The 576,716-nt window shown below is 39.8% G+C and overlaps 2 protein-coding genes across 4 annotated transcripts; one reads left to right on the plus strand and one right to left on the minus strand.

Annotated features, from left to right (window-relative positions):
- Nucleotides 1-114,205: 114,205 nt before the first annotated feature.
- On the minus strand, nucleotides 114,206-365,641 carry arm (armadillo). Of its 3 annotated transcripts, none has more exons than XM_067141649.2 (14): nucleotides 365,373-365,627; nucleotides 351,431-351,488; nucleotides 335,671-335,898; nucleotides 306,593-306,780; nucleotides 303,379-303,528; nucleotides 259,971-260,125; nucleotides 230,013-230,314; nucleotides 214,436-214,584; nucleotides 209,242-209,703; nucleotides 198,120-198,287; nucleotides 174,638-174,788; nucleotides 171,854-172,005; nucleotides 131,421-131,517; nucleotides 114,206-116,830 (listed from the first exon to the last, which is right to left on the minus strand). In XM_067141649.2, exons 2-14 carry the CDS (start codon nucleotides 351,465-351,467, stop codon nucleotides 116,616-116,618), a joined length of 2,454 nt encoding a protein of 817 aa, XP_066997750.1. In that variant the 5' UTR covers nucleotides 351,468-351,488; nucleotides 365,373-365,627; the 3' UTR covers nucleotides 114,206-116,615. The 3 variants fall into 3 exon arrangements, with proteins under 3 accessions (XP_066997750.1, XP_066997751.1, XP_066997752.1); XM_067141650.2 differs by lacking the exon at nucleotides 365,373-365,627 and adding an exon at nucleotides 364,839-364,916; XM_067141651.2 differs by lacking the exon at nucleotides 131,421-131,517 and having other exon boundaries at nucleotides 116,667-116,830; nucleotides 365,373-365,641.
- On the plus strand, nucleotides 326,351-328,637 carry LOC137498396 (uncharacterized). Its single transcript, XM_068225875.1, has 4 exons — nucleotides 326,351-326,486; nucleotides 326,588-326,719; nucleotides 327,976-328,187; nucleotides 328,277-328,637. Exons 1-4 carry the CDS (start codon nucleotides 326,417-326,419, stop codon nucleotides 328,343-328,345), a joined length of 483 nt encoding a protein of 160 aa, XP_068081976.1. The 5' UTR covers nucleotides 326,351-326,416; the 3' UTR covers nucleotides 328,346-328,637.
- Nucleotides 365,642-576,716: the final 211,075 nt, after the last annotated feature.

Genomic DNA, 576,716 nt, shown 5'->3' on the forward strand with positions numbered 1-576,716 from the left:
CTGATATAATGCTACCTGATCTACGCCGATCCAATGCCCTTATGAAGGAATTCAACAACATCTCGAGAAATCCTAGTCTACCCGTGCATAGTGACCTGCCACTTTTGAATTTTAATAGAGTAAAATCACGTCATCCAACTCTGCGTGAAGCTGATGACATGTATGCTAATGACTTTAAACCTTTTGATGAGTGGAAAGGTAGATGGGAAGCAGCAACACATGTGCGCCTGCATACCTTCTTCTCAGGTACCAGACTTCCAAGTGGATCCCACCTAGCACGCAAGACCTGGACTGCCCTGAATAGAATCAGAACAGGAAATGGCCGGTGCAGAGCCGCTCTCCATAAGTGGAAAAATCTACCTAATCTAGACTGTGACTGCGGAGCTCCATAGCAGACTATTCAGCATATCGTCAGGGAATGTAAGATTCGAGCCTATCACGGTGATGAAGATGACTTCCTGCTGGTAACTCCAGATGCTGTACGCTGGATAGAAAAACTTGATATTCAATTGTGAAGCACAAATTACTTTGTTTCTCATCTGTAAATAAATAAATATATATATAGTACCGGGAAATGATCAGGGATCAGGGCATGAGAATCTACACTTAAGGGTGGACGGTCCTTATGGACAGGTACAGAGAGGCATATGCAGAGCGAAATAATAGTTGTGCTTAAAATTCAATTTATTCATTACCATGAAATGATGTGTAATGTTTCCTATTATTCCTGCTCGAAATATTTGTATCGTAGATAAATTATTAAAGCAAAATATTTCATGAGATGATTGTCTTTCGCCTTAATGTTTGAAAACATTCATCAGTAATTAATGGAAAAGAATATCGTTCGTTTAAGATTGGAAACTCAAACTATCAGAGTCATTTTCTAAAGTCTTTCTAAATAACTTTAACATAAATATTATTTTCACTTCAAAACAAATATATCTTCACTTCCAAAGTTTATGGACAATTTTCCTACAGTTTTGCTAAGTATTGAAATTTAACACTTTGAAAATAATGCAAAATCAATCTGGTTTATGAAGTTCTTCCCTACAATCTTTCTAAATATTGAAATTTAACACATTGAAAATAACGCAAAATCAGTCTGGTTTCCAATGAGCATTATATTAACTGTCTGTATAACTGCCAACAAAATCACTGACTTTTATCATTCCACTTAAAAGACAGTTAGTTTGGTGGAATTTTGCGAATATTTTCTAAAAAATGGTTTTAAATGCATGTCATATCACCTGTATTCACTGGAACTCAGGACCGGAATGTAGATAGATGCTGGCCAGCGAACAGCAAGTTGATACCATAGGCAGCCGATGTCGTGAAGTTGTCCCCATGGCACCGCGTTCCACTTCCCACGTTGAAATCACGTTCCATATCCCTCGTAGGCACGTCCCACGTCAACTCGAGCAGCAGGTAGGTATGATGAATAAAATATAGGTATTCGTCAGGATTTCACGCCTTACCGTGTGATATAGCGAACACGCGAAAGTTCAACTGACTAGAATAGCTTAGTAGTGTCCTATTCAGAATAACTCGTATTTGAATATCATAAAATGGGCACGGTATTTCGTTAACTGCATTTGTTCACTGCTCGTAATACTGGCAGCAAAATTACGAAAGTTCATTTAATTGGAACCATTGTTCATATGGAAAACACAATTCTAACATAATTACAGGTATTACACACGAAGAAAAATATTTATTCACTATAGGAAAGTGTTCTAAACCGTGAATGTTTCTATATTCCAATGCTTAGAATGCGATGGAACGTCTAATGTGACACTGTCTTATTCACTCGCGATGAGTGTTTTAATACGTAGGTGGATCAAAAGGTTAGTTGCACTAACGCGCCGCAGCAGCACGTTGTGTGTCGCAAACGTGGGCACAGCGGAGAAATGGACAGACACTGCCCACACGTCTGTTAGGTAGGTCGCTGTGGTGTCTCGTCTTGTATTGTGTGAATAGCGGCCAAATGCAATGGCGCGTCAACTGGACGTTCACTCGAAATATGAGGTGCGAGCGACAATCCGATTCCTATGGGCCAAAAGGAAGAATTGCACGGACATGCATCGTGAAATTAGTGCTGTGTATGGGGAGCGGGCCATTTACCGGCAAGGTATCGTAAAGTGGTGTCAGCAATTAGAAACGGGACGCACAGATATCACGGACAAGCATCGCGAAGGCAGGCCCGCAACGTCCAGGACCCGTGCAAAGGTCAACAGTGTGAATGCGATCATTAGACAGAACCGGCGCATTAAACTGAGAGAAATCGCGACGCAGCTGAACATGTCGTATGGCAGTGTGTTCGCCATTGTTCACAAGGACCTTGGATATCGTAAGCTGTGCCAAAGATGGGTCCAACGTCTTCTCACCGATGAGCACAAGGGACAACGTTTCCAATCCTCTCTGGCATTTTTGCAACGCTATGCCGCAGACGGCAACGGGTTTCTGCGGCGAATCGTCACAGGTGACGAAACGTGGGTCCACCACTTCACCCCCGAAACGATGATGATGCTTGTTGTTTAAAGGGGCCTAACATCGAAGGTCATCGCCCCCCCCCCCCCGAAACGAAGAGAACATCAATGGAATGGGTGGTGCACCCCTCATCACCACAACGAAAGAAGGCCAAGGTTCAACCTTCAGCCGGTAAGGTTATGGCGACAGTGTTCTTTGACGTGGAGGGTTTGCTGCACGTGGAATTCATGCCGAAAGGAACGACGATCAACGCGGCGCCGTATTGTCAAACGTTGCACCGGTTGCGTAAAGCGATTAAAGAGAAGCGCCAGGGGAAATTGAGCTCCGGTGTGATTTTGTTGCACGATAACGCAACACCTCACAAGGCCCGCCAAACGAGAGAACTGCTGCAGCGTTTCAAGTGGAAGGTCTGGCAACATCCACCCTACAGTCCCGACCTAGCGCCATGTGACTTTCATCTGTTCGGTAAGCTCAAAACGGAGCTTGGTGGTCGACGTTTCCAGACCGATGAGGAGGTGAAGGCCGCTGTCTCCGAGTGGTTGCAGAAAGCTGGAGAAATTGTCTATGCATCCGGCATCGACAAGTTGGTTGTGCGTTCGCAGAAATGTTTTGAGTCTCTTGGAAACTATGTGGAAAAGTGACCTTACAGAGTATGTCGTTATAGTCGTGTTGCTGTTGTATAGATGGTGTAATAAATGGCCATAATTGGGAAGTGCAACTTATTTTTTGATCTGCCCTCGTACTTAAAGTTAAATAAACTTTAAATTGAACACGTGTCTTCAAGCACTTTTATACAGTTATTTGTTTTAATAGACTGAATATCTATGTAGTTCACTAGAAAATTGAGTTAATGTACACACGCTTCGCGAATGTTCCAAGTTAAACTAACTCTGATGTGAATACAAGATCTGAACGTTCCCTCCCAATCGAGTTGAAGTTCAAATTGTTATTTCACAATATAACTTAATGTCACACGTCCTCAAAATACTCTTAGAATTACGAGAAGACTAAGATCGTATCTGAATGGTTGAAAAGTTTCTAAGTCCAAGAAGTAACACTTTAAAATAAGTCTGTTGTTGATAATTACGGTAGAGTTCCCGCTTACGAACTTCATCGCGACGACTAAGTTCGAGCCTCGGCGGAGACACTCACGTACGACAGCATGTTCTCCCGTCTGCTGCGAGTTGTTTACTGTCTTTACTTGGTCGTCGTCGTCGTCGTCGTCGTCGAATAAGTTTTCATTCCCCGGGGCCCCTCAAAGCGTCACGCGCTCTCTCGGGCCGGGAGAAGTGTAAGGTCTCTTGGCTAGGGAGATGCGAGATAGAGTGGGTGTGTAGAAGGAGTGAAGTGTTATACGTGAGTGCCAAGGTGGTAAAATGGGTTGAGGAGTTGTAGGGCTGCAGCGATGTGACTTAGGGAAGTTGAGAGGAGTCGATAAAGATCTGTATGTGGAGGTGGGTGGATGAAGGGACGAGTTGTGGGAAGTGGTGGGCGTACGTAGTGACGAGGTTGATATGGAGGATGGGCTGGCCCGGTGTGAGGGCCTGTAGCGACGGAAGCACGTCTGGGGAAGGATCGAGGATGGGAGCGAGAGGGCCTCACTGGATGATGACGTCGGTAGATGCGTGCTCCACTGGAGATGATGCGATGGACTGCGTCTTCTGATGGTAGATGGAGGCGTACTAATGTGTTCGGACCACATGAGTTCAGGATGCAGAACGCCCGCCTGGCTGGGACGCCTGTTGCTTGAAGTTCATTTAAGGCTTCTTCTTCGGTGATGGTTGTGGCAACGCCGTGAATGACGCAGCTAAACATTGTGGGTTGATGCGATGGTGGCGGTGACGAGGTTGGCTGTGCGGCTGTTGCGACAGTTGAGGCTGGTGCGCCGGTGGCGCTGGTGCTGGAAATAGCGAGGTGGGATACGTAGAAGGCTGGGGCGTTCAGAGGTGGGTAGCATGGGAACAGACGAAGACATTAGTGGGGAGGGATGGGAGTAAGATAAAGATGTGAGAGGGAGGCACTGAAGGGTGAAGGCAGAGGTCGTGGTAGTCGTTGTAGTGGTTGTGGTGGACATGGCACACATCCAGTGCGGAGTTCGGCCACTTGCTTTTTGATGTCAGCGGGAGAGCTGATTACAGTTGACGAGCAACCCGGCCGAGCAAAAATAGTAGGAGAAGCTGCGATTGGATATGTCCAATAGCGAAGTCGATGCGAGAGTCCTTTACTTGGCAAACCCTTGTCCTTTTATACGATTCTGCCAGGTATGTCTCAACCTCCTCGTCGCAGAATTGATTCCCTTTAAGGTCGAATTACTTGCAAATTGCTAGGCCGATTTATTTGAAATTTGAATATGTTGGCCTTCAAATAATGGGCTACAATATAACATATTGCATTATTCGATATCTTATCTGGATAAATATACTAAAATATATTCTGGTCGTTTCCAGGCTGTACACGTGATCGGTGCGTTATAGCAGGTCAGCTTTCTTGCGTAGAGCTCGTGACGCAAGTCCTGGCCGTGACATGGCAATGTTTCGCGCTGAATTATGTTATGTTATGTTCCAGACCCAGTGACGGTTCCTGGTAAAATATATTACTGATTTTGTCTGTATAAGCCATATGCTAAATAATAAATAAACTATTGAAGTTTCACTCTCGATAAGAGATAAACACTTGAGGTGGAAAATTAAATGCAGAAAAACATATTACAAAAATTCAGAATTTAATTTTTAAAGGTACACTAATACATCATATGAACATCACAGACTGTCTTAAACAAAAGGTATTCACTTTACAGTATAGTACTGTGTCATAAACTCGGCAGAATTAAAAAATTAAAAGAAATCGTTTCTCTTTTTCTCTTTTTTGTATATCAATTGATGTTCTAGAAGCAAAATCGCGCCATTTCTTTATGAACATTACATCAACTGCTGTTGCTTCTGTCTGCTGCTCGATATAAGTCGCTGCCGATTGTAAACCTGCACTTCCATCATCGTGACTCATTTTCCCCTCTTCATTTTCTTCTTCTACTTCTTTGTCCTGCAGAATAACAGCTTGCACAATTTCTACGTGGGGGAAGCGTGACTCATGGACTAACCGAAGCCGAACTAGAGGGAGTCTACTGTAATGCCAAAGTGCAAATGAGGCGTTTCTTTAATACTTGAGAAAATGTGTTGCGGAATCTTCGAAGTGAGTTAAATGTCGCAAGTATTTATCTGGAAACGTTGATAATCTGTTGCTTCCATGAAAGATGTTCGTCTATGATACTACAGAGATGTTTGAACTATTCATCGAAATTAATTGGTAAATATAGTTTGTCATCATGAGTGGCAGTCATTTGTTGTACACGGTAACACAGTAGTCGAAATAGGGTAATGCCAAAATAGGTAGAGTTTTGGTAAAGAGAAGTTGTTTATACATTTTGAACTAAGTCGTGGGTGAAAAATTATTATACTTGAGATGTTACGTTATTTGGTCTAACTCGTCAGTCCAGTTACAAATTTCCTGTACATCTCTTTTGAAACATTTAACGTCATCAGTTAGCTTTTACGGTTCACAGTGCACGTATACTGTAATTGTATGTTGTCAGTGTACGCCTGGTGTCTGAACCTATTAACTAACGACGTAATATCGTTGATACAGACGGAAAATCGAAGCGGTCCTAGGACAGCGCCCATGGGACAACAATATCAACGGGTCGCCAGGATCAATATTTATAATTGTTGTTTTTTTTACACAGTGTTGACGACCGCGGAGGTATGAGTTCATCCACTGGAGAATGCTTCTCAAAAAGTAGATCTTAAATAGTTTGGGAAGAAGTATGCCTATGTCAACAGAGTGAAAAGCCTTATTAAGATTGTAACTTGTCTTTTGTCCATCGCATTGCGAATGTAGTGTGTAACCTTCAGTAGTAGTGCTATGTTTACGTCGAAAACTAGACTGATATTCGTCAAGAATACCATGTGTTAACGAATTGTCGGATAACTGATGGTGTTCAATGTATTCTAGGGCTTTTGAAATCGCCGATAATATATTCATAGTCGGTACTCAGTAACGTTTTGGGGTGGTGACTTTTTAGGGAGCGGATGACAACGGCAGCTTTCCATAAGGAGGGATACCAGTCATTAGTGAATGATTAAGTATGTGAATTAAAGTAGGTAAAATTATGTCAATTACGCCCTTAATAAGTTCTGTTTCCGTGTTGTCTGTCCCTTTGGACTTCGATTTTATTCTACGTATGGCTTGTTTAACTTGCGAGGGATTCACATAAGCAAAGGAGGATATTTTTCTCTACCGAGCGAGTTGGACGTTGCAATCGGGGGATTGGCAGAGCAGAAGATGGTTTTCAGTGGTTTCCCAAGTTCTTGGCACTTTCCTACCCCATCGTCGCCGTGGGACCTGTCTGTGCCGGTGCGACGTAAAATCAATTGTAACTGTATTGCATCTTTTCTCTGTCAGGTACAGGGGCGTTATATGCCCTGTGTAGTGTCTCATGTTTCTTCTCTCTGTCACTTGTGTGTCCAGGGGTAGTGAAATATGTATTAAATGACTCCAGGGGATATCTATAAGGATGATAGTCTCTTTGTTTACTTATTCCCATGTCTGTTAGTTCTTTCCACGTCGTTGGAATTCAGCCCCACAGGAGTTCTTGAATATACCAGAACCGAATGACACGAGGTGAAACACCCTTAAAGGTCATCAGTTTCAGCCATGATCGAGTCTGCTATCTTGGGATCAGAAGGCCACCGACCCACTGGTCATACCACTAAAGTACATTAAAATTATCGTTATTATTTATTTATTTATTTATTTATTTATTTATTTATTTATTTATTTATTTATTTAATCCGTCTACCCTCCAGGGTTCGTTTTTCCACCGAACACAGCGAGGGATCCCACCCACCTCTACCGCCTCATGGGCAGTGTCCTGGAGCGTGAGACAACTGATCGGGGATACAAGTGGGGAGGAGGACCAGTACACAACCCAGGCAGCTACACCTGCTATGCTGAACGGGGTCTTTGTGGGGGATGGGAAGAATGGAATAGATGGGCAAAGAATGGGAAAGGAAGCTGTCGCGACCATAATTTAGGTATCATCCCGGCATTTGCCTGGAGGAGAATTGCAGAAACCACAGAAAACCACTTCAGGGATGGCTGAGGAAGGAATCGAACACACCTCTGCTTAGTTGACATCCCGAGACTGAGTGGACCCCGTTCCAGACCTCCTACCACTTTCCAAATTTCGTGGCAGACCCGTGAATCGAACCCGGGCCTCCGGACGTGACAACTAATCACACTAATAACTACACCACAGAGGCGATTATTATTAATATTATTATTATTATTATTATTATTATTATTATTATTATTATTATTATTATTATTATTATTATTATTATTATTGCATGCTGCGTTATTTAAGCGCCCGGCTCTTTGCTTGAATTTCACTTATTTACAGACAAAACTGATCTAGCTGGCTAGAAGAAAACGGACAAGCATAGTTGGTTAGGAGCTTCCCATTGATCAAGGTAGCGAGATTGAATCTGAGTGTAGTCAGTTGGTATTTAAAAGCATTTAAGTTCGAGAAACCCGAGACAGTAGATTTACTGGAATGTTTTATGTTGTTGATTCATCTAACACTTCGATACTTACGTTCAACTAGTTCTTTATCATTTTAGTAACCCCTGCTTAAAAGTGAGACCACTGATAACTTTATGCTTACTATCTCACATAAACAAGCACAATTGTTTGTGAGTTACTGAAATGTAGAACTTTCTGCAGTGAACTAGTCCAGCTCGTGGCTCAATGGGCAGCCTACTGGTCATCGGTTCAGAAGGCTCCGGGTACAATTCCTGGTCGGGCCGGCGGGCTGGGGATTTCTGTCACGTTTGTTTAATTCTTCAAGTCGGGACATGAGTGTTTATGATCGTCTTAATACATACCTGAGTGTTTGGGTTTGTCCCAACACACTCCTATTCATTTACATACAACATATGAATCTACCAACCACCTCTGAAACACGCAATAGTTAATACATACCTCGTTATAGGCTTGGGGACAGGAAGGCATCCAGCGGTAAAACTGGGCTTAATCCACATTAGTGCCTACTCCAGACAATTGGGAAAAATAACAAGAAAGAAGAATTCTTCAGTGAACTAGTCAAAGTTGAATGCTATAATTCAAGCAACATTGGATCGCATGTCAAAAATACCATGTCGATTCGTTGAATATTTTGTAAGATATACTACAACAACTCGAAAGCATTTTAGGAAGTTTTAGTCAAAGTTGTTAGCATTAATGCCAACGAGACTGAGCAGAACTATTTCGAGATAAATATCTTCAAATATGTTTAATTTTGAGTTGTTTTAAATCTAAATGATAGTTTCGTGTGATAATATGTCCACAATGAAAATTTCGGTGGCTTCTAGGTTGCAGTTGACGAAAAGAATGAAAAGTGAGATGTCTTTGGCGTGAATTTGAAAAATAATATTATACTACTACTACTACTAATAGTAATAATAAAAAATGCCCACCATGAAGGAGCCATCGAAGGGACACGGATGTAGGTGCGGTAGTGTTTTCTCAACACTGGTATGCTCGATTGCAGTTTTGGTTCTTACCAGTTGTCTGTTGGTAAGATAGTTGTCAGTCCCAACCTCACACATCCTTTTGCTGTTCTTTATGCTAGGCAACAAGTGACGAAGTAATATAATGTGACCGAGCAAGTGGCCGTGCGGTTAGGGTCGCGCGGCTGTGAGCTTGCAATCGGGAGGTAGTGGCTTCGAACCCCACACTCGGCAGCCCTTAAAATGACTTTCCGTGGTTTCCCATTTTCACACCAGGCAAGTGTTGGGTCTGTACCTTAATTAAGCCCACGGCCGCTTCCTTCCCACTCCTAACCTTTTCCTATCCCATCGTCGCCATAAGACCTATATGTGTCGGTGCGACGTAAAGCAAATTGCAAAATATATATAATAGGAAATTAACTCATTCTAAGTGTGCCATTAGTAGGCCACTCCCAGAGCATGAACTGCCGCCGTATCTCCCTCCGTTGTGCTATCTACTAAGAACTCTTTGAATTAGACCATATCCTAGAAATTCAAGGAGTTTTGTCAAGATGTCTCCAGTGGTGATTTTTTAGTGCTACCTAGTGTAATGTACTGTAACCAATTTTATGGAGAGCGTTTATGCTTGGAGGTTTAGTAACCTGATCACTTTACAGCTGCTTTAGGGTTATTTTAGAGTTGTCACGACTGTCTTGAATTTTTTCTTCCAATTAGAATCTGCTTTATGGCATTAAATTCCACCAGTAAAATAACACATTACGTTATTGTTCTAGAACTTTCAGCCAGCACCTCTATAAATACTGGGAGTTTTTAGAGCTAAGGTGTCCATCTGCATCGACTTAATTAGTGTTCTGCGTAATTGAGGATGTCTCCCTCGCGAGATGTTGAGGTGACGGCTGGCGTGAAAAGGTGACAAGGTAAATGCAGAATTTTAATCTAACTATGTGTATATTATCTACGTGTGACAAAAGGGAAGATTCCTGCGTTCCCCTTTAGCAAGTGACTGTTCTGTCGATCTGCGTTTCTGCGTTTCCTGCATTCTCTTTGAACATAAGATGTAGTTTTTCTAGGCAGTCTTAGGACTTAAAATTAATTAACCATGGATCCATTTTTTTAAGATGGCTCCTCTACTACAATGTGGTCGCAAATGGAAAAGCTGTTCAAGCTTTTTTATTAGCAGAACGTGTACTCTACTAATAACTTGTGGTGTTGACATTAAGTCGTTTCTGCTAATGTAATGTAAATTAGAGGCCTCTGAGACCATTCTGAAATGTAAATTGCATATTGTAGCTCAGGGTTCGCGACCCTTCCTAGTTAACTTCATCCTAGAAACTACGGATTCGTCTTCGGTCTGTATTATAGTCCCTCTGCAATGGGACCTTTTTGTAAAGGCTAGCCTATTACAAAATCTCTGTAAAATTACAAGACTCATAGGTCTGAATGACATGTATGAATATGGGAGCCCCTTTCCCCTGATTGTAAAATGACTAAGCTTATAAGCTTCCTTGTACTTATGTTTATATTTTCCTCCTGTTAAAAGTCCATATTTTTTGAAGAGATCATCCTACTAGGAAAATAAATAAATACGTTTTCAATCGGTTTTGTTATTAACATTTGAAATTTGGTTAATGCTTTGATCAGCCATTCAACCCTCACGCTTCTTTCCCTCTCTGAACCACGGACATACGCTGAAAACTGAGTATTAATGAAAACGGTAACTTCAACAAAATACGGCCAATTATTATTATTATTATTATTATTATTATTATTATTATTATTATTATTATTATTATTATTATTTACAAGTAGAACAGTTGCTCTCAAACTATATGCCGCGGTGTCGTCGATAAAATGAAGGAACCGTGGTATTCTGTCATTCATTAGTCCTGAGTTTTGAAGTGGTAATTGGCCAGAGTTTCAAATAGAAACTGAAGACAAACAACCAGTGATAAGTGAGAGCTTTCAATTTTTGATACTGTAAGATACCTTGTAATAGTCTACTTGTATGAAGATGATTCCACACTATTTTCAATGTAGTGAAAGCAATGAGAAAAAATAGAAAAACTACTTTACTTTAAAAAAGGTCACGCAAAAGTGTGATGTACGAAAATGAGCACAATCCTCTCCTTGTGTTTTTTTCGAAAATTTAGTCCATTTTCCTGTTTTATAGAAAGAAATACCCATTCATGAAATAAACTTGGATATGGTTATGAATATTACCTACTTATAGAATTTTCTGCAATATAATATACAATGCATGGTGTATCAAACTGAGTATTTGCTTCTAAATATTTGTCGAACAAATTTTATGATTCTACAGGGTGTATCCGTGATGATGTTACAAATATTCAGGAGTATAATACAGGGATTCGGCGGCCACCTCCTCCTCCGGCTCTCGGGAGAGGCCTCCGCCTCCCGCGGGAAATTTGAATTTTGGCGGGAAATTTGAATTTTGGCGCGAGATTTGAATTTGTAAACAAAGCCACGTGCTTTTGACAGCTGTCATCGACAACAACGCATCGCTAACCTCACTGCTGCCATCTTGACGGGCCTAAACCTCAGTGGTGCCAACTAAACCTAACTAGCGCGAGATTTGAATCGGTAAAAAATCCACGTGCTTTTTGACAGACAACAACGCATCGCTGACCTCACTGCTGCCATCTTGACGGGCCTAAACCTCAGTAGTACCAACTTAACCTAACTAGCGCGAGATTTGAATAAGTAAACAAATCCACGTGTTTTTTGACAGCCACGTGCTTTTTGACAGACAACAACGTATCGCAAACCTCAGTGCAGCCATCTTGACGGACCTAAACCTTAGTGGTACCAACTTAACCTCACTAGCGCGAGATTTGAATCGGTAAACAAATCCACGTGCTTTTTGACAGCTGCCATCCGCCATCTTCAAACTACAGAGCACCGTGCTGCCCTCTTTATCGCAGTAGCTGCAAATTCGTCACCTGTCATCCGCAGTGCTGCCATCTTGGCGGGCCTAAACCTTACTGCTGCCAACTTAACCTCACTAGCGCGAGATTTGAATCGGCAAACAAATCCACGTGCTTTTTTGACAGCTGTCATCCGCCATCTTTAATCAAGAGAGCGCCATGCGGCACTCTATGTGGTCGCGGCAAAGTCGAAGTGCTTTACAAACTCATGTGCTTTTGCTATCCGCCATCTTTAATCCAGAGAGGACCGTGCTGCCCTCTTTGTAGCGGTAGCAAATTCTACGTGCTCTTGTTTGGAAACAAACTCACGTGCTTTTTTCTGACAGCTGTCATCCGCTATCTTTAATCAAGAGAGTACAGTGCTGCCCTCTTTAGCTACTTACCTTTGAAATGTGGTGGCGGATAATTTGAAAAATGCTTTTTGACAGCAGCCATCTTTAATCCAGAGAGCACCGTGCTACCCTCTTTAGCTAGATACCTTTGAAATGTGGTGGCAGGCAATTCCACGTGACAGCAGCCATCTTTGAGCACCGTGCTGCCCTCTTTGTAGTAGCGGCAATTTGAAAAATTCTACATGCTCTTGTTTGGAAACAAACTCACGTGCTTTTTTGACAGCCGTCATCCACCATCTTTAATCAACAGAGCACAGTGCTGCCCTCTTTAGCTAGATACCTTTGAAATGTGGTGGTGGCAAATTCTACGTGCTCTTGTTTGGAAACAAAGCCACATGCTTTTTTGACAGCTGTCATCCGCCATCTTTAACCAACAGAGCACCGTGCTGCTATCATGCGGCTAATTTCGTTAGCTGTCATCCGCCATCTTTAATGAACAGAGCACCGTGCTGCCCTCATGCGGGCAATTTCGTCAGCTGTCATCCGCCATCTTTAATCAACAGAGCACCGTGCTGCTATCATGCGGGTAATTTCTTTAGCTGTCATCCGCCATCTTTAATGAACAGAGCACCGTGCTACCACCTTTGTGGTAGTGGCGAATTCTACGTGCTTTACAGACCCACGTGCAGCTGTCATCCGTCATCTTTAATCAAGAGAGCGCAGTGCCGCACTCTTCGTGGTACTAGCAAATTCCACATCCGCCATCTTTAATCTACAGTGCACCGTGACGCACTCTTTGTTGTGGCGGACAATTTAAAAGAACATGTCAAGGAATACCTTTGTTCTGAAAGAAAAAATAATAAGACTACAGTTCTGAACAGCTTGCGTAAGATAGCGATTGTTATAACCTCCTTTTACCCTGCTCTGTCAAGGCATAGATTTATCGAGCATACAACGCGATCTTATGCATAAAACAACACACATATCGCATACCCGCAGTGATGCATGTTTAGTCTTGAACACACATACTGCTGTTAGAAAACCTATAGTTCGATGTTGCTGAACACTGCATTGCATGACTAGAATCAAACACTGTTTAGAAAGAAAAAATTATCTTCTCAACATACTTACTAAGCCGCTCTTCTTCCTCTGTCAAGGTACATCTCTATCGAACATGCATTGCAAAAGCAAGAGTGTGCAAGTTTAGACTTAAACACATACTACCGTTTATAGTTCGATGTTGTTGAACACTGCATTGCAAGACTAGAATCAAACACTGTTTAGAAAAAGAAAAAAATTCTCTTCTCAACATGAGCTAGACAATAACATACTTACGAATCTGTTCAACACCTTTTTCTTGCTTTTCTTCTTTGAGTAATAAACAAAACTCTATCTTGCAAATAAGGAGCGGGAAGAGGGGAAGGTAATACCTAATCTAAAATAAAAGAATATGCCAATTCTACATTATTTATTTACATCTTGTATGTACAAGTTTTATCTCGAATCATTTTACCGTAGTGATGTTTGCGTACTTCTCCTATTCTCGACACAATTCTTGTATGTACAAGTTTAAACATGAATCATTTGCTGTACTTCGCTCTCAGCGTACCTGTTACTATCTTTATACAATATGTACAGTGAATTGTGATGTAAGACAGCTTAACGTATATATTACAAAGTGCACACCTCTAGCATAATGTTTACACACACATACACACACACACCTGCCTTATGTAAAATAGTACCTATCAATACTACTATGCCCCCAGGCTAGAGTGTTGGTAGAATTTGGAATGACAAACCGTTTGCAATCATCATTATTAAGGGCTACCTTACTAATTAAATGAGTGTACAACTGGTGCTTCTTGCTTCTAATGACCGACATTTGCTTATGTAAAATAGGTGGATTACTTTTAATGCAATTGTTATAGTTTTCAAAACTTAGCTGATTCTGAACGACATTCTTTTTAATCCCCTTCAATCTCTTGATTTGTAGTTCATTTAAGATTTTTACGCAATATGACTTGGATTTAGTACCTACAAATCAATCGATAATATTTCCAGCACATTCGTCTTTCATTTTACCTAGAACCTTTTTGTTCACTAGCGGTAGATGATATTGATTATTTGCAGGATAGTTAGTAGTATCAAACCTACCCAAGTCTGGCTTTATATCATTGTAATAGTCATCAGTTTTGATTTGATAAATAAACGAATCGGTATCTGTGTAGAGCAATTGCGCATTATGCGCGTACTTCTTCATCATATAATCGTAATGGAATTCATACATGAGTGTTTTAGCCAATTCAAGTACTGCAAAGCCGACGTAGGTAGGTTTGTCGTACTTAACCCTAACACGATTCACCTGTATAATAACTAAATTCTCATGTATGATGGTACAGCTGTGGAAATTTGGTTTACTTATTAAATAGTTAGCAACATATCTTTTCTTAATATTTTCCCAGTTTGTTATCAATTTTACATCAACGCGTTTGTCACATTTTCCATAGTCTTACCAAACACACTGTTATTCATGAACTTGTAGAAATCTTTCTCAAACTCGTTAACTGCATTTATTCTTAAATTATTGTTCAGATCGATATATGGCTTTAGCCACGGTGACTGATTAAATTCTAGTACGCGATGAATTTTGGATAACTTCAAACCATGCTGCAAACACTGTTTTCAATTTCGGTAATGAATGATATAATTAGATTTATCACACAAATTAGCAATTAGCATTTTCGTCGTTGATGCGATGTACGGAGGCTTCATATTTTCAGGGCAGAACGGTAAGTCATTATGAGAAGTGTGTAACTCTTTAGGATACTGTAAGTCAACTTCGAGGAAATAGCCTTTATCAGCTACATCGCCTAGGGCGTGCAGCTGTAAAACATCAATATCGCACTGCGTTAGCCAGCGGAAACCACTCACCGGTAGATGCTGACTCATCACCCACCCATACTGATCATTAGCATCGAGATAAACAATAAACTGAGATTCCTGACTAGAATCGAAACTCGGCATGTACTTACTATTTGCCTTAGAATACCGCCCACTGCACTGACTTAGACCACCTCGAAAAGACGATTTTATAAAGTGCACCATATCAATATCAGTTAGCAGTTCCAAATTCATCTGCGTGTATTTTAACATGGCATCCCAACTTAACCCAGGCGAGGTAAAATACTGACATGGGTCAAGGCTGTAGGTTTTCTTGCAAACACAGCGAAAATTTTCGAAAACATCAGCTAACAAAAGTACATCCGTCTTTAAATATAAGTCGGAGTATTCACCTAGCGTTTGAATGTGGAACTGCTCCCAGATATGTTGTGCGTGTAAATAGTCATCATCACTAATATCCGCTGAATTCAGCGAGCTGTAAAAGGATTGTTTCGATGGTAAAGCACGTTCTTCGAGGCGTTCTAAGGAGTCAAGATGTTCATAACAAAAAACACCCTTACGCCGAAGTAAATTAAACTGTGCTTCTTCAGGAAAAACGCGTTGAATGTCCGTAAATTGTTCTGGCTGTAAATGACTAGAAAGTTTATCGAGGCTACTCGCCATAAAGCGAAACGAGTCAAGGAATCTCAGTTTTATAGAATGCTCCTCATCTACTTTTACAGACTTTGCAAATGCAATGTACCGCTCTTTATTCTGAGGGATTATATCTACTTTTTCACCTGAAGCTCCAAATTGTGAAATGATGAAATGTGAGTCGTAACCAGATAAGTTACGAAAAATTACAGGGATAAATTTTGGAACTCTGTACTTAAGATTACAGCTATTATGAGCGACACATCTGTAAACCAGTTAAATGATCATGGTCAAAAACTTTAGGGTCATTTTCGGAAAATTCCCCATCACAAATGCCACATTTTGTAGCACGTTCATGATCATTTAACTGAATTTCGGTGAGTGGCTTCATAGGAATATTACTATTTAGAATACGACCAAGACTTACTGCATCACTTTCAAGTTTTTCTAAAAATACTTTAGCAGCATCAGGTCCTCGATACAGCTCTAACTTGTTAAGCGTACTATCATAACTACACTTGATGTAATAATACGCGAAGCTATACGGGGCATGCATGTGCGTAGTATTAGTGAAAGAGTTGTTAGGATTAGGTGAGCATGTGCTGCATGGCTTGAGGATGGCTTCAAAGTCTGCATAAATCACGAAAGGTACCCACATCTGCTTGTCATAATTTGTAAACTTTAAAACATTATTGCCTGTAGTAGGTATCTCTGTACGTACATGATTGCAGTCATTCTTGGAATGGTTCGTTAACTGATCTTCAGTTCTAAAATACTGCAAACATCCATCACATAGCCACTTTTTACACCTTTCTTTGGACAACTGACTACCAACAAGTCTACTCAGATTTTTAATCCAGCAAAAGTGGCTATTCGCACTGTTTTCGATATAGAGTAAGTTAACATGAGTACTCTTCTTATGACATGTATAATACAGAGGACCTACTACGGACTTTTTCTCTACACCATACACATTAATGCTAATGTTATTTAGTTCTTCAAAGCGCTTAATGTCCTTTAACTGCATAGGAAATTCTATGCTATCTAAATTTAGTTGCGTTGAATAGTGTGGATACGATGATGTTATTTTAGCTACGTCTGATTTAGCAGGATTTAAAGCCGACACCACCGCCCATGCAAAACATGCTTCGTCATTGTTTTGGATGTTTACAACAGCTTCCTTTCGCTGAATCCATGTCGGCAGCTCGATGTACGATGAACCTCGCATAGGATTGTACTTATTGATGTTAACTTCTAGATACATTATTTCAACTAAAGCCCACCCTGATTCCTTTTCCTGAAATTCCTCGCTTTTAGTTGAAATAAAGTTCGAGACATCCCTAAGTACATCATCAAAATTAGTTGACTCACTTATGACGAAATTTTTCGTATTAAATGATTTAATGTCCGTTATTTCCGATTCATCCGTGCTTTTAATGTACAAGGCGAAAAGATCAAAATTAACTTTAAATAAATTTTGATTGGACAAAGTTTTAGCGAGAAGCTGTTGTACATCCGGTTGAACACAATTTAAAAAGTTTGAAGTGCTCTGAAACTTTTGACTGGCACGAATTCTACAACCAAAAATTCTGCTTTTAAATGCAGTATTAATTTCCTCGATGTTTGCATTACATCCACTTCTACTAGCATTACTTTTATGCTCATTACTGCGTAAGTGCCCCTGAAAATGCGAAGATGGTACATCAGTGTTACAGTGCTCGCAGTGAATAGTTTGAAGTTCATGATTTTTTCTAGGTTTTTTACTACTAGTACTTTCTACAGCTACATCCGTTTTTTTACGCTTTTCTCCTATTACCTGAGGGTTATAGTTGCAAGTAGATACCTGATGCGCTTCTACTAAGTAAGCCTCGTAACGCTCTACGTTAGCGAAATACACACCACAAACTTTACATAAAGCAGATGTTATGCTAGGATGTTTTGATTTCATATGGCGCATGAAGTTTTCTCGCCTTGTAAACGTTACATTGCATTCCTCACAGCAGGGGAACATCTGAAAAGAGAGCAACCAACAGAGATTAGGCGAATGTTGCTATGTTCGAAAGAAACCAAGTTTGAACCTATAGAGATCAGTCGCAAAGAACAAACGAAAATTTAATTAATAACGGTCAACCAGCATGAGGATTGAAGAAAACAACTATATATCAATAGAGATTAGACTAAAGTTAGGATGTTCGGAAGAAACTAAGTTTCAACTTATAGAGGTCGGACATTGCTGTGAGTTTAAAATTATAAGATTAACCTCTTCTACAGCATGCGGATTGAAGAGAATAACTATTTATCAATAGACTAAAGTTACGATGTTCGGAAGAAACCAAGTTTCAACCTATAGAGGTCAGACATTTTTGTAAGTTTGAAATTATAAGATTAACTTCTTCTACAGCATGTGGATTGAAGAGAATAACTATTTATCAATAGACTAAAGTTACGATGTTCGGAAGAAACCAAGTTTCAACCTATAGAGGTCAGACATAGCTGTAAGTTTGAAATTATAAGATTAACCTCTTCTGCAGCATGTGGATTGAAGAGAATAACTATTTATCAATAGACTAAAGATATGATGTTCGGAAGAAACCAAGTTTGAACCTGTACAGGTCAGACATTGCTGTGAGTTTGAAATTATAAGATTAACCTCTTCTATAGCATGAGGATTGAAGAGAACAACTATTTATCAATAGACTGAAGTTACGATGTTCGGAAGAAACCAAGTTTGAACCTTTAGAGGTCAGACATCAAGTTTCAACCTATAGAGGTTAGACATTGCTGTAAGTTTGAAATTATAAGATTAGCCTCTTTTATGGCATGCAGATTAAAGAAAATAACTATTTATCAATAGACTAAAGTTACGTTGTTCGCAAGAAATAAAGTTTCAACCTGTACAGATCAGACATTGCTATGAGTTTGAAATTATAAGATTAACATCTTCTATAGCATGTGGATTAAAGCGAACAACTATTTATCATTAGACTAAAGTTACGATGTTCGGAAGAAACCAAGTTTCAACCTATAGAAGTCAGACATTGCTGTAAGTTTGAAATTATAAGATTAACATCTTTTATAGCATGCGGATAGAAGAGGGAAACTATTTACCAATAGACTAAAGTTACGATGTTCGGAAGAAAAAAGTTTCAACCTATAGAGGTCAGACATGGCTGTAAGTTTGAAAGTATAAGATTAACCTCTTCTACAGCATGTGGATTGAAGAGAATAACTATTTTTCAATAGACTAAAGATATGTTGTTCGGAAGAAACCAAATTTCAACGTATAGAGGTCGGACATTGGTGTGAGTTTGAAATTATAAGATTAACCTCTTCTATAGCATGAGGATTGAAGAGAACGACTATTTATCAATAGAGATTAGCTTAAAGTTACGATGTTTGGAAGAAAACCAAGTTTCAACCTATAGAGGTCAGACATACCTTAAATCTTCGCGCTGCAGACTGTTACTCGGGTGAATAAAATGCGTGCGTTCAAGCCTCAAACTCGAATGATAATATTCTGGTCGTACCTAAAAAGAACAAACATATATGAATGTAGTGTAGGGTACGTCAGCTAGCCTAGCTATCTTTACAACTCAAAGTTCGAAACATACCTTAAAATGCACGTGCTGCAGACTGTTACTCGGATGAATAAAATGCGTGCGTTCAAGCCTGAATCTCGAATGATAATATTCTAGTTGTACCTAAAAAAGAACAAACATATATGAATGTAGTGTAGGGTACGTCAGCTGGCCTAGCTATCTTTACAACTCAAAGTTCGAAACATACCTTAAAATGCACGCGCTGCAAACTGTTACTCGGATGAATAAAATGCGTACATTCAAGCCTGTAACTCGAACAATAATATTCTAGTTGTACCTAAAAAAGAATAAACATATATGAATGTAGATGTTTATTACCTAGCGTAGAAGTTGCTTTGCAAACACTAACTAACAGTTCAAGCTTAACTTAAGTCGAAGGCTGAAGAATAATAGTCACAGCAGACATTACTTAGAGGGGGATGTGCACGCAATAAAAACACACAAAGAACTGTGAGCGCTTCACGCAGACTGCAGCGAGTAAATATGCTGCTTGTTACCAAGCGGATATCAGAGTCGCTGACATCTGAAGTACAGTTGGAACTCAATGTTTATGCAACAAGAGCTCTCCTGAGTACTTACGCTGAGTTCTGCAGGCTGACGTATTTAAGCACTAAGCCGAAATCGAACCTGTTGCTGATGCCGAGGTGCTAGAATTTACGAGTTCTGCAGCAGATCGAACCTGGGAAGGTCAGAGCGCGCGATTGCAATGTTTGGGGAAGAAACCAAGTTGTAAGTTTAAGTTACAAGATTAACCTCTACCATGTCTACACCTTCTAACCCGAGAGTGCTGAAAACCAAAGCGCGAGTCAGCTAGCCTAGAGTTGCGATGTTCGGAAGAAACCAGGTTTTAACCTATAGAGGACGGACATGGTTATGAGTTTGAAATCATTAGATTATCCTCTTCCTTGTCTACACCTTCTAATTCTCCTATCACCGAGCTCGATAGCTGCAGTCGCTTAAGTGCGGCCAGTATCCAGTATTCGGGAGATAGTAGGTTCGAACCCCACTGTCGACAGCCCTGAAGATGATTTCCCGTGGTTTCCCATTTTCACACCAGGCAAATGCTGGGGCTGTACCTTAATTAAGGTCACGGACGCTTCCTTAGCGCTCCTAGGCCTTCCCTGTCCCATCGTCGCCATAAGACCTATCTGTGTCGGCGCGACGTAAAGCAACTAGCAAAAAAAATCTCCTATCGTTAAATGCTAAACACAATGAACGTTGTAAAATTTACTTGGTTCGTTAACAGCTAACCTAGCTATTTTTAAATTAAAGACCTTTATTACTTAGCGTAAAAGCAGATGTAATAATACGATACGAAAGGATAAGTCAGCTAGCCTAGAGTTGCTATGGTCGGAAGAAACCCAGTTTCAACATATAGAGGTCAGGCATAGTTGTGAGTTTCAAATTGTGAGATTAACCTCTTCTATAACATAAGAATTGAAGAGAACAACTATTTATTAATAGACTAAAGTCGCGATGTTCGGAAGAAACCCAGTTTCAACCTATAGAAATCGGACATGGTTGTAAGTTTGAAATTATAAGATTAACCTGTCCTATAGTATGCGGATAGAAAAGCACAACTATTTATCAATAGAAATGAGCTAAATATTACGATGTTCGGAAGAAACCCAGTTTCAACCTATAGAAATCGGACAAGGTTGTAAGTTTGAAATTATAAGATTAACCTCTTCTATAGCATGAGGATTGAAGAGAACAACTATTTATCAATAGACTAAAGTTGCAATGTTCGGAAAAAACCAAGTTTCAACCTACAGAGGTCAGACATTGTCGTGAGTTTTACTAAGCTAAGCCTACATCCACAGTACCCCCTACCTGTTAGCAACAACACGAAACGCTGAGGTACTAAAATATACAAGTTCTACAAGCAGACGTATTTGTACTACGATTAAACGGGAAGGTTTGTGCTCAGCTCGACAAGCTGCTAATAATTTTAATGCGAACAGTACGCATGCAGTGGACTTCGTACTCCGCTGAGGCAAACACATTCCAGGTAGGAGCTGGCTAGCCGGATGTATCATGTGTGTGTGTGTGTGTCTGTGTAGGCTTGCTTCAAACTCCATCTAAAACACACATCCCAGATACTTTTCTTGTTCAGGTACTCTAAAGTCTGCCTATTCGAAACCCGGTGCTAGTACATACCTACTCGCAAGGTATAACGCCTGAAATGCACTAGGAAGCAGCTAGCTGCTGCTCTCCTCCTGTTTTTACAACCGGTTGCCCCTTCCTAACATGAGATTTTAAATTGTAAGAACCTATTTTAGGGCCGGATGCCCTTCCTGACGCAAGAATCTGTTTTTACAGCTAGAAATTTAAATCACAGTTTCTTGAACTATTGTTTTACCGCTAGATACCCCTCCTAGCGCTGAAAGACCAGGATTTAGCCAGTTAACATTCCTGATGTAACAACAAGCATGTTAGGTGCAAGTTATGCTAAGCAAACAATCGCTATCATACGCAAGCCGTTCAAAACTGTACTCTTGTGTTCTCTTAGAACAAATCGATGTTCTGATCATATGTTGTATCGAGTACAGTGTTCGATTATATATATTCTTAATCGCTTCTTTTCAAATTGTCCGCTACTACGATCAAGAGCGCAGCAGGTGGCTCTCAGATTGCGGATGTGGAATTTGCCGCCACCACATGCCAAAGAATAAAGATGCTAACACGATGCTCTCTTGGCATCTTTTCAAATTGTCCGCATGATAGCAGCATCATTCTCTGTAGATTAAAGATGGCGGTCGCAAGAGGGCAGCACGGTGCTCTGTAGATTAAAGATGGCGCATGACAGCTAACGAAACTACCCGCATGATAGCATCACGGTGCTCTGTTGATTATAGATGGCGGATGACATCTGACGAAATTGCCCGCATGAGGGCAGCACGGTGCTCTGTTCATTAAAGATGGCGGATGACAGCTAACGAAATTAGCCGCATGATAGCAGCACGGTGCTCTGTTGGTTAAAGATGGCGGATGACAGCTGTCAAAAAAGCATGTGGCTTTGTTTCCAAACAAGAGCACGTGGAATTTGCCACCACCACATTTCAAAGGTATCTAGCTAAAGAGGGCAGCACTGTGCTCTGTTGATTAAAGATGGTGGATGACGGCTGTCAAAAAAGCACGTGAGTTTGTTTCCAAACAAGAGCATGTAGAATTTTTCAAATTGCCGCTACTACAAAGAGGGCAGCACGGTGCTCAAAGATGGCTGCTGTCACGTGGAATTGCCTGCCACCACATTTCAAAGGTATCTAGCTAAAGAGGGTAGCACGGTGCTCTCTGGATTAAAGATGGCTGCTGTCAAAAAGCATTTTTCAAATTATCCGCCACCACATTTCAAAGGTAAGTAGCTAAAGAGGGCAGCACTGTACTCTCTTGATTAAAGATAGCGGATGACAGCTGTCAGAAAAAAGCACGTGAGTTTGTTTCCAAACAAGAGCACGTAGAATTTGCTACCGCTACAAAGAGGGCAGCACGGTCCTCTCTGGATTAAAGATGGCGGATAGCAAAAGCACATGAGTTTGTAAAGCACTTCGACTTTGCCGCGACCACATAGAGTGCCGCATGGCGCTCTCTTGATTAAAGATGGCGGATGACAGCTGTCAAAAAAGCACGTGGATTTGTTTGCCGATTCAAATCTCGCGCTAGTGAGGTTAAGTTGGCAGCAGTAAGGTTTAGGCCCGCCAAGATGGCAGCACTGCGGATGACAGGTGACGAATTTGCAGCTACTGCGATAAAGAAGGCAGCACGGTGCTCTGTAGTTTGAAGATGGCGGATGGCAGCTGTCAAAAAGCACGTGGATTTGTTTACCGATTCAAATCTCGCGCTAGTGAGGTTAAGTTGGTACCACTAAGGTTTAGGTCCGTCAAGATGGCTGCACTGAGGTTTGCGATACGTTGTTGTCTGTCAAAAAGCACGTGGCTGTCAAAAAACACGTGGATTTGTTTACTTATTCAAATCTCGCGCTAGTTAGGTTAAGTTGATACTACTGAGGTTTAGGCCCGTCAAGATGGCAGCAGTGAGGTCAGCGATGCGTTGTTGTCTGTCAAAAAGCACGTGGATTTTTTACCGATTCAAATCTCGCGCTAGTTAGGTTTAGTTGGCACCACTGAGGTTTAGGCCCGTCAAGATGGCAGCAGTGAGGTTAGCGATGCGTTGTTGTCGATGACAGCTGTCAAAAGGCACGTGGCTTTGTTTACAAATTCAAATCTCGCGCCAAAATTCAAATTTCCCGCCAAAATTCAAATTTCCCGCGGGAGGCGGAGGCCTCTCCCGAGAGCCGGAGGAGGAGGTGGCCGCCGATTCCCAGTATTATACTACTTTCTGGGATGATGGAGGATGGCAAATAGATCAATTTGAAATAAGGAACCATATTCCGGAAAAATAGAGTGAAAAGTTAAGCAACATTCCACGCATTTAAGTCCGTTTACCTGCACAAGTTCCACAAGCTGCTCAATTTACAAAAAAAAATTGAAATAGTGTCCCCCTTTGTCATTGCGGACATGGCATCGTCGCACAAAGTTCTGTCGTGCCGTTCAAATATCCACGGTGTCGTTTCATCTGCGTCGCAGGCAGAGAGAATTCTTGCCAAGAGATCCTCCTCAGTCCCGTCAGGTGTCTCACACATAAGGTTCTTTTACATGGCCCCACAAGAAGAAATGAGGTGGGGTAAGATCAGGTGAACGAGCGTGCCATGAAACAATGCCTCGTCTTCCTATCCACTTTGCAGGGAATGTCTGATCCACGTGTTCACGAACCTTCAGTCCAAAGTCAGGTGGGGCTCCATCATGTTGGAACCACATCCGTTGACGAAGGGCAAGTGGGATGTGTTCCAGGAACGTGGGTAGTACATCTCTGAGCACCACTGTATACACGGTTACATTTAGGCGGGGAGGAAGAAGAAACGGGCCTACTACGTAATCATTGACTATGCCTGCCCACACGCTGACTGAAAGTTTGTACTGATGGCTCTTCACAATTGTAGCGTGGGGATTCTCACCGTCCAAACATGACTATTGTGACTATTTCACCTTCCGTCTCTGGAGAAACAGTCTTCTTCTGTGAAAATTACATACGCAGGAATGTAAGGGTCGACTGCAAGGTGTTGCAAGATCCATTGGCTGAACACGACTCGAGGTGCGATGCCAACAGGACTCAAAGCCTTCACTTTCTGTCGATGGTAGTGTGTAGCTGCATTTCATGTAATATTCGCCACACAGTCATATGCGAAACATTGATTTCACGTGCAACTGCTCGAGTGTATATTCCACGTGCCTAATCCACACGAGCAAGCACTGCATCTTATAAGTCGGAAGTCCGTGTAATTCATCGTCCCCCTCGGTCATCGTGCTGTGGTACGAATTGCCCTGTTTCACTTAATTGTTGGTACACTCGTGGAAACATGGTGTAAGCCGGATGTCTCCTCCGCGAATGTTTGGTCCTGTACTTCGGCTTCTCTGCTGCTTCCATTTGCTTGCACATACACGAACACCATATCTGCAAGTTCCATAACGTCGTATACTCGAATTATTTGGTGTCTCGTGGCCAGAAATATTCATTTCAGGCAAGAAATCAGTACAGCCCCCAGAACCACCCAGTAGCTGATTACACACTCTCTCTCTCATTGGTCGCATCCATCAGACGCGTTAACACATGCACATATATGAAGAGTGAGGGGAGGTGGAGGAAACGGAAGTACGAGGATACCTAGCATTAACGAAACACGCGCGAAGGGGAAGGTACTTGCTTCCCCGCCTGCCACACGTGCCACTGGCCCGACAACGAAGGAAGAGGGGAATGAAGGGAGGAACCACACGCCTCCTTCGAGGCAACAGACGTAATATGTATGCCAACTCATTAAGGGTTAAATTCTCCAGTTTCTTTGTAATTCTTGTGTGCGAGGTCTGGCTGAAAAGATAGCGGTCACGACTATGACTTTATCAAATGGCATCGCGCTCAAACACTGTAAGAAAGAATGACCCTTATTTTAGTCAATGTAGGCCCTGTTAAATACTACTACTACTACTACTACTACTACTACTGATAATAATAATAATTATAATAATAATGTCGGGCTCTATGGCTAAATGGTTAGCGTGCTGGCCTTTCGTCACAGGGGTCCCAGGTTCGATTCCCGGCAGGGGCAGGAATTTTGACCATAATTGGTTAATTTCGCTGGCACGGGGGATGAGTGTATATATTGTATTCATCATCATTTCATCCTCATCACGACGCACAGGTCGCCTAGGGGAGTCAAGTCAAAAGACCTGCACCTGGCGAGCAGAACATGTCCTCGGACACTTCTGGCACTAAACCCATACATTTCATTTCATAATAATAATAATAATAATAACAATAATAATTGTACCGGGAGGCACATCTCAACCCCGCACATTTAAAAGAAGCGCTTTAAAGAACGCTATCTCTTATAAAAAACGTGAAACAACTACTGCTTGACGTTGGGACATTAAGCAGAAGATGCCACTACTGAATACCTGAGAAGTTTGTCATTTCTAAGTTTCCTAAACTGTCTCCATAGATGTCCTTACAAAAACTGAGGTCATGCACTCTAGTGCGAGGTGGAAGAACTTGTGATTTAAAGAAGTTTTGTGTCTCTAGGTTTTCATAACTAAATCTATGTTCATTTATTTTTGGGTTTGATAACCCTTCCTTCTCATCCCGCCAGCTTTTGCATTTGGCCAATTAGAAAATTTTGTATTTATTTTTCAGCCTACCACAGGCTTCTTGTAGATTTTTGGTGTAACTTTTGATTCAACCAATAAAAATGAGAGGGCGGGTCCGGATTTAGTCCAGAACTCTCTCGAACCGTCCCCTCGCGTATATAAGCTGCGGCCTTTCCGGGTACCTTGTCTTTGTATCACCGAATTTCTGAGAGTGTTAAGTCAGGAGGCGGGGCGCCCCTTTCTTCGCCAGGCAGATCAACAGTCAAGGTAATGGCCACCTGTCTTGTTTTTCTGTAGCTACCTCCACAGACTTACACGAGGGGAAGTTTCTAATTTCTAACTATGTAACCTCCTATTTTCTCAAATGTAAACTTTCTTTCGGCTAATGTAAAATTTCGTAAAGACTTAAACTGTAATCTGGGGATAGAGAGTGCGTTACCCTCTCGAGTTCCCCTTCAATTTAATTTGAGGTGACTGTGATTTTGTAACCTTTTTCTCTTTTCGGTAAAGTGGTAAATTAACCTCCATTCTAGTCACCTCAGTAGCTTGGGATTAGCCTCTGCATCATGAGCCAAGAGCCCAATTAGGGTTTTACATTTTCTGGGAGTGCAAGTGTACGCCTCCATTCATTTTGTGTTCGGGCCAGTAATTTAACCTGTTCCTCTTTCCACGAGGCCCATTAGTTTGGGTAATAGTTACCCCTGTGTAATAGTGTAACTTATAGGTTGGACCTAGAGAGGCCGGAAACTGTATGAGTCTGTGTAATGTTGACTTGAGTAGGCTGTAAGAAATTAGGAGCACAGTCCCCTTGGTTAAAGTGGGAGAGCATGTAAACTCTTTTCTGTGATATCTAATTCAACTGTAATATTGAGAGGTGACTCTGGAAAGCTGTAAATTTGTTGGAGCAAGGTGCTCTTGTATTGGGTGATTTCTGCTGGTCTATGTAAACACTAATTGGCGATATTGTAAAGTGGAAATTAGGGGCATGAAGCCCAAACCTATTAAATTCCCTAATCTTGGGTTTTCCAGTGTTTATATTTCTATTGATATTTTGTACTTGATTACAGTACCTGAAAGTATTGTTTGTTAAGTTTGAAAATCTAAAAGAAATATAACCTTTATTTGAAGTTTTAAATTAAGTTTTGATATCCTAGTTAGACCCATTTACACCAGCACCTTCTTTCACCTCTCTCTGCTCCACGGACACTCCGTAACAACAACAACAACAACAATAATAACAATAACAATAATAGTAATAATCACTGTTACGGCTTTTCCGTGGAGCAGAAAGAGGTGAAAGAAGGTGCTGGGTAGAATGGGTCTATCCACGACATCAAAAATTAAATTAAAACTTCAAAACAAATGTTATATTTCTTTACCAATCACAAACTTAACAATTCTTTCACTGAGTGAAAACAACAAAATCTCAGGTACAATGCCGATTTTCCTACAAGGGTAGAACACAAGTTCTGTACTTCAGTGATGCTTGGTGACGGACGTGAGTGAGTGAGGCTCCACAGTAATCAAGTGATTTGTAGGTGTTATACAGCAGTGAAAGTGATAAAAATTTGCGGAAGTGCTACATTTGTATTTACCAATCATTATACACACACGTTTTTTTGGTATTGACCTTCTTTTTCTTCCAAATTCGCATTGTAAAGAAAATGGGTCGCCGAAACAACGGAGTTGGAAGCCCAGCCATTACCAGTGCTGCCAACGTAGACCGCCTCGTGAAGTGCGCGCTCGACGACTTCATTAACTCGGACATCTTCCTTGAAAAAACTGTGCAGGCTATTTCGACCTGCATAACAGAAGTGGTCATAAAAGAACTTGAAAAAAATTAAAATTTAATACCGACGCGCTGTCAGAGTTAACCGAAAAACTTGATAAGAAAGAGGCGGAAATTCGCAAACTGAAGGAGGATATGGACGCAAAGTGTAATTCATTGGAGCAATATAGCAGGAGACATAATATAAGAATTTTCGGCATCCCTGAAAGTTGGAAAGAAAACTGCGATGAACTAGTGCTCAACGTGTGCAAAGCAGTAGCAAATACAGTAGAGATAATACGCGACACTTACGGATTTCGCCTTGCTAAAATGTGAGACAATTCGACGGTGGCGCTCCTAGTGACTTGACCTGAACAAATCGCGCTAAATTCAAATATCAATGGAAATGTATATACGGAAATGGATAAATAAATTACATCTAGAAAGAAAGTGTTATTGAGATATTAACTTCGAAGTTGCTAAAGCAATTCTGAAGAAATGAATGAAGAATTATTTAAAAGGTTATTATTCAAAGACTGAAATTAGACATATAAACAAGAAGTGAAATGGACTGGTGTGAAATGGCTTGATCTTTCATTTATGCATTACTTTTTTAGCTTTAGCATTCCTGCCTGAACTCTTACGGTTGGATTTGACTTTTTTCTCATTTAAAAACATTGTATCATCACATTAAGACACTTGTCAATAAAAATATCGGCACATTCCTTACACATATGATGCATTGAATTAACATTTAATAGCTGGACAATTTTCCTCTTAACATGAAGCCTACTAACAGAAAGATATTCCTTACACATATGATGCAATGAATTAACATTTAATAATAATAATAATAATAATAATAATAATAATAATAATAATAATAATTTTTTTGTTTTAGGTCTCACTAACTACTCTTTTACCGTTTTCGGAGACGCCGAGGTGCCAGAATTTAGTCCCGCAGGAGTTCTTTTATGTGCCAATAAATCTACCGACACGAGGCTGGCGTATTTGAGCACCTTCAAATACCACCGGACCTAGCCAGGATCGAACCTGCCAAGTTGGGGTCAGAAGGCCAGCACCTTAACCGTCTGAGCCACTCAGCCCGGCGAATTAACATTTAATAACTAGACAATTTTCCTCCTAACATGAAGCCTACTATCAGAAAGATAATCTATAAAATCCCGGCTTTAATCTGAGAAGAGGGATAAAGAAAGAAAAGTATGAAAATGTTGTCGATAGTGATGCTTTAAGGAATATTTACGTACAATTAGAGCAAAAATGTAATATACCCTTGGCTGTATTGTCGAGGATTTCTAAAGTCGCTGGCCTGGAAATGATCTGAACAGATCTTATAATTCTTATATAAGCGTAACGACCCTTCTTTCTTGTACACTTCATCCAAATCGCTTCTGTGACATTTCAAAACCCACAGATCACACCTACAACAACACATCGGTATTGAAGGTTAACTGCTGCACTATAGAAGAAAATATGCGTATTACATTTTATGCCAGTTAAAATATGGGTCGAGCAGGTCAGAAGATTATGAAGTACTATAAAAATCTCTGTCACTGGAAGAATATATATGCAAACACAATATTACTTACATGTTCTTGTCACGAGGGAACCTGAAGAACGACCGTGCATTTTTCTCTGCTTCGTAATTACTGCAGTCAAACACAGCACATACCTTTCCCCTCATGTTGAGAGGAGATATCAAGGAATGACACACTCTACTATTTATTTATGTCAACTCACTGAAAACACATAAATAACACCAAAAACTTCACACAAAAATACACGTGCTCTTATGAGAGAATCAGTACTGTTCAGGTCTATCCGCTAGAGTGAGCTCCAGTAGCTGTCCCTCGATATCTCGCTCAGTGTCGCGTATTATCTCTACTGTATTTGGCAGTAGGTGCAGATGTGAGACTTAATGACATCGATAGGTGTCACAGAGTAGGACCTCGATCTCGTTGTGTAGTTCTGGTACCATACAGTATGTGGCGTGCGATTATCAATAGTTAATCAACTGTAGTGCACGGCAGTAGTGGTAATGTACATACGATACTGATATAATATAGTATAGAATTAGTATATATGTATAGCTTAAGCAAAAAGGTCGTAGAAAAAGAGGCAAAGGTAATAATAATAATAATAATAATAATAATAATAATAATAATAATAATAATAATAATAATAATAATAATAATAATTGCACGATGGAAACGCGCTGTAAGAAGGAGCTAGGCCAAGAAATGGAAGAATACAGAAACAAGAGAAAACCAAATATTAACAATATAAATAAGATATATTTAACAATAAACAAATAAATAATGAAACATTTTGCAACAAGATAATAAATCGAAGACAAGAGTTTGATAGATAGTGAATTATATAGAGGAAACCTGAAAAGATAAGAAAAAAGTGCCACATTTACAATATAGATTATAAGAAATGTATCCAAAAAACCTTATGACCAAATACAAGCGTACAATGAAGAATATAAAAGCTGAATAAAAAATAGGAGCAAAACCTTAAAGAAAAGAAACGCGAAAGGAAGGGAAAAGGGAAGTGGAGTAAGAATCGAACTGGGGAAAGGATTTTCTTTGCCGGGTGTCTCTATGCTGCGGGATCTGTTATTGTGATATGTATAATACAAAGTAGCATACGTCCTAGGAGGCGGATGATGAGATTACAATTTTCACATTGTCCGTAGCGCAGTTCGGGATTGAAAGATTTTTGCAGAAATAAAATCTTGCATATGTGATTTGAAATTACAAATTTAAGCCGGCGGAAGAAGTTCAGCTGTGGCAAATGGCCGAATAGAACATTTAATGTCCAAATAACATAATGATAAGTCTTGCTCATCAAATTACTTGAAGAAATAACAATCCAGATTCAAGTGACATTATACAACGTAGCACAGTTATTTTGGTGCTCCACCACTCCGAGACGATGGTAGACTCAATTTTTGGAGCAGCAGAGTGGGAATATATAGCAGTACAGAAAGATCGAGAAAAGTAAAGAGGCTGAGAGCCAACAAGTTCCAGAAGCGCCATTGTCACGAGTCCAATAGACCTCGTGCGCATGACGGGTGCTACGCTCTGGCGGCAAGTGACGTAAACAATCAGGGGGAGTCGCAGTCGAGTACCCGTGTCTGTCTTGAATGGTCTTGCTTATGTTTAATTCAACTTTCACATGCAAAAAGGTTCTCGAAACAGTAGAAAAAATTGTTCTGTGGTTGGCTGCAACTTCACGTACGGTATATTAACTGTCCTCCTGGAACTAAGTTTTTTGGGTTTCCGAATAAAGAGCAGCATGAAATTAGAAGAAATGCCGGGATCGCGGCATTGAAACGAGGGACTAGTGATGGTAAACCATGGGAACCCACGAATAACTCGCTTGTTTGTAGTTGGCATTTTGTGAATGGAATGCCTTCGGGAGATCCTGACAGTCCTGGTTATGTACCGAGATTGTTTATAAAACCACTTGTTTCGATCGAACGTCAGCAAGAAGAGGTGACGACTAGATACAAGAGGCGAAAACGGAGACATGAAAATGAAAAAGGTTGATTCTAGTACCATGGAAGATTTTTCGAAATCATACAGTGATTCAAGCACGCAGACTGAAGTTATGGCCACCGATGGTAACAAAACCAGTGTGAACGTGTTATTTTCTGCTCTGAAAAATAATTGTGAAGCGGAAATTCAAACAAATTTGCCAATGCCTCGAGTGAATAAACAGACGACGACTGACACTTGTTTTAAGAGAGATCCTTGACACCAGACATACATTTCATGGATACAGGTCAGTAAAAGACAACGAAAAGCATCTTCTTGAAATAGCAGGTGTTAAGTTTGCAGTGATTCATATCGTGTTATCCTTGTTACCTTCCGTTCATCAGAAATGAACATTTACTAAAGAAAACCTGCTGCTTCTACTGCTAATGAAATGTAAACTCGGTATTAGTTTCGCCGCTCTAGGCGTAATTTTTAACTGCCATAGTACTACAGCATCTGCTACTTTTAAATTCGCTCTCCATCATATTTTTGAGAAAACAAAGGAATGGATTTTCTGGCCACAACGATCCACTATCAAAAGCACAATGCCTAATGCTTTTAAAAAACACATGAATGTTGTACGTGCATTATAGGTTGCAGTGAAGTGCCCTGTGAAAGACCTAACAGTGTTCGTCAATTTTTTTAAATGTTTTCTCATTATAAGAATTCATTTACAGTAAAATTTCTTGTTTCCATTACTCCATCAGGTTACATTTCTTTTATATCCAAATGCTATGGTGGAAGAGTGACCGACAGCTACATCACAGTTAATTTCGGTATATTAAACTTTATACAGCCAGGGGATATAGTTATGTGTGACAAAGGATTTCCACAGATACAAAACTTGTATTGAGAACAGAAACGCTTTAATGGTACGGTAATGCCACCTTTTGCGTTCAACCCTCAGTTTTCAGCTGCAGAAGTTGAAACAACATACGATATTACATCAGTAAGAATTCATGTAGAAAGAGCTATTCAGAGAATGAAAATTTACAAAATATTAAGCAACAAACTCACTATGGATTTACTTCCTCATATAGATAAAATTGTCCACATCAAAGGTGTCTTGGTAAACTTCAGTCCTCCATTAATTAAATCACAAGACTAACTATTTTTAGTTAAGCTTACTAAATATGTTTGCAAATAATTGCCATAAAATTCGATACTGTAATGGAATTTGTAACAGCAAAATAATTTGTGTTTGAATTATGCTATCAACAAAATAAATTAAAATTTTCAAGTTGAGTTCTCAGTATTAAGGAACACAATTCGTACATCAGCCATTATGCGATTAGTGATAATTCACACTTGAATGTAGTTATAGTGCATTCACTGTAGCATACTTAAATATTACTGGAAGGTAATGTTCAAAATAAAATTGCTCTACTGAAGGAATAGTACTGGGAAGGAAGTCATCATATCTGGAAACGTTAACTTTAACACTTCCCTTTGGAGAATATATAAACAAGTCACAGTTGTGAAGGTTCAGAATGTACATTGATACCTGTACCTGAGTACAATACACGTGAGCTTCCTTCATCTTTACGTTACCATGTTTAGTTATATATAAATACGGGACATTACACCTTTTGTCTTCAACTATGGGTTTTTCTAGACACGAATAAGGGCACTTAAATTCGAGATGATTAACAAAATCCTGACCTAAAACTATTCCATCTCGACTGCAACTTAACCATGGTTGTTGTTCTTTTATAAACAACCCGAGTTGAACCATACGCCATTCGTTTCATAAGCAATACTCCTTAAGTGCCTTCCGTTCATTAACTCTGCCATATCTCACTGCAGGAGTGTTTAAATTCTTAGGTAAAAGAAACGCTGATGTCAGCCTTTCGCAATCTCTACTCTGTAGGGTTTTGATCTGGTGAGCATTCTGGCTGGCCGAAATGCGTAACTTCCTTTGGTGGAACCAGGAAGGACATAAATATTGTTCCCTTGTCTCAACTGCAATTGCGTGCTTCTGTGAATTTGTTACTTTAACATTTTCACAATAAAACTCCAATATATCAATTGACAACATGCACTCATAATTTGTGGAAGCTAGTGATATGTTACCACCGGGCAAATTATTCACAACATAGCATCTAAATAGTTTATTAACTGTTTGTTTATCCAACTGAAATAAGAGGTCCCTTTCGCTTAACTCTACGGCGCTTTCAACGATATTTTGAACAATGCAAGTGGAGATAAAGAAAAATCCACCTTCACACTCTGCTTTCAAATTTTTTGTGAAAGCACAGTCTATGACGTTAATTTGTTCATATAATTGTCTTTTACTTAACGATTCAACATTTTTATTTTCCGACGCGTAATAAATTGGTCGCTTATTTTATAGACCATTTATTATTTCTTCTACATTTCCTCCTTTACAATACTCCGCAATAATGTTCTCAGGTTTCTCCCAATGTTGCAGAGAGGAAGCCTGGGAAGAATCTCTCTCAGTATTGATATAAATACACAATGCAGCAATATGTTTACAGCATTGTGAAAACCCGGCTTTGCAATCGCACTCAGCTGATTTAATCTTTCTACCGCAATCAGTCTGTAAAAAATTCTTGTGTAAATTAATTGTAAAAACACTTAAAACTGCAATAGATACAAATAATATGCTACGTTATTATACAGAAGGGGAAGGCATGTGCTTACTTTAATTTTAACACAAGCAGGTTACCTCTTCCCCCAACGCTTCTCTTGCTTGTAGTATGTGATGACTGTCACAGAGTTTTGCACCCTTCTTTAAAGTAGAAGCTCTGAAATACGATGCATCCCACTGAACTTCTCGAAATCCTACACAAATATCTAGAGACGACATTTGAACATTCAGTTCTTCCCTGTGCTTGTAGTTGCACAAGCTACTATCGTCCGCCTGAACGACTACACAAGTCACCGCTACGAGCGCCAGCAACTAAAATAACATGATGCGCACGAGCTCTATAGGCTCCGTGCGTATAGCACTGTTCTGCTACGGGTGGATACTACGAGAACTACTTAGAGTCATCTTTATCAACAGCTCGCCATAAGAAGCTGGAATGTGTGTGACGTTTACATGCATTTATTCAATTATTTTACAGTGCTGTCTTCAGATGATAATTTTTTAATGTCACAACGTTCCGACAGAATGATGTGCTTGTTCTTGGTTGATACTGTAGTACAGAGCTGTCATTCACGACCTCACGAAATGGATTTGAAAAGACGGTGGATCTTAGCAGTAAATCGCTGGAAGTGATTCCGAATTTGTACATTTACAGTGTTTAATACACAGTTACTCTTAACATAATGCAAAAGTTAACAATTACAAACAAATTATTGAAGAAGTTGGATGACAACACCAACATCTACAAGACCATGCAAAAGACGGTGGTCATTGCCACGACTGGAACTGTACGGAAATGTATTGGTTCAAATACTACGTAAAACAGTAGTTTACATTAAGGTTTATTCTGCTTTGATTTCCTAAAATCTGTACAATTGCTTGAATATCGTTACCACGAAAGGGTGCATAATAAATAATAATATTAATATTATTAATAATAATAATAATAACATACCGTACTACAGACCACAATGTGAAATTTTAGAGTATTCTTTCACAACCTCACGACATGGATTTAAAAAGGCAGTGGACAAATATACTATAATTATAGAAATTGGCCTCCATTACAAATTATCAATAGCTCACAGAAATACCGCATTTTACATACGTAAAGTTCTATTCTCGCCCCGAGGTGGTGAAACTCTTTTCAGGCAATCAAGCAACCCCTAATGAACATGAGCTGCATGTACCATCATGTCAACCTTAAATTTCTGTCTGTATCGAGAATCAACCCCCGACGAAGGAAACTAGTAGTGCTAACCGTTATATTACAGATGTGGTCGCGATCATATTATAAATACAGACACAATAATTTATTGGCAACATTAAGATATTCTGGTATTTTCAAATGGTCCAACATCAAACCTGTGCCTTTTTATCGGAAAAAGTTCCTCTGTAAGCTCTTCTCCTTGTTGTATTTCTGTTTCCGCGCTTTTTGGATGCGAGGTCCAGACAATTCACAGGGCTGATCGGTACACGAGGCGACATGTTCTGAGTAAACTGTATAAATAACATCAGAAATATGCTTACATTTCATGGAAATATTTTTATTATTTTACCAAGGCCTCCCTCGCAACATTAACCTACGCTAACATGATATCGTATTAGAGATAGGCCAAATATATTTTTCTGAAGACAGCGTTGTTGAATGTGTACATGAAAATTAATCTCGTTATCACCACAAATAATACATAAATTACTATGTTGCCTCTATCGTGAAATGGTAGTCTCTCTAGTGAACCAACGTTTTTCTCTTAACATATTTGCAGTTATTCGCTCTGTTGCTATTTCCTGCGAACAGTTTTTCTTGTAAATTTAATAGATGACCACTTTCTTGAAGCTTGGAATAATTTGGCCGATTGTTGTTGCATAAAACACTCTGAAATCCCACTGTTATTATTTAGTCGGCCATAGCAACACGCTGTGAAACGACAGAGATATGTGCGCGGTGATCGCATTAACGTACAATATTCGCCACTCGCAGTGCAGCGGTGCATTTTTCCCAGCAGCGCACGGAGCCTATAGGTAAGCACCAGCACACACACGACGGAGAAGGCGAAGCGTGGAGAGGATGACGTCAGAGTCACGTGATGAATGGAGTAGCCAGACCACGGGTGCGCGGAGTATTTGAATGCGTGGAGCAGCGGCGACGTGATCGGAGAAAAAGCAGCATGCAAGGTAGGGAATATACGTAGTATAAGCGGAGATCGTTACAATATCCAGGGAAAACACGACCTATCCTAGTGAAACTTGTATCCTATCGCTCACGGCAGGACGTCTTCACGAAGATAAGGAAACTGAAAGGGTCATCTACAACAGTCCGTGAAGATCTTACGGCTAACAGAATGTCCATCTTAAAGACAGCAATCCACTGTTTTGGACTTTCAAACACTTGAATTGATTCAGGAGACATCATAATCAAGAAGGCGGACGGGATGAAATTAAGAGTTTGCCAGTTAAAGGAACTTCCTATGGCATAAGCTTTTGTTGCAGTGACAATGTGAGTCCACTCCCATCCTTTACCGTAATTCACAGCCGAGAAGCTTTTTATTTATCTTAAGAAAATCTATCTATCTATCTATCTATCTATCTATCTATCTATCTATCTATCTATCTATCTATCTATCCATTTACCGCATTTATTATCTAAATACCTATTAGCTTATCTGTCTCCTTATCCTACCACCTGTCGATCGACTTACTCCTTAATCATTTTCCTAACTGGTTCTAATTTAAGTCAGGCCCCCGTATTTACGTCTACATAGATCTAACATTAACACTACGTAGAATAAGCTCCTACTCGAGATATTATGTACGCCTAATCTGCTGTTACACGTTATTATTATTATTATTATTATTATTATTATTATTATTATTATTATTATTATTATTATTATTATTATTTTTTGCTAGTTGCTTTACGTCGCACCGACACAGATAGGTCTTATGGCGACGATGGGATAGGAAAGGGCTAGGAGTGGGAAGGAAGCGGCCGTGACCTTAATTAAGGTACAGCCCCAGCATTTGCCTGGTGTGAAAATGGGAAACCACGGAAACCATTTTCAGGGCTGCCGACAGTGGGGTTCGAACCTACTATCTCCCGAATACTGGATACTGGCCGCACTTAAACGACTGCAGCTATCGGGCTCGGTATTATTATTATTATTATTATTATTATTATTATTATTATTATTATTATTATTATTATTATTATTATAGACAATATAAATACCTAAAATACGTAAATTATTGCTGATTATTCATTGAATGTATTCGCATGCTGTGTTCTACTTCTAGTTGGTTTTCATTTTAGCAATTGGCAATTCATACCACAAACAGCAGTAATCCCTCTGACCACTGCAATACTTTTCCTTGTCACACTTCCCCTTCCCCACCCATCCCTTCAACCAGTCTACCTGCTAGTCCGTTGACCCAAACCCCACCCCTCGAAGCTACAACACACATTCTCCAGTCAGCCCTAAATAGACATAAAAGCGCACTTCACATATGTCACCTTAATGCCCAGAGTTTAATTTCTCGAACTCATATAGATGAACTAAAAGCGATTTTCATTCCACTGTCCTTTGATATCATCTTATGCAGTGAAAGTTGGCTGAAAGTCAAACATCAGGCTATGAATCTGGAATTACCTGGCTACTGCCTTCTGAGAAATGACAGACTTGGCAAAGGGGACGATGGGGTCTGTGCTTTTGTCTCTTCGCGCTTGAAACCTCAAATTATCTGTTAGTCCCCTCAACAGTATGAATGTAAACCTGAGTACATGTTCATAGAGATACAGGTCGCTACTGTGAAATGCTTGGTAGGTGTTGTATACCAACCGCCTAAAGCTCGCCGTCTGAATGACTTAGAGACGGATCTTAACAGACTGTTACCTATGTACGAATATTTTATAATGATGGGAGACTTCAATATAAACCTTCTAGATCCATATTCTTTCCAAGTCACCCATCTATTGAATACGTTTCAGGCATGCAGCATGGCGATCCTCCCACTTTCTCCCACTCACCATACTAAAACTTCACACACACTATTGGACCTAATAGTAACGAACAACCCTGACAGAGTATTACATCACGGCCAGACATATGCTCCCGGACTGTCAGCCCATGACATTATCTTTATGACTTACACACTACAATGCCCCGAACATAAACCCAAGTACGTGACTTACCGTGACTATAGCCGTATTGACAACGAAAAATTATTGGAAGACGCTTTTTTGATGCCGTGGCAGGAGATAACTCATAAAACTAACGTTTACGACATGGTCACCACTTTCAATAACATGATACTACATATTTTTTACAAACACGCCCCTCTGCGAAGAGCACGCGTCTGTAAAAGACTCTCCCCGTGGCTAAATGATGATATTAGAGCAACGATGGCTAAGCGGGATGCAGCTCATAGGAAATATAAACATTACCCGACAGCGAAAAACTTTACAAACGTCTACGTAATAAAACGATTCAGACAGTAAGAAACGCTCGACTACGGTACGCCCATGACCTTATAAAACCTGACGTAAGACGCGCTACTTTATGGAAGTCAGTCCGCCATTTTGGACTAAGTAAACCGGACAAGGTAGACGATTTGGAAGTTTCTCTTGATGAATTGAATAATCACTTCGTATTGAACCCATGACCTTTGTGCCCTAAGAATATTATGTATTAAATTGTCAATTGGAATAAGAAGTTCGATTTCTCGATATCACGGGAGTGTGGCATGGGGGTGGCTACCTTCTGTCCCACGCTCTGGGATACGTGACGTCATTCGCACGTGTTGACCGCGGAAGAATGTAAGTCATTTCGGTGGATTATTTCAGAAGGACGCCCGTGTCTCGCTTACCCATGCCAAGTCCACAAAGTATAGTGCCTATCAAATGAGGTCATTTATCCGGCTAATTGAATATGCATAAATTTTAAATGTCCATGAACACTACCGCCGGCAATGTAGCAAGTATATGGTTACCTTCAAAACTCTTGTAATTACAGTTCAGTTAAGTCAGAAAAGTTACGGAAATTTTCTTGGCGGCAAAGAAAAATGCCCGGAGAGAGGGGCGTAGTTCTATAAATAAGAAGGGACGCCATGATGAAGCCCCCGCATTTTGTATCACGAGGCTGAAGACGGAGGGTTGAACTGCTCTGTAAAATCGAACGCCAAAAGTAGACTAAGTCCAACCAACATATTTAGCCGATGTGGCCGGGGCCTTGACTCCATGTGGTGTTAGTTTTTCTTGAGTGGAAATAATTGTACAAAAGGAACGGTCAAGGTACCGAATAAATTTGTATTAATTGTATGTGGTAAAGAAAGTAATTCGTGTGCGGGAAATAATTACAGTCCGTCGTGTGCGATCAACAGGGACGACAAGTGAAGGGCATTTTCTTTCTTTCTTTTATGCTTTATTGCCAGGAAACCGGAATAATATGATGATCTGTACAGCCAGAAAAGTAAAATGGCTAAATAAAAATGCCAGGGTCACAGGTGAGCCCTAAGATGAATGCTGGCGTGACTTAATGTATGTGACTTACCATCTTACCACCTACTATATCTTGTTTCATGATGTCTAACTCGTACTTTATTTTATGGGGCATATACGACGCAGTTGGTCGCTCTTATGTGGTTTTTGTAAATGTCAGAATACGACGAAAAAGGGTCATTTATTTTATTTTCACTTGGATAAAATTTTGAAGTCTTGCGAGTGCCGTATGATGTAAAAAGTTACTAAATAGGGTTTCGAAGTGATATCACGTCCAATGTAGATCGTCATTTCCGTGTGTTTATTGCCTATATTTTGTGATGTCAAATTAAGATGTTCATTCGATGTAAAATTTTCAATTGGAATTTTGATGGAGTTGGTGCAGAAAGGATCCGTGGTTACCATGGAAGCGCTGTACGGAGTGTTGAGTAACGAATGTCGGTGAATTTGTCATGAGTGTAGTGTATTCTATGTCCGTTTAAACCGTGTCTGAGTGACGATAATATCAGGAATTTGTAAGTCATTTTTGTGAAAATCCAGTTATTAAAATACGATATCATTTTAGGCGAAGTTATTCATTATTAAAGCATTATGCGTTGTTAGACGTCGTGGATTCTTGTAAGGATTTTTATTCCAGTTTTTTTTTTTGTCAGTGATAGTCGTTGAGTTTGGGAAACAGAGATTAGTTTTGTCGTGTGAGTCGAGATGAGACTTGTGAATCAGGTGTTGGACATCTGTCAATGAAGCCGGGACTTGTGGAAGCCCGAGGAAGATTTTAAAATGTTGGGAATGGAAAGCAGAATACGGGAGTCCGCGCCCGTACAATTATTGTGGGACTTTTAAAAGTAAATCTATGTGTATATTTGGTTGGTCAGAATATATCGTATTTTGTAATTAGTCTTTTGCGAAGTTAAATGTTTCATTCTTTGAGGTCATTCAGGCATGGTGAACAAATGTTTCATATCGAGACTGACAGACAGCGAAGGGTTGTTTGTATCGAGACCGGCAGCTGTTCGAGGGAGAACAGTTTGTATAACGGAACATGTAGTGGTTTACGTGTAGGATTGAGATTGCATTCGTGGCGACGGAGATAAGTAATTACTGAATCTAGTTGAAATTTCCATCCGGGAATAACATTTGAGTAGTTGGATACTGTGAATTTGTTGAATTGAGAACGTAATGTACATTTGAGACCGCGAACTTAGAGTATAATGAGTAAGGTTAGCCAATTTCAGCGTTGTCCAAAATATAGAGCGGTGGTAGTGATATTTATTTTGGGGTGAGGGGTGCGCAAACTTTATAAAATGTTATGACGAGATATGACATCGTAATTATACGGCGAGTTGCTTTTGGTTTGTACGTAATTATTAGGGTTATCCAAGTGTTAATAATGGCTAGGGTTAGATTAGATTTAAAGTGTGAGGTCATGAAACAAGGTATAAAACTGGACATGAATGATGTAATAGTTCTTTTCCAGCTACAGGAATCAACAGATAAACATCAAACATGATTAAACGAATACGCCAAAATGGTGTAGGAACTTGTGAAGAAACCATTCGTCCGTGGAAATAAAATTTGTTGTTCTTTAAGATTTCATTAAATCATTTAAATTTATTTAATTATTAAATTCAGTGAAAACCTTATTTTGAAATAACTTTAAAATCAAGCGAATAATTTGAAGATGCATTCTGGAAATCGTAGTTTATTTTCTGGGGTATATGTAAATGTTAACGTAACGATTAAGGGGACATATCCGAAGGTAATGGATTTTACTGCCACAAAGTATTGTGAGCATTGTTGTTGTTGTTGCATTATTTGACTTTGATTGATGGAGCAGTAAATGTGCTGGGGATAGTAAAGTGGAAACTTTGGTCATAAACCGATGTAACATAATTGTGTTTAGCCTTCAGCTTAGAAACTTGGATGGTCAGGGGGTCATCAACCTCAGTGACTTAGATTAGGGCCATATGCCACTGTAGCATCATTTTCCTTGCAGTCATCATCCACAATGACTTTAAAGTAACTTAGAAATTTAGATGTCGGTCCATGACATAGTCGCAGGTCACATCGATCCAATTAAGGGTCCATGCCGTATAACCACTGTGTGGCACACACCGATTGGACTGCCTTAATTATACCCAGAGTCCAGAGTTCGTGTTACGAGGGCTGGACCATAAAGAATCACTATGATGGTACATGTAGTCTCACATGGAAGCCGAATTTAAGGATTTCCAGACTCTCCTTTCTTAAATTAATGATTGAGACAATGGATTCTAGTAAGGATGCCCATCAGGCAGTTACGTCAAAGGCTCGCACCAGTGTTCTGATCCTCTATGTAAAAATAATTGTGGTGTCCAGTGGACACGATTGAGTTCAATGATACCGATGATAAACCATAAATGCTTCAGTAATTACTTGAATAAATAGGAACATTTTTTAAACAGACCTTTCATTTGAGTAGATAGATTACAATTACTGAACCCTACCTTTACCTCAGCAAGTGACGAAGAACCCGATACGACCCAAGAGACAGATCTCATGAACTTTTGCTGATAGGTAAGAAAGGTAGGTATCTTTCAGTATGGACCAAAGGGTTCAGTATCCTCCCATGTACAATTAAAAGAACAAGCAAAAGAAAATCTTTCGTGTGCAAATTACAACACACCACACGCAGGCAAAGACAAATAGTATTTTATTTATGTCTCACCCCTGCAAGTAAAAGCGGTTATCATGCGAATTAAAACTAAATCCACAGGGGTGGACATTATACGTATTATAATGCTAAAGAAATTTATCGACGCTATTATTCCAGTATTGACATTCATTTACAACTTCTCCCTTCAAAATAGTGTATTTCCTACTGTCTGGAAAATGGTCCTGGTACATCCTTTACCGAATACAAAATCTCCTGAACTAAACAGTGACTACAGACCTATAAATATACTGTCAGTAGTAGCCAAGGGACTAGAACACATTGTGCATAATCAAATCACCAACTATCTCAACGACCTCGACATAGTAGACCCACACCAGTCAGGTTTTCGACGCAATCACAGTACATGTACTGCCTTACTAAGCGAGACTGATGATATAACACAGGCTATTGATGAGCAAAAACTGACAATTCTAGTATTATCGGACGTCAGCAAAGCATTTGATTCTGCAGACCATGAGTTACTCCTATCCAAACGTTATCTCTTAGGGTTCTCCTACAGTACTCTGAGATGGTTGGGAGCTTATTTATACGAACGTCAACAACGTGTCGTCAATCAAGGTACTTCTTCTTCGTGGCAATATGTGAAAAGAGGGGTACCGCAAGGGTCAACCCTTGCTCCTTTGCTATTTTCTGTCTATATCAACGACCTAGCTAAACAGCTGACACATTGTAAACGCCACATCTATGCTGACGACGTACAATTGTACATCCATGCAAAACCAACAGACGTTTCGACAGCAATCGAGTAAATTAACATGGATCTAGAGGCCATAAGTAAATGGTCTTCCCAGCATGGACTTATTTTGAACCCAAAAAATCCCTAACCATAGTAATTGCCCACCCAAGACTTATCTCCACTAATTACCGCATGTCCATCCCTGACGTACGACTTCAAAATCAAGCTTTGCCCTTTTGCAATAGCGTAAAAATCTCGGAGTAACCATTGACCAGCACCTCTCGTGGACGGATCAGACAATATCTGTGAGTAGACGAGTTTTTGCCATGTTGCACACATTAAACAACTTCAGATTTACTTTTCCGCTCAGTTTAAAGAAAAAACTAGTTGAAACCCTCGTTCTTCCAATATTCGATTATTGTGACGTAGTGTACAGAGACGCGAAAACCGAGTTTCGCGATAAACTACAACGTGCACAGAATGCCTGTGTTAGATTTATATGTAATCTGAAATTTTCAGATCACGTTACCCAGTCTTACGTCGACCTCGAATGGCTACGTCTTGAAAACAGACGCAAGCTTATCTTATCTGTATGAACGATTTCATAGACTTTCTGAACACCATGATTAAAAAACAGAGCGCTGAGCTCGACATTGCTCGCTATTCCTAAGCATAAATCCTCAACCTACAACAATTCCTTCACTGTTGTGTCCAGCCGTGAATGGAACATCCTTCCGCAGGAGGTCAGAGGGATATCAAACCACGGAAGATTTAAAAGTAGGTGCTCAAAATATTTGTATGAAACGAGCTCGTAGTGAGACAGTCCTCTTCTTCGTTTTCTTCCTCTTCGCTTTCTTCTCCTCATGGCCCTTCTTCTTGTTCTTCTCCTTCTTGTCTTCTTCTTATTATTATTATTAGTATTATTACTATTATTATTGTTACGGAGTTTTCCGTGGTAGTTAGAGGTGAAAGAAGGTGCGGGCGGGAATAGGTCTCAACTTTCGAAATTAAAGTTAATTTAAAACATTAACATTAACATTTCAAAATCAACAAATGACAACAAATAACAAAGATGTAACAGGTACCAAGTAGCAAGTTAACAATTTAAGAATTTACAGAGCCCCAAGATTAATTTATGAGCTCTCAGCCCACCACCACAATAGTTACAGGGCAGAAAACCCCTAAGTACAAGGAGCACTTGCTCCTAATTACAATATTAAGATGAAAAGAGCGGACCCGCTCTCAATTTTACCAGCCTGTCAAAGGCTACAACAACCTTTATTCCTAACTGCCCTTAAGGCACACATACCGTGAAACAGGGGTATCATATGCCCAACCTACAGGGCCTTCACATGAAGAAAACAAATTATGGGTTAATTAAATGGCCCAAAAAACAAATTGACTGGAGGCGTAGCTTGCACTCCCACATGAAACTTCTTAAAACCTAGGTGGCACTCGGCCAGTTATACAGGGGCTAATCCCATACTAGGGAGGTGACTAGTTGGCAAATAAGTTTAAGACTTTAAGAAGGAAGAGAAAAATGGTTACGAAAACATAGTCACCTCAAATTCAAAATGAAGGGGAGTTCGAGAGGGTTAAGCACTCTCTATCCCAACTTGCGGCTAATTTACATGAATACAGTAAGGTTTACATTAAAAGGATTCGAACCTTCCCTCGCGGGTTAAAACTGCTGAGCTAGCAAGACATAAAGATGTTAACAGGCCATTACCTTGTAGATGAACCGCGGCTTGGAGAAAGAGGCGCTTCCCGCCCCCTGCTATATATGTTCACACACTGCGAAAGATGTTACTGAAGTGGCCCCGAGACCAAAAAATCAGCAGTTTTTACACCCTCGTGGAAAATTCTAGACCTTTCAAGAATGAAAAAGACACACCCCTTCAACTTTATTGGTAGACAAGGAATTACACATGGAAACCTGAGGAAGAAAGCTATGATTGGAGGAAAATTAATTACAGAAATTACCGATTGGTTAAATTCAAAACTGGCGGAAAGGGAAGGGTTATACTGCCAACCCAAAAAATGACTGAAAGAAATTTAACCGAGAACAAACTTATGAATACCAAATTTCTTCAAAAAAAAAAAAAAAAAGGTCCTTCACTTCGCACTAGGGTGCACAATTATAGTTCTTAAGTAGTGCCATCTAGAAGAGAATGTTCACACTTCTTACTACAGAGCAAACAAATACAAATCGAAACAGACATAGTTCAGAAAAACTTCAAAATTATACAATTTACTGTAGTGCCATCTTCTGAGGAAAGTTCAAATTAGGTGAAGGCCTAGTTCACAGTTTCTCCAGTAAAGGAGTATTTTTAGGCGCACAATTTAAACTTGCGGCGTAGGGGTGTACCTCCCGGTACAATTATCATTATCTTTATAATTTTTTTTATTATTCATCAATAGTGTAAGAGAGTACTCAGCTGTGGTTTCCTGCATAGTTTTTCTTATCCCAATCTCCATTTTTGTTATGTATTTCACCCACAGTAAACACACGAAAACTGTAACATTCGTCAATGTGATATATTTCTGGAATTGGACAAATTAATTGCAAATACTAGTAGGTTTATCTATATTATCAATATTAACATTATTATTATTATTATTATTATTATTATTATTATTATTATTATTATTATTATTATTGTAATTCGTCGTATGTTGTATGTTAATTTCTTCGTAGGAAGTAAAATGTTAATTTATATTGTGTATTATATTATATATTTTTATGTACAGTAGGATAGCATAGTACCACAGTAATCTGTTTGTCTCTTTTTTCATTTATTTAGTATTATATTTTTCATGTTATTTATGTATTTTAATGGTTAAATGTAAGACAGGGACACGTGTCCCTAACTTTGTCAGTTAAAATAAACCATATCTATCTATCTATCTATCTATCTACCTATCTATCTAACACCCCAGACTAGGGAATTTAACAACTTTGGGCTTTAAGCCCCAGATTTACAAGTTCTGAGCTACAAGCTCCAGTTTACCAAAACTTTCAACTTCTGCAAAACCTCAATGTTTATGCAAGGACAAGAATATCAGAATTTTAGAGCACTTTGCTCCAACAAATATACAGCCTTCCAGAGACACCCCTCAATATTACAGTTGAATTTAGAAAACAGAAAAGAGCTTACATGCACTCCCAATTTAACTAATTTATTACAGCCTGCTTAAGGCAACATTACAAAACCTTACAATCTCTGGCCTCTCTAGGCACAATTTAAAATTTAAAATTTTTACACAGCGGTATCAATTACCCAAACTACGGGGTCTTCGTGGAAAGAAGAAAAGGTTAAATTACTGGCCCGAACACAGAATGAATGGAGGCGTACACTTGCGCTCCTAGAAAATTATATATAAAATCCTAATTGGGCTCTCGGCCCGATGATGCAGAGGCTAACCCCAAGCAACTGAGGTGACTAAAATGGGGATTAATCTAACACTTTACAGAAAAGGGAAAAGGTTGCAAAATCATAGTCACCTCAAATTAAATTGAAGAGGAACTCAAGAGGGTAACGCACTCTCTATCCCCGATGTACAGTTTTAAGAATTTATGAAATTTTACATTAGCCGAAAGAGGGTTTACATTTTAGAAAACAGAAGGTTACAAAATTAGAAATATGAACCTTCCCCTCGTGTAAGTCTGCGGAGGTAGCTAAAGAAAAATAAGATTGGTGGTTATTATCTTGGCTGATGGACTGCCTGGCGAAGAATGAGGCGCCCCGCCTCCTGTGTTAACACACACGCTCTCAGAAATACGGCGATCAACTGACAAGGTAGCCGGAAAGGCCGCTGCTTATATGTGCGAAGGGACGGATCGAGAGTGTTCTGGACTAAAACCGGACAAACCCTCTCATTTTCATTGGTTAAATCAAAAGTTACACCGAAAACCTATAAGAAGCCTGTAATAGGCAGAAAAATAAATACAAAATTTTCTAATTGGCCAAATTCAAAAGCTGGCGGGATGAGAAGGAAGGGTTGCCAACCCAAAAATAAATGAACATAGATTTATTTATGAAAACCTAGAAACACAAAACTTCTTTAAATAAGTTCTTCCACCTTGCACCAGAGTGCATGACCTCAGTTTTTGTAAGGACATCTATGGAGAAAATCAATGAATACTTGCTTTACACCAAAAGAAAACAAGAAATCCAGACAGTTTAGGAAACTTAGAAATGACAAACTTCTCAGGTATTCAGTAGTGACATCTTCTGATTAATGTCCCAACTTCAAGCAGTAGTTGTTTAACGTTTTGTATGAGAGATAGCGTTCTTTAAGGCGTGTCTTTTGAACGAGCGGAGTTGAGGTGTACCTACTGGGACAATCATAAAATAATAATAATAATAATAATAATGAAATGAAATGGCGTATGGCTTTTAGTGCCGGGAGTGTCCGAGGACATGTTCGGCTCGCCAGGTGCAGGTCTTTTGATTTGACACCCGTAGGTGATCTGCGCGTCATGATGAGGGTGAAATTATGATGAAGACGACACATACACCCAGCCCCCGTGCCAGCGAAATTAACCAATCATGGTTAAAATTCCTGACCCTGCCGGGAATCGAACCCGGGACCCCTGTGGCCAAAGGCCAGCACTATAACCATTTAGCCATGGAGCCGGACATAATAATAATAATAATAATAATAATAATAATAATAATAATAATAATAATAATAATAATAATAATAATAATAATAATAATAATAATAATAGTTACCCTCAAAAATCAAAGTAAAAATAACCTGGTATAAAATAATTATGATTAGCAGAACGCAAGGACGTTTGGAAAACCGTTCTTATGAAGTTATTTTCAGCGCTGATCAAACAAGTAAATGCCATACACAGGGTGTGATTACATCTTGCACACTTCATCGCAATTAAATTACAGTTAATTCATGGTTTTCCTTGGTTAGGAAAAGCTAGTATAGCCAGAATGATTAACCATAGAAACACCCTAATCAGTTCCCAAAACAAATGGAGTTGGGAGTGGCTTCTGAGTGCGCAACGTCGCAAGCCACACCTCCTGGAACACGAACACATGTGATGTTGCCTTGGTTACTTCTCCTTCATCCGCGGGGTTGGCCAAAATCTTCGCCCAAACGTTACCTGTTTCCTTTTCCACCCGGAATTCTTGTGATCGCGATTGTACAACTCAATTTAGATAGGACTGATCACCGTACCACTACAACCTGTAAACACAGACTGAAGCCTACAGTACAGACATCGCACACCGATCACGTCAGTACAGAGTGCGCAATCTGCAATGAAGTCGTTGACTTATTGTACTAACCTCTTCTGTCCGACTCGTTGGCTGAACGGTCAGCGTACTGGCCTTCGGTTCAGAGGGTCCCGGGTTCGATTTCCGGCCGGTTCGGGGATTTTAACCTTAATTGGTTATTTCCAATGGCACGGGGTCTGTGTGTATGTGTTGTCTTCATCGTCATTTCCTCCTCATCATCACGAGCGCAGGTCGCCTATGGGAGTCAAATAGAAAGACCTGCACCTCGTGAACCGAACCCGTCCTGGGATATCCCGGCACTAAAAGCCATACGACATTTCATTTACTAACCTGTTCTGCTCGTCGGGATTGCCTCCCGCATTGAAATCTTAGCACATGAAGTGTCAAGTACAGTCGGAGGTATCATACCGATTTTTGCTTTAATTTTTGACTGCCGGCCGCAGTGGTGTAGTGGATACAGCATTGGTCTACTAATCCGAAGTTAATGGGTTCAAACCCGTCTGAGGGCGGTGGCTTTTAAGGGTGTTTAAAGGTAACAACCCATGTCTTTGGCTTCCGGTGCATTAAAGAACTACTGCGGGGCGAAATTTCGACATCCCGGCGTCTGAACAACGGATGAACGTTAAACAACTTGGATTATTAATAACATTCTACTCGATCGTTTCCGGACTACGGTTCCTTATCTCAAATTGATCCTAATATATCCATGTTCGAAAGATTGCATGTCTCACATAGACACAACATTTTAGCATAACTTGACACGACAGAGAGAATCAGCTAGTTAGCAACAAATATCAAATAACCGGGCTTTGTGGACCGTCATCTCACGCAGGTAACGGTATCGTTTATAAATACTTTCACTCTCTCTGCCGTCCGCCCTCAGCCTACAACTGTCTCGAGGGAGAATTTCTACCTGGGATAGAAATTACCACGTCGGGGCCTGGCCGAAATTCTTAGTGCTACATAATAGCACGAAATTCTCACTGACAAAATAGAGCTCACAGCCTTACACATTCTCTCGCATAAGACAGGCTGGCTTACGAATTCATATAATCATAGTTCCAAATATAACACTACGGCATACATCGCCTCTCTCTTGTAATCGCAGCCCCATGAATATCTATCGGCAATTCTCTACCCTTACCTATGAAAGATCCTCGGTTCAGCGACCGCTACATTCATGAATTTGCCTTCCACCGTGCTCAAAGTCCCTCTTCTACTCTCGACATTGACAGATCTTTTGTTGCGGATCTTTGCAGCTGACATTCAAGCGTCATGCATAGAAACATCCTGACATATGCTGTCTCTAGTCTAATCCGTTTAATATTGCGACGCTGATGGCGTTCAGCCCATTCGGTATTATGAAGGATCTGCCCAAACAACTCTCTCAGAGAGGTCACTACAAAAACTATGATCATGCACCCTGGTGCGAAATGAAGGAATTTTTTTGAAGAAATTTTGTATTCATAAGTTTTCCTTTACTAAATTTCGTTCATTCATTTTTGGGTTGGCAATATTAATCCTTTCTTTCCGCCTGTTTTGAATTTAACCAATGAGGAATTTCTGTAATTAATTTCCAACCAATCACGCATTTCTTCTTCGATTTTGAGTGTAAATTTTTTATCCTCCAATAAAATTCTATGGGTGTGTCTTGATTATTCATGAAAGGTCTCGAACTTTCCCCGAGGGTTTATAAACTGCGGATTTTCACGGCTCTTGGCCACTTGATCATCATGTAACTAAGTGTGTGTATTTGAAGCAGTAGGTGGGAGGTGCGTCTTTCATCAGGCAGCAGGTTTCCAGCAAGGTAATGGCCGTTTAACATCTTTATTTCTTGCTAGCTCAGCAGTTTAACCCGCGGGAAAGGTCCGAAATTTTTACCATGTAACCTACTTTTCTAAAAATATAATTTTCTGCCGGATTTTGTAAAAACTTCATAAAATCTTAATTCGGGGATAGAGAGTGATGCACCCTCTCGAGTTCCCCTTCATTTTGGTTTGAGGTGACCATGGTTTGGTAACTGATTTTCTTCTCTTCCTTAATGTTTAACTTTTTTCTTACACGGATCACCTCCATAGTTTGGGAATAGCCCCTGTTTCATCGGCCTAGTGCCTTTTAGGTTTTAAGAATGCCTGTTTAGGAGTGCAAATTCACGCCTCCATTCTATTTGGTCTTTCGAGCCATTTACTTAACCATTATTCGTGTTCCATGAAGGCCCAGTAGGGTGGGTACGAGATACCCCTGTTTCAATTGTATGTTTGGCCATGGAAGGCCAAAAGGTATAAGATACTGTTGGAATTGCCTTGAGTAGGCTTGTGAACTGAGAGCACGTTAGCTCTTTTTCAAGTGTTGTAATAGTGCCCTGGGAGGCCTGAAATTGTCATTGTTGGAGCTAGTGCTCCATGTGTTGGGGATGTTCTGCCCTTGCATTAAAATTTGTGCTTTGGTAAAATTGAGCTAAGAGCTCAAAATTGTAAAACTAGGGGCCTGTAGCCCAATAGTGTAAAAATCACTAAAATTGGGATCTTTTTGTCTTGTTTCTAGTTTGTCATTGTACCTGATATATTATTGTTCACTTAGTGAAATATTGTTAAGTTTTAAATTCTAAAAAAAAAGAAAAGAAAATATAACCTTGGTTAAAGTTTTAAATTCCATTCTTGAGTTTGTAGTTAGACCCGTTAACCCCGGCACCTTCTTTCACCTCTGCGTCCACGGGTAACCCCGTAACAAGTGGTAGCAGGGCGTGGTTGAATGGGTCTCAATTAAGCCCCTTTTAACGGCTAAACATAGCATTCGGATAGAACTCTAAGAATGTTCTCAGTCGCTGGAATTTTTAAAAAATTATAAGTTCTGTCATCATGTCCGGCCCTCGCGAATTCTTCCATGCGGGGCTACTTGCGCAAGGAGGAATTGATTTACGAATTAACTATTAGAACTGTTCAATCTGGAGGCACGGTTGCGGTAGATTCAACCAAACTGAAAGTGTCATTATAGTTACCAATTTGTATCCCAACCTTGGGAGAGAAGGACATTGATGAGGCTCTCTCCACTATCACGGACAACACTACTGAGCTAGCATCTGTAGTTACTTTTTTGAAGTAAGTGATCCATCTCCAAATCAAAAGAGTGCAGGCTTGGTTTTACCATTTTTATAATAGGGTGAGTGATCTATTGTCTCTTAAGTTAAACGACGTTCAGGGCAAGGAGGCAAGTAATCTTGTTGAGCACCTTTCTAATATGTCCAGTGAAGTTAGTCAATATTGTTAACTGGGTCTGCTACTCCCAAATCCGACCAGGCCACTGTTGTAAACATCGTATGTGAGGAGGACTTGTCCAAGAACGTAGAACGCAGAAAATCTGTGGCAACTCAACAAACTTCTGCCCCATCTGGGAATGAGTCTGATCGTCGTACATCCATTCCATCTTTCTTTTAAAATAATGCTGTGTCTGAAGCTTCTTCACCCCCTAGGCCGTTACCTGTTATGTCACCTGGCTTTAGTAGTTTGCCTCATCCTTTGGCTATGTTGCTTAGAGGAACTTCTAAATTCTCGATCAATTCTACTAGTGATGTCATTACATTTTTAAGATTTTTAGTTGAGTTTCAGGATCACGCTCTTGTGTTTTCGCTTTCCCCTTCTCAAATTCTTCAGATTATTTACCCTTACTCCATTGGTGTCCTCTCTGACAAAATAATCAGAGCCATAGCTGAACAATCCTCTATAGAAGACTTCCACGCCCATCTGCTAGCTAATTTCATTCCGGCCCGAGCTAGGTCATCACTAATTCAAAAATATTATTACCGAGTACAGTGACTGGATGAAAATCTTGCCGACTTCATCCAGGATATTAAGTTCTACACAAGGGTATTTGCTCTTCATTTCCCAGAAGATCAAATTGTGCAGGCCATTGTGGAAGGCATTTCCCCACCCCACAGGTCAAACGTGTGTTTTGCGTTGCGCCCGCAAAATTTGCTGAGTTAGAAGCTATGGCTGTCTCAGCCGAAGGAGTTAGGTATACTGACACATTACGTGTCGTTAGGGAGCCCCCTCCGTCTTCGAGTAATTTTCGGCCTCCACCTCGCCGAACTTCCACGACCCGCAAATGTTATGCTTGTGGGTCGGCAAATCATCTCCGGAACAAGTGTCCTTTGATTAAATCCAGCGGGACAAAGAACGGAGCAGGGTCATCCCAAGGCTGTTTCAAGTGTGGCTCATTTAATCACATTGCCAAGAATTGCCCTAATGCCAAAAGCACCCCCTCCTGCTCAACTTCTGGTGCAACTTCCACCAACGCAAATAATCGAAAGTGACTAGTGGCAACGGGTGAGTCCGTGTGTGCATCTTTCAAGGCTCAGCCCCGGTTAAAGCCTCTGAAAGCCCGGGAGAGGGTATCAGGTATTCTAACTCCGCATTGGAATGCCTCAAAGAATGTCTTACGATTGCGGCGGAGTCACCCGCACTTGTACCTTTCCTCAAAATTGAGTTGAACAATGTACCGATTTCCGCTCTATTAGACACTGGAAGTGTGTGTTCCATTATTTCGGCTGAATGGTACTCAAAATTAAAGTCAGTCTGTAAATTTTCTGATTATTGTTCGTCTTCGGTTCAATGCGTCTCGGCTAACTCGTCTCCATTAGAAATTTTAGGATTCATCTTTGCCAAAATTCGGATTTCCAAATTTACTTGGAAAGTTAAACTGTTCGTGGCTAAGCACATGTCTTGTCCCTTTATATTAGGAGCGGATTTCATGTCTCATACCGGTCTAGTGCTCGACATTCAGAGCAAGTCGTGCACTTTCAAATTTGCTAGTAATTTTAAAATCCCCTTACTAAAATGTAATTCTCTGTCATGTTCACCTGTGTCGCCTACCCAGGGGGAGATGTTGTTAGATCTCAGACATCTACTTGAGGAGCAGGCTGAGAGTATTCGTAAGTTGTGTCAGTCGTTTCCAGATGTTTTTTCTGATACTCTTGGTGTCACTGACCTTATCGAATACAAGATTGAGGTTACGGATTCGATCCCCGTTAGGTTTCCACCTTATAGGTTATCTCCACCGAAAATGAAGGAGATCATCGATCAAATGCTAAAAGATGGTATAATTCGACCTTGCAAGTCGGCGTATTCATCACCTATTTTCCTAGTTCCGAAACCCCAAGGTGGCTTCAGGCCTGTGATTGACTATAGGGCTTTAAATCGGAAGGTGGTGTTACAATCGCTGCCTCTTCCCGACCTTCACTCTTGTTTTTTTTTGGTTTCGGAAAGTTAAGTTCTTCACCATCTTAGACCTTAATCAGGCGTATAATCAAATCCCCCTAGCCGAAGAATCCAAGCATCTCACAGCCTTTGCCACGGATTGGAACTTGTATGAGTACAACCGCGTGCTTTTGGGGCTCCCCACGGGAGCAGCTGTGCTCACGAGACTGCTAGATAGGGTCCTCTCCGACATCAAGTTTGAATACTTATACCATTATCTTGACGATGTCGTCGTATATTCTGAGACCTTTGAAGAACACCTGGATCATCTGAAAGAGGTCCTTAATCGCCTTCGTAAGGTAGGGTTAACTGTGAAGTTATCTAAGGAAGCCTTTGCTAAGCCTTCCATGTCATTTCTAGGGCATATTGTGTCGCCCGATGGTGTTTCCATTGATCATTCTAGAACACAGGCCATCCGCGATTTCAAACCTCCTCAGGACATCAAAAGTATTGCCAGATTCATAGGCATGGTGAATTTCTTCAGGAAATGTATTCCTAACTTCGCTAACAGAGCGGCGCCCTTGAACTTTACTTCGTAGGAAAGGCGTCAAATATGAGTGGGGGCCTTCTCAACAAGCCGCTTTCGAAGACCTGAAATTAACTCTCTTTAATGCCCCTGTTCCTGCTATGCCTGATTTCTCGAAGAAATTCAACGTTCAAACCGACGCGTCGTCGTCGGCGTTGGCTGCTGTGCTTCTTCAAGAGACTAAACTGGGAAGGCGACCCATCGCCAATGCATCTAGGACACTATCGGCTCAAGAAGCCAAGTATTCCATCTATGAACTGGAGGGTTTTGCAGTCTTATTTGCACTAGAGAAGTTCCGCCTCTATCTGGAGCATGTCAAGTTCGGCTTGGAAACAGATAACCAAGTTTAAGTTGGGTCTTAGCTAGACCGCGTCGTACTGGTCGTATAGCCCGATGGGCCATCAGTATTTCGGCCTTCCAGTTTGATGTTAGTCACATAAGAGGATCGGAAAATATTGTTGCGGATGGATTGAGCTGCATGTTTGCTAATAATGTGGAGACCTCAGAACAGGAATATAGTTCTTCTCTTCCCGAGCCCATACCTCCTGATGTAAATGCCATTCTTACTGACGCCTCCATGTTTTTTAGAGATATTGAAAAATATCAACGTGAAGATCCAGTGCTGGCTTCTACTATGGAAACACTTTATTCTGGGGAACATGTCGTCCCTCATGTGTTGAGGAATAGAGTTTTATGTTGCCCGTCGAGGCATGATCAAAAGATGAAAGTTGTGGTTCCAGCGGTTCGTGTACGCATGATCTTCAAGTATTACCATGAGACCCCATTAGGGGGGCATTTAGGCATCTTCAAAACTCGAGAAAAGATCAGAGAGATGTTTATCTGGAAAGGTACGGACGGTGAAATTCGAGAATTAGTAAAAGCTTGTAAATCATGTTTGCTCAGTAAACCCACATTGTGTACTAAGCTAGGCCTTCTATCTTCTCATCAAGCGTCGCGCCCCATGGAACGCCTCTATATCGACTACGTAGGACCCTTCCCCCAATCTAAGGGGAATGCCAACAAATTCATTCTTCTGTGTGTGTAGACGGTTTCACCACATTTTCCTGGTTATTTCCGACTAAGCTGGCTACCGCTCAGTTCACCATTTCTTGTTTGAATACCATCTTTGGTTCTTTTGGTTCGTGTCAATACGTAGTTTCTGATAATGCTAAGGCATTTACCTCCAATATTTTCCGTAAATTCTGTTTTGATCTGTTCATCTCTCATGTAACTACTTCGGCGTATTATCCTCAACCATCTCTGGCTGAGCGGGTCAATCGTAATCTGAGAACGGCGCTCATTGCATTTCGTCAGGATGATCATTCCAGATGGGATGCGTCCTTGCATTGGTTGTCCATCGCTTTGAATTCGGCTGTTCATGAGTCCCACAAGTTCCCTCCTGCTTCCTGGATGTTTAAATTTGTGCCTAACACGCCGCTCTATAACCTTTGGTCACTTAATGATATTCTACTAGAGAAAATAGATCCCGATAATATCAGAGATCTATGGAAGAAGGCTAAGGCCAATCTTAAAGCTTCTCACGAAAAAGTTAGGGAAAGATATTATCGTGGACGGAGGCCCACCAATCTAAAAGTATGAGATCAAGTCATGGTTAAAAACTTTGTTCCCGCGGGCAAGCTTGCCCCCAGATTTCATGGGCCGTACATCATTCTAGATTTCCTGACTCCGGTTACATTATTAGCGAACAATCCAGCCAAAGAGAGGATCTTTAGAGTCCACATCTCCCAAGTTAAACCTGTATAATTCGTTTCTTTTGTTAATTGCCGCTAAACTTTAGCAGGAGCTTAGAAGGTTATATTTTATTATTTTAAGGCCTTCTGCACTATGGTTTCCATTCTTTATGTATATCAGTTGCATGTACTATCTTTCCCTCTGGTTTTCCTGCTATCAGTTCCTGAGTGGCCATTACTAAGCCCCGGTCTCCTGCAGACCCACACCGTGTCGCGTAAAGCCTCCCACGTCGCCCAGTCCTCAGCATCACCAATACAGATCGTACCCTCTATTCTCAAGTCACCAACAAAACTTTTCTGTCGCCGAAATCTTACTGTTTCAGCGTTCCCGCAGCCGTTCGTCGCGGTACTGCCACTGAGGCGGGGTACGGGCCCACTCCACTCCCGTGATGTCTACCTGTGTACGGCGCGCTGGAGTCCAACTCCAGGCAAAGGCTGAAGTGCACCAACCGCCAACCTTTCTGGGGACTGTACATACCCTTCTGATCTGCGGAGTCCTTCACCACGTCTACTCCTGTCATAGTAGCGGGAGAGGTGTATCTGAGGGTACTTGAGGGGTCCGGGTGACCTCAACTCGATGTCGGCAGTGGCGGCAGGTCTTGCCGTCAAAATTAACAATATATATTTCACAGTATACTGCAACGAAGACACTCTAAAGTTGGAGTTTTACTCATTTCTACTTATCAACCAAAAAACTTGGAAATTTTCCTGGAAATTATAATTTTTTCAAAATTCTTCTCTGTCACCACTTGGAAGGACATTTGGGAGGGGGGGAGTTCTGTACCGGAAGGTACACCTCTACGCCGCACATTTAAATCTTGCGCCAATTAAAACTCCTCTACAGGAGAAACACTGAACTTGAAACTAGACCTATTTAAACGTTTCCTCTGAAGATGTCACTACCGTAATTTTGTGATTATGAAGTTGCCAGTACTGTGTGAATTTCATCTTGCTTTTGTTTTCTGTTCATCAAGAAATTTGGACATTCTCTCAGAGAGGTCACTACAAAAACTATGACCATGCACCCTGTGCGAAGTTAAGGAACTGTTTTGAAGAAATTTTGTATTCATAAGTTTTCCTTTACTAAATTTCGTTCATTCATTTTTGGGTTGGCAATATTTATCCTTTCTTTCCGCCTGTTTTGAATTTAACCAATGAAGAATTTCTGTAATTAATTTCCAACCAATCACGCATTTCTTCTTCGATTTTGAGTGTAAATTTTTTATCCTCCAATAAAATTCTGTGGGTGTGTCTTGATTATTCATGAAAGATCTCGAACTTGCCCCGAGGGTTTATAAACTGCGGATTTTCACGGCTCTTGGCCACTTGATCAACATCTAAGTGTGTGTATGTGAAGCAGGAGGTGGGAGGTGCCTCTTTCATCAGGCAGCAGGTTTTCAGCAAGGTAATGGCCGTTTAACATCTTTATTTCTTGCTAGCTCAGCAGTTTAACCCGCGGGAAAGGTCCGAAACTTTTACCATGTAACCTACTTTTTTTAAATGTAATTTTCTGCCGGATTATGTAAAAACTTCATAAAATCTGTAACCGCAATTCGGGGATAAAGAGTGATGCACCCTCTCGAGTTCCCCTTCATTTTGGTTTGAGGTGACTATGGTTTGATAACTGATTTTCTTCTCTTCCTTAATGTTTAACTTTTTTCTTACACGGATCACCTCCATAGTTTGGGAATAGCCCCTGTTTCATCGGCCTAGTGCCTTTTAGGTTTTAAGAATGCCTGTTTAGGAGTGCAAATTCACGCCTCCATTCTATTTGGTCTTTCGAGCCATTTACTTAACCATTATTCGTGTTCCATGAAGGCCCAGTAGGGTGGGTACGAGATACCCCTGTTTCAATTGTATGTTTGGCCATGGAAGGCCAAAAGGTATAAGATACTGTTGGAATTGCCTTGAGTAGGCTTGTGAACTGAGAGCACGTTAGCTCTTTTTCAAGTGTTGTAATAGTGCCCTGGGAGGCCTGAAATTGTCATTGTTGGAGCTAGTGCTCCATGTGTTGGGGATGTTCTGCCCTTGCATTAAAATTTGTGCTTTGGTAAAATTGAGCTAAGAGCTCAAAATTGTAAAACTAGGGGCTTGTAGCCCAATAGTGTAAAAATCACTAAAATTGGGATCTTTTTGTCTTGTTTCTAGTTTGTCATTGTACCTGATATATTATTGTGTTCACATAGTGAAATGTTAAGTTTGAAATTCTAAAAAAATAAAATAAAATATAACCTTGGTTAAATTTTTAAATTCCATTCTTGACTTTGTAGTTAGACCCGTTCACTCCGGCACCTTCTTTCACCTCTGCGTCCACGGGTAACCCCGTAACAATAATAATCATAAAACACAAACTTTCATATAAACAAATATTAATCTGAAATTACTGACATCAAGTTAATTGAAAATGAATCTAATGACACGAAGCATATTCATGGGACCTCATTCGCGTTTAACTCAAAATTAAATACAAACTGAAATGACGTGCAGTATGCCAACAACAAAAACAAACCTGAACATAGTTTTTATTTAGTGTGCGAATTTTATTGGTCATTGATTAATGATGGTGAAATTACTGTGAATGAAAAGATGAGCATCAACATTGTCTGGGTATAGAAGAGACCGTCGTGCGTTGACAATGAAGTCCGCTGAACTGAAATTTATCTCTGAAGCTGAATTTGATGCCTGCATACAATAGTACTTTCTTGACGATCTGCTGAAGTTTTGGATCGTTGTGTCCATTTGTTCTCTAATAGGACGCTATATCTTCTTCCGTTCCACAATTTTGCTTTAAATATATTTCCTGTTCATCTGTTGGAGTAGGACCATCATCAACGTCAGCCCACGAAACAAACTTCATTACTTTGGCAGAATGTGGCATAATCGTGGAGTCTGATAACTCGGGAAGATTTGAATGCTCGTAATTCATGCACGCCTCGTTCATCGTAAGATTTTTTACCTAATCTGAAAAAGAAAAATTAATTACGTCGCTATGTAATTCGGCATCGATATGCGCCGCGTAAGACAGAAGTATTACGCAAACAATTGCTGGTAATAGGGAAGAGATATGTAGGAAATGGTACATACTCTATCAACTCTTACGCTGTTCCCACACAAGAAATTTGGAGTTAGTCAGGAGCAATGAAAGTACTTAGACATCTGATTCCTGTAAAAACTACTATGCTGCAGAATACATAGGTTGATATTCAAATTAGTGCATTCCGTGCCTTACCCATGCTGTTACATCACATCTTTCATTACCAGGTATCAATTCCAGATGGCGAAATGGTTCCCGCAGGAACGTCGCCACCTTATGGTACTTACGAATGATGAACGTTTCTTCCACATAAGTTTTGATGCGACTCCACAAAAGGTCTACTTTAGATGCCTCCCCGGTATAAGGCTCCTGAGTCAGATGCTGTAGGAGCGTCATTTGCCATGATAAGACAAGATGAAGTGTGGGTGACTTCTCGCATTCTAATTCTTTTGATGCTTCCTTGAAGGGCTGTAAAATAGGCTTACGTAAACTGCATATCAAGATCACCGTAAAATCACGCAGTGCGGCGATTATGTTCGCTTCGTGATCAGTTGTAAAAGGCACGTCTTTTGGTACAGTCTCGGTGACACCAAGAACAATACATCGTCTCAGCAATTCTCTTTTAATATTTTCACCTGTTTTAGGCCCGTCTGGAAACCTTGTCGTAAACAAGACACGAGACTTGAGTTCCCATTCAACAAAATAAGAAATCGTGCACGTTATATAACGGTTCCTCTTTGCGCTACATGTCCACATATCCGTGGTGGCTGCGAATTCCCTTCTACCCAGAAGGTAGATTTCCTCCGGCATAATTTAATCTTCTAGACAATTAGCAATTTCTGCTATGTGTCGGGACACAGTTGTTGGATGAGGTATGAGATCTGTTGCGGATACCTTTCCATACACCGATCCAGTGTCAACCAATGTCCGAGCAAGATCCAGACAGCCATCATCTCTAACTGTCTCATATGACCTTAAGTATCGAGCACACATACCAACAAATTTAGCAACAATCAAGTCCTGAACAGATTTAGGAAGATAATTTTCTATTACGGAAGATGATTTGTTGTTAGATACGTACGGACGACGGGAAATGTACGACGTGCCGGTGAACCCTTTAGTGTGTACATAAAGTTCGCCGCAGATCGTTAATAGTTAACTATCACCGTCTACTACAGGCAGGAATATCGACCAAATACGCCTTTGAAATTAGGATCCGGTTCAGAAGTCTTGTATTTTCCGGTTTCTAGTTTTTCTTTTACTTCACATTTCCTTTTCTTTGGAACCACAGTCCGCATTCGTTTCTAATTACAGGATAGACGGGGAAGTCAAACAGAAAACGACAGCAAACCTGATCGTCTCCACTCGACCGTAATGCAACCCACTCCACTGACACGCAATGCACTGTACACATGAAGCAGTCAGCCCATAGAACTACCACAGCGCTGTCCTTGGTTCACCGCGTGCGAATTGCATAGCGCTACCTAGACCGGCCCCTGCGATGACGTCACGGGATTTGTATGTTCGAGCCTTTTCAAAGCCCATTGCCATCTATTGCCGAAGCAGCTCATGGGCTGGGCCGCTGTGCAGGATTCTGACACACTGAACATGCACGCTGCATGCTATTGGTCGAATGTGACACGAATGGCCCTGTATTTGATACTCAAAACTTAAAAATTGTGAATAAAAATACTTAGCGCTTGTGGGATTCGAAACCACTTACCAAAGGCACATACGTCTGCACGTCTGTGCTTAGTTCATGGCACCACAGTAACACTTCCTGCGCGTTCCCCAGATGTCCATGTACTTCCGCTTCTCTAATTCACTCACATTTTTTATCAGTGCATGCATTTTAGCGTTAATTTCGTATTCTAGTTAACCTCATAACTTGGCATATTGGTCCGTGCGTATTCTAGCTGCGCTAACTGATTGCGCGGTCTGTGGTCAGTGGATTTTAAGGTATCCACTGCGCTGATAAGTACAACTAATCCATTACTTGGTATTGGCAAACAATTCGTGTTCAGTAGCTCTGGGTTATCACATCCATTCACGAGTTATACCAAGCCACAATCCATGGCATGCGGCAACGGGAGGTCAAGGAATATTGTGCTTCACGTCGTCCACCCTGTGACACATCAGGAGGGTCCGATGTTGCATGTCTTTATTTATTTATTTATTTATTTATTTATTTATTTGCAAACATTGCATAATATTTATTGAATGTCACACAATTGACCTTGTGTTTAATGCGTGAAGCTCATGATACAAATAAAATTATTTGGTTACAGTGAGTTTCGAACACACACCCCCAAACACAGACATGGTACCATCTTAGTACGTAGTCCAATACACCACAGCGACTGTTGCCTCAAACTTATCAGAAAGCGTACTTGGTGCAAAACTACTTCCCGCTTACAAACTCACACGCGTTTTCTATTAGTATGCCATCGCTTTTGTCCGCCTCTGTGGTGTAGTGGTTAGCGTGATTAGCTGCCACCCCCGGAGGCCCGGGTTCGATTCCCGGCTCTGCCACGAAATTTGAAAAGTGGTACGAGGGCTGGAACGGGGTCCACTCAGCCTCGGGAGGTCAACTGAGTAGAGGTGGGTTCGATTCCGACCTCAGCCATCCTGGAAGTGGTTTTCCGTGGTTTCCCACTTCTCCTCCAGGCGAATGCCGGGATGGTACCTAACTTAAGGCCACGGCCGGTTCCTTCCCTCTTCCTTGCCTATCCCTTCCAATCTTCCCATCCCTTCACAAGGCCCCTGTTCACCATAGCAGGTGAGGCCGCCTGGGCGAGGTACTGGTCATACTCCCCAGTTGTATCCCCCGACCAAGAGTCTGAAGCTCCAGGACACTGCCCTTGAGGCGGTAGAGGTGGGATCCCTCGCTAAGTCCGAGGGAAAAACCGAACCTGGAGGGTAAACAGATGATGATGATGATGATGATGCCATCGCTTTTAACGTTTATTTCATATCCAATCAAAAGCGTACAATTGGCACGTACGTTTTACATAACCGTATTACAGTTTAATGCATTGTGTAAATACCTTTCGCACATATGTTTTTGCGCAAGTCTTTCTGTGATGACGCAGTTAGTGCATTAAAGGCGACTGTAGCTTAGTGTTCGGCAAAGGAGACTCGACCAGCACACCAGTGACGTTCGTTGGGATGCCTAACAACAGAAAGAGTCAGGTGCAGCGGACTCAACCGGTGTACATGTAGGCAGGCATAAATGACAGAAAATTAAAAGGTGCATTTCCTTGTTACTGTGCATACGACCGATAAAGAAATAGCATTATTTTTTTAATTCTGAACAATTTTCTTTTAAATCACAGCACCTAGAAAAATATGTAGTCATTATTCACAATTTCCTTCTTTGCGAAATTTGCTCCTTTTTATTATACATTTCCTATATTGCCGCTACAGGGACTCCCTGTCCGAGGCGGTAAATGCGCGATCGGTTCACCCGGAAGAATGTGGGTTCGATTCGACCTTAGGAAATAGAAAAATAAGAAACAAGTTTTTCACTTCCGGAGGTGCACATGGTCCTGAGGTTCACTCAGCCTGCACCAAAAGTGAGAAACAGGTTAATTCCCGGGGGCAAAGGTGGCCGGGCATAGAGCTAATCACTCTACCCCACCAATTGCCGAGGTTATGGATAGCAGAAGCCTTTACCTTCCACCCCTCCAAAGGCTTTCATTGCCCGTGTACGGAGAATCCTTTGCTTTGATATAATGCCTGTATAAGACATCACAGTTACAAATTAACTTCGTAACATTAAACCATTGTGTGGATGTGAGAACTAGGAAGATAACTTAAGTTTGGACACATAACCCTCGCACACGTAAGAATCAAAATGGCGGGTAAGTACACCCATGTTATAGAGCCTTAGAGTACCGGCACAGGACATGGTAGTATGAAGAAAACACCGAAATAATGCCCCACACCAAGCATTCACTGCAGGGTAACAAATACTTACAGGATGAACGTAGTACGGTATTGGACCACTCGTAGTACGAAGACAGGCGGCGCCGGTACGGTATATGACGAAGTAGCCATTCAGTCTCGCCCCAATCGTTTTCGATAGGCGTGAGGTCTGGAGACCACGCTGGCCGAGGAAACAAGTTGGCATCATAGAGGTAGCCTAAGGCAGAGATACCCGGACTGTGTTAAACCGGAAATTATTCCGCTGGAAAATGGGGTTGTCAAACTGTACCAGAAAGGGAAGCAGACGTGGTCACAGAATTTCCTTGAAGTATCGCTGTGCCGTCAGAGTTCCTTCAATCATCACGAATGGGGAGCAGGAATTGTAGGAAATTTCACCTCTCGCCGAGGCGATGTGCCGCTCTACAATGAAGTGTGGATCACTGAGCTGGTCACGGCGTCTCTGGATGGTGCATAGCAACGTCCGTGGAGTTCTTACAGCCTGCCGCATGATGAAAAGATCCTCCCACCTGGTGTCGGGTTGACCCGAGCTTTCTCCACGCGCGTGTGTACGTTCTCACTGTATCAACACCAACACACAGTGTAGTGAGAACTGTTCAATTGGACGATAATGCGCCGAAACATCCACCCTGCCTGTCTTCTTAAGGCGACATGGTCTCCCTCAAACTGATCTAGCTGATCAAAGGGTTGTCGAATGTCCGTCGGGGCATGCTGCGTGTTCATTCAACTTAAGTCTGCGCCTCACACATCTACTAAGGCCATGTTCGGTGTCTTACAGCTATTAATGAGGGAGGGAGAGACACGTACACAGCCTAATGGCACTCCCGCATAAGCAATCAGAATGAAACATAAGTCACGTGTCAGCCTAAGGAAACATTGTGTGGCAGCCATCGTTGTACTCGTGCGATTTGTTCATGGTGCGCAACGTATTTTTGCAAATGAATCACTCTTTCACATTCAAGATTAGCGTGATAGTTATTTACGTTACAAGGGCCGAAATTTTTCTATGTACAAGTTGAGAAACGGCTCGGGGGGAATTTCAAAAGGAGTACATGAAACACTCCCCCTACCCTCTAACATACAATATTTTATGTCATACTGTGCCCTAAAAGGAAGTAGGGATATAGGTGAGCATGGAAGTCTCGGGTCGATACGAGTCAGTATGGTACAATGAGTGCTGTGGGATGGCTAGGCTCACAAGGAGAATTATAGTTTAATGAGAAAAAGGAAAACAACATCCAAGAATATATGCATATTACAAAAGACAAAATTTGGAAAATATCATTACATCAAAAATCCAGCGTGATACCAAATATAGCATATCAGCCTGTCATAAATGTACTGACAAATTCAGGCAAACATCCAACGAAAATAAAAATAAAACTAAGAGATTTGAAACAGAATGACGTCTCGTTCACATCGTGCTTTTCCCTCGTTTTTGTTGGCAAGTTACACCACTGATAAACCAAAACTGTGCTATGGCATAATCATCAGTGATTAAGAATTTACAGTACCTTGACCTTATATTTCAACTGAACAACAGAACATAAGTTTTATAATCAGCTGTAGCTTTACTTCCTTTTATATTATAATCCAGCTATTAAATTCTTCACTTTATTAACATTCGTAGACCCTTTAATATCCTTTATTGTTTGATTTTACCTTCAAACCATATATTTTAGTATATCATAGCGATCTTATGAAAATTAGGTCAAAGATACTTAAATTAAAGATCACACTCCTCCACGTAATTCATAAATATCTAAATGTTAATTAACCAGTTCAAAATAGGCTTGTATTAATTTACACGTACTGTTACCGAAGTACACCAATTGAGAATTGTGCATACTAATTTTAAAAAATTCTGAATCTAAACTTCACACTCATGATAAAGGTTGAAACATTGTTTGGTTATCCCTTGAACTCGAAAATATAAATTTGATCAACATCTCCATTTGAATCAAAAATACACATACTAAAAAAATAACCTCATCCCTGTCGTCATGTAAACAAATGCTATGCTTGAATTATGGCAATTTATTACGACGTGATTTCACTTGAGGGAAAACAATAAGTAGTATTTAAAGAAAAACACATTAGATCTTCTTGCCCCCGCCATGTGGTCATGGCGGTCTCCACGATTCATAACTCATTGCTGTCCCTTTTGGAAGTCCTTTACGACATGTGTGTTACTCTTCAGCTCTCCTCCAAGATTTAAGCTTCCATCTTGGAATTAAAAAGTGTTGCTGGTTGGTTGGTCGTCATCGAACCCCTATACATGTCGAATACGGGTGAAAAGGGATGTGGACATCTTTGTGAAGTCTTGCAGGTCATAATATGATTCCTTATCCCTGATAAACTCGTGTCACGATGAAATGAACTTACAGATTTGCACTTCACTTTTGCGAAACGATCACCTCGAACTTGTTCGATATCTAACACCACGAGTAATGAAATGAAATGAAATGGCGTATGGCTTTTAGTTCCGGGAGTGTCCGAGGTCAAGTTCGGCTCGCCAGATGTAGGTCTTTTGATTTGACTCCCGTAGGCGACCTACGCGTCGCGATGAGGATGAAATCATGAAGACGACACACACTGCCAGTGGAATTGACCAATTATAGTTAAAATTCCCAACCCTGCTGGGAATCGAACCCCGGACCCGTGTGACCAAAGGCCAGCACGCTTACCATTTAGCCATAGAGCCGGACACCATGAGTAACGTAAGGTGACTGTAACTTAACTTTGTACAATAACACAAGGTAAACTTCCTCGTTGAAATAATTATGTATATCTGCTTTCCGCTTTGCATTTTAAAATATTCATGTTTAAACACACCCAAGTTCAACATGCTGAACCACATAAAAGAAAATGTAGCATGACCATATGTCGAGGATTGACGTACACATGTCACAGTTTGTAAAACACAAGAACATGGTTTAGTTAACAAAATCACTGCATATTTACACTAATTTTGTGTTACTTCTCTGCGTTTGGCAGTTCGTTTCAAAGTACCTCACATTAATGTTCCAAGATGCCCTATCCAAATGTGCGTGGGCTTCTACTGTCATACTTCAAGATTACTGTTCAATTTAACAAATGGTCCTACACATTTATACACTATAGCGCTTGCATGCTCGCATTAGTGTGGGTAAGTGTTGAAAATCCAAGCGCCCAATTCGACGTGGTATAAACTACTGTCTCGAACAAAGCAAAGTTCACGAACACATGTTTAAATCTTATGTAACTTCATTACGACAACCTTCCCAAAATTCCGAACAACGGACAACGTACAGACACTTCGCTGTTGTAAAGATGTTGTTCCAGAATGTAAATAAAACAAAGTTCTTCTCTGCATCCGTTTTATTCCCCTCCATGTTGTCCAAAGACGACGGGCGGAAAGTTGCATCACTTCCCAGTATTACCGCGTGGTCCAAAGAACACATCGTTAAGACGACACACATGCGCCCGGGAAACATCGGGATGGATTCATACATGTGACCATTTCGGGTTACAATAAAATGTTGAATTTCTTTATTTTTACTCAAAAAATATCAAGAAGAACGCATTATGCTCAGTTCAGAGACCAAGATTCGAACAGCTGACGCCATACATGAAAGAATCGATATAATTCAAGAGTCAGTTGAAAGATATATTAATTCGCCCACATGACGCAGTTAAACCATCTGGTCTAGGTGACCGTTTTACATGCATTGAAAACGTTTCTGATGGTATGTTTCGATGTTTGAAAATGTTGAGCGCCGTAAGTAACTACAATATTGTCAAGTTCCACTTTTCACATTATTATGAAGAATATAAACATATGAAATTCGACATACAGCAGAACTCCAATTATCTGAACTCGCCAATTTTCAGCTGACATTCAAGCGTCATGCATAGAAACATCCTGACATATGCTATCTCTAGTCTAATCCGTTTAATATTGCGACGCTGATGGCGTTCAGCCCATTCGGTATTATGAAGGATCTGCCCAAACAACTCTCTCAGAGAGGTCACTACAAAAACTATGATCATGCACCCTGGTGCGAAATGAAGGAATTTTTTTGAAGAAATTTTGTATTCATAAGTTTTCCTTTACTAAATTTCGTTCATTCATTTTTGGGTTGGCAATATTAATCCTTTCTTTCCGCCTGTTTTGAATTTAACCAATGAGGAATTTCTGTAATTAATTTCCAACCAATCACGCATTTCTTCTTCGATTGCAAAGAGCCGCAACAAAAGATCTGTCAATGTCGAGAGTAGAAGAGGGACTTTGAGCACGGTGGAAGGCAAATTCATGAATGTAGCGGTCGCTGAACCGAGGATCTTTCATAGGTAAGGGTAGAGAATTGCCGATAGATATTCATGAGGCTGCGATTACAAGAGAGAGGCGATGTATGCCGTAGTGTTATATTTGGAACTATGACTATATGAATTCGTAAGCCAGCCTGTCTTATGCGAGAGAATGTGTAAGGCTGTGAGCTCTATTTTGTCAGTGAGAATTTCGTGCTATTATGTAGCACTAAGAATTTCGGCCAGGCCCCGACGTGGTAATTTCTATCCCAGGTAGAAATTCTCCCTCGAGACAGTTGTAGGCTGTTTAGGTAGACGATGTCTAAGGCTTAAAACTAGTCATCGTTTCTGCAATCGGCCCGTAGATTTTTCAGCGGCCGTACCCATCGTTCACGATCTTCCATTGCATAAACAATGTTGAGTCGATGTTTAACTAGACATAAAGTTTCAATTTTGGTTTGAAAATGGAGACAGAAGTATCTTTCATGCAACTCTTTGCTTGTCGCAACCAATGAAATTCGTCGGTGCGCGCGCCGAACGCCAGTCAGCTGTTTGTCTTCCTACACATTACTCAAATATGGCTGAGCATGACTTGCCCACAGATAAGAGCATCGCTTTCGGTGCAAATTAAATCTCATAATATTATCGACATTAAAGCGACACGCCACCGTACGGGGAAGTGTAGCTTTCATTATAGCGTTCTTACAGTGAGTGTAATCTACTAATAAATACGGTAGCTTCTCTTCTTCACTGGTTAGTTAGCTTCCTCGGGAGAGCCGTGAACATCCGCAGTTTATAAACCCTCGGGGAAAGTTCGAGACCTTTCATGAATAATCAGGACACACCCATAGAATTTTATTGGAGGATACAAAATTTACACTCGAAATTTTCTGGATCACTTTGAGAAAAATATCGACGAAGAGAAGATGAAGCAATAGTAATGTGTAACCGAGTGTGTTGTACGGGCCATATAGATGTAGCTTGCATTCTGGAAATCGTAGGTTCGAAACGCATCATCGGTAGCCGTGAAGATTGTTTTCCGTGGTTTCCCTATTTTTACACCAGGCAAATGCTAGGGCTGTAATTATGGCCACGGCTCTTCCTCCCCAGTCTTCTTTAAACGATAATCACCACCACTTGCCTTTTCCTATCTGATAGTTGCCGAAAACCTATGCGATTATATATATAAAAATCCCATACAACTTACTTTTTAGTTTTCACTATTATGTGTGTTTACTTGGCTGTAAATATAAGTGAATCTCTCCCGGTTGATGTATATGACAGCCCGCAGACGATCGGGACACGTAATTGTGATATGTATGTAGTCGAAGTGACCTATAATTCCATGGAAATTACCCCATGTATATAATAAAATATATCGATTGCCAAGAATTGTATTTAAGTTGACAGTTACCGGACTGTCACTTTGTCAGTCCCAAGAAACAAGTCTCTCGTAAAGCGAAACCTTATTTTACGATTATCTCCCCATGCATGTCAAACGAATTGCTGAGATTTAGCAGCGGGCGACCCACAGAGAGGCCGTCGGACTAACCTTTTTTTCTCGGAATCGTCTCAACATGATAATACAAATTACATATTTCACGGTACATAACCTCTGATTGTGATTCACTCCTGTCATTTGATGTTAAACAGTGTTCTCGGCAGTGTTTAAACATGACCAGTTAAACATAGGTTTTAGACAGTGTCTAAGTAATAAATAACGTCTCTGCAATGCAGCAGCCATACTTAGGTATTGTTTAACCGTAGACATCGTCTAAATGCCGTTTCTGCAATCGGCCCTACATATTTAACATAATAATAATACATGACATCTGTATAGGCTTGATGGTGACCTAATGAGTATAAAATGAATGGTGAAGACGTCATAAACACCCAGTCCCCAATCCAGGCGAATTAACAGTATACGGGGATTGATTCTGAAAATTGCACCGGGGCTATCGGATCAAAGGCAAGCATTCTATCCATTTAACCGCAAAGCCGAGCTTTAATTTGCTAAACCTTAGGCTACCATCTCCACTGATCAGGTGTTGAGTGTTGGCAACGGCAGAGGCGAGGACAGTAGCTTGTGAAGCAACCATAACAACTCAGCAGGCTACTCCGTTCGCTACTGGCTGCAGCTCAAAACGCTTAAGACTTCACGTTCACTAAACCAACAATCAAAAAGGGGTAACCTAAGTCTTGAACCCAGCATACGTCACTGCACATACGCAGACGATGGCCTTAGCGTTCAGTTGTGTCGAATCGACTTGTTGCTACATTTCGTCTTCCGTGTTCTATTTTGTTTTGTGCAGTGCTTAGTTTTATTGTACAGCATAGCTTCCAAAAGGAAACGCGTCGCTTAAACGTTGGTAGGCAAAATAAAAAGTAATTAAAACAATCAGACAAACGAATGAATGGTAAGCAGTTAGGTGAGTTATATAACGTGAAAACATCAATTTCGGTCATAAAAATACTAGGTCTTTAAACTTAGTGTCCGTCCTCGAAGGTGAAGATGCGAGTTCGTCGAAACGGTTTCAGACAGCGAAAAAAATGGCCTTGACCTACTGTATATGTTAAAAAATTTGATACAGTAATTAAATACAGTATAAAATGTAAACAGCCTTGTTCTTGTAGTCATTAAATTGATACATTAAAAGCAATTGTTTTTCCGTCAGAAAATAATCTTTCTCGTAAATTATCTAATTATGCGGATATTTGATTATTCGGAATGGTTCTGGTCCCAACTGATCCGGACTGATGGAGTTTTACTCTAATGAGTTTAGATAAACGCGAGTAACACCGCCTTCAGACCAGCTCCGTGGCTAACTGGTTAGTTTTTTTTTTTTTTTGCTTTACGTCGCACCGACACAGATATGTCTTATGGCGACGACGGGATAGGAAAGGCCTAGGAATGGGAAGGAAGCGGCCGTGGCCTTAATTAAGGTACAGCCCCGGCATTTGCCTGGTGTGAAAATGGGAAACCACGGAAAAACCATCTTCAGGGCTGCCGACAGTGGGGCTCGAACCCACTATCTCCCGATTACTGGATACTGGCCGCACTTAAGCGACTGCAGCTATCGAGCTCGGTTAACTGGTTAGCATGATGGCCTTTAGTCCAAGGGGTCACGGCTTCGATTTCCAACTGGGTCGGTGATTTGAACCTTAATTGGTTAATTCTCCTCTTTCGGAGGCTGGGTATGTGTGCCGTCTTCAACATAAGACTTCTCACAGACGCTCAAATCGCGGGTGTCAACTCGAAAGACCTGCACCAGGGCTCTCCGCCATTATTACTACCCCTAGTATGGCCACTACCACAGCCAGGAATTTAACTCTAGTATTCCCATAAACCTCTAATCAAAGATAAGCTGTATCACTTTCAGAATCCTCTGCGATCACATCAGTCTTCAATTACGACCTGTCAAGAGTCCCCAGGTGATCGAACCGTTGGTCAAAGGTGTACACGTGGAGTAAGAGATCGCTCTGGTTCCCAGGCCCTCAGCTCTGGGCCACCTCGAGACACGAATTTAGGTCAGCGACCCGGCCCTAACCTTTCCTTCTTGCTGGTTCCTCGGGCGAGGGCAGGTCTGAAGCTATCGCCGCACGGAGATAAAGCGTAGAAACTCTACTATGAGGAAGTTAAGAATATGGTACGCAGCAACATAAATATAAACTTACGTAAACATTCTCTAATTTTTAACTATAAGGACGTTCACCTTAAGAAAAGAACATATGTAACGTAACACTCATTGTGCTCCTTTACTAATTTTTAAAAGTAAGTTTCCATAACATGTAGGCCTAATGAAAACGCGGACATAAAAATACGAAAGAGCGCTTCGTGAGGCATGAAACACACCGGTCGAGATCATATAAGTACTTTCAGAATAAGGTTGTGTTACATTACAGCAACAGTGGTATTGGCGAAGGGCTGCTTAAAATCCCTTCAACTGCTTATGATTTTAAGAGCGGGAGTCATGTCTTTTAGATCCCGTAAACTACTTTAAAATCGGTTCGACCTCGACCGGTCAACTAACATAATGCGACTGCTGTACTCGGCCAAACATTTTATAGCCGACTGGTCTTGCCCCTCCGTATACAGCAAGCAATGGTACCGGTATGTTGATAAATGATAAATGGGGTTAAAAGTCAGGTTGTGAGTTTCACAAATAGGAAAAGTCCTCTCAGTTTTAATTACTGCGCTGATGGGGTGAAAGTTCCTTTTGGGGATCATTGTAAGTATCTAGGTGTTAATATAAGGAAAGATCTTCATTGGGGTAATCACATAAATGGGATTGTAAATAAAGGGTACAGATCTCTGCACATGGTTATGAGGGTGTTTAGGGGTTGTAGTAAGCATGTACAGGAGAGGACATGTAAGTCTCTGGTAAGCCCCCACTAGAGTATGGTTCCAGTATATGGGACCCTCACCAGGATTACTTGATACTAGTGCTGGAAAAAAAATCCAAAGAAAAGCAGCTCGATTTGTTCTGGGTGATTTCCGACAAAAGAGTAGCGTTACAAAAATGTTGCAAAGTTTGGGCTGGGAAGAATTGGGAGAAAGAAGACGATCTGCTCGACTAAGTGGTATGTTCCGAGCTGTCAGCGAAGAGATGGCATGGAAATGACATTAGTAGACGAATAAGTTTGAGTGGCGTTTATAAAAGTAGGAAAGATCACAATATGACCATAAAGTTGGAATTCAAGAGGACAAATTGGGGCAAATATTCATTTATAGGAAGGAGAGTTAGGGATTGGAATACCGGTAACATACCAAGGGAGATGTTCAATAAATTTCCTATTACTTTGAAATCATTTAAGAAAAGGTTAGGAAAACAACAGATAAGGAATCTGCCACCTCGGAGACTGCCCTAAATGCAGATCAGTATTGATTGATTAACAAACAACACCGCATAAGCTTACACAAGTTGCATTCAAAGTGTGGTACGCGTGCCACTAGGGGTACGCCGATTCGTCTCAAGGGATACGCAAATTTATAATAACTCCTATCTGTTTTTGATAAGCAGTTCACAAAGGAGTTAAGCCAGCTCATTTTCAATAAAATCTTGTTTTGATTTAGTGTTTTTGTCTACCACTACCAGTGGTTTAGTTGGACCGGAAAATATTTTCCCGCTTTAGCATGACGTAACATTTTTACGTTCAGTGAGAAAATCTTATAATCTATACATAGCGCTGAAACGTCATGGGTGTACTCGAGAGAACGAATATCGAACCTTACGGTTTTATGTTCATAGGATAGTGATGGGCAACGCTCTCGCTCGAGACTCTTGAGACTGACGTCGCAGATCTCGAGACTCTCGCGAGAATCTCGAGACCGATCGTCCTGTAGTGCAAGCTGTGCGACGTACCGGTAACTACGACTGTAAACTTGATAGTATATCATTGGCAGTTATTGCGTGAAATAACGTTCTCATATGAAAACGTGTGAGCCAATACATTTTGTCAAAAGCCTAGAAAAGTACTGCATGTTTAACTAGGAACCCCGTAATACCATTAACGAAAGTGAAAACGGAATGTCAGTATCTTAAACTGTTCACGACTTATTTGGAGTGGACATCTTAGCTGAATAACTATGCATAATTTGTGAATAACTGTAGAGAGGATGTACACCTACTTGGATGGTAGAGGCATGCATTATTCGAACCTGATACGGGGAAGATGTGCTTTGCTACATATGCAACCCCCATTACACATGAGTGGAACGTGTAATCTAAAATGCCAGATTTTGCTCCAATTCTTTCAGCAGGGGTTATGGCGACGCTCTCGAGACTGATTCTCGTGTGCTGCGAACTGTGCGACGTCCCAGTAACTAAGAGAGTAAGCTTGATAGTTATTATCAGCAGCTCTCATATGGAAACGTGTGTGACGATAAATTTTGTCAAAAGCCTAGGAGAGCACTGCATGTTGAACTATGAAATCCTTAAAATACCATTAACGAAAGTGAATACAGAATGCCAGTATCTTAAACTGTTCACGAGTTATGTCAGGTGGATTTCTTAGCAGAATAACCTGTATAATTTGTTCATTGTTGTTAGGATTTAAACCTACCTGGATGCCTTACAATCGTTGTCGGCAGGGTAGCTTCTTGTGATTCAGACCGGGTCGGAGGTGTTATGTGACGATTCCGCTTCATTGATAGGCCTATGCGTTTGTAAGTGACGGATCATCCCAGAAGTATTTCCGCCGATGTATTTTACTTCTTTTGAATAAGCAACACTGTGGGCTGTGTTATGTGACATCTCTTAAAAATAACCGACATCCACGACTTACGTTGCGTTTCGGAGATCGTCTTCAAGTTGTCGCGCACAACTAGACACAATTTCACATGGCACAATCATGTCTCGAAGTACCTAATTATGACGCGAATACTCTATAACATTATAAGGGATCATTTCCTTCGTCACCAAAATATCGGTAAACACAAGCAATGGTCATATGTTATTGAATGCGGGATCTGATAACGATGTACACCTACCTGTCGAAACAACTGGAGCAAACTGAAGCATTTTAGATTACACATTCCATTAATGCGTAATGGTGCTTGCATATACAACAAATCGCATCTTGCCTCGTCTCGAGTTCAAATAACGCATACCTCTAGTATCCAGGCACGTGTACCTACAGTAGCCGTCAGGTTCTGTACTTAAACCACTCATTCGTGTACCTACCAGTGAATACAATGCGAGAATGTGTATCTTTTATAATTATGTTATACTGAGTCAAAATTTTTTCACTTATTAGGTAATGTGAAGAAACAAATAAGATTAGAAATAGTTTATGAGTGCCAAACATCGGAAAATTTTAGGTAAAGGGGATGAGCAGGGTATTATAAGGCGGATTATTAAGGAATGGGAAAACGGAGGAGAACTGAACAGGTATTTATGTGCGGTAAAAAATTCCTGTGTGAAAAAATGGAAGAGGAAGGGACATAGGACGATATGTCAGGATGTAAGGGAGAAGTGGTTAAGAGTATGAGGATATTCAGCCGTTGGAGTTTGTTGGAAAAGCTGGTGAAGTGTGGGTGATGTGGATATAGTGAAGTAGTTTGAATTCGAGTCTGGAGGCTAAGTAAGACCAAGTGATAACAAAGGTTGTTGAGGTGGCGAGGTAGTGAGTATGTAAATGTTTTGGTATCTTGGAATGTAGATGCCTTACCGATTGCGATATTGAGTATTGTACGCAATTGTTGTCATTTGGTTTACTTGAATCCAGAGGAATTAGGTCATGGAATAAAGAATGTGGAGTAAGCAGTAGTGATTACAAGGGCGTGAGCCGAATCTGTTGTAAAGTACAGTCAGCAGTTCTTGCAGCATAATCTGTTGTGAAGGTCATGTGGAGTGCATAGTCATGTGGTGAATGCAAGGTCAGGGTAGGGCCAGATTAGTTGTTTTGAAGTAGATTTTTGTTTATTATTATTTTTACTATTATTATTATTATTATTATTATTATTATTATTATTATTATATTTAATAGGATTATTGCTTTGTGAACATGTATCTGGTCTGGAAGCTTGTTTTGTTCATTAATAAATACTACTACATACTACTACATACTCGGCACAAACAACATTCAGCTCCGACTACCTGTAGGCCTACGATACGCTGCTCGCCGCACAATGTCGGGACAACGCTCTCGAGATCTCTCAAAATTTCTCGCGAGAAATAGTGTCTGCGCCAGTCTCGAGAAATCCCGAGAAATTCCGAGAAATCTCGAGACCTCGTCTCAGACTGCCCATCACTATCATAGGATACGGTCGCTTTTATACTCCTGGGCGGTTTTCTGTTTCTCTAATGTTGGCTGCACTGCTATTGGATTTCGAGAGCGGGAAGTGAGCACAACTCTTTTCCACTCGTTATGTTTGTGTGGATCTAAGTTTTATTTTATGTTTTGCCCAATGTGTTGCTGTGAAGCAGATATTATGCAATCTCTCTGCAGTTAATGAACATCAGTAGCCCCGTAGTACCTTCCAAGTTTTCCAGTGGCTGTGAAAGTGAGTTGAGAGTGTGACCATGAATTTACTGAAGTGGCTGGGTTCAGAAGAACGTGCTGGGGATGAAGAATCAAAGAATACTAAAAAGATGTGTAATGGCTCAAGTAAAAACGAAACTGAATGGAGTTCCGAGAACATTAGTTTCATTAAAGACGTGAGTATAAAGACAGAGCCTGGGTTAAATGTTGCTGAAACGTGTGAAATTCAAGGACCCAGCTACCGAAAACAAAATTTTCCAGACTTTTGAAACGAGTCTCAGTACCGTTATTTTTTGTCAGAGAACAAGTGGTTATTTGCAGAAAATAAACATTTAGGCTGCAATATATGTAAAGAAGAAAGTAAATTAGGATTAGGAGTTTCTAAAGGGGCAGGACTTAAGCTAATGAAAGTATGGGTAGTATGCAAGGTTCATCCCAACGGAAATAATATTAATCAACAACAAACAAGCCTTCGAAAAAACATATTTGATCACAAAAATTCAGTATGTCACAAAAAAGCTATGTTACAAAAATCAGAATCTAATATAAAGGTATTTGAAAGTTGCTTGTACACTACGAATGTCAAACCGTACTCAACTGCGAAAATAAATAGACCCTTCGTAGATCTACAGGCATATGATGAACAATTAAATGGTTTAGATATGGGACGAATTCTTCATACAAATTTTAGTTGTGCTAATATTATTGAACACATTTCACAGGAAATGAGAAATAAAATAGCAAAATGTATAACAGAAAATCAGAGGAGAATCAGTATTATGATTGACGAATCGACAACAGTTAGTGCAAAATCTGTTTTAGTATTATGTTTGAGATATGCTCTTTCAGATAATTCTGAAGTTGTTTCCTTTTTCTGGGACTTGATAGAATTTGAGAATCAACTACAGCAGATGTTATTACTCGAGAGATATTGAAGAATCTTTTTTCACATGGGATAAATGAAAACTTTCTGGCAGAACATTAAGTTGGTCTAGCATGTGATGGGGCCTCTGTAATGTTAGGTAGAAAAAATGGAGTTGGAGCACAGTTCTTAAAGTTATCTCTAGATATAGTAATCTGGCACTGTTTAAACCATCGCTTGGAATTGGCCGTTTCTGATACAAGAAATGAAGTTACAGGTGTTAACCATTTCCATTCTTTCATTGACAAATTGTATTCTTTATACAGCATGTCCCCCAAAAATCAAAGGAAACTCAACATTTGTGCTGCTTCACTGGAACAAAGAGTTAAGAAGATTGGGAAAATATTTACAATAAGGTGGGTATCATCAAGCCAGAGAACTGTAAAAGCTGTCTGGGAAAACTATAGTGCACTAGTAAAACATTGTAGTGAGTCCAAACATGACCACCAGAGAGGTTCCAAAGAAAGGGCAAAATTGCAAGGTGAAGATGGTTTTCCGTGGTTTCCCATTTTCACACCAGGCAAATGCTGGGGATGTACCTTAATTAAGGCCACGGCCGCTTCCTTCCAACTCCTAGGCCTTTCCTATCCCATCGTCGCCATAAGACCTATCTGTGTCGGTGCGACGTAAAGCCCCTAGCAAAAAAAAAATTGCAAGGTCTAGAAAATATGTTAACATGTGTAGAATTTCTAGAAAACATTGCAGATGCTCTTGTTGAGTTAGCTGATTTGTCATTAGAGTTGCAGAAAAGAGAGACAAGTCTGACAGAGGCTCAAAATACAATCAAGCTCACTATAAAAGTGTTTGAATCTATGTGTAACTCAGCTTCTGGAGAATACTACAGAACAGTTCTTAAAGCAGCAGAAAACAAAAGTTTAGAAACATAGGATTACATGATTCTAAAAAAGTTATAAAAATTGACAGAAAACAGTTTTTCAGAAGTCTTGTGAACAATTTAAATAACAGGCTTATGGAAAATGTGTCCACATCATCTCATCTTGGCTCCAGCTCTAGTCAGTAGAGACATGAGAGAATGGCAGAAGTTATCAGTGATTCAAAGGTTCTATACAAAAATAATTGGCCCTCCACTTCTACTTTGGATATCAGCTACGGTGATGAGAATGTTGGCAACTTGTGTGACTTTTTTCCACATGTTAGACAAGAGGAGGTACATTAATGCTTTTAGAAAGCATGTCGAGACCAAGGAAATTCCAGTGGAGCTGATGCCTTTAATCAAGAGTGTACAGACCATTCGCATCTCTTCAGCAGAAACTGAAAGAGCTTTCAGTACCTTGAATGAGATCCACACCAAAAAAAGAAATAACCCACAACCATATGTCAAGTCATGACTACGAAAGGGGAGACGTTCAGCTGATGAAACAACTTGTAGGAAACATGAGGCCATTGATTTTGGCACCCAATACGAATCCATTTGGAAATTGCTGAATTAATAAGGTGAGTTCCTGTAATTATTTTGTTCCAACTAAATCACTGACCACTACACACAATCCCCTTTCTGAACTATTAATTGACTAGGTATGCAAAATTGCTTACTAATGCTACATTGCTCTTTTTAAAAACATATTTTGCAGTATGTATGTATAGTACAATACTAATTGTTGTGTAAATAAAAGTACTCGTATACATATCGTTGCTATGTAATGAAAACTCATGAGGAAACAATGTTTCTCCATCTGCCTTTTGAAGGTTTGCTGCGCTGCCTGAGAAGAGAAGAGAAAAGAGTGAAGAGAAGATAGTCCAATGGCCGAATAATAACTGGACTATTATTAAGCGCTGAAAGCGCTCAGTTTAGTCCGGCTCCATGGATAAATGGTTAGCGTGCTGGAGTTTGGTTCAAGCGGCCCCGGGACCGATCCTCGGCCGGGTCGGGGATTATAACCTTAATTGGTTATTTCCACTGGATCGGGGACTGGGTATGTGAGTGTCGTCCTTAGAAGACAAAAAGGAAAGACAAGCAAAGGAAATAAAACGGAAAAGATGAGAATTAAAAAAAAATAGTATTGGGCTTCTTCTGTAAAGTTTACTCAAAGAGTTACGAGGTTTCCTTTGCCTAGCGAAGATATATATACAACACATTGTTATTTTTGGAGAACAGGATGGCGTAGCGGCTTATCTGTCATCCCAGTGACCGTGGTTTGATTACCGATTTTGCTGGGGTGGGATTTTCATTTGAAAATTCCGCTGTCAGGAAGGGCATGTGCTCTTAAATCTCCGGCCTCACTTTTTCATGCCTCAGTGCGTGCAGGGACCCTGCGCACGCTTAATAAGCTGCGGAAGACGTTGATTACAGTGAATATTACTTGCAATCGAGAAACAATAATTTGTTATATCTGGTATAATCGCAATATACTCGTACTTCGGGGGTACGAAGATAAAACAATTGGATTTTGGGGGTACAAAAACCAAAAAGTGAATACCACTGGCTTACGCAATACAACCAAATGCGGTGGTCCAATATCGCAAAACTAACAAGGACAAATACGTAAGAAACGCTTTCTCTCATATTTTTCTCAAAGTGATCCAAAAAATTGGCGAGTTCAGATAACTGGAATTTTGCTGTAGGCGTATGTCGAATTTCATATGTTTATATTCTTCAGAATAATGTGAAAGGTAGAACTTTACGATACTGTAGGGCTAGTTACTTACGGCGCTTAACATTTACAAACATACCATCAGAAACGTTCTCAATGTATGTAGAACAGTCACCTAGATACTTACCAGATAGCTGAACAGTGTCATTTGGGCGAGTCAATACATCTATCGACTGACTCTTGAATTATATCGATTCTTTCATGCATGGCGTCGGGTGATCGAGTCGTAGTCTCTGAACTAAGCATAATGCGTCCTTCTTAATATTAGAGTAGAAATGAAGAAATTCGTCATTGTATGAAGTAAAATATTGTATAATGAGGGGGAGGGGTGTTCATGTATTCATTTTGAAATTCCGCCCGAGCAGTTTCTCAACTTATACGTAAAACACTCTCGGCCCTTGTAACGTAAATAACTATCACCTAATCTTGGATGTGAAAGAGTGGTTAACATTCAGATGCACTAACTTTTAGGCGGTGATATGCTATCAAGCTTACGCCTGTAGTTACTGGGACGTCGCACAGCTCACAGCACAGGAGAATCGGTCTCGAGAGCATTGCTCATCACTCCTGTCGAAAGAATTTGAGCGTACTCGGGCATTTGAGATTACACGTTCCAATAATGCGTAATGGTGGTTGCATATGCAGGAAGGCATGTACTGCCCCGTCTCAAGTTCGAATAATGCACGGCTCTAGTATCCAGGTACGGCTTATGATATACGGTACAATCCAGCTTACATTCGTAGTTACTGGGACGTCCCATAGATCGCAACACAGGAGAATCGGTCTCGAGATTCTCGCAAAAGTCTCGATATTTGTGACGTTAGTCTCGAGTGTAGTGATGGGCAGTCTGAGACGAGGACACGAGATTTCTCGAGACTAGCGCAGGCACTATTTCTCGCGAGAAATTTCTAGAGATCTCGAGAGCGTTGTCCCCGCCTTGTGCGGCGAGCAGCGTGTCGTAGGCCTACAAGTAGTCGGAGCTGAATGTTGTTTGTGCCAAGTATGCGAATAGCCAACCACGGGCCTTCTCAATTTCGTACATACGTGTCAACAAGCGACTAGAGCGAGGTCTATTTTGACGCAGTATAACATAATTATAAAGGATACGCAAAGTACAGAACCTGACTGCTAGTGTAGGTATACGTACCTGGATACTAGAGGCGTGCATTATTCGAACTCGAGACGAGGCAAGATGCGCCTTGCTGCATATGCAACCACCATTACGCATGAGTGGAATGTGTAATCTAAAATGCTTCCGTTTGCACCAATTCTTTCGACAGATAGGTGTACATCGTTATCAGACCCCGCATTCAATAACATATGACCACTGCTTGTGTTTACCGATATTTTGGTGACGAAGGAAATCATTCCTTACAATGTTATAGAGTATTCGCGTTATAATTAGGTACTTCGATATATGACGGTGCAAAGTGAAATTGTGTTAAGTTGCACTCGACAAACTTGAAGACGATGTCCGAAACGCAGCGTAAGTCGTGGATGTCGGTTATTTTTAAGAGATGTCACATAGCACAGCCCACTATGTAGCTTATTCGAAAGAAGTAAAATACATCGGCAGAAATATTTCTGGGATGATCCGGCACTTATAAACGCATAATATCATTGAAGAGGAATCGTCACAGAACACCTCCGGCCTGGTCTGAATCACAAGAAGCTACCCTGCCAACAACGATTGTGAGGCATCCAGGTAGGTTTACATCCTAATAACAGTTATTAAAAAGTTATACGGGTTATTCAGCTAAGAAGTCCACCTGATATAACTCGTGAACAGTTTAAGATACTGGCATTCTGTATTCACTTTCGTTAATGGTATTAAGGAGCTCATAGTTCAACATGGTTGCCTGCTGCCATTTCTTGATGGATACAGTACTTTTGTATCCATCTTTTGGCACAGGCCAGAGTAAAGTGTAGCTTCACCGAAGTCCCAGTCTCATCCATGGCTGTGACAATATGGAAGCTGCTGGGGTATGGGTGGTGCTGAGTAATAACATTCAGAGCACGACTAGTGGTGTTGCTCATAGGGTCAGTCTTGCTGCAATAGTACTTTCTGACTTAGTGAGGAAAGCAATGGCAAACTACCTCACTTCTCGTCTTTCCTAGTACGCCTCATTTTGGTGCTGCCATTGGTTTTTGCGGTTTCCTTATAACCGCATAACCTTTGGTGGTGCTATTTGAGGATCCAACCAGCTTCTGGGCTGATGACCTAACAGATCGCAGTGCTTTCCTAGGCTTTTGCAAAATTTATCGTCGCACAAGTTTCCGTATGAGAACTGCTGATGATAACTATCAAGCTTACACTCGTAGTTACTGGGACGTCGCACAGCTCGCAGCACACGAGAATCGGTCTCGAGAGCGTTGCCCATCACCTCTGCCAGGGCCGGATTAACGGAGGAGCTAAAGGGGCTGCAGCCCCGGGCCCCGCGTACCAAGGAGCCCTGGCCCTTGGCCGAACCTAAAGTTGTATAAAAAGTCCTGCTGCTCCACCTCCGTGCATGTATATGAATATTTACGCTCGCAAAATATCGAACACGCAATCTTCCTTCCTTCTTATCAGCTGTCCGCGTTTGTATTTTATCACTGCTAGAATCAGTTAAATCAGTTTTCCGTCCGGAGACACGAATCTTCGCTACTTACGCACTGTAATTATTGTAAAGGTTATTGTTGACGAAAATTTAAATCTGGCAGGTTGCGAATACGGGCAGAGGGGCAAGGGGGCAAGAGGTCTAGGAAGTGAGCGGGAGGGGACAGAGGAAGTACGGTGGAATGCGCATGCTATATCTTTGCATCAGGAAGAGAACTTCCAGTTCATCTCTGATTATTGAACCATTCGTAAGTTACAACTGTAATGTTCTTGTAAAATGGATAGAAAATATCCTAGTGGTGCCAAAAAACGTAAATTAAAAGAACAACATTTGAAAGAAATTGAAAAAAATGCCGAAAATATCAACATTTTTTGACACGAAATCTACAAGTGCATCGACGAATGAAGACACTGTTACTGGTGAACTGGAATCTTCTACAGGTAAGCGAAGAGCGTAATATCTAAGACTGCTGTTTTAGGAGAGATTAGGTCTTTACAGAATTGGAAAGCATGAGCAATAGGAAGATAGTTTTAGGAACAATGAAAGGAAATCCTAATGTGTAGTTTAAACTTCAGTAACATTGTATGAAATATTCGGAGTCGTAAATGATAAATTGCCGATCTCGTTGGTGTAGTGGCAGCAATAATGACTGCCACCCCCGAAGACCCAGTACCCTCCCCGGCGCTGCCTGAGGGGGGGGGGGGGTGGCTTGGTATGGGGTCTCATTAACTTGTTCAGGGCACTCCGAATTAAACCCAGACCCGACACGGTGTAGTCGCATGTTTATTTACTTAGTAATAAATTATGTAATACATACACGAATTAAAAAAACAATGGTCTACAGCCGCAGAGGACTTGCCTTACCAAGTGACCGCTGCACAACCTCTAGGACCTGCAGATTCCGAGGTGTTGTGTGGTCAGCACAACGCATCATCTCGGTCGTATTCGTTTCCTTGCCCGGGGCTGCCATCTCACCGTCAGATGACTCCTCGATTGTAATCACGCAGGCTGAGTGGGCCATTTACCAGCCCTCAGGTACAGCTGAAAATCGCTGACTCGGTCGGGAATGGAAACCGGGGTCTCCGGGTGAGAGGCAAACACGTTACCCCTACAACACGGAGCTGGCTAAATACACGAACGCACAAGTGAATTTTACTTGTGTTATGTTGCAGATTCAGATTTAGTACTCAAGAATGGGGCTGTGTGTGTCATAGAGCCTGGTTGCAGCTCTGCCACTGCTAATGGCAGTCCTGCTTCAAATCTTCCTTCTGATAATCCTGGTTATTGGCCTGAGTGCACGATGGACGAGTTTAGAGAGCAATGTATTCAGCTTGGGCCTCAATACTTCCAAAACCGTACAGTTACGGGAAAGTACCTTGAGTCCAAACAAGTGCAAAAATCACAAAATCGTTATCTGTCAGATAATTTGTTTATGCGCAAACTCAGAAATGGAGACTCTCTTGAAAGGATTTGGTTTGTATATTCGCCATCCACTGGAAAAGTGTTTTCTTACCATTGCAAATTACTTTCAAATGACAAGATGAACTCTGCATTTTCTTCACATGGTTTTTGTAAGTGGAAAAAGGCAGACCAAGTTGTCAGTAGCCATGAAAACAGTATAAAACATAGGAATGCAATTAATTCTTGACTGTATAGGAAGAAAATTTCTCCACGAATTGATAGTCAGTCAGTTTAAACAGATAACTTTAGAGTCCCAGTACCGGGGTGAGGTGTTGAAACGAACTGTGGCAGTCATAAAATTTTTGTGTGTGCGAGGACTAACATTTCGTGGAGAAAATGAGATTTTTGGAGTGTATAATAATGGGAATTACTTAGGAATCCTTGAACTAATTTCCCAGTTTGACCCTTTTCTGAAGGAGCACATTTCAAAACACGGTAATGAAGGAAAAGGGAAGCCTTCTTATTTATCAAAAACAATTGCCGAAGACCTGATTCACTTAATGGGGGAAAAGGTATTAAATACAATCCTAAGTGAAATAAAAGAATCAAGTTACTATTTGCTAATAGTAGACTCTTCTCCGGATTGTGATCATGTAGACCAATTGTCAAATGTATGTAGACATCTGCATTCTGGGGAAGTCAAAGAAAGGTTCCTTTGTTTTAAGGCTATAGAAAGCCACACAGGAAACTCATTGTTTAATGAAGTAAAATCATTTGGGATAGCAAAAGCATACCTTTGAGTCAATGTAGAGGTCTTTCTTGTGACAATGCGGCGAATATATCTGGCCAGTGCAATGGGTTTCAGGCACAAATAAAGAAGGAAAATAAATTTGCCCCGTTCGTGCCTTGTGTAGGACACTCATTAAATTTAGTCGGAGTAAGTGCTGTTGAATCCTGTCGTGAGGCTTTGAAGTTTTTCGCCTACCTGCAACGAATGTATGTTTATTTCTCAAGCTGTCCTCGTAAATGGGCTATGTTGTCGAGAAACTTGGAACCGCACGTATATTACAAACGTCTTCACCTGAAGAATTTGAATCAAACCAGAGGTGGTGTCATTATGAAGCAGTGAAAGCCTTGCGTATCAACTATGACAATATTTTGTGTGTATTAGATTTTATATGTGAGGATGCTGAAGAAAAACATAAGAGCCGGAGAGAAGCAAAATCACTGAAAAATTAGTTCATAAAATTTGAATCGGCTTTAATGTGTGTCTTTTGGCATGAAATTTTGGAAAATTTTGATAAAGTTAGTGTGAGTTTACATAAACCTACACTAGACTTGTTAACAGGTTGTAAACATTCACAGCCAATGAAAGAGGTAATTTTGACAAATATGAAGAGGAAGCTAATAGGTTGTGTGAAAAATATCTCACAGGTTTTGAGCACACATCTGAAAGACATTCAAAGTACAGATATGTTGATGGAAATGCCCTTAACGAAACTATTTTGAAATGAAGAAAATAATTTGATGTAGAAACGTTTTTGGCGATAATTGATAGTTTATGTACTGGACTTAATAATCGTCTTCAGTCTTACAGAACATTTCAGTCATTGTTCCAGTTTCTAGTAGACTGTAAGGCTTCATGTACTGTGGATGAAACTTCTCTTAATAACTGTTTACGTTTTAACCGAGATGATCTTGATGAATCTTTGAAACTAGAAATTAAACGTTTTCATGGTTTCGTTGCAAGTGTAGATGTAGTTACTTGCCAGGAGATACCTAAATACATAATATGAACATGACTTGATTAGTGCATTTACAAATATATGTGTGGCTTTGAAATTGTATTTGGTAATTCCAATAACCAATTGCGAAGCAGAGCGTTCTTTCTCTAAACTGGCACTAATCAAAAATAAATTACGGTCAACCATACTTTAACCAAGACTGGAGGGTTTGACCATCATGTCTTCAGAACATGACATAACAAATGAGTTGTCATTCGATGATGTTTTACAGTCATTTGCAAATCTGAAGGCAAGGAAAAATATATTTTTAATGTAAAAGTTATTCAACTACCAATTTGGTCAGTTCAGTGCTGCATCGATTATCCGAAAGAATTCGGGAATGGGAACGATCAGATAAGTGAGTTTTCGGGTAGCCAATCATTTGCGAAAAGTCTGCTCCTACACCATAAGAGCAATGCAGTGATACTGAACACTTTCAACGTTTTCTGTTTCAATCTTCCGTCCTTATTGTCAAATGCGCTTATAATGTTTGAATAGGTATCACTCTCGATTTATGTGTTTGTTACTGTGTCCTTCCAGCTCCAAATTCTTGAACTAACCTTGATCCGCCAGCACCATCTTTAAATAGTCTATTTTAAATTTATCGGAAAAACAGAAAATGACCTGTATTCCCTTAGACGTCCTTGTGAACTGTACAATCATTCATTCATTCATTCCATTTCAACACCTGCCACAAGCGAAGATTAGTGCGCCACTGACGGCAACGGCAGTATTGTTAACTACGTCGGAGTAAAAAAATAGGTAAGCTTTGGATGAAAAGATTTACAATTGGCTGAAATGGACCTAGATTACAACTATAATATATTTTAACGATATTTCTATATTTTTGGATGCGAGGCTGCTGACATAGGAAGGAGAAACCGTTAATTTGTCACAGCACTTGCGGATATAGTAGAATTGTGGAATAGTAAACAGGAAAATCAAAGAGGGTAGGGAGAATAGAGAAACTAGAAAACAGCTAATGAGGGAACTGAATAGAGTGAAAAAGGAAGCAAAAGAGAATTATATGAATGGCTTACTTCAGGAAGGTAATGACCACAAAGGGAAATGAAAAAAGCTGTACTCATATATTAGGAATCAAAAAGGAAAAGGAATCCAAATTCCTACAATGGTGGGAGAAGGGGGTGAACACTATTTAACAGATACTGAGAAAGCAAACCTCTTCAGTAGGGAATTCAGAGATTCAGTAGAAGATTGTCAGGACTTGGAAACCATAACAGAAGATAGAGAGGGAGAGACACATAGGGAAACAAGAAGCTTTCCATTTACAAATGAAGATATTTTCAGAAAAATCCAACTGCTTCAGCAAGGAAAAGCAGCAGGAAGTGATCAAATTACTGGGGAGGTATTAAAGACAATGGGGTGGTATATAGTGCCTTATTTAAAATTTCTCTTTGACTATGTCATAAATAATAGTGTAATACCAAAGGAATGGAAGGAATCTATAATAATACCAATTTATAAAGGAAAGGGTGATAAAAGGAAACCAGAGAACTACAGACCAATCAGCCTGACCAGTACAGTTTGTAAAATACTGGAGAGTTTAATAGCAAAGTACATCAGAGGGATATGTGATGATAAAAATTGGTTCATGAGGAGCCAGTATGGATTTAGAAAGAAATTTTCTTGGGAGGCACAACTGGTGGGATTTCAGCAGGACAGATCAGATCAGTTGGATTCAGGAGGCCAGTTAGATTGCATAGCCATAGATCTTTCCAAAGCCTTTGATAGACTGGAACATGCATTATTATTAAAGAAATTGGAGGGAATAGGATTGGACGTAAGGGTTATACGTTGGATAAGAACATTTCTAAATTCAAGGGTTCAGAAAGTCAAAGTAGGAAATAATATATCACAGGAAGAGAAAGTTTGGAAGGGAATTGCACAGGGTAGTATAATCGGTCCGTTACTTTTCTTAATATACGCAAATGATTTAGGGAACAATATAACATCGAAAATAAGATTGTATGCAGATGACATAATTGTTTATAGGGAAATAAATAACATTGAGGATTGCTCAGAATTACAAAGGGACCTTGAGAGTATCCAAGAATGGGTTGAAGAAAATAATATGAAGATTAATGGAGGCAAATCAACTGTTACAACATTTACAAACAGGAGCTTTAAAACTGAATTTGAATATACTTTGGATGAGGTAGTTATCCCTAAAGATGGCAAGTGCAAATACTTAGGTGTGAGATTTGAAAGTAATTTGCACTGGAAGGGACATGTTGATGACATTGTTGGGAAAGCATACAGATCGTTACATGTCATAATGAGGCTACTTAAAGGATGCAACAAAGAATTAAAAGAAAAAAGTTACTTAAGTATGGTTCGTCCATTATTGGAATATGCAAACAGTGTTTGGGATCCTCACCAAGAATACCTAATAAAAGAACTAGATGGTGTGCAGAGGAAAGCAGCAAGGTTTGTAACAGGGGATTTCAGGAGAAAGAGTAGTGTATCAGAAATGTTAAAGGAACTTGGTTGGGAAACTTTAAGTAAGAGAAGGGAGAAAACTAGACTTATAGGATTATATAGAGCCTATACAGGAGAAGAAGCATGGAGAGATATCTGTGAGAGGCTTCAGTTGGAAAATAATTATATTGGTAGAACTGACCACAAGTACAAAATTAGAAGGAATTTTAGCAGAAGCGATTGGGGTAAATTTTCATTCATTGGGAAGGGCGTGAAGGAGTGGAACAGTTTACCAGGGGTAGTGTTTGATCCTTTTCCAAAATCTGTACAGATATTCAAGAAGAGAATAAACAACAACAGAGAAAATAAATTAAATGTTAGAGGGCATTCAACCAGTGCAGGATATTGTAAATAAAAATGTGTGTGATTAAATTAATTCCATCCCCTGGTCTATGGAGTTTGGACAGCCCAAGTAGGGGACTGCCTGTAGGGGTGAAGTACAGTGGGGACTTCGAGGGCCCTGGGACCGCTACGGTAGCTATGAAGGCCCTTCAGGAACTCTGAAAAGTGGTGGCAAAAGGGGCTCTGGTTAAGACGCAGCAGGTCGTTATGCTACTTAGGTTCCAAAATGGGTAAAATATAAATATGTAAATAAATTTAATGTTAATTTTAATCTTATACCAGTTGATTATTATTATTATTAGAAGTAATTTCACATACTGTATATGAGTTGACTATGTTTGTAAGATATTATAAGTAGAATTTTGTAAACAATATAAATTTATTAAGGATGATGTGTGTGTTTAATAGAACAAATTATTAGCGTAAATTGTGTAATATTGTATTCTAGGAAAATTTTCTTCGTCTCTTGTTAATTTAAAATTTAGTGCTTGACAATAATGTATTTTAGTGTACCATTTGCCACCGAGGTAGACACCTCATTTGCAAATAAAGAGATTTTGATTTGATTTTGATATACATATCGGAGATATTTGAATTTGCTGACCGGGACACTTTCTGTTAGCCGATATTTCTATTGATCGATAATCGGATAATCAATACTTTACTGCAGGCAGGAATGAGTTTGCCAATGATATAACGAAGGACATCATAGTATTATGACTTGTAAAAAAAGTAGTACAAGACATAATATTAGAATGTCCTTCGTTATCGCATAATATCACTTGTGCTAGCTTTTCACATGTTGATTTACTTTTAAATTTTACATTTCAAATTCATGTAATGCCAATAAGATAATGGGAATGAGATCGTAGTAAGTTCTGTTTTGTATGTCGATTTGATAGTGATGATGAGACAAATGTAAAATATGTTTTGGCATTATGAAATATTAACATGAAAAATAGAGAAAAGTTGTAGTCTATTTCAACACTTCCCTATTCATCAATTTAAGTGGAAATAACACGCAGTTACCTACAAATAGCAGATGCCGCCCACCCTCATCAGAGGGTATGCCTTACAAGGGCTGCACTCGGCTAGAAATAGCCACACGAAATTATTATAATTTAAGTGGAAGTAGTTCTATAACGACTGCAGTATGCTAGTCTTACTTGATGTTACGAAGAAGGGGCCCCACATTTTTAAATAGCCCAGGGCCCCCAAACACCTTAATCCGGCACTGACCCCTGCTGAAAGAATTGGAGCAAAGTCGGGCATTTTAGATTACACGTTCCACACATCTGTAATGGGGGTTGCATATGTAGCAAAGAACATCTTCCTCGTCTCGGGTTCGAATAATGCACGCCTCTAGTATCCAAGTAGGTGAACATCCTATCTACAGTTATTGACAAATTTGGTTATTCAGCTGAGATGTCCACCTCAAATGAGCCGTGAACAGTTTAAGATACTGACATTCTGTTTTCACTTTCGTTAATGGTATTAAGGGGTTCATAGTTGGACATGCAGTACCTTTCCAGGCTCTTGACAAAATGTATTGCCTCACACGTTTTCATATGAGAACGTTATTTCACGCAATAACTGCCAATGATATACTATTAAGTTCACAGTCGTAGTTACTGGTACGTCTCGAGTTCGAATAATGCACGCCTCTAGTATCCAGGTACGTGTAGCTACAGTAGCCGTCAGGTTCTGTATCTGAATGCGTATCCCGTATAATTATGTTATTGCCTACTGCGTCAAAATAGACCTCGGTAGAAATAAACGGCCTAGTCGCTTGCACTACAGGAGGATAGGTCTCGAGATTCTCGCGAGATCGTTGCCCATCACTAATGAACAGATGTATTGTAAAATACCTCTAGCAGTCATCAATCATCATCAATGCGTGGAAGGGGACGGTATCTATAATTACTCAAACTTGCTGGTTACCAGACCTCAAGCATTTTCTCAGGGTAAAAATATATCTTATGGAATTTAGGATCCTGGAAGGACAGGAAATAAGCAGTATTATTAAGGAACGATTTTCTCATTTCTTGTTCTTTTTACAAGTTGCTTTACGTCGCACCGACACTGATAGGTCTTATGGCGACGATTCTGTTTAAATTAACGCTCGCGAACAGTATATACGGAGAGATATCATGACAAAATGTCATTATATTAAACTGTTTAAGACTTCTTTGAGGTGGACATTTTAGGTGAATAACCCTGTACAATTTGTGAATAACTGTAGATAGGATGTTTACCTACCTGGATACTAGACGCATGCATTATTCATTTTAACATATTGTTAAAAAAGAAAGGAAATATATATGATGCAATTACTGTTCTATAGCATTATTAAAACTGATGTCCGACTCGTTGGCTGAATGGTCAGCGTACTGGCCTTCGGTTCAGAGGGTCCCGGGTTCGGTTTCCGGCCGGGTCGGATTTTTTAACCTTCATTGGTTAATTCCAATGGCCCGGGGGCTGGGTGTTTGTGCTGTCCCCAACATCCCTGCAACTCACGCACCACACATAACACTATCCTCCACCACAATAACACGCAGTTACCTGCACATGGCAGATGCCGCCCACCCTCGTCGGAGGGTCTGCCTTACAAGGGCTGCACTCGGCTAGAAATAGCCATACGAAATTAAATTAAAACTGATTTAACCAGAACATCAAAAAAGTACTAATACTACTTCTTACTTTGAGACTGTGTTTCTTGGTCACTACCTCCTCGGATTTGTTAAATGGCTTTTGCAAGCACTGCAAAGACTCAATCTAGAAAAACCTCTTACAAATTTCAATGGATGGTCCAAATGTTAATAAAAAGTTCTTTTAGGATATCAGTAATTTATTAAATGATGATCCAGATGCTCCTATTTTGGTGAACATTGGATCTTGTGGCTTGCATACTGTTCACAATTCATATAAAATGGCAGTAAAAGAAACCCAGTGGAATATTGCAGAGTTTCTTTGCGCTCTTCACTTCTTGTTTTGCTACGTTCCTGCAAGATGTGCTGATTATACACATTATTCAGGTTCAAACATATTTCCTTTGAAATATTGTGCTATGGCTTGAAAATTCGAAAGTCATTGAACGTGCTATAGATATCCTACCTAATGTTGACAAATATGTGGAACAGAGACAAGCAAATCCCAAACTGTAATAGCTTCAAAATACTATCAACTTCACTTAAAGATAAGCTTCTTAAGGCAAAGTTGTCATTTTTATTATCACCTGTTGGATTTGCACCACTCCTGTATGAATCTTTCATTGCAACAATGAAAAACGTCATGATAAGGTTTTTTAAGCGAGAGTCGCTGCAGTCTTCAGGAAATGTCCTCAAAATTAATTTAGACAGTAAAGAAAATAATCTGCCTGCACCCAAAATTGACATAGGTTATGCTGCTAGAGTAGCACCTCGTGGCACTCCTGGATTAAATGATAAAGAGATATATTAGTGTTTCGCACAGATTGTCTAAGAGGAATGGTAGCTTTGTGCAACAAGTTACTGGAATAGTCACTGCTGGCATATAAAATGACTAAAGGAATTTCTTGTTTTGATCCAAGTGTAGCCAAGCAACCTCTAAGCAGCAAACGGCTAAGGATAGCTTTAAATGCCTTTGTTGAAAACAAATGGATTTCCGATAATGAAGCCGATCATATACAAAGGGAGTTCACTTCTGTTTGTGAGAATGATACTTTCAAAGAAGTAGTGAATTATTTGTCTTCTAAAGACGAGAGGTTAGATCACTTTTGGCTCCACACTGTTTTGCCAACAGTAAATTGGAAAACAGAAAAGTTGGCTTCATTTCTCAAAATGACACTAATATTGTTTCATGGAAATGCTTCACTTGAACGTGGTTTTTCTGTTAATAAAGAAATTATAGCAGAGAACATGATACAAGAATGCCTTGTAGCACAAAGGATGTATGATGCTATCTCAAACCTTGGTGGAATTGAAAAGGTCTCCATTAACAGGAACATGCTCCATGCTGCAAGGAATGCTCATGCTTTGTATGTTCAAAATCTAAGCATTGGAAGGGGAAGTTTCTTTTCAACAAAAAAGAGAGAGAGAGAGAGAGAAAGGCCACTTTGTTGTTGAAAGAATTAGAAGAAAAGAAGCAGAGGGTGATGGCAGAAGCTCGACAGTTGTTGGTGGCTATAGATGATGAAATTTCTTCGCTGAAGCAGTAATGGTAATCAATTTTTCTTTAAAACTTACAGTGAATTTAATTAGACTAAATTCAATTTCCAAGTTTCGAAATTTAATATGCACATTAATTGCTCATTTACTTTTTGGATGTTAAGTTTTCAAAATGTATTTTAGTATTAGTCATAACTGGAAACTTCCTTAGTAATTTTATTTTTTGTCACTGTGTGTCAGCAAAAAAAAGTTTTTATGTCTGGAAAACAGGGAAATGTCAAGGAATTTTAAAATCTGTATTTGATGGACACCCTGTGCATCCAACTCTTCACTTTCGGCGATGTTGTCTTCTCCATAACCCTCTCTAGATTTTCTAAAGCAGTTCCTGATTACCTCTCCTTTCAGTGATGCTCCATGCAGCACTGAACATCTGCACTGCTTCCAATAAGTTGACAATATCTCTCTCTGAGGCAATGTTACATAGCATAGGCTGGACCACACGAGCTCTGTAATGCCGCTTCACCACGTGAATTATCCCGATCCAGGGGCTGAACAACGGAGGTAGTATTTGGGGGGGCAAAATTAAAACTTTCACATGCTCCAAATGGCGATGCACACAATTGTGACAGGAGAAATTGTCCAAGATGAGAAGAATTCTCCTCTTTTCGGCCTTCATCTGACGTTCCAGGCACAACCACCACTGTTCGAAGATCACTGATGTCATCCATGCCTTGTTGTTGTGCCTATATTCACAGCGCACAGTTTATCCGTTCCTGTGGAGTTGGTGCACAAAAGAGCCGTTATCCATTCTTTGAGCTTTTGCCCCGAAAACACTTATTTCCCTTGAATTCAAGGGTTTTGTTCGGCATTAATTTGCAGAATAATGCAGTCTCGTCTGCATTATAAATATCCACCAGCGTATATTCTTTTGAGGCAGCTGACAGTGTCTCCATCTGCCATCAAGATGCAACTTCCTTTGGGACACTGTTTGCTTCACCATTTATAACCTTGTGGAAAATGCTATATCTTTCCCAGAAGCTATGAAGCCAACCAGTATACCCCATAAATTCCAAAAATCCAAGCAAACGTGCACGCTCGCATAACAGTGAGCCATTGACAGGAATGTTTCTGGTCCGCATTTTGACAAATCATGTATAACCACCTTTGTCCTCATCCTCATAGCCTACTGTCCTCATATTTTGTTGTGGGCCAACGGTATCAGCATCAATATTCTGCTCAATCTTATTTTTCTGTTTTAGAAAAGCAAATAGTGTTGAAGGACTGATGCCATACGTCTTCGCTATTTCTTCTGTCTTTCCTCTTTTCTCCACTTTCTTAAGTACTTCACATTTTTCTTTTAAAGAAAACTGCTTTTGCTTCTTTTGATCCACATCGGTGAAAAAATTAAATGGCACACTAATACACACGTTGCTTCACGAACGAAATACAAAACAACGAACGCGCGTCACGAGACGTGAATAAACTAAACGCAGTACTGAAGGTAGAGATGTGAAACCGTATCGTTCATTCGTTAATTGTAAATGTGGATTTCCTACATATTGGTTACTTTGACATAGATATCCAACTCGACCAATAGTATACATGTATGGAAAATGACTATCTGAACCGTATCCTGTAAACGCAAATACTCTAATCCAATCCGCGCATCCCAATATTTGAAGAGAATTATTTTATTAATAGAAAATTGGCTTTAATTTGCTTTTTATGTATAAGAAATTAATCCTACACAATGACGTTCAGTACCAGTACATCAAAACTGAATAAGACATTCTTCTAGATGGGCAGAGCAAAGCACACAAGTGATGATGAGCATATAGTAATGTTCTGGATGTTTAAAAGTGGGATGTCCATGAATCAAATAGCCAAAGATTTATACGTTTCACGAAAATGAGTCCAGAATGCCATTAGACTGGCAAAACAAAAACGCCGCAGGTGGATAACAGGGGGCGACCTTGTGTGACTACTCCTCGCGTAGACAGACTCATCACTAGGGAAGTAAAGAAAGACCCATTTTTGTCAACACCACCACTGAAAGCCATTTTGTTTATCAACAAAAATGATGTTCAACCATCAACCTCAACGATTCAAAGACAACTGAGATCGGCAAAATTGAATGGGTGCATTGCGAGACGGGAGCCACATGTTTCAAAAGCTAATGTTCGGAAAAGGTTGGCCTTCGTCCGGAGAAATGAACAAAAACCTAATATTTGGTGGAGGAACATCCTTTGTTCCGATGAATCCAAGTATACGGTACGGGAAGATTTGGCAGTACCGGACGGCGTGCAGTATCGGACAGTGTCACTTTCTGGGAATCGCCGCAAGATTGCAGCACCCTTCAGTAAGAGCTTACAAGCTTGTTGTGATGGAAGCGTGTGGTCACCATTTTGAGCTGGTTACTTAAGAAGTGTTCTTGTGGTGTGAGATTTCGTGAATTTGTGCTCAGTGTCACTGTACGAAGATAACTTTCTTGGCGAATAACGTCAGCATAGGTAAGTGCAATATCAATTAACGTACAGTTCATCAATTACTATTGGTTAGTGCACAATTGAGTGGTATAATATCCCTGTGTCTTTAATACATTCAGTTTCCGGACGCATAAATTTTAAACGAATGGGTCGGGCAGTATCGGACATGAAGCTTGTAAGTTTTCTCGCCGACAATAAGAATTTTCTATTTTGTTTCAGCTCACAATGGAGAAGAAACGTGGAAAATGGACAGAGGAAAATATGAAAAAGGCCATTAATGAAGTAAAAAGTGGAAACAGAAGTATCAGAGAAGCAAGTGAACTTTTGTCTGTTCCTAAAAGCACATTAGGTGACAGGGTAAAATTAATTTCTTCCGGAAATGAGCTTACTTTGATACCTGACTTGGGTAAATTCAAATCTACTTTTAATGAAGAACAGGACGACACACTGTACACGCATGTCAAAATGCTGGACAACCAACTAATGCCTCTCAATAGAAGCGAATTTCTAAGATTAGCTTATCAATTTGCTGAACAATTACAAATTAATCACCAGTTCAATAAAGAAACGCGCTACCGGATTCTTTTTTGCTAGTTGCTTTACGTCGCACCGACACAGATAGGTCTTACGGCGACGATGGGACAGGGAAGGGCTAGGAGTGGCAAGGAAGCGGCCGTGGCCTTAATTAAGGTACAGCCCCAGCATTTGCCTGGTGTGAAAATGGGAAACCACGGAAAACCATTTTCAGGGCTGCCGACAGTGGGGTTCGAACCTACTATCTCCCGAATACTGGATACTGGCCGCACTTAAGCGACTGCAGCTATCGAGCTCGGTGCTACCGGATTCAATGAACAGCAGGTGAAACGATTTTTCGACAAACTCATTGAACTGATGGAAAAATATTCATTCAAACCATCGATGATTTTTAATGCTGGTGAAACGGTAGGGCATGAAAATCAGTTGAAGGTCATTTCAGTGGAAGGTAAGAAACAAGTAGGAAAGTTGACTTCTGGCGAACGGGGAAAGAACGTCACCGCTCTGTAGTGCATTAATGCTTCGGGAGACCAGTTTGTTCCTACCTTGTTTTTCCACGGGTAAGAATGGACAGTGAACTAACAAAAGATGCTCCCAACGGTAGTGTGTTTGATGCGCAACCGAGTGGCTGGATCACGAAAGATGGATTCCTTTAGTGGATGAGAGCTTTTTCTGACAGAGTGAATCCAAGTGAAGAGAACCCGGTGCTGTTGATTGTTGAAGGCCACTGTAGTCAATAAAAATTTAGAGGTGATACTGTTTCCTCGCTCCAGGAACATCCACATCTTGAGTCTTCCACTACACACTACCTACAGACTGCAGCCTCTGGATACGGTTATTATGAAGCCCTTCAAAAATGCATACAATGAGGCGTGCTCTTTGTGGATAAGGAAGTACAGTAATTTGAAAATCTCGCCGAGAGACATTTCTGGGCTGGTAAATGCTGTATTTATCAAAGTGTGTCGTATGGATCTGGCTCAGTTGGCATTCGCTTGTACTGGTATCTATCCGTTGAACCCCAATACTTTCAGTGACTTGGACTTCAACTCACCTCCCACTGAACTGACACCATGTTCGTCTGAAGTTGCCTGTACATGCCAACGTTTTACCTTAGACACATCACCCGAACCACAACCATCAACTTCAATACACGATGTAACTTTTGATTCCACGCCTTCCTCTTCAAGACCCGTCTTGTCAGTACCAAAGGCCACAACATCTTTAGAGGTAGGCCTACATAGCTCCTCTTTGTCCCCAAGTGAAAACCTAATTCACAACATCTGTCCAAGTGCTAAGAGTGTAAATTTCAACATACGGAAACGGCGTGGGGACCAAGGTGAAATTCTCACTTCAAGCCCTTACAAACTCCTCGAAGAAAGACAACGAATAAAAAGTGCCATTCAGTGCAGACGAGCGTCAAGTCCAATATTAAATCCAGGAGAGAATTAAAAGGAAATATTCAGCGCAGTAAAACTGCAAGGAAAGCGCTGAAATTTCACACTGGAGACGACAAAACTGATTGCATTATCTGCGGGGAAAATTTCGCTGAGGACTGGATCCAGTGCAGTTTATGCAAGGGTTGGGCTCATGAAAAGTGTACAAATCTTCAAAGGAATGAACTTTATTATAAATGTGACATGTGCAGTGTGAAATAATGTAACAATATATAAGAAAGTAAGAACACTCCTTTGAAAGCAGACTGTCCGATACTGTACGCCATGTTTTTAAATCTTTAAGATTGTTAAGTTTCCTAAATTACTGATAAATTGCTTTTGTTTAATGTTAGTATGTAACAGTTCAACAGCAGTCATAAGGTTCCTGAAAATCGGTTATTTGTTTAATTCCACATTAGCCTACCTTTTTAACTCGAGCATTTGCTTAGGTGTCCGGTACTGCCAGACCTTCCCCTAATAGGTTTGCCTCAGACGGAAAAGTCTATGTGCGCCGCCCACCAAACCAGGAATTTAATCCCAAGTACACTTTAAAAACTGTGAAATACGGTGGCGGAAGTGTTACGGTATGGGGATGTTTTTCATGGTACGGCATTGGTCCAATACACCCTATCAACGGCATAATAAATGCAGACATGTACAAAGACATCTTGGCAAATGTGATGCTGCCTTACGCTGAAGAGGAAATGCCGCAGCACGATAACGATCCAAAGCATACTGCAAGGATCATAAGGCATTTTTTTTCAATATCACCATATCGAAGTATTAGAGTGGCCACCTCAATCCCCTGACGCATCACCCACTGAGAACTTATGGGAGATCGTAGACAAGAGAATTGACCGCTCAAAAGATAAACTTTAGGAAAAAATCCAGAGCGCCTGGTATGCGATCAGCAGCGACGAATGCAGGCGTTTAGCCGACTCTATGGGTAAGAGGTGCAGGGCAATCCTCAAAAATAAGGGTTACCCCACGAAGTACTAATGCACTCCTATGCAAAAACGACTGTTCCTGTAAATTTCATAAGAGTGAGATCAAGAACAAAATATTTGTGTCAATTGGCTCCATTTTTTTGACCCTGCGGTCTGGTATTCTTTTGAGTATTATTGATTAGTTTGAGTTGTGTTATCTATATAACTGACTGTGGTACAATGTGACTGTTGTAATGGTTCCTATACAATGTAAAATTTTGTTTCCATCATATTACAAACATGTCTAGTAATAAATTTGCACTTTATTTCAAACCTTTGCCAGGTGCCTCTATTATTGTGACCGCCACTGTATATACAAGAAAACAAAGGTCCAATAATAATGCCTCGAAAAATGCCTCTCTTAATGATTACAGGATCAGATAATGCTTCACCTACGCTCATTATATTTTCTAGAAATGTAGCCAGTCATTCACTTTTTTTGCTATGGGCTTTACGTCGCACCGACACAGATAGGTCTTATGGCGACGATGGGATTGGAAAGGCCTAGGAGTTGGAAGGAAGCGGCCGTGGCCTTAATTAAGGTACAGCCCCAGCATTTGCCTGGTGTGAAAATGGGAAACCACGTAAAACCATCTTCAGGGCTGCCGATAGTGGGATTCGAACCTACTATCTCCCGGATGCAAGCTCACAGCCGCGCGCCTCTACGCGCACGGCCAACTCGCCCGGTGCCAGTCATTCAGTCAATCTTTTGTCTAGTCCAACAGCACTCATTTTTGCCACTAGTCTCCCATGCTCTACCCTATCTTCTTAGATATGTCAATCACGATATACTTCATTTGACCTCCTGAATGTAAAATATCTGCTATATATTGCTGGAATCCTACAAGTTGAGTTTATGTGAAACAACCTTTCCTAGATCCAAACTGCCTTCTTTCGAACCAGGTATTAATTTTGCAAATATGTCTAATATAAAAAATAATGCTTTACCACAGCTTATATGCAACACATGTCAAACTGACTGGCCTATAATTTTTGGCTTCATGTTTATCACCCTTTCCTTTATACACAAGGGCTACTACAGCAACTCTCCATTCATTTGGTATAGCTCCTTCATACTGTACAAACACTAATGAAATAAGTACTTCAGATATAGTACTATAACCCAACTCACCGACTTCAGTATATCCCCAGAAATCTTCCCAATTCCAACTTATGTACTATCCGCACACTTTATCTTGGTGCATTTACATCCTAGTGCTGAATCGGTCGACCTCGGCGATCTTCGAGATTCATACTGGCAACCTTCGAAACACAAACTATGAATCGCTTAAGCATCGTTGTGCGACATCTGGCGTAAACTTTACGTACTGGTACTGTTGTTGTTTACACATCAAAGTCAAAGTATAGAATTAATGCTAGGAACAAGATTCGCATCGAGAGATATGTTTTATAATGTTATATAATGTGTATGTGACAGTTGTTGGCTTAAGATGATAACGGTTTAGAAATTTCATATCGATCGATCATATTCTCGATTCAATTCAGATTTCATTTTCATTCAGTTGGCAGCACCAGGCAGCACTATCGATACCGGGACAGCTCCCTCCTTACTCCTCACCCCGTACACAAATGCATCAAGATAAAGTGTGCGGACAGTATGTATGTATGTATGTATGTATGTATGTATGTATGTATGTATTGTACCAGTAAAAGTTCGGGGCGTAAGGCATGAGAAGGATCTCAGGTAGTGGAAGTTGGTTTTTGGAGCCGGTACAGAGCAGGATAGACTCGCAGGGCGAATAATAGATGGTTATACCTTTTTCAAACAATTTATTAATAATGTTAATTCACCACCCTGCAATGTTGATATAGGATTCAAATAATATGTCGAAATCAAAAGGGTTAACGTAAATCTTCTTGAGTGCAATTTGTGAAAATAAATAAATCTCACAGATCCTATAGTCTTTTGCGAAAACACAAAGTGTCAGTTTTTCACCTAAAGTCTTTCCAAGTATTATGATATGACATGAACACATTTATAATTGAAAATAAGAATTTGAACTTCTGTTGAGAGTTTCTCAGTTTGTTAGCCTTGAAACATAGAACACTTGAAACTCCTAAAGTCTTTCTTCTGTGAAATAGATTTTGAAAATAGATTTATCATTAAAAGATGAATTTTGAGTAATGATGGAGAACTACGAAGTATCGTCATACGCAGCACTGGGTAAACCACTATTCAAGATTGGTAAGAAAAAAAAAAGTCAGTTTGTGACTACTCACTTATTAAAGAAAATTTGGCTTACAAATACTGATGAGAATCTGGAACATTCCGCGGGTGCGGATGATGACTCGAACTTGAAGTTCCACGAAGAAACCACGTTGACGTCATAGATGAAATGATGTTGAAAGTAGCTGGCTCTTGTAGAATTTTCTCAAGATTTCTGCTGCTCGTGGACATGATTTTAACACACGGAACATGCAAGTAGTATTGACAGATGCTATCGTTCACTGTTAAACACAGTCCAATTCGTATGTTAATTTTAGGACGTCAATTGAATGATCACAGTCCTTGTTGCAAAAAACAAAAAAAAAAAACCACTATTTTAAATCGTCACTGAGAACGTCCAACACAGTGCAAATACGTAATATTTCTCATTACCGTCTCTGACTACAGTCTTTGAATCGTTATCCTGACAGATAACACTGATTCTCTAATGTTGATAGAACTATATTAAACTTTCACTAAGTTTATCACTGTAATACGTCATATCCTAATATGGCACATAAATAAAGAGACACAGTCCAAGGATGTGCTATGTTAGAAAATAAGTTCTAGAGTAGTTAGAGTTACTGTACACGACAGTTTCTGTTGGTAATTTAATATTGTGTGAAATTAATTAAGTCCACACGTCATGTTCTAGTTTGTAAATGTCCAATATATAACTTCGAACTTCACTGATTTCGTACGTGTTATACTTCGAAATGTCTGTAAATTATATCGTAGTCGCGGCACAATAGACTACTTACGGTGCGACGTCCTTTTTCAAGTACGATGGCGATTTACTATCCCGTAATTTCGTCTCCGCGAAACGCGACGGAAAGTACTGTCTTCGAGACTGCACGAACATACTATGCGAGGGCCAGTCTCCCCTCTCTCTTACTCATACACATACTACACTGCTAGACTGGACTGCTTGCAATGAACTGAACTCAACTCAACACCACCACCTGTTAACTTTGACCCAGTGGCATATATAGCTGGCGCTGGGAGGGGTAGATTCTCTCGGCCATGTGACCGTGAGTGCGTAATTTCTGTTAGATTTTAAATCATTATAACACAGCAACCATGGGATAGATTAATTTGAAATTCACAGGGATTAATTTTTATGACGTCCGCTACAATTTAGCGTTTGTTCCATTAAAATTGGTACAGGCGTTGAAAACGTGCGAAAAGAAAGATATTTTCGAGAAATATCTCTAGGGGAGGTGAACTTTGAACGATAAGTGACGTCACTTGACTCCGCCTAGCGCACTCGTGGAGTCTGGTACATACTGGAACATTCTTTTACTTAGATGTTCATACGTCGGACGGATCTTATATGTTGGAACAACATTTCTTTTGATAACTATGGACCAGGACCTAGGCTTTCCTGGTACATCATGTATGTATGTATGTATGTATGAGTGAGTGAATCTGAAGCATCCCGAGGACTGCGAGAGATTGGATCGTGCCTCCTGCATTACATTAAAATTGTCAAAACAAAGAAACTGATTATGTACTCAGATCAATGTCGCAGGCAAAATCATAATATAAAAATTGCTTTAGTGTGTCAATTTATGGTCTTTCATCCAGATTTCAAACCAGAAGAAATCAACCATACATTCTTAGTCGGTGAGAATTCATACCAAGCGTGTGCCCAGGACATCAGTATCATTTAAAAAAAAAAACCACAAGAAATTTAATCTGAACGTACACACACCCTCTGACTGGGCGATTCATTACCACTGCACGAAAGAAGAACCTGTTCACGGTCATACCTAACACAAGGAACGACTCCATGTCCACATTAAGTTTAGAGAAAACTTAAGTAACCGAAAAGTGTCTACAAATAATTCCAGGGTTCAATGGCTGACTATAAATCCTGATGTCCCAATGAGCCAGATGTTCTGTTCGCTGAATTTAGTTTCAGTAAACATGGGTCGGAAGTAATCGAGACACTTGACTTACTATATCCCAATAGACATGCTATTAATGAACTGAGAAAGAAAGACTTCATGATCTTGCTGCAATTTGTGCCCCCCATTTAATATGTCTAAAATAATAATAATAATAATAATAATAATAATAATGTTACTGGCTTTATTTCCCACTAACTACTTGTACGGAGATGCCGAGGTGCCGGAATTTAGTCCAACTGGAGTTCTTTTACATGCCAGTAAATCTGCCAACATCAGGCTGACATATTTGAGCACCTTCAAATACCACCGGACTGAACCAGGATCGAACTTGCCAAGTTAGAGTCAGAAGGTAAGCGCTTCAACTGTCTGAACCACTCAGCCCAGCATATGTCTATTACAACTTGAAGACATTTGCACTAGTGACGGGATATTCGATTAATTTTACTGAATCAATTCATTTGATTCCGTTCATGTTACTGAATTGATACAGTGAACCGATTCACGGCTCGTTAGCGTCATCGATCCTATTGCATCTGTGTAGTGTGTACCGATAAGACAGCAGCAACAACCATTCAATGCTTGCTGCTGCCATCTGGTCTTCATTCTATGAAGTGCATTCCTATGCATGCCTGCCAACTTTACAAAACCAGAAATGAGGAAATACAATTGGTCAAAACTGCTTATTCTATACATCTTGCGCAATACAGGAGTACACTCGAAATCTTTATTATCTCGTGGCCAGAAATATTCATTTCAGGCAAGACATCAGTACAGCCCTCAGAACCACCGAGTACCTGCTTACACATTCTCTCTCATTGGTCACATCTATCAGATGCGTCAACACATGCATACCTCTGAGTGAGGGGAAGCGGAGAAAACTGAAGTACGAGGATATTTAGCATGAACGAAACACACGCAGAGGGGAAGTTACTTGCTTCCCCGCCAGCCCGCATGTCCCACTGGCTCGACAATGAAGGGAGGAAACACACGCCTCCTTCAATGCAACAGACGTAAAGTGCATGTCAACTCACTTAGGGTCAACTTCTCCTGTTTTTGTAATTCTTGTGTAAGAGGTCTGGCTGAAATGTTAGCGGTCTCGACTATGACTTCATTATCAAATGGCATCGCGTTCAAGCACTGTAAGAAAGAATGCCCCTTATTTTCGTCCATACAGGCCCTGTTATGTACTACTACTACTACTACTACTACTACTAATAATAATAATAACTGTTATCCTCTAAAACCAAAGTAAAAATAGCCTGGCATTAAAAAATTATGATTAACAGATACGTAAGGGCATTTGGAAAACCGTTCCTATGAAGTTATTGTCAGCGCTGATGAAACAATTAAATGCCATATATAATGGGGTGGCATTACATGGTGCACACTTCATCGCAATTAAATTATAGTTAATTGTTTTCCTTCATTAGGAAAAGCTAGTAATAGCCAGAATGTTTAACCATAGAAACATCTTAATCAGTTCCCCCCCCCCAAAAAAAAAAAAAAAAAAAAAAAAAAATGCAGTTGAGAGTGGCCTCCGAGTGCGCAACGTCGCAAGCCACACCTCCCGAGGCTTAAATTCTACGATTCAAGCAAGATATAGCAGATATTTTAGATTGAACATTTGACATTGCCCTAGTTTCTTCTCCTTCATCCTCAGAGTTGGCCAAAATCTTCGCCCAAACGTTACCTGTTTCCTTTCCCTCCCGGAAGTCTTGTGATCGTGATTGTACTATGGTATAAATTATAACACTTATTGCCTCAAAACCCGATTGCTATATGAAGCTACAAGGCTAAAAATTACACATCTCTATTCCCTCACAGGAAGTATGTGAGCGAGATGATCTGTCTCTGAGAAGCCTTCCGAAAATAGTATGAACTCATGCTCCGCATGTGTGAATCAGTCATGCACTTAGATGTCATTACTTCACAAATACATAGCTTAATATATTGCATCACGCACCTGCGCAATTATCCGAAGCGCAATGATATTTTTATCAAGTAATAATATTCGCCCGAATTGTCTCCAACTGGCTCCTAAAATGTCTAGAAAAGTCACTACTCACCATCTTTGAAATTCTGTCAGTAAATTACTAAAATAGACTCCAAATCTAGCGACTTGTCTCTAGAATCGACTAGACTGATGTGAACGAACACGAACAGAGCACAAGAAAGAGATTTGCAATTGATATACGCTTCGCGATATACAGGTTTCAATAATCATCGCATATTCGCGCGCATGTCTCATATGAATAAACGTCGATATTTCATTTGAAAGCAGCCAATGAGCGAAGGATTTCCGACCACTGGCATACAATGCTGCAGTGATGGGACATTCGATTCATTTTAGTCCGTTCACGTTACTGAATCGATACACAGTGATCCGATTCACGGTAAATTACAGTCACCGCTCCTACTGCATCTGTGTAGTATGTACTGGTAAGACAGCAGCAACAGCATTCAGTGTTCGCTGCTGCCATCTTGTCTTCATACTATGAACTCCTTTCTTTAAAAAAAAATGCTGGTCACTCCAATACATCGAAGGTTTCCGGCGACGCAGGATGGGAAAGGTCTGGGATTAGGAAGGTAGCAGCCATGGCCTTAATTAAGGTACAGTCCCAAGATTTCCTGGTGTGAAAATGGGGAAACTATGGAAAACCATCTTAACGGCTGCCGACGGTGGGATTCGAACCCACTATCCCCCGAATGCAAGTGCATAGCTACGCGATACTAACCTCACGTCCAATTCGCTCAGTCATTTTTGAAAATATGTATTTTTCTATCAGCAGAGTTTTTTTTTAAATCGCCATATTTCGTATAGGCTACCCGAGATGTACAGTAGCCCACTGGTTTTCTGATTCAACATACTGTTGATTAAGTTATTGCGTCAGTTGGCTCGCTTACTGTCCACATATTATTGAAGTCTTGTGCAACGATGTGACATACGAACTGAGAGAACACTGAGTTGTTCTTCCCAATATAAAACAGGTACTTCTGAGTGGTCATGAGCATGACTCGTAGCCATACGGCAGGCTAGAGTAGAGTTTAATTAATTGTCAAATGTAAACTTATAATACTAAGATTCATTAAACTAATAAATAGTATAACCTGATAGCCTACCTACTTGCTAGCTACTTTAGAATTATGTTTAGACTACCTTTTTAACACTGCAAATAAATCCATCTATTATTTAAACCTCCCTGTAAGAAGAGGACAATGAATGCAATGAACCGTGTGTATCTTGTGTCTCACCGAGCAGTGCTTGTTCACGATTCTTTCGGTGTGCCATGGCTCACTGTATGACTCGCTGCAGCAGAAGCTCGGCTCTCCGCCAATGTCCAGTGTGCCAATAAGGAGCAATGTGTTTCTTGTGTCTCACTGAGCTGTGCTGTGCGCATGGTTCTTTTGGTGTGCCATGATTCACTGTCTCGCTGCAGCGGAAGCTCTGCTCCCCGCCAGCACACTCTGCTGGGAGTAAACTGAATTGTGTGCCGTGCGCTCGCCGTTCCTGTGAATCGATTCACTCGGACACTTGAATGCATCGATACACTGCTTCGAATCATTAATTCAGTAGCCAACACCACAATGCTGAAACGGCGGGATTTGAAAACAAAAAAGCTAAAATCGGGAGAAATAATAGAATAATCCGGAGGCGGGAAGAACTGTCGAAAATCGGGAGTCTCCCACCTAAATCGGGAAAGTTGGCAGGTATGCCTATGCATCATCTAGCTTTCAGATTCTCGATCCTCCTGCAGCCACTTCTCGCATAAAGTTTTGATGTTACAAAGCCTTTCGCCGACAGTGACAACTCCATTAAATATGTATATCGAGTTAGATGAAAAATATTTGTACACACAATCATCAATGATCTGCATTTAGAGCTGTTGCGCAGGTGGGAGATGCCCTATCAATTGTTTGCCTGGTCTTTAGTGATTTCAAAGAACTTTGAAATTTCACTATATTCTCGGTAAGTACATAATACAAAATAAGTATGTTAAAAATTGAAATGCAGGAAAAAATAGATACTTGTGCAATATTATACACGCTTATTACAACACAAAACTTATAAAAATTCTTCTTATTATTATTTACGTAACTCAAATTTTATACAGTACCTTATGGCTTTCCACAGTTCGCTGAAAGTCACAACGCTATTATATATACAGAATTAGATGTAAAAATACCTGTGTCCACAATAAGTAGCCTACATATTAAATAGACATCGCACTGACACAGATAGGTCTTATGGCGACGAGACAGGAAAAGGCTAGAAGTGGAAAGGAAGCGGCTGTGGCCTTAATTAAGGTACAGAACCAGCAATTGCATGGTGTGAAAATGGGAAACCATGGAAAACAATCTTAAACGGCTGACGACGGTACGATTCGAACTCGCCATCCCACAAATGCAAGGTCATAGCTACAAGACCCTAAACGCATGGCCAACTAGCTCAGTCGTCTTTGAAAATGTCTTTCTACCAGCAGAGGATGTTTTAAATCATCATATTTTGTACAGGCTACCCGAGATGTACAGTAGCCCGCTGCTTTTGTGATTAACCTTTTTATTTAAGTATTGAATCAGTCGGTTCACTTCACGTAAGCCGGTGATCTCGTGATTCGATTATTTAAGTATTGTGCAATGATGCGACATACGAAGCGAGAGAATACCGAGCGGTTCTTCCCAATATAAAACAATTTCGAGTGGTCATGAGCATGACTCAGTCATAGGGTAGACTAGATAATGTTATTGGCTTTATGTCCCACTGACTACTTTTACAGTTTTCGGAGACGCTGAGGTAACAGAATTTAGTCCCGCAGAATTTCTTTTACATGCCAGTAAATCTACCGACACGAGGCTGATGTATTTGAGCACCTTCAAATACCACGGGACTGAGCCAGGATCAAACCTGCCAAGTTGGGGTCAGAAGGCCAGGCCTCAACTGTCTGAGCCACTCAGGCAGGCAGGTAGGCTAGAGAGCTGAGTTTAATATTGTTGAATGTTAACTAGTTATAAAAATACTGATTGATTAAACTGAATACGGTAAATAGAATAACCTAACAGCCTACATATTTACAAGCTAGGTACTTTCGAATTATGTTTTGACTACCTTTTTAACACTAAATAAATCCGTCTATTATTTAGTAGGTATTATTTTCAAATGAGCTGAGCGCAAGAGTCCATTATAGCGGAAGATTCTTTCAGTGTGCCATGGATCTGTATGTCTCGCTACAGTGGAAGTTTGGCACCCCGCCAATGCCCCGCTAGTGAGCCGTGTGTGCATTGCGTCCCACTGATCCGTGAGTGCACACTGTCTGCTGTGAGTCAGCTAAATCGTGTGCCGTGAGCTCGCCGTTCCTGAGAATCGATTCACTCGGACACTTGAATGAACCGATATACTGTTTCGAATCATACATTCAGTAGCCAATACTAATCCGCACTGCAGTTTGCCGACACCATTCCTGCAAATGCGCGATGACGATTAACACCATTGTGTGTATGTCGTCAAATGTTTGAATAAAGTGTGTAATGCAACAACGGCCTCTTTCACAGGAGTGTATCATGGCCAAGTGCGCCAAAACAATAGTGGCCTAACCCACATCAAAATGACCAATAATCCACTATTAATATTAACTAAACGTCTGACCACTGTACACCATACTGCATCTATATATATATATATATATATATATATATATATATATATATATATATATATAAAATAACTTGTCCTGACTGACCGACTGATTCATCATCGCCGAACCAAAACTACTGGACATAAAGAAATGGAATTTTGGGGATACATTCATATTAATACGTAGGTGCTCACTAAGGGAGGAATTTTGGATATTCCGTCGCTAATGGGGTTAATTTTTAAAATGAGGATATCTATATCACAAACACTTAAATTTACAGACGTAAAAATTGGTATTTGGAATCTCCGTCAAAAATAAACACGTATATTTTTGTTTTTGGAAAATCCCATTAAGGAGGATGAAAATAGAGGGAAAAAGGGTTGAACACCTTTTATGTGGAGATATATATTAAACTGCAGACGTTATAGACATGAAAATTCAAATCTCCTTTCAAAATAAAGAAACACATATTTTTGTGTTTTTGGATAATCTGATGAATAGGGGGTGAACAGGAGTGACAAACGGGGTGAATTAAAAAAAAAAGACTATCTGACACGCAACATATTACAAATTTGAAAACTGGTATTTGGAATTTTCTGTAAAAGTAAAGAAATATTTTGTTTGGAAAATCCACTTAAGGGGAACTGAAAAAGGGGGTGAATTTTCAAAATTACCGTATCTACAGTATATCTCAAAAACTTAACTTTCATGTTGCAGACGTGAAAAATGGTATTTGGAATCTCCTTTTAAAAATAAGAAAACATATTCTTTGGTTTTCGGGGAAAACCCTTAACGGGGAGGTGAAAGAATTGAAAAAAAGTTGAATTATTTGTATGAGAATGTATATATATACCAAACAATCTAAAGATGTTACAAACATGAAAACTGGTATTTTGAATCTCCTTTAAAAGTAAAGAAACATGCATTTGATAGGAGAAACAACTTGGTAGAGGGGGAGGAGATGAAAATGGAGACGAATTCCTTTCACGAGGATACATATATCTCAAAATCTGAAGATGTTACAGTCGTGATAATTGGTATTTGGAAGCTCTTTTAAAGAAACTGGTACTGTTTGTTTTTGGAAAATTCACTTGTGTGGGGAATGTGAAAGGAAGTATATATAAAAAAAAAACACCCTTTTTCTGGAGAAACTTATATCTCAAAACTGAAGGTTACAGATTTGGAAATTGGTATTTGGAATCTCCTTAAAAAACCAAATTAACGGGTGGAGGTGGAGTGAAAAAGGAGTTGAAATCTTTTAAATAAAGAAACACGCATTTTGTTGGGGAAATCAACTTGGGGCTGGAGGTGGTGGAAAAGGACTTAAATTCATTTTTATGAGGATAAATATGTCTCAAAACTTAAGATGTTACATTCGTGATAATTGACATTTGGAAGCTCATTTATAAATAAAGAAATAAGTATTTTTGGTTTTCGGAAAATTCACTTAAGGGGAGGGTGAAAGGAAATGAAAAATTTTAATTTTTTTTATGGAAAAACTTATATTTCAAAAACTTAAGGTTACACACGTGAAAATTTGTATTTTTAATCTCCTTTAAAAATAAAGGAACACACACATTTTGGAGGAGGGAGGGGGATCAACTTAGCGGCCTGGGGTGAAAAAGGAGTTGAATTCTTTTTATGAGGATACTTATATCAAAAACTGAAGATGTTACAGATGTGGGAATAGGTATTTGGAATCTCCTTTAAAAATGAAGAAACATGTATTTATGTTCCTCACATGTACAGTTCTATGTCGCATGGTCGTCTTAGCCCCAAGAGGTAATACCACGAACATGGTTTACAAAGAATTTCTGGGGTTAATGAAACTCAATTTTTGGGTGAATTCTGATACTTTAGGAATTTTCAGATAATACCTTAGTACAATGCCAAGGAACGATTACTTTGATCAAATTACAAAATCTGCGCAAGCGAAGCCGCGGGTAATTGCTAGTTATTTATGTAACAATGATGTCTATGTGCCACTAACACAACCTTACACACCAATTTTTCAAATGCCTATTTCTTCCAGTTGCCATTCCCACAAACCAGAGTACTGATATAAACACCAGCCCTAAGTCATGCAGCACTACCGAACAAGAAATTTTTTCAAGTGAATTAGACAGAAAGGATGTAACAAATGCAAGATGTGGAATCCTAACCATGTTACATTTGTTATTTTTTGTTGTTTAAATCAGTCTTGTCCATATTACCTTCAACATGGAACTGAAAGTTAAATGGGTATTTATTTATTTATTTATTTGTGTCTTTAATAAGTGGCGAAGTTAGGGCTCTTGGCCCTCTCTTACACTTAACCACATACATTTCTTTAAAATTTTTACAGTATTAATCTAAAGTATCATTGTAATCAATTACTGTTATTGAGATATGTCAGATAAGGAATTACAATAATACAATTAATTAAAGTTACTACTGATGAAAAATTATAGGATAAATAGAGAGTGGATAATAACAAAAAAAAAGTATCAACTTATAACCTAAAGAATATATCTACAACTAGCTTAAAGAAAAACTTATTCAAATATAAGGCTAAAATAAATTAAGTAGTATGTTACGATCTGAGTGTACAAATATCGATGTTACTATGTAGTCTATTTCTATGAACAGTCTATATCCTTAAATGAGAGTAGTAAGAACGTAAGTGGGATAGCCTAAGAACTTAAGTCTAGTACGTCATTTTTGGTTTCACTCACACGTCATTCACTCTTACATTCATTCGAGTCAACTGTATGTACTCTGGAGGAATTTACGGTAGGCTGTTTTAAATGTCCTAGACGAGCAAGACTTTTTAATTTCATCCGGGATCGTATTCCATAACCTCGTAGCAGAGACCAGAAATGAATGGCTGTAGGTATTCGTTCGATGCAGTGCTATTTCAAGTAGTGATCCAGAACGAGTGTTAATTTCGTGGAACGAAGAAAGAAGCCTAAAATTGGACGATAGGTAGGTGGGGCTGTTTGTAGAAAGCAACTGATAGACGAGGGTCATTTGGTGCGTTTTTCTACGGTCATTTAAACGTAGCCATCCCAACTTTTTGTAGTATGGTGTTATATGAGCATCATGTCGTAGCTGGAAGGCATATCGAATGCAAGAGTTCTGTACACGTTGTAGCTTTGTTGCTTGTTCACAGGTTATATCAGTCAATAAACTGTCACAGTAGTCAAAGATTGGAAATAGAAGTGTTTGTACGAGTTTTAATTTAAGATCCAGTGGGAGAACATTTTTATGACGCTTCAAAGGATAAATAGATGCGTGTACTTTTCTGCAAACATTGGTTATATGTTCATTCCAGGTCAGAGTCTCATTTAAGGTGACCCCAAGGTTTGTAACAATCTTGGAGTATGGCTCGGTATCATCAATGGTAATTGGAGGAGGATTGTGATTACTATTTAAAGCACATAGTAATTTTTTTGTATCCAATTATGCTTTGGGTCTTTCGTGGGTTGATGAGTAAGGCGTTGTTCCTGGCATACGTTGTGAGTCGTCGTAGGTCTGTATTCACATGCTGTATCGCTTAGCATATACTATCTACACTGGTATGGTAATATACCTGTAGGTCATCAGCATACAGATGGTATTTACAGTGGACAAGTGGGGATGAAATATCATTTATATGCAGGCTGAATAATAAAGGTCCGAGCACAGATCCTTGAGGCACGCCAGATAATCTGATAGCCCATTTGGATGTAACATCGTTTACCAAGAGACACAGACGACGATTTGTGAGGTAGGATATAACAAAATTGAGCGCATTCCGGTCAACACCAAGGGAGCGCAATTTTGAAAGGAGTAATTGTATGTTGACTGTATCAAATGCACTGCTAAAATCAAGGAGCGTGAGTACCGTCACCTGTTGCTTATCCATAGCAAGCCTGATATCATCTGTTACCCGAAGGAGTGCTGTCGTCGTACTGTGGCCCTTCCTGAAGCCAGATTGCAACGGGTCTAGTAGTGAATGATTTGAGAGATATTCAGTTATTTGCTCGTGAATAAGTCGTTCAAGGGCTTTCCCAAGCGGAGGGAGTATTGATATAGGGCAGTAGTCTGATGGATAATTTGATGTGGTGTTCTTTAATACTGGAATCATTTGGGCATCCTTTCAAATGTCTGGAAAAGTTCCTGAGTTTATACAGTAATTGAAGATATGAGTAATGATCAGTAATACTGCGCCGATGACATTTTTTTATGAAGCCTATTGGAATATGATCTGCTCTTTTCGCTTGAGATTTAATGGAATTTAAGACTCGTTTTACTTCGTTTATATTGACAGTTCGCAATGCGAATGTTGGTTCAATATTCAAGTAATTGCCATCATCGTGTAACGGGATGCAGGATTGGGGTCGTGTTTCTTTGATTTGATTACCAGTGAATTGAGAGTTAAGTGTGTCCAGCAATATTGTTGGTATATGAGATTCTTTAATTTTTCCTATTCCTACTGAACGTAACTGATTCCACACATTAACTGTATTGAGATTTTTGGTTTGATTTCAGATATATTTAAATTTACTGTTTCTAATTAATTGTTTCGTTTTGTTCCGTCGATGACAGTATTGTTCGAAATCTGTTTGCTCTTTTGTTGCTCTGTACCTGCGAAACAAAGCATCACGGCGGGCCATTGTTGCTTTTATCTCAGTGTTTAACCACGGAGCAGGAGGGCGAGTAACCCTTGCCTGCAGAAAGGGAGCATGCTTGACATAGAGTCCTAACAATAAGGAGTTAAATCATCGTACTTTCAAATTCACGTCGTGCGATTGTCGTATGTTGTCCCAAGGTAAATTATATGCGTCATATTGTAGTAGAGTTAAGTCTATATTTTTCATGTCTTTGTAGTTTACATACTTAGCTTTACGCTTCAGCACCCGCAGTGAGTAGCACAGATAGATAAGATCGTGTGTAGAGATACCAGGGACAGAGATTTGACCGTGCTTGACAGCCTTATGGGGATTATTTGTCACTAAGTAGTCAGAGTGTGGGTTGAGCCGTTACGTGTGTGTACATGGTTAGTTGCGTTTAATGGTAAGATGGTCATGTCCATTGACACTAGTCACTAGTCTGGGTCAAGGGATTTATGTTAAAATCACCGAGGATTATGATGTGTTCGTAACCCGGTATAAGTTTCAGCAGATCCGCTTCAAGTGCGTCTATATTACTTACTTTGGGTGGCTTGTATACTACTACTACTACTACTACTACTACTACTACTACTACTACTACTATTAACACTTTCTGGTTGTTGACAATCGCCTCAAGGAACATATATTCAGTATGGGGAGTGTCATTGGGGGAAGATTTACAGATTATTTTTCTCTTAATGTCGTCTCTACAGTACACTGAAACACCACCGCCTTGTTTACCTGCGCGGTCATTCTCAGGAAGTATACCCATCAATTTTTACAAGCGCGGAACTGATACCGTTAGTCAACCAACTTTCACTCAGGCCGATTAAATGCATATTTGTACCAGTAATTATAGAACGGACTTCGTCAAAGTGACTTAAAAGTGATAAACAGTTAATGTGACAACATTGGAGGGTTCTAGGAAACTGCGACAAGGCACGTTTCAATAGGATTCCTGTGGGCTCGGGTTGGGGTAGGGGAGCTACTGGTGATTGTGAAAGAGGGTTGTCATTGTCTTGGAATACGTCCGGGTCAATGGCATGCAGGAATTCCTCATCTGCTACAAGCACAGGCTCATTAGTCTTAGCCATTATCATGCATAACTAAAGAAACACTTACCAAGAATTTCCCAGGTACGTTCGCCGACTCAATTCGCACACACTCAGACACACACACAAACAAATATATACACATGAAAACTACAGAACATTTTAAGACTTAAACCTTAATTCACTGTTACACCTGCTGAGTTTAGAGTTCTGTTCAAGTCACCTACATTACTAATATATTCTTTCCTTCCATTATTTAGTAACACTACTATGCGACCTTCGACTGTCCATACCCGCTTATGCCCTAGGATATCCCTAGCTCTGTTTAGAATCTGTTTCCGGATACTCGTAAGCGATTCAGTTATTAGAAATTTAGATCCTTTGAGAAGTTTTTTAACTCTCCAAACCCGGTTACGATCTTGAAACCTAAGGAACTTCACGATGATCGGTCGGCTTCCCATCACTACCGCTTCAGCTGTTGTACGTTTCCGCTCACCAAGCCTGTGGCAGCGGTCAATGTCTCCTAGTGAGATGTCCAGTTGTAGCTTATCCCTGATGAAGTCCGTAATTTCTTTTTTATACACGTCTTCATCAGGTTCCTCGGCAACACCGTGCAGGAGGAGGCAGTTACGACGGTTATACTGAGCCAAATCGCCAATCATTTCTTCATGACGGGTTAGTGTCTCTTCCATCGTAGACATCTTGGTCCTTAGTTCGGCAATTTCAGTGGTCACTTGGTCCTTGAAGGTTTCAAAGTCGGCAGCCAGGCTCTGTATTTCTTGTCATGGGTTGGTAGTTGTGTCACCAGCACTGGTGGTCGCTGCTGCTAGGCGAGCTTAGAAGTCACTCAGTTGACTTTCAAAGACAGTTATTCTTTGATTAACTTCTTTACGTGTCATGCTTTAGTGATATTTCCACTAGAGCACTGTACAAATGTTTTCAGTGACAGAGTTTGTACCTAGATGCGGTTGTTCTTGCTGTTTTTGCAGGATATAACAGAGCACTTAACACTCACACTGCACTGGCTGCCGTGTATGCAAATATGTATAAGACTTCCACATTTGGAATGATTAATGACTCAGTTGTCTTATTTGTAAACTGAAGGAAAATGGTTAACAAATAAATACCCTTTTAGCATGACTAATATGGCACTGGCTGAGAGGCAACTATTGAACTGACAGCCTCAATTAAGGTACAGTTCAAGGATCTGCCTGGTGGGAAAATGGGAAACCGCAGAAAACTTACAGCAGGGTTCCCATGGGTGAAGTTCGAATCCAGCATCTCCCAAAAGCAAGCTAACTTGGTCAATTGTGTGGAATATTCGTGCAAAGCTGTGTCTGCATGGATTCCTGCAGAAAGTTTTATCCACATTTCCATTTGTTTAGGTCAGTGCAGGACACTATGAACAAACAATTAATTGAAGATTTTGATAAAGACTTCTCCACCTCAAGCCAGCCCACTTATGGAATTCATTTCAAAGTAGCATCTTTTATGTGATTTCTTTTTCCTTAAGCCTTCACACAGTAAGTACCTCTTACATACACAAATCAAGTGTGAATCATAAATGATAGTATGTGTGTGTACGAATTAGGTAATGAACTTTCATACATCTTAGTTATGTACGTATACAGAGCGAGTCATTTAAGAACCTCAAATAACTTTGGAATGGTTAAATTATACAGAAAATAGTTTTTACATTAACAATGTTATCAAGGGGGTTTATAAACAAACTTTTAGTGCTTTTCTAGGTTATCAATATCTGCTAGGATAACATTATTAACTTTTTTTAAAAATGGAACTAGTGGCAGTTTTCAAGAAATATGATCAGAGAAATTTTTACATGTTGCACAGTCTTATAAATACTGCCATTTATTCTGGAGGAGCTTACAAGAAGGGTATAGGTTCATAACTTACAACATAAGGTTTTACATAAGACAAATATTTTTCAAAACTGAAATCACAGTATGTTGGGCAACTGTATCTTTATTCAAAAATTTTTTTAACATAAAGACCACAGTATTCAAATGTTAGAAATAGCTTAAGTCAAACATTTTTTTATTATAGGCACACCCCCTACATGTGAGTGGATATAAATATACAGGAGGATTGAAATGTGCAAAACGAATGACAAATCATAAGAAAATATTCTTCCAATCATGCACAAGAATATACAACTTCATGGTTATGGAAGGCAGCATTCTGATATACCTATACATTCAAGTTTTGTGTACTGCCCTTAACAAGCAGGACAAGTAAAATACAAGTCCATTCCAAACCACTTTTGAGTTATGTAATGTTGAAGAGGTCCACAAATCCCTGCACATAATTTTCAAGGGATGATAAGATGATAATATTTGCTCCAAACTTTGAAAAGCTCTTTATAAGAACATATTCAAACATACCAAGAGCCCTATCTGATAATATAGCAATGGCATATCCAACTGATGCTCTGAACACACACACAGTACAATGAGAGAGAGATACAATCCGAGGCAATGTGCCACTATAAGACTAAAAGCGCCTGATCCTCTCAAGGATGAAAAGAAAAGGTTTTATCCTACACTTATGGACTGAATCATAATTAGTAAGAAATTAACTATGGTTAAGCATTTCTAAATTTTCATACAAACTCTAAATTCAATGTCTATGGTGAAACTGATATAGAAACTTTCATACCATACAAGAAATTCACTGGAATGCTATATTAGCAAGGAATACATAGCTAAACTATAATACTGAAGTTCTCCATTGGCATACGACGACTTCTGATCAGTATCAATGTAACAGGAAATATGATTCCACGTTTGTAACTTAAAATATGTACATTCACCGGCCATTGCAGAATTTTATGCATTTACTGTACGATCAATTAAATACGGTAACTAAATAACCATTAATTGAAATTGTGCAGAAGGATCACATTTGGCTGTCTCCTGATATGGGAGGAAGGAATAGGAGGGATGTAATATGGTCCCTAAATCATGAATTTGAATAAATATCATGGTTCCAAAGCAATGAGGACCATTTGGCAACACACAACATGTAGAATAACACAGGTATTTCTTACCTTTGGATTTACGTGACTGATTGCACTACTTTACACTAATAATTAAATATTCTCATTTATTAGACAAATTCATGACATGAAAAAAATCCTAATGGATTATGTACAATGCAAGATCAATGCCTATATAAGATGACTTACTTTTTTTCTTAATGACATTAAGAAATGAGTCACAATGATACTAACCACCAAACAAATATGCAACACGTAACAGCTTCATAAAAAAAAAAAAAAAAAAAAAAAAAACAACAAAAGAACCACTCACATCTTCTCATATTCTACTTTGCAATCATACATAAATCAACAAAAATATAAGAAATTATCTTTGCCAGATGTAAATGTCTTAGCAATCACTTGATTTTTCATCACCACAAAATTATAATAGAAGTTCATTTGTTGTCAGTTCATCAAATGTGATGTGGTAAGGTACTTGAACTGTATTTCTCAACAATTGAGAAGGAGTAAAAAAAGAAATATAAATAAATGAGCACCTATTTATAAAAATAATATAAATTTCTCAATTAAATCAGAGATGCACAACTTTTTATTCTATGAATTTGCATTCCATAGTAATACACAACCACACACTCATGCTCCTGAGTTCCACAGTGGACAAGCAAGGATTTGAAAAATTCTGAAATTATAACAGGTGGATTCAAACTCCATAAATGTTGCAGATGATGTCACAGAAACAATATCCAGTGCTTTCTAGAAGGTATACAATACAGCAATGACAACACAGACTAATACCGACCAGTCTAGCATAACCATTAATAAAAATAAAACAGCTTAGCGCAACAGACATCATGAGCTACTGGTCTACTGACTGTTGCCTTCCCTAAGGTCACAGAGTCAGCAAAACACAATTTACCACAATTTGTGAAAGTTCGTGCAACCAGTGCTGCTACCTTTACTGACCAGATAGCTCCTTCACTAATTTCATGAGACTATGCCAAAAACCTTGCCTGACTTTCAAATCAGTTGAGATTTATTTTCTACTCTAGAAGAATAATTTGGCCAGTATACACAAACAGACTGGTACAGCAGCAAGTACATAGATGGTAACGGTGCTGTAATGTCAGCAATTCAATTTTGGGAGTAACATTGGGCATCATAGGACCCAAGGGCAGTCTGCGTTCTCTTGAGATGTGATGGACTATTAACATGAAAACCAGGAACTTATTCATATTTTCTGTAAGGTCTGTGCATCTCAGTTTCCCACATTTTAAGGAAACCAAAATATAAAATACCTACCATACATATTTAATAATAGAATTTCACTGATCTATATACTAAGGGTAAGTGTCCTAACTACAAGTCTGTGTCGTACCAGGCAGCCACCTGGTTATTATCTTGGGGAGGCTGAGGCAGCTCATCCAAATGGTCGAAGTTGAGGTCAGTCGAATCTGGTCCAGCTACATCCATGGCATCCAGTGGACCATAAGTTGAGCCACCCCCACCCCCTGCTGCATGGTGTGAACCAATTTCCAGGCCTTGCATAGAATCTATTGGTAACGTGTCATAACCTATGATAAAACACACAAAATGAGCAAATAATTAAAGACACCTGTAAAATATTTTGCTTGCCATACATTGCTATAACGTGCATTATTGGAAGCACAACACACAAGTAAATTTTTTTCTACTCTCAATTATACTTCATGCTGCTTTCTATGTGAAATTATAAGCAAACACAGGTTAACATTGCGTTATTACAAGCTCATGTCACTGCCAGCCCTCAAAAAGGCCCACCCCCGTCCAGTATTGCCAGGGAGTCGGACAGGCCACGGAGCTCTTTGACGGCCTGAGAGCATGCGATTGCCTCTGCTTGTATTGAGCTTTTCGTCTCTCTCTCCATGAATTTGCTGGAAGGTAAAACTATAACTTTCCTATTAAGAATGCACCACAAGACACTAGAACTTCCATCACCTGGTATTTAAAAGTAGGCTCACCATGACCAAGGAGAGTTCTTGGAGTGTTGAGTAGTATTTGAACCAGGCTATATTATTGTCTTGTTGAGTGATATGTGTTGAGTAGTTCAGTGTGTACAGCAGTCAAGTGGGTTGATTGTGCAAGTTATCAGCCTTATCTGGAGTCGAGCCAAGTGTACAGCAGTTGTGCATTGTGATGGTCAATGGACGTGTGTATGAACCTGCTGACATCGAGATGCCGAGTGAAGTGACTGGTACATGTGAAGCAAAGTGAAAAGTGGGACCTGGGAGGCAGGACCTGTCATTCAAGATTATGCAAGGATTGCCTGTTCCAGGTATATACAAGCCAACCAGAGATCCGCTGTAAGGACAAGAGACTTTTGTAAATGGCCACGCCACTGATTAGTGAAGTGTTGTTCAATTTCAAGTATAAATCTATAAGCGCGCGTTTGCATGTATGCTTGTGAACCGATTGGCTAATCTTTAGATTAGCCCGACAAAATAGTCTGCTTTAATTGTAACAATAATAATTAATTTCAACATTACAGAAGTCTTCTCCAATACGAAAGTTTCACTAATGGGTACAAAGATTATAATGAATTTAATGAGGAACGATGTTTTAAAAAACAGAAAATAAAAATATACTCATTAACAAAAGCTAAGCATATTTGGAATTTATCTGATAATGTCTAATATTAATGTTTCATTTATGGTTAGAGTGTAAGTACATTGTTTAAATCAAGGAAACCCTACCTTTCTCACAACTAGGACATTTGACTCACGACTGGTGAACACATCCAGTACACTATATTTGAGGTAACGGCGAAGCAAGCTTATCTGTGTGCCTTGCTTCTACGCACTAAAATGGCTTGTCATAAGCTGTCTATGGCACATCGCTTCGAAATTATCACTGATGCAACAGAATATGAGAAGTTGCCAACATTGTTCACATGAATCAAAGTGGTGTCTCCAGGTTGTGGAAAATGTTCCAAGATGCCCATTCAGTAGCAGATCGACATTTGTGCAGGCTGTCCATGCAAAACAACAGCAGCTCTTTTACTTGGTGTAACTGCATGTCAAGTAGACACCTACATGCACAGCTACTACTCTGCACCACGAGCTTCAAAATGCCACCGAAGTCACTGTAAGTACCCAAACCGTGTGTAAGAATCCATGATGGGGGACTGTATTCAACAAGACCCCTCAGGAATCCTCCACTTCAGTGACATTACAGTATGGCTCATGTTCGATGGGTTTGGACTTGGACACGTGATTGGCTGCCGTCCCCGGGGGGGGGGTTGATTGCCGGTACTGCCAGAGATTGAGGAATTGCAGGGGGGCTGGTATGTGGTTGAAATGGTACATGCACCTCACCTCCATTGGCGGTGTGCATGAAAAGAGCTACACCACTTCAGGACGAGGACACAAATTTACATTTTTTTTTTTTTTTTCTTCTTTTATAGCAAGGGAACAGGAAGGATTGCAACAACTATAGTTGATAGCTATCAACAACTACGGAATTTCACTGATCAGTACATGAGGCAAGGTGTTCACATTGGTTGAAAGTTAGATGAAAACCTGTGTGGTTTCAGACCATAGAATGTTTGTCAGGATCAGATTTTCAGTATGCACCAGGTAAATGAAAAGTGCTACGAGAGGAATAGACAGTTACTTTATGTCTCATAGATCTAGAGAAGAGATATGACAGAGTACTAAGGAGAAAGATTTTTTTTTTTTAAGGTGGCTTTACGTTGCACCGACGACGATGGGATAGGAAAGGGCTAGGAGTTGGAAGGAAGCGGCTGTGGCCTTAATTAAGGTACAGACCCAGCATTTGCCTGGTGTGAAAATGGGAAACAACGGAAAACCACTTTCAGGGTAGCCGACAGTGAGATTAGAACCCACTATCTCCCGGATGCAAGCTCACAGCTGCGCGCTCCTAACCGCATGGCCAACTCGCCCGGTGGAAAAAGATGTTTGCCGTACTGGGGGACTATGGGATTAAGAGCAGATTATTAAAAGTAAACATGCCAACTTTCAGAAGTCAAAAATAAGGAGATCTTTTGGCAGCATATCCTGACATGTTACGACATCATTGACGACTTAACTTTGAAGAATATTTAACACATACTACTCAATTATGTAATTTCTCTTATTAATTAATGAATTTATTTATAAATACTGAAATACTGCATGTTTATGAGCTTTAGAACAAATGATTCTTCACTGTAACTCCTTTAGGCCTCTTTATAAATTTCTGAACTAGATTTATGCTCAAACCACTGGCCTTATTGAATGAGTTTTAAGGTTTAATTTTCTTCCAGAATTATTTTTTTTTTAAGCTTTGATATGAACCGAGTTTTTGTCTTTGTAAATATGCTAAAAAGTAGTCTCACAGTCGGCACTGCTATATGGAAATGATAAAAATAAAAAGTGTTACATCAGAGATTTTGTCATATTTAAGAACACTACCAGCTGATTGCATCTATCTTGCCAGTGCCCACAGAACATCAGTTCTCTCCAGCTACTTGAAGAATGTGTAAAAACCTGGGATTTAAAAAAAAAATACACGAGCTGAATCTGTTCTCAAAATCGGGAGGTAAGTCTCTGCGATCAGGAGAGAGGGATGAAGGACCAAAAATAGCGAGACTCCCACATACGTCTGGGAAAGTCTGTTAAAGTGATAAAAGAAATTTCTCTCGACAATTGGTCTGCGGTGAGAATTCATGGTAGAATGAGTTCTTGGTTCAGGGTAATTACAGGGTTTAGACAAGGCTGGAATATTTCACCTTTGTTGTTCATAGTTTACGTTGATCATCTACAGAAACTTATAAAGTGGCAGGAAGAGATTCAGTTAGGAAGTAGGCACTTTGGCCTAAGCCAATCATTTGGTCTTAATGGCAGATAGTGCTGAAAGCCTGGAACTTGAAAATACAGCAGGTTCAATGAGTATGACATGAAAATTAGCTTTTCAAAGACTAAAGTGATGTCAGTAGGTAAGATACCCATGAGAATCCATAGCTAGAACAGGTGGATAATTTCAAGTATTTAGGATGTATATTCTGTCAGGATGGTGGTACTGTAAGTGAAACTCAATCAAGGTCATGCAAAGCTAATGCAGCAAGTTTACAGCTGCGATTAACAGTATTCCGTAAGAAGGAAGTCGGTCAACTCCCGGATGAAACTCTCTTTACACTGGTCTGTTTTCAGACAAACTTTACTGGAGTGAGAGCTGGACGGACTAAGGATATCTTGCAGGGCAATTCAAACTGATGGACCCGATTTCATATATTTATTCTATGAAATCTAATGAACATACCATACTGTGAGATATGCACAAGAAAAGGCAAAACTCTCAAAATTTAGTTGAGTTTAGATTTCATCCCACATGGTTTCATTTTCAGTCGTTATGAGCGCGCAGGAAGCGAGTAAAGAAAATGGCTGCAGCTGGAGAGCAGAAGTCGTTCTGTGTGCTTGATTACCATGTAAACAAGTCTGTGATTAGTGTTCAACGGCATTTCCGTACCAGGTATGGAAGAGACCCACCTACTGAACAGCCATTCGTGTGTGGTATGCAAAATTCAGAGACACGGGCTGCATCTGTAAGCAAAAGTCTACTGGCCATCCTTCAACCGGGTAAGAGACAGTGGAACGTGTTCGCACCAGTTTCGTGCGGAGTCCTCAGAAGTCCACCTACCAGGCAGCGAGGCAACTTCAAATTCCACAGGCAACAGTCTGGTGCATTCTGTGGAAACGTTTACGAATGAAATCCTACCGCTTGCAACTGGTGCAGGTCTTAAAAGGCACTGATTATGCTGCTCGAGCGCCCTTCTGTGCCGAGTTTCTCTCGTTAACGGAAGAGGATGGGTTCTCCGAAAGGGAAATTTTCAGTGATGAAGTGATTTTTTCACCTTTCCGGGACTGGGAATAGACAAAACGTAAGGATCTGGGGAACTTCTAATCACCATCAAGTTGTGGAACACCAACGCGATTCTCCCAAGGTGAATGTGTTTTGTGCCATTTCCCATGAGAAGGTTTATGGACCCTTTTTCTTCATTGAACCTACTGCGACAGGAAATGTTTTTCTGGATATGCTGCAACAATGGCTCCTGCCACAGCTCGAAGAGGATAGTTCAGATTTCATCCTTCAACTGGATGGTGCCCCTCCGCATTACCATGGCAACATTCGGAGCCATCTCAACGAGACATTGGCACAACGCTGGATAGGTCGTGCATCTCAGGAGGATCGAACTCTCATTCGTTGGCCACCGTGTTCCCCCGACTTAACCCCATGTAATTTCTTCTTGTGGGGTTTCATAAAGGATCATGTTTACGTACCACCTCTTCCACTAACATTGGACGACCTTCGTGCCCACATCACAGCAGCCATCGCAGAGATTGACCGCGATACACTACACAAGGTTTGGCAGGAGATAGACTATCGGCTTGATGTATGTCATGTTACGCGAGGTGCTCACATAGCACACTTGTGATATGACTGAAAAAAATGTTGAGAGTTTATCGTTCTTAGCACATCTCTCACATTACGATATGTTTATTAGATTTTACCACAGAATTAATTTATGAAATCGGATCCATCATTTTAAATTGCCCTGTATTCATATGTTAGAAGTAACACATGAAAGTAGTATGATCGCTGATACAAACAGTGGAAACAATGGCAAGAGTGCATGTGGTATGAGGATATAAAGACTCGGTCATGGAGGGTGAGATAAGTAGATGGAGACTAAGACGATGGTTAGACTTTGTTTGGAAATAAGTTCAACTCACTTCGGGTGTATTACAGAAGGTTGCCCCAGTTAATGATGGATACGACCATGAGCGAACGTGTCGCTCCTGAAAACAGCTGCACGACGTCTTTTTTTTTTTTTTTTTTTTTTTTTTTTTTGCCTGGTCAGTGTGATCTAGAGAAGTCGCCTACTGTCATATCATACCATTGTTGCTTCATGGCCTGCTGAATTACAGATATATGGCAAGGCTACATTGTTGGCCTTCCCAATGCTAATTTCCCATTATCGGGGATTGTACAACAGTATGAAATGAAAGGTCTCTACAGTAGTAAGTCCTCTGTAGGCAACGTGATAAAATTACATCAGAATGGTTTTCCGCCAGAAACAACAACTTTGGAAAAATTCCCGCGGAAGAGAGTTCAACTCTCCGCAACTCCGGACATCACTAAGAAGGTAAAGGCTGCTGTCCTGAAGGAAAATTCACCAACTCAAAGACACCTTGCCAACCCCACAAGCACATCTAAGGGTACAGTCTACCATATAATTGAAACAGATCTGAACTCAGTAAAGCAGCGTAAGGCGTGTGAACATGCTTTGAAAGCAAGACACGTTAAAGACTGGTTCACTAATGCCAGAAAATTATACTAAAACTACCTAGAAGGGGATAAATGGCAGTTGGTTTTTACCATGGATGAAGCATTGAATTATTTGGATGACACCAACCAGCTCCAGGCAATTTACTAATAATAACGTTGTTTGCTTTACGTCCCACTAACGACTGTTATGGTTTTCGGAGATGCCGAGATGCCAGAATTTAGTCCCATGGAAGTTTATAGGTGCAAGTAAATCTAGTGACATATTTGAGCACCTCCAGATACCATGAGACTGAGCCAGGATCGAACCTGCCAAGTTGGGGTCAGAAGGCCAGCACCTCAACCGTCTGAGCCACTCAGCCCGGCCGGGTCAATTTACTATTGCCCCAAAGGCCAAATGGAGCACTCAAAACTTTTGTCAAGGAAAACAAAGAAAAGTTTGCTACGGGGTTCATGGTAGTAGCAGGATATTGTGCCCTGGGTAAACTCAGAATCTTGCTACCTACTTCCAGAAGAATGTCATGGACCACTATTTCGATGAAGATATGCCTCGGCTACACAGTGAGGATGCTTCAAATGACTGGATCCCCATGGATAAAGCATCCAGTCATACTGCCAGATCAGTCACTTACAAGAGAAAAGAAGCAGAAACGGATGTCATTGTCATACCATTTAGCGACATCCCTGTCAAATCCCAGGATGCAACGCCAATAGATTTCTGTGCCTTTGGTCCCCTGAAAATAGGCCTTTCTTCTAGACGTCCCGCCACTACTGAGGGTCTTTGGAAAGCATGCAAGCAGGTATGGGACAATATTACTCTTCCTGTACTCGTCAAAGTTTTCTACAGTAGAAACTGAGATGTAGGGCAACAGTCAGTGCCTGTGGCTATCACATCGAGCAAAGCCGGGTCTGGAGAAAAGAAATCGCCTAGGACAAAAGGTACGTCAAAATCGTCTAAACTTAACTCTGTAGTCATATTCTGCTGCTTTCTTCCCGATATTACTTCCGCACATCGCTACAGCTACAGGAATACTGCCAGACTCACATGACGTCATTGACTCTAGACTCTACTCTACTTCCTGGATGTTCACAGCATTTCCTGTGCTGTGTGTCATGACTTCCCTTGTACCCCTCCTCTCTCTCACTTGACTATATAACTGGCTCTGTTTACCTTCTAATTTGAGGCACACTTTGGCTGTTGGAGAGAGAGCAACATCTTTGTGTTATTCTGGTGTAAATTACTACCTGTATTTCCAATCCAGTATTGGGCTTTACACAACTCGACAATGAGATATTATAAACTTCATACTTTTACACCTCGCATGTATATATGTCTATGTTCCCGAGTGGTTGTACTCTATATGTATCAATTAGGGAGTGAGTGGTTCTCTAATTCCTTTATTTGGAATGCTGTTGGAACTTGTGTGAAAATGAACTTTCTATCTGTCAATACTTTCCAAAACTTCTAGTACTTCAAAGCTGTTTACATTTTTCTACTGTGTGAAGGTCACTTAAACCTGTGGATGTTTTATCCTGCTGGGCTAAATGCATCTGTGTGCTTCACTGAGTTTTTCTTATTTGCAATAGCGCATTATTCTCTAGTCAGAACAATTTCGGTATGCCCAAACTCTGTAATTTAAAATGTTGTTCTTTGATTAATTCTCTTATTTCCCTAATGTTTCTTATTACTCAATGTACAGTTGGTTAGGAAACAACTGTGCTACTTCATGTATGATTGTTTATTCAATTTGGATAAAAACTATGTCATGTTGCTGTAACCTATCTTTGTAATTTTCCTCTATGGTCTGTTGTGATATAAGTTTTATCTTCTGATATTTTTGTGCCGTACTATTTCTAACTTATTTTGTCTTGTGTTTGAATACCACCATTTTGTTCATCTGAAGTTGTGTGTTCTGAAACACACTAGAGTCCAAAAGTTAAGCATAATCACTAAATGAGGCCATACCGCCTGATAGGATAGTCAGACGGATTGCTGAACAAACGGAAGCTGACTTTTTTTTTTTGCTAGGGGCTTTACGTCGCACCGACACAGATAGGTCTTATGGCGACGATGGGATAGGAAAGGCCTAGGAGTTGGAAGGAAGCAGCCGTGGCCTTAATTAAGGTACAGCCCCAGCATTTGCCTGGTGTGAAAATGGGAAACCACGGAAAACCATTTTCAGGGCTGCCGATAGTGGGATTCGAACCTACTATCTCCCGGATGCAAGCTCACAGCCGCGCGCCTCTACGCGCACAGCCAACTCGCCTGGTGGAAGCTGACTCTCACACCATATGTCACATAACATGTCCAAAAAAACAGTGTCAGAAAGGTTCTGATAGCCAAGGTACACCTTTGACAACAGCTAACATAAAACTTGGCAATGTCTTGTCATTAACAGGGTGTATGGTTACCCCTAATGGCCACACATGCTTCGCAGCGACATGGCATGCTCTCTATCAGATGGTGTAAGAGCTCTTGTTGCATTCAATCCCATTTGTCTGAAAGGGCAAATGCGAAGGCCTTGGAGGATCCATGGTGGAGGCTGACTGGATGCAATTTGCCTCCTCAATGCATTCCAGGCATGTTCTATAGCATTCAGATCCGCAGACCTTGCTGGCCAGTCCATGTGATGAATGTCTTCCCCAGCCAGAAATTCATCCACCAGAGCAGCGTGGTGCGGTCGAGCATTATCGTCCATTAAGAGGAAGTCTGGAGCAACCGCACATCTGAAGAGTCAAACGTGGTCTCAATACCTCACCCCTGTATCTCCGAGCATTAACAGTGTTCCTTGGATCACCCATGAAAATGTGCAGGTCCGTACGGCCATTCAACATGATGCCGGCCCACACCATGAAGCCACCACCACCGTACCAGTCCAGTTCCACGATGTTCCTGTGGTTGTATCGGCTGCCCGGTTCTCTCCACATTAATGCGTGATAGGAATCGTTCTGCAAACTGAAGCGGGATTCATTTATGAAGGGCACATGCCTCCATTCATTCATGGTCCAGTTTCGATGTTGACAGCTCCACAGTAAACGGGCCCATCTCTGTGCTGGAGTGAGCGGGACACACACCACTGGATGTCGGGCAAACAGCCCTGTTGTTCTGAGCGCCCGGTACACAGTTTGCTGGGAAACGGCAACCCCCGAGACGGCTGCAAATTCCTCCGACAATTGTCTTGCAGGTGCACTCTGATTTCGTCGGGTGGCTAAGGCCAGATATCGGTCCTGCTGTGGGGTGGTTACCCTTGGCCGACCTGGTACTCGCCTACGACTAACATCTCCTGTGACTTGAAATCGTCTCCAAAGCCTGGAAGACACTTTGTGGCACATTCAAGGATACGGCGACTTTGGTCTGTCTGGCCTGCTTCCAGGCGGCCGAGTATTCTACCCTGCAAAACGGGGTCCAAATGGCGTCGTCGTGCCATTATGTTGTCACGTTCACCACAAGGCTACACTCCGCACACTATAACAGGGTAAACACGACTGAGAGAATATGGGGCGCAGGCACTGGCTGGGTTTCCCTTGCGGTTACACCGCTAGTCAAAGCAGGGAACACTCCTTTCCTATACAGAGCGAACACGTAAGGTTGGTAGGTGCATATGTCGTGCGTTTTGCAGTCTATTTCCTGCTGCCCTGCTTACTCTTAACTTATGCTTAACTTTTGGACACTAGTGTAGTGTTTGGTGACAACAGACTTAGCAGTCTAGATAAGTACAGAAGTTTTTTCTTTATGTTAATACTTTTAAAACATTATTTGTCAATACTTGTTCATATCACCTAATTCTCTATCATTGACAAGTTTACACAACGTAAACAATGTTATACATATGTACGTAAGTTTTTAGTGATTTGATAGAATCTGAGGATGTTCTTGTAGAACGGAACATGTCATTCTTTGTATAATAGTGTGTATTTTTTACAAGTATGTTTATAGTGTTATAATTTATATAGAAATTGTTGTGTGTTGACAGACTGGAAAGTTTTACGTTACATTTTACTAAGTCGACACTGAAAAGTATGGCTTCTTTCTTAACAAAATAACATCTTAAGTTGGCATTCTTGTTGATCCAAGTGTCCTTGTATTTACCTACCTGCTTGTACTCATTGCTATTTTATTTGTTCCCCTTTGTACGATCCACGATTATCCTCTTGTTGCCCATCACATTGCAAATATGTCTCTTCCATAGTCACCTTTATTTTTTGTAATCTAACATAACCCCCACTTTTGTAGAAGAGCAAAATGAACATTTCAGTTTCTAATAATATAAATAATATAAAGGTAAGTAGTATAGACCTAAACGAGACCAAAGAACTAGTTACAATTAGAGGTTTGTGGAGGCATTTAGTAATTTTCCTTGCAGACTGAATGCTGAAAGGCATAACAGTCTATAATAAAAATGGATTTTATTATTTTTTGGCTAGTGGTTTAACGTCACATAACACATAGCTGCAGGGATGGGAAAGGGTTCAAACTGGGAAGATGGCAGCCAATGCCTAAGATACACTATTTCCTGAATGCAAGCTCACAACTACGTGATCCTAAACATGTAGCCAACTCGCTCGGTGGTGTGTAATCTAAAAAAATCTTGAAGTGTATGAAATGTTTTTAGGGGATCAATTGCTGATCTTTAAAGTAAAATCTTCAAAAGAGCCACTATAGCAGCAGCCATGGGCAGAGAGAGAAGACAGTGGTGGTGTGTTTAAGGTTTATCCACATATTCCAGAGGGTGAGTAGGGATGTGAATATAAACTAAAGATAAACTTCCATAACTAATTTTCAATACCTCCAAGGAATTGTTTCCCGGCGGAATCTTACATATTTTACATTTTATATTTTTTCTGTAACTCAGTCGAGCTCCTTGGCTGAAAGGTCAGCATCCTGATCTTTGGTTAATACTCCTGGCTTGAGGATTGGGTGTTTGAGTTCATCATAATACACTTTTCTTCATCTACACACCACACTACCGATAACCACGGTAACACGCAATATGAAATACATTTCAATGCGGAGGGTCAGCATCACGAAGAGCATCCAACCGTAAAACTGGGCTAAATACCAAGTACTGGTGCCAATAAATTAGGAAAAATGCCAGGAGGAAGGAGAAGATATAGTTTCTATAACTTGAAGTTCTATTGCTCAAATATTGTGAGAGGATATTTCAAGCCCAGATCCAAAATACATTCCTTTAACTTGAAGTTATTCTATTATTCCTGTGTAAAACTAACTCTTTTAATCGACCTATACACATATGAACATGATTTGGCGAACTTTGTCCTTTTCGAAGTTCACGAACCACGATCGCTTGTGTGTGTTGGCTCGTGAATTGTTTGTGGCGAACATGGATTTCTGTCGAGTTGCCAGCGACGAACCATGTTCACACGTGTAGTGGAGGGTGAGAACATGGTCTTCCTGTCAACTGTACAAACTGGTTTTGACCGGCTGAGTTGATAATATAAAATCAGCAGGGAGCAGTTGATACGTACAGTAGTCGGGATGGCAGACACTGCAATCTTCATGCATCCTAGCTTCTTGACAAATATTATAGTCTTTCAGAGGCTTTCCTTGAATTTTGAAAAGTGAAGTCAAGTGAATACTGGTACAGAGATAGAAATAAGCAGGAGGGGCATTACAGGAGCTACTAAGAATGACTCGAGAGAAGATACCGAAGACAGATTTAGTGTATTTAACTGCAAGAGTTAATTCAATGAAACAAAGTTTCTGTAGGGAAGTGAGGAAAGTTAAAGAGTCAAAAAGTAAAACGGGTTTGTCACAAGAAAGTGTCCATGTACCAAAATACTCACTTTTAGGTACTCGTCCTTGGGGAACTCGCAGATAGCTTTGCAAATTTCTGGAATTACCTTTCCTAGAGCTTGAGGGGAAATCGCCACTCAAAACTTTAAATCTTCCATACTTCTTCCCGCAGCTATGTACCAAACTGAGCTATGAGCCGTGCTTCTGCAGTGATTGCCTTTCTCAAATAGGTATCTTGCTCTGGTTAATAAATTTCTGTATTCTATATGTGGCATTCGCAGAAAAAGATTTTTTTTCACTTGTGCCTGTGAGCACATTTAAAAGATTCATATACGACCACTTGTCTCTTTCCCGTAACTTCTTTTTCTACTTCTCAAAACAACCCAACTCTTCAAGCACAATAACAGTAGCCGCAACTTTCGAAACGCTCATTTCCACAAGGGTGAGACTGAGTTCTTCGTTCTGGACTAGCGTGTATGTAGCGAACGAAACAGAAGTGAACTTGGTTCGCGAACCAACTTCAGAAACCAAGTGCGCTGAACCATGTTCAAATGTGTATAGGGCGCTTTAGTAGGAACCTAGGATGCGCAGGTAACCTATAAGGTGTCAATTGAACAGACTTACACCAGGCCTCTATGGAGACCACATGTCATTAAAAAAGTAGGTACCTGAAAGTCTCTCTTTACACAAGAATAAGCTAAAGAAAGCTCTTTTATTGGAAACCACCAATAGCTGGAGAGCTTTCGTGGTATAGCAGTGAAGTATCCTGAAGTGGAAGTAGTAGAAAAACTGTGTTAATGCAGATGGAGGTATTCATGGAAAATCAATCAAGTGTTGTGCAATATAAATGTGTGCAGCATTTGAAAGGGAAGTCATACAACATAGAGGTAAGAACTGTGATAATGTACACCGCTGAAACTTGGGCTATTACCAAATCTCAGGAAAGGAAGCAGGAGGTGGCTGAAATGCAAACACAAAGGTAGATGAGTGGCTACTCAAGAGAAGATAAAGGAATAAGCGTATCCGAGGGACCGTAAAAGTAGGTACAATGGGTAGAAAAATTCAGGAAAGCAGACGGGTGGTTTGATCAGGTGGAACGAAGACCCAAACATTACGTGGGAACGAGAGTGCGGGATCTGGAGTTGCCAGGAAGGAGGGGGATTGGCACACCCAAGCTAAGGTGGAGAGATAAAATAGCTGAATGCCAGAGAAAGGCTGGACAAAAGAGGAGACCTGAAGGGAGAGGAGTGACAAAAAAGAAATGCCAATCTCACATAGAAGTGGAAAATGGGGTTTTAAAAGAGGGGGAAAATCATGTGATTCACATGTTTTCTAAGTTTTACTTTTGTTTAACAAATAAGATGAAAATTTTACACAAAAATTATATTGTACAGTATATAATGCACTAATAAAGATTCTATACAAGTAGTTATTTCTTCATTCCATGTCACAATCTTATGCTCAGTGTTTCACTGCTGATTTATTCTTATTAACATCAAGACTGTGTTTTTAGACTGTGTGAGATTTGACTCCAAGGGAGCCTTGATAATCATCATCATATCACTTTACAAGGGAAAAAATTATGCAAAATATTACAGAATCCTTCAACGTCAATGATAATGTCAATCAAGTTGTCAAATATATCTTCAAAATTTATTACCTATAAATTTTATAAAGATCATATTTTAATCATTTCATTCAAAAATAGTATTAAATAGTGTATTATTTACACGTTCCTAATTTACTTCCAACAATATCTCGCAGACATTCTTGATTCTCTTACAAAGTCAGCATATGAATGTGATCAACAACATGTACTAAGAAAGCAGCATGAGTAGTCATATCAGTATAGGAAGGAACCATAGGTAATGTAATAATTCCCTGTATGACAGCATAACAACGTGATAAACTTAACCATGATAGGTTAATATGGTTGTTTGATCCGTATTGACTAAGTCTCTATTACAGAATTATTTAAAATAGTTTTATTTGAATCCGCCTTGTCAATACACTTATTAATGAAAGAAAACTCTTTATTTAACCATACATGTTTCGGGAAGTCAAATAAATAAATAAATATGGTCAAATTTCAGCATTCTAGTGTCTCAAAATCCATAGTACAATCCATTTATTTGAATATTACCAGGATCTCTACTCTTATATTTTGGTACATTTTGTATCTTGGGTGTGATAAAAAAGGCAGAATATACTGGAGATCCCAGATTAAAATCTAAGCCATCTGCGTTTTTCTCCACTACAAATTTTGTTTGCAGTTGCACAGATTTGATCCATGGATACTAATGTGAAAGGCTAGCTTATACCTGAACAACAGATGATGTAGATTTTAATGACTGAAAAACTCAAAACACAGAAGTATTGTAATTTTATTTATCTAGCTGTTCCTTCCTATCACTGTATTATGTATTTTACCCAAAATAATTTCCAATTTACTCATTAAAAGCTTGTTAATATCACATGTAAAGAAACAACAAAACTAATAGTATCATGCCTGATAATTCTGAAACATTCACACAACTTCTCTTCTATGAAGTTAAGAAAAATCATTTCTAAACTAAAGCATTATTCTACTGAACATGCATCCACAACAAAGCAAAAAGCAAGCAAATAAGCGTATCTTGTTAGCACATTCTAATTGCAATGGGTCAGATAAGGAAATTAACCAGCTTCCCTAAAGTCATCCAAACGTACTGTAATTTCTGGAGTATAAAATATTACCTTCAGGGAAAAGTAACCTAGAATACTTCCAAAAACAAAATTATAAAGTATCCAAAAGAATACACATCACAGAAATTAGAGTACTTATGGTAATTTTGACTTTGATAAATAAATATCCTAATTCAAGTAATGTATCACTATGACACTATATATCATCCCAAGAATTTAAACAGCAACTGAAGTAAACAACATGTATTTGACCACGTTTAAAAGACCGCATTTCAGTAGAACTGGATAATAATATTATATGAATGTATCAGCATGTTATTTTAAATGTTACTTTACCATCTCTTAAAACCAAGGTTAATATGGATTAGTATAAGACTCAATAACTATCTTTGAAGTCCTACCTTGCTGCTGATAAGGCCTGCTGCCATGACTGCTATGAACACTAGGAGGTCCCTGCCCATACATACCATCATAGCCCTGGTCAGGCCCAAGCATGTCCTGCAATGGGGTAGCATATGCAAACAACCACCACACCACACGTGCTCTAACACAATGGATTAACCAGCCCCCTTTCCTACACCTCGGACAAACACAACTTTATTTTATCCTTGGTGAAGCTGGGGTGCAAGTAAATAAATAAACTATAATTAAAACTAAAAAGTACCAGCAATAGTGATCGCTCAATTACTAGGCTAACATTAAAACAACAGTGCTTTGGTGTAGATGACAAAGATGTGAAAATGCAATATAATACTTCTCCACCAATGCAAGAAAAAAAGTTTAAAACAGTCACTCCTTGTAAAAATCACAAGCAGTTCTATTGCAATTACTCTTATTTTCATGAAATGTATCAGGAACTTCAAAGCTGTCTTAATGAGTTGATAAAAGGTACTTTTGTCCACTGAATAGGAGCCGAGTGTAATCCAAAAAGGAACAAGAGGCTTGTGAGCTTCATGAACAGGCAAAAAATTACAGGAAATTCCCAGTTTTCAAGAATAAGCAAACAGAAAGCTGCATGTTTAATGCTACACAGAGGGTAAGAAAGGTTAATGATCAAAAAGGGGTGTCATTTTGTGAGTTAATAAACAGAGATCTTGGAAATGTACATTGCAGTAAGGTTAGACTGGTAAGGTCTGAGATGTAATACCAGAACTAGGATACAGAACCAAATATTGACTTATGAATGCAAGAAGAGTGAAGATTCAATTTTCTGCAGGATTATAAAGCAATTATAAATAATATGAAAATTTCATCAAAGTGGTTTTAAAGAATAATTGTGAGCAGCCAAAACTCATCCAGCAATTACAGAGCTAGTGACCATCATCCAAAAAAGAAAGCTTTAATACCTTTTTCTCAAAGTACTACTCTACTTTCATACCATACTTCTTACAATAAAGATACTGTACAGCTTGTTTCATAAAATCCCACAGTTCTGAGTTACTTTGGGCCAACTCACTTTCTGCAACAAACTCATAACTCAATTTCAAACTAACCTAACCTAACCCCATGGCACTACAGCCCTGAAGGGCCTTGGCCTACTAAGCGACCACTGCTCACCCCGAAGGCCTGCAGGTTACAAGATTTTATGTGGTCAGCACGACAAATCCTCATGGCCATTATTCTTGGCTTTCTAGACAGAGACTAAATTCCAAAAAAAAAAGGGAAAATATCAAAGTCATCAAAACCGACTATATCCGACTTCTCTAGAAATTATAGAACATAATCCTTGCACTATACTTAAGAGAAGTATACTGAAAAGATGATCTTTACAATCCCCTTCAAGCCTTAAACCATACAGATTACACCTCACTATTTCTCTTCAACTGCTTCAAGTTCTCCACTGCACAGTGACCTAAAGGAGCAGCCAGGAAGATCAAGGGTTCCTACACCACTGTCAGTAGGCTTGAAGATGGTTTTGTATAGTTTCCCATTTTTACATCAGGCTGTACCTTGATTAAGGCCATGGCTGTTTCCTTCACAGTCCTATCTCATCGTTGCCCTAAGACAAGTGTCTAAGTTGGTGTGATAGAAAACCATTGACAAAAACAAAACAAAGAACAGTCTGGCACACAGTCCAAGAAATACTTCAATAGTAGATGTAGTCACTTCAGCTACAATCATTTCCTGACCTGTTTCTAGAAAATTGTAGTGTATGATGCACCACCAATAGTTTGAATAACTACCTACTGAGTGAAGAATGTTCACATACGACATACAGCTATGAATGATGAATATATGCGTATAGAGAGAGGCTGATCACTGGTAGAATGCTGAAATACAAGGAGAAGTAAGCATTCCAAATTACCGATAGTCCCTCACCCGACCACAAATCCAGTTTATACTGATGGAAAATCAGTTGTCTGGTCACTGTCATATGATTGAAGCAAGAGTGAATGAAACTAATAAAATCTGTGGAGTGATCTGAATATGAAAATTAATAACCTTCTCGACATGGATTAAGAAGGAAACCTACTGCAACTTGCCAAACCATCCCATTAAAACAAACCTTTCAGCTACTGACTGAAAAACAGGCACAACGTTATTCAGTTAGGGGATATTACTTTAACATTCACTAAAGCATTATAAGTCCAATATAATTAATGCAAAACTGTTTACAGTAATTATATATCACTTCCTCAAATTATTATTTACTCTGAATACCAACCTCACCGTAACACCAACAGCTGAGATAAAAATTTCTATTATATGGAACATATTTTCAACATACAGTATTCTCTAATCACTCTGGACTTCTTTAAGATCAAGTAAATTTTTCTAACTCACGAGGAAGATTTGCTTCAATCCTTCCCTCTGTATACTAAGTTCTACACTATCCACCAAAAAATAATTGGGCAATCATGATGGATGGAATTTAGTACATCAGTTGACTTGCGTGGCCAACATATGTGTCAGGACATATGAGAACCAGTTGACAAGGTACATTGCTATTGGACATCAATAAGGGCATGACTGCGGGCTGCCACCTCAGTAGGCTGTCTACCAGGGCAATATTGTAGTGAAGTTCAACAGGCCCAAATGAAAAGTAGTATTCATCCTGTACAAGTGGAAGTTGGATGGGCATTGTGCACGTTCTGGACGACCTAAAGTTTTGACCGACAGAGATCACAGAACCCTGAAACATGAAAATGTCAAAAATAGGACACATCCGATGGCTAATATCCAACGGAAGTTTCATGCAGCAACGGGACTACCCGTTTCCACTGGAACATTGCATACAGTGGCCTACCACTTCAGATTCCGACGGAGCAGCGACATAGGAGCCCCATATCATGAAAGACAAAGCTCGGTGGCTCAGGTGGTATTTGGACTCTTATACCTGGATAATGGAGCAATGGAAATTGATGCTATGGAGCGACGAGTCGAGACTCACATTATTCTAGTCCAGCGGACGTGTATGTGTGTGAGCGTCTTCTTGGGGAACGGCTTCTACCGGAGTGTTACAATGCCAACCAGGAAACTAGGTGGTGGTGGAATGAACGGTGTGGGGTTGTTCTCTGTAATTGGGCGTGGGAGCACTGGTGCTTGTCAGTGGCAGCATAAACATTGAGGCACATGCATACCTGCCAACTGAACAAAACTGAAAATCAGGAGATTTTGATATGAACATCAGGAAAAATCAGGAGATAAAATTCGTCAAAACTGCTAATTCTACATGTCTTGTGCAATACAGGAGTACTATGGTATATTATAACACTTATTGTCTCAAAACCCGACTTTCTATACGGGGCTACAAGGCTAAAAACTACACATCTCTATTCCCTCGCAGGAAGTATGTGAGTGAGATGATCGGTCTCTAATAAGCCTTCCAAAAATAGTATGAATTCAAGCTCCACATGTGTGAATCAGTCTTACACTTAGATGCCATTACTTAGCAAGTGCATAGATTAATATATCGCATCACACGCCCGTGCGATTATGCGAAGCACAATGCTATTTTTTACAAGTAATGAATTAAAATTTGCCAGCATTGTCTCCAAATGAAGTCACTAGTTGCTATCTTTGAAATTCTGTCATTAAATTACTAAAATAGACTCCAAATCTAGCGACTAGTCTCCAGAACAATCTACACTGATGTAAACGAACACACTACCCGAGAACGGGAGATTTACAATTGATATACGCATCACAATATACAGGTTTCAATAAACATCGCATATTCACGCGCATTTCTCATATTAATAAACATCGATATTTCATTCGAAAGCGGCCAATGAACGAAAGACTGCCAGTCATTGGTGTACAATGCTGAAATGGCGGGATCTGAAAATAAATGAAGTTAATAAAAAAATAAGCTAAAATCAGGAGAAATAACAAAATATTCGGGAGGTGGGAAAAACTGTTGAAAATCGGGAGTCTCCCACCAAAATCGGGAAAATTGGCAGGTATGCACATGGTAACATTCTGGATAATGAAATGCTCCAACATCATGGCGATTTTACAGAATAGACCCCCATTACTTCCAGGATAATGCTAGATGCCATGTTTTGGAGTATGCTACTATGCAGCGGTATGCTGACAACAATGTTCACCGATTGGACTGGCCCACCCAGAGTCCTGAACTTGATCAGAGAGAACATCTTTGGTACGGACTGGACCGCTGGGCGAGGTCATGGGAGGAGCAGCCAGAATCCACTGTCCAACTCTCAGAATGGTTGCAAGAGGAATGGTAACGAATTCCAGTTAATGTCCTACACACACTAGTCAAGAGCATACTGGACAGGGTGACTGCTGTTATAGTTGCAAGAGGTGGCCCTTCAAGGTTTTAAACCACCGAACAAACAATGTGGACAGATGCCCAATTACATTCTGGTAGACAGTGTATTATTCATTAAATAAAGGTATCCTCAATTCACCTTATTTACAAAACAAATTCAAAACAATTATTTCTGGGACCATATCTCATCTTTCAAATAACTCCTTATACTTAACTAAATTTGTTTCTGAGAACTAGTTTCCAACTCTTTGGCAAGTTTTCAAGCCCTAGATCTTTTCTGTTCTTTTGGCTGCAACACATCCCACAGCAATTTCCAACATCAAGGAGTTTTCCACGAGTCTAAGTAATTGTAACGTTACTTGCAATTATAATGGAACTAACAAGATTATTCCAAAGATAACTGCAGAATTCGTTCTCTACAAGCTTACCCATGTTATGGAATAAATGGCCACAGAATATAGAGACAAGCAATACGATCACCGTGTGGTTCTTCATACTACTAGAAATTCTTAATTACCATATTTCTGAAATCCCAAGACGTTTTCCCCCCACAGAATCTCATGTGAAAAATCAAGGGTCATCTTGCATTTGTGACCTAACAGTAACGAACACCACTGACTACTACCACGGTAACAACAGTGCTTCCCTTCACACCCTCACCCCCACAACACCAGTGGTTCTTGGGAAATAGTGAAGAGAGAATGACCGTCTACTAGCCTCTACGGAACCTTTTCTCAAATCCACAGAATGGCATCAAAACATGCGAGCCTTCAAATTCTTGGAAAGGCCGTGGCTACTCAGTGGCAGAGTTATAACATGTCCACTGTACCTGGCGCTTAGTAAAATGAACTGTTTTATAAACAGGAACATATTTGTGACAGATCGTTGTATTGCATGTTATGATCATTGTATTGTAAAGACACGTGGAGCAGTTATTACCAGCATGTTTTCAACGGGTTCTCATCGATATTATGATGCCAAATTTAACTTAATGGTTATCAAACATGCAGAAATGAAGAATAATTGTGCAGCCGCAAGAAAATAGGTATAATTAAAGCCAATGTTCCACATTAGCACAAAGACAAATATAGCTTAAAAATGCGTACTGTACAAAAAAAAGCATTCAGTGGCCCACAACTATGGGCTTTAAAGAAGATGAAATTGTGAGGTATGTGTGTGAAAAATGCAAGGACGAGATGGCCATACTACGGCGCAATAAACTCATTAACCTTCGAAGTCCGCATCTATTATACATCGCTAGCCACTGAAGTCGGCAAGCAAGACGTGCGTCTAACAGCAGCCAGTTGTATCTGATGCTTAGCAAAAGTAACAGTTTTATAGACAGCAGCAATATTTTTCTAATGAATCGTTGTATTGTAGACACACCTGGAAGAAATGGGTCTAGATATGAAGACAATAGAACTCATTACACAGGCAGTGACTGGCACAACATCCAACGTCAAATTCAGAGGGATCTTATCGGAATCTTTTGGGGTTCAGACAGGGAGATGGATCATCTCCCCTTCTATTCAATTGTGTTCTTGACAAACTGTTCAGAGTGTGGCACCACAAAATGCAAGGAAAAGGTGGTATACGAATGGGATGCAAGAACAAAGGAATTGGAGTTGACTATTTAGCCTTTGCGGATGACATTATGGTTCTGTCAGAGTCAATAGAGGAGGCACAGGACCAAATCGCCCAACTCCAGGAAGAAGCAAGGCAGGCCTATGGATCTCCTTCGAGAAGACAATACATGACCAACATCAAAACAGCATCCAGATGGACGACAGTTGAGAGAGAAAGAATTCAGAAATTGGAGAAATTCAAATATCTGGGGGAGTGGATAGACAACCTGTCAGAAAGAGAGGCACTGTTATTGAGAATCAACAAGATGAACTTGGCATATAAACTAACTATGAACACTTGCAACAAGAAGAATATCTTGATCAATACAAAACTCGACATTACCAGACAGTGATCTGCCCGGAGGCTTTATATGCAGCTAGTGGTAAAAACAGGATTGGACAAGAAGTTGGAACTAGCAGAGAGAAAGATTCTGAGGAAGATACTGGGACCCAAATGACACGAGGATGGATCATACAGAGAGAAAGGAAATCAAGAATTATATCTCAAGATGGAAAAGATCTTGGAAACCATACGGAAGAGGAGAGCCATGTTCTTCGGACATATCTACAGAATGAACCCGGGAAGAGTGACCAATCAGATTAGATTTTTTGAGATCAGGAAAACTACAGTGCACTGGTAACAGGAGGTGAAGAAGGAACTGGAAGAAATGAATTGAATTAACGTGGTCCATAGTCAGCCAAAATGAAAGAAGAAGAAACACCTGGAAGAGGTATTGCCGGGAATTTTTAATGGGTTCTCTTTGATATTATGATGCCAATTTTTTTAAGTTAATAGTTATTAAATTTGCGGAAATGCAGAATAATTGTGCAGCCACAAGAAAAAACGGCATAACCAAAGCCCAAATTCGGCGTTGGTGTGAAAATATAGTCTAAAAATGCGTACTCGTAAGAGAGGCATTCATATGATTTCATAAAGCACTTTTTAAGCCCGCTTTAATTTTTTTTTGAAGGAAAAAGTGGAGGTCGTCTTACATTCAGTTTGAACGAAGTTAAAATTTAGAAAATACTAAGGCACTAGGTATCTGTTTTCTTGGCTGGGCAATCAAGTTCTTATTGTAGAATATCCATAATAGCAGATCATTCTAAATTATACGCTGATAAGTTCTTGAAAGAGACTATTCATCAAGTTTGCCAAAACGCAGCTTAGCCAAACATCTTTTTATCCTGTTGTTTACTGTCAATACTCATCTGAATTAGCTACAGATCACGATGCAAGCAATCACATAATTTTGGCAATTATTCATACTGTAGAAGCCATTCATGCTAAAATATCTTACTAGAAAGAAATAACAGCATCGGAAAGTACTGAACTCGCACAAACAGTATAAAAAACTGATAAAATGCCCCCCCCCAAAAAAAACAACAAACAAACAAACTTGTAAGAAATAGCCACAGAAATGCAATTTCATAGCTCTACCAATTTAACTAGTAAAACACATAAAATGTGAAAAACACAAAGACCACATATTCGTAGCATAAAAGAAGCATTATACATCATGAATAAAATCTCATAAAATAAGGCTGAATAAATGCCAAAGGAAAGTTATGGTAAGTGTACTCTCAGTGCATTTCATGAAAATAAGAGACTAGCATTTACAAACCCATTGCTTATTCTACTCGGAATGACAATCTACCATTCAAGAAATACTGAATGCAACAATTATTACAATAATTTGAGTAAATATCATGCTTCACATGACGTAATGCAATTTAAAATAAAAACACTGAAAGATACAACTGAAAATCATATAACAAAAATATTTCTAGAAATATAAAACTGACATTTAAAAATGGAGACAATGAAAATGTAAATATATACATGCAGTTTCTTAAAGCAGGTTTCAAATTTACCTTTTTGAAAGCCAATGAATGAACCAGTATATTGGTCATTCTTCATCTGATAATAGCAAGCAGTATTGGCTTGAGTTACAAACTTAGCCTCGTCAAGTTGCCAGTTCAAGATAATGTCTTATGTGGGTAGAGGTAACAGGAAGTATAGGCTGAAGACAGAGATGGAAGAAAACAACAAAACTACAAAAATATAATAATGGATTGGAAACTGAAATTACACACGCACACACACAAAGAATAATACATTAGCAGAAGTTTCCTGAAGACAAAATCACTCCAGACATAGACAATTCAGTCAAGTGTCCTCCCATCACTTTTGGCTTAGAGTAGTTTTCAGTTTTCTGCCATTAGCTATTCCGTCTGCAAAAAATAACGAGGCTAAATGATGGACAGAAAATCTACCAAGGTGAACAATTCTAAGGAACAAAACATACACAATCACAAGGATAAGGGAACGCAACAGAACAACCTTGCTGTTACCTCACATCTTGAGGATGAAATCTTCAGTCACGGGTCTCATTTGGTGGAAGTGAAGTCAAGTGTAGGATGTAGTTGTTCCGTGAATCTTGGTCCTGGAGACTTGCCCACTGGTGGATGCACCAATGATGATACATGCAGGTTAAGGGAGTAGGGCATATGAGTTAACAGTTTGCAAGGATATGATGCAAGTTTCCAAAACTTGGGACTATTAGATATAGTACAAATAAATGATAAATGGCATTGCAGCAAAGTTACAATAAACTGCAAAATAAAAATTACATGAGGTAGTCCAACACAACACAAGAGTAAAAAAAACACTCCAATGAAAGAAGTTAGAATTAACCTATGTATCAAATAAAAGGGGGTCAAAGTTATTACGTGAGAAGTTATGCAACATAAAACATTCTTAGAATCCAAAGCCAAGAGCAGGTTCCAACTTGTTTTCCCAGGAGCTGAGGTAAGACTTAGAACCCTGGCAAGTATTTGTAGGATATGCTACTTAACACCAATATGCACCAGTCTTCAATCAACACTAACTCGACTGACTGTGAATAAAACTGAATCAAAACCATACATATCATAATGCAAAACCTCGATCTTTGATCGTACATTAGGCTACAATGATTTAAGCTATACTGAAGAAAACTCAAAGTTTTTACATAAAAATGTATAAATAACTTGTACAGTTGTACAGAAGAACAGATTTCTTTTTTTGTTTACAAGTATTCACTATATTACATAAAATATCCTCCTTTAAAGTATAACTACCCCGATTTAAACTACAAAATATTTAGGTCACTGATGCCACATTTATCGCACTATTTTTCAATTTGGTCAGAGCCAGTATAAGTGAAGAATCGAAGAACGAGATCTGTTCAACGTTCGTAAATAAGTATCAAAATGCCATATGAGATAATTTTTTTCTTATCATTAAATAGCAACAGCCAGTGAAACAACTGTTGTTTATAATGGGATCTTAATTAAGTGCAACATGATTACTATATTTACTTGCATCATTTTCATACCCTTAATTTTGAAATGGAAATTTGGGTGAAAATAAAAATTTGCATCATGAATATGTTTCCATTTCTTTCTCTTTGCAAACTGTACAGTCATGAAAATATCCACCGTTTCAACAGATGGTCATCAGTTTGTAGGCAGAGGCTGAGAACCGCAAACTGCAACACAGCAGTAATGCAACCGCTCAGCAAGCAACGCATAGTGTTACACGCAACACTAGTGTGCTTGCAATCACGCCATGGGAGAAGTGCACTTAGTCTATAACAGAGGTGTTCAGCCGGACGTCTGATGAGGCCAGCCCAATGCAGCCGGGCTGGCCTGATGTAAATTTGGGCATCTTACGTAGCAAGCATATGTAACAGTGAACCGAGAGACGGAACACATTTTGCAGGGAAGTGAAACAGTGACGTTCGATTGTGACTATGAAGCTCTCCGCCACTACCGAGTGAAATTCTGATTGGGATACACTATTAAGAAAAGACGTTATAATCGCAAGACGACGGACCTTTTCAAGATATTCTTTCTAGTTTGATTTATACGGCACTTTACTGTATAAAAACAGCCCGTTGTATTTTTTTATAATTATACATTCAAAGAAAAGTGACAATTTTCGTGTTACATTTTACAATGACACAGGGTTCAAGCGCACAACCTACGATTTACAATTCTTTGGATGGGAATGACAGTATTTCCATTTAAGAAAAGTAAAATTCCTGTTATTCGTTCAGATAGACGTAATATATTTACATAATTCAATAAGTTTACTGCATGATTTTGTAGAGTTGTAGTGCTGTGCAACTTTCACAGTTCACTGAATTTCTGCAAATAGTATTTAAAACTTATCAGGTGTCTGATGATAATAGCTAGCCTCTAAATGGCGAGGGAGTTTCATCACTAGAGGACGTAGAAATTTACTATCCTAGATTAAAATACAACAATGTAAATGCATCTACCAAATAGACATAGAGTTTGCCTTCAAATAAATAACCAAACTGATGTTATTCCTGGTAAGCAAGATTGGATTGTTGGGAAGTTTATCAGATAATGTAAACCCAAGCAACCATTCCATATTGGTTGCTCCATATTACATTAGAAATGTCTCTAAAGCAGCTCTTAAAATATAATAGTGAATCCTGTAATTAATTACATACAGTAAAAAAAATTCGTAGACCTAACTCTTTATTATATTTGATCAAAATACAAACTGCAATAAACAAAAATAACATTTCTTACAACTTAAATTGAAAATGATGTGGATTTCTGTCCTCTTTCTTTCATTATTTTCTGCCTCTATTTCAAACTTTGGTATCCCCGCAGTGATTGAGTGTGACTGGAAGAACTTCGCCCAAACTTCACGGCATGTGCCATGGTCACTCTGGTTAATAGCATAACATTCATAGTCTGTACACCCGCCCGCTTATAGTGCCGAGCGCCTGCGGGACAAAATGCTCAGCATGAGCACCTCTGATCTTTAACATACACTAGTCTCTGTACTAATTAGTTTGGAATATGTACATGAATACTAGTTAGTGATGGGTAAGAAAAACTGGAATAACAACACAGTTTAAATTAACAGTGATCATGTTAGAAGGAAATAATAGCAAACATGTTGTAGCATGCAAGTTTTGTGCAGAGCCATCACATGTACAATATTCGTATAAATTAAAAGAACAGCTGCAGTGTGCCAACAAGACAACCTTATCATTTTAGAGACCAAAATCTAGCCAGTATCCAGAAACTGAAAAAGAAATCTTAAAATATGTAACTGGATTAAGAAATGAATGCTTTTCAGTTTCGCAGTAAATGGTAGAGTTGAAGGCACTGAAGGTTGCAAAGAAAAGCAATAAGGAATATCTCACTTTAAAGCAAGCAAAGGGTGGCTATGTAGATTCATGAAGAAGTACAACCTCTCTCCTCAAAAGAGGACGTTACTATGCCAGCTACTATGCCGAAGGACCATACACCAAAAAAGGGTGGAATTCACACAGGAATTTTAGATATAAAATAAACACACATATCATATTCATTATAGAATGTTAGGCGTCTTTAAACATTTCGCCTGCAAGACTAAGTGAATTTACTTAATGCCGCCACAATCCTCTATTTGTAATTAGCTCTGTGGCCTCATTTAGTTCTATACCACTTAAGTTTAAATCATTAGAAACTGAGCCTAACCATAGTCGACCGAGTCCAATATCCTCCTAGGAAACCTATCCTCCTCCACTTGCCTCGCATGGACCCACCACTGAAGCCGACTGATGTGTACAGCTTCATCAGTCAAGTTCACAGCCTTTATCTCCTCATTTCGAGTACCCTCGTACCATTATTCCAATCTGTTTGTACCAGCGATCGTTCTCGCTACTTTCATGTCTGTTACTTCTAACTTATGAAGATATCCTCAGTACACTCAGCTTTCACTCCCATAAAGCAATATTGTTTCACAACAGACCAGAATAAAGGCTGTTCGTCCAGGAGCTGAATGACTTGTTTCTTACAAAATACTCTTGATTGCAACCGTGCACTCACTACATTAGTTTTGTTGCACCTTGATTCGATCTGCCTTACAATACTACAATCCTGGGAGAAAACACATTCTAAATACTTGAAATTATCTACCTGTTCCAGCTCTGAATTTCCAAGCTGGCATTCAATTCTTAGGTTTCTTACCTACTGTCATCAATTTAGTCTTCCAAAGGCTAATTTTCATATACTCAATGCATCTATTTTCAAGTTCCAAGATATTAGACTACAGGCTTTAACTCTCTTGGTGCCAGGCGGTAGTGCTAGCACCCGCCCTTTAAATTGCCAGAGCCGATCTGGTCGGCCTTTAACAATCCAGTAGGAAGTTGCCAGAGCCGATTACATCGGCCGGCTTAACATTCTGTGATATACATAATTTTGAGGCAATCTATAGTGACGTGCATACTTTTGTTACAACCTGTAGTAAAGGGGCTACACGTTATTGTGTGCCTGGCCTTGCTTTGGAAGTTCTAAGAGGGTGTTATACCTTTCACAAGAGTCGTTTCCTGTGTTTACAAATACCGATAACCGGTCAGTTAGAGATTGCTCCTTGCAGTGAGTGGATTTGTGACAGGAAAATGGCATGTTGTTCACGTGATATTTTTTCAGCAGGTGTTGATGACAAATTAATGCAGTATTTGGAACAGTGCGAAGTTAACGCGGATGATTTATCGGATAGCGGTAGTGAATTTAGTACAGAGAGTAGCGACGAAATTATACCGGACACGTCCGCGGAATCACCGCAGCTAAAGAAGAGACGTTTAATTGTGTCTAAGAGCACTAAAACTACTCTGAATATGGTGGTACATGAAACTAGTGATAACGAATATGATGATGTCTCTGGAAAACATTTTATGGAAATTTGTCCCAATGAGCCCGACAACATTCCTCAACCTCCTGTCTCCTTCAAGGAAGTTCTTGGACCTAAACATGCCCTACCGTCTGATTCTCCACCCATATCATACTTCAATTTACTTTTCACTTACTCTTTGCTAAACCTTATAAGTCACATCTAGTCCTCTATCATTACCTAAATGCCTCTCTCCGCGGGCCAAGTGTAGTGTGCCTGCCTCTCACCCGGAGGTCATGGGTTCGATTCCCGCCCAGGTCAAGAATTTTTGCCTGGTCCTGAGGGTTGGTTGGAGGTTCACTCAATCTAAGTGACCCTAAGTGATTGCAATTGAGGAGATAGCTGAGGGTGAGAGGGCGACTCCGGTCTGGAAAACCAAGAATAATTACTGAGAGGATCCATCTCACTGACCATGATTCACCTCATAAACTGCAGGTACCGAACTGAGCAGCGGTCGCTTAGTAGGTCAAAGCAAATCACTGCTTTAGTGCCAGGCATTTCTTAGTTTCGTACATTCTGTTGTATTGTAAAATTACTTTTCTTAATATATACTACAAGCGAAAACAAGAAACTATTTTTTCTGAAAACAAAGAACTATAATATCAACTACTAATTTTTACTTATTTAATAATTCAGAATTATTTTAATACTGTGTTGTCCGCACGTAGAAAATTTGTTGTCAGTATTTGCCAAGCATCGATACATACATGCAAATTTTATCGGTGAGTAAAATTGTCTTGTTTTTACTAGTGACATATGTTTGAATTTTTATTTTTTACGTTTTTATTTTTCTCGTTCAAATTAGTTATTCTATAGAATTGTATTTAGAAATACATTTTACATAATTACGTATGTTCTTTTGTATCGTAAATTATTTTTTCAAAGTAGATATTGAGAGAGAAAGTGCGAAAATATTTTTCTCCTCCTAAAAATAAACGTTATCGACAACTGTAAATCAACAATAAAACGTCTTTGACTCTTTATATCACTCCAAACCAGTTTCTTATTCTACGTAGTCAATATGTAGAAAATTTCATGCCGGTATTTGCTATACACCGGTAGATATACACAAATTTAAAAATACATGTATTTCCACTGAAAATGGCCTGGCACTTTACAGTAGTAGAGTGGAGGCGGAGCTCTGGCGTCTTCCAGCTGATGGGCAGCGGCCGACCAGATCGGCTCTTGGCTCCAAGAGTGTTAAGCATAATCTGCCATTAGGACCAAGTTGCCACATAGGCCAAAGTGCTTACTACATTTGTACCAAACAATCCCTTCCTGCCCCTTTATACCATTCAGCAGATGATCCATGTATATTATAAACAATAAATGTGAAAGATTACAGCTTTGTCTAACCCCTGCAATTACCCTGAACCAAGAACTCGTTCTACAATCAATTCTCACCCCAGCCCTATTGTGCTGTTAATAATCTACCCTTAATTGTACAGTTCCCCTCTACGGCAAACATCATCTCCCTCGGTACTCTGTCACACGTCTTCTCTACATCTACGAAACAAACAGAACCATGTATTTCTTGTACCATTTTTCAGTTACCTGGCGCATACCAAAAAACTGATCCTGACTGCTGTCTGAAACCACACCGGTTTTCATTCATCTTATTCTCGACCACTGATCAAACCCTCCCTTCGAAATGTAAGATGTACTTAATGTAAGCCTGAATTCTGCCTAATTTTTTCTAACACTGAAAACTCTTTCTGTGGGAGAGTTGCTGTGAGGTACACTTAGTACTGCAAATTCAACATTACGTAAGGTTTTATACTTAATTTGTCCACTTTCATTTTTGAGCTCTGCAATGTTGGCCCAATTCACATCAATGTTACGTCCATGTACAATATATTCAGGGAAAGTATCACACTAGTAAACTGCAAATTCCTCTTCAAGTTTGTCATGTTCACTTTCCTCGACCGAAGTTGGGAATCTTCAAACAAAATATTCAAGAGATGAATAGAAAAACTTCATTCTGGGAGAGATGTCTACAAATTCGGCATGATGAAGAAATTGATTATCAAGGGGAAATTTCCAGATAACGTAATGGCAAGCTACCATATAAAACTCTCTTACAGAATTATAAAAACATATCATCATCACAGTCATTATCTTTCAAGCATGCCCTACCTTTTGCTCCAATTATCAAGTCCTCATTGGCATTCTGGTATTTCCTCCTCTTGAATTCAACACTCAAAAGGGAGGATAGGTCAGTTAAAAGACCAGCGAGTTTCTTCCTAAGAAGATGTATGGCTGGAGCATCTTGTTGCAGAAATATATTCACCGAGTTAAAAACAGGAAGTGTACTCTGAAGAAAGTAGCAAAATAGTTTTTGTGTGTAGGTCTTGTATGAAAGATTTTACAGTTTCAAACTTCTTGGTGCTCTCATTTTTATGGTGGGTCTCACTACAAAACATGAGTGTCAAAGCTTCCCACTGCTCAGGAACTCTATTAATAGACTGAAGAAGCAAGAGCCAACGGGTGCCGACATATTTAAAAATTTTGTGACCCTCTGTGCCACAAACAGCCTGATATACTTTCAATGTGTTTTGCCTTTTAGAACTCTTATCAAGACTGTAATATAACTAAACCTAAAAGTTCTCTACATTGACTGGTAATTGGGCTGCTGCTTTTTGTGCACAGATGTGTATGACATGAACAACTTGGGACATACATAAGAATACCTGTTCTTCACAAATTTGGCAACACCTTAATTTGCCCCTATCATTGTGTTTGCATTGTCAGATATAAAACAAATGCAATTTTCCCAAGGAATGGCTAAAAAAGACAATTCACTATTAATAACAGAGAAAATTCCCTCACCTGCATTGTTGGTACTCTCTAACAATGACAATAGAATAATTGATATTTGGCCTCTCTGAGCACTGAAGAAAGAGACAACTATACGATAAAATTTAACTGCATTTGAATCCATACTATCATCAGAGGCCAAAGAAAAAGGCGTTATTTGCAAAAGTTCACTTATTTCCTTTTTTGCCTCAGATGCCGTGTATTGAACCAAAGCAGACGTTTTACTTCTTGCACAACCATATTTGAGAGATTTTAGAGTTTGGGAGCATTGATCTAAATAAATTTGAAGCATGGCCTGAAACTGATAATGGAATGTTATGCTCCCCAAAAATGTGAACAGCAATTCAGCATTTGTCACCGCAGTTTCATTACTTTTTACGAAGAACGATGAAACAGACTGGTTTGTAATTTTGATTCACCATATGTTTCTCTGATTCTGTGTGTCTTCTGCAATCATCTCGTCCACCGTGAACCATGGAGTAATAACACGAACACACACTGCAGAACACTTGGTTTTCACTAACATGTGAAGCAAATAGGCATGGCCATTCCTTTGTGTAACCATCTCAATATCTCTGTAACACTGCCGCCTTCTTAGAAGATGCAATTTGACAATTGTTCTGAATCACTTCTTTTCGAATCAACAACTAGGATAATCAAATCAACAACTAGGATAATTAGAACTGAAATGCGCTAAATATACCACTCGTTCTACACACACAACAGAGGGACAGCCAAATGCGTGCACTGCAGAACAGCAGAGCAAGGAGGAGCAAGGAGTAGAGCCTACTTAAAGCCGACTTGACGCGTCATTCTAGCTAAGAGAGCAGCACATATCTATGTAGCTGGTCGTGATTTCACAACGCTTGCGGGAAACAAAAGGAAGTGACGACCAAATAACTGCCAAATAGGTTTAGCTGCCAACTTACAAACACTGAAACGAGGAGGGTTGACCAGTAATGCTCTAAGGTATTGAACATTTTTTCCCTTTCCTTTCCTTTTTTTTTTTTTTTTTTTGTAGAAATTAAATTTTTATTGTGACAATGTTGCTTTTCCGTAGCAATTTCCCCCTTCGAACATAATGCCGTAATCGTGAAGTGAAATCCGTAATCGTTACGGCCAATCTGCAATAGCTGGCACCTCTGCATTCTCCTTCAATAACCTGAACTTGCTTACTATTTTCAGCACCCCTGTATGTCACCCATTCATTTTCTGTATTCTGAACCTGCTTACTCCCTATTGATTGGAATTTTTCATTAACCATATCCATGTACTTCCATCTTATTTCCTCATCCTGGAGATTTTCTACCTTTATTTGTCTGCATACAGATGTCACTTTCTCTATCCTAGGCCTACAGATACTTGCATCACTACAGGTCAGATAGGGATCTGTATCATCAAAACTCCCGAGGAAACCTGCACATTCCTAGCAGATTTCCTGAATTCCTAGTCTGTTATGATTTAGTCTATTATGGATCTAGTACTCGTACCCTGCTATGTATAGCAGTGAATAGCCTTAAGCTTGAAGAATATATCCATAACTGCTAATCCCAAACTGGCACAAGTCCAGTAAATGCTTCCCATTCCTATTAGCTTCCGTTCCTTCTCCATGCTTACCTATTAACTTTTCGTATCCTTCAGTTATATTTCCAACTCTCGCACTGAAATTGGTCATTTGCACTATCCTATCCTTGCTGTTGACCCTGACTACGATGTCACTTAGTGATTCGTAACACTTGTTGACTTCATCCTCATCTACACACTCACATGGCGAGTGGACCAAGAAAAATTTCATCCTAATTCCTCCACCTGTTAAATCTACCCACATCATTTGCTCATTTGTGTGTCTAACAGAAACAATGCTGTGTATAATAGTATTAGTGATGAAGAGTCCTACCCCACACTCTGCCCTTCCCCTTTTAACACCTGTTAGGAATACTTCATTATCTTGCAAGTCTTCCCCACCTTCCCTTACCTGAATATTGTTGACTCCTAATACATCCAGATGCATTCCTTTGCTGACTCAGCCAGTTCTTCCTTCCTTAATTCCCATTAATATTGATAGCTCTCATCGAATTCCATTTCTTTTGTCAAGTTGTTTCCAAGGAGTCCTTCGTCTACCAAATGGCAGTGAGACTTGGTTACTTCCACAGGTCCAAGGATTATTTAAAATGTTCTGAACTCTGTAAATTTTGTGATGCAGGATTCTACCCTACTTACACATAATCCCAGTGAGGATCTCTCCTCTTAACATGTTAGGGACCACTGGTATGCATATATTTTTTTTTACTATTCGCTTTACGCATACCTGCCAACTTTTAGAAACCAAAAATAGGAAGATTTTTTAATTCTTGGATTTCATCACATATATTCCACCAAGGTCTACGTGAAAAAAGGTCAGGATAAAAGGCATACTTGTCTACAGTTACGATGCGAATTGACCATTAAATTTAAAATCTTAAACTAAGAAAACAAAAATGGTTACAAGAAAATGTACCTAATCACTCTCATTTATGACATTAACATACGAATAATATTTGTCACACCGACACGCGCAACAAAATGCATAATACCGTATATTCTCGCGTAATTAACGCACTTTTTTGACGAAAAATAAAGGCGAAAACTTCGGATGCGATTCAAGGAAATCGGATATTTACAAATTATTTACAATTCATTTACATTTAAAAGATACTGGTACATCAAATATAATCCAAACACAATTGGTTCAACCCATTTGCAGTTATCGTCATTTGGCGTAAAATTCCGGCGTGAGATTTTTTCTGAAAAGTCAAATAGGGTACATCAGATAAGTTAGACACGTGGGTTTGAAGTACCGACACTGGAAAACATTCTTCCCATTACGAGCTTACAATACGACCTGAATGACATACCGGCAAAAAAAAAAAACCTGTCCAACACGAGAAGGGCCGGGCATCGATGGAGGGACCCTGCTACATTACCCCAAACCATTCGTATCCAATCTTGTACGAATGACGTGTCCATCCACCTTTTTTCTTGAATACGAACGTGGATCACTCGCGGAAATTTTGCTTTAGGCATTGTTTTTCGTTTTAGAACAATGTAAGCTGCAAGCTTTCTGCGATCAGCTGTTACAGCAAGCATTGCAGTACATCGTTATTTTTTTGCTTCCGGTAGCGCGTGCGATAACACTGTACGTTCCTTTCTTATCAATTGTTCGACTTAATGGTATATGGAAACTGATTGGCGTCTGACCTGCGGTTCCTATAAGGGAGATAAAATATTCCTTCACTTTACGCTTCTCAATCACAAGGCGCTGAAAATGGTTGAAATCATCCGTCACTTTTTGGCATAATGCTGTTCTTCGTCGAAGAGAAAGTGCATTTCTCTTCATAAAATGGATTCAGCCTCGGCTAACCTTCAAATACGAGACAATGATTCCACGTGCCGCGGCTATTTCTCATTCTTTAAAATGCAGCATTTTGTGAGAAACGGCTTATCCAACATTGCGTAACAAAATCATATAGTTCAGCAGATAATCCTCTACTTGCGGAAACTTGCCGCTTTTTGGTCCGCGAAATGCTTTGCGAGACTTGTTGGCCGCTTGAAGTGCACTTCTGTTACCGCGGTAGCGCATGTTTCATTTGCACACTGAGAAATTGCTGCCCGCTGCTCTATTCAATATGTTTCGGCGTAACTGATCACCGCAAGTTCGTATGATGCAGTATTAATCGAGTACTGTGGACTGACGAACAATTTTGAGATCACATTATGTCCCGTACGCGAAACACTCGTAAAACTAGTGCAGTGGGATTTCCTGCCGCCTAATAAAGCACGTTGCCTGTATTTGGAATGCCCGTTTTCGCAATAGGAAGCCTGCTACCTGAGTAGTTGGCATCTTTATTTCGAAACGCATCCGGAGCTGAGTGATGGATCTTCAAAGTTGTGGGTGCGTCGAATTCCACTTTGGACCCAAAAATATTGGGATGTGTAAATTATTCAAGGGCGTCGATTACGGTTCGCGGGAAAATACGGTAGTTTCCTTCAATAGCCGGTAAAATGTACAAAAATTTATAGGCATCTCTGAGCACTTGGAGATAACGTTTGCCATATTTTTTGGCCATAACGAGAAAAGAAAATACCAGAAACGGTCATAGAAATGCAAGGAAAAACACGTGGCCTACAACTCCGACGAAACTACGCACAGAAACGATGTTAACAGCGCGCGAACAACACAATAACAAACTCATTCTTTCGCCCCGATTAAATGAGTCGTTAGCGGGCGCTAGCCTCTTGCTTGCAGGACGATTGCCGCCCCGAATCCCCAGCTGTATAAAGCGCACTCGCTGCTGTGGTGAGCGGGAAACACGATACACGAAGGCGACGGACGAAACACTCACGAAATAAAGCATCAAATACGCTCGAAGATTAGGTTTCGTAAATTACACAAGCACATAAGAATTTATCCTTTATTCTAGGGGAAGAGTATTGGCCGTACTAGAGATTATGTTAGTAAAAAATCGGAAGAAGTAAAAATAAATCGGAAACTCGGAAGACGAGTTAAAAACCGGAAAGTTTCCGGGTAAATCGGAAGGGTTGGCAGGTATGCTTTACGTCACACCGACAGTTAGGTCTTATGGCGACAATGGGATATGGTAGGCCTAGGAGTGGGAAGGAATTGACAGTGGCTTTAATTAAGGTATAGCCCCAGTATTTACCTGGTATGAAAATGGGAAACCACGGAAAACCATCTTCAGGGCTGCCGATGGTAGGGTTCGAACACACTATCTCTTGGACGCAAGCTCACAGCTGTGCGACCCTAACAGCGGCCAACTTGCCCGGTAATTGTATAGTCCTAACCACATGAGCACAAGGAGAGCCATGACTCAGAATATGCCCGAGCTGCTAATTCCCATTCCATAGCAACTGGTATCCTGATTCTCAGGACCACTAGGCCCCTCAGCCGTTGCCCACGGTTCATGAACTAGGATGTGACTACAGTAACCCACACCACAAACACACACTAGGGGAGTCAAATGACACATTAGGCAAAGTAACACAAAGATGGTCCTACACTGCCATAAGCGGTGAAGGTTACATGCACCGATAAGTGCATACGCAACTTCACGCATACATCAGCGCATCCAATATGCAATGCAACAGCGGGTTGACACATGTATCAATTTTAACATTGGGCAATTTGGACATTTCATGTTGTATACTGGAACGTTCTGTTCCTGTGTGTTTTCCATGACTGATGCACTATACAGAGTTGTAGAAAATAAGTTCTAACATGGAAATAAAGCATTTCTGGACCCATGTCCACATAACATATTTTCTTCTACATGTGAGAAATGTGTCCTGAAAGTTTGGCCGAACCTTATTGTTATGCACTGTATGTAGCAAATACAGAATATTATATGAAATTCTGGTCAAAGGAACTCAATGGCATAAGAAATGGTACGAGCCCTTCAGTTTTCAATTTTTTTTTCAATTTTTGATGTAAATTTAACTTGAATGGTTATCTTGATTTAATAACTTCTAAATATAACAACAACAACAACAACAACAACAACAACTCATCTTAAACTTGAATTCAATTTCTTTTGATTTAATGATTTTATTTTCAATTTGCAGTGTCTATTGTTATACATGATTGAACTATGCTCAAGAATAAGTTATTGATAAAAAATATTAGGTACTGCAAAAGACTTTAAACAAGGTGGAAAGATGTCTGCTTGGATAAATAATATATATTTAATAGTATTGATTGGCTGTAAGAACATTATCCTTTATCCAATATTAAATAATCTATCTGTTTGAACACAACTTTCTTATACATTTGTTTCAAAGACCCAAGTATATCAGGCTTTTATGTTAAGAGGTTAAAAGATTTTCAGACTAAAATCCCTCAACCCTATTGGAAATCAAGCACGAGTCCCTGAGGGCCGAAGGACAAGATGCTGACTAGACGTGCAGTGTAGTAACAGTATCTCTTGTACTCAAGCCGTCGCCAATATCATAGGCCATTCTAGTTTGATCGTCAACTCCTGCCAGGATCCTCATTGACAAGTTCTGATAACTAGTTTCTCTTCACGTTGACGATCGTCAACTAAGGTTATTTTATGTGCACCAAGCCAGTGAGCACTTTCAAATTTCTCATGAAAAAAGACAAAAATAATATTGTTCATGATCGAAAATATGCTAGTAATTCTGTAGATTATTTTTATATTATTCTTTCAAAATGTAGTACAGATATCATGCAAAATCTTTAATTAGCAGCTATCTTATATACTGCAGTGCAGTCTCGGGAAACTGGATGAAGTAACAGACAATGGCACAACAAAAACAACTACTTTTATGCACAACAGGCAAGAGATTATTTGTTATGAGCAGATAAAAGTCATGAAATGAACACACATGATGAAGTTGTGTGCAGGAATTAATTGAGTTTGTTTGCATATTAGACAACTTGGAAGAATTCTTAACTAATTCAGCCACATGTGCACTATAATAATGCCTCCATTCAATTGTCAACAGATCATATGTAAGCACCCTGCAGTTATTTTTTATTATACTTGCTGTAAAATTATATTTATACCAAGTATAATTCAAAGGAAACTGTTCAATCTCATACCGTAAAACACCAATTATCCACGGTAATTTGGACCGAGGGCACCTTGGATAACTGAAAACTCTGATATTACGGACGTCCATGGATACATATTAAGTCAGTCACTGCACCGACACCTAAGTCACTAACCATATTTTTTAAGTGTTTCTCCCCTGTCACCACAGTTCTATTGTTTCCACTTTCACTTCCAAGGATACCTCAACACACTTCATTTTTCCTGTTCATTTGTGCTATTCAATAAATTCCAATGTGAATGACACTAGAATGCGTGCAATGCCAGCACTGGAATAGTTTGAAGTAACCACTGGTAATTTTAACTTTTTGTTGTGAACTGCATTAGACAGCTAGGCAAATATGCTATTACTTCTTCATTTGCCATTCAGAAAAGTTAATGTTTATTAAATACTCGGAAATGTAGAATAATTGTGCAGCTGCTAGAAAATACGGCATAGGCCTAACTAAAGCCAATATTTGGCGTTAGCTTGAAGACAAAGAGCTATCTATGTGCTAACTATTTGAGTCAATTTCACCACTACCACTCATATACTACTGTAAAAGGTACTACCACTATTGTGCTTTGCATAATCAAACAAAACCCTGTAATTTCTCAGACCTGAATTTATGTGCCCAGGAAGGTACATTTATGGAAAACCTTTTATGAATTTAAAGAAAAGTAAATGTACAGTAGTCTGTTCCAAATAAACATGTATGGAATCCACAGTTAAAATATTTCACTACCATCACTGGTGTTGCTGCACCACTTCCAGGGTAAAGCCTGTCAACAGGTGCATACTATATACAGTTTGACCATAGTGGTAATTGTTAAGTCGCCGGCCCCGTGGTGTAGGGGTAGCGTGCCTGCCTCTCACCCGGAGGCCCCGGGTTCGATTCCCGGCCAGGCCAGGGATTTTTACCTGGACCTGAGGGCTGGTTCGAGGTCCACTCAACCTACGTGATTAGAATTGAGGAGCTATCTGACGGTGAGATAGCGGCCCCGGTCTAGAAAGCCAAGAATAACGACCGAGAGGATTCGTCGTGCTGACCACACGATACCTCGTAATCTGCAGGCCTTCGGGCTGAGCAGCGGTCGCTTGGTAGGCCAAGGCCCTTCAAGGGCTGTAGTGCCATGGGGTTTGGTTTGGTTTGGTAATTGTTAAGTGACAAAAACACAAGGTCATCTGAGACACTGTCCATGCTGCAAGATCTCGCCACAAAAGTCACCACAACTACCATCCCCATAATTCTCTCGGTATACTTCCAATAAGATGAGAAGGGCAGTATTTTGGCATGTATATTTACAAGTATACAAACGATTATACAGTAGGATCCCTTTATAATGTTCCTGCTTTTAACAAAATCCCGTTTTTAACCAATATGTATGGAAGTCCCAGCAAAACCACCATAAGCACAATGTTGTGCAAACCTGCTTTTAATAACAGACATGATATAGGCTTTTGGGCTTATGCAGTGTCAAGAAAATAAGGTGAAATTCTTAAAGTTACGCAGAGAACTATGCTCTGCATCATCAGAAGAAAACCTCTACTATTCTCGAGAAAGGCCTCTAAAACAATGAGCTTTGAATTTAGACGTTATCCAATAGAAATGGAAATGGTACGTTCCTTCGTCACCAGATGCTTTTAATAATGTTATTGATTTTGCATCCCACCAACTTCTTTTAATGATTTTCAGAGATTTTGAGGGGCTAGAACATTGTCTCACAGGTAGTCTTAAATGTGCCAGTAAATCGACAGACGTGAGGTTGAAGTATTTCAGAACCTTCAAATACCACTGGACAAAGCCGTGATCGAACCCAACAACTTGGGCACATTCTATTGCCTAAGCTACCCAGCCTGGGAAAAATCCACTTTTAATCAATTTCACATTACAAAAAAATCCTCTGCGTTTAAGAAACAGACTTTAGATGGATATAAAAATGTACATTTAAGACATGGAAATTAGTGAGTGATATAAATAAAAATGTAAATACAGTAGAAGTCCGTTATAGCGAGAATTCATAACGGCGAAAAATTTACTCGCTATAACGGATTGTCGTTATATCCGATTTTTGCATAAAAGTCGGGAAACCCTTCATGCACTTTAAAATCGGTATGAAACGGCAATCAGTTTGATCAAAACTTGTGTTTCCGCAGATGATATCCACACTACGGCTTACTTGTTTGTTATTTTTCGTAATCCGATACGTGAAAGTGTATGTTTAATTTCATTCTGAAAAAAATATAGTTCCGTATTTCTCCGAATCCAAGATGAACCCCACTTTTTCCTTCAAAAAATTTTAATCAGGCTCAAAAAGAAGTTTGTAAAATCATACAGGCCTACGCATTTTTAGACTATTTTTAGACGCCGAACATTTACTTTCGTCACGCCGTATTTCATTTTCTTATGCGGCTGCACAATTATTCTTTATTTCCGCGGGTTAAGGGACCATTAACTTAACATTGGCATCATAATACCGAAGGGAACTCGTTGAAAATTTGCCGGCAATACCTATTCCATGCGTCTCTACAATACAACGATCCATCAGGAAATTATTCTTGCTGTCTATAAAACTGTTATTTTAACGCAACGTCAGATATAACCGGCTCCCGCTACACGCACGTCTCGCTTGTCGGGTGCGACCAAATTCAACGGCTAGCGATGTATAGGCCTAATCGCGAACGTTGAAAGTCAACGAACGAGTTTATTGCGCCACGGTATGGCCAACCGCCCTTGCGTTTTTCGTGCACATACCTCACAATTTCATCATCAACTTCCTTAAAGCGTCCTTGTTGCGGACCACTGAATGCATTTTTTTGTACAGTACGCATTTTTTTTTAGCTCTTTGTCTTCAAACTAACGCCAAATATTGGCTTTAGTTAGGCCTATGCCGTATTTTCTTGCAGCTGCACAATTATTCTACATTTCCGAGTGTTTAATAAACATTAACTTAAAATTGGCATCAAAATATCGACTAGAACCCGTTGAAAATTTGCCGGCAATTACCTTTTCCACGTATCTTTATAATACGACTATCCATCACGAAAATATTCCTGCTGTCTAGAAACATTAATTTTGCTAAGCGTCAAGTACAATAAACGCGTTATGACTGCCACTGAGTAGCCATGGCTTTTCTAAGAATTCGAAGGGTCGCATGTTTTGATGCCATTCTGCAGATTTGAGAAACACACAGGTACTGTACACTGTACAACCGGTAGCGATGTGTAGTAAAGAGGCGGTCGTTTATTGTCAATGAGTTCTGTGCGCGTGTGAAAAGAAGCAGCGTGGTTACCGCGGTAGTTGCCAGTGATATCCATTAACTCACTGTTAGGCCGCGAATGCAACAACCCTTGAGTTTTCGCATGAGATTCTGCGAAGAAAGAAAAAAAAAATCTTGGATTCGGAGAAATACGGTATCACTCCAGAGATTTCTGTGGCAAACACCTCAGATTTCTTCTTCAAACAGCGACACCTAATCTAACCGTATATGTAGCCTACCATGAAAACACATTTGAAACGCATGTAGAGAAATAACCTCCTCGCGAAAAATTTACATGTAAATAGCCGTAACTAGACACGAGAAGATATGAAATATCCTCTGAAATCAGTGATGTACTCTGCAATATCTTGAGGTGTATGACATTCTTACATAATTTCCGTATACCGGGCGAGTTGGCCGTGCGCGTAGAGGCGCGCGGCTGTGAGCTTGCATCCGGGAGATAGTAGGTTCGAATCCCACTATCGGCAGCCCTGAAAATGGTTTTCCGTGGTTTCCCATTTTCACACCAGGCAAATGCTGGGGCTGTACCTTAATTAAGGCCACGGCCGCTTCCTTCTAACTCCTAGGCCTTTCCTATCCCATCGTCGCCATAAGACCTATCTGTGTCGGTGCGACGTAAAGCCCCTAGCAAAAGAAAAAAATAAAAATTTCCGTATATAACACTAAAATTAAGACATCGTTTATTCAGTCTTTATTTTTACGAGTTAACAACTGCTATCGGCCACGTTATTTACGCATTTATTACGAAAACATGTTATACCCTTTCATTTCGAATTTTCTTTAGAGAACAGCAGTCGAAAGGTATTACTAATCAACTCCAACATCGCCTTTGAATGTCAACGAGAGAGCTCGCAAATGCACAAAATGAGAAAACTGTACCGTACCGAAGATGATCGATCGCATTTTGTTGCAAACGTTTCAGTTTTCTTATTCAAACAGCGTCACGTATCCTACGTACGATGAAAACACAACACACTTCAAGCGCCGGTAGAGGAATTATACATTTCTCGATATAAATTTTCATAATAGCCTTTCCGTAATTTAACCAGACGCGACAAAATACAAACTAACCTATGAAATCAATTAAGTTTTTCACACGCGCACAGAACTCATTGACAATAAACGACCGCCTCTTTACTACACATCGCTACCGGTTGTACAGTGTACAGTACCTGTGTGTTTCTCAAATCTGCAGAATGGCATCAAAGCATGCGACCCTTCGAATTTTTAGAAAAGCCATGGCTACTCAGTGGCAGAGTCATAACGCGTCTATTGTACTTGACGCTTAGTAAAATTAAGGTTTATAGACAGCAGGAATATTTTCGTGATGGATAGTCGTATTATAAAGATACGTGGAACAGGTATTGCCGGCAAATTTTCAACGGGTTCTAGTCGATATTATGATGCCAATTATAAGTTAATGTTTATTGAATACGGCATAGGCCTAACTAAAGCCAATATTTGGCGTTAGCGTGAAGACAAAGAGCTAAAAAATGCGTCCTGTACAAAAAATGCATTCAGTGGTCTGCAACAAGGACGCTTTAAAGAAGTCGAAGATGAAATTGTGAGGTACGTGCACGAAAAACGCAAGGACGGAATGGCCATATCGTGGCGCAATAAACTCGTTCGTTGAATTTCAATGTTTGCGATTAGGCCAATACATCGCTAGTCGCTGAATTTGGCCGAACCCGACAAGTGAGAGATGCGTGTAGCGGCAGCCGGTTATATCCGACGCTGCGTAAAAGTGACAGTTTTATAGACAGCAAGAATAATTTCCTGATGGATCGTTGTATTGTAGAGACGCATGGAATAGGTATTGCTGGAAAATTTTTAACGAGTTCTCTTCGGTATTATGATGCCAATGTTGAATTAATGGTCCTTAAAACCGCGGAAATAAATAATTGTGCAGCCGCCAAAAATTAAGAAATACGGCTTGACGAAAGTCAATGTTCGGCGTCTAAAAATAGTCAAAAAATGCATAGATCTACTGTAAGACAAGGCATTCATATGATTTTACAAACTTCCTTTTGAGCCTGATTTAAACTTTTTGAAGGAAAAAGTGGGGTTCATCTTGGATTCGGAGATATACGGTACTATATTTTTTTCAGAATGAAATTAAACATACACTTTCACGTAGTATCGGATTACGAAAAATAACAAACCGGTACGCCGTAGTGTGGATATCATCTACGGAAACGCAAGTTTTGAACAAACTGATTGCCGTTTCATACCGATTTTAAAGTCGTAAAGGGTTTTCCGACTTTTATACAAAAATTGGATATAACGACAATCCGTTATAGCGAGTAAATCTTTCGCTGTTATGAATTCTCGCTATAACGGACTTCTACTGTATATACTGAACATGACTGTCGACTTCTACTGGCATCAACAATCGATATGTTGATCAGCTTGATAGTGTGGCATCACCGTTCGAGTAAATAAACTGCTCGGGCGATACTTTGGTGTGAGGCTGATAACAGGGCCATCTTGGTGTGGGATTTACAAACCAGGTTGCTGCTCGTATCTGTACCAACGAAACAATAATGCCAGAGCTCTGTAGAGCATACATAAAGGTCCTACCTGTCCTTGCCAAAATGTTCAATAAAATGTGTTACCAAACACTGATATCTATACAATGTTCAGCGCCTCAAAAGAAAAATATGAGCACACGGCATTATATGTGTTGCTCATATGTAATATTTTATCAGAATTAATTTTAATTATTATCAAAATATAACTGACCTCCCATCTAGATACAAACCCTGTAGATACCCAAAACAAACATACCTATACATTACCGCATTTAGGCGAATAATCCCAGCATTCTAATTTTAGGAAGGCTCATTTTGAAAAAAAAAGAAGAAGAGAGAACTAAAATTCCTTCTATCAAAAGAGTAACATAGGCATAAACAAACATTTTATATCACTCCACGAGGTCCCCGTAATCATTATGCAAATATGAACATGTTAATTTACGGATATAGCTGTTTTGCTTGAGATGATAAATACATTATCTCTGCTATAAAATGCCAGGAAAGTTATCAGACAGGTATTTCATTAATCTGAACTTGCAATAGGTTCGCTTCTCTGTAGACCGGAAAATTAGTTCCCTCTTGCATAACTAGAATCCTCTCCTAAATTACAAATTCGTCACAATCCACGTCTAATACACTTCTCACACGCGACCTCTTTTTACTCAGATAGTAACATAACTGGCAGTGGATAATTCTTTTCGTACAATGTAAACACTTGAAACACACACACCAGCAAACTTGGATGTTACTTTTGTGATACAGTAAAACCACCTTATTACGTGATTTAGAATTAACCACCAACTCGTAATTCAGAAGTGCCAACTCTTGCCGTGTCACAAAATATTCCGATACCCACTACTGCATGCAATTAACATTGATTTACACTTTAAACCTTGAAAAAAAATCTATTTCCACAATATATCCAACAAGGTGCATTTACATTATTCAAATAATGCACTTGGATAACTCACTGGCAAACATAACCTCAAGCAATTAAAGAAAAAAAAAGGCACGATTCAAAGACGAGGAAGCCTCCGTGGCTCAGACGGCAGCGCGTCGGCCTCTCACTGCTGGATACCGTGGTTAAAAACCCGGTCACTCCATGTGAAACTTGTGCTGGACAAAGCGGAGGCGAGACAGGTTTTTCTCCGGGTATTCCGGTTTTCCCTGTTATCTATCATTCCAGCAACACTCTCCATTATCATTTCATAGCATTTATCAGTCATTCCTAAATCACTTTGGGAGTGGCGACCCCATCGCACTAATAGCCAATATCTGCTTCATTCATTACATCCCTGATCCGGTCAAAGACTGGAAAACAGGTTGTAGGTTTTTTCAATAATAATAATAATAATAATAATAATAATAATAATAATAATAATAATAATAATAATAATAATAATAAGACATTGTCACTGCACCCGAGAAATGTAAAATTTGTTGACACCACGAGAGTAGTGTAGTTTCCATGAAGTGACAGGAGTTATTTTCTGTGCTGTGATCGTTCGCAACATCCAATAGGATTGTGTGAAATTATTCTGTGTACACATCAAATTTTACATAATATTTAACAAAAACACCTATTTAAGGAACAGATACTAAATCTGCCTGAGATCTGTTTAAATGGGATTCTACTTACTACAACCATAGCATATAGAATCAGAAGAAGAATGCAGAGTCCTTTTAATACACAAAGAGTTCATGGTCCAACTACTTGAGAAAGCACCGAACAGGAAGGACTGGCTCTGCACTGACTTATAAGTTACAAGCTGCAAGAGAACGTCATCCTTCTGTGATCTTGTAGTGAAGTGATTTCTTTTATTCATGGATGTGAGTATTCAGTTAGTATGTTTACTGAAAGCATGTAAAAGCTTGGTAGAACATTAAATACGCTGTAAAACCCTGAACGATGCATTTTACAGTGTGTAGAATTGCACAAAGTCTTGGTATTGCAGAGAAGGATTTTGTAGCAAGTAGAGGTCAGGCTTAAGATAGTGGAGAAAGACATCACTATGGCAGCAGCTTTATCAGATTATACCTGCAAAGTGATCAAATTTCACCACTTTGTCGCAAAATTTCAGACATTACAACGCTGCGCAACCTTGAATTCCATGTGGTAGTATAGCGTGCAGCCGTAGCAAGGCGCTTAGTCATGCGACTAGTCAACAATGGTAATGCAGGTAGGGGCTGATTCCAGCTCTGGAAATGTTAAAATGTGCTAATATCACTTTTTGCATGAATACAGATTTTAAAAGTACTTTCTGTTGATTTAAAGGCACAGTACCTTTTTTCTGCTTTTAAACCATGCCAACCTAACCAATATTAGATGAAATTTTCATGTATAATACCTTCCCCACTTTTGAAGTTGAAAAATTTTTTTTTTGTAGTTGTTTTACGTCGCACCGACACAGATAGGTCTTACGGCGACGATGGGACAGGAAAGGGCTAGGAGTAGGAAGGAACCGGCCGTGGCCTTAATTAAGGTACAGCCCCAGCATTTGCCTGGTGTAAAAATGGGAAACCACGGAAAACCATTTTCAGGGCTGCCGACAGTGGGGTTCGAACCTACTATCTCCCGAATACTGGCCGCACTTAAGCGACTGCAGCTATCGAGCTCGGTGAAGTTGAAAATTAGGAGAGAGAAAAAAAACTGGGTGTTACAGCAAGTAAATATGGTATACTTCAACTGAAGGACAAGGAAAGAACTGTGAGAATGATGTACACAGTGCTGATCAGCAATAATTTCTTTACATTCTTCACAATCATAAACAGTATCAACATAAAATTCAGAACCATGCATAAGGAGCACCACAGTACCCATGAATTTCAACTCTGATCATATAAGGGCGGGTCTTGTTCTAGAATGTCGGTAGTGAAACTCGCACAACAATTGATCAAGATTTAAAGATCCTGCATTACGAACAGAAAGGTCCCTTACTTAATATACTAGAGAATATATATATATAGATATCGACCAATATAACAATCCCGTCTATAACTTAAATGAAATCAACGAAAAGAAAAATATTTTATTGGAAACCTTTGTCCCGCTCATCTGCGAACAGTTCATTAATAAAAAAGAGTTTCACTACCGACATTCTAGAACAAGACCCGCCCTTCCATCAACACCCTCCTTCCGCAAATCACAACGTCCCCCCCTCCCTCCCCCTCCCCCTCCATTACCCATCCCAACCACATCGACACAGATACACAGTAAGCCACACACAGGCTTAGTTGTCAATGTGACTTGAGACCGACAAGGTCATCTCCATTCGGGACGACAACTTTTTTGTTACAAGTAAGTCATATGAGTTTTCTTTTGGTACATCATTTTTAACTTGTTCTTCATCCACTCATATATTCCTTTTTTCTCATTACAGATGTTACACGTTTTATTCGTAGTATTGACGGTCTCACTACACTCCTCAGCATAGTGTTTTATTTAACAGTCAGCAAGATCTATTAGACGAGAGGACTTTGCACCTCAATGTGTTTTTAACTCACTAATCATGATCACTGTCACTTCACATCATTACGTTTTTTAATTTGTTTGTATATTATGTAATCATTGTTTTACTACTGAAGATGGCCTTGAGATTAGGCTGAAACATGTATAGACTTTGCTTCATCTAACAGATGACTTGAATTGTATTGATAGGAGGATTTTATAAATATTTTCTTTTGCAGAGTGTAACAGCCTGTTTGAATACTGATGGGAAGTAGCTGGGGAGTTACATAACTTTCTTCTTTAGCATGCCATTACTCTGGTTCGTAAATTTTCTGATACTACTGGTACGTAACACACTGGTTCATCATAGCATTCGAGCTATTCAATCCCTACTCTGAGGCACCGATTGGAATGAGCAGTGTGCATATTTAACAGAATAATGGCAGAGGAGTGTTCACGGCTGTCTGTGGCCTGGTCATTCCAGCTCTGGAACTTTGGACTGTTAAGATTGGCACCGTAGTACTGTTCGTTAAAAGTGATAAAATGTACGGTTTTTCATTTGATCGAGTATCTTATATGATAACATTGCTTTTAATCGCTACATTCCTACTGACGTTTTCGTGATGACCTATGTTGACTTCAGTTAGGAAAACCACAAAGTCGGTCTTTCTGAGAATCCCGTAGCGAAGCACGGGTACATCACCTAGTCACATTTAATTTTAAAAATTTGGCTGAATATTTTTTTGGTCATTTCTCAATTGTACTACACACTGCCGTACATATTGCACTTCCTATGAATGATGCATGCCACTATGATATCACTCACTCCTTCAAGAAATGAACTATCATATTGATGCACTGACTGACTAGAGTGGCAAACATACTAAACATTAATGATACTGAATTACCAGCAGAGAAAATAAAAATATTTAAGAGTACACACACACAGTCTAATGCATCACATGCAGATCATATTTGAAAGGGCATGAGGTAGCTCTGTGTTCTTGAGTACTGCACTATGCATCCTAATAGAAGCTATCAGTGCACTAGTCGCCTAACCAACATTTTTAGATGAAGTGTGGTATTAGCTATTAATAGCTTAATATCTGTGTCGAGAGTGGCCAGAACCGTCTGCTGCCAACATTCATGACATTTTAGCACTACAACATGGCTGTGCACTGGATTCCAGTGCCATAAAGGGCTACTGTTCGGTGCGTCTCATATCTCAGCCCCTTGTGGTCTGCAACCCCTGCAGAGAACTGTTTTAAAAGATAGCAGCAAACACCAATGCATACCTTGCAACTAGATGATGATGATGATGATGCTTGTTGTTTTAAGGGGCCTAACATCGAAGGTCATCGGCCCCTAATGGAACAAGATGGACAACATGATACACGACGGTTAAAATTTTAAAACGTATCCACTGACTAGAGTTAAAAAGAATGGTGATGAAAAATTAGTATGAGATTAAAACAATCAGTGGATCTAATTCGCAATGCCTTATTTTGTAATAAAACAAGAGAAAATACAGAGACAAAGGAATATAGTACTAGCAGGCAATGCCTTATTCCTGTCTACAGTAATGTTTATGTGCTCGACGGCGTTCTCTGATAGCTGCTGCTATTGCCTCGTTCCCCCAAGGAACGAGTTTGCGACGAGGAGGACCCGAGAAGAAAGGAATGGAATCCTCAGCAGCAGTAAGAATAACTTGGGTGACGTAAGTTATTTCCTCGCCGACGGACCGCCCAGTATCGTCGTTAAAGACAGCTAGTGACGTGTACTTTGGCCAATCTGCATGTTTGAGAATCCATCGAGGGGGGGGCCTCGATGGATTTATGTTTCAACAAAGTAAGGATGGGAAAATGGTCACTGTCACAGAGATCATCGTGTGTATTCCACCGAAACAGCGGAACCAACGTTCGGCTGCATAGACTTATTTCTATGCGAGAATATGTGCCGTAACGTACACTGAAGTGTGTTGGTTCCCCTGTGTTCAAAATACATAAATCCAGCTCTGTTACTAATGTTTCCAGCTCTCATCCCCGGAGGCAAGGCGTCTCAGAGCCCCAGATGGGGTGATGGGCGTTAAAATCGCCCAACAAGACGAAGGGAGGTGGAAGCAGATCTATAAGATCAGTGACAGCATTTATGTTAAGAGGCTGGCCTGGTGGAAAATAAACATTACACACTGTTCCTATGACAGGCAGAGGAATCTGCACCGCAATTGCTTCCAGTGGGGTCCGTAGAGGAACCTCTTCCCTGTAAGTATTAGAACGGACAAAAATGCCCACGCCACCATACGCTCGGTGGGCATAATATCGTTCTGTCGACTATAGTCTGAAATTTCTCAAGACCGTATGATGACCAGGTCTGAGGTTGGTCTCCTGAATACAGACTATACTCGCTGCGTACTCACTAATTAGCTGATGTAACTCAGCAAGATGCTTGTCATAACTGTTACAATTCCACTGTAACAGTGCCATAGTGTGGACTATAAAAGGAGTGTTAGGTTATGAGCGACAAAATGCTTGCAAGCCTAAACACTATCAACATCTACATCCGTAGATGTAGAGGACAGCGCGACATCCATCCCGCCATCAACAGATGGCAGGGATGCCGCCCAGAACTTCGACGGCGGGCATGATTTCTCCTCCGCAGGGGAAGTGCGAGAGCGATCAGCAAGGGTGCTAAGTATGCAGGAAGTTACAGACCGATTTGTCTTACAAACTGCCTGTGTAAGCTATTTGAGAGGATGGTAAATCGCCGACTCGTGTGGTGTCTGGAGAAACAAGGACTTTTGTCCGAGTACCAATGTGGTTTTCGATCCGCTCGATCCACCACTGACCACTTGGTATGCCTGGAGAGCTCTATCCAGGATGCGTTTCTCCGCAAACAGCACTTGGTAGCTGTTTTCTTTGACTTGGAGAAGGCCTACGACACCACGTGGCGATGTGGTATCCTTTCTGTCCTGCATCAATGGAGATTCCAAGGTAACTTGCTGGCATTTATTGCGAATTTTTTGACTCTCCGTCTATTCCATGTCCAAGTAGGGAGGACATATTCGCATTACCACGTTCAAGAAAGTGGAGTCCCCCAGGGAACGGTTCTCGGTGTCACTCCGTTCGCGATTGCCATAAACGGTATTGTCGCTGCTGCTGGTCCAGCAGTAATACCGTCCCTATATGTGGACGATTTTGCTCTGCACTATAGCTGGTGCAGTATGGCAGTCACAGAGCAACAGTTACAGCAAGCTATCAGGAGGGTGGAGCAGTGGACCTTAGAACACGGCTTCTGCTGCAAAGACCTCTGTTGTCCACTTTTGTTGTCAACGTACTCTTCACCCCCATCCTGAACTTTATTTAGGAAATGTCATTCTTCCGGTTGACACTTACCGATTTCCTGGGCTCCATTTTGACAGTAAATTATCGTGGGAGCCACACGTGCGGGAGCTAAAAGTGCAATGCACCAAGAGGCTTAATCTCTTGAAGTTTCTCAGCAGCACTACTTGTGGAGCTGACCACATAGTGCTCCTACGATTTTACAGGGCACACATTTTATCCAGGTTAGACTACGCCAGTGCAGCATATGGCTCAGCAAGACCAAGTGTCCTGTCAAAGCTGAACAGCATCCACCACAGCGGGTGCTCTTCTTCGCCGCCTTCTTCTTTTCTGGTTTAGACGGGCTGGGAGATGGTTTCCCAGCCCTGGTCGACGATGCCGCCTCCGCCGGCTGGGGTACGGCTTTCGCTGACCTCTTAGGGAGGGGAGACTTAGCCTTTCCCTCTTGCTGTGCCGGCTGGCAGTTCCCAGCCGGCACAGACTTCTGGTTGGTCGAAGGTGGGGTGGTCCCTCCCCTTCGAGCTTTTACTCTTTGCGACATTGCTGGGAGCAGCAACAGTCGCCTTGGGCGCAGCGATCAGCACAGGTGACGATGTAGTAAATGACGAACCTAGAAGACTGAGCTATCATGCTATAATCGAGTGTACGGGCAGGTGTATTCGTACAATTAAACTTACGCCGCGCTTCCTGGTAGGAAAGACCATCCAGGGCCTTGATCTCCTGGATCTTCTTCTCACTCAGATATGTCGGACAGTTCCCATCCCGAGGAGAATGAAAACCGGAGCAGTTAGTGCGTTTGTACGGAGTTGTGCACTCCTCCGCGCCGTGAGCTACTCGTCCACATGTACCACATATAGACCGATTCGAACAGCGAGATACCGTATGTCCAAATCGCTGGCATTGATAGCATCGCATAGGAGGGGGGATGTACGGTCTCACATCGCAACGATAAGTTCTTACCTTGACTTTTTCTGGTAACACTGACAACTTGAAATTGACAATGAAGCCACCAGTGGCAACGTCTTCACCATTTACCGTGCGCATAATACGCCGGACGTGTCACGCCACGGCTCTTCATGTCTTCCATCAACTCGTCGTCATGGTTCAAAATAAGGTCGCGGTGAAAGATGACTCCGCGAACCAGATTCAAGGACTTATGCTCCTCCATTTTGATGGGGATTTCGCCAAAATGGTCGCACTTAAGCAACTGATCAGCTTGCAGTGCTGTACGAGTCTTCATAAGCAAACTACCGTTGCGCATTTTCTTGAGGTCCTCAAGTTCGCCGTAGATGCCTTCGATGTGTCTACTGAAAAGGATCGACTTTACCAGCTTAAAATCATGCCCATCGGTTCTGGTAGCAACCAGAAACCTAGGGAAGCTGGATCCCATTCCTTCATGCTGCGCATGTTCCCAGAGAGTTGAACCTCTCAGGGAAGCAAAATTTAAAGACTTGGGTGGGGGACCACCTTGAGAGGGGCGACTTCATTTGAAGCCATGCCCAAAAACTTCCTCCCCGAACGCCACCCACTCCAATCAGGGGTCTCTGTAGCCGAACCAAGCAGCCAAGGCAATACCCACCTGGTCATAGCAGGTACTGCCCGGGGTCCGATGTTGGACGATGCCTAATACGGGATGACTGAGACAATGAGCACTAGGACTCCCTCCAGTCACCCGCAATAGCATGTACCCCATAGCATGTACAGAGCACTAAATATAGAGAAAAAAAGAAAAACAATAATATGTCCTTCTGGCATTCGGCTGTGCGGGGACCTGTGTTGTCAGGCGGATACTACTGCCAAGGTACATGGCGCTCCCACCCGCATGTTCCTGGGTGGGCAATTGCGGGCTTTTGGGCATAACAGCACACGTAAGAGGCCCATCTCCGGGTAGCACGCACATCAAAATTTTTAAATGGTCTACATCTGACCCTCGGAAAAATAATAATAAATAAAGAGGGGACCATGGCCACATGACCCTTTAAGTCACCTACGACAGGCAGGGATTACCTGTGAATGTATTCAACCCCTCCCATCCACAGGAGGTCCAACGCATTATACCAAACCGCATTCCATATCCGCGCCTAGGTCGCCCCTTTTAGTTGACTCATATGAGAGGCAGGGGATACCGCGGGTGTATTCTATATGTGCGTCCCCCACCCGGAGGGGGTAGTGTGTTTGGTCCGCGAGAAGTATTTTATTTCCCTCAAGTCCGCCGGCAAGCCGGTTAGGACCCCCCTATCCGCCACCTGGGAGTACCACCTCTCCCCATGCTACGCCAGCGTAGCAGGTTCGTGGACCTTGTGACTAGCCGTAGTGAGATGCTGCACCATACTGGCTTGGGGCCACTCAACAGCAATGCAACCTGTGTGTTAAGACTTACCTGTATTTTTGTTCCAGTGTCCTATTATAATATGTTTGGTCACGTTGTATGTAACTATTTATTGTCTACGCCACTAGAGAGAATGTTGCGCAGCGCCAACAGCTGTTATAGGCAAATATCGCACTTCATCAAAATATGTTGGTTAGGCCACCATTGCGCTGATAGCCTCAATTACAAGGCACACATATAAGGGGAAAATTAGAACTGTGTGGCTATTCATGAATAAATACTGCAAATTACAAAGGTGTCTATAAACATGAATATAGTAATGTGAATAACATTACAAAATATATTTACAGGGCGATAGTGAAGGTTACAGCAAGACTTTTGGAACATACAGAGGGAACTCTATGTAATATATGAAATATTCACTGTCTGATATGGTCCATGGGATTCTCGGGCTATTAGAAAGGGAGCACAAGAGTTTTATTCAAGATACCAATGCCTGCATTGAATGGGGAGGATGTCACATTGAACATTTGCTGCAAATCAGGAGTATAAGAACAATCGCATAATCCATTATAATAACGGAGTATGGCCTTCGGAGAGGCCTTGTGCATGTCTTTCAAGTTGATGCTCATAGGCGACCTGCACATCTGTGAATATGGGGACCTACCTGTGATGAATTCTAATTCTGAAGACTGCACACATACCCAATCCATGAACCACTGGAATTAACCAAAGAAAGTTAAAATCCCCAACCCGACAAGGAATCAAACCTGGGAACCCTTGGACATAAGGCCACCAGGATAACCATTAATCCATGGAGCCAGGCACATAATCCATTCATAAGTAGAAATACCGTATAATCCCGAATAACACCCGCACTTTTCCCCCCAAAATACTGGTTCTAAATCTTGGGTGCAGGTCGTGTTCAAGCTGTTCATTCTCGTAAATATTTACTGTGTTTACATGGAGTATTGAAATAGATTTGAATACGGTTATTGTACTCAATATACAACATGTAAACGGGCATTCAGATCTTATTGTGTTTTAGTTGCGTTCTAGAAAACAAGATCGATTTTTTATCAATACGGTTACAGTGGCATGTAAAAGCGAAATGTAAGGTAATGAAGTACGGTAAATCAAAGAATATGGGTAAATATGCAGTAAATACGAAAGCCGCTGCTGCGGATGCTCGATCGTCATTTGTTTCACAAGTGTTGCAGGCATGCTGGGTGCGCGAATAGCTGATCTTGCGGGATATCGTACATTGCGAGAGTCAAGACTGTTGGTTATTACAGAAGTCTGCCTTGCTCGCATTCGAGTTCCGTATCTGTCCCGTGAAAGTGCTGTCTCAATAGTAAGCGATGGTTCAAAGTGGCGTCTGAGGTCATTCACTGTGCGTGAGAAACTTAATGTTGTAAGCGAAGCTGAAATATATGGATATCGTGCCATTGGCAGAAAGTACGATATTGATGAATCGTGTATTCGTGATTGGTAGAAAGAAAAACTTCTAACAAGTAGCGGCGATTGCAGAACGTTCCGCGGGTGGAGTGCAGTGTTTCCGGAAATTGAAGAACTACTAATCTGTGATAGAAAAATGTGAGTTAGTATATGGTATTTTTAGTGACGTATCAATTAAAAGCACTAGAGATCTCAAAAGAGCTCAAAACACAGGGTTTTACTGCACGCAGCCGATGGATCCAAAACTTTTATCGGAGAAAGGGATTGTGCATTCGGAGACGTACGTCTATTTCACGTCTCCCTGGGGCGTATGAAGAACAATTAACGGCCTTTCAGTGTCGCATTATTCATTTCAGAAAGCCAAATTCTTATTTGCAGTCGCAAATTGGGAATGCTGACCAGATACCTGTCTATTTTAAAATGCTGTTGGAAAATACAGTGGATATGAAGGGTTATAAAAGTGTAACCATCAGAACAGGTGGTAACGAAAAGCAACGATGCACAGTAATGTTGTGCGTAATAGCAGATGGAACCATATTCCCTCCATATGTGGTTCTGAAAAGGAAAACACTTCTGAAAGGAAACTTGCCGTCCGGTGTTATTGTTAGAACACGAGTCCAGCTGGATGGACAGTGCGTTAGTTGAGGACTGGGTGAAGTGTGTTTGGCAACGTCGCCCAGTAGCTTTGTTACAAGAATGAAACAGGCTTGTGTTGGACAGTTACCGAGGACATACAACTGACGCCGTAAAAGATATGAGGAGGAAAGGAAAACCGATCTTACGATAATTCCCGGAGGACTCACTTCTATTCTACAGTCGTTGGGTGCATGCGTGAACCGGCCTTTCAAAACTGCAATGAAACAGTTGCACACCGAATGGATGTCTGATGGTGATCACACATTAAGACCAACCAGACGAGTGAAGAGGCCTGAAGTGGGACTAATGTGCATCTGGATCAAGACCGCATGGACGCGCATTCCCAATGATCTAGTGTCCACAAGCTTTAAGAAATGTGGAATTTCAAATTCAGTGGACGGTACTGAGGACGACTATTTGTGAAAAGATGCCAGCAGCGACGAAAGTTCCTATGATGAAACATCGGATGATGACAGTGAATTGTGAATGACCCGAGTATTGGACCAATTTTTTTTTTTTTTTTTTTTTTTTTTTTTTTTTTTTTTTTTTTTTTTTTTTTTACGATTTTTGTTAGGATTTTATTAACTGTAAGCTGTTTGAACTTACAGTTGTATATTTGAAGAAAATTAAATAGTTACCCAAGTTATTTGACTTTTTATTTTTTTCCATATTTTGCCATCTCACATTTAGGATGCGGGTCTTATTCGGTGGCGGGTGGTATTCAGGATTATATGTTAATGAAACTGGAATAATCTAACTGCTAGGAAAATAATGAAGTTTAGCAGAATGATGCCAAGACTTCTGCTCCTGACACAGGATGACTTCAGACGATACGAGTTCTAAATAAAAAGTTGTTCAACAACAGTTCCCCCCTGTACGTTCCTCGAATTTTGCCACAGCCTTCTAAATCACTCTGTGTACCATTCATAATACAGGAACATAAAGTAGGCAGCAATCAAGCTATAAATTTCAGCTTTAGCGTAATAGATGTACACTATACGTTAAATGTAAAATTATGAAAGATTCAATACCTCCATAAAAGAAAAAGTAGTTATATGAAGACAATCTTTCTGCTTTATGAGCAAAACTAAACTACGCTTCAAGAAGCACATCTTCCTAGTCTCTGAAGCAGAAAGTAACTGCGACATGTTACAATAAAAATATTCATAATGGGGATATAGCAATTAGGTGGTAGATTAGTAGGATATGAGAGATTACCTGAGCAGCCAACTTGAACGAGGCTAGGCTTTAAATCATTAAAGCATGAAAGCACTAATCATACCTGCAGATCTGGACCCATGCCAAGATCACCACCATTCCACAAGTTCTGGTCTTCTCGGAAAAGGGAATTGGTAAGTTCCATCGACAACCTCTTCTTGTAGTCCTGGGGTTTATCTTCTGACATACGGAACAACACAGCCGCTGCATATGTAGCTAAATTTTGAGAAGCACTAAAATATTAGTACAATGAAATCATATGGGGACTGTTTGAAAAGTTCACTGGCCAATAAGATGGTACTAACAAAATATTCAGAATGGGGATATAGCAATTAGATGTTAGATTAATAGGATATGGAGATTACCTGAGCCTCCATTTCTGGATTGAATACAAGTGCCACATAAAATATTGTTACAGGAATATGTGAAATGTTTGATGGTAGGTTTTTCCCCCCCTTCAACATTGTACCGACACAGATAGGTCTAATGCAATGACGGGATAGGAAAGGGCTAGGAGTGGGAAAGAAGTGACAATGGCTTTAATTAATGAACAGGTAATATGTATCTGTCATTATAGTCAACAGTTTACTGGAATAAACATACCGTTAAATTCTGAAGAGGCTTTGCTGGAAGATGGTAGCAGCACGCATTATATTGCAGAAGTAACTGTACGATTTCCAGAACAATAACTTTAAGGAATTATTCTCTATTTCCAGTTTGTGGAATATATACTTGGAATAGATCTCTTATTCCGGTCTAAAACTGTATCCTCGCTATGATCATTACGATGGGTCTGCCCCTCCCAAAGGCATTAAAAATAAAAATTACTATTTGCTTTACGCTGCACCAACAGATTGTTCTTAGGGTGACAATGGAATAGGAAAGGGCTAAGAGTGGAAAGGAAGCGGCCGTGGCCTTAATTACAATACAGCCCCAGAATATGTCTGGTGTAAAAATGGGAAACCATGGAAAATCATCTTCAGAGCTGCCAACAGCGGGGTTTGAAACCGCTATCTCCCGAATGCATGCTCAGAGCTGCACGCCCGTAACAGCATGGCCAACTCACTTGGTAAAGGCATTTTAGAACTGCTGCGAGCAGGTGATGACACCGCTCCTAATATGGAATACAGATGCCTTGTGCAGCCGCCCCTAACTTGGGGACAGACACTGCTCGATAGGTTCCAGTGTCATTTCCTACACTTGCCTCTTACCCATCTGTCTTACAATAATGCCCACCAATTCTTGATAAAAGAATAGTATAAAATACTCCTAAAACGCTCCCTGACACTTAAGTTTGACCACATCCATATTTTTGTAGGCCCATATCAGGTATCAGCAGGTGTACACGAGTTCATCATTAACACCCTCACTACCATCAAGATTGATCACTTGATATCCAACCTGTGCATTATCATCCTTATTACCACAATCATCACTTGACTATTTAATCATTACTTTCAGTTATTAACTTCTCTACACCTGTCTCAGACAAGTGTAAACCTCATGCTGTGTCTACCATGGCAGTCGCATAAGCCAGTCCAACAGAGGAATAATTATTTAAAAGGTATGTGTTCATGCAACCCGCCCTAAGATTGTCAAGATTATAATTACAAGGATAATTACACAATCAGATTTCTCACCTTAACCAAAGGAAAATAAGGTGAACTTATATTCTGAACTTCTAGGAAACTGCTTCTGATCTAGGCAATTTTCAAGTACCAGTTGAAAGTACTGGAAGATTTATAACTCTTGCTTTCTAGCATAATGTAATGGTCATTTTTATGTAAGTTATATAAACACTGAATATATTTTGGAGTATATTCCACAAAAAAAAAAAAAAAAAAAAAAAAAAAAAAAAAACTGTTTTTCAAACAGACACTGAATAAGATCATTTAAGGCTTATAGGAGTCCATGAACTTTTCAAATATCCCTCATATTATAAATTACATAAGAAGTAAGATTTAGGTAATAATTCCCTGTAAAGTTTTGTGAGGATTGGGAAGAACAATAACACTGTTACCAAGTATGGAAACACCTCTTCAAAGGAAGTAAATGCTGAACATTACTTATAGATGATGAAATCTGCAATACAGGAGTGCAAATACTGATACTGCCGAGTAATTATAATTATCACAGCCGTTTGAGCAACTTCAAACTACTACATCAGGCCTTCAAGTACAGTCAATTTTCTTAGTCTTATTTCCACTTTACTTACTTACTTACTTTAAAGTGTTAACACAATTTATCAGAAGCCAATATGTCATACAATTATGCATGATCAGTTAAGTAAATTCTTCCTTAAACACCAAATCTATGAGATTAAGTTAAAGTCTCATTATGTAGGTTGGACCTACTGGACTACTACTTATCAATGTCATGAGGACTGACCTATTTATGCTTAAAAAATTGTATTTAAATACCCCTTACCCAGGTAAATTGCAATATTGACATGATTTCGTTATGAACCCAACATGAAAAAACCAGTGAACTCTATGGAAAGTATTCAATAAATATGTGACATAGGAATTACAGTATACAAGCCACTACTTCTCTTTCATATGAAAATCATTCCCAAATGACTTGCTTATTTAGCAAGCCAAATTTATTACAATGCATATGATTCTGTGATGCTGCTGCAGGTAATATTTTAATTATGAAAGAGAGTAAAATATACTAAAGCAAACAGTTCTACATTACAAGGTTCTATTTAAGTGAAAGGGACAAACTTACCATAATCATTAACAAATAATTTTTTTTTTCTCTCAACAAAACATTCTTGCAAAATCTCGGACTATCAGTTTTACTTTACTAGTTAAGAAAAACAATTCTCTATCTCATCCATACTTACCAACACCTTCATTACGTGAATGAAGCAACTCTGTGAGAGGTGCTGTAGCACCTTCCTGTTCAATCATTTCTGCGCCTTCCTTATCAGCTGCTAACTCACACAAAACACCAGCTGCCACTCTTTGAATGTTCTCTATCTCATTGAACAGCAACTACAATTCAAGAGACAAGTAATCAAAACCAAGAAACCCTAGATGAATGGGAAGGAAGTAACAAAAAACCACATATGGAACAAATTCTAATGATTATGATGATGATGATGATTATCCACATTAAGGAAATGGTAACAGTTTTAAAGACTTCAATTTTAGCCATGTGATAGAACATACATTGCATGCTCAGATTATATATATTACGATTTATCAGTATTAATTTATTGATATATTAACTCTTCGAGTGCTGGGGAGCACGATCACGCTCCTCTGTAGGCTAGCGAAAAGTGCCAGGAGAGCCATCACGCTCCATGTTGCAACTGTCTGTGTAAGTCGTAATAGTTTGCACATGTCTGACAGATGGCAGCTCCAGTCGGCATCACTCTGTAGTAGATACTACATAGTTTCTAAATCTACCACCGGAATCTCTGTGCGACATGTTGTGTTGATTTTATTAATTTTTCTATTTCAGCTGTTTGGCGCGTACCTGTAGACCATGTGTTTGTAATAATGGCGACCAGTTCTCATACTGTGTTTGAAATTGATGGCAATTTGGTAGAGTGTGTTAATTGAGTGATGATTCTGATTATATCGAGTCAGGCGATGATTCAGATGATACTGAGAGTGTAAATAATGCCGGTAACATTTCAAACAATGACGACAGTGGTGATAATACCCGACTTACTCGTGCGACAGTGATGCGTGAAATTTCCGATTCAGACGGCAATGATAGTGACAGGAATAATGATGGAGTTGACAGAGACAGTAATGACGATGACCAGATTCCCGATTTCCGTGAAATTCAGACCGATCACGACGTGCAATTACAACCCTCTCCTGCATTCCTTGAGATGCCTGGCCCTAAACGTGCACTTCCTCCTGATGCTAGACCAAGTCAGTATTTTAATCTATTTTTAGAGGAACTATTATTCTTAAAACATTGATATTTTACAAACTAGTAAACAATGCATTAATGTGCACAAGAATACCAAATTTAGGTGAGTACAACCAAAATACTAGGATGTACTGAGATACAAATTTGAATTTTAAAATTTTTCAAAAATTGCATGAAAAATTTAATTTTTTTACTCGGCAGTATGAATTATTTTCGTGATGTTAATATAGTGAGTGAAGAGAGGGATCACTTCGCTACAAGAAAATGTAAACTACAATGAGATATCTTGAAAAGTGAGGATAAGGATAGGCTTTCATCTTCGGTGCTGCATAACAGGCATTTTCTCTCTGGAAATCTTGGCAACCATGGCAGTAAGGGAGACAGCACTAAGAGGGTTAAGGGGTGTAAGCTGGAAGATCACCATACTTGATTTTGAACGTAATATATTGTATACAGTACTGGGGAAAATCAGAGCTATTAACAACACAAAGTTGCATAGGTTATAACGTAGATTGCAACCAATTGACGAGTTCTGGGTGTGGCAAGTCCGTGAAATTCTTTCTCATAGGAAGCCATCTGTTAGCACATACATCTCATAGAACTGGATAGCCTCATGGAAGCCCCAGAGGCAGTAACAACTGGAGAGGAGATGGGAGATAAAGAACAAGATCCATTATTCATTGTCAAGTGTCGATTGTCATGTATGCAGTGGCAACTGTCTGGTCTGTCTGTCTATCTATCTATCTATCCATCCATCCATCTGTCTGGAGATGGTAATCATTGAGTAACACTGTAGCTCTAGTGGTATTTATATCTGGTAGCCTTGTGCTTACTGGAGTGTATTTTGCTGCATATCTTGTCTTCCGAGATAATGTGTGTTATTGCAGAACTACAGCGAGCTTACACAAGCAGACAGTATGTTACCTATGGATGGTAGATAGAATGTTAAAATATATGCGTGCTTAAATATCTATGGTGCGATTGCAAGGCATAGATAATGTCCAATAACGGACCATTTATATGCCAAGCAGGCATCAATTTTTGGTAATGAGACAAAGTCTTATAGTGCATTGGCACTGCCAGTGGCTACAATTAGCCTACGCAGTGGCCTCCACGGTATGCACTAGTCAGCGCCTTGGTAGGTGTGCTAGGTACCAACTCATGCGCCCAGCCTAGCACACGGGGGCGAAACGCTGGCAACAAGGAATGAGTTAGCTGGAAAATTTATAATATCCAATAACGGACCATTTATATTGGTATTATTCAAAGGCGATGTCGGAGTCTATTAGTAAATCTGCTGTGCCGTAAGAAAAAATGAAAATGAAAGAGAACAGGTTTCCGTAATAAATGCGTACGTAACATATCCTATAGCAGTTGTTAAGTTGTTAAAATAAAGGCTGAAGTAAACGATCATTTAATTTTAATGTTATACACTGAAATTAAGTAAGAATGCGATACACCTCAAGATATGGCAGAGTGCATCACTAATTTCAGAGGTTAGTTTATATTTTCTCGCGTCCGGTAAATTTTTTTCCATGTAAATTTATAGCGAGAACGTTATAATTACTCTACTAGCGTTTGGAATATACTTTCACGATACATATAGGACATTTAAGTTCGGTTAGGTGACGCTGTTTGAATAAGAAATCTGAAGCGTTTGCCACAGATGCCTCCGGAGTGATACTATAATTTCTTTGCACAATGAAATTGAACACAAACCTTCGTGTAGTATCAGATTTCGAAAAATAACAAATGAGTAAGCTGTAGTGTGGATATTATCCGTGCAAATTCAAGTTTTGAACAAACTGATTGCTGTTTCATACTGATCGTAATGTGTATGGGGTTTTACCCAACTTTTACGAAAATTTTGATATTACGACGATCCACTATAGCGAGTTAATTTTTCGGCGTTATGAATTCTCGCTATAACAGACTTCTACTGTATTTGGTTACATACTATACACTTCATAATGTTTCCATATTGTAACTGTAAAGCTTATAAAAAGAGTTCATGTTAGTCCCACCTTACAATACAAATATCAATTTCATTAAAATCAAATAGTACATGTTTCATTCTTGTATTGTGGACATCATTAGCTATAGCTTAAGTACCATTTAATACTAAAAGATAAAGGTATAAATAGGATCAAAAGTGATAACCTATAACTGAAGAAGAAATTAAGGCTTACTTGGGAATTCTTACATGCTGTATACACTGTACATATGTATATCTGTTCCACCAGAAATTAATGACTACCAGTACTTTTTGGGTGATATATCATGCCCTTTGATATCAAATTGCATGTCAGTTGGTAGTTCTCAAAAACTAAACCAGTAATTTTCATGTAAAGTGACCCTGATAAATGTGTCACGGATAAAAGTGATCCCACATGACTGTCTTAACGAAGTTAGGCCTGTTCTAAATGTAATAAGTAAATATTGTGAGGTTTATAAACCTGGCTTAAATTTAGCCATTGATGAAGCCATGGTTGCATTCAAGGGTCGACGTGGGTTGCGGCAGTATATGAGATTAAAGCCAACCAAATGGGGCTTCAAACTTTGGATTATTGCTACTTCTAAGAGTTGTTTGTTAGATGGAAAAGTTTATTTAGGTAAGAGAAAGCTGAAAATTTACTAATGGGTGAAAGTGTCATGAGTCTGTGTAAAAAAATTTCAGGTAAAAACCATCATGTATATTTTGATAACCTGTTTTCTTCGGTTACTCTGATGAAGTTGCTGTACGAAAGAAATATATATGTATGCAGAACTACCAGAGTTAATAGGAAAGATTGGCATTCAGAGTTTAAAAAACCCCAAGAAACTGAAGCTGATGCGAGGTGAATGCACAAAATTGTTGAGTGATGACAAAGTCTGTGCAGTAGTTTGGCAGTATAAGAAACTAGTCGCATTATTGTCAACAAATGCTGATCCTAGAACTGATGAGATAGTAGAACAAAAAATAGATAAAGGTGGAGAGAAAAAGGGTATTTCATCACCAGTATTTGTCATTAACTATGCAAAATACATGGAAGGGGTTGATTTGGCAGGCGAACCTTTTGCCTTTAACGATGTCGGTAGGACATCAAAGAAATGGTGGAAATTTCTTGTAAATGCTATCTTGAACATCACCATAATTGACGGATTCTTTCTATTTTCTGAAACAAACCAACCCTTAATACCCATGCACGATTACACTCAGCTGCAGTTTCGTAAGAACTTGAGTAAGCAGCTGATGGGAACTTTTTCTTCTAGAAAGCACATTGGCTGCTCCAAATTACCCCAGTCCGCACCATCACCAAAGAATTCACACAAACTGGTGAAAATTATCGGAAGAGTAAAATCATGCTTGTTCTGTTTAAAAAAACTAAAACCAGGACCAAGTCAAGAAGACAAGTCCAAACATCAACTGAATGTAAACAGTGTGCGATTCCCATGTGTAAGGCAATTTGCTTTTTAACCTACAATAAAGAAGAGCTTTCACTTTTACTAGAAGTATGAACACTCCTCTGGAATGCCAAAGTACCAACAAAATCGAAGCTGGTGATGTTCAATCAGTACTTCATACCAATCTTAACTTATAGTATTGAAACCTGCACCCTCAGCAAGGAAGACTCCAAGGTTGCAGGCATCCGAGATGTATTTCCTTAGGTCCACAATTCAAAAAACCAAACTGGAAAAGTTAACCCCTCAGCGCCGACCTCTATACGTGGTATAGACCCTCTTTTCTTCCGTAGCCGCCGACCTCTATACGTGGTATAGACCCATACATGGTTTCACATTTACGGCTATAGGGCGAAGAGTTTTGTAGTTATGGATATGCAAATTGTTTTGTTTCCAAGAAGACAGTTTCGGGTTTATCACTGTTGTAAATAAGAATTGAAAAATCGTTATAATGTAGTTGTTTTTGCAAGGTTAATTATTTGTCAAATAAGTCTGAGCACTAATCTCTTGCTTTTTTTGAAGTCAGTTTGCTTCATTCTTTCCCACAGAATAAAATAAAGAAATGATGATCTGAGAAGTTTGTCTTTTCGTGTGATGTTCTTTGCTCTATTTGTACATTGGGAGGGCGGTTTATTTATTATATTTGTCTTTATTTCTCAGCTTGTAATATTTTCATAACTCTCCACGAGCGCCCTGTGTAGGCTTCAGTTAGTGCTGCTTTCTGTCATACGATAAGAGAACCAGTTGTTCATGGTATATATCTCGCTTGAAAGACGATGTCTCAATCTTTTATCTGAAATATGTATCGAGTTGGTTTGTTTCGTCATAAATGGTATTACCCTCACTCAGTTTCGTCCTGTTGTTTTCGGTCTCGCTGCAGCTTCACCAGTCCGTGTGACGCGCCGCGCTCACCTGTGGTATGACTGACAGTAACGTGCTTGAAATATTGTATAATTCAGATGAAAGTTTATTCGGAAGTAGTAGTGACAGTATAAGCAGCAGTGATAATGAAATAAATGATGTACCAGTGGTAAATGATGAGAGTGACGTTGAGGAGGAAACAGTACTTGGAAATTTCGTGTAAGAGACTATAGATAATTATACAGGTCGAAGAGAAGTTTTCAACGGTGAATTCTGATTGCTAAATTCTCTAATATTACTCACATATGTCACAGAGAGAAATATTAAGCAATTACCTTATCGGGTTCAGCTGGTGAAAGGTTTGTTTACAAAATACGCTCGCTCGGGAGGGGAACGAAATATCCAAGGCCGGCGCGCATCAGATAATACAGTTCCAAGGTCGCAGGAAATATATTTTATCAGGAAATTAGTACCCAAGAGTTGGAAATCCAAACCTCAGAGACATTGTATCCTGTGTTCAAAACACGGCGAAAAGAAGACGTCAGTGTACGGTTGCCAGGAGTGTGACTTGAGTCCCTGTCTCAAAGAGTGCTTCGAACTCTATCACACGGAACGAAATTACTAAGGAAATGTGAAACAATTATGTAATTGTCTACATGTATATAGTTCTGTCATAAGGAATTCCAAATTTCGTGAAAATCGGGCTACTCTTATACTTGCAGTAACGCTTTAAGTGAATCGATGTATTTCAGTCGCGCGTAGTTGAAATCTCATCCGGCCGCGGGGTAGGAAGCTATTTAGATGGCTGCGACGCTGAGGGGTTAAGGAATGATGTGGATAGGAAAGAAGCTGGGATAGTTACAACATTGTTGTATCAGGTCAGCACGTCCAGACTGAGGTGGTTGGGGCATGTAATGAGGATGGAGCCAACAAGGACAGCATATGTTAACTTGGAGAGACATGTGGCAAGGAAACGGATAATGGGAAGACCAAAAATCCATTGGATGGACATTGTAAAGATGGATCTTGCAGATCGGGGAAGGACACCGGAAGACGTCACTAACAACAGAACGTTATCTCAATAGGAAAAAAATGGAAGAGGGAAACGGAACTGTAAAATGATGATTATGAACCTACAATAAAATGTGTGGTGTAGAAATAGCTAAAGTTTCAGCAGTCTAAATTGATTACAAGACCAGCAAAAATTTACCTTCACTAACTGGCATGAAACCTGGTGAAAAGAAAATTGATACTGAAAAAATTCTACACCAAAAAAAAAACCATTTGTGCATATAAACTGAATGGTTATATAAATAGTTTACAGTTTGCATTACAGTGAAAATATATTTTTCAAACTAATTATGCTCTCAGAAATAAAATCAAAATTGTTGTATTCAAATTTTAATCTGTCAGAATTAATCTGCCTAATTTTGCTTAGCGAAAGTCTAATTGCCCTTTCCGACAGTACTTGGATATGATTTGTGAGAAGTTTCGAACAGTAGACAGTAAGCAGGTTCAGGATATAGAAAGTCAATGGGTGGCATACAGGGATGCTATAGTAGAAACCGCAAGGGAATGCCCAGGAACAACTGTATGTAAAGATGGGAAAAGGCGAACATCTTGGTGGAATGATGAAGTGAGAGCAGCTTGTAAACATAAAGAGAAGACTTATCAGAAATGGCTCCAAACAAGGACCGAGGGAGACAGGAATTTGTACGTAGATGAAACAGAGCGAAACAAATAGTTGTTGAATCCAAAAAGAAGTCATGGGAAGATTTTGGTAAGAACCTAGAAAGGCTAGGTCAAGCAGCAGAGAAACCTTTCTGGACAGTAATAAAGAATCTTAGGAAGGGAGGGAAAAAGGAAATGAACAGTGTTTTGAGTAACTCAGGTGAACTCATAATAGATCCCAGGGAATCACTGGAGAGGTGGAGGGAATATTCTGAACATCTTCTCAATGTAAAAGGAAATTGTCATCATCATCAAACTCATGAGGAGGAGGAAAATGATGTTGGTGTAATTACGCTTGAGGAAGTAGAAAGGATGGTAAATGAACTCCACTGTCATAAAGCAGCAGGAATAGATGAAATTAGACCTGAAATGGTGAAGTATAGTGGGAAGGCAGGGATGAAATGGCTTCATAGAGTAGTAAAATTAGCATGGAGTGTTGGTAAGGTACCTTCAGATTGGACAAAAGCAGTAATTGCACTTATCTATAAGCAAGGGAACAGGGAGGATTGCAACAACTATCGAGGTATCTCATTGATTAGTATACCAGGCAAAGTATTCTCTGGCATCTTGGAAGGGAGGGTGCGATCAGTCGTTGAGAGGAAGTTAGATGAAAAACAGTGTGGTTTCAGACCACAGAGGGGCTGTAAGGATCAGATTTTCAGTATGCACCAGGTAATTGACAAATGCTAAGAGAGGAATAGGCAGTGGTGTTTATGTTTCATAGATCTGGAGAAAGCATATGACAGGGTACCGAGGGAAAAGATGTTCGCCATACTTGGGGACTATGAAATTAAAGGGAGATTATTAAAATCAAAGGCATTTATGTTGACAAATGGCTTCAGTGAGAATTGATGGTAGAATGAGTTCTTGGTTCACGGTACTTACAGGGGTTAGACAAGGCTGTAATCTTTCACCTTTGCTGTTTGCAGTTTACATGGATCATCTGCTGAAAGGTATAAAATGGCAGGAAGGGATTCAGTTAGGTGGAAATGTAGTAAACAGTCTGGCCTATGCTGACGACTTGGTCTTAATGGCAGATTGTGCTGAAAGCCTGCAGTCTAATATCTTGGAAGGAGAAAATAGGTGCAATGAGTATGGTATGAAAATTAGCCTCTCGAAGACTAAACTGATGTCAGTAGGTAAGAAATTCAACAGAATTGAATGTCAGATTGGTGATTCAATGCTAGAACAGGTCAATAATTTCCAGCATTTAGGTTGTGAGTTCTCCCAGGATGGTAATTTAGTGAGATTGAATCAAGGTGTGGTAAAGCTAATACAGTGAGCTCGCAGTTGCTATCAATAGTATTCTGTAAGAAGAAAGTCAGCTACCAGACGAAACTATCTTTACATCGGTCTGTTTTGAGACCAACTTTGCTTTATGGGAGCGAAAGCTGGGTGGACTCGGGATATCTTATTCATAAGTTAGAAGTAACGGACATGAAATTGGCAAGACTGGTTGCTGGTATAAACAGGTGGGAGCAATGGCAGGAGGGTACTCTGAATGAGAAGCTAAAGGCTAATTCAGGATTGAACTCGATGGATGAAGCTGTACGCATAAACCAGCTTCGGTGGTGGGGTCATGTGAGGCGAATGGTGGAGGATAGGTTACCTAGGAGATTAATGGACTCTGTTATGGAGTGTAAGAGAAGTAGGGTTAGACCAATACGACGATGGTTAGGCTCAGTTTCTAATGATTTAAAGATAAGAGGTATAGAACTGAAGGAGGCCACAGCACTAGTAGCAAACAGAGGATTGTGGCGAAGTTTAGTAAATTCACAGAGGCTTGCAGACTGAACGCTGAAAGGCATAACAGTCGATAATGATAATGTAATGTATGTATGAATGTATATCACAGTGTTACATGCATTCCCTCATAAAAATTACAGGTATACCGGAGTAGTAGTTTTATATTTATATTTACTACTGTTTAAACATTGGCTGTACAGATCTGGAGATGTAAAGAAAAATGATGCCTGGAAAGTTGCATTTGAGTGGCCTCAAAGATCTGAGGGAGAGGGTTAAGAACAGGAAATGTTTCAGTTTATTGTTTCAAAATGTCACCTTGTACTGCAAAACAAGGACTCATTTGAGGAATTCCTTAAATGTGGAAGATCTTGTTATGGTAACATCAAGATGTTTGGCTACTGGAGAATTTTTACAAGCTTGCAATTTAGTATCAGAATACCACAATGTACTTCTTCAAAAATAGTTACAGAAACCTGTGAAGCTGTCTACAAATCAAGACGATTGTTGTCCAGTTGTACTTCCCCTTAAAATAATAATCACCACCAAAACCACCACCACCATGACCACAAATCATTGAAAGACAAACACCTGAAGGTTATTTAGCATGTTTATTTTAGATTATAATAAGTGTTGTACAATTTAGAACACAAAGAAGCATGTTTATTTTATATCCCTGTATCACATTTATGGCTTCAGCAATGTTTTGTATATTTGTATATTTCCAGTTTTTGTAATGTTTGTGCTTTCAATTGTACAACATTTCTTGTAACTCATAATGTAAAATCAGAAGATTTGTGGTTCCCACAGACTATGAATACTTTTTACCCACTATTTTCTTCCTTCCTCGTAACAGATTTGATCAAAGGTATGATGACCATAACTTTCACACAACTATGTCACAGCTATATATGATCAAAGACTCTGTATTACACAGTAAAATATGTTATCATATATACTTTAAGAAACCTCTCTGCCAAATGTGATACTGTCATATTTTTTTTTTTTTTGCAATTTGCTTTACGTCGCACCGACTCGGATAGGTCTTATGGTGATGAGGGGACAGGAAAGGCCTAGGAGTAAGAAGAAAGCGGCCGTGGCCTTAAGGAACAGCCCCAGCATTTGCCTGGTGTGAAAATGGGAAACCACTAAAACCATCTTCAGGGCTGCTGACAGTGGGGTTCGAACCCACTATCTCCCAGATGCAGGCTCACAGCTGCACTCGCCTAACCGCACGGCCAACTCGCCTGGTGACACTGCAATAACGTTGAGCCACCATACTTCATAAAAACGTCATATCTTCAACATGTTCACACTCGATGTCCTATGGCATATATTTTGTGTGATTCCATCTGTGAATCATGCCATTGAAATAATCTGCACACCCAAATTTTGGAAGATAATTTTTTTAAATTTGAAATTTGTTTTAAGAAATCAATCTTTGCATAATGTTGCAGAAGCAATCTACAACAGGAAAAAAAAAGCTAGTTACAATGTTTATCAATTTAATGTTAATATGTGCAATGAAATTTTAGAAGTTAATAATCGAATACTTCCTAACCTCTATTCATCATCACTTTTATAGTCGTCACTAGTGGAAGAATTATATTTGTCTCTCCATCTTCTCATAGTCATATCCAGTTCTATCACTGAATATTCAAGATAAACTTAAATATTATAATTAAGCGGTCCGCCTATTCAATACAATATATAATTTATTATATCTAGTACGTTTCGTCCCCTAAGGGACATCAGCAGCTAATAATAAATTAACATTAATATATCAGACATAAATATTAAAATTGGAAAGACACCTTAAAATTTTTGACATTTAAAATAAGATCTTTGAAATTTTGTTAAAATTGTAAGTCATAAGACAGAGAAAACAGTTAAATTGTCCATATTTCTCTCGATGTTCTTGGAAAATACCAGTTTTGCTTATAAAATCTTAAAATATCATTTGTTGTAAATAGCACACTTGATTTGTATCCCTTGGTAAAAGATTTGTTGAAACTTAATAAGCATTCCTTAGATGGTATAATAAAATTTAAATGCTTCAGAATTTAACGTCAGATCGGGGCCGTGATGGTAAAGTTCTGTGTGGTAATGGATATAATTTTATCTGAAATAAAATGAAAAAATAAAAAATAATATAAGTGTAAGTAACGTGAAATGGAAGATTAAATAAATATAACGTAATGTAATAAAATCGTATTACTCACTCATTACTGGCCCCGATGTGCGGAGAAGGACTCACTTCTACCGAGGTAAGCGTGCATCTGCTTTAAAACAAGTACTAGTAGTTGCTACGCAGAGCGGGGAGTGTGGAGGGGAAGTAGGAGAGTGTGTCTTAAGTTGAACAACCTGAGTGTCACCGAGCGTGTGACGTGTTAAGAGTCTGACGTTTCTTCCTAACTTTCACTTTTAATAGTTCTTCATATAAAATGTCATACTTCTCAGAAAGCTCACTGATATTATTTGTTGGATTGTTTCTCTGGTCCAGATAAATGTAGATTTCCTCATATATGTTCGCTCATGGCCGAGTATCTGTTGTATTTCTTGGCTCTGGTGTGTTCCTGATATCTTATAATGAAGTTCCTACCTGTTTGTCCTGTGTAACTTTTTAAACAACTAGCACATTTCAGTTTATAAACACCCGAATTTTGGAATTTATTATTATTAACGATATGAGTGTTATAAAATAATTTTGAGTTTGTGTTGTTAGTCCTAAAAGCGATTCTTAAATTACGTCTTTTGAATACATTCGTAATACTATACAGGGTGAAGCGTAATTCGCGCACTCGGGCGTCGCAGCGCGACTCCTCACATGCCAGCAATAAAAAAATGTCTCTTACAAATTTTCGTCTTGCGAGTATATCCTGTAGAAAACGGACGTTGAAGAGTAGCAATCTGGCAACACTGTAACCATATGTAGGGTAACTACCGCTGTCAGCACATTCTCGTCGTTCTGTACAGTTGGTGCAGTGGGTATAGTTTTTGGTTGGCATGCAGGAGGTCGATGGTTCGATCCTGGGTTGAGGCACATTCTTTATTTGCTAATTTCCATCTGACATTACCTACTGTAATACAGTAAGACACCGTTTCTGAGGTCACATGCATCCTACATTGACAACATTTTGTAACGCTGAAACAACAAATACCTGGTTAGACTAATAAGAAATAGACAGCTGAAACAAACAGGTTTCACATCTAGTAGATGAAGTGGTGCGAATAAATTCACGCCCACGATGTGGAAAGGGCGCCTTTCAAAGCTGACCAATGAAAACGACTGTTTGTCCATTTCTAGGATCGTAGTATGTAAGTGCAAATGGTTTCTAGAGGACCCACTGCAATCGCTGTTGACGATTAAGATGTCAGATACGATACCACCTGGACTACATTTACGAAATAAAAAACAAACGCCTCAACCCAGGATCGACCACTCGACCTCCTGCATGCTAACCCAAAACTCTATCCACTGCACCAACTTTTCAGTACGACTAACGTCTGCCGACAGAGGTAGTTACCCTACATGTGGCTACGGTGTTGCCAGATTGCTACTCTTCAACGTCTTTTTCTGCCGGATATACTCGCAAGACGAAATTCTGTAAGAGACATTTTTTTATTGCTGGCATGTGAGGAGTCGCGCTGCGACGCCCAAGTGCGCGGATTACGCTTCACCCTGTATATTTTACTGCTATTATATGTAAATACAGCACATTTCTTATTCTCTTTTCCTTTTTGTTCTTGTATTAACGTAGTCTTAGGCTTATGTTTTACTTTATTTATAATTCTGTTTACAAACTCCTTATTATAGCCATTCTTGTATGCTAAATGGTATATAGTATTAATTTCTTTTTTTAAATCCTGGGTTGAAAGCGGAATATTAAAAGCTCTGTAAATCATGCTTTTATGAGCTCCCGGGTGTAAAGAATCATTTTTGATCATTTACAAAAAATGATATTTTAAGATTTTATAAGCAAAACTGGTATTTTCCAAGAACATCAACGAGAGAAATATGGACAATTTAACTGTTTCATCTGTCTTATGACTTACAATTTTAACAAAATTTCAAAGATCTTATTTTAAATGTCAAAAATTTTAGGGTGTCTTTCCAATTTTAATATTTATGTCTGATATATTAATGTTAATATATTATTAGCTGATGATGTCCCTTAGGGGACGAAACATGTACTACATATAATAAAAATTATATATTGTATTGAATAGGCGGACCGCTTAATTATAATATTTAAGTTTATCTTGAATATTCATTGATTGATTATAGTCAATACGGGATTAGTATTACTTGAAATGAAGCTGTTAAAGCTTATCACTTGTAATATCCAGTTCTGTCAAACGAATTTGTAATACCACACATTTTGTGAAATATTCCCCACAAGTGGTAGGGGAATGGAGTCCCAGGCACATTTTACCCACTTGCAAATCTGCAATGCATCCAGCTGCTTGATTTTTCTACTCCATGTAAATTCATGTTTTTCATCTGGCACCCATTGCATATATCACGCCTTCAGATGAATAGTCACTTTATAGACACATCTACTGGTTGGAGGCCAATCTTCATAAAAGGAAAGAAAAATTCCACCTAATCAATACATTTATTTTCTTGTAAAGTATTACAATCTAGGACCGGTTTCGACCCTTCATAGGTCATGCTCAGCTATATCAGAATCACATTTGCATTTCTATCTTATACCTCTGAAAGACCTTCATGATGTATTGTTTCATAATTTTCAGTGAAAACTTATCTAAAAAACTTACAAATTTCTAAGCGTTGTGTTAAAATTAAAAATTAAAAAACTTTGTCTATTATATACATGCCCTTGGGCTGACAGAATGCATCCTTGGGTAGATTAAGCATCTATCTTAGGTATTGCTTATTCTGTTGAATCGAAACCCTTTTATACTTATGTACAATCATGAATAGACTATCAGTAAAATTTGATAAATAAAGCTTGCGTGATAATCATAATAAAATATCATGTTGCATCTTTATACCTTATTGCTGGAGTGATATTATTTTAGGCAAAATATAAATGCGTGTTGACCTCTATAAAATATTTTTACATAAACGTCATACACAAGCTACGGTGCAGACAGCGAACCTCAGTGACTCCGCCCATACACACGTAACAACCTCCCTTACTTATCCCTCCGCCCCTCTCACAACAGACAACACTAGAACCATCAGTACGAGGTACATTACTTGTCAAACGACCAAGAAACTTGCATTTCAAACATCCAGCAGTAAGTAAATTAATTCAGGCTTTACAAATTCACACAATATTACACTTCTATTGAAATCTAACTCACTTCATTCATTTTGGCTTACAGACTTTACCAGCCTTAAAAAAGGGAAAGGAACCACCACAGTCTTACGGCATTTGATGGGAGAAAACTCCAGAAGTTAGACCAGAACTGAATCACACATATATTCCATAATTTAACACGTATCAAGCTTATATTGATCCATTTCACAGTTATAGGAATGTGCTGTTATTTACAAATGGAACCTATAAAGATCAACATTCGACATATATAAAAAAAGGCAAATTATGGAAATATAACGCAAGAATCAAGGCCAACACGTTTCAGTGTCACTAAACACACTGACTATATTATTAGACATTCAAGTGTTTTTTAAAACTTCTGTAGTAAATGATAAGCATTCAATTTAATAGACATTTATGTTTTATACAATACATAATCAACATAATATGAAACTTGTAATTTTATGCAAGAAGGAACTGACATTTAATCATTAGGTTTAAAAGCCAACCATACACGGCATATTTAAACATTATCAATATCTGATGTTATATAAGACAAATTGTTATAATATTTTACCACATAACAATGCAAGATCCAAGCAATAAGTATTTTAGACTTTAAAGTACAATGATTAGACTTTAAAGTACATTAGTGTGTTTATGTAAAAATATTTTATAGAGGTCAACACGCATTTATATTTTGCCTAAAATAATATCACTCCAGCAATAAGGTATAAAGATGTAACATGATATTTTATTATAATTATCATGCAAGCTTTATTTATCAAATTTTACTGATAGTCTATTCATGATTGTACATTAAGTATAAAAGGGTTTCGATTCAACAGAATAAGCAATACCTAAGATAGATGCTTAATCAACCCAAGGATGCATTCTGTCAGCCCAAGGGCATGTATATAATAGACAAAGTTTTGTAATTTTAATTTTTAATTTTAACACAACGCTTAGAAATTTGTAAGTCTTTTAGATAAGTTTTCACTGAAAATTATGAAACAATACATCATGAAGGTCTTTCAGAGGTATAAGATAGAAATGCAAATGTGATTCTGATATAGCTGAGGATGACCTATGAAGGGTCGAAACCGGTCCTAGATTGTAATACTTTACAAGAAAATAAATGTATTGATTAGGTGGAATTTTTCTTTCCTTTTATGAAGATTGGTAAATGTCAATACGGAAAATGAAATTCATAAATCAAGATGGTTGGAGGACATACGTTAAGCCTCCAGGAATAATCACCAAATCAGTTTTTTCTCATAACTTCTGTCACACTCCTTGAGTTGTGTCCACGGAAGCTGTCAAAGACCAACAAGGTTACGTAAATTTAGCAGCGCATCTGGGTGATGTTGCCAAACATGTGTCACCCAGTTAACCAAAACGGTTTTTTAAATATTGAATTTTATTTTACATGTTGCTTTATATGACACCAACACAGATAGGTCTTATGGCAACAATGGGATAGGAAAGGAGTAGGAGTGCGAAGGAAGCAGCTGTAGCCTTAATTAAGGTACAGGCCCAGCATTTGCCTGGTGTGAAAATGAGAAACCATGGAAAACCATCTTCAGTGCTGCCGTTAGTGGGGTTCGGACCCACTATCTCCCGAATGCAACCTCACAGCTGTGCGCTAATCACATCACTGTCCGTCCATCTTTTCGGATTCACTTTCAACAATAAACCTTTTACTGATACTTTCAAACAGCCTTTCCTTTAAATATCACATTAGGTAGCTTTCGTCCTTTGCCAGTTATACACAATATGACTGAACACCTTTTGTTTTCACTGCTGCCAATTCATTATGCTGGATCCCTCCTTCCTGTCGACAATGTTGCCAAGTGGCATTTCAAAATAGCCTGGTGTTTGATCCGTGCTCCAAATTTGTGATAGTATATATAAATCCGTACCTGAGAAGCAAAAGGGCTTATGTTCATTTTGTTAATTTTACAGTATAAGTTAAAAACAGTAACTGGCTGAACATCTATGCCAAATGCTCATTTTACAAATTCAGTAGAACTGCAAATGTGTTATAGATATTTATTCTGCATATCATATGATTATGTAGATGTGAAATAAATTCATATTCATATATTGAAATCTAAGTTTTCTTGGGAAAACTGTGAAAACGGATATACGCCCTTTTTCTTCTTAATTCCTTATTACACTTCTGGATGCTGTAAAAGTAAGTTAAAACACAAATAACTGTATGTAATGTCAATTTATACCTGTTCTGTAGCTTAAACAAGAAAAACAATATAGCACACACAAAATGTTATAATTATCACATTAAGACAATTTTCACAACTTTTCTTCACATTAATTTTATCACTGAAGTTGTGCATAAGATAATTGTAAATTACTTTCTCTGAATGAAATGTTCTCCAGAGAATTTCAATTTTTATCTATAGAAGTATCACTCATCTTCTCCATGAGGGATGTCACTGTAAAATGCACTGTACTGCCGTGGAATCCACTCAGTTAATGTTTTCAGGTCCGTGTATTTTGCTGAACTAATGGGTTTGGGTCCACTTCGTACAGTCAGAATTTCCTTTCATAACAGGAGAGCATTTCTACGATGTCTTCTGATATAAAATTCTTGAAAACAGGTGTCATTGAAGAATATCTTGTAGGCAATAACTCCAGGTTTGTCAGCTGAAATTTTAAGCCATACAACTTTCGAGATTAGGAATATTTCACCAGTAGTAGATTTCTTGTGATTTGTGAAAGGGGATCCAGATGTTTCAGTTAAAGATGTGAAATTTTTGAAATCGCTACATTGCATTTCATGGACTACTAGTGGCTTCTTTACCTGGCATGTTCTAATGAACAGAGCCCAATCACATGGTACAGCGATCTCCAAGTTGGTGCGTATTGACTTTTTCCTTTCAATGGTTGAATGAATACTGTCCACTTCCATGTGTGTGTGTGTGTGTGTGTGTGTGTGTGTGTGACATTTACAGTGTGTAGTTATGTCATCTTTCTTATCTGTGCAGAACTACCCATTTCTTTACGAGTTCTGTGTTTATTTTTTGGAACTTCCTTCATCAAGGTTCTTATCATCTGACATTTCTGGTCTCAAGAACTAGACTCCTTCCAAAAGGCATCAAATAAGTTTTTCCGTTCCTCTTCAGTTAATTTCTTGGCATATTTCATTCTACACTTAATGGAGGCTTAAGTGTGCGTGCTGGGACTTCCTTCCAACCCTTCACCGATTTATAAGGTGCCCCAATCAACCTGCTTCTTTTAGCACTATTTCTTTTCCAACTTGAGACAGAGGTGGACTTGATTATATTAAATACAGACACACAATAAAAATAATCACTTATTGGCAACAATATAATCACTTACTGGCAACTTTAAGTGATTCTGAACTTTTCTTCTCATGCATAATTTTTGGTTGTGTACATGCGGTTTCAAAATTAGGAATTTCAAGAGGTTCAACATCAAGCCTGGGCCTTTTTATCAGAAAAAGTTCCTCTACTCTCTTGCCCTTGTTGTAGTTCTCTTTACCTACGTTTGAGATGCGAGGTCGAGACCATTCACACTGTCGATCAGTGTGCGAGGTGACATGGTCTGAGCAAACTGCATAAACAACAGCTGAAATATGCTTACGTTTCATGGAAACAATTACTCTCGCCTTCATGAAATAATATTGTTACCAAGGCCTTCCTTAAAAAACTTGGTTATATTTAGTTAATTAAAATTAATCACCTCCCTAGCAGCATTAACCTATGCTAACATATCGTATTAGAAATAGACCAAGGATATTTTTCTGAAAACAGCATTGTTGAATGTGTATATGAACACTAATCTCATTATCACTACTACTAATACATAAATTACTACGTTGCCTCTCGTGAAAATGGTAGGATATCTAGTGAGCCAATGTTACTTTCTGATCACATTTGCAGTTATTGCTCTGTTGCTACTTCCTACAAACTGTTTTTCTTGTAAATTTATTACATAACCACATTCTGCATGTTTGGAATGATGTGCCCAATTGTTGTTGCATAAAACACTCTGAAATCCCACTGTTATTTAGTCGGCCATGGCAGCACGCAGTGAGACGACAGCGGATATGTGCACGGTGAAACACATTAACTTACAATGTTCGTCAATCGCTGCGCAGCAGTGCACTTCTCCCATCAGCGCACGGAGCCTATAGTGTAAGAGGATCCAATGTTTGAGGCAAAGCGGTACAACCCTTATTTCAAATAATGCGCACACCCAAGCTTTCTTCGCCAAATTCAAGAAAAAGTATGGGTGGAGTACACTGCTATGTATGGTGTGTTTTGGAGATGTGTCATGAAGCCTGAATTACAACTGACCATGGATGTACCGTATAGAGTACCTGGAAGGTGAAACACATTTTTCTAGTAGACCAAAAATACTAAATAAATCCCCTGCATATTACAGATTGATGAGGGGGGAAAAACAGAACTATCATAACAGGAGGAAAACTGAACAGCACTTTGACCCTCAAATACAATAGCTGCACAGTCAGGAAATAAGAAAAGTTTATCGAAACAGCAGGTCATCAAGTATATTCTACAAGTTCAGAATCCCTATCCTGGGATACACTGAAACATTTATAAGCACCAAAGAGTAAACAGAAAATATCTGCCATGAGAGATATGCAAGGATTGTAAATTTGAGAGAGGCAACGATGTCAGAAGTTACAACACTATATATATACGCCATCAGGCAGCTGGTGGTGTCAGTTGAGAGATGCATAGATTCATGGAGAACCAAAAGTAGCAAGAGTAAAGTGATGCATTGTATGTGGTTGAAGTGAATAGCATGTGGTATATTGCCCCAATTACGGAGCAAAATATTTTTTACCAAGCTCCAGGTGCTTTGTGCCTAAAATGCATCAGAGTGTCATCGAGGCCAATATGAAACCTATGGCAATGATGCCCTGCTGTATCAGAAGACTGTATGATGGTCAGTGCATTTTGTTGTGTTTGGCACGAGACAGTAGATTTATATAATCCACTCGGATTGGCCACTCATACCTGATAAAAACGTCGAGTTTGGTGCCACCTTTCTACAGAGTATCAATGGACCGTCCAATAGCTAACTATGGAAGTTGGGTTGTCTCCAATCATTTAGCAAATAAAGAAGAACATTGTCGATTTAAGAAAAATTGTAACACGTCAGATTCAACATTGCCTAACTCAATCATATATAATGACTGCAATGAACAGGATGCATTTCTGCAGGATATCGTATCCTTTGACGAGACCTGAGCATGAGTGAATAAGCCTTAACTAAATCAACAATTGAATGAACGGTGCCTTACAGGAGGATCGCTGCAAGAAAAGAAACTTTCACAAGACTCCATTAGGGTGATGATCATGCTGATAGTGGCAAGAAATAATGACAGTATATTAGTCATGCACTACACCAAGGTGATAAAGTCATTTTCTTGCACACCAATTGCATCCAGGTACACTGAACAGGTCCACATTTCCTGCCGGATAAAACACCTAGTATCTTCTTCTTTTTTAGCGTTTTCCCGCCTGGTGGCAGGGTCTGCTGTGTGGATTCATTGTCTCCATTTAATTCGGTCTCGGGCCATGTCTGGATGTAGTCTTACAGCTTTCAGGTCGTCATGCACTGTATCGGTCCATCGCCGTCTCGATCGTCCCTTGGGCCTCTTTCCAGCGACTTCCAATGCATACGCTGACTTTGCCAATGTATCGTCTTCTGCATGCAACACATGCCCAAACCAGCGCAGACGGTTTTCCTGCACTTTCTTCTGGATCGGTGCAACGCCAAAACATTTCCTAATATCGTTGTTTGAAATATGATTCAGTCCACCTAAGCATCTTTGTCTCCATGAGGCTTCATCTACGTTCTACCTCCTTTGTAACAGACCAACACTCAGAGCCGTAGAGAGCGACAGGACGGATAACAGTCTGGTAGATCTTAGATTTCCGATGGTCCTTCATCCGACGGTCGCAGGTGATGCCCGTCATCATTCGCTACTTCAGCCAGGCTGCGTGTATCCTTGTCAGTAAGTCTGCTATCGAAAGCAAAATATTTAAATTTCTCTACTCGTGGTAGATCTTCACTATCAATATGGATGGCTCCAACTTCGAGGATCTAATGTCATGCATTCTGTCTTCTGTTTATTGAGGCACAGGCCGTATTGTGCTAGTCGTTTGTTCCACTCTTCTGTTTGGTGCTGGAGATCAAACTTATTCTCAGCAGCCAACATGACATCATCAGCACAGAGAAGTGTTCATGGTATTGGCTTGTGCAGGTCTGATGTAAGTGTGTCCATCACAAGAATGAACAGCAGTGGTGATAAGGCAGAGCCTTGATGGACACCTACAGTGATGCGGAAATCATCGGACGCTCCTGCGGCAGCTTGAAGCTAACTCCTTGGTTCTACGTAGAGCATCTGTACCCACTTAACAAGGTGCTCTGGAATGCTATGTTCTCGTAGCGGTAACCAGATTAGGTCATGTGGTACTCGATCAAAGGCCTTCCCAAGATCCAGAAAAGCGAGATGAAGAGCCTTTCCCCCCCCACGGTGTTTCTCAAGTAATAGCTTAGTATCTCGCTGGATAACTCGTGTTGCAATGTAGCAGAAGCAGTGGTCACCAATGTGCATGGATGGCAATAGGAAATCTTGGGATTAACAAAAATATTTCAATATTTTGATTCCCCCCCCCCCCCCCCTTCTTTTCTTCATTGTTGAAAGACCTCTCAGGACACCGGGTTTTCTGAAGCTCTAACTGTACTACACGCAGAAGGACGTTCCATCATCAATCAGAGATGCCTTCAGTGACGGTGTCCAATTGAACCTCGTGCATCTGGTGACTTTGCTGGTGATAACACTGAAGGGATGTAGTGAAAATTTGCATGAGAGTTGTAAATATTTGCTACTCCTTATAATTTTATTAGAAACTTGAATAAACATTTCCACTTGAGGTACACCAGTTTAATATGCAATTCCACACAAAGCATGTACATTTCACAGTTCATACCAGAGAACAATTTAGCTTAATATGCTCTATGGTAGAACTAGTCGGCTGCCTATATCTTGTGAGAAGAAAATTATGATAAGCTAGCAGAGAATACTGGCCAGATGTGCTTTTCTATTGCTAGATACAAACTTAGATTTAAGATATTATTGAGAGAAAAAATTGACAAAATTAAATAATAAACAACTTTCTCTAATTTACAGAATTAGCACACAAAACTGTCCGTTTGTGCAAAACTTACTACTCTAGGAACATGTTTTCATAGTCAACAAATAGGTTTGAAAAGCTTAAGTTCTGAAAGTATTTTAATAGTCTAGACATACTGATTCATTTGCAGATCATCTCAATTTCTGGTGGCTGTAACTATCCCACAGACATACACAGACATAAAACATCCTAAAATTAATCATAACTGCTTATGAGCCATCAGCACTAGATGGCTGAAAGGTTGAAACATTGGAAGCCTGAAAAAAATAAGTAGTGTTGAAGTTCAATTTACTTTACAATTGTGCATTATTCAAAGGGAAATAGTATGCCAATGAATCAGATCATCATAAGAGATTTCTGCCTTGAAGTTCTGAGGTATTTTCTGGCAAGGATCATCAGTGAACAACTAGCATACAATGAGTTAGATGGTCTTCACTGAATAACAAAGTATATAGATAGCATGTCAAACTCTCATGCAATTTTCTAGTGCAAATAACTTCTCAATACCTGAAATCTCATAAGTTTCTTATATTCAACAAAGATACATTCAAGAGACTTAGATTATTACTTGGAAGTTATACTACTAGGGAAGACCAACCATAATACCAATCACACCACAATTACAAACCTTTCTTTACAATTTGCTTTACATCGCACCAACATAAGATAGGTCTTATGGCGATGATGGAATAGGAAAAGGCTGGGAGTGGGAAGGAAGCGGCCATGGCCTTAATGTACAGCCCCAGCATTTGCCTGGTGTGAAAACAAGAAACCAGGGAAAACTACGTAGATTTCAAACCCAATTTCACCCAAATTCAATTACTAACAACTGAACGTAAAGTATAGTAAAATATTCTAGCTTATTATACAAAATGCATGTAGCAAACATTGGTTACATAGAATTAATCCAGTACAACAACAATGGACAATTTGGGAAATTGTACCTAAGAGTCTGCAAGATGACTAGTAAAACACAACACGAGTCCTACATACACAAAACTAGCTGTACATATGAAAGAGGGTCCTACTTAAGAATGTACACACTACCATACAAAATTTGGCCCGCAAAAAATATTTAATTTTATACATTCTACATTCCTAAAACATGAGGATACTTGAAAACTGTGGATAACCGGTGGCCAAAGATATGGTATATGAAGTCCTACGACCTGCACAATATGTTCACCATACTTCAAACAAGAGGATTTTGCAAGAAAGACATTTGCAACAGCCAATTTTTCTGCGGTTGAGTGTTTGCCTGGGGAAGTATTAATTTGAGTCTTCTATCGACAGAAATGTTTCTAGCTTGAACTATTACTTCAATAAACGTTCACAACCACTCACTAACTGGTTAAGTAATCAACCCCCCTGCAACAGTGAAGACTATTAAGTTAATCAACCAAAAGTTTCAGCAGAGGACTGAAGGCCAATCCACCTATTAACCACTATTTTATCACCATGATATCTCTGAACAACTGTCATTCACTGATAAGAAAAATGTTTTCCTTTAACAAGCTGAACCGAGTTCTGTACAGTATACTTACAAAAAAAAAAAACACACAGATTTTCTTCTTTCTTTACTCCATTAACGTTTAGCTATGTTGTCATGTCACTATTGTCCATGGTTATCTGGATATTTATTGATCTGAACTACATGTGACAATGACATGGATTGAAGCTCTTATGATTTCAATAACTGGAAATATTCCAATCACAGTTACCATCAAAATAAACTAACACCTCTCCCCTTTTTTCATAGCACTGGTGGGGTCGCAGTGCAAACTGTGTTGTAAGTGTACATTTGGCCCTGTTTTATGGCCGGTTACCCTTCCCAACATCAAGACATATGTGGAGGTAAGTATTTATCATCATGTATTTCTGTGGTGATTGGTAATATAATGTGCAGTGAGTGTATGAAGAGGAGAGTATTGGGACAGAAATGGACAGCCAGTCCCCAAGTCAGAGGAATTAACCAGGTGTGATTAACACACCCAAACCCACCGGAATCTAACCCGGGACCCTTTGAACTGAAGGCCCAAATGACTGCCATTCAGTCAAGGAGTCTGATAAACTAACATATCTAAAGATATATTAACAAGTTAAATAAAAATTACTACAACAATGAAACAGAAAATTATTCTATTCCACTAACCTGAACAAATATGGGTATTACAAGCTGTCCTCTAATGATGGCTCTGTTATTAGATTCCCGAGCTAAGATATGAAGGGCACCCACTGTGCCTTCCACAATTTCTTCCATTCGAACACCATCAGCATATGCTCCTGGCTGCTGACTGCCACCACTTGCAACAGATGACCGCTATGAATCAAAGAAAAATTAATTACTGAAGACATACAATATTTATTTGAATGAAGTTAAGTTTTATTATAAGCATCTGGTCTATTTCCCAGATTTTACTCCCTCCCCCTTCCATTCATTATTATTGCCTGCTCCCTCAGCCAGCCGTGACTACTCCAGGAGGCCATGGACCGGGGTTCTTTTATACCCAAACCCCCGGCGCGCATACCATAGTATTGGCGCAGTCACGGTGGCCAAAGGAGAAAGAAGTGCGTGTAATTGTCCTGGCCCAAAGGTCATTGGCTCACTCTCCTCAGTCCTACTTTATTTCAATATACATTATATACAGTTTTACTCAGTTTTGGTGTAACAGCCGACTCATGCTGACAAATGCCCGAAAAATCTCACGATTTTCAGATATGTTTTATCATAATTTAAAGAAAATAATGTTCACCACGTGCCCAGCCAGACCTTCTTATATAGATTTTATCATTACATATGAGCCTATATACTCTATTTAGTATAAATGTCCTTTTTATTTAATACATTGGGGTTGTAAATTTTCTGTGAGAGTTTGTTATTAGCTCTAAAAGATACATTTACATTGAATTTCCTTAACCATTTGGGATACAATGTCAGACTCAGTCAGACATCGTTAATTTTCTATTCCAGTCATAGTCCGACAACTTTTGAGGTTATAATATTATAATATGAGGATATAATATTTCATATGTTGGAGCAAAAATTGCCTGGACATTTCTCGTTCCATGCTGCCATCTACTGTTTATTTGTTTTAAATGGGTCGCTTGTTCTGTGGAGATAGTTCAACGCTGTTGTGTTCATATTTGTTATCCAGATGGTTTCTACCAGTCACGGCTTGGAACCTGATATTTATGGACATTTGTTTGACAATGGCGAGATTGGCGTTGATTTGTTGACTTATTCTGGAAGTGAAATTAGTGTTCCCAAATCTGAGAAGAAATTTTTGAGTGACGAGGAAGAATTCTGACGGAAGACAGTGGCAAAAACTATGACGTACGGAACAAAGAAGGTGACCATAATTTTTCAAAGTATTCTCACCACAGTGCTGTGGAATAGCTTCAGTGAACAGTTTTCAACTAACTAGTATGGAGCAAAGGCAGAAAATAAACCTGAAGAGTCAAGAGCCTTTTAGAGATCTAGTTATGGAGGTTATGGGGGTGTTAGGAAATAAAATGCCCATAAGCAAGGCTGACAGAACATGTGTAATGAAGAATTTTGTCTGAATGGGAAGCTACACAGCAAAGATAATCCTGATGCCAAAAAACAAAGGTTAGTGCTGTGTGTTCTGACGGGAAACTGAAACGAGACAGAAATGAGACACTTTATTGTGAGACCCGTCCACAGAACCCATGACTGCACCCGAACAAATGCCTCTGCAAGTACCACACTTTCACAAAATATTAATAATTTTGTTAACATGATGTATGGTAAAAAAAAAAATGTGAAGTTCATATATTTAATATAAAAATCCAGCATTTTGCTTATGTATTACCTTCCCATACTTGCCTAATGTGAAATTGGACATATGCAAGATGCAGGCAAGAAATTAATTTGACCACAAAGTTAAAATGTTAGAAATCTTATAAATTTTATTTCTGCAGTAGGGCTATGTGAATGTTGCATATTGTTTATTAATTTGTTCTGTTATATTTTCCTTTTTCTTGTCTGTGTATAATTTTATGAATCACTTTTGGGTTGTAACCATTTGCTCTTGCTGTATGTTTTATTAGTTTGTTTTTTTGTTTTTTCCCCCTTCACTTGTGAGCTGCTGAATGATTAGAGTTAACATTTATTGTGGTGATGGATTGCAAAAGCTTTCTGAAAATATAAAACCTTATACCATGTAGATAGTCCAAAGAATGCAATTCGTTATAGATTTCTTTTTCTATGGTAATTGCTATGTCTGAACACGGCTTGGCATGAAAGTGACAGACCTGAAAAGAGAACAGCAACTGTTGCCCACGAGCTTTCTAGATTGAATATTGATACAGCTGCCTTGAATAAAACAAGATTATCCAATGAAGGCAGAGTTATTTCTTTTTTTACTAGTGGCCTTACGTCGCACCCACAGAGAGAGGTCTTATGGCGACGATGGAACAGTAAAGGCCTAGGAATGGGAAGGAAGTGGCCATGGCCTTAAGGTACAGCCCCAGCATTTGCCTGGAGTGAAAATGGGAAACCACGGAAAACCATCTTCAGGGTTGCCGACAGTGGCATTCGATCCCACTATCTCCTGCATGCGAGCTCACAGCTGCGCGCTCCTAATCGCACGGCCAACTCGCCCAGTCAGTGTGGTTTTTGAATGTCTAGAGGCACAAGGCAAAGCAAATCCAGGAAAAATCCAGAGAGCAACAGACTCCTTTATATCTAGTGTTCTATGATCTGGAAAAGGCTTTCGACTCAATCCCGATACCAGCTATGTGGACAGTACTGAAACACTTTGGCTGTCCACAGCATTTTGTAGATCTAGTCAAGGCTCTTCATGATAACACATCCGGGCAAGTCGTTCATCAAAATATTATCTCTGATCCAGTTCCAATCACTCATGGACCGGAACAAGGATGTGTGCTTGCTGAAACACACTTTGCTCTTTACCTAGCTGCCATGCTATATGGAACATCTACAGACAACTAAGGTGAAAAGATTAGATATTGCTTAGATGGGGGACTGTTCAATCCAGCTGGACTTCGCTCCCAAAAGCTTACCAAGATTTCCTCCATCACAGAATTGCAGTATGCAGAAGACTCTGCTGCACCTGTTCTCACACCTGAGGAGCTGCAACAGTCAGTTGTTTTAAGAGTGCTTGCGATCGTTTTGGTCTCTCCATTAATGTTCAGGAAACCAAAGTACTCTCACAGCCTGCACCTGGATCGAACCTCCCACCTTTCAACATATCCACTGCGGATACTCCACTGGAGCAGGTTGACCACTTTTTATACCTAAGAAGTATCCTGTCAACAAGTACTAACTGCTCACAAGATGTGGATCAGAGAAATTGGTGCTGCCCACTCAGCATTTGGACATTTATGCCGTGTTGTCTTCATGAATAAGGACCTTACAGTTGCATACCAAGATCATGCTGTTGTCATATCAACACTGCTTTATGGTTGTGAAACGTGGACGCTGTACCGTCAGGATATCAAAAAGCTAGAGCGCTTCCATGTGCAAAAACTTAGATCCATCTTGAACATCAAATGGGAGGACCGGGTCAACAACCTTGCAGTTCTTGAGAAAGCACATGCTATAAGCATTGAGGCTACCATCATTGGCCAACGTCTCAGATGGATATGGCACGTCCTTCGCATGAGTGAAACCTGGCTTCCTCGTCAACTCCTGTATGGTGAACTCTGTTCCGGCACAAGACCTCGTGGAGCCCCTTTGAGGTGTTTAAAGGATCAGCCAAAGCATACTATGAAAAGAGCTGGAATTAACACTCAACCCTGGGATAGGCTTGCTGAGAATCACACACTTTGATGCTACACTGTTTGTACATCAATTTTTGTGTTTGAAGAGGAATGACGCCGACGTGAAGAGGATAAACAACAAGCACAGAAGCTCCGACAAGCTCAATTCCACCTTCCCCCAACCATTTCATGTGGTCTGTGTGGACATATGTTTCATGCCAAGATTGGGCAATTAAGCCATATGAAACATATTCGCAAAGCTTTGCGAGTGATAAGAATATGTTTACTCAGATACTAGTTGCAACCACCGCCGCCGATGGTAAATTGAATGAATTAGTCTTGGCCAACCAGTCTATTTTCACCTGTATTGTACATCTGATCCTATGAGAAACGTCTTTCTTACCAATCAGATGCACTGGTTGTGCACCAAATACCATTACTTTTTTAAGTTGTGGTCGTCCTGTGGCCTCCACTGCTCCATCTGCACTGACGCTCCTCCAGGGTCGCCCCGGCCTTTATAGAAGGTCCGGGTGCGTGTGCAAATATTGCAGCACTTCCCTGGACGGAGTGTCAGCGTTTGCAAGGCATATCATTTGATGACAAATGTCGGCAGTGATGTTTACATTCATGGGAAGCAACTCCCAGAACGCAATAACCTCCTTGACCACCAGCTCCTTTACAGTAGAACCTCAATGCATCGTTCCCAGAACTGTCATTTTCCCGTATTCATCATTCAATTTATTCTGTCCCCAAAATGTTCCATATAAACCAATGTTAAATTTCCCCGCATTGATCGCAAAAAAAAAGAAATCTATCCCCTGCCACAATTTTCCCGCATGGATCGATCGTATATAAGAAAAATATATGCAAACTTTTTTGAATTTAAAGAGCATATACCGTACTTATTCGCGTATTAGACACCTTTTTTTCCCCACTTTTACAGCCAAAAAAAGTAAAGAGGGGTACAGTATGTGATAACCTCAGATTTTGTGCAGTGAACATATGAAGTTCTCGGCTATAAAGAGCCATAAATTGTACATATAAACATTCTACACTATTCTTTAACGAACTCATGAATGTATTTGAGTTATACTGGCTATTTTAATTGGAAGGCAGCATTTCTAAACATAAGACGACAATAAATGGTGAACACGACTTTTAGGCCTACATATAGAGTAAATATAGTCAGTTTTAGTTACTCATATCACGTCATTCGTTTCATCTCATTACTCCCTCTGATGAGATCGATGTCAGGAACAGCATACGGTCACAAAAACTCTCTACGAAGATTAGCCTCACTTCATGCTAGACCCCGTAGAGAAAAGGTATAAAGGTATCGTAACATGAAATATTGATACAAAATAACTTAATGGCCAGTCATCATTTGTCTCCGTCAGTTGAGCAGTAGGCCTACCACACAGTAAACCTGAGTAAACCTGAACACTGCTTTCATTTGAATGATCGTCTTGTTCCGCCAACTTCTCTGTTACCGGCGTGTCGTAATTCCAAGTGACATCTTCAATGCCATTTCATCAGCCATGCAATGCAATCGAGAGCATTCAAGGTTCCATCTTTTTTAACCTTTTAAAAATAGTTTTGTTCCCGACTATAGAGTCCAAACAGTGCGAATCTATTCCCTAATGGTTTCTGGAGAGGGTCTCTGATATTTCCAGTTGGTGTGTGTGTAGCAGAAGCCACTCATTCCGAATAAAGCCGTGCTGTAGAAAGCGTGTCATATCACCAGCCGATAACAGTGTATGGTGCGAGTTGTACTTCCGAATGTAATACATAGTGACTGGAAATATTATTTTGATAACTGCGGCTGTTGAAAGCCAGACCCTTATTTTTAAGTATGTGTCATGCTTGTTCTCTACATTTATCAGATCAGGATTTACCTAACCAGCAGTAAATGAGATAAGAGGGACCACACTGTTTAGGTTAGGTACGTTATCACCCAGATAGTGCCAAAAGTTCCATGACGGAAAGAATAAATAACAGGAAAGTTTGTCGCATTCATGGTATCTACAGGTATGGCGGTACTGTTTTATTATAATAATGTTTAATTTCGTATGTTCGTTGCCTCCATTTTTTTTATTAACGCATACCCTGGTATGTTTTGTTTGGCGTCTCCAAAAATCGTTAAAAGTAAGTGGAGACATAAAATCAATATTATTATCATTATTATTTGTTAGGTACATTGGCGAGTAAAACAATCGTTATAACTGTATAGTTTTTATCACGTTTTAAACTTACTTCTCTCCAAAAAATACCTAAGCCTATATTGACCCGAGTTACAAAATATTAAACAATCACTTTGTTAATGATCTCACTTGCTATATTAATAGAAACAAACATGAATATTTCTCAACTAAAGTAAACGCTTTTCCTCATCCCAAGGAGGTGCAGCTCTTTTTAGATGCCCCCAGTGGAGGGGAGTTACATATACCATTTTTACCACATATCAACCTTACTGCCATTCATAAATCTCTGGCAGTATGGTGCCGGGAATCGAACTGAGACTCCCAAGAACAGTAGTTAATTGTGTTAACCATTACACTGGCGAACATTCTTACCTACAAAACACAGACATAGGCCTATAGCATGACTGAATGACTGATTCATGCTTGCAATGCGTGGGTTGGGCACTTCACCTATTTGTGCGACGTCGTCAGAGCTGCAGTAGGCCTACGCTACAGAGGCGGACATTTCTTAACTGCAGAACTTAGATATACCGCACGACTTCGATACGAGTTTTCATGACGTTGGTCATATGGACGAATTATTCACAGATTAGCGCGTTGTCATCAGAACTACAATAAGACTTGTACGGCTCTGAAAAGGAATAGTTTTCCTCTAACGAATTAAGTTGGGGGGGGTCTTGTGTGCGAGATCTATATTTTTTCCATTTTCTTGGTCGTGAAAAAGCCGGGGGGGGAGTCTAATACACGAGTAAATACCGTAATAGCAGCAACCTGTTACGCGAGAATGTACGAGCGATTCAGAGTTGCTAGTCTTCAGCAAGGATGTTGTAGGCTGGAGTGCTGTGCACAGTTTATTCACGCGCAACCTCACTACGAGCCTCCTGGCGTCAACGCTTCTCTTCGACCCACTAATTGACCCCTAGACGTATTCTTATTTACAAGAATTGAAACGGAGGTGCTGTAAAATTCAAATTCGCCACTATTTTCTGTGTTGCTATTGGCTGGCTAGGTCTACCACCTTTCCTGAAAATGAGAAAATCGCACAGTTTGAAATGGTCACGGTGTGTGCCAGGTACGTTTTAATTAGTCACAGGGTTATAAATCGTGTCGTACCTTGTTGAGTGTGTGTGATGCTAGAGGCCTATTGACTATTTTGTTGCCCCCTGCCCAATAGCCGTGTTACAAGCGGGACCTAATCAAGCCAGACCAATAATAGCCTGGTTTTGAAAATAATTCCTAAGTTGGCAGAATCGTCCGAAATGCGCCATGTTGAATTTCTAACCTCTGTGACATTGAACCATGCCGTGTGGTAGTGTGGGATATATAACCTATCGTTCATGAAGGATATAAGGAATCTTTACCAAAATGCAGGTTATTGCCGTAATATCCACATATTAATTTTTTTACAATATATCATTAATTTGCAATAAGAGAAGGCAGTAAGGTTTTCACTCACGAGATGTAAAGAAAAGTGAAATAAAACGGCGAAAAAGTCGCCCTTTTTTATTTTCGTTGCATATATCATTGTTGCAATATTCTGATACTGTTATGTATATATATAGTATGAGCATGTTCGGCTCCATGGCTTAATGGTTGGCACGTGTGGCCTTCGGTTCAAGGCGTCTCGATTGGGTCAGGGACATTTTTTTTAAACTTTCCTTTGTTAATTCCGACTGTTCGGGGGCTGTGGGCGCGCGCTGACTTACGCATCAGGATTTATCTTAGGAGGATTGCATTTTCATAAGTGCGTAGATCGCCTATTACGCGACAACTCGCAAGACCTGCACCCGACTTCAGAAGCCACGCATTATTATTATTATTATTGTTATATTATTATTATTATTATTCATGATGAAAAATGCCCAAATACAGTACCCATATTTTATTATTTAGCTTTCGCTGTATTTTTTAATGTCACCTGCATTAATCGTGGCAAGTAACAAAATCCATAGAAATGGTTACATGCTATTGCTTGTTGTTTTCACTTAAATCATACGGCACCCATTCCCCAATTTTTGAAACTTTCCCACGGAGTGCAAACATCACACAATGGTCGACTCATTACAGTTCACTACATTTCCCAATTATTGAGTAGAATGAGGTGGGTCGTCATGAATCGACACTTAACTGTCTTCATTAAAGGCCAAAAATCTTCCGGAACATGGACTGCCTTTCAGGTCGAAGTCACACCGTTTAAAAACTAAGAAACCATTTTTGTGTCATCCCCTCCCCGATAGTATTGTCCCCAAATACAATGCAAATGGTTCGAGCTGCCCCTGCTGTTTTTTCTCCTCTGTTAAACTCAAACAGAAGAATATGTTGAAAGTGTTCCTATCGCGTTACTTGGTAATCCATCTTCAGCCGTTCTAACACTTCGCCTTCTTTAGAGCAGCACAATTCAAAGTGCGACACCAAAATTGCAGAAATTAATAAAACGAAAGCCTGGAAAGACTGGAAAATGTCACCTTCTGAAGCCAGCTATAAAACTTTTTCTGACCTTCGCAAACACCATAAACAGCTTCTAAAACGGGATTACCAGGAGTACATAAACTCTGCCCGCATAGAAGTTAGAATAGCAAAAGATTCTGGTCTCTGATAAACAGCAGGAAAAATACAAAGCGTGTGCCAGACACAGTGACTTGAGGTGATAATTTAGCCAGTGGTAGTAATAGACCGGAAATTTTCAACTATTACTTTGCGTCTAATTCTGTTGCACCTGTTCAGTTCCCAGATTTTCCATGTATTGATTCTGTTTCTTCTCATAGTCTCAGAAATCTTTCCACCTCTGAGTCAGAAGTCTATTCTCTACTTTCCTACTCTACTGGTCCGGATGGTCTCAGTCCTATCTTCCTTAAGAATACCGCTACGACTCTTGCCCATCCCAATGCTGTTATATTTAACCATTGCTTCTTAGCCGGCTACTTTCCTGACGACTGGAAAACCGCTAACATCACTCCGGTTTTTAAAAGTGGAAAGAGGTGTGATGTCAGAAACTATCGTCCGATTTCTATATTACCCACCCTGTCACTCATCTGTGAAAAGATTATCCACCAGCGTCTTCTTTCTTTCACATTTCCTTATATATCACCCAGCAGCATGGTTATCTTCCTGGTAGCTCCTGCCTAACTAATCTGGCTGTTCTCCATCGTGCAACATCTGCTCTTAATGCCGGTTCTCAGCTGGACGTGTGCTACATTGATATTGCAAAGGCTTTTGATACTGTAGACCACGCACTTCTTTCCTATAAACTCTCAGAATGTTTTAATATCCATGGTCGCTTCCTAACACTCCTGCAAAGCTTCCTCAATGCCAGAACTCAACGTGTGGTTCTTGACGGGTTCAGTTCGACTCTTGTTATGGTACATTCTGGCATCCCAGGGCAGTGTCCTAGGTCCGCTTCTTTTTGTCTTATTTGTTGACGATCTCATTAATACTATATCCTCCGTTTCTTGTGAAATTCTACTATTTGCAGACGACTGTCAAATATTCAAACAAATCGATTCATTATCAGACGTAAACTCCTTACAGAGTGGGCTTAACTCACTCTCTGAATGGTGCTCCACATGGCGTCTTAAGCCTAATCCTACCAAGTGTTCCTCTATTTCGATCACGCTTTGTAAATCCCCGATTCTCAGTAAATACTCCCTCCTCGGTAACCCGTTCCCAACTCTAACAGAACAAAATGACTTAGGAGTGTTGTTTGACAGCAAATTGTTATTTGTCCCCCATATACAAAAGATAACCTCACGAGCAATGTCACTTCTCAGTTTGTTGTATAGATTTTCTGACATCACCGATGTCCATGCCCTCTGAGCCTACTATGTATCTTGCATCCTACCGATTATTGAATTCACGTCTCCTATTTGGTCTACCTCTTCGCCCACTAATCTGAATCACATAGACCGTGTGCAGTCATTCTTCTGTGCCATTGTTAGAGCCAGAGTATCTGATTGTCGAAACTTGAGCAGTAATCAGATACTAGATAAGATGAACCTTCGCCCGTTGTCTAGTCGCAGGAAAGTAGCCGACCTTAGATTTCTATATAACGCTGTTAACGGATTATTTCGTTCCCCCGAACCTGCATCCTTTTCCTTACATGCTCCCACTCACAAAATCAGGACTAATCCGCCCCTTCATATTCCGTACTCCCGTCACTCTCTCGTTCAAAGAAGTTTATTTATCCGCATACCAACCCTCCTTAACTCTTTATCTTCTGACAGGAACTTGGACGTCTTTTCTTCATATGCCTCCTTTAATCGACTCTTCCTTAACTTAACCTAGTGCATTTTCTTCATATTCCTTTTTTTTCTCTTCTCATTGCTGTCTTCTCTTTTGTACATAATGTAATATTCATTTATTTATTTATTTTTTACTGTACTGTACCATTACTTATGTGTTATATCTGCATTTATCTTACTGTGCCTAGCTATAAGTTCTTCTCTTCATTTTACGTTAAATCTTCAATTTTCCTCGTTTCTTTTGCCTTTATGTTTTGTTCTTAATTGTTGTGTCTCTATTGTTATTTAGTTAGTTTTTAATTTTTTCCTCTATTTTTATCATATATTTTTCCTTTGCGGAACTCTGTAATTTGGCTTCTCGCTGTTTTGGTTTCCCAAATAAATAAATATAAATAAATAAACAAGCACAACCAATGGCACTCCAAACAACAAACAAGTACCTAGCTATTTCAGTAGCACCAACCTATATCCAAATGCTATGGACTTATGCATCAACCTAATGAAAAATGCCACCACATGCACTGATCAGGATTCAAACTGCAGGCACCTTCGTGAGAAGCCAGTGACAATGCCACTCAGCTTTCATGTCTCCTGTGGGTAGAATAGTTAATTCTAGGTGGCTAAGAAAGCCATTAATAATTCAAGCCTGGGTTTGTTCCGGAATTAGGATTAAACTGGAGTGTCATTTATGGAGCCTTCAACAAAGGAGCTGACGACAGTTTTGTACCAGTGTTTTTAACAATAGAAAACTTGAAATGCAAAAATAATCACGTTCTCTGATGAAGGGAAAAAAACATGTTTGTACAGAATACATGAATAGCTTCAATTTAATGAAAAAATGTTTGAATAGGTTACAAAACACAATTTTTCACAAGTAAAGCTATCAAAGCCAAAGTAATGTGTGCATGTAGAATAGTGTGTTTCCACAGGTAAAAGCCTGGATATTCACACTACTGAACAAGACCTACTTACTGAACATCTGTATCTACTGTATCTTTAACCAAGTTATTCTCTCTTCTTTTTCCAGTTAGTTTTGAGACATGTAAACATGTAGTTAAAAGACATGTAAACAAATTTGGAGCATACTTACACGCTGGGTATCCTGGAAAGCTCTCATAAGTAAGCGTACCAGATGATGTATAGCACCATGTTCTCGCAACGGGGCATGGTTAGCTGGACAAAGAGCTAGGTTTCGGATCAATCCAATGACGGCTTTAACCAGAGGCCACCTCGATGGTGCCTGTAACAACTTTACTATCACCTGCATTCCATAATTAAGTCTCACACCATTCTGTGCCATTTCAGATTCCACGTGACGAGATGTGAGGTGCCGCAAAGCACATACAGCTGGTTCTGTAATTTCTTCACGATCTCCAGCATTGCATATGGTGCGAACCAATGCATCCACGCCTCCAACTTGGCAAACTGTAACTTTATTTCGTTGGTTGTTGCATGTCAGATTTGACAGGATTCCAGCAGCACACGTAACAACATTCACATCTGTTGAAGCTAAAAGTTGTACCAGGCTTTGTAGTAAGCCCTCTAACCCATCCTGGAAGCAGAAGAAAATTAAAATAACACACTTCAATAGTTAATAAAAATGACTACAGTATAGGAAGATATTTCACTTAATCTAGATTTTTTTAATAAAATTTGCATCAACTGTAAAATTGTACGATGGACAAGTTATTTTCCTAGTGGTTTGAAACACTAATACACAGAAAGAAGGCTGACACCAGAACACAAATTTAGCATATAAGTGTTGTATTAGCCTAAAATATATTTGTTAAACATTTATGGAGGATTTAACTAGTCTACCAACTTATGAAAACAAGAGGATTTGATTGCTACCTCCACATAGATACTGTAAAATTTGAACCATACATTTTTATACTGGATACAAGGCAGTCATTCTAACATTAAAAACCTGTTTTAACAGAAACCTTTCAATGTTTAAGAAATTTTAAGTGTTAGCTGCATGAGAGCATGTATTCCTTCATGTACTGTATTAAACTGATTAGAGAACATGTTAAGGTAGATTTTCACTCTAATGCTTTGAGTATGGTCTCAATCACAATTTAGTAATATTTTTCTAACTGAACACAAAAAAATTTATGTTTAGGACAATATCTTTAAAGTATTACAAGCCAAGAAAATTGATCATCTGATACAGATTTATTGAACCATGCGCCCTTAAATGAAACATCACATACTACATTTCTGATGTCTTATAGTCCATTATAGCAATCCAGGAATACTAGTAACAGAAATGCAATTAGGAGTTAGTATATCTATGTATTTGACTAGAAATATCTTAAACAGGGACCAGAAGATTAAGCAATTTTTCTTATCAAAATTAGAATTTACTTTCTCTAAATTAGCAAGTTTGTCTTCAAATTAACACAACAAATTCTGTTTAAAAAAAAGCCTTTGAAGTATCTCAGCAATGTTCTCTCTGACTGCACCCACTCTAAATGGCAAGTATTGCATGTTCATACTTAAGAACTTTATGGTCCCTTCCATGCAGAAATTTCACATTAAGACTGCTTGGTTGATTAATGCTTTATTTATCCTGGCAAGATTAAGGCCAGGTGGCCTTCTCTGATATATAACCAGTTCAATACACTATTTACAGCAAGTTGTTCACGACTACATCTGTGGTACAAAGGCAGAATCCGATAAGAAATTGAAGTTTCGGTTTTAATGCCAATATGGTAGATTTTGCGATAAAGAGTATGACGGAAAAGCCCGGAATGATTCTGGTGCCCATAGAATACGTTCCCAAAATAAACATTCAGATATGTTCAGTACAGATATAGAGGCAACCAATTGATTTGTTCCAGGAATTTGCTGAATAAGTAAGAATAAAACTTGTTTCTTCTTTGTATAATATTACAAAATGTATGCCAGTTCAATTTAGAATTCATTGAAATACAATATAAATTTCAGTAGACTCGCCAACTTGTCAAAGTGCCTCCTGAAAAATCCAATCCACATGCGTGACACGGATCTCAACTGCCTCCACACCAAGTTGTGAGAAAAGTGGCAGAGAAAGGAGAAACATTAATTAAAAAAAAAAAGAAAAGAAAGACAGACGTATTACAAGGGATACAGTGGAACCTCCCTCCAGTATATGTTCAAGAATATTTTTTTTTAATTCTTTACACGCACCAACACGGACAGGTTTTTTTTTTGCTTTACGTTGCACCGACACAGATATGTCTTATGGCGACGATGGGATAGGAAAGGCCTAGGAAGTGGAAGGAAGCAGCCGTGGCCTTAAAGTGCAGTCCCGGCATTTGCCTAGTGTGAAAATGGGAAACCACGGAAAACCATTTTCAGGGCTGCCGACAGTGGGGCTCGAACCCACTATCTCCCGATTACTGGATAGTGGCCGCACTTAAGCGACTGCAGCTATCGAGCTCGGTCAGACAGGTCTTAAGGCAATGTGATAGGAAAGGGTTAGGAGTGGGAAGGAAGCGATCATGGCCTTAAAACCCATTTCAGGCCAATGAGTCGTATGACCCATAGTGCTTGGGTTTTATTTCTTTTGTATAATGCCATTTTTACACATTAATGATCACTCAGTAATACAAAAAGTACATTTTGGAATGGATATACTTATTTTCAAGAAATGCTCCCATACATGTAGGCTTTGGAAAGTGCTGTATAAAAACCATTTTTGAGGTTACTGGAAGACAAGAGTTTTGAAATTAATTCCAGTTAGGAAAAAATGCCAACACATCACTTTTATTATTCTCGTTGAGTAGAGACTAATTATCTAAGAAGTTTGTCTCAGTGCTTTGGAAGTTATATTTAAAATGTACTATAGCTACGTTGGTGAATGTCAAATTGAATGCTGGAGTCGAAAACGACCCATGCTGTAAGTACTACAGTCTCCCAATTATTTTTGAAATTCCTTTGCATTTGCAAAAAATTAGTCTTGAATAAAGAGATAGTAACAAAAAACATGTATTTTGTAATTATTTCTAACCTTGGCCTAAAATGGGTACAGCTCCAGCAATCGCCTGGTGTGAAATTGTAAAACCACGGAAAACCATCTTCAGGCTGCCGACCATGGGGTTCAAACTCACTCTCTCCCAAATACCAGCTGACAGCTACATGCTCCAAACCTCGCAGCCACATGCTCGGTAAACAAAGTTTCCCCAGGCAGACCTGTGGCCACCCCTCCACTGTTCGGTTGTCGGTCGGATTGCAGAGATGTCAGACCATGGACCAATCGTGGTCAATTGTAAGACCAAACCTACTCTGCATCCATCGACCTGTGATGATATTTTCGTTTTCTGGACAGTGATTCCAGTGTAGATGTACTTAATGTAGGCCTGAATTCTGATTTAAATGTATTAAATACATAAAAATAAATTAAGTTTTGATTAGTTGGGAAATCCAGGTTTATAATTATGATTGTTAGTCATTTGTGATCATTAGCTTTTTGTAACAGGAAAAGTTTGTTTGCTTGCTTACATCTCTCAAGAGACATTTAAACTCTTCGATGAGCAGTAGCTTGTCATTTATGGTGATATTTTCTTCCTCTTTTTCTTGGTCAATGTGGCCCTTATTCTTCTCTTCACTTACAATACAGTCATCCATTTGTGCCTGCACTGAAACTAAGCCAGTCTATTGTTGCATATTATGTCACATTGATTCTGAATACTACAGACAATTTTCCGCAGCAATTCAGATAAATACCGACATGATCTTAAGCTTTCTCCGGAGTTCAAGAGTTCAGAATGTTCAAGTGACAACAGAGATCTTGAAATAATATGGGTCTTAGAATATCCCAATCAAAACTGAAGTTTAATGATACTGTATTAGATACAAGGTAAACGCATATGTTTGTCATATTAAGCAAGGCTGATAAACACTTTCCTTATAAGGAATATGCCTTATAAGAAATATGTTGGTACAACAGAATATGCGACACTAAACAGTAGATGGGGTGTCACTGAAACCAATGTCGCTATAACAAGATACTTTTCTTTTTGCTTGATAATGCACTGACACAGAAAGGAGTAGGAAAGGGCTAGGAGCGGGAAGGAAGCGGCCGTGGCCTAAAGGTACAGCCCCAGCCGTTGCCTGGTGTGAAAATGGAAAACCACGGTAAACCATCTTCAGGGCAGCCGTTAGTGGGGTTCGAACTTGCATCTTCCTAATGCAAGCCGACAGCTACGTGACCCAAATCACGCAGCCACTCTCTGTTACAAGATCTCTGTAGATATAATACGTTCCCTGCCACATTCTTATCACACATTGATGGAAGACCACAACCATGTAAGGAATATGCGAGTACAAGAGAATACGTGACACTAGACGAAGTGTGTCTGAAATGCATGTCCCTATAACAAGTTCTCTGTAGATATGTTAAAAGACACTCATCATATCTTGATGGAAGGTCACAACCATGCCCTTGTAATCCATGCAGTGCTGCTCTTCTCAGAGAAATTTCTTCCCTGCTTTATGTGCTCACCTTAAACTTGTCTTTGGTATGTTTGATTTTACTCGAGCAGAACTTTAAATTCGCAGGCTCATGATATTGCCGTTGATTCATAATTCTAGCAGATAGTTCAAGAGTTCCTTCCGAAATTCCAGATATTTTCCGCTGTTCGGTCCTCAAAATACATCAGGAACATTTTGAGATAACAGTAGTTATCATTGTCCATACAGAGATTTATTTCAGAAGCGTCAAACTTGCCCTAGCGACTTGGCTTCCACACTCTTGTGCATATATTACATGCATTTCCAAAGTGGTGAAGTAACTACTGTATTTGATCTGTGGATCACTCATCTGTACCACACAATGTAAGCCAAAATCCTAACCAAAAAGTCAAGAACTATGAACTGTTGCATGTGAAATTCCTTCCTAACAATCCAGGAAGACTGGGATGGGATGAAAATCCATTATTGTGATTAGTGATGTCAACCTTAACAACAAACAGAACTATGAGATACTTTGAGTGTCTTGAGGATCTTTGTACAAGTAGAGAAGTTGACACTGATAGCAGATTTTGCTGTTCAAAGCTGGAGAGCCATAGGTGTGTCAATACAAGTGCAGCAAGGTCATTATTTCCAATTACAACTGGCTAGCTTTGAACTGTTTTATTTAATACAGCTAAAATACGTGAAAAATTACACAGGGGGTTAAAAAAACCCAAAATATGCATGTAAATGTTTGGGTACGTTTATATGATGTGAGGGTGAAAATATGGTAGATGGCTACCATTGGAAATAATACTTTTTTTTAAAGTACTGCAGATTGTACTTACAACTTTTGTCCCAGCATCAGAAAGGTTTCTCAAAGTCCAAAGGCAATTCTGAACAAGCCTCTGACTGGGATGACCAAGATGCATAGCCAGTGCCTGCATACCTCCAGCCTCAACAATAGCAGGCTTATTGCTTGAACACACTGAAAGTACTGCAAAGAATGGATAAACACAAACAGTTAATAACTATATATAACACAAATTCTGAGAAAGAAATTCCTGATTAAACCATTTAATAAAATGGGTATTTTCTATTTCATATAAGTCACAGACATTAAGCAATACAGGGTGTATGGATTTGTAAGGGAAGCAACAAAAAAAAAAAAAAACACCACATTCTTGTGAACACAACTCTTGTGTTTAATTTCTCAAAACAAAGCCTTAACAGAATCTGATTGTATGATTAATACACCTCTGCTGGCATGGCTATAAGCCCTACAGTATCTATGTACAACAGTGCTGTAAGCTCAGAATGTTCTGCTTGTCCCTGAATGCATGCTTACACATGCCGTGTCATTGCTTGACCTACATACTCCAACAGACAGATCTGCTGGCAATATTGTTCTCAATGATGGCCATGCATATCAATACAGCTGTTGTACATGGTTTATAAATTTATTAATCAAAATTAGTTTCAGCAGACTGAAAAATATAACAGCTATAGATTGCAGACACTACAATATCTTACCGACTGTTGAAAGGTCATTTTAAAACGGAACACACAGCAACTTGGGGTTAGAGTATACAGGGGCTAGAATATTGTACTGACTTCCGAGTTTATTTAAAATGGAACACGAAGAAACGGGTGTGAATTCGGTCACCCAGAACGGTTATGCTGCAGAGTTGGTTGGATTGAATAACGGGACGGTCAACCACACTAAAAAATTTGAATTCAGGATCCCCCACTCCCCAAAATATAGGGGGGAATTATGGAATTCATGAAATTATACCCACAAATATGGTAAGTGGGAGGGGGGGAAGAGCATTAAAAATGTAAGATGTACAGCATAGAACAATGTGCTTTACTTTGTCATAAAATTAAGCTGATCATCTTTGTCCTTTATCAATCAATTCATTTAATTATTCAAATTAGTCAGTAGTGAAAAACAATCAAGCTATTCAAATTATTTTACTTTCAGACAGAAGCTGACACTTATTATGTCAACGAATATTTACTAGGCTCATCAGTTCACTTGGGCGATGCGGAGAGATTTGACATCCACTGCTACAAGTCACATGCACAGCAGGGAACACTGATATATCCGCCGATTCTAATTTTTTTCCTCAGTTGCCTGCCTGCAGAGATTTATTTCCTTTTCAGCAGTGTTCTGGATGAGACTGCCCTCTGATGTGAATTTTATTCACTTACGTGCTTCCAATACCAATGTGTCATCCACGATTTGCTTCATAAAAACATAATTTGTGTCGGGGCAAGAATAACCTAATGCCTAATAGCCTCATGCTGAACAGTTAGCTCATTGCCTTATCATTCCTTGTATGCAATAATATTCCTGTAGATTATGATACTAAACCGACCCCTCTGATGACACTAGTTCTTCCTTCACGACAGGAGCGCGTGTTTATCGCAAGTTACACAGCATTTATTATCACACTCATGTGTTCCGTAATACAGGCACAATTCGCGATTTCCTTCCAAACCAGGGTTCTACTACATTCTGTTTCTTCATTTTTTCCCCCCCACTAAAATATCTAAAAGGAATTACCAGCCCCCACCATTAGAGGAGGATGATTTACGGGCCATGATAAAATAAATGCTAGAATTTAGTGGGGAGGATAATGATCATAGGGCCACTTTCGTCAACCACTGTTAAAAATTCGCTAACAGAGTGTTAGGTAATACTTAAGTCAAGATATAAACATAGCTTTATGGAAATTGCAATTTCACCGAACACTGTAACTCCTTAACTAACGTGGCTTTAATGCTAACTATCAAGTCAGCAGTGTGTAGCATTAATATTATTTCGCTCTTGTGAATGGCTACATGTAATAAATCTCATTGTAGACAGTATTGGATTTGAGTATAAATATTAAAAAAGAACAATAATATACACCACCTTTCCAATAATTATCACTCCTTGTATTTGGGATACAAACATTACAACTGGTGTTATAAGTTGGGCCATATTTCGCTTAACTGTCGTAAGCATCCACAGTCACAGCCTAATGTTTGGTCAAGGCCCCAAACCTGGTGACCTTGCATATGGATCCCTAAGATCCGATGTTTACATTAGAGACAATCAATAGCTTTAAAACTAGTGTGAAAACTTCTAACAATGTACGACACAGCTAAGAGTAAAAACACTACAATCGTATTGACAGAGGTTAAAACATAAAACAACATAGAGCTGATAACGAAGTAAATAAAATCATACAGGATATCATATTGCTATCAGTCAATAAAAATGTTTATACATAAAAATGATTATTCCATGTTCGTTGGAATGAAGAAGGTAATAAGAATAGTCACCAGTCAAATCTCACTCCACTGCATAGACATGAGAGTAAGGTGAAAAAAAAAATCACATATAGTAGTTGACTAATGGAGTAGTAACACATCACAGGATTGATCACGCCTGAAACTCCGTATATGTAGAGGCAAATATCCAGTTCCTTTAAACATACGTTAAAAGCCGAAAACAGGTGTTCTTGAATTTCTACTGGGAGTTCAACAAAGTCATAGATGGAGAAAATAAGACGCAATGAGCGTGAATTGAAGTCTGAAAAAATGAAAGAGAAAAGATGTACTCAGTGCCTTGAAAATTAGTGTGTCCAAAAAATGAGAGTCTAAGACTGCTCACCCCTTATGTTGGAAGAGGGGTGACTGGTCACCTCAGCCGCTCGAGGAGGTCTGATAATCGTCTGCCCGTTGCCACATGTCTTGGATTGGTGGGCTTGCTTGGGCGGAGAGCAAGTCGGGAAGGGAGGGGTAGGCGCAACAATGAAAGCGCTAGAAGTTGGCGGCAGAGTCATGGCATGAGAAGGGGATAAGGTGGAAGCTGTTATTACAACCAGAGAGATATTTTAAGGTTTATAATTGAAAATTTTCATGAAATTATTATGATTTATATCCAAATTAGCAAGTAACTTGAGAACTTGTTCAATAAACGGGCTATTGTTCTCGGAGACACTCAAATTATTCTTATTATTATTATTACTATTATTATTATTATTAATAATAAAGTGTTGATCCAAAAAACGTAAGTATTTTCAAATCCGGTCATTAAGCTGCTTTTATTTACATATTTAACTAGCAAGATACCCGTGCTTCGCTACAGTATTATACTGAAGTTTATAATTGAATGCTTATTGTTTTAGATATATAATCTGCTGAAATTCGCGATCTGACTCATTTTCTAATAGATCACGGCAAGTTTCCTCCCATTTTTCAATCTTTCCTTCTAGCAATCTATTTCGTACTTCCCGGGCTAGGTCCGGGTATTCCACCCGGTCAGTTGGGTCCCTAAATCTTTGCCATCTGTTCCAATAAGAATTTTTAATATGGATCAAACCCTTCAGGAGATCCGGCGTGGTGTCGTCTTGGGTGCCTTGGCGGTACTGAACACGCGGTTGGACTGCATTCTTAATCATTACCCGCCCAGGACCCGTTTCCAGAGCGGTCCGCACATTTGATGATGGTCCAGAACATTATTATTATTGACGTTCTGGACCCCACAGCAAGATGCAAGACCGCTACTTGGCGGTAAATTACATCTGCTGCCATTGTCATTGTTGACAACGTGACCAGCACCATTGTCGCACGTAGGCAAGTGTGCGGGATTTCTGGCGATACGAATGACATACTTCCATGCATTATTGACCTTATTATAGAGGTGAACAACTTAACGGTCAATCTCATTCCTATCATTTATTTCAAATGAGTTTAAATTTTTATTTATATGAGAGGAGAATCTACTGTAATCTAAGAACGTTCTCAGAAGGAAAAGATGGGTGTTGAAAACGAACCCAGGAAAGATTAAAAATGATCGGTTTAAGATCAGAATAAGTACATCGAAAATCTACAGCCTGTTTCCAGTCATTCGACAGGGACAGGAATGGAATGAATACAGCCCCATCTAGCGGCGACAATAGGAATTGTGCCAGCTGCCAAAGCACTCATCTGGGGCAATGATCGATGAAATGAAATATTGGACAGTGTTGCTGGAATGAGTGATGACAGGGAAAACCGGAGTATCCGGAGAAAAACCTGTCCCGTCTCAGTTTTGTCCAGCACGAATGTCACATGGAGTGACCGGGATTTGAACCATGGAACCCAGCTGTGAGAGGCCGGCGCACTGCCGCCTGAGCAAAGGAGCCTCCTTACAAGTACATTATGAATGTGTTTCATTATGTTTAAAGGAGATTCCAAACACCAATGTTCACGTCTATTACCTTCAGTTTTGAGATATAAATATCCCCATAAAAATAATTCCTTTTTTTCGCTTCCTTTCACACTCACCCCCCCCCCCCCTCCCAAGTGAATTTTCCGGCAAAAAAAAAACTTGTTTCTTTAACAGTAAAGGATCTTCTAAATACCAATTATCACGACTCTAACGTCTTCAGTTTTTTTATTTATGCGTCCTCATGAAAGGAATTCCAACTCCTTTTCACTCCCGTCCCCCAAGATGGTTTCCCCCCCAAAACGCGTCTTTCTTTGTTTCTAAGGAGATCCAAATATCTATTTTCTCGCCTGTAACAACTTTAATTTTTACTAGATGTATGTATTCTCATACAATTCAATTAATTTTTCAATTGTTTCACCCCACCAGTGTTGCCAACTGATATTTTCAAGATCCACTAAATACTACTAAAAATCTGCTAAAATTCCGCCAAGAAATCCGATCTCAAATATTGGGCAATAATAATAATAATAATAATAATAATAATAATAATAATAATAATAATAATCTGAGAAATATTCTCGGCCTCCGAAAAACAGAAGATGGATATAGACTGAGGTCACGCAAAGTGACAGAAGAGCTTTCCAACATTGCAGCAGACATCCGCAAAAGACGTCGAAAATTTTATGGGCACGTCCGCAGACTGCCGGCAAGTAGACTGACGTACAAGATTCTCACCTACATAAAACAGCCAAAAAATATTCCCTGGCTACTGGAAGTGAAGAAGGATCTGGAAAAAGCCCAGATGAACTCAACTGAGACCGCGGATAGAAACCGCTATAGGAAAGAAATAAATGGATGGAATGTGCAACCAGAGGACAAAGTGAAAAAGAAGACTGGAGCAAAGTGGACAGAAGAACGAAAAAGGATCCACGGAGAAAGGAAGAGAGCTGTTTGACAACTAAGACAACAGAATCGTTAGCTTTGCGTGATCCATTGGGACCAAACACAAATAATAATAATAATATTCATCATAATAATAATAAATGTCTGTACTCACCTGATCTGTGAGTTCCACTGGGATTAACCCCCCTGCCTGCAAGCCGGCAAGCTAAAATTTGTAGGCGTTTTACTGCCGTGCAAACTAGGTGATCCCCTACCTCAAAGGCCACACACAGAACAGGCCAGTTCATTAAACGGTCTTCCTTCATAGCATAAATATAAATGCTTCTCTCTCACAGTTTCATTACCTGTCGTCATTTGTCAACTAAGAGATAAGTAACCTTTCTCCACGCATTACAATTACATGATACCATGATCTCATAACATCAAATCCAAAATCCAAATAACGTTCTCCTCATGCGACTGCTAGCTCCTGACAAGAAATATGGAATAGCTCAGAGACAGACTGGAGTACAATTTTTTTTCTTAAAGTAAAATGGATAAAACGCTAAATTCCACTATAATATATCTAGAATTCCGCCAAAAAATCCGCCGTCCGCTAAATGGTATATTTCTCCTCCGACAGTCTTCTAATTTCGCCAAATTTAGCGGAAAATCCGCTAAGTTGGCCACACTGCACCCCCCCCCCCCCCCGTCATAGGATTTTCCGAGAATAAGTGTTTCTTTACTTTTAAAGCAGATTCCAAATATCAAATTTCACGTCTGTAACATATTCATTTTTGAGATATCAGTAGCCTAATTAAAAGAATTCAACACCATTTTCAGTCACATTTACCCTCCTCCACCCAAGTGGTATTTCCGAAAACTAAAAATACACGTTTATTTTTAATACAGATAACAAATACCATTTTTTTACTTCTGTAACATAAGTTTTTTGAGATATACTGTAGAAATTCTCATTTTAAAATTTCACCCCTTTTTAGTTCCCCTTAAGTGGAGTTTCCAAAAACAAATCACCTATGTTTTACAGGAGATTCCAAATACCCACTTTTTACGTCTGTAACACTTTACGTTTCTCAGATATTCTGCAGATATAGTTTTTCAAAAAAATTCAGCCCAATTAGTCACTCCTGTTTAACCGCCATTTATTGGATTAAAAAAAAATATGTGTGTGTATTTTTAAAGGAGATCCCATATACAAATTTTCAGTTCTGTAATATCTTCAGTTTCTGAGATATATATCCTCATTAAAGGCATTCAACCCATTATTCATCCTTTTACACCCCTCCTATTAGGATTTACAGAAAACAAAAAATGTGTGTTCCTTTATTTTTAAAGGAGATTCTAGATACCAATTTTTACATCTATAAACTTTAAAAGTGTTGAGATATAGAAACACTCGTTTTAAAAATTCACCCCCTTTTCACCCACCGCGTTAATTGGATTTTCCAAAAACAAAAAATACGTGTTTCATTATTTTTAAAGGAGATCCCAAACACCAATTCTCAGGTCTGTAATATCTTCAGTTTCTGAGATATAAGTATCACCATTAAAGGCATTCAACCCCTTTTTCACCCCTCCTATTACGGTTTTCCGAAAACAAAAAAATACTTGTTTCTTTATTTTCAATGAAGATTCTAAATACCAATTTTTACATCTGTAAACTTTTAAAGTTTTGAGATATAGATACACTCATTTTAAAATTTCACCCCCTTAGTGACAGAATATCCAAAAATCCTCTCTTAGCGAGCACCTACATCTTAATATGAATATATCCCCAAAATTTCATTTCTTTATGTCCAATAGTTTTGGCTCGGCGATGGTGAATCCGTCAGTCAGTCAGTCAGTCAGTCAGTCAGGACAAGTTATTTTATATATATAGATAATGTGAAGGTCCTGATCAATTGTAGAATAATTGTGGCTGGAATCCCTCATATGGTTGCTCATAGCTGAGTATTTTTATGCTTTAAGGCATTATAATGTTCCAGGTATCTAGTTCTAAAACTACGGCCAGTTTGCCCAATATGAGAAAATTCGTACTGGGGGCATTTAAGTCTGTAAATACCAGAGTTTGAAAATTTGTCCTGAGAAGCAATTACCGAGTTGGAATTTAAAAATATGTTCCGATTAGTGCTCAGAGTTCGGTAGGCGATTCTGATATTATGCTTCTTTAACGGGTTAGAAACGCTGTATATAGCCGGGTTAGTGAAGGTGAAAGTGGCAGTATTTATTCCTTTGGGCTTATCAGAACTTAAATTAGTGGCATTTTTTTATTTTACCAATAATCTCACTGATCAGGTTAGGTTTAAAGCCAGTAAGTTTTGCAAGTTCTTTTATGTTATCAAATTCTTTTTTCCGGTTAGAAGGAGATAGTGGAACATTTAATGCTCGATAAACTAAACTGTAGAAATTTGCATATGCTTGAGATTGAGGATGTAAGGACTTGTTCTTTATTGTCAAAGGAGCAGCAGAGGGCTTTCTGTAAATTTAAAAAATAAAATCATCATTGGCTCTGGTCAAGTTTAGGTCCAAGAAGTTTAAAGACTTGTTGATTTCGTCCTCCTTAGTGAGCCTAATGTTGCAGTCAAGGTCATAAAGGATCATTAATATGTTATCACTATTATTATGGCGTGTGTCGATGATAGCAAATGTGTCATAGATGCATCTTAGCCAAAGCAGTAAACCACTGATATTATCTCAGTCTCCAGGTGATCCATAAAAATGTTCCCAAGAATTCAAGATATCGGGTCGCCCATTGCTAGTCCCTTCTGTTGGTATATTTTGTTATTAAATGTAAAGAAGTTGTTTCTTACAACAAACTGATCAAATTGCTAAAATTTGTTTGTGGTCATAATAAACTGCTCTGTTTTTGCTTTCCTACAGATTAGAATCAACAATCACGCATCACCTAATATCAAGACTGAGTGTCCCCTTTCAACTAGTAGTATAACAGGAGGCAGCAACCATAATTTCAATTGAAGGAAACAACCAGTTTTGCTCTGTTGAAAATCCATTCTTCACTTTTATAACGGAATTTAAAAAGAACACCAGATTCGAATAATATGTGCTTTAATAATAATGTGTCAACATATTTTCTAGATTGTTAAACAACCATATATTTCAAGACAAACACTCATTCACAGGGCAGCCACAAGAAACAGCATAACATCAATGCTTTGTAGATAAGATTGCAAAAGTTTTGAGAATCAGTTTGAATAGTTTTAAACCAGATTTCATTCAGTGTCCGAAACAAATCCAAATGCTCTCTAGTCTTTTTCAAAAAAATTCAACATACTGAGTTTTAGCCAGTAGACATTCAGACCAAGCTGGAAAAAATGCACAAGACAGTCAATAAATTTAATTTAATTATACGATCCCTTTAACAATAATTAATTCTTAATGTTTTTATCATACAAATCCTCAAACTATGAAGAACATGTAATATGGACTTTTTTTAAACTCCGTATAATGTAGTATATATGTAACATTTTGTACAAAATCAGGATCCTGATTTATGATCAAGAGGTACGAGATAACGGCTGATGATACCCTAAGAGGTACGAGATAGCGGCTGATGATGCCCAGCTAGCGGGCGAAACATGTCCCAATACTGATATTATGACAAGATATAAATCTTAATCACGAGAACATTTTAATAAATATACATGATATTGAACTTAACAAAAATTCAATACGGACCAACAATGACAATGATTACATGTAAGCAAAATGCCATGTTGGAAAAAACTGTATCTAGTGTTTCTATTTCCATGTTGGATACTTTTTATTTGTTCATTCAGTAGCACGTTTTCTCCTTTAACATGTCCCTTTTCCTTGTCCCCTGCAGAAACGTCTTAACGAGGTTTTACTGTAGTCAATTTGGCAGCAGTAATGAGCCAAGAAAAGAATAGGATGGCGATATTTGCCCTTTAGTGTACAGTGTATTTGAGTACTATACCACATAGCGTATACAGAATGATAAGTTTAGATTAAAGAAAAAATATATATAATAATTTGCTTTCTCGGTCGGCTGTGCGGGGTCCTGCACTGTCAGATGGATATTACTGCCGAGAACATGGCACTCCCACTCAACGGGCTAGGGATACCATCTGAGCGTTCGAGTATAGTGGCACAAGTAAGAGGCCCCTCCCCAAGCAGCATGCACATACAATTTTGATTCTGTCTATAATCAACCCTCGAAACAAAAGAAAGAAAAAAATAGGGGTCCGATAGCCACATGACACTTTTTGTCGCCTTCTACAACGAGCAGGGATTACCTGTGGATGTATGAAGATCCTACCATCCACAGGGGGGTAAATTTATGGTCACATAACTGGAATCCATATCCGTCGCTGCTTTCAGTCGCCTCTTAAGACAGCCAGGAATACAGTGGGTGTATTCTTCATCCGAGTCTCCCACCCGCAAGGTGTCATTTTCAGGTATAATTGCGTGTACAGCAGAAGTCCGTTATAGCGAGAATTCATAACGGCGAAAATCTTACTCGCTAAAGCGGACTGTTGTTATATCAGATTTTTTTGTACAAGTCTGGTAAAAACCTCTCACATATTAAAATCGGTATGCAGAGGCAATCAGTTTGTTCAACAATTGCATTTTTGCATATTTTCATACTGCGGTTTACTCGTTGGTTCTTTTCCTTTAAATTCTGAGACAATGTTCAATTTCATTCTGAAAAATTGGAGTAGTATCACTCCAGTGGCTTCGGTGGCAAACATTTCAGTTTTCTTATTCAAACAGTGTCACGTAACCTAACTTAACCTCATATGAATCATGAAAACCTAATTCAAACACCAGTAGAATAATGATAAACTTTTTGCTATAAATTTACATGAGAATAGCCTTTCCAGAATTTAACCAGACACAAGGAAATACAGTGAAACCTCATTAATGCATTCCTCATTACAGCGATTTCTTGCTTAGCACTTTGTAAATTCGAAGTCCTGATTCACATCATATTAAATCTATATAAAAATAAGTCACTTATCATGTTACAAATTTTCACTATTGACGCTCAGTAGGTCACATTATTGCTAGCCCTGAAAAAGTTCTTTGTTATTCCTTGTGAAAGGACAGTGATTTCCAACGGAGATTAGAGCCCTCGTCACAGGAGGCAGGTTGGGGAAAGTTGTGAGAAAACTCGAAATGGCCTTGAATTCCAGAATTTTACAGCGTACATTACACCTTCGGGGAGCACGCTGTTAGTCTCAGGAAAAGTTCAATTAGCTTTCCAGTTTTTATTGATATTGCTGAATAACACAGCAAGCCTGTTTGTGCTGGTATTTTGCAATCCATTCAGAAGTTGGAAATGTATTCTGTGTTGAGTGATACAGTGAAGAGTAGCGATTATTAATCGCATGATAGCCTATGTACAGATTGGGAATATAATCATGTGAAGGTAACTAGCGTGGTGCATATTTGTCAAGTGATGTGCATACTGAAAAAGTCACACAATTGCTGACTAATGAAGATGAAATTAAATTCCAGTAAGTGGACAGGCATCCGGATCTTTCAACAGTTGCATGCATGTTGAAACTTGCACCTCCGAGTTCGCCATCAGTCTATCGAAGTGTTGTTGCATTGAAGTCGGCAGTGTAAGTCATCCTCTGTCACATGACCGAGTTTAACTTCAAAAAATTCATGGCCAGAAAATAATTGTCCTAAATACGAAGCTTCAGCTGACATTTGTTTTAGAAAGTGTGTGTGATCTGCAATAATGTGCGGATATTTTTTTTGGTCCCAGTGCAAATGTTTTTTAATTTGTTGTCTGGTGTTTTACACACCTTTTAATACACTGTTATTTAATAATTCCCAGTGGAAAAGGTTTTCGTATTTGTTTTCTTGTCTTTTTCATGTCTTTTAATACTCTCACATCTTATTTATAGAAATGGTAGATAGCTTATATCTTTCACTGTACCCGTACATATACGACGCAAAATGCACGCATGTCGAGATGGGAGGGGGGGGAAACCAGATCAAGTGTTCACATATAACTGTTGGATAGTTTTTATTTGTGTATTCAACAATACATTTTATCGCTTAACACATTCTCTTTCGTTGTCCTCTGCAGAAGCATGCCAACGAGGTTTTACTGAATGAACTAACCTCTCAAATCAGCCATCCACTCGGTGCTGTATTTTGAGGTGTATCACAATCTGACAACTTCAATACATAGCATTGAAGTCAAGTGATCACTTCAGCCATTATTTCTAACGAGTTAACTACGGCTTAATTTATTTGTTTCATTTTTCCGTATTGATAGTTATCATATATCATAGAAGAGAAAGGATCCACCTAATCAATACAAGTTTATTGTAAGTTCTTATATTACAGTACCGGTTTCAACTTTTTTAATAAAGTTTCAGCTGTACATTACCTTGACATTAGTCAAAGTTGGTATTGTGCCTTGCTAAGTAAAAAGAGGGATGTAACAAGGGTTAAAATTAGGCGTATTTCAAAGTAAAAGCCGACTGTGTATACATCTAATATTAAGTGTGTCTGAGGGCCTAAAAATCGTGTTGATCAACTTATTTTAAAAGATATAGATACATAAACACATTAAAATATTCACAGTACATATTAAAATTACACATTAAAATGCACATTTCATGCTAAAGTCCAGTGTGATGAATAGGAACACATTCTTGAAATGAATTTGACATCTTGCATTTGTTTGTTTACTTAATTATCCAACATAAGAGGAAATGTTCATGCCTGCGTTCGTATGGGGTGCTTCCATAATATTCTGCTCTATATTAGGTTCATCCACTTGTATGATTACAATCTTCAGTTGTCAATAATAAATGCGTGTATGTTCAAAAGTAGGTATGTGCAGCTGAGGTTGAAAATAGTCTTAAAAACATTGAATGCAGTTTGCGTTAGTGTATAAATGTCAGTTGCTGGGTGGTGGCTATTTTCTTGTCTGTAATTGCCGATAAATATCTGTAAGAAACGAAAAGTAAAGTTAGAAATTTGTGTTCTGAAAGTGCCTGCTTGTATGTGTGTTTCCGTAGTAGTTACTTACTGTTGCTGAAGTGGACGAGTTGCATTCGATCTGGCTGCCTGGCGTGTACTGTGCCGTGTTCTCCTGGTGTTCGTATCATCTGCTGTGAGGGGAATGGAGGGGTGGGTGGGGGGAGTTACTGTCGTATGTATATGGGCGGAGTTGGGTGTGTCTGTCATCTGCGCTGTGGCGCGTGTTGGACATCGTTTGTTGACTGTTTTAAGATAGTAATTTTTTAAGGCAGGGATAACTTTGTTAAATATGGTGTTGGTTTTTTCAGTTATTTCATTGATATTGTAATTTGGGTTGGTATATTGATCCAATGACATATACAGTTGTTCTGTTATATTGAGCAAGGGGCCTTTGGGGTTTGTGTTTAATATTATCATATCATTAACTATGTTCGAGAAACTATGTATTCGTCCATATGTTGACCTATTGCAGAAAAATTGTTGTGTTTCACGGCATTAATGTGTTCATTGTATCTGATTGCAAAGTTCCTACCGGTACGTCCTACGTAGCTTCTTTCACAATTGTTGCATCTGATTCGGAATACTCCTGAGCGATAGTACTTGTTAGTATTGTTGATTATCTTGGTATTATGTATGATGCTGCTACTATTGTGCGTAGTTCTGAAGGCTATTTTGAGATTGTGTTTTTTAAATATATTAGTCAAGGGATATGTCTGTGTTGTTGAAGGTAAATATTGCATGGTCCTCCTTAGGTTTGTCTATTTTCGTCAGCTTGGTTTTTGGTCGAGATTTGATTTTTTGAATAATTGTATTAACCATTTCTTTCTTGTAACCATTATTTCTGGCTATTTCTTGAATCAACTGTATTTCTTCATTAAAGTCAGTTTTTGATAATGGTATTTTGAAGGCCCTATAGATCATATTGTAATACGCTGCTTTTTATGGGTATTGGGATGGATGGAGTCTGTTTAGATCGTATTTAATGTGTGAGTGGGTCTACGATAAATTTTGAATGACAAGTGGTTTTCGTGTCTGGTTATTGTCAAATCAAGATCATTTAATTTGCAATTATTTTCAGTTTCTTTTATGAATTCATGTGCGGGTCTATAGTGTTTATTCTATCCAAAAGGGTATTCTCGTTTGTGCGTCTATTACAAGTGATGAAATTCATTTTTCGTCCGTATTGAAAGTGTCATAAAATGTACATAGGAAAATATTTAATATTTTCCTATATACATTTTTTGTACGTATATTGTCGATGACAGCAGCGGATACCAACACCAGGAGAACACGGCACAGTACACGCCAGGCAGCCAGGTCGAACGCAACTCATCCACTTCAGCAACAGTAAGTAACTACTACGGAAACACACATACAAGCAGGCACTTTCAGAACACAAATTTCTAACTTTACTTTTCGTTTCTTACAGATATTTATCGGCAATTATAGACAACAAAAGAGCCACCACCTAGCAAGTGACATTTATACACTAATGCAAACTGCATTCAAAGTTTTTAAGACGATTTTCAACCTCAGCTGCACATACCTACTTTTGAACATACACGCATTTATTACTGACAACTGAAAATTGTAATCATACAAGTGGATGAACCTAATATAGAGCAGAATATTATGGAAGCACCCCATACGAACGCAGGCATGAACATTTCCTCTTATGTTGGATAATTAAGTAAACAAACAAACGCAAGATGTCAAATTCATTTCAAGAATGTGTTCCTATTCATCACACTGGACTTTAGCATGAAATGTGCATTTTAATGTATTTATGTATCTATATCTTTTAAAATAAGTTGATCAACACGATTTTTAGGCCCTCAGACACACTTAATATTAGATGTATACACAGCCGGCTTTTACTTTGAAACATGCCTAATTTTAACCCTTGTTACATCCCTCTTTTTACTTAGCAAGGCACAATACCAACTTTGACTAATGTAAAGGTAATATACAGCTGAAGATGACTTTTTTATAAAGAGTCGAAACTGGTACTGTAATATAAGAACTTACAATAAACTTGTATTGATTACGTGGGTCCTTTTGCTTCTATGATATATTAACTACGGCTATCAGCCACGTTATTTACGACATTTATTACGGAAACATTTCCCTCTTATTTAAAATTGTGTTCACAAAACATTAGTCGACGAGTATTACTAATCGACTCTGGCATCACCTTCAAGTTCAATCATCGAAGAAAGAGCTCGGTAGTGCACATAGCATGAATACAATACCAAAAATGATCAATCACATTCAATATAATTACTGGAGTGCAAACAAACTTATAAAAGAAATATAACACATGCTTAATCGCTCTTAATAACTGATGCATCAGTGATTTGGTTCTTGCAATAAGCAAAGTATAGTACATAATTTAACATAGGAATTTTCAAGGGACAGAAAAGAACTGTTGTTACAACGGAGTTCTCGATATATACCGTACTTGCTAGACGACTTCTGCTGTATACTAATTGGGTAATCCTAAATCAAATTAGTCCAATAAAACAATCAGGGTATTATTTGGAACAATATTATAAATCAGAAAATGGAGAGAGGAAAAGGTCCCTGAGGGTTGAAAGTGGTCCCTGAACTGTTAACAAATATTCTAAAATTTCAGAATATTCAGAGAATTTTTCATTAAGTGTCCATTACAAAGCAAATGGTGTTCCTCCTCCCTCCCCTTTTAGCATACCCTCCCATCATCAATGCGTGACTGAACGTAAGCATAATTCAAAAGCGTTCCATGTAGCTCAGAACCTAGATGTTGCAACTGTGAGCAAATGAGTGAATGATCGTGTTTTATGGCCTCTTTCAAGCAGAGTGCTGAAGTATTTGCAAAAGAAAACAGTGTGCGAGTGGAGATTCATAGTTATGATGTGCAACCTGTATGGTTCAGTACTGGCAAAACCAAGAATTAAAACTAATGGACGTGAAGAAAACCTACAAATAGTTTTCTGGGGACGCAAAAGCGAAGTACATGAATAGAGATTTTTTTTAACTCCCTGAGTTAGTCACACACACAAAACACAATTGTCATGCTGCAACACATGAAATGTTCCAGTTCAAGGCAAGTGATATTGCACAAAACTTCGTATAACTCAAACTTTGCTGGCAACATACCACCATGGTGATTTGCAGATTCTCATCAGATCAGTAATGGCTATTATGGAATATAAATGTCACAAAGCCTTGTATTTCATCCATAAACTGAAGAGGATAAAAACAATTATGGGGATACACTTGCAGAAACTAAAACACAATACACTAATACTTCAATGAATAAAAAACACCAAAAGAACTAAGATATTTACCTTTCAACACTCGTGATGTAGTCCACAGGAGCTTCTCATAATCATACGAACGCATGATTCGTACCAGCTCCACAGGTCCTTGCGATGCCAAGATGATCAGCTTGCTCTCTTGATTACCGTACGCCAAAATCTGAAGACAGTCTGTCACAATTGCCAGGAACTTGACGTTATTGCGTTGCAGAAGTGCTACCATTTTCTGCAATCCTCCAGCCAATCTCACAGCCATTTTGGAACCCTCTTGATGTAATAAGAGGTTGTGAAGTGTAGTGATTGCATAGAACAAAACTGACTCAACTGGAGAACTGTAAAGGAGATTTTTCAATAAAAGTAAACGAGTTATTTTTTTACACTGTTAAACGTTGGTGGGTTAGACAAATGAATATTATGAATGGTAATGTTAAACTTCTACAATTTATGTGTAACAATTTAGTCTACACTTTAACATACATAGGCATCACTACTTACATGTCACAGTACAAATAACACAATTACACAGTTTGTGCTCTCTCTCTCAATACTCTCTGTCCAGTCACACTACCCCACACTTTATCTTCATCAACTAGCACTCACAGTCACACAGGTGCTCTTGTTGCCCCCATCACAGTACTCAGTTCACAGCCTACACACGTCAGTCTCACAGTGCAGGATGATGTGTACTGCCTGTTTACTCCAGTAGAACCTCCATTCCCTGTCCTCTGCCGATATCCAGTATTCTCTTCCATGCCGTTTCTGCACTCAACATTCACGACACAGAGGCTCTGGCCCAAGAGACCGAGGTCAACAGACACACAGAATGAATACTCTACATGCTGTCGAACTTACTCTCAGACTGTCGGCATTTAACTCCCTGACAAAGCTCAACGAACTCCCACTCAACTAGATTAGAACCCATTCCAGAACAAGAGGCTAGACAGATCCTGATATCTCGCAAGGTACAAGACTCTAGGTTAATCATTCTAGCATTTTCTATTTGGCAGGCGTGCCGCTACAGGCAAATTGAGGAGTCTGACCTTGTACCTAGGCTTAGCCATGAGTGGTGTGACTTGAAGGGAGAGGGAAGATGGGTCTGATGGTGACATCACTGCTTCACGTGCTGGTCCCACCCACAGCTGGAGATTGAAATGACAGACAGATGCTGTCCGCGTTGCAACATGGTAATAATGGCTAGAATCACGGTCACTCTGCTTACACCTAGGTGTCAAAGCACAGACTACTATACCATTACTTTTTTTTATATTTCGTGTGGCTATTTCTAGCCGACTGAGTGTAGCCCTTGTAAGGCAGACCCTCCGATGAGGGTGGGCGGCATCTGCCACGTGTAGGTAACTGCGTGTTATTGTGGTGGAGGATAGTGTTGTGTGTGGCATGTGAGTTGCAGGGATGTTGGGGACAGCACAAACACCCAGCCCCCAGGCCACTGGAATTAACCAATGAAGGTTAAAATCCCCGACCCGACCAGGAATTGAACCCGAGACTCTCTGAACCAAAGGCCAATACATTGACCATTCAGCCAACGAGTCTTACTATGCCATTACTAAAAGCACAAGGAAAGGTATCCTTTTAACTAAAAGCGGTCTTTAAACTTTGTTTTCCCAATTTAATTGATTCTGATGAAAGAGATTCTGGGATAAAATGAAAAAAGTTCAAGATATTTATAGTCTCTTACTTCGAGCATCTCTCTGCATCATTCATCCACCTTATTTTGTAATTTTAAAACACTGTATTTAAACTACAGAAAATTTATAATTTCACTTCTTTTTCAAGCAGGTATTTAACCTTTCCTGCATCAGCCCGTATTAAGACATGATCACAAGCCTCTGGGCTTTTGCCGGGTCATAGAAAACAAGGAGAAAATCTTAAGCTTCTTTCGCAGAGACTTTGCTCGTATCTTCAGAGAGAAAAGATTTCTGCCTACAGGGAAGATGGTTTGAATTTTAGAATACTTGACTCAGTCTATAGTAAGTGGTACTGTCATTCATCACCAGATAGCTCATTGTGTGGTGGCCTTCCGAGTGGGAAGTGACGATGCTACCTTAGCTCCAATTAAGATATTTCCTATTCAATGTGTCTGTAACAAAATAGACAGCAAGGTCATCACATGAATCAAAGGAAGGTGGGGGAAAAATATGGAAGAAGAAACAAATAAAATACGAAGGGCATACAATACTGTTTTATACTTTATTTTTTTCTACCCAAATGAAGTACATTACACATTAGTTGTTACATCCACCTTCTCAATATCATCTCCTTATAACTGTATGCACTTTTGCAATCGATGTGTCAGTCTCTCCAGACCTTCCTAAAACAATTCTTTCGGAGTGCTGTGTACCCATGCCTTGACACATGTGTCTAGTTCTGCAAATCGTGGCCCCAAATTCCATCCAGTCAATAAGGATGATACCCTTTGTGTCCCAGAACACTGTCGCCATTAGCTTGCAAACTGATGGCACTGTTCAACATTTCTTTGGCAGTGAACTGCCCCTATGCTTCCACTGCATCGATTGTGGCTCATGGTAATGGAGCCATGTCTTATCACCAGTAACAAGCATAGCCATAAAGTCAGCTGGATCTTGATGATGGCGTTGCAAAAGTTCTCTGGACACGTCCACACGCCTCTGCTTTTCGTCTGCAGACAAGAGTCTAGGTACCCACGTGGATGACACCTTCCCCAGCTGAAAGTGGCCGTGCACGATACGCTGCGGGTGTTTCGGCTAATTCCCGTGGCTGCCTCCATTTCCGTAAATGTGATGCATTTGTTTCCTTGGATGGCCTGTTCGACCCGGGCAATGTTGGCTGGTGCGGACACTGTCACATTACTTCCAGAACTGGTTCCCTTGTCCACCGATGTGTGCCCTGGCTTCCAACCTTCCACCCAGTTGTAATTTAGTATTAAAAACTTCATTTTTTGTCCGTATTGACTCAAGATTTTACAATGCTTAGTAAAGCTAAAGGTTCCACCTATTCAATACGTTATCGTAATGGTCTATTTAGAACATCACATATTTATTATTTATTATTTTATGATAAGTTTAATAAATATGTGATGTTCTAAATAGACCATTACGATAACGTATTGAATAGGTGGAACCTTTAGCTTTACTAAGCATTGTAAAACCCAGTTGTAAACTGTTTTCCATGACAGCACATGTTCTCCACAGACTGCCACCAAGCGATTATGAATTTATGCAGTGGTCACGCCTTCTTTCCATAGGAACCAAGCCGTATAGCGCTGTCCCTACCGGTTGCTTTCCATGTTGTCTGCTCCTACGCTGACAGTGTTGTTATGAAATGGCTATGACAAGTGCATTCATTGGCTCCTGTGCACGTGCAGCCACCAAACGGTGGAACAAGACACTAGTTACACGTCACCACCTTCAAAAGTGAAATGTGAACCATACCCGGATGTACAAAAGTACAGTGTAAAATAATATAGTACACCCTTCGTATAATAAAGTGCAGCAAAAGACAGACAAGGATAGAAGAACAGAATAGAGAAGATGAAAAGAAAAGAGAAGAAAATGGTGTGTGTGAGTATTTACTGTGTTCAGATCTGGAGTACATCATTATGAAGGATTACTTTCTTGTAAATAAAATGCAAATTAAAGCAAGTTTCATAAAATTCTCTCCTAATATTAGGGTACGTGGATTATTCGCATATATAAGGTCATTCTTGGTCAACTGCCCATATTTTTTTCCCTTCAATTTTCTTTCGAAATGGGATTAGTTCTTGGAGGGAGAGAAAAACCCACTCCCCCCCACCCCCTCACTCATTTGAGACAGCTTTTCGTCTTTCTTTCCCAGGTCATCTGGAGCTTTGTTTCCAATAAATGCAATGTCTGAATGGATCTACCGTAATGTACCTGTTAAGGGTATGGACTGCATTTATTATGGGGATCACTTCAAAACTGATCCACTATGTTTTCTTACAAAGCCAATTATTTTATCTACACCTTAGCTATTTATGGAGTATACAGAAACACCCTTACAGCCTGTATTCAGATTTAGTCCAATCAGGACCCACACATGGTGCGGCCTTACCACTCGTTCAAAATGGTTGCTGCACTCTACATCTATTGAAAGCAACATGCTTTTATGGAGTTCTAGTGTTGTGAGAATGAGACTTTGGGAACCTACATTATAGGTTGAAACAAGTGTATGGAGACGACGCTGTCTGTTACAGTAGAGTATGTTGCTGGGCACAGAGATTATCATGTAACAATTGGCATGTCAAGATTAAAGATTCTTCACGCAGTAACAAGCTGCACAAGCACTTGACAATCACAAACAAGATGGCTATGGTCGAGAAAAGTATAACAGAGCACAATGTTGCACGAATTGGAACTTGTGTGTACAGCATACTGAAACAGCTGGAGTTGTAAATGATCTGCTCTAAGGATGCTGACAGCTATGAGATAGTGTGAACGACTTCCTTCCAAGAATTGTGGCAGGAGATGAAACACAGCTGCACCATTTTGAACCGAAAATAAAGAGGTATTCAACAGAGTAGCATCATGCGAATCCTGTTCCCCTACTCAAAAGAAAATTCAAAGTGGTCCCCTCGTCAAGAAAATTGATGGCTACTACAGTTAAATCTTCCTTCTGCAGACACAGTCGGTTCTGTGGAAAAATGTCAGTTATGAGAGGTGTCCGCTATGACAAGGTTGTAAAAATACATCAAACATTTTAATGGCAAAGAACATCCACCTTAAATATAAGCATACATCTTTATTTTTATTATTCTAAATGAGGGGCTCGGGAGTAAATACTGGTACGGAACAAGGCGTGTTTAATAGCAACCACAAACTTATCAACTTGTGGTTGCTGTTAAATGTGCCACGTCCGTTATGACTATTTACTCATTTATTTATCTATTTACTTACTCATTATTAATTTAATAGCAACCACAAGTGAATCAAAACATTGACAAGTTTGTGGTTGCTATTAAACATGCCATGTCCCTTACAGTTATTTACTCTCGAGCCACTGAAATCATTTCTAACTAAATAATTGCCTGGGAGATATTACAAGTGATTTTACAGCCTTCACATTCATTACAGCTTCAGGAATTTATCATTCAGCTAGGGTACAAATTTTGCAAGTTTTTCTTTATGGCAATATTCTCGAAAAGGGAATAACTACTCAGCGTGACACACAAGTTCTTTATTCAATTAACATCAACTTTCAGTTTATTTGCAATTTCTTGCGCTTTTTTCTTGTAACATTGCCCCACTCACTCATAGGTTCTTTGTTTAAACACACTTGAACCACTCATATTCGGCAATGAACACTTCTGCAAAAACTGACTTCCACTTTCTTTTCATTCCTCGATTCCTATACTTTTGCACTAAATTTTTACTTGTATCCAGATCTAATCATGCTCCTCCCTCCGACTCATGCTATGGTATTTCTACCTCAACAATCAGCACATAAAAGTCTCTTCCTTGTCAAGTTTAAATGAACTGTCTGACATCGAACTTATCAGAGACAATCTGAGTTATGAATAGAATGATGCATGACATGCTGGAAAATAACCTGGTAACTTGTAAGAAACCACAGGTACCATTGGTGGGCAACTAGAATTTTCAGAATGTACACTAATTAGAACACAAGACGACCCTAACAAAAAATAAGGGAAGAGCCCTGTATACAACAATTAACTTCACGGCTACTTCAGCGTTCCCATGTATGTTTCATCTCACTTTTCCTTGGACTTGTAAGTAGTACAAATATCCAAATGGAATTCCTGTATGTCTGCAGAATGATATTAAGAGGAAGAATGACTTAGCCCTGTGTAAAGAAAGAGTCCACTTAACAAAAACGGACTAGACTAATAGCAATGTCTGCTGTCCGGAATTCAAGGTGTCTGCTTAAATGAGGCTTATTTAACATGTGTCTTATGTAAAATAAAATTGGTTGTGTGGAAATGAAATGGCATATGGCTTTTAGTGCCGAGAGTGTCCGAGGACATGTTTGGCTCGCCAGGTGCAGGTCTTTATATTTGACGCCCGCCGCTGACCAGCGCGTCGTGATGAGGATCATATGACGATGAAGACGACACATACACCCAGCACCCGTGCCAGCAAAATTCACCAATGATGGTTAAAATTCCAGACCCTGCCAGGAATCAAACCCAGGACCCCTGTGACCAAGGCCAGAACGCTAACCATTCAGCCATGGAGCCGGACGGTTCTGTGGAAAAATGTCCGCGTTGGGGGGGAAGGAGAGGAGGCAGGGGGTGGCCGTCAGGGCAGGTTTGAATGCATTTTCTGGGACTACCGCTCTCAAGAACGTCATATCAAAAGGAATCATCAATAATGCCAAAAATATGTGGCAACCATAAACTTTACGCTAGACCGAATAGTGTTTGACATCTGTAGGGTATTTTGCTGCTGAATTACAACACTTGACCATGCCTCTGTTAGAAAGCCACGGATTCTATAAAAAAACTGGGATGAACAGTGCCATACTCTGCTTATAGCCCTAATTTCGCACTCGCTGATCACCATCTCTTTGGTAAAAAGAGGTAATGAGAGAATGAGAGGTTTGAAGATAAGGACTCCCTCATAACAGCTGCTACAAAGTGGCACAGATGTGCCAGACCAGACCATTACTATGCAGTCATTCGTGGGCTAATTCCGAGACTGCGTGAGGGAGTTGAAAAGGACTGAGATTACGTCGTGACATTGTGTGTCGAAAGGTTGCAGCTCTCCTGCTATTCCCTCAATTCTGAAGAATGTGATCTCCAAAGAGGCTACTGTACAATTTTCATCTCTTGAAATCCTCAGCCAGATGTACTGCACGAAAGAGGTTCAACCCAGATATACATTCTTGACTGTGTTGGACCAGCACATGGGAACTCTCCTGCAACCTCTCTTACTGGGAACATTTCCAAGGATGATTAGTTTTTCAAAGCTCATACTGCATAATGTGTGCAACGAACTGCAAAACTCTTGTTTCACTCAGTGATGATAATCTAATTGTGAGGTTGAGCTGTTGAACAATGAAGTCACTAGTGCCAAATCCTGTCCAAGTTATGCCTAACATTCTTCACCAGCACCACATTTCAAAAGAACCCATTTTCTTCAGGTCAGCAGCAAGAAGAGTCCATGGCATGACTCCACATAGGGGGAAAAAAATGTAGCAAGGCATTGTACAAAAACAAGTTGTAAAATAAAAATTGGCTTTGTAAAATGTGAAGTGCATTTATTTTGGAGCGATCCTTGTATTTTATGGTTATCTAGCTATTTGCTTTACGTCGCACCGACACAGATAGTTCTTATGGCGATGATGGGACAGGAAAGGCCTCAGAGTGGGATAGAAGTGGCCGTGGCCTTAAGGTACAGCCCCACCATTTGCCTGGTGTGAAAATGGGAAACCACAGAAAACCATCTTCAGGGCTGCCGACAGTGGGGTTCAAACCCGCTATCTCCCAGATGCAACCTCACAGCTTTATGGATATCCTTCCGAGTTTAGCTGGTATAAGATGTGTATGGTAACAGCATGAATCACAGATTTAGAATCTGTTAATACGGTTATGTTATATTTTGTATGCTATGAATGTAGTTTAGTCCATTAAGATGAGTGCATGAAATGGATTCTATTTGTCTAAAAATTGGTACAGTTTCAGTCCAGAGAGAAGAACTGTGAAAAGAGAGAGAAATATTAACCCTGTCACAACTGGTTAAAACGTTCCTCTCTGGCATATCTCCCTGGTCATTTTGCCATTATTCCAAAGTCCCACTCCATGTCCTATTAAATACATGCTAAAGAAATCTGGATAGCACATTTGTGTCATTCGTTACGACATTTGTAACTCCTTATTTAATGTCAAAAACTTCATAATTGGTCCGTATTGAAAAAAGATTTACAATTCAAAGGTAAAGGGTAGGATTCTCCACCTGTTCAATACTACATTAAAATGTGATATAATTAAAATGTCACATTTTTATTGTAAATTTTTAGGTACCGGTTTTGGCATTTTTTATGCCATCATTAGCCTAGGGTTAAGCAAACAAAGACATTGAGTAAATTACATATGTATGTACACAAATAAACCTTCTCAAATACCTAGCAATTTATAATTGCGTCACAACATAAAACATTTGACTGCACAAATATCTCCTATATATATCATAATAAAGTTCTAGAAAACAGGTAAAATTGTTCTATATACAGCTCTGTGGATTTCTATCACCTGGTAATGTTAAATGCTGTAACTGTGTATAGAATTACAGTAGCCACAAGTTTGTGTAAAATCTTTCTTGACTAAACTTTGATTAAAATTAGACTATTGACCTTGGAGCAATATATAAAATCTTTTTGAACATTCTATCATGAGAGATTTTAGCATATATACATTATTAGCTAATTTTTCAGAGTATTACTATATAGTAAAAGGGAAGATCATTTTATTGTCCGATGTTTGTAAAAAATAGTCCTCATGGATTATAAATTGGTCGGACTTTTTTAGAATCATCATCATCATCATCATCATCATCATCATCATCATCATCATCATCATCATCCTAAACCATCTCCAGTTTTCCGGGTGTGGTATATGAGCCTCCTCCATCTCATCCTGTCCTTGTACCATTCTTCCTCCACCAACTTGTCCCAATCATGCATGACCTCTCAGCAGTACATCGCTCTTAACTAAATCTATCCATTTCCTTCGTGGCCTTCCCACCGGTCGTCTTCCTTCTACCTTTCTGTCAAATTCCTTCCTTGCAGTTCTGTTTACTGGCATCCTCTTCATGTGACCAAACCACTTCAGTCTTGATATCTGAATCTTATTGAGGAATCACCTATTCCTACTTCTTCTCTAATTTTCTCATTCCTAATCTTGTCTTTCCTGGTTTTCTGGATCATAGTGCGTAGGAATTTCATTTCAGCTGCCTGAAGTTTGGAATTATCTCTATTGGTCAGTGTTGTGGTTTCGAGACTGTATGTAAGAATTGGTGTATAATAGGACTTGTACAATGTCATTTTTGTTTTCATGGGTATTTGCTCATCCCACAGCAGGTGTCTTACCTGGTGGTAAAATTGTGTTGCCTTATTGATTCGATTGTTCACCTCATGTTTTGCTAGGTTGTCATTTGATATAACGCTACCCAAGTATTTGAAAACTGGAACGCTGTCCAGTTGAGCTTCATTTAACATGATTATTGGTTCTTCTCCTTCCCCATACACTTTTAGAATAAAGTGAAAATTTTTTTTTTTTCTACGGCATGTATCTTGCTTAAATCTTACTGAAATAGCTTGACTTAGTAGGGTAAAAAATGGTTTTTGAACCTATATTTCAGTAGTATATTAAAAAATGTGAGTGGACTGAGGCCGTAGGTTGACAGGTGAGATTTCATGAAAAACGATGTTTTCAGGTGGTCAAATGTACCTCTGGAAAGATCTTGATTCAAATGGACCTCGAGCACCATGTTACTGGCGAGAAGTTAACATATGTCAATTACTCAATGTCCTTGCTTGCTTAACCTTAGGCTGATGATGGCATAACCCAATCTGTGACATGGCCAGGAGGGAGTTCCTCTTTTGTGGTCATCCATTGACTGATCCTCATATGTTGACTCCTGACGCGCCATTCTTGAATTCATGCTTGCTGCGCTGTTCCTGCAAGTGTTTCGGTTACTCTCAAGAAGCTTTTCCTAGACTTAAGCCGCTGGCGTGGTGGCTCATATCCAAACAAAGGGTGGGCTTCCGATGTCAACACCTTTCTCTCTTCTTTCTTGGCTGCCACTTAACAGCGAATATCGGGAGGTGCTATCCCTGCAAGGCAATACACTTTTTCCAAAGGTGTAGGTCTCAAACATCCAGTAATAATGCGGCAGGTTTTGTTGAGTGCTACATCAACTGCTTTGGTATGGCAAGATTTGTACCACACCGGGCATGTGTATTCAGCTGCGGAATAGCAGAGCGAAAGGGCAGATGTCCTCACTGTGTTTGGTTGTGCTCCCCAAGATGTTCCAGTTAGCTGCCGCACAATATTGTTTCTAGCAGCCACTTTCTGCTTGATGTTTAAACAATGTTTTCTGTAGGTTAAGGCACGATCCAGAGTGACTCCGAGGTACTTCGGGGTAGGATTGTGTTGTAATACTATGCCTTGCCAAGTGACCTTCAGAGTTCGGGAAGCTTCTCTGTTGTTTAGATGGAAAACATAGGTTTGTGTCTTAGTTGGGTTTGGTGTTAGTTGATTCTTCTTGTAATAGCCAGCAAGAGTGTCTAGAGCTGTGGACAATGTTTGTTCAATCGCCTCGAAGTTATTGCCCTGAAAAGTGATGACACAATCATCAGCATAGATGAAACTATTCGCCCGGAAGAGGCTGATCATTTGTGTAAATATTGAAAAGCATTGGTGCCAATACGCTTCCCTGAGGTAGTCCGTTCTTCTGTATCCTCCACCTGCTTCTTTTTCCCTGGAACTTAACGAAGAAACTTCGATTTTGAAGCAGGTTTCTAATGTCACAAGTCAGATGGAACTCTTTTTTCATGCTGTATACCTTTCCAAGGAGAATTCGGTGATTAACAGTATCATATGCTGCCGAGAGATCTATAAATGCAGCTCCTGTGATTTTCCGGCTTTCAAAGCTATCTTCTAAGTGTTGACTTAATTTCAACACCTGCGATGTGCAGCTTTTCCCTCTCCTGAATCCAGCTTGCTGTGGAATCAGAAGTGGCTCGATTTCATCAGTCAACCTATTGAGGATTAGTCTCTCCAGAATCTTAAAACGATGGCATAATAAGGACATTGGTCTGTAGCTCCTAGGGTCATTTTTATCTTTGCCTGGTTTTAGAATGGCTATGACCCTAGCCATCCTCCATATTTTAGGTATCATGGTAGACTGAATGCAGTTATTCACGAGTTCTAGCAACCAGCACTTCGCAGTAGGACCAAAGTTCTTAATTTGTTCCATTCGAAGGTCATCGAATCCTGCTGACTTCCCAATCTTACACTTACTGAGAGCTAATTCCAGTTCAGTTAGTGTGAAATGCTTAGATAACTCATTGCTCTCGTCTGGTTGTCTGACTATAGGATTCTTCCCTACTTTCATGGAAAGCTGTGGTTTTCCGTTAAGCAAAAGTTGGTGTGCTATTTGATCTGCACTCACATTGGCATGTGTGTTACCTCGCGTAGGATCATTGCTCAAGCGTTTTAAAAGTCTCCAAGCTTCTTGACTGCTCCTACCCATATCGACTTCAGACATCAACTTCATCCATGTCTCCTTCTTTGCCTGGGAGATAGAGGAAAGAACACTTTGTGCTGCTTGAATAGTTTGCTCACTAAATGGGTATTCTTCGTGAAGCCTGTAGTAATCATGCAGCAGAGCAGTTGTTTCACGAGTTATACCTTGAAGGTAGCGTGTCCTGCAGCCTCTGGGAATTTATGCCCGTGAACAGAATTTCACGATATCAATGAATTTGTGATAATCTTGGGGTATAGGAGAGACGGTTTTTATCCTCTCATCCAACATACTGGAAAACCTTTTCCAGGCAGCCTTTCGAAAGTTATATCTCCCTCTGAACCGAACTTCATGTGGTCTTATGGATGAAGAGAGGTGACATTAGTGGCCGGTGTTGTGTTCTTGGGATTGGTGAACCCATTTCTTTAGAACATTGCTGCACAAAGCAGTTGCTCACACAGAGGAGATCTGGGTTATACCCTCGGTGCCATCTTCCACTGTTGAAGGAGGAGGGAAGCTTACTGTCGTGAATAAGGGAAAGCTCTTGAGTTTCAGCCCATGCAATGACGATCTCTCCATTCTCATCTTTTTGAGCATATCCCCAGACGTGACTACGGCTGTTAAAGTCACTGATTACTATTGACTTTGTTTGATTACCAAAATTCGCAGGTGGTGAGAAAGAGAACTTTTCATTTGGAGGCTTGTACACAGATGTAATGGTCATGTTGCTTAGCTCCACGGTGATTATTTCGATGGGTCAGAATTCCAGCCTTACCAGGAAGTAGTTAGAAATTGTGTTGCGAAACTATTGCCATATGACCTAGACGTTAAGGAAGATCTTTGTGTGAACCAGATCATAATTATTTAGATTCAGGTGATGAAGTGGTTAATCCTGTTGTTCAATTAGAAGTTTGGGGGGCGTATGTTAATGCATTAATTGATACAAGAGTCAGAAATCATGTATTAGCTCAGAATGGTATGATTCTTTAGTTAAACAGTGTATTAAGATGGAAGAGATGCCTGTTAAGTCAACATTCATTATTACAGCTGTTTGTAAAACGTCGAAACAAATCTACAAGCAAGTCGCGGTGCCGATTTGTATTGACGTCCGAAACGGGGGAGAAGCTTACGGTCAGCTGTTTCCAATATGGCAGTGAGATAGTGAGGGGAAGTAAACACAACAGTGATCGGGTGTGCGTCTGTAGGATTTATTAAGTGTTCAAAATGTTTTTGGTGTCGTATGCGCAACTGTTGAGAGTTGTCGGAGATTTCACGTGTCCATTAGTGGAAGGGAAAGAAATATTCAAGCGTAATTACTTGATATGTGTAGGTAAAAAGTTTGAAACAGAAGATGAAACTGGTGTTGTAGCGTTGTGATTGCAATCATCCCACATCGATTCAAAACCGCACAAAGTTAATGTTGTCTTGAACAAGGGGGTGAAAATGTGAAGTGCAACTGTATATGTAAAGCGGGTTTATCAGAGAAATGTTACCGCTGACACGCTAATTCACCTTAACAGTTAAGCTACTGTAATTTTCCACTATTATAGGTTATGGAGTAATTTCTTGTTGATTTGGTCCATGCCAAAGCCTTAGCCAGGTGACGGGGGAGTTACCCGTTTTGTAAACTGTAATCTTGGGGAAGAAAGAAAATAATAATTCTACTAAGTAAATGCTGTAAAGCAAATACATCACAGGCTTTAAACAGGCTTGTGTTGGAACAGCTCACATAAACTTAATGTTCTTCCATTTTTACTATCAGCACAAAATTTAGAACTTAGAACCGACAACAATAAGTATAAAAATTATAACTACCTACAGAATATGCAGAGCAAAGTTGGAGAATTATAATTTAAGAGTACTATAACCTCTACAGTCACAGCTGTTTGGGGTTGAAGACTACTTGGTTTGTCCAATTCCACCAAATAATTAGGTATGGCTTCTAATTTAAGATGACCGGGTGAGTTGGCCGCACGGTTAGGAGCGTGCAGCTGTGAGCTCGCATCCGGGAGATAGTGGGTTCGAACCCCACTGTCGGCAGCCCTGAATATGGTTTTCCATTTTCGCTATGTGGAGTGTTATTGAGCTTTCTAGATATGAGGAGAAACCCAGTGAGGGGTTTAATTTATGCCAGTTGTGGTTGAAAAAGGATGAGAAGGATGCCTTTTTTGAAGCTGCGAGTAATAGTAAATTAGAGGAAGTCCAAAGGGACGAATTGTTGGCAGTGTTATGTGAACACGCTGAGATTTTTTCTAAGAAACCCGGTAAAAAACACGTTTATGAACATTCTTTTTCAGTGCTGGACGACAGTCCTTTCAGCGGGCCACGGTATGCTATCCCACACAAATATGCCAAGGCAGTTGATGATCAGATACAAGCTATGTTAGCCGATGGGATTATTGAAGTGTCAAATAGCCAGTATTTACATTCTTTCATCGTTGTGACCAAGACTGATGGAAGCGTTAGACTGTGTAATGACGCGAGAGATATGAATAGGCGTATTTGTGCTGACCAGTTACAATCACAGACAATTGAAGAGTTAATTCAGGGTTTTCAGGGTAAAAAATGGTTTTCATCTGTTGATTGAAGTAGTAGTTTTTGGCAGATTCCTTTCAGAGTACAGGACAGGCCTCTTACTGCATTTAGTCATAAGTACAGCTTGTATCAGTTTCAGCGCGTTCTCTATGGGACGAAGACAAGTTCTGCAGCTTTAATTAGAGCATTAAATATGCTTGTTGTTTAAAGGGGCCTAACATCGAGGTCATCGGCCCAGCATTAAATATAGCTAAGGGCCTTATTTTTGGTGAAATAAAACTGTTGATTTCGGTGTTAAAACTAACACTATTTCGGTAGGCATTTCGTGAAATAACTTGTCATACTGATCGATGTTTCTTGTGAAATATTCCTTATGGTGTGGGGTAAATCTAACTAATTTTGTGATTAGGAGTTTTAAAGTGAACACTTGTAATGTATTAAATTGTTATTAAACCTTAGAACAACCAAATATACAAAATGTAGAAATAAACACCGGTAGGCCTATATAAATCACTTAAACCTCAAAATGAAGTTAGGCGGAAGTTAGGAATTTATACATAGCCTACACGTTTTTGCCGGTCCCGTGGTGTAGGGGTAGCGTGCCTGCCTCTCGCCAGGAGGCCCCAGGTTCGATTCCCAGCCAGGTCAGGGATTTTTTCTCGACCTGAGGGCTGGTTCGAGGTCCACTCAGCCTACCTGATTAGAACTGAGGAGCTATTGACGGTGAGATATCGGCCCCGGTCTCGAAAGCCCAGAAAAATGACCGAGAGGATGCGTCATGCTGACCACACGACCCCTCGTAATCTGCAGGCCTTCAGGCTGAGCAGTGGTCACAGGGCAGGCCAAGGCCCTTTCAGGGCTTTAAGTGCCGTGGGGTTTGGTTTGGTTCTACAGGTTTTAACATTTTGAATGACTTGTCTCCAAAGTAAAAAACTACGCATGGTTTCAACATTATCAGGATTCAGAGTTGTGCGACAGTCAGAAAGTATGATTTTTTTTAAACATAGCAGCCCCTTTCGCTGACCACATTAGACGTCGGAAACCATAATACTTGCGAACACTTGGTGCAAATCCTCCTAAAACTTCATTAACAATGTCTTCTTTCTTCTCTTCTATCAGACGTGCTTTCACTGCATTTTGCAAAGCCATATATCCCTGGAAGATATTCATGGATATGCTAATGCAGCCCGGCCGGGGATGAGTAACGCAGACGGTTAAGGCGTTGGCTTTCTGAGCCCAAGTTGGTAGGTACAATCCTGGCTCAGTCCGGTGCTTAAATACGTCAGCCCCGTGTTACTAGTTTTACTGGCGCGTAAAAACCTCTTGTGGGACAACATTCCGACATCTCGGCATCTCCGAAAACCGTGAAAGTAGTTAGTGGGACGTAAAAACAATAACATTATTACAACTCAATCAAGCGATTTATTTATTTATTTTTTTATTTATTTATTTGCTCTTTGCTTTACGTCGCACCGACACAGATAGGTCTTACGGCGACGATGGGATAGGAAAGGTCCAGGAATTGGAAGGAAGCGGCCATGGCCTTAAAACCCCGGCATTTGCCTGGTGTGAAAATGAGAAACCATGGAAAACCATCTTCAGGGCTGCCGATAATGGGGCTTGAACCCACTATCTCCCGATTACTGGATACTGCCTCCACTTAAGCGACTGCAGCTATCGAGCTCGGTGCAATTTATTTAGAACAGGCCTACTAATATCGTCGTATTTTATAATAAAGTTGGTATTATTTATTTTCCCTTTCATATTCATCCATGTCCTCATGCCAGGATTATCCAATTTTTCTATAGAAATGCTGGCTTGCATGAATGCTTTTGTTGTGTCTATTACACATTGCTCTCTATCACTTTTCAACTCCTTTGCGATGTGTAAAGTATCGCCAATTGTTATTTGCCGCTTAAAATTATGTTCATTTACTTCATTCTTCTTCTTTTTGTGTATTTCTGATTCTCTATGGTATTTATCGCACGCATCTCTTCGTTTTCACGTAATGCGAACATTACAGTACTTGCACATTAGAATCTTTCTTGCAGCATCAAATACATAGAACGCCTCACTGTTGTATTCCTCGGCCATTGGAAAAACTGTTGTGACTTTAGTTTTCAGCATTTTTGTACTTAAATGCTGGATATTTGCTGATAAAGGTTCATAAGTGGCGAACTTTCAATGCGAAAGAGTATAATACGCACTGCTGTATCTACAACCGATCTTGCTACGACCACAACGCCATTTGCTGTAATCGATAACAGATATACATTTTTAATGATTGCCTTAGAGATCGCGGAACTGAATACACATACTTCCGATACACAGGGCTCATCGCTTTGTGTGCATTTGTGTAGAGAATATACAGCGCTATCAATCAAAGAAGGAAACTACCATAGTCAAGTTCTCAAGAGCATTTAAACGTTTATTGGAGATCTTTTCCGATACGATTTTGCATTTTTCTTACCAAGTGGGTTATATTTCGTGATTATTTGCGCGATTCGCGTAATAAACAGATTTCGCAATATTTCGTGAGTTCATTTCACTAAAATACGTTACGGTACGGTACCTAGGTCATATAAAGGCTAGAAAGAAGATAATGAAAAAATTCGTGCTTATCGCTATTACCAAAAAATACGGCCCCTAAATATTGCATTATGTGATGATACAGGTGATTTCGCCACAGTTTATATTGATGATTTGGCTGGAGTTTTATATCATGGACCTTATCGTATACATAAGAAACTACGACCTTGTGCTTATAAATTATTTGACGGTGATTGCATTTTACTGGGATCGTACAACATTAGGAGTTTACGTAAATATATTACGAGTCCGGGGGATTTTCCGTAGAGTTGGAATATAGGTCAGGTGGCCAGGCCACTGTTATCTCTTATATAATGTACCTGTCGCAGCGAGGAGTGACAGCTTTCTAGCAGGTGGAGTTTCCCAAGTTTTGTTTTGCTGTCTACACAGAGAGAGAGAGAGAGAGAGAGAGAGAGAGAGAGAGAGTGTGAGTGTGAGTGTGTGTGTACGATTGACACGACTTAATTACCAAGGTTACGTCTGTTCTCTTTACGTAATGCCATGTATGGGTAATCTAGTAATTGATTTAATATAACGAGGATCATTAATATTGCAGATTAAGATTTATAGATTCCCCATAGACTATATGAAGTCATCCTAAAGACTTGCAATAATTTTACCCTAGGCAAAACCACGTGAATGTGTTAGCGTGTGTGAAGTGATAATCATACAGCAAGAATGTATAAAACACTTGAAAGAGTAATACGATATATGTTGTTAGTGTTAATGTTGTACAGATATAAATTGAATTGTCAAGTGTTGCATACACTGGATACATAAAATCAGCAAGAGATGACGAACATTTGTGAAAGTGAGACATCAGAAACTCGCTAAGTTATAACATTGTGTTTTTTTTTTAAAGGAAATTTTGAAGTGTTAAATATTTGTTGTAATTAAGTAGTAGGTGGAATCATCAAGATGACAAACAGTTGGTCGCAGAAGAGACGAAGATGTAATTATGTAAAATATTGTTATGTTGTATAATGAGTGAATGTAAAGCTGCTTTAAAAACAAGTGAAACGAAGGTGCAAAGTGTAGGTGTGAGCCCTCAACGAAGTGCCACTTGTTTCAGGCTCAGAGGGTGAATGTGATGTTTGGGGGCATCACTGCATGTATTAAATTATTGAACTATATAATTAATTGATAAGGTATATATATATTTAATCACAGGTAGGTCATTTTTAAATTAATTAATATATATACAGGGTTTTAATCATCCATTTCACATCATTTCATTTCTTTGTATCGTGACTATAACGTATTCTGAACGAACAAGTTATTGTGTAAAGTATTTCAACATCATTCGTATCAATAGCTTGCAGTAAATTTTCCAATAGCCGTAGCGAGGTGACCGGAGTCAGTAGGCTAATTTCAGCCCATTACCAGGAAATGTACGTCATCAAGCTTACGAGAGACCTTACCCTCTCAACCTTCTGAAGAGACAGTTGAAACCGTATGAACGCCTACTTTTCGAAGTTCGCTACCTGACGCTTCATTTCCGCACGAAAGTTCAGCCTATGTGAATGGACGTAATGAAGCAAGATGATGGATTCACAGCAATACATAGAAGGGATGAGCCCTGGAATCTTACTGGACCATGTAATATGGTTGATGGAGGTAGATTTTGATGGCTATATACTCTGCGACAAGAGCTGTAGAGGACACTCGTATTCACACTCAGATTCAGATTCACACACGTACTCGTACTCTGGGAAGACACTCTTACGACGATTCTACGTCTGCACATCGGAGAAGATTTTAACTTAGTTCACTTCGCATCTGAGTAGTATACTACTCGAAAGTTACTCTCATTGGGACCTGTTATCTCAATGACGAGAGGTAAAGTCAACAAAAGACTGGTTTTCACTAGTATAGGGCAGGAGAGCTTTTGTTATGAATTTAGTTACGCTACTGTTCTGTAATACGGAAGAATACAAGCGTATTCTCTCCATGAACGTAACCCATGGTGGTTTTGCTTTCAAATTAGGACTCATTACGACTTTATGTAAGGAGTACAGTACGGAAGTGTTAAAGGCAGGAAAGTCAGAGTACAGCTAGTGTACTATACACAAAGCGGAAGTAGGACTGGAATCCACAAGAGATGAAGCCACCTGTGCGAGAGATCCATCATTCATCAGCTTCTACGTAACAGAGTTTACAAATGGTGAGCTAATGGCATAAATTACTGCAAGTCTTCGCGCAACAGTTCATTTTCTTAGGTTTAAATTCATTTCCTTTTTTTTCTTTTTCCCCGTAAGTTCAGATTTCGTTAACACGCCGTTACGTCACGTTTTTCATCTTAATAAATAGCTGTTTTAATTTGTATTTTCTGAAATTATTATTAATGATCCTAAACTTCCAACTTAAGAGTACTTAATGGTTTATGTTCCGTCACCCGATGCCTGGGAGGTTTTTGAGTCTCATTCCATAAAAATTTCCGCGAGGAATTCACCTATGGTTCAAGGTCACATCCTAGTTCGTGAACCATGGGTAATGGCTGAGTGGCCTAGTAAGCGGTCCTGAGAGTCGGGATACCAGTTGCTATGGAATGGGAGTGGGCATCTCTGACATATTCTGAGTCATGGACCTCCTTGTGCTCAGGCAGATAGGACTATACAATTCACCGGCGGTCCTTAACCCGTTAAGAGGAGAGATCCGCACTTGGACTATGTGCAAGTAAGGTAGCATCCTGCTTCATGAATTTACCGAGCTCAAAACATTTTAAGCAAGCCTCGGACCTATGGGAGTAACCGAGTCCCACTCCCATTTGACAAGCGAGGGACTCCTTGGAAACAACTTGGCGAACAAAATGGAATTCGATGGGGAGCTATCAATATTAATGGGGCTTATGGAACAAAGAAAGAACTGGCTGAGTCAGCAAAGAGGATGTATCTGGATGTGTTAGAAGTAAGCGATATTCGGGTAAGGGGAGATACGAGGAAGACATAAGAGATTATAAAGTGTACTTGACGGGTGTTAGAAAGGGAAGGGCTGAGTCTGCAGTAGGGCTCTTTATCAGGAATGCCATTGCACGCAACATAGTTTCTGTTAGGCATGAAAATAAGCGAATGATGTGGGTAGACTTGTCAGTTGGAGGAATTAGGACTAGAATCGTCTCAGTGTATACACCATGTGAGGGTGCAGATGAGGATGAAGTTGACAAGTTTTATGAAGCATTGAGTGACATCGTGGTCAGGGTCAACAGCAAGGATAGAATAGTGCTGATGGGCGATTTCAATGCGAGAGTTGGGAATAGAACTGAAGGATACAAAAGGGCGATTGGTAAATGTGGGGAAGATATGGAAAGCTAATGGGAATGGGAAGCGTTTGCTGGGCTTCTGTGCTAGTATGGGTTTAGCTGTCACGAATACATTCTTCAAATATACGGCTATTCACCGCTGCACACGGGAGGCTAGGGCTATCAGATCCATAACAGAATATATCTAAACCAACTTCGAATTCAGGAAATCTGTTAGGAATGTAAGAGATTTCCGGGGATTTTTCGATGATACAGACCACTATCCGATCTGTAGTGAACTAAGTATCTCTAGACCTAGGGCAGAGAAAGTGAAATCTGTCTGCAAGCGAATAAGGGTAGGAAATCTCCTGGGCGAGGAAATTAGACAGAAGTACATGGATATGAGTAGTGAGACGTTTCGAACAGTAGACAGTAAGCAGGTCCAGGATATGGAAACTGAATGGGTGGCATACAGGAATGCTGTAGTAGAAACAGCAAGGGAATGCCTAGGAACAACTGGGTATAAAGATGGGAAGAGGCGAACATCCTGGTGGAATGATGAAGTGAGAGCAGCTTGTAAACGTAAAAAGAAGGCTTATCAGAAATGGCTCCAAACAAGGGCCGAGGCAGACAGGGAATTGAACGCAGATGAAAGAAACCGAGCGAAACAAATAGTTGTTGAATCCAAAAAGAAGTCGTGGGAAGATTTTGGTAATAACCTGGAAAGGCTAGGTCAAGCAGCTGGGAAACCTTTCTGGACAGTAATAAAGAATCTTAGGACGGGAGGGAAAAAGGAAATGAACAGCGTTTTGAGTAATTCAGGTGAACTCATAATAGACCCTAGGGAATCACTGGAGTGTTGGAATATTTTGAACAGCTTCTCAACGTAAAAGGAAATCCTCCTGGTGGTGTTGCGAACAGCCAAGCTCATGGGGAGGAGGAAAATGGTGTTGGTGAAATTATGCCTGAGGAAGTGGAAAGGATGGTAAACTCCATTGTCATAAAGCAGCAGGAATAGATGAAATTAGGCCTGAAATGGTGAAATATAGTGGGAAGGCAGGGATGAAATGGCTTCGTAGTGTAATAAGATTAGCATGGAGTGTTGGTATGGTACCTTCAGATTGGACGAAAGCAGTAATTGCACCTATCTATAAGCAAGGGTACAGGAAGGATTGCAAGAATTATCGAGTTCTCATTGATTAGTGTACCAGGCAAGGTATCCACTGGCATCTTGGAAGGGAGGGTATGATCAGTAGTTGAGAGGAAGCTGGATGAAACCAGTGTGGTTTCAGACCACAGAGGGGCTGTCAGGATCAGATTTTCAGTATGCGCCAGATAATTGAAAAATGCTACGAGAGGAATAGGCAGTTGTGTTTATGTTTCGTAGATCTAGAGAAAGCATATGATAGGGTACTGAGGGAAAAGATGTTCGCCATACTGGGGGACTATGGAATTAAAGGTAGATTATTAAAATCAATCAAAGGCATTTATGTTGACAATTGGGCTTCAGTGAGAATTGATGATAGAATGAGTTCTTGGTTCAGGGTACTTACAGGGGTTAGACAAGGCTTTAATCTCTCACCTTTGCTGTTCGTAGTTTACATAGATCATCTGCTGAAAGGTATAAAATGGCAGGGAGGGGTTCAGTTAGGTGGAAATGTAGTAAGCAGTCTGGCCTATGCTGACGACTTAGTCTTAATAGCAGATTGTGCCGAAAGCCTGCAGTCTAATATCTTGGAACTTGAAAATAGGTGCAATGAGTATGGTATGAAAATTAGCCTTTCAAAGACTAAATTGATGTCAGTAGGTAAGAAATTCAACGGGAACTGAATGTCAGATTGGTGATACAGAGTTAGAACAGGTTGATAATTTCAAGTACTTAAGTTGTGTGTTCTCCCAGGATGGTAATATAGTGAGATTGAATCAAGGTGTAGTAAAGCTAATGCAGTGAGCTCGCAGTTCCGATCAACAGTATTCTGTAAGAAGAAAGTCAGCTCCCAGACGAAACTATCTTTACATCGGTCTGTTTTCAGACCAACTTTGCTTTATGGGAGCAAAAGCTGAGTGGACTCAGGATATCTTATGAATAATTAGAAGTAACAGACATGAAAGTAGCAAGAATGATTGCTGGTACAAACATGTGGGAACAATGGCAAGAGGGTACTCAGAATGAGGAGATAAAGGCTAATTTAGGAATGAACTCGATGGATGAAGCTGCAAGTATAAATTGGCTTTGGTGTTGGGGTCATGTGAGGCGAATGGATGAGGATAGGTTACCTAGGAGAATAATGGACTCTGTTATGGAGGGTAAGAGAAGTAGAGGTAGACAAAGACGACGATGGTTAGACTCGGTTTCTAACGATTTAAAGATAAGAGGTATACAACTAAATGAGGCCACAACACTAGTTGCAAATCGAGGATTGTGGCGACCTTTAGTAAATTCACAGAGGCTTGCAGACTGAACGCTGAAAGGCATAACAGTCTATAATGATAATGTATGTATGTAATTCACCTTCGTATGAAGAATAATAAACATAGGTGTGTGTGTGTGTGAATGGACACTTCACTCACACAAGACTGGATAAGAATGGTTTGGGAAAATTGAGCAGGTCTCTCCTTTGATCCCCAGCCCTCCTTGTATTGGACAGTTTATGTGACTACCCGAAGAAAGACACCAAGAAATTATTGGAAATCGTGAATACCAATTTGACAACGATTGTTGGTTTAAAGACATCGGTACTTCAACGACTCGGACATTTTGATAAATTAACCATTCAAAGACAGTGTCCAAAAACTCTACCAGCGCTGGATGGCAGAAAGCATTCACAAATTTACTCCAACATGCAAGATTCGGAAACCACCTGTGGAACTCCTTTGCGAGTGGACAGTGCATGCCCGAGACATGATTTCTGAAAAAGAGCTTCACATGTCAGATGGAAGTGAAAATTATTTTGTCCGACTCCTTGGCTGAAGTCAGTGTTGAGGTCTTTGGTTTAGAAGATCCTGGGTTCAATCCCTGGCCATGTGGGGGATTTTAATTGAGCCTGATTAAGTCTTCTGGTTCGGGGACTGGATGTTTGCGTTTGTCCCAACTCTTTCCGCTTCATATTCAAACAACACACCACACTACTCACCACCAAGAAACACGCAATATGATTTTATTGCAAGATGTTTTTACATTGCGCCAACATACACAGGCCTTGCGGCAACAATGGGATAATACCAATATAAATGGTCTGTTATTGGACATTATAAATTTTCCAGCTAACTCATTCCTGGCTGCCAGCGTTTCGCCCCTGTGTGTCAAGTCGGGCTCATCAGTTGGTAAATAGCACACCCACCAAGATGCATGGCTGGTGCATACCGTGGAGGCCATTGCATAGGCTGCTTAGAGCCACCGGCAGTGCTAATGCACTAGGAGACTTTATCTATGGTAGCCAGGCAGGCATTTTTACCTAGATATGATGGCTGGTTGTAGGTCCACTCAGCCTACACGATAACAATGATTTCAGGAGTTACCTACCGGTGAGATGGCAACCCTGGTGTAGAAAGCGAGGAATAATGGCTGTAAGGATTTGTCACACTGACCATGCGTCACCTCATAATCTGCAGGCTTTCGGGCAGAGCAATGGTCTCTAGGTAGGCCAAGACCCATTAGACTGTAGTTGGATTCCATTTCGGAGCGTCTGTAAATTTTTAATTATACATATTTGATTATTGTGATGCTTAGCTAAATTGATGATGGTTTTAATTTGTTCCCGGATTTCCGTTTTCCCGTATTGTGTGTTTCCTTTTCATGACCCCTCCAAAAACAGAGAATAGAGATTTCGCTATAATTAGAAATGAACCTAAGAGGCCTAATGTCTCTAAATTCATTTATGAGGTGCATAAATACAGGTCGGATCTTATGCAATTTGTCATCACTGGTAAAGTAGAGAAATCGAAATATTGAAGAGAACATATTTTCTGACAAACAACACGTACAGCAAGGGGTTAGAAAGCATTTTATCAACTGCCCAGTATACTTCCATTGATGGTTTCTTGACAAAATTCATTTATAGCTATAATGTGTCATGAAAACCTATAAATGTTATCAACCCATTTGTGAATCCTACTATTTGGAGATTTTTTTTCTTTGATATTACAGTATATTTTTCCTCATTTTCCCCTGATATATATTTGTTTTTGTGTGATTGAACAACCCCAATTCCATTGGTGTATCTATGAGGCTTCATATTCAGGGCATTGTTATCTGTGCTTGAGCTGGCTACTCCCTCAACCCTACAGGTGCTTATTTGTCTACTTTGCTTTAATCACTTGAACTAACAGATTTTACAGTATGGTTTTCAAAGTTACAGTCATCAAAGCTAAACTCAAAATCACTGTCATTGTCTATTGCATGTTTTATAAATTCCATTGTAATTTCCATGCTACTATCATTCCATACACATCATAAACTGCTCGAGGAATGACATAGTTATGACTAAATAAGAGATCTGATTTAAACATTCATAGCATATTACATTGTTGTGTAATCTCATAAGTAATTCATAGAGCTGTCTCCTGATTACATACAGGAAAACAGATGTGTTGGTCCGCAGCAGGCTGTTTTTATAAGTCGTAGCGAGATGCAGCTCAGTACTTCCAGTTGAGAATGATGATGATGATAATAATAATAATAATTTTTTATTATTATTATTACTATTATTATCGTATGGCCTAAGCTACCGAGTGCAGATATTTTAAATTTGATGCCATCTGGCTGTCTGCTCAACAATTTCGACATTCCATTTTACTCTAGGCCTACTAGATGGCAGAGTAAACCAAAACTCCCTTGGGCGTCTGTGGCTGAGATTTAATGAATTTTGTCAGGTGAACACCATACGTGCCACAAGAGATTTTTTACATGCCGACATCATATGATGTGGAGTATCGAACAGACTTTTTTCCACCCTTCAAAAATCCTGCTACCTCTGCCATGTTTGAACCCACCATCTACTGCTGATCCACAGAGAATGATGAAACAACACAGATGCAACTACATCTGGTTTCGTATCAAAACCCTTTCGTGACCAGGTAGAATGTACATTCTGAATTCAAATATGGAACCATTGGTGGCATTTACTTGCAAGTAAATTTTTCTCGAACAAATAACTCCCGAGACAAAATTATACGAGGGTTGGGGCAAAAATCATGGCAAATATATTTTTTTTTCTTCAAGATACCAGTCCAGTTGGAAAATGTGACATATACAGATGAAAGGACAAGGTGTTAACCACGTGTGGACAATGAATAGCACTGAAATATCGTAACACACTAATTTATTACGGTAGTGCACAGGGCAATATGACCTTCGCGGTGCAAAAGAATGACAACACAGTACACAAAGTTGACATAACCTGGGCCTAAAGACCCTCAAAGTAGTCCCCTGCTACTGACACCACATGCTGCCAACGATGTGGGAGGTGTTGAATACCATCTGCCTCAGCATTTGCCGCACCATGTGTGACACTGGTCGCCTGTTGGCGCAGAGCATTAGCAATGTCCTCTCGTGTTGCAAACCACCTATCGCGTAATGGTTTCTTAATCTTTTGACGAGGTCAAAATCACAGGGCGCAATGTCAGGAGACTACGGTGGGTGCTCCAATTCTTCCCAACCCCAACGTCGCAGTAGCTGCCCTACACACTCTGCTTTATGTGGTTTTGCATCGTCATGCAGGATTATTGCACTGTCCACAAGATCCGGACGTTTCTCCCGAACGCCACGTCATACCTTTCGCACCTGTAGTACTGTGCTGTCACTGTTCTGCCATGACAGGTCGTCCCGAACATTGCTCATCACTGGTTGACACACGTCCTTGCTGAAACTTTCCTACCCACCATGCTATTGTACAGTATGGTAGGGCATTATTCCCAAGGGCTTCCACTAATTCACTGTGACATTCCATCGCATTTCTCCCTCGGACAACGGCTATTTTGATGTAAGCACGCTGCTCAACACGGATTACTTCCATCTCGCATCACAGTCACCAACTCTCTGATTTCACAGCCCTCGCAGCACTACTACTGGCTATCACAGAGCCATACGTTGTTCTGCATACACATTATACCTGCAGAACTTCCACACGACACATACGTGTGTGATCCGTTCATATACCTACAAAAAAAAAAAAATAGTTGCCATGACTTTTGCCTCAATCCTTGTATACCTCAAATATTGATGTCAGTAAATTTCCAAGTACATAGAGGAAACATTCACTATCACTGTAGTTTAGTTTCATTAAAACATCACAAAAAAATGATGAAGGTATGATATTTTTACCAATTAAATGCATAAATTTAAAGCACAAGGGGCTTTCAAGGCAATTGGGCAGCAGCCTAGTGTCAGCAAAAAGGTTAAATGACCAGCATTGAATGGATTTAAATCATCCAAAGTGACTTTCATTCTTAAACAAAAATTTACATACGTAATCATTATAGACTCCTATGCCTTTCATCGTTCAGTCTGCAAGCCTCTGTGAATTTACTAAAGGTCACCACAATCCTCAATTTGCAACTACCATTGTGGCCTCAATTAGTTCTTTACCTCTTATCTTTAAATCGTTAGAAAAAATTTCCATAACAAGAGTCCATTCTCCTAAGTAACCTATCCTCCATTCGCCTCACATGACCCCAAAACCGAAGCCGGTTTATGCGTACAGCTTCATCCATCGAGTTCATTCCTAAGTTAGCCTTTATCTCCTCATTCCGAGTACCCTCCTGCCATTGCTCCCACCTGTTTGTACCAGCAATCATTCTTGCTACTTTCATGTCTGTTACTTCTAACTTATTCATAAGATATCCTGAGTCCACCCAGCTTTTGACCCCATAAAACAAAGTTGGTCTGAAACAGACCGATGTAAAGATAGTTTCGTCTGGGAGCCGACTTCCTTCTTACAGAATAATGTTGATCGCAACTGCGAGCTCACTGCATTAGCTTTACGACACCTTAATTTAATCTCACTATATTACAAACCTGGGAGAACATACAACCTAAATACTTGAAATTATCGACCTGTTCTAGCTTTGTATCACCAATCTGACATTCAATTCTGTTGAATTTCTTATCTACCGACATCAATTTAGTCTTTGAAAGGCTAATTTTCATACCATACTCATTGCACCTATTTCCAAGTTCCAAGACATTAGACTACAGGCTTTCGGCACAATGCGCAATTAAGATCAAGTCGTCAGCATAGGCCAGGCTGCTTACTACATTTCCACCTAACTGAATCCCCCACCGGGCGAGTTGACTGTGAGCGCAGAGGCGCGCGGCTGTGAGCTTGCATCCGGGAGATAGTAGGTTCGAATCCCACTATCGGCAGCCCTGAAAATGGTTTTCCGTGGTTTCCCATTTTCACACTAGGCAAGTGCTAGGGCTGTACCTTAATTAAGGCCACGGCCACTTCCTTCCAACTCCTAAGCCTTTCCTATCCCATCGTCGCCATAAGACCTATCTGTGTCAGTACGACGTTAAGCCCCTAACAAAAAAAAAAAAAAACTGAATCCCCCCCTGTCATTTTATATCTTTCAGCAGATGATCCATGTGAACTACGAACAGAGCAAAGGTGAAAGATTACAGCCTTGTCTAACCCCTGAAAGTACCCTGAACCAAGAACCCATTCTACCATTAACTCTCACTGAAGCCCAATTGTTAACATAAATGCCTTTGATTGATTTTAATAATCTACCTTTAATTCCATAGTCCCCCAGTATAGCAAACATCTTTTTCCTTGGTACCCTGTCATATGCTTTCTCTAGATCTATGAAACAAACACAACTGCCCATTCCTCTCGTAGCATTTTCCAATTACCTGGCGCATACTGAAAATCTGATCCTGACAGCCTCTCTGTGGTCTGAAACCACACTGGTTTCATCCAACATCCTCTCAACGACTGATCGCACCCTCCCTTCCAAGATGCCAGTGAATACTTTGCCTGGTATACTAATCAATGAGATACCTCTATAGTTGTTGCAATCCTTCCTGTACCCTTGCTTATATATAGGTGCAATTACAGCTTTTGTCCAATCTGAAGGTATCTTACCACCACTCCATGCTCATGCTACTACTCTACGAAGCCATTTCATCCCTGCCTTCCACTATTCTCCAACATTTCAGGTCTAATTTCATCTATTCCTGCTGCTTTATGACAATGGAGTTTATTTACCATTCTTTCCATTTCCTCAAGCGTAATTTCACCATCATTTTCCTCCTCCCCATGAGCTTGGCTGTTCGCAACACCACCAGGATGATTTCCTTTTACACTGAGGAGATGTTCACAATATTCCCTCCACCTCTCCAGTGATTTCCTGGGATCTATTATGAGTTCGCCTGATTTACTCAAAACACTGTTCATTTCCTTTTTCCCCTCCCTTCCTAAGATTCTTTATTACTGTCCAAAAAGGTTTCCCTGCTGCTTGACCTAGCCATTCCAGGTTATTACCAAAATCTTCCCACGACTTCTTTTTGGATTAAACAACTATTTGTTTCGCTCGGTTTCTTTCATCTGCGTACAATTCCCTGTCTGCCTCGGCCCTTGTTTGGAGCCATTTCTGATAAACCGCCTTTTTACGTTTCACAAGCTGCTCTCACTTCACCATTCCACCAAGATGTTCGCCTTTTCCCATCTTTACACACAGTTGTTCCTAGACATTCCCTTGCAGTTTCTACTACAGTAGTCCTGTATGTCACCCATTCACTTTCTGTATCCTGAACCTGCTTACTGTCCACTATTCAAAATTTCTCACTAATCATATCCATGTACTTCTGTCTAATTTCCTCGTCCAGGAGATTTTCTACCCTTACTCGTTTGCAGACAGATTTCACGTTCTCTACCCTAGACCTCGAGATACTTAGTTCACTACAGATCAGATAGTGGTCTGTATCATCGAAAAATCCCCAGAAAACTCGTACATTCCTAACAGATTTCCTGAATTCAAAGTCGGTTAAGATATATTCTATTATGGATCTGGTAGCCCTAGCCTCCCATATGTAGCGGTGAATAGCCGTATGTTTGAAGAATGTATTCATAACTGCTAAACCCATACTAGCACAGAAGTCCAGCAAACGCTTCCCATTCCCATTAGCTTCCAAATCTTCCCCACCTTTACCAATCACCCTTTCGTATCCTTCAGTTCTATTCCCAACTCTCGCATTGAAATCGCCCATCAGCACTATTCTATCCTTGCTGTTGACCCTGGCCACGATGTCACTCAATGCTTCATAAAACTTATCAACTTCATCCTCATCTGCACCTTCACATGGTGAATACACGGAGACAATTCTAGTCCTAATTCTTCCAACTGATAAATCTACCCACATCATTCGCTCATTTACGTGCCTAACAGAAACTATGTTACGTGGAATGGTATTCCTGATAAGGAGCCCTACCCCAGACTCTGCCCTTCCCTTTCTAACACCCGTCGAGTACACTTTATAATCTCCTATCTCTTCCTCGTTATCTCCCTTTACCCGAATATCACTTACTCCTAGCACATTCAGATGCATCCTCTTTACTGACTCAGCCAGTTCTACTTTCTTCCATAAGCCCCATTAATATTGATAGCTCCTCATCGAATTCCATTTTGCTCGCCAAGTTGTTTCCAAGGAGTCCCTCACCTGGGACTCCGTTACTCCCATAGGTCCGAGGCTTGCTTAAAATGTTCTGAGCTCAGTAAATTCATGAAGCAGAATGCTACCCTACTTGCCCGTAGTCCAAGTGAGGATCTCTCCTCTTAACGGGTTATGGACCACCGGTGAATTGTATAGTCCTAGCCACCTGAGCACAGGAGGGCCACAACTCTGAATATGTCCGAGATGCCCACTCCCATTCCATAGCAACTGGTATCCCGACTCTCAGGACCACTTACTAGGCCACTCAGCCGTTGCCCATGGTTCACGAACTAGGATGTGACTACAGTAACCCACACAATGAACCATAACAAAAATTAAGATAACTTTTTAATCAAATTCCCAAAACATTACTAGCTGTGTACAATAGACTGGTGGACACCCTCCTCCCATGGATGAAATAACAGTGCAGTTGCTTGGCACGGAACAATTTGAAATCAAAAGACCCATGTCAGCAGACTTACTGGCATGTTGAAAGAATCTTTTCTGAGCAATTCTGGTACTCTGGCATCTCTTACTAGTGATATCAACTGAACTAAACTCAACATACATTATTATTATTATTATTATTATTACCTCTACTTATAAGAAAAGTAATATCTAAGTGAGTAACTACAGAGCATTTCAAATTGTAAGGGACTTTCCGAGCTCTTCTCAAGTCCTATGTAACTCTGGTTCAATTACATCCAAGACTGCATTAATTCTCAGCAAAAGAGGAAGAATGTATTACTATTTACCTCAACAACTTCACTAGTGCAGGAATTCCTCCACTTTTGAAAATGGCCAACAGACCCTGTCGATGATGAGATAAGTTATGGAGAGTACCCACAGCAGCCTTAGTGGACTCCAAGTCATTACTATTGGAAATAGCTCGCACAAGGGCGGCGACCATCTAAAACAATAATGAAAAATCAGTAAATTTACATTCCTATTGGGTACATTTAATTTCCAAATGAAAAAGGAGGATTCACACAAGCTACAAATTCACATATCAGTCGAGCAAGGTAGGAAAAAGTATAAACCATACATGACTCTTGTTTGTTCCTTTCCAATTCAGAAATTTAGACAAAAGCTTTTGAAAATAACATTGCATCTTCCTTATATCCAGATATTTTCCCCACCTTGTGTAGGAGGCATTAAAAAAAAAAAGCCCACAGTTGCAGTGTTAAAGGAGAAAAGCATTTCTGTGTAGGGCTCAAATCTTTTATTCACCAGGAAATCAATTAAAAAATACCCATGGAAATAGTGTAGCCTAGAGAAGTATACTTACAGTAACTATTGAGCGATTGTTCTCCAAAATCTGATACAAAGGGATAAAAATAAGTAAACCTCAAAAATTAGATCACAAGAGGAGAGTAAAAACTACCATATGTGTACTTCCAGTAATTTGCATGTGGATAATTTGCTTTGCAGTTCATTCACAGGTGTCTAAGTGTAATTTTGTAATGGTAGCCATTGTTATAGTAACTAATCATGACACATAGTAAAATGATCTGTGTCATTTAAAAGAATTTTAATGTGATGCATAGAAATTAAATTATAGTGATCCTAAAAAACTAAATTTGGTTGCTCTGCAGTTTAACAGTAGGTCTACTTGCACACTGCTATGAGAATGCTACAAAATTGGAAACATATGGGCATGAATCTGCTCTGCAGGTAATACAGCACAAATTTCCTTTATTTTGTATGCTGACACAATACAAGAAGAACCTACCTTCCTCCCTTTCAAAATTGCCATGCCCCAAGGTTGCTGACCTACAGTTGTGAAGGGTAGATGTGCCAGTGCTAACACTACAGTTGAGAAGTGTGAGCTAAGGTGCAGGAAGTCTTTTCAAACCTTTGAACTGAAGTCAGCAGCAACAGTTTTCAACTGCGATTTGAGATTGTGTCAGATTTAAATGTGAGTGGTCATAAAATGAAAAACTGAAAATTAGAGAAAGACTGGAGAACAGCAAGTCGACATCCAAACTAGTCAGCGAGTTTGGTGTGGGTGAAACTATATTAAGAGACATGAAGAAACAAAAGGAAAATCTGATCTTTTCTACTAGGTGTGATCATCTATTGGCCCGAAAATCACCGAGAACATCGGACACGGTGCATTTAATAAAAAATGAGCAGAAGGTATTCCTGTATCTGACCCAATGTGTGCTGAGCAAGCAAATCTTTTCACTCTGCTCTTTGCTTACAAGGAGATTTCAAAAGCATCATCTGGCTGGCTTACACGGTTTAAGCGATGCTGTAAATATAGAAATTGCAATTCACGAGGAAAGTTTTAGTGCACAAAAGAATGCTGCTGTATTGCACAAGAATTTCAATCAATCATTACTGAAAAAGAACAGCTTGACCTGCCACAACTTTACAATACAGAAAAGACAGGATTGTTTGGAAATCTTTTCAGTCCTGTACACTAGTGATATAGAAAGGCAAGCAAGGCGCAGGCCATAGATCATCGACAGAAACAATAACCACAATAGCGAGTAACTAAGCAGTGCTCTTTGTTGACAATGTCCCCCCGAACATGAGAGTGAACACATCATTATTTTACTGTTCCAGTTTCCCGGGTACTGTTGGCGAGCCTCTTCCACTCTGTTTTATAGAGATCCATCCTACTGTTAATGACGTCCTCTAGAGTCCATCATCGAGGTGCAAGACTCATACTTACAATGTTCATCCAGTGGGTTCTTGGTCTTCCCACCATCCATTTTCCTGCCACATGCCTTTCCAAGTTAACGTAAGATGGCCTTGTTGGCTCCATTTTTATTACATCCCCGAACCACCTCATTTTGTGTATGTGGGGCTATGCCCTTTTTCCATTCACAATCCCTAAATTGTACCTACAATTAGTGGAAAATAATAATAATAATAATAATAATAATAATAATAATAATTATTATTATTATTATTATTATTATTTTGAATATTCTGACCTGATCTAGCAACGATGTCTCAATCCCGCTTCTTTTCTAACCATGCCATTTCTTAACTTGTCCAATTTTCTTTTTTGAATTGTGGACCTAAGGAACTTTTGTTCCAATACAAATTCATCTTATCATATATCAAGATGGCATCAGCGAAGGATGTAAGTGAAGATAGCTCCCGGTTCTCTTGTGAAATAATCGGGAATAAGTGTGGTGTAAACAAGAAGCGAGTGAAGAATGGTATCCAGTGTGAAAAGTGTTTAATTTGGTACCATTTTTTGAGTGTATATGTAGTGCTGGTTTTGCTAAAAATGAAGATACTTGGATCTGTGTTAGCTGTGGCAAGAGCAATTTGAATAGTGGTAACAAACCTAGGCCTACAACGAACAACGAATCGCTGGCGTCTCATTCCTTAGAGGATGGAGGTAATGATAATGTTCTTGTAATTCTCTCTTTATTGCAACAGGATTTACAAGCATTAAAAGCGGAGAATGAGATTTTAAAGGAGAAGGTACGTTTACTGGAATCGAAAGTACCGGTACCAGTGAACACTCAGAACACAGGTGGCTCTGTGAATTCTAGCGCGTGGTGTCAAGTTGCTTCAGATTCTAGGAGGAAAAGTGTACACTTAAGGACAATTTTGTAATTAACACCAAAAATAGACTTTCAGCCCTGAGGGAAGTAAGTGATACGCAAGGTATCCGTACGGGAAGCAGTCAAACGTATAGCGCAAATTCCGTTAAGAGAAGCAAAGTTAGGCCTAAAATCCCACACAGTGCACCGGCGAAAGTATCGAACATTCTTATATTTGGTGATAGCCAGGCGAGGGGAATTGCGGAGAAAATGAACAATAAAGACATTGCAGCATCGGCTGTCGTCTATCCTGGGGCCCCAATGAAGAAGGTATTGGAAAACACAGAGCAGGCGGCAAGAAATCTCGGAAGTCGTGATGCAGTAGTGATCATCGGCGGGACGAACGACGTAGCTCACAACGACGCTAAGAATGTAATTTCTGAACTTAAATGTACACTAGGTAAGCTGACTCTCACTAACATCTTTGTAGTGAACGTGCCCCAGAGGCATGATTTGATTAGAGACTCGTGTGTGAACACTGAAGTGGATAAAGTTAATACAGATATGGTTAAAATTTGTAAACATTTTCGTAATACACAGGTAATTGATAGCAGCAGTTTCGAGAGACACTGTTACACAAAGCATGGCCTTCATCTAAACAATTCAGGTAAACGAAAGATAGCAAATATTGTTCTAGATTTTATTAATCTTAAGATAGGTACTGTAAAAAAGGCAACTCCCTTGAGTTATAATACTGACCAGGAAAACTAGTAGAAAGAGCTTCAAGCTGGCTCAGCCAACTAGAAAATGAAACTCAGGAAAGTAAGGAATTTCACGTTACCCAATTGCAACAGTCAAGTTTTAGGGAGGAAGGGGGTCTGAGATTGCTCTTAGTAAACTGTCAGAGTGTAGTAAATAAACAATTAAAATTTGGTACATTGATGGAATCTTATGAGACTGATGTGGTGATAGGAGTGGAATCATGGTTGAGAGAAGGAGTGGGTAATAGAGAAGTATTTCCAGAAGGGTACACAGTCTATCGTAGAGACCGAGAAGATAAAAAGGGAGGGGGGGGTGTTTATTCTGGTGAAGGAAACTTATTGTTCACATGAATGGTTTACCGATGAAAGGGATGAAATATTAGGGATAAAATTAATTTGTGATAATATGAAGGAGGTGGGAATTATAGGAACATACAGGCCTGGAAGAGAGGAAAGAGACATGGAAATATTTAAGAAAATAGATTATACTCATAAAAACAATAATAATGATGTGGTAATAATTGGGGGAGATCTAAACTTGCCGGAAGTTGAATGGAATGGAGCTGCAAGTGAAGCCCATGAACAGAAACTGGCAAATAAGTTAATTTGGGAGGGAGGATTTACACTAGTACAAGAACCAACTCGTCTCAATAACTTACTAGATATATTCTTGGTTAAACCATGGGAAATTGTTGATAAAACGGAGGTAATTGAAGGAATAGGTGACCATAAGGCTGTAATAATGGATGAGGGACTGGTACCAAAAAGGCTTAATAAGAAGGTCACACAAGACAAGAAATTGTAAAGAAAAACTAAAGTTGATGAATTTGGGACTTACCTTAAATCACAATTCAGTTGTTGGATAAGTGAAGGGAGTAATGTGGATACACTTTGGGCTAAATTCAAAGGAATCATTTGGGAAGGAGAGAAGAGATTTGTACCTGTTAAGAAGGGTAAAATGACCTCAGACCCTGTTTATTATACAAGGGAAATAAGAAAATTAAAAAGAAAATGTAGAATAGTAAACAGGAAAATCAAAGAAGGTAGGGAGAGTAGAGAAAGTAGAAAACAGCTAATGAGGGAACTGAACAGAGTGAAAAAGGAAGCAAAAGAGAATTATATGAATGGCATTCTTCAAGAGCATAATGACCACAAAGGGAAATGGAAAAAGCTGTATTCATATATCAGGAATCAAAAAGGAAAAGGAATCCAAATTCCTACAAAGGTGGGAGAAGGGGGTGAACACTATTTAACAGATACTGAGAAAGCAAACCTCTTTAGTAAGAAATTCAGAGATTCAGTAGATGATTGTCAGGAGTTGGAAACCGAAACAGAAGATAGAGAGGGAGAGAGACAGAGGGAAATAAGAAGCTTCTCATTCACAAATGAAGATATTTTCAGAGAAATCCAACTGCTCCAGCAAGGAAAAGCAGCAGGAAGTGATCAAATTACTGGGGAGGTGTTAAAGGCAATGGGGTGGTACATAGTGCCTTATTTAAAATTTCTCTTTGACTATGTCATAAATAATAGTGTCATACAAAAGGAATGGAAGGAATCTATAACAACACCAATTTATAAAGGAAAGGGTGATAAAAGGAAACCAGAGAACTACAGACCAATCAGCCTGACCAGTATAGTTTGTAAAATACTGGAGAGTTTAATATCAAAGTACATCAGAGGGATATGTGATGATAAAAATTGGTTCATGAGGAGCCAGTATGGATTTAGAAAATTTTCTTGTGAGGCACAACTGGTGGGATTTCAGCAGGACATATCAGACCAATTCGATTCAGGAGGCCAGTTAGATTCCAAAGCCTTTGATAGAGTGGAACATGGAATATTATTAAAGAAATTGGAGGGAATAGGATTGGACGTAAGGGTTACACGTTGGGTAAAAACATTTTTAAATTCAAGGGTTCAGAAAGTCAAAGTAGGAAATAACGTATCACAGGAAGAGAAAGTTCGGAAGGGAATTGCACAGGGTAGTATAATCGGTCCGTTACTTTTCTTAATATACGTAAATGATTTAGGGAATAATATAACATCAAAAATACGATTGTATGCAGATGACAATTGTTTATAGGGAAATAAATACCATTGAGGATTGTTCAGAATTACAAAGGGACCTTGCGAGTATCCAACAATGGGTTGAAGAGAATAATATGAAGGTTAATGGAGGCAAATCAACTGTTACAACATTTACAAACAGGAGTTTTAAAACTGAATTTGAATATACTTTGGATGGGGTAGTTATCCCAAAAGATGGCAAGTGCAAATACTTAGGTGTGAGATTTGAAAGTAATTTGCACTGGAAGGGTCATGTGGATGACATTGTTGGGAAAGCGTACAGATAGTTACATGTCATAATGAGGCTACTTATAGGATGCAACAAAGAATTAAAAGAGAAAAGTTACTTAAGTATGGTTCGTCCATTATTGGAATATGCAAGCAGTGTTTGGGATCCTCACCAAGAATACCTAATAAAAGAAATACTGTGCAGAGGAAAGCCGCAAGATTTGTAACGGGATTTCAGGAGAAAGAGGAGTGTATCAGAAATGTTAAAGGAACTAGGGTGGGAAACTAAGTAAGAGAAGGGAGAAAACTAGACTTATAAGACTATATAGAGCCTATACAGGAGAAGCAGCATGGGGAGATATCCGTGAGAGACTTCCGTTGGAAAATAATTATATCGGCAGGACTGACCACAAATAGAAAATTAGAAGGAATTTTAGCAGAAGCGATTGGGGTAAATTTTCATTCATTGGGAAGGGTGTGAAGGAGTGGAACAGTTTACCAGGTGTAGTGTTTGATCCTTTTCCAAAATTTGTACAGATATTCAAGAAGAGAATAAACAGCAACAGAGAAAATAAATGAAATGTTAGAGGGCATTCGACCAGTGCAGGTTAATATAAAGAAAAAATGTGTGTGAATAAATTAATTCCATCCCCTGGTCTAAGGAGTTGGACAGCCAAAGTAGGGGACTGCCTGTAGGGGTGAAGTACAAGGGGACTTCGAGGGCCCTGGGACCGCTACGGTAGCTGTGAAGGCCCTTCAGGAACTCTGAAAAGTGGTGGTAAAAGGGGCTCTGGTTAAGACGCAGCAGGTCGTTATGCTACTTAGGTTCCAGAATGGGTAAAGAAAAAGTAAATAAATGCAATGTAAATTTTAATCTTATACCAGTTGTACAGTATCATTTGAAGTAATTCCACATACTGTATATCAGTTGACTATATTTGTAAGTAGTACGGTACAGGAGATAGTATAAGTAGAATTTTGTAAACAGTATATATTTATTAAGGATGAGCTGTGTGTTTAATAGAAAAAATTGTTAGTGTAAATTGTATAATAGTGTATTACAGGAAAATTTTCTTCTCTTGTTAATTTAATATTTAGTGCTTGACAATAATGTATTTTAGTGTACCATTTGCCGCCGAGGTAGACACCTCATTTGCAAATAAAGATTTTGATTTTTGAACTTCGTCTCAGATGCCAGAAACCTTGAAGAGTTCTTAGTCAGGGTGCAAGTTTCGACACCATAGGTTAAGATTGGTTTTAAGTACTAATTGAACATCACAGCTTTGATTTTGTTGTACTGTGGGGTCCCAGAGGAGTGTTTTACTTGCTGATAAAAATGAGAGCTCTTCTGTACTCTATTCACCTTTGTGGCTATTGTGTCTTGTGAATTTAAACTGCCAATGTCTGTAAAGGTTTCCACAATTTCTAGTGGACTGTTTCCTAGCATGATGTTCGCTGGTCATCCCTCTCTGTTTATTGCTGTTTTGGATTTGCTTATCTTGAGACTGAATTCCTGGAAATTAAACTTTCATTCATTGCATCTCAAACTGTACTTGTTCCTCAGTTTCTCCCCAGATCATGATGCCATCACTGGAAGCCATTGCATTTAGTTCACGTGAGGTTTCCTTGATGGTCTTCATTATGTCATTTAGGATGGACATAAGGAATAATAGGAATAGTGCACTGCTGGACTGCACTTTTGGTCTGGAACCAGGATGAATGTGTCACAAAATCGCATACAGCTGGTACACTTCTCATACAGCATTTGAACTTTCCTCGCCAGTCCCTCTGGCACATTACTCTTCCCAGCCATTCCCGTATCTTCTCACTTGCAATGCTGTCATATGCTTTCTCAATATCCAGGAAAACCATGAACAGATCTTTGCCTTTCTCCCAACATTTCTCTTTGAACATACAGACACTGAAAATTAAGTCTGTTGTGGACCAATTAGGCCTGAAGTCATAGTTCCTCTTCTAACTGTGGCTCTAAGACGACTCGCAGTCTGCTCTTCAAGATCTCCTTAAGAATCTTAAAGCTATGAGAAAGGAGCCTTATTCTATGGTAGTTGGAGCAATTTGGCAATTTCCTTTCCCTAAACAGGGGATAATGACACCCTTGCTCAAATCAGCAGGTATCTCGTCATCTTTCCAGACTGTATTAAGTTCCCTGTGTGGCCAGTGTAAGCCCTGAACTCCTACTGCTTTAATCATGTCTGTTGACTTCTATTCCTGGGAATTTCCCTTGTGGCATCTTCTTAAGGGCCGCTTCTGTTTCTCCCCATGTAATGGGAGGTTCCTCTGTAGGTTTTAACAGTTTGTTCTTTTGCTGTCTGATCTGCTTCTTTCCTGTTCAATAGGTGATCAAAATCATTCTGCAGAACCTTTCTATATCCTCTTCTTTCCTGGCCAGGTTTCCATTGGGATTGTCAATTGCTTTGATGGTTTTGATGCATTCCTCAAGAGATGATATTTTCGTAAAATTCCTTCCCTCTAATATAACTTCTGTTCTACAACTGGTGATCATAAACTAAAATTATTAGTGATAGGAAAATCTAAAAAGAACTTGTTTTAAATGAGGAAACATCCAACTGCATTAATATTATCAAAAGGCTGCATGAATGGAAACACAGATACAGTGAAACATCGTCAAGACGTTTGTGCAGCGGACAAGAAAAAAAGAACATATTAAGCGACAAAACGTACTAAGAAATAAACGAGTAACTACTATCCAACAGGAATATGGAAACACTAGATGGGATTCTTTATGACACAAGGGCATTTTATGTCGTGTATCCGCAGGGGCAGTGAAAACTATAGGCCTATCTACCATTTCTAAAGATGAGAGGAAAGTATTAAAAGCTATGAAAAAACATGAGAGAACAAATGAAATTAAATGCTGTATGGCTTTTAGTGCCAGGATGTGTCCGAGGACTTCGGCTCGCCAGGTGCAGGTCTTTTGATGTGATGCCCATAGGCGACCTGCGTGGCGGAATGAGGATGAATTGATGATGAGGACGACACATACACCCAGTCCCCGTGCCAAGGGAATTAACCAATTGTGGTTAAAATTCTCGACCCTGCCGGGAATCGAACCCGGGACCCCTGTGACCAAAGGCCGGCATGCTAACCATTTAGCCATGGAGTCAGACAGAGAACAAATATGAAAACCTTTTCTGCTGGGGATTATAAAATAATGAATACCAGTATACTGAAAGGTGTCAAAAACACCAGACAAGAAATATTAAAACATGTGCACAGGGGCCAACAAAAATATCGAAGTATTATTGCGGATAACACTCTTTCTAAAACAAAGTTTAGTAGAAGCCTTTTATTTCGGAGCAGTGGGTTATTAAACATTATTTTCTGGTCACACTGTTAGACAATGAATTGGAGGTTACATTCGACCATGCGCAACTGCGAGGAATGACTTTGGCTGCCATTTTGAATCAAACAGAACTTTGACAAACTTGAGTGACTGAGTCGAAACTCGAAGGTGAGAGTTTCAACATTCGCGACCTCTGCACGCTTATGCCAGTCCACTTCCCGACAGACTTTTAATTTTGTCTTCATAAAGTTAAGGAATTTCACATTTTCCGTATCCTTAACTAGGCTATCAAAAGACAAATATGCACAATGCAAGTCAATTTTCGAATGGAACGCGAAATACAATCACAAACAGACTCGCTCTGCTATTCAGCAATCTCGATGCTAGCCGGCAAGCAAAACTGAACATTCCTGAGGCTAACAGCTTGCTCCCCAAAAGTGCAACTTATCCTTTGAAGTTCAGGAAGGCCTTTTCCCATAATCATGCAACTGTGGCAACAGCTCATACCCGGGTTCGAAATCACGCTCCATTCAGAAGGGATGACAAATACAGTAACATTTTCAGGTCTAGGAAATATTATATCATACTAAGTGGTAATAGCAAAAATTTGTGGCGCGATAAGCGAGGTATTTTTATATAGATTTAATACAATGATAATCGGGACTTTGAATTTACGACGTGCTAAGCGGTAAAACGTGTTAATGAGGAATGCACTAACGAGGTTTCACTGTATTTAAGGACTGGTTTCACAATTACTTTGTGAAAGTACATTTAAAGCAACGGCCTACGTAACTAAACAGTCTCTGCAAATCAGTATTCTTGATTGACAATGCACCCTCCCATCCACACAGAAGTGAACTTAGGGATTGTGATATTTTCGTCAAATTCCTTCCCTCTAATGTAACTTCTATTCTGCAACCTATTGTCCAAGGCATTATCGCTGTAGTTCATCTTCTCAATTACAGCAATTCTTTGAGGAAAGGAAAACACAGATATTCCTACATTTTGCAAGGAAGTTAAGCTTATTGGATGCCTTCAATACAGTCAAGTCATGAGCGAAAATAAATATCAATACACTCACAAGATCATGGAAAACATTCTAGGTAAAACAAATGCCTGCTTCAATGAAGACTATGTATGGAACATGCAAGGTATTCTCTCTACAATGACATTATTAATACAAAACCTAAATGAATGCCAAGATGCAGAACAAAGTGACATTGAGTGGTTAGACATTGATAAAAGTGATTATGGTTTCATGCACCACAGACATGGGACAGAGGAGATATCGACGAATTCTTAGAGAAAGTAGAAAAGGAGTTAAATAACGTGGAAGTGATTATAATAGGAGACTTAAATGCACAAGTGGGAAATGAAAGACAAGGAAAGGAAGAAGTAATTGGACCATATGAATATGGGAAAAGGAATGAAGGAGAGTATTAGTAGTAGTAGTAGTAATAATGTTATGGGCTTTACGTCCCACTAACTACTTGAATGGATTTTGGAGACGCCAAGCAGCAGGATTTTATTCCCGCAGGAGTTCTTTTACATGCAAGTAAATCTACCCGCAGGAGTTCTTTTACATGCAAGTAAATCTACCGACACAAGGCTGACTTATTTGAGCACCTTCAAATGCAACCGGACTGAGCCAGGATCAAACCTGCCAAGTTGGGTTCAGAAGGCCAGTGCCTCAACCGTCTGAGCCACTCAGCTCAGCAAGGAGAGAAGCTTGTCTAGTTTTGAGAGAGGAATGGAAAAATTGTGGGTGGAATGGAAACACTGTGGGCAACACATAGTTTTGGAAGAAAAACACCAGGAAAATTACAAGATATTGCTGGGGAGACAGAAGAATAAAATCAATGATTGATTAGTTCCTGGTGGAAAGGATGAATCGTAGACAGCTGATGGATGTAACAGCTATTTTTGCTATCACTACTTTATTATCTCCAACAAATTAAAAAAAAATTTTAAAAAGTTTTTGCCATCATGCAAACTCAGGCCCAGTTTCATCAAAAGTTATTACTTTTTTATATATCTGCTTTACGTCGCACTGACACAGATAAGTCTCATGGCAACGATAGGATAGTAGAGGATTAGGAGTGGGAAGGGAGCGACCATGGCCTAAATTAAGGTACAGCCCCAGCAATTGCATGATGTGAAAAGAGGAAACCATGGAAAAACATCTTCAGGGCTGCCGACAGTGGAGTTCGAACCAACTATCTCCCGAATGCAAGCTGATAGCTACATGACCCAAACAATACAGCCACTTGCCTGGTATCAACAGTTATTAAATATATAACAAGTTGTTAATTAACACAGTGTTAACATTCTTGCACTTCTTCAAACTTTTCCTGAGCAACGTTAGCTAACAAGTTAACTCCAGTGAGAGTTGCTAACAGTGCAAATCAAGAAGGCAGTGATAAAACCAAGAGGTTTTTGAGCGTGCACCGATGGGATTTTGTTTGAACACAACTGTAAAATATGACAGGTGAAATAAGCATATACACTCAGGTTATCTCAACGCCTGAATCGCAATTTGCAGCTAATAATGATGCTGTTCATGATCCCTTTGTAACTTGTCACCACATCAAACCATGCTCGGATATGGGAGTTATTAAATATTATGCTGTCTACAGAACCTGGCCAGGATTACTCCTTGTTTTAGAGGTTAGGATCACTGATCACCTAAACATTAAAAAAAAAAAAAAAAAAAAAAAGCAACCCTTCCACTTGTAACATACTTCAGCCCCATTGCCTCCAGGTGATTGGATTCTTGAAACTGTACAATCTATTACACCTAAAACACCAGCAAAATGGCATATTTCACAGGAGTCAAGGATAACCTATTGACTTTTTTTAACTGAAGGAAATACTATGTGATTTCTCATGGATGCTATTGCTGCAGAAACTCTGCTAACAATTCTAACTGAAGCTTTTCAAATTCGAGCATAGTCTCCAAACATTACATGACAAATTGTCAGTTGTGCATTTAAAATGTGTTCAATCTCGAATGTGCTTACTAGCACAGAAGACAGTGACAAAGAAATAAGTACGCAGGTTAAGTGATGCTCTTTGCATAAGAAAAATGAAATGTTTGCCATAAAAGCCTCTGGAATGGAACTAGTACAATTTTTAAGAATGACAATGAACATGCGTGTTCACACAGTACCGGTGTTAGAAAATGATTAACAAGTAAGCTGCAGTATGAAAATCATCCAGGTGAAAGTAAATTCTGAACCAACTGATTGCCCTTTCAAACTAATTTTGCTGCCCCCCCACCCTTTTTTTTTTCTTCCTGTATACACAAAAAGTTGGATAGAATGACAAACCACTATAGCGAATACATTTTTCTGACATCATGAATTCTTGCTACAACGGACTTATAAGGTATTAATATTTAGTCAAGATATATAACTACGTAAATTAAACTTTTCCAAAGTCTCTCTCCCTAAAATATGGGTGCGGGGATTATTTGCGTATATATATGCTAATATCCTTTTTGCATTATCTGCCACAGTGAATGCAACTCCTTTACATAGATGATAGAAAAGAATCAAAGAAAAACAAAAGACCTGAAAATACGACGTTCTAGAAACCACTATATAGAAATAATATGAGTCTCCACCTTATCAATACACTATTTTATTTACTACCAAACTGGTAAATAGGGTCAATACCGGTTTCGACCCCTAAGGGGTCATCCTCAGTTGACACATACAAAATATCTACAAAAACATCACATATAATGGTTAATGTTTAAAATTCATATGTCATTAAAATGCTGTTGAGTACATCTTAGTTTGGATATGCGTATATTATGGGATTTATAAGTTTGCACTATTTGAGCTATTATATAGGTCTCCTGTTCCCTTGTATACAGTGTCAAAAGTATTATATTGAATGTAATTCATCCATTTGACAAAATGCTAGTGAATTGACTATTAAATATGTACATTTACTGAGAGGTACATGCTATTCAGTAAATGTACATACTTAATAGTCAATTCACTAGCATTTTGTCAAATGGATGAATTACATTCAATATAATACTTTTGACACTGTATACAAGGGAACAGAAGACCTATATAATAGCTCAAATAGTGCAAACTTATAAATCCCATAATATACGCATATCCAAACTAAGATGTACTTACCAGCATTTTAATGACATATGAATTTTAAACATTAACCATTATATGTGATGTTTTTGTAGATATTTTGTATGTGTCAACTGAAGATGACCCCTTAGGGGTCGAAACCGGTATTGACCCTATTTACCAGTTTGGTAGTAAATAAAATAGTGTATTGATAAGGTGGTGACTCATATTATTTCTATATAGTGATACCAATCAATACGGATATGAAGCTTATAAATAATAATAGTTCTAGAAACCAAACGATAATGAATAATTCTAGCATAACAATACATAAAATTTACAATGAAAGAAAATTTATTTCAATTTTTAACTTGAACTTAATTTCAAATAGATATAGAAAAAGTTTGCTAGGCTCATAAGCCAACTCTAGCTTTTAACATAGAGAAACAGTACATGTACGAGATCTTCAAGCACAATGACAAAACTTTGAATAAGTAGTGGCACACAGGACTAAGTATAACATATCCAGTGTGGTTACTTTAAAAACCTGTGATGTGATTACACATTACTGTTAACGATTAACTAAACAGTGGCAAAATGATTTCTCTCATTATGGTCAAAAATACAATGAAAAATACCAACTGGATGAAGAAATTTTAAGAGAGCTAAAAGATCCTCACAAACACACTTCTGAAATGTACTGGACCAAGTACTGTTCTCCAGCACATTCATACTCTCAATTACCCAACATCCAGTTCCATTCATACTAAAAACTTGAACGTGTAATATTTTAATTTTGAATATAAATATTAAATGGACTCAATTTCAAATGAACTGTCATTTGAAAAATTAAAATAATTTAAGCAGTTTCTAAAAATAAAAGGCTGACAGAAGTACATTAAAAAATTTTGAAATAAAATCATACCACAATACACAAACCTATTTCCTCATGTATAAACTGAAATGATTCAAATGCTTGTTTAAAGACAGAAATAGACTGTCAGAAACTCAAAAATAAATTAAGAGTATGAGGGTGACTGTTTAACCAACTACTATCTGAGCCACACAAAGCAAGGAAAAACATAAAAAAATATTAGGAAAAGGAAGATTAATGCAACTGTCATTGAAAATTGCAATCAAACTATGCTGCGAAGCCATTATGAAGCTCTGCTGGCAGTAGAAAAAGAATACTATATGCCCACAACAAGGTATGCCACGGACATGGAAATTTAACATTCAAATTGAACATCCATTGCACATCAAGCAGTGGAAAAGAGTGAACTCTAACACAGTAATTTCCAGATGAACTACATAATGAACATACCTACAAGTAAATTAAGATGACATACACAAGGAAAATTAATTTAAGATGCAATATTAAATTTTATCTTAGGATATGGAAATACCAAATGAAATACAGTATGCGAGATAGCAAGGCCACATACAGAACTATAGAAATACGAATAGGAACACGTGATAGGATTAGCCCAAAGATAGCACCCCCACATCCATATTACAAAAAAGGACATGAAACTGAATTCATCATCACTGCCATGAAAATCTATCTAAATACTATCTTATTTATACTTGATCATTAATATTTTCCAACGAGAATATTTCTGTTTATCACAATTTCAAAACAGTATTGAAATACTGAGATTAGGAAGCAACATTAGGAAAATAAGTGCACAATAATTATGTAAAAAAAAAAAACTGGAAAGGAAATTCAATTATTCTTTACTTACTATTCACACATCAGCTTTGTTTTTTTGTCCATTCCTTTCCATGATTATAGATATATTTCTTTTTCTGCAGGAAATCTTTGTATGTGCACTTACATTCCTTGGAAAAAATTAAACACATTTGGAGAGCTGCTTTCAATGTGTCCATCTGAACCAGTTTCTTACATCGATTCAGGTCTTGAGAGCCAAACATCGCGCGGTCATGTTTCCACAATCACTATAAATGGGCATCAACAAGCATGCTAACATCTTTGTTCCATTTCAACAAATTTTTTCAGGCATGCCAAATTATATAATTGAAAGTTCCCTACCAACACATGCACATAAACCCTTAATGAAAGGGAGACAAATCAATCTGGCAGAAGGTGGCACAGGATGGAAGAATATAGACCCTAGAACTAGACTGTCCTGCCTAAACCAAGATATCCATCCACCCTAGCACAAGACTGGTCAGCATCAGAGGAGGGAGAATGCATGTCACACAGTAAATCACATACTGAACAATTAATATGTGTAGTTATTCAAAGCTGCACTAACAAGTTTCAGCTGCAATAAAAGTCTGAAAGAAGCGATTCCCTAATCACTAATAAAGGCTCTTACATTTTTGTTCCTCCCACTCTCATTGTACTAACTCTAAATACTTTGTCTCCAAGGAAGTTTCTGCCTTGAATGCAGTGAAGATCTCCACACAGCTACAGCATCCCTACCGAATTCCAGAAACCACCATATTGATTTCCAACTGATAAAGGATTATCAGCAAACTAATTCACAGAGCTTCATCTGTTTATTCCTTTCAAACAATCACTATTTTAGGGACAAGTAGCTGAAAACAGGTGTCTTACACAAGCAAAAAACTTCTTTCCAATTTTGAATTTAAAAGTAGATTTGTTAAAAATGAAGTCATACTTTCCAGTGACAACTCGGTTAATGAAAGTAAGTTCTCCAGTAAGTCTATCACTAAATATAACCAAGACAACCCTATTACATACCTGTAACACACACATTAAACAAATAAAAAAAAAAAAAATAAAAAAAAAAAGCACACTATTAAACAAAGTATTTGTTCAAATGTATTTTTTATTCTTTGTCTAATAATGCATTTTTACAGGTATGTTATAGGATTGTAATTATTGTAATGGGTATAGCGTCTGCCATGCTGACTTGCTACGGGCCCGGCTCGTCACCGTATTCGGCCCACCCCCTTACTTCAACCGTGCCAATCACGAGCAGCACTTAAGTGCTAGGCTAGTCCCACTCGCTTCCGCCCATGGTCCCGTAGCAGAGGAGTATAGAAATGACTCCACGATTAATCTGGAGTCTTCCATTTAGCAAGGTCCCTGGATCCATCGAGCATCTGGACTATTCTAGAAGGGCCAGCGCAGGTATGTAACAGAGGAACGACCTCCCTTCAGCCAGTAAGAGTTAGACTGGGTTAGTGAGTTAGTGAGCGAGAGCGAGATTGAGTTCGCTGGTAGCCTGGGCTGGGGATGTCAGCCTGATGGAATATCTGCCTGTTGGAGCCGAGGACTCGTTCCTGTTTCCCTGACATCGAGTGTGTAAGTCCCTTGGGGCCGTCTGCTGGAGAAGAACCTTGGATGTTCTGAAGCAGCGCGAAGGGAGCACTGGGTGACGACTTGTGCAGACTGCGAACGGAGTTCAACGGACTGAGTGCAGCGGATACTATCCCGACCTGTGTGAATTGCCGTGATTATCGAACTAGCGTGCTACAGTGCGGACTGATGGTGAAGGAGAGAATGTGTAGCCATGCGACGTGGCACCTTGTGTGTGAATGTAGAACTGTGTAGTGTGAGAACAAGTGAGAAACTAAGAGAGAGAGCGCGAACCGTATAAGTGTGTAACCGTGTACTTTTGTAAGTTGTAAGCTCAGCTATCGTGTGTGTGTGTGTAAATCTGTAATTGTAGTGCTTAGTTAATTAAATCTTAGAAATAGGACGCTACCAGGTTCTGTACTAATTTATTTATTTATTTATTTATTTATTTATTTATTTACCCAGCCAACACGTTACATTATATTTAGTGATTGACAGACTCCGAACTCAAAAAAGTTACATTTAAAAATAAAAGCAACTCTTACAAGGATAGATGTACAGGTAAGAAAGGTAAGAAGAGCTAAATATTTAGCCATCGCAGTACCTATTACACACAGAAACATATGGAGAGCAGCAACCTACCGTGTAAACACATGTGGATAGAGTACATAAAAGAAAGACAAGGATCCAATGTTTTTATTTGCAACCTTCATCAGTGGAGACAGAATAAGAACAGTGATAATCATCATTGACAAGTAGATTCTGTTATGAGTTAAGGGGAGGGGGTGATCAACTTTGGAATCTCTATAATGACAGAAGGTTGGGAAGATGGGGATGAACATTTAAGGACTTCAACTGTGAAACAAATATCAAATGTGGGTTGAAGGTTTCAGGAGTGAATGGACACAAAAACTCATGTTAAGGGTTTTGCATGTACTACGGTGGCTACATATTCATTTGGATGGAGTGTTTGTAGTTAAGCCAATGTAGAAAGCTGGACAGAGTCTGGACTGAAGCTGGTAGATGAAGTGATGTCATGACAGCCTTGTATGGGGGCAAGACTTGGTAATGCTACTGATGAAAGTTGTGAACTCTATCCATACAGGCTTACACATGGTAAGTCGCTGCTCTCCAACCATTTTGTATGTATACACACAGTCGGATCATATTATCATACCTGCCAACTTCCAAAAAGAGAAATCCACAAGATCCTAAAGCGGAAAAAATTTAACAACGCGCACATGCGTCGCATCGCAAAGTCACAAGACATAGTGAAAAAGGATGGCTAGGAGGGAGATTACAAACAATACTAATACAAGTCAAATACATGTTATGATCACCCCTGAAATTAAATACTTGCACAATGTTACATCTTGATGAATGCTCATCTGTTTTAACTTAACAATGAACAGTTCACACGGTACACAAAACAGTGTTTTTCTGCACTTTAAACTTGCGGGTCACAACATGAATGTCACCATCAAAATTAAATATGTACATTACGCATTATACATGAAACGTGTATATTATACATCACAGGTTGGAGAGGTTGAGTTGCTTTCTTCAGAAATTCTGGAGAAAAACTATTCAAGTAACATGGACCAGTACTTCTGGTTTTCAAAACAGAAATAGAATCCAGAATTTCATTTGACATTGAGGCTAAACTGATTCTGGTTCTTTTTCACCAAGCTGAACACAGGTTCACAATCAGCATTGCTGTGCGGTAGAGTCAGAACAGAAAGCATTAGCCTGGATATCCTATCGTACTTAGGAACACCATCAGCTCCACGAATGTTCATCAAGCGGGCCCATTTGGTGTCATCTGTCAGGTTCTCACTCTCAACAGTAGCACAGTCATCAATCTGAAGAGCTACAAATTGGTTCTGAAGCACATTAATTGCATCATCAACCGACTCACTATCCTTCGGCAGCAATGATGGAAATCTTTACAGAAAGAATTGTGCAGAAGAAAACTTGGCATCTTCAGTTTTCGAAACATCTGCAACCTTTGCATGTTTCAGCAGTTCATCATTGAGAGGGAACTGTTAATAATATAATCACATGCTGTGCAGAAGTAACCCCTGGCAGATGAAAAAAATTCTGATTTATCTCTATCATTAAGTTTTTTCACCAAGTTCACTGTCTCAACGCCAATGTCTCTCTGATTCTCAATAGAATGGTATGGAACTCTTAATAAAAGGGAACTTTTGATCACTTTTGGTTCAACAAATCTGGAAAGCAGCTGCTTTAACAGGTTCGTCATTAGTTCTAGTAGTTTATGAATGTGAGGGGAAGCACTCTAAAGTGTAGAATTGAGATTTTCAAATAAAGGAATGACAGCCTACAGGAAGGGACAGTATGCCTTATTTAAGCCTGATGACAGAACCATAAAAAAAATTCTTCACAATTTTGAATAATGTTCTTATTCTTCAGCACAGGAGTGTCAGATTTTGAGACACATGCAAATCTTTTGGGAGCGACCAATTCTGATGACACAGTAGCTTTCCTCTTTTCATGGTCATAAATTATGTTAACTAGTAGCTGATGCACACTGAGCATTAACAAGCACCTCATCTTTAAAGAAACGCAGCAGTGGATCCCACTGCTCTAACAGCCTCTGCAAACACCTTAACGATAGCCGTCTTGTGCTAACATGTTTCAGTATCTTCATTTCCTTGTTGTGAAGCTCTTGGAATTTCTAAAGGTGTTCCTTCCTCCTACAACTCTTTTCTAAATAATAAATGATGTCAACTAATAGTTCATCAGCTTTAACAGGCAAACTGCTTGCACCTTTCTCAGCAGCCAAGTTAATCAAATGGAATGAGCAACCCAGTACAAAGATAGATGACTGTGATTCCCCTAAAACAGCAGCAACTCCATTCTTCCTTCCAATCATGACCAGATCATTGTCGGAATAGAACGCTTCACAATTTTGAATTGGTATTTTGTAACACTGTGAAATTACCAAATTATGCCCCATTGAATCTCCCACCAAGGCTGGGATAGACAACACTAAGCTATCTTTTCCTGCTTTGCCACAAAACAGGTGACAATAGGGTAAAGCTTGGCATTACTATTATTGCTCCCATCTGTAGCTAAAGAAAATGGTTCACGTTGCATGTAACCAACGAGTTCACTTCTTGAATCCATAGCCATTTCATTTAAGATGTGTGTGGTTTTCGTACGACCACAGCCATTTTTTTTTTTTTCTTTTTTGCAATTTCTGAACCTGGAAACATTTTCCTAAACAGAGCACCAGCGTGATCGGCAGCAGCTAACGGGATATTATGTTCAATTAAAACTGAAGTGAACAAGTATTTCTCTCTTATTATATCAAGGTTGGCTCCAGAAGACGTAAAAAAAAATTTTCTGACTGCCAACCTTAAATTTTGTACCAGAGACGTGTTTAACAGATTTAATGCGATTTACTAATTCTGTTCTACCTCCATGAGAAACTTTTATATCACACAAGCACATGGAAGAGAATGTAAATGTTTTGCCTTTCCATGATCGTATAAAACAAGGAAATTCAGGAGAATATGCCGCCCTAAAAGATTGATATCGTTTCTTAGTTGAACTCGTAACGATCACCACTAAAATACTGAAACGCTCACAAATTCATCACAAAATTCCAGGAGTTTCAGAACAACCGCCAATGTTATTCATAACCTCATACCGACACACAAACATAACCTTTCAACTGCTACGAAGCACGACGCAGTTACTAAAGTTGTATATAAATTCACAGCCTGCTACTTTTCACCGATTTATTTTCTTCAAAATCATAGCCTGCTACAGTAGAACCTCGATAATTCGAAATCGGTTAATTCAAAATCCCGCCTAATTTGAAGAAGCTCTCATTCCCGGAAACATGAGATACAGTTTTGCATGTTATTTCAATTGTTTAATTCGAAATACGGATAATTCGTAATTCGAAGTACAATGTCGGCCCCATTACCGAAATTCAGACTTTTAATTCAAAACTGCCTTTACATTTTAAAACAATAGTATGTTACAGAGTAATTTCAACTAGAAATGTATCCACTCCGCGTCATAGAACGCGCGTTCCGGAACGTAGAGGGGTAGCTTTCCACACTTCCACTTCGGTGGGTCTACAGTGCGCTTCATGATTGCAAGTTGAATGAAATCAGAATTCTTTTGTGCTCAACCTTTTAAGGAACGCCGTAATATCACGCAACATGCAGTGTGCGGGAAAACAGAATCTGCGAACACTGGCGATGTCGACAGTTGACGAAAAAAGTGGCAAATATAATAAATTCGTAGGCACCGAACAATATTGACATTTCCGGTGAAACTGCACTGCTTTATTTTAATGTGAGCCCGAACGGTCTTATGGTTTTAAAGGAGAAATTGCCAGCCGGGAAATCTTACAGTGTGAGGGATGGGGGTCATAGTAGTGCGTTGCAATGCACATGGAAGAGATACTTTATCCCCTCGTCATAGGAAACTTCGATAAGCCACAATGTTTTAAGAGTGTCCGGCACTTTCCATGCCAGTATAAAGCATCTATAATAAAAATGCAAACAGTAAAGAAATCCAAAAAAATAATGCATTTGCACAGGGGAACCGGCATAATTTATCCTCGTCTTTGAATTGTGTGATTTTTTTTTCTTTTGTTGCGTGAGGTTATGTTTGTCAGTGATTTATCCAAGTGAATTATTTGAACATTGTAAATGCACCTTGTTGGATACATTTCGGAAATAGTTTTTTCCATGGCATTTGAAAGGTTTAAACTGTGAATCAAGGTGATTGCATGTATTAATGGGTCTTAGAATACTTCGTGACGCGGCAAGTGTTTACATTTATGAAGTACGAGGCAAGTGGCATGACTGGAAATGTACAAGGATAGGGTCAATAGGAAAGTTCGATTTTAAGGGAATCGGGTACTTTCTGTGTAAATACAAGGCATCTAAAATGCATACAGTATAGTAATCCAATTAATAAAGCACTTGCACATGGAAGCGAGCATAGATTTCTCCTCGTCTTTGAATCGTGCTTTTTTCCTTTCTTTCGTTGGGTGAGGTTATGTTTACCAGTGAGATATCCGAGTGCATTATTTGAATACTGTACATGCACCTTCTTGGATACATTTTGGAAATAGTTCTTTTTTCATGGCATTTGAAAGGTATAAACTGTGAATCAAGGTTAAATGCATGCAGTAACGGGCCATATAATATTTTGTAACGCGGCAAGGGTTGGTACTTCTGAATTGCGAACTGGCGGTTAATTCAAAATCACGTAATTCGAAGTCCAATTTTCAAGTCCCAACGACTTCAAATTAACGAGGTTTTACTGTACTTGTTTGGGAACATTTTGGTGACGAGTGAATGAAGTAGCAGTTGAGGTCAAACAGATGACAAAAGCATGGCGATTATCGATACATTTACCAGTCAAATTTCAGCTACTGTCGAAAGTCAAACAAATCAGATTTGGATGCAGAAAGCGAAAACAAGCGCGGATATTCAAAATCCGTACAAGAACATTCATCCGTACAACTGTAAAACATACTAAAAATCCGTACATTTTAAGGAAAAACTGGAATAATTGCCAGGTATGCATTATTATGACAACATGCTAATATCCAGAATAACCGCCCTTCACATCACGACAGCAGTTAAACATGCTGGCAGCGATCGTAAGTCAGGTTCTTACATATCTCCACGGGTACCTGGAGCCATGTCATCTACAGTGCAACCCACAACTGTTGCAGGTGTGTGGCAAATGAGACAGACTGCCACCATGATGATAAAGATGATCCCACAGATGTTCAATTGCATTGAGATCAGGGCTGTTTGAGAGCCAGGAAAGAAGTCTTGATAGTGCTCTTCCAGCCAGCCACATGTGCACACTTCTAGCTGTGTTGCAAGGTGCATTACCATACTGGAAGATCCCATACTCCCGAAGAAAGGCAATCACGTGCAGGCGGACATAATCGCCAAGGAAGGATTTGTAACCAAATCAATCAAGAGGTCCTTCCGCAGGGTCGATGGGACCTTAAGAATACAAGAACATTCTCCAGACCATAATGCTACCCCACAGCCTTGTGTTCGCCCAGCAATGGTTGCATGGTATTTGTTCTCGGACATCTCTCGCCGGACATCCTGATGCTCACACACACTATACAGCAGAAAACATGACCCATCAGAGAAGGCTCCCACCTGCCAATAAGCAGCGGTCCAGTCGCTGTACTTTTGAGCAGATTTTTGTCAATGCACCTATTAGCATGGATGCAATCACACTCTGTCTACTCCAAAACACCATTTGCAGAAAGGTTCTCTGAACTATAACAGTAGAAAAGTGTCTGGATGCTCCAGGCTTCATTTGGATATTGAGCTGTTCCACTGCAGCCTGTCAGTTGGCCTTCACTCACCGTCGTAACCGACGTTCACCTCTGACATCAATGGTGCACTGGGCTCAAGAGTTTCCATGATGGTTATTCCCAATGGTGTCATTCGCCCACTCACAATGCATCATTACAACAGAGGCATGCGAACGGTTCACAAACATTGCTGAACCTCTTGGCTCGAAAGCCAATGATCGCTTTTTGAAACCCTGTTAAATCACTTCCCTTTCCCATGTTAGCAGGAAGTACAATGTGTACAGCCAGCCGCTCAGCCGCATTATATACCTGCTACACCAACCCATGTCACAGGGCATACATCGTGAGCTACGTGTTTCAGATGGCACTTCTAGCAAGGGTTCTTAATAATTAAATTCAAATGTATTTCGATCCTGTTAGCTCTCTTATCAGAGTACTTGAACAGTTTCCTAACCCCCCTACAGACTCTATACAAGCAAATACAGTGGATCCTCAATTCTCCGTTTTTGGAGGGACTACAAAAAAGTACAACACAGGAAAACGAAAAATCCGGGAATGAATGAACCATGAACAATTTGGCTAAACATCACACACAAAAAAAAAAATTCTTAAAATCTTACAAACACCCCTAAACCAAACCAAACTACAGCCCCAATGGGCCTTCAGCCTACCAAGCGACCGCTACTCGGTCCGAACTCCTGCAGATTACGAGGTGGCGCATGGTCAGTGTGACGAACCCTCTCGGCCGTTATTCCTGGCTCCCTAGATTGGGGTCGCCAACTCACCATTAGATAGCTCCTCAATTAAAGGTAATCATAGAATGAGTGAACCTGGAACCAGCACTCATATCCAGGTAAAAATGCCTGACCTGGCCGGGAATCGAACCTGGGTCCTCCGGGTGAGAGGCAGGCAAGTTCGACCGTGGGGCAGGCTTCAAACATTAATTACCGGTACGCGACTTAAAAGTCTCGAAACTTTACATTCAGTTCTACCGGGGAAACTTCGTCGGTTTCCTCTGAAAACAACTTTCAGTTCAGCAACTTTGATCGGTCAAACTGTTCGAAAAACTTAATAACATCAAGCCAAACAATCGACCACAAGTATTTTTTAATTCTCTAATCTAATAAAATAAAGCCCACTGGATACAAAAGCGCCCAACATGATGGTGAAATCCCGTTTTGTTTAAATCTTCCATTGTAATTTGGTCACCGGTATACTGTTCGTAATCAGTTTGTGGAAATCTTGTACCGCGCAAATTAGGCCTACGGCCTACATCGACTCTTAGATGTTATGTTGAACTCGAGAATATTGTTTCGAATATAAATATCGATTTTCAAGTTTTCGAATGCATTATATTCAATTATGTCCGTCACTAATCACGATTAAAATGGAAAGAGAAAAAATATCATCAAAACTTCAGAATTTACTGTTATTCGTGACCTTGAGCTCTGCTGGAAAATGCACTCGCTGTCCAAGTCAGTACAAGTGTGAAATGATGCAAAGGTTTTTACATGTAACATGCGCAAATAAATGACTGCGGTTTTAGCATTTTAACACAACGTGAAATTCCTAGTCTTACATTAGGACCAAAACAGTAATAGGCAATCCCAGAACCTCCCATTGCTATACGTATGTAAGGTGCAACATCTGTTCTGGTCTCAATGTAAGCATATACGATAATATTAAAATATGAAATTTGTGTTACTTAAGAAGGAACAGTTTAGATTCCTGCCTGAAAGCTCAGTGACTATACAGCGCCCTGAGGGAAGTGTCGAAAACCTGTTCGGCGATACCCTAGGGAAAAAAAAAAGAAAGAAAGAAAGAAAGAAAGAAAGTAAACATCTAACCCTGAACATAACGTAGACGCTTTGCAAGTACGAACATTTGACGAAACTTGTTCCGTCTTCAAGCAGAGCTGCCGAAATGCGCTCTGCCTCCTTCCAATTGTCGTGGACACTCTCTGCTTTATGATTTCGATTCTCTAAACAATAGGCCTAACACCCGAATGCGATGCTAAAATGGTCCCTTATGCAAGTTCACTGCCAATCGCTTTTCCGCTTCCTCAAATTACCGCACTGACTGGACGTTAACACCAAGATCCGCAAGTATGCCGTAGCCGTCCTTTCGTGAGATACAGTTTCTTGAAAAACGCGTGATCGAGGATTTAGCGTTGATGGGACTGAAATTTCTGAACGGTTGATAAGGGAAATCGTTTCTTCGAGGAACGGATAATGCGGGATTTTTACAACGTGATTTAATTAGGATGCTCGCAGGACCACGTAATTTGAACGGATAATACTGGAAAACGTAGTTTCCGGGAACGTATAATCGAGGTTCTACTGTACAGCCTTGTGAAAATGAATACATGAGAGAGAGAGAGAGAGAGAGAGAGAGGGGGGTGGGGTGTCTTCCCTTCCACAGCCCTCACTGGTGTTAACTGTTTGCCCTTGAATATTTTCCAAGCCATAATGTCTCTCACCTTGTAATTACAGTGAAACGGGAAAATGTACTATCGAATATCCTATTATAAGCTAACCAACAGGGAGATGGTATCATTTCACACGTTTGGCTAAATGGTTAGTGTGCTGGCCTTTGGTCACAGGGGTTCCGGGTTAGATTCCCGGCAGGGTCGGGAATTTTAACCATCATCGGTTAATTTCCCTGGCAGGGGGACTGGGTGTATATGTTGACTTCATCATCATTTCATCCTCATCACGACACGCATGTCGCCTACGGGCGTCAAATCAAGAGACCTGAATCTGGCAAGCCGAACCCGTCCTGGGATCTCCCGGCACTAAAAGCCATACGCCATTTCATTTCATACATCACACATTAGTACATTTTACACTGTGCGTGTGTGTTTCAGGGGATAAAGGAGAGCACTAAAAAGTGTGAAGAGGTCGAGAGAATAAATATCAATAATCCTCTACTGGAGCCTGTTAAAGTAACAAGAGACTATTAAAAGATGTGAAACACTCGGAAAAAGAGATACAACATTCTTTTACCCTTCGACTCATAGAAGTAGCTACAGTACCTACATATTATAGCAGATCACTTTCTTCCTAAAACAACTGTATAATGAATAGTTAGTTGAAGCTTTAGTTTCTGACCAGTGGGTAATTAAACACTGTCTTCTGGTCACTTTGTTCAAGCATGAATTTCTCGCGAGGTTATACTCACCATTCGCGATTAAGCGCCTTCAGCCGCCATCTTGAACACAAAACTTCGGCAGTACTCGGCATTGATTCGGACAGACTCGCCGCACAAACTTGCCAACTGTCAACTAGCAGTCTGTATTTTTGTATGAATGGTACACCACTTTACCTTCAATTTACTGTGTTGAATGGTAAAAAAGAAGTGAAGTGATTATAGGTCGCGTGACAGCCTACTTACGGACTAATAGGATCATTGTGAGAAGTTCAATAGCGCGGTATACACTGTATCTGTCTTGTGATAGCCCAGCTATGGATAATAAAAGGGTCATAAAACCACTCAATAATGAAGAAAAAATTAAAATCCTTCAAGAAGTAGATGGCAATCCACATTTTAAGCACGTCATGTTGGAGCGAATGTTAAAACTAGCACCTTCTACTTTGAACACTATTGTGGGCAACCGAAACAAAATTGAAAATGCATATAAGCAAACTAGAAATGGAACAAGAAAACTAGTGCATGAAGGAAAGTTTCTGAATTTAGAAAGAGTGATTTTGAATAAATGAATTTGTAACTTCTGATTGCAATGCGAAATAGGCTACAAGCACAATCAAGCGCACTGGGTTATTCAACAATTTTTCTGACAACAAAGACCTTTCCATAGAACAAAAAATTAACCACTTTTCCCTTTGAGAAAATCAAATGATCATAGATATGTCTCTCGTTCATGACCATCCACCAACGGCTGGACAGTTGCTAGTAACACTTCCGTTACAAATTTTGTGGCGGTAACTTCCGTGACGCGTAATTTCGGATGACTCCTAGCCGTAAGCCATATACCGGTATGTCAACAGGACAGCTTGGGGAAAAAAAAAAGTGAACACTGAATTCAGTGCTCCTAGCCGCAGTGGAATCCATTACTGTGCTTTACACTAGACAAGACAGGACAGTGCTAAGTTAAAGTCTTTGCTGCCAATCAATGACACAAAACTCAACTTTACCTAAGCTAACAGCTTGCCCCTCCAAGGCGCAATATACTCGGTGTTGGAGAATTCAAGGTCATTTCCTCTTATTGCACAACTTTCTCTGACTGACCCGTGGCGAGGGCTCTTATCTCTGTTGTGAACCACATTCCACACACAAGGGATGACAAAGAACATTTTCAGGTCTGGGGAATATATTATCATACTAAGTGGTAAAGGCAAAAAATCGTGACGTGTTGAGGGATTTTTTATACAGATTTAATATGAAGGGTGTCGGGACTTCAAATTTACAACGTGCTAAGCGGGAAAACGTGTTAGTGAGGAACGTACCAATGAGGTTTCACTGTATTTCATTTAGTCTTCTTTTATACTAGGATATGCATTATGAAACACTTATTACACATTTACAACTTTGCACAGGTTCAAAATGCAAAACTTTTGTACACAAAGACATAAAAATGATGCAGATAGGTTTTCTTCATCTTTCATCTCAATTTATGGAGGTTGAGATATTGTTCGAAGCACAGTCCTGGGTGAAGTCTGGGTTGCTTCTAGTAGGTTTTGCAGAAGTGAACCATTCCTCGCCTGTCTGCTGCAAATCTCCTATTGCTGCAAATGTTACATTCTTTTGTTTGCCTCTAGGGATGGGAATAAAGCAGGTGCAGCATGCCATTTGATCGCACTTCGGTAGCTGTAGTGGATGGTCCACTCCTTTTCCGATTCTGAATGTTCTCAACAAGTTCGGTTATTAGGTTCTACCTGAACTTCAGGAGCAACATTTTAGGGCTGGTATTCACGATGGATATCTGCAGATGCCAGAAAAACATTTTCCTCTGCCACTAAACCGATTTACGTGCAACGGGCTATGAACTATAGTGGTCAGAAACCTCAACTACCCCATGTACTTATTATAACCACATATGATAACTGACTTATGAACAACTTCCTCAACTCCTCTCACTTTCTTTTTCACCACCTGAGTGGAATTATCAAAGAATGTCGACAGCAAACTACACAAGAGGTCATCCTTTCTCACAGCAACTACCTCAAGCTGCTTCATTTTCTTGATTGCTTCTTTTTCACCTGGGGAGGTAAACTTTTCCTGTTGAACATTACAGTGCCTGTAATGTGAACTTTCACTTTCAACTGTTCAGCCACTTACTCATAACTAGTGCAAAACCTGCCCGTGAACACCTGAAAACCTGCTTCATTGGTAGCCTGCAAAATTGTCACCATCAAATGGATGACAATCCCACCAGTAAAAGGCAAATCAGGCTTAATAAGTGCTTCTGTTGTCTCTGCACAATAAGGTTACATTGCGCGGACATTCCCGGTAACAGTCAGAAAGTACAGGAAGTACATAAATACGAAGTCCCCACTTGGTTTTTGCTTGTTGTAACACTTGTAAACAATATGGACCTTTAAACCTACAGTGCTTTTGTCAACATTCAGGTTTTGCCCTGGGATGAATCCCCGGATTTTGTATTCACGTAAGACACTATGTTTTTTTCACTTTAGAGCCCCTTGATTGTGGTCAGATTATCCTGCTTCATGAATTTACCAAGCTCAAAACATTTCAAGTAAACCTTGGACCTATGGGGGTAACTGAGTACCACTCCCATTTGAGAGGAGAGGGACTCCTTGGAAACAACTTGACAAACACAGACATGCCAACTTTCAAAAGTGAAAAATCAGGAGAAATTTCGCAGCGAATCGCGGCGTATTACGACACATCACTGATGGCAGAACATGTACAAATTCATTATAATTCAATACATTAACAATTCTATTTGCCCATATATATATTTTTCATCATTTACATATGAATACTAAATACTGGACATACCCGAACTGTAAGAACATGTGACTTCTCATCCTTCAAGATGGTGATCCCATTATGACTAATTGTTGTTCAACACACCAGTAGCTGACTTAGCCCTCTTCAGAAACTCGGAACGAAATTTTTGCTCAAAGCACTTGCCTTGCTGAACTGATTTCAAGGTTAAAAGTTTCTCCAAAGTTTGTTCGGACAGCAGGGATCGGAACTGTGTTTTTGTCTTTGCGACTCTGCTAAAAATCCTTTCACATTCTGCACTGCTATGTGGAATTGATAAAATAGCAAGCATCACCTTAGATAGTCTGTCATATTTAAGTACACCATCAGCTGATTTCATCTGACCTACCAATGCCCATTGAACATCCTTTTGCCAGGCCTGTTTCTTTGAGCTGAAAGTTACAGAACTGGGAGTGCAGAATATCAGTTTCTTTACCCAAATGTTCCATTTCACTAGTCAAAATGTTCGGACACTTGTTAATGAAAAATCTAAGGCTAGAAAATGATGCCTTACTTATAGCAGAAATATTTGCAACTTCTGCATTAATTAATTAAAACTTCATCTATGAATGGAAATTTGTGTACCATGTAGTCACACGATGAAGAGAAACACTTTCTAACAGACTTAAATAATATGCACTTTTCCTCAGACTTCAAGGTGTTCACTAAAACAAACGCAGAGTTCTCTATCATCAGATCACAATCATCCTTTTGATTTGCTGGAGTATGATAATCTACATCAAGAAGAGAGAAGGATCTCTTAATAACGTCTGGTTTCACAAACCTTGTCATCACATTCTTCAATAGTTCATCCAAAACTGACCTCAATAAGTGGATGTGCGGCATACTTGACTGAAGAGCTACGTTTGGATTCTCAAAGATATCCATAAAACTTGAGGGGAAAAGGCAAAAAGATTTATGTAAATTTGATGAAAGGAACATGAAAAGTTGTTCTTCACGTGAGGGTACATCCAAGATGCGCGCTGGTTGTCTGAGTCAGTCAGTCAGTAGGCGCTGACTGACTCCGAGAGGCAGGTGGGATGTGGCCATTATGAAAGATGACTGTCAGCGCAGACAGAGCTGCCTCAAAAGAAAAGATAAGATACAACTGATCAGTGTAGCATGGAACTGAAGGGAGAACAGGCTGCAGCTCTATTGCTGCTAAGTGACAATGTTAAAACCAAGTTAAAACGAATGAGAAGTGATATACATCCAATTAATGAATTATGATCTATTTACGGGGAGTACAAACACCTTTTTCCACAGTTATTTGCTGACAAAAACAGATTTTTTGAACATTTCAGAATGAGTTCGGATACATTTTACTTTATTTTGTTAAAAACTGAACACAGGCGATGTTCCTATTGGAATGATCTTTAATTCGCTTATCTCATATCGGAGAATTAAGTTGAACTTTTGAAATCAAATCCTCGATATCCACCGTTAACAAAATGTCAACACTCAACACGAAAATCAACAGCCTGCGCAGCAGGTTGTCTGAAACCAGAATAAACTAATCATTCCGGTAAACATCTGAGTCAGACTACCAGTGCGCAGGTGCATTATGGCCAGTCCCGTTTAGCAACAAAGGATATACTTATGCCGACTCTGCGCCGACTGTCTGACTCAGAAAACCAGCGTGCATCTTGGACGTACCCTGACAATGCATGACTCTTAGTGTCATAAGTAGTTTCATTTTCTTAGTGAAACTGATGACTGGGTTTTCCTTTAACTGAGGAGTGAGCTGAAATGTTACGACAATCCTTAACCTTTTCAGACAAACAAGACACATCTGCACTTAAACTGTGCTTAGGAATTTTATAAGTCTTCAAAAATTCCCATCTGAGAATCCTTACTCACAATTACGCTCCTGAATAATGTAATCTAAAGGTCCCACTGAAGCAAAATCCTATCTAAACATCTTAGTGATAACCATCGAGTAGGCACATGCTTCAGAATTTTCCTGATCTCCGTGTTATGTAAAGTCTCAAATTCTCTGAACTTTTCTTTCCTCTTTGCACTTCTTTCCAGATAATAAAATATATCAATTATACTTTCATCTACATTTATGGGCAAGCACGCTGCACCCTTCTCGGCAGCAAGATTAATTAGGTGACGACAGCAGCCTACGATGATTATGTTACTATTTTCCCGCTTCAAATATCATGCCACACCATTATTTAATCCTACCATTACTGGAGCATTATCAGCACCAAGAACTAGGCAGTTTTTTAATGGAATGCAGAATTCCCGAAAAGTTGAGAGCAAAAGAATGGCAATGTTAGCTCCACTAGCATCCCCTTCTAAATTCGGCACAGAAAGTAGACAACTCTGAATTTCACCGAGTTCAGGCCTAAAAAATGTTACAACAATGGGATATATCTTCAAGTCGCTTTTATTGCTACCATCAGCAGCAACAGAAAATGCATTCACCTGCAAAAGTGATACAATTTTTGCCCTTTCTTCCATGCACATTTCTGTAATGATAGCCGCTGTTTCGTTCTAGTACACCCATATCGTTCAGCGATTTCCGAATCGGGAAACGTTTTGCAAAACAAAGGTCCCGCGTGATCGGCACAATTTACAGGCAGGTTATGTTCTACTATAAATGACGTAAATAACGCCTCGGCATTCATCACAGGATTTACATCTTAGTTTTTACATGAAAAGTTCAGTTTCTGGTTTCTTTCTACACACAGGACACACTCCTTATGTTTTTTCGTTTGCATATGCTTGAGTATATCGCATTTCCCGCCATGCGCAATTGAAAAATCACACCTACATATAGTACAGTATGTGAACGTTGGTCGCTCTCTGGGTTCACTCAAACACGGAAACTCTTCCCTATAAGCGCTTTTAAACACTGCATCATATTTCTTTTTTGACATTTTGGCCAAAACAAATATTAAGGCACAACACGAGCACTTCTGCAGGTCTTGCCCCGGGTAGAACGACTATGTTTCTGAGGTTAGGTTACTCCAAAGAGAATGTTACTCGCTTGACTCACTTGCAAAGAGAATGACTATTATAGACAAAGGAGCAGCACATAACTGGCCATTGTGCCCCATACTGCCATCTGGTATCATTATTAGAACTACAGTAAAACCTCGTTAATTCGAAGTCGTTGGGACTCAAAAATCGGACTTCGAATTACGTGATTTCGAATTAACCGCCAATTGGCAATTCAGAAGTACCAACCCTTGCCGCGTTACGAAATATTCTAAGGCCCGTTACTGCATGCAGTTAACCTTGATTCACAGTTTATACCTTTCAAATGCCATGAAAAAAGAAATATTTCCAAAATTTATCCAAAAATGTGCATTTACAGTATTCAAATAATGCACTTACATGTCTCACTGGCAAATTGATATAACCTCACGCAATGAAAGAAAGAAAAAAAAGAAAAAAAAAGCACGATTCAAAGACGAGGAGAAATCTATGCTGGCTCCCATGTGCAAGTGCTTTATTCATTGGAGTACTATACTGTATGCATTTTAGATGCCTTGTATTTACACAGAAAGTACCCGAAGCCCTTAAAATCAAACTTTCCTATGACTCTATCCTTGTACGATTTCCCGCCATGGCACTTCTCTTGTACTTCAGAAATGTAAACACTTGCCGCGTCACAAAGTATTCTAAGACCCATTAATACATGCCATCACCTCGATTCACAGTTTAAACCTTTCCAATGCCATGGAAAAACTATTTCCGAAATGTATCCAACAAGGTGCATTTACAATGTTCAAATAAATCACTGACGAACATAACCTCACGCAACGAAAGGAAAAAAAATCACACAATTCAAAGAAGAGGATAAATTATGCTGGTTCCCCTGTGCAAATGCATTATTTCTTGGATATCAGTACTGTTTGCATTTTTAGATGCTTTGTACTGGGATGGAAAGTGCCAGACGCCCTTTAAACATTGTAGCTTATCGAACATTTCTATGACGAGGAGATAAAGTTTCTCGCTTCCATGTGCATTGCAATTGCAACGCACTACTATGACCCCCATCCCCGACCCTTGTACCATTCTCCGGCTGGCACTTTCTCCTTTAAAACCATAAGACCGTTTGGGCTCGCATTAAAATAAAGAAATGCAGTTTCATCAGCAATGACAGTATTGTTCGGTGCCTACGAATTTATTATATGATCCACGCTTTTTCGTCAACTGTCGGCATCGCCAGTGTTCGCGCATTCTGTTTTCCCGCACACTGCCTGTTGCGTGATATTACGGCGTTCCTTAAAAGGTTGAATACCAAAGAATTCCGATTTCATTCAACTTGGCAATCATGAAGCGCACTGTAGACTCACCGAAGTGAGTGTAAGTGCGGAAAGCTACCCCTCCACGTTCCGGAACACGCGTTCTATTATGACGCGGATAAATTTCGAGTTGAAATTATTCTCTAACATACTATTGTTTTAAAATGTAAAGGCAGTTTCGAATTAAAAGTCTGAATTTCGGTAATGGGGCCGACAATGTACTTCGAATTACGAATTATCTGTATTTCGAATTAAACATTTTAAATAACATGCAAAACTGTATCTCATGTTTCCAGGAACGAGAGCTTCTTCGAATTACGTGGGATTTTGAATTAACCGATTTCGAATTATCGAGGTTCTACTGTATTGACAAGCCATACTCAGCCATATATCGATAGAACGAGGAAATCCACGGAAGTTTAAAATAATACGAAAATTACGGATGTTGCTCTGAAAATCGGGAGATCGGGAAGAATGATGAAAAATCGGGAGTCTCCCGCTCAAATCGGGAGACTTGGAACGTCTGCAAACGAAATGGAATTTGACGGGGAGCTATCAATATTACTAAGGCTTATATAAGAAAGTAGAACTGGCTGAGTCAGCAAAGAGGATGCATCTGGATGTGCTAGGAGTAAAGGTCTGCACACACCAACACGGGAAACGGGAGCGAAACCTACAATCCCGTGGTCTCTGCGAAGTTCGCCCTCGTCTTCATACAGGAGCGGGAAACAGTAGCTGAAACAAATTTGGCTAATGAGGAAGTGCTTCTGCTTCTAGCAGTTGCTGAGGGTGATAACTGCAGGTTCATATTATTAATTACTACTACTTTATTTAGCTTAACCCAGTTATTTCTGGGGTTATTTCTGTGACCCTGGAATGTGCAGCAATGAAACTGCTTTAAGAGGCAGGCCCTTCTTTCTCAAAAACATTTTAGTTTCAGGCACGAGAACAAACGCAAGTGATCTCAGTAGAGGGGAGCCACAGTACAATTACATGTCAGGAATAAGCAGGGAATGAAGTGCTATAGAAAAATCCCTTTAAATTTGCAAAAAGAAAAATTCAAATAACGCTTGGATTTAGTGGAGCCTCAGATTTCAAAGACTCTGGCTACTTGAGATTCCTATTCTACAACTGGTCACAGTTTCCAGGTCAGATTCACAACAGTTAGCGCTATTGTGCGAAATGTTTGCCAAGCTATTTGTAACAGAATGCAAGGAATATATATGCCAGAACCATCTACCAAAACATGGATATAATCAGCAAAAGGATATTATAGAATGTGATAATTCCCAAACTGTATTGGTAGTATTGATTGCAAGCACGTTACTATAAAATGTCCGAGAAACAGTGGATCAAATTATTTTTGTTACCTGAAGAAATTCTCTATTGTGCTTTTATCAATTGTTGGTCCAGATTACACGTTCCTATGTATGGATATCGGAGAGGATGTAAAAAAACAGTGATTGTGGTATTTTCCAGAACTCTGTAATGGGACAATGGTTAGAAGCGGGTGCTCTTGGTGTGCCGAAAGACAAAAATCTTCTTGGACAGGCTGTGCGTGCGCCTCATTTCATAATCGGCGATATGCATTTCCCCTGAAAGGGTACTTAATGAGACCATTTCCATACAGGCAAGCAGAAGAAGACAAGCGCAAAGAAAATTACAACTATCGACTGTGTGGAGCAAGAAGGGTCGTAGAAAATGCCTTTGGCATACAAGCACAGAAATGAAGAATTTATTACAGACCCATGGAAATTAAGTGGACACAATGAACCTCATCAATAAAACAACGTGCATTCTGCACAACTACATGACAGAAAATTACGAAGATTTAGATCCAAGGGAATCAGAACTCGGAGCCTTTGAAAATGTTGACAATGATGCACAACGAGCACCCGCTGTAGCTTTCAATGATCATGAGAAATTTGTGGAGTTCTTTAGCATGGATAACAGTTCTAGCATACATCTTACGAAGGTAATCCCAAAAATAAGGTCTCCTATATTTTTATAAATACATAGACCTGTTTATTTCTACAATGGTTTACATGATTTTACAGCTTGAACATTTAGCTATTTTTCTACCCAATCACCATTTCGGTCGATGCACTTTTTTTTGTAGACGCTGTGACAGTTTTTGTATGCCCATGTCATACCAGCTCACCGCCATGCCATTCAGGAAGTAGTTAACCTCATCTTTCATCTCGTCGTCGGTGCTGGCACCGATCTTGCGCACACCTTCCGGTATTTCAACTTTTCCGTTAAAATTCTGTGAGCAGCACTTCAAGAAACCTCAGGAACCAAAGTGCAGAGATCATCCAGGGTGATTCGCCGATCTTTACGCAAAACTTGCTCAACCTTCACGGCTGTCTCGACAGAAATTGACAGTCTCCCGCTCCTTTGTTCGTTGTGAATTTCAGTCCAACTGGCTGCAAACTCTCTACACCACTCACAAAGATTTTTGATATGCATGCACTTGGCAGTAACATCCAATGGGAGCTCCATTCTCAACAGCTGCCAATCCAAGACAGTGCCTCAGCGCGACGTGCACATGTTTATACGCAAGCAACACTCTTCACAATATTGTGACCAACAGCCACACGAACAGAGTTCTTTATTTTCAAATATTTATTTTTGGGATTACATATACATGTATCTGGATGTCTACGAATGGAGAAATATGTGCAAAACAAGTCACAAACAGACAGTGATAATTAAAGAATTGATACCGGTATATACAGTTCTTTTCCTATTCATTCCACAAGGTATCTTTCTTCCTTACATTCTTATGGTCTTCAATTACTCATGTCGTAAAGCACTGACAGTTTCTTAATGCACAATATCAACAGTTCAGTCGCCATTGTCATTGTTCACAATGAACGCGGGACGCGGGAAAACACTGCATGCAGCAAACTGGAAATGGTTCGCTGCAATCCAGCCATGTAGGCGAGAGAGTGACGCTCTAGTGTGTGGATTCTGTACTCGTAATAGTTCACATTGGGATCGCTCCCGCTCCCGCTCGCGCGTTCGTGTGTGCAAACCTTAAATGCTATTCGGGTAAGGGGAGATATTGAGTAAGAGATAGGAGAAAATACAGTGTACTTGACCAGTGTTATAAAGAGAAGGGGAGAGTGCGGGGTTGGGCTGTTCATCAGGAATACCATTGCACGCAACATAGTTTCTGCTAGGCATGTAAATGAGCGAATGATGTGGGAAGATTTGGCAGTTTGAGGAATTAGGACAAGAATTGTCTCAGTGTATTCACCACGTGAGGGTGCAAATGAGGATGAAGTTGACAACATTTATTAAGCATTGAGTGACATTCTAGTCAGGGTCAAAACCAACGATAAGATAGTGCTAATGGGCGATTTCAATGTGTGAGTTGGAAATAAAACTGAAGGATACAAAAGGGTGATTGGTAAATGTGGGGAAGATAAGGAAGATATTGGGAATGGTAAGTGTTTGCTGGACTTCTGTGCTAGTATGGGTTTAGCAGTTAAGAAAACATTCAAGCATAAGGCTATTCACCGCTACACATGGGAGGCTAGGGGTACCAGATCAATAACAAACTATATATTAACAGACTTCGAATTCACCAAGTCTCTTAGGAATGTACAGCATTTCTGGGGATCTGATCTGTAGTGAACAAAGTATCTCTAGGCCTATGATAGAGGAAGTGAAATTTGTCTGCAAACAAATAAGGGAAGAAAATCTCCAGGACGAGGAAATTAGAAGTACAAGGATATGATTAGTGAGAAGTTTCGAAGAGTGGACAGTTGCTATTTTCTTTACGTCACACTGACACAGATAGGTCTTATTGCGACAATGGGATAGGAAAGGCCTAGGAATGGGAAGGAAGCGGCCGTGGTCTTAATTGAGGTACAGCCCCAGTATTTGCCTGGTGTGAAAATGGGAAACCACGGAAAACCTCCTACAGGGCTGCCGAAAGTGGGGCTCAAACCCTCTATCTCCCGGATTCAAGCTCACAGCTGTGCGCCTCTAACCGCACGACCAACTCACCCGGTATACCGGACAGTAAGCTGGTTCAGGATATGGACAGAGAATGGGTAGCATACAGAGATGCTGTAGTAGGAACAGCAAGGGAATGCCTAGGAACAACTGTGTGTAAAGATGGGGGAAAGCGAACATCTTGATGGAATGATGAAGTGAGAGCGTTTTTTTAAACATAAAAAGAAGGCTTATCAGAAATGGCTCCAAACAAGGGCCAATGCAGACAGGAAATTGTATGTAGATGAAAGAAACACAGCGAAACAAATAGTTGTTCAATCCAAGAAAAAGTCGTGGGAAGACTTTGGTAATAACCTGGAAAGACTAGGTAAAGCAGCAGAGAAGCCTTTCTGGACAGTAATAAAAAAATCTTAGGAAGGGAGGAAAAAGAAAAGAACAGTATTTTGGGTAATTCAGGTGAACTATTCTTCTCAACGTAAAAAGAAATCTTCCTGGTGGTGTCGCGAACAACCAAGCTCATGGGGAGGAGGAAAATGATGTCTGTGAAATTACCCTTGAGGAAGTGGAAAGGATGGTAAATAAACTCCATTGTCATAAAGCAGCAGGGTTAGATGAAATTAGACCTGAAATGGTGAAATATAGTGGGAAGGCAGGGAAGAAATGACTTCATAAAGTAGTAACATAAGCATGGAGTGTTGGTGAGGTACCTTCAGATTGGACTAGTTGCAAATAGAGGATTCACAGAGGATTGCAGACTGAATGCTGAGAGGCATAATGGTCTATAATGTATGTATGTATGTATGTATGTATGTATGTATGTATGTATGTATGTATGTATGTATGTATGTATGTATATCACCTGTTGTCCATGATCTCCAAGCAGTATTGGAATTTTGTACGCACCAGCGAGGTCCAAGATGCGGCAACACATTACCACGTCTCCCATAACCGCACATATTGCTGTCATTATTACTGTCACTCAGATCACTTTCTGAAACAACACCTTCATCACTGTCCTCAAAAAAAGTTGATCGTAAATTTAGTCTAAATCGATGCCAGTATTTCATCCTCCATCAAGCCAGCTGCCGCCATTTTCCCGCTATTGCTTTGCATTGAGCAAATACATCACCAAGGAAACAGAGTAACATTGTCATTGTATTCAAAGGAAGTTGTCTGAACTTGGTTCCCACAGTGCCGAGAAGCTAGCAGCAATCACTGAATAATAAATCAGTCTTAGTGTAGTCTACGGAATAGTTATGGGAGGCAAAACAGTGGGTCCACCAGAGCTAGACAGAGAAAGCACTGGATGGTGGTTGTAGACCTGTAGTTGATATAAATATATTATTGAAGGATGTTCCTCCTAATCAATACAAGTTCAAATTAGTACACAATTATATTATTGTATACATGGTACTAGCTCAGCCCTACATTTTAACACCATCTTCAGCTATGTAAGATATCTTAAAAACTAACTAGCCTATGCACAAAATATTTCTGTAAGTATACACTTAAAATCTTGTCTGTCTGTTACATGATGAAATGAGTCTGTGCTTATGTTGACGACGTTAAAATAGTATACACTTAGCTTCATTGAGTCCAATTTCTTACATAAATCATCTATATTTACAGACATCCAATCTAGACATACACAACTAACCTACAACCTTGGATTTTAACACCACCGTCCCATTCAACCAAATAAATAGTACCGAGAAAGAACTTCCCTCCTAGCCATTAACCAATTTCAAAGTGACACCACACAATGATGTAGAACTACTTATAAATATCTACGTGTGCACTTGCACCACTTTGTGAATTTTAATCTAACATGTGGACAACACAAAGTATACGTCAACATCAAGCTCAACACTGTAAGTGACCTACATTGCAAGAATTCAAGCGTTTGCAAACTATTTTAATGTCATCAACATAAGCACTGGCTCGCTTCATCAATCACTAACGTAACAAACGGACAAATAAATAAAGTGTGTACTATTTTAATGTCAACATCACAGACTAGTTTCATCATGCACTAGTGTAACAAACTGACAAGATTTCAAGTGTATACTTTCAGAAATATTTTTATGCACAGGCTAAATAGTTTTGAGATCTCGCGTAACTAAGGCACAGACGTTGAGGAAAAAATCTTTTTTCCTTGAGTGTCCAAAGATGAGGCCCGACATAACATATGTTCATTCTGGGTTATTGTAGGTCAGGTCACCTCTAATAGTGCTTCAGCAGACTTTGTCGGCACAGCGATACGCCACAGACATTCTGTGTCTGCAAGTTCTACCCCTTATAGCATACCACCCTGAGACAGCGTTCCAACAAGATAATGCACGTCCACACCCAGCACGTGTCCATGGACTGCCTAGAGCACGTTGAGGTCCTCCTGTGGCCAGCAAGATCCCTGGACCTTTCCATCATTGAACAGACGTGAAATGACATTGGAAGGGGCCTCCGTCCCAATACCAACCTGCGGGATCTGGAAGGCAGCTGCATCAACTGTGGACGAACTTGCCTCGGGAGAAGATCTAAGGGCTGTTTGACACCATTCTGATCCGCATAAGGGCATGCATTGCAGCCGGGGGTGGAGGTGCAGCACCCTACTGACCCGGTGCCAACATTCTACCTGTAACTGCCAACGGCTTTGTCTCTTTCATCCCATATTGTAATTAGCTCAATAAAGGCACACGGTCCTTCAGCATATGTAATTTCATTCACTTTCAATCACTCCTGGGTGCTCAACTTTTCTTGTCAGGCAGTGTATATACTGCCTAAAAGAAGTATTTCACTCATATTTTTGCATTGTATGTAATTAAAAATGCCATTCATTTGCATCACATTTTTACGTTTTTTGCCAGTTTTTAGTTCCTTTTTGGATATTTTAGGTCTATTTTATGCAATTTATAGGTCTTCAACTTCCGAGCCTTACTTATAGTTATATAGCTGAAGATGGCCCAAAAATAGGGCCAAAACTAGTACCCTGTATACAGTAATATAACTGTGTACTACAGTGGAACCTCGATTATCCGTTCCCGGAATATGCGTTCAAATTACGTGGTCCCGCGAGCATCGTAATTAAATCACGCTGTAAAAGTCCCGCATTATCCGTTCCCCGAAAAAACGATTTCCCGGATCAATCGTCCAGAAATTCCAGTCCCACCAACGCAAAATCCTCGATCAATCGTTTTTTTAAAATAAACTGTATCTCACGAAAGTACGACTCTGGCATATTTATGGATTTTGGCGTTAACGCCCTGTCACTGCGATAATTAAAGCAAGTACTGTACCAGTACTGGAAAAGCGATCGGCGGTGAACTTGCATAAGGGACCATCTTAGCATCGCATTCGGGTGATATTGTTTAGAGAATCTCGGAAAATCATAAAGCAGAGAGTGGCCACAACAATTGCAAGGAGACACGGCGCATTTCGACAGCTCTGCTTGAAGACTGAACTAGTTTCGTCAAATGTTCGCACTTATGAAACGTCTATATTATGTCCAGGGCTAGATGTTTATATTTTTACATTTTTTCGATCGTACTGCCGAAGAGGTTTTCGGCACTTTGCTCAGGGCACTGCAGAGTAACTGGGCTTTCAAGCAGGAATCGAAACTGCTCCATCTCAACACAAATTCAGTATTTTAATATTATCGTACATGATTGTTAGAGAGACCAAAACAGATGTTGCACCTTACATTTTTAAAAAAAAGCCATGGGAGATCTTGGGATTGCCTATTACTGTTTAGGTCCTAATGTAGGACTGAGAATTTTACGTTTTCGTATCAAAATACCAAAAACCGCAGTCGTTTTATTTGCGCACGTTACATTTTAAATGGTTGGTATCATTTCAAACTCGTACTGACATGTGCAGCGAGCGCGCTTTCCAGATGACCTCAAGGCCACGAATAACCATAATTTCTTAAGTTTTGATATTTCTTTTATCTTTCCAATTTGATTGGATTTGTGACGCGCAGAATTGAATACAATGCATTCAAGAACTTTTAAGAATCGATACATTCGAAACCATGTTTTCGAGATCAACATAACCTTTAAAAGTCGACGTAGGCCTAATTTACGCGGTACGAGATTTCCAGAAACTGACCACGAACAGTATACCAGAGACCAAATTACGATGAAAGATTAAGAAATAAACGAATTTTGCCATCATTTTGGGTGCTTTTGTATCTAATGTGCCTTATTTTATTAGATGAGAGAATTAAAAACTACTTGGGGTCGATTGTCGTTTGGCTTGGCGTTATTAGATTTTTCGAAGAGTTTGGCTAGCCTAATCAAAGTTGCTGAACTGAAAGAAGTTTTCACGGGAAACTGTCGAAGATTCCCCTGTAAAATTGAATATAAAGTATCGAGATTTTGAACTCGCGTACCAGTAATTAATGCGGTTTCGCGGTCTAACATGCCCGCCTCTCATCCAGAGGGCCAGGGTTCCATTGCGACCAGGTCAGGCAATTTTACCTGGATATAAGTCTGGTTCCAGGTCCACTCAGCCTACGCGATTACCTTTAATTGTGGAGCTATCTAATGGTGAGATGGCAACCCCGATCTACAGAGCCAGGAATATCGGCCGAGAGGATTCGTCGCACTGACCATGCGCCCCTTGTAATCTGGAGGCCTTCGGGCTAAGCAGTGGTCACTTGGCAGGCAAAGTCCCACTGGGGCTGTAGTTTGGTTTGGTTTAGGAGTTTTTGTAAGATTATAATTACACATATTTCATTTTTGTGATGATTAGCAAAATTGTTGATGGTTTTCATTCATTCCCGGATTTGCCGTTTTCCCGTGTTGTACGTTTTATTTTCATGGTCCCTCGAAAAAACGGAGAATCGAGGTTTCACTGTAATTTGAACTTTTATTGATTAGGAGGAACATCCTTCAATATTATATTTATATATGCCATCAATACAGAAAATGAAACTCATACATTACAAAGCTGTAGTCAACACGCGAGTGGAAAGAGTCAATAGTGTGTCACTCAATTCTATGGAACCTCACTTGTATCAAATAGAAGTAGAACCATTTTACTGAAATGTTTTGGGATCGTCCAAAACATTGTTTCTAGTCTTGTGTACATACACACTCCTGTATTATTTCACCCTGCGAATGAACTACCAGGGAAGTCCAGGCACAAAGAGAGTTATGACTCACAACATGTCCAAAATACTCGCTTCTACTCCACAATAAGAAGCATCCTGCCACCACATATCACTTAGCAGACCAGATCAGCTATTGTCCACACTTCACTAACAAGGATATGGCTGCAGGAAAAGAACATACATGGCAGAGTACAAGTGGACAAAAGTTTCTTTCACAACAAGAAGACAACCAGAAGGAATTGGTTCAGAAGGTCCCTACAGAATTCAGAACAATTTTTCCACAATTTCTAGTATCATAACTTAAACTCATTATCTCTCATAGCGCCAGACGGCCGATCTATCGGCCATGTGAGCTGCTGTTACAAATGCCGGGGGCCGATCCATCGGCCATGTTTTTCCTTTGTCTGTATCTTCAATTCTTGCTGCACGATGGCAGCACAAGTAATACGGCCGGAAACACTGGAGCTTATACTCTCTGAAAATATTGATAATAGGTATACGATATTGATATCAGTTTTATACAACTTTCTTTCGACGCATTGTAAGTTCCACGCACGGTAGCCCTGCACTCTGCTGCTTTGTGTTGCTTGTTTATACGTTTATTTACCTCCAATAGTGTAAAGATGGACAAGTAGATGAAAGATTATTAAAATATTAAATGTTTTAACATTAAGTGATTCATTAGAGAATAATTTATCGACTGACACGAGTTCAAAGTAAAGAAGAATTTATTGCGTATTTAACCTGCGTGTGCATAATTTTGTAAAAATTAGCCATTCTCAAAAATTACTATCAATAATTGCACAAAACATTAGTTTCTATTCAAAATTAGCTGAATATTCTCACAAAGTATCATACCCATGATAAAAAATACACTATGAATGTAAAAATTAGGCAAATTTTTAAATTTTACGTTTTCAAAAAATAATAAAGCTTTCACACACTTTTAAATTAAGGAAATGAAACTCTATTGCAATTATAATCACTCATATGTTCTCTATTTACCTGTGTGCTATGGAAAGAAAAAAAAAAAAAAAAAAAAAAGAAAAAAAAAAGAAGGAAAGAAAGAAAAAAAGAACAGGGATTTACCTGCAAAAATGTAATTAGGAGAATGTTTTTCCTCAGCACGTGCAATTTCATTAAAATTGTCTTAGCATTCTTAGCGCAACCACTACATCACAACCTGGCATCAAAAGGGTTAACACTATATCTAGAAGGATATTCTGAAAGATTTACCTGAGGACTGTTCATAATGGCATGACGAGAAGCTTCCTTCTTTGAGAGTTGATGGACCATCATAGCTGCCTGAGACACAACAACCTGATCTTCATCGTTCAAGAGTTTTATTAATTCAGGAATAGCTCTCGTAGCCAAGTCTGCATCATCCTAAAATCACAGAAACATAGTCAGAAACCACACATTTGTCATTGTAAATGAAGTAAAAATATATATAATATCATTCATCCCTAAGTGTGTGTATTGGCTACTCTGCCTGAAGGCTAAACATGGTATGTATTACACTATTGTTCAGAAACTAAGATACTGCCCAATGTGAAAGGCCAATTTATGAACTGGCCAGTTTCTATGTAGTGGACTATTCAGGTTGAGGATTAAATCTGTTTCTCCAGTTTACACTAAACCAAAGACAATGCTGCCAAGAGCTTACAAATGCAATACTATAAACACAATAACATTTGTAGTTAATCTAATAATGCATCATATATGGGTGGTCTGAATGGACAGAGCAAAAACAGCAGGATATTAAAGGGAATATCGTAGGTTATAAATTGGAGATAGCAACCAAATAAGTATGACCCATTCAGATATTTATTACTTTGACCATTATAGTTCGATTATGGTCTGTATCGACAAATCTAATACACCAATGAATAACACTAGTGAAGATCTATACCTGCCCTATAAATACTATAAAAAGTTATTTAATCTATATTAATAAAATGCTGTACATGTTTTGAGAATCTAACTTATTCTCTTCATCAGCAATCAAACATTCCTCCGAATAATTTGCAGACTTGATACCTAACCTTCTCACAATATACTCTTAAATAAGTTATAATTAAAACACAAAACCTGTCATCTAAATAAAATATTTAAAGTTACCATATAACCGTTAATATCACCAGCACTTAAAAGAAAAAAAAAAAAAAAACAGAAATATTGATCCTTAAGTAGCCTCCGTGGCTTACGCGGCAGCCTCTCACCGCTGGGTTCCGTGATTCAAATACCCGTCACTCCAAGTGAGATTTGTGCTGGACAAAGTGGAGGTGCGAGAGGTTTTTCTCCGGGTACTCTGGTTTTACATGTTATAAATCTCATTTTTTGTCCGTATTGAAAATTTATAGTTCAAAAACAATAAAGGCGATCTTTAATCCACCTATTCAATGCATTAATTTCCACTTATAGTGGTTACATAAACATACTATCAGTTAAATGGGACATGTTTCACCCTCAATTCAGGGCATCTTCAGCCTAAAAACAATCTTCAAGAGTACACCTTAAAATAATAACGAAGCTAAAAGTTTAGCCAGTTACTAAAATTCAGTATATAAAAATGTGAGAAATGATACATTATACAAACACGCTGATGGAAACACTTAATTATTAAACCATAAAAATATTTTGTCAGAGACTAAAACTTTTTCTACTACAAAATTTCTAATTAAAACGGTTCATTAAAAAATTTTTAGTGGAAAAACAGTGTGACAATGATACAATGCCCACGACATGAGGGCGTGAAAAACAAGTACTAAAATTAATGTCATAAAAACAACATCTTGTACTAAATGAAGCTTTTGAAATTCTAGTGTTGTCTTAAAACATTACATGAAAAATCATCGGTCATGAATTCACAAAATGTTCGATCTCGAATGTGCTCGATGTTACAGAAGACTATGCTCTGCACAAAGACCGCGACAACTAAATATGTGATGAATATAAGGCAATTAAATGGCAGAATATTCATTCCTTATGCATTGTATGCTTGGATCTTTTTACTAAACGTTCATTTCTGCAGATCCCGGGGTCCGCTTACAACCGGTGACTGCTTAAAACTGAATAAATACACTACTTAATCACAGTAGCCTTCATAGTTCACAAATGTACTGGTACTAATAACGGATGTTTTACCTAAAGAGAAAATATCCACAGGCCACTGAATCAAGATGCAAAAGACAAATCAGAAGCATACTGACCATGTTCATGTCTTATTTTCAAAGACAGAGTTGGTGATTATTTCCGAGAACCTAAGCTTTTTCCATCCAATCAATGTCCTACAATTTTTCAAACTCCAACTGAATTTCTTGACTTTTCCTGGTTTAATGATATTTTTAAATTTATTCTTCATACCAAACATTAGCAGCAATCTCAAATTACAAACAGCAATAAATCTTGCTATATTTGTGTTTCAGATAATTAAAGTCCGACTCGTTGGCTGAATGGTTAGCGTACTGGCCTTCGGTTCAGAGGGTCCCGGGTTCGATTCCTGGCCGGGTCGGGGATTTTAACCTTCATTGGTTAATTCCAGTGGCCCGGGGGCTGGGTGTTTGTGCAGTCCCCAACATCCCTGCAACTCACACACCACACATAACACTATCCTCCACCACAATAACACGCAGTTACCTACACATGGCAGATACCGCCCACCCTCGTCGGACGGTCTGCCTAACAAGGGCTGCACTCGGCTAGAAATAGCCACACGAAATTATTATTATTATTATTATTATTATTATTATTATTATTAGATAATTAAAAATATATATTTTGAACCCAGAAAGCAGGTCTGAATGTCTCTAAGGGCTTGTGAAACCTACCTACTTCTTGCGCACCACAGTACACTGTAACCTAAAGTACGCGAAACTTTTAGTGATACTTCGGCTCCCTAGTGCTGAACTGGTAAACCTTGGTTATCTTCAAGATTCGTATTGACAACCTTTGACACACAAACTATGAATCGATTATGCAACACCGTGAGACATCTGGCATACACTTTACGTACCAGTACTGTTGTTGTGATTGTGGAAGTGCTATTTCTGAGAATTCACGCTAGCAACAAGATACGCATCGAGAAATGTTATATAATGTGTGTGTGTAACAATTGCTGCCTTAAGATAATAAAGGTTTAGAAAATTCATATTGATCGATAATATTATCGATTCAATTGAGATTTCATTAATATTCAGTTGGCAGTATTACCAGAACCAGGGTAGCTCCCTCCTTACGCCTCATACCCATAAAACGAAGTATCACTAAAAGTTTTGCGGACTGTACTCAAAACCTGCCAGAGCAAGCCAGAGTAGTAACCTACTCCAAACTGCCATTAAATCCTCAATCTCAATTTTTATAAATTGTAGAGTGCAATAACAATAGCTTAAGTAAATCTGATGTGATAATTTATCTTTCTCTAATATTATTCCTTAAAAGATACACTCACCTGATAGTTGATCAAATTAACCACAGCATGCTTTAACATTTGGCTAGGTTCTGCCAATCTCTGCACAGCTGTTGGCTGAGCAGGATCAAACTGTGTAGAAGGAATTTCGATGCCTTCTTCAAGAGTTTCCGGAAACATAGCCGCTCGTACACGTTGTGACCGAGTCTGACTTAACTGTTGATTCATTTCTATAAAATCATAATAAAATACTTAAGTGACAGAGTCCTAAATATAAAATAAGGTATAAAATATCATGAAAGTAGCTAAAGAAAATGGAAGAGGATTCCAAAGGGTGTTACGATCTAATACATTACAATATATTATGAACCATGCGCCTCCTTTAATCTCAGATATCTAGGGCTACAAAATTCACAAACTGATCATTACCCATGAGACAAGGGTTCAAAACATCACCATCAGCCTTGGAGATGGCTTTTCATGGTTTCCCATTTCACATGGGATGAACGCCAGGATTAACGGGCATACCTACTACCTTCCCAGTACAAGCTCTTTCCTATCCCAGTACCACATAAAACCTGCCTGTGTAAACAACTCTAATGAATCGTGGATACTACTGAGTGATGAATGTGTACAGTTAAAGGGATAACAGACAAACCTACTTATACTTCTCTTGAATGACATACATACATACATACATACATCATCATTATAGACTTATGCGTTTCAGCGTTCAGTCTGCAAGCCTCAGTGAATTTACTAAACGTCGCCACAATCCTCGATTTGCAACTAGTGTTGTGGCCTCATTTAGTTCTATACCTCTCATATTTAAATCATTAGAAACCGAGTCTAACCATCGTCGCCTTGGTCTACCTCTACTTCTCTTACCCTCCATAGCAGAGTCCATTATTTTACTAGGTAACCTATCCTCCAATCGCCTCACATGACCCCGCCACTGAAGCCGGTTTATGTGTACATCTTCATCCATCAAGTTCATTCCTAAATTAGCCTTTATCTCCTCATTCCGAGTACCCTCTTGCCATTGTTCCCACATGTTTGTACCAGCAATCATTCTTCCTACTTTCATGTCTGTTACTTCTAACTTATAAGATATTCTGAGTCCACCCAGCTTTCGCTCCCGTAAAGCAAAGTTGGTCAGAAAACAGCCCGATGTAAAGATAGTTTCACCTGGGAGCCGACTACCTTCTTACAGAATACTGTTGATCGGAACTGCGAGCTCACTGCATTAGCTTTACGACACCTTGATTCTATCTCACTTACTATATTACCATCCTGGGAGAACACACAACCTAACTACTTGAAATTATCGACCCGTTCTTGCTTTGTATCCCCAATCTGACATTCAATTCTGTTGAATTTCTTACCTACTGACATCAATTTAGTCTTCGAGAGGCTAATTTTCATACCATACTCATTGCACCTACTATCAAGTTCCAAGTTCCAAGATATTAGACTGCAGGCTTTCGGCACAATCTGCCATTAAGACCAAGTCGTCAGCATAGGCCAGACTGCTTACTACATTTCCACCTAACTGAATCCCTCCCTGCCACTTTATACCTTTCAGCAGATGATCCATGTAAACTACAGACAGCAAAGGTGAAATATTACAGCCTTGTCTAACCCTTGTAAGTACCCTGAACCAAGAACTCGTTCTACCATCAATTCTCACCGAAACCCAGTTGTCAACATAAATGCCTTTGATTGATTTTAATAATCTACCTTTAATTCCATAGTCCCCCAGTATAGCGAACATCTTTTCCCTCGGTACCCTGTCGTATGCTTTCTCTAGATCTACGAACCATAAACACAACTGCCTATTCCTCTCGTAGCATTTTTCAATTATCTGGTGCATACTGAAAATCTGACCCTGACAGCCTCTCTGTGGTCCGAAACCACACCGGTTTTCATCCAACTCCCTCTCAACGACTGATCGCACCCTACCTTCCAAGATGCCAGTGAATACTTTGCCTGGTATACTAGTCAATGAGACACCACGATAGTTGTTGCAATCCTTCCTGTTCCCTTGCTTATAGATAGGTGCAATTACTGCTTTTGTCCAATCTGAAGGTACCTTACCAACACTCCATGCTAATCTTACTACTCTATGAAGCCATATCATCCCTGCCTACCCACTATACTTCACCGTTTCAGGTCTAACTTCATCTATTCCTGCTGCTTTATGAAAATGGAGTTTATTTACCATCCTTTCTACTTCCTCAAGCGTAATTACACCAACATCATTTTCCTCCTCCTCATGAGATTGATGATGTTGATTATTTCCTTTTACATTGAGAAGATGTTCAAAATATTCCCTCCACCTCTCGAGTGATTCCCTGGGATCTGTTATTAGTTCACCTGAATTACTCAAAACACTGTTCATTTGCATTTTCCCTCCCTTGCTAAGATTCTTTATTACTGTCCAGAAAGATTTCCCTGCTGCTTGACCTAGCCTTTCCAGCCTATTACCAAAATCTTCCCACGACTTCTTTTTGGATTCAACAACTATTTGTTTCGCTCTGTTTCTTTCATTTACGTACAAATCCCTGTCTGCCTCTGCCCTTGTTTGGAGCTATTTCTGATAAGCCGCCTTTTTTGTTTACAAGCTGCTCTCACTTCACCATTCCACCAAGATGTTCGCCTTTTCCCATCTTTACACACAGTTGTTCCTAGGCATTCCCTTGCTGTTTCTACTACAGCATCCCTGTATGCCAGCCATTCACTTTCTATATCCTGAACCTGCTTATTGTCTACTGTTCGAAACTTCTCACTAATCATGTCCAAGCCCTTCTGTCTAATTTCCTAGTCCTGGAGATTTTCTACCCTTATTCGTTTACAGACAGATTTCACTTTCTCTGCCCTAGGCCTAAATATACTTAGTTCACTACAAATCAGATAGTGGTCTGCTTCATCAAAAAATCCCCAGAAAACTCGTACATTCCTAACAGATTTCCTGAATTCGAAGTCTGTTAAGATATAGTCTATTATGGATCTGGTACCCCTAGCCTCCCATGTGTGGCGGTGAATAGCCGCTTGCTTGAAGAATGTATTTGTAACTGCTAAAGCCATACTAGCACTGAAGTCCAGCAAACGCTTCCCATTCCCATTAGCTTCCATATCTTCCCCACATTTACCAATCACCCTTTCGTATCCTTCAGTTATATTCCCAACTCTCGCATTGAAATCGCCCATTAGCACTATTCTACCTTTGCTGTTGACCCTGACCACGATGTCACTCAATGCTTCATAGAACTTGTCAACTTCATCCTCATCTGCACCCTCACATGGTGTATACACTGAGACAATTCTAGTCCTAATTCCTCCAACTGACAAGTCTACCCACATTGTTCGCTCATTTATGTGCCTAACAGAAACTATGTTGCGTGCAATGGTATTCCTGATAAAGAGCCCTACCCCAGCTTCTGCCCTTCCCTTTCTAACACCCGTCAAGTACACTTTATAATCTCCTATCTCTTCCTCGTTATCTCCCCTTACCCGAATATCACTCACTTCTAGCACATCCAGATGCATCCTCTTTGCAAACTCAGCCAGTTCTACTTTCTTTCTTCCATAAGCCCCATTAATATTGATAGCTCCCCATCGAATTGCATTTTGTTCGCCAAGTTGTTTCCAAGGAGTCCCTCGCCTGTCAAATGGGAGTGGGACGAGCTCGGTAAATTCATGAAGCACGATGCTACTCTACTTGCACGTAGTCCAAGTAAGGATCTCTCCTCTAACGGGTTATGGACCACCGGTGAATTGTATAGTCATAGCCGCCTGAGCACAAGGAGGGCCACGACTCAGAATATGTCCGAGATGCCATGTCCATAGCAACTGGTATCCCGACTCTCAGGACCACTTTCTAGGCCACTCAGCCGTTGCCCATGTTTCATGATCTAGGACGTGACTACAGTAGCCCACACCATGAACCACAATGACAACTTTAAGAAAAATGCCTGTATGAGAAGTGTGTATTGCTCAACTGTTTACATCATCCTATTCATAACACTATATTTACTTTTTAGAATAAGTCACTGAAGGCACAAAATTATTCCTCCAACAACACTTTGTTGTCAATACTTTATCACAAAGATAGCCTGTGATAGAGCTGATAATGTTTCCTGCCCTGTAGAATTGTTACACAGCAGCCTAAACATAAAAAACAATAATTCCAAATAGACAAATTTTATAAAAGATTTAGTGTAGATGAGAAAGTTGACAGCAGAGAGAGAATAGTGGACAGGTAAACACAATACTGCAATAGAAAACACAAATAATTTTTTTAAAATACATTAGCAGAAGATACAGAACTAAATATTCGGATTATTATTAGCTGCTGAAAGTTCATTCTTCAGACTTTTAAATTGCATTTATCATTAATCTTGCAAGGATAGGAATGCCAGATCAATGACATTTTACAAATTTTGAATTCTGCAAATTCATAGAGAATGTTAAGCATTAAGGTATCTGATACTAATCAATTTGGTACATAATCAATGAAGAATTTTGTTAGATAAAAAGCGTAGAAAGTCAGGTCTATTTAACCTTTAAAGTGCTGAGTTACCAGTTAACTGTTTGGTACCTTAGTGCCGAGTTTTTTCATTCGTATGCAAAAGAATTTGTAGAAGCCTCAATTTTTAACTTATCAGTGGGGTGATATACTTAAAATGTTTATAAATGTTGGTTGTTTATAAATCTAAATGCAAATGGAAAATCCTACACTTATGTTCAATATTATTTTGAGAGAAAATAAAATTACACTTCTGTGCCCATGTGCACATTATCTTTATACAAAGTAAAGAGCCCAAAACAATAATATTTCCTAAAATCTGTAGGCAACTCATACATGTAACTTCTTAGAAGTATATAAGTTGATATTTTAAAATACTTTTCAAACCTGGAATGTGGTGATAGTTAAATATTTTCTACTGGTTGTTTGTGATGCCGATTTGCTCAACTTCCTGCACCAACTCCACTGGCACAAACGTTTCTAAAAAAATCACTGATATCCGGGTTGTCATCAAACACTACTTGGCCCTCATAGTCTGTCACAGTTACCTGAAACTCTGGTGAAGAAAAGTAATTCATCCGCCACGAAATTAGCAATAAAATAGCTTTTGTACTCGCCGTGTTGTTCTTCCTTAGTTTAGAAGGAAGCTCCGTTTTTCTCTCGCATACAATATTTTCGGCACTCTCTATCACTCTCACTTTCAAAATCGCTTAACAATTCCTTAAAATGATCATCTCCATCATCACTTTCCGCTGTGGTTAATAACTGAAAGATTCTGTGTCCGAAATGACATCGCAAGTAAAATGTTGTTCCGCCATGTTTGTTTACGTCACAGATGAACTCCACGGACGTCTACAAAAAGCTCTGTAAGTTACTTTCCGAAGCTATAATCTCTGATCAGTTAGTTCTACATAATGCCCAACAGATGGCAGAACATGTCATAGATCAAATTCGTACTCGAAAGTGAACCGGGAAACTCAAAAAAAAATTAAAATTCTTGCACACCGTCTATAGATGGGCGTAGCAGTGGTGGACTGGCCGCGTCAGCCCGTCTATAGGCAGGCGTAGCACTCATCGGGTTAAAGGTGGACAGGAATGAAAACTCTTCACATGATAGTGAGTAAAGAGAATTTCCATGTCTAATATAATAAGAAAGAATGCTTTCTCAGAGCTTATATGCAACACATGTTCAGCTGACTGGCCTGATCGCGTTTATGTTTATCACCTTCATTGTACACTGGGGCAACTACAGCAACTCTTCATTCATTGGTATAGCACTGTCATGCAAACATAATAAAATAAGTACATCAGATATGGTACTATATCCCAACCAACTGCCTTTAGTATATCCCCAGAAATCTTATCAATTCAGACTCCCTTTTCAGTTTTCAACTTTTGTATCCTTTTATAGGTAAATTTCTGTACTTCACTAGTATTATTTCGTTAAGAAGGAAACCATACCTTCCAGTGTCAAGGCAGTTGAACGTAACTTAAAAGCTTTTTCAGTCTGCCGAACACAAGTTCGATATAAATATTACACTACACATACCAGTAAAAAAATACACACCATTAAACAAGGAATAAAAACACACACTATTAAACATAGAATGACGTGTTCCGTACTTAAAAAGCAACAGATTCTATTAAGTCACACTGAATATTTGGTAATATTTAGGTTTATTTCTGTCCGAACACCTAGGAATTTGAAACTTATCTTAATGAAGTCCTGCTTTTTCTCCACTCCAGCATACAAAGTGAGGCATTTGAAAAACCGTTACTCTTTCACTGGCTCGAATTCAACTAGCTGCCCCAGTTTGATGTTCCTCCATTACGTCACACCACTCATCTTGGTCAGGTAAATGACACGCTGCACTTCCCCTTCAGGTGCTTTACCCTAGTGTTTCCTTAGTATTATCATTGTTCGCCGGGCTGAGTGGCTCAGACGGTTAAGGCGCTGGCCCTCTAACCCCAACTTGGCAGGTTCGATCCTGGCTCAGTCCGGTGGTATTTTAAGGTGCTCAAATACGACAGCCCCGTGTCGGTAGATTTACTGGCAAGTTAAAGAACTCCTGCGGGACTAAATTCCGGCACCTCGGCGTCTCCGAAGACCTTAAAAAGTAGTTAGTGGGACGTAAAGCAAATAACATTATTATTATTATTATTATTATTATCATCATCGTTGTTGTTATCATTACTATTTCTTGTATTACAATACTTATTAAAAAGGTTCTTAATGAGCATGTAATGGTCTGCCTCTTACACTAGTAATTTTATTATCTTTTTAAATTAGAAAGTTACTTTAGTGATAAATGATATTCTACGAGATAGTCAGTGGTAAAGACGGTGCGTAAATTCAGAGAATTTACTACAGATAAGAATATCCTAACCTATATTCCAGACCTAGTCAGAGATTACCTCCTGTGGGATTCATTAAGCGTTAATGCAAAATGTGTAAATGTTGTCTTATCTTATCCGTGGTAAATTCTCTTTGCCACTTGAGATGATCTTTTAGATTATCATTTATCATTAAAAATATCATCTTACAAGAACCCTCTAATAAGAAAAAAGTATTAACAATATTACTGGTATCTTGAGGCAACCTCTACAGCTCACTACCTTAGTTGAAACATTGAGGTTGATCACAATCAATCTTCTCAATACCTTCAGCCTATTAGCATGATGCCATTTTTCAACGACGCACCTACTCCAGGCACTAGCAGACATACTAGTTTTTCTCGGTCATCGGATTCTGGGGGACCGAGAACATCATACAGGAATGTATCTGAGCTTCCCAAATCTCTTCGCCCAAAATGGAAGACTTCCATTAGTAGTTTAAACATCAACACACTTTGGAAAACTGGGAAGTTAAAAGCAATTAACAGACATGTTACATAACTTAATCACCCAAATTTTAGCACTTCAGGAAACCAGACGCAGATGAAAATCATTTTGAATCAGGATATTATAGAATTTACACAGGCAAGCCAATAATCTCCCTTTACAAGAAGCCATTACAATTTGGCACTGGATTCGCTGTAAGAAGAAACATTATTAACAATACTGAACTTTTCTTCACCTTCTGAAAGAATTTCAACATTATCCATTACATCAGGAAACACAGCTTAGACATTGATTAATGCACATGCTCCCACCAGTAACTATAATCGAAGAGATCCACAAATGACAGAAGACTTCTGGGAATTCCTAGAAGAAACTACAGCCACAATTCCAAAACATCACATAATTCTATTGGGAGATTTTAATGCCCAAATTGATATAGAAAATAAATTCAGGACCATTGTAGGACTTACCCAGCACACAATAGGACTAGTAAGAATGGAGAAAGATTAATTGAATTTTGCAAAAATCTTGATCTCAAATTAATGTCAACACATTTCCGGGCGCTTCAACACAAGGAAAAAACCTGGAGATCCCCAAATTTTCACTTGGGAGAATTTCAAATAGATAATGTGGCTATTTGCAAGAAAATCAAAAAGAAATTATGAATGTTAAAGATAAAAAAGGAATCACTGACTCTGACCACTATCTAACCTTAATCAAGGTAAAATTTCAACCAAACAGGTCCAAAGCAAGAATAACAAAAACCCTGCACGTCAATCAAGAATTTCTTAAAAAAAAAACACCAGTACTTTCATTGAAAGTATCCCTACTCACGATCCTTCAAACAGGGTAGAAATTAAAATACATAATTTTGAAGGCTTTTGAAATTGTTGGCACACCACCCAGGAAACACAAACATAGGTAGTAGAATGAAACCTGCCATAAGGCCATAAACTTTAGAATTAAAGCCTGGCCAAAATGGAATTCTCATAAAACTGAACTAACCTGGCACAAATTCACCAAAATACAGAAACATAAAAAATCATCAGGTCTAAGAAATGCAAATTTGATCACTACAGATTGACAGAAATTGAACAAGATTTTACAAAAAAACAATACACGTAACTTCTACAAAACTTTCCGAGAAGAATTATCAAATTATCAGGCACCTGGTCTTTGCTTCAATCACCCGAATGGAACATTAGAAACGAATAATCAAGAAAATTGCAAACTTCTAGCAGTGTATTTCAAGGATCTGAACAACTCACCTTTTAAATATCCTCATCTAATCAAGATTCAGAACCCCCAACATTGGTCAAAGAAATAATCCATCGTCTCAAAAATAACAAAGCCCCAGAGGAAGATGGCATAATTGCCGAAATGCTAAGGATAGGAGGTGAGAGTGTAGCACAGAAAATCCACTTGATTCTTGAAGAGATATGGATCACTGAAGAAATCCCTGAAGAATGGAAATGTGTGTTAATCCATCCACTACACAAGAAAGGGGATAAAACCAACATCAATAGTTATAGAGGAATTAGCTTGATACCAGTTGTTTACAAAATATTTTCCAAAGCCTTGCTCACTAGACTTGAGAAACAAACAGACCCTCTAAATGGTGAATACCAGGCAGGGTTCCGAAAAGGAAGATCTTGTACAGAATAAATCCTTAATCTTAAAACTATCCTACAAATATGCAAAACCAGACAAACTGTCATTACTTTTGTACATTTCAAAAAAACATGACTCTATATAGACCATCAAATACTTTTCAATACTCTTGAAGAATTTGAAGTGGATAAAAAACAAGGGCATTAATCAGATAAACATTAACTGGCACTACTTCAATAGTTGCACTTGACAGTTGTAATTCATGTTGGTACCACTACAAGAATGAAATGAACATCAATCGTCAATCAGAATCACCAATCTACTACTTTTTATGCGAGATACAGTTATGCATTTTATTCATGTTAATTCGTTGCTTATAATCTTTTATTTGCTTATACAAAAATGAGCATTTAAAAAAATATTGTAATGTTTAAGCGAGCCACAAAATAAATACGAACTACCGTATTTATGCGAATAATACTCGCCACCGAATAATCCCCGCACCCGAACTTTAGGAAGGCTGATTTTGAAAAAATGCCAACAATGACTCAAATAAAACACACACCCCAATGTCAAGGCACAATTTTTTTTTTTAAACACGCGGGTATTATTCGCGTGAATACGGTATTTTCAGTTGATTGTTGTTGGCGGCAATCTGGGTAGTATAGTGGTGTCATCTATAACTAGCTTGACTACCGTACTGAAGTGTTGCCGTTTTGTCTGTCGCCGCTAGTACGTCGTCAGGTGTAATTCGCATGTTTATGAAAGTTTTGTTTTCTTTGTGAGATAATCATGAAATTTTATTCTAACGAATGCAGTGCAATGTGATGGAAACGACAACATAGTCATGAACCGCGAAGTGATAATCCTTTGCACCGCAGAGTGACTCTTAATGGTCAAGTGTTAGTAGAATTAGTGTGGAGAAATCCTGAGTTTTACGAGAGGGAGAGGAAATTCGTACGCTTGTATAGCCATCTCTCTGTTCCTACAGATCAAGTTGTGGAATGCATATGTCAAACATTAGGGCTTTCAAAGCGAACTGTTATTCAGACAGGTGTTCGCCTCCAAGAACAGAAGGAAAAAGGGACTGGGGAACATAGCAGTAGCAGAAACGGCCCTGATAGTAGGGACTTGTTTCACAGCACTCCGGGAAAGAAACGAATTAAGCCAACTCCTGTAAAAGGAATTAATTCTTTCCATGCTGATATAATATGAAGACACGTTTACGACTATTACAGCTCAAAGTCCCTTCTGTCATTGTTATAGACAATGCACCTTTCCACTCTGTAATAATGAACAAGACACCTACTTCAAGCGCCCGTAAAGAACTGTTAGCGGAATGGCTGCAGTAAAGAAATATCCCAGCGCATATGTGTATGACTAAATTAGCCGACAAGGTAGCGAATGAACAAGGGCATGAGGTTATTAAGTTGCCCCCGTGCCACTGTCACTTCAACCTAATTTAGTTGGTACGGTACGGGGTGAAAGTAAAACATTACATACGCACGAATAACAAGTCCCTCACAATTACTGAAGTGGAAGGACTGCTCCAGGAGGATATTGCTCAATGGATGCGGCTTTGTGGAGGAAGAAAGTTAGGCATGTTGCAACATTCATTAACTGGGCAATGGCAATACATGGCATCATCAGTGACTGTCAGGAGTTGATGATCTGCCAAGATGAGAACGACGGTGACGGTAGTGATGGCAGTGATCTGGAGGGTATCGAGCCTCTACCTGTGTGAATTAGGTATGAAAATAAGATTTCTGAAGTTTTGTAAATTGTATATACTGTATTTTACTTGAAACCTTTTGTGATAGCACCGGTGTATATTATTCTAAGAGTTATTGGTGTATTTGAAATGAGATACTTGTCGGCCGATTTCTTCCGTATTTTCTAACATCGCGATAAGAACTTTGTAGTATAATCATCTTGTATTATTTTGTGTGATGAAGTATTTTATTGTAAACTTAATCGCTGTGTTGAAAGTTTGATTTTGTCGGCCGATTTCATTTGTATTTGTATTGTATCATCGCGATGACATTAAAAGCATTTCTCCCATGTTTTTAAAAACACACGTGACGTGCAATCAGCTGTTGTTGCGGTGGCAACATTGCTTCGTGCGCCATTGCAGTGTAACCAACATTGTGCGCAGCTGTCATGTGCAACCTTACACCGGCACACCTATAGGCGAAATATCGGAGCCTTTAACACCGGGGTCCGTCAAGGAGACGGATTATCTCCGTTGCTGTTCAGTCTTGTACTCGAGAAAGTAATCGGGACTTGGGAAAAGGAAATTAAAGGAATAACCCTTGGCAGACTACTGAAAGATAAAATTCACTTGCACTGTCTGGCCTTTGCGGATGACATAGCAATCCTTTCCAATTAACAGGCAAGAAGCGATTCATTCCGTTGAAAAATTAGATGAAATATGCATTAAAACGGGACTTCAAATCTCGCATGAGAAAACTCAATAAATGGAAGGAGCTTCACGATATTTAGATGGATAACCTATATATAACTAAATTTGGCAAAATCTTTCAGGTGAACCAATTCAGATATTTGGGAGAAAATATTCAGCCCTCTGGTTTAAACTGCGAAGCAAATAAAGAATTTCCAAGTTACAGAAAGCTAACAGGATCACTTGGAACAGGTACAATAAAATATCAGAATCTCGGAAAGCAAAACGTGGACACTATAATACAGTAATCAAACCTGAAGCGTTATATGCTTTAGAAACCTTAGTCATTGGTGGCGGGTCTCTAAGCAAAGACATAGAGAAACACGAAAGGAAAATTAACAAAAAATTTTGCCAGGAAATATATTGTCTTTCTGAAAAAATATCTCACACTTTTTTGAAAAGACGATAAATTTTATGGACACATTATCAGAATGAACAGTAACAGACTAAATAAAAGAATTCTCAACCTGGCCCATTCATCTAAAACCAAGAACAGCTGGCTTTGTGAAACAGATCTCCAGGAAATCAACATCTCAGAAGACATTATATAGGACAGATGTAAATACAGAACCAAAATCGACAATCACCAGTTTGAAGATAAACCCTACACCAGAGCCACTATTACTTGGATAGAAGAACAAGGGAGGAAGCTCAGCAAGAGGATGAAGAGATTTTGGGAGGAGAAGAAGGCCAGCGCATCAGCTAAGCTGGTTCAATCAAGCTCCTAATTAGGGCATAACGACATAAAAAAAATGAATGGTATAAAACGCAATCAGATACAATCAACATTCAGCCTTCAAAGAGCACATGACAATTACATCAACACAGATCTGAAAAATCTTCAACAGAAAATAATGGAACAATTATATGGCCTTAAGAAAGATGTGAGGCACATGGAGAAAAGATGGGAGCTAAGGAAAGATTTGCTGATGACATTATAAACATCAAGAACTATGACAGTGTACCCAGGCAGCTGGTTTGAGATGTACTGAGGATGAAACAAGAAGAGCAGAGCAGAAGTGCAAAATAAAAAAAGCTTCAAACAAAAAAATGTGTTAGATGTAAAAGCCAAGATAGAACGAACAAAACACTTTGATATAGAAACAGAAACAGGAATCACCATCACTGCCCTGGATGAAATCCACAAGTTTATAAAACAGAAGATGGGAATGAACACAGCAAAGGTCTTACCGTTTGTAGATGACATAGTGAAATGGGGAAATGGAAGTTCAACTTTATGTACAAAATGGGGTGATAAGAGCTTGGACTGAGAATTAGTGTAGAGAAGAGTAAATCAAAAGAGATGATGACAACAGGGGGTAGGGCGGCAGGGCAAAAATAGAAGTAGTCAACCCCCTACATATTGCCACCCCATGTTATCACCCACAACAAGCAATGAATACATATTTCTTATGAAAATAGCATAGTACAGCATTTTTTCGAATAATTAACGCACTTGCATAATTTACGCATCCCAATACAGTGGAAGTCCGTTATAGCGAGAATTCATAACGGCGAAAAATTTACTCGCTATAACGGATTGTCGTTATATCCGATTTTTGTATAAAAGTTGGAAAACCCTTCATGCACTTTAAAATCGGTATGAAACGGCAATCAGTTTGTTCAAAACTTGCGTTTCCATAGATGATATCCACACTACGGCTTACTTGTTTGTTATTTTTCGTAATCCGATACGTGAATGTTTAATTTCATTCTGAAAAAAAATATAGTACCGTATATCTCCAAATCCAAGATGAACCCAACTTTTTCCTTCAAAAAAATTTAAATCGGACTCAAAAAGAAGTTTGTAAAATCATATGAATGCCTTGTCTTACAGTAGGCCTACGCATTTTTAGACTATTTTTAGACGCCGAACATTGACTTTCGTCGTGCCGTATTTCTTTTTTTGGTGGCTGCACAATTATTTATTTCCGCAGGTTTAAGGACCAAAAACTCAACATTGACATCATAATACCGAAGAGAACTCATTGAAAATTTTCCGACAATAACTATTCCATGCGTCTCTACAATACCGTACAACGATCCATCAGGAAATTATTTTTGCTGTCTATAAAACTGTTACTTTTACGCAGCGTCAGATATAACCGGCTGCCGCTACACGCACGTCTCGCTGGCCGGGTTCGGCCAAATTCAGCGGCTAGCGATGTATTGGCCTAATCGCGAACGTTGAAAGTCAACGAACGAATTTATTGCGCCACGGTATGGCCATTCCGTCCTTGCGTTTTTCGTGCATATACCTCACAATTTCATCTTCGACTTCTTTAAAGCGTCCTTGTTGCGGACCACTGAATGCATTTTTTGTACAGGACGCATTTTTCAGCTCTGTCTTCACGCTAACGCCAAATACTGGCTTTAGTTAGGCCTATGCCGTATTTAATAAACATGAACTTATAATTGGCATCATAATATCGACTAGAACCTGTTGAAAATTTGCCGGCAATACCTGTTCCACGTATCTTTACAATACGACTATCCATCACGAAAATATTCCGGCTGTCCATAAACCTTAATTTTACTAAGCGTCAAGTACAATAGAAGCGTTATGACTCTGCCACTGAGTAGCCATGGCTTTTCTAAGAATTCGAAGGGTCGCATGCTTTGATGCCATTCTGCAGATTTGAGAAACACACAGGCTCTGTACAACCGGTTGTCGCGGCTAGCGATGTATAGTAAAGAGGCGGTCGTTTATTGTCAACGAGTTCTGTGCGTGTGTGAAAAGAAGCAGCGTGGTTACCGCGATAGTTGCCAGTGGTATCCATTAACTTCCTGTTAGGCTGCGAATGCAACAACCCTTGAGTTTTCACATTAGACTCTGAGAAAAAAAAAGTCTTGGATTCGGAGAAATACGGTATCACTCCAGAGATTTCTGTGGCAAACGCCTCAGCTTTCTTCTTCAAACAGCGTGACCTAACCTAACCTAACCGTATATGTAGCCTAACATGAAAACATATTTGAAACGCATGTAGAAAAATAACCTCCTCGCAAAAAATTTACATGTAAATAGCCGTAACTAGACGAGAGAAGATATGAAATATCCTCTAAAATCAGTGATGTACTCTGCCATATCTTGAGGTGTATCACATTCTTACTTAATTTACGTATATAACATTAAAATTAAGATATCGTTTACTTCAGTCTTTATTTTTAACGAGTTAACAACTGCTATCGGCCACGTTATTTACGCATTTATTACAAAAACGTGTTTTCCTCTTCCATTTCGAATTTTCTCTACGGAACAACTGTCGACGGATATTACTAATCGACTCAGATATCTCCTTTGAATGTCGACGAGAGAAATCGCTAGTGCACATAGCGAGGAAACGATGCCGAAGGTAATCAATCGCATGCAATATCATCGCTGGGGTGCATAAATATTTTTTTTTTTTGCTAGGGGCTTTACGTCGCACCGATACAGATAGGTCTTATGGCGACGATGGGATAGGAAAGGCCTAGGAGTTGGAAGGAAGCGGCCGTGGCCTTAATTAAGGTACAGCCCCAGCATTTGCCTGGTGTGAAAATGGGAAACCACGGAAAACCATCTTCAGGGCTGCCGAGAGTGGGATTCGAACCTACTATCTCCCGGATGCAAGCTCACAGCCGCGCGCCTCTACGCGCACGGCCAACTCGCCCGGTGCATAAATCTCGGTAACGGAAAAAATCGCACGCGATTAATCGCTCGTAATAACGGATGCGCCAGTGATAGGGTTTTCGCTGTAACCGAAGGACGATACACAGTTTAATACAGGAATTTTGAAGTGGCAGAAAATATCGTCGCTATAACGGAGTTCTCGTTATATACCGTACTTGCTATAGCGGACGTCTACTGGACTTTGGGTTCAAAGTGTAGAAAAAGAAATGTTCCAGTATTTGACGCACCCACTTTTTCGAACATCTATCACGCAGCTTCAGATGCGTTTCGAAATAAAGATGTGAACTCCTCGAGTAGCAGCCTTCCTATTGCGAATCCAGACATTCCAAATACTGGGCAACGTGCTGTTATCTGGCAGTAGGAAATACCACTGCACTAGTTCAGTGAGTGAATCAGCGCAGAAGTGGCTAGTGACACTATTCCAGTCTTACAAACATATTTTACGAGTGTTTCGGGTGCGGTACATGTGTTTTCTGTGATATCAAAACCGTTTATTACTCTACAATGAGCAAGTATTCGAGTAATACGGCATCGTACAAACTCGCAGTGATCAGTTACGCCGAAAATATACAGGAATAGGGCAGCGGGCCGCAAGTACAGTATTCACTTTCCGAATACAATGTGCGCTACTGGCGGAAACAGAAAATTGCACTTCAAGCGACCAACAAGTCTCGCAAACCATTTTGTTCAATTTATTTGGTCCCAAAAATGTCCCATATAAACCAATGTTAAATTTCCCCACATCCATCGTTCCTTGAACTACAGTTTATCACATGGATAGTCAAGAAATATTTGTCCTCTGCCACAATTTTCCTGCATTGATCGATCGTTTGTAAGAAAATTATAAGCGAAAGGTTTTGAATTTAAAGCGACAACTCAATACCCTAGCACAGAATAGCAGGAGAATGTACGAGTGATTCCGAGTTGCTAGTCTTGAGCAAGGATCTTGTAGGCTGGAGTGCAGTGCGCAGGTTATTCACGAGCATCAACACTGAGCCTCCTGGCGCCAACGCCTCTCGACCCATTAATCGACCCCTAGAAATATTGTTATTTTTAGGAATTAATACAAAGATTGCCGTGTTGAGTTTCCAACTTCTGTGACAGTGTCCAAACTGCGCCCTGTTGGATCTCTAATCTATCGTCGCAAAGGGTCTATGGAATCTTTATGAAAATACAGGTTATCACCGTAATATCCACGTATATCTTTAATTTGCAATAAGAGAACTGCTGTCTTGAGCAGTAGAATTCATCCTAGGTAGGACTGCATTTTCATAGACGCACAGGCCAGACGAGTCAACTCAAAAGACCTGCACCAGGCCTCTACATGGGCCACAAGCCATTGTTGTTGTTGTTGTTATGAGATTTACATAATGAAACGTATCCAAATACATCACCCATAATTATTTTGCTTTCCCCCTATTCACTGATGTTACCTGCATTTATCATTTTCTTACATCCATCGCCATTTACACCCCTCACCCCTGAAAAACGATGCCACTAGGTTTTACTGTGTTTGGATATCCAAAGTGAATGCAAAAAGTGGAATTGTAACCAATGAAGAGATTAATGAACAAGCAAAGCTTATTGGTGACAAATTAGTTATGAGCATGGCATACAGTAAGGGTTGGCTATTTCGTTTCAAAAAATACCATGGGCTGATGTAGCATGTAAAGCATTGAGACTGCAGAAGTTAACGCTGACAAGGAGGTTGTAGGCTGCGAGAACCTTTCATAAATCACTAATCATTATGATGCACCAGATATGTACAATATGGATGAAACTGCTATACAGCCAAAACTGGTTAGGACATTTTCGTGGGGAGCGAAAAAAATATCATAAAGAGGGAACATGCTAAAAATTTAAAAACAAAAAACAAAAACACTGTAAAATTTCAGGTTAAGTTTGAACGTGAAAATAACTACAATAAAAACAAAGAAACAAGTGTTTACAATTATCATTAATGAAATAAAGAAATAATACATTCTAAGAACATGAACATAGTAAAACTTCAAGGAAAAAGTTCTTAGAAACTCAAACTATACACGTCGCTTACAATTATGTTTAAAGTTGCCACAGGAAAGTCCAACATCTGGGCGATTTGTACACGTTTCACGTGTGGTTTAGCGTCCACTTTCTCAATAAGCTTTAACTTTTCATCATCTATAAATTGTCTAGCTTTCTTCTTCTCCATAACAGAATGTCCGGCAAACCACTATGTGTAAGTACAATACGCCTAATTTACGTACATAAGTCACTCAGGAGTAAAACGCACCCTTATGTGTAAGTGGATTGACCATCTTCCACTGACTTACATAATGGGTGCAAATTTCCCTGCGCTTTCCAGTGGATCATTTTCAACAAACATTTCAGTGTGGGTAATAAATATGGACCTTTATAGTCTTCGTTAACACCTATGAAAATACAAAAATAGTTCACAAATGCTGTGTCCTTCACATTTCATTAGAGAAGAAGATGGGTACAATTTTGAGGATACTGTCAATAACAGGTATAAATGAGACCACACTTTCCCCAACACGAGACCACTGGTATTTTGGACATTAAAGTTAAGTTCTCAACGTCTATTTCAGGTTCCATAACAACCGCTGTACATCACACAGGAAAAGAAAAGAGCACACGATTAACTTTTAAATTGAAAATGAGAAATAAATACTGTATGTCAAATGGGTGAGAGCGGGATTACTTTTGTTTATCATCTAAATCCATTTCTACTTTCTTATAGGTACACTATCGTGTTCTGTACTGATGTCATGAGCACGATCGATTCCTTGTGTATGATGACATGCATAAATACTAATGTTCAATAACAAGCAACTGTGGGCGTGGAACTGCGATTCACCACGGACTGCCCACTCAAACTTTTCTCCTGTGCGCCGTTACTCTCTGCCTCCACACCATCTGAACGATTCTATCTGAACAATCAGTTCTTAGTTTAGGCCTAGACGGACCAGTAGCTAAGCGCGGAAACGGGTCAAACCCGCGCAGTCTGAAAGAGGCCTCACAAACAAAACACATCATACGCAAAGAGAATAAGACTGGCTTGGTATTGACGCCCCCCGCGCAGCTGTAGGCTGACAAGCAACCGCGCTCCGCGGCCGTGAAATTAAGTTCTTTACCAAATCCTTAGCCAGGCCTTTGGAATAATGGCATAATAACCAGGGAAATGCGCTAGGAGAGGGACGTCTTAACCAGTTTTGACTATTTTATTGCATGCAATCCAACAAAACGAACTCAAATGGCCTTTTAAGGGGTTGCAAAAAAAAATGAAGGACATAACTGTTGTATTATGTACCAATGCCAATGGAATTGACAAAAAGAATGGTGACTGTTTCAACAATGTTGAACCATCAGTTTATAGTCCTCTCCGTGTAAGGACGTACACTAAGTGTGCAACCTTACCCTTTCTCCCCTGTAATATTAAGGTATTGGTTTATAGTGACTTTTCTTGCTGTTGGGTCTTTTTCAGTGTCGGTAACCATACAGTTTAGGGACCCTACTTGCCGATACGACGTCTTACTGTTACCGTTAATCTGGCACGTTGGCAACGTTCAGTCACTGTTCTAGCGTGAATTGTGTGTTGCCACCGCATTGCCTCTAAAGTCACTAGCGATACATTTGCGAGAATATTTAAAGCATATTTTCTTTTTCTGTGGGATTGTAAATCTATTTGGCTAATACCAGGTAAGTAGAATTGTGGCATGTTCGGATAATGCATTTAATAACATAGTTTGTGTGAAATGATGAGCACATCATTTTATTAATTACGTTCCTATTTCGTCCCATACTTATACGAACAGAATTCGATTGGGATGTCTAAGAAGGAAGAAAAATCTGCAAAAACTCCTCCGAAAAGGAAACCAAGGTTACGTCCTTTACAAGCTTCAGGTCAAGAAATGCTTGTACATTGCTACGAGCAATTGAAACAGGAAGACGACGAAGAAGGTATCAGTCGTAGTGATACGAAGCTAATGGCAAGAGTTTCATTATTAACTGGGGTAAGTGTTCGTTTTTATCTTGTTTCTATGATAAGTTTCTGGCATAATGACAATCAGTTGAAAAGGAGCAGTATTTCATTCTGAACCTAACCTAACCTAACCTGATCATGTAGGCCTAGGCCTATACCGGTACCATGTCTTGTGTCGACTTCGATACGGTTCGTAGACTTAACCTTTGTGTATTCATGTTGACTTATGGTATATGTGTATGTAATATATTTCTGTGTGTGTATTCTTACAGTGTAGTTTCGGTTTAGTCCGAAAAGTAATAGGAAATTTCAAGAAGGGAGTTGAATTTTCTACACCAGGTAAACGCCGAAAGCGTGAACATCCAGTGACCGGCATAGACAGTTTTTCTAAGGAAGCGATAGCAAGGTTTATTTATGATAAATTACATAAAGGTAAGGTGACTTCATAAGGAATCTATTGCAACATTATTTATAGAAATTGGCACGCAGGTGAGATAAGCTCCCAGGAATGTTTTGTGCATGTATTGTCATACAGCTCTTTTGAGTCCCTTGTAACTCTCTTTTTTCTTCCCACAGGAGAAGTCGTAACTGTAAGAAAGGTTTTCGACCACATGAAAGCAAATTATGACACTTATTTGTACAAGGGCTCCGAAACATCATTAAGAAGAATTTTGAAGGCCATGGGGTTTGTGTGGAGTAAAGGTGATCCCTATGCGTATGTTAGAGAAAATGAAGACATTTGTTTTAAGAGATCCTGTTTTCTGAGGGAATACATGCGTAATAAGGACAGTGAGAAACCAAAACCTGTTGTTTTCTTGGATGAGACTTGGATTTTTATGAATGGTGAATATATATGTTATATATTACATTTTATATTTAAAAAATCTTGGAATAATTTATCTTCATCAGGTGTCTTTGGTTTCAATTGTGCATTTGTCTTTCAGGGTCACCCACATACTCCTGGAATAAACCACACAAATCTGGACATGATGTTCAAGGAGTAATTCGTCGACCTGTGTCTGAGGGAGGAAGACTGGTTATTGTTCATGCTGGAACGAAGGATGGCTTTGTACCTGGTATGTTCTTAATTTATTTTACTTCATTTTATTGTAGTGAGGTGATCTCTCTTTACATAGTTATGAGGGTATTTAGGGTTTGTAGTACGGATGCAGGGGGGGGCACATAAGTCTCTGATAAGACCCCAACTTAAGTACAGTTCCTGTGTATGAGACCCTCACTGGGATTACTTGGTTTGAGAATTGGAAAAGTTCAAAAGACAGAAGCACGATTTGTTGTGGGTGATTTCTGACAAAAGAGTAGCGTTACAAAAATTTTGTCGGGTTTGGGCTGGGAAGACTTGGGTGAAAGGAGACAAGTTGCTGGACTAAGTTGTATATTCCGAGCTGTCGGTGGATAGGTGGTGTGGAATGACATTGGTAGACGAATACGTTTCAGTGGTATTTTAAAAGTAGGTAAGATCACAGTACAGTGCTAAAGTTGATGAAAAGTGGGGCAAATATTTGTTTTTTTTTAAGAAGGGAGTTAGGGATTGGAATAATTTACCAAGGGAGATGTTCAATAAATTTCCAAATTCTTTGCAATTATTGAAGAAAATACTAGGCCTATCCCTGAAACTACATCTTCTGTCCTAAGTGCAGATCAGTGGTGACTGATTGATTGAAATTGACTGGCACTAGGTCGGAAGTGGCATTATAACTTACCGCTCATTGAGCTCTGTACGTGGTTTTTGATTTTGACTTCTCCACTGTTATTAAAAAGACTTGCAGGTATTCACTTTAGGCCAATGATTAACCTTAGAGAGGTATTTCAATCAAAACTTACTCAGTGTATTTTCATATAATATTACTGGATATTTGTATCAGTAAATTACTTGTATTGTAGGCCTATTTATTATGTTTATTCTGCATTCGACAATCTCCACCTGAATCAGTGCTTGATACCTGACTGTTGAACACCTTCCAAGCTTCTTATTTCTTACTGCCTGATATAGGTTCAGTGTTCGCAGCAATTACATTTGTTCTAAGGTATTGAAATGGGTGTTTATACTTATATCTTTTATGCAAGTGATCGTGGACTTCTAATCCAGATATAGGCCTACTAATGGAGATACATTCATGAGAGATGTTACGATAAAGTAGTGTAAGTAGTAATTAATTGACTTCATCATCAGGTGACTTTGCTACACAGTAGTTGGTTTTACTTAAAATCAGACAGCTTTTTGTATCATTCAACAGAAATCACATTTTTTATTAATAGGCCTATACTTTTTTTAGAACAAATAACTTCATACTAAAACTTAAAATTCTTACAGGTGCTGATTTGATATTTGCTACAAACTTGAAGAGAAATCAGGATTACCATGGTGCTATGAACAGTGAGAAATTTCAGATGTGGGTGAAGACGCAATTAATCGTAGGATTAAGAAATATAGGACCCTGTGTTATTGTAATGGATAATGCACCATATCACTGTAAGCTTGTTGAGCATCAACCAACAACGAAATGGAGGAAGGATCAATTAGTGGTAATTATACTTAATTGAATATTTCCTTCTACTGAATGATGTTTAATGATGTTACAGAAATTAATTTTTATTTTTCCTTTAATTTACAGTCATGGTTAAGAAGGCCAGCGCCTCGACCGTTTGAGCCACTCAGCCAGGTGTGGAGGCTAGAGAGCTGAGTTTAAGTAATTGTCGAACATCAACTAGTTATAAAGATACTGATTGATTAAACTAATACAGTAATTAGAATAACCTAATTGACTACCTACTTACAACCTAGGTACTTTGGAATTGTGTTCTATCTTTTTAACACTGCAAATAAATCCATGTATTGTTTAAAACTCCCTGTAAGAAGAGGACAGTGGATGCGAATAGGTATTATTTTCAAATGAGCTGAGCTCGAGAGTCCATTATAGCATACGATTTTTTCAGTGTACCATGACTCTGTATGTATTGCTTCAGAGGAAGTTCGGCTCCCCGCCAATGTCCATTGTACCGATAATGAACCATGTGTGTGTTGTGTCTCACTGATCCATGACTGCGTACGATTCTTTCAGTGTGCCATGATTCACTGTGGCTCACTGCAGCGAAAGCTCGACTCCCCGCCAGTGTCCAGTGTGCCTATAAGGAGCCGTGTGTGTCGTGTGGCTCACTGAGCCGTGATTGTGCATGATTTGTGTGCCATGAGCTTGCCGTTCCTGTGAATCGATTCACTCGGACACTGAATGAATCGATACACTGCTTCGAATCAAGCACTCAGTAGCCTACACTAGTAGAGGTACATAGTACATTACCATTAAGATAGATAGCATTGCAAAGTAATTTGTCTTTACCATAATAACAATAATAATAATAATAATAATAATAATCGTATGGCCTCAGCTACCATGTGCAGACATTTCAAGTTGACGCCATCTGGCTGTCTGCTCGTCAATTTTGACGTTCCGTTATACTCTAGGCCCACTAGATGGCAGACCGAGTAAACCGAAACTCTCTTGGGCGTCTGTGGCTGAGATTTAATGAATTTTGTCGGGTAAACACCAAATGCGTCACCAGAGATCTTTTACATGCCGACATCGTACGACATGAAGTGTCGAATGGACTTTTTTCTGCCCTTCAAAAATCCGACTACCTCTGCCGGGTTTGAACCCGCTATATTGGGATTCGGAGGCCGTCACTCTACCACTGATCCACAGAGGCAGCTGTCTTTACCATGAAATACATCGTCGTCGTACATGACTGAATTACTATCAATATATCTTAGAGAAACTGTAATGTACATGAAACCGAAATTGAGTTAATTTCCACGATACATTCTTCCTATATAAAGGAGACCATGTAGCTTATCCACCTTCATTTCAGCCACATAAATATTCAGCAAAAATTGCAAAATCACATTAAAGGACAAATACAATTTTTTAAGTAGAAATAGTCTGGAACATAGATTAGTGAGGTTGGACATCCTGCGCGTCATCATTCAGGAGTCGCTGTTGAACATACTGTACTTGTCAAAACTAGTAAGTTTCTATTTTACACAATAATAGTGAAATGTTGATGAAGACGACATACACCCAGCCCCCGTGCCAGAGAAATTAACCAACGGTGGTTCAAATTCCCCACCCTGTCGAGAATCAAACCCACACCCTGTGACCAAAGGCCAGCACGCTAACCATTTAGCCATGGGGCCAGACAATAATAGTGAAAAAGCATGTTCACTGCAGCTATTGTTGACAGGATATTTCTTCTCTTTAAAGAACAATGAGTACCACGAATTAATATCCTGTTTTGTTGATTCCTGTAAACTTTGTATGTACGGTTTTGGTTCGCCAGTTCCTAGCGTATCTACTGAATGAAAACTTTGTAGACCAATGGATTCAGTTTTATGTTTATTGCCTTCAGTCGTCACGACAGTTTTTTCAATGACAACAGTCGCTCAATTACAAATCCTGTCAAACCTAACCTAACCCTGCGACAATCAGTGGTTTTCGATGGATCACTACCTAACCGGTCATTATAATTTGTTTTTGGTGGATCACAACCAAACCTGTCCCTATCAGTGGTTTTCGGAAGAATACAGTGGTTTTGTCACAAGTCAATACAGACTCTTGAATCAATGTGTGAAAATGGGAAAGTGTAGAAAACCCTCTTCAGGAATGCCAATCTCTAAGTCCATAGTCTTTTCAGCGTTGTCACACAGCTGAAATTCACTTTAGAAGTAATTGTAAAAAGTCGTATATAGGCTCTACAGATACATAGTACATTACCAATTCCATCTCGATTGCTATGATACGCACACTGCATAGCGGTTTTGCTCTATAGATAAATCATATTATAGTGAAAAAAAATTTGTTTAAAAAAAAAAATCTGTCTGGCATGAAGGCCCAGAAGGAAAATACTTTCATTGAATTCTTATTTATGTGCTCACCACCCTAGTAGGTTTAAATAAACCTTATAAATACGTTGTAAGACCCATTCTCGAATATGGATCTGCATGTTGGTTTAATAAATTCCCTAGAGAAAGTTCAAAGAAGAGCGATGCGTTTCGTAACTGGGAATAGAAGGAATACCATTAATTGGGAAAGTCTTGAATCTAGAAGAACTAGAGCTCGCCTGTGTGGTCTTTATAAGAGCTATACGGGAAGGGCTGCTTGGAGTTGTATTAGGAATAGGTTATAACCTCCCTCATTGTATCACTATTTGCAGCGATAGCCAGGAAGCGTTAAAAGCACTATGTGCAGTTAAAACAACATCAAAAATGGTATGGGAATGCCAAAGGATGTTAGATCAGCTGTGTGAATTTAGCTCAGTTACCCTATTACGGGTCCCTGGGCACACAGGTATCAGTGGAAATGAAGAAGCTGACAAACTAGCGAAACAAGGCTCAAAAGGTCCTTTTATAGGACCAGAGCCCTTCCTGGGAGTGTCACTCCGAAGCGTGAAACTGGTAATATCCCAGTGGACAAACCAGTCTCACTTAAGACATTTGGAAGAGGTTAACTATAGCAAGGCAGGCACGTGAACTTATCAAAGGGCCTAGCCAAAGTTATAAAAAGGTCCTGATAAATTTGAATAGGACCAGAATGCGAATGGTAGTTGGACTGTTGACAGGCCACAATACCTTACAGAGACACCTACACATCATGAAAATCAGTCAGGATCCGATGTGTAGAAGATGCGGTAGGGAGGAGGAGACCTCCGCGCATGTGTTATGTCAGTGTGAGGCTCTTGCAAGCACTAGACATCGATACCTTGGCTCACATTTCGTGAGCCTGGAAGACATCAGGAATGCCAACATCCGGGCACTGGTATCCTTTATAGGAGCACTAGGTCTGGACTAGGCAAACCCGTTTAAGGGACACAAAGGGTCTTCACAGACCTACGTGTGGAGCCCTGCGAAGGCAGGGTTCACCCATTCTTTATCTATCTATCTATCTAACCTCCCTCATACTTATCGAGAAATTATCATAAGCATAAAATTAGGGCCAGAAACCAGCATACGGATGTATTGGAAATAATTAAATTGTGTATGAAACTGTACATGATGCTGGATTTAGAATGACTAGTAGTATTTCTTGTAATATTTTTTTCCATGGAATTCCTTTTTGTACTTGAGTTGTTGTAGTTGTTGGGTAGTATGATTTAACTTTATTATCACTTGTAGTGTTAAGCTAGTAGTAAGTTCAATCTATAGTATTGTAATTTGTAGTGTTAAGTACTGGAAATACTTAAGTTGTGTGTGAATATGTATATAATGACACTGGATTTAGAAAGTTTAATTAGTAGTATTTCTTGCTTGTTGTAATGTTGTTGTTGTTGTTGTTGTAGGGTAATTACGGTTTAACTTCACTTTATTATCACTTATAATGTTAAGCTAGTAGTAAGGTCAACCTATAATATTGTAAGCCAAATTGTTAAGCACTGTAAATACTTAAGTTGTGTGTGAATTTGTATATGATGTTGCTCGATTTAGAATATTAAACTAGCAGTAATTCTTGTTATATTTTCCTTCCATATATCTGCTTCTTGTACTCTTGTTGTTTGTTTGTTTGTTTGTTTGTTTCTTTGTTGTAGTTGGGTAATTATGTTAACTTTATTATCACATTACTGTAAGTGACCGTTGCCACCGGGGTATTTCCCATTTGCAATTTATTAATAATAATAATAATAATAATGAGTGACAGAGGTTTAACGTAATTTGGAAGGAATGTTTTGCGTATGATAAATGAGTACCAGTTAACTATTGGGGGCAAAGGCGGTCATGCGTTGAGCTAACCACTCCACCCCACCCCACCAAGTGCCAACGTCATGGATAGTGGAAGCCTTCACCTTCCCCCTTTCCAATGGCTTTCATGGTTTGTACGGAGATGACTTTGCTTTTTGCTTTTTAAATATTAGTATTCATGTTTATTATGTTTGTTTATTCATACCCCTGCTTTGTAATTCAGTGACCATGGAATGGCTCTAAATGTTGTAAATTATATTTATATTTACTTGTATTTATTTCCTTTTTCCTTATTGCACACGTTTGTTGTTGTTATTGTTATTACTACTACATATCGCTTAACATGTAAATAAACTAATATTTAATGCAGTAAATAATGCTTATCTCTTCGGATTCATTTCTTCGTTGCGTATTCGTTTTGCTATGACAACATGACTTCTTTATGATATAAATAAATATAAAATAAAAGTATTTCTTCCCAAACATATTTGTTATACGTGCACCAATCAGAGAACCAACTAGGGAAGTACCTCTTACTAAGGTGCATAATGTTTTTGCATACATGTATAATTGAAGAATTGAAGATCCATATACAGGTAAGTGGGTCGCCCATGTGGTAGGCCTATTACGCGTCATAGGAAACTGAGTGAACTGGCTGTGCAGTTTGATCACATTGCTGTTAGCTTGGTTTCAGGAGATGGTGATGTATTCGAACCCCACAGTTGGCAGGTCTGAAGTTTTTTTTTTGCCCGTCATTTTCATTTCAGGCTAGTGCTGTGTCTGTACGCTTATTTACATCTTAAATCCTAGCCCTCTTTCCTATCCAATTCTTGCATCACAACCTGTCTTCATGTGATTTAAGCCAATATATATGTAAAAATCTGGTAATGTTGTAAGCTTGAGATACACCAACTTGTAAGCTGAAAATATGTTTAAAATGCCAAATGCCGAAAACCGTAAAAGTTCTTAGTGGGATGTAAAGCTGTTAGCATTATTATTAAAAGGAAGGACATATGTCTTATGTGGTAAGTCCTTGAACTTGCAGAAACCGCAATGAATTATTCAATCTATATTCCCTCCCCCCTTTCTTTAAGAATGCAGTTATAGTAATGCATACATCAGAATCAGAATAAAGGCAGGAAATGTTTAACATTATTTTAAGCGAGTGAAGGAGAGAATGTATGACTAGCTCATGTTGGCGGATTCGAGTTCGGCGGTATTTGAAAGTGCTCAAATACTCCAGCCTCATGTCTAGATCTACTGGTACATAAAGAACTCTTGCGGGACGAAATACTGGCACCTCGGTGTATGTGAAAACGATAGAAGTAGATAGTAGAACTAATATTCAATTCTGCAGTGAGCTTGAAGCTGACCTAATTTCCGTTCACGTAGCTTGGCACATTAGTATTCCTATATGTTTCCTGATAACCGTGAAGATATAACCAGCCTGCAGGCTGAAAATATGCCCAATCTCTCTCCTTAGGCTACGGGTTACCGGTATTGAAGAGAGAAGGAAATGTTCGCGCAAAAGAAAGGGAAGTCATTGGACTTTCGAAAATCACACTGCAAAGACTTATTAAACAAATTGCATCGTTTAACACGCCCCTATTTTCAAGAATATGGTTATAGTACGCCTACTGCATATCAAAATAAAGACAGATATATGTAACGTTAATTTGAGTGAGAAAGGGTGTTTATTTCCTAAATTTCTCATTGAGCGTGGAAACCGACTTAATTATGAATATCTTGATTTATTTCATCTTAACTTTTATCATTTACTAGGGTAGGGAAACATTCATTATCGGTGTTTACATTGAGGTTAGTTTGTTTGGTTATGTCTGGTGATTTTAATATGTAACCAGGCAGGTTGGCAGCAGTGATCAGCCATTACAAAATAGAGAAAAGAAGAGCATCGGGCGGCGATATTTACTTTCTGGGGTATTTCGTTACGTGGCTATTACTATACATTGGGTACAGGAACAGGATATGGATGATTGCTGTTGATGTTGATGTTGAAAGATTTCAACAATGGCTTGAGAATTAAGAATAATGTGATTTATACTGGGGAGTGCATTGTTAAGTTTTGCCCTTCTGTTATAATTCTAACTGTAATTGCTTCTTATCCCTGACATGCAGCATGTCACAAAATTCCAGCTAATTTAAGTAACATCACAATGAAATTTATTCCTCTTCAATGCACTGGACACAGGAATAACCAAAAGTTTTAAAGCACTTTCTAGGTGCAATTCTGTTATCAGTTTATCATTAAGGCATGCCTGTTCCTCATCAAAGTTGCATAAGGAGAAATCTCAGGGACAAGAGGAACTTCTGATCCCACAATGGAATCTGTATGCGCCGATGCATATCAAGAAAACCAATCAAACCACGCTTTAACCTTTAGAGAATACCCTTAATCTTCTTTCCACCATACCAGATGGAGCAACACCATAACAGAAGAACTCATAGCAACAGACCAAGAAGAGCCACTTTGGTTCAGTGGATGAATCCACTACAGTCTTTGTCAAATTCTAAATTTTATTTTCAATCATAGGATACTACAAACACAAGCTAATACATGCAAGTATGAAGTATAAACTGCACTGCTACATCATTTATCGCGGAAGCATCCATCCAGGGAGATTACGTATCCGAAGTAGACAACCTGTAGTGGTTTTGTATTCCCTTCCTGGCATTTAAACCTCTTAGGTTTCTTCCCAACCAATATCACTTTAGTCTTGGAAGTACTAATTCCCATACCATACTCTCTGCACCTTTTTGGAAGCTCCAAGATTGCAGGCTTTCAGCATAGCCTGGCATTAAGACCATGTTGTCAGCATAGGCCAAGCTGCTTATCGCATTCCCACCCAGCTTAATCCCTCACCACAATTTTATACCTTTAAATAAATGATCCTTCCTCTCGTAACATTTTGCAATTACCTAAAACATACTGAAAATCTTATCCTGACAACCCCTCTGTTGTCTGAAATTGCACTGGTTTCCATCCAATTTACTCTGCACCATTGATCAACCCCTTATCTAAAATTCCGGTGAATACTTTGTCTGGTACACCAATCAAGGAACTGCCCTAAAAAGTTTTTGAAATCCTTCCTGTTCCCGTACTTATAGATGGATACAATTACTGTTTTTGTTCAAACAGAAGGTACCAGTTAAAAAAGAAAACAAAACCAAATAGAAGAATATAGAAGATGTATTCCTAACAGAGAATAATCAATTTTTACCTGACAAAACAAAGTCAGTTTCTATTATTTAAAGTGTACTCACCATCAACTTGATCTTGGGTAAATCCCTGAGTGAATCCTTGATCAAGGTCAAACATGAGGCCATCTGACTCCATGTCTTCTTCCTTGCCTGTCAGCGATGGGGCTTGAGTTGTAGCTCCGGAATGAATACCAGAATCCCCAAGGTATGAATTTTGTTGCCACATAAGGGTCTGTTCTTTTGCAGAACCCATAGGAAGATCTCCAGGACCCTGGTAATTTCCATGGGACACTGAAACAATTAAACAATTATTGTTAAGTATATCATATGAAATTAATTGTGCTTAGTCACATATAAATAAAGAGTTTTGCCTGTATTTTGGTCAGAATTTATAAAAAATTGGTATTTGTATGTCGGTCATGTCCAGAATAAGAAGGAAATGAAATTTTTAAATTTCCATAACGTATGCACACATGTATGTACGTCACGAGAAAAGGGCTAAACAGAATTTTGTGAAAATCAGTCATTCAGACAGAGGCAGAAGGCACTGCGATCTAGGCTACGTAAGTAATTTTATTAATTCTGGCTACTGTGTAACTGCATCATTATTATATACTGAAGTATTTATTACTTTTCGTTATATAGATTCTATGAAACTATGTTTTATCATATATGACGTTCAGAATGTGACAGTAACGAATGACGATTGTGCTGAACGCGATGAATCAAAAGGAAGACGAAAGTCTGATGCATCACTCTGGAAGCAGAACGTGAGAAAACATCAGACCAAAGGATAGGAGTACATCAATGCAAAAGGGACAATTATACCAGCAGAAGCTGGTGGGCCTGACTGCAGGTAGACTATACTAAAATGGTAATTTACTCAATCTAGTATACTATATATTTATCCTAACTTGCTAGTGAGCTACCTCCTCTTCTTTTTTTAAAAAAGTTCCTTTTAGCGTCAATCTTTAAGATCTTTTGCAACCATATGTTTTCTTTCATCCCCACGTAGTTATACCTGCTCCATTCATAAAGTTGCAGGTCCTCCTTATTGGGTCTTCTCAGATGTTTCTTCTCTCTTCACCAGGTAGTCCCAGTGTGGAAATTCTGATTCCTCCCAGGGCCTTACACTCAAAGAGTATGTGTTCAGCTGATTCTTCCGCATCGTTACATTTCCTACATACATTGTCTCTTATTATCCCCGCTGATCCCACTGTTCCCATCTTAGTCCTTGGGCCATCTGTCCACCACACAATATCTTCCTTACAAGTTTTCCATCTGTTAATGTCCCAGACTTCCTTTTTTGTTATTTGGGTCTCAAATGGTTTTTCAAAGATATACTTTGGAATCATATGATCAGCTGGCATGTTTATGTCTATACATGTCTATACAAGCCATTCTCTGAAGGCTATTTAGTTTGCTACTGATATTTCCTTGTCTTACCTTCACCCACCAAATGATTGTTACATAGGTCATCAGTTGTCTAATGATCAATGTGTATATCCACATTACCATTGCCGGCTTTAGACTCCATGTTGTCCCGACTGCCCTCTTGCATGCATACAATAGATTCTTAGCTCGGGTTATATTTCTTTCTATGTTAGGATTCCAGGCTAACTTTTTGTCTAATATTACACCTACGTGTAACACTTGTTCTTCCATATAGATTTCTTGCTCAAAGAGCTTCAGTGTTCTTGTCCCCTCTAATTTCTTCCTTCTTGTGAAAGGGACCAGTGTTACCTTGCTTGGGTTGACTGAGTTATTCTTCCCGACACCAGTTCTCCACAAGGTTAAATGACCTTTGCATGAGGTCCTGGATGACACTCATCACCTTACCTCTTACCACAATAACAAGATCATCTGCATATCCTTGTGTATTAAATCCCTGTTCATTGAGCATGACTATGATTTTGTTCACCAAAAAGTTCCACAGAAGAGGAGAAAGGACTCCTCCTTGCGCACAACCTCGGGTGGCTTGAACTGTTAGCGTCTCTTCAAACAGAGTTGCCTTTATTTTCCTCCCGTCTAACATGGATCTAATACTTTTCACGACAGTCTTCCTCACCCTACTCTATTCAACAACTTTAATCACTGAGTTGTAGATTGTATTGCTGAAGGCCCCTTCTATGTCTAAAAATGCCACCAGAGCTATTCCTTTGTATTCTAGGCTTTCCTCTAGTTTGCAAACTAAATGATGGAGTGCTGTCTCCGTGAATCTGCCATGTACTAGTGAGGTTAGGGGATTACATTTATTTACTAGCTATATGTGTTCATTCACCAACATAGAACAAAACATGAAATTAATACATTCAACAAACAGAAATATATGGACATCCTGGAGAAATTAGAAATTTACGTAGAACAGAAACAAAATATTGACAACAATTTAAATGAACACATTGATGAAGAAAATACTTTAAGTTGGCTAACCAATATGTGAAAAGAAAGAAAAGGATAACAGATAGCATCAATTGTAACTGTCTGGCCCACTCCCCACCCCTTAAATGGTCAGGTTACATGGGTAGTATACATTCTGTTAGTGGCTGTTCAGCAAGCGGATAGGCTTCCTCCGCTTTAACAATTTATGCAAGTCCTAATAATTTATCATTACAAAAGTATTTTAACTACGTAACATAGCCTTTTCTTTTTTATAGTACTACAGGAGCATTTGCAGAAACATAATGGGAGGTTTGTTCCGCTCTGTTTTAAAAAGTCCGGTCCTGCAACAGTTGAGCATAACATCATCTGCCCCGGTGGCACATACATGGCTAAATTTTAATATGTATACAACTTTGTAATAAATCAGTGCATCCTATAAAGGGTCAACTTCAAAAAGATGTCAAAATTGGACGATAAGGTGGTAGATTCCTAGTAGCAACAACAATACAAGCAGTGACGAGTAACATTTTATCAGAGTCTGACTCAACTAATGGATCCATCCAGGGTGATGATACACGTTGTGAGAGTGTAAAGGATAGGAAGAATGAGTGAACTGTTCAAGAGTGGTTTTACATATGTTCCATGTCTACGTGTTTATTTTTAAAAAATGCAAAGTGTACATATGTTGGTCTAGACTTGAGGTTATACAGGACAATGCTTAATGTTAATATGATATGATGTTGTATCTTGAGACTTAGATAAGGCTGATTTTGATGCGCTGATGAAGGGAGTTGAGGCTCCCGAAACATGTACGTATAAATAATTCAAATAATAATATATTGACAGGGCGGACTAAACAGTCGCCCGTTGTACATTATTATTATAAAATTATTATTAGGTTTGGATTATCCTGAACTATAAGGGGCAATCAAATGAAAACCAAACACCCATTACGTGATCAAGGAATGGTTTTATTAAAATGTAATTACCACAAGCGTTAATACATTTATCCCACTGGGAGAAGAGACTGTCAATTCCAGTTTCGTAGAAAGAGGTAGGTCACTGACGGATCAATAACCGCATCCACTCTTGCACTTCCTTATCCAAATGAAACAGACGTCCACGAAGGTCTTCCTACAAGTCACCAAAAATGTGAAAATCACAAGGTGAAATTCTGTACGGAGGATGTAGAAGTATTTCCCAACCAAATCGCTGAAGCATAGCCTTCGCCAGATTGGAAGTATGGGGGCGGTGATGTGTGCCTTCTCGGAATCTCCTATGCCACTCGTAGACACTTACCACGGACAGGCAGTGTTTGCCATACAAAGCAGATATGAGACTATAACTTTAGCGTGCTCCAGCACCCTCGGCCACCAGAAAACGAACCACACTTCTCAGCTCTTCTTTGCCTGCCTCTATTTCTACAGCTGGACGAACACACTAGACCAGTCCACACACCATCAAAGACACAACCCAGCAACTGAGTGAACGTGTGAGTTGTCACTACGCACTGCTCCTACCACAGCGATGGCAGTATTGATATATAACAACAGTGTTGCCACCTTTTACACAGAATATGTGTTATAGTGGGTGTTTGCTTTTTATTTGACTGCCCCTTTCCCTTTTTGCCTCAAAGCACCAATCATCACCATCCCTACACAAAACATTATTATTATTATTATTATTATTATTATTATTATTATTATTATTACAGTAACTTTATTGTGGCAAAGTTAGGGCTCCTGGCCCTCTCTTACACGTAACCACTGCATGTATATAAATGAGCATAATTTACAATATAAATTTTATTATTTTACCGTTTAGGAATTTCAATATGGTATGGTACTTTTAAATATTACTTAACGTGCGGTTTCGTATGTGCAGCGATGGTTTGAGTGTGCTGCCGACCGCTATTGCATCCATTCCCTCCCTGACTCCTACAATGGAATGCAGTAGAACTGGTTTCCTTCATGCAGCTCCTAGAAACCATCGCATGCAGTAGACGCTAGCAGTGCTGAGTATACCAGTCGGGTGCAGCAGACGCATGTGTGTATTATCTTCAGATGAATAGGCGAGATCTATCGAGTTTGTTTCCGGAAGACGGGAACTATATGACTGCTCCCATCAGGACTATAAAAATTTTGTGCTCAGAGACTTTTTTTTTGCTAGTTGCTTTACGTCGCACCGACACAGATAGTTCTTATGGCGACGATGGGACAGGAAAGGGCTAGGAGTGGGAAGGAAGCGGCCGTGGCCTTAATTAAGGTACAGCCCCAGCATTTGCCTGGTGTGAAAATGGGAAACCACGGAAAACCATTTTCAGGGCTGCCGACAGTGGGGTTCGAACCTACTATCTCCCGAATACTGGATACCGGCCGCACTTAAGCGACTGCAGCTATCAAGCTCGGTGTGCTCAGAGACAAAATCTGGGAAAAAATAGCCTCCAATTTCAATGATAAAACAGGCGAGTGATTATTTTCAACGGCCCCACAGTTCCATTTTTATAAAATGTTTACACAACGTATTTACAAAGGTTTTCAAGTCGCATAGGCAGTTTATGAATAAGGGGGTGTAATCTGCCCGAAGGCAGGTCCGAACCTCCGCAGAGGTGTACCTGAGCCAGAGTTTACGTACAGTAGGGTGGCCAGTTCCTTTCCGCTCCTCCATTCCCCTACCCCCACCAACAGCGCATGGCACCCATCCAAATCTTCACCACGCCCAATGTTGCTTAACTTCGGAGATCTCACGGGATCCGGTGTTTCAACACGGCTACGGCCATTGGCTTATGAATAGTGGGAAACCAAAATTAGTACATTATTTGCTCTTGAATGGATATTTTTCAAGAAACACTATACAGTAGAACCTTGATAATTTGAAATTGGTTAATTCAAAATCTCGCCTAATTCGAAGCAGCTCTCGTTCCCGGAAACATGAGATATGATTTTGCGTGTTATTTAAATCGTTTAATTCGAAATACGGATAATTCGTAATTCAAAGAACAATGTTGGTCCCGTTACCGAAATTCAGACTTTTAATTCGAAACTGCCTTTACATTTGGAAAAAAAATAGTATTTTACAGAGTAATTTAAATTCAAAATTTCTCCGTGTCATGAAAGAACGCGACTTCCGGAACGTGAAGGGGTAACTTGGCGCACTTTCACCTACTTCGGCGTGTCTACAGTGTGCTTCATCCATATATATAAAATAAGAGTTTTGTCTGTACACTGCTCAGAATTTGAAAAGAATGGTATTTCTGTATCGATCATGTCCATAGTAACAAGGAAATGCACTTTTTACTTTTCCATAATTTCTGTCTGTCTGTATGTACACGCATCACGAGAAAACAGCTGAAGGGAATTTAATGAAAATTGGTATGTGAAATCGGGGGCTGGGCCACTACAATCTAGGCTATAAATCATTTTACTCACGCTGAGTGAAATGGTAGTTTAGGGGAAGTCCTAAAATTGAATTCTCAAATATTTACAGTATATTAGTGGTCCTATCGATAAATACTACATAGCTAAAGTTATACAGGGTGGAGCGTAATTCGCGCACTCGGGCATCGCAGTGCGACTCCTCACATGCCAGCAATAAAAAAATGTGCCTTACAAATTTTCGTCTTGCGAGTATATCCGGTAGAAAACGGACGTTGAAGAGTAGCAATCTGGCAACACTGTTCTCGTCGTGCTGTACAGTTGCTGCAGTGGTTGGAGTTTTTGGTTGGTATGCGAGAGGTCGATGGTTCGATCCTGGGTTGAGGCGCATTTTTTATTTGCTAATTTCCATCTGACATTACCTACTGTAATACAGTAAGACGCCGTTTCTGAGGTCACATGTATCCTACATTTACAACATTTTGTAACGCTGAAACAACAAATACCTGGTTAGACTAATAAGAAATAGACAGCTGAAACAAACAGGTTTCGCATCTAGTAGATGAAGTGGTGCGAATAAATTCACGCCCAGAACGTGGAAAGGGCGCTTTTCAAAGCTGACCAATGAAAACGATTGTTCGTCCATTTCTAGGATCGTAGTATGTAAGTGCAAATGGTTTCTAGAGGACCCACTGCAATCGCTGTTGACAATTAAGATGCCAGATACCATACCACCTGGACTACATTTACAAAATAAAAAACATACGCCTCATCCCAGGATCGACCACTCGACCTCCTGCATGCTAACCCAAAACTCTACCCACTGCACCAACTGTACAGTACGTGTAACGTTTGCTGACAGAGGTAGTTACCCTACATGTGGTTACAGTGTTGCCAGATTGCTACTCTTCAACGTCGTTTTTCTGCCAAATATACTCGCAAGACGAAATTTTGTAAGAGACGCGTTTTTGTTGCTGGCATGTGAGGAGTCGCGCTGCGACGCCCGAGTGCACGAATTACGCTTCACCCTATATAGAATTACATTTCTGATCATTTATGTCATACATTGTTAATGTACCGGCTTTGATAACACAGATATTCATGAATTTGTATTTTTGTTGCCAAGTCCATATCAACGCCGAGCCACTTTTATTAAATTCTACATTCATTTTATTCAAAATCAGCAGTGAAGAGCCTCTGGCTTGGAGGAGAAAATTGCCTCCAAGTCAGATAATTTTTTCCGCCGCCAGTGTATTGAATTGAGATTTTCCGACTAAGAAACAGAAACAGATTAGTAAAAGGGCCTGGTCATTCCAGCTCTGGAACTTTGAAATGTTAGACCGGCAGCGTAGTACTGTTCGTTAAAAGTGAGAAAATGTGTGGTTTTTCATTTGATCGAGTATTTCATGTGAAATCATTGCTTTCACTCATGCCATTCCTACCGACATCATTGTAATGACCTATGTTCATTTCGGTTGGGGAGACCAGTAAGTCTTCTTAAGGATGTAAAAAGGCAGGTGGAGGGTGAGTGTCTGTCATTATAATGCAATTCCCCAACCTCATTGTAACTGATGGTAAGCAAGCGGACCTACCATTACAATGAAAATTCCCTAACGCAGTCTTCATATGAGAAAAGACGTTTGGTGATTTCTCCGTCGCGTTTCCAGTGTAACGTTAAGAGCTATGCAATTTAATACAGTCTTGCTCACAACGTGTACTCTACCTAACCTACAATTCCGTATACAATGTAGAATTCCCCAGCGAAGCACGGGTACATCAGCTAGTATCTGCTATGTTCAAGCGGAATCGTAATTATTTTGTATTCGTCATTTTTAGGAACGCCACAATATCATGTAGCAGGCAGTGTGCGGAGAGGTAGAATCCGCGAACACTGGCGATTTAGACAGTTGGCGAAAAAGCGTGGCTTATAGCCTATAATAAGTTCGTACGCACCAAACAATATTGTTAATGCCAATGAAACTACTTTTTTTTTTTTTTTTTTTTAATGCTGAGGCCAAACAGACTTATGGTTTTAAAGGAATTGCCAGCCGGCAAATGTACTGTGTTGCTATGCAGTGCACACGGAAGCGAGAGACTTCCTTCCCCTGTCATAGGAAAGTTCGAAAAGCCACGATGTTTTAAGGGCATCAGTCAGGTACTTTCCATGCCAGTACAAGGCATCTAAAAATGCAGACAGTACAGTAATCCAAAAGATAAAGCATTTGCACAGGGGAGCCAGCATAATTTTTCCTTGTCTTCGAATCGTGTTTTTCTTCCTTTCGTTGCGTGAGGTTACGTTTGCCATAGTTTTATACAAGAGCATTATTGAATAATGTAAATGTGCCTTGTTGGCTAAATTTCTGAAATAGTGTTTTCCTTGGCATTTGAAAAGTTTCAACTGAGAATAAAGGTGATTGTATGCATTAATGGATCTTATAAGTGCCATGGCGGGAAATCGTACAAGTATAGTCACTGTACTGTTGTTGTAATGTGGACGGAAGCAAGAGACTTTCTCCCCTCGCCATAGGAAAGTTTGATAAGCCACGATGTTTTAAGGGCATCGGGTATATTCCGTGCAAGCACAAGGCATCCAAAATGCATACAGTACAGTAATCCAATGAATATAGCACTTGCACAGGGGAGCCAGTATAGCCGGTTTATGCATACAGCTTCATCCATAGAGTTCATTCCTAACTTAGCCTTTATCTCCTCATTCCTAGTATCCTCCTGCCATTGTTCCCACCTGTCTGTACCAGATATTCTCGTTACTTACATGTCTGTTACTTCCAACTTATAAGATATCCCGAGTCCACCCAGCTTTCGCTCCCGTAAAGGTTGTTTTCATTCCTGTGCATTTATGGAAAATTGGCAATACTGCATCAGACATCGAAGCCCGCGAACTTGGAAGCCATTTAACACCAGTGATTTACTGTAGTCTATTACATGTTTTGTGTGTTGTACTTCAGAAAATCGGCAAAATGAAACGAACAAAGCCACACAAATTGATGCAAGTGAAAAAACGTGTACTCTTTCAGATTTCTTCAACAGTAGGGCCCATAAGTGCAAAACAAAGTGATACAGACGCTAGTGAATGTGAGGAAACACTTAATGGAAGTGCCGATTGTAGTGTTCAGGACAGTGTGAAATTTATGGTGTTCAAAACAAAAATAAGTCAAACATTTAATATATGTCAAAATTTAAATTTTCAGGCAAACGGAAATTTCAGCAATCATAGCTTGAATTACTTTTTTTTTTTTTTGCTTTACGTCGCACCGACACAGATAGGTCTTATGGTGATGATGGGATAGGAAAGACCTAGGAGTTAGAAGGAAGCGGCCGTGGCTTTATTAAGGTACAGCCCCAGCATTTGCCTGGCGTGAAAATGGGACACCATGGAAAACCATCTTCAGGGCTGCCAACAGTGGAATTCGAACCCACTATCTCCCGGATGCAAGCTCACAGCCGTGTGCACCTAACCGCACGGCCAACTCGCCTAGTGATTGAATTACTACCGTGGCTGTGCTATAAAGAAGGTATTGTATAAAGTGTGAACTACGCAGCAACTTTCATAGCATTACCGACCAAAATTCTAAAGTTGTGTCTGGATTTTCAGGACCATTTACACTGGAAACTTTTAAAACACACGAAAAAAACCTATCCTCATTAGAAGTGTCAGGAGACGAAATTTCAAGAAAAATCCTGAATGTGCACCTTTAGCGAAGTGCGTAAAGAAAATGAATGATATGTTACAGCACATGAATGCATTGTTCATGGCATCTTATCATATTGCAAAAAATAACAGATCCTACACTGATTTTGAAGGTTTGGTTGCACTGTTCAGTTGAATGTTACTGATTCAGAGAAGTATGTGAACGATACACAATACAGAGAATTTATTTCATACATTGCCTCAGATCTTTGTGAAGATTTGATATATGAAATGAAGGGAAGTTCATATGTCAGTATCTTACTCAATGGATCAACAGATATCTCTGATGAGAAGCTGATACCTTACATTAGTTTTTTTTAAAGAAAATAAGGTGACTTTCTATTGTGTCATTGGAGAACGCAACAAGTGATAGCTATATGGAAGCTCTAGAAACGTAATTCCTCCAGTTATGTCTTGGAGAACTCTTTACGGGTACAAAACTAATAGGTATAGGGACTGATGAAGCACCTGTGTGATTGGTGTCCGTAACGGTTCGGTTACAAAAATATCTGAAAAAATTGAGAACATTGTAAAATGTTCATTGTGTTGCACATCAACTGAAACTCGTTCTTCACTCACTGAAAGTCGTGAAACTTAAAAATCACTGATGAAATTGATTCCACACTCAGGAAACTATATACTGTACATCTTATCGACATTCGCCAGGACGACTTTGTGAACTGAAGAAAATTTCAGAGTTGCTGGAATGTGTAATATCTAAATTGCAGTACTTACACCAAGTTAGATGTGTAGCAAGAAAATTAAATGTTTTGCATGCAGTTGTCACAGAATGGGAATGCCTAGTGATACATTTAGAGAATATTTCTGAAATGAAAGGTGAAGAAGGAATCACAGCTAAAGGCCTTCTAAAGAAGATCAAGGACTTCAAATTTGTCATCACAATTCACTTCTTGAGTATATTCAAATGATTTTCACTTGTATTTCAGAATACAGTTACCAGGTATGTCGAATAAGAATTTCACGAGTAACAAGGAACATATTTTGGCAAGTGGGATTACCTTTCTGACAGACTGTGAAAGGACAATTTCTGATTTTAGGCTGCAAACCAAGCTTGCCAATAAGAACTTTAGTGATCTCATGATGATATCTTTGAATGGACCATCTTTAAAGGACTTTGATGCAACAAAATGTATTGATTGTTGGTGTTTTGGTGGGAAATCAAACAGGCACATGTAGTGTAATTTTAAAGGATGCTGACCTTGAAGGTGATTGGTGATTATTTGGATTAATCTCCCTCAAAATATAAATTTCCATTCAAAACCAGTATGTAGCTTTATCCTAGTCTTCCAAGGTTATGAATTTCATCTCTGGTTCCGTATTGAATTAACATTACATATAATGTTAATTAACAAGGTTTTATTCCACCTACTCAATACTTCACAATATTTGTAATGCCTATGTATACATTACAATGTGTTGTTAAGGGACTAGTTTCGACCCTGTGTGGGTCATCATCAGCCTAAATAAGGTACACTTTTATTTGTCGATATCTCGGAACAACATTTTGTTGTTTTCATTGTTTAGTTTTCCTACCTTTCTTTTTCTTTAAAGAACCTCGTGTTAATTTTAATTTTCTATTCTCATCAGGTTTTATTGGTTCCATCTTGGATTGGGAATTTCACCTCTCATCATATGCAGAACTCCTTGTACTGTAAAAAGTCGCTTATAATCAGCCAGTATACATTTTTTAAATCATAAAACACTGGACTTCAAGCAAGATAGATTCCCTCCGCACCAATGTTGTACATAAATATTCAATAATTTGACAGAAGATGTAATTGAACGATAGAATTCATTAGAAGCATCTGGACTTGATATTCAGACCGGCATTTTATACTTTTATCATTATACAATTTTAATGTATATGTAAATTGTAATATTTCAACCATTATTGTAAAAATTGATGTGGTACTATATTTATAATCTAACTGCAATATATGTAAACTTGGACAATTCACTATCTATTGATCAGTACCAGGACACAATTTTATCTCGCATAACATTTAATGCATTTCACCATTTTTTATGCACATTTTCACATTACACACATAGCTCATTTTATTAATCTTATTAATTCACAACAAAATATTGTTTCGGGATATCAACAAATAAACGTGTACCTTATTTAGGCTGATGATGACCCACATAGAGTCGAAACTAGTCTCTTAAAAACACATTGTAATGTATACATAGGTATTACAAATATTGTGAAGTACTGAGCAGGTGGAATAAAACTTTGTTAATTAATATTATATGTTATCCTAGTCTAACCTGTGGTTTCCATAACGTATATTTGCTAAAAATGCACTGGCTCCTGAATTATTTCTATTTTTTTCTATCCCTGCACATGAGGGTTTACCCATTCTCCCTTCACATTCCCACACAGTAACACTGTACATCTTTCATTTGACATTTTATCCCTGACACACTTTTGTCCCTTAATGGCGAGGGACTTTGTGGATAATAACCAGAAGAACAATCCTCTTTCGTTCACACTGAAACTGTTTCTACGTTCGTATTCTGAAATCAAGCCTAGCAGTTTTGATTTCCAATCATCCACTACACTTTCATTCACTTCCTTGGATTCCCCATAAACTTTATTCCAGACAATATTGTGCTTCTTCTTGAAACTGTCCAGCCACCTCGTAGACGCTTTGAACTCAAAATTTCCAAGAGATTAGCTACAGCGAAAGCTTCACTTTAAAGCATCGGACCGGAAGTGAGCACGTTTTTTAACCAGGCAGAAGTGAACCACTCCCACACTACCTTGTTTAGTCCTCATTACCAGTGATCTTCAACTTCCCTTTTCATTTGACACTTCCTTGAATCCACTCATTTATTACTTTTTCATGATTTTGAATCATGTGGTAAATTTGCATTTTTCCACACCTAAACCGGAACATTATTTGCCATACCAAGAGTTTATATTTTCCTTAACTTCAATTATTTTAACTCTTTCGTTTAGAGAAAATTTCATGGAAGATTTAGCCAAGATAAGAGTTTCTTCACTTTTATGAATACAGCAGGCAACTGTTTGGCAGCATGCCTGCTTCCTTACCGTCAACTATCTATTCTGAAAATCTCATTAGAGTCTTGGTCAACTTCCCTTGTCAACTACTGTACCTGTTTATCATAGAAGACAGATACTGACCTTTCCCTGAAGTGGCTGGGTGAAGAAATAGAACGGCAAGTGTACTGATGGCAGCGATGTCCAAACATGTGCGCCAGTTTGTCCAAACAATGAAATTGATCATACCAGCACCAGAAATGCACAAATTCTTTTTCATAGGACTACATCATCCTAATATTTTTTGCATTATACAAGTAGGCCTACAGTTGATTTTAAAGAATTATTTCATTATCCAGTTCCGTGTTGAGGAGATTCCGCATTATACAAAAGAACATTATAACGCCGTACGCTTCACCAAGACCAAGAAAAAATTCTGTGGTGGTTAAGTTTCCACTTTATTCAAGTTCAGTTTGAGCAAGTTCTATGAGAACAAATTAACTTATAGTGAAAATAACAATGAACAATAATCAGCAGAATTGTATAGGTCACAGATTTCCTGAAGTGGTGTTATATAGGCAGTCAATAAATCAATTTCAATGTTCCAATTGAACTGCCATCTAGCAGCAATCTCATACTTGTTTTCAAAAACAGTCATTTGGAGTGGGAAAATTCTAAGTATGAGTGCCCAAGTTCTTTGACATGCCAAAAATTATGACAGACACTGTCAATTTTTTTCCCTTCACAATTCTATTTTTCTGTCCAATGAAACTCATGATTTTGGGATCATGAATTATGCACCATATCTGATCTATCAAGGCATCCAACAATGTGACATATTTACTGTGCACAAAAATCCTATTCCTTTAAATGCATGTAAAAATGAATAAATGAATGAATGTGACTGTGTGCGGGGATCTGAGTGAGAGTGAAATTCTTGAACTAGTTAGACCTACTAACTCACATGATGAATCCTACAAGAGTGAGGAGGATGGGGGCATCACAGACATATCAACAGAGTCTGCAGTCATGAGTGCTTTAGATGTATTAAAAACATTTTACGCAGTAAATAACATATCACTAAACAATTTGGTGATTATCCAGCGAGTGGAGAATTTTGCGATAAGGAACTGAAACAAGCAACTTTGGACTCCTTCCTGAAGCCTTTGTAAGATAACTACTGTATTCAAATTTAGTGTTGTTAATGGAAACTTTAAATGTAACATAGCCTAGAATAGTTTCAACTTTCATTTAGCACGGTGAAACCTTTTTAATCGCAGCACTTTTCATCAGTTTTGGTAACAGGTCGCTTGTTTGAATTAATGCTGGTGTTTTATTTTATATTATACAAAGTTCTGTGTTGAAAATCAATTCATGTCTTGTCGATCAAAGAATTGCCCAAGACTTTGACACGATTGATCACTGGAATTAGAGTATGAACAGTGCAGGCTAGGTTGCCAGGAATTCTTCATGACCAGCAGATGTTGTGTGTGTATTAACTGCTAAAGTATGAGGCACATCTCTGTCTATATGCAGGGAGTACCACAATAAAATGAATAAAACGGCAGCGTACGAGAAGTTTGAAGAGAGATTTCTCAAGGAAGTGGACCGCTTTTACATTTATTAACGTATCATTATTATTATTATTATCATCATCATCATTATTACAACGATCATCGCATAATATTTTTTTCTAGTGGCATTACGTCGCACCGACACAGATAGTTTTTATGGCGACAATGGGATAGGAAAGGCCTAGGAATTGGAAGGAAGCAGCCATGGCCTTAATTAAGGTACAGCCCCAGCATATGCCTGGTGTGAAAATGGGAAACGACAAAACCATCTTCAGGGTGCCGACAGTGGGATTTGAACCCACTATCTCCCGGATGCAAGCTCACAGCGCGCGCCCCTAACCATACGGCCAACTCGCCTGGTATTATTATTATTATTATTATTATGGAATTCCTAATATGTTTTCATGCTATAAGATATAAATGTCTGTTGCTCTGCGATCATTTTTTATTGAATTCATCAGAGTACATACAATAGAACACAACCTCTGCAAATGATGTTAAGGCAGTAGGCCTAAATACATTACAAAAATAATGTAGAACATAATCACAATCGTTTTTCCCATTTAAATTATGACTTACTGCATGTTTCTCTTCCTTTTAAAAATATATCACACTGCTAGTCCAAGAACCACAAATGCTGGTTGTCTTTCCTCCATATTAAAACAAAATTCTATCAAACCTTGCCATATCTTTTAAAAATCTTGTCAAACCTTCAGCAATGTTGAACAATCTTTGACAACTTTTCTTGTGAAGTATTGAATTGAAAGAAAAATGTGATGGTGTACAACAGGCATTTTTAGTTGTGTGTTTGAAGGCTAAATTTAAATTGAACATGATCGACCACCCATACAGATTTCTCACTGCGTCCAGTAGCTGCACTAGCAAGCTATCTCGTGCTGCCGATTAATAATCCCCGTTGACTGGTGAAAAGAAATATTAAAGTTCAAAGCGAGAGGGAACATACCTTCATAATTCTTTTCATAAGTGTGCAAATAACGTGACTGCTTTCATTACCTCTGAAAATATAAAGGCTGAAATAAACAACCGATTTCAGTAATAATAGTAATAAAACTGTTATTGTCCTTACGTCCCACGAAATAATTTTATGGTTTTCGGAGATGCCGGAATTTAGTCCCGCAGGAGTTCTTTTACGTAGGCCTGCAAGTAAATTCACTGATGCAAGGCTGACTTATTTGAGCATATTCAAATACCACCGGACTGAGCCAGGATCAAACCTCCCAAGTTGTGGTCAGAAGGCCAGCACCTCAATCGTCTGAGCCACTCAGCCCAGCAACTGATATTCTAGATACAGTAAAATAAAAAATGTGATACATCTCAAGACACGACAGTATGCATCACTGATTTCAGATGTTACCTTGTGTACGCATTATCATGTCAGATTAAATTTTAAAAAGGCTGTTCCCTTGTAAAGTTACAGCACATATCATCTTATTACTCTGCTGGGATGTACAATGTGTTTTCATGAAACAGGCATCGTGAAGTATTTGTTTTTGTTTTTTTAACTTCTGAAATTTACAGAAAAAAGAAAGAATTCTCTCATATTTACCCCTTGCTACCCTAATTAAATGTTCAGCAAAAACGTTGTCCATTTTTCTCAAAACTGTCTTATTGTTACTAGATTCCCATTCCCTTGTGCTCTGAAGGACTCCTATTTCACACTATAATTATAAAAACTTCAAGAATGTCATTCTAACAAAACAGAATTCTACATGAAATCAAGAAATAATTTACTTACTCGGCCGAGCCTGCTGTGGTTGCATTTGGTAACTCATGGTGCCACGGGATTCTCAGACCTGAAAATAAAATCTGTATAAGAAATATTCAACTGACAGTATGGGCAATATTTCAAAATTTAAAGAGTCCTGTGGCAGTTGACGTAAGGTTTAAGCACGGATAAATTCAACAACGCAATAATGTTCTAAGCTTGATGTACAGTATAACCTCAATTATCTGGACTAGCAAAAATCTGGATTATAGAAAAATGGGTAAAATGAAATACTAAATATTTTTGAAACTTACTGTTCATCTTTACAGGAATAATAGCTTATTCATACACAGATAACAGTATACAAAATAATGCATATAGTACTGTATTTGAATGAAAATCACTGAAATTTAAACATTTTTACTCCTATAGTTTCAGAAATAAAGTACTGTGCTGTAATCTATATTAAATTGTTCTGGATAAAAAATTTTTGTGAATACTTTGGCTAAATTTGATCTAGACAAATGAGGAATCCTGACTAAAGGAGGCCAAACAAACAAGGTTCGACTGTACACCCTAATTATGATAATATTCATAAAGTATAAATAAATTAAAGATTTTTTCCCTTGTTTTTATTTTGTTAAGAAAATAAAATTATACTTTTTCATACAATTCAATATAAGAAAATATATTACCATCAATTAATACAATTACCCTGACAATGAAAAAATGAAAATCCACAGCCTGTTTCCAGCTTCTACGAGGAATGAATGGAATGAATCATGCAGCCCCCATCTAGCAGCGAGGATAGGAACGGTGCCGGATGCCGAAGCCTGTCATCCTCCGAGGAATGAGTAATGACCAACAGATGAAATGAAATGATTTTGGAGTGTGTTTCTGGAATGAGAGATGACAGGCAAAACCGGAGTGAAAATGAAAACCTACAACCTGTTTCCCAGTCTTTGACCGGGTCAGGGATATAATGAATGAACCATATAAGCTATTATTACAATGGGGTCACCACTCCCAAGGTGATATTAATGAGTGATAAATGCTATGAAATGATAATGGAGAATGTTGCTGGAATGAAAGATGACAGGGAAAACCGGAGTACCCAGAGAAAAACCTGTCCCGCCTCCACTTTGTCCAGCACAAATCTCACATGGAGTGACCGAGATTTGACCGGTATCCAGCGGTGAGAGGCCGGCGCACTGCCACCTTAGCCATGGAGGCTTCTACAATTACACTGTCAATAACATAGAAATTTAATATATAATTGTAAAATATAACTGAATCCATGAAGTAAATGATACACAATATCTCCAGCATCATATAAAAATGAGAAATATAATTCAAATAATTAGTGAAATATTACATTACAGATTTTAATGACTACTTCAATGAGCTCCTCAGAGCAGAACACTTGACAAACTAAATATCAAGTTCATAGTGGTGGTATTTTAATTTTCCAGAAAGTCAAGATCACTTTCAATAATTTGTGAGTTTTCTAATCTTGAATGCTAACATGCGTGACAGTCATAGATGAGAATAATACGAACAATGAAAAGCTCAGCATTAGTAAAAGAAGAAACTAGACATAATTGTTGTCTGTGTTCTGTCTTTAACAATCCTTTAGTCCATAAATGGCAAACTAAATAAGAAAATCTCCCATTACATACAGTAAAGACTACTCGACTCTAAATGAAGGGCATTTCTGTCCCACTTAATACAATGGAAAGACAAAGCTCTAGAACACTGCAATTACTTTAAGAGAGTTGGCTGCTAGGTATGGATCACATGGCAACAAATCACATACCCACCTACGTGGCAAAATTCTCCTTAGATCATCAGATTTAACAATTTGTGCTGTTGCCTAATCCTACCTGCAGATGTTAACACAACTCGGCCCCTTAAATCCGGCTGGAAAAATGTTGCATATGAATGGAAGGAAAGGAGCAACAATAGCTATTATTGGAAAACTGATAGCAGTAGTCTTCCGTGACAAGGAGACTCGAGATATTACAAACAACGGATTTAGAAAATGTGGTCTTTATCTATTTGACCCAAAATGGCAATTGACTTCGAAAGGCAGTGTATGTCAAATGAAGTCAGGAAATGCCCACCAGCTGTAATGAAAGATGTGTCTGTGAAACCAGCAGACTTGAAGATTGAACACCTACTGGCAGGCTGAAGAGTTCAGAGAAGCTGAAAGCATTGACTGGGAAGGACCATTAGAAGCTAAAGAACTGTCTCATGCTTGGAAGAAAATGAGAAACATGTGCATTGTCGCAGAAGGCAGTGGAAAAATTTTTGGAGATAAAGTACTACTCGCACAACTTTTAGTGGTAGTTCTTTGTACGGGGGTGAGGAGTAAGAAGGGAGTTCTCACGGTTCTGCTAATACTGCCAAATGAATGAAAATGAAATTTGAATTGAATCAATAATATGATCGATTGATATGAATTTTCTAAACCTTTATTATCTGAAGTCAACAACCGAGTCACACACATTATATAACATTTCTCGATGCGAATCTTGTTCCTAGCATGAATTCTATAGTTTGGCTTTGCTGTGTAAACAACAACAGTACTAGCACGTAAAGTGTACGCCAAATGTCGCACAGCGATGCATAAACGATTCATAGTTTGTGTTTCAAACGTTGCCAATACGAATCTCAAAAATAACCGAGGTCGACTGATTCAGCACTAGGGTGTCCATCTATCACTAAAAGTTGCGCGAGCAGTAATTTCTAATGAAGCAGGAAACATGCATTCCACTGACCTGAAAATGAGCCTAGCAAACAGTGAAGAACTGCTGAATGCTAACATGGAGCAAGCATCATGCTCAATGACATTAACCGTAGTAAAGTGCAGGTCTACTGAAGTTTGGGATTTTTCTGTATATTATACAATCACCCCCCTAACAATCTGCAGTCACTTTAGATTTTGTTTGACAGACCATTGATACTGCCATAAATAGAAGTGCCCCAATAACACTATTTTGTACAACTCCCAAAATTATAGGAACATTGTTGGAATATTTACCTCCTTTTAATCTATGTATGCAGTGTGTCAAAAATTCTCAAATTCACGGAACTACCCTTATATCAATCTGTTTTTCTGCTAGTTTTCAGGTCTGAATATCATGCGATACTACATAACATCTATCAAAATCAATTACAAAAAGGCCATCTTGCACACCTTTTTTCGTGCGACTTGCTGATATCCTGAAAGTGCAACATCTGCCTCTTGCTAGAGGATCATGTTGCCGGTTATTAATCCATGAAATTTTCTTGCACTGTTCACATAAATATTCTGAAATAAGGCATTCCATTTGTTTATGTGCAATGGATGTCAGACTAGTAGTCCATTGTCCCCTTTAAAAATCAGGACTACACCTGCTTTCTTGCGTATTGTTGATAAATACATTAAGGGGAGGTTGTAAGCTGTTTTGGGTCCAAAAAATCGAATTTTAGATTATGTTATTTTGATAGCCTGAGGTCCAATTTACAATGTACATATGCTTCTTTGCTGAAAATGTTTGCTGAACCCCATTTATAGGTCATTTAAAATCGATGTGTCCTGGAAGCCACGCCCCCTTTAAGATCTATTCGTGAGATCCAGCATATTTTCGGTTTCTTGGGCTAGTTCCTTTCCATTTCAGAGGTTTGTGGTTTGCAGGGGAATTTTGCATGTTGGTAAGAATGGAAGACGCCTTGCGACATTCATTTGTTGGCTAGTAAACAACCAAATTCAATATCTTCTCCTCGTGCCTAGAAGTTTTATTTTCGTGTGCTAAAACAATGCCAAGATCTCAGAAAATATTCAAGAAGAGGAAAGTAAAAGCCAGACCTGGCAGAGGACGTACTGAAAATATATGATGCTGTGCTGGTATTCAATGAGGGGAACAATGGTAGGATTAAAGTATTGAAAAATCTGGGTATAGAACCACAAGTGAACATGATTGGCGCGTGCTGAGAAATGGACAATTTCCGTATGAAAAAGTCTCATATCAAATTTCAAGCATGTTCTAAAGCTAGGCAGTTAAAAAGAAACCAGAAAAGGGGCAGAGAAGATGAAGACAACCCAGATGATCCTGAATATGGGTCTGGTGCACATTAAGGTAACACTTATCTTAAACAGCATTTTTCTTCACTTTTGTTTTTTTCAAGACAAATGTTCCTTTTTCTCAGGAAGTATTAACAATAGCGCTCTGAATATAATCAACTAAAAGACTGTATGTTTTCTTGTGATTTTATCATAAATAGGAAAAAATAATATTTTATGCTTTCGTAGTTGAATAAGTTGAAAAATTTAACATTTGAAAAAATATATTAAAAATATAATTTACAAACATACATGTTTGCATGGTTCATGTTTGCGGGTTACTGTAGTCACATTCTAGTTCGTGAACCATGGGCAACGGCTGAGTGGCCTAGTAAGTGGTCCTGAGAGTCCAGATACCAGTTGCTATGGAATGGGAGTGGGCATCTCGGACATATTCTGAGTCATGGGCCTCCTTGTGCTCAGGCGGCTAGGACTATACAATCCACCGGTGGTCCATAACCCGTTAGAGGAGAGATCTCACTAGACTATGTGCAAGTAGGGTAGCATCCTGCTTCATGAATTTACCGAGCTCAGAACACTGCAAGCAAGCCTCGGACCTATGGGAGTAATGGAATCCCACACCCATATGACAGGCGAGGGACTCCTTGGAAACAACTCTGTGAACAAAATGGAATTTGATGGGGAGCTATCAATATTAATGGGGCTTATGGAAGAAGGAAGGTAGAACTGGCCGAGTCAGCAAAGAGGATGCATCTGGATGTGGTAGGAGTAAGTGATATTCGGGTAAAGGGAGATGAGGAAGAGATAGGAGATTATAAAGTATACCTGACGGGTGTTAGAAAGGGAAGGGCAGAGTCTGGGGTAGGGCTCTTTATCAGGAATACCATTGCACGCAACATACTTTCTGTTAGGCACGTAAATGAGCGAATGATGTGGGTAGATTTGTCAGTTGGAAGAATTAGGACAAGAATTGTGTCCGTGTATTCACCATGTAAGGGTGCAGATGAGGATGAAGTTGACAAGTTTTATGAAGCATTGAGTGACATCGTGGTCAGGGTCAACAGCAAGGACAGAATAGTGCTAATGGTCGATTTCAATGCGAGAGTTGGGAATATAACTGAAGGATACGAAAGAGTGATTGGTAAATTTGGGGAAGATATGGAAGCTAATGGGAATGGGAAGCGTTTGCTGGACTTCTGTGCTAGTATGGGTTTAGCAGTTATGAATACATTCTTCAAGAAGGCTATTCACCGCTACACATGAGAGGCTAGGGGTACCAGATCCATAACAGACTTTGAATTCAGGAAATCTGTTAGGAATGTACAAGTTTTTTTGCAGATTTTTCGATGATGCAGACCAATATCTGATCTGTAGTGAACTAAGTATCTCTAGGCCTAGAGTCGAGAAAGTGAAATCTGTCTGCAAACGAAAAAGGGTAGAAAATCTCCAGGACGAGGAAATTAGACAGAAGGGCTTCGACATGATTAGTGAGAAGTTTCGAACAGTAGACAGTAAGCAGGTTCAGGATATAGAAAGTGAATGGGTGACATACAGGGATGCTGTAGTAGAAACAGCAAGGGAATGCCTAGGAACAACTGTGTGTAAAGATGGGAAAAGGCGAACATCTTGGTGGAATGACGAAGTGAGAGCAGCTTGTAAACGTAAAAAGAAGGCTTATCAGAAATGGCTCCAAACAAGGGCCGAGGGAGACAGGGATTTGTACGTAGATGAAAGAAACTGAGGGAAACAAATAGTTGAATCCAAAAAGAAGTCATGGGAAGATTTTGGTAATAACCTGGAAAGGCTAGGTCAAGCAGTAGGGAAACCTTTCTGGACAGGAATAAAGAATCTTAGGAAGGGAGGGAAAAAGGAAATGAACAGTGTTTTGAGTAATTCTGGTGAACTCATAATAGATCCCACGGATTCACTGGAGAGGTGGAGGGAATATTTTGAACATCTTCTCAATGTAAAAGGAAATCATCCTGGTGGTGTTGCAAACAGCCAAGCTCATGGGGAGGAGGAAAATGATGTTGGTGAAATTATACTTGAGGAAGTGGAAAGGATGGTAAAAAAAAAAAAACTCCATTGTCATAAGGCAGCTGGAATAGATGAAATTAGACCTGAAATTGTGAAGTATAGTGGGAAGGCAGGGATGAAATGGCTTCATAGAATAGTAAAATTAGCACGGAGTGTTGGTAAGGTACCTTCAGATTGGACGAAAGCAGTAAATGCACCTATCTATAAGCAAGGGAAAAGGAAGGATTGCAACAACTATTGAGGTATCTCATTAATTAGTATACCAGGCAAAGTATTCACTGGCATCTTGGAAAGGAGGGTGCGATCAGTCGTTGAGAGGAAGTTGGATGAAAACTGGTGGTGGTGCTTGTTGTTTAAAGGGGCCTAACATCAAGGTCATCTGCCCCTAATGGTACGAAATGAAATAACAAGAAGTTCAAATACATCCACTGACCAAAATAAAATACAAAATGTCATGAAGAATGAATGGATGGGCATGAACTAAACAAAAAACAAACAAAAATCAGTGGATCCGACAAAAAAAGATCGTAAATAATATTATTACTGACCAAGGGGCCACTTATAAAGCACAATGTTGCTTGATGTCTAAAGGGGTGCAAAATCCATGTCTAAAGCTCCACAGAATGGTACATGTCGCGAGGAAAGTAGAACCATGGCATTTGTCATGTTGGGGTACTAATCAAAAGTAGCGAAGACTCATGGTGTTCCACAGAAGATGGTACTACTCACAAGTATTGCACTTCGTACAGGAAACGCAGACCTATGGTGTTTCTCACACAATGGCGCCACTCAGAGCCAACGCAAACCGATAAGGTTCCCCACCTAGGTGTACTAATCACGGGCGCCAGTATTCCCGTGATGTTCCTCACATAGTGGGTACTAATCACAGGCAACGCAGACCCACAGTGCCGCTCATATAGCAGTACAACTCACAGGCTACGCCCAGACCCGCGGTGTTGCTCACATGGGTACGATGCACGGGTACTGGAAACCCCCAGGCCAGCCTCTTTACTGCTACTAATCACAAACCTATTTTGTACCTAAATTACTGGTACTACTCGCAAGTACAAGCAACCCACGGTGTTCCCCGCATGATGGTACGAATCAAGAGTAGTTTCATATTCAATTATCCCTTGGTTGCCCCTTGTAGTCGCCTCTTACGACAGGCAGGGGATACCGCGTGTGTATTCTACATGTGCGTCCATCACCCACAAGGGGTAGTGTATTTGGTCCGCGAGAGGTATTTTATTTCCCTCAAGTCCGCCGGCAAGCCGGTTAGGACCCCCCCCCTATCCGCCACCTGGGACGTGGGAGTATCACCTCTCCCCCTGCTATGCCAGCGTATTAGGTTCGTGGGGATAAAAACCAGTGTGGTTTCAGACCACAGAGAGGCTGTCAGGATCAGATTTTCAGTATACGCCCGGTAATTTAAAAATGCTACAAGAGGAATAGGCAGTTGTGTTTATGTTTCGTAGATCTAGAGAAAACATATGACAGGGTACCGAGGGAAAAGATGTTCACTATGTTGACAATTGGGCTTCAGTAATAATTGATGGTAGAATGAGGCCTTGGTTCAGGGTACTTACAGAGGTTTGACAAAGCTGTAATCTTTCACATTCACTGTTCGTAGTTTACATGGATCATCTGCTGAAAGGTATAAAATGGCAGGTAGGGATTCAGTTAGGTGGAGATGTAGTAAGCAGTTTGACCTATGCTGACGACTTGGTCTTAATGGCAGTCTGTGCTGAAAGCCTGCAGTCTAATATCTTGGAACTTGAAAATAGGTGCAATGAGTATGGTATGAAAATCAGCCTCTCGAAGACTAAATTGATGTCAGTAGGTAAGAAATTCAACAGAACTGAATGACAGATTGGTGATACAAAGCTAGAATAGGTCGATAATTTCAAGTATTTAGGTTGTGTGTTCTCCCAGGATGGTAATATAATAAGTGAGATTGAATCAAGGTGTAGTAAAGCTAATGCAGTGAGCTCGCAGTTGCGATCAGCAGTATTCTGTAAGAAGGAAGTCAGCTCCCAGACGAAACTATCTTTACATCGGTCTGTTTTCAGACCAACTTTGCTTCATGGGAGCGAAAGCTGGGTGGACTTAGGATATCTTATTCATAAGTTAGAAGTAACAGACATGAAAGCAGCAAGAATGATTGCTGGTACAAAACAGGTGGGAACAACGGCAGGAGGGTACTCAGAATGAGGAGATAAAGGCTAATTTAGGAATGAACTTGATGAAGCTGTACGCATAAACCGGCTTCAGTGGTGGGGTCATGTGATGCGAATGGAGGAGGATAGGTTAGCTAGGAGAATAATGGACTCTGCTATGGAGTGTAAGAGAAGTAGAGGGAGACCAAGACTACGATGGTTAGACTTGATTTGTAACGATTTAAAGATAAGAGGTACAGAACTAAATGAGGCCACAACACTAGTTGCAAATCAAGGATTGTGGCGACGTTTAGTAAATTCTCAGAGGCTTGCAGACTGAACGCTGAAAGGCATAAGAGTCTATAATGATAATGTATGTAAAGTATGTATATATGTTTCCAAAAACAACCATTTAAAATGTAGATCTAAATATCTGAGGTTTTGTTTCAATAGGTTAAATACTTAATGAGAAAAAGGGACATGAAGTTGACAAATTTAACATGGCAGAGATAGGGCTTACAACCTCCCCTTAACCCTAGAACACTACCATAACCCTATTTCGCTACACATTATTACTAATCCTTCGTAAATTTGACTACTCCAATTTATAATTGTTATATTTTCTACGCAACAGCTTCTTTTTGGCAAGATTTTGGTTATTTAGATTTCCTATAGTGTCGTAAACTTAACATGAATCAAAATACGAAGATATTAAATAATTTTATGTGATTATTTATTAAATATAGAAAACTTGACGCATAAAAAATATTAAATGAACACGTTTTATAAGAAATGAATTTTATAACACAACATATTCAAATAAACCCTTATAATTATGAATGTGGGTTATTTACATCGCAAAGAAACCAAAACTACCAAGAAAATAAATAAAATAACTATAAATGTAAAAAAAGGGCATGAAGAAACATAGTTATAAGTTCACACTATCACTAACCGTTTGTCAATATGACGACACCCACCCAATTATTACAAGAATGAGCAAAGATATCAACAATCGCACATGCCACAGTCAATAACTGCTCGAAAAAATCAACTACACAAAATAGCAGCGTGCACGCATGCGCGGAAAGCAATAAACTATACGTTCTGCTACCTACCGTCGTAAAATTTAAGAAGGGTTAGTGTTCTAGGGTTAAATAGTAATTCCAAGTAGCATATTATAGCTCTTATCTTCCAGTTTCAGAACCTCCCCACCAACATTGTCAATCATTTTTGCCTTATTTCCCTTCAAGTTGTTAATTCTCTCCTCAATTCCTCTGAGGATTATTTGGGAAAGAGAACAATCAGTCTCACCTTTAACATTGTCTATCGTCAAGCTGGGTCTGCTCATTAAACGCATTACCATACCACTCATTCAATTTCTTTACCGTAACTAGATTATCATTTATAAGTAATTATGTCACATTTTCTGGGCATTATCACTGACACCATGACTGGTTGCTTTCCTTTCACTAAAAATTAGAGAGGGTTTCCCACCTTTTCCCTTAGAAGAAAGTGTATATTTTACATACTTATCATGAGCAGCTTTCTGTGTGGAGGTTCTTAAGACATTGTGAAATCTCGTCATATGCTCCAAACTAAGGTCTTTTATGTTGTACACTTTTAAGGCTCCTAATTTTCCTGTTGTATTACTCCGGATCTAGGTTCTGTTTTCACAATTTTTTGTTCAGATTGGTTACATTGGGGGATTTGGCTTCATTAAGGTGCATTACATTTGCAGTATTTTGCTGACTGACATGTGATAATCTAGAACGTGCCTCTCTGGCATTTGCCAATCAAATGTTCTACCACCATTTTATGATATGAACCTTTATCTGAAAGCCTGCGGTCACATGGTCACATGATTTGCCAAGGTGCACACCAGGCCAAGTGCCTTCTGAAGTGGTGACTGATTTACAGAGTAGGCCTATAGGTTCTATGTTTAAAGACATATTTTTACCAATATAGAAAAGGATGAGTAAAGTTTAATGTAAAAGCAAGCACAATAAGGTTTATCAGTAGCTGTAGTATTCGCATACGAACATTCCAAGACCAAATCTTCAGTGCTCTACCATTATCTAACACTGTTATAATTGTTGAAACTAAGTTCTCAGCAGTACTTATTTCTTTCTTGTATTAACTTTAGAAGTACTTACTGAACACTGGAACGGAATTCAAATGTTTGATGATGATGATGCTTGTTGTTTAAAGGGGCCTAACATCTAAGGTCATTGGCCCCTAATTGTACGAAATGGACACAAGATAATGAAAATATTAAAATACACCGACTAGAGTTTAAAATAAATGGTGATGAAAAATGATAACATTAAAACAATCAGTGGATCTAATTCGCAATGCCTTATTTTTGAATACAAGTACAGAAAATAGAGGTGATAATGGAATAAGGCATTGCCTGGAAGTACAGATATTCATGTCAGAAGTTAAAATAACACATTAAAATACGCAAACACAAACTAAAATAGAGTCAAAGGGATAAAAGCACAGTTAACACAAATACACTAAGACAAAGGACATTATTACACACGATAAAAAAGACTACTATCCCTCATAAAACAGATGACAAGGTCTGCTGACTGCTCGCCATCGCGCAGATTGAGGGAGATTGTACCCAGTAGTTTTAGGCTACGGTGCAGACCGACCAGGTCTACGCACTCCGTGAGGAGGTGTACCACGGTAAGATGATCACTGCAAGTACACACCGGAGGGGGTTCTCCTTTCAATAGATGGGAGTGCGTCAGGACACTGTGGCCAATCCGAAGACAATATAATACCACTGCTTCCCTCCGGGAGGCCCGAAGGGAAGTCCTCCATACCTCCACTGTACCTTTTACCGCTCTCAGCTTATTTGGAAGAGGAGTGGCCTGCCACTTGCTGCAACCTTGTAAGGCAACGGGGGCAGTGTTACTGCCTCCTTGGCAGCCTTATCTGCTAACTCGTTTCCCTCTACACTCATGTGGCTTGGGAGCCACAGAAACGTGATTTTGGTGCCGGCATCCTAACACCCGGCCAGCAGGTCCTGGATCCGCTGCACCAGATGGTGCCGAGGGAAACAGGTACCAATAAACTGTAGCAAGCTCAAGGAGTCAGTACACAGAAAAAAGTGTCGGTGTTCATCGGACAGTGCGTACCACAGAGCTTCACAGATGGCATTGAGCTCCGCTGTGTACACACTACAAGTAATTCAAATGTTTCGTAGAATCTAAAACAACTGGCAGTGCAGGCACCTAAATGATAACAAAATGAACCTACAGATGAGTTCGGTAATACATAACAAAGAAACAAACCTGAGTGCAGGATAAACTGTTGCTAAAGTACTAGGAGCAATGGTACTCTTTTGCTGTACTGTACACAGACTTGGTCAACTACATGAAATCTTATTATTAAAAGAATGAACTTGCTTTAGTAATCTTACCATGCAAACCACATGCAAAAATACAAATATTTTTCAAGAACAAGCCATAATGTACACACTTTCACATTCCTTGAACAATATATTATCGGCACACTTTTTAGCGATAGATTTGTGTACGGGTGTGAGGAGTAAGGGGGGAGCTCTCCCGGTTCCGGTAGTACTGCCAAATGAATGGAAATGAAATCTGAATTGAATCGATATGATCAATCGATATGAATTTTCTAAACCTTTATTATCTTAAGCTAACAACTGCGTCACACATTATATAACATCATATAATATTTCTCGATGTTAATCTTGTTCCTAGCACGAATTCTATACTTTGGCTTTGCTGTGTAAACAACAACAGTACTAGTACATAAAGTGTAGGGCCTACTCCAGATGTCACACAGCGATGCATAAACGATTCATAGTTTGTGTATCAAAGGTTGCCAATACGAATCTCGAAGATTGCCGAGGTCTACCGATTCAGCACAAGGGTGTAAATCAATCGCTACAAAGTGTGCCGATAATACTTCCCTCCACCTAAGCCTCTTATTTTTGGACAAATTCCATTGTGACACAAAAGTAGATTCCCTAACATGTTAAAAAACCCTTTGCGTAGCAAAATTCCAGCACTTAGAGATCTCTTAAAATAAATAACTTAAAGGATTATTAAAATAGTGCAATAAAGCAAATTATCAACTGGACACACGTATGGGCAGAGAATATACAAAAAGCCACTAACCAACTTCAATCTACAATGCACCAGTTTACAAATTTGAAAAGTCTCTTTTTTTCTCATGCAATGAAATGTAAGGAGGAGAGTAGTTTTCCCAGTAAATTAAAGGTAACAGAGAATGTGAATACATCCTAAATAAATATTCAACATTAGGTACTTTAGCACACAGTTCTTAAAAAAAAAAATCTGAATAGATGTTCCACACTTAACACTTAGAAACTGGTCTCCCTGTCATCTATATATACCACATATTTTACTCTCTTTGCACTGTACTTACTGACACATTGCCATAATAGTGTGAAATATAACCCACTCATTCAACCTAGCAAGCGAAAATATTTTGATACATTTCAATGACACTTCTTATACACATCTTCATACTTCTATTACAATGTATATTCCTCCACCCAGAGTCTGTTTTCAGAATCATGCTTATGTGTGCACACATGCGTGTGTGTTGTTCCAGTTATGAACTTATAATTTGTTAAAACTTTATTACTTATAATAAAAATCTCCTCATGGACACCAATGATATCTGAGCTGATACATACTGTACGTCCACCACATATTCTATAGACTTAAAAGTGAAGGAGAAAGATAAAGGTGATTTCCTACATGGATCCTCAGAATCTGTGCTCGTCATCCTGAATATTTTGGTTAAAATTAACTTTCAAATGTGACCTCACCTCTCTGACTACTCACTGTGGACCCATCTAAATAAAATTCTACTAAATTATTATAGGCCTAATGAAAAACCATATAAATTATTACAAAATCTCAGTACTTCAAGACCAACAATGTTCAAGAATTAAAGAGCCAATGAGGGATATGTTTAAATCTCTAAACTCGAACACCACACACAATTTACCATGTCTGGTGATTTACATATCAAAACATTCAAGACCAGGGAGTTTCAATTCAAGCACAGTAGAACAATATTGGACAAGCATAAAATGACCACGCCCTCACTACTGAATCGCATACAGTATCTGTTTCGATGTCTAGTGCAAGTCCAGCACACTCACCATAAAATACGTTTTACTTATTACTGTATCCCTTCCCTTGTCTTTGATTGACACAAGGAAATGGCTATATAATCGCTGTTTTCGTCCCCATATATGGCCATCCACAACAGAAAGAGAGTTTAAAGAAATAAGAGCTTATCAGGGATATAATCCACGCTAGTAATTATCTAGCGCCGCACTAAACTGGAACATCAGTCATGGTGCGAGGTTAATGGTTAGTCATCGATCGAAGCCATTGTAAGTTACCTCGCAAAACCACCTTTTAAGCACATAATGAATCAAGTACAATAAGGAAAATGGCACATGCGTTTAATAATACGATAGTGACTGATTAGCTGATATAATAACACCTGTACGTAGGCTACACGTCAGTATCCATGTAAACAAATACAAATCTTAACCAGTTTGACAGAAAGACCTCATCCACCACCACCACCACCACACCCCAAAACAACAAAAAAATAAGGAAAACTAAACTAATACGCCCATCTTATTCATATCAACAGAAGGAAAATGGAACAGTTTTACACTTACCCGAATACCAGAGCTCATACAAATTTTCTAGATCGGTAAATGAGTCGAAATTTATGGACCCCTTCGTAAATTCACTGCCTTCCAACTCACGAAAATGGCGACCACTGTATGATAAGTATTAAAAAAATAGTTCCTAAACCGGCAAAATGGATATTCACCGGCCTCCAAAGTCAGTGAATCGTCTATATTTCCCAATGCATTTGTTCTAAAATATGTACTTATACGAGTCCCTTCAAATTTCGACTGGTAAGAAGCTTACATCTTACTAAATGCTCCAATATCGGTAAGCCGTTGTGTTCATACGCCTGAAACATACAGAGATGAGCGAAGTCGTTATTTTTGTGGAACAGTTCCACCTGTTCCTGTTACGAAAAAACACTGTGTTCCAAATAACAGTCCTGGGTTTAGGAGCTGAGGAAATTTAAAAATATCAACAAACCTTCAGGACCTAATAACATTACCTAATAATATTATAACTCATAAAATTAATTATTAGTTAACCAAATGCTGTTTCATAAACATTTACACATGACTAATAAAATATCTTCACTCATAATATTAGTTCATCAGTGAGCTGATACAAATGGAGGTTAGAATCGATCTGTTGCTTATGTTCTTGGTTTTTATTTCTTCATAGCAGTAGGCTAGTGCTTAACCGTCCATATATTCGATAGGCCCACTTGATATTTTCGTTGTTGTGACATTGATACATATCAGAATGGATAAAAGAAATGAAAATAAAATGAGAGAAGAAAATTTCTTTTCAGAAAGTGATTGAGTTAAAGTGTCAACTATTTTGCACACAATAACCCTGTTTGTTCTTTTTTTACTTTTAAAAATTATATGCGCTCTTAAAAATCTCTGTGGGGCCGATGACCTTTGATGTTAGGCCCCTTAAAACAACAAGCATCATTAGGGGCCTTATTTTTTGGTGAAATAAAACTGTTGATTTCGGTGTTAAAACTGACACTATTTCGGTAGGTATTTCGTGAAATAAATTGTTATACTGATCGATGTTTCCTGCGAAATCTTCCTTGTAGTAGCGTATGGGGTAAATGTAACTAACTTTGTGATAAGGGGTTTTAAAGTAAACTCTTGTAATGTATCAGTGTTATTAAATCTTAGAAAAACCAACTATGCAAATTGTTATAGAAATATATATAAATCACTGATACTTCGAAATGAAGTTAGGTGATCTACCCTGTGATATATATCTATACATACCCTACATTTTTAGACGTTGAACTACTTGTCTCCAAAGTACAAACTAGGCATGATTTCAACATCAGGATGCAGAGTTGTGCAACAGTCAGAAAGTGTCTTTGTGTGAGTAGAGAACCTTCTCTCGCTAACCACATACGTCGGAAACCATAATGCTTGCGAACACTTGGATGCAAATTCACTGTGGTATTTTATTAAAACCTCCTAAAACTTTGCTAACACTGTCTTCTTTCACTTCCTCAACCAGATGTGCTTTCATTGCATTTTGCAAAGTCATATAGCTCTGGAAGATGTTCATGGATATGCTCTTTTTCCCCGGTCAGGGATGAGTAGGTCAGATGGTTAAAGCGAACAGGCGATCTATTTACAATAGGCCTACCAATACCGTCATATTTTACAGTAAAGACAGTATTATTTAATACTTTCCTTTTATATTCATTCTCTTCCTCATGCCAGGATTGTCCTATTTTTCTAGAGGAATGTTGGCTTGCAGGAATGCTTTTTTTGTGTCTATTACAAATTGCTCTCTATAATTTTTCAAACCACCGTTTATTTTACGCGGGCCCTCCCCATCATATTACTACAGGCTACAGGAGTACCTCTGGCTCAACCTCAAAGACATTACGGTCGTGCAAGTATACTTGCGCCTTGCAATACGCACCCATGGCCAGTAGGCAGTAATGTTCGGTCTTTGAATGTTAAAACCTTGGCGTAAAATCGTGAAAAATCGTATATATATTCCAATATGGCAATCCACATATGAGTGTTAAGCTATTAGGCCCAGTTAAGAATTGCTGGTACATCTAAAACACTGAGCGTATGTTGAATATCAAAGCTTGAAATTTTCTTCATCAAACGGAAACGAAAAATAATTCATGCAGTAGAGGGTTAATTAGCTTCATTCTGATTCTCTGCAGTGTATATCGCACGTTTCAACTTTACGAATATCATCGGTACACTATTGATACATTAGAATCTTTCTTGCAGCATCAAATACATAGAACCCCTCACTGTTGTATTCTTCGGCCCTCAAAAAACCTGTTATGACTTCAGTTTTCGGCATTTTTATACTTAAATGTTGAATATTTGCCGATAAATGTTCGTAAGTAACGAACTCTCATTGCGCACTGCTGTATCTACGACCGGTCTTGTATCTTGTTACGACCACAACGCTATTTGCTGTAATCGATAACAGATACTGATTTTTATCGACTGCCTTAGAGATCGCGGAACTGAACACACGTACTTTCGATACACAGTGCGTACCGCTTTGTGTGCATTTGTGTGGAGAATATACAGCGCTATCAAGCAAATGAGAAAGAAACTACGATAGTCAAGTTCTCAGAAGCATTTACATGTTTATTGGAGAGTTTTTCCGGTGCCATTTCGCATTTTTCGCGCCAAGTGGTGCATATTTAGTGATTATTTGCGCAATTCGCGCAATAAATCAAATTTCGCGATATTTCGCGAATTCATTTAGCTAAAATACGGTATTTTTAGTACCTGGGAAGTCATATATAGACAAGAAAAAAGATATCAAAAAAACTTGTGCATATCGTTATTACCAAAAAATACGGCCCCTAAGCATCATCAACAAAAATCTCTGTTGAGATGAATTAGCAAAATCTTGGTTTACTACACCCTGTGGGTGGGGTACCGACGGTATCCCCTGCCTGTCGTAAGAGGCAACTAAAAGTGACTCCAGGGGCTCCCAACTTGGGAAGGTGGGTTGGCGAGCATGGGGCCCTGAGCTGAGTCCTAGCATTACTTCCACTTACTTGTGCCAGGCTCCTCACTTTCATCTATTATATTATATTATATTATATTATATTATATTATATTATATTATATTATATTATATTATATTATATTATATTGTTTTTTTTCTGACCCTGGCGGTATTAGGTTGCGAGGCCAACAGAATTTTTCATTTTCACGCCCTCCGTGGTCCTTGTCTTTCTTAGGCCGATGCCTTCATTTCTCGAAGTGTCTGATCCCTTCCATTTTTCTATCTGATTAGTGTCATTTAGAGGATGGTTGCCTAGTTGTACTTACTCTTAAAACAATAATCATCACCACCACCATTTTCCAACGGCCGTAGCCGTGTCGAAACACCGTATCCCGTAAGATCTCCGAAGTTAAGCAACATTGGGCGTGGTCAGGAGTCGGATGGGTTGCCACGCGCTGGAGGAACGGAAAGGAACTGGCCACCCTACCGCACGTAAACTCCGGCTCAGGAATACCTCTGCGGAGGTTCGGACCTGCCTTCGGGCAGAATAACCCTTACCTACCACCATTTTGGTTTACCGGTGGTAGGCCCTATAAGCCAAGATTCTGAAGGATAGCTGGAGTCTCCGAGCAGATCTGCATTAAGGAAAAGCAGCGATACTGTGTATCACTACGAACCCTTGGAGTGCAATTTGAAGCTGCTGTTTTGAAGTCATGCTTCATTCCATCCTATCAAGCAAATACTCAAAAGTTTTGTAATCTAATCTAAATCTCTCATTGTATTCATATGTGTGTTACATATCAGTAGAGGCTGTTTTTGGCCTAACATTTATTGAACAGTGAATACCTACACTCGTTCCTCATCATTATTGAACCAGAGTCGACCATTTTACAGATCTTCACGATTTTATGCCACTAATAATAATAATAATATGGATTATGAGTCAAAATACACTCATGGGAACAATCCCAATAATATGAGTAACTTTTATTAGTCATGTTGTCTATGAAATAATTTATTACTGTTATTAGGAATATCTACTAATAATTTTATTACGGTAGCTAACAACTCTATGAAACATCCCTGGTCATCATCGTCATCATCATCTGTTTACCCTCCAGGGTCGGCTTTTCCCTCGGACACAGCGAGGGATCCCAGCTCTACCGCCTCAAGGGCAGTGTCCTGGAGCTTCAGACTCTTGGTCGGGGATACAACTGGGGAGAATTACCAGTACCTCGCCCAGGCGGCCTCACCTGCTATGCTGAACAGGGGCCTTGTGGAGGGATGGGAAGATTGGAAGGGATAGGCAAAGAAGAGGGAAGGAAGCGGCCGTGGCCTTATGTTAGGTAACATCCCGGCATTCGCCTGGAGGAGAAGTGGGAAACCACGGAAAACCACTTCCAGGATGGCTGAGGTGGGAATCGAACCCACCTCTACTCAGTTGACCTCCCGAGGCTGAGTGGACCCCGTTCCAGCCCTCATACCACTTTTTCAAATTTCGTGGCAGAGCCGGGAATCGAACCCGGGCCTCCGGGGGTGGCAGCTAATCACGCTAACCACTACACCACAGAGGCGGACACATCCCCGGTCACCATGTCAAAATACTCGTAGGTGACTTCAACGCTCAACTGGGAAAAGATTCGACAGTACCAAGATATACTGGGGCCTTACACAGCACATAGACGAACAAACACCAACGGCAAGCGCTTAATTGAACTGTGTAGATTATATCAGTTGAAGATCATGTCCACAGTTTTCCCCAGAAAGACAAAATACCAAACCACCTGGCAATCACCGAACGCAGTTATAGGATCATTTCAAATCGATCATGTTGCAATCAGTGTAAAATGCAAGAAAGAGATAATGAATGTCAGAGTTCGTAAAGGTTGGAATGTTGATTCTGACCATTTCTTCACACAAATAAAGACCAGATTACTGCCCAAACGAAAGATACCTTCTACCACAGTTCCACCAAGGATTGATCCCCAATTCCTGTTGGAGAATAAAGAACGTTTCGCAACTGGCATCTTGCAAAAAGGTATGAAAGACTGGAACCAACTGAAGTCGACCATATGCGAAACGACCAATAACCTCGGACAACCTCGAAGGAAGAGACGACATAGATGGTGGAATACTGAATGCGATCTTGCAGTTGATGAGCGCGCAGCAGCGTGGACGAAGTGGTACTCGACTAAACGAAAGGAAGACTGGGAAAATTTCAGAATGATGCGGAAACTGTCGAGTAAGACCATCAGACGCGTGAAAAGATCTTACGACCGGGCGAGTTGGCCGTGCGCGTTGAGGCGCGCGGCTGTGAGCTTGCATCCGGGAGATGGTAGGTTCGAATCCCACTATCGGCAGCCCTGAAGATGGTTTTCCGTGTTTTCCCATTTTCACACCAGGCAAATGCTGGGGCTGTACCTTAATTAAGGCCACGGCCGCTTCCATCCCACTCCTAGGCCTTTCCTATCCCATCGTCGCCATAAGACCTATCTGTGTCGGTGCGACATAAAGCCCCTAGCAAAAAAAAATGATCTTACGATCGGTCAAGACTGGAGAAGTTAGATGAAGAATTCAAAATGTACAACACCAGAAACGTTTATCGGGCCTTCAACGAGGAACTCTCGGGTTATAAACCACAATGTCTTCTACTTTAAGAATACAGACGGGGAGTTGGTCACCTGTAACCGCCAGAACGTGGAACGTTTGGCAAACTACTTTGAGCAGCTGCTCAATTGCGAAGAGCCCACGGAAAGATTACCTGTTGAAGATCCTCCAGAGATACAGCTCCCATCTAACCCACCAACAATGCAGCAAGTTGCTAATGCCATCGGATATCTTAAGAACTGCAAGGCACCCGGGTAAGATGGCATCATTGCGGAAGCTCTAAAAGCTGGTGGAAATACGGTCACAGAGGCCATACACCAGATCTTGATCGACTGCTGGGAGACTGGCAGGATCCCTGATGACTGGAAATCAGCTATCATACACCCTTTACATAAAGAAGGTGACCGCAGTGATGTCAACAACTACCGAGGGATATCTCTGCTGTCAGTAGCTTACAAAGTGCTGTCAAGGATTTTACTGGACAATGTAGAAAGCCAATGTGATCGAACGATTGGTGAATATCAAGGAGGATTTCGGCGGGGACGGTCCTGTACCGAGCAGATCTTCAACCAAAAAACCATTCTCCAACTAAAACAAGTAAGGAGTATGAACATCGCTGTGGTTTTCGTCGACTTTAAAAAAGCTTATGATTCCATCGACCGCCAGACACTCTTCTCCGTACTGCAAGAACGAGGTGTTGATTACAACACACGCACCCTCATCCAACAGACTCTTACGGACAACATCTAAGGTGTAGTTCAGGGGAGAACTATCTCGGTGTTTCAAGATAAAAACTGTAGTACGACAGGGTGATGGCCTCTCACCCATTCTGTTTAATCTAGTGCTTGATAAAGTCATCAAGAACTGGGAATGTACACTGAGGAATCTAGAAATCAAACCAGTTGCCATTGGAGCCGGGACCCAAAAGATTGAGATCAGGTGCCTAGCATTCGCAGATGACATTGCAATCCTAACCAACAACTCTAAGGATGCTGTCATTGCTATCGAAGCCCTGCACGAGATAGCGGTGAAAACAGGATTACACAAATCGTACGACAAAATTAAGTACTTTGAGACTCGGCATCCCGGAAACCCCCCTTTGACGACCATACATGGAACGATTGGGAGAGTCAATCGCTTCCGCTATCTTGGTTAGTGGGTTCACCCCAATGGTAGAGACGGTACATCCATCCTAGAAAGGTGTAACAAACTCAACGCAGCGTACCAACTATCCCACAACCATTATAATAAGAGTTGCATTTCGGAAAATGCTATGATCTGTCATTACAAAACTATTGTCAGACCACAGTTTTTGTACGCTTCGGAGACCGTCCTGATGAACAAAAAAGGCACCATGGATGATCTAGAGAAAGACGTATCTTCAGGAAAATTCATGGACCGAGATTGCTCCCAGATGGAACCTACAGACTTAAATCGAACTCTGAGCTGTATCGACAGTTAGAATCAGCCAATACCAGCATGCGACGTAAGAGGCTTAAGTTCTACGGACACCTACAAGGAATGGGCAGCAACAGGCTTACCAAGAAGATCTTCTCTTTGGTTAAAAGCTACACGACTGGAAGCTTGTGGCTTAATGAAGTACAGAAGGACTTGGATTCGGCTGGGATGTCAGACATTGATATAGAAGATCGTTCCAAATTTTGTGCTATGGTACACTCTTGGACCCCACCACCTAGAGTTCCTAGAAGTCGGAAGCTCCTTTCACAGGAGAGAAAGGAGAAATTACCAGCAGGGCTCAAGAGATATTGGGAACAAAGAGGAGCATCGAGGAAGAGCTAGTCATCAGCGCTCCTTAGTGGGCTTAAATCAATGATAATAGTTACCGGTATTGGTTTCTAACTAATAATATTAGTGAAAGATGTTTTATGGAAGCAGGGAACGTAATTACCTCCAGTTTATCTAATTCGGCAAATAAAGTTTGACAAATTCCATATGTACGTAATTTTCGCATCCGATCGTCAGTGATGATGCCTCATAAATCTAATCATCATTGTATATCCAAATGGCAAAGTTGCTGATAAGGCCAGCGTTAAGATCTCTTTGCTCTTTTCTTTTCTGCCAAAGTTATCATGAAAGAGGTGTGGGGAAAAAATACTGTGGCCGCCCTCCCGACCTAACAGTCCACCGGTCGCCACTAAGCTGAATTATCCTAAAGCGCTTCCAATTGAAACAAAGCATGAAACTCGCAGCAAAGAAACAATATTAGAACTCATAAAAACAATTATTAGTTAACCAAATTCTATTTCATAAAGATTTATACATGACTAATAAAATATCTTCACTCATAATATTAGTTATTAGCAAATACAGTAGAGACAATACGCGACACTCTGTGAGATATCGAGGTACAGCGATTAGAGCTCTGTCTAGCGGAGTGACCTCAGAGTTACTGATTCTGTCGTAAGAGCACGTGTATTTGTTTGTGAAATTTTTGGGGTTATTCATCCGTTTGTATTAAGTTGACATAAGTAAATAGTAGCGTGTACCATTCCTTTATATCTCCTGCCAATATGACCTGCTCGACCCATATTTTAACTGGCTTAAAATATAATAAGATTATTTTACTGTATTAGTGCAGCAGTTAACCTACAATACCGATGTGTTGTTGCAGGTGTGATATGTGGGTTTTGATTTAATTCAGGAAAATGCATATGCATACGTGTGTGGCTGGTTGTGTTCCATGTTACTCCATTTGGAATGCCGTAAAGCGTTGTCAAGCACTGAAGAAAATATGGGTGATTTAAGAAATCTGATGATGATAGTGATGATGCAAATTTGCTTTACCCTAATGTAATGGCAAGTATTGGTTATAGGGAAATTTTGAATATTTTTGCGGCTAAATTTATAGATTTTCTTTCTGTTAGTAGGCTCCAAGTTAAAAGGAAAATTGTCCAGCTCTTAAATGTATCTTCATTGAATCATGTGTGTAAGGAATGTGCCGATATTTTATTGACAAGTATCCTAATGTGATGTACAATGTCTTTAAATGAGAAAAAATAATCTGGCCGTGAAAGTTCAGGCAGGTATGCTAAAGATAAAAAAGTAATGATTAAATGAAAGATCAAGCCCTTTCACAGCAGTCCATTTCACATCTTGATTATATGTCTAATTTCAGTATTTAAATAATAACCTGTTTAATAATTCTTCATTCATGTATCCATAATTCCTTTAGCAACTTTGAAGTTAATATTTTAGCAACACTTTCTTTCTAGACGTAATTTGTTTATCCATTTCCGTATATACATTTCCATTGATATTTGAATGTAGCGCGAATTTTCAGGTCGCACCACTAGGAGCGCCACTTGCGAATTGTCTCCCATTTAACAAGGCTAAATCCGGAAGTGTCGCGTATTGTCTCTACTGTTTTTGTTATTAGTCAGCCGATACAAATGGAGGTTAAAATTGGTCGTCTGATGCATATGTTCTCGGTTTGTGTTTGTTCCCAGAAGTAGGCTAGTGCTTGACTACAATCGGCTATTAATCCATATGTTCCATGGGCTCATTTGATATTTTCGTTGTTGTAATTTTGATACGTTTGAGAATGGATAACAGAAGTGAAAATAATGTGAGAGAAGAACGTTTGTTTGTGGAAAGTGATTGAGTTAAAGCGTCAACTATTTGCAGCCTTTTGCTCTTTACTTTTTTAATTTGATGTGCTCTTAAAAATCTCTATTGAGATGGACAAGCAATATCTTGGTTTACAACCCGCTGTGGGAGGGGACGGTAGGAAAACACCCACTGTATCCCCTGCCTGTCGTACGAGGCAACTAAAAGAGGCTCAGGAGCTCTTAATTTGCGAGCGCGGGTTGGCGACTACGGGGCCCTGAGCTGATTCCTGGCACTGCTTCCACTTACTTGTGCCAGGCTCCTCACTTCCATCTATCCTATCTGACCTCCCTTGTTCAACTCTTGTTCTTTTCCAACCCTGATGGTGTTAGGCCTAGATCGTCTTTCATTTTCACCCCCATCGTGGCCCTTCTATTTATTTGACCGTTACCTTCATTTTCCAAATTGTCAGATCCCTTCCATTTTTCTACCTGATTAGTTTTATAAGGAGGGTGTTTACCTGGTTTTACTTCCTCTTAAAACCAATATGATCACCACCACCATCTTGGTTTACTGGTGATATAGGTCAAGTTTTTAAAGGATAGATAGAGTCTACTAGCAGAACTGCTCTAGGGAAACACAACAATACTGTGTATCACTACCAACCCGTGCAGTGCAATGTGAAACTGCTGTTTTAAGTTTATGCTTCATTCCTGGCAGTGGAACATTCGGTACCAATCCTGTCAAGCAAAAGTTCTGTAATCTAACCTAAATATTTTTGTTTCCCTAGTGCAGTTCTGCTCGGAGACTTCAGCTACCCTTTAAAATCTTGGCTTATACCACCAGTAAACAAAGATGATTATTGTTTCAAGAGAAAGGGAGGAGGGGGGAGGGATGGGGCAGTGGAAGGTTTGGGACTTTCTGCTTTTTAAAATTTGGTTGGCAATATGGAGTCGAGACATCACTATCATATTTGAATTTCATTTGTTTAAGGCTGTCATGCTGGAATTCCTTCAGTGTGATTCAATTTACAAGCTAAAGGTGAGTTTATATGATTTTTACTATTTAAAGTAAAAAATAAGCTGCTTTTGAACTAATTACAGAGTACAGTAATCCATTTTGGAACTGTGAAAAAGCTATTGTGGATTCAGTGTTACTTTATGTTATTATGTGTTAAAAATTTAGTTTAGTTACATAACCTAAAACCAGTATTTAGTTAAAAATTAGAACTATGGTAACCAAGGGAGGGTTGGGACATTGATGTCCCCATGCTCCTCCATGTTTTCCTTTCCTGACATAATTTTTAGCCTTTTCATATTCTTTTCAGACCTCATTAGCAGTATGCCACTCGTGTACAACAAGAGGACAGACAGGCAGCCACCATCTACGGAGGTAATTGAAGCTGCTGTACGTGATATGAAGAATGGGAGAAGGTTGCGAGAGACAGCAACGAAGTATGGGATACCTAAAACAACTTTGTCTAGGAATGCAGTGCACCATGCTACTAAATTATCTCATGTTGGAAAATTCAGTTCCTTATATAATCACTCCCAGGTGTTAACGAAACAAGATGGGTCCTTGTTAGCACAATATTTAATCATGAGCTCTAAATTAAATTATGGACTCACTAGAGTGGGAGAAAGAAAACGTGCACTTGAGTTTGGTTTATGAATGAAAAAGGCTTACCTGCAAGTTGGTTGGTTAACAAAATAGCAGGGGAAGATAGGATGAAAGGTTTCATGAAACGAAACAGTAATCTATCATTGAGGAAACTTGATGCAACTAGCCTCTCACAGGGAACAAGTTTCAATAAAACAAAAGTAGGAATTTTTTTGGAAATTTGAGATCTGTTTTTGAACAGTACCATTTTGAACCGCACTCTGTATATAATTGTGATAAGACAGCTTTAATACGGTGCAGACCCCACAAAATGTAATTGCTGAAAGAGGAGCTAAACAAGTGAGCCAGGCAACATCAGCAGAACGGGGTGTGTTGGTGACTCTTTGTGGAACAATATCTGCTGGTGGTACATTCATCCCACCTTACTATGTTTTCCCCATAGTGCATTTCAAAGAGCACATGTTACATAGTTCCATGCCAGGATCAAGTGGGTCTGCAAATCCTTCAGGATGGATGACTGCCAATATTTTTTTAAATTATCTGCATCATTTTAAGAAATTTGCTTCTCCAACACAGGATAAGCCATTTCTCCTTATATTTGACAACCATTATAGCCACATTTCTATTGAATCTCTGAACTTTTGCAAAGAGAATCATATCATTCTTCTTACACTACCGCCTCACTGCAGCCATAAACTCGAACCGTTAGATATTGCTGTGTTTGATCCTCTGAAGAAGTATTACCACCCTGTTAGAGACTCTTGGATGTTGTCTAATCCAGCGAAGATTATTTCCATTTATAACATAGCTGCCTTATCAACCACTGCATTCACAAAGGCCTTCTCACCATGAAATATTCTGTTAGGATTTAGGAAAAATGGCATCAGTCCTTTTGACTCTGAAATATTCTCTAAGTCAGACCTTTTGGTTCAAACGTAACCGATCGCCCTCTTCCCAATGAAAAATCTTGTACTACAACCTCTACTGCAGTAAACTCTCCAACTAACAGCTCAAGTACCATTGAACTGCAAGCAGAATCAACAGTAAGAGACACTCAAATAACATCACCTGAATAGATACGACCATTTCCAAAGGCCCCACTGAGAAAGAATGTGGGAAGAGGTCGGAAAGGAGCCAAAAGTTGCATACGGACAGATACCCTGGAAAAAATATAATATTTTGTGTATTGAATATTTATTGAAGATGAAAATTATAGGCTTTTCGCCCAAATACATGTTCCCATCACAAAACAAAAAATAAAAAATAAACTATGTCTACTATGAGGTCACTCACATGGGCGGAAAACCGGGCCACATGTAAGCGCCACCCCTATAACTACCTTAACTTTAAAATACTAACTTAATTTTGTGACCCCTTCACAAGCAGAAACCAGACCACATGTAAGACGCCACCCTATATACTATGTGGTCATCCACATGGGCGGAAAACCGGGCCACAGGTGAGCGCCAAACCTATAACTACTTTACTCTAAAATCCAAACTTAATTTTGTGACTCCTCACACAGGCGGAAACCAGACCAAATGTGAGATGCCACCCCTATATGTTCCCATTACAAAACAAAAATAAACTAAATCTTCTATGTGGTCACTCACATGGGCGGAAAACAGGGCCACATGTAAGCGCCACCACTATAACTACCTTAACTCTACAATCCTAACTTCAATTTGTGACCCCTCACACAGGCGGAAACCAGACCACATGTGAGACGCCACCCGTATAACTACTGACCGGCCGTGCCGACCCCCTTGGTGAGGAAAAAAGAAACCATCCCCCTGGAACGATACGTCCGGCCCCTTCTTACAGTTGACAAAGCTAGATCCTCGCCATTCCGTTTGGCGACAGGCTACCTGTGTGCTGATGTCCAGCTCGACATGCACCCTGCCCCCCTCTCTCCTTTCTCGAACTCTATCTACCAACACATGCCAACAACATTTGGGTTAGGACCGCCCTGTCCCTCCCTCTTTTGACGTTCCCTTCTCCTCCCCTTTCACCCTATAACCTCTTACCACACTTACACACACTTATTCACTCAGGATATGCCCTATTCTACTCAAGCCTCTTAGAATCAACATTCCGTCATCAGCAGAGCAACGCATTCATACATCTAGCTTACACTTATTCACTCAATATCTGACCTATTATGCTCCAGACTCGCTGACTTAACATTTCGTCATCCGCAGAGCATGTGCCTTCATTCTTCTTGCCTATCGCCTTTTCCACCTACTGACTTTGCAGTTCATAATATTGCATATGCACTGACCGACTTCCATTTAAATTCCAGTTCACTTGTTAGTCATTAGTTGAGTCGTATCTCTCATTTTCTCTCGTTCCAACTTTATGTAATTGTTCTCCTTTCCTGTTAGCACACGTTAATCACTAAAACATCATTTTCTAACTTACTTACCAATCCCATTCTAATTATAAATCCATGACTTGCCATATCAGTATTAACATGCATTATCTTTATCACTTAAACCTTCCAAACTTACAATATCTTTACACTTCCCAAACCTTAATAACACTTCACAAACCTTCCACATTTACAATGTATCTCCACGTTTTAATTCAGATATACTCAAACGTTCTAAATTGCTGTCCTTACCTTAGCAATCCTTAACTCACACTTCACACACATTTATAACCATAATCTTTCTTAATTAACCGTCCTTAACAAACCTTAAAAATGAGTACAATTTTATTGTTCCACCTTCTCAATACTTAAAATCATTTAACGTTTGTTAAAACATTATAGGTACTAGTTTCGGTCCGTTTTTTGGACCATCATCAGCCTAACCAAGAATACAAGCAAAGATATAATCTAAAATAAAATGATGGGGATGAAAAGGGGTGATGGGATGGTAATGGAATAACATATAAAAGTAAAAACCTTATGCAATGTTACAATAAATGTGGCCAGAACAAATTAAAATTAACAGAAGTATAAAAGCATTGTGATGTCATTTAAAGTCATTTGATGAGGAAGAGTTTTTTAAGGTTTGTTTTAAGAGTCTTTGGATTCTTTGTGTAGGGTCTTTTTAACTATGGAGAAACTTATTAAGTCGTTATCTTTGATTTTCTTTTTTAGTGCCTGTAGGAGTTTCAGATCAGTTTGTGTGTTCTTGTCAGAATTGGAAAAAATAGGTGAGTTCTTACAAGAAAGGATGTTATAAAGTTTCTTTTTGATTTCGTATCTTAGTTCATCTTGTGTGTCCGAAAGTGTTTTGGAAATGGCCAGTTCCGATTCTGTTACCATTGTGACTATTGAGTTGGTTATGTTCGAATCGGGCCAGTTATGTTTGGGTCCCTTAGCTAAGATTATTTCTTCATTTGCATTTAGGGGAGTATTGGATAGATTAATTACGGGTGAATGGAATTGGTTACAGTCATTTGCTGGTCTATTATTGCGTTTGAATCGATGGTCCTGCGGTTTAGATTTCTTTAATTTCTCCAATTTATTATCCAAAGTATGTTGTTTTTTGGATAGGTCTAGGAATAATTTGTCTTCAACTGATTGGAAAAAGATTGTCCAATGTGCTTTAGATAACATCTTAGTTACCGCGTGGTGAGACTCGTATAATTTATGGCTGAGGAAAGATTTTTTTCTTATACAGAAACTTGATTTCATCTTTCAACCAAATTTTGTCTTGGTTTGAGTTTTAGAGGTTTGTAACGAAATGCGATGTTTCTTTTTATTGTGTCTTAAGAAATTTGGTGTAAGGTCAAGCTGAATGCACTTCTTGAGAAAATCTATGTCTTTGCCTAATTTGGCTCTTTTTAATTTAATGCCTAGATATTGGAAGGCTTTTCTTTTAGCTTGGTTAGCTTCTTCATTTAAAGTAATAAACTTCATGGTAGAGCTCCGTATTGAGTTAAGACTTAACTTAAAAATGAGTACAATTTTATTGTTCCACCTTCTCAATACATAAAATCATTTAACGTTTGTTAAAACATTATAGGTACTAGTTTCGGTCCGTTTTTTGGACCATCATCAGCCTAGCCAAGAATACAAGCAAAGACATAATTTAAAATAAAATGATGTGGATGAAAAGGGGGGATGGGATGGTAATGGAATAACATATAAAAGTAAAAACCTTATACAATGTTACAATAAATGTGGCCAGAACAAATTAAAATTAACAGGAGTATAAAAGCATTGTGATATCATTTAAAGTCACTTTATGACAAAGTCTTGGATTAACGGTTGAACTTGTGTTGCACACTTAAAATCGAGTGAAATCTTATGTGAATTCTTGTGTTTCTGGAAGGTTCTAGAAGCAAGTTCCACAGTAGCGCAGAGGGAATAATCCAAAATGACCAGTATAGAATTGACGAATTGAAAAGGCTCGACTCGTTTTTATGTAGCGTAAATAATTGCTGTTTTTAAGATAGTCTCAATTCAGTCGGAACCCATGAACCTGAAGAACAAAACGGAATTAACGCGAAAGATCTCATAGAAGAAAAACAAAGGGAAGGGGGCAAAATAACGGGTACTCACCTTGCGCTATTTGTGGACAAGCTGCAGGAATGAGTGCAACAGACAGAGTGAGTGTCACGCAGAATAGATCAGCAGAGGAGGAGAGGGGGGAGGGGAAGGATGACGTAAGTGTGGAAGGAGACGGGAACGGAGGGAAGAGGGAATGGTTCAGGGCGGGTTGGGGGAGAGGGAATTTAATGGTATTTGTGGTATTGGGGGACCTTTAATGGATTTAAAGAAAGGGTTATGAACAGCTGATTTGTTTTTCCTATAGTGGGAGATGAAAAGATCAAATAAAATATTGGGTTTCTCGGTAATCTCATTAAGGTTGTAGTTGGCATTAAAATATTGATCCAGATGTGTGTAAAAGCTTTCAATTATGTTGAGAAGAGGTCCCTTTTTTGCTATTTCGAGTATGTCCATATCTGTTTCGATGTTGGTAAAACTATGGTTATAATCGACCATATGTTGGCCGATGGCTGAAAATTTGTTGTATTTGATCGCGTTGAAATGCTCAGAATATCTAATATTGAAGCTCCTACCGGTCTGCCCTATGTAGGAAATATTTGAACATGTGTTACATCTAATTCTGTAAACACCTGATTTTGAGTACCTGTTTATTTTATTAATATGTGAAGTGTTATGTAAGATGTGCATGTTGTTGTTGTTGGTTGTGAAGGCTATTTGGTTCAAATTATTTTAAAATAAGTAACCTCTTGTTCAAAATAAGAGTGAATGTGAAGTGAAATTACCCCCAGTGAAAGCAAAGGAGGTTCAATGTGCAACAATTCTATTGCATGGTTTATGTCATGAGCTTCTGCTGTGAATGTGATGTACACTGAACATTGAACTGCTCTTGAGTGTTGTGATTCATATTAGTAATTGAAAATGAGTTGAAACTGGGAATTCTAGAGGTATATTATAATGGATTTGGTGCAGAGATCATTATCTCTTGTGGACTTGTCTTTTCTGAAATTTAGTTTCTTTCGGATTACGGTGGGAGGCTGTCCCAGTGGGGACATGATTTTAGGCTCTCTTCAACACGTTTTGGGCCTGGCTGTCTCGGCATTGAAATCTGTATCACCTTGGCATTTTATTCCTTCTTCCTTTTAAAATTATTTCCTGTGCGACTTATGTCGCTAATTGTAAGTACATCTTCTCCGTCCCTAGAGTTATATTCCATCGTTATTTTCTGGTCCGGTTTTGGGCCAGGTGTGGGGCGATTCTCTTCCGAGGCTCGCTCACTTTCCTGCCAGTCTGTGCTTCGCGTTGCTTGCTAGCGGATTCTTAGTCGATTGTCTCCCGCCATTAACGTTGGGTCGCTGGACGAAGATGCAACGAAGGCGTGCTTGGTGCCTTCTCCGGGGCTGGAGTTTAGTCCAAACCATGGATGTGGGTTAAATTCCCATTGAAAAGGGTGTCTTCTCACCCTTACATCTTCTGACTTTCTGTAATCGTCCTCTTAATTTGGATTTTATTTGCATCCTTCTGATAACAAACGGCGTGAGTATTGTGTTCGGGAGCTAACGCGTTCCCATCAGTTTCCTGGAAAATGTAAGTTCCTTACCATTTATTTTGGAAGTGACCTTCAACATCTGGACTGTTGACTTCGGAAATCATATTATTAAGGATTTTGGTGCAAGCTATTTCTCTCAAGTTTCTACTTCAGCGTTTCTCGGCATTTTTGGTCTGTTGTTCTTATCACCATTGTCGGGTTTCATTTGTTATATTATGTTGTTTTCATACTACGTGTACTGAACTTTAGAAAATTATTTCTACATTGGTAAATTCAAAATATACTTATTATTATTATTATTGTAATAATTATCATTAATTTGGTAAGAAGTTAAATATATCCTATTAGTCGGTTGTGGCATTCCTAGATTGTGTTCGTTGCCATGACGATACATTGCACTGGTGATGATTATTCTGCGGTTGTTTCCCGTGTTTGCTTGGGGTTTATTTGTGCCTTTGTGATTATGCTGCTTGCTATCGTGGAATTTCGATTATTTTGACTCAACCCTTTATGTTATTTAATTAACCTTTCTCCTTTCTCGGGGTTGGTAATTCTGTTCTTGCGACAGTTTTGTTCTCATTTTACGTTCACGTATGTATTTTGCGTCGGTCTCTCTTGGGAAAACTCACCGGATACACCGTAGAAAGTTTTTACAAAGTTGAAAATTGTTCCTTTTAAGTGACCTAAGTAAATGCTAGGCTGTTATACCTCTACGGTTGTCATGTTATCAGAAACGTAGTATTGGTTTATTTTATTTGTATTTTACCGGGCGAGTTGGCCGTGCGTGTAGAGGCGCGCGGCTGTGAGCTTGCATCCGGGAGATAGTAGGTTCGAATCCCACTATCGGCAGCCCTGAAAATGGTTTTCCGTGGTTTCCCATTTTCACACCAGGCAAATGCTGGGGCTGTACCTTAATTAAGGCCACGGCCGCTTCCTTCCAACTCCTAGGCCTTTCCTATCCCATCGTCGCCATAAGACCTATCTGTGTCGGTGCGACGTAAAGCCCCTAGCAAAAAAAAATTTGTATTTTTTAAGTAAGCGGCTCACAACTAGTTGATATTTGATCCTTCTGTTTGTTTTTAAGAACGATAAATTATTGAAAGTCTATTTCTGTTACGAGGACGATGTTGTAGATTTGCCATTTAATTTTATGAATTAAGATGTTCTTATTTTCTTAAAGTAGAAGTGTTTTTTCTTTTACTCATATTATGTGTTCTGATATCCGGTACATTGTTTTTTTTAATATCCACGGTTTGTCGTCACACTTCTCCACCAGTTAAGGTAAGTTCTTGTTTATTTGTTGTTTGTGTGGAGTGAATTGTGTCTGTTTGTGCTCCCACTTGTTCTTGATGAATTAGGGCAGTAGCGTAACTGCTAGTTCGTATGTTTGAGCTGCCGTTAACGTAGTAGTTGTGGTGTTTGGCAACGTAACGGGTCACCCCTTCCACATTTTCTCCCCTATTGTTGATTCTTGTTACCTTATCTCTCTCACTTTCTGTCTCCATCTCTCCCTTTCTTAACATTTTTGTCGCTCTCTTCCCTCTTTTTCCTTCAAACCTTTATACCTTTTACACCTCAAGTCTTTTAGACTCATGCTTCTTCCTTTATTCATAGCTCCTCTTCATTTCTGTTCGTCACGCACATTACCACCTTTATTGTTCACTTGTCCACTGCACTCTGCTCTTAAAGATTCTTGAGACTCTCCCTCGCTCACCACTTCCCGGCTCCCCCTTTACACTTCCGCCCTGCACTGCCCACTTCCACCTGGGTTGCTCTCCTTTCTCACCTCCGCTCGTTCCATAACTCGCTCTGCGTCCTTCCTTTTATCTTGTCTTGCAATCACTTCCTCCTCCAGTTTGGCATATCCGTCCATCGCTTTCAGTTTTGACACCGGCCAGTCTCGAACCTATCTTCCATTTGACACCACTAGCCATTGCCCCATTATGTGGGCCTTCAGCCTTTGGTGTCTCGCCCTCCCTAGATGCCGCTTCAAAGTTTTCAGATTTTCAATTCCTTCTCTACCCATATCTCTCTTACCCAGGTTTTGTGTCCTTGTAAGTTGCTAGCGTTACTTAACACTATTTCTGCCATTAACGAAGATAATAACTTTACTCTAATTAGTCTCCGACCTTTAGCTTTAACCACTCTTTCTACATCGTCTATATCCACTTCACTAAAATTTATTTTCATCTTCTTCTGGATGATCCCGACTACCTTGCAAATTACGTCCACCTTGCCTTCTTTCTCATCTTCCTGAACACCATATACCAATAAGGATTACTTCATCCTCTCTTGGTTGCAAACTTCTGCTTCTTTCTTTACCTTCAGCACCTCCTCTTCTAGAATTGTTTACTTTCCCTCCTAACAGTTCTACTCCTTTCTCGTTGTTATACGTGGAAAAATATAATAGAAGAACAACTAGAGAAGAGAAAACCAAAGGGCAGTGGTATGAAGAGTGCTAAAAGACAAAAACCTTATATATTCAAGCAGTAGTGAAGAGGATTTACACAAATTGTGTGACAATTCCGATGAGAGTCCTTTTGATATAACATCATCCTAAGATTCAGAGCCAGAAGGTGAAATATGCTCTGGAATATATGTCCTTGTAAGATTTTCTACAAATTCAAGCATCATACATTATGTTGTGCATGTAATGAATATTCATATTGATGGTGATTGTGAAATTTAATTTCTGAGAAGGAAACGTAGTGGTTGTGAATTTGTCTTCCATGAAGTGCAAGATATTTCCAGTGTCAGTAAGGACGATATTGTTTATGTTTTTCATAACCCAGTGACGTAATCTTCCCAGAAAAAATCTGAACAAATTTGAAAACGTTCGATAACCAGCTTCCCGAGGTAAAATTGCCTCAGTTTGTATGAGTGTTGTTCATTTTGTAACTTTCTTTCTAATTATTCTCTATGTTGATGTAATAAATTTGTATACCACTCAAAACATCATGAATATTTTTTTGTAAAATATTATATTTTAGATGTCCCAATCCTCCCATGTCACTGTCCCAAACCTCCCTTTCTAGGGGAGGGTTGGGACAGAATGCAAGCTGTAATAAATCTGCTTGTGCTGGTTTTAAATATTATATTGTGTAAAAGGAAAAGAAGAGGTCGATTCAGGAATGGTCTGAAAAGAGTATTTCATATAAAAAGTTTTAAGAAGTTTGAAAAATTAATCTAAAAATATTTTATTATAAAATGTGTCCCAATCCTCTCCCTCCTCCCCTACAATTAGGCAACCATCCTCTTCATAACACTAATGAGACAGAAAAATGGAAGGGATCAGACACTTCGAAAAATGAAGGTATCGCCCAAAGAAATAGAATGGCCACGAAGGTCGTGAAAATGAAAGACTATCGTCGCCATAAGACCTATCTGTGTCGGTGCGACGTAAAGCCACTAGCAAAAAATATGAAAGACTCTCTATGCTTCGCAGACTAATATCGTCGAGGTTGGAAGGAACAAGAGTTGAACAAGGGAGGTCGGATAGGATAGGTGAAAGTGAGGAGCCAGGCACGAGTAATTGGAAGCAATGACAGTACTCAGATCAGGGCCCCTATGATCGTCAACCCCCGCTCCCGAGTTGAGAGCCCATGGGGCCCGTTTAGTTGCCCCTTACGACAGACAGGGGATACCGTGGGTGTTATTCTACCGCCCCCATCCACAGCGGGTAGTAAACCAAGATTTTGCTAGTCCATCTCAACAGAGATTTTTAAGAGCACACACAATTAAAAAGTAAAAAAAGGACAAGGAGGGCTATAGTGTGCAAATGACTGCGAATAGTTGACGCTTTAACTCAATCACTTTCCTCAAAGAAACTTTCTTCTCTCACATTATTTTCACTTCTTTTATCCATCCTCATATGTATCAATGTCACAACAACGAAGAATGAAGTGAGCATATAGAACATATGGATTAATAGCCGGTTGTAGTCCAGCACGTGCCTACTCCTAGGAACAAACACACGTTTATAACTTGACCAAGAACGTACGCAACAGGCCGATTCTAACCTCCATTTGTATCAGCTGACTAATGAACTAATATTACGAGTGAAGATATTTTATTAGTCATGTGTAAATATTCATGAAACAGAATTTGGTTAACTAATAATTACTTTTATGAGTTCTAATATTATTAGGTAATATTATAAGTTAGTTTTATGAAACAGGACCCTCGAAAAGTAATAGCTCAGAGTTATGATGGTAAGAACGTGACAAGCGGGAAAGGCAAAAATGAAGCCCGTACAAAAAATGCGCAATTTGCTCATTGTTACACCCATCAATTGAACTTGATTATCGAGCGTTGTGCAACCAAAACAAGCAAGTGAAAATGTTTTAAAAAGGCAATTTAGAAATATTTTTCACGTTTTTATGCAAATCTTCCAAATGGACAGCCGTAGGCTGAGATCATTTAGAAACCTGTCCCGAAAAAGTCTGCAACTAGATGGAATTGTAGGGCAGGATACGTAAGAACTGTTTTCGTTCCCAAAAATGAACTGAGTAGAGATTTTGTATGACTGTAATGGTTGTTCTCGTTGTCTCAGAGAAATCTCGTCACATATCAACTGAAGGCGTGCGGAGTCGATTGGGTCTGAAAGCTCGTTCTGTATAGTTTTAGATAGTCCTAGAAAAACACAATTGTTAGTTTTATCCATGTGCCCCTTTGAAGTAGATTTTACCTCGACCATTAAATTACCCAACCCACCAAAAATTTCAGGTTTATCGGATGAATAGGTTTCATTGTGTCCTTGCAGTGCGAGCTCAGATTTTCCACAAAACTTAATGGAGTCAGTCAGTTTACTGGATATGTAACGGCTTTTCGATACGTCCTCATTGACTTGTTTAATTTTTAACCTATGCGCACAATTTAACTGGCACCTAATGTCTACATTACCAAACTGCGCGAAATGAATACTATTGTTCATTTGCTTTTCACTGCATTTATGTGTTTGTTACTCATTCACGTGTTTTTGCTCCGTGACACCAGTTAATGTCCACGTAGGATCACGAGAATTCATGGCCAAACCCGTGTAGCAAAAGAACGAATTTCTTATGTCACGTCTACACAACCAGTCTCATGCTTGTGCAATGTGTGATTGAATTTTCTGGTATTGCCAGCTTTACTTTTACAAGGATTCCGAGCCTGTGTGATACTTTATCAGGTTTCGGAGGTCCTGTCCTTTTCAGTTCTAATATACTGTCAAAGAAAAGACGTCCGCTCTTGAAAATAGCGTCCACAGAATTCATTTTCTAAAATAGGAATAAGTTACTTAACCACCCTAAGATGTAAGCATGTTTAGAATAAGTACGGTATGAAAAGCAAAAAAGGAAAGACATTTAAGTCTAAGATTTAAGCACTGTGAGCACAACTCACCAATTTGATTATTATTATTATTATTATTATTATTATTATTATTATTATTATTATTATTATTATTATTATTATTATTATTATTATTATTATTATTATTGTTGCCATTGATGCTTTCACAGACATGTTACTCTATAGGCTTTTGGGTTTATGCCGCGTCAAGAAAATAAGGTGAAATTCTTTACGTTTCACAGAGAACTGTGCTCTGCGTCATCAGAAGAAAATCTTGACTGTCCACGAGAAAGACTTCTTAAACAATGATTTTTGAAATTTATACGTTATAATAGAAGTGGAAATGATACGTTCATTCATCACCAGATGGCTCCCCGTACGTGGCACAACGCTAGCCTTAGAAGCGGAAGCTGACCGAACCATCAGAATCAGTCTAAGAGGGTCACATAACATGTGTACGTAACATATGACATTGACAGGTGTATGACATTGACACAAGCCTGGAATGAAACATCTGGCGATGAGGAACGTACGAATTTGGAAAACACCGAGACGAAATAACACTATAGTCATTGTTATTGTTTTCATTCCAGGCTTGTGTCATTGTCTTATGTTACGTACACATGTTATGTGACCCTCTTAGACTGATTCTGATGGTTTGGTCAGCTTCCGCTTCAAACGCTAGTGCTGTGCCACGTCAGAGAAGCCATCTGATGACGAATGAACGTACCATTTCCACTCCTATTATAACGTCTAAATTTCAAAAAGTAATTGTTTAAGAAGCCTTTCTCGTGGACAGTCGAGATTTTCTTCTGATACCGCAGAGCACAGTTCTCTGCGAAACGTAAAGAATTTAACCTTATTTTCTTGACACGGCATCAGCCCGAAAGTCTATATAGTATCATGTCTATTATTATTATTACTATTATTATTTCTATTATTATTACTATTATTATTATTATTAGTAGTAGTGGTGGTGGTAGTAAACACAGATAAAAAAATCATGAGGGTATCACTATCAGTACTATCGATTAACAAGAGTGTAAGATTTGGATAAAATGTATGGTAATAATAAGGCGGAGGAGAAAATGTATATGCAAAGCTTAATCAATCTGCAATGTCACCGTTATTTATAAAAGGGATCATGTTATGTATCGTATCCTCACAGTTGGACTGGATAACATAAAACATATATGGTACTTTCTGTATAATCTTCCTAAGGAAGAGTTTATGTCAAGAGCTTATTTCTTTGTATGGACTGATATTACTAGCCCACTTTTACAATGTATAGAAATATCATATTTTGATATCAATATGTACGCTTATGGTGATTTAAGAGGGAAAATTAATTTTGCTGTCCATAAGTTTTATTTGTAGTAAGTTTCCCTGGAGGCTGGTCTCCACTGATTAACATTTAACACCAACATGTTAAATTTAACATGTTACAATTGACATGTATATTGTGATTGAGTCTTCCAATTGACTTTGCATGTTAACTCAGAATGTTGAGGTTAACACTTTTAACATGTTGGCGTGATTTCCGCTCCAAGGGGAAAACATGTCAAGTCAATTCGTTGTTCGTGAGCTGTCGGCACGGCTTCGGCAACTTCCGTGCTGTTTTCATTCCAACAGATAGCCTAAACGACACAAACGACGTACTTCTCGTGAAGTAGGATTATAGTTACAACACTCCGCAATACGCATTCTCTTTGTTATAAGCTACAAATAGAGTACGCGCACGTGTGTCATTCTCTCTGCACTATACCGGTACTAAAACTTATAGGCCTAGTCAGAAATGGAGTGGAACAAGGAGATTACTCTGGACTTAATGATATAATAGCATGGGCGCCCGCAGGATCTTTTCCAGGGGGGGGCACATTAACAATTTTCTTGAATATAAAAACCAATATAACGTCAGCAACATTAAATTGTTTACAGAAACTTCCAGTTACAACATATGCTAGATGACTGTCAGTAATTTCAGCTTATGAAATAATCTGGTATGATATTAAACAATTGAACATCAAAATCTTTAGAATTCCAGGGGGGGGCAAGTGCCCCCCTTGCCCCCCCTTGCGGGCGCCCATGTATAATAGAAAGGCCTTGTTTGTGTGATGTCTCATCAAAGGAATACAGAGATAAAGCGAAGAAAGCCGACAGATTTCAGGAACTCGAATTTATCTAAAATTGTTCCCGCGAGTGCATCGAAAAAAAAATACTAGTGTCTCTGCGCTCCCAGTACGGTACAGTCGAGAATTGTAAAAAATTAAGAAAATCGGGGGTGGCAGAGGACGAAGTTTATACTTCAAAGTGTTTTGCTTTTGAAGCAATGAGGATGATGAGGGGAGGAAATGTGCCTAATAAAACTGCATTTCTAAATCATAACAAGAAGCAACGGTGGCAATAACAAAGGCCAAATACTCATCTTTTCTTCTTTTTGCTAGTGGCTTTAGGTCACATCGACAAAGATAGGTCTTATTGCGACGATGGGATAGGAAAGGCCTAGGATTTGGAAGGAAACGACCGTGGTCTTAATTAAGGCACAGCCCCGGCATTTTCCTGGAGTGAAAATGGGAAACCATGGAAAACCTTCTTCAGGGCTGCCGACAATGTGATTCAAACCCACTATTTTGCAGATTCAAGCTCACAGCCGCGTGTCCCTAACCGTACGGCCAACTCTCCCGGTAATCCTCTTCATCTGAGTCCATTATCCTTGTTTGCAAATACTAGACACCACCTAAATATAGGCCTATTAGCACAAATTATATTGTATATAGAAAAAGGAAGTCAAGTTTAACATGTTTATTAAGTGTGGACACAATGTTAAATGAAACTGTATTCGACCTTTAACGTTTAACATGTTGATGGTGTCACTAGTTAACATTTAACACTTTTCACATTTAACATGTTATTGTTAAATGTTAATCAGTGGAGACCGGCCTTAGTAGTATTTTGCAATTTACAACATCATTTTCATATGTAAAATTATAAAGAATTACGTTTTACTGTTCCTTTCTGTGTTCTTGCGGAACTTCAAGATGTACATTCACTCCTAGCCTCATTTTGTTACCTTGCCCACAAAAAGCAACTTTCACAACCATTATAAACCAGTATAAATTCCAAGGGATCACCCAGTTTATCCAAACATCTTATGCTTCGCACAAAACGTACACGGTACGTTTTAGTTTAGTATAAATCTTTCCCGATAAAGTAGCACTGAGCATTAATAAACACAATGGAAATTAAACAACCGTAATTGTGAAGCAGTCTCAATACTCTGCTGCTATCTGTTCACAAATATGCTCAAGCAACGAGTCTCGACTACTCTCCCGACGAGGGAATGAGACTGCTTCATGAAGCTGCTTACTCTACCTCGCTCATTCGTGTCAACAACAGTCGTAACCCAACATTCCCTTACAATATTATATTCGCCCTCACTGACGTTTTTACTTTACATTACTGTTGAAATTAAACTTGAGTACAATGCAAACAGCTTATTGCAAGCCAAAGATGCTGCAAACAATATAGGACGATACGAACAAATCCAAGGAGAACAATGTTGACACTATCCTAAGGGCGAAAATGTGAACAGAGAGAAGTTGGGATCCAGCCGGCTGTGAGCTGGACCCGTAGACGCTACTAAACGAATTCGCTCACTCCTGCCAACCCTCACGGAACTTCACCTTTGCAATTTGAATCAACATTAGGGGTCTCAAATGCTACATTTCATTATCATTCATTATTATTTTTCGTCTTCAGAGATAATTAAAATAGGACAAACAAGGTCATAAATTATTATTTAATGTCATTATATACAGCCATGGCTGGCGCATGCTCGTAGAGCGGTTTGTGAAGGTGTCCTTACCTACGCACTCTGCTGTACTTAAAGCCTCTTCCCGCACCCTTCGTCCCTCCGAAACCCTCCACTAGCGTGCTTCCCCTTTATATCTCTCTACCCTCGTTATTACTGTATCCTGGGACGGAAGCTCTCGACAGTCCGTACCTTATCTTCAACCTGAAAACATTTACCAGCAAAATGCGCGCTGCAAGTCACTCACCGTACGAGCTAGAATAACATAGAGGAGCGTTATGTCTGACACGAGAGTTCCTTGCGGAGGCAAGTTGATAAAGGGCAGCCATGTTTCGAGTTGTCTAAACCAAAAGTCAAAACAAAGAGAGATGCCGCGAGAACATATGAAGGTGACGTAGAGATTGTTTGTGGCGACTGAACATCGTTAGATTTAAAAAGTGAAAAATTAGATTCTCTCCTTCAAGAACACCAGCGAGCCGTAAGCTCAGCATAGGCTGCACTAACCGGGGAAAAGTGTTTGATAATGTTCCCTTTTTCACATTTAACACAACTGATGATTTCTTGGTACATGCTTATCTTCGCCCTTGAAAGTTCATTTTTGTTGACATTTGGTGTAGGTGTATGATTCTTTAAAGTTTGATATTCAGGTTCTTTCTTTCTTTCCCTCCATAATGGTCCTGAAAAATTGCCTTGTGCTTGGGCATTGGTTTGATGTAGGTCTGTTTGAGTCAAACGTACACCAAGCATGTTAAATACAGTACTTTACTGGTGTTCGCGATATTTATGAAGTGTTTATTGTACACCGAGCGAATTGGCCGTTCGGTTACTAGTGCGCAGCTGTGAGCTTGCATTCGGGAGATAGTGGGTTTGAACCCCACTGGCGTCAGCTCTGAAAATTGTTTTTCACACCAGGCAAATGCTGGGGCTGTACCTTAATGAAGGCCACAGTCGCTCCCTTCCCACTCCTAGCATTTCCTATCCTATCTGTGTCGGTGCGACGTAAAGCCAATTGAAGCCATGAATTCCAAAACAGCGCAAGTCCACATTTTGACGCTATATGAGTTATGGGTATCTTTGGAATCGTCTTGTCGTAAGCTTTCACTTGACAATCAGAACAGCACAATATATCCGTTTTGTGCACATGTATTTCGAGTAATGATAATCAAAATATCTCAAGTTCATGATCAAATGCTATTATGCCTCTAAACGCATATACACTGACTGACAGAGCAAATGCAACACCAAGAAGGAGTGGTTCGAAAGGGATGAAAGTTGGGGAAAAAACAGAGACGGCACGGACGAATAATTGATGTTTATTTCAAACCGATATGCAGGTTACACAATGCGCACGGCATCGACTCAGTAGGATGTAGGACCACCGCGAGCGGCGATGCACGCAGAAACACGGTGAGGTACAGAGTCAATAAGAGTGCGGATGGTGTCCTGAGGGATGGTTCTCCATTCTCTGTCAACCATTTGCCACAGTTGGTCGTCCGTACGAGGCTGGGGCAGAGATTGCAAACGGCGTCCAATGAGATCCCACACGTGTTCGATTGGTGAGAGATCCGGAGAGTACACTGGCCACGGAAGCATATGTACACCTCGTAGAGCCTGTTGGGAGATGCGAGCGGTGTGTGGGCGGGCATTATCCTGCTGAAACAGAGCATTGGGCAGCCCCTGAAGGTACGGGAGTGCCACCGGCCGCAGCACATGCTGCACGTAGCGGTGGGCATTTAACGTGCCTTGAATACGCACTAGAGGTGACGTGGAATCATACGCAATAGCGCCCCAAACCATGATGCCGCGTTGTCTAGCGGTAGGGCGCTCCACAGTTACTGCCGGATTTGACCTTTCTCCACGCCGACGCCTCACTCGTCTGCGGTGACTATCACTGACAGAACAGAAGCGTGACTCATCGGAGAACACGACGTTCCACCATTCCCTCATCCAAGTCGCTCTAGCCCGGCACCATGCCAGGCGTGCACGTCTATGCTGTGGAGTCAATGGTAGTCTTCTGAGCGGACGCCGGGAGTGCAGGCCTCCTTCAACCAATCGACGGGAAATTGTTCTGGTCGATATTGGAACAGCCAGGGTGTCTTGCACATGCTGAAGAATGGCGGTTGACGTGGCGTGCGGGGCTGCCACCGCTTGGCGGCGGATGCGCCGATCCTCGCGTGCTGACGTCACTCGGGCTGCGCCTGGACCCCTCGCACGTGCCACATGTCCCTGCGCCAACCATCTTCGCCACAGGCGCTGCACCGTGGACACATCGCTATGGGTATCGGCTGTGATTTGACGAAGCAACCAACCTGCCCTTCTCAGCCCGATCACCATACCCCTCGTAAAGTCGTCTGTCTGCTGGAAATGCCTCCGTTGACGGCGGCCTGGCATTCTTAGCTATACACGTGTCCTGTGGCACACGAAAACACGTTCTACAATGACTGTCGGCTGATAAATCACGGTACGAAGTGGGCCATTCGCCAACGCCGTGTCCCATTTATCGTTCGCTACGTGCGCAGCACAGCGGCGCATTTCACATCATGAGCATACCTCAGTGACGTCAGTCTACCCTGCAATTGGCATAAAGTTCTGACCACTCCTTCTTGGTGTTGCATTTGCTCTGTCAGTCAGTGTACTTGCACTGCGCGCGGCTGACTTCCAGAAAAGCACACGTCCGTACCACCTCTCACCCACGCTAGGCGGAGCTGGCTTCGCATCAGCTGTTACTGTACGTTGTGTTCCCGTGTGAAATGTGGAGTGTTAATACTGACAATATTAGTGGATTCCATGTAGTTTTTTATGATATAGAATTGGGCAATGAGTGACGAGTATGGTTCAGATGGTATACCAGTTCCTAAACGGAAATGGAATCCCCAAAACAGGAAGACAAACATTCAGAAAGAGAAGAGTATATCTGTCGGAAAAACAGAAGAGGACTGCAGGTAAGTAAAGAGCATGGTTTCAAAACTACAATGGCAACATTGCTACATATAAAACATACATGTTAATATTTGCGGTATTTGTTGTAGATGTGGAAAACAATGCATGTCAGACTTGTCATCGGCTGCAAAGGACAATATAATAACACAGTTCAATAACATGGAGTCTAAAAATGCACAATACTGATATCTGGTTGGATTAGTAAGTGTGACCCTAACAAGAAGAGTAGTATATATCGGATGGTCCTGTGACACATTGGGAAGGCCATCCGACCGCAAGTAGCCGACAGCAAATCTAGGCCCCGGGGAAGGGCAGCCGGCCCCAAAATTGGGCCCCGAACTTTAACCTTGATATTTGACCTTGAATTCTCCAATATGGCCGCCCCTCCTCCTCCACCGCTAACCGAACCTAACCTAACCTAACCTCCTCCTCCATGGATTGTTTTGAGACACCTCCTTCTCCTCCTCCTCCTCCGTATCTGGTTCTGAGTCACCAATGACCTAACGTAACCTCCTCCTCCATGAATGGTTCTGCGACACCTCCTTCTCATCCACTGCTAACCTAACGTAACCTAACCTCCTCCTCTTCCTCCTGCATATATGATTCTGCGACACCTCGTCTTCCGTTAACCCAACCTAACCTTATATAAACTAACCACCTCCTCCTTCTCCATGGCTGGTTCTGCAACACCTCCTCCTCCATGGACGGTTTCGTGGCACCGCAAACCTAAACTAACCTAACCTCCTCCTCCATGGATGGTTCTGCGACACCTCCTCCTCTTCCTCCATGGCCTGTTCTGCGTCACCGCTAACCTAACCCAACCTCCTCCTCCACTGCTTACCTAACCTAACGTCCTACCCCTCCTGCTCCATGGATGGTTCTGCGACACCTCCTCTTCCTCATCCACCGCTAACGTAACTTAACCCAGCCTAACCTAACCTAGTACACGTTATATCGCTCACTTTATAGCATTCTGAGGCCAATGTCAAAGGGCTTAAATAACGACTCTATTGACATATTACCTCACTCAATGTACGGAACAATACTCGAACGGGTTTTACAAAAGGGTGCTGAAAAATCGCTCCGTTTTGCTCTAAAACCAGCCGTTTCCGAGACATTTGCATTTAAGCCTTTACATCTAAAAATATAGCCACTTTAACTTCGGGGTATGTGTACATGACAGTGAGGTTAGATGGGACGGAGTGTCCTACAGGGGTCGAGATTCGTCTGTTTGCTTTAAAACCAGCTGTTTCCGAGATATTTGCATTTAATCCCTTAAATATATAAATAACAAATTTGGAAACTTGGCCCACCCTTGGCACTAGCCACTTCAAGTTCGGGTTATGTGTTTATAACGGTGAGATCAGATGGGGTGCGACGTCGTAGGGGTTGCGATTCTTCAGTTTTGACCTAAAACCAGCCGTCTCCGAGATATAAAAAATAATGGCAACTTGGCCCACCCTCGAATCTCTCCTAATTTCATGGTTCTAAAAGATGATCGGGTCAACGCCTCATTGATAAAAAAAAATACTTCTGGCTGTCAATTTGTTGGCATTTCAAGGGAAACTGGATTCGCGATTCCCTTCATTTGTTCGAACTTTCTCTCTATTGCCGGCCCCGCGGTGTAGAGGTAGCGTGCCTGCCTCTTACCTGGAGGCCCCGGGTTCGATTCCCGGTCAGGTTAGTGATTTTTACTTGGACCTGAGGGCTGGTTCGAGATCCACTCGGACTACGCGATTAGAATTAAGGAGCTATCTGACGGTGAGATAGCGGCCCCGGCCTAGAAAGCCAAGATTAACGCCCGAGAGGATTCGTCGGTGCTGACAACAATACACCTCGTAATGTGCAGGCCTTCGGGCTGAGCAGCGGTTGCTTGGTAGGCCAAGGCACTTCATTTGCTGTAGTGCCATGGGGTTTGGAGGTTTCTATTATTGTAAATTACGTTTTTCGGGTTCAAACACTCTGCAACTTCCTCTAGGACTAGAGATATTCAACATTTAATCCAATAAATTTTGAAAAAAGCAGTGCATTGCGAAAAACGTAAAATATGTGTTACATGTCACTTAAACGAGGTCAGACTGATTAATCCAAGAATTAAACGTAGAATTACAGCCCAGCCACTTGACATAAAATATATTGCTGCGTTTTTCTAACACATTTTCCACGAGGTAATGTTTCGGATAATGTGTTTTTCGAAGTTCTTCGATGTAAAATCCAACCTCGATAGGCTGACCGTTGAGATCGTCTAGTAAGTAAGTGACTGGCTTGGTGAGTTTTATTTTTCGAATACTATGTATTTCTGTACTCCAGTTCGGTGTATAACTTTTATCGAACATTGATTTATGTTTACTGATGCGAAAGTAACCACCTGTGCGAAATCGATAACGTCATGGATAGTCTTTTTAATGGGATTAAATATACGACCCAACTGGGGAATATTATTCGTTACCAGTCGTGGTCGATGACGTCATGGATAGGCTGTTTTAATGGGATTAAATATACGATCCAACTGGGGGATATTATTCGTTACCAGTCGTGGTTTCTTATCAAAGGTTCGATGCTTGGTATCGTTGTAACGTGTCACTAGAGTTTGTAGTAAATCGATCCTGCGGTATGAACCTCTGGCTGTAAATTCTCTCCACACAATCGTTTTTAAAGATCGACTGAAAACTTCGATAACGCTAGCTTTTAAAATGCTAAAAGTAAAATAAGAACGAATGCCTAACGATTTTAAATAGGCTGAAAATGATTTGCTAAAAACGCCTATCCTTGATCTGTTTGTTATAGTTTAGGCTTACGTTTCGTTCTCTGAATGATACGTTTGAAAGCAGCAGTTGCATGAGTGCCCGATTTATTAATTACGTGTTCTGCAAAAGCCATTTTCTTATAGATATCGATGACGGTGAGCATGTACTTAACGCCATCGTTACTTTTGACATACGGTATCATTTCAACGAGATATGCTTGCCATAGATCGTCGACGCCACGTGAAATGACTTTGCGGCTTAAATAGTGACAACGAGCTGGACTGTGCAACTCGCGTGCGATTGCCTTTTTATAGATGAAGGCTAAATGGATGAAGCCGGCATTATGAAATTCTCCTTCTATTTCTATAATTTCTCTTTCGTGGCCGGTATGTCCAGCCTGTTAAGACGCTTTTAAAAGTCGTGGTCGTTTAACCAGTTTATTAGGATTATGCCAGTAAGATACATCAACGTTTGGCTTTAATGTCTTAAATATACCAGATGCTGAATTTGTGCATCGAACACTCCCTGTTGTAGGAAATAACTTTGCGATAATTGTTCGATATTTAACACTCTTATTTTGCATTGACGGGCTCTGAACGATTGTAATTACGGCGATAGGCATTCGTGGCAAGTAAAATGTACTTGTACTTAACGAGATCGTCTATTTCGTAATCTTTGCTGTCGGGAGCTCTCGGAAGCAGAAGTTTGAGGAGTCCGGGTGTAGTTTATAATTAACACATATTACAGTAAGGGAATTATCACTTATCTTGATATCTGAATCAGCAATGTAAAATTTCTTGCTTTCGTAGCGAACGCCATGGGTCGTATCGGTCTTCTTTGTGAATATCTGCCCTAGAAGTGTTGAAGTTTTGGGTTCGTATGCATTCTAACCAGCGTCTTGAATTGTGCGTGATATTTGGGCGTGGACAAGAGTTCGGATAATGGTTTATATTTTGATGTAGGCCTACTTGGTGTTGTAGGTGTCAAGGCAATGACTATCGCTGACAGAAACTGAGGAGAAAACACGTCTTTTTCTATGTCATCGATGTCTAAAGTCTGGATTTCCTTACATTGTGTCGGCTGTGTCTTACCCGAAGTACGCGTTTCCTTAGATTGCATTTCCTTTGATTTCGGATTTAATAATGATTCTAGTGAAGATTTTAAATATTTTTGAACAAAAAACTCACTATTTGCATATGAGCGTTTGAGTTCAGGAAACTTACGTCGAATATTATTTCTGGCACTTATAATATGCTGTTTAAGATGTTTGTCCTTATTTCTATAGTTGAATAAATGTATCGAAGCCTCTACGATAGCGCCCTTTATCAATGTCGCTCTGTTTTTCTATAACGAGACAGCCATGTTTATTCGCATTCCAACACGCAGCGCACAACTCAGTGAAGACTGTAAATGGCATGTCTGGGTTCACGTGGTTGTCGTAGACGTGTCACATGTTTTGTTCATCTTGTAGAAATAGGACAATATCGTTTGCATTATCGCGAATCGGCTGTTTTTGTATTCGAGAATAGGTTTGACAGAGAAAGAAACAGCCGACATTTTTGTGCCGACCCGTACTAAAATAGGTCTGAATAATGGCTTGCTGTTCTGTTGACACATATTCGAAAATCATGAGCGAATTGGGTTGAATATCATCCGGTGATACGATGTCTTCGTGTGCTTCAAATGCAAAATAACCCATTTTTTCTTTAAGTCCAGACATGGCCTGTTCTAAGAACACGTACAGTGGTTGATAGAGCGGCTTGGCGAAAATGTAGATATTTGACAGCGTACGCCATTCAAAGGGATAATGAGAATACTTAAAATATTTGTCTTCCCACACCTCGATGGACCTGGAATGAGACAACGAATGGTTGTAGTGGAAATAATTCCACGACGTTCGGTTGATGCTGGAATAAGGCTAGACACTGCGTGTGCAATCAGGATCGATTGTGGTTGCTTTATGAACTTCATTATGTAGTATATATATAAAACAACAGTAGTAGTAGTAGTATGTTGAGTGATAGAAAGCTACGTTAGATGATGTCATTAAGGTAGGGGAAATTTTCCCACACTTTGATCACGTGACCTCTAATTGGCAGCCTCATACAGTTTTTATTAATGATGCTGTTAATTATGTATTACATAGTCGCAATTTCACTAAACAAAATTTGAATTCATTTTGAAAATGTCTTTAACATCTCCTCCCGGAAACTTTGTTCAAAATGTGGGTGGATTTGGATGAACTCTATTAACAAAAAGACAACGCGTAAGGGATCATATGCATGACACCGAACCTGCAAATAAACGGTACGTAGATACAGTTGTATTACGCGGTACTGGTATACCACAAACAAAGGACCGAGCATATGATTTAAGCTAGAAAAGACTTAGTAATATAGGCGATCCCACACATTCATCGGATGCTGTGTCTAAGCGATATGTTGATGCATTTCGCTGGCGTACTCTAAAAGGTGGAAATTGTGATGCTCAAAGGAGGCGCATTTCCAACGTTTTAAACCCCGTGAACGATCAAGATGTGTTCACTAAAGCATATTTAACGGAAAGATCAATCACACTGACAAAGGTGACAACTATGACGCGCATGAACGTCGAGTAATACGTTTGGCTACACCAACAGAAAATACGGATGCTGCTAGAAAGAACTATGTGGATAATAGGGTGAACCGTTTACAGAACATAGTGCCTATGATAACTGAAAATGGTTATACAGCAGGTGATAAACGAATAGCACAGGCCTCTGATCCCGTGAATGAACAAGAATTAACAAGAATTCAGAATTAAGCAAACTCATTACCATCCAATATGGAATGGTTTGTATGAACAAGCTGAGACTGACAGATAAAGCTCATCCTAGCAATCCTATAGATGTTGTTACCAAAAATACGTGGATTAAATGCTTGCTTCTTGCATGGAAAAGAGGGATGTTAGTGATTCAGACCGCGTTGAATTTAAATGAAAATAACAGAGTAGCGTACTTATTATAGAGTAAAGGCAGCCTTAAAAAAATTAACTTACTTACACAACTACTATAGACTATACCATAATAATAATAATTACAATTTCGTGTGGCTATTTCTAGCCGAGTGCAGCCCTTGTAAGGTAGACCCTCCGATGAGGGTGGGCGGCATCTGCCATGTGTAGGAAACTGCGTGTTATTGTGGTGGAGGATAGTGTTATGTGTGGTGTGTGAGTTGCAGGGATGTTGAGGACATCACAAACACCCAGCCCCCGGGCCACTGGAATTAACCAATGAAGGTTAAAATCCCCGACCCGGCCGGGAATCGAACCCGGGACCCTCTGAACAGAAGGCCAGTACGCTGACCATTCAGCCAACGAGTCGGACGACTATACCATAAAGAACCATCGTAAAGTGACGCTATACATCCCAGACCAAAATAAGAAGAGTACGGGCAAACTTCAGCACGTTTTACAAGGTCTACAAAGAGGAAGAAAATGTCCGGTTAGTGTTACAAAACGCTATACGTGTAACACGAGCACATGTGAGTCCTATGAGTAGAAAATTATTTCAAAAACGTTGACGTATTATTGCAGTACCTACACGAAGTGGTTTCTTATCCATTCTATTTGGCGGACTTGCTGCCCTGGGCTCATTGCTAAGTGGAGCGAGTGCTGTTGGAAAAGCGGTCAAGTATGTTGAAGAAGCAAAGAAACAGTTGGAAGAGAGTAAACCTCATAACGAAACCTTGGAGGCAATCGCGTTGCGTGGTAAAGGACTTGGTATTTAATAAGTAAGTAAGTAAGTAAGTAAGTAAGTAAGTAAGTAAGTAAGTAAGTAAGTAAGTAAGTAAGTAAGTAAGTAAGTAAGCTTTATTTTCTCCAGATCTTACAGTTTTTCCAACCTAATGATCTCAAGGGAGAAAATAGATAAACAAATAAAAACCAAGCAAAACTAGAAAAGTACAAGCAAAATCCAAGACAAACATTTCGGACAGTACACTCTAAAGATACAAATAATAATTAACACTAGTAAACAAAACAAAACTGAAACACAAAACAAAAAATGGCTACACGGCAAACAAGCAATACAAGGTTAGCGACATTCCTACTTCCTGCGTGAGTGATCGTATGGGTAACTCTGTCTCTCCTGACCTAGCATAATACCTGTATGCTAGGACCCCCCACGGGAACACATGCTCTCACTGGCCCCTCCCCCCACTGCTATACAGTATGGTAGTGGAGAAGGCACCCTTCTCCTGCACTGAGTCGAGCGAAATTCTACACTTTTCATTCGTCAGGATTATACACTGCCTAGATCATTGTCTCTCTCCACTTCACACATCTGAGGTTTAGCTTTTAAAGCGGCTGTTCAACTATTCGTGATTCTGCTCAAAAACCTACATAAATTGCCCGCACACTTCCATTCCGACACTATCCACTTTAAGAGCTTATCTCCATTACGCGGTTGAGCAATCAACTTCAACTGCTGCTCATTCATAAACATATGCCTCTCTTCAATCGTTTCTTTACATACTGTCAATAAGTGAATATCCTCTCTCACATCACCACATAATACACACAACGTATTTATTTTTTTAACTTCGTCCATCGTCTATTCAGCCAACAGCCGTAGCCGTGTTGAAACACCGGATCCCGTGAGATCTCTGAAGATAAGCAACATTGGGCGTGGTCAAGATTTTGATGGACCGAGCTCGATAGCTGCAGTCGCTAAAGTGGGGCCATTATCCAGTAATAGGGAGATAGTGGGTTCGAACCCCACTGTCGGCAGCCCTGAAGATGGTTTTCCGTGGTTTCCCATTTTCACACCAGGCAAATGCTGGGGCTGTACCTTCACTAAGGCCACGCCGCTTCCTTCCCATTCCTAGGCCTTTCCTATCCCATCGTCGCCATAAGACCTATCTGTGTCGGTGCGACGTAAAGCAAATAGCAAAAAAAAAAATTGATGGGTTGCCACGCGCTGCTGGTGGGGGTAAGGGAATGGAGGAGCGGAAAGGAAATGTCCACCCTGCCGTACGTAAACTCCCGCTCAGGCACACCTCGTGGGAGTTTCGGACCTGCCTTCGGGCAGAATACACCCTTACCTTATCTTATCCTGTATTCTCGTACATACTTAAAATCCATCAAATTAAACCTCTTCTCACCGTCCTGTCCACCTTTACCATTCTCATATTCAATACCTGATTTACCTCATAATCGTCTTCCTACATTCGGCTACCAGCTCTTGTTCTGCAATATCTCTTGTCCTCACAATCACGTTTTTCCAATAAGTGCCCCTTCTCCTCCCCCATTCAGTATTATAATACTCACCTAACCCCAGTCGTTCTAAAGCGTTCTTCACCTTACCAACCCAGTAATCACCATAATTGCACTTCATTTGATACTGGTAAGACGACTGCAGAATTAGGCCCCCTTCACCTTCTCTCAATCTTCACCAGTAACTAAGCAATCTTTTAAAAATATCAATCTCAATATACTCTTTACACATAACACTTGCTCCTGCACCCGTGACACACAATGGCAACCCCATAACAATCCTGCAGAGACTTCTTATCTGCTCTAGTATCCCACACTCCTTCTCCACCTACGAAACCTCAGAAGCATACAGCAATGTACTCTTCACCACTGCATTAAACACCATGCTTTGTATAAATCATAACCTACACCCCGAAATATATGATCCAATATCGTAGTTACTGAGAGTGCAGCTTGGCCTTTCCATTTGGCTCGTCTAATGTGCTCAACCAAACTACCATTTCTGCTTATCATATCCCCCAGGTACTCAATCTTATCCATCACCTCTATTTCTTCACCATTTATTGTTCACCTCACCCCCGGTCTCTTTTTGTTCCCTTTCCTACATACCATCACCTTAGCCTTGTTACTGTTGATCTCCGATGAACATTTCTTCGCAAAACTGAAAACCTCGTTCAAGCTCTTTTGCAGGCCCCCAGCTGTCAACGTCAATAAAAAAACATCATCAGCAAAAATCAACTCTGGAATTTATTGTGTCCCTAGAACCGGACAGGCACATTTTCCCTCCCCATGACCACCTACTAAGTCGTTATTAAACAAGTGGAACCGAGCTCGATAGCTGCAGTCGCTTAAGTGCGGCCAGTATCCAGTATTCGGGAGATAGTAGATTCGAACCCCACTGTCGGCAGCCCTGAAAATGGTTTTCCGTGGTTTCCCATTTTCACACCAGGCAAATGCTGGGGCTGTACCTTAATTAAGGCCACGGCCGCTTCCTTCTCACTCCTAGCCCTTCCCTGTCCCATCGTCGCCATAAGACCTATCTGTGTCGGTGCGACGTAAAGCAACTAGCAAAAATAACAAGTGGAAAAGAACTGGTGACAATTTACACCCCTGTTTCAGCCTAAGATTCGATTCAACCAATCCATAACAACACCCTCCTCCTCTTTAATGCTACAATAGACTTCTTCGTATATGCTTTTAATCTATAGCAGCTATAAACACTTTGGAGCCTTCTTTTCTCACTTATTTATCTATTATTTTTTACAATCATTAAATTATCCGATGACCTCCTCCCTTTTCTGTACCCACTCCAAAATATCGATAGAATAGAGTAGTCTTCCGCCCACTTCCTCAACCTGTTTGCCAAAATACCCGTGTACACCTTGCTCAGAGAGTCCAGGAGGGTTATGCGTCTATAGTTACTGGGGTTAGCACTAGCTTCTTTGTTTTTATAGATAGAACATATGATCCCCTCCTGTCATTCTTTTGGGAATTTCGCCCATTCGAATACCATGTTTAGAAATGTAGCCAAACTCTCCGTCATCTGTCTATTTTTTGCTACTTCCTTCCAACAAACATCTGTTATCCCATTTTCCCCTCCCGCAGTCCTGTTCTTCAATTTCTTATCACTCCCATCACGTCCTCACCTGTTATTCTTTTATCAAACTCGTGACTATCCCTCTCTATCCCTCTTCCAACCTCATAGTCCCCTTCTGCCGTTACACATCCTTCCTCCTCCCCTAATAGTTCCTAGAAGTACTTCAACCAAGTACCATACTCAATTTTAGGTTTTGTCACTCTACTTGCACCCCTGTTAATTTTATTAACACTTGCCCACACATTATCTCCATCCCTGTCTTTACACTCCTTGTTTAGCGCTTCCGTTTGCGCCTTCTGCCATGCCTCTTTTCTCTCTACTAAAATTTTCTTAAATTCTTTTCTCAACCTGCAAAACTATTCCCTTAAACCCCTCCCACCATGTTTCCTGTACTCATCCAGCGTTCTCATCACTAACTTCCTCTTCTCCTTACACCCTTTATCGTACCATCCTTCCCCCTCTTCTCTAATCGTCTTCCTGCATGATTTTTCCACCGCCATTCTCCTACCAGGGTATTCCAGTAACTCTAAAGTCTTATCAATATTACTTTCCTCAACTGCTACATCGATCCCTACACTAATAATCTGAAATTCTGCATCTTCAAGGTAGTTATTTAACTTCGCTTTACCCTTCTCACTTCAAATATACTTTGGAACTCCGTGACCGTTTCCCTTCTCCCCTCTTTCTAATCCCCTCTCTCCCACTACCCCACTCCTATTCAAGATTACATATACCACGGAATGGCGTGATTCCACCCAATCAACCCCCTCAATCCTGCTTATTCTATCTAATATATCTTCCGAATTAATTATCAAATCAATAAGACTACCTCCCTAATTCGTAATATATGTCATTTTTCCTTCCCTGTTACCCTTCCACCACCCATTCAGAACGTACAATTTGCTCAAACCACAAAATTCTAGCAACTCCTGCCCATAGCTATTCCTCCCTTTATCTTCACTTCTCCTACATGCCCTCTTTGCTCCCGTTTTAACTTTACAATACTTTGGGCTGGAGCACCTTATTCTCGCGTTCCAATCGCCTAACAAAATTAATTCAACCTCTTCGTACTTCCCGCTTATCATATTTATTTCCTCTATCAATCCTTCAAAAAGTAATCATTCGCATATATCTAGCCACTTGGTGGATTGTATATAAAACCCAAGCACACACTCTTCTTCTTGCCTCCCTCCAACTTAAATCTAACCCACATAACTTCTTCCATCTCATTATCTATTTCTATATTTCGGTCACTTAACTCTTCTTTAGGTAATAACGATATACCCCTGGATTTATTCTCATCCTTCCCTGATTCTTCCTCGTTTAATTCCTTATCATGAATCCCTTCTAGGTTAGATTTTCTCTTCTTGGAGCCATGTCTCTAGGAGGGCCACGATATCGAAACTCTCCACTAACTTACCTACTTATACATTACCCAACTTACATCCTACGTCTTCAATATTTGCAAAGCCTATGATACACCCTAGCTACCTGCTACTCTCATTCGACCCCTCTTTCTCACCCTTATATGTATTTAAATCCGCTGTGTTGGTCGTTTTACTTCTAGTTTTTCACATTCCTTCTCTTTCCTCGCTTTTTCCTTTACCTTTTTGAACGTCTTAGTAAATTATTTGATCCCCCTCTCCTCCTGCCCTTTGCTTTTCTTCCCTCACAGGTTCTTTAGACTCACACTTCTAATCCTGCTCATTACCTCTCACCGGCTTCTCTCCTCCTCCAACTTCACAGCACTTGCCAGTGACGCACGGCTGCCCCCACCTCTCTTCGCACGTTGATCAGCCTCCTCTTCTCCCCAGTGGTCTTCACTGCTGACTCTTCTCTCTTAACACTGGACTTTACTCCTCTCCACATCATCAGTAATTACCCCGTCATCACCAGCCGAACCCTCCACTTCTCTTCTTACACGACCCGCTCCCGTTTGCATAACAACATGAAGATAGCTTTAGTTGATTTCCTGAAACTTATCAGCCGACCATTCTCTTGAGGATCTTCCATTCCTCACCACCATTTTTTTATCTCTAATGAATGCTCTCAGTCCTTGTTGCCTCTCTCTCCACATGTGTCTTCTTTTAACTTTAAAATCCCTTCTCGCTTCACTGCCCATATCCTGTTTCATCCATATCTTCTCTTCCTTTAAATTGCTTGCGTTCCTTAGGACAATGTGAGCCATCACGGTAGATATTAATGTGAACTTAATTGACCTGGCACTTTTCCCTTTCACTCTTCCCACTCTCTAGACCTCATCGATGTCCACCTCACTATTGTTTATCTTCATTATTTTCTCTACCATCTCAACCACCCTATATACTTATCTTCCTTCGCAGCTTCTTCAATTCCATATATAACATATTCTTTTTCTTTCGTTCCTGGTCTCCATCCAGTACTTCTCTCTTCAGTTTCGGCACTTCCCCCTCCAGCAACTGAACTTCGTTTCGCACTTTTTCTTACTCCTCCTGGTTACTCTCAGGTTTTTCCTTTACCTCTTCCACCTCATTCTTAACGCACTGCCTTTAGTCCATTATCTCCTGTGAGTGATCTCTTATCATTTCCTTTAATTGGTCTATTTGACACGCCTCCCTCACCACTTCTTTTAACGCCTCATTCTTTTCGCATCCTAGGGCACCAATTGGACCAGACCCTGGGTTTATCTCCACAGAACCTATTATAAGCTGCGATACCAGCACCACCGCCACCAGCAAACCTGTTATCTTCCCTATTTTCTCTCCATTCATCCTCATACACAATTCCGAATTCTTCTTCCTCCTACACTGCCGACTTCCGATCCTCACTCGATAAAGCTCCAACTATATCCCCATACTTCAGCACTCACTCAGTACATCCGCTCACACTGCTAACTCGATATCAATCCAGAAAACGTATCTTAAATGCACTGCCACGACGAGCAATGACGTACGATGAAGTAATAAAATACGGAACACTGTTGAACTTTCCACATGTTTGAGGTGTTTTTGTGTGCGATCGATTACCTCTACGTCCATGACCTTACGAAACTGCTGTGGTTAATTTAGATGGTAGTCATGGTCATGGAACGCATTTTGTAGCTTACTTAAAGTGAAATAACTATATTCACTACTTCGATAGTTAAGGTAATATTCCTCCACCCCCAGAGATCGTACGATGTTTCGGACGCAGTGCAACGGTACATTATAATGTTCAACGCGAACAGAATTTTAGTTGCCAGGGCTGTGGTCTTCTTTGTGTAATTTTTCTATATATACACGCTTCTAAGATGATTTGGAAACCATTTGAATATTACATTTATTTAATCTATTTGTTTGAAAAGTATATAATATAGAGTATGATGATCGTATTAAACGGAGGTAGGACGATCACTGTACACGGTGAAGGCCCAGATGTAACTGTTTATTTTTAATCCACCTATTCAATTGGAACGTAGTTCCTTCGAGTTGGGACTCATTTCGTTTCAAAGCTATAATCGAATCTATAACGTATTTGAAAACATTAATGCTAAGTTTTATTATGATGATCATATGCTAACTCTACTACCCGGTGGCTATTCCGTAGATGATATCCATGACCATATCTACAGTCATCTCTCACTAATTCGGTGTACATTAGTTTCTGAAGGGAAAGCACAAGTTTGAACTGTATGCGTTGTGTTACATTGTCCTCGGACAACGTCTACTTAATAGCCACCGGGTAGTAGAGTTAGCACATGTTCGTCACAATAAAACTTATCATTAATGTTTTCAAATACGTCACAGATTCGGCTATAGCTTTGAAAAGAAATGAGTCCCAACTAGAAAGAACTACGTTCCAGTTGAATAGGTTGATTAAAGTAAACAGTTACTTCTGGGCCTTTGCCCTGTACAGTGATCGTTCTACTTCCGTTCAAAACGATAATCATAGTCTATATTATATATTTTGTAACAAATAAGTAAATAAATTTAATATTCAAATGGCTTTCATACCATCTTAGTAGCGTTTCTATATAGAAAAATTAGACAGAGACGACCACAGTCCTGGCTACTAAAATTGTGATCGCATTGCACATTATAATGTACCGTTGTACTGCGTCCGATATATCGTACGATCTCTGCGGGTGCAGGAAGGTTACCGTAACTATCGAAGTTGCGAATATAGTTATTTAGCTTTAAGTAACCTACAAAATGCGTTCCATGACCATGACTATAATCTAAATTAACCACAGCAGTTTCGTAAGATCGTGGACGTAGCGGTAATCGATCGCGCATAAAAACACCCCGAAAATACGGATTTTTCAACAGTTTTGCGTATTTTATTACTTCCTCGTGCGTCATTGTTTATCGTGACAGGCGGCTTGTAAAATGTGTTTTGAAGTTTGCTCGTACTCTTCTTATTTTGGTCTGGGATGTATAGCGTCGCTTCACCATGGTGTTTTAGTACACGCTATAATAGTCGTGTTACTATGTTAAATTTTCAACCCCGTTTTTACCCTGTATGTACGCTACTCTGTTCTCTTTTATTTAAATTCAACACAGTCTGAATCACTAACGAAACTTCTTTTCCATGCTAGAAGCAAGCATCTCATCCACGTATTTTTGGTAACAACTTGTAAAGGATTGCTAGGATCAGACGTCTTGTTCATTCACGTCTGAAACAGACGTCTTGTTCATTCACGGGATCAGCGGCCTGTACTATTCGTTTATCACCTACTGTATAAACATTTTCAGTTAGCATAGGCACTATGTTCTGTAAACGGTTCACCCTATTATCCACATAGTCCTTTCTAGCAGAATCCGTGTTTTCTATTGGTGTAGCCAAACGTATTACTCGACGTTCATGCGCGTCATTGTTGTCACCTTTATCAGTGTAATTGCTCTGTCCGTTAAGTAGGCTTTAGTGCACACATTTTGATCGTTCACGGGGATTAAAACGTTGGAAATGCGCCTGATTTGAGCATCACAATTTCCACTATTTAGAGTACGCCAGCGAACTGCATCAATATATCGCTTCGACACAGCATCCGATGAATGAATGGGATCGCCTATATTACTAAGTGGTTTCTTGCTTAAATCATATGCTCGGACCTTTGTTTGTGGCATACCAGTACTGCGTAGTACAGCTGTATCTACATATCGTTTATTTGCAGGTTCGGTATCATGATAGGATCCATTACGCGTTATCGTTTAGTTAATAGAGTTCTTCCACATCCATCCACGATCACTGTCTATATATAGAACACAAGTAAATTTTGAACAAAGTTTCCGAGAGGAGATGTTAAAGACAATTTAAAAATGAAGTAATACATAAATAACAGCATCGTTGATAAAAACTGTATGAGGCTGCCAAATAGAGGTCCCGTGAACGGGGAAATTTTTCGCCACCTTAATGACGTTATCCCAAGTAGCTTTCTATCACTCAACACACTACTACTATTGTTATAATATATATATATACTACATAATGAAGTTTATTAAGCAACCACAATCGATCCCCATCGCAGACGTAGTGTCTAGCCTTTTTCCAGCATCAACCGAACAACGTCGTGGAACTCTTTTTCCTACAACCATTCTCTGTCTCATTGCAGGTCCATCGAGGTGTGGGAAAACAAATCTTTTAATTACTTCCATTATCTCTTTGAATGGCGAACGCTTTCAAAATATCGAAATTTTCGCCAAATCGCTCTATCAACCGTTATACGTGTTCTTAAGATAGGTCACGTTTGGGCTTAAGAACGGTCGCAATATATTACTGAACGGTCAGCGTACTGGCCTTCTGTTCAGAGGGTCCCGGGTTCGATTCCCGGCCGGGTCGGGGATTTTAACCTTCATTGGTTAATTCCAATGGCTCGGGGGCTGGGTGTTTGTGCTGTCCCCAACATTCCTGCAACTCACACACCACACATAACACTATCCTCCACCACAATAACACGCAGTTACCTACACAAGGCAGATGCCGCCCACCCTCATCGGAGGGTCTGCCTTACAAGGGCTGCACCCGGCTAGAAATAGCCACACGAAATTATTACTATATTTCTCTTCCTGTTCTCCCTGTCTGGTGACAGTTCCTTCATTTCTAGTCTTATGACTCTTCATTCTAATTTCATTGTTCGATTCTTACGATTCTTAATTTTTTCTAGGTAGGACTTGTTTTGATTCAGGCTCACATTTATGTCGCTAAACTCTGCTTGTAGGTAACAATTTATGTCCGCAAGCTCATTGCTCTGGTCTACTAACATTTCCCTGGTCTTGTCAACTTAACACGGATCATTGATTACCTCGTTTAGCTTTTCAATGTCCTCTCAAATTAGTCCAGGGCTGGGGTTCATTTCAGCACCACCAATCACAAGCAGAGCCATAACCACCACTTTCGTCAACACCACTTGCGCTATATTAAGGGAACTGTCGGCATCTTGGATGTATTCGATTTTTATCCTGCAATGCCACCTCCCTATAGCGCACCTGTATTGTTCAATAGATACCCCCATTCTTGTATTTCACACGCAAGCACTGATGGGTTTAAAGTGGACTGTATTAAATAACTACCGCGTGACATGGCTTATAGCAGAGAATATTTTAATCTTGAGAGTTAGAAAACATTGTATAATACACTTATGAGTAGTACATATTTAAGATAAGAGAAGTTTTATTCTGATAGTGATGTCAAAGATTTAGACGTCGTGTTTCATCTTAAACCGCGTATACACTTGAGCATTCGCCCCGAATGAGCATGCGTTTGCCCAGTTTTGCTCAGATGAGTACAGGGCGAACCGAATGGATCCGCATGCCTCAGCCCGATCCCAATGTTGTCGGTACCTCAAAGTGAGCACGTGCTCTGTTCGTGGTCAGTGTGGACGGTCGGTGACGAGAGGGGTAGCCGGAACAGTATGAGCCGAGTGCTTCCGCTATGCATATGCGATCTCGCTCGTGCAAGTGATGTGAAGTGTGTGTGAAAGATAATTTCAAGTTGAAATGGAATTTTCTCAGGAGAATTCTCTTATCCTCTTGGGGTACTACCACTAGTATCCCGTTCTGTGGAACCCGAAGGACGAGTTCTATTACAATACCTTAGAAAAGGACGATGCTTGGAATGAAATTGCTGCATTCATGCAATTTCCAAAAGATGAGTGCCGCAAGAAAACAAATATGTAAACTCCTGCAGTTTCATAAATACTTAAAGCTTTTTTCGGTATTTGCTATAATAAAATTCTTCTTCATAAACTATTTTTTATTTCATTATTATTTTGCTTACCCTCACATAATCCTTTACAATGGCTTGGCACACATCAGGTATGATTCTGCCAATGGCTTGTTTCGAAAGTTTGAAGAGGTACTGCAAACTCGTGTAAGAATCTGCTGTAGTCAAAAATCGCAGTGTCACAGCCGGGCGTTCCTCGGCAGATATGGCTTTCCTAAATGTACTGTCTTCTCTCTCAATCGTAGCCCTGATACTATGCAATATCCATTCAAAATCCTCGGATGACATTCTCATAAAAAATTTAAAATTGTCATCTGTTTCATGTCCGATCGTTTTTAACAATTGAGCATTTCATCTCTCTTCATACAGTTTTCTTTGCCATCACCGCTTTCTCCTTTTTGTTTTCAAGGAATGCAATAAATACATATAACAATAACTGGCGACGATCAATTTTCGATTCACCATTGTAGCCTCAGGTCAGGCAAAACACTACACTACACCTAAACACAGACGGTGTTCTCGGTCCGCACGAGGTCCGAACACAGTGGAAACTTGCTCAACAGATTGGCATGCGGGTCGTACTTGTGCGCTCTCGCATCGGCAACGCATGCTCATTCGGGGCAAATGCTCAAGTGTATACGCGGCTTAATGCATGTCCAAGTGTCTGTGTCCATGTCAAGATGCCATTCGACCGGAAACGGAAGAGTGTGAAAATAAGTTAAAACACGACCTTTTCCAACCTTGAAATATCAGACAAAATATTAAAATCGAACAGTAAACACAAGCACGACATGTACTTTACTTTGAAACACTGTTTATGCAAGGGAAATTTTAGAACGTGAACAAAAATCACAAAAGGAAAAGACATACCAAAATGCAATATCAAAAATACAAGACATTCAATAGCACTGAATACATTTCACTTCACATCAGAATTTTCAGTTTCTTATTTATAAACATTTACACTTAAACATGGCTTGAATAATTGGCATATGGTTTAGTCATAAGTGAAGCCTTCACTGTTGATTCTTCATTGTCTATAGGAGTAAACTCACCTTTGTGATTAGTCTTTTAAAGCTATCACTAGAGGTCCGAACAGTTACCACTCGAAAATGCCCATCCCTACCTGAATGGAGCTCCTGAATCATCCCTATAGGTCACTACAGAGGAGAGGGATTGTCTTCTCGCAGAAGAACTACATTACCTAGTTGAAGGTTCTTATGATGGCGACCCCAGTGTCGCATCTGCTGGAGTTATTGTAGATAGTTTGTAGAGCATTGCCTCCAAAAGTGTTGAAGTCTACTTTGTTGCTCCTTCCATCTGATAGTTACATCAACAGATGGTAGAGTTAGAGGTTCACCAATAAAAAAATGGCCAGGGGAAAAGTAACGGAATTGAGGGTCGTCAGAAATAGGATTCAAGGGTCTTGATTTCGTACCAGCTTCTATTTGAGTGAGTAAGTTCACAACGTGATTACCAAGTACTTTTTAAAATGGTGCCTCATTGACTTGGTCGATGATTCCCACAAACTACCAAAATGTGGAGCAAGTGGGGGAATAAACCTCTAAGCATATCCTGAATTTCGTTATGGTCCTTTGATTGCAACAAGCTGTGCAATTCATGAAATTGGTTAGCTGCACCCTGGAAATTGGTTCCATTGTCAGAGTGAATTTCAGATGGTTAGCCTCAATTAGAAAAAAATCTCTTCAGTGCTGCAAGAAAAGCTTCTGTAGTGAAACTAGTTACAACATCTAGTTAAACTGCCTTGGAAACAAAACAAACAATGCAAAGTACGATATATTCTATTTTTTACAATTGGTTTTACGTCGCACCGACGCAGATAGGTCTTACGTCAACGATGGGATAGGGAAGGCCTAGGAGTGGGAAGGAAGGGGCCGTGATCTTAATTAAGGTACAGCCCCAACATTTGCCTGGTGTGAAAATGGGAAATCGTGGAAAACCATCTTCAGGGCTGCCGACATTGGTGCTCGAACCCACTATCTCCCGGATGCAGGCTCAGAGCCGCACGCCCCTAACCGCACGGCCAACTCGCCCGGAACGATGTAGTCTTGCTGCGTGGTCCCCCAACTCTCAAAGTGACTGGTCCAGCATAATCTACGCCAGTGGTCCTGAACGGACAACTTGGCTAAAGCCTAGAAGTTGGAATAGGACCAATTAACTGTTCTGAAGCCTTTACCTTGAATCGGTAACACCTTATACATTTAAAAATAATTGATCTTTCTAATCGTTTAATGGCTGGTATCCAATACCTTAGTCTTAGCGATAAAATCAATAACTGTAAGCTAGCATGAAGTAGTTTGTAATGTTCGTCGTCGACAATGAGTTTTGTAAGATGGTGCTTTTGAGGCAAAATTAATTAATGAACATCATCATAGGACAAGCATGCCTATTCCAGCTTTCCACCCACTCTGATGAGTCCATCTCTATCAATGAAGGGAAATACACTCTTGAGTTGACTATCTCTTAAAGGTTCGTGTCTCCTTAATGTTTGTATGTCCTGATTTTAACATGAATGCTGTGCAGCCTTAGTGCAGGAAATGAGTGCAACATGTATCTCTTTTGAAGTAAGTGATGATGAGCTTCTTAAATGTTTAGGTGTTCTACAGTTGTTAATAAATCTTCTTATGTAGGCAGTACCCTCACCTGCCTTGGCAGTGTTGAGTATTTCACCATCCAGTCATCATTAACCTTGGTTACCAGAAGAGTAACTCTAATTCTTTCTGGGATGGTTTGTGGTATCTTCGCCTCTAAATTCGGCAATGTTGATGGTTCTCCTTCTAACCATGATGGACCCTTCAACCAAAAGCTACAATCTTCAAGATCTTCTGCACTAATGCCTCCAGAAATCGGTAGGATTCGAAAATGATGTGTTTCTCGTGGATTTCGGAGATTCCGTTGCCTACAAAGGTGTTCCATTTACTTGAAGTACCTGAAATCCATGTTAAAATAAATATTGTGTTTATCCACAGAAATACCTGGTTGGTGTTGAGTTTTTTAAATATTAGCTTACGTCGCACCGATACAGATAATTCTTATGGTGACGATGATGTTGAGTTTTAGAGCTATAGCAATTTTCCTTAGTAATGTTGATAATAGAACAGCTCCACACAGTTCCAAGCGAGGAAGAGTGGTGCGTTTAACTGGCGCAACTCTTGTTTTCGAACACCCCAAGGAACAGATTATCTTTCTTTCTCTGTCCATTGAAAATAAATGCATGCTCCATAAGCCCTTTCACTGCTATCAAAGAAACCATGACGCTGAAGGTTTGATGCATTGCTACACAATATCTTACGATTGATTTGAATGCTGTATAAGATATTAAGTGGGTTGGTTAACTTTATCCAATGATTTCGAATCGATGGTGGTAAGGATTCATCTCGTCCTAGTTCGTGATGCCATAGTTGCTAAGAAAAATTTTAAAGGTCACAATTGTGGACTGAGCAGTCCTTAGGGATGGAATGTTGATGCTGTTAAGTACCCTTCGTTTTGTAAGAGTGCGACCCTCATTGATCGCAGTGTTTTAAGTTTAATCTAGAACTGATCAGTACTTGGATGCCATAACAAAATTAAAGTAGTTACACTAAAATGTTCAGCAAGGTCTAAGGACTCTTAGGTCTCCAGAAGACAAGTAGGAATTTTGGACAAGAACTCTTGAAAATTTGAAGACTATATTCGAAGAAGCAACCCTGCTTGTAAAAGTAGTGATATTAGGTCTTGTTGGATTCGAGATACTTCCTCACTAGAGCTGCAACCGCTAAGAAGATCATCAGCATAAAGTCAACTATGAGAATATTAGAAATTTCAGTATGGGTTAGCTCATTTTCATCTGCTAGCATCTTGAGATGTCTTGATCCTCATGATGAACTAAAATTTGCCTGTACATATTGGCACTGTCTGCCTTTAAGTCTACTTCGTAAATACGAAAGCGTAGGATGCTGCTGCACAGATCTTGATGAATAGTAGGTCCAGATGTTAAAATACCATTTAGTGCAATCCCTGTTGAAGTATTGGCCTCGCCAACAAAGACAACTCGTAGAGGGTTTGTAGTGCTGTTCTTGAAAACTGCACGATGTGGCAGATAAAACACATTCTTCTGTTTGCTGCCGTCTACATGGACTAATTCCATTTGCTTCATGTCTTCATAATCTCCCATGAATTTTTCATATTCAGTTTTCAACCGTGGATTCTTGCTGAACTTTCCTTCCATCTGCAAAAGGCGCTGTAAAGTTGTTCCGTAAAGATCTCCTAGTGCACGTGGATCATTCTTTCTGGGAAGACGAACCTGTAATCTGCCGTATGGAAGGTGACTTGTGCTTTCTGTCAAGTGGTTTTTCACTTTTTTTTCTTCTGGTGAAAGTATAGATTGGTCGATTGCCTCAAGTTCCCACAATCTCTTCAATTGGCATTCAAGAGTGTCCTCTGTTTGAATGAAAAATGTGTGTTTGGGTGCGCCTGTTTCAGCTATTGGAGTTCTCCACGAATCTATCCACCCTAAAGCTGTCTCTTGAAATACCGTACTGGATGATGTGGTCGAGCGTGTTTGCATGACGAAGTACTTCAATGAAAACATCTGCGCTCAATAAAAAGTCTATGTGACTGGGATGATTAGCATTTTAATCTGCTGATTCTAATGTTTCAGGCATATTCTAATCTTCACAGTTTGTGTAGGTGTAAGGAATAGTACCAGGTATGCAAGGCAACACTGAACACTCAATGGTAGTGTGCCAGTCATTTACCCTTGACCTGAGAGTAATGGATACCGTATGATTAGATTGTGAATTTATATAAGTAATTCCCTGAAAGGCAACATGATGCTTACTTTTAGAAAGTTTAAGTTTTTGAACTATTTTTTCTGTAATAAAATGGCTCTGGGATGCTGAATCGAGTAATGCCCTGCAATGAATTAACTGTCCATACTTATTTGGAACCATTCGTAAGGCAGTAGATAACATTATTTCTGTAGTTTGTTTATTTTCGTATGTACAGTAAGACTGCTTAGCTTCGGATTCATCTCTTGATATTATGCTATAGGAAAGGGAATTCACATTGTTAGGGGAATTTGGAATGTTTTGCGTATCTCCCTGATTATATTCTTGAGTTCTGTGTGATTATGTATGATGTTTCTTGTAGAAAACCTTACAATTGGAGTTCGAACTCTCGTGGTTCTTAGTGTAGTACCTGAGCAATTAAAACCTAAATTTCCTTGCTTCTCATGACGAATTCTCTGCTTTATATTCATGGCAAGAAAGCTAGGACATTTAAAAAATGGATGTATTTCCTTACAACATTAACAATGGTTGGAACTCACTGTTACATAAGAATGATGTGACCTGGACTTGTCACTCCTCTCACTGTTTTGATTTATTGACTTGTTAGCTGACTTATCATGAGGAACCTGAAACACCTCTAGGGCCTTGCATTTATTAAAAAATGAAATTGTTCTTCCATAGAAGGAAAATTAGAGAAGGACATTATAATTTATACTCCTTTTTGGTTTCTTAATCAACCGGATTTTTATATCTCCTGACTTAATAATTCACGCAATGGTACTTCAATGTTCAGTTCTTTTACGGCATTTGAATCACATTGAACATGATTAAAGAGTGTCCACAAGGACTGAAAACCACACTTATTCACTGTTGGTAGGATTAAAAATTGCTTCACATGAGTTGTAGCAATTCGTTTAGTATTTTTGTACATGTGTTTAACTAGTTCGCATGCTACACAAAATTATCATTACTTAGAGTCAAATTCTTTATGATCATGTATGCCTCACCACTAAGGGAAGACAGTATGTAATGATGACTTTGAAATCAAGAAGCTAATTGTTGTGAACTATCAAGGCTGCATATGTTACTCTGAAATGCACCAATTCACAAAAATTACGACTGAATTTAGGTAACGTTGTAACTGGCAACTTAATGTGAGCTTGACTTGAATTATGGAAACTAGTATTTGAGCTATACTCAGATGAGGCTTGACACTCTGATTCTACCAAGATACGTCGCTTAAACGTTATAGAATTTAACCTAAAATCTTCCCTATCATGAGAGTGACCTTTATCATCATTTTCTATTTCCAATGCGCCTTGATATTCTGAATACTTATCCCAGATGTTTCGTGAATCCTCAAATTTTCTTCTCGCTTGCAACGCTTCATGCTGAGAAGATTTAATCTATGAAAGTCTGCATGCGAGTGAGAGTAGACCACACAATCCTCTCTGTTTCATTAACAAACTTTTTCTTTCTTTATTCATAATTTCTGTATGAACTCAAATGAGTAGGAAATTGAAACGATTATCCGGCCTGTATTTCAGATGAGCTGTGTTGATGTAGACGTAAAACAATAATGCAGCCTGTCCATCCCACTTATGAAGTTCAAGCGGTTGTAGGTTATGTTTTCCCGCTGATGAAGAAACATTTACATACATGCACACGAAATTATCTGTGCATGTTATGGTTATAGTAAGTCAAATTCGGAGTGGCGGGACCAAATTTTATCAAGCATTTAAAGTGGAATGTATAAAATAACTGCCACGTGGCATGTCTTATAGTACAGAATACTTTAACGTTGAGAGTTAGAAAACATTGTATAATACACTTATGAGTAGTGCATATTTAAGATAACATTATTTTGGGAGACGTGAAGGCTTTTTCTGATATTGATGACAAAAATTTAGACGGCATGTTTGGTCTAATGAATGTCCAAGTGTCTGTGTCTATGCCAATATGCAGTTCTACCGAAAATGGAAAGGTGTACACAGAAGTCAATGCATGGCGTTTTGCCAACATTGAAATATACAAGGATGAAACAAGATATAAAAGTCGGACAGTAAACACAAGTACGATGTGTAACACGCACTATTAACTCGCTATCAGTACACCTCGCCGGTTGGATTGCAACTGTAAGTTTTAATTGTCATCGTTACTCATTAAAAATGTAACTTTTTACTTGCAATGTGCTCCTCGAAATAGAAAAGTTATCGTTACATTCTTGTAACGGATATAACATCGCACGGAAGTAGAAGTAGAAACGTGAAAAAGTAAATTAGGGTGAAGGCAAATTTTACAGTTCCACTAGTTCTGGATTAAGTACTTTCTTACCTCTCTAATGTCCGCCTCCGTAGCGTAACGGTTAGCATTATTAGCCACCGTGCTTAGGGGCCCGGTTTCGATTCCCGGTACTGCCATAATTAGGAATAGAAAGAGGGCTGGTATGTGGTTGAAATGGTACATACAGCTCACCTCCATCGGGGGTGTATCTGAAAAGAGTTGCACCACCTCGGAGTGAGGAGACGAGTTTATTTTACTTTACCTCTCCAATACTTTCAAAGACATTGCAACGATGTTCTTCAAATGGAATACTCGTATTCCTTTTTAATGAGTTTTTCAATAAATTGAAAGATGCGCGTCTCCCTTAAGACGTCAAGGATTAGTGATGAAAAAGTTAAGAACCAATTAATTAATTTGAAAATGGAAAATCGTATCAAACGCTAAAATTCATTAACTAAAATAGAAATGCTGGATAAATTTAATTTCAAAAATTTCAAGGTATTATTCCGGTCTCATCTAGTTATTATAGCGACTAAATGCCCTTATTCTAACAAAAATGAAATGGCGTATGGCTTTTAGTGTCTGGAGTGTCCGAGGACCAGTTCGGCTCGCCAGATTCAGGTCTTTTGATTTGACTCCTGTAATCGACCTGCGCATCGTGATGAGGATGAAATGATGATGAAGACGACACATACACCCAGCCCCCGTGCCAGCGAAATTAACCAATTAAGGTTAAAATTCCAGACCCTGCCGGGAATCGTACCCGGGGCCCCTGTGACCGAAGGCCAGCACGCTAACCATTTAGCCATGAAGCCGGACGGAAACCCACCCATATAAAATGAAGTAATATATTCTTTTTCCTTGCAAGCTTTCCTATAATTCCAGCCCAGAGTGAAATATAATCAGTTATTTCCTTGAAATTAACATTCTGTTAATTAATTGTAAATGTAATTTTATTGGTTACTTGTTGAAACAGTAATTTGTAATCGCAATTGAGTAAAATATTTCTCAAGTAACAGTAATCGAGCACAATTACTTTTGGCTTGTACTCCTCCATCACTGACTGGTAACTATCTTTATCCATGGGGTATTAGGAGCAGTAGATGGTGTGATATTTATGACCTTAACAGAGTGGGGCTTTCAGAGAAGTTTAAATGTTTAAAAGTTTAAAATAAAGGATGGTGTTCAAGACATTAGTGTTGAGCAGAGTATTTTATGGAGCTGAACTATGGGGCCTAGAGGAAGGAAGAGATATGCCAAACCAGATTACTTGTAAATTTACTAAGACGTTGATACTACTCCCGCAGTGTACAGCAAATGCGGGGGGCGATAGTAATTTGTGGGTATTATATTGCCCCCTATTTCCCGGGTAGGCTCAGCCGGTGGGCGAGAGTCCCTAAGCTGGACCATTCGTGAACTGCTGTCACTTACTTTTAGGGGCAGTTAATAGGACAAGGATTGGCGACAATCGAAAAACATACAATTTATAAGCAAGGTTTGGCATTTATTGCTAATAGCACTCCATTAACAAAAATTGAACAAAATTTTACAAACAAAATGTGGAGGTCGATTTTCATTTTCTTCTCTTAAGCCAGTTTTGTACAATTTTGACTCTCTGGTCCTTCCATATCGAAGGCTGAATTACACTGGAATGTAAATAAAAATCAAAATTAGCCTCATCTGGCTTGAGGAAAACAAAATTATTGAGGGTGAACCTCATCATAACTACTTTGAATCAATTCACTTAACAGAGATTGGCTATCGCGATAGCATGTATTCATCTTAGAAAAATAGAAACTTTATCTTAATCAAAATATTTAAATGATAATGGCGTCGTGAAAATCTCACAAATAATGCTGACAATATTTACATCATACTTTCATCTTATCTATCTATATAGAAGAACATGTCCTGACTGACTGATTCATCATTGCCGAGCAAAAACTACTGGACGTAACGAAATGAAATTTTGAGGACACATATATATTACATTGTAGGTGCTCGCTAAGGGAGGATTTTTGAATATTACATTGCTACGGCGGTGAAAAGGGGGGGGGGTGAGCTTTAAAATGGGTGTATCTATATCTCAAAACTTTAAAAGTTTACAGATGTAAAAATTGGTATTTAGAATCTCCTTTAAAAATAGGGAAACACGTATTTTTTGTTTTCGGATAATCCCACTAGAAGGGGTTAAAAGGGTGGAAAACGGTTGAATGCCTTTAATGATGATACATATATCTCAGAAACTGATGTTATTACAGACCTTAAAATTGGTATTTTGAATCTCCTTTAAAAATAAAGACACACGTATTTTTTGATTTCGGAAAATCCAATTAATGGGAATTAAACAGGAGTGACAAATGGGGAGAATTTTTTGAAACACTATATCTACAGTATATCTCAGAAACGTAAAATGTTACAGACGTAAAAATTGGTATTTGGAATCTCCTGTAAAATTAAATAAACATAGATAACTTATTTTCGGAAACTCCACGTAAGGGGAACTAAAAAATTTGTCAAGTTTTAAAATGAGCATGTCTATAGTATATCTCCAAAACTGAACATGTTGCAGAATTGAAAAAAGGTATTTTTATCTCTATTAAAATAAGGAAACATGCATTTTTTGTTTTCGGGAAAACCACTTGTGTGGGGGTAAGAATAACTGAAAATGGAGCTGCACTCTTTTTATTGGGAGAATGAAATCTCAAAAAACTGAACATGTTACAGTCGTGAAATCTGGTACTTGGAATCTCCATTAAAAATAATGAAATACGTATTTTTTGTTTTCGGAATTCCACTTAAATGGGGGTGGGGGTTTAATTGAAAATTTATTTGAATTATTTGTATGAGATATTATCTCAAAACGAAAGATGTTGCAGACGTGAGAACTGGTATTTGGAATCTTCTTTAAAAGTAAAGAAACACGTATTCGTTTGATTTCGGAAAATCCAATGAAGGAGGACGAAGGATTTGAAAAATGAATTGAATTAATTGTAATGAGGATACTTACTTCTAATAAAAACTAAAGTTTTTACACACGTGAAAATTGGTATTTGGATCTCCTTTAAAAACAATGAAAAGAGCATTCTTGGGGAAGTCATATTGGGGGTGGGGATGAAAAGGAGTGAATTCCTTTTATGAGGACACATATTTCAAAAACTGAAGATGTTACAGTCGTGATAATTGGTATTTAGAAGATCCTTTGCTAATAATGAAACAAGTATTTCCCCCGAAAATTCACTTAATGGGGGGAAAGGAAGTGAAAAACATGAATTCTTTTTATGCGGTAACTTATATCTCAAAACTGGATATAACAGACGTGGACATTGGTATTTGGAATCTCCTTTAACCATAAATAAACACGCCATCTTTCCTTTGGAGGGGGGTTGAAATCAACTTAACGGTGGTGGGTTGGAAAAAGAGTTGAGAGGAATTGATTTTACTGTTCATAACGTACTTGATACTGATCAAAAACCGATAATTATTAATCGTTCCTGGGTTCGTTTTCAAGAGCCATCTTTTCCTTTGAAGAACTTAAAGTTAGATTACAGGAGATTCTCCTGGCACATAAATAAAAATTTAAACACATTTGAAATAAACAATAGGAATGACATTGACCGTGCAATTGTTCACCTCTATAATAAGGTCAATAATGCACGGAAGTATATCATTCGTATCGCCAGAAATCCCGTGCAATTGCCCACGCGCGACAATGGTGCTGATCACATTGTCAGCAATGACAATGGCAGCAGATGTACTTAGCATTTTGTTTCGGTGCCCAGAACATCAATCATATTAATAATAATAATAATAATAATAATAATAATAATAATAATAGTAATAATAATAATAATAATAATAATAATAATAATAATTTTCTGAACCGTCGTCAAAATGTTCGACCGCGCTGGTAACGCATCCAGACTGGGTAATGACTACGAATGCAGTCCAGCCGCGGCTTCAGTACCGCCATGGCTCCCAAGACGACACCACGCCGGATCTCCTCAATGATTTGATCCATATTAAAATGCTTATAGGAAACCATGGCAAAGAATCAGGGACGCAACTGACCGGACGGAATAGCTGGAGCTAGCCCGGGAAGTATGAAATCGATTGCTGGAAAGAAAGGTTGAAAAATCTCGAGGAACTTTGCCGTCAGTTCTCGAATTTTGGTTGATTATATATAACATTTTAAGCATTCAATTATAAATTTCAATATAATACCGTAGCGAAGCACGGGTATCTTTTTAGTTATGGATGACATTTCACTGATATTTTAATAATTTCTGACCAAAAACATGAATAAATTACATTCTCGAGAATATTTTTAATTAACGTAATTTCAAACAATTATGTCGATTTAAGACTTCTCAAGCATTATAAAGACCTTAAAGGAACATTCTTTCCATGAAAATCCTTCAAAATATAATTTAAAATAATTGATGATATTTATAAATAAACATTACACAACGCCTTGAAAATTTTACAATATCTTAATTCTTCTATTAACATTTTTCGTGCGAGGTTGAAATATTACGGGCCTATTCAATTTTAATAGCACGTCAATGTAGACCGTTACTTAAATAACCTATAAAATTCACTGAACATAATTAATTTCCACACAACAAATTAGCACAAACAACTCCGGAATAACCTGAGCCCACCGTGGTGTCAGGTCAAAACCACATTTTAATAAATCGCAAAAGAAAGTATTCCTAACTACTACATTCACTCCACATTCATATATACGATACATGAATTTTATTTATATTATTTACAAACGAATTTTAGAATTTTAGGTTCTGATTTTTATCATAATCCTATCAATGGAATAGTCAGTATCTGTTAAAGCGTTATGTCCGACAATCAGTGAGACGTGATTGAATATTGGCAATGACTTTTGACAGAAATAACAGGATTAATACAACGTCGATCACATAGAAATTCAGTAATTTGATACTCAGAAGAAATGGACAACAATTATCACGCACATTATTAAGGATAAACATCAATGTCACCGGACACGTGGTCAATGAGTCACGATAAATTATTATCCCTATATCTCATTAAAATTCGCAGAGCGCATGGTAACCCAAAGCACATGCTTCTCCAAAATATTAATCCATACATTAATCCCGCAGGATCACCGTATTCGAGGCTCATAATTCAGCAACAGAGCTCACATTAAAATATCTCACAAGAACAGCAAATATTATTTATCATGCTTGACCATTAACCTTTCATTGAACCGGGTCTTAAAATTGATTACTATTATTATTAGTGGTAATTTTTAGTTCTACCATAAATCTAAACTTAACACTGAATTCGATGACACTATCCTGCATGAATCCACAGAAATTCATAAGATAAAATGCACAGTGAAATTTATCAAACAAGACACAACGAAATTCTGTCCCACACGAGTTCATAAATCTGAAAATGTTTTAATTAATTACATTTTATCAGAGAGGTCCATTACTTTTAAATATTACGTTTAAATATTTGTATGGGACTTAGAAATAATCTCGGAAGACATTCTACAGCAAACTACACTAAAAAACAAATAACATTCACACTCAATGTACCAACACTTCCATGACACCAGAAGAAATAAATATGAAAGTAACGCAAAATTGCACTGATCTAATAGAAATACTAACGCAAATGAAGAGGCAAATACAACTTCTACATAGATGGACGGTAATAATGTTAGAAAGTTGTAGTTAAATTTGCGATGAGACTCGATTTCTTCCCAGGTGGTTGAATCTGCTCACATGTCGCAGGTCGTCCTGGTCGCTTTCTCCATCATGTTATAATGTGCCTACATTTAGCGGGGCATGATGACAGTAAAGTCCATTTTCATACGTGAATTATTTGCTTCTCTTGAAAATAGGCGAAGCATCCTGGTGTAGCTGGTTATTGTGAATTGTAGATGTCCTCTTCTTTCTTAATGTTCCGACGGTAGCTGAAACTGACACAAACAGCTTTATCAAATTTATCAATTATGACCACGTCGAATAATTATCTTGATGAACACACTTAACTTCGAAGCTCACGAAAATCTGCAGCAGTACGGAAACTGAATTAAAGAGAGATTTTATGCATTTTTTCCCGAGCTTTTTCCCCTCAGCTGTGGAGGTGTGGCGATTTCATGAAACATAATTGGTTGTCATGATGTTCTGTGATAGGCTGTTGTTCTTCTAGTAATTACTGGGCTCCGAGCGAGTTTCAACACGCGCCTCTACATGCCGAAGCAACCTTGTAAAATTCCTGGCTAGTCACGTGACTAAATTGTGTTCATCGATCGCCAGGCTGGAATAATCAATAGTCTGTACACTCTCCGAAACTGGCCAAACCACTATTCTGAATGAGACACAGCTATTCATAAATAAAACTTCACACTGCACTCCCAATGAAACGATGTTGTTAGCCATTAAGAATACATAATAAAAATGCTTATTATGAGCCAAATTTGAAGGGGACAATATAGAAATTGAATTAGTGAAGAGGGTACTTACTTATTGGATGAGATGAAAGAGAGGGGAGGGGGTATAATGCTACAATCTGCTTATCAGCAATAGATGAAAAGTTTGTATACTGGGAGCTGGTTGGCGAAGATCAAAATGTACGTGGAAAGGATGGGTATGGGGTACATATAACATGCGGTTTGGGATAAAGGGGGTAGTAGAAGTAGGAGAATGACTTTAATGAGGGTAAAGGATATCCAACTGCAACGACAGATGGAGGGACGTAGAAAGAGAGCGTCTCTAAGTGTATTTAATAGGATAAGTCAAGTATCAAGGATAAGTATTGGTAATGTGGGTAGAGCTGCGAGAAGAGGTTTACTGTGGTGGATTATGGGCTTATATAAAAATAAGGGGTGGATTAGAAATAAAGATAATTCATTATGTTTTTGTGTGGAGAAGTGAACAAAGACCTGCATTTGCTAGGAAGATGTAAAGAAACAGAAACAATGAGAGTGAAAATATTGAGTGTAAATAAGCAAAAACTATTAAAACAGAGTAATGATCAGAAAATTACTGGGTGGGTGATAAAATAATGGAATGGGGTAGGGAATTTAAATTGGTATATAAGTGCAGTGAAAAATTATGTGTAAATAAATTAAAAGAAGTGGTCATGTGAGAATGCTAATGAGACAAAAGGACATGAAATGAAATAGGACAGTGTATGTAGAACTTTGGAATAATGGTTTTGTATGATTAAATATCTTGTGTTATCGGTACTGGGTTTCTAGTTAGTAAGTAAGAAGAAATGAGGAATGAAGACACGAGGCTCAGCAGGTTATGGGAAGGAAAGGGGTGAATCAGCAACGTCATAGTACCGTGAGGTAGGTCGAGGCGTGGAGCATGCAGCCTTGTCGAGAATTAATAAAATATGATTCAAGGACGACGTGTTGCAGTGTTCTAGGTCGTGGATGGCGAGTGTAGAATGAAAGATGAAGATTAAGACTTGCTGATTCAACTAGGATTTGGGAGGCAGGCTATTATTCTTTGTTTTGTTTGTATTGTTTTGTGTTTGCCGTTACGCCGAGGAGGCTTGTTTAATAGGATTTAATTGTAACATTATAATGTTTTATATTTTCTAATTTTGATTGTCTTCATTTGTTTTTGTTCTTTCTATTTTCTCCGTAGATATTTGGTTTGAAAAACTGTAAATCTGGAAAAAATAAAGGTAAAGATAAAGATAGTAGGCACAGTATGAGCAGGATTGCAGGAATTCAGAGCGAATAGCTAGCTGAGGATGTGATTACTTCAAAAGACTTGCTAGGTGAGGCTGAGTCTTTGGACCAAAAAATCTGTATTGAGTGACATAAGCCTTTCACTTAATTACCTTCAATCCTCTGATGGTATTTGTACATTAGTATAATGATTGTTAGGATGTATTCTAAGATCTCTAATTTACACATAATCGTCGATAGTACAACACAAACAGCCGTAAACCGCAGTAAAAATAGTGGATGTCGACGATACACGTTGTTAAGCGCAGTGAAAGTAATTAAAAGGAACACAGTTTAATAATCAGTGTTATGCCATGGATACATACCGGGAATTCGCTGTCAGTCGAATTAATGTCTATGATGCACGTCCCTTACCCATTCATGTTTCGCGAGTTCCCTTCTCTGAACCCTTTTAGTGTCCACAACGGTTCGTTGCACCCAACCAGCTATTTTTTCTATAGTAGGGCCCACGATAGTTGGAGTCTGACGTTGAGGGAGAAAAACGTGACCAACGCTGGTCAGAAATGGTCAATTTCCATTGCAACGATTCCAAAAATACCGCCTTTTTAAGAATATCAACACTCTGTCGCTTTTATGACATCATTCTGAGTGAGACTGAGTTAGTTTTCTTCCCTTACGTGTTTGTTCTCCGAATATTATTTTTGTTGTTAATTTATTGTTGTTAGTTAATCAGTGGCTAATTTAAATTTTTCTACTTTTATTATTGAGGTTCACCGTTAATCATCATCATCATAGGTTGTTCTGCCATTCGGCAGGTCCAATCATGGCTGTGACCTCCATATCTCTCGATCTTGTGCCATTTTCTTCACTTCTGCATAATCTTCCTTTCTTTTTCTAATGCTGTCTAATAACTGATATCGTCTCCTTCCTCTTCCTCGTTTTCCTTTTATCATCCCTTCAATTGCTACTCGTGGTCCGTGCCCAGCGGATGAGATCATGCGTTATGAGGCTGCGTTGTATATCCTCATATATAGAAGATCTACGCTTCATTTGTGGCTTCCGAGGAGTATTTGTGAATTCATTTTGAGTGCCAAGTTTGTGGTAGTGTTATCTAGTGAATTTACTCTATTTCCATAGTTTTTGGTTCATATTTATTATTGATATTTATGCCGTAAGTGTCAGCCATCTTATGCATTGCTTTATTTATTCCATATATAACACAATCTAGAGAGTCACTCGATATCATTGACTAAACTATCTGCCCCAACTGGCACCCATTTGTTTCTTTGCCATCGCTACCATAGAAACCACAAGAAGATGTGTATTCTACTTTCAATTCTTGGCGTTGTTTAGACCAAACAGCCTGCCCATAATGTCAGCCATCTTTAAGACAAGCAATGTGAGGCGTCTGTCCTCCAGAGGTACGGCCGCAAATATACTCCAGGAACCAAGCAGAGGTTGGATATGATCTTACATAAGATACTGGGATGGGGGAGCCTCAACCCCAACACGGCGCGTCCCTATGGCTGATAGGGGAGGTTCCTGTAGATATGCAGGGCAGGTGTGAATAAGGTTCCTCCAAATAAACACCCGCGGATCAACTGACGCAAAAGAAAAGGGTCAACGGTCTCTAAAGCAGAAGAGGTAGATTCCCAATGGTTTAGAGGGCGGAAGAACCAAACTCTGGGGCTTATAACCTCAGTTTTAATTCGGAGGAGCAGGCAATGCCTACTCTCCCAACTAACTTCAACGTAAGGCATGATGGAAAACCTTCAGGAAAGACTACTCCAGGGAGCAGCCGGAAACGGAAATCCCCCACCGCCGTGAGCGGTGCAACCAGGCCTTTGGATTCTGGAGAGCCTGGAGCGTCATGCAGGGAAGAGTCGGAGCTTCCCAGAACCTCCTCAAGGAACATACAAACCAAGCAAAAACATCTGCTCGGAACACTGAACATCAACACGCTCCTAAAAGTTGGAAAATTATAACAACTTACTGATGTTTTGAGAGAAAGAGATATTTACATACTTTCACTTCAAGAGACAAGATACCTTGATGAAAATCACATGGAATCTAATGGCTATAGAATTTACAAAGGAAAACCGGCAATAAAAACAACGCAAATGTAACGATCCTTGGTACAGCCTTTATTGTTAAAAGTAACATTCTGGAGTCCATCATCAATTTCACCTCACCAACAGAGAGGATCTCGTTTCTGTCCTTTAGGTCTCGCAATAAAGCATACACGATCATCAATGTACATGCGCCGATAAATGACGATAACAAGAAAAACCCGGAGAAGGTAGATTACGTTTGGGAAATTCTTGAAGACACAAAGTCCAAAATTCCACAACACCATGTGAAAATTTTGGTTGGTGATTTCAATGCTCAGATAGGTAAAGAAAGAAGGTACAGGAAAATTGTGTGGAACTACCCAGCACATAACAGAACAAACAGAAATGGCGAAAGATTAATCAGTTTCTGCAGACATTTTTACTTGAAACTCATGTCTACATACTTCAAGGCACTCCCTAACAAGAAAAAACATGGGCATCTCCTAACACGTTGCTGGGGGATTTTCAGATCGACCATGTTGCTATTACGACCAGAAACCGAAGGGAAATCTTGAACGTTAAGGTAAGAAAAAGCTTAAACATAGATTCGGACCACTACCTCTCGGAGATTAAAGTAACATTCCAACCAAACAAACCCAAACAAAGAATCAAGAGGAAGCTTAGAATTGATGCAGATACTCTGAAACAAAGCAAAGAGACATATTGTGAAAAATTGTCGAAGCTGAATATGAACAGCTGGGAAGATATCAAAAACTCAATGTTTAAAGCAGCTGAAGGTTTGGGGAATCCAGCGAGGAAATGAAAAAACAGGTGGTGGAATGAAAAGTGTGATGAAGCTTTGGACAGAAGACTACAAGCATGGAAGAGGTGGCATTCCAACAAAACCGAGGAGATATGGGAAACTTTCAGGTAAGAGAGGAAGAAAACAGCTAAGATCATACGATCAGAGAAAAAAAATTATGACAGAAGTAGGATGGATAAGATAGAAAATGATTTTCGAAAGAACAACACTCGGGCATTTTACAAAACCTTCAGAGAGGAACTACAGGGATACCAGCCATCAAGTTTGTGTTTCAAGCGGGAGGATGATAGTGTAGTAACGAACAACAAAGAAAATTGTCAATTTCTCGCAGATTACTTCAAAATGTTACTGAATTATGCAGAAACTGTGGAAAGATTGGATACGAAAAATCTATCTCAGGATAACCAAGATTCCAAGCCACCGAGTCTAGAAGAGATCAAAGAAATAATAAATGAGCTTAAAAACAACAAAGCACCAGTTGAAGATGGAATTATTGCAGAAATGTGGAAGTTCGGAGGAGAAACTGCAGCAAAAGCAATCCACGCCGCCATAGGAGAAATCTGGAGAGATTAAAAGATCCCCAGTGATTGGAAGTGTGCTCTGGGGCCAACAAGCACATGGTGGTATACGCGAGTGAGGGCCTCTCCAGTATTTATCATTGCGAAGGTGTCATAAGACGGTGTTAAGTGTATTTCAAGTGTGCATTCAGTGGTGTTTTAACCTGTGCATGTGCAGTAGTACTTTAATTGGAAGAAGGTATCGTGATTCGTAAGTAATTTGCAAACGTTTATCGAATTACAATGGGTAACTCACGTAAACAAGTGAAGGCTAAAGCCCGCATCGCTCAGCCCGCGAGCAGGAGTGCCACCCCACTCTCTAACGGCAAGGAAATAAACAGTGACAGCCCACGCTGCGAACCATGTGACCTTGCCGCGGTGGGGAGGCTTGCGTGTCCCAATGATGCAGATAGCCGAGCCGCAGGTGCAACCATATCGGATGGGTATCTGTTGAGAGACCAGACAAACGAATGGTTCATCGAAAGGGCGGTAGCAGCCTTTCGGTAGTTGCAAGGGCGGCAGTCTGGATGATTGACTGATACGGCCTTGTAATAATACTCAACATGGCTTAGCTGTGTTGATAATGCTACACGGCTGAAAGCAACGGGAAACTACAGCCTTAACTACCTCCCGAGGACATGCAGCTCTCTCTGTATGAATGATGTACTGATGATGGCTTCCTCCCGGGTAAAATATTCCGGAGGTAAACTAGTCCCCCATTCGGATCTCTGGGTGGGGACTACACGAGAGGGGGCGATCATCAGGAAGATGGATACTGACATTCTGCGAGTCGGAGCGTGGAATGTTAGAAGTTTGAATCGTTGTGGTAGGTTAGAGAATCTGAAAAGGGAGATGGATAGGCTAAAGTTAGATGTAGTTGGCATAAGTGAAGTACGTTGGCAGGAAGAACAAGATTTTTGGTCAGGCGACTACCGAATTATCAACACGAAATCAAACAGAGGAAATGCAGGAGTTGGTTTAATAATGAATAAGAAAATAGGGCAGCGGGTAAGCTACTACGACCAGCATAGTGAAAGAATTATTGTCGTCAAGATAGACACCAAACCAATGCCCACCACAATAGTGCAGGTCTATATGCCTACTAGTTCAGCGGATGATGAAGAAATCGGAAGAATATATGAGGAGATAGAAGATTTAATACAATATGTAAAAGGTGAAGAGAATCTAATTGTGATGGGAGACTGGAATGCAGTGGTAGGCCAAGGAAGAGAAGGTAGTACAGTAGGAGAATTCGGATTGGGACAAAGGAACGAAAGAGGAAGTCGTCTGGTTGAATTCTGCACTGATCATAATTTAGTCGTTGCCAATACTTGGTTCAAACACCACAAACGACGGCTGTATACGTGGACGAGACCTGGAGACACTGGAAGGTATCAAATAGACTTCATTATGATTAGGCAGAGATTCAGAAACCAGGTGTTGGATTGCAAAACTTTCCCAGGAGCAGACGTGGACTCTGACCACAGCTTGTTGGTCATGAAATGCCATCTGAAGTTGAAGAAATTGAAGAAAGGAAAGAATGCAAAAAGATGGGATCTAGACAAGTTGAAAGAAAAGAATGTGAGGGATTGTTTCAAGGAACATGTTCCACAAGGACTAAATGAAAAGGCTGAAGGAACACTATAGAGGAAGAGTGGAGAGTCATGAAAAATGAAGTCAGTAGGGCTGCTGAAGAAATGTTAGGAAGGAAGGAAAGATCAACTAAGAATCAGTGGATAACTCAGGAGATACTAGACCTGATTGATGAACGACGAAAATACAAGAATGCTAGAAATGAAGAGGGCAGAAAAGAATACAGGCGATTGAAGAATGAAGTGGATAGAAAGTGCAAGGTAGCTAAGGAGGAATGGCTGAAGGAGAAATGCAAGGATGTCGAAGGCTGTATGGTCCTGGGAAAGGTAGATGCTGCATACAGGAAAATCAAGGAAACCTTTGGAGAAAGGAAATCTAGGTGTATGAATATTAAGAGCTCAGATGGAAAACAACTTCTAGGGAAAGAAGACAAGGCAGAAAGATGGCAGGAGCATATCCAACAGTTGTATCAAGGTAAAGATATAGATAATTTGGTTCTGGAACATGAAGAGGCTGTTGATGCTGATGAAATGGGAGACCCAATTTTGAGGTCAGAGTTTGACAGAGCTGTGAGTGACCTCAATAGGAACAAGGCACCTGGAATTGATGACATTCCCTCTGAATTACTGACTGCCTTAGGAGAAACCAGCATGTCAAGGTTATTTCATTTAGTGTGCAAGATGTATGAGACAGGAGAAGTCCCATCCGATTTTCGGAAGAATGATGTTATACCTATTCCCAAGAAAGCCGGTGCTGACAGGTGTGAAAACTACCGCACCATTAGTTTAGTATCTCATGCCTGCAAAATTTTAACACGTATTATTTACAGAAGAATGGAAAAACAAGTTGAAGCTGAGTTGGGAAAAGATCAATTTGGCTTCAGAAGAAATGTAGGAACACGTGAAGCTATCCTGACTTTACGTCTGATCTTAGAGGATCGAATCAAGAAGGACAAGCCCACGTACATGGCATTCGTAGATCTAGAAAAGGCATTCGATAATGTTGATTGGACCAAGCTATTTATGATTCTGAAGATGATAGGGATCAGATACCGAGAACGAAGAATTATCTACAATCTGTATAAAAATCAGTCTGCAGTGATAAGAATCGAGGGCTTTAAAAAAGAAGCAGCAATGCAGAAAGGAGTGAGGCAAGGCTGCAGTTTGTCCCCTCTCCTTTTCAATGTTTACATAGAACAGGCAGTAAAGGAAATCAAAGAGAAATTTGGAAAGGTAATCACAGTCCAAGGAGAAGAAATCAAAACCTTGAGATTTGCCGATGATACTGTTATTTTATCTGAGACTGCAGAAGATCTCGAGAAGTTGCTGAATGGTATGGATGAAGTCTTGGGTAAGGAGTACAAGATGAAAGTAAATAAGTCCAAAACAAAAGTAATGGAGTGCAGTCGAACGAAGGCAGGTGATGCAGGAAATATTAGATTAGGAAATGAAGTCTTAAAGGAAGTAGATGAATGTTGTTACTTGGGTAGTAAAATAACTCACGATGGCAGAAGTAAGGAGGACATAAAATGCAGACTAGCACAAGCAAGGAAGAGCTTTCTTAAGAAAAGAAATTTGCTCACTTCAAACATTGATATCGGAATTAGAAAGATGTTTTTGAAGACTTTCGTGTGGAGCGTGGCATTGCATGGAAGTGAAACATGGACGATAACTGGCTCAGAAAGAAAGAGAATAGAAGCCTTTGAAATGTGGTGTTACAGAAGAATGCTGAAGGTGAGATGGATAGATCGAATCACGAATGAAGAGATACTGAATCGAATTGGTGAGAGGAGATCAATTTGGCTAAATTTGACGAGAAGAAGAGATAGAATGATAGGACACATCTTAAGACACCCAGGACTTGTTCAGTTGGTTTTTGAAGGAAGTGTAGGGGGTAAGAATGGTAGGGGTAGACCAAGGTATGAATATGACAAGCAGATTAGAGCAGATGTAGGATGCAATAGTTACGTAGAAATGAAAAGATTAGCACAGGATATGGTGGCATGGAGAGCTGCATCAAACCAGTCTATGGACTGATGACTCAAACAACAACAGCCCACGCTCTCGTGTGGCAACTGCTGAAACTACGCGGGAACAAGTTAAGAACACCAACCGTTCTGTAAATTCACAGAACAGCGCTGCCAACATCTTGGCCTGTGATGATCAGTGCACTCCATCGGACACTTTGCGAACCAGTGTAAGCAAGGAGGTTATAGATACTACGGTGTCTCTAACGTTGGATAACCTCATTAAGAACAGTTCACTCCTCGACGAACTTGTAGACAGAGTAGCCGATAAGGTCATACAGAAACTTAAGGAAAGTATTGATTTTAATACCGATATAATAAGAGAATTAAAATGTGAACTTAGCAGACGAGACGAGGCAATAACTGAACTTCAACGGCAGTTAGACGATAGGAGAGACGAGTTAGAAAGTTATCAACGTCGGAACAGTTTACGTATATTTGGAGTACCTGAAACTGCAGGGGAAGACACGGACAAGCGCATTCAGGAGATTGCCACTCGGATCAATGTTCCACTTGATCCAGCGATGATCGACCGTTCACACAGAGTTGGTACCAGAAGTCACAATAAAACCAGGCCCATCATTGTGAAATTTGTTTCATACGCCTACCGAAATGCAGTCTTCAAATCAAAGAGGCTGTTAAAGAACAGCGGTATAACTATACTGGAGGACCTAACTAAGACCCGTACTGATATTCTCAAACGTGCTGTGAGCCATTTCGGACTAAATTCAGTGTGGACTATGGATGGTATTATAATGGTGCGCGCTGGTGATGTGAAACATCGAGTGAAGATGGAACGTGACCTTGAGGATCTGAAGAAACGCTACCCAGCTCCACTGAAATGATGCGGTGAGGTAATTTGTATTCCTGTGTATCACTCTATTACTGGAAATACTTATGACGAGAAGTAGAGATAATTCTGGCGAGGCTAACAATACAAAAGTCTCTCCTTCGCAACCATTCTATTTAGCGCAGTATAATAGTTATATTTTTTTAATACTTAGAAATATCTGCTAACGCGAATCATTTTATACCAATTTTCTACTCATTTATTTTTCTCACTTCATCACATAATTTCTAAATCCTTAAATTATTTTATATTTGTATAGGCTACTAAAATATTCGTACTTCATTGAACTATCTGCTATTGAACTATTGAACCCTTTGTACCATATTGTGTTCATGACAAGTAATGAGTGTGTCTTATCTGATTTACTATACGATGTTAGTGTGAGAAACACAAGAAATCTTAAGGTCATTCATATCAATTCTCAGTCTCTTGTCGACTCCTCCCATATATCTGAGTTCCGGCACATTTTCGGCAAGAGTTCGTTTGATATTATCGCAGTCAGTGAAACATTTCTTAAACCTTCAGTACCAGATTCTGCCATCTGTCTCGATGGGTATAATATTTTCCGTAACGACAGATTAAACAGAGCCGCTGGTGGTGTTGCAGTTTATTTGAAGAATAGCATAAAATGTAGTGTACTTAGTAAATCTCCTGGAGAGTACAGTAAGAAACCTGAGTACATAATCCTTGATATAGCCCTTTCAGATACTAAAATTCTTTTCGCTTGTATATATCGTCCAACAAAAGTAGGGTTCATGGATACATTCCTGAATGATATGTATTATCGTGTTATGAATTATAAATATATATTCGTTGTGGGCGATGTTAATGCTCGGTTCGGAACTGGGACGTTTGAAAGCGAAAATATACGTAATGTGCTCAAAGCTTGTAACCTCGACTGCCTTCCATTCAATCCAACTTTTCATACTGCCACTTCCAATAGCACTCTCGACATAATCTCGTCGAACTGCAATGAGTAGGTAGTAATATACGGACAGGAACCAGCTGCCGGTTTTTCTGGTCATGACTTGCTGTATGCTGTATTCACTTTATCCACGCCAAAACAAATTCCTAAAACTATTCTTGTTTGAGACTTTAGTAAATTTGACATGATCAATTTTCGTGCTGACGTTGAATTACTACTCTGGAATATGTTTTTTCAGTCTAATGACGCAGATCAAAAAGTATCTCTCTTCAACAGCTTTGTACTTTCACTCTATGACAAGCATACGCCCCAAAAAAGGAATTCTCGTAAAACACCGGTCATCACCATGGTTCAATAAGCGTATTAAGGAATTGATAAGTAAACGGGACAGAGCTAGGAAGAAATTTATTAAAACTAAACTTCCAGATGATTACGAGCAATTCAGGATCTTACGTAACGAGACAAAACAAGTAATTAGGAACACTAAAGTGAAGTATACGTACAATATCTTCCGTAATTGTAAGAGCACCTGAGCTTCTTGGCGTGCTGCAAAATCTCTTGGTATTGGAGTCAGTCACTCTCTAGATAGCTAGATGCCTGTTACTCCATCTGAATTAAGTGAATATTACATGACATCAGTCTCTAACTCCAACTCTCCGAAAGTATCAGAGACTGCCAAACATTATAGACATCTCACTCCAAGTAACAGAGATAAATTCTATTTCATGTACGTACACCCTTCACAGGTAGAAAAAGCAGTCAGATCAATAAGAACTAAAGCTAAAGGTCCAGATAATATTCCAATATCCATGATTTCTACCTGCATGGACATATTTCTTCCTGCCCTTGTGCACTTATTTAACTTCTCTCTACAGAATGGAGTTTATCTCTCAGAGTGGAAGCGTGCCAATGTACGTCCTGTACCCAAAAAGAAAATACCAACAGTCTGTAGTGATTTTAGGCCTATCAACATCCTCTGTGCACTTAGTAAAGCACTAGAAAAAATTGCTCATGAGCAGATATGTGAATATTTGTCTAAATACAACATTCTAAATCCCTACCAATCTGGCTTCAAGAAGGGCCATAGTACTACTACTGCTCTTCTGAAGGTTACAGATGATATTCGCGCGGCCACCGATAAGAGGCAGCTTACTATCTTATGTCTCTTTGATTTCTCTAAGGCATTTGACTCTGTTAATCATGAGTTGTTTCTTGCTCAGCTGAAGTCAATTGGCTTCTCCCAGAGTGCTCTGTCGTGGTTTGAATCATATCTGTCAAATAGATCACAAAGAGTCACGTTCGTTGACGGTCGATTCTCTAGCTGGGAATCAGTAAACTGTGGCGTACCACAAGGATCAGTCCTCGGTCCTTTATGTTTTCTATTTATATTAATGACATATCTGAAGTCTTTAAAAGCAGTACCTTTCATATGTATGCGGATGACTTACAAGCTTACTTCCACTTTTGTCCCACTAACGCATCTTCTTGTATAACGCATTTTAACCATGACATCTCTCGATTGATTGAATGGAGCGCAAATCATAACCTCCAATTAAATGTGGCTAAGACCCAGCTTATTTGCATAGGTTACACAAAACTCCTGAAAACTGTTGACCTCAAATCCCTCCCAGCAATAAAAATTCTAGAGACAGATATTCATTATAGTGAGACCGTTAACAATCTATGTCTAATTTTCGACAGAACCTTATCCTGGTCTGATCATACGTCAAATGTAATCCGAAAAGTTGTGTCATCCATGCATATTTTGAAACGTAACGTGTCATGTACACCACCCTTCATGCGAAAACTACTTGTTCAAAGTCTTATATTTCCAATAATTGACTATGGTGCAGTCGTATACAACGACTTATCTGAAACTTTGAACATAAAACTACAGAGGGTACAAAACGCATGTGTTCGTTACGTTACAAATGCCAGGCGTGATGAACACATAACACCCTATTGCATACAGCTACAATGGTTGAAACTCCATGAACGTCGAGAAATCTCAGTAGCTGTTGCCACGCAGAAAATTCTCAAACTGAATACACCATCCTACCTTTATAATGCATTTAAACCTACGGAGTTGGTACATAACAGAGATAATAGGTTTACAAAAACCACTCTTCAAATTCCCCTTCATCGTACCACTAGATTTAACAAATCCTTTGTTTGCACTGCATCACGTATCTTATATTTATATATTTAATCTTCACCGTTTAGCAAATAACACTAACTGTACACAACTAAAGCATTTCTTAACATCTATCTTTCTGGAGGAGTACGCAAGAGGCTGAGATCAGGCATTCTTGTGTCGAACAATCAGAAATATGTATATTTCGAAGAAAATTGTTTCTCTGCCGTAGCTTTATATTCTTTAAATCCATGTATTCCAAAATAATAGAAGGGCTTAATGATTTACTTTCTTACTTATTATATAATGTAGCCTATGTCTTAACCTTACAGGATTTGGTATCTGTATTTTCATTTTTTATGATTTCATGTTTAGTTTAATACTTTAATATTATAAAAATGTAGTTACTGTGATCATAAATCTGTATTGTATTATAAGAAGACGCTACATAAAGGGGCATTTCAGCCTCAGTGGCATGTAAATCATGATCAATAAATTCAAATTCAAATTCAAAAAATACACCCACTTCACAAGAAAGGTCTCCGGACGAACATCAATAACTATAGAGGCATCTCTTTACTCCCAATAACATATAAGATACTCTCTAATGTACTATTGAGAAGAGTTGAAGAACAAGCAGACCATCTCATTGGTGAGTACCAAGCTGGTTTTCGAAAAGGAAGATCATCCGCAGAACAAATATTTAACCTGAAGAGCATTCTCAGAATAAGAGCTTTGATAAGAGAGAACACCGTGGTAATATTTGTTGATTTTAAGAAAGCGTATGATTCAATTGACAGGCAGACTCTATTTAACGTCCTAGAGGAATTCGTAATTGACAGGAAAACAAGAATGTTAATAAAACAAACCCTGACAGAAACTTTCTCAAGAGTCAAATTCTTCGGTGAAATTTCTGAACCATTTGAAATAAAAACAGGAGTCAGAAAAGGGGACTGCCTATCACCAATTCTGTTTAACATTGTTCTAGAAAAAAATCATTAGAACATGGGAAAAAGCCTTGGAATTGAAAGGAATAAAGGGAATACATTTAGGGAGGAAATGACAGAACTTAGAACGGCTAACTAAGATGATCTTGCACTCTTGGCTCACAACCGAGAAAATGCCCAAATTATGCTGAATACTCTACATGAGATCGCTGAGAAAACGGGTCTCAAAGTGTCATGTGAGAAGACGGAATACATGGAATATGGACATCAAGGGGAGAGACACTTAGAAGTGAAGCATGGGACTGTAAAAAGAACTGAGAAATTTAAATATCTAGGGGAATGGATAGAACCTAATGGATTGGATAAAGAGGTGATTAGGGCAAGAATTAAAAAAATTGAATTGGCTTACAGGTTAACCCCGAACAGATACAACAAAAGAGGAATATCTTACAAGGCAAAACTTAGACACTACAGCTCAGTGGTAAAGCCAGAGGGTTACTACGCTTCAGAGAGCCTGACAATTAATAAAAAGGGTGAGCTTCAAGATCTCGAAAAAAAGGAGAGGAGAATCTTAAGGAAAATTTTAGGACCACAGAAAAATGCTGATGGGGAGTGGAGGAATAGGAAAAATGATGACCTCTATAAACACACCGAAAAAAATCAGTCACCATGCGAAAGCGAAGGCTAAAATTCTATGGGGATCTAGAAAGAATGGATGAGAAACGGCTAACTAAGAAAATATTCAAGTACATCACTGGACTAAAAGCTTCGACGCAGTGGGTGGAAGAGGTAAAAAGAGATGCAATGGAAAGTGGACTTACAGTGGATATGGGTCACAACCGAAAAGAATTTAGAAGTCGAGTGGACAGCATCAAAACATTCCAGGAGAAACCACCAAAATGTAGACCCAAACTGGTCATATCTGAGAAAGAAAGAAAGATCAGAAGTGAAAGAATGAAGAGGTTCTGGGAGGAGAAGAAGAGAAAGCCTTAAGTTCAATGCAGTCCATAGTTGGCCATATTCGGAAACAAGAAGAAGCTACTCGTGGTAAGGTGTTGTGTCTTAGATTATGCCCTATCCAGTTTTTCTTCCTATTTTGGATTACGGTCAGCATGCTCCTCACTTCTTCTACTCTCTTCAGAACTTCCTCATTTGATATTTTATCTTCCCCTTTTACACCTTCAATTCTTCGCCAAATCCACAACTCAAATGCCTCTATTCTTCTCTGTTCTTCCTTCCTTAATGTCCATGTTTCAGCGCCATACAGAACTATACTCCATATGTGACACCTTGCAAGCCTCTTCCTCAGACCTTTCTCTAGCGGGCCACAAAATAGCTTTTTCTTCTTGTTGAAGCTTTCCTTGGCTAAGGCAATTCGAGCTTTTATGTCTGTTATAGAGTGAAGGTCTTCAGTCACAATACTTCAAAGATACTTAAACTTATTCACCTGTTAAATAATTTCTCTCCCTACTTTGATTGTCGCTTTTTCACCTTTACCTCCAAGTATCATGTATTTGGTTTTCTTTTTGTTTATGCTCATTCCATACTCTTCACACTTTTACCATCCAAGCATTCACGAATAATTTCCTCCAAGTAAATATTAAACAAAGTTGGTGATAAGCAGCAACCCTGTCTAACACCTCTCCCCAGTCTGATTTCTTCTGTTAATTCTCCTCTTATTCTCACTCTTGCTGTTTGGTTGTAATATAATTCCTTGATCAGTCTTCTCTCTCTCCATTCCACTCCACGTTTTTTAAGTATCTCCAAGAGCTTATCCCACCTCACTTTGTCAAATGCCTTCTCTAAGTCTACAAAGACTGTGTATACCTTTCTATTCTTCTCTGTGTACCTTTCTCCTATGACTTTCAGTAAACCAATGGCATCCCTTGTGCCTACTCCATGCCTAAATCCATATTGTTCTTCACCAATATAATTCTCCATTCGTCTGTAAATCCTTCTGTTTATTGCTCTTAATAGTATTTTAGCTGCATGAGAACTTAAACTTAGTGGCCTGTGTTCTTCACATTTCTTTCTATTTTTCGTTTTTTCTATTGGTATTATTATATTTTCCAGAAAATCTTTTGGCCATTTCCCTTTTAAGTATATTTCTTCACAAAGTTTTACAAATATATCCTTTCCTTTCCCCTGCAGTACTTTGAGAAGTTCAACTGGTATTTCATCTACACCAACTGCCTGGCCATTCTTCATTTCCCTAATAGTTGCCTCTATTTCCTCTTCTAATATACTGAAGACAATCTGATCTTCATTTATTTCATTTTATTTCTCCAAATTTATACTACTCTCGTCTGGTCTGCTGTTCCAATCATATAACCATTCTATGCACTCTTTCCAACGTTCCTTAACTCTGTCAGGCTCACTTACTAACGGTCCATCCAATGTTTTAATCTCAGTCATTCCACTTCCACTCCTTTTATCGTTGAATGTTAATTCCATAGCTTCTTTGTACATCATGTCATATTTACCTTCACTTTCCAACCGTTCTATTTTGCTACAGGTTTCTCTGATCCACTTTTCTTTAGCATGTTCAGTCTCCCTTCTTAATTCATTATTTAATTTCCTATACATCTTTCTTCCTTCCTGAGTGTTTACGTTTTTCCATTTTCTCCTTTCTTCCCTTTTGTCCAATATTTCTTCAGTTACCCATTCCTTTCTTATTTTTCTCCTCCGTTTTGTTCCCAGAACTTCTTTTGCTATCTCTTTAAGATTGTTTCTAAATCTCTCCCATTTTTCATTAACACAGCCTCATTCTCAATTTGTAATCTTTCAACAAGCCTCTCTTTAGTTTCAAATTTTCCAGGCATATCACTTCATTGCTTTTACTTATCCCAAGTCTTTTTAATTGAATGCACAGTTCTGCAACAACTAGGTTGTGTGCAGAACATATATGTCTGCTCCTGGTTAACATTTTGCATTTTTAAGCCATTCCTATATCTTTGCTGAATCATAATATAGTCTATTTGGTACCTTTCATTATTAATACTAGATGTCCAAGTATACCTCCGGCTTTTACTGATTTCAAACAATGAATTGCCAATAACAATGTTGTATCTTTTACAGAAGTCAACTAACATCTGGCCTCTGTCATTTCTAACTCCGAGCCCATATTTCTCAATTATTTTGTCTTCACGTCCTTCTCCAACAACGGCATTCCAATCTCCCATTATCACCACACATGAATTCTTAATTTCTCTTCCACTAATCTCTTCTATTTGGGCGTAACATTCCTGGCCATCCAAGTGTGGTAATAAATGTCAAGTAAAGCTTGAAATTTACGTTGGTTACTAGCACATCCCTTGCATGTATCTTCTGCAGATTGTTCCAGATTTCTATTTACAATGATGTTGACGTCCTCAGCGACTTCTTCTTCTTCCTCTTCTACTTCTCCTTCTACCGGAATAGGTCCTGCTTCCAGTTCTTCCTCTTCCTCGACGTCCTCATCTTCTTCGCCGTCATCATTTACATCCTTTTACTGGGGTTGGTGTTTCTTCCGTACGTTCCACCTGCAGCATTGTAACTCGGAACGTTCGGGTTCAAATCTGGTCCTTGTTGTTCCCTTCTAAACTCACGATATGAGGCACTTTCGGTACCATGGCACGGCTCTTCTCCTGTTTCTTGAATTGCCTCTTGCCATCTAGCTTCTCCTTGTCTTCTGTTTCTCAACTCCTCTACATATTTCCGGGATTCATTACTACGCTGTTCGTAGCTTGGCCGAAAGTTTCGCGTATTTCGTCGGTTCCTTGGCTCCCTTTCATCCCACATATAATAAGGTCTTCTGGGTCCTGACCAATTCCCGTACTTATACCTGTACGTCCGACCATTATGGCCATTAGGGAAATTTTTTCCTCTCTGTTCCTGCTTCTCCTGTCATCTACCGGACTCCGTGATTGCCAACTCGAATTCTTCGGTTGATTATTCCCAAATCTCGCACCTCGAGTCGTTGTTTGTGTGCCTGAATTTTGCCGCTCGTCGTTTTTCCGTAATTTCGGCGGAGGACCTTCATCTTCGCTTACTCTCACGGTATGTACGGCCTCTGAGTTTCTAATGCGAGGTTGATTCTGGCTAGACGTTTGGTCGAGCTGACGCAAAGTGATTTCGGCCTCTGCCACGGTTTTAACGTTCGCAGCGATTAGCGTTCGTTGAACTTCTACAGGTAGTTGCCTGGATATAGCAGCGATAATCTCATTCTCGCTTGGGGGCACGTCTAGATCCCTAAACTTAATGACCTGGGCCACGAAGAAAGGAGAATACTTGGTTGGCCATTTCCTCGTGTATAATTCCATCCGAAGTCCTTGTTGCACAGTGACATCCCAAAATTTCTTTAGAAAGGCCTCCTTAAACTCTTCATACGTGCCACGTGGTTGGATATTTCCTCGTGTATAATTCCATCCGAAGTCCTTGTTGCACAGTGACATCCCAAAATTTCTTTAGAAAGGCCTCCTTAAACTCTTCATACGTGCTGAACGTATATCTGAACGCACTCATCCATTTTAGGGCGTCGTCTCCTAGAAATTTCTCCACAGTTCTGAGCTTTCTCTCTGGAGGTATCTTTAAATCAGACATATAATCCTCAAGCTCACGTAGAAATGCCCGTGGTGTCCTATCCTCTATCTCCGTGAATATCTTCGGCTTGTCCTCAGGAGCACGAATAATATTATATACAGGCGTCCCTCCTGTCGCGTTGGGAGTCGAAGTACGTTCTTCGGGTCTAGGGAGATGTAAAAGATCGTTGAATAATGCGGGCTCGCTGCTCTGGTTTGCAGGTCTCTCCATGCTTTGCTGCTGTATCGAGCATTTAATACGGCTGAACTCTTTATTAGTACGTAAATCGATCAGCTCAATTTTATCCTTCATATGTGCTAGTTCCTGCTCCATTGAGCTCAGCTTATTCTGATTCTTCTGTGTGACCTCACTCCAAGCCTCAATACAAGCACCTACTTCCTGATTGCTCGCCCTCACTAATTCACGGTCCGCCAATATCATTCTCTTCACTTCCTTCCCCTTTTCAGCTATTTCATCCTCGATTTCGTCCCTCAATTGTTTCTCCCTCTCCAACATCTTTTCCTCAGTTTCCCGCTGCCTTTCCTTAATTTTGATTTCTAATTTGTCTTCGGTCTTCTGCTGGGTGTTAGCAATTTTAGTACTAATCTCGGCCGACATGGTTTCAAATCGAGTCTCAGTATCTGTAGATAACTTATCTATGGCACTTCGGTTTAAGCCTATTTCCGTTCGAGCCTCATCCAAGCTTGACGTCATCTCATCTAAGCGCTTGTCTGTCTTAGTAGAATTTTCCGCCACCTTGCTAGATAATTCCTCAACAGAATTCCTTATCCTTTCAACCTGCATTTGAGTCTTAATTTCTACCTCGTCTAGTCGCTTCTCTACTCTCTCTAACCCTTCACGACAGCATTTCTGCACAGTGTCTATTCTCACCTCTAACTCTCCTGTCGCCTGCTTTAATTGCGCGCTTAGTTCCTCGCGCAATTTCTCACTATTATCCGCAACTTGCTTAAATTGTTCATCTATTCTATTTGTGAGTTCCATCATACGCTCCCTTTCGCGCTTATCCGCCTCTTCCGTCTTTTGGTCCATCCTATTTGAAAGTTCCTCTTCTAGCTCTCCTACCGCCTCGTCCATACGACGTGCACTCTCTTGCGCTGCTAACTCCATGTGGCGTTCATTCTCCTGCGCGTTCAGTTCCAACTTCGCCAACAAATCCTCTAAGGTCATCGACACGGCTATACTGTTACAAATGCGACGGCTCAGCTGGATCACCGGGACGAATGAACTATACGTACGGGTAAATTATTCCCTGTATTTCACTGTACTTTAAAAATTATTAAATTTTAAGCTTCTAATACCTTACGTTAATCAGACAGCAATCAATGTGGCTCAATAACTCACCAATTAGAAGCTTCCTATCGGACCAAATTTATGTTTTCCTATTACCGCAATAACACAATAAAAGTAAAATCACGAGAAATTATTTAGAAAAAATGCATAGATTGTAGCCCCAAATATTTCAGCCAAATAAAAATCTCTAAATATCCTAACTTTTGGGCTCAAGGCTAAGTGCTAGACAACAGCACATGACCCTACTTGCAACACATCTCCGATTTGAGGCGAATATTTCAAACAGAGGTTTATCGGCCACAAACCTTTGACATAGACGCAAGCATAATCATAATACTTCACATGGAACTGATGTCATCCCATGTATCTAACCTTATTCTAATTGGAAAACTATTTAAGATACTGGCAATTAACATTTGTTACGCAAACAAATATTCGGGCTATGCCTGTGTCGATTCATATCTGACGGATATGTCATAGTCCACTTTACCTCATTGAGAAATCATTTTATTGTTCTCATGCTCAAATAGAGTCATTTAATTTGTCTGACATGCCTTGCTTATCGGCTCACGTTTCTCATTTCACCTAACACTAGAATTTAAATGCCGATTCAGATCTAACGTTATCTGATGTATTTAGGCCTTACTGATTATTCCTAAACACACGATTTCAATCGAAACCTTGCCCTTATGTCCGCATACTAACATGTATAGCCGCACATAGGACTGCTAGACTCAAGATGTCTAACGCTAGATTGCCAGGTTTTAGTGCACCCCGGTTCGAAGTTAACTACTCCTATATTAAATACTAAATGCCTGACTTCGAAACAATGCCCTAACATGATTACGAAAATAAATATAATAACTACACTTGGGGCGTCTTACGCTATGGCGCTAAAGAAGGTAGACACAGCTCAAATGGCACTCGCCTCATGTTCGAATTCCATGGTTTACTCCGAACAAGATTATAAGCTCTGTCCAAATACTAATAATCATAATAACGCATCCACACTTAGGGTCATTACATAAATATCTTTCCTAAAGATGCGCTCTATCAAAATGTCGCACTGTGGATACAATGTTATGGTCACGCACATTAAAATAATGCTAACATAACGTCACGAAAAGGATACGTCGGGTGCCGCCCAAATGACGATTGTCCCATGTTTCTGCGCCAGAAAATATATGTACCATTTCCTGTCTTTATTGCCGACTAGACTCAGGGTTCGGTAAAGCGGTGGTCCTGTTCGATGAATTTTGGGCGACTTAAAAATGTAATCTATACTTATACTAATGAGTATATTGACAGGAAGAATGGACATATATATTGAAATGAGAAACTCTTATGGGGTAAAATGGATTTATTAATCCCGAGAAAAACATATAAATGGTCCATGCTAAATGGAATATTATAATAATAACCGAAATCGACCTCATACCAGTCGTAAATATAATCCATTACACTGCGTAAAGCGCTTACATAAATTATTAAAATATAAAGAAGCAAACAAGATCGGGTTCAGGCCCGTTGAATTACAGTGAATCCTCGTGACTATACAGGGGAATTAATCGTCAATATAATCAAGCTGATTGGTTAAAATTTTAGCAATTACAGGTTAATTAATTATGAGCTGACGTTATAACAGGTGACATACGAACGGTCAACGACCTAAAAAATGACGAATTAAAACATCTAACGACAAAATTAATTGACGATTAAATTATTTGACGACTAAATTATTTGACCCATCGTATATTAATGGTTGACTACTCCGGATAAGAACCAAAAATCCAATATGATTGCCCGTAGGCCGTGTTGTAACACAACGTCTCTGTGATGAATCGGTAGGACTAATACATTCGTGAAATAGCTAATACAAATATTTACAGTCCGTCTAAATTGCGGATACAAACATATAAAGACACTATGACATAGGGGGTTCCCTAATTAACTTATGTACTACACCGCTTCGACCAGGAGCTCGCGGGCTCACCAAAGCAGTCCAGGCAGAACTGGAAATCAATGAAAACAGCCGACGAGCTGACATGCACCAAATTGACACAACAAGATATAACATCACAAAAACAATGCAAAAGATCACACCTATGGAAAGAACTACATACAAATATATATATATATATATATATATATATATATATACACCAATGATTATATCCGGGGAGTCGACCTCGGGATATGCAGATGGCGTCAGGTTTTGCGTCTTACAGACACAAAGTTGTCAGTATTCTCGGCTCTGTAACAATCAGTTGTTGAGGAAAATAAAGACTGAGCTGTCGAGGGAAGGCACCCTCAAGGCGACTTTCACTTTCATGCAGTAGGGGAGACATGATTCTCTGCCAGTGGTTCACTGAATTAACGGTACTGCAAGTGGTCAGGTCTTGGCCTGCTACACAAATATTCTCGAGGCAAAACAAACGACAAACACATTCACTACTTAGCCGATGCAATCTTTACCTCTCTCTGCTCGCTAATTTAGCACTCACGTATTTAAGGCTCCCTCAATTCTCAAAGGCATATCTCGCCTTAACACATATATTAGGCCTCATTTCAAGCCTTAAGCATGTCAAGCCTCTCATCCCCAAATGGTATCCCTGACTTGAAATTTTAAAAGAAGCTAACTATCTCAACGAAGGACAAGCTCCCACACCAATTACCGAGACAGCTGAAATAATAGTAATATAGCATGCAGAGAATTACCTGACTAACATTATAGTGCTAATTATGTGAATTACCCAACGGTGTTGGCGGATGGCCTTTGTTCATATCAATGACTCTCTTCCCCAAGTAACTACAGCAGACGTGGAATAACATAAAAACACACAAGCAAAAATGAACACAAACAGACTAAATAATTCCTAATGCGTGACCCTCTACCCTTTTAACTAAAATAAATATATACAAGTGGCTTAGGTGAAGAGCATGCACACTCCCTTTGCCAAACATTTACCGTTACATGAAACAAACCAGACTACAGCTGTAATAGCTGATATTAAACATGAATAAATAGTAGCTAATTTACCTAATCTGAATGTACTTTTCCTACCCTGATGTAATGCCATTTAATATTGGATTTAGGTACTTATCTTTCGTAGTCAGTCGTCATTCATCCTGGATTCCACAGTGTAACTGGGCCCATGGGAGTAATATACATATATTATGTATAATAGTGCTAAGGGAAAATCTAAGAATAGTTTCCCCTCAAGTAGTACGATTTATGCAATGAAGTAACTATCCAATTAAGAATGGACGCCGTGGTCTTAGAAATCTCCAACAAGCATTGCTGAGTAACAAGATATTGGGCAAAGGAAAGGATGCTACATAACCTGGAAAGTTAAAGAAAAAATGTAAGGAGGAATAAGGGACATGATAAGTGAAAATAGATCAGAAACCAATATAAAATTTAGAAATATATATATATATATATATATATATATATATATATATATATATATATATTGAAATAATAAATCTAACCTCTGACAATTTACATGAAAGGAGGACTATACAAATATAATATTTTCCCAACCACTTACACGGATTACAAATTCATTATATAAAAAAAGAGATAAGATATCCAAGAGAAAGAATGCCACAGGAAAGGAAAGGGACAAACAAGGAAAGGATGAATACTGCAATAAAAAGAGAAACCCAGAACGACAAGAAAAGGAAGATGTTCAGTTAGCAAATTCAAGTATACCAGCAGAAAAATTATCTGAGCAAAATGCAAATACTATATGCAGGTCACCACCACTTCCGTTATCACACAGATTAACACTAGGTGACGTAGTTCTACAGCCAAATAATCACAATGTAGTTCCATTAAACCAGTTTTCACAATATCCCGAAGCACTGAACGAACAGAAGTGTGTATACAGTAGAAGTCGCACAGTTGCCAATACACCACACGCACACTTCAAAAGAAAGTTGTTGCGAAGCTCGTCAATGAAAAGTTTTAAATACAAAGGGGCAAGTGAAATTTCGGCCTGGAAATGCCATGCTCCCAGTTTCATTTTGCAGGGAAAGTCGGTCCCAATGCAATTTAAAATATTTACAGTAAAGAAATCAGTTTGTCATACCTCATCATGAAGCAAATTGAACTGCCCGCAAATGAAGACATCTGGGCACATGTAATTAAGGACGAAGTTGACGTAGGGTGTTGCTCCCTCCACACAGGCCTAAGTCCATCTCAATATTTCCAGAGGAAGGCCAGGTATTTATAGTGTGGAGTAGAATGAGAAATATATCTGGAAGATTCCAGAGATTAGTGAAGCATGCGCGAATAAACCAGGCGGTCACGTGACGTCAGCCTCAAAAAAGGAAGTTAGTTTATCGAAGATGGTGAAGATGAATAGAGTAGAGTTCATGCAAAGTATGAAGTATGCAAGTTCAGTTGGAGAAAAATGCAGTTATATCATGATGAGGGTAAGTCCATACTAATCGTAGAAAAAAGGTTATGTGCGTGGCGAATTTCATAACAGTAGTTGCCGATGAAGTGAACAGTCCGTTACATTATCCGCCGGGCACCAGAAAAAAAATCCAAAGGATTTTTTTGTTGGTATTTATTTGGTAGTTGCTGTAGTTGTAGTTGAAGTTGAAGTAGTTGATATGATTGAAGAGTGAAGATTGGTGGTAGGAGACGAAAAGCCGAAGATACAGTTGAATGGCGACGGCGAGACGGCCCCAGGAACAGCGATGGAGTGCCCTTCCAAAAGCTGGAGCGGGGGTCGACGGCAGCCGCAACAGTATATCAAAGAGGAACGGTACTGCAATACAAAACAAAAGGCGGCAGAAAAAATATCCAAACACAAAGAACATGCCTAGTCAGAAAAATAGGAAAACACACAGAGGTAGGGGAAGAAGGAGAAAAAGGAAAGGGCTAACGCGTTAGCAAGGGGAGAAAGTATGGAGAGGAGAGTGGTTATGAAAGAAACATATATATATATATATGAATGTAAATATCACAAACGACAATAAAAACGAAGAACAAGTTTAAAAGAGAAAAAGAAAATGGTTGGGAAGCATATTTACACTCCCATTACAACCTGTGCCGACTGGGCTGGGAGGAAGACTGGAGAGACCTGTGTGGAGGGGGAGAAAGAGAAAAAATCCATAAAGGGAGCAAAAGGAAGTGAGGAGGTAGACAAACAAAGAATAAGAAAAAAACAAAGAAAAATAACACTGGGGGCAGTAGACATTTCCAGAGTAGAAGCAGAAAAGAGAGAGAGAAAAAATAAAAATTTAGAAAGAAGAGGTAATAACAAGAGAAGGAAAACACAGTGCAAAGGAAAGCAAGATGTGAAAGTTCAAGAAGGATGAAATCGCTTTAGCTGACTCAGATGACGTTTCTTAGTGTCGAACAAATCACTAGTAGATTGCAAAAATACAGTGACAGGGGTAGGGAAAGACAAAATACGGTATGGACCAAGCTATCGAAGAGCAAGTTTAGCAGAGGTGGCATTGATTGCCGAGCTGTGCGGATGATTAGCAACGAGGACTAAATCGCCAATTTTAAAGTTTGATGGCTTATGACGAGGATTATAAACTTTTCCCAGTCTTTCTGAAAAGAACTATGAAATATAGATAAAGCAACTTTGAGATTACGTTGGTACCTTTCCACGGTGTTGGACTGAGGATGGTAGGGAGAAGTCAAAATACGTTTGATACCCAGTTGAAAACACATATTAAAAAAGACACCGGAAGTGAAAATAGAAGCATTATCAGAAACAATATTAGCAGGCAAACCGGTAATAGGAAAAATTTGTTCAGTGAGTAAATTGATGATAATCTTGGTAGAAATTTTGCGTAAGGGTCGGAGGACTAGAAATTTGGAAAATGCATCCAACAGGGTGAAAATATACAAGTTGCCACGAGAAGACCGAGCAATAGGTCCAACTAGATCAATGAAAAAGGTTTGGGCAGGGTGAGTAGGTGGAAGGGCAGAATGAAGACCAGCAGACATTATGTTTAAAGGTTTAGATTTTTGACACAATTCACAAGTTTGAACAAAGTTGCGAATAGACTTACGCATTTGAGGCCAAAAGAAAAGAGAGGCTATACGGTTGTACATTTTGGTGATGCCTAGATGCCCACCTACAGGGGAGGAATGATAATATTGCAAAATCATGGGTTGAAGAGGCTGTGGAAGCACCACTTTAGGAGAAGCTTTCTTGGTGGGCTTGTAGACCAAGAGGTCTTTAAAAATAGTAAACGGACCCTGATAAGAGGGGTCAGATAAAGATTGTTTGAGTTGGATGCAGAACTGATTGGTGAGCTGATGCGACTGACAAGATTGAAATGAAAGGGGAAAATCTGTTAAGGAAAAACAGCATTAACAGAGGAAGGTGAAGGCAACATAGAAACGTCCAGGGGTAAATTATCAGTGGTACTAGGCAGAGGAGCAGAAGTGTCAAATAAACGACTAAGAGCGTCCGCTACAGAATTTTCAGTGCTAGAAATGAACTTAAGGGAGAACTTAAATCTGGACAATCGCATGAGCCATCGGCCAGTTCTACCAATCTTAGGTGCATTATGCAACAACCATGAGAGAGCCTGATTATCAGTCTTTACAAGGAATTCTTTATGCTCCAAATATTCAGCAAAGTGTTTAATAGTATTTAATAAGGCCAGGGCTTCACGTTCAAAGATAGAATATTTCCTTTCAGTAGGAGAAAGAAGTCGACTGAAATAGGCGATAGGTAGAGGAACATCATTAACAACCTGAGTTAAAACACCAGCAACAGCAAGATTAGATGCATCAGTATGTATTTCAAAAGGTAGGGAGAAATCAGGAAATTGAAGAATGGGAGCATGCATCAAAAGAGATTTAAGCTGAAGAAAGGCATCCTGTTGAGATTGAGTCCAAGTAAACGGAACATTTTTACGTTTCAGATAATTGAGAGGCTCAGCAATGTGGGAAAAGTTAGGGATGAACCGGTGATAGAAAGAAAGCAGGCCTAAAAAGGTGCGCGTTTGTTTGAGATTTTTGGGAGGTGGAATATTAGAGATAGCAGAAGTACGTTCGGGATCGACGGCTACTCCCTGAGGTGACAGAATGTGACCTAAGAACTTTATAGAAGTTTGAGCTAGGGAAATTTTAGAGGGGTTAACTGTCAGACCAATAGAACGTAATCTGGAAAGAACTTGGTGGAGATGAGACATGTGGGACTCAAAATCTGGGCTAAAGATTAAAAGGTCATCAATATAAGGATAGAGAAATTTGTACTTGAAATCTGAGAATAAAGAATCTACTAATCTCTGCATGATTTGTGACCCCAAGTTCAATCCAAAGGGAACTTTTGTGAACTGAAAAAGGCCATTTGGGGTGATGAAAGCAGTAAGCCGACTGCTCCGAGAGTCCAAGGGGATTTGGTAGTAAGCAGAATTGAGATCTAAAAGAGAAAAATATTTAGCTTTAGAAGAAAAGTGGTAAGCGTTTTGCATTTTAGGAATAGGATAGGAATTATAGAGGATTTTGGAGTTTAATTTACGGTAATAAACTACCAGGCGCGAAAAACCATCAGGCTTGTCGACAAGAAATGCCGGGGATGCGTAATTGGAAGAGGACGGAACAATGGTACCATCCTGAAGCATTTTGTGAATAATGTCATCCATTTTTGCCATCCGAGGAGGGCTGAGATGGTAAGGAGGTGAACGAACAGGAGTTTGATCAATTAAATCAATGTGAGCCTGATAAGTAACCACAGAGCCTAGTTTATCAGTGATAACATCAGCGAATTGAGATTTTAAGGCATCAATTGCATCTAGTTGGGGAGCAGTGGCATAAATATGCTGATGACTGAAGACGTGGTTCATAGGGAAATCAAGAGGGTCCACCAAAGGAATTTGAACGTGTGGATTGAAAAAAAATGAGATAGAAGCCATAGCAGTATTATAAATAAGGCCAGTATGAGCAAGAAAATCATAACCGAGTATGACAGGGAGTGAGCAATTGCTAACCACTTGAAATTCAAATGGCCAAGAAAATTTGGAAATTTTAACACATAGTTTTAGTTGACCCACGATTTCAAGAGAGTGTTGAGATATGGAGAGACATTTGAGGGTAGAAGGGCATAATTGAAGATGAGGATGTGTTTGTAAAAGTTGCTGGAAAAAAGAGAAACTGATTAGGGAAATCGCAGAACCAGAATCTAATAAGGCTAAGGAGGGACTGTTATGTAACTGTACAAGAGTATAGGACTGTGATTGAGTACCAGAAGAGAATGCTGAAGAAACATGAGGCAGATTTTGCCCATGAGGTCGTGAGCTGCCTACTGACGACGGGAAGTGAAGTTTCCCAAGGTAAAATTGGTACAATCGTGCGCTAAGTGCCCTATAGCCTGACACCGAAAACAACGGAAACGAGAGATATTACCCTGAGAAGGTAGACGAGTGGTAGAAGGTGTGCGAATTGTTGAAATGTTGAACTGGGGAGGTGGAGTGGAAGAATAATAAGAAAAGTTACTATGGGTATTTAGAACATCTAGTTGAGCGATACTGTAAAGCTGAGGAACAGTAGTGGGTGGCGAAAAGGGATTAATGATTTGACGGAAGGCTGGAGAGGCATAAAATCGAATAAGAAAAATGATTTCCTGGGGATGTTGAGCAATAGCTAACACGTCAGAATAGCCGATGATGGAGTCAAGATAATCATAAGCAGATTCATCGGGACGTTGATGACGTCTGATATACTTGTTACCGAGTTGTTGTCGGATCTCATAAGGCAAAAAATAAGTGTGTAAAACTGAACGAAAATGAGCCCAATCGTGAGAGGACTTCATATATTGAAGCCAAAAGTTACTAAGATGACCAGATGTTTTTAGGTAAAGGAATGAAAGCAATTGGGAAAACGGAGCTAAGTCAGTTTGTAGAAATTTGCGAACTGAAAAAAGCCATTGTGTCAAAGTATCAGGATCAGTAGACTGAATGACGGGTACCTGGTCAAGACATTTAGTGAGAATATGGAAATTAAGTGGTTGATGTGAAGAGGGGTTGTGATGATATGGAGATTCATAAAATTATTGCTGAGAAGGAGATGGTGGTGGAGTTCGCAAATCAGGAGTGTAGTGCTGTGCTGATTGAGTTTTGTCGACAGAAGGCGGAGGTGCCTGGTTAAGTGGAGGTTTCGACTCGGCAGTAAAAAGAGAGAGATCAGGATAGAGAGGGGTGTTAGGTGGAAGTGGGGGTGGTAGAGATTCAGAGCCTGCACTGGAAGAAACTGTCGTAGTAAAAGTACAAGATGTAGAAGTAACAAAAGGGTTATAAGACAGATTAGTAAAATGATTGGGATCAGAAAAATTGAAATGAGGATCAAACGAAATATCAGAAGTATCGGAAGCGTAGGGAGAAAAATTGTCGGAGAAATAAGCCATGTTGAAAAAGAGGAGAAAAAGAAAGGCAAAGTCTAGCGAGGTGAAATACTAAACCACCCAAGAAAAAAATATTAAGCAACTAAGGCCGTAACAAAGTGGAGATTTAAAGTAGTAATGGACTACACAATTCGAGTTTATGCTGCGATATATACTCTGCTACCATGTGTAACTGGGCCCATGGGAGTAATATACATATATTATGTATAATAGTGCTAAGGGAAAATCTAAGAATAGTTTCCCCTCAAGTAGTACGATTTATGCAATGAAGTAACTATCCAATTAAGAATGGAGGCCGTGGTCTTAGAAATCTCCAACAAGCATTGCTGAGTAACAAGATATTGGGCAAAGGAAAGGATGCTACATAACCCGGAAAGTTAAAGAAAAAATGTAAGGAGGAATAAGGGACATGATAAGTGAAAATAGATCAGAAACCAATATAAAATTTAGAAATAAATATATATATATATATATATATATATATATATTGAAATAATAAATCAAACCTCTGACAATTTACATGAAAGGAGGACTATACAAATATAATATTTTCCCAACCACTTACACGGATTAAAAATTCATTATATATAAAAAAAGAGATAAGATATCCGAGAGAAAGAATGCCACAGGAAAGGAAAGGGACAAACAAGGAAAGGATGAATACTGCAATAAAAAGAGAAACCCAGAACGACAAGAAAAGGAAGATGTTCAGTTAGCAAATTCAAGTATACCAGCAGAAAAATTATCTGAGCAAAATGCAAATACTATATGCAGGTTACCACCACTTCCGTTATCACACAGATTAACACTAGGTGACGTAGTTCTACAGCCAAATAACCACAATGTAGTTCCATTAAACCAGTTTTCACAATATCCCGAAGCACTGAACGAATAGAAGTGTGTATACAGTAGAAGTCGTACAGTTGCCAATACACCACACGCACACTTCAAAAGAAAGTTGTTACGAAGCTCGTCAATGAAAAGTTTTAAATACAAAGGGGCAAGTGAAATTTCGGCCTGGAAATGCCATGCTCCCAGTTTAATTTTGCAGGGAAAGTTGGTCCCAATGCAATTTAAAATATTTACAGTAAAGAAATCAGTTTGTCATACCTCATCATGAAGCAAATTGAACTGCCCGCAAATGAAGACATCTGGGCACATGTAATTAAGGACGAAGTTGACGTAGGGTGTTGCTCCCTCCACACAGGCCTAAGTCCATCTCAATATTTCCAGAGGAAGGCCAGGTATTTATAGTGTGGAGTAGAATGAGAAATATATCTGGAAGATTCCAGAGATTAGTGAAGCATGCGCGAATAAACCAGGCGGTCACGTGACGTCAGCCGGCAAAAAGGAAGTTAGTTTATCGAAGATGGTGAAGATGAATAGAGTAGAGTTCATGCAAAGTATGAAGTATGCAAGTTCAGTTGGAGAAAAAATGCAGTTATATCATGATGAGGGTAAGTCCATACTAATCGTAGAAAAAAGGTTATGTGCGTGGCGAATTTCATAACAGTAGTTGCCGATGAAGTGAAGAGTCCGTTACAACAGCCACATGTCTATGCTATTTAGCTGCTCACAATTCCGGTGCTACACAATGGTTGGCTGGTCCGGACGGTGATACCACGTTCACCCATGATTTTCTCCTGGGTTTCTGCAGAATACAAGTAGATTAGTAGCAACTTCTTCACCGCTTAACGTGTACACTTTACACGATGCCGATCCTGATGTTAGGCTGTAATTGGCTCAGCCTACTCATAAATATTAGTCCGAAGTATGTGTCATCAGTTTAAGGGTTCAAACCCAATCGACATAACTTTATGTAGCGGCTAAATGTACGAGACGCACACGACACATGTAATCCGTTCACGCACCGCTGTGAGATACCGGTCACAGTTCGGATGTTCATCAATCTCACGCGCAGCGCTCGAGCTTTAATTAATTTGAATTTCTAAGTAAAATCTTCACGTGACCAACTCGTGGTCTATGAACACGGCGAATTATAACTTAGGACATTAAAACTGTCCTGTAATTGTCTTGCTCGAGATGAAAATAAAGTAGTAGTAGTAGTATTTATTCATTCATCATGTCGTTTACATATTTACAGGACTCTGTTTTATATATACATAACTCTTCTAATAACATTATTACTTGAGAAATATTAATCTTATAACTAAACCACATATATTACAGAAGTAGTAGTATTATTATCAACATATTAATACTTAAAATAAATTGAACTTCTAACTATCCCTTGCACACATTAAATATATTATTATTATTATTATTATTATTATTATTATTATTATTATTATTATTATTATTATTATTGTTATTATTATTATTATTATTATTATTATTATACAAAATCACACCAACCTCAACAGAGTCGAGTAGATATCAGTAAAATACCACGTAAGGTGAAACCTTGTGTGTGGTAATTTAGAATATTAATTACATAGTGAGAAATATATTTTAAATGATGCCTGAAATACGAGTATGGGTATGAGTGAATGACGGATATGATCAACAGCACATGGTGGAGCATTGAATAGAAATTGGATATGGTGACGTGATATTCTCATTTAGTTATTTCTTCCATAACAGTTTTATTATCCCTGACAAAGGATTTAAGACACTTCAGACTCATTTTCTGACCTAATAAAGTAGTTTGTAAAGAACCGGGAAGGACATTAAAGAATTTTGGAATGAAGTACAAGAAATTGCGCTTTGTTATGCTAAGTTTGGGTTTGTATAACATACAACGGTGGTTCATCTTACTGCGTGTTGAATATTCATGTTTAATGTTCTCAATTATATTTTTGTTTTTGTTAATATATTTGTATATTTCAAGGGCATAGAGCTGTTTTACATTAAATATATTTGCTTCAGCATATAATTGACTACTTGGGTATAATCTTCCTTTCTGGTACATTATTCGTAATATAAGGTTTTGAACAACCTGTATTTTATTGATTACATTTTTGTAGGCTCCTCCCCATGCCAAAATTCCGTAGCTAAGAATAGACTGAACTAAAGCGTAATAAACCTCTCTTAACAATTTTATACTGGATATGTATTTTAAGTTATGAAATATATAAACAGTTCTTCTGATTTTCTTTCTTAAATCGGTAATGTGACTTTTCCATTTCATGTTCGAATCAATTAATAATCCCAAATACTTAACATTATTTACTTTATAAATTTTGTAGCAGTTACAATTAAATTTACAGTTGATGTTGTGTACAATTAATTCATTAAAATCGTTTCGTGTATCTGTTACAGAAAAATTCATAAATTTTGTCTTTTTAATGTTTAGAAATAATTCATTATTATCTAACCATGCTTGAACTTTAAGCAGTGCTCGAGTTGCTCTCTGTCTGACGAGATTCCAGCTATCACCCTCAACATAAATGACTGTATCATCTGCATATGTTACGACGTGCGTATGTTCGGCATTTGCTATTGTTTTCTCTAGATCATTAATATTAACTATAAACGCGCACATGTGTAAAACTGTCCTTTGGTAATACAAAGGAAGTCTTCCGTTCGCGGACAACGTGTTACTCGCATCACCAAGTCCAGAAGAAAGAGGACGCTTACCCCACCAGGGCTCCTTAAGTAACCACTTACCCCTTTGTATCACGAGGCGCACCCACGGCTAACGGTGGCTGGGTGACGGCTGACCGGCTTTCTCCTTGTCAACGACTTCTCGTTCAAATGAAATTATTAAATAGAGACTCGAAATGACATTATTAGCATCCAAGAGTGAATGATAGTTATGACTGCAGGTGATATTTAGTTTGGAACTGTGGAATCCTAGCTTAATGGGGAAATGCAGGTGATATTTAGTTTTGAACTGTGGAATCCTAGCTTAATGGGGAAATGATCGCTGACAATCTCGAGATGCATTACTGCGAGTTCGAAGTTGGTCATCCTGGCACCTTGTTGTAGAGCTCTCTTCGTTTGAATCTAGCCACTCCCACACACAAATCTGTAAAGTTTGAAAGTTTGAACGCGGGTAGCGTGCATAGTAACTATGGCAACGACTCGCTTCGAATTCAAACTGGAGAGCTACCCTCTGGAAAATTCCATTCCATACCGCTCCCAGCTTGCCTATAACGGAACTTCAGAGTTCGTAACCTGCTTCTTGTATGCGAATAATTGATGCGTTGCTAAGATTACCATATTACGTATATTGAGGCATTCAGGGAATGGCTCAATAAAGTCTAAAATGTTCAAAATCAAACCAGAAATATGCAAAACCGTGCAACATAGAATTCTAATAATTTTCTTAGTAATTATTATATTAATTTAATTATTCTTAATCTATTCTACATTTGTGATTTTTTCTGTACGTTGACATGTTTTCTATTCACAAAATACGACTAACATTTTATAAATAAAATTAATTCACAATCACGGAAAAGGCCGAAACAAAACATAGCTATGTTTAAGATACGACTTACAATTATTCAAGTTTTTCATTATTCACTTTGTCCTGCTCCTTAGCTGAATGGTCAGCGTGGTGCTTTTCGGTTCAGGGGCCCCCGGGTTCGATTCGCTGTCGGGTCAGAGATTTTAACCTTAAATCATCAACATTCCTGCAACTCACACACAACACTATCCTCCACTACAATAACACGGCAGATGACACCCATCCTCGTCGGAGGGTCTGCCTTACAAGGGCTGTACCAAGCTAGAAATAGCCACACGAAATTATTACCTATTATTATTATTATTATTATTATTATTATTATTATTATTATTATTATTATTATTATTATTATTATTATTATTATTCACATTTTGATATCTGGAAGGATATTTTTTCAAGTCTGAAAATTATCGCTCTCTATCACATGTTGGCCAAATGGTATTGAACGAATGTGCGAGTATCTTTGGTCCTGGTGTAAGCTATCCCATTTATGTTTAAGTGCCGTAAAATTCCCAGTCCATGCCTTTTTCGATTGCACCGTTTCTGAGTTTATTTAAAAGTTTCAACCGGCGGCTCGTGCCCTTGAAAAAGATATGCTGTAACTGGTTTCACAACATTTAACAGGTTCGCATAATGACGTTATTCGGCCAATAATTTGCTTCCTCTATGAGGAACCATCGCACCAAAATCTCACTTGCGCCGAATACTACGAGGGAAGCATTTGGTTTGTATCAGACAGATTTCGATGAAACTTCCATGAATTGTCAATCTACCTGTCTTAAATTTATTGCTGATATTCACTTTGTCATAAAATCAACGACATTGTTATAATTAATTGCTAAAGAACAGCTGGGTGGTTTGCAGCTGTATTGACCTCGCGTATGCACTGTAGAAATGCACTGATAGTTCTATTTTAAAGTTACGTTAAACAGTGCGCTATATAGTGATAATTCGATTTTGACAACATGAACAGAATGTCTTGCTCGTCAAACCCATTTTACTAACATGCACAGTATATGAATATTTCAAAATGTTAGGCTTTTAATACTTCTTTGTCGTTTACAATTGAGGCTAAAATATGTAATATGAAATCCTCGTCATTTGTATATAAACTTGCATGTTATAAATAGCCTTAAACTTTCGGATTCTTGTTGAGAGTGATTCATTTTGTAACACTGTGGGTAACCTATATAACAACGTCAATCATGCAGCAATGTTATGATGTCTTAATTGACCATCCTACCATGTTTCATTAAAATCGCTGCCATCGACACACCACGTTACATTTAAAACTGGAGCAAAAATTTACTGTCAATAAATACCGGTACGAAAATGTTATTTCACGGCAGAACGGTTATCACCATTGAGTTCCGGATGTCTTAGCTCATCATGTTACTAAGTTTCATTGCAATTTGTCCGGTCAAAATCAAACAACTCCCTTGTTAGTTATATTCATTAATGAATATGGATAGCATTTTGTATTATTTGTATGTTTTGAAAGTTTGAAATTTAGACAGTTTATGCAACAGTATATAGGTATTGGTTGTATATTATATACCGGGTGAGTTGGCCGTGTGGTTAGGGGCACGCGGCTGTGAGCTTACATCCGGGAGGTAGTGGGTTCAAGCCCCACTGTCGGGAACCCTGAATATCGTTTTCCGTGGTTTCCCATTTTCACACCAGGCAAATGCTGGGACTGTACCTTAAGGCCACGGTCGCTTCCATCCCACTCCTAAACCTATCCCATCGTCGCCATATGACCTACCTATGTCGGTGCGACGTAAAACAAATTGTAGAAAAAGTACATTATATGCAGAAACACCCCTAGCTATGCACAGGTATGATCAATAAACTCCTCATATTCGTGAAGAATGAAGTACGAAGGGTGTTTAAAAAGTGTTTGAATGACTTTCAATGACCGCAGAAAATTATGCATTTGTATGTGGATCCTGAATGTGATGATAAATACAATGTAACTTTTTACACAATATCTTGAAGGAAACTTACATGAAAAGAAACCTTAAATCAGTCGTTCCCAAGCTGGGGTTCAAGTATACCAAGTGTACGAGCCACTACGTTTATGTAAGCCTAGAAAGAATTGAAATAAGAACTAGTGATTATTGAATATTGATTAATACGAAAGGTAGCCTATAGTTTGCAGAATAGGCTCACAAGTTAAACTTAACTGAAGAAGAAGAAAAGTCTGTGAAGAACTATTCTAAATGAAAAAAATATCGGTGGGTGTTCCATTTCGGTTGTACTTTGTACTGTTCTTTTCTCCCTTTCATGTAAAAGATTTTCCATTTGCAGTTGCAAAATCTATTTTTGCATTGAAATGAGTTGTTCTGTTTTTTTCGAGAACACACTGTCGCTTTTCAATCTTTTTTACCTCATCTGTTCCAACAAAAAACACTTTTTGTAGTAATTCACTTGTCAGCTGACAGATACCAGAGCCAGTGTGCGAGACTCATCTCAAGCGGAAGAAGACAAGTCTCGTTAGCGAGAAACAAACTTTATTCATATACATGGCGAGTTCTGTCTCGCAAGTAACTTCCGTCTCAGTCCTCCTTCGAGACTTGTCTCCGAGTTACATCTCATTTTTATTCATATCACACATTATCAAGAGTGGACACGAGCATATCAGACGATGACTCACTTCCGACTGCTTGTGTGGCAAGACCAGGTGTGGGGTTACTACAACTACTGATATGTGACGTTACTGTATATGTATTGACCTTCAAAGGGATATAATTTGTTACGGTATCTGACCAAGTTCATGTTTTCGACTTTTGGCCAGCTTTTTGCGTGATATACTCCTCTGTGCGATGGCTAGAAGTTCTGGCAGATTGCAGGCGGTCTGGGAATCAAAGTTCCAGGGTTCACTCATTAGGTGCGATTGTGTACACTCGACTGATTATTGGTGCAGATTGAAATTAAACTGAATGGTTTGAAGGGTTCTCATGAAGGAAATATAGAAACATGGTTATACCGTGTAGAATGTCAACATAATCTATCACGAACATTTCTTTACTATAATTCCTTTCCTTTCCCCATGGCACTACAGCCCATGAAGGGCCTTGGCCTACCAAGCGACCGCTGCGGGGCCGCCATCTCACCGTCAGATAGCTCCTCAATTCTAATCACGTACGCTGAGTGGACCTCGAACAAGCCCTCAGGTCAGGTAAAAATCCCTGACCCGGCCGGGAATCGAACCCGGGGCCTCCGAGTAAGAGGCAGGCACGCTACCCCTACACAACGGGGCCGGCTCTTTACTATAATTGCACAATGAAAATAATGAGATGATTCTGCGGTTGAATATTAATGGGATCAAACGCGCACTCACATGCAAAATTCACTAGACACAGTTTTTAAAGATTTTCAAAAGAAACATTTCTCTTGGCACAGTTTTAAATAAATTCAAAGTAATGATACACTTGGAAATACAAGACTAAGATTAGCACTCAGCATTCAACTAAGTTTGAATTCTTCTTCTTCTTCTTCTTAATCTACTTACCCTCCAGGGTTGGTTTTTCCTTCGGACTCAGCGAGGGATCCCACCTCTACCGCCTCAAGGGCAGTGTCCTGGAGCTTCAGACTCTGGGGCGCGGGATACAACTGGGGAGAATGATCAGTACCTCGCCCAGGCGGCCTCAACTGTTATGCTGAACAGGGGCCTTGGTGGTGGATAGGAAGATTGGAAGGGACAGACAATTAAGAGGGAAGGAAGCGACCGTTGCCTTAAGTTAGGTACCATCCCGACATTTGCCTGGAGGAGAAGTGGGAAACCACAGAAAACCACTTCCAGGATGGCTGAGGAGGGAATAGAACCCACCTCTACTCAGTTGACCTCCCGAGGCTGAGTGGACCCCGTTCCAGCCCTCGTACCACTTTTCAAATTTCGTGGCAGAGCGGGGAATCGAACCCGGGCCTCCGGGGGTTGGCAGCTTATCACAGTAACCACTACACCACAGAGGCAGACAAGTTTGAATTCACAGTTCAAAAATCTAAGTTCAGTTGCACAGTTCTAACATAACTTAAAAAATGCAAGTCCGACCTACACTACTCGGAATATGAACTGATAGAAAATATTCAGTCACCAATATACGATGGATTTCTGCCGAAGTTCACAGTAACACATTGTAGAATTCCGTCGCAGGCCATCCTACCGTCAACCATCACTGCTAGGCTGTTGAATCACACACACCGTCTATCGTATCGCCTGATGCTCAATTTACACGAAATCAGTCGTTCGCGTCATGAGATTTCCCTATAACTTCAACTTGCAATAACTTCGTCAATTATCCATGGATTTGCTTGAGGCTTGGTAATATCGCATAGTTAGCTGGCTACACGTTAATGTAGTCCAAATCGAGATGCTGATTTTGTTTATTGAGTTATAAGGCATAGAACTAAAGAACATCCTATAAAAAGTAGCCTGTCTTTGACTGACCAGCACCGAGGTCGTTCCTCGTTCGCCAGCTCCGGTCGGCTAATCTCGCGCGCAGCGGGTATTTTAAACTTTAAATACTTTGAGACGGGGCGCTGTATCAGCGTTCCTGGTTCAGTGTATATTGTTGCATAAAGTCAGTTTAAAATCAATTCATCATCGCACTCCAATAAACTAAAAATTTCACGCACATAAATAAATAAATAAATAAATAAATAAATAAATAAATAAATAAATAAATAAATAAATAAATAAATAAATAAATAAATAAATATACCGGGCGAGTTGGCCGTGCGCGTTGAGGCGCGCGGCTGTGAGCTTGCATCCGGGATATAGTAGGTTCGAATCCCACTATCGGCAGCCCTGAAAATGGTTTTCCGTGGTTTCCCATTTTCACACCAGGCAAATGCTGGGGCTGTACCTTAATTAAGGCCACGGCCGCTTCCTTCCAACTCCTAGGCCTTTCCTATCCCATCGTCGCCATAAGACCTATCTGTGTCGGTGCGACGTAAAGCCCCTAGCAAAAAATAAGTAAATAAATAAATAAATAAATAAATAAATAAATAAATAAATAAATAAATAAATAAATGCAATTTACTATAACGTTTATTTAGCAATTTATACAGCTTATAATATGTTTTTGTAAAACTTGCTGGTGTGTTGTAATGTTAGAATAAGGAACTCGCGAGATCACGATCAAACTATAACTATTATCAGTTAACAAGTTAACTGGCAGTCGGAAAACGGTGCGATTTTGAGACTTGTGACGTCCGAATACGATTTTAGACTAATAACCTTCGCTACATTTCCCCACTTATTAACTGAAGAGAGTGGCCCTTTACGTCGTAAAAACAAAAATAACTAATAAGTGTATACCAGGAAAAAGGTGCCCAACATCTGTTGGGTTTTCTTCAGGTTAGACCGGGCGAGTTGGTCGTGCGGTCAGAGGCGCGCGGCTGTGAGCTTGCATCCGGGAGACTGTCCCACTGTCGGCAGCCCTGAAGATGGTTTTCCGTGGTTTCCTATTTTCACACCAGACTAATGCTGGGGCTGTACCTTAATTAAGGCCACGCCCGCTTCCTTCCAACTCCTAGCTCTTTCCTATCCCATCGTCGCCATAAGACCTATCTGTGTCGGTGCGGCGTAAAGCCACTAGCGAAAAAAAAAAAAGAAATCTTTAGGGTAGAGGTTCCGTTTGCGAGAATTTATTTTCCTGCTTCTGTGTCAAAGATAGGCCTTTAGTTAATCCGCTGACACAAGTAAAGTTTCTGCAAAATGCTATTATGCTAAAGAAAATTCAAAATGATGAAATTGTTTAGTGACCACCATGAACTGATTAAAAATATTTAATTTTAATTTATAAGCATGAATGGGCGACAATCGTTCTGGATGGATTCTAGTAGGACACTGGAAAATTTGAAACTAAAAACTGAATATTTGGTAGACAAAGACGAAGTTGTTATTCGAATTCATTTTATAAATGATCGAAAATTCTCTTGAGAATGTTTACTTCATGCTCTTACTTATATCTTAGAGGCCGGCTCCCAGGATAAATTGTCAGAATATTTGAGTAGGGCCCCGAGTTCACTTCGAGGATGGGACGAGGAGATTAATAACGTTTGATTTATTGTGATCATCGTAGTACAACTTCCCCATCACACTTAATATTACTGACCACCACAGAAACATGCAACAGTAAATAAATGCCACCACATACGGTTGACTTCAGGAAGGGCATCTGGCATCCGTTAAACAGGGCTTGATCCACATTAGTGCCGATCCCAGATAAAAGGGAAAAGGCCAGAAAAGTAAAAGAATGTATTAACTACCTTCATCTGAAACGTGTTCCAAGTGAATTTACAACATATGTGGCAAAACGTAAAGACTATCATAAGTTTCTAGGCATATAACCATTCAAATATACGGTACATATATGTCATTTTCTTGCTAGTGGCTTTACATCGCACCGACACAGATAGGTCTTATGGCGACGATGGGATAGGAAAGGCCTAGGAATTGGAAGGAAGCGGCCGTGGACTTAATTAAGGTACAGCCCAGCATTTGCCTGGTGTGAAAATAAGAAACCACGGAAAACCATCTTCAGGGCTGCCGACAGTGGCACAGTCTCCCGGATGCAAGCTCACAGCCGCGCGCCTCTGACCGCACGACCAACTCGCCCGGTCTAGATTTTTTTAGCCTCTAGGCTAGCATTCTCCATATAAGCCTGTGTATAGCCGCAATCTTGCGCAAGCGCCCCTAAGCCGTCTCATAAGGGCATATGTAGAGCTACCACCTTGCACAGTAACGTCTGACCCAGATACTAGGAGTTAGTCCCATAAGAGCCTGTGTATAGCCGCCATCTTGCGCAATTGGCGTCGGGAAGGGCATCCGGCCGTAAAACTGAGGTTAGGCTCCACTATGCGGTTAGTTGTGCCCTCTTATGCTGATCTCCATTGCCCTACTACTCAAAATAACGTCTCGAGGATACCCATCGCCCTACTACTCAAGATGGCGTCAGGAAGGGCATCTGGCCGTAAAACTGAGGTTAGGCCCCTCCATGATGTTAGGCTTGCTGTCTTTCTCGGAAAAGGTAAGGTTAAGCCCCTCCAAGATGGCGGATGTGAGGTTAAGAATGCAATCTTAACCAGCACAGTAAATGAGGCAGAGGCCTCTCCCGAGAGCCGGAGGAGGAGGAGGCGGCCGAACCCCTGACTTATACTACTAGCTGTTATCCTAAGAGCTGTTACTTTTAAAAAAATAGTGTCGGGAAGAGATAATGTTACACAATAATACGCTTACGGCGTAATTCTTCTTCTATTTCTTGAATCTCTCGTACATACACTGTGTGTCCAACATCTGGATAAGTTCTTAGACCTTGTAATCGTTCAACGAGTAAGTTAACGTCTTTACAGCATCTTACATCTGCATAGGGTAACAGAGTTTTGCTAATACGTGTAGACAGTTGATGTGTAGGAAACGGAAGAACTTGTTTTGATGCGGTATGTGCTTCTGCAATGTTATCAGCAGATAAAAACTTAACATGGTTTGGTTGAAAAGAAGCGGTTGAATCTTCTTGTTTTCTTCTACTGCTGCATCTTGCTTCTCTTCTTGAGATGTTTGCACAGCTACAGAACATGCTGTTAGGTAGGTAAGGGTTGTTCTGCCCGAAGGCAGGTTCGAACCTCCGCAGAGGTGTTCCTGAGCCGGAGTTTACGTGCGGTAGGGTGGCCAGTTCCTTTCCGCTCCTCCATTCCCTTATCCCCACCAACAGCGCGTGGCGACCCATCCAACTCCTGACCACGCCCAATGTTGCTTAACTTCGGAGATCTCACGGGATCCGGTGTTTCAACACGGCTACGGCCGTTGGCAAAACATGCTGTTGGCTTAGAAAATAAAGTAGATTGAATAAGCTCTGATGGAAAAGAAACGTTGTGTTCTTATTTTCCTTCCTTTTGCATCTCCTCTTTATTTGGTGGTGTGAGGTTAGTAACAGAACATGTAGTAAGCTGAGACGACGATATATCGTTTCGATTACGCTTCTTTATATCGCGCTTTTGACATTGAATTCATGTTTCTAAGAATTTACATGTTGGGTGAGATTATCGCGTCTATTGAATATAGCAGTACATTGTTTGCATGCATATATTTCGAAGTTATGCTTTACAGCTTTATGTCGTTGAAGATTGTCAAGTCTTGAAAAACTCACACTACAAAGATCACACATAAATATAATAGATGTTTTACAGGTAGATATGATGTATAGTTTTATACTGCAACCGCCAAATAACAACTGCCTATCTATCTGTAAAACTGCGTCTAATCTGGACGAGGAGGAGGAGGAGGAGGCGGAAGCTGCTATCTTTACAGCTGTTAAAGGTACACCCTCCTACTTCGGTTTTCCAAGCAAACGCTTGGAACCTTAACTATGACTACTACCCTACTACCTTCAAAATAACAGAATTTTGTTAAAAAGCACGTGGATTTTAAATTGCCTGCCACTATGTGTATAAGGTGGCAACAGTCCATTGCCCAACTACTCAAAATAACGTCTCGAGGATACCCATTGCCCTACTACTCAAGATGGAGTCAGGAAGGGTATCTGGCCGTAAAAAACTGAGATTAGGCCCCTCAATGAGGTTAGGCTTGCTGTCTTGCGCGTAAAAGTAAGGTTAAGCCCCTCCAAAATGGTGATGTGAGGTTAAGCTTGCAGTCTTAGCCAGCACAGTCAATGAGGTAGAGGCCTCTCCCAAGAACCGGAGGAGGAGGCGGCCGAACACGTGACTTATACTACTACAGCTTCCTCCTCCTTCTCCTCCGCCTCACAGGTCAGCTACGTTCCTCCTCCTCCTCCTCACAGTTACTGAGGTTAGCTCAATCTCTGCTCCTATGGAATAGTCCTTTATCATCAACATTAGTGTGTGCTTCGACATCGTACGCTATGGAACAGAAAGAAGAAAAAGTCTACACGGTTACAGTCAATCGTCTTAATAACGAACAAAACTGTCTATGTGCATGCTGTTGGCATGCTAATACGCAACATCTTATTTATCTCTCACAAGTAAGTAAGGTTATTACGATGTTCTATAAACATGGAACCTTATCTCAGATGCCGAAATATCTCATACAAAGTGTACCACCAAGATTTTTATCTACGTACGCTGCTCCTTTCGTAAATAATTTTCAGGACATCCCTCCTATATATAGTAAGATGTCATTCGATGTAGCTTTCGCAGAACCTGTCAACTTCATTACAAGCATCGAGGTAAAATGCTGATGATGATTGGGATGGACCAATTCCGAGGATTGAACACTGTACACAGTGTATGGATGAACTGTTTCCATTCATTTCAGTACATGATGACGATGATTCAGAAAAGGAACAAACCACATTAATAACAAGGTGAGAACTGCATTGTCTTCTTAGTAAAGCATAACATATATAGTATAATATATTTCATAAACATAACATGTTTTGTTTAATTTGCATATTGCAGGAGTCATTACAATTTCGGAAGCATGTTATCTCTTCGCAGAAAGCTGTTAAAGAGCATAGCAACCTTGTCGGCAGCAAAACCAAGACTGCTGTGTAAGATTGTTTTAATTTTGAAAACCATTAAACAATAAATATTTCATTGCATTCAAAATGTTGTACTTATTGCATTTCTTTGCCTCCTTACACCTACTCATTCCATCTATAAAGGCTTGAGTAAGTAACCTTGACAACGAATAAGTCTAAACATACATAACCATAACGTCATCACTGCAAGTTAAAAACAGAATAATAACACGGGGGCTTAAATGTAAGCGATATATTTCTTATTTCACGTTTCGCACGAGCTAGATGCTTATAACCCATGGCAATAGATTCAAATAGTATATTTCCGTACCGAAATTTCAAGTATGTGTTTTTCCGATAATTTGTTCGACTGCTAGGAACTTAAATGTAACCAATGTATTTCTTATAGCACATGGCGTCCTGATAAGTGCCCATGTATAGCTGCCATCTCATGCAATCGACCATAGCCGTTATCGTTCTCTATAAGAGACTCTGTATAGCCGCCGTATTGCGCAATCGTCCATACCCGGCATCTTTCTCTATAAGGGCCCATGTATAGCAGCCATTTTGCGCAGGCGCCCTTAAGCCATCTCATAAGAGCCTATGTATAGACGACATCTTGCGCAGTAGCCTCTAAGCTAGCTTTCTCCATATAAGCCTGTGTATAGACACCCTCTTGCGCAAGCGCCCATGGCCGTCATATTTCTTTATAAGAGCCCATGAATAGCCGCCATCTTGCGTAATCGCTCATGGCCATCATCTTTCTCCATAAGAGCATATGTATAGCCGCCATCTTCCGCAATCGCCCGTAGCCGTCATCTTTCTCCATAAGAGCCCATGTATAGCCGCCACTTTGTGCAATCGCCCATGGCCGGCATCTTTCTCTATAAGAAGCCGTGTATAGCCACCATCTTGCGCAAGCGCCCCTAGGCCGTCTTATAAGAGCATCCGCCATCTTGTGCAGTAAGCCCCTATGCCGTCTCATAAGAGCAGCCGCCATCTTGCGCAAGCAGCCCCTAAGCCATCTCATAAGGTGCTGTGTATAGCCGCCATCTTGTGCAAATGGGCGTCGGAAGGGCATCTTGCCTTAAAACTACGGCACTGTGTAGTTAGACTCCTCCATGTGCTTACTTATTAAACCGTCTCATAAAGAGCTGTCTATAGCCTCCTTCTTATACAATTGGCGTCGGGAAGGGCATCTCGCCTTAAAACTACGGCCCTGTGTAGTTATACTCCTCCATGTGCTTACCGAAGGATGCTTAAGATACCTTGGACAGCTAAAATGACCAATATAGACGTTTTGCACCGTATGAACAAAGAACCAGAAATTCTCACTACCATCAAGAGAAGGAAACTAGAATACTTTGGTCATATGATGCGGAACTCTAAATACCACCTTCTGCAAGTAATACTCCAAGGGAAAATTAATGGAAAACGTGGTCCGGGGAGAAGTAGGACATCATGGCTCGGCAACTTGAGCCAGTGGTTTGGGGTGACAAAGCTTACTCTGTTCAGAACAGCTATGAACAAACAACAGATCATGCTACTGATCGCCAACGTTCTGCGAGGACATGGCACATGAAGAAGAAGAAGATGTGCTTACTTATGTCAATCCCCATTGCCTTACTACTTAAAACAACGTCGAATCCTCAGTGTTCTACTACTCAAGATAGCGTCGCGAAGGGCATCTCGCTGCAAAAACTACGTCCTGTAAGGTTAAGCCCCTCCAAGTTAACGACTGTCGACGTCGAGAAGGACATCTAGGCGTAAAACTAAGGTTATGCCCCGCCATGAAGCTAGGCTTGCTCTCTTAGGCGTCGGGAAGGGCAACTAGCCCTTAAAGTGTATTTAGGCCCCTCAAGATGGCGACTGTAAGGTTAGGCTCGCTCTGTTATGCAAAAATCCACAAATCGTTATTGCTCACCTACTATACTGGGAGTCAATGACCTCGGGTCAGAACACGCATAGCTACACTACTCGGTGCTGACGCAGCAAAAAAGTGCTGACTCAGCGAATTTAGAACAATCGCTGTCCTACTACTCTTTTTTTTGCTATTTGCTTTACGTCGCACCGACACAGATAGGTCTTATGGGACGGGAAATGCCTAGGAAGTGGAAGGATGCGGCCGTGGCCTTAATTAAGGTACAGCCCCGGCATTTTTTGCCTGGTGTGAAAATGGGAAACCGCGGAAAATCATCTTCAGGGCTGCCGACAGTGGGGCTCGAACCCACGATCTCCCGATTACTGGATACTGGCCGCACTTAAGCGACTGCAGCTATCGTCTTCGGTACTACTTTTGTAATTTGTAATTGGTGAACCTAACATTTAGTGGCGACCGTGACATAACATCATTAATAAAAGAAGACTCCAGTGAAGAAGGAAGATGGAAAACCTCACGAAAGCAAGGACCGTAAAGCGGCGGTTATTTACACGTGTATAGAACGAGATTATGTCATCGTTACAAGACGGCGAACCAGACGCAGAAGGAAATCAAGTACAACTAGAAATCCTTCAAGAAAGATATTATACTATCGCTAATTTAGATGGATTAGTATTTCAACAGATGATAGATGGTAATTGTGAGGTTGATCAAATAGCAGATGAGGAAGAATCACTTGATGAATATAGACGTAAATTCTTGAGCTGTAGGGCTAAAGCAACAAGATTTTTGAATACCATTTTGCCGGTTTCCCCTCCCCAAAGTGTAGTAAATGAAAATATAGCTGAAAGAAAGGAATACAGGCTTCCAAAAATAGAACTGAGATGTTTTCTGGGGAGATAATTGACTGCTTATATTTTTGGAGTCAGTTCCGTAAAATACACGAAGATGAGGACATGGGGAGGAAGATAAATTCCAGTATCTCATTCAAGCTATGATAGAAGGCTCTAGAGCGTACGAGTTATTGGAATTAATAATTTTTCTTCTGTATTTAGTGTCGTTAAAAATTTGACATGACGAGAAAAATAGTTCGTAGTGTCTGTAGTATTTTTCATATCTATGGTAGTATTTTTTGATTGTTCAATTGTTTTATGCAGATATTTTGTTGCCAAACTTCTCGCACCGGAACAACGCTAAATTTATATTTACTCTATGACTGAAACGATGATTCTTTTGTTTTTTGTGCCGAGTGTTTGCGCAATGTGTTGTTGAGTGTAGAGTTGAGTTGAGAAGGAAAGTTTTTAATAAACTTTTCTAATCAATTATTGAAAGTTGTGCTCCAATTTATTTCTGATAGGTTATGGGCTCAGTGTGCCCGTAAGTCGTGAGTAGAAATGGCATCAGTTGCGGATACACCGAAGATTGAGGGAATTGGGCCGAAAAACTGTGTGGTGTGGTGCAACGAGTGAAGGCTTTCCAAATAAGAAAGAAATGCTGGACTGCCAGACGAAGAGGACCTAAACGCCACTGCACTCAGTTACTTGACGGAGTTGGAAGGGGCTGTTACTTGAATGATGTAACCAGACATGAATGATCAAAGCGTGCCTGGAACAGACTTACGGGAATCCATTTCAAAATCTCTTCTTTTCAATTTGTGACTTCCATGGACGAATTGGCAAGCTGCATCATGAAACATGATGAACCTGTTTTGGAATATCTGAATCGGGTTGAGCAATTACTGGGAAAACTGAGAAATTATGGATCCAACATCACTGATCAAGACTTTGCGGCCTACATGCTGAGAGGTTTGAAGCAAGAAAATTACAAACACATTTCCCATGTGTTTGAGTTAAATGAAGAAAAACTATAGTCAGAAAATATGAAAAGTAAGTTGCTGCTGGAAGAAGATCGACTAGAGAGAGAGAGAAGGATGAACGTGAGAAGAAAAATCAAGGATTGAGAAGCTATGTCATGAAAAACAAAGGAACATTCCATGGTTTTGAGAAGGAACACAATTTTTCTGATGAAAAATTCAGCTCTTCTGATAGATCCTGTCACTGTTGTGGTCAACTTGGGCATTTTGCAAGAGAGTGTTCAAAATTAAGAGAAGTCAAGTCAAGAGGAAATGTGATTTGTTACACTTGTGGCAAGGAGGGACATCCTTCGTTTATGTGCAGAAACTCTGAGGCTAATACCAGTGACAATAGGGGTCCAGACGGGAATGCTCATGACAACAAGAAGCCACAGAGGGAATTCAAGAATAAAGTTGCCACTTAGGAAGAGAAGAAAGAACCGGAGGCAGAAGAAAAGAAGTTTGGAAATAACACTGTGAAAGTGAAATATGCTGTGCATTTGATGAGAGGACATGTGGACAAAGAACGTAAAGAGGACCAAAAGTCAAGTGATGAAAACACTTGGATTGTAGACAATGGTTGTAATCAACACATTACACCTCACCGTGAGTTTTGAACAACCTTTTAAGAAATGTGTCAGGTTCAGTGCAGATGGGAAAGAAAGTGTCATATGTGATGTGAAAGGCAGTGGGTCCATAGTGCTGAAAATAAGTGATCAGTGTGGTGGATGGACTTTGAAACTAACCAAAGTGCTGTGGGTTCAAGATGCATCTCATAATATTTTGTCGGTGAGGCTACTTGAGAAAACTAATGTGCGTTTTGAGATAGACAATGGATAGCTGACTGCTTATGACAAAGGGAATGCAGATGAAGAATTGTTCAGTGCCTATCAAGAGAAGAAGGTGACATGTATATCATCAAATGTGATTGGTATGAACTAGAGAAATCTGACTGTCAAGATAGCAATGTTGAAGAGGAATCTGTGTATGCAGTTGCTTGCAACATGGTGACAAGAGAAATATGACATGACAGTTTTGGGCATGCTGAAAATTTGCCTGGCAGTGATTTGATTGGCAAGCAAAAAGGTAGTGAGAAATGTGAAGTGTGCATGAAAGGCAAAGCTAAAAGCGTTCCTTTCCCAGATAGACTAGTGAAATCACCAGCTCCCTTAGATCGTCTTTACTCTGATGTTTGTAATGAAAAGCCTGAATGAAACCTTGGGAAGGAGGAAATATTTCCTAACCTTGACAGATGACTATTCCAGATACAGTGAACTGAGTGTGTTAAAGCACAAAAATAAGGCTTGTGAAAAAATAATTACATTCAAGAAATGAGCTGAGAATATTGAAGATAAAACTGAAAAGTGTTCACACGGATGGGAGGGGAGAATATTGTAATAATTATTTGAAACAGTTCTTTGTTGACAATGGTATTGTTCACAGGCTATCTTTACCAGGGGAACACCAGCAAATGGGAGTGGCAGAGAAGCTGAATCAACAGCTTCTGACTTTAGTTCGGTTCATGTTATTGAATGCCGGTATGCCTTTGAAGTTTTGGCGCGAGGCGCTGTATATTGCCTGTTACATTAAGAATATGAATAAGGCATCTGCTATTGAAAACAATGTACCCTATTAGTTGTGGTTTAACAAAAAATTGTCTGATGAGGAAATTTGTAGAATGAGAGTATTTGGATGTCATGCCTGGGCATATGAGGAACATAACAAAGCTGAGAAATTAGAGTCTACAGCAAAGGAATGTGTCTTTTTGGGCTATCCTGACAATATAAGAGGTTACAGGCTGTGGGACTTGGAAAACAAGTGTATTGTTTTGTCCAGAAATGTAGTATTTGAGGAGAGAATGTTTTCCATGAAAACTAAGGAAGGACCTGCTACTATGTTGCCTGTTAAGTCCTGTGAGAAACCAATGGTCGTAAATTTAAGTTTGCTTGACTCTGATAATGAATCTGACTTTGTGCGCAGAACTGATGAACAAGTAATAGATGAGCCAGACAGAGGTCCTGAAATCAGTGTGAATAACATCATTGCTGAAGTGCAGGAAGGACCCATAATTCCTGAACTACGTAGGTCACAGAGAATCAGAAACAGACGAGAGTGTGTGGATTGCATTGGATGTAATTTGCATGTTGTGTCTGCTGCAACTGGCAGTTTATCGAAGAGTGCCAAGGAAGGAAGCCTTGACTGTTCCTGAATGTGAAAAATGGAAATCAGCAATGAGAAGGAGCTAAGTAGTTTTGATTAAAATGAGTGTTGGGAATTGGTAGAGAGACCAAAAGGAAAGAATATTATTGGGACAAAATAGGTGTTCAGAATCAAAGAAGGACTTGATTTTAATGAGAACATTTACAGGGCTAGACTTGTACCTCGTAGCTTTATGTTATAAGCAGGTAGAAGGTGTTGATTATAATGATACTTATAGTCCTGTTTTGAGGCGTCAGACTGTCAGAATTTTGATTGCTCTTGTGGTTGACAAAGGTTGGAATATTCAACAATATGATGTAGATGCGGCAGTTCTAAAGAGTAACATTAAGGAGGAAGTGTTTGTTGAGCAACCAAGTGGTTTTGCAAGAAAACCCAACTGTGTCTACAAGTTAAAGAAAAGCAAAGTTCAAAGGACCAAGGAACCAAAGTTCAAAGGACTGGAATATTTGTTTTGATGGTGTCTTGAAGTCAATCGGTCTTAAATGATCTGTTTGTGAACCATGTGTGTACTTCGGTAAAAATATGCTAGTTGGAGTGTATGTTGATGATATGGTAGCCATCGGTATTGTTGAAGTTTTGGAGTGGTTTAAATCAGAGTTCTGTCGCTATCCAGACTTGAAGGACCTTGGGCAAATTAAGAGTTTCTTATCGATGTCTGTGACTGTAACCAAAGATGCGATGTATGTTGATCAATGAAAATACATTGATAATCTGATACACGAGTATAACTTAGAAAATGCCAAAGGATGTGTTGCTGCGTTGTATGTAGGGGACAAGAGGATTTCAGGGGAGGCTGATAATTGTAATAAGACTTTGTATCAAAAAGCTGTAGACAATCTACTTTATATACCCAACAATACAAGACCTGACATGTCCTTTGCGGTCAGCAAGCTGAGCCAGCACACTCAAAACCCTAGCGTAAAAGATTGGCCAAGAATAAAGAAAGTATTTAGATATCTGAAGAACACAAGAGGTGTGAAGTTATGCTACAAAGCTAGTAATGATTCAATGAGTGCTTATTGCGATGCTGATTATGCTAACTCTGAGGACAGGAAATCTATTTCTGGGTATGTGTGCAAATTTGCTGGTTGTCCGGTTATATGGTCTAGTAAGAAACAACAGATTGTTGCTACATCAACTGTGGAGGCTGAGTTTGTATCAATGGTGGTGTGCACAAAGAAATGTTGTGGTTGCGTAATTTTTTCAATGAATTTGATGATTGTAATGTTAAAGTGCCAATTCAATTTTTTTGTGATAATCAAGGTGCTATACATGTGAGCTCAAATCATGTTGTGTCTGAGAAAACTAAACATATGGATGTTCGCTATTTGTTTGTAAAGGACATTGTGGCCAAGGCATTGTCAGGGGAGGGAACTTCTAAATTTAGGAACTTGTTAGGACTTGTTGATTAGCGTCCACATGTTTACCTACGTGTGTTGCTTATTTTTTATTTGCGTTTGTGGTCAAATTCTTATGACAAGGGGAGGTATTGGAATAATAATTTTTCTTCTGTACTTAGTGTCGTTAAAATTTGACATGATGAGAAAAATAGTTCGTAGCGTCTGTAGTATTTTTCATGACGATGTTAGTGTTTTTTGATTATTCAATTATATTATCCAGAGATTGTGTTGGCAACCTTCTCGCACCGGAACCGCGCTAAATTTATATTTACTCTATGACTGAAACTATGATTCTTTTGTTTCTTTGTGCCGAGTGTTTGCGCAATGTGTTGTTGAGTGTAGAGTTGAGTTGAGACAGAAAGTTTTAATAAACTTTTCTAATCAATTATTAAGAGTTATGACACAATTTATTTCTGATACGAGTTAGTTACAAGTTTCCCCCCGACAATTATCATAAAGCGATAGACAGTCTTCAAGCTCGATTTGGTAGGGAGGACTTACAGGTAGAAGTTCACGTTCGTGAACTACTGAAGCTAGTTTTAACCAATGAAGTGAATTCCACGTAAAAACCAACACTTACTAGCTTATATGATAAATTAGAATCACATCTCAGGTCTCTGGAAAGTTTAGGAGTTACTACAGAAAAGTGCACTGCAATGCTGAACCCTCTTAATTGAATCGTCCTTGCCAGAAGATTTACTAAGAGCCTGGCAAAAGAATACTTCTTTCAGATGTGATTCTGTCTCCAAAGATCGTTTGAAACAGCTCGTGGCTTTTCTCCAAAATTAAGTTGTTAGTGAGGAAAGTATTATATTAGCAATGAAAGGGTCCAACATTAGTACATCCCAAGGGCACAAGATTAATGGAGGCAAAACACCAAGAGAAGCCTCTGAACAAAATGTCCCCACCGCTTCTGCCCTGTTGCCTATTGATATTTCTAAAAACAGGGGTGTGTGTTTTGTCTTAAACCTCATTCAAGTTCAGAATGCATTAAAGCTTAGCAAATGACTGTAGAGGAGAGGAGGAAAATCTTGAGTAACAAGTACTGTTGTTTTAATTGTTTAAAGAGAGGTCATCAAAGTAAAGCTTTAAATCCTTTATCAGATGTATTGTTTGTGGTGGGAAGCATGTCGTACTAATGTGCTATAAACTTGGTAACGAAGACAAAGAAAGTGGTACCAAAAATAATTTTGAGGGAGAAAGAAGTCGATTAGTGACGATGCTACTCATGAAGATAAGACTATGGCTAACGTCTCTCGTTCTCCTGAGGTATATTTGCAAACCCTGGCAGTTGTTATAATGGATAAGGGGAAACAAAGAACAGTGCGGGCGCTCACTGATACCGGGTCTACTAAATCTTACATTGTGCGTGGCCTTGCTGAACAAATGGGGTATCTGTCAATCGGAAAGGAAACTGTAATACACTCTTTGTTTGGTGGTGTACGTTCCCAAGAGGCAAGGCATGATTGTTACAACATAAGTTTAAGGAGATTAGAGGGAAACTATTCAAAGGAACTGTAAGTTTTGAACAAAGAAATAATTTGTGAAGATGTCCCATTCGTTAGGAATGGTACTTGGAGTGATGAGATAAAGGATCTGAAGATTTGTTTAACAGATGTACAAGACCGAGGACCCATACAGATTCTACGGGGGGCAGATGTCGCACGTGAATTGCTAACTGGAAGGACACATAAACTAAAATGTGGTCTAGTTCTAGTTGAGACTGTTCTAGGGTGGACACTAATGGGAAAAATTTTAAGTAATAAACCTAGAAGGGATGCAGCGTCACTGTTGGTGATTTCATTGTTTTCAAAACAAACACGAATTTCTGATCTCTTGGACTTAGAAATTCTTGGAATTACTGATCCTGCAGAGGAATCTACTCTCGAGAAGAATGAACGGGTTAAGAATTTCCTTCAGACTGTGAGGCTGAATGAAGACAACAGATATGAAGTGTGTCTACCTTGGGGCGAACAACATCCGCCTCTTTCGGACAACAGTGAAATAGCTCAGCGCAGATTGGAGACAGTCACCAAGAAACTACAAGCTGAACGACAATATGAGGGATACGGTGGCGTCTTACGAGACTGGATGGGGCAAGGAATTATTGAAATGGTACCCGAAGAAGAGCTGGCGAAAGGTGGTCACTATTTACCATATCGACCTGTCTTGAAAGAGAACAGCACCACCAAGATAAGACCTGTATTTGATGCCTCTGCGAAGCAGAGGGACGCCCCTTCTCTAAGTGATTGTATTGATAAAGGACCTAACCTTATAGAGTTGATTCGTAGTTCATTACTGAAGTTCAGAGAAAATTATATTGGAGTAATTGCAGACATATAAAAGGCATTTCTCCAAATAAGCGTCCATCTTAGAGACCGTGACATTCTAAGAATTTTTTGGTGGGATATGGAAAGTAGCGAAAGATGAAAGTGTTTCGTCATAATAGAGTTGTTTTCGGCCTTGCATGTTCTCCTTTCTTGCTGTCAGCAACAATAGAATTCCATTTGAACGAGATGAAGAGAGAGGCAGTTGATAACAATCCCCACTTGGTTCCGACAATAGAATGGCTGAGAGAATGTTTCTATGTAGATAATTGTACTACAAGTGATAACAATGAAACTGGCAAATATAATTATGAAGAAGGCATCTCTCAACCTGCGAGGGTGGAAGTATTCTCACGACAAAAACTGAAAACCTGTCACATGTGTTAGGACTCATTTGAATTAAAGAAAACGATACTATTGAGTTGAATCTGGCATATGCCATTGATATCATACCTGATGTAATAACAAAGAGGACAATACTAAGAGTTCCTCATAGAGTATTTGATCCTATTGGTTTTTCATGTCTTTTATCTCTCTGCCCTAAATTAATTCTACAGGAACTTTGGGCTTCTGAGCTGGACTGGGACACGGAGGTAAATGAATCATCAAAGAAAATATTTCTGAAATGGCAGGCAGAACTACCTCACCTGGCTGAGATTAAGATTCCTAGATGTCTGATTGGAAGGCTGCAATCGGTTGAAGATATCTCTATACATATATTCTGCGATGCTCGTCAAACCGCATATGCCGCAGTTATATTCCTGCGAGTACAGAGAATTGATAACGTGGATCTACGACATGTACAAGCAAAAACACGAGTTGCACCCAAGAAGAAGATCACCATACCACGTCTGGAATTATTACCAGCTACTGTAGGTGTTAGACTTGCCACATCAGTGTTACCATCATTAACGTCAAAAGAAATTACTGTTCATTATTGGAGTGACTCATCGACAGTGTTATCTTAGATAAAATTGGACGAACCTTGGGGAACTTTAGTATGGAATAGAGTTCAAGAAATCCGAAGATTATCCCGAAATGAACAGTGGCGACATGTTCCTGGAACCATGAATCCAGCTGACCTGGCATCAAGAGGATGTGATCCCAATCATTTACTGGAACAGAAATGGTGGCAGGTTCCGCAATGGCAGAAACAACCCTCTACGCAATGGCCCTGCTCCGAAGTTACAAGAAACGACGAAAAAGTGTTCGAAGAAAAAAGAAGAAAAGTCAACACTATGACCGCAATAGAAAATAAGTCGAATACGCAAGAATGACACCTCGATTTTTCTCGAGTTTTCGGAAAACAGTTCGCTTGATGGGATGGATCTTGAGATTTCTGCACAATTGTCGACAGCAAAACTTAACTAGAAAATATTCAGAACTATCAGTTGATGAGACGACCAGAGTGGAGAATATTGTGATGAAGTTCATACAAAAGGAGTGTTTTGTTGATGTAAAGGACGAGAGATTTAGTACACTCTGTGTTTTCACTGATGACGGGAGAGTGATGAGACTGAAAACAAAGATAATAGCACGTCGGGATGATTACGCTTTCCGCTGTCCGCTATCCTTCCTGCAAAACATGCTTTTGTTCGTGGTCTCATTAGGGAAAACACAAATAATTATGTCATGCTGGTACACAGATTCTGCTCAGCGAGCTCCGACAGAAATACTGGATCCTCGGTGGAAGAAGAACGGTGAAGAGTGCAATCGCATCATGTGTTTCTGCCGAAGATACCATGGAAAACTTCTTGAAGCGGAACAGGATCATCTACCCGTTGACAGAGTGAGAGAGGCTTCGGTTTTTGAGGTAGACTTTGCAGGACCCTTGATTTTGAGAGGAGGAGAGAAAGCCTGGGTCTGTTTGTTTACCTGTGCTGTTTTTCGTGCGGTCCATCTGGAGCTTGTGACAACTTTGGCTACCTCAACATGCTTCGAAGCTTTTCGACGCTTTGTATCCAGACGTGGAAGGCCAGCAATAGTCTACAGTGACAACGGGACAAATTTTCATGGCGTCTGTAATGCGTTGGAGACGATTCAGTGGGATAAAATTGTTGAATATAGTTCTGCAAATGAGACTGAATGGAAATTTAATCCTCCCGCTGCACCATGGTGGGGAGGTTGGTGGGAGAGGTTGATTGGTGTTCTCAAGCAAATGCTCTGGAAGGTTCTGGGAAATTCGTGTTTGTCGTACCAAGAAATGATGACAGTCTTGTGTGACATCGAAGCTGTGATGAATTCTCGGCCGCTTACCTACCTGTCCAATGAAGGAAGTGACCTGATGGCAATAACCCCTGCAATGTTCCTGCAAGGGGTAAGGAGGTTGGAATGCCCGATATCGACATGATAGAAAATGTAAGATTCGACAAAAGATACAGATATAGACAGGAAATTAATGAAACTTTAAGGTTGAGATTTAGGAATGAATATCTTGGATAACTAATTCAGAAGAACCCCCCTACAAAAAATCAGTACAAACCCTTCGTAGGTGAAGTAATACTAATAGACAATGATAACCCCAAGAGACTGAATTGGCCATTGGCAAGAGTGATGAAAGTTATCCCTGGCAAAGGTGTTGTTGTGAGACTTGTTCGTCTGAAGACTGAAAGAGGGGAACTCGTAAGACCGGTGCAGAGGGTATACCCAATCGAAGTGACATATGCAGAAGACCACGCCTTTAGACAATTTGAGCAGTGTGAGAAGAAAGAAAGCGACCGAAGGACAATTAAATCATCGACCAGTAGTTCCAAACTGAAAACTAGTGGTGGGAAACTGGTGATTAAACCAAAAAGATTTGAGGATTTAGTGATATTTTGCACAAGTGTTCATTTAGGTATTCTATGTGATATTTATCTCAAGTGTTCCTTTATTTTGAGTTCCAAAACAGACAAGAAAGGGTAGAGGTAATCTTACTGTTTTGCATTGTGTATAGTAAATTCCATTTTTTCTCTCTAAATGTCATTTTGTATTGATCCAGTGGATAAATTATAATTGTAATGTGGAAAATATGTAATTGTAATGTGGATAAATGATGTGTTGAGTTGTTCCCACAACTCAAGGTCGGAGGATGTTGAGTTTGTAATATATTTGAAATTTAATTCAATATGATAGGGCTGGCAGCAGAGAGAGATGGCTGGGTTAGAGAGAGTGGTGTGAGTTCAAAATGAAAAGTGGCTGACGTGTATAAGTGCATGATTTTCTTCTGAATAAATAGTGAAAATGTATTATTTCAGCGGGGTGTTTTGTAATTTTTAATTGGTGAACCTAACAATAAAATTGTCCACTCTCCATCCCATAATACTATCTACGTTCCCCTGCAGTCGCTCACAATCCTGCAACTCATTTATTATTCTATTAGGGGTGTCTCGTCTTGGATCACAATAGCACGTGAACACCCTGGTAATCCCAAAACTATTGGAATTAATACTTACGGTATGATGAGAACAAGATTTTCTACGTTGAGAACGTATCTACGTCGTTGTAAGTGCCGATAAACTTTCCGTTTCCACTTGAACCACATGCAAAGCCAGCCAATCACAACCCCATTTTGAGCTATAAACTTCGGAGTATTGAATAGCTAGAGCTTGAAGGGGCAATGCTCTTGGTATGGCGAATATGATCACAGTTTACTATGTTATCACGGCACTGCCTCTAATATGCATCCGATGATTGTTTCAAATCGAGCAGGCAGTGGATTACGCGCCGCAGACCCGCTTCCATTCTCAAAGATGGCAGCACGTGTCGCGTAGTCCGTGGCAGTGGTTTTATCACAGAGATGTTATCCCGGAGTGTTTAATAATAATAATGTTATTTGTTTTACGTCCCACTAACTACTCTTTCACGGTTTTCGAAGACGCCGAGGTGCCGGAATTTTGTCCCGCAGGAGTTCTTTTACGTGCGAGTAAAACTACCGACACGGGGCTGACGTATTTGAGCACCTTCAAATGCCACCGGACTGAGCCAGGATCGAAACTGCCAAGTTGGGGTAGAAGGCCAGCGCCTCAACCGTCTAAGCCACTCAGCCCGGCCCCGGAGTGGTTAACTGACTAACCGTATGGCGTTGTTGACAGTCGCATATGTGACATAATATTGCTTAATGAACCAAAGAAGCGAACAATATAGGCTAACTGAGCTCCTGTTAACGTATTGACCGACTGAGGAGCTACTTAGGCCTATACATCGGATTTTTTTATCTACTGTCAGCTCTGTGTGAACACACAAGGATTTTAAGCACGTTACGCCACTGTATTCTATAAAGTACATCATCATTCCAGACCTTTCAAACAGCACATGCCTAGCTGACTGACCTGCAATTATCCGCTTTATGTACCACTCTTTCCCTTATACGCTGGGGTTACATGTGCAACTCTCCATTCAATTGGTATTGTTCCTTCATGCAAACAATAATCATACAAGTATTTCGACCTTCAATTGTGAATGTATTTTTAATGGTTTCATTCATATCCAAGTCAGTAAATAGAGAGGGTGCGCTAAGAATCGCAGCACAATTACAGACGGTGATGTGTTCTGTCTTTGACAGTAGAAATATCGTAATTGTCACAGGAACCACACTCTCATCCTGAAATTTTTATCACAAAAATTGCAATCTGAAAGTAATCCCTAAATAATAATAATAATAATAATAATAATAATAATAATAATAATAATAATAATAATAATAATAATAATAATAGTTCATGTTTGTGGGTTATTGTAGTCACGTCCTAGTTCGTGAACCATGGGCAACGGCTGAGTGGCCTAGTACGTGGTCCTGAGAATCGGGATACTAGTTGCTATGGAAAGGGAGTGGGCATCTCGGACATATTCTGAGTCCTGGCCCTCCTTGTGCTCAGGCGGCTAGGACTATACAATCCACCGGTGGTCCATAACCCGTTAGAGGAGAGATCCTCACTTGGACTATGTGCAAGTATGGTAGCATCCTGCTTCATGAATTTACCGAGCTCAGAACATTTTAAGCAAGCCTCGGACCTATGGGAGTAACGGAGTCCCACTCCCATTTGACAGGCGAGGGACTTCTGGGAAACATATTGGCGAACGAAATGGAATTCGATGGGGAGCTATAAATATTAATGGGGCTTATGGAAGAAAGAAAGTAGAACTGGCTGAATGAGCAGAGAGGATGCATCTGGATGTGCTAGGAGTAAGTGATAATCGGGTAAGGGGAGATAATGAGGAAGAGAGAGGAGATTATAAAGTGTACTTGACGGGTGTTAGAAAGGGAACGGCAGAGTCTGGGGTAGGGCTCTTTGTCAGTAATACCACCGCAAGCAACATACTTTCTGTTAGGCACGTAAATGAGCTAACGATGTGGGTAGATTTGTCAGTTGGAGGAATTAGGACTAGGATTGTGTCCGTGTATTCACCATGTGAGGGTGCAGATGAGGATGAAGTTGACAAGTTTTATGAAGCATTGAGTGACATCGTGGTCAGGGTCAACAGCAAGGATAGAATAGTGCTAATGGGCGATTTCAATGCGAGAGTTGGGAATAGAACTGAAGGATACGAAAGGGTGATTGGTAAATGTGGGGATGATATGGAAGCTAATGCGAATGGGAAGCGTTTGCTGGACTTCTGTGCTAGTATGGGTTTAGCTGTTACGAATACATTCTTCAAGCATAAGGCTATTCACCGCTACACGTGGGAGGCTAGGGGTACCAGATCCATAATAGACTATATCTTAACAGACTTCGAATTCAGGAAATCTGTTAGGAATGTACGAGTTTTTCGTGGATTTTTCGATGATACAGACCACTATCTGATCTGTAGTGAACTAAGTATCTCTAGGCCTAGGATAGAGAAAGTGAAATCTGTCTGCAAACGAATAATGGTAGAAAATCTCCAGGACGAGGAAATTAGACAGAAGTACATGGATGTGATTAGTGAGACGTTTCGAACAGTAGACAGTAAGCAGGTTCAGGATATAGAAATTGAAAGGGTGGCCTACAGGGATGCTGTAGTAGAAACAGCAAGGGAATGCCTAGGAACATCTGTGTGTAAAAATGGGAAACGGCGAACAGCTTGGTGGAATAATGAAGTGAGAGCAGAATGTAAACGTAAAAAGAAGGCTTATCAGAAATGGCTCCAAACAAGGGCTGAGGCAGACAGGGATTTGTATGTAGACGAAAGAAATAGAGCGAAACCAATAGTTTCCAAAGAGAAGCCTTGGGATGATTTTGGTAACAACCTGGAAAGGCTAGGTCAAGCAGCAGGGAATTCTTTCTGGACTGTAATAAAGAATCTTAGGAAGGGAGGGAAAAAGGAAATGAACAGTGTTTTGAGTAATTCAGGTGAACTCATAATAGATCCCAGGGATTCACTGGAGAGGTGGAGGGAATATTTTGAACAACTTCACAATGTAAAAGGAAATCATCCAGGTGGTGTTGTGAACAGCCAAGCTCATGGGGAGGAGGAAAATGATGTTGGTGGAATTATGCTTGAGGAAGTGGAAAGGATGGTAAAAAACTCCATTGTCTTAAGGCAGCAGTAATAGATGAAATTAGACCTGAAATGGTGAAGTATAGTGGGAAGGCAGGGATGAAAAGGCTTCATAGGGTAGTAAAATTAGCATGGAGTGTTGGTAGGTACCTTGAGATTGGGCAAAAGCAGTAATTGCACCTATCTATAAGCAAGGGAACAGGAAGGATTGCAACAACTATCGAGGTATCTCATTGATTAGTATACCAGGCAAAGTATTCACTGGCATCTTGGAAGGGAGGATGCGATCAGTCGTTGAGAGGAAGTTGGATGAAAACAAGTGTGGTTTCAGACCACAGAGAGGCAGTCAGGATCCGATTTTCAGTATGCGCCAGGTAATTGAAAAATGCTACGAGAGGAATAGGCAGTTGTGTTTATGTTTCGTAGCTCTAGAGAAAGCACATGTCAGGGTACCGAGGGAAAAGATGTTCGCCATACTGGGGGACTATGGAATTAAAGGTAGATTATTAAAATCAATCAAAGGCATTTATGTTGACAATTGGGCTTCAGTGAGAATTGATGGTAGAATGAGTTCTTGGTTCAGGGTACTTACAGGGGTTAGACAAGGCTGTAATCTTTCACCTTTGCTGTTCGTAGTTTACATGGATCGTGTGCTGAAAGGTATGAAATGGCAGAGAGGGATTCAGTTAGGTAGAAATGTAGTAAGCAGTCTGGCCTATGCTAACGACTTGGTCTTAATGGCAGATTGTGCCGAAAGCCTGCAGTCTAATATCTTGGAACTTGAAAATAGGTGCAATGAGTATGGTATGAAAATTAGCCTCTCGAAGACTAAATTGATGTCAGCAGGTAAGAAATTCAACAGAATTGAATGTCAGATTGATGATACTGAACCCATGACCTTTGTGCCATAAGAATATGATGTATTAAATTGTCAATTGGAACACGAAGTTCGATTCTTGATAGCACGGAGTTGACACGTGGCGAGGGGATGGCTACTTTCCGTCCCACGCTCTGGGATGCGTGATGTCATTCGCACGTGTCGACGGCGGATGAATCTAAGTCATTTTTGTGGGCTATTTCAGAAGAGCGCGTGTGTATGGCGTGCCCAAGCCAAGTCGACAAAAATATAGTGCCTATCAAATGAGGTCATTTATCCAGCTAATTGAATATGAATAAATTTTAAATGCCCATGAACATTACCGCCGGAAATGTAGCAAGTATGTAGTCACCTTCAAAACTCTTGTAATTACAGTTTAGTTAAGTCAGAATTTTCTTGGCGGCAGAGGGAGGTGCCCGGAGAGAGGGGGTAGTTTCTATAAATAAGAAGTGACGCCATGATGAAGCCCTGCATTTTGTATCACGAGGCTGAAGACAGAGGGTTGAGCTGCTCTGTAAAATCGAACGACAAAAGTAGGCTAAGTCCAACCAACAGATTTTAGCCGTTGTGGCTGGGGTCTTGACTCCATGTGCAGATAGTTTTTCTTGAGTGGAAATAATTGTACCACAAAGGACGGTGAAGGTACCTAATAAATTTGTATTTGATAAAGAAAGTAATTCGTGTGCGTAAATAATTACAGTCCATTGTGTGCGCTCAACAAGAACAAGTGAAGGGCATTTTCTTTTTTCTATGGTTTGTTTCCAGGAAACCGGAATAATACAATGATCCGTACAGCCAGGAATATAAAACTGGCTAAATAAAAATGCCAGGGTCACAGGTGAGCCCTATGATGAACGCTGGCGTGACTTAAGGTATGTGACTTACCATCTTACCACCTATTATATCTTGTTTCCTGATGTTTAAATTATATGTATTTGAAGAGGGTATATACGACGCAGTTGGTCGTACCTATGTGGTGTTTGTAAATGTCAGAATGCGACGAAAAAGGGTCATTTGTTTTATTTTCCACTTGGATAAATTTTCGAAGTCTTGCGAGTGCCGTATGATGATGTAAAAAAGGTTAGTAAATAGGGTTTCGAAGTGATATCACGTTCAATGTAGATCGTCATTTCCGTGTGTTTATTGCCTATATTTTGTGATGTCAAATTAAGATGTTCAATCGACGTAAATTTTTTCTGTCTGAATTTTTGACGTAAATAATATAAGAAATCTATGGTTACCCATTTTTAATCGAGTGGAAGCGCGCTGTCGGGTGAGAGTATGGAGTGATGAATTTGGTCACGGAGTGAAATGTTTTTCTAGGCCCATTTAAACTGTGTCTGACTGACAATAAAATAGATTTAGTAGAATTTTACAGTCGTTTTCGTGAAAATCCAGTTATTAAAATACGATATTTTATGCGAAGTTATTCATTATTAATGCACTGTGCGTTATTAGACGTCGTGGATTCTAGTAAGGATTTTATTCCAGTTCTTCAGTGATAGTCGTGAGTTTGGGAAACAGAGGTTAGTTTTGTCGTGTGAGTCGAGATGAGATTTGTGAATCAGGTGTTGGAGACCTGTCAATGAAGCCGGGACTTGTGGAAGACCGAGGAGGATTTTGTATAATGTTTGGGGATGGAAAGTAGAAGTAGGGAATCCATACCGGTATTAATTTACGACGTGTACAATTAGTGTGGGCATTTTGAAGTATAATCTATGTGCATTTTGTTGGTTAGAATATCGTATTTGTGTAATTATGTCGGCAGAGTTTAAAGGTTGCATTCTAAGAGGCCAGTCAGGTAGAACGAACAGATGTCTCATATCACTGCCAAGCGAGGGTTGGGGCGAAATGCTGTCAGCTGATAGGGTTCGCCGTCGAATAACAGAACATGCAGAGTGTGTTACGCATTGAATTGAGATTGCATTTCTCGGCAGGGGATAACGTTAAATGTTGGATTTAGTTGATATTTTCATCCGGGAATAACGTGTGTGTTATCAGATACTGTAAATTTGTTTAATTGAGATTGTAATGTGCATTTGAGACCACGAACTTAGAGTATAATGAGCAAGGTTAGCCAAATTCAGGGTTGTCCAAAATATAGAGCGACGTTGTGATGATTGTTTTGTCTGTGAGGGGTGCGCAAACTTTATAAAATGTTATGATGAGATATGACATCGTAATTATATGGCTAGTTGCTTTTGGTTTGTACGTAATTATTAGGGTTATCCAAGTGTTAATAATGGCTAGGGTTAGATTAGATTTAAAGTGTGAGGTCATGAAACAGGATATAAACTGGACATGAATGATGTAATAGTTCGTTTCCAGCTACTGGAATCAACGATAGACATCCGACATGATTAAATTAAATTATGTCAAGACTTGTGTAGAGTCATGTGAAAGAAACCATTAACCCGCGGAGATATAATTTGTTGTTCATTAAGATGTCATTAAATCATTTAATTCTATTTAATTATTAAATTCAGTGAAAACCGTATTTGAACTAACTTTACAATCAAGCTAATAACTTGAAGGTGCATTCTGGAAATCGTAGTTTATTTTCTGGGGTATATGTAAATATTAACGTAACGATTAAGGGGACATATACGAAGGTAATGGATTTTACTGCCACGAAGTATTGTGAGCATTGTTGTTGTTGTTGCATGATTTGACTTTGATTGAGCAGAAATGTGCTAGGGTTAGTAAAGTGGAAACTTTGGTCATCAACCGTTGTAACTTAATTGTGTTTAGCTTTCAGCTTAGAAACTTGGATGGTCGTGGGGTCATCAACCTCAGTGACTTAGAGTAGGGCCATATGCCACTGTAGCATCATTTTCCTTGCGGTCATCATCCACAATGACGTTAAAGTAACTTAGAAGTTTAGATGTCGGTCCATGACATAGTCGCAGGTCACGTCGATTCAATTAAGGGCCCATGCCGTATAACCACTGTGTGGCACACACCGATTGGACTGCCTTAATTATACCCAGAGTGCATAGTTTGTGTTACGAGAGCTGGAAAATAAAGAATCACTATGATGGTACATGTAGTCTCACATGGAAGCCGAATTTAAGGATTTCCAGACTTGCCATTCTTTAATTAATAATTGAGACAATGGTTTCTAGTAAGAATACCCATCAGGCAGTTACGTCAAAGGCTCACACCAGTGTTCTGACCTTCTATGTAAAACATGATTGTCCAGTGAACACGATTGAGTTAAATGATACCGTTGATAACTCAGGAATACTTCAGGAATTACTTGAATAAATAGAAACAATTTTTTAAACAAACCTTTCATTTGAGTAGGTAGATTAGAATTACTGAACCCTACCTTTACCTCAGCAAGTGACGAAGAACCCGATACGACCCAAGAGACAGATCTCATGACTTTTGCTGATAGGTAAGAAAGGTAGGTATCCTTCAGTATGGACCAAAGGGTTCAATACAAAGCTAGAACAGGTCGATAATTTCAAGTATATAGGTTGTGTGTTCTCCCAGGATGGTAATATAGTAAGTGAGATTGAATCAAGGTGTCGTAAAGCTAATGCAGTGTGCTCACAGTTGCGATCAAAATTATTCTGTAAGAAGGAAGTCAGCTCCCAGACTAAACAATCATTACATCGGTCTGTTTTCAGACCAACTTTGCTTTACAGGAGCGAAAGCTGGGTGGACTCAGGATATCTTATTCATAAGTTAGAAGTAACAGACATGTAAGTAGCAAGAATTATTGCTGGTACAAACAGGTGGGAACAATGGCAGGAGGGTACACGGAATAAGGAGATATAGGCTAATTTACGAATAAACTCGATGGATGAAGCTATACGCATAAACCGGCTTCAGTGGTGGTGTCATGTGAGGCGAATGGGGGAGGATAGGTTACCTAGGAGAATAATGGACTCTGTTATGGAGGGTAAGAGAAGTAGAGGTAGACTAAGACGACGATGGTTAGACTCGGCTTCTAACTATTTAAGGATAAGAGGTATAGAACTAAATGAGGCCACAACACTAGTTGCAAATCGAGGATTGTTGCGACATTTAGTAAATTCACAGAGGCCTGCAGACTGAACGCTGAAAGGCATAACAGTCTATAATGATAATGTATGTATGTATGTATGTATAATAATAATAATAATAATAATAATAATAATAATAATAATAATAATAATAATAATAATAATAATAATAATAATAATAATAATAATAATAATAATGTACCCGATGCATTTACTGGACGTATTACAAAATGGCGCCTACGGAAGATAGAGGCCAGCCAAGGCAAAGAAATGTGTAGTAGGATATCGATACTTATATATCTCAGAAGGCCATGACTAACTTAAACCTACCACTATGAAGGCGGTGTACAATGGTGTAGAATCGATAGAATTGTTTTAAAAAATAAGAAGGGTGTATCGGATTATTATAAAAACTGACTTAAAAAATTGACCTCGTAAGGATAAGACTTCCTGAACATCGCTCTAAAAAAATAAGCAAGATTTGCAGTATCTAACGTGAATTTTAAGCTCAGAGGTCGGTAATATTGAAGAAAACGAAGAGATAAACGTTGAAATACAGTAAAGAAGAAATAAAATCCAGAAATTTCGAAAAGGTCGTCAAAATACTTAGACGCAAAATCGTTCGGAAACAAGAAGTTGATTGAGTCGCGAGAGCTTGAAATTGAGCTATATTAAGTGGAAATATTAGCAACGATAGCCTAAATAAAGAGGCAATCATTATAAAAATATATATATACTTCGCAGAACCATGATGAATTCGCATTTTCCAGTATCGATGGATATTGTCTACTATGTTCCTGAACAGATAATGGCTTGCTAAATCGGCATAGACCAACCTGGAGGGAGATGTCATCCTGGCAGTTAAAACCACCCGACCCGTGTGGAGGAGGTCACTCTACCCGAGATACCAGTGATGGAGAACCTGCCCAGTTCTCAATCCAAGGCCTGTGACCAGACCGAAGAGCAACTAAGGCCCGAGATATTGAATGGCGAGCTAAGTAATAGTATTAAGTAGTATAATTTCTTATGTAGAGTATTACCAGTATATGCAATAGATCTGAATAGCCTAAAGGTGAGATAATTAAGTGTGCAGTGAATACAAGAAAGTGCAGTGTGAAATATTTAAGACGATATCTCGTGACAGATTGGTAACGTATTTACTATATCATCTTATCCAAGGAAGTAAGAATACGATTTTAAAATGTGATGTAGTGTAACATATGTTTCATAGAATCCCGGTTAGTTAGAAAGATCCATGAATGATGTAATACCAGTCAAACCCAGTTTACGTCATAGAGGGACGCATGTTTGAATTGGTTAATTTAAATTACCATACTCTTTGCTGTGTTATTATATTGAAAAAAATAGATACTGAATTTGGGGTTATATGTTAAATTGTATGACAAAATGCGTTTTGAGGAACGAATTCTGCGCTATTGGAGTGATACATATCGTTGTGTTTAATTAATATTGGAGGTTAAACGCGATAATTATAGATGTTAAATGAATTAAATGTGGGTTGAAGCGAAGGTTAGTAATGAAATAATGAAGTATATATGATACTTTAAATGTATTATTGCGCAGATTAACAGGAAGTAAAACACACATATATATATAATGTGCGATATAGGAGCACAAGTAAAGCGACTACGGAATATAAGTATGCCCCAGGGAGGAACTATAGCAAGGTATGGACAATAAAATTACGCATATTTTAATGAAGTGTGAAAGTGGTTTGACTATTATAACAACTGGTGATGGGTATATGAATTCATGACTGTGTCGTATTCTGAATGAATGTTAATGGCGTGGAAGATCAAACTAGGATGTAACTAGTATGGTAATGTAGTGTTGAAATATCTTAATGTAGGCACTTTCACATCCATATATGAAAAAATGCTTATTGGCTACGTGCATATTGAAATGGAATACGTTACATAAGAAATTATATAGCAAGAGTAGGGAAATTATTTGAGATTTACGTAGGATATCATCGATGCTTTATTAATCTGAAATATTATTAGAGCGAATATTTAGCTAGGAGCCATACTTAAGTGGCAATTGGACCGAGAAGCTTAGTGCGTCATTCAATATTTCATTTTCTTCACTGTAGTCTGCACCAACGAACTCAGATAATTTTCAATGTAACTTAGGTCACTGATATTAGTATTCAGAACACTTTTATTCATATTCAGTTCATTTCCACGATAATTTGAACAATGTAATGATTGTATTTTTGACGAGGGTGTATAATTAACACCGTGAGTGATGGAATAATTTACTGATATACCGAATTTTGACCGTGATCAGAAGACTATGATATACTGTATACTTAAATGACCAGATGTAAATTTTAATAGGAAGATGAAACAAAGCAACAATTCATTTCAGGAATACGCGACCCAGAATGTTAAGATATGAAAACTTAGTTTAGGAATGAGCCAGCGCTGACTTAGAATATTTGATTTAGGAATTAGAATATTTATTTATTAGGTTGACAATTGGAAGATCATGAGCAATATTTGACATTAACCATTTCTTTCGCAAGTCTTGATAATTTAATAAATGTGTTTCTTGATTGATTTTTTATAGAATGGAATGAGTTTTCATTTGTAATGGTAGTCTGTAGTTATACTTAGTGAGTAAGGTTCTCGTTATGCAGATGTGTTTGTCGAAAGGTTGACTGAAGTTCGCGTACGCGAAATCCACTACTGAGCGTTGAATTACGTAACGCTGGACCGCATATGGTGTCATTATTTTCTCTTTGAACGCACGTTAAACCAAAACATAGAAAAATTAACCATTTTTCTGGAGGGATGAATACCCTGAGATATGTAACTGACTAGTTGGGAAAAATACTGTGGTCACCCTGACCCGTAGGGTGCAATAATAATAATAATAATAATAATAATAATAATAGTAATAATAATAATAATAATAATAATAATAATAATAATAATAATATCCAAGGAGAGGAAATCAAAACCTTGAGATTTGCCGATGATGTTGTTATTTTATCTGAGACTGCAGAAGATCTCGAAGAGCTGCTGAATGGTATGGACGGAGTCTTGGGTAAGGAGTACAAGATGAAAATAGAAATGTCCAAAACAAAAGTAATGGAGTGCAGTCGAATGAAGGCAGGTGATGCATGAAATATGATTAATAATATATTATTATTATTATTATTATTATTATTATTATTATTATTATTATTATTATTATTATTATTAAAAACTCGTCACCTAAGACCTATCTGCGTCGGTGCGACGTAAGGCTACTACTACTGCTGCTGCTACTACTACTAATAATAATTATAATACATGTTTATTTGTTTGTGACGTCGACCGCTTTTAGACATTAATTAGTCCTTAAGTAAACTAGAAAAAGCATTCGATAATGTTGATTGGACTAAGCTATTTGTGATTCTGAAGATGATTGGGATCAGAAACCGAGAACGAAGAATTATCTACAATCTGTATAAAAATCAGTCTGCAGTGATAAGAATCGAGGGCTTTGAAAGAGAAGCAGCAATCCAGAAAGGAGTGGGGTAAGGCTGCAGTTTGTCCCCCTCCTTTCCAATGTTTACATAGAACAGGCAGTAAAGGAAATCAAAGAGGAATTTGGAAAGGGAGTCACATTCCAAGGAGAGGAAATCAAAACCTTGAGATTTGCCGATGATATTGTTATTTTATCTGAGACTGCAGAAGATCTCGAGAAGCTGCTGAATGGTATGGACGAAGTCTTGGGTAAGGAGTACAAGATGAAAATAAGAAAGTCCAAAAGAAAAGTAATAGAGTGCAGTCGAACGAAGGCAGGTGTTGCAGGAAATATTATTATCTGCGCACTTTTTATCGATAGATTTGTGTACGGGTTTGAGGAGTAAAGAGGGAGCAATTCCGGTTCCGTAAGTACTGCCAACTGAATGGAAATGAAATCTGAATTGAACCGATAATATGATCGATCGATATGAATTTTGCTAAACCTTTGTTATCTTAAGCCAACAACTGTGTCACACACACATTATATAATATTATATAACATTTCTCGATGCGAATCTTATTCCTAGAGTGAATTCTATAGTTTGGCTTTGCTGTGTAAATAACAACAGTACTAGTACATAAAGTGTACGCCAGATGTTGCACAGCGATGCATTAGCGATTCATAGTTTGTGTTTCAAAGGTTGTCAGTACGAATCTCGCAGATTGCCGAGGTCGACCAATTCAGCACTAGGGTGTAAATCTATCCAGAAAATGTGCGCAGATAATAGATTAGGAAATGAAGTCTTACAGGAAGTAGATGAATGTTGTTACTTGGTTATAGGGTGACCAACCGTCCGGCATTTGCCGGACATGTCCTCCTTTTTTCATGCTTGTCCTCTGTCCGGCAGGCATTTATTATTTTCTATCAAATGTCTTGCTTTTTGCATATTGTATTCTTAGTCATTCAGTTTCCTATTGTTATCTCTGTTACAAAGCTATTTTTATTGCACTTCCTCTACCGTATCTCAGTCCATATTCTGGATACCCCTATCAGACTACGTCATTTACTAACTTAAAAATAAATCATATCTGAAGTTAGAGCTGTCTGAAGGGCCTGTCACCAAAGTGGTGACACCGCCCAACGTGATCTGAACGTGCTCGGTCGGGGCAGGGGAATTTTCGGCGGGGATTCACCAGTCAAGTAATGCTGGCTGAGGTATTACGTATTTTTGTTTTTGTGCTAGTTTGATTCGGAACTTCTGAGTGGGTGGAGTGTTTGTGATTTTACTATGGAATTTGAATAATATCAGTATGTCATCACTCAAAAGTGGCGAGGCACAAAAGAGGAAATGTAAGTTCTCGGAGAAACTGAAACTGAAGTACCCGTGTTTTAGAGAGGGGCGTAACGAAAGTGAGGCGAAATGATATATTTGTGACTGTTATGTAACTGTTGGAAACAAAGGTGCAGGTGGTCTCGAGAGACATATTGCTAGTGAAAAGCATAGAAAAACAATTAGAAGCAGTTCTTCTAGCAGTAATATTGATTCATTTTTCCCGATTAAACATTCCCCATTAGACAGGAAAGTTCGGACAACAGAGGCAACATTGGCATATCACACTGTTTCTCACCATCAGTCGTATAGTTCTATGGACTGCACATCAAAGTAGGATAAAGTGTTGTTTGCAGATTCTGGGATTGCTAACAAAATATCATGCGCTAGAACCAAAACTGCAGCTATCATAAATAATGTAATCGCCCCTCATTCCATTGACATTGTAACTGTTCTGCTCCTAAGGTTCTCATTAGAGGAGACGAAAGTTAATACCTGGTGATACATGAATATAAATATAAACTATATGTGGCTTGCCAGCAAAAACTGTAAAGCAAAATTTATGTTTACTAGCATAGAGACTTATACTTAAATCACAGGGGTAGGATTTTAAATAATTAACCATTAAGTATCGTTTAAGAAAGAAAATTAACGCAATATAAAATACAGATGAATTTATTATTTTAAAAAAATGAGATGAACCGGAAAAGTTCCTTTAAGCTTGGAGGGAAGTTAGAATTTACGTTAATCAATTTACTGCTGCTTGCTTTATCTAATTGAAGCTCACCAATTGCAGCTTCCGTTCAGGCCATCAGTGTTCCGTTGTTACTCACTCCCCTCTTCTTGTTGTTGAATTGGCTCCATGGACATCATTCATTCCTTCTGTGATGTGATTTTGGCTATCTGGAATAGCACTCCCTAATTGCCTAGTCTTTAAATTAGACATTGCCTTGTACTTGTGAAAATTGATCAGCGTTGATCGTAGGAGGAGAAAATTCAGAGGTATGAATTTTTCCTTGTTAGCAGAAATCTCAATCCAACTTAGCTAATCTACTGATACTATACAGACTTGTACCAAATGCCATGGACTTGAACTAAATGCAGTTCTTCATCCAGAATAATTACAGAATATATCACAAGCCGTAAGCTTGTTTCGTCTCACGCAGATCCGACAGCATCAGAGCAGCTAAGTACTGTGTCGAAGCGACAACACACTGTACGAAAATAACTGTCTCGAAGCGAGCACTCACTGTCTCAAAAATCAATAAAGTAGTTGACGTTCTCGTAGTGATGTGTTGTGTGAGTTGAGGATTGTTTTTCTTATTTATTTAACGGGGAACACCCGTAGCCCGCTCCCCCGGCGTGGCAATCGACACAATCTACATTGCCTCCGACATGCTATTAGTTCTAAGTAGAAAGAGATAGCAGGGAGAGTGGGAGGTGATACAAGGAATATCTGCCTGTTTCCATGTTAAACACGTTGCCAGGCGAGTTTGTATTGGTAGGATAGTGTTAAGGTATGGTATTGAAGGGTCAGTGAAAAACCACATAGGCAGAAAATAGAAAGAGCCTACATGTAAAACCTGACATCTTTTGATAGCACATGCAAGGATGTGGGCTGGAAAAGTCCAGAGGTTGTGTTAGTTAGGAGTATGTGTCATGCAATCATAACCATTTACCTGGCTTTTGTCAATTATTATGGGGAATCAGTCCTTCTTGTCACTGCTTGGTGCGGCTCGGGTCCGCTGGCGTCTGGGCTTTGGGCCACAGGTTAGTCCCTTAGTCCAGCAGCCAGCGGCCCCTGGTGCCAAGTCTCCTTTAAGGAAAAGGGCAGTAGAGCCAAGCCTTACTTAGTGTAAGGGGCTTCTTCTTTCTTGCCTGATGACGTCCCTTCTTTGCGGTGTTGATGGCACATACTTGTCACTGCAACTATATACATACATCACATCATATATATATTAATACTCTTCCTCTGTAGAGTGCGGGCGGATCTTCCGCTCTCGTGTCCTGTAAAACAAGTAGATTAAATAGTTGAATGGTATTTGCAGGGGTGGGTTTTTCGAGGATTTCTCCGCGCTAGATAATATATCTTCGGGCTCTCCCCACTCTTGATAACAGCTCAATACCAATTTCAATATAACGAATCATCTGCTTCGTAGATCGCATTATCATCTCCCTCTTCTTTCTTCACAAGTAACCAGTAGGCGTGGCGATGATGTAGTCTGCTAGCCTTGCACGCGGGTAGCTGTGTAGTGGCTTGTGCTCATGCGTTTAACCCAGTCACTCATCCAACTTCCCAGCTTCAAGAATAACTTTCCCGTGTACACAAGTATCAGATGAAATGACAACAATTCTGTCTCAACATTGACCATATTTACAATACATAATGAATTCCTATCCTACATAATATAATAATTTAAATAATAAATGATGTTCTAATACATACAATATGATTCAAAAAGCCTTACTTACAAATGATTGAAGTTAAAATAAATATGTCATATAAATAATTGCCGAGGGCGGATAATCTTGATATCGAGTGATATCGCGTAAAAGTATGGCTGGAGAAGCCTGGACGGTTACAACATTATCACTAAAATATTGAATAATAGTATTCCTTTGTTCGGAGTGGGTACTGATGCTAGCAACCATGGGGCTTTGAAACATTTCCCTATTGTTATACAATATTTCGACTATAAAGAAAATGGTATTCAAATTAAAGTCTTAGAACTAAAAAAAATGTTCTAATGAAACTTCAGAGACAATATCCACTTATGTTTCCGAAACTTTAAAGAAGCATAATATTTCTACTAAATGCGTCGCTTTTAGTGGAGACAATGCTAATGTAAATTTTGGAGGGGTTAATCATAGAGAAGGCAAAAACGTATTTTCAGCACTTAAAAGTAAATTAAATGAACATATAATCGGGGTTGAATGCCCAGCACATGTACTGCATAATTGTTTGCAACAAGGTGCTGATAGACTGCCAGTTGATGTAGAGAGTATAATTTTAAAAGTCTTCAATTATTTCCATATCTATACAATTCGCACCGAACAACTCAAATAATTCTGCGAGTTTGTTGAAATAAATTATGAACAGCTTTTGTGACACAGCAAAACAAGGTGGTTAAGTTTGTTTCCTGCAGTAGAAAGAATGCTAAAACTATTTGCAGCTCTAAAGTCGTACTTTCTTTCTCAGCCTTGAAATTCTGTTCCTGCTATAATTAGGTCCATTGTTGGAAACGAGTTTTCTGAGCTATACCTGTGGTTTGTTCATTACACTATGCACATTTTTCACAACAAAATTACATACATTGAAAAAGAAACGCTCTCTATAGCAGAAGTTTGTGATATATCAGGTTCAACTCTGGCCACACTGAATGATTGGATGGAAAATAAATTCATACCTCTTAAAGTCAAAAAGTCTCTGAAATCCCTCACTGAAAATGGCTTCGAAAGATAATGCATTAAATTTGTAGAACATGTTGGTTTTTTTTTTTATGAAACATGCATTCAATAGCTGTTAAAGTGGTGTAACCCTATGATGGAAGAATTTAAGTGTTTCCAATGGATGATGCTTCATAGTATGAAAAACATTCAGTTTGAAGATGTTCTTCCTTGTCTCGAGTATTTGCGATCTAAAAGTGTGGAGATAGACGATTCTAAACTTTTTGACCAATTTTGCAACGTTCAGAATTAGACTAGGAGTTCCGAAATTGATAAACATACAACATTAGATAAGCAGTGGTGTGAGTTTGTCAAATATAGCCCTGGCGTTGAAACATTTAGTGAGCTGCTTAAAATTTGTCAGTTTTATTTCGCTATTCCAGGTTGCAATACAACCGTTGAAAGAGTGTTTTCCCTGATTAATACACAGTGGTCGGAAGAAAGAAACCGTTTGCTGACCAAGTCGGTTAAAGGTATTATAATAGTGAAGTACAACTTTAAAAACATGTCATGTGGAGAGTTTTACAATTATTTATTACAAGAAAATAATTCATGTTTGCTGTCGAAAGTGGGTGCAGTCGATAAGTATCAGCACAAAATAGACACGCAGGTCGCCTACGGGAGTCAAATCAAAAGACCTGCACCAGGCCTCTCCGGAGACCACACGCCATTGTCCGACTCGTTGGCTGAACGGTCAGCGTACTGACCTTCGGTTCAGAGGGTCCCGGGTTCGATTCCCGGCCGGGTCAGGGATTTTAACCTTCATTGGATAATTCCAGTGGCTCGGGGGCTGGGTGTTTGTGCTGTCCCCAACATTTCTGCAACTCACACACCACACATAACACTATCCTCCACCACAATAACACGCAGTTACCTACACATGGCAGATGCCGCCCACCCTCTTCGGAGGGTCTGCCTTACAAGGGCTGCACCCGGCTAGAAATAGCCACACGAAATAAAAAAAGCATCAAATAGCTACAACTTCAGCATTAAAACTCCATTTGTCCTCCACATTTAGAACATTTTAATGAAAAGTCCTCCTTTTATTGTGAGTCTGTCCTCCATTTGAAAATTTAGAGTTGGTCACCCTACTTGGGTAGTAAAATAACTAACGATGGCAGAAGTAAGGAGGACATAAAATGCAGACTAGCAAAAGCAAGGAAGAGCTTTCTTAAAAAAATAAATTTGCTCGCTTCAAACATTGATATAGGAATTAGAAAGATGTTTTTGAAGACTTTTGTGTGGAGCGTGGCATTGTATGGAAGTGAAAAATGGACGATGGCTACCTCAGAAAGAAGGGGAATGGAAGCTTTTTAAATGTGGTGTTACAGAAGAATGCTGAAGGTGAGATGGATAGATCGAATCACGAATGAAGAGATACTGAATCGAACTGGTGAGAGGAGATCGATTTGGCTAAATTTGACAAGAAGAAGAGATAAAATGATAGGACACATCTTAAGACACCCAGGACTTGTTCAGTTGGTTTTTGAAGGAAGTGTAGGCGGTAAGAACGGTAGGGGTAGACCAAGGTATGAATATGACAAGTAGATTAGAGCAGATGTAGGATGCCATAGTTACGTAGAAATTAAAAGTTTAGCACAGGATATGGTGGCATGGACTGATAACGCAAACAAAATAGTGAAAGGAAAATTCTCAGCCGCTTCCAGTCATTCGAGTGGGTCAGGAATGGAATGAATGAAGCCACCATCTAGCAGCGAGGATAGGAATTTTGCCGGCCGCCGATGCCTGTCACACTCCTCTGGGGATATGAAATGAAATGATATTGGAGAGTTTCGCTGGAATGAATGATGACATGAAAAACCGGAATACCCGGAGAAAAACCTGTCCCTCCTCCGCTTTGTCCAGTACAAATCTCACATGAAGTGAGCGGGGTTTGAACCACGGAATCCAGCGGTGAGAGGCCAGCGCGCTGCCGCCTGAGCCACGGAGGCTCTTCAAATAGTCCCTAAGTAGGCCTACAGGTAATAAATGTTGTACATAGATCTTTCTGTTGCAACGACTGTATGTTGCCCTGATTCTATGCTTCTGTGACTCTTCTTACTATTTGCACCTGAAAGGAAAGTGAAATGTTCTTGTTCAGCCCTTGCACTTGACCTCTCCCGGTCAGTAAGAGTTTAAATGCCCTACAGTCGCTCTTTGTCAGTTGATGAGACAATTATATCACAGTCTACCTTAGATTCTTGTCATACTAAGGTAAAAGAAAACGTAGTAAAGTTACGGTATTCGTAGCGAGGCTTGCAATACAATTGTAAATATAATAAAAGTATGAGATCTGAGATGAAGAGGCTAGACCAAACAGTACCGGGCGAGTTGGCCGTGCGGTTAGGAGCGCGCAGCTGTGAGCTCACATTTGGGAGATAGTGGGTTTGAACCCCACTGTCGGCAGCCCAGAAGAGGGTTTTCCGTGGTTTACCATTTTCACACCAGGCAAATGCTGGGGCTGTACCTTAATTAAGACCACGGTCGCTCCCTTCCCATTCCTAGGCCTTTCCTGTCCCATCGTCGCCATAAGGCCTATCTGTGTCGGTGCGACGTAAAGCAACCAGCAAAAAAAAAAAACAAAAAAAAACAGTAGGACTAGTTGTGCAATTGGTTAAAACTGTATATTTGCTCTACAGCGAATAAGCTGGCCCAGATGTGTAGAGGGTAGCGTGCCAGACTCTTACCCGGTGGACCGCGTTCTATTCTAGGCAAAGTCAGTGACTTTTACCTGGATCAGAGGGCCTGGTTCGAGGTCCACTCAGCCTACTTGATTACAATTCAGGAGCTGGCTGACAGTGAGACGGTGGCCCCGGTCTATAAAGCTAAGAATAACGGCCGAGAAGATTCTTCGTGCTGACCACACGACACCTCGTAATCTTCAGGCCTTCGAGTTGAGCAGCGCTCGCTTGGTACGCCAAGGCCCTTCGGGTTTGTTGCTCCATGGGGATTGGTTTTGGTTTCTAGAGAGAATAAAGAATTAAAAACCTTCCATGTTAGTTTTTAGTTAACATACTTTAGGTTAGCGCCCCCCTCCTCCCCGCAACTCACAAAAGAGATGTAGCTACGTTGTTGGTAAATATAGTTTTTTCTCATGGTTCTGCCGAATCATTACTCCCACTCGTGCACACAAATAGCTTACTTCATGAAATGTCTGAGGTAATGAACTAATCCGATAATGTCTTTTTAATAAGCTGTTCGTTAGCACACTAAAAAGTGGCGCCAAGCGGCGAGAGGCCGGCGCGCTGCTGTCTGATTCTGCAATTACTATGTTCAGAATTTTAAGAAATAATTGCGCAAAATTCACTTGGAGAAGAGACAGAAGTACATCTACCATTCAAGCTAGAGTCGGAAAATGTATTCAGACACGTCTTAGTTTGTTTGCCGTGTCCTCTTATCTTAATGCCCGGTCGGGGAAGCCAAGCAATACGGCCAAGGACGTTTTCACACTGACCACATGACACTCCATTTCTTCTTGGGTGGCCAAGGCGATTAAAAGACTGATGTGTTACGGGTTTGTTTGTTTGTTTCTCTTACATAAGTCATGCTTGCCGAGGCATGTGCCAGTGCTACGAGAAGATATGAGAGATTAAGTCGATTAGTTTTGTTTATAATATTAGGGACTTAAAGCAAATTAGGCGATCAGTCATCTGCTGGGGCAGATCTACAGGACGGGGAACTGGGGGAAGTTTCCCCATGGTAAGATAAAACATTTAAAATATATAGAAATGTAAAAGAAAGTTAAAGAGACCATGTCGGCCCTCAGGTTCAAGGTCCACATCGATATCTCGGCGCACCACCACCGACTGGTAAACTGTGCTTGCAGCTCTCGTTGTCGCTATAAACCGAAGGTAACGGATCAGTGTGACTTGAGCAGACCTGCAGGATGCCTCGCAGACGTATGCGAGAACCGTACCGTCAAATTATGAGTTTGAAAGAGGGAGCATTATTGGCAAGAGAGAACGTGATGCACCCATCTGGGAAATTGCTGCTCGGATGGGACGAAGTGTGTCGACAGTCCAACGGGTGTGTACATAATGGTTCACAGAAGGCCGTAGAATACGACGAGATGGATCTGGTCGCACCATCCAGACCACCCTCCGAGAAGACGACACCAAATCCGAATGGCATTGCAGGACAGATCTGCGCCCTCTTTGGCTCTGGTGCAACAGTGGAACAGTATAAAACATCGTACATTATCAGGAGTGACAGTCCGTCACCGTTTTTACGGTCTGGGTTATCGGTGCGTCGTCCACTTCTCCACTTACCTTTGACTAATGTGAATAAACATGCTAGACTGCAATGGTGTATGGAAGGACGTCACCGGGGACAGGAATGGCAGCGAATAGTGTTTTCGGACGAATCCAGGTTCTGTTTGTTTGAAAATGATGGCCGCATTTTGGTCGTCGGAGACAGGGGGAAAGGCATCACATCGACTGCATTCACACAAAACATACAGGGCCAAATCAAGGCCTTATGGCGTGGGGTGCTATTGGGTACAACCACAAATCATAATTGGTGCGCGTCCAAGGGACTGTGACCAGTTTGACCTACGTGAATGATATTCTGCGACCCGTAGCCATACTCTTCCTGCACGACACCCCAGACGCCAAATTTTAGCAGGACAATGCGCGACCACATGTTGCTGCACGAACACGTGCCTTCTTGTCACAGGATGTCAGACTGTTTGCCCTGGACCGCCCGATCACCGGACTTGTCGCTAATCGAAAATGTGTGGGATATGGAGAAACGACGGTTGCGGTGCTGTGACCCAGTGCCAACCACCAAAGATGAACTGTGGAACCAGATGAATGCAGCATGGACGGCTATATCCCAGGACGCAATTCGCGCCTCATACGGGTCGATGCCTTCACGCATGGAACAAGTTATCAGTGCTCATGGACGACCCAGTGCCTACTAGGCAACAGGACACATGCTGAACCCAGGTGACTGAAATGCTAATCGTTTCTGTAGAACATACTAATGAATATATATGAACTTCCTATCTCTAGTCTTTCAAGGTGTTCTGTCTTTTATGAACATGAGGGTACTGTATTATTTTAGACTACAAGAATCTAAAGAGAGAGAGAGAGAGAGAGAGAGATCAAAAGCAAATGGTTACAGCTCCATCACCTACTAAAGATCAAAATATTATGTATACTCGAGTGTGGAGGTTGTTTATAAAGAAACCAAAATCCGATCATACCATCATTTTCTTCGTTTCATTTCACATCAGGTCATGTAGTTTTCGAATCGTTAATTTAAATTTAAACATTTTATATTGCACCCGTCCACCTCCCGAGTCCCAGACTAGCATTAATCTCAGGGGTGTCGGTTCATTGTTTAAGTCCACAAATATATATATATATATATATATAGAGGCATCAGTGAACAAGGGAATGAACGGAGCAATTAAAATTAAAATGGGGGAAACTCAATTGCGAACATGAATTTAAGGACTCCATGACAGGACTAGGAAGCGACATTTAAATTGAAAAAGGGCATAACATCTAACTACAAATAAAAAGGTCATGAGAATGGTTTCCTTTGAAATAATGGCCAGAAGGAGCAGTTTATTGCGCCATCCAGCGCACGGAATTATGGTACATTTGGCAACAATAATTAATTTTCTCACACGTTACACAAAACAAATCACTTGCTATACCGCAAGTGGTAACAATATGCTGCTGGGTTTATCCTGAAATAAAATGACATTTTGGGGTATAATTTACGGATCGATTACGTTTGAATCGAACCGTCGTTCCAGGAAGAGCCTTCCTTATATCGAGAGCCCGAGCATAATTATGTTTATGGTCGGCTTCTCGATTTAACCTAGATGTAGTACCCCGGCTGTCTACATTTTTCCGAGGCCGGTACTCGGACTGGGTAATGTCCTCGTGATCATAAGGAAATGTATTACACGGACAGGTCCTATCTTACGATATCCAGCCGATACCATACCACTGAATTAACATTTATATTTTATTTACACCTGATCTGAAATATTTCAAAGTGGCCTCAGTAGACTACTGGCACAAATGATATAATGAGGTGCGGTGGGAAATACCGTGCCGATGACCTCTCCTCGCATCGCAAGCGAAGTAAACAAACACACCATGTATTACAGTAACTTGGCTCGTGCGGAAGCCGTACGATAACGAAGTAACCAAAATGACTATGATTATTATTATTATTATTATTATTATTATTATTATTCAAACTACACGATCAGAGGGATGTTGTCATCAATTATTTAATTCACTATCGTCAGCATATTCCTGCCTCCATGAAATTGTCATTATTGACATTATTATTATTATTATTATTATTATTATTATTATTATTATTATTATTATTATTATTATTATTATTATTATGCTCGACGATTCCTCGCACTGTCACGTTTGATTATTATCGTCATTATTATGCGGGACGCAAACACATAGGTTATTACTGTTATTATTATGATTAGCTCCCTCTTGTGATTACTATTATGATGATGACTTCACTCAAGATTATTATTATTAATGAATAGGTCACTTAAGATTTTATTATTATTATCATTATTATTATTATTATTATTATTATTAATGTCACTCAAGATTTTATTATTATTATGACGTCACTCAAGATATTATTATTATTATTATTATTATTATTATTAATGTAACTCAAGATTTTATTATTATTATTATTATTATTATTATTATTATTATTATTATTATTATTATTATTATTATTATTATTATTATATTTAATGAACTGGTCACTTCCGCCAAAAATGCATTAAGATATCGGTCGCGATTACAATTATTCAATGATCAACCAAAAGACGTCATTACTATTATTATTATGACAATTATTATTAATCTGACCGCGATGATTTATCATCGTCCTAACGTTGATATTATTAATATCGGTTGCATATTACCATTTAGATTCCTTTTTAACATCTTTATCATCGCCCATTTAATTAATACGGTCCAACCTTTTATCTGCAATATTTATTATTATCATCACGGCATCATGATTGTCATCACTCGTCATTAAAATGATTACAACATACGATCATTTATGTGGACTCTGAACTCTCATTATCCTTAGATCCGTAGTATCTCGACGAATAGCTGCGCAGTCTATTTATTTCATACATGCTGTCACGGGTTCGAATTCTACCCGCTACGTAATTCAGTATTTCTCTGTGACACTGCCCGTATATCTTACACTCATTTCAATATGCTAAGTGTTACTCATACGGACTTTATATCGCTTTCTATCTCAATATTCCTTTATTCATTTATTTCTCACAGAATTATCAACTGACTTATATATTCCACTTCTGACATCGTACGACATTTTATTATCTGACTGCAGGTTCTTTATCACTTTCTATTCACATTCGATTTACGTCTTAGTTCATTCTCCACAAATAATCGTAACAGTCTGAAATTATATTTACCAAAATTTGACAATCATGGTTTCGTAATATTAGTCATATGTGTTCCGGCTAATGAATTGCAAATTTAAGACACGACATTTATTCGTAAAATTATTGGACCGTAATTTAAACAACACGTTCATTATCATGTACGGATATTAGCACCGATATTATTATTCAATATTATTAATTGATCAAATTAAATTATCACACACTTTAATTCCGAATTAAAACGACATCCCGTCATTAAATGATTCTCGATAATCTCAACACATTATCACTCAAATTTTATTATTAACCACTGTTCACGTAAAATTCCGATATCTCATGAATTATTATTATTATTATTATTATTATTATTATTATTATTATTAATCTCACTTCTCGCAACTTGTACCACCTCGTTTTGAGAATATGAACACACTGACAAAAACAACAACACAGCTGGCATGACAAGGCTCAATTTTCCTTTAACATTATTATATAACTCGTCAACTGACGGACGGAAAAGCACACTTCGGGTCGATCTGAATATTACAATAAAATCAAATGTCAAACATAAACTCTTGACTATAAAGAAATATGAATGCATGCACGACTTAACTCACTACCCTATATCTACAAAATTTATATCAACAACAAACTGAAATATATAATCAGACCCGATATTTACTTTATTATTACCTAATCCTGTCCGTGCTGCAATTTAGAATGGTGTCGTGAAGCGACCCATCTTGTTACATAAGGTAACCAAGTCAAATCAAATTATTCCCATTTTCCCAATCACGCTAACATTTCCCAAATATTATTTACATATGGCACTCATCTGGTTATGTGATATCCATTGCAGCTTAGCAGAGGAGAGACCATTACGGCCCCGTTCTGCCGTCCTACTCGCCCATACTTGCTGGCGTTACTCCACAGAAGATTTCCTGGCACATAGCCATTTTTATAGTACTATTTTAAATATCACACTACTTCACCATTGACATTGTTAACACTAAAGTTGATTTATGCAGAACAAATTAACACCCTAGACCCAAATGATTATTATTTTACACTGTTTGAACTTCGTCCTTTTTATCGCACAAAAGGACATTGACACATACGACGGAGTGTCGAATTGTAAGCCCGGCGCGATTTACGTTGTCCGACGCGATACGCCCGATTCATATGGCACTCTTGAAGTGTTCATGATAGCGGTTCGATCTTCCAAAGTACAGGCTATTATTCCCTCAAGGTACTGTTCGTCACACAGTATTCTATTTCTGCACTTATTGCTGTGCAATTGAAATTTATATTACTCACTCTTACAATGCAATTAATTGACTTCACTACGATATTTATAACTGGCAAACACTGTCCTAAGTTAACTACTTCCAGTTCAAGGTGCTCGAGTGCGATCACATTTTATAAGTACCGGCGGATGCTCGCGCCAATAAATGTTGAATTACTGTAAGCACGACGGGTTTGAAGTCAGCTGCGAAGGACGGTTCAGCTCCAGAGATTCATTTCACGTGTGGTGGCGAGTGTTTTTTTTTTCGGGGGGGCTCCCGCAGCCCGCTCCCCCCGCGTGACCAACGACTCAATCTACATGGCCTCCGACATGCTATTATTTCTAAGAAGAAGAAAGAGATAGCAGGGAAGAGTGGGAAGTGATACAAGGAGTATCTGCCTGTTTCCATGTCAAACACGCTACCAGGCGATATTGTATTAGGTATATGGTGTTGAAGTTTGGTATTGAAGGGTCAGGGAAAAACCACATAGGCAGAAAGAAGAAAGAGTCTACATGTAAAACCTGACATCTTTTGATAGCACATGCAAGGATGTGGGCTGGAAAAAGACCAGAGGTTATGTTAGTTAGGAACAGGTAACATGCACAAAACATAAACCAATTCCTCGCCATTCCATCGTCTGGGGATCAGTCCGTCTGGGCACTGCTGTGACTAGCACGGTCCTTGCCGGCTGCGGAGCCTTGCGTCGAGTACCACTAGGGCCTGTCGCACGACTCCACCTCCTTGGGGTACCTCGTACCCAGTCTCCGATCCCGGAGAGTGAGGCCAAGCCCGCTGAGGCGGGGGCCTCTTGGAAGGGGGTGGGTCATGGCGCCGGGCCTCCTTCCTCTCTGCCCGCGCCATGGCCCGGTAGACAGGGCAACTGCGATGGGAGGCCGGGTGGCCCCCCGAGCAGTTGGCGCACACCGGCGCGTCTCTAAGTGCTGCGCAGGCCGTGTAATGGTGATCACCACCACAACGGTTGCACCTCACCTCGAGTCCACAGCTGACCTGACGGTGGCCCCACCTCAGGCAGCGGAAACACTGCAAGAGCTGCTGAGGGGGACGTTTTACTCTCACCTGACTGCCGCTACTCGCTGAGGTCCTCTCCTGATTGGCTCCTCGGTTGACTGCTGTCCTGGGAGCAGTCCTGAGTTGCGGCTTGGCGGTCCTCTCCTGGTGAGTCAGCGACGCCTTCTGCTTCCTGGTGTAGCGTCGCCTTCTTCTTCTTCCCGGGGGTTGCTTCTCAGCGGGGGAAGAGGCCTCGTCCTGGTGGCCCTCCTCCCGGCCTGGTGGCCCCGGGGTAGCTGGTGGCTGCGCTGCGTCGCCATCTTCTTCTTTCTCCTGGCTGGCGGCAGCGGCGGCGTCGGTCGGTCCCGGGGGTTGCTTCTCGGCGGGGGAAGAGGCCTCGTTCTGGTGGCCCTCCTCCCGGCCTGGTGACCCCAGGGTAGCTGATGGCTCCGCTGCGTCGCCGTATCCTTCCTTCTCCTGGCTGGCGGCGGCGGCGGCGTCGGTCGGTGCTAACGCCTGAGTGCATTCCCTGTCCAGTGGGGCGCACATCGAGGTCTGCAGCTCGACAGACGTGCTGTCAGGCTGGGCCTGGACAGCAGCCTCGGAACGCCAGGGGGCGTCCTCCTCCACTGAAGTCGCACAGTCGCGGCGCCAGGGGGCGTCATGCCCCACCTCCGTGATGGCGTCGCTGGTCGCCGGCTGGGTGGCCAAGACTAGGTCGGTATTAACCGCCCTATTCCTTAGACTCCTCGGCGTCTCCCTGGTCTCCGTCGCGGCCCTGACTGCGCCGGTGTTCATCCCTGGCACGCCGTCCCTCCCTGGTAGACGGGTGACCTGGAACAGAGTAGAAAGCTCCTTCTCTGCGTCGCGCATCCGCTCCTGGTCGTGATGCCTGATAATGAGGCCTCCTGGTAGGAAGCTCTCGATGGCCATGGTTGTCGAGATGATCCTGCCTCCTCGGCGAGGGCGCCGCATTCTGTCCAGGACGAGGCCCCGTTCAGAAGTTACAGGGCGCCCCGGCCTGTAGTATACGAGCAGCCCCTCGTACTCCGGATCGGTGTGGCCTTCGGAGAAGAAAAAGCCATCAGGGGGGTCGCACCCGTCCCTGTACGGCTCCGTCTCCACCTCGATATCCGGCTCCCCCTGCTGCGGCTCCGGCTCGGGTGCAGGCGACTCGAAGTCCTCCGCTGCCCAGCAGTAGTCCGACGATCGCCACACGTCCGTCTTCTTCATCCTGGTCCTCCTGAAAGAGAATAAGAATAAGCGAGCACTGAGAAGTGCTCAGCTCAGACAAAAGCTCTTTCGAAGTCGTACTAATAAGTACAGCTGCCTGGTTAGCACTTGAAAGTACTGAGCGCCTGGCAAGGAGAGAGAAAGTGGAGCGACAGGCACGTACGACCTCTCGCTACGACAGTCAGCTGCTCCTTTGCCTTGGTGGTGGCGAGTGTCCCTTGCGCTCGTATATATGGATAAAGCTTTCCCTCGCGGATTCATTGACGTCATGTCCATGAGGGAGGGGGTGGATTTTTAATATCGGTACTTGCATTCCGAATTGGATGTTATAATTTATATCACATTAATGCACTCCTCTGGTATAGACGCTGGATTAAATATGAACTTCCGGCAATCATAGATTTCGGAGATACGGGTGGATTTAGCTCCTGCCTTTTGGCGCGCTAAACGGCGTCCATCTCAATGTGGTTCTCGTCCAGCCAATAACATTCAAGATGTCTGGTTTCCAAGAAATCCAGCCTTCAATTTATTTAATTTGCCAATAATTATGGATTATTTTTCCATGCGTGACATCTAATAAGTTCACTACGTCGATCCGTGTACTCACAATAATTTATTAATGATTACTTTTGAAGTTACGAGAATATCTCATCCATCACCTCTCAAGATGGTATCCCTGAGCCTCCCAACAAATTTTTGTGATTGGACTACAAGTGCGCACTGATTTAAGTTTCCACCTGCAAGAATCTGGGCCAGCGATTGTCGTAGAAAACACTGTACTTTTCCGTTCCCTATTTCCTAGAATTCGTGATGCAGCGGAAATTTTTCGTCCGCCCAGAATATACTCTCGCAGCGTTCAAGTTGCAACATCCCCACTGTTCGTGACTGGCCCTTCACTTTCTGACCGAAACTTATTTGTGGACATGTATTTTCCTGGTCGCCAAACTAATGAGCTCCCCTGCTGTGAAGCAGCTCTATGCTGTTGTGACAGACTAAGCTCCACGGCTCCAGTCTGTCGTGTAACCAACTTATATTTCAACATTACTCGTATGGAATAAAATTTTCTGTACTTCAATAAATGTACCATATATTATTTCATAAATCAAATCATGATTGATTTTGGGCCCCATTCACTCGGGTTCAATATCTAAGGTGGAACGTAAAAAGTGCCTGTTCTTAAACGTGTTCCAATCATGTGTCAAATTTAAGGCATTCATTCTACAAAACCCGTGATCCGATCGAATCCATATTTTAACACAGTATATGTTGGGATGTTTTATACTTTTTTCTTAATCTGTTTACCACCCAGGGTTGGTTTCACCCTCGGTCTCAGTGAGGGATCCCACCTCTACCGCCTCGAGGGCAGTGTCCTAGAACGTAAGACTTTGGGTCGGGGGATACAACTAGGGAGGATGATCTGTACCTCGCCCAGGCGGCCTCACCTCCTATGATGAACAGGGGGCTTGTGGCGGGGGGGGGGGAGATTGGAAGGGAGAGGCAAGGAAGAGGGGAGGAAGCGGCCGTGGCCTTAAGTTAGGTATCATCCCGGTATTTGCCTGGAAGTGTGAAACCACGGAAATCTATTTCTAGGATGGCTGAGGTGGTAATCGAACTCTCTTTTACTCAGTTGACCTAAGGCTGAGTGGACCCCGTTCCAGTCCTCATACCACTTTTCAAATTTTGTGGCAGAGCCGGGAATCGAACCCGATCTTCCGGGGCTTGCAGCTAATCACACTAACAACTACACCTCAGAGGCGGACGATGTTTTATACATTGTTTATAAATTTTGGAATTTTATGTGGCCAGCGAGAAAGTTGTTAGTGCTCGGGATGATTGGAAAATTACGTCCTTCGTCGCGATGTGACGTAAATTAATTCCCTTTCTGTATAGCCTCCGTGGCTCAGACTGCAGCGTGCCAGCCTCTAACAGCTGGATTCCGTAGTTCAAATCCCTGTCACTCCATCTGAGATTTGTGCTGACAAAGTGGAGGCGGGATAGGTTTCTCCCGGATACTCCAGTTTTCCCTGTCATCTTTCATTCCAGCAAACAAAAACTATGTGATCACATTCGTTGATTTCAAAATAACGTGTAACAGTATAGATCGAGAATCACTCCTGAATGTTTTATCAGAATTTAGACTAGATCAAATAACAAGAAATATTATCAAGAAAACGATTACCGAAACTACAGCTAAAATAAAGTTTATGGGTGAATGTAGTCAGTAATTTCAATTAAACACAGGAGTGCAGACTCTCCATCTGCTTTCCTAGTCTTTTCTTAAATGATTGTAAAGAAATTGGAAACTTGTTGAACATCTCCCTTGGTAAGTTAGTCCAATCCATAACTCCCCTTCCTATAAACGAATATTTGCCCCAATTTGTTCTCTTGAATTCCAACCGTATCTTCATACTGTGATCTTTTCTACTTTTAAAGACACCACTCAACTAGTAATGTCATTCCACGCCATATCTCCTCTGACAGCTCGGAACATACCACTTAGTCGAGCAGCTCGTCTCCTTTCTCCCAAGTCTTCCCAGCACAAACTTTGCAACTTTTCTTGAACTGCAATCATGAGAAAAGCTGATGGGAAATATTTTTCATGATCTTTTAATACCATTTGTTTCGATGCTAATAATAGGTAATTATTAAATACCGGAGGAAACCATTAAACAAACGTTAAACCTAATCTTACTGTGCATGCATATTGTAATCAGTAGATTCAACTCCGAGCGAGATGTCGCATGGCATGGTGTCCAGGACTATCCTGGCAACGTCGCATGAATTTCCCTGCATCGGCCGTCTACTCATCCATATTATTCTACCCAATACAAATGCAAACTGATATAAAGAGAGGGAATTGAAAATGAAAATCCACAGCTTGTTCCCAATCATTTGACCGGGTCATGAATTGAATGAATGAAGTCCCCATCTAGCAGCGAGGGGAGAAGGACGCAGTGCCTGGGCTGCAATATCTTTCTCCGACCCCTTGCACTCAGAAATACGAGCGACGTTTTATCTCATTGCGTTCCAGTTTTGTAATTGGAACAACGTGTCAGATGCTTACATTATAATTTTTCTTTTGATTTCTATCGTTCTCATTTGAGGTTAGTGCTTCACTGATAGCCTGCGCGGAGGGCAAGTTACGTGCTACTTTACCCGTAGGTGGTAGGACCGGCCCTAATCTATAAAACAAAACTGACGAAGTAATAATAATAATAATAATAATAATAATAATAATAATAATAATAATAATAATAATAATTGTTACGGGGTTACCCGTGGAATGCAGAGGTGAAAGAAGGTGCGGGCTGGAATGGGTCTATCCACAAAGCCGAGATATGAATTAAAATTGCATTAACGGTTATATTTTCGAAAATATCGAAACTTAATAATTTTCACATAAAATTTCAACAAATAACAAGTCAAATCAGGTACAAGACCAGGAAAACCAAGATTTAAGGACAATTTAATCATCTGGGTCTCAAGCCCTAATGTTTACAATTTCTGAGCTCTCAGCTCACGACCACATATTTACCAAAGGGTAGAAAACCCCTAATAACATGGAGCACTTTCTCGAACCTTTGAATATCAAGCCTCTCTGAGGCACTTTTACCACAAATAAAAGAGCTGACCCGCTCTCAATGTCCTGAGCCTATCAAAGGCCACCACAGATTTTACCATTAACTGCCCTCAAGGCACACTTACAAAGAAACAGGGGTATCTTGTACCCAACCTACTGGGCCTTAGTAGAAAAATAACAGGTTAAGTTAATGGCCCAAAATGCAAAATGAATGGAGGCGAGAATTTGCACTCCTATATGAAACTTCTTAAAACCTACGAGGCACTAAGCCGATGAACCAGGGACTATTCCCAAACTATGGGGGTGACTGGTATACAGAATAAATTTAACACATTAAGGAAGAGTAGAAAAACGGTTATGAAAACGTAGTCACCTCAAATCCAAAATGAAGGGGAGGTCGAGAGGGTAAGGCACTCTCTATCCCCGATTTGCAGTTAAAGATATATGTTTTTACAGAATTCTACATGTTTTTTTTGCTAGGGGCTTTACGTCGCACCGACACAGATAGGTCTTATGGCGAAGATGGGATAGGAAAGGTCTAGGAGTTGGAAGGAAGCGGCCGTGGCCTTAATTAAGGTACAGCCCCAGCATTTGCCTTGTGTGAAAATGGGAAACCACGGAAAACCATCTTCAGGGCTGCCGATAGTGGGATTCGAACCTACTATCTCCCGGACGCAAGCTCACAGCCACGCGCCTCTACGCGCACGACCAACTCGCCCGGTTTCTACATGTTTAAGAGATAGGTTACATGGTAAAGGTTTCGGACCTTCCTCGCGGGTTAAACTGCTGAGCTAGCCAGAAATAAAGATGTTAAGCGACCATTACCTTACTGAAGACTGCTGCCTGAAGAAAGAGGCGCTTCCCGCCTCCTGCCACACGTCCAGACACTAAGTTAACAGTTGATGATGTGGCCGAGAGATACGAAAATCAGCAGTTTTTATACCCTCGAGGAAAATTCGAGACCTTTCATGAATAAAACAGCCACACCCACAGGCTTTTATTGGCTGGCTAAAAGTTACACATCAAAATTGAAGAAGAAAGACATGATTGGACAAAAATTAATTACAGAAATAATTGATTGGCTAACTTCAAAACTGACGGAAAGAAAAGGTTAATATTGCCTACCCACAAATGAAAGAACGAAATTTAGTTATTGGAAAACTTATGAGTACAAAATATCTTCAAGAAAAGTTCCTTCACTTCGCACCAGGGTGCATGATCATAGTTTTTTTGGTAGAGACATCTATAAGAGAATGTCTACACTTCTTGATCAATGGAAAACAAAACAAGTTGAACTCCACACAGTATTGACAACTTCGTAATCACAAAATTTACTGTAGTGACATCTGAGAAACTAATGAGTTGATCCAGTTTTTAAAGTTCAGAGTTTCTCCTGTAGAGGAGTACTTTAAGGCGGAAAATTCAAATGTGCTGCGTAGAGGTGTACCAGCCGGTATAATAATAATAATAATAATAATAATAATAATAATAATAATAATAATAATAATAATTTTATACACTAACTTGTGATTTTCCACAGATCACAGATGTCTGTGAGTAGGACCCTTGAGAGAGATCCAGACCAAGCGCTGATTGACTGTTGCCGGTCACGGCACTGTGACGTCACAAGCGCGGGAGGTATGGAAAGTGGGCGTGCCCGCGAGTTGGGCGCTGCTACCTGGGGGATGATTTTAAAAATTGGGTGGCTATAGCACGGGGAACCGAACATGGCTTGCCAACCTGACGGAGGGGGTGCCAACATTACAGATCGAAGTTCGATGACCACGAGAGTACAAGCTTGACCTTACTGTCTTGGATTTTACTCCAACGATGTGTAGAATTTAGAAAGGAGAAATTACGAGGTCTCTTGGTTACGGAGATGGGAATGGTAGGGGATGTGGCTAAGAGTGGGGTTTAAATGAGCATACCAGGGTGGAAGTGGAGGTGCAGAGTTGCGGTGATGTTGCAGAGGGAGGCGATGAGGTTATACATTGGGATTTTACATGTATGTTTGATTTACAATCTTGCGATTTAATGTACAATGCAGTGATAGAAGTATATACAACGGTTAAGATCTGGGGTATATGTGAGGGGAAATGTGTAGTGCCAGGATGTGAAATAACGAGGAGAAATTCCAGAGTGAGGGAGTAGTACACGGAGAAGGTCAGAGTTATGCGGTGGGGTTAGAGGGCAGCCAGGCGGGGTTGGATAGAAACGAGGAGGTGGACTAGATGGTTGTGGAGGTGGGGCGAGCCGGGGACGACGTCGGGATGTGGTTGGGCGGGTCATAGAAGGAATAGGGGAACGGGAGTTTTCCACGCGGTGGTAGCGGCTTTGAAGATGTAATCCGTGGTCGACGAGGTGTTGGACATCTTCATAGGTTGACAGATGGAGGCATACGAGGAAGGTAGAACCGTCTTCATTGCGGATCCGGAACGCTCGTCGTACGGGAATTCCTGTCTTGCGGAGGTCTTCGGTTATGTCTTCAGGTTGAATGCTGGGGTCCACTCCACGTGCAACACAGCTATGGATGATATTGCTGTCGGGCAGTGATGGGCCACGATGAACTTAAGATCAAGGTGCTGACTCCAGGCTTAACTGAACTGTATTACCAGGCAAGCTGGCTGTTAACATTGGTTGTGTAGGACTAATGGTGACAGTTCGGATGGCTCCTAAGCTGTGCTTACCTACGCCAGAGTAACTAAACGCGTTTTTGTTAACTATTTTTCTCATGCTCTCTCATTAACGAACCGTTCTTTTAACTTGTTGTTTTTGATTGAATAGGAGCTTTGTAACATCGAGATCATCGGCGCAGTGTACTTATATGTATGTATAATTTGTTTGATAACCTGTGTTCGAGTAGTAACTCTAGTAATGTGTTAACATTTACCAGTTGGGGGTGAAAAATCCATTAAATTAAAAATTCATTATCTCCCCAATCAATCGTATAAAAAATTATCCTCTAACAGGTGATATATTCCAACCATAACCTTAGTACCCTAATGGAAAGACGATTATATTAATTAATTTTTATATGTGAATTCTACCGACTGTGAATTCAGAACATACATTTCACTTGAAACTTACCAGACACCTCCCTGTCGTAAGCCTTAGCCAGCAAAGTTTCTTACAGTCACGGTTTGTGATGATACTTACGTTCAGAGTAGCCGAATCCGCGCACGAGAACACGGACAACATAATTTTAAATATCGCCGAGAAAAGTGATCTTCCCATCTCCTTCATTCAACACTCCTCATAGTTCTCATCACATCTCTGGTCTGGGAGACAGCGTTACTGTCTAGGGGCCGCCCCGCTCTCTGGGCGGGGAATGAAACACATTCTAAAGAAAACAAAATATAAACTAGACATCCTAGAAATAGAGCAAGAATTACGTTATGCACATATTATTGAGTAATAGCTTTTTAAAGCGAAGACCTTACCTGTGTAGATAAACATTGCACATGAGTTACATTAAACATCTTGTCGCAGACATGTTATCACACATACGCAAGGTGATTTATGGCTAGCTCACTCAGAAGAAATGATTTTTTATGCTTGTATAGATAAAGGGTATACGTATCTCTTTACCGTTGTCGATGTGTACTCGAAATTTGGTTTATAACATGTATAAAATTATTTATAGTCTACAAGATTGCACTTTATCCATAACCTTTAAATGTTGTTTAACTATTTTCTCACAACTCAGCTAAGGTCTAAATACACGATTATCTCCGTAGTCTGATAAAATGCAGGCTCATACACAGGAATTGTACAGGTCATTACATTCCGTACTTACCGGTACCGTACATTTTTTTAAAATCAGGGATTAGGTATGTACAGTGACGACTATACACATACCGTAATTATATGAATACTGTGCCATGTAGATATACATGCACATTAACACGAAATCACACAGGTTGTGTGTTACTGTCTGTAATTTGACGTTTTTCCTTTTCAGTTTTCATTTGTTTTACTTACAAAGGGTTTGTCGAGTACTGCAATGTTATTATGTGACAGCAAGAAATAACAGTTGACCCATATACCGACAACACTAACATTTGAACTCATACTCACATTTCTTTATTTTTCGGAAATCTGTAGAAAGATTTTGATGCACTTTTTGTCGGTAATTATTACAACCATGTATAGCGCATATACAGCCACTTCCAGCCATTTTTCCTTAAAATAATAAAATATTGTTCATACTTGACATTGTGTTACTTCATAGCTGTTGATGCCCAGTTGTTAGTGTGTACTTTGAGCCACCAGAGTGAGTTACTGTCACTGTCGCAAGTTTTCACGCCTGCTTTCAGGCATTATCTTCGTAATGTATTTGACTTTTTCTCCGACTTTATATACGGATTATTATTACATTATTTTCAACCATTATATCGTGGCTAGGCGTTGATATGAACTAAATAATGAAAGCATGAGTATCTCTATTACCATAGCCACCAGTGTAAAATGATCAGAAATTGGATTTTCTATACATTTTGTTCTTTGGTGTTTTTCTATAGGACCACTAATAGCATATAAATGAATTTTAGTCCTTCACCTAAACTACCAATTTACCCAACGTGAATACAATTATTGACAGCCTAGATTATAGTGCCTTATTACCAGACTTTAAATACCGATTTTCATTAAATTCTGTTCAGCCATTTTCTCGTGACAGACAGACAGACAGACAGACAGACAGACAGACAGACAGACAGACAGACAGACAGACAGACAGACAGAGATGACGGAAAATTTAAAAAATATATTTTCTTCATACTGTGGACACGACCGATACAGAGCAATGTACTCACAAAACTCTTATTTTATATATATAGATTCACAATGAATATCTGTTTTGAGCGTAATAGGACCTTCTTCCATTGAATAACTTCAACAAAATTAATATCTAAACGGAGTTTGAAACAAAAATAATTAATAATTTATCACCAACAATAAATATTGGTCAACAAGTCCGCATACATTAGGATCCTAAAATGACGTAATTTTACTATATTTTACAAAATGGATATCATTTTTATATCCAGTATAAAACCTCGATTACAAATCTTCAAAACGCGTCAACCTTATTAAATTCTTTGTAAAATACTTGACACACCACATAAACTGAACGTAGGCCTAATCAAAACAACAGTCCACAGATAATGATGTCCTTGAAATTTTAACGTCATTAGATTGCCATCCTGAGTTATAAAAAGTAAATTATTCTAGTGTATAATCTTCTATGAGAAGCACCATATCCCATTACTCAAACATAAACGTGTTGCACATCTTGCTCAATAAGGAATCGACGGAATAATGCCGTGAAATTTACGATGCAAGCATGTGATTAATCACTGAAAAACAAAAGAAAGATAATGAACACCGGGGCTACATATAAGGGAAGTAAATTCAATTTCACTTATATTTCATGGAGGCTTAACATTTATAAAGTGCGAGGTTTACGCCAAACTGATGTTACTCACGTTTGAATATGCAGGGGTGTTACTATGAGCAGAAACCGGAAGTTGTGTTAAAGGGAGGTGTAAAGGATTTGGTGGAATAGAAGTTTGCTTATTCTTTTTGTAGAACATATTTAAAAAGACGTCAAACTGGATATTAATTTCCTCTGAAATCTCATTTAAATGAATACTAGGATTATTATTTCTTGGTCTATCTGAATTTAGATATCTTCGAGAATAAGCAAAAGGCCTTTTATTGATCGATGCAAAATGACCAAATCCTTACTCAGGGACGTGTATGAGTGATATCGCAATATGCGGGGGATAAATAATAACGAAAATTCATGTCGGAATATAATAAAATGATATTTATTCAATAGCAGTAATTGATGATGAGATGAGAAATGTTTGTACCTGAGTTGAATAGTTACAGTGTTTCTACTGTATGAGTATTATAAAAATATTCGCAGTTCTTACGCTATAAAAATGTGTGTCTCTCTAGAACATTAGTAATTAGATATATGTTATAAGTATTAAATATAAATAACACTTATGAGGTGCCTAGAAGCAAAGTCAGCAATCTCCATGTTTTAATAACTTACCTTATGGCAGTAATGAATTCTCCTTGATGTTTTCTAGCAATTTCCAACGGTTAGGAGAAGCAAAAGCAGCTGTAAGTGGGTTAGTTCCCCTATTGCAAATTGGAGTTAGAAGAAAAGGCTGCAAACTCCATGATCATTTCTTAAAATCTGAGAAGCAAAGCCTGCAATGTCCACTTTGGACAATCAGAGATCCCATTTGGCCATAAGAGTGTCAGCCATCTCTTTTATTTTGTTTACACTACAGCATGACATAGTGGTATGTTTTGCGTTTATGGTGCTTCCACTGAGTGAATTTATGATAGTAGCTGTTGTAAAATGCCAAGTAAATGATACCGAAACTCATCCAACCACAGCAACAAAACCTTATAAATCATAAGAAAATTGCTAATGTCAAACGACTGCTTGATATTGATTTAAGTGAGAACTGACGTCAGAATGAAAATTTGGATTTTTCCAAGCCTGTAATTGGCAATGGTAATCCATCCGATTTGCCTAACGAGGCAGACAATAACGACTGTGAATGCGAATTAATGGAAGAGTCTCCAAAATTGTTTATGTCGAAGGTAATTTACGTTTTGATCTTTACGTAGTTCCAGAAAAACGGACCCTTAAGACTGGGAGCGTTAATTTTGTGAAACACTATTTCAGGTTATAATTCATTGCACATATACTGTAATAATCTGTTGTAATCGATATTTAAATTTCAAGCCTTCAAATATATACAGAATTCTGCTAGAAACCGGTATTTCTTCCCCACCTGAGGTGCGAAGTCAGCAAAATCCACATATGAGAAGCAAAAACAACAATCCCCTAATTTAAAACTATATTATCTTGTCTGAGAGTTCCTTCACAATAAAATTATTATGCACATTTCCTTTCTGATGTCAATTCATATAACGAAATAGTTATTGATCGAATTTTCATTCACCGAGCTGGATCGCTGCAGTCGCTTAAGTGCGGCCAGTATCCAGTATTCGGGAGATAGTAGGTTAGAACCCCACTGTCGGCAGCCCTGAAAATAGTTTTCCGTGGTTTCCCATTTTCACACCAGGCAAATGCTGGGGCTGTACCTTAATTAAGGCCACGGCCACTTCCTTCCCACTCCTAGCCCTTTCCTGTCCCATCGTCGCCATAAGACCTATCTGTGTCGGTGCGACGTAAAACAACTAGCAAAAAGTAGAATTTTGATTGCATGAAGAATTCTAAACGTTTTTTGCTTCTACTGTAAAATTTTCCAAAGTGGAGATTGATGACGTTCCTTCTAGGCATATTATATTGTTTTCCTCTTTTTGTTATTTTTCTAAAATATACGGGACTTATTTATAATTCTATTAATATAATTTTGCTACAATCGTTTTTTTTTTCCGCTGTGTAAAAGGTTGTAATAATTTCTCTTTTATAATTCAGGGCGGAAAGGGGAATTCTAATTGCTCTATTAACTGTAGAAATTAGCCTTCTTACGGGTACGTCGGTGTAAGGAATCCTGTCTTATTGCATTTATGGGAAATGTAGGTTTCCTAAAAACGTTGAAGGAAAATGGTCCTCTTTTCTATTCATTGTAAGGTCCAAGTAATTTAAGGAATTATTAATTTCAGACTCTCTTGTGAACTCTATGAAATGATCTATGGAATTAAGACAATTTAACAACGAAACTCCATTTCGAATATCAATCTTCAAAACTCGTCAACCTTATGAAATTCTTAGTAAAATACTTGACACATCACACAAACTGAACGTAGGCCTAATTAAAACAGTAGTTATCTAAAACGACAAATGTGTCATCAACATACCTTGCCCAATAAATGAAAACATTCAATTTATTAATTATTGTCGTATTTTCCATATATTTCATGTAAATGCCTGCTAGCATTCATGAAGCAGGTGACCCCAATTGGAAGTCCATTCTGCTGATAAATTGTGTCATTGAACAGAAATATTGACTTTCGAAGACAAATCTCAAAATTCTCAAAAAATTATCTATTTCCACTTTACTCAGTTTACAATGTTTAGTTAAACTGTTGCCGATTGTTTTAATAGTACGAGCTATGGGGGGTATTTGAATGCATATTGACAAACTTTTATTACGATTTGCTTTACGTCGCACCGACGCACATAGGTCATATGGCGACGATGGTATCGGAAAGGGCTAAGAGTGGGAAGGAAAAGTCCAAGACCTTACTTAAGGTATAGCCCCATCATTTGCCTGGTGTGAAAATGGGAAACCATGGAAAACCATCTTCAAGGCTCTCGACAGTGGGGGTCGAACCAGTTTCTCCCAAATGCAAGTTCACAGCTGCACGGCCCTAACCGCGCGGCCAACTCGCTCGGCCACATACCTCTTGTATGAATGTATGTATTTATGTATGTATGCATGTTTGTATGTATGAATATCTACCCCTTAGTCCCGTTTCCAATATGAGATCGTGGTTGAGGTGTGATGCAATTATATGCTAAGTTTTAAAGACCGTATCCCAATCCTGACGCTAACTTCAGCTGAGGAACTAATGAAGATGAAATGAATGACGACGCATGGAACTGGATTCGAACGTGCAAGTAATTGGTTGTGGCCTATGAATGGGAACAGTCTCAGCATTTTCCTGGAAATGAAAATGGGAAGCCCACACGTACTTCCTCTTTAAATTCATTATTCAAATCTGATCCCATTTTCTGGCAAATAATAAAAAGAAAACATTTGCAGATTTAGATATTGTGTTTTGACGAGATTCACATTGTTTACTACTTCATCCAGCACAACTTTCGAAGAAGGTGGAAAGCCTCCATGCACGCGTGTGGAAGGAACGGGCGAGTGTTATTCTGTTGGAATTCCCAGTACTGAAACCCCTTGCACATTTATTCACATTCCGTCTGTTGCCATGAGTGAGAGCAGTGCAAACATATAAGTGAGGAAGGTTCCAAATTAGTAGTTTTCGAAGGTTTTAAGTTTTCAAAATAGAAGAACGCATTGCGGTCAAAAGTGGCATTGTGTTAAAAGAAGTTGTTTCGCGCACTTATTTACAGATGATGACGTTTTGTTGAAAGCCGGTGGTGAGCATAACCATGAAACATGCCCATACTTACACAGGCTGTACATTTCCAACAGTGCGAAGCGCAAAGTGACCGAAAATTTATCCAAACCGCCCGAAAAAGTGATAGAACAAGAAATTATGTCTTCACCTGAATATATTAGTAACCAAATGACACGTGTTGAAATGGATCAAGTACGAAGAAACTTCAACCGCGCAAAAAGAAGTAAGCTTCTTCCTCTTCCTAAATGCATCAGTGACGTCCACGACTCATTCAGATCGCGACTACTCAGGGTGAGGAAATGTTGATGTTAAACCTAAGAGGGGAAAACATTGTTTCTTTTCCAAAAGCAACTTGGAACATCTTGCAAAACTGATAACATCTTAATGGATATGGTACTTTTACCTATGCACCAAAGCATTTTAATCAATTATTTGCTAATCACGGCGTAGATAATGGCAACTCTGTTCCGCTTGTTTGTTGTTTATTGCCTTGACTTTGAGATTGTTCTTCAAAATGCTGTCCGATAATCTTGGCCTTCAGTACATGTGAGAGACTGCCGGTTCCATCTGTACCAGGCCTGGTGGAAAAATTTCAGCCGCTTGGATTGAGCCAGGAATACAAAAATGAGACATCGGACGCCGGAAAATTGTTGCAATGGGTGTTTGGTTTCAAGTATGTTGGGCGCTGGTCAGATGGAGGACGCATTTGCGGAGGACATAATGTCCATACAACTCCCGAACGTCGAGGAATTCTCTAAGTACCGAGGAGAGAACTACGTTGATGGCGGTTCTTTATTTCCCCCAAGTCTATAGGTATCATTGCCCACTTTTTCAGAAAGAAAACGAATGCATGTTGCATGCCAAATTTGGAAGACATTTCAACCACCCCATCCTAATATCATCGTCATTTTCGTGGCAATTAAGAACGTCCAGCTCGATGCCTTCTGTGACATTTTAGGTCTATTGTAATTGGCAGTGAATTTTATGTGACCGGACTGTACGCCATGTGTTCCGCACAGGGTGTTTGCGGCGAACCCAAAGCCATGACTTTCTTCTTTTTCTTTTTGTATAACCTGTTGAGGGGTGAAGGACAGTGTTATCACCGCAAGAGAAGACGGGAAAATTATTAATACTATTGAACTCTCTATCCACGAGAAGTATTACATTCAAAACCTTTCGTAATATCACAACTTCAGATTCGACGTCTTAATAAACATTCTCCAACAAGTGTGCATAAAAGCTTTGTATCACATTTTTAGGAAGGCGTAAACAATAATATTTGGAAATTAATTGTGGAATTAATTAACTAATTAATTAATAAGAAGTTAGGGGACATGTTAATTACAACGTCGAGCAATTCAGGACGTCAATTGAATCACGAAGTATGACGTCAGATCTCAGAATATAGGTGGCGAACTCGAACTAGGATTCTCTTACTTGCTTACTTGCGTATTTGCTGGCTGCGAGTGTTGTTCAGAAGCTCACTACGCAGGGAGGTCTTTTATAGACCTGGACAGCTGTTACTTGCACCACGAGGAGATCAGTGTCATTCTTGGGAGTTTAACAGATCATCTACAGTCATTGCAGACGTCAATAGTGTCTATGAAGAAAGTACGTATCATTACATGTCAATTGTGAAACCACGAGTGGGGAATTTATACTAAAATTTCCGTGAAAGTTTCAATGCACATCAAGCAGTACAAGTTCGATACCGGCCAAAGCAATGAAGACCTACAGTAAGAAATTCGTGTGCCCCGGAGACATCGTCCCAGATCAAGATACAGTACTAAAAGACAGGACCAATGCCGACAGCGTCCTAATGCCATGAATCCAGCCTAGAAGGAGACCAGGGTCATCAACACATCCAAGTTAAGTCGACATTTCATTTATACTGGTTATTATCTGTTCTATGTAGCTGTAATAAGTAGGTAACTTTCTTCTTGAAGGGATTATTGATTGAAAAGTAGTTTGAGTAGATTTCTAGTATCTTTACCCTGTCATTTTCTTGTGTTATACGACGTTGAATTTGTATTTTCTCCTACTATACGATTTAAAGATGCGTGATGACGGTATGTCAACATCATCGACCACGCGGGTTTCAATAAGTCCAGTCATCGGACAAGTATCTTGTTTAAATATCAGCCATCGGGTAACCTTTAAGGAATATCACGCTTCCCTTCAGTTACTATAATATTGAGGATTGTGTACGTGTAATATTTTTATTCTTCGGAATTTGTTTCTCCTATATTTTACCAAAAGTGTTTGCTACATTTTTCATGAGGGAGCAGGCTCATCTGACATATTAATGCTATGCTAATGATACGGATAGCTTTCTTTTGGATCCGATTTCATACTTTTAAGGGAGGGCATTGTCTGATTATTATATTTATATGTGGTTCCAGTCATTTATGAAAATTTTCCCGTGATATTTTGGACGGATGTTGCGAATCATTTTTGATATTTTATCTTTCATGTTGTGCCATGTGGAGAGATGTTGCATGGATTATGATGATTTTATGTGCTATTTGGGGGCAAATCTTCGCGTTCTATGATCAGAAGCACATGTAATCTATTTTCTGCGATGTTGTGTACAATGATGAATGGATATTTAGGAATAATTTGTCATCATTTGTTGTATTTGCGAGTTTAGTGAGAGAACCAAAGGCGATAGCGTCTTCATAAAATATTATTGAACCACGAGGTGAACCACATGTCTTCCTACAAAATAAAATTGAGCGTATGAGATTGTTACAGCCGTTTGTCATACTGGATGAGCGTCATCGCAATAATATCAAAATCGTAGCTGTATAATATTACTCAATTCCTCGATAGTTGATAAATTTTGGTAACGTCCTGAGTTCGATGTAGATATTGACGATATTATCAGTCACCATTACCCAGACCATTTATACCGGATTGATTACTGTGTGCAGGCCATTATTTATGGGAGTCTTCCATCTCCATAAAATGGATGGATAACGTGTGGACATGTGTGTATATTTGTAAATTAGTATCCTTAGTTGTAGTTGGTTACAATTCTTTCCTTGGTGGATGATGGTAACGGGAGATTTATTACGTACATTTTTATTTTGTTATTTCCACAGGGTGAGTGATTTTATTTTTATTGTAAATTATTGATGTGTGTGTTACCATCGTTGTTCTAGTTTCGGCGTTGTGTAAAGGTCATGACACATGGTTAAAGATTTAATTTAATTAAACATTTTTTCTTGCTTACTTTTATCACGTAAAATCACGTGTATTCTGAGGTTACGCTGAAGAGATAATCACTGAAAGGTCGAGTTAAATTGGAGAAACAATCACCAAGTGAAATTAAGTGTCAAGATTTTTAAACATTTTTTTTTCATCTTTTTGACCAGTCATGTAACTTAAGCATTCAAAATCTTGTTCCAGATTTTCTGGCATGATTTGACATGCTTACGAGCATCATTCTCTAAGCAAATCACATTTAACATTCAAAATAATATTCGATAAAATATGACTTTATAAAAATTTTTTTTGTCAGAATTAATAAGAATTATTTATTAACATGTACCATCCCATTTGCTTTAATTTTTGGATGTACAGCAAGAGTTAACGTAAAATTTAAAATCTTAGTGATCATCTCACACAATCATAATTCTTAGAAGGACGGAATTATTTTGTAATAAATCATCCACCATTAATTTGTAATTTCGATGTTTCATCATTTACTGATATCTGCCAATTTCCTTTATCCAAACGATCCTTTTTTACGGAACATGTCAATCCCTTACTGAGCACCCCTGAGGGGGTCTTGTGTCTCTAATGTGTTAGTCGAGGCTGAAACGGGCAGACTACATTGGCATTTGAAGTGCAGCAAGTACTTGAAAAATCACTAATGGACAGTACAAGAAGTGTCCTCAGCTTTTGGAAGCTCTCTACAATAACTACACCTCTGGAGACATTTCAAGATTGCACTTCATAAAATGCGTCTGTTATCAGTACATGAAAGGACCATCAACTTATATTTCGTAATGAAATGTCCATGTACAAGAAAGGACCAACAAATATAGTTTCTATATAAAGAAAAATCAATAAAACACATAAAACAAAAGAAAATTTAACAACTCAAAATAACAAAAAAAAAAAAAACTGCCAAGGTTGGAAGGGCGCTCTTTATATTGGCCATATTGCCGCGTGCTGTTACTGGGACAGCTGGTTAATATATATGAGCATATGAGCAGAAACGAAACCTTCACACTTCAAATGGACTTCAGGTGATTGAGTTCGTCGTTCAAAAGGATGTAACAGAAACAACTTCACTACTGTTTAAAATTGTTATTGGAATAATCATTCAAATATATTTTTTACTGTTTACTAGGGATGATTTTTTCTTGCAAGTAAAAAAGTAAAAAGTATGTCCACGCTTACGATCGAGCAACCATTCTTAAAAATAATCCTTCAAGAAACCATCTTTAAAATAGGCCAACTGCACCAAAAGTAATGTATACACGTTTGGATTTGTTGCAGTAACTAAATTGGTTATTATTTTAGCATGGGTTCTGTTAAGTGATTGGGGCCGATGACCTTAGATTTTAGGCACTTTTAAACAACAAGCATCATCATCATCATCACGTTTAGTGATTAATTAATGATTTAATCATAAATTACATATTTATACCTCATTTCATGTTTGTTAAAAAGACGTTTTAATTAGGATGTTATTATGGCAATCATTAAATGGGGATTTAGTATTTTCAATGACTGTTGTAATGTATATTAAAATGTAAATTTGATACTTGTCAATATTAAGGACGTCCAAATAAAAACGAGCGGCCGAACATTAACGAATGGAGAAACCTACCCAACTGAAAAGGGGCGCAACTAGACCTCGACCCTTCGAGGATCGACAGTAATCCACAGGGGGATGTTTTGACCGTGGGCCGAAATCAGACGTGTCCGACCTACAAATCCATTCATTCAGCCTGCCACAGAAGCTGCTCCGTCCGTACAAACACTAACACAATCCTTCCATTTCAGTTCATTTTTGAGCATATATTCATTAGTCACATTAAATATTTCTTCACCGGGCGAGATGGCCGTGCGATTAGGGGCTCGCGGCTGTGAACTTGCACCCGGGAGATAGTGGGTTCGAATCCCACTGTTAGCAGCCCTGAAGATGGTTTCCCGTGGTTTCCCATTTTTACACCAGTCTAAGGCTTTTCCTATCCCCACCATAAGACCTATCTGCGTCGGTGCGACGTAAAGCCACTAGCAAAAGAATATATTTCTTCATCGGTGGCTTTGCAAAAATGTGTTGCAGTTGCATCTCCATGGATATTACGAAAATACAAAAGAAGTCATGCGTGGCCGCTAATATCGATGGACTCGCTCCGATCTGAAGTGAAAACTTCTAACTGCTGTTGATCTTCTTCATCATAATGTCTCTTCAGTATCAATGGAAATGTCAATAGCAATAGTGACCGATTGTGCCAGCAGAAAGAGAGAGAGAAAATTTCTTTTTTAAATTTCACTAATAGCTTCTGAATCCTGGACTATTTTCAGCATCTCTTTACAATAAGGCATTAATAAGTTTTCAGCTAATGTATGTTTCTTTTCTTTCCTTTACGGTAAGTTCGGCTACATCATAGCTAGTTTCCTTTATTTCTTACAAAACACAGAGACTACTATTGGAGTCATGATCGTTCTTTGGTGTTCGTTTTGTTCCAGCAACCGACGAAAATAATTGACATCTCTACTTGACAGACAAGAATGTTTTGTTGACAGTTGCAGTTTCAACTTATTGGAAACCATACCAGCATAACTTAGTTTTCACCACATGCTATACACTCTGGGAATAGGCATGTTTGACAACCACACCAACAAACTCTCTCTCTCTTTCTTAGCATTAATCCCGACTTGCAGGGTCTGCTGCTTTGCTACATCTCCTCCATTTCTGTCTGTCGTTGACATCTTCTGGTGTTAAGCCAACACTGTGCATGTCTGCCCTGATGTTGTCAGTCCATCTTTTTGCCGGTCTTCCTCGTGGTCTTGTTCCCTCTGGGTTGATGTGGAGCGCTGTTTTGGCAACTGAGTCGTCCTGTTTTCTCATGACGTGGCCGTACCAGCGGAGACGGGCTTCCCTCACTTTGTCTATGATTGGCGCGACACCAAACCTTTGCCGGACGTCCGTGTTCCTTATGTAGTCACATCGGGTCAGCCCCATGGACCATCGAAGCATCTTCATCTCCATGGTTGTCAACATTTGCTCCTGTTGTTTCGTCATGGGGCGACATTCAGTCCCATAGATCGCTGCTGGCCGTACCACACTCTTATAAACTTTTGCCTTTAGATATTGAGGCATCTTTTTATCACAGAGGACTCCAGTGACCTGTCTCCACTTGAGCCAAGCTGCATTTACCCTCATCCGAGTATCAGGAGTGGTGTCACAGTTTAAGGTGACGACGGATCCTAAGTACTTAAATTGCATGGTCTTCTGCAGGTCTTCTTCACTGATACTTATGGTACCTCTGGTTTGGGGGCCACATTCCAGGTATTCTGTCTTCTGGATATTGAGGTGCAGTCCATTTTCAGCCAGTCTGTCCTTCCACGTTTGAACCTGATGCTGGAGTTCAGGACGGGTTTCTTGTGCAAGTACCACATCATCGGCATAAAGAAGGGTCCAGGGATGTGAAGTCTGTATGTTATATAAATAATGGCGTGTGACCTCCGAAGAGGCCTGCTGAATGTCTCTCGAGCTGACTCTTATAGGCGACCTGCACGTCTATGAGGATGGGGCCATACCTATGATGATTTCTAATGATGAAGACGGCACACACACACACCCAGACGCCGAGCTATCGGAATTATCCAATGGAGGTTAAAATACCCGACCTGGACGGGAATCAAACCAGGGGCCTCTCAGACCAAAGGCCAGCAAGTAAACAATTTATCCATGGAACCGGATACCCCTAAGATAAACGGTTATCATTATACTGACGGTGGACTGATTTTCGCTTCTTCAATTTTGAGCTTAATGCTTTCACTACTTGTACTCGTGGACGGAATACTCCGTGCGAGGAATTTGTTGTTCTTGAAAAATAAATGTCCGCCTCTGTGGTGTAGTGGTTAGTGTGATGAGCTGCCATCCCCGGAGGCCCGGGTTCGATTCCCGGCTCTGCCACGAAATTTGAAAAGTGGTACGAGGGCTGGAACGGGGTCCACTCAGCCTCGGGAGGTCAACTGAGTAGTGGTGGCTTCGATTCCCACCTCATCCATCCTAGAAGTGGTTTTCCGTGGTTTCCCACTTCTCCTCCAGGCAAATTCCGGGATGGTACTGTACCCGGATGAGATGGGCCCTAGATATCATGATTTGATATTATAATATAAATGCAGACATATGGGAATATTGCATTATGTACAGTGTCAGTTTGGTGTGGAAAGAAGAATTTCGACATAGCCATACGTGGTCGCGACAATCCGTCGCCACAGTTAAGCCTGTCATGATGGGGAGAACATTTCCTGGTCAGAAAGTTAAGAGAATTAAATCTATAGCTCACAACAACAGAAGTAATGACTATAAGGAAGTGAAGGAGCATTCATTTCTGAACAAGGCAAGGCCAGGTGCATCACCGATACGGAGAATATGACGTACTAGGGTTTCCAACGCCTCGAGGCATTTTGTCGTCAGGTTGCAAGGAAGCGATATTTGAACTAACCGCTGCGATGTTAGCCATTGACAAAATTTATCAGGCCGTGCGCGCAGAGGCGCGCGGCTGTGAGCTTGCATCCGGGAGATAGTAGGTTCGAATCCCACTATCGGCAGCCCTGAAAATGGTTTTCCGTGGTTTCCCATTTTCACACCAGGCCAATGCTGGGGCTGTACCTTAATTAAGGCCACGGCCGCTTCCTTCCAACTCCTAGACCTTTCCTATCCCATCGTCGCCATAAGACCTATCTGTGTCGGTGCGACGTAAAGCCCCTAGCAAAAAAAAATTATCAGAGGCTCGCAGATGCGCCAACTTAAGAGAAACCAAGGCGAACTCCAGTTAGTTTCTCCGATAAAAGTAATTAAATTATTCCAACCACAAAATTGAACAGAGGGGATTTTTGTGATATCATCCCAAGGTTGATTCATTGTAACTGTAATAAATTAAAGTAAAGAATTCTTGGAAATGACCCACGCTAGCTCGCCATTGGTCAAGACGATCACGCCATCAGGGACGCCGACTTAGCGCGCGAAAAGTGGAGGACAGAAATCAAGTGATATCTCCGTGATCACCGAACGATATGAGTTCAGAATACGACACGTGAATGTGTATCGCCAGTTTATTATGTGGGATAAATTCAGAGACCCAAATCCGCCTGCAAGTGCCGATTTAGGATAACAAACCCCCTCCCTATGATATGACCACGGATGACCCCGGCGGGGAACCATATCGTCCATAAATAACCAGCAGTTGAATCTCACATCACCAGTTGTTACCAGTCGAGCTTCACATCAACCAGTCGTTTGAAATAATTTGATACGCTGACACGGTGACTCTGTAACTCAGTACCAGAAAACGCATTATAGATTCTGTTAGAGTTGAAAGTACGTTAGTAGTCATGAAGGTGTGGACGAACAGTGATAATTATTCAGTATATCGAGTGTAAATTATCAGTATCACCGTATGTGAAATTAATACATTTCTCAACATTTCATGTGTTGGAATTTAAAGGATCGACAGGAACGCCGATAATACTTGTTGAAGGCAGTGTTCAGAGCCTGAAATAAAGATTTCATGATAGACGGTGTAACAATTATTGTAGCAGGGAACTGTAGGAGCGAGGCGATCACAAGACGGCATCGTATACTTCAGGAAGTGCGGATTGAAGAACGCGATACGCGCCGGTTCGAATGAAACGACACTTCGTCGTAATGTGTCACGACGTGTGATTCGGGCTCAAGGAAGAATATTTGTGCAAATGTAATGGGTCTAGAGGCACCTATAAGTGTTTTTTATTCTTGTATAAATTAGTGTAAATTCTCTAGTAAGGTATTAATCATGGGTAGTCGCCCAGAAGTGTTTTGTTGTGTTAAATTTATAATAAAGTGCGATATGATGGACGAGTAAATTCCCATGGGGCCATGAGGCTTCTCATCTGCCACGAGACAATGGAATTCTACATAGGAATGAGTACACCGATTTAATATTTGGGGATGTTATCGCGACAAAACGGGGTTCAGTGTAGATTAATCATGGTTTCTTAACATGGTTCGCCTCCCGAATCCATGATTTTTTGATAGACGGACGAACTAATTTATATTAACGTAATAATGGGTTAGATTAATTAATTGAGTATTTGTTTGTTGTATATAATGTAAATATGGGATATTTATTTCAATTAATGCATGCTGTTTGTGGATAATTTGATTTAAGTTCATTTCAAGTGTTAGACTTCTTTTTGTGCTAACCCATTTATTTGCTTTTCAATCACTGCGGTGATTATTTGTATGTTAGTATGAACATTTGTTACCAGACAGCCAGATTATGAAAGTGCCAGAGAGTAAATTTTGTGTTGCGTACGGAAGGTCATAATAATAATAATAATAATAATAATAATAATAATAATAATAATAATAATAATAATAATAATAATAATAATAATAATAATAATAATATTTTGTGCGTTTCCAAGTTAAAGTATAATAATAATGACAGTGCTTCGTGAGTTGGCTAGTGCAAATAATAATCAATGTGGATATGACATGTAGCGTTAAAGAATTTAATTCGGGCAGTAAGTTTGATTTTACGTAAATTGTTGATTTCACGTTTTTTGGACTTTATCTTAACCATAAAAAATTGTTTAAAAGCGATAGAGGCACGTGAATTAGAATGGTCACGATATGTTGAAAGCCCAGAGTGGTTTGAGCCCATATTTAGAGTTGGAAGTCATGAGGGACGAAAATCCGGCATGAAATAAAATCGAGCCGTACTGTTTGTATTGATGAAATAGATGAATCTCAAGGCCTAAGATGATATAAAATGCCGATTCCGGTGTTATGAGTGGCAGAATCCACGCACCGAGGATTAATTTACGAATTAAATGTTTGAAGAGTTCCAATGGAAAAAACATGGACTTCAAATGAATTGGAAGGAATAGCTTAGCAATCGCCGGCATTGGAGGTATTTGCTTAGCCGCGATGTGCCATAGGTTGTGAGATGTGTCTTGGGAGGACGTGTGTCCCCATATAAATTAACGGCAGTACGAAACTGGAGGTGCGATCCCGAATACCGTGTTGTCCCGACCGATATAAAGCAGATCTTGGTGGTTCATAACGGGATTTAACATATGCGACTGAATTCTAAAGAGTGGAAATTAAATATCAAACTTTCCATTTTCATAATAATAATAATAATAATAATAATAATAATAATCCAAGTGAATCTTGTCTTAAATCAATTGCTTAGTGCCAAAGTAGACCGAAATTGTAAAAGCTTATGCATTAACCATAAACATCGCTAACGGTAGTGTAACACGTAAAATTAAGTTACCATAATAATAATAATAATAATAATAATAATAATAATAATAATAATAATAATAATAGGAAAAGGAATAATAGGAAGAATTTATTCGATTAATTTGAGAATAATTATGGTGAGATCTATGTAAACTATTAAATCCATGATGAATAAGTGATACGAAAATAATAATCTCCACTAATAATAATAATAATAATAATAATAATAATAATAATAATAATAATAATGAAAAGTTGAAGAAGAACATGAAATAGTATTTTGAGAATAATAATTATGATGACAGAAAATTAAGATATTTTATGGACGATGATTCATTGTTACGAATCTAATAATAATAATAATAATAATAATAATAATAATAATAATAATAATAATAATAATAATAATAATAATATTTTATTAGGAAACATCATTAAATTGTGCGGATAAATTACGAGGAAGAACGACCTTTCGTTTGAAACGTCGGCAAGGGTTAGCATATAATCATCCCGGATGACAAATGATAATAATCAAATATAGGATTATAATTAAAATTAATGATAATAATAAAATAATTGATGGTGATCAAAGAATATGATAATGGTCAGATAAAGAATGATAATGATATTATTTAATAATCATAGGAAGATATGATCGGGACAGTCGTCATGTGTCGAACTGGTCCGAACCAGATGTTGGGTTTCCACGTGGAAGATTGTTAGCTGTAGATGCGAAATAACCCACGGACGGCACATGTCTTCATTGTCAGAGCATAGTAATGAACCTTTCCGTACGTCTCGTCGTATTGACAAAAGTAAATATTGAGTTAAGCTTTGAGTTAATGGGCTATACCTGGCATGTTTGTGAATCTGGAAATAATAGGCTAGAGTTTGTCCGTACTATAAATTCCCGTTTTAAATACGATAACATTTCCACAGTGGGGGTCCGGCTCACCAGAATGTACATACCGGAAGTGTCTCATGTCCAAACGGAACGAGGAGATGACAGTAAATAGTTACTCTCATGCCTTCGTCTCCGAAAGATCTCCAGCGGTGAAACGTCCACTCATACGGATGTGGATTCGATCCCCAATAACCAACGGGGCAAATTCACCAAATATATTACACTACCAGAGTAGTGAGGTGAATCCAAATATTATGTCATTTATTTTTCAGGATGGAAGTGTCCCAATGTAATAATTGTCATCATGTGCAGTTTGCCAAAATAAGTCAATAAATTGCTCCTCATTGCAATTTCAATAGGAAACAGTTTCCATATCTTTTTATTGTAGTTAGTCCAGTATGCCCATGAAATTTAAGTTGTCACTTCCCAGTCCTATTGTGGAGTCTATAATTTATATCCATGAACGAACCGTCCCCCGTTACCTTAATTTGCATGCCCCGTTCATCCCTGTGTTCATTTGGTGCGTCGATATATATTTTGATTGTGTTTTATTAATTTTTTTATGTTTTACGAATTGATCACCCCTGAGATTAAGGCTAGTCTAGGACTCAGGAGGTGAGCGGGTGCATCATCTAATTTAAGGCCACGGCCGCTTCCTTCCCTCTTCTTTGTCTATCCCTTCCAATCTTCCCATCCCCTCACAAGGCCCCTGTTCAGCATAGCAGGTGAGGCCGCCTGGGAGAGTACTGGTCATCCTCCCCAGTTGTATCCTCCGACCCAGAGTCTGAAGCTCCAGGACACTGCCCTTGAGGCGGTAGAGGTGGGATCCCTCGCTAAGTCCGAGGGAAAAACCGACCATGGAGGGTAAACAGTTTAAGAAGAAGAAGAAAAATAAATAAACAAATAAATAAATAAATAAATAAATAAACAAATAAATAAATAAATAAATAATGCTGATCAGGAAACACAATTTTCCGACTACATATGAGCACAGCTCTGATAGAACCGAGATAATTGCAAGACGCGGCGATCTATAGGCTGCTATTGAAAGTGAAGTGTAAATGGTTCGGTGAATCGGCACAGCAAGAAAGTAATAGAGTTGAAGAAGCACTAACAAACAGGCACAAGTACCAAAATAATGTAAGAAATGAATGAAGGACAGGTCAAGTTTTGCTAATCCCAGCAGTTTTGGGAGAATCACGTAAGTTACACAGAACATGTGTCAAGGAAAACAAAAAGCTACATAGCGTAGAGGTAGAGGCGAGAAATAAAAGTGCACCGATAAACAAAACTACGACATAACATTTTAGAGTTAGCAAATAATTTGCACTTAATTTCTTAGCACGTATAATCATTCGTGGCTTGTAACAAACAATAAACGAACATCATCTTCGTGATTGCTGCGGCAGAGAATGAAATGCAAGTATAAGAAACTCAGCAACGGCGATCAGTCAAAAAGAGAACTCGACAATTAAACTTAATACAATATGTGAAGTTTCCCGTCACAGCTTTCACCTTGTGACGGCACACCGGTTGCGGAACAAGACTTGACAAAATTATAGTCCGAGGCCGACTACGTGGTGCAGCATGTTAGGCGGGCAGCTTCGGTGATGTGGGGTTATGGAAATAAATTCTGCTAACAGACATAGTTCCAGGCCGATTAAGGTAGATGGCCATGTTCCTTGTCCAAGGGTTCTTTCTTTCTTTCTTTCTTTCTTTCTTTCTTTCTCAATCCGTTTACCCTCCAATGTTGGATTTTCCCTCAGACTCAGCGAGGGATCCCACCTCTACCGCCTCAAGGGCAGTGTCCTGGAGCGTGAGACTTTGGGCCGGGGGATAAACAGGAGAGGAGGGCCAGTACCTCGCCCAGAGGGCCTCACCAGCTGTGCTGAACAGGGGCCTTGTGGGGGGATGGGAAAATTGGAAGTGATAGACAAGGAATAGGAATGAAGCGGGGTACCATCCCGGCAATTTGTCTGGAGGAGAAGTGGGAAACCACGGAAAACCACTTCGAGAATGGCTGAGGTGGGAATCGAAACCCTCTACTCAATTGACCTCCCGAGGTTGAGTGGACCCAATTCCAGCCCACGTACCATTTTTCAAATTTAGTGGAAGAGCCGGGAGTCAAACCGGGCCCCCAAGGGTTATGGAAATGGAAATAAATTCTGTCAAAGTCGGTCAACATTTAAGATAATTTAAATATGAGAGATTCGAGTCAATAGATTCATAACGTGTTACTCGGGTCTCAGACACCTCGTAAAACCAAGTCTGCTTTGGCGTTAAAGAATTTCTATTATGTGAAGTAGTTCCAGGGTCCGTAATTGCTCTTCATGGCCCGGCAGCTAGTTTACGACACCGGCTGTTAACATTTCAGTTTCCTACAATTTCGCCTCTGATATGCCAAAGTGACGAACTCTAGTTGGCCGATGCCCTAGATGTTAGGCCCCTTTAAACAAGAAGCATCATCATCTCATTTGAGAGAGCTTATGATAGCAGGTCAAGATAAGGAGGAGAGCGCGTGGGACTACATAGTACCACCAGAGCTTACGAGATGTCGCACGCGTACGGATTTTTAACGAGCTCCCCTCGCGCGTAGCAAGCAAGTGCTGACCTCTACGCATATTTGTGTCAATCTAGACGGTTGGTTCGAATTACTGTAAACTGAATCACGTAATTTGTATAATGCTACACACTTTACGTTTCATCGAAGCAAAACAACGTAAATAAATAAATAAATAAATAAATAAATAAATAAATAAATAAATAAATAATCTTGTTTGTAAGACACAATGATTACTAAAATGAATCGTTAACAATCCAACGGAGAATCATTTTCCCTTCGCTTTCAAGTTCCCTCAGACGAAGTATATGAAATATATAAATGATTTTCATGATAATTAGCCGACCTTTGAGAATGACTTATTTTTTATTTTTTGCCGGGCTGAGCAGTGCAGATGGTTGTGGCGCTAGTCTTCTGACCCCAACTTGGCAGGTTTGATCCTGGCCACAGTCCGGTGGTATTTGAAGGTGCTCAAATACGTCAGCCTCGTGTTGGTAGATTATTCCTGTGGGACTAAATTCCAGCAACTTGGCGTCTCCGAAAACCGTAAAAGTAGTTAGTGGTTCGTAAAGCAATTATTATTATTATTATTATTATTATTATTATTATTAGAATGATTTTTAAGTGAGCTCAGAGTAACTCGCACTGAAAGAAGAATTTGTGTATAGGCCTGCTGTATGTACACAGCAGATCAGTCTTCCTTTATTTGTCCGAAAAGCTGAAGCATAACTGTACTCTTTCCGTTGTTGTAGTTGTTGTTGTTACTTCCTGTAAGGTACGTAGCACTTTTATTTGTTTAGAGGCCCATGCACTCCCTGATAAGTGAATTGTTACATACAGGGGTTAGGACTGGGAAGAAGGCGGTGGAGTTATAATTCGGTACCATGCAAACATTCTCTTCTGTTGAAGTGGGAGGCCACGAAGGAAGAACTTATAGTAGGGCTGAGCGAGGAATTTTATTCCATTTCCGTTCTTTATTGTGCTTCCTACGGCTGAATACTTCCCGTTGCTGTCCTTCAAACTAGTCGTGTTTATAGCGGAGTCTGGAGACGAACGTGAGGAAACCGCATTAAATATAATAGACCGTACTAATCCGAAACGAAAGAAAGTCCTAATGTCGTTTATGTGTCTTTCAAAATGTTTGTCTGTTTGTGATGAGAATGATAATCTAGCGAATACTTTGTAATTGGAACGTACAGTTAAATGATGGTTTTGAATATGGAAGATAGTTGTGAACACGAAATTATTCTCATCTTCGGAACTTCGAGATTTACCGTTCATCACAGAACGCGTTTCTGGTTTTGATCTACTTAGGAGAACCAGATCAACACTTAACCACATGGTGTACGTCAGGACCTCCTTTTGAAAAAAAAAAAAAAAAAAGTCTGCTCCACTCTGTGAATGCAAGACTGATGGATTGACTGTTCAGGACTTCAATAAGGAGTGTTTTATATATTATACTCACGTAGGAGTCCCGAGCGAATTCCTCTTTTTAACACCTCAAGCAACTTAATATGTCCAGAGTTTAAGTTTTAAATTGTAATTCCTTTATCTTATTATGCATTCAATATATTAAGGCGACACACCGTAGATAAAAAGATATTTTGTACCCACTGCATGGATTTTCAAGAAACTTTGTGGGAATGTCACCTACATAAAAGTAGAGAGGAACATTTCTTTCATATACAATTAATAGTTTTTCCAATATAATTTTTTGAAATTTTCAGTTCCATTTTTTCATGACATGTAATTAACATGTTAATGTAAATTCGTAATTAGGTAGATAATACTTCTTTTAAAAGCACTACGTATCGATTTTTCTGTACATAATTTATATAAGGAAATATATCGTACTAAATTTTGTGTAGGCCTAATTTTTACGTTCTAAAATTTTGGACTTAAAAATCTCTACTACTTGAAAAAATCTGCAATCAAAAATTCCATAAGCAGATTTCTTAATATAGCTGTGATACATATAGCATACATTTTTTTTTACATTTGGCAGAATATTATGGGAGAAAAGTAGGATTTAATTGTAAGATTAGAATTGTCAAACAAATCATTATTACAGTGATAAATTGTTTGAATTCAAAGGAATAACTTCGTGACAAGTAAAAAGAAACTCAGTCCTTTCAATTTCAGTCATAAAACAAATTTCACCAAAATGACCAAAATATCGATTTTTATCTCCGGAGTGTCGCCTTAAAAAGTCATAACGCTTTATAGTTACCAGACTATACTGAAGGAGATCAAAGTATACGAAATTCAACCAGGACTCGACCTTGAATTTCCCAATTTTCACCCTTAGTCACCATGAACATGATTTATTTTCCCGAGCAAAAAAAGTGATTGATTTTTACGTCCCACTAACTATTTTTTATGCTCTTTAGGAAAAGCCGAGGCACCGGAATTTTCCCGCGGTAGTTCCTTGACGTGCCGGTAAATCTGCCGACACGATTACATCGGACACTCATAGTATTAGGCCTATCAGATTACGTTTTAAGACTTCGTTTTCCACAATATTTCAGAACTTTCGCTTAGAGCATGTATCAACTAGTATAATAAAATTTAATTTCATAAATGTATTCTGTAAATATCTTTCGTACGACTCCTTGGCTGAATGGTCAGCATTGAGGCTTTCGGTTTAGAGGGTCCCGGGTTCGATTCTCGACCCGGTCGGGGATTTTAATCGCGTTTGATTAATTCTTCTGGCTCGGGGACTGGGTGTTTGTGTTTGTTCCAACACTCCCCTCTTCATATTCATACAACACACCCCATACCAACTACCACAGGAACAGACAATAATTGTTACATCGCTCCACATTGGGTTGGCATCAGGAAGGGCGTCCGACCGTAAAACAGGGACAAATCTATATGTGCTACACAGTTTGCACCTGCAACCCCACAGGTGTGGGAAGAGCGGTAGAAGAAGAAGAATTATGCAAATATCCTTCGCTAGCATAGTTTACATTTCATCGTGTGGCAAGAAATAACGAAGCTGTAAATGCAGCCTATCTATTATTTCCAGAACAACGTCTTCATATTGTAAAACCTCGAAAAGTCGAATATTGTTCGTAAAATTTTCTATAATTTTTAGTAATTTGGAAATATTTACCGAATAAACTTCCTTTCGAAAACACATACATACACATATTTTTCCTCCCTCCATAAGTTAACATTCTATTCCTCATATTATTCTATATTTTGAAGCCTACTTACTACTAAACTTACTACGTCCATTCTACTCTATGGAGCATTAATGGATTGCTAAGTTTTGGAACACTTTAGCATACAATACGCTGATCCTCTTACGTCGCCACCCTCGATGTTCTGGCAGACGCACGTTATAAGAAAATGCTACAGTTCCTTTTCATCATGATTTTCGCCCAACGTCCGCTCTATGTCGTGATTAAAATTTGTTGTGCTGTTTCAATTAGTGATGACGACCCCTTAACATACATACGTAATACATACATCTTCATTATAGACCATTATGCCCTTCAGCGTTCGGTCTGCAAGCCTCTGTGAATGTACTAAACGTCGCCACGTTCCTCTATTTACAACTAATTCTTTGGCCTCATTTAGTTCTATACCTCTTAAGTCGTTAGAAACTGAGTCTAAGCATCGTCGTCTTGGTCTCCCTCTACTTCTCTTACCCTCCATAACAGAGTCCATTATCTTCCTAGGTAAACTATCCTCTTCAATTCGCCTCACATGACCCCACCATCAAAGCCGGTTTATGCGTACAGCTTCATCCCTCAAGTTCATTCCTAACTTATCCTTTATATCTTCATCCCGAGTACCCTCCTGCCGTTGTTCCCACCTGTTTGTACCAGCAATCACTCTCCTTACTTTCATGTCTGTTACTTCTAGTTTATGAATAAGATATCCTTAGTCCGCCCAGTGTTCATTCCCGTAAAGAAAGGTTCGTTCGGGAGCTGAATTCCTTATTACAGAATACTGCTGATCACAACTGCGAGCTCACTGCATTAGCTTTACTGCACCATGATTGAATCTCATTAACTTAGTATATTACCATCCTGGGAGAACATTTATATCCTAAATACTTGAAATTATCTAACCTGTTGCAGCTTGTATCACCAATCTGACATTCAATTCTCTTGGATTTTTTACCTGCGACATCAGTTTAGTCTTTGGAAGGCTAATTTTCATACCATACACATTGCACCTATTTTGAAGTTCCAAGATATTAGACTACAGGCGTTCGGCACAATCTGTCATTAAGACCAAGTCGTCAGCATAGGCCAGATTGCTTAATACAATTCCATCTAACTGAATCCCTCCCTGCCAGTTTATACATTTCAGCAGATGATCCATATAAACTACGAACAGCACAGGTGAAAGATTTCAGCCTTGTCTAACCCCTGCAAGTACCCTGAACCAAGAACTCATTCTACCATCAATTCTTACTGCAGCCAAATTGTCAACATAAATGCCTTTGATATTAATATTAATAATCTACACTCATTCCCATAGTACCCCAGTATGGCGAACATCTTTTCCCTCGGTACCCTGTCATAAGCTTTCTCTGGATCTAAGAAACACAAACACAACTGTCTATTCCTCTCATAAGTTAACATTTTTCAATTACCTGGCGCTTACTGAAAATCTGAACCTGACAGTCCCTCTGCGGCCTGAAACCACACTGGTTTCCATCCAACTTCCTCTAAACCACTGATCACACCCTCCCTTCCAAGATCAAGTGAATACTTTCCCTGGTATACTAATGAAAGAGATACCTCGATAGTTGTTACAATCTTTTTTCCCTTGCTTATAGATAGATGCAATTAATACTTTTGTCCAATCTGAAGGTACCTTACCAGCACTCCATGCCATCCTTATTACACTATGACCGGGCGAGTTGGCCGTGCGCGTAGAGGCGCGCGGCTGTGAGCTTGCATGCGGGAGATAGTAGGTTCGAATCCCACTATCGGCAGCCCTGAAGATGGTTTTCCGTGGTTTCCCATTTTTACACCAGGCAAATGCTGGGGCTGTACCTTAATTAAGGCCACGGCCGCTTCCTTCCAACTCCTAGGCCTTTCCTATCCCATCGTCGCCATAAGACCTATCTGTGTCGGTGCGACGTAAAGCCCCTAGCAAAAAAAAATATATTACACTATGAAGCCATTTCATCCATACCTTCCCACTACACTTCAACATTTCAGGTCTAATTTCATCTATTCCTGCAGCTTTATGACGATGGAATTTATTTACCATCCTTTCCACTTTCTCAGGCATAATTTCACCAACATCATTTTTCTCCTCCCCATGAGCTCGGTTGTTAGCGACACCACCAGGAAGATTTCCTTTTACGTTGAGAAGCTGTTCAAATATTCGCTCCACCTATCCAGTGATTCCTTGGGATCTATTATGTGTTCACCCTGAATTACGCAAAACACTGTTCATTTCTTTTACCCTCTCTTCCTAAGATTCTTTATTACTGTCCAGAAACTTTTCCCTGCTTCTTGACCTAGCCTTTCCAAGTTATTACCAAAATCTTCCCACGACTTCTTTTTGGATTCAGCAACTGTTTGTTTCGCTCTGTTTCTTTCGTCTACGTATAATTCCCTGTCTGCATCAGCCCTTGTTTGGAGCCATTTCTGATAAGCGTTCCTTTTACCTTTACAAACTGCTCTCACTTCATCATTCCACCAAGATGTTCGCTTTGTCCCATCTTTACACACGGTTGTTCCTAGGCATTCCCTTGCTATTGCTACTACAGCATCCCTGTATGACACCCATTCTCTTTCTATATCCTGAACCTGCTTACTGTCCACTGTTCGGAACTTCGAACTAATTTTATCCATGTTTATCTGTCTAATTTCCTCGCCCTGGAGATTTTCTACCCTTATTCGTTTGCAGGCAGATTTCACTTTCTCTATCCTAGGCCTAGAGACACTTAGTTCACTACAGATCATCGAAAAATTCTCGGAGAACCCGTACATTCCTAACAGATTTTCTGAATTCGAAGTCGTTTAAGATGTAGTCTATTATGGATCTGGTACCCCTACCCGCCCATGTGTAGCCGTGAATAGCCTTATGCTTGAATAATGTATTCGTAACTACTAAACCCATACTACCACAGAAGTCCAGCAAACGCTTCCCATTCACATTACCTTCCATATCTTCCCCACATTTACCAATCACCCTTTGGTATCCTTCAGTTCTATTTCCAACTCTACTATTGACATCGCTCATTAGCACTGACCAATCCTTGCTGTAGACCCTGACTACGAAGTCACTCAATGCTTCGTAAAACTTGTCAAATTCATCCTCATCTGCACCCTTACATGGTGAATACACTGCAACAATTCTCGTCCTAATTTCGCAAACTTCCAAATCTATCCACGTCATTCGCTCATTTACGTGCCTAACAGAAACTGTTGCGTGCAATAGTATTCCTGATAAACATCCCTACCTCACACTCTGCCCTTCCCTTTTTAACACCCGTCAAGTACACTTTGTAACCTCCTATCTCTTCCTCGTTATATCCCCTTACCCGAATATCACTTACTACTAGCGCATTGAGATGCATCATCATTGCTGACTCAGCCAGTTTTACTTTCTTTCTTCCATAAGCCCCATTAACATTGATAGCTCCCCATCGAATTCCATTTCATCGCCAAGTTGTTTCCAAGGAGTCCCTCGCCTGTCAAATGGGAGTGGAACTCCGTTACTCCCATAGGTCCGAGGGAGCTCGGTAAATTTGTGAAGTGCGATGCTACCCTACTTACACATAGTCCAAGGGAGGATCTCTCCTTTAACGCATTAGGGACCACCGGTGGATTGTATAGTCCTAGCCGCCTGAGTACAAGGAGGGCCATGACTCAGAATATGTCCGAGATGCCCACTCCCATTCTGTAGCAACTGGTATCCCGACTCTCAGGGCCACTTACTAGGCCACTCAGCCGGTGTCCATGGTTCACGAACTAGGACGTGACTACAGTAACCCACATCATGAACCACGACCCCTTAAACTGTGACAAATTTCAACATGCTATACAACATCAAAAAAGAAAAGAAATGAAATGGCGTATGGCCTTTAGTGTCGGGAGTGGCCGAGGACAAGTTCGGCTCGCCAGATGCAGGTCTTTTGATTCGACGTCCGCAGGCGACCTGCGTGTCGTGATGAGGATGAAATGATGATGAAGACGACACATACACCCAGTTCCTGTGTCAGCGAAATGAGCCAATTATTGCTAAAATTCCCGACCCTGCCGGAATCGAACCCGGGACCCTTGTCACCAAAGGCCAGCACGCTACCCATTTAGCCATGGAGCCGGTCACAGCATCAAAAATCCATGTACCTTAACCAAACCTAGACGCTGACGACCTAGTCAGTATCCCTAGCTAGAACACTTGCTACTGATCAGGCTCCTGAGCCGAAGTTTGCTTGAGGTAGGGCGGCCGGTTCCTTTCTGCTCCTCCTATGGCCACCAGCATGTGGGCTACCCATCTAAGTGGTGGTCATGCCCAATGTGTTTCAAATTCGAAGATCTCACGTGATCCGGTTTTTCAAGATGCCTACGTCGTTCACACTTAGTACAGTATAAATATACCTTATTGCTGAGAAAGATGAACGTTTTATTTCGTAAATATACTATTTTACTGAACTACACAGATTGTAACTGTGATGATTGAACTAGCGATGGCAGAACTCCCTGCAGGAACATGTTTCGAGGAAAGTGAATATTCTAATTTCATTCGATGGTTTTCAAAATATCTCTAGCAGTCTGAAAGCACGAGCACATCCTTCCTTCGACGTCCGGGCTTCTCTTAACATTTAATTAATTTATGGTGAAGCAAGATGTGATTGTTCAATAATAGGATAGCTTCATAGGGAACGTTCTGCTAGTTGTGTGCATCCAATAATATAATACTGTTACTGTTTTTATCCTCCACTAACTACTTTTAAGGTTTTTGGACACACCGAGGAGCAAGGTTTTGTTCTCAGGAGTTCTTGTACGTAAATCTGGCGATATGAGTCCGGCGTTTGAGCACCTTCAAATACCACCGGACTGAGCTGGAATCGAAATCGTGAACTTGTGCTCACCAAGGAGCTTTCTGCCGTCTGAGCCATTCAATCCGGCGCATGCATCCGAGTGACCGATGGTTCATAGTGGGGCTTCAGAGACATAGAGACACCAGGAGACAACGGGGTAGTTTTGAGGGAAGAGGTTGCTCACGGGAATGTGCATGGTTGGCAGAGATAGAACTGTCAGATGTGGTCGATGAATGTCCTAGTAGTTCGAGAAATATTGTCCATGAGTATGGTTGCCAACATTTTATGAAGATAATAAGAGAAACCATGGAATCTACTACAAAAGTTTTCTTAGAAAATTAACAAATTGTCCAGTTCAATTGCTAAAATACAACTTTATTCTATACTTGAGCTGGCAACCTTAAATTAAGAGTATTTTGAGGTAGATTTTGCTTCACGTAACATAATTTCATCACGTTTAACAAATTATTATAAAATGTTCTCCACTACCAACTTGGCCACGAAATCTGTACATTAGGCAGTGTATTTTCAATTTTCATTGAGTTAATACGTCAGTGTACGATGTTGCATGTGTTATTCGTAAAGTTCAAATGTCCGTATGTTCGTCCGCGGTTGCAGAGTAGGCTTCGTCCTACAAGTAGCTACGGCTGGTCCGTGGTCCGACAGCTCTGCGCTCTGACCGGCCAACCGAGCAGAGGAGGGGTGGCCACGGCTCTACCGTGGCTCTACCCTTGTGTGTTCCAATGACTGCGAAGGACTGGTCTCCACCCTCGGCTGTCCTGAGAATGGTTTGCAGTGGTTTTCCATTCTCCTGCACTAAGGCGAACGCCGGGACAGTTCCTAGTAGCCTATGGGCCACGGCAACCAACCCCCTCACCTTCTCCGCACATCTCCACCGTAACAAATTTCCTGTTCTAAGAATGAAAACAATTTTGTAGTAGTAATAGTCCATGTGTTACACGTCAAAGCGGAAGAATAACGCTAGGTACTCAACAATCGACATCGTCGCGGGTCAAACCCCTCTGTACTGTGTCTTCCATGTTACTGTTAAATTGCCAGTCCGTCGATGTCAGTCGACAGTCAATTACTGTACATGCCTTTGACTCATTCCTCTGAACTTTGAACCACGAGCTACTGCACGGCGCGTCTCCGAGTTTATATTCACCACTTTCAACGTTAGAAGGTGTCCGGCTCCATGGCTAAAAGGTTAGCGTGCTAGCCTTTGGTCACAGGGGTCCCGGGTTCGATTCCCGGCAGGGTCGGGAATTTTAATCATCATTGGTTAATTTCTCTGGCACGGGGGCTGGGTGTATGTGTCGTCTTCATCATCATTTCATCCTCCTCCTCACGATGCGCAGGTCGCTTACAGCCATCAAATCAAAAGACCTGCACCTGACGAGCTGAACATGTCCTCGGACACTCCCGGCACTAAAAGCCGTATGCCATTTCATTAGTTTCAACGTTAGGAGGTAAGGTAAGGGTGTATTCTGCCCAAAGGCAAGTCCGAACCTCCGCAGAGGTGTGCCTGAGCCGGAGTTTACGTGCAGTAGCGTGGCCAGTTCCTCTCCGCTTCTCCATTCCCTTACCCCCACCAACAGCGCGTGGCAGTCGATCCAAATCTTGACCACGCCCAAGGTTGCGTAACTTCGGAGACCTCACGGGATCCGGTGTTTCAACACGGCTACGGCTGTTGGCTCAACGTTAGAAAACAGCATTAAATATCACTAGCTCCGCTACTAGCATACAAACTTTGAATGGAATCAGAGTATGACACCTGGAAGACTTCCCTTGTTAGCAGTAGTGGCGACTGGGAATTAAAAGTAAGGGGGAGGGCACAAAAAAATGCGGACAACAAAAAGATCCGTGTCCAAGGGATGTAGGTGGGGGGGGGGGGTGTAGACATTAAAAATGAAAACAATTGCTATAAAATGGTTTTGATGCTCTCTGAGAGAATTTCGATAGAGACGTAAACGTTGACAGTCTACCAACTGAAGTGCGATAATAATCGTACTATACAATACAACTTTCATTAAAGGAACAATAGTTACGCATGTATTACAATTCAATAAAAGGACGGCGTAATTATACAATTAAAATATCATTTAGTATTTGACTACACAGTAACAAAGTAACAGACACTAGATAGAACTGAACAGACACATTTACTGAGTATGAAATGTCGTATGGCTTTCAGTGCCGGGATATCCCAGGAAGGGTTCGGCTCGCCAGGTGCAAGTCTTTCTATATGACTCCCGTAGAAGACCTGCGCGTCGTGCTGAGGATGAAATGATGATGAAGACAACACATACACCCAGCCCCCGTGCCATTGGAATTAACTAATTAAGATTAAAATCCCCGACCCGGCCGGGAATCGAACCCGGGACCCTCTGAACCGAAGGCCAGTACGCTAACCGTTCAGCCAACGAGTCGGACATTTACTGCGTGAAACTGCCAGACTGACGAATGGTGCGGCAAGAGGGTGACCTTGGCAAAAATATATCCCTATACTCTTTGTCACAGAACATGCTACACATTACTCCGCGGGTCTCCACTACTTGCTATGGCGCTGTAAATGCGGTTAGCCGCGACGAACGACATTTTGTGCGTATTTCCGATAAGAATTTTTCTTAATAATTGAATAAATTAAAGGAAAGAATTAGCCGAAAATACAACACGGTTTATACAAATTGCTTTTTTAAATAATTCCCAGTTTTATGCGGATGAAATGGAGTAAAAATGTAATTTTTCCTCCAGAGAGTGGCCACCCCGCCCCCTTGCCCCCTCCCCCAAATCGCCGCTACTGCTTGTTAGTGTGGCGTTTACTTACGGTGTAAGATATTTTTCACTCGTCCAGACTCTTCCGTGGACTCCACGGAGATGGGTTTAGCTTGCATGATACTTGCTCTCCTGACAGACATATTGGTTGAAATTGTGAACCATCTCAGTCTCGCTTTCTGACCCCACAACGGGAGGGTTTTCCTAGCATTTGTGTGTATCACGAGGGTGAACAATAAGAAGTTATGAAAGACTTTCATACTCTAGCCCACTCTTCTCAGAAGAGTAATATTTCTCTGCTCTATTCGAATAAGATAAACATTTTTTTTTCATTTTTAGTCGATGCACAGGAAGTTCTCCAGCTTTCCTTTTATTATGATATCCCGAAAATTGTGTTTGTCATGCTTCCAAGTAATTAAAATATAAGACCGAAGGTTTTCTTTTTTTTACAATTTGCTTTACGTCGCACCGACATAGACATCTCTTATGGCGACAATGTGATAGGAAAGGGGTACGAGTGGGAAGCGACCGTGGCCTTAATTACAGTAGGGTACATTTGTCTGGTATGATAATTTTCGTGTGGCTATTTCTAGCAGAGTGCAGCCCTTGTAAGCCAGACCCTCCGATGAGGGTGGGCGGCATTTGTCATGTGTAGGTAACTGCGTGTTATTGTGGTGGAGGATATTGTTATGTGTGGTGTGTGAGTTGCAAGGATGCTGGGGACAGCACAAGCTCCCAGCCCCCGAGCCATTGGAATTAACCAATGAAGGTTAAAATCCCCTACCCGGCCGGGAATCGAACTCGGTACCCTCTGAACCGAAGGTCAGTGCGCAGACCATTCAGCCAACGAGTCGGACAAAAACTTGTGTCCTCATCCTGAGGATGTGAAGCTCTTTTCAGTCACACCCCCAATAGAGGTAAACTGCATGTACCATTTCAACCACATACCAGCCCTCCTGCCAGTTTTAAATTCCTGGCAGTACCGGGAATCGAACCCGGGTCCCCGAGGATAACAGCTAATAACACTAACCGTTAAGCTACGAAGACGGACGTTTGCCTGGTGTGAAAATGGGAAACCACGGAAAACCACCTTGAGGCTACCACAGTGGAGTTCGAACGCACTATCTCCAGAATGCAAGCTGATAGCTACGTGACCCAAACCCCGTAGCCACTTGTGCGGTCCTAAGGTTCTTGGGCCACTTTACTTTCGGAGAATGAGTTGTGAAAAGTTAACATTTCAGAGGTGAAGCCGAAGACAGACAGGAATCCCACTAAGTTCCCCGCCCATCCGACATGCCACTGAACTGCCAGCTGTCACCTTGCTACGCTCAACTCCAACTGGGTGGTAAGATACAGGTTCGAACCTCGCGCTATGACCCGTTGCCTCATGCCGTAAGCTTCTTAGGTGGGTGGACACTCACGTCATTCCGCACTGCACGAGAAGCAAATGATTGGTGTGAGGGGCGACTGGAAATGTCTTCCATCCATCAAGTGGGCTGCGCTGGTCTCGGGAAGCAGGCAGCCATTCCGTGCTGTGACACGCTGTAATTTGCGGTGATAAATAACGGCGCTACGGGAGTGACGGCTGAGGGAGCTGCCAGGGCCGCCTTGGGGTACGGCACCTCACCTCGACACTCCACCAATCTAACATACAACGTGTGGGTCTCGCTGCCCACAGTATCTCGGTGGTGCGGTGTTAATTCTACCTCAGGGAGGACAATTAGGCGGAATAATAATAATAATAATAATAATAATAATAATAATAATAATAATACACAGTTCAAAAAGTACGGGAACGTGTTTTGTAACGTCTGGTATGTGAACGTAAATTTGGCAGATGGGGTTCCAATGATCGTACAGCATACCACGAGACTTTAGCTACTCAGGTTATATCAAATCGAACTTATACTCCATTTGTAGGCGTAGCCATGCATTAAACTGTCAGGTGACCCCTCAAAACAAAGTGAATAGCGGTGCGTCCGTGTGTCGTTGTGAGGTACACAGAATACTGCGGCCATTTGAGCACGCTGTACGTAAACCAGCACATCCCATGAGACATCTTAACAAGGTTCAAATCGCAAGGGCCGTAACTTTGATCCAGGAAGGATGCACTACCCGTCGTTTGCTGCTTATCTCAATGTCTCTCCGTCAGTTATTCGACGCTTATGGAATCGCTACAATGAGACAGGCCAGTTCACAAGGGGGGTTGTAGAAGGTCGTGAACGCATGACAACTCCACCGGATGACCGATACCTGACCATCTGTGCGTTACGGCGTCGTTCAGCAACTGTCAGAGAACTGCAACAAGACCTCAGGAGGGTCACTGGAGTCACAGTGTCTCACCAGACAGTAAAGAACAGGTTAAGAGAAGTGTCCTTACGACCCAGACGTCCTGTTCGAGTGGTCTGTTTAACGCAGCAACATCGCGCATCTCGCCTTCTTGTTTGCCCGTACCCACATCAACTGGCCACTTCGCCAAAGGAGACCTGCCTTGTTAACAGACGAGTCCAGATTTCCCCTGAAATGGAAATGAAATGGCGTATGGCTTTTAGTGCCGGGAGTGTCCGAGGACAAGTTCGGCTCGCCAGATGCAGGTCTTTTGATTTGACACCCGTAGGCGACCTGCGCGTCGTGCTGAAGATGAAATGGTGATGAAGACGACACATACACCCAGCCCCCGTGTCAGCGAAATTAACCAATGATGGTTAAAATTCCTGACCCTGCCGGGAATCAAACCCGTGACCCCTGTGACCAAAGGCCAGCACGCTAACCATTTAGCCATGGAGCCGGACCCAGATTTCCCCTGACACAGCGTGATGGACGTCAACGTGTATGGAAATGCTGTGGGCGCACCACACGCCCCCTGTGCCAGCGGCAGTTGTATAGGAGACCTTGTGAGCAGTGGCTGTGCATGCGACAGGTGTAACATGGAACGTCGGCGTGAGCTGACACCGTTCGAACGGGGTATGGTGGTCGGTGGCCGACGGATGGGAAGTGCGATTACGGAAGTGGTGCGGGAATTCGTCTTCACACGATCAACCATGTCCAGGGTGTCACCGTCCACAACAGACGAACGACCGGCCGTCCAGCCACCCTCGATGACCGTGACCGGCGACATCTGAGACGGATTGTCAATAGTGACAGACGGGCAACCGTGCAACAAATCACGGCTCAGTTCAACACAGACCGTGCTAGACACGTCTCCCAGCGGACAATCCGTAGGAACATGGGTTCTATGGGGTATGGGAGCCGGCGCCGCACACGAGTGCCACTGTTAACCCAACGTCATCGGGCACAACGACGCGCATTCGTCGCCAGTCACCAGGGATGGACACTGGAACAATGGCGTAACGTAATATGATCGGACGAATCACGATTTCAACTGCACCATGCCGATGGGAGACACCGTGTATGCCGCAGACCATATGAAGCGATGTATCCCGCCTGCCTCGAAGGTGTGGTCCAGCGCGCTGGTGTCTCTGTTATGATCTGGGGTGCATTTTCCTGGTATGGAATGGGCCCTCTATTTATTCTGGAAGAGACTTTGAATGGTACGCGGTATGTTGAGCTGCTCGGAGACCTTCTCCACCCATTTTTGGCCTTCCATGGCCCAGACGGTTCTGCGGTGTTTCAAGATGATAACGCGCCGCTACATCGCTCCCACGTCGCCCGGGAATGCTTTCAGGAAGATGCAGCGGAGGTCCAACGACTGCCATGGCCACCCAGGAGCCCCGATATGAACCCTATCGAGCACATCTGGGATGTCCTGGAACGCAGGCTCCGTGCCATGGATCCTGCACCCACGAACATACCAGCATTGGCGGCCGCTCTGCAAACGATTTGGTGTCAGCTGCGTTCAGAGGACTACCAGGGACTTGTCGACTTCCACGGCGTCTCACTGCAGTTCGCAAGGCCAGAGGATGCGCCACGCGCTATTAGGTGACTATCCCATGACATTCGCTAATTCAGTGTACATAGTCCTAATGGGACAAACAGCGTTCTAACAATCAGAGATACATCATGTTTTGTCAATTTACTGTCGATATTGACCGGCCTATTACATATTTGGAAGAGTAAAAATATTACGTGGATGTATCCCCTATTACACTTAAGTTGTAAACTATGTTATGGGAATCTTGTCCCATTGTGGATCGGCACATCAATTTCTTGAATTTAACGTCTGAAACCGAAGGCCTGCTTAAAGTCCTTTATGGATTGAACCTAGGACTCGACGAGTTCTGAGCCTCGATTCCTACAATTATTGTATACTACCAACTTCGGTAGTTCTGTGGTGCCAACCTTAATTATTTACTGTATGTGATCTTTACTACTAGTAGAAATACCTATCTGAGTTGTGACTGGAGTATATCTGGACCATTATATTATTATTATTACTACGGCGTTTACCACCCTCTCATTATACTCTTGAGTTAACTTAAAACGGATAAATATATCTAAATATGGCGAAATAAATTACATTACAGGCAGCGGACCTCTTACATCTTTAACTATAAGATTTTTCGTAACACCGCAACACACGTACACAACCCACCTACTTCCGATCCTCTCTCATTCGCCATCAACCCCCACACTCCTTCCCCTACCCGCTCACTTCACCAAGAAAGCGAGCAGCTGGTCGCAGTTCGGCTCAAGGCAGCGTACAATCTGACCAGAATAATATAAGACCGGCTTAGGATGTAAGTACTCAGACATTTGTATTTCTCATCATCAGAGTTTTAAAGATTATTCTCGAATTCTTTTTCTAAAATAACTGCTTCGTCCTGTCAGGCTCCTTCTAATTTTAACATCTTTTGAACCAAGCCCGGCCTTTCAGTCAATAGATACTTTTAAGAGAAGTTCTCCCTCTTGATCAGTATAATACAAAGGAATTTCAGCCTTCAGCTAAAATAAATTGGAACTTGTTTCTTTTAAGACCTAATCCAGAAAATTGTTAAAAACATCAAGATTTTAACTTAGTAACTTGTATTTTATGTGTTATCAAATTAACACAAGTGTATTTTTCATGTCCAAGGTGTGTGATATGGGGGATGTATGGTTATAATGATGATTTTGACCAACTTTTGTACATTTTAATTGAAGACGAATGCACATTAACGTGTCAATGTTTAATGTTTTAATTGGCACACGGACAGGACAAGTTAACAAGACTCATCCAGTGTCTTTTAAAGTACATTAATCCTTATTCTATTATTGTTTCTGAACTGTGGCTGAAGATGTCCCTATGAGGACGAAACATGTATCAATAAGTTAATGTTATTCTGAAGGGAATAAATGTGATTTGTATTACAAAGGTGGAATTCTCCTAAATGCACCATAACACCGGTTAAGGTGACAATACGTGTATAATAATGAAATTCATTTCGTGTGAGGATAAATCTGTTAAAGACTTGTGTCAACAAACAACACTACTCCCTTGAAACCATCGTTTTAAAATAAGAAAGATTCGACACTTGTTTCTCCCGAAACTTCATCGTTGAAGGATGCTTGAAGCACTTCACCAGCCAACACGAAGTCATTTGTTCCTTAGACCCATTGGCATGCTTCATGAACCTTTTTCAAGGAACTGATTCCGTTTATTTAAGATGGGAGCATCTTTTCCAGGGTAGCTTCCCTTAATGTGGTTTTGTTCTTAACCAGAATGAGTTGAAAAGTAAGACACTACACCACAACAATATTCAGTATCTTTTTTAGATATTTGTATACAGATTTGACTTAATTTTTCTTAAACGAGAGTACCACACAGACAGAAAATGAAAATACAACACCAAAAGGACATTAGTTTAGGGAATTCAATTTTGGATAAGCAATTGTCTTCGTAAGATATTTATTTGAATAAAATTTCCAGGTCACTGGTTCAAGTATGGGACAAGAAGACATGTGACATGGTGGTATATTACTAACCGCTGTAGTCGCCACGATTTTTTATAAGATGTTTTACGTCGCACCGATACAGATAGGTTTCAAGGCGACGATGGGAGAGGAAAGACCTAGGAGCGGGAAGGAAGCGGCTGTGGCCTTAATTAAGGTAAAGTCCCAGCTTTTGCCTGATGTGAAAATGGTAAACCACGGAAAACCATCTTTTGGGCTGCCGACAGTGAGGGTTCGAACCCATTATCTCCTAATACCAGATTCTGGCCGATCTTAAACGACTACAGGTATCGAGCTCGGTGCGCCACGGTTTTAAATGCAAACATGCACGTGTGCAGGTCGTGTTGAAACCGTACAGTGTCCTGTACAGCTCATTGGAATTATAGGTGCCTTTCTACTTCATTAAAATCACTCCTAAACGTCGCGTCATTGGTAGCAGTATGGGCGATGGGGATCGAGCGGCGTCCGGCCAGAATGGAACCCGCGAAGGAGCGCCTGGAAAACAAAGGGAAGACAGAGCAGGAGCCAAGCCCCCGTGAAAAAACCCTCTCAACTTGCAGAGAGAGCTAGAAGAGGACGCGATGCTGGAGTAGTCAGATACGCCCCGAGGTGTGGCTTAGCTTCCCAGAGTTCCAAACTAACATAAGGAACTTCCGGTTTTTTGCACGTGTTACGGGTGCCAACGTCGAATTTTGGCGCGTAAAAATGGGATGATATTTTGATCCAGACATAGGAAAATTATGTGAGACACACCAATGAATAGAGCTGAATTTTCTGCGTTTCCCAGACTAAAAATACGTAATAATTTATTCAGGGGGAAGAAATGAGGTCACCAGCTGTCCAGATTTAACATATTGCTAACACATGTGACGCGAGAGCGTCATCCACGCCAAGAGTCGCGCTAAAATGACTCCATCCCCCCCCAAGGGACGCTGATGAATTAATCAAAGGCGGGAAGCAAATTGCATAAAAACTGCCGAGCGTAGGTCCAGCACGCCTTGCTCAAATGAAAGAGGAGATAGAGGGCCACAAGATGCACTATTTAAATGTCTTCAATTCTTGGTATGAAAGGAGCTCTTGTCCTTAATGAACCGTGAACGTTTACGCCCCCAGGCTTCCGGCGGGGAAAATAATATAGGCCGGGCTGGCCATCGCAGAAGACAGTTCTTTGCGGGTCGTTGAGAAGGGGCAGTGTGTCCCGTGGTGCTCCAGTTTTACAGTCCGAACCCATTGACCGCTTAGTAAGAGTGTTATTGTGTCCGTCGCTGCCGTGAAGTACAAAGCCTTTGTGAAGTGTAAACGGGAGGCCAAACGAGCCTGGGTGAATTGTCTCTGTGCCGCGTGTCAAACTAGTTAATCCGCGAGCATAATTTACAAACGAATAGCGGAAGTCGGCTGGGACAATGCCGGCTTAAATGACTCAGTGATATTAATAAATTGGTATCACCCAAAGTGTTACTCTGAATCAGGGTGCTCGAGTCTCGTGAGCCACCCGATCCCTGCTGTGAAAGCGCCCGCCGTGATTTGAAAGACCTGCTTATTCGTGGTGTAAACTCTGGAAATAGAGGCCGTGCGACGAGTGGTGAAATGTTACCCATTTTGGATTACTGTAAGATTTCAGCTGTGAACGAGTTCCCCAGGATGTCGGACTTGTATGGACCAGGGATGAAGGACTGCACGCCCGCCTCCAGCCCCGGGGTCATGCAGCACTAAACTCCACCATGGGTCTCCCGTGGAAGGAAAAACAACGGCCACCACACAGATGAGTGATGTCCAAATCTAATTTCTTAAGCATGATAATGTAACCGTAGATAGGATTAGCTTTCTTTTGTAAATATCAAAATGTTGTAAGATAATGCATGTCCTAATATGGAAATTTTATTGATCTTTATAATGTTGAAGTAAATTCAAGGGAGCTGAATCCCGGACGACCCATTTTTTTTCTTAATGATTAGCTTATCGTGAGGGTTATACTTTTAGTAATATGTAGAATGTCCTAGCAAATATGGGAACAAGGTTAGGAGAATGTTTGAGTTCCCCTTAGGGGTGGCTGGAACAATAATGCTGGCGAGCAGGGAAAACCATGTCAAAATGTTGTTAGTTACTGTCCCACGTGGCTATCGTATATGCCGGGGAAACTCATGGGTCAGTCAGACAATGCATGCCTAGCTTACACATATAATCAGTGCATGTACAGCAAGAGAGAAGAAATCCCGGCCGGGAGAGGTATATGCTGTGTTATGTAGGTAGTCATGAGGGACCATGTGCGAGTCTCCCTTGATTTTTTATTAATTGGCCAGAATTGTCTGGAGTATTTTTTTAAATCTATAGCCGGGGTGAGACACAGAGGCAGGAGTCTCTTATCTTTGGTCAAAAGATTTAAATATATATATATATATATTTCCTGTGCGAGGAGCGAGGAGTATGGAAAAGGTTGACTGAGGAGTCATGAGAGCCCTATGCCCAAGGAAAGAAGATACGCGATATGAGACGTAATGAGAGGGCCGAATGCCCGAGGAATTTACGATGAGATGAGTTAGAAGTGATCGTGCCCACAGTCGGCGCTCAGCGGTAATAATGAGAAGGGAGAGAATAAAAGTGTATTTCTTGGGAACTCAGCGGTAAGATGATATAAACAAATGAAATGGGCCAGGGATATGTGCCCCGGCTGGCCATGGTAATTGAGAGGGGTCAAGAATCTGCCGTGGCTAATGAATGAGTGATGGATGTAGTAGCGAATGACCTTCCCTTCTATTTTTTGTGAGTGTTTGCTCCTCGCCCCTCACGACAGAGCTGGTCCCGCTGTGCTATTATAGTTAAGGTTTGAGGCTATGGGCTTCCCCCGTAAATTACTGTTGTTTCAATGGTTCAACTAAAACACTGCCGTCAATGATAATATCACGGTGATGTAGAAGGTAATTAATAAATGAGTAGGGATCTCCCCCAAATATCCGGTAATATGAGACTGTAGCTAGTCTAGGGATTTTCAGGAATCCACAGTACCTCTCGGTCGGGAGTCGGCCAGTTCGGCCGTGGGTCAGGATGGCCCCCTTGAGCGAGCTGCACCAAGCTTGCGCCTTGGGCCGGAGACAGTGATAACCATGCTGTTTCCTTCTAGGAATGGCTCTCCTTTATGCATGAAGTGTATATCTATCTGTGTATGTTTAGTAATTAATGTGCATATATTTTTGAGTTCAAACAGAACCTTTGTACAACGTTGTGTGGTCTTGGTGATAGATAAGGAAGTCCGGGGTTTAGCTAAATGGTATGTGTGTTTGTGTATTATGCAAATGTTCCTTTTAATATGGTAATTATGTAGCGCAGGCCCCGGTTATTTTCGTGCTAAGAACAGGAAGTAATATGTGAGTAGGGACATCAGATCCTCTCACGGTGTGATCGACAGAATAATATAAAAATGTCATGAACGGTATGAACTAATGAGGAAAGATGAATCGCAAAACCTCAATTACACCATTATGCAGACGACGCCCATGGGCGATTCATATTTTAAAGTGATCATTATTTTCTTTTCCTCCCATATGCGGAGAGTTCATTGTATAGAGTTGTATCAATTTCTTTAATATGTCATATTTGAATAAATTAGTATTCGTAACCCCTATTTTATGATTCTTGTCATTTGTAGCAGTGCTAAGCAGTATCCAGTAGGCATTTGAACCCAGAGATCCTACTTTCATATTATATACATAAGGCTCCATCTTAAGTATTTGTTTCTTTTTTTTCTTTCTTTCGAACGTACCACTCCCCAAGTGCTCATGCTGCCGGGCCAGCACAGAAAGTAGGAAGGGGAGCGGTTCGAAGCTCGTTAAGCAATTCGACCCGCTCTTCAATCCAATCTCATCCGTAGGTGTTTACCCCGTTACGTGGAGGCATTCTTATGCGTGGGTCATCCATTCGAGGCCCGGAAGGGGGATACTATAGGTGCCGTATGTGATTTTGTGGGACGGAGTTCCAAGCCTGTTGCATTGGATCAGTCAAATTAGCAACGGTTAATGCCGATATAGGATGACGCTGGATTTGTCGTCCTATAATTCCCCATACGTACTCAAGGGGCGAAAGGTCCGGTGTTCTCGCAGGCCAAGGCAACTGGTTGACACTCTGTAGAGCACGCTGGTTGACAGCAGCGGTAAGAGGACGAGCTTTATCAAGTTGGAAAGCACCCCCTTGGATACTGAGTTTAAATGGCAGTAGAACCGGTTCAATCACCAGTCTTACGTACAAATTCGTTGTCAAAGTTTCTGCGATAACGATGAGAGTTCTCCTGCTGTCAAAGGAAATCACTCCCCGGACCATAACTCCTGGCGTAGGTCCAGTGTATCGACGCCGCAGACAACTTGGTTCCAAGCGATCACCTGACCACCTTCTTACCAACCTATGGCCATCACTGGCACGAAGACAGAAACGTCTCTCATCTGAGAACAACCCGGATCTATATTCCGCCCTCCAATGAGCACTAGCTTGACAGCACTGAAGTAGCAGATGGCAGTGATTCGGAGTTAACAACGGCATGAACGCTACCGGACGTCTGGCTCGGAGCTGTCCCTCAACTAATCGATTTGTTACAGTTCGCTGTGTCACCCTGGTGCCAACTGAAGCTATAATGGCTGTTGCAGAGCAGTACGATCCACCACAGCCATGCGGCGAGTAAGGCGGTCTTTCCTCTCCGTAGTGGCACGTGTGTCCGAACCTCGGTCTTCTTGAGATAGTGCATTCCCCTTCCTGTTAACGTTGTTGCGAACACCGATTCACTGTGGATACATTCGTCCCTGCCAAGTCTTTCTGCATTATCGTGGAAGGAACATCCACCTTCTCGTAACCCTGTTACATGGCCTCTTTTAAACTCAGTAAGCTGTTGATACTGTCTTCTTCGTCTACATAAAGGCATGTTTGACTCACACCTATCTCACAAGGGCAACACTGGACAATGACTAACGCTTACGAAGTGTGCAGCGCGTATTTAAAGCAAACTTGCTTTGCAAGGTCATAGCACGACGTTTCGTCAATTAGCGCATAAAATTTTACAGGCTTCATCTTTCAGATGTATAAACACGTCTGTCAAATTTCATTTATCTAGTACCACTCCGTTTTGGTGTTGGCATTTCATTTTCCGTCAGTGCATATGCTATTCAAACTAACTTTTCTTTCAATATTATCGCACAGCTTCGAAGGCTTCAAAGGAATCTTCAGCGTGACTGTGATATTCTCAGATGAGAACCATGAGGCTTGAATATAACAGTGTCCACACTTCAAGGCTCACAATTGCATTAGATACAGCGGTGGTGGTGGTGGTGATTACTGTTTTAGGAGGAAGGATTACCAGGCAACCGTCCTCCATTAACACTAATCAGAAGGGAAAAGGGAAGGGGTCCGGCACTTCTAAAAATGAAGGTGTCTGCCAAAGAAAGACAAAGGCCACAAAGGGCATGGACATGAAGGACTCCCTAGGCCTCGGAAACCTAACACCGTCGGGGTCCGAAAAGAACACGAGTTGACCAAGGGAGGTCGGATAGGAAAGTTCATGGTGAGGAGTCGTGCACGAGGAAGTGGAAGCAAAACCAGACTCAACCCTGCGTTCCGTATGATTAAGGGACTGCAAGTAAATTACCTGGGAGAATTCTCTTCTTGGCAACCAATGAATGCCATTTTAGGATACATTACTGAAAATGGAAATGCAACTTCAATGATTTTCAGTCTGTCGAATACTAATTATAATACCCACACCACTACAACACACCTGTAAAAATACACTATTAAACAAACAAGTATACAGTATATTTGGTTCTTGAAAGAACATCATCAGATTCTATCACATCGCACTATTTTTTTAAATTATAAACTGATGAAAATTGTTTAGAAATTTAGAAATACTTATGTTTAAATTGTGTCTGTTAACCCTTTAATATTTGAGAATTATAACTTATCTTAGTGAAGTGTTCAGTAGTGCGTGCGTCCTCTCCCCTTGCCAGTCTAACAAGGCCATATAATTAAGAATATAAAACATGTTCCAATAATTTATTTTTCTCTTTGGCCAATCTAAGAAAGAGGAAATTTTCTAATATCAGTAAAGAATATTCATCTTAACCTTTTTCCTCTCTGGCGGCCAATGTAATGTCATGGTGTCGTAGAGAGCTCTCCTCAAGAGGGACGCAATGAGAACGAGGGCCTTGTGCTACTGCAATATTTCATTTGTGCCCTACTTCATTAATGGTGCAGCCATTGAATTGAGTACTGTGTCAGCATTCTGTCGAGCAGCCATATTGCCCTGAACAATGTCTATTTAAAACCAATAGCTTCCAGGCCGTAATATCTAATGTTGGCCTTGTGTACCTGTCGTCAGTAAGATCGGCTCAGCTTCTGTCTGTGGTAGGTCGTCGGGCACGATTTTGCTATCATTATGGCCAAAGACCAATTCATTGCTAACAGCGAAACAATGCTATTTGTCGGGCCATCGTAACTGTACCCGACACCAAGCCAGTCTTCCTTGTCGACGTCATCGAGTCAGTGGAGCTCTAGGTGAAGGGAAAATGGTTCATATGTCAACAGCACATCAAAGGCTACCGGTTGTTTGACGCGTAACCTTTAATGCCGCAATTACTGGAATTCGCATTGACGATACTAGGGCGTCCCTCCAGACCATCGAAATGATGCGTCGATCCTCTCGCATTGTTGTCCGTCGGGTTGTCCTGTCCATTGTGTAATTGGCTGATTATATCTAAACTGTAGTCGCATTACGCTACTGTATAATGAACTGTACCTCCCTTGATTAAGCCATCATTATTCAGACGATCAGTTCGTTGATAGCCATCATCTACATTTGAAGTGCGGCTCCATGGCTATATGGTTAGCGTGCTGGCCTTTGGTCACAGGGGTCCCAGGTTCGATTCCCGGCAGGGTCGGGAATTTTAACCATCATTGGTTAATTTCCCTGGCACGGGGCTGGATGTATGTGTTGTCTTCATCATCATTTCATCCTCATCACGACGCACAGGTCGCCTACGGGAGTCAAAACAAAAGACCTGCACCTGGCAAGCCGAACCTGTCCTGGGATCTCCCGACAATAAAAGCCATACGCCATTTCATCTACATTTGAAGACCACGGGGGAAAGAATATAAGTCCGTTTTGTCAAGTCTATGATTATTATGACATCTTGTGGCTGAATGTGAGTAATTTTAGGTGACATAACCCTACTGGGGAAAATGCTGACAGTTCAAAAGATATAAGGATGCAAAATATTACTGAACCGTGGCATAACTTGACAAGTTCAAGTGAAAGAGGGGAAAACGTTTGTAACTCCACAAAAACTTCAATTTTCTAATTCTACATAATAATATGTATACGGAAGTAAGGAGTTTTAAGGTGTTCCTGGGATAGTTGATAACCTTCATATTAAAAATATTAACAGTGATTTCATCAAACAGGTTGCAATAAAATACCTTTCTGTTTCGCAAATAAAAAAAAGATGAAATCTTAATATAAGTAAAGAAAATGGTACAAAAATAACAGGGAACATTTTTCTTATACCTTCTGACATAATTATTAGTCTGCCGTTTCCATGCGATCATTCTTATAAATACCTCTTGAACATTATTAAAGAAGGTTACATCAAACCCAGATCAACTAAGGAAAATAAATGACCAGTAAAAGATACCGAAACACAATTAATAATAAAGGGACAGGAAGTCAAATAAATAATCCAAGCTCCAGAAAAGACACTACCATACTACCAAAACCACGCAATTAAGAAAAGGGCAACATGACTCTTAGATCAAACAACGTGTTAATCACCAAAAATCAAATGAAAAGGCATCAATGTAACATGCCAATCAACTTCTTCTTCTCCTTCTTCTATCGCTTTTACCACACCTAGTGAGGTCGCGGGTTCGAACTGTGTAGTACACGTGGATTTGGCCCTGTTTTACTACCGGATACCCTTCCTGGCGCCAACCTTATATGGAGGGATGTAATCAGTATAGGTAATGTAGTGTGTTGTCTGAATACGAAGAGGGAAGCGTTGGAACAAGCAAGAATTAATAAGACGCGATTAAAATCCCCGACCCAGCCTGGAATCGAACCCAGGATCCTCTGAACCGAAGGCTTCAACGCTGACCATTCAGCGAAGGAGTCGGACAGGTTTTCTATCATACTAAATTAACATTACTACGAACACTTCTCGGCGGCCGCGTGGTGTAGGGGCAGCGTGCCTGCTTCTTACCCGGAGGCCCCAGGTTCGATTCCCGGTCAGGTCAGAGATTTTTACTTGGACCTGAGGGCTGGTTCGAGGTCCACTCAGCCTACGTGATTAGAATTGAGGAGCTATCTGACGGTGAGATAGTGGCCCCGGTCTAGAGAGCTAAGAATAGCGGCCGAGAGGATTCGTCGTGCTGACCGCACGACACCTCGTAATCTGCAGGCCTTCGGGCTGAGCCGCGGTCGCTTGGTATGCCAAGGCCCTTCAAGGGTTGTAGTGCCATGGGGTTTGGTTTGCTAGGAACAGTTCTCACTGGAATCGGCATTCTACAACAATAGTAGAATGCCAGAGACTTACAGGACTTTCAATACAATTCATTAAATAAAATTATTATAAATTACATTAAATGATTGAATATCGCAATTATTTCTGTCTCCCAGCTCCAGTCACAACTGCTCCTGCGCTCCACGTCGACCCACCTTGTATAGGCAAAAGGGTTGCTCGTGTACATAAAAAGCACACACGGCAGCCGCGAGTAGAGCCAGGGGCAAGATCTCAGTACCTTTATTAAAATATATCAGCCCCACTTATATTCAATGTTGCATACATACATACATACATACATACATACATACATAATCATTATAGACCGTTATGCCTTTCCGCGTTCAGTCTGCAAGCCTCTGTGAATTTACTAAATGTCGCCACATTCCTCTCTTTCCAACTACTGCTGTGGCCTCATTTAGTACTATACCTCCTATCTTTAAATCGTTAGAAACTTAGTCTAACCACCGTCGTCTTGGTCTCCCTCCAATTCTCTTACCCTCCATAACAGAGTCCATTATTCTGCTAGGTAACCTATCCTCCTCCATTCGCCTTACATGACCCCACCACCGAAGCCAGTTTATGCGTAGAGCTTCATCCAACGAGTTCATTCCTAACTTAGCTTTTATCCCCTCATTCCGAGTAACCTTCTGCCATTATTCTCACCGGTTTGTACCGGAAATCATGCTCGTTACTTTCATGTGTATTACTTAAAACTTATGAATAAGATATCCTGAGTCCACCCAGCTTTTGCTCCCGTAAAGCAAAGTTGGTCTGTAAACTGACCGATGTAAAGATAATTTCGTCCGGGAGCTGACTTCCTTCTTACAGAATACTGTTGATCGCAACGGCGAGCTCACTGTATTAGCTTTACTGCACCTTGATTCAATCTCACTTACTTACTATATTACCATCCTGGCAGAATACACATCCTGAATACTTGAAATTATCTACCTCTTACAGCTTTGTATCACCAATCTGACATTCAGTTCTGTTGAATTTCTTACCTACTGAAACCAATATACTGTAGTTTATATTAGACTGCAGGTTTTCGGCACAATCTGCCATTAAGACCAAGTCGTCAGCATAGGCCAGACTGCTAACTACATTTGAACCTAACTGAATCCCTCCCTGCCACTTTATACCAATCAGCAGATGATCCATGTAAACTACGAACAGCAAAGGCGAACGATTACAGCCATGTCTAACCTCTGTAAGTACCCTCAACCAAGAACTCACTCTACCATCAATTCTCACTGCAGCCCAATTATCAACATAAATGCCTTTAATTGATTTTAATAATCTACCCTTGATCTCGTAGTCCTCCAGTATGGTGAACATATTTTCCCTCGGTACCCTGTCATATGCTTTATCTATATCTACAAAATATAAACACAACTGTCTATTCCTCTCGTATCATTTTTAAATTACCTGGCGCATACTGAAAATCTGATCCTGACAGCCCCTCTGTGGTCTGAAACCACACTGGCTTTCATCCAACTTCCTCTCAACCATTGATCGCACCCTCCCTTCCAAGATGCCATTGAATACTTTTCCTGGTATACTAAGCAATGAGATACCTCGATAGTTGTTGCAATCTTTCCTGTTCCCTTCCTTATATATAGGTGCAATTACTGTTTTGTCCATTCTGAAGGTACCTTACCAACACTCTATGCTAATCTTATTACTCTATGAAGCCATTTCAAGCCTGCCTTCCTACTATACTTCACCATTTCAGGTCTAATTTCATCTATTCCTACTGCTTTATGACAATGGGGTTTATTTACCATCCTTTCCACTTCCTCAAGCGTAATTTCACCAACATCATTTTCCTCCTCATGAGTTCCGTTGTTCGCGACACCAGCATGAATATTTCCTTTTACGTTGAGAAGATTTTCAAAATATTCCCTCCTCCGGTCCAGTGATTTCCTGGGATCTATTATGAGTTCACCCGAATTACCCAAAACACTGTTCACTTCCTTTTTCTCTCCCTTCCTAAGATTCTTTATTACTATCCAGAAAGGTTTCCTTGCTGCTTGACCTAGCCTTTCCAGGTTATTACCAAAATCTTCCCACGATATCTTTTTGGATTCAAGAACTATTTGTTTCGCTCTGTTGTTTCTTTCATCTACGTACAATTCCCTGTCTGCACCAGCTCTTATTTGGAGATATTTCTGGTAAGCATTTCTTTTACGTTTGGAAGCTGCTCTCACTTAATTATTCCACCAATATGTTAGCTTTTTCTCATCTTTACACACAGTTGTTCCTAGGTATTCCCTTGCTGTTGCTACTACAGCATCCCTGTATGCCACCCATTCTCTTTCTATATCCTGAACCTGCTTACTGTCCACTCTTTGGAACTTCGCACTAATTTTATCCATGTACTTCTGTCTAATTTCCTCGTCCTGAAGAATTTCTATCCTGATTCGTTTACAGACAGATTTCACTTTCTCTGTTCTAGGCCTAGAGATGCTTAGTTCACTACAGATCAGATGGTGCTTGAAGAATATATTCGTAACTGCTAAACACATACTAGCACAGAAGTCCAGCAAACGCTTCCCATTCCTATTAGCTTCCATTTCTTCCCCACATTTACCAATAACCCTTTCGTATCCTTCAGTTCTATTTCCAACTTTCGCATTTAAATCACCCGGTAGCACTATCCTACCCTTGCTGTTGACCCAACTACGATGTCACTCAATGCTTCATAAAACTTGTCAATTTCATCCTCACCTGCGCACTCACTCAATGTTGCAATTAAAATAAATTTCTTAAATGTAATCATATCCTTTAAATCAACTTCAGTTAAATTACCGTGCCAAAACACTTTCAAGAAATTTTATATTTTCTCAAGCCAAGACACCATCATCTTGAATTTGCAACAAGAGACTGCGAGGTAGTCAGCCATTATGATAATTGACTTTTAAATCTTGAATTTGTATATTTTTTCCACTTCTTAGGTCATGCAGAATTGTTTGCCATAAAGGCATTCCATACTGGGAGATAAATTAGTTAACAGACTTTGATTACTCGCATTTTCTTATCTTAAATGTGTGGTACGCATACATTTTTCTCGGGATGAACAAAAATTAAATAATCTGAAAACAATATGTGATCATTCTTCATGGTTTACACGCATCACGGATGTTTGCTCTTCAGTCCCGCGTTTAACGTAGACAGTGATGAGCGTGCATCCTTGCTACAAGTTCAGCACCAACTCAACCGTTGCCGGGAGGCAAGTCCCGTTATGTCCTTGAAGTTGCAATAATACAGCACAGTTTAACTCTTCCAAATTGTATTATCACTCAATTAATAGCGCCTTGAATAGTAAAACAACTGATTGAAACGTATTTCCACATCGACTAGGATAGTTCACAAATTATTATTGTAATACAATTGGTCACAGATTCCAATGAAAATATCAAGGATTTACAGAATCTGAAAGTGTTTGTAGCTCACGGGCAAGACTCTTTCCTGAGGGGCTACCGCACTAAAGGACTTGAAATTAAACCGTCATCTTGTGTGAAATATATCCTTATGTTTATCTTACACCATGATCCTGTGTGAAATTTGTTCTTATACTTATTTTTTTATGATCTTTCTGAAAGATTATATATATTTTTTAAATTTTTCATCACTGAAAAATTCCTTTATGCTGTTTTGTTTTTTGAAGTGTATGTTAATACTGTAACTTGTTGCAGAAATCAAAAATAATTAATGATGATGTCATTGAGGATACATCTTCAGTGCCTCAACTGTGCTGAGTTTGTTTGAAATCAGACGAAATAAAGGTAAAATGATAAGTGACAATGGTCAATAATTCACATAACGATGAAATGAAATGGCGTATGGCTTTTAATGCCGGGAGTGTCCGAAGACAAGTTCGGCTCGCCAGGGGCAGGTCTTTCTATTCGACACCCGTAGGTGACCTGCGCGTCGTGATGGGGATGAAATGATGATGAAGACAGCACATACACCCAGCCCCCGTGCCACTGGAATTAACCAATTAAGGTTAAAATCCCCGACCCGGCTGGGAATCGAACCCGGGACCCTCTGAACCGAAGGCCAGTACGCTGACCGTTCAGCCAACGAGTCGGACCACATAACGATTATGGACAAGGAAGGAAATAGCTCTCCTGAGAAACATTGAAAATGGCGGTTATCATGTTTTTCTCCTCTAGTCTTCACTTGTACCTCTACTTATGTAACCTCACGCAATATCATAATATAGACTAAATTTTTTGCTAGTGGTATTTAATGTCGCCGTAACACACTGAAAGTTTTCTGGACGCAAGGATGGGAAAACGATAGGATTGGCAAGGTAGCGGCCGTGGCCTTAATAAAGTCACAGCTCCAGCATTTGCCTGGTGTGGAAAAGGGAAACAATGGAAAACCATCTTCATGGCTGCCAACGGTGGGATTCGAACCCACCATCTCCCGAATGCAAGCTCACTGCTTCGCGACCTAACCGCGCGGCCAAATCGCTCGGTATGTAGACAAAATCCGTTCAGCTTAGTATTTATTGATCTTCAAGTGCTCTTTGTCCTTGGGCAACCTTTAGCTGTTGCGGGAAGATTTTACAATAAAAAATAAATATTATTCCTGCAAACATGTTGTTATCAGATTTTCACTTGAGGCTACAGTTTAAAATTTATACTCAGACTATTCGGAGGAAGGAAACTATTAGTTTTTAGAATTCCTTCGACCTTGCTAAATACACCACTATTTAACGGTTGAAAATATGTGACGTGTTGTAAACAATATTTATGCAGAATGTAAAATGCTACTGGTAAATGCACTTGATTTAAATAACAATGGCTTTAATTAAGAATCAAAGAGTTTGTTCAGTTTATTCCAAAGAGAGCTTATCTCAGTCTATTCTGCGATGAATGAAGTTTAGGGTACCAAAAACGTGCATTCACACACTCACTCATATTAGCTACACTTCAGAAAAATTCGCCAGAGTTCTAGTGTATGTAGAACAAAATTATACGGCTACTAAATTGAAGGATGGCAGACTTTCATAGGTCTGTTAAATATACATCTCTGCTTGCCCCCATTTCATCTGGAGTACAATAATTGAAGTGGGAGAGCTTTTATTATCGAATATAAAAACTTTTCTAAGTAGGTATTTGTATACGTGGATTTGTAATACCACATGAGACAGCCAGAGAGAAGTTAATTCAATTATTGAAACAACCCAGGATGGCATGCCTTTGCGGTACAAGGGATGTCACAGTTTGATTACATTTAGGGGAGAACTGTAAGCTCTCTATTTACTACGTACACATTTCTATTTGGATAGACGCACTTCCACTTTGAGCAACGATAAATCAATCCTAGAGAATAAATTCCTTTGTATGTGCGAGTATTCAAAATTTTAGTGTACTTAGAAATATGTTCCCCTAACTTGTCCTTAGATGTTCCTCTCAATGTTTAAATATCATCTGTCCAGTCTTCTGTACTACATATGAAAGGCTTAGTTCTCTGCTTTCGTTGTTTATGATGTACAGTAATTTAGTAGGAAGTAACGACAAGATCAAGACACTGCATTTGTGTGATTTGCGATTCAGGAACCCTGTTTTAGAAAGAAATCTATTCTTAGGTCTCCAACTATTTGTGCTGAATAGGACGAGAAAACTATGTTTAAGAAAGATGCTAAACCTTGACCTGGCATGTTTTGTACTGATTTTCATTTTTCGTGAAAGCCCATGAAAATGTAGACACAGGATTCATTGAAATGAAAAATAGGAATGTATTATTATTACTATTATTATTATTATTATTATTATTATTATTATTATTATTATTATTATTATTATTATTATTATTATTATTATTTATTTTCCAGGTACAATTTATGGATGGTGAATGGAGAAAGGGCATAGCCCCACATACACGAAAGTGCCCCCATCACCACTTAAAATTACAATATTCAAGTATACAGTTACCTTCTACATAGTGTGCTTATATACAGTTACCATATTTACAGGCATAACTACTCACAAGACATGGTCAACATTCAAGTAATTCGACACACACTCTCTCTCTCTCTCTCGAATCCCCACATATACTTTAGCTAGGCCGGCTCACTCATACCCACATACAGTACAGTGTCACTCACTCGGGATCACATAAACTTTCATCCGTCCTCTCACTCATACTGAAAATTCACACAGTAGAAAAATTATAGTATGTACGGAAGGTTTCGTTATATATACATCCTTTTTACCTCTTTACAAAATTTCTCTGGAGATAGTTCTTTCATCTGTGGTGGGAGTTTATTCCACAGCCGAGCAGAACGATTAAAGAAGCCAGTTTGATACGATAATGTAGCATATTTGTGATGAATTTCACCGCATACGTAGGTTTTCTTTATGCCAATTGGCTCAAGGGCTCCATGGCCGAGGTGATAAAAGATCTGCCTTAGTTCATCCAGAAGTTTGATGTTTCGATTCTCCACAAGGAAATCGAAAGATTTGAAAACGACAGTTGCACTTCTGGTAATGCACATGGCCGTGGGGTTCACTCCGCCCACACTAAACATGACTGCCAGTACAAGGTTAATTCGAGTGGGCAAAGGTGGTCAGGCTTGGAGTTAACCACTCAGCGTCGAGGTTGCGATAGTGGAAATGCTTTCTCTACCACTCCTTCAAGAGTAGTCAAGCTTTGGTTTTAACTTTACTGTCATTAATCTCAGCCTTCTCTCTTTATGAAGAGAAAGTGCAAGTTCTACTGTTGACGAAGGATCACATCCACACACTACTTGCCTCCCAACTGGCCGGCTCCAGACCTCAAGCTGACGCCTGCTAGACGTAACGCGTTTACTGTTCATTTCAGTTTTCTGTCAAATCAAGTGATTGTTGATTAGTGCGGTATTAAGAAATTCGTTTGTTTTATTTATTTTGTTTATGAACATTTAATACAACTTTATATTCTAAAAGTGGAGAAAAAGAAAGCGCAAATTTTCGGACAAGCTGAAAGAAAAGTATCCGTGCTTTAAGGATGATGGTATGAAAAGTGAAGCGAAGTACTACATTTGTGACTGTTACGTGACCGTTGGAAATAATTGCGCCGGCGATATTGAAAGACACGGTGAAAAGTGCAGAAAACTTATTAGAGGCAGCTCTTCATCTTTTAAGATTGAAATACTTTCCTCTCCTAAATATTCTTCGCTTGACAAAAGTTTTCAGGGAACGGAGGTGAAGATAACATTTCGTATTGTTTCTCATCATCATTCTTACAGATTTATGGATTGTATATCGAATATTATTTCCTCATTCCATTTATATTGTAACTGAAACTTCGAATAACGAAGTGTCTTACTTTGGGGAAGGGACTGACGCTAGTAATCATGGGGCGTTGAAACTTTTGTCAATTGTATTAGAAGTAGAAACATGTCCAAATAAACTTCAGAAACAATATCCACGTACGTTTCTGAAACATAATATTTATGCTAAGCATATTGTTTGTAGTGAGGATGGTGTCCGGCTCCATGGCTAAATGGTTAGCGTGCTGGCCTTTGGTCACAGGGATCCCGGGTTCGATTCCAGGCAGGATAGGGAATTTTAACCATAATTGGTTAATTTCCCTGGCAAGGTGACTGGGTGTATTTGTGGTCTTCATTATCATTTCATCCTCATTGCGACGCGCAGGTCGCCTACGGGCATCAGATCAAAAGAGCTGCACCAGGCCTCTCCGGAGACCACCCGCCATTATTATTATTATTATTATTATTATTATTATTATTATTATAGTGAGGATTACGTTAACATCAATAATTTTGGAGGCAGAAATGTTCCTTCAACAGTTAAAAGAAAGTTAAATCAGGAAATAATACGTATTGGATGTCCAGCCCTATTTTTCACAATTGCTTGCAGCATGGTGTTGATGCACTTCCAACTGATATTGAGAGTATAGTTCCGAAAGATTTAAACTATCTCTACTTGTATGCAGTCCGCACAGAAGAACTCAAATATTTATGAGAAAATTTTTTGAGATCTACAATCAGCACCAAATCTAGGTGGTAAAATTTATTTCCAGCGTAGAGAGGATGCTTAAACTATTTCGAGCTTTGAAATAATATACTTCTCAGGGAATACAATCTGTTACTAACATAGTCACGGTTTTCTTTGAAAATAAATTCTCTGAACTTTATCTGTGGTTCCTTCATTCCACTATGCATATCTTTTACAACAAAGTTCCTGCAGTTGGAAAATAAATCATTTTATAGCAGAAGTCGATGATCTATTAATGTCAGCACTGACCTCAATAAAAGACAGAATCGATGATCAATTCCTACCTCTTGAAGTCCAACAATCTTTGAAATCCCTCTCCTACAATGGTTTCCAGAGAGAATGCAAAGTGTTTTCGGGAAAGGTTGCTGGATTTTATGAGATTTGTGTTGAATATCTGGACAAGTTGACGAATCCTATGGAGGACGAGATTTCAGGTTTGAAGTAGTTAGTTATTCCTTGTCTCAAATACACAGTTCAAAAACTTAGGAGAACATATTTTGTAACGCCTGGTATGTGAACGTTAATTTGGTGGACGGGGTTCCAAACGTCGTACAGCACACCTTGAGACCTTACCTACTCAGGGTATATCAAATCGAACATATACTCCATCTGTAGGCGTAGCCATGCATTAAACTGTCAGGTGACCCCTCAAAACAAAATGAATTTCGGTGCGTCCGTGTGACGTTGTGAGGTACACAGACTACTGCGGTCATTTGAGCACGTTGTACGTCAACCAGCACATCCAATGAGACATCATAACGAGGTTTAAGTCGCAAGGGCCGTCACTTTGATCCAGGAAGGATGGAATTTTTTGGCCGTGTTGTTGTGTATCTCAATGTCTCTCCATCAGTTATTCAACGCTTGTGGAATCGCTACAATGAGACAGGCCAGTTCACAAGAAGGGTTGGACAAGTTCGTGGACGCATGACAACCCCATAGGATGACCGATATCTGTCCATCTGTGCGTTGCGGCGTCGTTAAGCAACTGCCAGTGAACTGCAACAAGACCTCAGGAGGGTCACTGGGGTCACGGTGTCTGACCAGACAGAAAGGAACAGGTTAAGATAAGTGTCCTTACGACCCAGACGTCCTGTTCGAGTGCCCCGTTTAACGCACAAACATCGCGCAGCTCGCCTGCTGTTTGCCCGTACCCACGTCAACTGGCAACTTCGCCAATGGAGACCTGTGTTGTTCACAGACGAGTCCAGATTTCCCCTGACACAGCGTGATGGACGTCAACGTGTATAGAGACGCCGTGGTGAGCAGCATATGCCAAATGTTGTCCAGGAACGTGACCGATTCGGACAAGGTTCTGTGATAGTGTGGGGTGGCATCACTATTGATGGCCGTACGGATCTTGTCGTCGTCCGTGGTAATCTTACCGCTACGGAGTACATCGAGCAGATACTGATACAGCATGTGTTGGTTGCTGTATACGGTGTTGGCCTTGAACTCGTATTCATGCACGATAATGCAAGGGCTCATATAGCGCTCATCACCAGAGCTCTCTTGCGAGAACTGGATATTCAAGAGATGGAATGGCCAGCAGTGAGTCCCGACCTTAATCCCATCGAGCATGTGTGGGATAGGCTCGACAGAAGTGTTCGTGGGCGTCCTGTTCCACCACAGACTCTCCAAGACCTCGAACAGGCTCTCATTGAAGAATGGGACCTGAAGCCGAAACGTAATCTCCGTCGACTTATGCGGAGCATGCCATGTAGGTGCCAAACTGTGATAAATGCTCGTGGAGGGCATACACCATACTGAAGCCCTCCAACTGAGATAAAAATCCACCCTGGAGGACTGTTATCACTTTGTTTTCACCCCTATTTGGACATTCTGTTTGTGTTCTGAAAAATGAACGTGAATCCATCCATGTTCGTTTGTATACTTCAACGGTAGAGAATAAATGTTTAGTTGATAATATACCTGGATGTGAGGTATTGTTTTGTAGAGCATGGCATACGTTCAGAAATACGTTCCCCTAATTTTTTGAACTGTGTATTTGCAATCCAAACGTGTGAACATAGATAATTGTAAACGTTTTGATCAGTTTTATAAAGTGCAGAGGTATTACGATTTCTGATATCGGAAAAATTTCAACACTAGGTAAACAAAGGAGTGATTTTTTTAAGTGCCCATAATATTTTTTTTGCTATTTGCTTTACGTCGCACCGACACATATAGTCTTATGGCGACGATGGGACAGGAAAGGCCTAGGAATGGGAAGGAAGCGGCCGTGGCCTTAATTAATGTACAGCCCCAGTATTTGCCAGGTGTGAAAATGGGAAACCACGGAAAACCATCTTCAGGTCTGCCGACAGTGGGGTTCGAACCCACTATCTCCCGATTACTGGATACTGGCCGCACTTAAGCGACTGCAGCTATCGAGCTCGGTAAACCCATAATATAGACACATGTTTTGAGGTACTGACAGTTTTCCAGTTTCGTTTTGCTATTCCAAGTAACAATGCAACGACTGAAAAAAAAGTATTTACACTAATTAATTCCCAGTAGACAAAACAAAGAAACCGCTTCGTGACAGTCAATTAAGGGCATCATAGTGATGAAACGTTGCTCTAGAGTTGTGCGACAGGCTTCGGCAACCGACACAATTCCTATCCTCTCCGCTGGGTGGGGGCTTCATTCATTCCATCCCTGACCCGGTCGAATGACTGGAAACAGGCTGTGGATTTTCATTTTCATAGTGATGAAACGATGAAACATAATATAAAAAACATGTCTTGTGTAGAATTTTACAAGAACGTAAAAGCAGTCATCCCCGTCCAGGCCATGAAGGCCCATCTAGGGCTGGAAGTTAGAGGCTTCCTCCATCCGTAACTTCAGCTCTTGGTGGAGTAGAGTGGTTAGCTCTAGGGCCGGCTACCTTTGCCCCAGGAATCAACCTGGTACACATTTTTGGTGTAGGCTAAGTGAACCTCAGGGACATATGCACCTCCAGAATTGGAAATGTCGTTTCTTAAATGTTTTCGACATTCTGACGGGGAATCGAACCCCGTCCTTCCGAGTGAACCGAGAACGCCTTTACCGACTCGCTCATACAACCCCCTTTACAAGCACGTGTTACAAGGAAATAATTATTTTCTTCTGTCAAAAGGAAGTACTGTAGATAAGTATCAGTAGACTTTAAAGTAGCAGTTACGGTTTCAGCATGTTCATCCACACAAGATGTAATGATGACACTTTAATTTAATGATTTAATTGTCCTCCATTTATGCTATAAGTCCTCCTTAGAAGGAATGTTCTTTATTTGAAAATTTCCACCTGGTCACCCTAGTCGCAAACTCGCTCCATCCTGTCCTACAGTCCCTCGCACAGTGGTGTTCGCAATTCATTCCAACGGGTAGCGAGCCAGCCAAGAAACTTTCTGCTTGAGTTGCTAATGATGTGAAGGTACAGGAAGCCATCAGTCAACTTATCTCACTGTTCAATGTGAAGGCCATGGGCAGAATCAAATCTCTTGCTTGATATTTATGCTAAGGAGGCGCTCTGGCTCGTCGATCTGCGAACACAGCACACTTTCGTTCTTCTCATAAACGTAACATAATTAATACCGGTAATTAAAAATAAGGAAACGAATCTTCTAAGATGAAGAACGCAGGAGTTGGATTTAGAATCCTGTACGAACTCCAGTGGTATAATAATAATAATAATAATAATAATAATAATAATAATAATAATAATAATAATAATAATAATAATAATAATAATTAAAAAATGTAATTTGATCTTCTCTTCAACTACTGTCGGTCTCAAGAGACTCCAGAGTGCCAGTATTTTGGGCTGAAATTGGACTGTTTAGCGTGGCGGTGTATCTGCTAACACGGATCTCTCGCATTTTTATCATTTTAACATAAATTTCAACCAACTGTGAAGGGAGTCGACCACGTTGAGCTAACCAACCTGCGTTATTCTGTCGGCTAGATTCCATTCTAGATATAGCACCCACGTGCTTCAAACGCGTTTAGAATACCAACTCGAACAGGATCAAGGTAGAGTAAACAGTTTAGAAAAAGGAAAGCAACTGGTAGCCATAGGAGCACTAACGTAAGACGACATCCAATGGGACTTACTAGTACCAGAAAATAACTTCCTAGTTCCAGTCTCCCTAACCCATATGCGGCTCTGGGATCTTAGTCCATTCCCTGGATCATCGGAAACTATTCGATGGCAACCACTGGAAGGTAAATGGCCTTCATGAAAAGTTGCTCGGAGAACACTATCCGAGGAACGTCATGCTCTTTGTCTAGTCCGAAGTAGACGAACACAGAAAATATATACTACATTCTACAGTCTACATTCTTATCTGTGAAAAATATGGATAGGCTATGGTGACAGTTGAACCGCAGTACTTATTCCTTCTCTCGCAATATTTTGGAGTTTCTCTGTCCTGCTAGGGGTGAATATTGTCCATCAGAGCTGAATACAACAGTGAACTGACGGTGACATCACGGTAGATCATATTTTCGCACTGTGAGAATGGTATCCACAGATACCCAGAGATTCAAACAGAATTGCTCGCCGATCCATAAACTTGCCATCTGATAGCCCGAACAGGCTGATATCGAGGTCCTCGATTTTTCAGCAAAAGCATCAGATCTGGATCTCTGAGGGACAATGTCGATCTAGCTGGAGAGACTGAAGAAAGTAATTTGCCTCGAAATTCCCCACGGGACACATGCTGCCTTCATGGAGGAGGTTGGCGATGAACAGGATCTACTTTGAACAACTGATAAATTCAAATCGACGTCGACATAATAGCCCCACGGGTCCACGGCAGCTATTCTAAGCTAACAATAGGTGAGACAAATATTTAAATACTAGAAATGCCTTGTTGTCATTTGATCATGACAACACCAGTACATACGGAGAGAGAGAGAGAAAGAGAGAGAGAGAGAGAGAGAGCAAATGTCTGTTCCTACAATGCACAGAACCGCATTTCTCACATGAATCAACATTGTCGCGCTAATCGCTGAGCCAGAAATGATATGGTCTCCTGTATGTCGATGTACTGAGACGGTGAAGGAGACACTTCACATAACATATTAATATACATTTTTCCGCCGTGTACAGTATTGTAATCTACGACATACTTTTCATATTAATCCTTAACTGTTTACAGTACATGGCAGATGGGACTTCAAGAAAAAATTACTCAAAGTCTAAGTTAATGGTAAAATAGAATTTGACGTGTCTTATGACACCTACCTGTTGGATATCACTTAGGGACAAACAGCTGAAGGGACGTCAGATACACAAAATCATTATTTGTTCGTTTGCTGGCAGCAGTAAGTACAAAATTCATTACGGGATTTTGAATATTTTCACGTACTAATTTGTCTGCTATCAGCTCAACAGTAGCTGTTTCATGTGAACCCAAGTTCATCCCGATTCAGTCCGGTGCTATTTGAAGGTGCTCAAATACCCCTACCCAATGTCGGTAGATTTACCGGCAATTAAGAGAACTGATGCGGAATATATTTTCGGCATCTCGGTGACTCTAAAAAAGTAGTTAGAAGGACACAAAAACAATAAGATTATTATCATTGGCTGTGGGACACCTTTCAAATGAGATTCAGGGACGTAAAATAGACTAAAAATCTACACCTGTATATATTGATTTCAGATATTTCGAAAGTTATGCTTCAATTGATTTTTGTTGTTGACAAAATCAGGCTATGTGTTGTTTTTGTTGCTGATGTTTGAGTCATCAGTCCACAGACTGGTTTGATGCAGTTCTCCATGCCACCCTATCCTGTGCTAACCTTTTTCATTTCTAGGTAACTACTACATCCTACATCTGCTCTAATCTGCTTGTCATATCCATACCCTGGTCTATCCCTACCGTTCTGACCACCTGCATTCTATCTCTTCCTCTGGTCAAATTTAGCCAAATCGACCTCCTCTCAGCAATTCGATTCAGTATCTCATCATTTTTGATTTGATCAACCCTTTTCACTTTAAGCATTTATCTGTAACACCACCTTTCATACGCTTCTCTTTATGGCCTAGTTATCGTTCAAGTTTCACTTCTACACAAAACAACGCTCCAGACAAAAGTTTTCAAAGACATATTTCTAGTTCCTATATCTATGTTGGAAGTGAGCAAATCTCTTTTCTTAAGAAAGGCCTCTCTTACCTGTGCTAGCCTGCATTTTATGTCCCGCTTACGTCTGTCATTATACCACATCATTTCTAAATGCTCTAATGTTAAATATTCGCTTCTAGTTAGTCTTGTGCTATAAATTTCATCTGCGAGCTACTAGACCATGTTCCTCTCAAAAATGATGCCGTTTTGCTGCAGTCTCTTTTATGTCCGACTTACGCTGTAAGATTTTCGGCAGCACTGGAATAGGAAACGGTTTAGTCTCGGAACGTAAAGTCGTGGCCCCAACTGAGGTGGCCTTGTGTAAAATAAGAAGGACCACGGAAAAGCATATTCAGGAATGTCACTGGTAGAGTTCGAACCTACCATCTCCCAAATGCAAGTTAAGAAATACACGACATGTAATGTGCAGCCAATTCGTTCGGTAAATAATGACATTTAATGTTTCCGTAAATATCAACCCTACGGTCGTTTAGTCATATTTAATTCACTAACCACATGTACAGTATTTCCGTTCTTGTTCGGTCACCAGTCAGTAAACGTATTGAGGAACTAAATTTTCATCTAAACATAACTATCGCAACCTACATCTACTCTAATCTCTTCTTGTATTGGTCTTCACTTACTCTACATACCTCATATACTGCACTAGTCCTGGTTGTCTTTGTAGACAAATTGCGCTCCTCTAGTCAGCATTCCATCATCTAACTAACACCACATGCCATACGATTCCATTTTCCTTTTCATGTCCAATCCCATATAATGCTCCGTTCCACACTAACGTGTTTAGAAACACCTTTCTTACACATATCTATATTTAGGATAGCATGATTATTTTCTTCAGACCGAGCAAGTGGTTACGTGGTTTGTGTCACGTAGCTATCAGTGGGTTAGAACCCCACTATCTGTAGCCCTGAAGATGGTTTACCGTGGTTTACCATTTTCACACCAGACAAATGCCGAAGCTGTAGCTTAATTAAGGTAACGGCCGCTTCCTTCCCACTCCTAGCCCTTTTCCATCCCATCGTAGCCGTAAGACCTGTCTGGTCGCTGCGACTTATTTTTTTTTTGTTAGTTGTTTTACGTCGCACCGACACAGATAGGTCTTACGGCGACGATGGGACAGGAAAGGGCTAGGAGTGGGAAGGAAGCGGCCGTGGCCTTAATTAAGGTACAGCCCCAGCATTTGCCTGGTGTGAAAATGGGAAACCACGGAAAACCATTTTCAGGGCTGCCGACAGTGGGGTTCGGACCTACTATCTCCCGAATACTGGATACTGACCGCACTTAAGCGACTGCAGCTATCCAGCTCGGTCGCTGCGACTTAAAGTAAACTGCAAAATAAATACAAAATCTTCAGAAAAGCCTTTCTACTGGGCTAGCTTACATTTTATATCTTCCGTCCGTCGGTCACCATTCGAACAGCGGTGTTAACCAAATTCATTCCCTAATTTGACACGTCCATCATCATCTGACTTTATATGACTACGCTCCAATATCTATTAATTCTTCACCTCAGAGGCTGGTTGGATCTTCAGATTTCACTTATAAAGGTTATGTAGTCATAGAGAAACCATGAAATTCGACGATGACACCATAATAAGGTGCACAATGCACGCTGAGGAGTGAGGTAGTTTGCCATTGCTTTCAGCACTAAGCTAGAAGGTGCCATTGTTGCTACGAGTAGCACCTTCCGTAACATCCGGACGTACGAGTTGTACTTTGAAAGTTATTCCTGAGCTCCACCATACTCCTGCAGCTTCCATACTGTCACAACCATACATGAGATCGAGACTTCGGTGGAAGGTGCCTGAGCTAAAGTACAGCAACTAATTGACTTTCCATTACATTTACTTTTTCATTTAGTTGTGTCCTCCTGCGAGGAAAGCAACGGGAAACTATTTCACTCCTCATTTCCCTAGTACGCCTCTTCAGTGACGCCTGGGCTGATGGCGGAGCTGTCGAGGTCCAAACCAGCCTTCAGGCTGAGCACTCAACATACATATCGCCTCCTAAGACTGCGTCTTTGCCATTCCGGAACTTCTCTGAATTAGCTGAAGACTCGGGTAAAATAACAATACTACCGAGCTCGATAGTTGCAGTCGCTTAAGTGCGGCCAGTATCCGGTATTCGGGAGATAGTAGGTTCGAACCCCACTGTCGGCAGTCCTGACGATGGTTTTCCGTGGTTTCCCATTTTTACACCAGGCAAATGCTGGGGCTGTACCTTAATTAAGGCCACGGCCGCTTCCTTCCATCTCCTAGGCCTTTCCTATCCCATCGTCACCGTAAGACCTATCTGTGTCGGTGTGGCGTAAAGCAACTAGCAAAAAAAGAAAAATAACAATACTATTGGAAAATCTTAAGAGTATTAATTTCTTCTCTTTGCACTCTAATGTTTTACATTTTTCTTCGATGTTCCTTACCATCTGTTGTGCGCCTTAATAAATAGGAAAAGAATTGTAATCCTGCCTCACTCTTTTCTGGATTATATGTTCTCTTTCATATCCTTCGATTACTACAACTGTAGTTAAGTTTCTGAACACACTGTACATGAATGTTCCTTCTCTTTACTTAATTTCAATCACTTTCAGGTTCTCAAAGAGCTTGGTCCATCAGTTTCATCAGACACCTTCTCCAAATCTATAAATGTGATACAGAAAGGGTTTTCCTTCTTCATTCAATCTGTTATGATCAAACGTAGTCAGTACTGCTTCACGTGCTGCTAATTTCTTCGAAAACGAGACTGGTCTCTCAGTTCGACTTCAAATTGAGTTCCAATTCTTCTGTAAGTTTTTACACTTGAGAGATGCTGAACTATGGATACCGTAGTTTTCACACTTGTACGGACCTGTTTGTAGGTCCAGCGCTGCTTTCAAAATCGGATGTTACTTCTCCCCTTTCACTTTCTGGGACCAGATGTCGGTTTTGTAAGTTTGTTCACATTCGGTTGCCAGATCGAGTTCTACCTTTAAGCAACGCGTGTGTGTTTTTATATCTAAGAGCAGAACTGATGCGTCCTACGCTACGAGCTGTATAGAAGTATTGACCCACTAATTATCGCAGAATGAAGAAAATACCTTTCAAATACGCTGGATGTAAGAGATTAATGATCATGGTTAAAATTTCGTACAGGTGCAATTTCATGAGAAGTGATACACTTTTTAGCGAAGAAATTTCACTGTTATATAATAATATAAATACAAAGTTGAATTTTATATACACTGACTGACAGAGCAAATGCAACACCAAGAAGGAGTGGTCAGAACTTTATGCCAATTGCAGGGTAGACTGACGTCACTGAGGTATGCTCATGATGTGAAATGCGGCGCTGTGCTGCGCACGTAGCGAACGATAAATGGGACACTGCGTTGGCGAATGGCCCACTTCGTACCGTGATTTCTCAGCCGACAGTCATTGTAGAACGTGTTGTCATGTGCCACAGGACACGTGTATAGCTAAGAATGCCAGGCCGCCGTCAACGGAGGCATTTCCAGCAGACAGACGACTTTACGAGGGGTATGGTGATCGGGCTGAGAAGGGCAGGTTGGTCGCTTCGTCAAATCGCAGCCGATACCCATAGGGATGTGTCCACGGTGCAGCGCCTGTTGCGAAGATGGTTGGCGCAGGGACATG

This window comes from Anabrus simplex, chromosome 2 (assembly GCF_040414725.1).
Source record: "Anabrus simplex isolate iqAnaSimp1 chromosome 2, ASM4041472v1, whole genome shotgun sequence".
NCBI lineage: Eukaryota > Metazoa > Arthropoda > Insecta > Orthoptera > Tettigoniidae > Anabrus > Anabrus simplex.

Excerpts from the sequence above, each read along its gene's own strand:
- LOC137498396 (XM_068225875.1), top strand. The coding sequence starts at position 326,417 with ATGCGTAATAAGGACAGTGAGAAACCAAAACCTGTTGTTTTCTTGGAT. Across the intron at positions 326,487-326,587 it reads GACTTGGATTTTTATGAATG|GGTCACCCACATACTCCTGG; the intron begins GTGAATATATAT and ends TTTGTCTTTCAG. Across the intron at positions 326,720-327,975 it reads GAAGGATGGCTTTGTACCTG|GTGCTGATTTGATATTTGCT; the intron begins GTATGTTCTTAA and ends AAATTCTTACAG.
- arm (XM_067141649.2), bottom strand. The coding sequence starts at position 351,467 with ATGAGTTACCAAATGCAACCACAGCAGGCTCGGCCGA. Across the intron at positions 230,315-259,970 it reads GCACTAGTGAAGTTGTTGAG|TTCTCCAGTTGAGTCAGTTT; the intron begins GTAAATAGTAAT and ends TCTCCTTTACAG. Across the intron at positions 172,006-174,637 it reads TTCACGTAATGAAGGTGTTG|CTACATATGCAGCGGCTGTG; the intron begins GTAAGTATGGAT and ends CTCAAAATTTAG.